Source organism: Lynx canadensis, chromosome B2 (assembly GCF_007474595.2).
Source record: "Lynx canadensis isolate LIC74 chromosome B2, mLynCan4.pri.v2, whole genome shotgun sequence".
In the NCBI taxonomy this organism is placed as follows: domain Eukaryota; kingdom Metazoa; phylum Chordata; class Mammalia; order Carnivora; family Felidae; genus Lynx; species Lynx canadensis.
Genome location: NC_044307.1, coordinates 97161983 through 97715773, shown reverse-complemented (window position 1 = coordinate 97715773; position 553791 = coordinate 97161983). Strand labels below are relative to the sequence as shown.

At 40.8% G+C, this 553791-nt stretch overlaps 4 protein-coding genes and 1 pseudogene across 5 annotated transcripts; 4 read left to right on the top strand and 1 right to left on the bottom strand.

Annotated features, from left to right (window-relative positions):
- Positions 1-25956: 25956 nt before the first annotated feature.
- Positions 25957-189712, bottom strand: LOC115514248 (sine oculis binding protein homolog). The gene is made up of 7 exons (XM_030316064.1): positions 189482-189712; positions 175925-176063; positions 173701-173886; positions 147207-147358; positions 92762-92857; positions 45668-47614; positions 25957-27239 (listed from the first exon to the last, which is right to left on the bottom strand). The coding sequence occupies exons 1-6, from the start codon at positions 189575-189577 to the stop codon at positions 45671-45673; spliced, it is 2613 nt and encodes an 870-aa protein (XP_030171924.1). The 5' UTR covers positions 189578-189712; the 3' UTR covers positions 25957-27239; positions 45668-45670.
- Positions 189713-222590: 32878 nt separating this feature from the next.
- Positions 222591-485573, top strand: PDSS2 (decaprenyl diphosphate synthase subunit 2). 2 transcript variants are annotated; one of them, XM_030316061.1, is made up of 8 exons: positions 222591-223168; positions 332151-332285; positions 381432-381630; positions 406222-406296; positions 442817-442990; positions 444433-444564; positions 459641-459673; positions 485131-485573. In XM_030316061.1, the coding sequence occupies exons 1-8, from the start codon at positions 222873-222875 to the stop codon at positions 485287-485289; spliced, it is 1203 nt and encodes a 400-aa protein (XP_030171921.1). In that variant the 5' UTR covers positions 222591-222872; the 3' UTR covers positions 485290-485573. The 2 variants fall into 2 exon arrangements, with proteins under 2 accessions (XP_030171921.1, XP_032449121.1); XM_032593230.1 differs by lacking the exon at positions 485131-485573 and adding an exon at positions 484115-484402.
- Positions 241848-242060, top strand: LOC115514247 (annotated as a pseudogene).
- Positions 485574-517839: 32266 nt separating the features above from the next.
- LOC115514976 (translation initiation factor IF-2-like) lies at positions 517840-518647 on the top strand. The gene is made up of 2 exons (XM_030317098.1): positions 517840-518001; positions 518090-518647. The coding sequence occupies exons 1-2, from the start codon at positions 517840-517842 to the stop codon at positions 518645-518647; spliced, it is 720 nt and encodes a 239-aa protein (XP_030172958.1).
- BEND3 (BEN domain containing 3) lies at positions 518554-552959 on the top strand. Its single transcript, XM_030316056.1, has 4 exons — positions 518554-518643; positions 535173-535220; positions 535719-535921; positions 549018-552959. Exons 2-4 carry the CDS (start codon positions 535184-535186, stop codon positions 551262-551264), a joined length of 2487 nt encoding a protein of 828 aa, XP_030171916.1. The 5' UTR covers positions 518554-518643; positions 535173-535183; the 3' UTR covers positions 551265-552959.
- The last annotated feature ends 832 nt before the right edge of the window (positions 552960-553791 follow it).

The following is a 553791-nucleotide window of genomic DNA, read 5'->3' as shown; positions in this document are numbered from 1 at the left end:
GGCACTCAGGGTGGCCCATGAACTGTGCCTCCCCGCCCTCTGGGGTCTCCCCACTGCACCCCTTAGCTCCTGCCGTGTGTAAATCCCCCATAGCCTTATTGGCCAAACCTCCCCGGTGCAAGCTCACACGCATTCACCCGTCCCTTTTCCCGTGGGGCCTGGGAACCTCGGAGGAGGACCGAGTGATGCTAAACACGTTGGCATCAGCCTTGACCTCCTACCAGGATGGCGTGCGTCCCAGTGGAGGGGGAGGCGGTGTGATGGGGAGTTATGTCCTGCAGCTGACGGCAAGTGCTGCGGCGGCCCCTTGGGAAGGGGGGCAAGGGAAGCTCTTCCTTGCATGCACAATTCAGGATGAGAGGTGCAGGGGGAAAGCGTCTAGGGGCCAGGAGACCGTGCGGCGGACACCGTAGGTCAGGGAGGCGGGGCTGCGTCTGAGCGCCACGCCTACACTCACAGGGGTACACCCAGCAGACCCGCTCTTCTGGCTCCACAGCACTCCACTCCACAGTCCAGCTGCCCTGTTTTGTTTGCTTGTTTTTTCCTTCTGGCTCAAAAAGCCCAGGGGGGGTGGATAGGAAGGCCTTCCTGGGATGCGTGTGTTGTGCACATGCGCGGAGTCTCTACCTCATTCCAGTGGTCGATGCCATTTTCCCTCCCGCCCGTTTTCTCCCCGCCCTGCCCCTCTTGCCCACTGGCTCCCACACCTCCTCTAGTTCCTAGCATTTCTTAGAGCTGCATATAATTTCCCCTAGGAGGGACTTTGTGTTTTCTGGCTGAAGGATTCTTTACACATTTCCAGTCACTTTCCCCTTTGTGTCACACCTCAGCATCCTCCCCACACTTGGCTGTTGGAGCATTTTTCTTTTTCCTGGTGTTTTATTTCCTCCTCTTGTCTCCTCCACCCCCCACTGCAGTGAGAACATCTCTGTGTGTGTCTCTCAGCTTTACATTTTCCACCAGCAAACACACTTCCAAGGGCCTTAGTGACTTGTGAACATTCTTTCCAAACTAGTCTCCTGGAAACAGGATGGCAGATGAAAGATTTCTTCATTAAAATTAGACACTTTAAGAGGCATTCGGTAAAAGCTCCAAGAATCCCCAATGGGCCTCTGTCTAGTGAGGGGGCCAGAGGAGGCCTGGGTTTTGGGAAAGGCCAACGCCAAGCACACAAGCACACTGGGATTCTGTCCCCCTCTTTCTGACACAGAATTCCTTCCCCCGGAGCAGGGAGGTTTTGAACCTCGTGGGTTGTTGCTTCCCACTCACTGTTCACACTGACTCCTTCTTGAAACAGCTAGTCTGGGGGCGGGGACTGGAGGTCTTCATGACCCACTGTTCTTGGAGAACAGAATATGATTTATGGCTTGCAGAGCGGGTCGAGGTTTGGGATGTAATTCCAACCAGAGATTTCCCATTTGGACTCCTAATGTTTGATTATGCAGCTGGGCGGCGCCCCTCTAAAAGGCAGCTTTCTCGACATGAGCCAGTTCCCAGCTGGGGGTTTTCACTGGACCAGCAGCATGCAGTGGGAGCTTGGAGGAAACTCCTGGGCAGGGCCTTAGGAAACTCGGGGCCTGGGAAAGTGGTTTCTGACTCTGACTGAAAGCAAGCAAGCAAGCGAGAGGCACCAAACTGACTTCTTCTGAGCCAGGCTCGGTACTGGGTGCTGCATGCACGACAAACATCTCGCTGGTTCCTCAAATGCCCCTGCTTTGAGGGCACGTGGCAAACAGGCTCAGGGCACATTCCTGGGGCAAACCAGACCGCCTGCTGGGCTGGCAGGAACCCCTGTCTTCCTGTAAAATCTTTGGTGCTTCCATGAGGACCCAAGGCTGGGTGGTCCGGTCTTGTGGTTGGGCCTCAGTCCTAGGCAATATCCACCCCTCTCACAGGCCAGGCCTCAGACCAGGTGGACCCTTTTTACTTCTTTCAGGGACTTAGGATATAAGTCTCTAAAAAGCCGCTGAGGTGCCAAGCACAAAAATGGACAGAGATGCTATTTTTTGCCACCTGGCCCACCTGAAGGAGGCCAAGGATAAAACGCTTTCTCAGCAGGTGCGCACACACACTCAGCACAGCAGCAGATTTGTCCCATGCTTTACTGTAGACCATTGTTGTATTCAACGTTCAAGCAAACTATTAGGATGGACATCCATGCCGGAATACTGAATCCTGAGACACAGATGCATGGGAACCAAGTCTTTCTTATGCAGCCTACAGTCCCTCCTCCTCAGTCCAGTCTCTCAAGAGCCACTTCACACGAGCGCGCATTGTTTCTGCCAGCAGACGGGAGCCAGGTCCTACAACGTTTGGCGTGTAAGGCACTCTCCTCCCAAAGCATGGACTGTGTTTCCTCATTTTATGCTGAGATCTGACTCTGGCTATTGACCTGGAAACAACAGGGGTTGGGGTGGAGGTCAGGAGGGAGATCTTGAAAAGTACATGTAGTGTCTTGCGAGGCTTTGGAGGATGTCTTTACATTGGCTCCAGGCAAAGGAAAGCTGTTTTTCTTTTTAAATATTTATTTATTATTTATTGATTGATGGATTTAGAGAGTCCATGCAAGCACAAGCAGGGGAGGGGCAGAGAGAGAGAGAGAGAGAGTGGAAGAGAGGGAGAGAGAATCCCAAGCAGGTTCCAAATTCTATGCAGAGCCTGACGCAGGGCTCGATCTCACAACTGTGAGATCAGGACCTGAGCTGAAATCCAGAGTCAGATGCTTAACCCACTGAGCCACCCAGACACCCCAGGAAGCCATTTTTCTATATCACATAAGAGAGGCCTGCTTGTGCTGGCCTGGAGAATTAAGGAGAATTAGTAATGAAGATTCTTAGACACTTCCAATCAGTGTCCGGATCCCAGATATCAGGGTCCCACTCTTTATCACTTTTAGGGCAGTGAAATTGACATGGGAGACCTAAGGCTTCACATTCAGTATACTTTGCAGCTTTGCTACTCTTGCTATCAGACCTTGGGGCTGATTTTCAGCAGTTTGTCCCGTAGATATAGGACATATAGCAGTTTGTCCCGTAGATATAGGACTGCCATAGAGGTGCTCTGGCTTTCCCAGCATGCTGTATGTTGGCAGTAAGCTTTCCTGAATACTTTTTTATCAAGTGTTATAATACCATCAATGGCAGCCAGCACCTACCACAATCCTTATAATTGCCCCATTCTACCGATCAGAAGCCATGGCAAATGCATATGCCAGTGGTTCTCAAATTTGGCTGCATATAAGAATCACCTGGTGAGGGAAATACAAATCAAAGCCACAATGAGATACCACCTCATACCAGTCAGAATGGTTAAAATTAATGACTCAGGAAACAACAGATGTTGGCAAGGATGTGGAGAAAGGGGTACCCTTTTGCATCATTGGTGGGAATGCAAACTGGTGCAGCCACTCTGGAAAACAGTATGGAGGTTCCTCAAAAAATTAAAAAAAAAAAAAAACTACCCTACGACCCAGCAATTGCACGACTAGGTATTTATTGAAAGGATACAAAAATGCTGGTTTGAAGGGGTACATGCACCCCAATGTTTATAGCAGCGCTATCAACAACAGCCAATTTATTTGGAGTCCAAATGTCCATCAACTGTGTGGTACACACACACACACACACACACACACACACAAAATGGAATATTACACAGCGATCAAAAGGAATGAAGTCTTGCCATTTGCAGCAACGTGGATGGAACTAGAGTATATTATGCTAAGCAAAATAAGTCATGCAGAGAAAGACAAATACCATATGATTTCACACATATGTGGAATTTAAGAAACAAAACAGATGAACGTAGGGAAGGGAAGGAAAAGTCAGATAAAAACAGAGAGGGAGGCAAACCCTAAGAGTCTCTTGAATACGGAGAACAGACTGAGGGTTGCTGGAGAGGAGGTGGGTGGGGGCATGGGCATTAAGGAGGGCACTTGTTGGGATGAGCACTGGTTGTTATATGTGAGTGATGAATCACTAAATTCTACTCCTGAAACTATTATTACACTATATGTTAACTACTTGAATTTAAATAAGGTAATAAAAAATAATAATAAATAAATTTTAAAAAGAATCACCTGGGGTGCCTGGGTGGCTCAGTCAGTTAAGCGTCTGACTTCGGGTCAGGTCATGATCTCACAGTTTGTGAGTTTGAGCTCTACGTTGACAGCTCAGAGCCTGGAGCCTGTTTCGGATTCCGTGTCTCCCTCTCTCTCTGCCCCTCCCCCACTTGTGCTCTGTCTCTCTCTGTCTCTCAAAAATAAATACATGTAAAAAAGTGTGAAAAAAAAAGAATCACCTGGTGATCTTCAAAAAATATTAACACCTGGTTTCCACCTATAGAGAGCTTCCTTTCACCGGTATGAGGTGGGCTTGTTTTAAAGCTTCCCCACATAAGTTTAATGTGGCGCAATTTGGAAACCACTGGCATATCCCTCATCCTGGCATACTGCCTCATCACTGCCTCACCTTCCACTTCTACTGCATTGCTGTGAACACAGGTGAGAGCTTTGGTGCCATCACTGCACACCAGGTGTTTTTACCAGTCCATTTACCATCAGCAGTGGGGCCCTTTCCATCAGACAAGTGGGCAGGCAGTTCAACTCCAAACTCCCACCCTGAGGGTCTGCTTCGTAGGGCCACTCTTGGAACTATCTCTGCCCACATTCCCTAGACAAAAGAGGCCGAGCAAAAGCTTATACGCTAAGACCTTATTGCAGAATAGAATTCCAGGGAAGCAGAAGTGAAGATACGAGCGAGTTGGGGAAAGAGAGAGAGCAAATATAAGGAGGTGCATTACCAAGCTGGCCGCAGCTCCATGTGAAACTGATTGCTCAGTCCTGCAGGATGTCTCAGAGAGACCCTATGACACTACCCATCCTCTTTCCCGGGGGAATAAGGGAGGAGGAGTTGGTGTCTGACTCTCATCTTCCATTGGCCCCTGTTTGCCAGTGGCCATTTCTGGATTGTGTCTGTTTGGGTATCATGTGGGTCCTAGTATCTTGTGTCTCCGTGGTGAAAAGAAAGCCCCGCAGCAGAGGCTGAGCGGCCGGAAATACGCAGCATGGCACGTGAGAGGCACTGCATCAGCTGCCCATCGCTGGGGAACCAACCCCCCTAGCACCTGATGACTTAAAACAACAACCATTTCACTTGTTCACAAGCAGTTTGGGCTGGTTCTGTGGAGCCTGTTGGCCTTGCCGGGGCTGATCCTCATGGCTGCAGTCATCCGATGGCTTACCTGGGGCTCACCTGGGCCTGGATGGTCCAAGATGGATACACTCACATGCCGGGTGGATGCTGCCTACCGATGGCAGGACCTCTCTTCACATGATTCTTCACCCTCGAGGGGGCCCGCCAGGGCTTCCCGACATGGCAGCATCATGTTCCAGTAAGGGCGGGGGACAAAAGGCTGAGGCTCGGAAGTCACATAGGGTCATTCCCACACATTCTCTTGATCAAAGATGTCACAAGGTGGGCCCAGATTCAAGGAAGGGGAAACAGGCCTCTTGATGGGAGGAGGAAGAGAGACACCTCGCAACGGGCACACAGGCAGCAACGTGAGGGACCACTGCCGCTGCCTTTACAAACCCTATAAAGCGAGCGTTGTCACTTCGTGCCTGCAAGCAGGCCTCGGATCCATGGCGACGGTGGAGGCAGCATCAGCCTCCAGGCTCCAAGACAGACAGAACAGCATGAGTTCTAGTTACAGTCACGCTGACCCGACTCCAAGCAGAACGTGTGGATCTGGGTGGCTCATACCTACGTCCAGGTCAGAATGTACACTATTTTAGAGGCCGATAGGGTAATATCTAATCAAGTTGAGCGCATGCCTATACTGCAACATCAAAACTCCACTTCTACAAATTCTCACAGATGTTCACAAGGTGAGAACAAATGTATCCATGGTAACATTGAAATTGCAAAACACTGGAGGGGCGCCTGGGTGGCGCAGTCGGTTAAGCGTCCGACTTCAGCCAGGTCACGATCTCGCGGTCCGTGAGTTCGAGCCCCGCGTCAGGCTCTGGGCTGATGATGGCCCAGAGCCTGGAGCCTGCTTCCGATTCTGTGTCTCCCTCTCTCTTTGCCCCTCCCCCGTTCATGCTCTGTCTCTCTCTGTCCCAAAAATAAATAAACGTTGAAATTGCAAAACACTGGAACAGTCTCCAAGTGTATCAACAAGGGAATGGATAAATGAACTCTGATATATTCATTTAATGGACTATGATACAGTAACTACAATGATATAGATGTATCAGTGTGAATACATACCAGAAATTTAATGAGAAGTACAATAAAGAAAGTTGAAGGGGATACACATGTTGATATATTTTGCATTTCTTTTTGGTTTTTTTTGTTGTTATTTTTTTTTTTAACTTTATTCATTTTGACAGAGAGAGAGAGAGAGAGAAAGAACAGGGGAGGGGCAGAGAGAGAAAGGGAGAGAGAGAATCCCAAGCAGGCCCCATGCTCAGTGCGGAGCCTGACATGGGGCTTGAACCCATGAAACGTGAGATCCTGACCCGAGCTGAAATCAAGAGTCAGACAACCAACTGAGTCATCAAGGCGCCCCATAATTTGTATAAGTCTTTTTAAAAACCCACAAAATGATATCTTATTATAATTTAAGTATGCAAACATACATTACAGCAGTATAAAACACAGGGAAAAGAAACTCTCAACTTCAGGAAATTGGTATCTCTAGGGGAGAGGAAAAGGATTAGGGGAGGGTTGTCAAAATTTTTCAAAATTGTATTTATTAAAACAAAAGTATCTAAAGTAAATACAAAATGCTAACTTCTATTATATGTGGGCCTTAGGTTCACGGATTTTTGTACTATCGTTTTCTAATGTGTGATAAAAAATAAAAACAAGTATTCCTACAAAGCACTAAGAGACCTCAATTCTGATCTGGATTCAGCTTCTAAGCTTGCTCTTGGGTACAAGAAACAAGTCGGGGAGAAATACACCCCAAAATGCACATGGTGCCGACCTGTGGGTGATTTTAAATTATCTTTATTTGCTTAATTTTTATTGCAGTTTTTAGTGCTGCCTCTATGTTTGGTTATCAGGAAAAAAATAAGATATTTTCAAGAAACCTTGTTCTTTGGAACTTTAAAACCACATTGTGCATCACAAGCAAAAATGAACGGAAATCACCATTTTGTAGATTGAACATTGGCCTTCGTTACCTCACACCAGTCTTCTTCACACAGCATGTACAATTGGACATCAAATCCTGCTGCACACCAGCATGCCTGGGCTCAAGGTGGGGGTGGGGGCAGGGGTATTACGTGACAGACAAGGCTTTCCCTCATTGGAAAGTGGATCCCTCAGCCTACTCCTTTATTAAATAATCCTTGGGGTGTCTGGGTGACTCAGTCAGTTAAGCTTTCGACTTCGGCTCAGGTCATGATCTCATGGTTTGTGGGTTCCAGCCCAACTTCGGGCTCTGTGCTGACAGCTCAGAGCCCGGAGCCTGCTTGCCATTCTGTGTCTCCCTCGCTCTCTGCCCCTCCCCTGCTCATTCTCTGTCTCTCTCTCTCTCAAAAATAAATAAATGTTTAAAAAATTAAAAAAAAAAATTCTTGGCAAAAATGGCCTACCTGAAGGGAGGGCCCCCTTCAAGGTATCACCTATTTCTAAACACAAGCAATGACCAAAAGGATACCTGAGTGTACATAGCACTGGGCACGTGTGCTGATGTGTTCACCACTCTCGTGGCACAGGACCCTGGGGATTCTTTGGAGCAACCACTCTAATGTCTCTATCAGGGGGCTCCATCCCCCTCCTACCCACCAGTAAATGACGGCAGCTTGTTTGAATCATCACTAGCAAATGTCACAAGCTGCATGATTGCAAGAGGGATTTGTACGGAGAGCACAGAGGCAGCTCACTATCCCCGCCCCTGAGCTCATTCAGCAGATTTCACCACGAGTGAGTCCGGGGTGCAACTCAAAGCTAGCTTAAGCCAAAAGGGGGGAATCACATTCAGCTTATTTAACTGGAGGACACAAGGGTGGAACCAGGGACTCAGAGTCCATCAGCAGGGCCGTTTCTCAGTTTTCCATCTCGGCTTCTCTCTTTGTGTTGATCTCATTCTTCCTTCAAGAAACTCTGTCCAGCGGGGAGGAGAGAAGAAAGGGAAATGACAGGAGGCGGTTCCAGAATTACCTCCTGCCAGCTCAGCATCCAAGAGGAAGGAAAGGGAGAGTCACTAACACTATCAGCACATTTCATCTCATGAATGACTCCGATGAGACCATCTTGAGCCTCCTGTCCACCATATGTACTGATCATTAAGGCCAGAGAGCAGGCCAGGCTTGGGCCACACGCCCAAGCGGGGCACGAGGCAGCATATACAGACTGGTGGCCTCGTCGAAACTGATGACATAAGCATGGAGGAGCAATCGTCTAACGGAAGAAAGTGTGCTCTCGTCTGAGGAAGGGAGGGAGGAAGACTGAGGAAACAAAACTGAGTGACTGCCCCCATGCATGTAGGATACAGAGCTCTTCCTCTGCAACCAAGTCTCTTAAGCAGTACAGAGGCGTCTCCCCATGAAGTATGCCCCTCCTGCCCCCCTTTCTAAGTGATGTGTGGGGAAGCCCTCAACAGTAAAAGTAGAAAAGTTCTTGTAGCTGTTTGTTGGGCTGGGGGCTCACTTTGAATTAGCCCAAACTCCCCCTTCTCCCCAGCACAGTTACCATTCCTTCCCCTTGCTTCTCTGTTCTTATCCATCTCCCTTTTTCCTAAAGACAATAACCTTCATGTTTTTAACCTTCCCTAGTGATAAAAAAATTTTTTTTAACGTTTATTCATTTTTGAGAGACAGAGTGTGAGTGGGGGAGAGGCAGAGACAGAGAGGGAGACACAGAATCTGAAGCAGGCTCCAGGCTCTGAGCTGTCAGCACACAGCCCGATGCGGGGCTCGAACTCATGAATTGTGAGATCATGACCTGAGCCGAAGTCGGTTGCTCAACCACTGAGCCACCCAGGTGCCCCAACTTTCCCTTGTGATAAATAAAATGTACTCCTGGCATCTTAAGAGCAAGTCCTTGTATTTTAGGGGCAGAGAACTATGACTGAAAGGAAAATTGCAAGCTAATCTCACTTATGAACCTACACCCCCAAATCCTAAACAAATCACTGTTTGCAGGATGACCTCAAATGCTAGTCAGCACTGTACGAAAACAAAAAGAAATAAAACATATCAGGATCGAAAAGGAAAAACTAATACTGGCATTATTTGATATGACTATTTTACACAGAAAATCCAAAGCAAATGACAAAGTACAGAACTAATAAGGCTTCAGTCAATTGCTATCAACACACACACACACACACACACACACACACACACACATTGTTTTTCTATGTACTGGCATGCACTATATGCTAACTAACTTGGATGTAAATTTAAAGGTAAAAAAAAAAAGAAAAAGTAGATATTTTTAAAGGTACCATCACAAAAGTAATAAAAAGCTGTAACTTATCTAGGAATGAATCTAACATAAGATGTGCAAAGAAACAAATTTTTACAAAGAAACAAATTTTCCTTTACAAAGAAACAAATTTTTTTTCTTGAAAGATATAAAGGAGAAATGGAATAAATGGAAAGAAGCACCATGTTCATGGAAGGAAAAACTCTATGCCATAAAGGTGTCACTTTTCCATAAATTGGTATATAACTTAGTAAAATTACAATCAAAATCCCATCAGGGTTTTTTGTGGGATGGTTTCAGGGTAGTTGGTTTCCACCAGGAGATGGGCCCCAGGAAAGGGTCCACAGCACAGTGACCTGTGGCGACAGCCTCACCTCTCTGCCATCATCCCAGAGTGATGGGATCTGGGCATCAGTCCCATTCACCCCAATGAGGTGTTGAGCAGGAGAATCCTAAGTTGGGCCTATGACTGGATGTATTTCAGCATCAGCTGAGTTCTGTGTTTTTGAAAGAGGAGCAGTGGAGAAAATTGGTTCCTGCTATTTCTACTACTCAGGAACCAAAGCCTTTTCAACCCTGGGAGCTGGCCAGCTAGGACATAATAAATAACCCCACCAGTGGAAAAAACGCCTTCATTTCATTCCATGAGTTTATAAATCAGTATGTTACTCAGTTATCCCCTGACTTCATCTAATATTTTTCTCCATCACTCCACCATTGGGGATAGTGTCCTACAGGAAAAACTTACATTCTGAAATGTGCATTTCATCTTCTTCCAATATGGAAAAGAAGGCTCAGTGAAGAAGGAAGAGTGAGCAGCCGTTGCCAGCTTTCTGCTTGGAAACAAGCCATGGAAAGGCATCCAGGAAGAATCTTGCTGGAAGATGACTCTATCAGGCCAGATCAGGAGTTTATGGCCGGCGGCTCACGCAGGGGACTCCAGTGACCCACATGGAGAAGAGCTAGCCCCTTCCCCTGCTTTGGGCTCTGTTCCTCCAGTCTGGAGGAAGCCCTGTGACACAACTCGGGTGGAAAGATGAACCCCAACCACGGCACCCATGCTTATGTGGAACCTCATGGTTTGCAAATCATTTCATCTCACTTGATCCGCACAACGATCCTGTGACTGTTGCCATTTGAAAAATGGGGAATATGGCATTTTAGAAATGGGGAAGCAAACCCAGACTCCAAATTCACAGCGAGCAAGTAAACAAGCCAGAACTCATGTCCATGTCCTACTCTCTTCTGTGCCCCCATTCTCTTCTGTACGTCACCGCTTCCTGCGGCGTTACCCCCAACCCCCACCTGTGGGACCTCTTCCAGTCAAGGCCCTGCAGCGGCGGCTTCGCTCTTCTGAGGGCAGATGGAGGCATGTGGTTAGTCCACGGGCAAGACCGAAAGGCGGGTCTTTTGGTACCTTAATCAATGTGCTGTTCCTAATGAGAAAGGCGCTTCCTCCAAATAAGGAGTTTCAAAGGCGAGGGGGCAGCACCTTGTGTGCGTGCCGGCGCTTTCCTCCTGGGGCTGCGCGCAGAGCTCGCACCTGGCCAGCCCACTGCTGACACCTTGTGGCCGAGGAACAGAGTTCCTGCTCATTTCCTCTCGGAGTCCCACCAAGCGAGGAAGCTGGAAGCTAGGAACCAGCCAGATAGCCTTCTTCTATCCTTCCTGGGCTCCCCTGGCGACTGTCTCCTCTAAAGCCGAAGTGCCAGGCCCGCGTGGGGGCTGGTGTAACCCTTAGCGGGTGGCTGCAGAGCTTCCCTGGGGCCCCGAGGCCGCCCAGCTTGCCACTGTGAAACCACGGAAGCAGTCACAGGGCCCTCTAGGTGGCACCTGCTGTCCAAGGCGGTAACCAGCACGCGTGGCACTCACCAAACAACGGGCAGATGAAATAAGGGTTCGCCCATAAAAATAGGCGTGAGCCAGACATCTGACCACCGGCTCTTCTTCGGGGCCCTGTGCCTGCGGCGGCAAACTGACAGCCTCCGAAGGTGGGCAGGGCTCACCCGCGGGCACTAGAGCTTGTGCCAGATGGCCTCTTTGGGCAGCCATTGAGGCAAATGACACTTTAGAGGCAGAAGTCATTGTTCTGGCGTCAGCAAGAAAACGCTTCAAATTCTAAGGAGACCCTGCCAGTAACAGGAAGAAAGGTACCATCATCTCATCGTGGACCGCGGCAGAGGCATCTGGCCATGGAGAGTCTTGTCACTGTTTTAAGGTGTGGTACGCAATTATTTTAGCTCACGGTATTTTTAACGTTCCGAATACTAATCCTCAGCGTGGCTGTGGTTCACTTACTTCATGAGAATTTAAGATAGTTCTAGTTCAAAGTACCATGCTGTCCCACTGCGCTAAGTAGCTAAGGGTCTTGAATCAGGACTGCATCCCCAGCCCTCTGTTTCTCCACCTGCAAAATGGGAAGTTTGAACAAATCTGTATTTCTTAAAGGGTGGGTTGTGAACATATGTGCGTCACAATTGCCTGATCTTTAATTAAAGACCCAGGTTTCACAATTGCTCAGCTGGGGTCTGAGAATCTGCATTTGAACCCCTTCTTCGGGTCATTCTCATGCATAGATGTTTGAGAATGACTGAACAAGGTGATCTAGCGTCTAAGATCTATCGAGATACCATTGTGCACTCGGCACGGACCAGAGAAGACGCTCAAAGAGCCCATGGTCTTTTTGGGAACAAGGACGAGTGAACAAAAAGACATAGTGACAACAAATGCTGTGGCAGAAAGGAGGAGAGAGTGGGAAACTGCCTGGGGACATCATCCCTGAAGGCTCCACCGAGAAAGGGACGCCAGAGTGATCTGGAGAGATGGGTTCACCAGGTGACTGAGGTCAGGAGGGGCTCTGCGGGCATCCTGAGCTGCATGTGACTTTCCACTGCTGTCCTGGGGCTGGGGCGTTAGAGACCTGAAGCCCCGCCCCGACAGTGAGGCCAGCATCTGTAAGAGGAGAGCAGCACACTAAGGATTAGCCTGCCGTTTTCATTTGATCCAAAAATGGATCCAAAGCTCTGGTAATCTCATCCTCTCCTTCCAAAGCAGTAAGAGGTCAGGTCCTCACCGAAGGAGTGCCCACGGGTGGGGCCGGTACTGTCCACAGAGCACATGTGGGCAGGGCTGGGGGTGTCCACAAAAGCGAGCTTGGGATTTTGTGTCAACAAATCACTTTCTCAATAAAGGACATTAAAAAAAAAATAGTCCTTGTTTTCCTTCCTATTTCTCTTTCCCCTTCCCCCCCCTTTTTCCTTTCAATTTCTTTAATATTTAAATTTCCTTAATATTGAAAACTGTTTACTTCCAGGAGCTTTTAGAAAGATGTACCAAGAAAACACCTTGAGTTACTTACTACATGGGATCTAATCCATGTTCTTAAATCTGCCCTGAATCCCTCAGCCTGAGTTCTGCCCAGACCTTCTTACCCAGATGGCCATTGTCCATGGCCTCCGCCCAGTGGCCTTGGGCAGACATTGAGAAGTGCAGGACCATTCTACCCGTCTTCTGCTGGTATGTGCTGGGGCCTTGTCCTGTCAGCTCATGAGAGCCAATTCTCCATTTTCAGGAATATTTCAGGAATATTTTGTTAAATACAGACATTATTAGATATTAAATTACATGCATTACAATTAAATGAGAAATGCTAAACACAAAATTAAAAGATGCCCCAAACTCATAACTTCCCAATTATTTTACCACATTATACTGTTATCTGTGCTCCTGAGATTATTCATACCTGTTATATCCAAACAGTGGAAATATTGCATAATGAGGTGGCACTGCCTGGGTCTTGCCAACTCCAAGTTCAATGGTGTCACATTGTTAGCTTGCAATTGATTGTGGTGAAAATATTTACACCACAGAAATCAGCGTATGCTAGAAATCAGGGCTTGGTTTACGGTTATGTTAATTGTCTGCACTTAAGAAAGTGATGGAAAATGTTAATAATGAGAATTTAACTTAAAAACATGTCATATCTACGGCTGTTACATTGTGGATAGGGCAAAAATTTGAGGAAATATTGTTCTAGTATTTGGAAAGTAGAATTTGGTCTAGAAAAGAAGTCGCTTGTGTCATTGATGAATGAGCAAAGTTCCAACCTATGTCTCTATGGTCTTACTTTTGTCTCATATGTTACCATACAGGGAAATATCACCGAATAGTCGTTCAGCAATTGAAACCAGGTACAGGTACAAGAATTCAACAAAAATCAACAAAAGCATTCTGTGAGAATCCCTTTTATAAGAAAGAGTGCATACCTTATTATTATTTGTAAATTGTGTGCTGCTCATCCTTCATATCAGCAAAAATGTATATTAAATGTGGTGTGTGTGTGTGTGTGTGTGTGCATTTTTTCCCCCAGAGAGCCCTTAGTTAAACATTTACCAGTGCACCATTAATCTTCTCTGGGCTTTGCTTCTGTGGAACACAATTCACACCCATCAAGGCTGCAAAACCAGTAGTTAGTTTTAATTGCTGTGGTGGCCGATAGAAGGAGCACTAGATTGAGAGTCCACGAAGACCCAGGTTCTCATCTGGGTACTGCCAGTCACTAGCTACCTGCCAAGCCACTCAGCCTTTCTCAGTCCCCCCATGTGCATAAGTGCGTAAGTGGGTGCGTTGAACAACATGAACGGTAAAGTCCGTTCCAGCTCTAAACTGTTATGATCTATGACTCTGTGAGCAAGAGATGACTCCAAAGTTACAGGAATGCAATCCAGGAAGTTTGGGATGTACAAACGTACCAACCTAAGGACTCCCAACTCCACACTTCAGTGTCAATGTCATTTGTGAAGTCACAGATAGGTTTTAAATGTTCCCATGTCATCAGGTTACTATACTTTCGATGAGAATGACATGAATTTTAGGCAAAGGAGAAGAGAGAGGCCTTACCTGTAAAGAATGTCTTTCGAGGCCCATCTGAGATGAGATACTGTAATTCTGTCTGTGGGGATGGGAGTGAGAAAGGTGCACTAAGTATGCTCCTCAGGCAAGGACACTGCTGTCTATCTTCCACAGCCCCTGTCCCTCTCCTTCTGGACTTGGCTTTCCTGCTCCCAGGGGACGATTCTTGGACCCTGAGGTCTCCCCTGTGGCAGAGGCAGGGCCAGCTGAGGTAGCTCAATACCCAATGAGTGATGGTCCACAAAATCTAATAATTAACTAGAAAGTACTTTATCGCTCACACAGTGCCTTCGTAGCCTCCCCAGTTTGGGGCAGGAAATGGTTAAGCACCACAGTCCTGATCCAGAACAGCCACAGGCAAGGGAGGGGCGGCCAATTAATAACACTACACAGGAAGTGTGGGCCTCCTTCTTTCTGCCCAATGGGGAAATTCATTTTCAATCCTGACCTCAATGAGGAAGTTACTCTTCCTGCCAAAAGGAGTGGAGTGCAACCTTCTCTATCCCCACAGCACAGCAGAACCAGAAGGTAGAAGGCAGACAGAGGGAAACAGCACTGAGGGCAGAGCAAAACGCGGGGAGGGACAGAGCGGGCAGCTCGACAGAGACAGCCCTTTGCAGTAGTACGATGACACGACTCAACACTCACTCGCTCACTGAAATGGAGGACAAGGCTGGGAAACGAGAAAACACTAGCTGAAGTGAAACAGTGGGAGACACAGAAAAAGGTCAGGAAACCTAGAAGAGCCTAGACAGACCGGACCCCATCATCGACATGTTCCTTAGCAGAGAGTAAATGGAAGACATACCGGAAGGCCACTGGATACTTTTTATTACAGCATACAGTTTAAATTAATATATGACAGGGGCGCCTGGGTGGCTCAGTCAGTTGAGCATATGGCACTTGATTTCGGCTCAGGTAATGATCCTGCCATTTGTGAGACTGAGTCCCACGTTGGGCTCTGCTTGGTGCAGAGCCTCCTTGGGATTCTCTCTCTCTCTCTCTCTCTTTCTCTCTCTCTTTCTGCCCCTCCTTGCTCACAGTGTCAAAATAAAATAAACATTAAAAAAATACCCCAGTTTTTTCTGGCTGTATAACACCCCAAGTTGAAGAACCTCTCTAGAAACTGTTTCAGATTGACAGGTGGCGCAGAAAGATCCTGACCTCGTGGGTAAAGTCCCACCTCTGATGCCTAGGGTGAGAAGGGCCAGGGGAGTAGACTTTGTGCAATGAGATCCTCAGGGGGTCTGTTTGCGTGCAGGCCTGCGACATGTCTGCACATCCACACACTCTATCAGCCAAGGTCCTGTCAGGAAAATAGAAAGCACCTCAGACATTTACATGCAAGGCGATTCAATGAAGGGGACTGGCTGCACTGGGGACCGTGAGCTGAATAGCTGGATGGGGGACAGTGAGGTAACCCTGAGGCTGAAGGAACAAAGGGAGGAAGCTGTTATGGGAGCTGCAATACTAAGGGCTTCCTAGAGGGGACTGGAGTAACAGAGGAAAGAAAGCTGCCCGAGGCAGAGAGAGGGGGAAAGAAATGCCTCCTCCCGAGTTCCCATTGGCTGAATTCAGCCAGGGGTCCCCTGATAGAGCTGAGCCGGGAAAGGTAAGCTAGCATACCTGCTATCACTGAATCCTGGAAGTAACCCTAAAAGCAGGTATTATAATCCCCATGTGACTGATGGAGAAACCAAGCCTCAGAAACATTAAAAACCAATACAGCCGACAGCACACATCAGTAAACTGTGGAGCTGAGACAGAAGCTTAGGTCTTCCTTCCGTACATTCACACTCGGTCCATTCTCCTCATTTGGTCCTGCAGTGGTGTGGGGGGCAGGGATGTCTATTGAGCCACATGGCACTTCCAAGCTTCCAACGGTAGTGGTCCTCAACCTCCTGCTCGGTCTTGTGCCGGGCGCCGTGGTCAAGGGTGCCACATGGCGCTGTGGCTTGTAGGCCAGAGCCAGGATGGCCAGCCAGGGTGGTGGGCTCATGGAGGGTCTTGCCCAACCTCCCTGAGCCTCTGTGAAAGGCCTCTGTGTGCTCTTCAGAAGGCAGAGCAATGGGCCAATGCACAGTCTGTGCCAGCTAATTATCTAGCCCTCCTTCTGCTCCCTGGAGGACCCAGCCTGCTGGATGGACCGACGTTCTGTGTTTCTAATGTCAGATGGCCTGGTGCCACCTCTCAGCGGGACTGGTGTTTGGTTCATCCTTCAGGTTCCCATTTGGCACACAGACCACAAACATCTGCTGGGGTTCTGTTTGGCCTGTGGCAGACTTCAGAGCCGAGAGGGATGGAGAAAGGTGGGGAAGGAGGTGGGGAACTGGGGGAAGGAAGGAAGCCGAGGGCAGCCTTTCCTGGGGAGTTAATCAGACACTGTGTGGTGGGGGAGGCTTGATCCTGCACCCAGTCCCAAAGAAGGGAAAGGCAAAAAAGACAAAGAATGTTCATGGAATTTCATTGGAAAGCCTGAAGTACCGTCTGTGGATGCTTTTCCTCCATTGCTTTGCTTCCCCCAACTGTTCCTTTTCTCACCAGTTGGCTATTATTTTCTAACGCATTTTGATAATTACTTTATCAATCAAGAAAGATAAACAAAAGCCTAAAAATACATCCGAGTGAATGAATTCCCAGAGCCAACCAATCCTCAACACTATGATTTTTATGGGGTTTTTGTTGTTGTTGTTGTTGTTGTTGGTTTTGGTTTTTTGGCTTTTTTCTACCCAGACGTGCTTGGGAAACAGTTGAAGGGCTTGATTCCTCACTCAGTGAGGGTTCAGTAGACTATATTAACTAACCTCTGCTCTCCTGGCACTCATATACAAGGCCAAGAAATTCAACGACTTAAGGAAATGCTATCCAAGCAAAATAAACACCCTAAAAAGATGCGCCTACAGTCTTATCCTTATTAAAATGATTCTTTGCCTTTAATTTGTTATTAAATCAACAGCATATTGGGTCAAGCACCTCATGAGCCACCTTTTAAAAAAGTAAAACGCAGGGAGTTTGTATCATTGCACGGCTATTATTTAGGAAGAAAAGGTGTCCAGAATCTCAGTGAATAGACCTCATATTTCAGAGGCCAAAATGCCGTCTAGATATGCCCTGTGAGTGACTGGACATTAGTCCCACCCACTAGCTCCCTCTGTCTCTCACAGAGCAGCCCAACCAGGCTTGGCTTATTAAGAGCCCTGGGGAGAGGCCAGCACTGCACTGGGGAAGAGGCATTAGCCTCAACTTTTGCCTCAGTCCTAAATCCATGACTTTAGAATGAAAAAGTCAATGGGGGTGAAGCACCCCAATGACCAATTGGAAAGGCACGCTCCCCCTCCCCACCCCACCCCATCACTTCCCAAATTAACAGTGTCCCCTACCAAAAGGGGGTCTGGGTTCTCTTTCCTATCAAAATCAGCACAGGCAGGACTAACATATTCAGTGACTATTCCCAACAATCCATTGCAGGTACTACAGGGATATCAGACCTGAAGGAAATCATCCAATTTATAGCTGCTCACGTAAAAGCCATCAGGAGAATCGTGAAATGATTCTCCATATGGTGCCCTGACGCTTCCAAAAGCTATACGAGAAAGAGGCTTGGAAGGAATTCTTTCCTTTTCAGAGACAAGGAGGGTAGAAACCAAGCATCTGTGGCAACCTGGAAAAGACACTCCTCCCCGACACCCACCCCCTGCATCCCTGGGGTGGCCTGGAGGATCCGTCTGCGCTGTGGCCCAGGCACACGGGGTCACCGACACTGGCTTGTTAGGCTTTTCCATTGACCAAGCTTATGTTTTCTAGTATAAATGAACTCTACGGTTACATTGTGTGGAAGCTTAGAGACATGGTTTGCCAAATGGAAAAACATTTGGAGGTTGGGAAAATATCTTGCACATAAATTACTGAAGGCATAGAGAATCTAAAAGAGGGATGAAATCAGAAGCCAAGGAAAAGCCGGGAGGGTGCCAAAGTAAAAATGGAGAGAGAGACAGAGACAGGGAAAGCGATGTAATGATTTCTCTTAATGACCTGCCTTCAGACCGAAAAGGCAAGTTTCTAAGCCATGTTTGAGCCTCATAAAAGCCATGTGCCTGAGTATTGGGAAATATCCTTTAAATGGTAAGATCAAGCCCTCATTTTTCATGCTTTCTGAGTGGAGCTCTCCATTGATTTTGTTAAGTGCTGGCCACCAGTAAGAAACACAAAAAGCTCGTTGTCTTGGACCGTGGCAAAGGCCAGTTACACACTTGTTAATTTCCTGATTTATGACACTGAGAAGGTGGAGTCAAGACAGTGCTTCTTCTCTCCTTCTCTCTGTCTCTGTCTCTGTCTCTCTCTGTGTCTCTCTGTGTCTCTCTTTTGGTGGTGGTGGTGGAAACTATTAAAACAGAGGCAGATCAGGAAGTTTGTGATAAAGAGAAGCCAGGCTCTCGTCTGACATACAATCTCTCTCTTGGCTTAAGTAAACTTGCTCCTTCAAGGCCTGCCATCAACAGAGTCGGGCTCACGTTTCACCACTAAATCTGAGTCAACAATCTCTAATCTGGACACTGGGTTCAGAATCCAGGCTCAGGTTGCACTTGGAAGCTGACAGCAGGGACGAGAGCAGAGGAAAATACGGCCTTTGTTTCTGGTTTGATCGTCCCCACCGAGCAGAGCTGAGGTCATGTGTCGTTTTCTGTCATCAACAAGATAAAAGTTTGCACCTCTCTGGCCCTGAAATGGCTCTCCTGCCATTTATATTAAGGCCAGCGAGCTCTCTGCCCCAGGATTGGAGGGCCAAGTTTGTAGAGAGCTAAGATTTGGAGTCCTTTTCATCTTTCTGACATGTGATACCATGACATAGGCGGCCCTCGCTGGGTTGCTATGCAGATATACAATTTCTGAAAAGTTACACCCGGAAAACGAAAACCCCGGGCTGGATTAGCATTTCACAAAGAACAGGGATAAAATGTGTAGCAGTTAGGCTAAAAAACTAGAGAGAGAGACAGAGAGAGAGAGAGAGAGGAGAAAAGAAAAAAAAGTGAATTAAAGTTTCATGAAAACAAACTCTTTTTTAAAGAATCAATAAGTATAAAAGTATCTCATTGCATTCCTGGCCTTTGGTCCTGAGCCGCGATCCAGCTACTGTGTGTGAAGGAGACACTGCAAACCAAACGGCAAGGCAGGAAAGGAAGGTCTCGGTGCAGGATGGGGTTTGGGGGTGCTGGGAGTGCACAATAAAAAAGGGTGCTGTTGCTTTATAAAACTCTTCTATCTACCTACAGTTGTTTTCATTGTTTTTATTTTGTGATAATCTTTCCCTCTTGTGTAAATAAGCCTAGAACGAAGGGGGAGAACTCACCCCATAGTCTAAAGGTTCTGGCTAAATATGCTTCAGGATATACCTTCCCTTTCATTACCAAGGTCGAAGGGCACACCCTCAGAGCTCACTCACTCACGTGCACCTTTCTGGAGCAAATCCTTTTTCAGGTGTTTCAAATATCAGAAATGATCTTATATGGGACATTTAAATGGAATGTGATGTGCTTGCATGAGAAGTAGCAGAGGGGAAATGACTGAGGGCTTTCCTTGTCATCCTCAGGACCCAGTGCCTTCCAGTGGAGACTGTATGCTTCTGTTCTGGTGCTCTTCCCCAGCGGTCTTGTCCACACAGCTGGGGAGGTGGTGGCCCCTCACGTGCTGCCCAGACACCAGGGTTTCCCAACAGCGTCACCTGCACAGACTCTGGAGGAAAGCCCAGAGCAGGAAATGGGAAAGGGGACACAGACAGTGGGGAGGAGATTTGAGGGACTCACCTAATCCTGCTCCCGCAGTGAATGAGAGGCACAGCTACCAGGACCCCCGCTCCAAACACTCAATCCTTCAACACCGAGTGAGTGCTGAGTGCTGAGTGCTGGGTGCATACAGACAATGCAGAGATAAATCAGCCCCGGTCCCTGCTCCCAGGCTGTTGGAGCAAAGCAGATGAGCGGAAGTAAGTATAGAGCTGTGGAGTGAATCCCCTTGAGCATTCCTATGTGTTGCGTTGTGAGGCTGGCGATGTTGGCAAAGAAGAGTTCTCATTCAGAACGGGAATTTATTGGAGGTTAGTTAAAGAAGATATGAGCGGTTGATTTTTTTGGTAACTCAAGAGATAGGAACCACTTTTGTGCTCCTCTACGTCACTTCCAGGGTTGATCCTGAAGATGAGATGACATGTGTGAAAGTGACTGGTGTAAAATTGGGCCACACGTACATCAATCAAATGCTCTTTTATTCATGCATGCAGGCATCTGTTCATCCGCAAGAGGGAGGCTAACACGTGAGTGGGCTGGTTAAACGTGGGCTCTGCTATCTGACCAAATGTACTTTCAGGCTTTGCCCTTACTTAGCCTTGTGGGCTCAGTTTTCTCATCTGTAAAATAGGAATAATAACAGTATCCTTCGCACAGGGTTGTGGTGAGGCATAAATAAAACAATGCAACTGAACGGCACTTGGTACACACTGAATAAACGTCCACTAAGATTAGCAGTGGATTTCGCTCCCCCTTGGAGGGGTTCACCGTCTGCTGGCTTGGCCCAGCCCTGAACGTGAGGAATGGTGAGGTAAGAGCGTTAGACCTTCCCAGAGGTCTGGGAGCAGGCTGGAATGACATCATCAGGCATGTGTTCTGTTGGCTGATTCAGATTCAAACTGAGTTACGACCTGAATTGACGCTGGTATTTCTGCAGCTGTGGTGCCATCAAAAGAGCACTGCCCGTGGGCACAGAGGGTCCAAATCTCGGCTCTATTACTCACTAGCTCAGCGACCCTGGACTCTGTCTTCCTTTTCCAGAAGTGAGGATTGCACTCATAGCATGTGGTTTCACGAGGCTCGCCCGAGATAGTCTGAGTGGCTGGCCCTTTTTGGCGTCTGGCATGTGGAGGCTATAAACATTTCTGTCCATTTATTCAGTCGGCTTAGTCAACCAGGGATCCAGTGACTGAGCCCAAAGGTGACCGTGGGGCTTGGATTCAGCCCCCTGCTCTCTGCGCAAAGCGATGTAGCCCCATGTGGCCCCGGCAGCTCCACCCCTGCTTCGGGTGACATCCCTTTGCCCTTCTAAACAAGCACCAGGGGAGAAAGCCCAGCTTACAGCTCAAAGCATCAGAACCACGGGAAATGGAAAACACCTGGGGCCTACGTGTCCCCTTTGTGCCCGCCCCAGAAATTTAACATGGGTGCCACAGTGCCTCTCTCCTCTCTTCCTCCCTCTGAGCTGCTGGAACAGGGCCCCACCCCACCTCCATCAAACTTTACCTACTGACAGTTGTATTTTTGATGTTGTTCAAAACCAGGTATCAGGAAAAGTCGGAGTAGATTTTTTTCCCTTCTCCAAACACAAAACAAAGGTCAAAGACGTCTCCATCTCACGGCGTAGGCACCAAGGAAGTGACCTGAACTCTGCTCTGTGGTCTGAGCCATCAGGCGTCCCCCACCCTGGTGAGGCGGCGTGACATGGCCATGGGGGTGTGGACCCTGAAGCCTGCTTCTGGGTCCTGCCTCTTACTGTGGGTGGTGCTGGGACAGAAAACCCCTTCATCTTCATGCCTCAGTTTCTTTGGCTACGAAATGGGAATGATGATAACGGCAGTGCCTCCCTCACGAGGCTGTTGTGAGAATTAAATTCTTTAATTTAATAATGTGTGAATGTGTGAATGTGTGTAAAGCTCATCCTGGGCCATGCACAGAGAGACACCTGTCTCAGCAGAGGGACCCCTTTCACTAGAAGAATTACAGACACTGGTGGCAGCTGTTCATTCCATCCACATTCAGCAAGATAGAAGAAGAGGCCCTTTCTGGGTGTTGATGGAAGCCTAACTTCCCGTCTGTAAGAGCCTGCAAGGGTCAAGGAGTTATCTCATCTCTAAGGCTCTTCTGGGTAGAAAGTGCCATAGTTCCGCGACACAGCACAGAAACCCCAGGGCAGTGACTGAGTCTTGTTCCCTTGTGTGCTCCCCCTGCGTTCAGAAGAAGCCCAAAGGTGCACTGACCAACTGGCCGAAGTGGGGCTGGAGCCGGCACCGCCCCCTCCCTGGAGCACAAGAAACAGAATGAAGGTCCCCAGTCTTTCTGTGTTTGCGGCACAATAGCTCTGGTCATCGGGGCTGCACTGCCCTCCTCCATCACTAGGCTTGACTAATGCCACACCCTGGCCCAAATTTTCTCTTCCAAGGGTGGAGAGTAGCTCTTCAACGATACAAAGTTGGGAGGGCTACAGTGGCCTACCTCTGAGGGGCCCAGACGACATGGGAAGAGCAGTATGAGAAGTGGCCTCTGTCCATTTAAACAGCAGCCACGAGAAGCCAAGGGAGGAGCAGTTAATCGTGCCATAGGGAAATCAGGCTCAGCTTCACCAAGGAGTAGCATGTAAACTGAGCTTTGAAGGAGTGGTTTATCAATTGCAATAATAATAATAATAAAATAGTTTTCCATGTGCTGGGCCTAGGAGATACAAGGCAAATAAGGCAGGATCCCTACCCTCAAGGACTTTGCAGATTAGCAAAGGGCACAGACAGGTGAGCAGCCGGACAAGCAGAGTGTGATGTGCTCCAGGACAGAGCACAGGGGCAGGTGTGCCTGCCCCAGCAGGGGAGAGGAGAAAGAGGCTCCCAAAGGCTCGCCAGGGGGAATCACCCAAGTGGTTCACTGAGTCTTGATGAATTGTAGAAATTGCCCAGGGAAGATGAAGGGAAGGCATTCAAGGCAGGGGCACTTTGATATGCAAAGACGGAGGACAGGAAAGAGCAGGGGTGTCAGGAAGCAGGGCCCCCTACACTAGCAGAGAGCAGGCAGACCTGGCGAGGCCAGGGGGGCCAAGCCTAGAGGACTCCGTTTGTCCTACTAAGCCCTTGGCTTTGCCTCTGTAGGCCTCAAGGAATCACTAAAGAGTTTTAAGCAGCGCGTGACTTGTCCCAGGGTGAGGCCCTATTGTAACTGGTCAAGGAAGTTAGGACTCTGGCTCTTGGGGTAGAGGAAAAGCCAAAGAGGGGAGTGAGGCAGTATGAGTCTTGAGTGCCTTTGCACCTGGGCCTCGGCTCTGGCCTTTGGCCATGTCACGTAGGCGGCATGAGCTGACATCTATAGGCCTGCTTATGGCTCAAGCTGTCCTTCCAATGTCAAGGGAACACCTGCAGCGCAAGGGGAGTGCAGCTTTGCAAAGCTGTGAATCTAGGTTCCAGATGTGCAACTACATAAATCCTGGAAAATAGCCAAAGAGATTCCCGGTGAAACGAAGAAGTGGTCCATCTTTTCAACGGCCAGCCCATCTTCCGGTTACCTGTAAACTACTGGGGCAGGGGCTGGGAGCTTGTCCCCTTAATGTCAGACATGGGGCCCTGTGTTCAGTGGGGGTTTGATAACCAACGAGGAAGACACTGCCTGACGGGTTTCTCAGAAGCAGAGTGGTCTCAGCACTTCCCCACCCCCAGTAAGGTGTGGTGAGCAGAAACCATGAACACCCAACCCTCTGGCTTCATTTAAAATGAGGGCCACTTTGGAACAAAACCGAATCACTGCCACAAACTCACAGGAAGTGAAAATGACTCTTTACGAGAATGTCAACAGTTTTTCTCCAGACTGAATGTGTGGCCTGGGCTCTGGCACCACACCTCAGGGGTTTGAATCCCATTCTGCAACTCACTGGCTGTGTGATCTTGAGCAATTACTAAACTCACTGAGCTTCTCGTTCTTCTTTTACTCTGCAGATTAAATGAGGCCAATGTACATGTGCTCAGCACATGCTAGTAATCGTTGGCATTAGGACCTCTATTTCTCTTTACATATCGTTTTGACAGCCCAAGAGGATTCTGTGTTCAGGGAACACAGAGATTAGGAGAAGGAAGGGAAGGGAAAAGGTGTGCTGATGTCTAATGAGGTGCCATGAAATCCTTTCATGTTGGAACAAAGGTAGCTTTTGTTTCCAGCAGGGTCACAATGTTTGCTCAACGATCTTGGACTGCGACAAAAGCAAAATCAGCATCCTGGGTGACTGTCTCTGTGGCCAAGTCCAGATGAAAACTGCTATCTGGGACTCTGTACCACACAACTACAGCTGGGTGCGCGGGCCCCTGGCCCATCCTCAGCTGGGTCTGCGGAGTACCTGATGGAGTCGTTGTCATATACATAACCCCACACCAGGAACCTCCGAGATTCCCTCTAGTTTCCATGAGAGAAAGAAACCCAGTTTCCAGAACCCACTCCCAGGAAGGTCACTTAGAAGAAACCGCGGAAAGTGTCTACGTTTTGCAGTAAGTTGAACCACACCTGTAAGGGACTCAGCAAGTCCATTCACCTTTCTAGGCTTCAGTGTTTTCATCTGCAGAACAAGAGGATGAGACAAGGTCTACGTTGGCTAGAGTGAGGTGCTAGTGCACTACCTACCTTAGACATTTTCTGATGTTTAATTCAGGTACCAGGGAGAACCCCGATTGACCCATCCATTCACGTAAAGTTAAAACAAAAGCATCTCCAAGCCCAGGGGGTGAGATGGTCTACTGTTGAGAATGGAACCCGCAGGGGAGGTTTGCAACCCCTGGATGGTGCTCCTTGGAGCAAAAAAAAAAAAAAAAAAATCAGGACTGGGAGAGCAGTTAAGAGGGACACACACATCTACAGGCCCAGGACCTCACTGCACATGCACCTTCGTGTTGTCAGCAAAGGGCATGCTGGCTGGGGGAACAGACCCTCGAACGGGCCAGCAGGCTCTGGTTTGCACACAAGCATCATACACAGCAGGTGGGGAAGGCCGGCGTCACCCCTATATCTCGACATCTCTTAAAACTTACTAACTTTATTTGAAAAAAAATTTTTTTTCCCTGGGGGAAAGAAATGAACGCCTTCTATAACAAGGAAAACAACAACAGTAGTCATAATAATGAGAAAAGCGAAATAAGCACATGTAAGTGCATTTTTTTTCTTAGAGATTTATTTTTGTTTTATGAAGCTGACACCAGTCAGGGAGAGAGGAGAACGTCAGGAGCCCCGCAGCGAAAGGAGCACCCAGAGGAGGGGGCTGCTGCTTCCTGCGGGCGGTGGGGGTGGGTTTGGTGTTGGGGTCTGTTTGTTTGTTTAATTTGTTGCTGGAAGTTTTCCTTTTGTTCACTTTTATAAATCTCTCCCTGGGCTTTCGAGCTTCCCCTCCCTCCCACCTCCCTTCCCCTGCCCCCCCCCCCAATTTCATTTTTAAAAAGCGAGCTCGCTCGCCAGGTGTGTCCCCCAAGCTCTCACAGCTCTAATAAATAAGGAGCACCTGTAAAACAGTAGCTTGACTTGTTAAGTGACTCTGTACAAAGGAGAATATAGAAATACACTATGTACACCGCATCCACGGGTCCCGTGGCGCTTCAGGGCCGGCGCCGCACGGGTCCCCCAGCCTCGCCCAACCCCCACCGGCCACCCCTCCAGCCTCCAGCTCAGCGGCCCTGTGGGCGGGGGCACCCGGACCCTGCAAGAGGGAACAATTGCTTTATCTGAGTTAGTAAACAGATACACTGAATCACAAGGTGATTTGATTTTTTTTTTTTTTTTTTAGTTTTCTCCTTTTTTTTTTTGATTTTTTTTCTTGTTTTTTTCTCTTTTTTTTTTTTTTTCTGTACTCATCAGAATGGGACACTCCACGACTGTCTCACCAACTCAGTGCCAGTACACATGCTCTAGAGGACTTCTGGACTCGCAGCTACAACTGTACAAGTGCACACAAGAAAATCTACCCTGTTATCCTCCACCCACTGATTGAGGATCGAATTGCACATTTCTCTTAACCATGACAGGAGAAAGCAAACAGTGAAACAGAATCATGGGTGATCTTTCTCACTTTCCCTCTTGTTTTCACTGGTTTGTCCATACCATTCTAATTATCATGAAAGGACTCTGCGTATAGAGAGATTGCTTCACTGACTTCCTGGATCACCGAAAACCATCAGGGTTGAAATTTCATCCAAGTCTTTCGTGACGCCCAGCAAATATTCCCCCTCGGATTATTTTACACCTTGAGGGCATTTTGGTCTTCAGTTCAACACTCTTGCTCTGTTCCCAAATGGGGCGCTATTTAGGAGAATTTAAAGAGAAAGCTGAGAAGAATAAACATTTACCGAGTTCTCTTGGCATTCAGTCTCTGAAAAACCACAGTATAAACTATTCATGCTGCTTCTTACATCTGTCAAATCGAAAATTAAAAGCCATAAAAGTGTAACACTGAAAATATGGCATTAAAAAGGATAAAGGTGGCCTTTGTAAAAATAACAAGAAAAGTATATTAGCCAATAAAATATTCTAACTCTTCATTTAAAAGTGCATCCTGGGCAGGACAGAGATGAATCCGAAGTGTTGGGACTCCAGTATGATTCCTCTCCACCTTCAAAACGTGAACAGTATAGGTCCAAAACCGTACAATGCAAATCACAATTCTTCGTGTAGCAGCAAAACCACAGCAGTTTTTAAAATGACTAAAAAAAGATTTTTGTTTTCAAATTCGTATCATCTTCCAGCCTCACCCTCTGAGCCTTGAAGATGGAGCGGGGAGAATACCTACATTGGTCCTTGTGGCTTGTTGGTGTTTTGTTTTGTTTTGTTTTAAAACCAGGGGCGAAATCCCTAAGTTCCTCTGGGGAGAAGCAGAGACGGTGGCCGCAAGAAGGCTGGGCCGCTTGGTAGGTCCAAGACATGCTGGCTTCTCTGGGCTGGAGGCCACCGAGGGAGGGCTGCTTCCTCTGAGATGCTTAATGACAGGAAGCGGCTTTATTTGTTTGAGTTTTAGCCAGAGGGGGGTGGTGAGCTGACCAGCTGGTGTCATTGGATGGCGGGACATGGTTTGCTCTGCGCCCTCTCTCCACGCAAGGTACCCTGTGAGCGAGCGTTCCTGGGAAAAGAGAAGAAGGGGCCCATCAGAACCCGCTGGGTCAAACCACAGCCCCGTCCCACGTGGGGAGAACCCAGGCATGAGTCAGAGCAGCACCCTCCGGCCGGCCGGCAGCTCAGACCTACGCCGAGTCCCCAGAACTAGAGCGGCACGGCATGACTTTGACGTGTCTCTAATTCACGGTTCCGCTCGGGGTCAGCCCTGCCAGCTTTGTGTGAGGACACGAAACACGAGTCGCTTCTCGGTGCACCACGCCCTCACCCAAAGACCACAACGGCATGCCTGGCCACGGGGCCACCCTGGCCCTCTGCCTTACTGCACGCTTAACCGGCAACCCTTCTGAATTGCCCAAGGTCACCCCCAAAGGTGGCAAGGTCATTGGGGGACCCTGGAGCTCCAGACCTCACCCCTGTACTCCACGTAACGGCTCTGGTATCTGCTACAAAGGAGGAAAGCCAAGAGATTCGCTTTTTAGCACATGAACAATTACTGTGGACATGTGGACCTCTCTTCAGAGGTTTTCTACAGAGGCAGCTGGTAGCTGGAAGCAATGCCCTTCTCTGTGGGTCTTGTCTGACACGGGCGAGCTGTTCGCATCTCTTGATACCCAAACCAAACAGCAGCACGGGACTGGAGGACAACAAACCAGCTGGGCGTCGGGGTCCCAGGGCAGAGGATCTGCACAGGATTGTTCACCAGGAAAGTCAATTTCAGGAGAATGCTCACCCTAGTTTCTACCACAAAGGTTAGGCTCTGCCTCTCCATCCGCACTGGCTTATTTCATTTGCTACCAGTCCCTTGGTTTGAAATATAACCTCCCAAGGACGCTCAGTTACTCCTCGTAAACTGCCTCTTAGAAGTCTGCCAACCAAACCGTAAAGTCCCTGAGGTTTGGGGATGTGTCTGTTTTGCTCACATCTCCACACCCAGCCCCTGGTTCAGCGAGACGCACATCTGTCAAGTGAATGAGGGTCAAGCAGCCGTTGTTCCCCATGCCCCAAAACAATACCTGTTTTTCCTGCTGATGTATGAGGATTTCAGAAATGTGAATGGGTAAAATCTGGCTAACGTGAGGTGGTGACAGAGGACTCGTAAACATCTTTACAACTGTTGAGATTATTCCTAGAACAATGAACGAATAATTTCAGAGAGGTGGTAGAATTTAAAACGTGAAGGGACCCCAGAGATAATGCAATTTCCTCATTTTATAGATGAAGAAAAAGAGGCCACAAAGAGACCTGGAGACTTGCTCAGAGAGTGTCTGTAGCATGAATTTAGCACAAGCATCAGGAGGTCAAAATGCCCATTGGGAGGACAAAGTACAAGCTTGTGCTTTGAACCCTGCTATCCAAACCCTGGTGTTAATGGTAACGATAATAATGATCAGCCAAAAACAAGGTTTGAAAATCTGAATGTGCATGACAGGAAATGCCTGAGTTCCCCAAATCACATTAAATCACCAGATCTGTGTGTATTTAATATGTATATTAAATAACCAAAGTGAAAATGCAAAACACCGCAAATATGTGATGGGGCTGGAATTACAAGGCCATGGAAACCTTTTCATTTGGCATGGTCAGACTTGGAAATGTGGGTATTTATCTCTGAATCAAGAGCTCATTTTTCTTTCTTTCTTTCTTTCTTTCTTTCTTTCTTTCTTTCTTTCTCCCTCTCCCTTCCTTCCTTCATTCTTTTCTTTCTTTTTCTTTTTTCCTTTGAGAATGAGACAGTGGCAAGAAGGGATACTGAAATAAAAATGCCAAGAGCGGCTGTCAAATGAGAGGTCATGAAGAATCAGAAAGGAGCCTCAGAAATCACAAATGGATCCAAAGACACAAGTGAAGCTTCTTCTGGGACAGTTCTTTTCCACCTAGGGAGCATAGCCTGGAACTTGCCATGGAGGGAGGAAAACCGTCCCCACCTCTGGGCTCGGGACCAAGAATGACCAAATCTTGTAGTCAGAGGGGGCCTCTGAATCCTTTCTTTAAAAAGGAAAAGAGAAAAAGAAGCATTTAACGCTTTCTTCCAGTGACCGGGAAACACCGCCATTTTGAACGACTTAAGAATGCTCTGCTTTTTTAAGGATGTGGCTTTTTTTCTTTAATGTAATCGTGACCTCAAAAAGAGGAATATTTCTCAAATGAGTTTCTTTATATTCAAATCACCTTTGGACAAAGGCCAAACATGGACAGCATCAGCCTACTTGGAGAAAATTTCAAGGCTTTCATAAGGGACTGGGAAAACGGGATTATAATGAGAGCCATTCTGGAACCTTAACGACAGCGTTTGCCATCCCAAACACTATAATAATCATTATTATTCTCTGGGATCTATTATTGTCTGGTAAATAATATGTGTTTTCCCCCCAAGTTCTAAAGGGTGCAGCTGCACCACACTCTATTTTCTGCAGCCCCATTCCTGCTGCTCTGAAAGCCTCCTCACACACCGAGCTTATTTTAAGAGAATGGCAAAGTAGACAATTTGTGTGCTGTTTCCTTCCCTCTCACCACATCCTTGCCATGTCTGGGACGCACGCAAAGGCCAGATGGTGGCAGTACAAGTCCCTTTCTGCCGCTAACATTTGAGGAGGGGGTGGTCCTGAAGTCATCCTCATCTGTTCCCATGGCTCTGGCTGTGGCTCAGGGCAGCCCCCTTGTTGGTGACCCGGGGAACAGACGCTGGAATCAATGGAAATGAAGAACCAAGCTTGGGCTTCACCTTCCTGGAGTTATTGGTATGCAGAGTGTGAAACTCAAGAGCGGGGAGGAAGCAAGCCTGCAGTTTTAGAAAGTGATCGTGAGGAAGTTCCAGGGCCCGAGCCAGTTCCTATTTTGCCCTTGCCAAGCAGAGGGATCTTATGGAAATCCATCCAGTTTAAATTTCTTGATCTGAGCAAAGGGGAAATTACTATGATAAGTGAGACAGAGACACAAGTCACAGTCCAGCGTGTCCCCTTCTTTAACCTCCCCAAGTCTTGATTCCTCCTCTGTGACACCGGCGTCTCGGGAGATTTTCGATTCTATCTTCCATCTCTCAAGTTCTGTGACTGTGGGATCTTTGGACCAAAGCCAGTGTCAAGTACGTAGGATTACAAACTTGAGCAGCTGGATATTAATCTGTGTATAAGGAAGACTATTAACTTCTGAACTCCAAAGCACAAAGTTTCAGAGTCTCCTTTCTACTAATCTCTCTTTCACGTGCACGTGCGCGCGGGCACACGGGCACACACACACACACATACACACACACTATCCCTTAATGCAGGAAGTTCTGGGGAAACAGCGATACTCGTGCCTCACATTTGGGTTTTCCTGTGAGTCCAGGGTTCATCTGAAGGCAGGACAACCCAGGGGTCCTGTTACATGGAATCCCACATGTACACAGCCCATCCTGTGCACCATGCACGTACTATGTTTGCAGACTGGCTCCACAATGTATAGTCTCCAGCAGACCTGTATGGCCAGGCGCCTTCAGAATCCCAGGCCCCCCGCCCCTTAGGCCAGAGGAATGAAGTACCATCCTCAGGGAATGCATAACTAAGTGCAGTGAGAGGGCCTCTGTCTGCCTGGCACTTTTCCTTTTTTTACATCAGGAAAGCATTGCTAAGAATATGATTGAGTTACTCATCCTCCTTCACCCCACAAGAATTTTCAGAGAATTATGGAGAACAGAAATGTGCCTGAGTACTAAGAAATGCTTCCAATGTTGATACTGTCAAAATATAACCATTCTCACCTTTCCTTCTTTGGCCTTTACAGCCTAAGACTTATGCTCGCTGTCTTTAAAAGGAAGTCTTATACTTTCCTAGCAACCACTCCCAAAAGGAAATATGTGTCCAGAGAAAAATGTGTGTCTTATTCTACATCCCAACATTTGCAAGCTGGTCCCTCCACAGTGCAAGAGTCCACTTCTGCCGAGAAGCCTGCCTCGATTTATCTAATCCACTTTCCAGACTTTTTCTTTCCTTCCTCAAATACCTTTGTAATTAGCATAATCAAAACCCTGTATGTCTGTCCCGTCTTACCTGTTTAGAAGGCAAGCTCCCCATGTCTGCCAGATTTATTACCCGAGTCTAAAACCCTATGGCATCAACTCTATCATGTGTGAGAAGTGCCCACTACTGAGCTGGCTGGCCTCTGTCCACTTACCCGAGCCTTACAGTGATGCGGCTCACTCGGGCACATCGGCCCATCACTTATCACGGTTAAATACAGCCATTACGTGCTGGCTTCGGCCACGCTGTTTATCTGGAACAATAATGAGTCCCCGAGGACTGGACTGGTCTCAGGTAGCCACAGCTATTCTGGGACACTCACAAGAGAAGAGCCCAGCGGTCAATGAGCAGAGTCACCTGCATGAGCTGATAAACCCAAGTGTGAGGCCAGATAGTGGTCTCCACAGCAAGCCCTTGGTGAGGTTTTGCCCAAAAATGGTTCCTTCTCTCCCCCATCAACCACTGCTTCGTGAAGTTCTGAAATGGCTTTTGCCAAGACAGAAATGGCTTTCATTTATGAAGTGGATGGCACCTCTTTTCTTACAGCTCATTAGTTGGTGAAAGTAATTGAAAAACCTGGTGTGATTGTTATGGAAAATAACCAGTGGTGGGGAGAGGGTTGTGGGAGCCAAGGACGAGCATCGGTTGGCTCAGTGCTAGGCTCTGGTCTGAAGTACAACTTCATCACCACTGTGCTGCCCACTCCACGGTTCTGATAAGCCAGGGCTCGTGTATATTTAACAGAAAAAAAAATTAAGCCAAACGTAAGGACTTGCTTTTCTTAATTTTCTCCTTTAGCAATAGCTTATTTTACTCTTTAATCAGGAAAAATCACCACCACAGAAGACCCCCTGCTGGGATAGCTCCATCTGTAATTCTTTGTTCTACAAGTTAAAATTTTGGTTTTCTCTGCCAACTTGGCTTGATGAGTTACACGGGTACAGAGGCCTGTTGCTTCTCACAAGTGGTCACTGCTATTTCTTGCTGACCTCTAAAAGTTCCTAGGGCACAAAGAACCTCAGCCGTGAACTTCATCTCGTGCACTCATTAGGATCCTCTTCTTCACCCCGGATGACTGATCTTCTTAAACTACCTCCAATCCTTTCTGGAACCTGGGTGTTTAAGCAAACCAAATGACCCTGACCCTGGCCCTTTCCTAAAAGCGTACGGGGATTCATGACTAACAGAGTACATTTTCATAAATGCACTGGGGCAGGTGGCTACCTCCCTTCACAAAAGAGAAAAATAAAATAAAGGAGACTTACATACTCTAGCTAATGTTCTGCAGGAAATTTTGAAGATGAGCCAAAAGCCCTATGCCTCTAGCTTTTAGGACCAAGCACTTCCTATTATGGTTTGGCAAAGCTTCAGGGTTTTTTTTTTCCCCCAAAGAAGGAAGTCAACTTTTACTGAGCACCTACTTGATGTCAAATGCTGCACTAGGCACTTTGATATACTTATTTCACTTGAAAACAAGCACATTTTATATAGGTATCTCACTTATACACCTAATTCATGGAAACAACAATGCTACTTAAGTATTTATTACTGTCCCCATTTTGCAGATGAGGAAACTTTCCTAGGAAGGTTAAGAAGCTTACATGGTCAAGGTCACTAGCTAGAAAGGGGCAGAGTAGGTTGGATCCACTTCCTATGACCCCAAACCCCATGCTCCCATCCAGGGAATACCTCCCTCAGTCCGGGTTTCATCTCTCCCCTCCTTCCCCTGACAAGTGGGGGTCACAGTATCAGGGATGTGAGGGGCGCTAGAGACATAGACAGTCCATCTCCTTTGTTTACAAACAAGAACTCTGAAAAGCTAATTGATAAGAAAATACAATTACATTTTCATTCCAGTTTCATCCAATACACCAACTAGCTAATGCTGGTTCATGTGCCTTCTAAAAATTCTGCCTTGGACATAAAAAAAAAAAAAAAAAAAAAAAAAAAAAAAAAACACCAACAGAAAATAACATAGATGTTTATTGTGTTAAGATTGAGTTTGTCATTTCTCTATATCTATATTATCTGAACATGGGCATTCTAGGTTAAAAGAAGAAGGAGGAGGAGGAGGAAAAGAAAAGAAAGAAAAAAATGTGACAAGTAGCTATGGTTTATGGACCAACAGTAGATTTTGGGGATTTTAGCTGGGATCTGGAGGGGTGGTCTTTCTGGCACTTAATCTATTCTTTACGACCAATCCATGAATAGGGAGGGTGGGAAGAAGAGCAGGAGATAGTGAGGGGGGGTGGGGAGAGGCTTCATGTTCATGGAAACTTCACTGCACAAAATAAGAGCAAACAGGGGCGCCTGGGTGGCTCGGTCGGTTAAGCGGCCGACTTCGGCTCAGGTCATGATCTCGTGGTCCATGAGTTCGAGCCCCACGTTGGGCTCTGTGCTGACAGCTCAGAGCCTGGAGCCTGTTTCAGATTCTGTGTCTCCCTCTCTCTCTGCCCCTCCCCTGTTCATGCTCTGTCTCTCTCTGTCTCAAAAATAAATAAACGTTAAAAAAAATTAAAAAAAAATAAGAGCAAACATACTGACCCCCCACAACTCTATTGCCTACCCCTACCCCTGCACAGCCAAGGAGACGGAGAATGTGGTTAATAATTACTTCTCTGCAACCCTTTCACCCTCCTGACCCCAGATGTTCAGGTACAACTTATTTCCTCTCTGAGATCAGCTGCTCAACATGAGGAAGTGATACCATGGGTGGCAAAAATATGCCTCTGGTTCCTGGCACAGGGCATGTAACTCAAGCAGCCTTGGTCATATCTTGTGTCCCACTGAGAGGAAAGGCAGATGAGGACTCAGGTTCTAATCCTGGCTGCACCACTCTGACCTTGAGCATTTGCTCTGTTTGTCCCAGTCTCTACCCGTAAAAGTGGAACCAGACATCTTACACGTTCTGGAATGGTATCCCTAACATCCGAGGTTGACAGCATGGAAGCGTTTCATCACCTTGCATTCCACATCCAAGGGAAGCAAGTTCTGAGCTACAGCGGACACCATGACAATTCTTTAAACAAGCACCTACTATGTGCCAGGTACTTCCTTGGCATTTTAACTTAGGTTATCTACCACTGGAGCCTGATGACTCTATGAGGTAGGAGGTCTTATCTTCATTTTCGTGTATATGAGATGTGCTCAGTGATCTTACATGGGGACTCTGGAGCCAGGCTGCCCGTCAGATCTCTCAGTGTTGTCATTTACTGACCAAAGACACAAGATAGGAGACTTAGCCTCTCTGGTCCTTAGTTACTCATCTGTCAAATGGATTTAATAATGGTATTCCATAGTGTTGCTGTGGGCACGTAACCTTTGAACGCTGCCTGCATATAAAGTATGCTCAATAAATGTTAGATGATACAATTATTTAACGAGAGAATGCAGGCACAAGAGCTTATAAAGCTATTCCAAACTCTCATAGCTAGTAAGCAATACAGCTAGTTTTCAAATCCAAGCAGACCTCACTCTGGCCCTGCACTTCTCTCCCAGGCCTCACAGCCTTTCTAACAGGGCAGTACCTGCCAGCTGTAGGGCATCTGTGATGTGCCACACTGTCTGTGTGTTCTACCTACCCCTCACAGTAATGTCACTGTTACTCGTGACCTAGAGAGGAGACTCAGGAGACAATCACCTCCTTCCTCACCTCCTAAAAGGCTCTGCCAGGATCTGCACCCAGGCTGGCCCAACTCCAGAGCTGATGTTCTTTTCCACAAAACCACACCACTGCCTTCCTTCACAACTGGAAGCTCCCTGTCCGCACATGTGGAAGCTTCAGAAGAAGGTCTAAGGCACAGGAGGTTAAAAAAAGATAAAAAGGCATCTCTAAAAGTTGTCAGCCTCCCTTGACAGTGCCTGAAGGCCCTGGGAGAATGGGATTCAGACACTGTGGAAATCTCAGAAGATGTCTGAGGGAGAGCAAGCCACCCAAGCGTTATGGCTGCTCTTTGGTCCAAGGCCAGAGCTTTCGGGTGTCACTGCGGCCACCGTCCAGGCTCCGCGCTCATCAGCAGGGAGTCCTCTGCTGGGAGAGCACTGCCTGTCTTCTGTGTGCCCATCAGTCTTAGCCAGCAGCCCACACCATGCCTAGGTGGCTGGTCAACAGCTCCGGGCAGCTGGCTGGTCAGAAGGGCCAAGACCCTGTTTTCTACAACAATCTGGGGCCCGGCTGGCACCCCCGACTGGACTTTGAAATGGTCTGTCGGTGGTGAGGTTTTCTTCCACCATACGCCGTGAAGCCTCTTCATGCCTACGCTGGACACAACGAAAGTTCTGCCTCCGTTGCACTGCTACAGTGCTTTACACACTTGAAGTACACTTGTGGCAGCCTACACCCCTCACACCGTAGTGATAACATCCCACAGTGTTTAGAATCAACCACTGGTAATTAGCCTGTCATCAGAATGCAGCAATCAGCTTTCGGGATGCCAGTCTTTCTCCTGCTTCCTTTCAGTCTATGAACAGCTGTTAAAGCAATTTTCCTCCAGTACAGATTTCATCCTGTCACTCCTCTGCTCGAGGTCTTGGTGACGTTGCCTGATGCACAGAGTACACATTCCGCAATCTACCTGCCTGCTGCAGTCTCCGGGGCTCCTCTCCCTCCGCAGTGGGGCTTTGCTCCAGCCCAGTGCAAGGCAGGTCATCCCCAACGGGGCTCACTCACTCTACCTCGCCTCTGCGGCTTTTGACATCCTATTGCATTCTTTATTCTTACACTCCTGCTAGTCCATGCCCCTTCCCAGATTTAGGACCTCACTCTGAACTCACCTGCTGTATAGAACCCTATCAGGCTAACTGCATTAGCTATTGCTCTCCTGGGACTCTCCTCATTCATTCGTTCAGCAAATACCTGCAGGCCTGCTCTGCCAGCCCTGAGCTAGGAATTCAGTTTCAGCAGAGAGGGAGCCGTCCCAGATCCTGCCCTCGCTGAAGCATACTGTCTGTAGTATCACATCACTTTGCAGTTCTGCGTGTTGCCTGGAAAAGTTGCCTTCGTTATTTCTTGTCTCTCTCAGCAGGTTATTAGTTCCTCAAAACAAGTCAAGGACACCCGCCACTCCCTCTCCCATTTTTTTTTTCTTTTCTGTCTCCTTCCTTCCTTCTTCACACTTTCCCTCCCTCTTTCCCTCCCTTCCTTGTATCTCTTGGTAACAGTGTCCCTGCACAAAGTCAATGTTAGATATCATTAGTTAAAAATGGATACATTTTGGGGCGCCTGGGTGGTTCAGTCTGACTTCAGCTCAGGTCATGATCTCATGGCGTTCAAAAGCCCTGCATCGGGCTCTGTGCTGACAGCTTGGAGCCTGGAGCCTGCTTTGGATTCTGTGTCTCTCTCTCTTTCTGCCCCTCCCCTGCTTGCACTCTGTTTCTCTCTCTGTCTCTCTCAAAAGTAAATAAACATTAAAAAATTGATATGTTTTACTCTCTAGGGAAATAAATGAAGACCATCTCCAAACTATCAATAAGGGGACTGTCTCCCTCTGTTTGGGTATGACTGGGAATTTATTAAGTTTGTGGATTGTAATATATGAATTAAGTATAAATTAAGAACTCCAAATACAGGATTTTTAAAAGCTATTATTCCTATGCATAAGCTACACACACACACACACACACACACACACACACACACACACCAGCTGAGACAAAGAACAAGTAGATGGGATATGTTCTAATACACACACACACACACACACACACACACACACACACCAGCTGAGACAGAGAACAAGTAGATGGGATGACCAGACAGTGAGGTGTGCTGTCAAAATCAGAACTCAGAATCAGTGACTCCTCATCTTTGTCTGCAAAGCCATAATGTTTTTCCAAAACTTTTTCATAGTTTTTCAATTAACATTTGGGATTCATGTTGCTCAAACCTTGGTGGATATGAAAATAGACATTAAGTCCTGTGTTTATGATGCCATCATATTCAATGAGAGGAACAGAGGGACCTGGATGTCTTTTTGGTTTGGCAAATTGTAGAACGATTTTTTTCAAACATTTGGGGTTTGGCTAAAACCAAAACTTATTTTGCCAAGCACTTTGGCCTTAATTTTTAAGCCCATGTGTATTTTAAAAGAAATTCAATCTATATGTTTCTGACTCATTTACACTTAACTCATGAAAATGCTGTTTGGTAAGAGCTATTAGATGTCCAAGCAAGTTTACGAGCCTTTTTAAGCCTTCATTTTCCCGTTCTTACCAGAAAGTTGTATTTTGCCAGCCATAAAAGAGTGTGAGCCCCAGAGGCCTGTGGTCAGTTTGAAATTTATAACCTCTGAAGTTTAAATGGATTCTGAGTGTGGAAAACAGGTTTTTTCCCTCTCCTCTTTTTCACATGAAGTGCACAAGCAGGCTATCTGTGATAAAGACAGGATCCTGGGTCTTAGTTCCCAAGATGGTTACAGGTGAATGATAAAGAGTTCAATCTAACCACCAGTAAATTGCCCCTAAAACATTTCAGAGGGACAATATGACACTTTAAACTCATGTGGACACAGATTCAGATCCAACACTCGAATGGAAAGTTTTACTAAATACTCCCAGGATAAGACAAAGAGGTGAGACTCAACATGATTCACATTGAACACTTTACCTTTGGGAGAACTGGGTAATTTTTTTTTTAAATCACAGACAACCAACTCTGTTTATGACTTTTTATACATTTTTTAAATAAGCTGAAACTACTAAAAATAGCATTTGAATTGAAACCAGAAAAGCAGGAAGAACGTGCGTGCTGCAGTGACTTCACCCTGTATCTTCTATATATAATGATGCTCAGATACCACTCAATTACAGTATTCTAGTGGGAGAAGGCTTTTGGATAAAGTACTTAAAAATGGCTTATAAATATTTAAAGTATAAGCATCTAACAAATCATAATGACAAAGTTTTACATTTAACCACATGTGCTCCAAATATCTTGAAATTACTCTAAATATGGGTTTAAAATATCAAAAGGGCTTGTTGATGGGATGCAGAACTTTGCAGAGAAACTTAAACCTGATCGTTCTTGCTCCCACAACACCCAATCCGCACAATTTTTAAAGTGTGCGTGTGTAGATTTCCTTAGGAAAAGATCATGTTACAGTCTGAATTTCCAAAACAAGAGTTGAAGGATGAAATATAGGGTTTCCTTTTCTCTCACCAAATGCAGCTTAGCCACTTTGCTTCTAGATAATTTGTTAGTGTAGGTTGGCTCAAATTTAAGACAGTAACATTTTAGAAACACTTCGAGAACTAAGCCAGCTGCAAGGCGGATATCATTACAAATTGAGACACATGTTGTATGGGAATACCATTCATTTTCAATACCAAAAACATGTCTGGGGAAAGAAGTCATGCAAATGAGAGAGAGATATACTTTTTAATTGCATTTTGGGGATGTTAGGTCAATGGTTCATATCAAATAAGTCCACACACTGTGTCTCTCCCTCCTGTTCCTTAAATGCTATCAGTCGCATTCTTACCTCCCTTTTTACCCGAAAGAAAACACAGCTTGCTGTCAAAGAAAGACAACACACCAGAGGTTCAGTGACGAGACATCCAGCTGCGCAGCCAAAGAGCGGGGTGCAATGAGGCTGGGGAGCGCTGGGCAGCTTTGATTTGTCACAGTCCGGATCCTGCAGCTACACAGAAAAGCAGTTCCCTTCTCCCTACTCAGAGAAGGCATTTGGGCAACTTGGTAAAACAGCATATGCACCAGGAGTGAGGAGTTAAAAGATCAGGGAGGCAACTTGACTGGTTTCCAACCTAAGAATGTGTAGTGCGCTCAGGAGCTGTTCTAAAGCATGAGAGACTGACTCCAAGTTTTTGTTGTTGGTGCAGCTTTTGTTCCAGTTGTTTTCACTAGAATCTTTTAAATAGCCCCTGAAATAATGTATGTGTGTGTGTGTGTGTGTGTGTGTGTGTGTGTATGCGTGCCTGTGTGTGTGTGTGTTCTCCCTCCTTGCTGATGGCCTCCTATTCTCAATCCAGACCCCACCCCACTTTCTTGTCAGGCAGAATGCTGTGCAAATCCACAATCCAGAGAAGAGCGCTACACTGTTAACATTTAGAGCCGGCATCTGAGATGTCATTTACCCCTTTTCCGTGAGAACGGGACCCTGTTTAATGATGCCAGCATCAAACCATTTATCTTTTAAGGCTAACTTGTTTGTCTGGAATGGATTCCTCTTATGCTTTTGAGGCATCGAAAACCAAAAGTTTACACAAGCAGAATGCATTGCCTTAACATGCATTCACATAGGAAGTGTTACCCATTTAAAGCAGCAACTGAAAAATTCAAGATAATTCTGTGCAGGACAGAGGAAAGGAAAATAGAAAGACTATCTCTGCCCCTTTGGCACAACCTCTTTGACAAGAGAATCTGGAAAAGGCAGCATGCTGGGGATGGAGGTAAGCGTTTCACTACATGAGGTAAGTGTCCCGTGCTGTAGTGTATTTTGGTTCTTAAACACCTCTGCCCCTCCTCACTCCTTGTCAGCACGGAGGTAGGTGTAAATGATTGAACCATGATGCCCAGGCAGCCACTCAGGCTGGCAAGGGAATTACTCCCTGGAAATCAGACCGGGAGTTTATTTCCAGTGCCCTTCTGAGCAATGGCCTGGTAATAGCTGATCGAATGGTTTCCCCTCTCCAAGCACACTCTTTCCAGGTGGAGAAACATGCTAGGGAGCTAGAGAGAATGGGTAGCATTTTCAGAGACAGCTACATCAATGTCTTGGTGTTTACTGAGCCGTCCGCTTCCCGGGTGCCAGCCATTCTGCTCCCTTGGCCTCCAAAGCAGAGTAGAAGGCTTCCCACGGAAGGACAGTGTCTCCTTATACAGTATAAACTTCAAAAGTCCAGGGGCTGGGGAAGCATCCAGCTTGTGTCTTTTCCTGCACTCACAGGATACGGTAACTTGAAGAAGGGTCTGTAACCTTTTGCATTTTGTCACTGATCCATCTTATGGAGGCAGGAGCTACGTTATGTATCTGCAACAGTGGTTCTGTAATATTAGGTCCACAGCAAAAACTGCTACAAATAATTCTGCTTTAAGGAAAACTTTACCATGAAATCAGCTTCCTTAGAGTGACAAGAAGAATTCCAGCTCAGTTATGGCGTCGTGATAATATACGATAATCCTTCAGAGATATAGCGCATACTTTTTCTGAAGCCAAAACCTACAGACCTCTCCTCCCAAGAAAATGCCTCAGTGCACAGACACATAAAACTTCCCCTGAAATTCCAGGGGGAATGGCTGAAGGCCATCCATGGACTATGGACTAGTCCGTGGAGCAGGAGACTAGCTTTAGGGAGCTACCACATCAACCAGAGGCCTGGGAGCAAGGCCAGGACCAGCACTGCACCTACACGCCCCTGAGACTGAGTTCTTTAAACTTTGCACACTAAGCACTCTCCCACCTCACCCCTGTCCCAGCCCTGCTGAAGATGGAGGGTTATGGCTACATCTGAAAGAAGTAAATACCCGGCCACACATGTCATTTCCTATTCCATCTTAATCTGATTGAAATAACATCTAAAAGCCAGATGCTTGCACATTAAAACCCTCCTCCCACCCTTTGTCGAAAGGGTTAAAATAGAACCAGCAGCACTGAATGAGATTGTTTAAGGCCAATCTTGACCCTGTTCATTCCGGAAAACTCTCCTCTACGAAAGTCTGAAAAGATCACGGAGAGTTCCAGAAGTCCTCCCCACTAACATATGTGCATGATGCGGACCTGGCAGTTTCTCTCTGGCTCTTTGAATTACCCCTACCTAGAACTGGACAGCCATCCGGATCCCGACAGACGGCCGAAACTTGAACATCGGCGACTATGTGGTCAATTCACACTTCCCATAAGCAAGTACTAGGACATTAAAAATCTCAACTCTGGCATAGGATCTGAGCACATCCCATTTGGATTGATTTCCTCTCCTCGCTTTCAGGTGTTCTTCTTTTCCTTGCTTTCATAGGAGGCACCCACAGTAATATTTCCAAGGTATGGACGTGACTTCCCAGGCAGCCTACTCTCAGGTTTCTTGGCTGGGAAAACTAAACTGGCAAAAAATTACATGTCACCTCCACCCTCCTGACTTTTTTAATGAGGTCAGCACCCCTCTCCCCACTTTGGAAGAGTCCTTCCTGGGACTGTGTCTTCACATCCAGACTGGCAAGTAAACTCCAAGAGGCCACAACTATGGCTGCCTCCTCTAGGTCTCCTGGAGAAAACAAAATGTGGAAGGGGCCTGTGCTGCTGAGGCTGAGTGAGCACTGTGGAACTGGGGCCTGGGAAAAGAGCCCCAGATTTTCCTTCTCGTTTTAGAAACACAGAAGAAATCTGGAAGCCACCAAGGTGGGAAGTTGTATGGACTCGTTGCTCCTGGGGAATGGAAAAAGTGAGGGCGAAAAGGTTACTCATGGTCCACATTTTTTCCATTGATTATTTTACTTAGAATATGTCATTTCCCTGGAAAATCGAGGAGGGGGGATATTTTCTTTTGAGTATCTTCAAACATTTGCAAATGGTTACTCTGAACTCCCCAATGTACCATAAACAAGTGTAAACTGTAGAAATTCAGAAAATGTACAAATACAAACAGCTATCCCCCAAGCTCCAAGGCAAAGACAAAGAAGGGAGTATTCCATTTACAAATGGAATTCTTTGTGGATAGAATAGTTTGGAAACTGTTTATCCATTGTTTTTCTTATTATTTGGGGGGATATATTTTTTCAGTCTACAGAAGCTGCAGCACTGGCATTTGGAGCCTTGAAAGCTAAAGATTAAAGTGAGATGACAGCCTTTCAAAATCTTCGACCAAAACTTAATTAGTTCTGCCTCTAAGACAATATCTGCCCAATGAAATAATTTGTAATTCATATCAACAAAGAAAAATGCATAAAGTCAAGTAACCAGGAACAGAATCACTTCAAAATGGAAACAAAACAAAACAAAACAAAACAAAACAAAACAAAAAACCCAAAAAGCACCAAACCTGTTATTTGCCAAGAACTAGCACATATGATGGCTTCTTAAAAAAAAACAAAAAACAAAAAACAAAAAACAAAACTAGCTGCCTGGATTATTGATTTCAAGATACAGTCCACTTCAAATCTGTTTAAGATGATAAACAAATAAATTGACCAGTAATAGAGTATGAGAATGGCAGGCACAGTGAAAAAATATGAAGAGCACTGACAAGTGACCCACAGGCTTTCCAAGAGAAATAATATATGCGTCACCAACAAGCATACGGAGAAATCACTCAGCCGTACCTCATCCCCCACATCTCAGTCCCGTTTAATGCTTTCCACTTTGGCTTTAACTCGTCACCAACAGCATTCACTGTCATGGCACAAAAGCCATGCCGTCCTTTATTTAACGGATGCATTTCCAATTTCCACAACCATATGAATGGGCTGGGTTTCTGAAGGCATAGAAGAAAAACAGCACCACATGTGCACAGAAAATCAGGAAGGGTCAGAGGATATGAGTGAATTACGGCAGCTTGAGACCGTACTGTGAGGAGACATGCAACTCCAGAGGGCAAGAGGAAATAAGATTTAGTGAAGGAGAGGCAGTTCTTCCCCCATCTTAAATCACTTGCCTCGTCACCCCTGCTGTAGCTGGCAAAGCCCAAGTGTCTCTGACTTTAAAGAAAAGCTGTAATTTCTTGGGGGGAGCCACCATAAAAAGAACTCTCCAATCTCTAGGGGCTATTGGCAATTTTGTCACTGCATCTTCTGAAATTGGCTAAAGCCAGGTTAATATTTTTAGTAACGACTCTGGTCCACATACAAGACCCTAGCCTGATTCTTTATTCAGAGACATATATCATCCAAACAGCTATCATATATTTCATGCTTTTATGTTCTTCTGGTCCCATGCTACTCATGGACCTGTGGCACTATTCTTGACCTGGTCACTTCTCACTCCAGGAAGGGTAGTAAAATGTGCTCACCCTTCTGTTCCTCCTTTAATGTCATTTGAATGAGTGATATTAGAATATATTTAAAATTACAATTCCCAAGCTTTCTGGCTTTCTAAAGGCCATAACTTCTGTGTCCCACACCTTCCCGTTACTCATTGCTTTGTCAACCAGATTAAACTACTCTGGCGGAGAAATCAGGGGCATTTTCAGTTGAGGTGACTATGAAGAAGGCTGAGCCCATCTGTCTTTGGACAGCAGAACTTGTAGATGTAAAATCAAGAAACGATGGTGAACTGATTCTTAGTGTTCTGCTCCTGCTGGTAAAGCCATTAATGGAAAAGGAAACCTCAAACTATGATGACTGAGAAACCCTTCTTGCACCACCTAGCACGCCCCTCTTAGCTCTGGCTCTATGCTTCCCAAACAAACCTCTGGCTGTCAGTTAGGTAGGTGCCCACGTAAATGTGCCAACTTAGAGACAATGGTCTGGACATGCCACATCAATTGTTCTGGTCCACATTTCTATTCCCCCCTGTGGAGTAACGGGCTGTTAGTCTAGGTTTGTTGGTTGTTGCTGTAAAAACAAGAATTAAACACTGTCCAAAAAAAAAAAAAAAAGAATTGAACACTTTCTCAACATTTAAGTAGTAAGTACACTTGGTTTTTGTCTAGGAACTTTACCCAAGACAACTAAGGAGAATAGAAGAATTTCATTGAGGTGCCTAGGTGGCTCAGTCGGTTAAGCATCAGACTCTTGATTTTGGCTCAGGTCATGATATCATAGCTCAGTTCGTGAGTTCAAGCCCTGCTCTGGGCTCCCCGCTGACATTGTGGAGGCTGCTTGGGATTCTCTCTCCCTCTCTCTCTCTCTGCTCTTCCCCCACTCACGTTCTCGCTCATGCACACACACTCTCCCTCTCTCTTGAAAGAAACTTAAACAGAATTTGATCAAGTAGGGTCATCAAGGGACCAATTAGCCTATTCTTTTACAGTGGTTAAAGAAAACGGAGCTCTGGAATCAGCCCGGATTTGCATCTCGACTGCTTACTAACTCGGTCGTCTTGGGGAAGCTACTTAATTTCTGTCTCAGTTTCCTCATCAGTAAACGGTAGACAGTAATGATTACCATACAGATCCAGATCCAAATAAACACCACTGAAAAACACTTAGAAGAGGGCCGACACATACAACCATGAGCAACTGTTCTTCCTATAAGGTCCACCTCTACCCAGGCTTCCTTCCTCCCTGGGTTTACATTGCCACCAAACTGTCCCTGTCTTGGGAGCAGACACTGTTTCATGTTCACCTTTGTATCTTCCCAGTTCCTGGAAGGAGCTGCACACCAATTAGGGCTCAGCAAATGTTCATTTCTCTTCTTTTCTCTCCACAAACAGTTGGTAAACCTCAACTGAACAGTAGTCCGTTTGCTGCCCTCTGGGATAGCAGGCCTGGGTCTGGCAGGCGAGTTCACACCGGTTCCCCCACTTGCTAGCTCTAACTTGGATGACAGCTCCATGCCTTATGTTCCTTCGTGGTAAAGTACAGATGATGCCTATTCTGCCAGGTGGTGGAAAGATCAAAAGAGGCCACATCTGGCTCTAGTGGGCAAGCCACACATGCGAGCTCCTCTTCCCCTTACTGAGACTCTGGACTCATTATCAGTAGCTCATTTGGCATTAAGCACGATTCCCTCCATGAGGTCAGATAGGTGTACTTGCAGCCACTTCAGCAGTGTGGCCCTTTCTCCTGTCAAAGCCTCCCACCGCCTGCAGGGGTGAGCAGCCCACCAGCTGAGCCACTGAGCCCAAGCAAGGAGAGAATGCCAAGCTGGTCAACAATGCTGGAGGCCTGCCCTGGGGGAAGCTGGTTGATGACAACATGAAGGAAGAGACTCCCTGGACAGGAGCTGTGGGCCACTGCTTCAGCACTCTGCCGGGCAAATGGGGCTTAGCGGCCTGGGTTCAGCTGGCATAAGCAGGGAAGGTTAGTTTTTGGTCTCATCTTGCAGATGCAATCCATGGTTTTTGAGAAAATTTGGGGGGTTGAGACATTCTGTCAATAAGACCACCCAGCCACCGGAAGTGGCCCAGCTCACCGTTTACCACAGCTCTGTAACCTCATGACTGAACTTTTAAGGGTCCCAAGTAATCTCTCCTTCCTCCCCACATCCCCCTCTTCCTCAACGGGGTGAATTACAGAGATGAGCATAAGAATAAAAGTTTGGTTAAGTAGACAGTGTTTCAAGTCAGATTCAAGCCTGGGCTTCACCATTAAATAAGTGACCTTGGGCATGGCATCTACATGCTGTGACTCAGCTTCCTCAGCTCTAAAGTGGGCATGATGTTGGATCAAAAAATGACGACAGTGTGTGACCACATTAGGTGTGCTGTAAAGCATGTACGGTAAAATTATGTTTATCGGTACAACTCCCTCACGCCTCTGCCTTGCAAGAAGAAATAAGGAGAAGTGCACTGGCTCGTGCGCAGGAGAGCCCCGGTTTCATACAAACCTTTTACTTATTCTGATTTCTAATTCGGAGGCACCTCCTTTTGAGCGGAGGCTCCAGGTCCTCCGGCCCGGCGCTGAGCATGGGCGAGGAGATGATGCACGGCGCCATGGCAGTCTTCTCCGCGGGTTTTGGCACAGGCTGGATCACGCAGCCCGTCTTGGGCAGCATCCGCAGAGCATACGCGTGGTCCTCGTCCGCGGGGTTATTAAGGTTCGGGTCTGACTTGTCGCCCCCCGCCAGGGCCTCCTCCCCCATCAGCTTTTTGGCCGCCTCCCCGTCCAGGTGACAGTTGGAAGCACAGTTGTTCTCCTTGACCGACTCCAGCTCGCTCACCGCCGGCTCCTCGGGCGACAGCAGCTTCTTGGGGGGCGCGGGCGGCGGCGGCGGCGGCGGGGGCTGCTCCGGGGGCGGCTCCGCGCTCTTGGCGCCCTCGGCGGCGCTGCGCGTGCCGTTTACGATGACGTTGCAGGCCGCGGCGGCCTCGGGGCCCGCGGGGGCGCCCGGGCCCGGGTCGCCGGCGGCGGGCGGGCTGCAGTGGCCGTCCCTGCAGCCGCCGCAGGTCCTGCGCTCCGCGGCGCCCGGCTCGCGCTCCGCCTTGACGTGCGCGTGCAGCGCGCGGTGGATCACGTTGTGCAGCCGGGCTCGGTGGCCCACGGTCAGGTCGATGACGCCGTCCTGCGGGCCCTGCAGCACGCCGGGGAAGCCGAGCTGGCCGCCCGCGCCCGGGGGGCTGCCGGCGCGCCGCGTCAGGTCCACCACCTCGCTCCGGCCGTGCTCCGCGGGCGCGGGCGCCAGGCTCAGGGCTTGGCCGGAGCAGCCGGGCGGCGAGTCCGCAGACTTGGACGAGCCCTGCTTGGAGTCCCTGGGGGACAGGGAGTGTCCGCCTGGCTTGCCGCCCGCCGTTGAGGAGTCGCCAGGGGCGCTCGGAATGAAGTTCTCCCCGTTGCTGGAGAATCCGTTGGGGGGCTTGGAATCATTGACGTGAGGGATGGGAATCGGGATGGGGATGGGCACGGGCAGGGGCACGATCACGGGGTATGGCACGAGCAAGGTGGGGGGCGGCACCAGCGGGGCGAGCGACGGCAGCCCGAAATTCATCATCTGGGGCACGGGCATCGGGCCATTTGGCATCATGCTCACCGGCGGAAATGGGAGACTGGGCAAGGGCGCGCCCGGGGGCGGCGGGGGCAGCAGGCCTGGAGGGTTCCCAGGCATGGTCGGGGTGCTTGGGGGATGGATGTGGGGCGACAGCATGGGCCGGTGCATGGGACTGGACGTGGGGCCCAGGTTTCTGGGGCCGCCGGGCGGGGGCCCGATGCCGGGGAGCATGGGGTTGGACAGAGGGCTGTTGGGGTTGGAGGCGTGATGCGGTGGCCCGCGAATAAAGGGCGGGCGGATCTGCTGCATGATCTGCTGTTCCATGAAGATGGGCAGCGGCACCGGGCCGCGGTTGGTCATCACCATGGGAGGGCTGCGAGGCGGGACACCGAGGGGAGGCCCGATGCTAGCAGGTGGCTGGACGGAGACCGGAGGGATGTTTGGAGTCTCGCTGATGGGCATGGACTTGGGCACTGGCGTGGGGATTTTAGTGACAGAGCAGTTGGCAGTGTCAGATGGAGAAACGGTGGTGGACGACGATGGGCCAGGGCCCTGGCTTTGGCCAGCTGCAGCCACCGGGGAGGGGGCCTTCCTCCGAGCATCTGTTAGAGGGATATTCCAAGAGTCTGGAGTGAGCAGCTGCACCCCCGTGCCTTCTGCTTTATTTTCCATGGGAGGGTGTAATGTGCTGCACAGCCCAGCTGGAAGATTGGCCTGTGTCTCTTTGTAGAAAATGTCCATTTTGTATTGATTGAGACATTTTGCACTGCAGAACTGAAGCCTTCTTTCCCCGTCCCCAAAATCCAGGTATTCTTTTGTGTGTCTTATGTGCTTACACCAGTCACATACCTACAACACAGTAATAAAAAGGAAAAAAAAAAAGATAAGCAATTTCCTCTAGTAGAGAGTGTTTCATGGCTCACATAAAGGGTCTTTCAAACTTCATCACAATTTTTTTGAACAGGCTGAAGTGTTTCTTTCTGAAAGGTGAAATTCTCAAATGTTTGGGAAATGATTTCTCCTTGGAAGGCAGAATTGCTTTTCAAATAGGAGCTCTTCAGAATAGCAATTATCACCATCTTCTATTAAAAACAGTAACAACAACACCCCAAAACTGTGTTGTGTCCTTTAAGCTCAACTTAAAGGTGGATCTGACAAAAAGGAATACCTACACCTGCCCACATATTTGCACCTGTCAAAGAGGCTCGTGGTAAATGTAAATGTAACTAGTTGTGGAGAAAAGGATTCTCCAGGAAGTTCGGTGGCCTTTGAAATATAGCCCCATAAAATTCTCCTCACACAAAGTCACTTTACACTATTGACTGTGTTCAATAATGCAGTTGGAAAGGTTGTGCTGTGTTAACCAATAACACAAAGCGCTGAACATCATTATGTCTGGCTTCCAAAGGGAAACTTGGAATTAGTCATGAAGTCTGTGTGAGGTTTAGCTATTCCCAACCTGTGATGTTGCAGCAAGCTAGAATTATTTTTTGAGCTGTTTGCCCACTCTCTCTCAGTAGTCAGAATTTTTGGTGACATTTCTTGGCAGGCAGTCTTATTTAACAACTTTTCAAACACCAGAGAACGTTTTCCAAAAGTTGTTATGGCTTCTCTGCCCCCCCATCCCCCGCCTTCAAATCGACTCCTGGCAAAAGCAAGATATCACCAAATTTATTTTAAAGTTGGGCTGCAGAACTAATTAAAGGCTGAGAGCTTTTCCCAATTGGAAATCACTAGACATCAAAGTTCAAAAAATAGTCATTCTCGGCTTCAGAACCCATTACTTTGGAGAAATTATTGTGATTTCATTAACACATTAATTTTGCAACACCATCAGCTCTCACAGATGGTGAAGACATGATCTACAATTCAAATATGACTCTTGTTTGCACAAATGTCTTTCCTTCATATGGCATTTTAAACAAGAATTAATATGAGTAATCTTGCCATAGCTATAAACAGATAAACAGATGTCAAAATTTTCAGTAGTTCTTTCAGTGCCTTACTTTTTTGACTGAAAATTACACATGCAATTTTTTTCTTTTCTTTTTCTTTCCTCTCTCTAGCGCGCTCTCTCTCTCTTTTTTTTTTTTTTTTTGTCATTTCCTTCGCACTCAATCCATACAGCAGCAGAGAGAGAACTCTGAAATGCAGTGCAATGGTGAGTTCGTTGAATTCAAGGCTCTCCTCTATAGAGCATTGGTTCCAATGTTGCTGTAAATGGAACCTTGTTTTTGTCGAGGAGGGTGTCTGTTCTGTTGTTGGTGCATGTTTTTTTTTTTTTTTTTTTAACTATGGTAAACTGATAGCATTAAAAGATGATAACTTTTAATAACGATTGGTCACATCAACAATGCAAAAACAACATATGCTGGGCATTTGATTACTCATCTCATTTAACTCTCAGCTTTCCTTGACTGTAAACAGTGGTGGCATGCTAGGGTGTGATTGTGGGTGTACACACTTGTGGCAGATACGGGTCTGTATGTGTAAATCCACTCTTTCCTTCTCACTTTTTTTTTTTCCACTGATATTTGCAGGTAATATACTGGAAGGCATGAGACTGAATAACAGATACTTACTGGTATACATTCGTTTTTTTGTGTAGTCTCATATCAAATTACCCTCTCAAAATACTTATTGCAAGAAAAACAATTTCAATGCTAAGATACTTCTGTGTTTCACTACCGTGTTTTCAGGTTTCTCTAGGATTACAGGAATTTTCTTTTTTAAATCATAGTTGAGATGTCTAGTTTACAAGTAAGTGCAGAATTGCCTCTGATGAAAGAAACACACAAGATCCATCAGACTCTCAAAATTCTTATCTAGATAAAGGTTAAATAAACTAGTAGTTAAACCTTGAAGCAAGGAAGCTATTATTTTTAAAACGTGATCATTTTAATAAAGTTAATATATAATGATGTGACATTTAAGTTCCTGTATGAAATAAAGCCACCTGATTCTGTTTAAATATTAGGCCTAGATGTAAATTTATAAGCTTGAAGTAAAGGATCAAACGTAGCTTCTTTAATCATTCACTGAAAAATATTATCAATGAATTAAACCAATTAAAATAATATGCCAAATTTTCTGGCATATTTCTTTTGGATCTTACTTTTTAACCATAAGGGGAAAGAGTTTTCTGAAATCCTTAATTGGTTTTTAAATTGCCAGAATGAATTATTTGCCTCCAGAGGATTCCTCTGTTTCCTCAAGCTTAATAAATATTTTCAAGTGGAGTCAAAAAAATAATCTAAATATAACTTAAATGTTCTCCCTTCCTTCACTTCTTTCACTTTTAATAATTCATTGATGAATAAGGAATGATCATAGATCTATCCCAATTATCAAATCAGAATTCTTCACCACATTTTATCTATTTCCACATAAAAAGAATTTCAGACATCAAAGTTGAAAGCAAAATTCTATTGCATGAAACTTTCCAGTTAAAGCTAAGGCCTAATGTTTACTTCATTTTCTGCAATGCTGTAAAGTGTTTAGGTAATGTAAGTGACAGTATATGATGGTCTCATTTGGGGTAACGTGAGTGTGAATGTGTGTTTGTATATCCTTGCCTCATTATATTTCAATTCAGAACACTGACTTAAAAATACAGAAAAGCAATCTTTCTGATGAAGCAAAAAATTATTAGAGAAAAAAACTTGTCACTTAAGAAATAATGAATCAAGTCTGTCTTATAGGACACATCATTTAAGATGAGGTCAATGAATTTATGGTACAAATGGCTATATCATGTGAGGCAATAAAACGCAGTACCATCATTCACTCTACATCTACCTAATGACTCACTTCTGGTAATTAAAGATTTCATCATAGGAGCCTGGCTGATTACTTAAGATGTGATAGTTAGGTGAAAATATATACCATAGATGTCTCTCTTTAATAAGATAACATTTGCATATCCATGAAATACACGGCATGTGTCCCATAAACTATGGTTTTCTGAATCATGTGGTATGGGATAGTCTTCCTTTCTTTTTCCACAGGCAGCTTTCATTTTTTTTTTTAACTTTTTGAGGCATTAGTTTTTCCTTATTATGCCAAGAAGTACCAAAATTCCTTCAGATATTTTAAAAGATAAAGATTAAGAAGTACAGAGCTCAACTCACTGGGCTCTGGAATGATTTCCCCCTAATTCCACCCCGGCTTTGTTTCTGTTGGAATCTGGCCTCTTTGGTTCCACTTCTCTTCCTAACAGGTCCCAGATTGGACAGAGCTGAAGCTGAAGCTGTTTAACGATGGCAATCTGGGGACTGAACAATCAGCTAATGCAATGCCATTGAGCAAGACAGCTGAAATGCTTCGTATCACAAATACATAATGTATCACCAGGAAGACAAAAAGATCACAAAGGAGATAAACAAACGCGTATTCCATTCAAGCCTATAACAGCAGTCCTCAAAAAGATTAAATTTACCTTCCTGGGATGTGTCCAATTCTAAACAACAGAATGAACATTTCCTTTAGTCCATTTAGAGTATTTATATTTTGGTGGCTGACTGCCAGGGTAGTACTTATAAGCTCAGTGGCCTGATGGATTCACTCCTTTCCTGTGAAATAACTGTGTGGCAACCTACACCGCTAAACTACTCAAAAGACACTGCCTCAGCAGAAATATCACTTGCTCTTGATATAAGAAGACTGAAAGGCAGGACTTCTGGTTCCTATAACTCTTTCCATCTTGTATTTCCCCTGGAAAGAAAGAAAGCTATTCATGTTGGCAACTGAGCCTTTATTTTTATATAAACGTCCAAAGTCAAAGCCAAAGTATGCCATGAGGTTACCCACATGGGCATAATATATACATTCTGCTGGGCTTAAGAGAAGATTCGGGTGACTGGGGAGGGGGTCAGGGTTCCTAATTAACACATTAATCAGCTGTCGACTGTGGGAGTGAAGTTCATCCTTTAATGCAACCCACTGCTGCTTTCTGAGCGGTAATCTGGCATGAGGCAATATTTAATTAAGAAACCCTTTTGCTGAAATCTTTCTTATCTGGGCAAAGACATTTGCAGCAACGGAACAATAAAAAGATATTAGCAATCCCTTGAATGGCATCAACAATTTGAAAAACAAAACAAAATCTTCATGCGTGCCTGACTTTCCATATATATAGCACCCAGGTTAAAAGCTCAGAAGTTATAGCTCCTTAAGCAAAATTGTAGCCTGCCCTACGAGGCAGATTCTCTAGGTCTTGGCCTGTTAAATGTGGCACTGATCTTGCAGTCCAGATTAGCTCAAAAAAAAAATCATGAGCTCATCCAAGAGACATGCAAAGGAGGACAGACAGACAAGGGTTGGGGGTCTGCCCTACCTGTAGTCACCTCACAGCATGAGTTGAGGGCCTCAAACTGACCCCACCCGGAAACGTGCTTCCAGTCTGACCCTGTGGTCCCATGGTCACAGCATCAACTGTTTTTGGGGGTTAGGCACTGCCTCCATCAGGACCCTAATTCAGTGTGGCAAAGGATGCTACGGAAATCACATCGGATTTGGAATAAGAAGATATGGGTTTGAGTCTGGGCTCTATTATTTACTAGCACTAAAATTTATGAAAATCTCAGCTTCAGTTTTTTCCTCTGTGAAATGGAGCTAACAGTAGTAACAAGCAATGCTTGTGTGCCAGGCAGATCACTAAGCTTGCCGCACAGTGCATGTTTTCAGTCCCTAGCCCGCCTCCCTCATGGTTGCTGATGTCCCAGGAACATCCCATATGTTTAAGTTCATTTTAACTTAATGGGAGGATGTTTCTATGACAATGTTAGCAGGGAATGGGAAATTTGCATCCACAGCTTTCCTATGAGCCTGAGTGTCTTTGAGATAGAATGGAGTATGTTTCTCTCTGGGCAAATGCATGCTGCACCTCACAGACCCCCCTCTCCCCCCTGCTCCATCCTGCTTCCTAGGAGACTGTCCCAGGATAACAGAGGGGTTGTCTGCAGTGACAAGGAACCAAGCAACAGTTCTATGCATGTCCCAACTGCCCACCATCCTGAGAAGACCCTAGTCAACTCCTGCCGAGCCCTCTTCTTTTTCCGAAGCCAGTCATTCTCTCATTCAGGCAAAAGCTTGACAAAGCAGCATGGCTGCTTGGAAATGAGTGTTCAAACCATTAAAAGGAATAATTCCTCTTCGGCTCAACTGCTGTTTGAATAGTGGAAGCCATAAAACGTACTATTCATGTTTTATTAAAAAACAGAGCAAATGAGCGATCTGCTTGACTCATTACATGGAAGGGCCAGAAGCCACAGTATCATGGGCCTTTCAGACAGGATGACCCAAGCCATGAATGGGAGAATACATGTGAGGACAAGCCCCCATGGTGGGGAGGGGTGTACCAAAACCTGATTTGGGGACCAAAACCACGATTCCAACTTTCCTTGCAAAGTTGGATTAGAGCGTGAAGGAAAGAAAAAGATGACCTAGCAATAGACCTGTAAAGCCATCTGGAATTCAGGAGAGGGATTTAGAACCAGCAAGGGCTATTTTTTTTTTTAAAGCAAATTCATGGAGAAGTTCATTTTCAAAATAAACTTTCTGCAGGTTTAGATTTCAACATGATGATGTTTGCTACATAATTCTTTTTGTTTATGGATCTTATTCAGTTTTTTTTTTGTTTGCCTTGTCGTTTGGTCTCTCTCTCCCCTCTCCCCTCTCTTTTCTCTAATAGGATCTGGAGCTCAAGGAGAGGCCAACGAGCATCTTTGTTAGAATTGAACATCTCACTAGAAAACTGCCCTGTAGGGACTTTATACCATGATTCAAGTTCTTCTTATATGTTTTAGGCTGGATTTCAGAAGTCTTGGCCCAGGTCACCAGGGCAGATGTGTTATGAGCTCTGTCAAGCAGACAAGAGATGGGGCTTGGTTTTCAGGATCTCGATGAGCATTGACAAATGGCTCATTACTGACCCAAGTCTGTTTCTACAGCCAAAGCAAGAGATGGAATCCTGGCCTGTACTCAGTGACCATGGTCTTCCTCACAGCCAAACACAGGATTCAGAAGGAGGTGATTTTTCCCTTTGGTCTGACGCATTAGGTTGCCTAAGAGCATGAGCGTATCATCGCAAAACTCTCTGCTTCATTTACACTGGACAAATGCAACTTACATCTTCCTAACACAAGTCATCCGGATGGAAACTAAAAAATTCAAACATTGGAAAATCTGGTCTACCTGGTGCCAAATGTCTGCTTCTCTGTTTTCCAGTTACTTGGCCCTGAGAGAACACAGAAATAGCCCAAGAGATCTCAGAGCAATGAAATTTAGCCCTGAAAAGAATCTCAGAGACCAGGCAGTCCGCTTCTCCAGCCTCCAGCTCCTGGTGGGGCCAGGCACCTAATCCCTCTGAGCCTCAGGTGCTCAGCTGTGAAAACGAGATCATCAATAGTGACAGCGCTCCCCAAGAAACACGTGGGCCAGAGCCCACTCTCTGGCTGCTTCTCAAAGGTTCATAGCTGTTTCTAGTGACCTCTTGTCCATTTAGCAGCGAGGTACTGATTGCTTGGAACCTGTCAGATACCTGGCTAAGGGCTTTCTTTGCAATGTCTCATTCAATCTCATTCAATGCCTCATTGCAATGCCTCATTTTAACAGTCTCTTGCACATTTCTTGGCTCCCTGGGTTACAAACCGAACCAGCTCCTACCTGTGGATGCTCAGGACTGCCCCCACTTAAGACCCTGGTATCCACCTCTGACCAGTCCTCAGATCTCTCCAGGATACCCCATCAAAAATTATAACTTTTATTACAGTGCCTACTGGAAGCAGGTGTCATAATTTGATGTCTTAATAACATACTAGCGGCAATAGCTAGCATTATTTAAGCACTAGTAGCCATGCTAAGCCTGTTACAAGGGTTACCTCACTTAATCTCCAAAAGTCCCTTATCATATAGATAACTGGGTTTAGGTAGATTAAATAACTTGCCAAAGATTATCTGTGCAGATAATAGATGGCAGATCCAGATTCTAACTTGGATCTGTCCGGCTTCAAAGACAGTACTGCCGCCACTGTGTCAGAGATGTTTGCATTTGCCTTTAAAACTACAGGATTAAGATGGTTGCCTAATGTTTGATAATAATTTCATTTTGAAATTCCAGAATTTCACAGTCCACTCAACCTAACTCCCTCAGCAAGCTTGGGTTCCATTCTACACATACAGAGACAGTCTTCCAGGTGGGACTCAGACTTCTTGTGACAGGGAGAAACAACCAGATCTATCCATACAGCCAAAGAATGATTCGCATCATAATGATCTTTCTCCTTTGCGCTGATTTTTCTGGTGGCCTTCTAAAGATGATTGCAGTGTAAATGCAGAGCCCCTATGCAGCCTATTTTAAGGCAGCCTGGTCTGTTGTTGGGCAGTTTTGACTATCAGAAAGCTTAACCACTTCACGTCCCTGTCACTTCACCCAGTGGTAGCAATTCTGTCCACTAGAATCCCCTAACAAAGGCCAACTCCCCTTCTTAATCTCAGCCTTTCAAATACTTAAAAAGAGCCATCATATTTACCCCAGATTGTTATTTTTAAACATCCTCAGTTCCTGTGCCCATTCTCCAGGGAACATGTTCCCAGAGCCCTCCTGTCTGTCCTCCTGTGCCTTTTACCCAGGCATATACTTCACCTTAGTAATGTCCCTCTTAAAGGGTAGATAGAGCCCAGAATAGAATGCAGCCACCTGACTGGCACAGAACCCAGGGAACTCTCTTCTCCCTCTTACAGAACACTATACCTCCTCTAATACCACCCAAGAATTGCATGTGCTTTTTTAGCAGTCATATCCCACTGGAAGTTCTTTGCTTTTTAAAAACAAACATTTATTGAATAACTGTTATGTACCAGGCTTGAAGCTTTCACTTATCTCCTTTAATTCTGACAACAAACTTATAAAGAAGCTCTGGTTTTTTTTCCCATTTTACTTGAAAATGAGAAAACAAAGGTTCAAAGAGACAATGAGGTTTCCCTAAGCTTTCACAGCCTCCAAAGAGTGGAGCCAGGATCCAGATCCAGAACTTCCAACCCATCCTCTTCCACTCTGCCACACAGCTTGCTTCATTCTGAGTTTCTGGTCAACCAAAACCTTTTTCTCCTAAGTGCTCATCAATCATTTGTTTAATGATATATTCAAGGACTTTTGAGGGTAAGCCATCAAGCCTACTGGGTCTAGAGTTTCAGAAATCAGAAACTCTTTCCCAATTTTGAAAATTTGGTCAACATTTGTCCTCTGTCTTTTTAAAACATCTCCCATTTATCACGATAGAATGAAGATTATACAAAGGTAGATACGAAATCATCTACAAATTTCCTCATAGAGGCTGGGAGACCTAAATTTGTTTAGCATAGCAGGTGCCCACAATGTGGGATTCATAGCCTTCTTTATGGTATCTGTCCTACCCAGTCTGGATAACATTTTCTTTATGGAGACAGTGGAAATAAACCAAATAAAAGTTGCCCACCTCTGCCTTCTCCCTCTCTTTTGTTAATTATTAACCATTTGCTCTACACACTGATCTATCCAGTTTTACTTCTTGTTCCTTTCATGAGCATAGCCCTAAGAACTCCCTTTATTATCTTGGGCAGTTCCCCATGGAACCCCTCATGCACCCTAGCCTTCCTGACACAGAATTCTTTTTTAGAATTTCCCAACCCCCTTCCCCCATGTTGCTCTTCCACCCCTAATACTATGCTGAGCCTCTGACTGTGGGACTAAATCCAACTTTCCTTAGAACTTGGATAAAATCTGCTTTTCTAAATTCTAGGGAACGTAGCTGGTCGTATCCAGCATTCTCTCCCTCTCCATCGCACAATCCAAGATAGTTGGTTTATTTCCCCTCTCCATCCACATACTAAACAGCTTTCCTCTATCTATCAAAATGGTGGTCAAAGTAAGATTCTCTTTACTGTTACTCTACCTTCTCAGAACTATCAACAAGGCATGGGAAGAAAAATCAATTATTCTGTTTTTAAGAGAATGACATTCTTAGCATATATCTAGGTAAGCTGTCCCATTTCTTGCTTCTTTGCTAACTAATCTGTCTTTAATGTCTGCTTCATATTTCATACTCAATACTCCAAGTTAATTCTTTTGATGCTTCTTTTTATTTTCCTAAAATTCCTATCTTACATTTCCTCTGAAGTGCATGGATTGCCATACAAGGATATATTTTCCGAATTTTACCTACCAATCAGATATGGGAAGGGGGGATATGTTGTTTTCCATTTTAGGTTTCCATGTTAGCTCTAGTCTAGGCAAACCAAATAAACCAAAACAAAACAAACACGCTCCAAAACTGCAGTGGTATCTCTGAGATTATTTTTATCTTTTTGTGCCCACAATCCAGGGTAACTTGGTCCTTCCCACTCTCTGCCTTGATAGAGATATGTCAGAAGCCATTTGTTTGTTCTTGCTCATGGCTGTCATACCTGCTGCCTTTATTGTGTCCAGTTTTGCAGGTTTATTGGATAGTTTCTGCCTCTGTTCCCCACCTCAGAATTTAAGTTTTTCTTGATGAGAACCTTAAATCTCTGAATATATCCTTCCCAATCTTCAGTCAATGCCCCAGGCTTTTACTCTTCACTTGGGAAGCAGCATAGTTTGGTGAGGAAGGTGGTGAGCTAGGAATCAGAAGACCCATGTCCTGCCCACCCTATAACTTTGGGTCATACTTCTGTGCCCATGGGCCTTATGTCTACCTTCAAGTTCTGCTGTGAGGATCAAAACAAATAGTGCAAATGGGAGTGCTCTGAAAAATATAAAGTGTCATGTAAATACAAATATTTTGGTTTTATAATGATTATAAATGTACAAGAATAACATTTAACATGTAAAACAAAAAACAGAGCCAACTGGTCTACCTACACTCTACTCTTATTTATCTGTTATTCTTCTATTAAATTGCAGTTATGAAAAAACAGAGAAAATCCACTACTATGAATTTTCCTGTGATGTGTACTTCAAAGTAAAAAAGCATGCCATGAAAATAAAACCCAGAAACTGAAATCAACAAAACACTTGACCCCCAAATTCTCCACTGTGTTTCTAATGGCTTGTGGAGTGTCTGACAGCAACATAATTGCAATAATGAGGAGGTTTGCAGGCCAGGTTGTGGTCTTAAGCTCACTATGGATGTTTTAGCCCTAGGCTCAGCTTCAGGCCAGGACCAGTCGCCTGGGCCAGAGTTACCAATGGAATCCCTTATGCTTTAGTCACACACAAATGTGACATTTATGGCATCTGGTGCACAATGCTGCAAATTCAAAAGGCCTAGGATGCTGGGCTTACACACTTGGGGAAAAGAAATAATTTAGGTTGTCTTGTCTTTTTAGTTAATTAAAACCTGTGAGAACACCCACTTGGTGGCAGTTGCTTAAGTATCTAAGCGGCACGGGTTGGACTGCTTCTGATTTTGGATCTACATGTAGGTTCCTTTGTCTTTGAAAAGCTTCCTGGATGTTTGTGGACTGCTGTTTTGCCTGGTTCTCTTCTGTCTTTGTTTAATGAATTTAGCCATTCTACCTTGCCAACCAACCACCTGGTTGAAAGCCAAAATTCTTCTAAAGCTAGATTCTCCACTGACCACCCTTCTTACAACCCCATTCTTATAAGCAAATCCTGGGTTAGCCAAACCCAGTCTTCCTATCCAGGTTTAACACCTGAGGTGCTAAATGGTATGAAGCAAGATAGCCTGGGACAAAGATACGTATTCATATATATTTAAACACATCTGTTGTAAGTCCTTTTCCCCAGAAAATTCAATTGGCTCAATAGACACTATCACAATACGACTCACAAGAACTCTGTAAAGAGACAAGCAGCCAGATAATGTGTTTTATTTTGGAAATAAGTAAATTAAGACTAGCAACAATTATATACCAATTGGCAGTGCTTGGGTAAAAAGCTCCTATCTCATAATCCCTGTATAACTAACTATATCATTCTTTGGTCCACTCTGAAGAGGGAAATGAATGGGGAGGAATAATTCCATTTGACTCCTAGTACAACTGGACTCTCAGTCTCTGGGTGAGGAGAAATGAGTCTGACAGAGCTACCTGATCCAAACAGTCTGTGCAATGGGCCTCAGATCTGGTAGGACACAAAGGAAAGGCATATTTGAAGGGAATCTAAGTATGTGAGGCCAAGCCTCTCTTCTAGTACTTCATATCTCAGAGTGAAATAAAAGGCATTACTGGGTATATTCTGCTGCATCAAGGCACGCTGCTAACATGTGCAGCAGTGGGGAAGAATAGGTAAGGAAAAAAGAGGAGGAGGAAAAGAATTGTGGATCAACTAGCTTTGTATCAGAATGGATCCCACTGGATGCCAAGTGTCTTCTATGGCCATGGCCCTGCCGCTTCTCTGGCCACAGCTGACTGGCCCCCAGGATACCTCAAGACCTCAGTCTGGCTCTGCCTAACAGGGACAGAGTAATTCAACAAAGCAATTAGATTTTCTTCCTTGGGAGGCTGGGGATTAAGATAACTCCAAGAGAGTAAGTAGTGGTGGGGAGAGTGCTGTGGGAATAAAGCCAGAGGAGCACCGAAGACAGGCAGTATAAGCAGAAACAAGGGGTGGCAGGGGTCACAAGGTGGAGTGGGGAAAAGAGGGCTGAAGTGGCAGGAGTAGAAGTCAAGTGCAGGGCAGGGCATTGCAAGTCCTTAAAGGGCAAGCAGGAAGCCATAATGCTTGTACCCAGGGGCAATAAGAGAGTCCAGTTGCCCACTTATTAGTAGTGCGGGACCATCTTTGTTGCCAGAACAACTGCCCACACTAATGAGGATAAGCAGGAGTGGCTATTACCGTCTAGCTTATTTCCTGAGGCTTCTTTATAGCAAGGCTCTATAATTTTCAGAAGACCAAGAATCTAACCCAGCTTTATATACTTTCTCTGATTTAATCCTTACTACTACTCCGTCGAATATCACCCTCTATTAAAAGATAAGGAAAATCTAGGAAAGGGTAATGACTTAAAAGCCCTTGTGTGATCCCATGATACTTCCTCCCTGTGATTAAGCAGCTTTTTGCAGCACATAAGTACTGTGTACCCTGCTATGGTTGTGGGCTGCCCAGGGAAGCAGGAAGTGGACAGCAGGCCATGCCTCTTACATATGCCTCTTTACACCAGCACTATTTCTGAGGGTCACCACAGGAAGGAAATGTGACTGTCACATCAAGGTCCTTGCCTGTTCCTAAGCCCATTGCAACTGCCCCCGTCTCATTGACCATTCTCACCCCAACTGTCTATTGCCTGAAGAGTATCCTGAAAAACTCTAGTCCCATCAATGTCCTGCTCCTGAAAAAGGATTCCATGGCCAGGTGAGTTGGGGAAATGTGGCCTACCCTATGCTCCTTTTGGAGATTCTTAATACACATTGCCATATTTAAGCCTCTGAGAAGTTCTGCAGAAAAGAAACATGTTTATCTTCACTAATCCAGAGTTTCTTCAGCTTTGCAAAAATGGAACTCTTTTTTTTTTTTTTTTTTTTTTTTTTTTGCCTAGTAGAATCCTATAGAAAACCCTTTGGAAAATGATACTTTAATGATTTGGCTGCATATAAGACAGAGCCCGGAAAGCTTACCATTAAAGCCTTCGTGGATCTAGGTCTGGGTCTTAGGGAACTTCCACTGCCCAGTGCACTGTCTTCCACGTGCAACCATCGGTTGTTAACCAAATTGTAGGAGAAGTTAAAGGTGATTCCCATGCCCGTGCCTTTCTGCCTGTTAGCAGGCTCTTTCCTGTGAGAGTCAAGGTTATGCAGCCCCCTGTAGCACTTTTCTCAGCCCTGCAGCCCCCCTCACCTCTCATCGGCTTCCTGTGCTCACCCAGGCCTAGACGCTATTACATTTCACCCTGTGGTTTCAGCTTCTTCAGTCACTACAAACTCAATTTCTGTCCTCTCAGCTCTAGTTACCCCACACAGCCCACAAGCCCGGCAGGATGTCATAAATACTGTTACCTGGCATGTGACCTTCCAAACCCTGAGGCTCCACCCAAGAGTGCTTTTCTGCATTACAGATGAACTCATGAGCATCTCATGAGCAAGCCGCCACAACCGAGGGAGCAGACTCTTAAAACACAGTAAACGGCATGTCCATATTTTCACATTTTTACACAAAGGACAGTCTTATCTGTCATGCTGAATAAAAATATAAAATTAAGAGGTACTACTTCAGCCCATCTTGCTGGCACACTGATTTTGAAGTAAATTCAATTGGTCTGTGAGGATTTATTCTGCTCTGAGTCATATCAATCATTTTATCTCATTCCTTCAGCCATTCTCTGCCATAGGCCTCCAGGCAAAAGCACCCTTATCAAGAGTGAGTGATAGAGGTGTCCTAAAGGGCCAGAAGAACTATGGTCTCCCAAGGAAAATGGGTGATCAACTATCCCTGGCCTAAATAAATTCTTCTAATCAGACACCTGCATCCTGTCACACATACTTCATGGCCTGATAAACCCAACAGTAGCATGGATGCCCTGATATCACAGTTTCTAACAGGTAACCCAACTCTCTCAAGTCCTACCAGCTGGAAGCAACTCGAATTCTTTTCTAAGTCCTCTTAACAATGTACAGTCATTTCATCCATTGGACCAAAAAGGATCGTGACGATTATCTAATGAGAAAGTATACCGCTACCGAAGCCTCCATATCCATATTGCTAGAGACTTTAAGAGAACACAGGCTCAGCCCTGTGATAGTCACAAGAAGCCATGGAGCGAGCAGGCTCACTGGCTAATTGAGCTTTTTGCTGAACGCCAGTGAGACGTGAGACAGGAGTCTGGATTGGAATTCCATTATGAGTTTTTAATAATTAAACGTTACATGTTTGGAACCTCATTCTTCTGTATTACTTTTTAAATATTAATCTATTTACATCAGCTGGACTTCCTGCAGCTTGACACACAGTACATAGGAGTCACACTGAGACAGACAACTGCGTTTGTAGCTGAAAACATCTTTGCTGCATAGTAATAGTAAAGGCAACGCTAGCCCAATTCTACACCGTAATTATCTCGCCTTTTAGAAGGTGGCTTCTTCCGTTTTTCAACACACTCACACTTTCCTCATCATTACAATGACTTTTTAAATGAGCGAGAATCCAAACTAATCTTCTTTTGAGAGTTTTATAATGCCGCTTGAGATCTCTTGGGGGGAGGGGCCCTGCCCTCTTCAGAACCAGGGTTAGGAAATGGATTCAGAAGGCAGGTGAGGGTTTCCTTGGTTATTACCCCACACTGTGCTGAAACTCCAGCATAAAAATTCAAAAACAGGAGCACACATAAAAACCTCATTAAGGGCTAACCTTGCTCTACTCAGTGCCCTGCTCCTACAGGGTCTCTCCCCAAGTGCCCAGCAGCCACTCTCCTTCTGGGTGAATGCTGCGGGGCCTTTGGCTCACGTCCTTCCCTCCTCCCATTTCATCATTCCTGTCAGCAACTCCCCAGGGGCCCCTCTCTCTGCTGCTGGGGGTCTCTGACTCAGGCTTTGTTGCCTGTCCATCCTCTCCCGGCTCAAACACAGAACGTCCAGAGGATAGAGACGGGGCCGCCTCGAATGCCTGATTGCAATGGCAGACAGCCTGAATGGAACCAGGATTCTAAGCCAGGTAGGATGATGAAGGACCATCTAAATTCAAGGATGGGAAAACCAACACAGCAAGTGTCCACTGCTCTGGAAATTATGGACCCCACAGTTTCTGCAGTCAAGGTAATCATCAGACCCATGTCTGTGCTTGGCCCCTTGCAGAGCATGCCATAGAAGAGTCTCCAATTTGGTTTCAATTTGAGAATTTTATTCCCTTTTAAGACAAAGCTAGCAGCACAGACCAGCCATGGACTGTTTTAAAGAGTAAAATGCCATTTCACTTAATACAAAAAGATACAGGATTCAAAGTAGAAAATTACATGGGAGCTACCCTTATTACAGAAAAAGAGCACTCCCAGCTGCCCACCTCTGTGACCACAGAGGAAGAAGGAAGTACAGACACTCCCAGGAGATTAAACATAAAAATCTCTACCAAGTGTCAGTATATCTTTCCGTTGTTTTATCTATCAGTACTATTGAATGGCTTATGCAAAATACCTAATGCAAATGCCCCTAATCAGTCTCTCAAGGAAGCCTGGGTCCTGTGCATCCTCCAGACACTGCATGGGGCCAGAAGGGCTGGTCAGGAAGGCAGCAAAACCTACAACAGACTGGTAGTCCCCGGAAGCTGGGGCCACCTTGGGAGAGCTGTCCATACTAGACTGGGGAAAGACAAGTCGGTTCCCAGCGTGTTGGGGAAATGCTCCAGAGGAAAAGAAAAGCTCCAGGCTTATGGAGGGTTCTGCAATCGCTGAGGCCTCCATCGTCCTCAACCAGCAGTGTTCAATTCTCCCTGTAGCAGGTGGCTCCTTTCCACCCAGAGTTTCAGGATCTGTTCCCACCAATCAGAGGAACAGATTTCGCCTCCTTTTCCCTCTCTCTAGAGGCAGGACCACAAATGAGTGAGAAATCAGGCACTTGCCCAACCTCCCATTCTCTCCCGGACTCTCCTCCAATTCTCACATGCAGATTTCTCCTGTGGGAACACACCATCCCTTGAATAATTCCTGGTTTTAAGAGAAGCAAGCCCTTGTTATAGGTGGACAGAGGGGATTGCCCACTGAGCTTTTTGTGTTGTGAGACCAGAGGAAAGCAGAGAAAGTGAAGTACTCTGTTTGCCTGATCCCCAGAGGTCGTGGTTTCCTCTACATTATCTCGGCCTCTGTCCCTCTGATTTTCAAGTGCATAGCATTCCCTAGAAAATATCTAAAAGCTTCAGAACTCTATTGCTTGGAACTACCCCCCTAATAATTCAGTCTCAATCTTTTTTTGCTTAATTTCATTCCATGACTCCTACCCTAATTATACCCCTGGTCTAGAACTAAATAAATGACCTCCTTCCTTGGTGTAGACATCCTCCAGATATCTGAAGACCACGATCGTGCCAACCACCCAGATCTTCAGACCTCACTAATGTGAGCCAAATGCAACAGAAAGAATGATAACACAAACAGTCCCTGCGTGTGCCTCAGACTCCGGCTGGATCTTTCCTGCTTTGTTAGCTCCTCAAATCCTTATCCATGGAGTGGTTCCACTTTGAGTTTCCTAATTATCAGCCTAAAAGGGGAGATGCCAATAGTTCAGAGTAGTACACAGTTATCAGAAGATATTCAAACTAGTGCTCCCACTGAATCCGTAAACAGGAGACAAAAATCCCCAAAGAGTAATTAACTCCAAATATTTCCAAAATTTCTATCATTGATGCTGAGTGATTTTTTTATTTTTTATTAAAAAAAATTTTTTTAACGTTTTATTTATATTTGAGACAGGGAGAGACAGAGCATGAACAGGGGAGGGTCAGAGAGAGGGAGACACAGAATCTGAAACAGGCTCCAGGCTCTGAGCTGTCAGCACAGAGCCTGACGCGGGGCTCGAACTCACAGACCGCGAGATCATGACCTGAGCCAAAGTCGGCCGCTTAACCGACTGAGCCACCCAGGCACCCCTGAGTGATTTTTTTAAATGAGGAACATACTTTAAACACTGAAAATAATAGATTGATATCAAATTCCCTTTCGGTATTGATTTTGCATTCAGCGTCTAATAATTCAGCGACTTTTGGAAGTTCAAGGTCATAACGCTTGGGAGTTGAACTGGCACCAGAAAGTCATTTTATCCCACCTCCCAAGCAGTGCAGAGAGCCCAGCTAAGATATGGTTGGCTCGTCAACTGACTCAACTGTGATGCTTCCACCAATGGGAAACTAACTACTTCACAAGTACTCTTGTTAGCCAACTCTTTCTGATACTGAGAAGAGATCTGCCTTCCTGCAACCCTACCCATAGGCCTGGCCATCTCCCTCAGATCCAATCAGCATGGCTGCCTCCTTTTCCACACAGTCTCCCTTCATATATCTGGCAATGGGGGTATGTGTTCCCTTACTCTTTTTGTCCCAGGAGGGACCTCCTCAGTCACTTCCATTGTTCTTAAGGCATCGTGACTTCCAGACCATCACAGCCCAGACTGCCTTCACCTCACCTCCATTTCATTCTCAGTATGTGACCCCCCCAAGTGAAACACGACACCCTCTAAACCTGCCCTTCACAGATCTGCACTGCTGAGCCTACAGGAGCTGATGTGATGTGATTTTATGGTTTTTAGAAGGATCTGCCTTCCTCTTCCTCAAGCATGATATTCTACCTTTAAAGATTTTTCTTTGGGTTAAAATATGACATATCCAGGAGTCTTCGGTTAAAAATCCAAATATCTCTGAAGGGGTAATATTTTAAACCACCAGCACCCGGTATGAATTAATTTACTCAGCATCTTTGGACTGAGACCTGGATTCTAATCCTGACTTTGTCATTTTCTAGCTGCATAACCACAAGCAAGTTAGTTAAGAATAAGGTATTGAGGCCTGTAAATTCCTAATAGTCACCAAACATTAGCCAAGTACATGTGTACTTAGAGCAAACACATTTTTTCTTCTCTCTACTTACTACTCTACTTACTACCTCTACAACTGTCAGGAAAAAAGACCTGATTTCCATAGACAGGAGTAGAGTAGCTCATTTGTTATAGCTAATATCAAGGCAGTTAAAGAGTGACATAAAACACCTGAGTGAAACTCCAATCACCAATAACTTAATGGTTATGCATTTTTAATAAATGTTTTCCTGCCATCCCTCTAAATATTTTGAGGAATCACTCTTGAAGCAAAGTCAAAGAGAATCTATAATTTGGACAAGCATTTTTACCTTTTGGGGTCAGTCTTAGAAGGAACTCTCAAGAAATTTGAAATATTCATCTCTGCAGCAGAAATGGCATGGGATTCAGTAGAGCACACAGCTCCCACTGAATGTCCTGAGCTCTTGCATAAAGACAGCTTTGGGACTCTGGGCCAAGGTTTCTCCAACTTGAGTATACATCAGAATCACCTAGAAGGCTTATTATAACATGGATTCCACCAATGTTCACTGCAGCATTATTCACAATAGCCAAAGGGCAGAAACAATCCAGTGTCCGTCAACAGATGAGTGGATAAATAAAATGTGGCATATACACACAACGAAAATTATTCAACCATAAAAATTAATGAAGTACTGATACATGTTACAACATGGGTGAACCCTGAAAACATCGTGCAGACTGAAAGAAGCCAGACCTAAAAGGCCACATGTTGTTATGATCCCTCTGATTTGAAATATCTAGAATAGGCAAATTCATACAGACAGAAAGTAGATTAAAGGCTATCAGGGGCTGCTGGAAGAGGGGAGTGAGGGGTTATTGCTTAATGATTATAAAGTTTCTGTTCAGGATGATGAAAAGGTCTTGGAAACAGATAGTGGTGATGGTTGCACAACACTAAGAATGACACCAAATTATACACTTAAAATGGTTAAAGTGGCAACTGTTATGTTACATACATCTTACCACAATATAAAAAAATTTTAACCCCACAAATTCCTGGACTGTACCCCCAGAGTTTCTGATTCAGTAGGTCTGGGATGGGGTCCAGGAATCTGCATTTCTAACAAGTTCTCAGGGGATGCTGATGTTGCTGGTCTGGGGACCACATTTAGAAACCACTGCTCCAAGCCCAGAGGGAGGCTAAGCAAACCCTTCAACCTCTCTTCTCATCCTGCTCCACTTTGTTGATTGTCTAGAAAACCTCAAACTTCTGTGTATGTATAGCAATGTCAACCCAAGCTGGAAATAATAAAAACAGCTGCATCCAGGCCGACTTGAGGCTATTAGTTCTGCCCTGGAGTGTTCTCCCTCTTTTTCTTCTCACTCAGTTTTGAGCCACCATTGACCAGCAGGAATGCCAATAATTACCACCAACTTCAGCAGGGTAGAAAACAGGTGTAAGTCAGAATGAGTAGTGGGTAAGTGAAGAAGTTTATCTCCTGGGTCTCGTCCTTGGGAATCTTGCCCCACCCTGCTGTCCAAACTTGCCAAATTAACAGTGAAGTACTTTCTAATGGACTTAGAAAAGTGCTTGCTGCTTAAAGTTTCAAAAGAACTTGAGTGCCAGGCTTTGTGATATTGATCTGGGCAAGATATTCACATGAGGCATAGAGGATGTAATGCATATGTCTCATTTGGGGTCCAGTAAACTGCTGAAGAGCTCACATTTCTGGGATTCTCTTTTTTGACATTTCTTGGGTTCACCTTGAGTTCACTGGTTTTCCCGATGGTATTACTTAACTTCTCCAAATTTAATATATTTTTATTCCTGTTCATTTGAGTGTTGTATTTCCACACAGGCATGCTTAATTGAGCAAAGTGTACTGGACATGTTTCCCAGAGTAACAGTGCACGGCTTTTTCACCAAGGAAGGCAAGCATCTTCGTCATTGCTGTTAGGGAGCCTGCCGTCGATGGCTGACATGTAAATATCCATGGCAACACAGGTGAACCTGATGCCTGGTTGGGCCAGACCGCACATGGAGTGGGTCCTCCCACTGGGCTGAGCAAAGCCGATAGCTTTTACTCAGCAAGCAGATAGAATGTTGGTTCCTTTCAATTTGCAGGGTTGTCATGTTTAAATATGAAAATGTTGCTTATAGCCAAATGTTAGTGACAGCAGCCTGTGGCGCCGATCACAGTTTGCTCTCTTACTCCTGCTAAAAATAAGCTTGCTTTCTCTGGATTCCTTCAAACTCCACATCTGCAGGAAGTTTTTGTTGCTTTTGCTGGCCTTTTTCTTTCTTTCCTGAAGAAGATTATGGTTCTTTGGCTCCACCAGGGACCCCTCCTTTTTCCCCTTCCTGGGAGAACACCATTCTGAACAATAATAAACACCCTGGGCTCAGACAGTCCCACAAAGGCATCGCATCGGTTCTCAGTTATTATCACAGGCCTCTGCCTCTTAAGTCTTTAGTGAAGAGCAAGCTGGGCACCTACAAGGGGCAGAATCATTTGACCGGAAGTAAAAGACGAGCCCAATGGGATTGGATGGGCAGGCTAGGAAGCAAAATCTGAAGGTGAGGTTTCTCTGTTTGGGTCACACTCAGCAACCACATCTGCACCAGTCAAGCAGACAGCCTGCTCCTTCTCATGCTGGAATAATTTTGTTTGCCAGGTATTAAGTTCACACCTAGCACATGGTAACTACAGTAATGATGTATTTTGAGCAAATGTTCAACTCTTCTTAAGGCAAGTGTTTAATTGCCTTTATTATTCTCTCTCTTCCTTTCTCTTGAGCATGGTGTGAGTGAGTGAGTGAGTGAGGAGGGGGGAGAGAGAGAGAGATGGGGAGGAATTGGAACAAATGGCATAGTTGCTTTAGGTGTTTTCAGAATCAGCCAGAAGATCTTGTTTGGAACAGGACCTGAAGGCCTTTAGAAGCTTCAAGTACTTCACAACACACTGGAATCACTCAAGGAGCTTTCTCTCTGGCCCCCACTCTCAGGGAGTCTGATTCAGGTCATCTGAATGACCTGAGTGAGTGGGGCCTCCCTGAGCACTTGTGTGGCAGCCATGTGGCACCTGTCGGAGCCTCCTAAGCAAAGACTGGGGGTTAGCTTATGGGTCTCCTGGCTGCTCAGACATGCTGTGTGTCCTTCTTTCCCTGGCCACCCTTCCTCACTCCCTACTGCCTGTGTGGGCCAGTCACCTCTGATGCACCCTCCCGTTCAGGAGCTAGCGAGGATTCTGGCAGTGAAACATTTGATAGGAGACAGTCCAGAGGGATGTTATGGCTCCTCCTCCCCCAGAAAGGAAGATGGGTCAGCTCTGCAGTCCTGGCCCAGCTGTCATGCTCCAGTGGGCCCCAGGACGTTCTGGACTATGTGAACACTGTGGGAAGGGAAGAATCCGTCTCATTCTCCTTCTGCTCCCAGCTTTGCCTGACACATGGTAGGTGCATGATAGAGGTTTGCTGGAGCATTGAGTGCTTTCTCAGTTTTCCCCAGAGCTCACAGGTTATGTGGCAGTACAAGTCAACTCCAACTGAGAGAGGAGATGTGACCAAGAAGAGATGTCTGTCAGTGAATCCCTATGAAGGGAGCCTCTGTGAGCTCCAACTTGGCTTATGGAAATTGGAGATCTGTGTCTATGGTGGTGTCCTCATAGCGATGGAAGCCCTTGGCCAGGCATGGCTCAAAGAGCACCAGATGACCAAGACCTGGAATGCTGGGCCACATTTTAAGATCATGACCCCATTGGCCAGTCGTAATTTAGTGCTTCCCTCCCAGGCTAGTCCTCTCCAGGAACAGTGATGATGTGGGGGGTGCAAGGCTTCTCCACCAGGCCTTCTCCCCCTCCTCTTTTCACCTGTGGTTCTGAATTCCCAGTGGAGCCAGGTGGACCAGGCACTACTTCAACATGAAACCCCCCCCTAGGATCAAGTAGAGAGGTCCTGGGGCATATATCAACTACCTCTGTGTTAAGTACAAATTCCACACTACAAGTGGATATGTGACAAAGAATTTCTGCATTGTGCTCCAGGGTTGTTCTGTAATTTCTCTCTATCATCCATAGACACTAAGGTACTCCTAATATTTGTTCGGGAAGAGGATGTATAGCCTACCAGTATACATCTTGGGGCTCTTCTCGTCTGTAAGAGCTTTACTACAAAATCCAGCTTCCTTTAACATCCTATGTATACATCTCTAGAGTGGTGATCTTCAGTGTGGGGTTGGGTACCCCAGTGGGTGCAAACATGATCCCCTGAAGTCATGGAAGAAAATATTAGAACACCTAGTACTTTTTTTTTTTTTTTTAACGGGTTGGATACATAATCAATAGCCTGCTGAAATCACAGGTCTAAGTGACACAGCCTTCACTTTTCATGAAACTGAAAGTAGCAGGTTTGGTTGTGAATAGCTGGGGGAGGAGAGAGGGTGGGGAACATGTTTGATGATACTCCCCTAGGTGTTTCTTTGGAGAGGGAGATGAAGAACAGATCAAAGGTGATAAGATGCCCCTGGTTTCTGTGTCAGCCCAACCAGCTTTCCGAAGCCAAATCTAAAAGACCTACCTGTTACCCTCTCCCCAGTCAGATGTGACTTGTTCTTCTCTGGGACCCTTCTTCGCCACTTTTTCCCTTGCTCAAAGCTCAGGTCACTGTAATTTCTGATGTCACTTGACTTCTTATCATGTCTGTTCTAGAGTCTCAGCTCTTTGAGGGCAGCTTACCCTGTACGTCCTGAAGGCCCTGCTCATGGGATCTGATGGAGAACCCTTGGAGACATTATGAAGCTTTCATTTGTAAAAGATGACCAAGTCTATAGTGAGATCACTGAGCACTAGACAGTATTTTCCTAGCTTTGATTGCCATAGTCGGTAAAAGCTCAAAAACAGATTTTAGGCTTGCCACCCTATGTCAGTTCCCTGAATAATTTTTGCCTAAAGACTTTTTAAAAATTACTGTTTATCGTCACTGCCATTTCATTTATAAAAAAAGAAAAGAAAAAGGACATTTTAATACCACACAGCTAGAAACGATACAGTCTCAGAAAGAAAAGATCATCCTTCCCAAGAAAGGACTCTGGGACCTTATGTTGCCACATAATGTATCTTTACAACGTCCTCACTCATCATGCCCTAGTCCACAGTTTACCATTTAGGAACCTCTGAGGTGAAGGGAGGCAGCAACACAAAAAGTCCAATCAAATCACTGACAGCATTTTGTCTCCCTCCAGGGTGGTCAAGGGGGAGACAAGCCCAGTTCTGAATAGAACCACGATGGGTAGGATGTAAGATGCTTGTGCCACCTTGTCTTCATCACTCTTCCTTGCCCCTTGGTTATCTATCCTTCTCACAGGGCCTTAATCCCCAACAAATAAAACCCAAAATGTCAATCCAAGGCTTTTACCTTAGATAACATCAAACCCCAAAGAAAATAACACCTAATAGTGGAATTCCGAGGGAGTAGGTGGCCAATCCTTTCCATTTGAGTAGCCCCTCAAGTCACAGCATATTTATGACTACAGACCAACCCACCACTCTCCAGAGCTGGCCCTATAAAGAGGTCCAAAGCTCCAGTAGCCATTAGGACCTTGGAACTCTCGCACCTGATCAGAGGGCAAAGCTCTCTATAGATCCCCATGAAATGCTGATATGGTTAATTCTATCCTTTGGGCTAAAAACAATGTATACCCAGAAAATGATTATATTGACTATACCACATATATGTTGTCAAGAAAAGCCAACCTCAAGCCACATATGCACATGTGCATAAAGGCCTTGAATTACACGTGATCAGTTCTTCCTGAGTTCTTCACTATTTATTAACTTTTTTCTTTCTATTGCTTATTCAGTTTGTCAAGTGCTAGCACATGCTTGCTTACAATAAGTACCAGACCACCAAATGCTTAAGAAAAATTAGGAGAGAAACTCTTAAATGGAAAAAAAAATTATATTCATTAACTTAATTTTTTTTTCCTGCAATAACGCCAGTATTTGATATCAGCAGCAGAACATGAGGGTCCAGCTGGAGGTGCATCAGTGTTCCCTGGGAGCTTAATGATAACAGGCCAGAATCGTTTACATTGGGCCTGTCCCAGAAATTCCAGGTGGCCACAGACGTGATCTTTTAAATGAACTGTCCATTTCCTATTGTGCAATAAATTGTCACCAATTGCCTGAAAAATATCAGGACACCTGATCAGACCAGTGTTTGTCCTGCCTCATGCAGGGAGTAGAAGACAGACCGGAAGTACAGCTAGAGCACCAAATCATCCTGATGATTTATAGTGACAACTGGCAGAACATGTGAAGCCAGGTATCCTGGAAAATGTACAGTAGCCATAGCAATAGCATCACCCAGAGTACATCCCTAGGACTGGACTTAAGGTCAAATGCTCACTGGCACCAATCAATCCCTTGACATATATAGGGACTTCTTGCAGTCCGCTTCCTTGGTACAGACAACAGACTCTGTCCTCACACTATGAGGAACCCAAGGCCTCCCCATCTGCCGTATGCCAAGCTCCTTCACCTGTTCAATGCACATGGTGAGAGAGGTGGGAGGGATGAGGGTGGTGACAAGCCGCAAGTTGGGCACCACCGTAGGCAGCTACTTTGAAGTCACGGGGCTGGGATGTCCCTGACTACCCTTCCCATAGCACATGTTCATCTGTTTGAGCAAAGTCCAGCGTCTCTTGATCCTGCAGGTAAGAAAGCAAGGGAGGTGGATCCTGGGGCCAAGGCTGGTCCCCCATCCTTTACTTGACCCAGCCTGTGGACCCCACCCACCACTCCACCACTTCTGCCACCTCCCCTAAGGCTGTGAGGTGAGGACCCTCTCTTTTTGCTCCAGGCATTAAACAGTGAAGCCCAAATTCCAGGCACCGGATGCAATTTGGGATTTAGTATCCCTTTAGCTGCCTCACATTTTCTTTCTAAATTAGAGCTCTAAGTCTCAGACTTCGGGGCCCCTGGGTGGCTCAACCTGACTTCAGCTCAGGTCATGATCTCACGTCTCATGGGTTCAAGCCCAGCATCGGGATCTGTGCTGACTGCTTGGAGCCTGGAGCCTGCTTCAGATTCTCTGTCTCCCTCTCTCTTTGCTCCTTCCCTGCTTGCATTCCATCTCTCTCTCCTCCCCCACCCCTCGCAAAATTAAACATTAAAAAAAAAAAAAAGACTCAGACTTCAAATATACAGAGGTGATAAAGCAGCAGGCTGAATTTCCTACATTCTCTTGTGGCTGTGCCCCCCATCACTGCCGCACAGCCACCTTCACTTGCCCCCAGCCTGCTCCTTCTGGAGACTGTCCACAATATACTCTCTTAGCTGTGGGTAAGAATTCTACGTGTTGTACACAATAAACTTCTCAATGGCTGTGAAAGAGATTCTGACGGCATGGGGGAGGAGCCTGGGGTGTGCATGTGTTGAGTGTATTGTGGGCATGTGTACCATAACGATAAGGAACCTGCTGAAACAGACCCATATTTACAGAATAAAAAGTTATCATCATACCCTAGCCCAGAGCTTCTCAAATTTCAGCATGCACATGAATCCCCCTGGGGATCGTTTTAAAATGCAGGTTCTGATTCAGTATGGTTACATTCCTACCAGGGGCCCAGGTGGGGTCCACACTGCTGCAGGGTGGACCACATTTTGAGTAGTGAGGGGCCATAGGCAAGTTGGGGTTGGAGGGTTAGCCCAAAGTCAAGGGGACCATATTTTCTGAACCCCAAGCCAGGGCACAAGGTGTGAGGAAAGATTTGGGTTTGCTTCCTGGAAGCAGAGGCAGTCTGGGAACCATACCAGGATGCTGAAGCTTTGCACATCCTGGAACATTCTCAGAGATTGGGGCTAGTGGTTCTCAGACTCATCTCCTGAGGACATGCTGTCTCTAAGCTGGACCCGCAAAAGCTGCTATTGCAATCAAATCACTTTTGTTTCCTCCCAGACCACTGGGGAGAAATGTTAATACACTGATTTTGCCAAGTTATGTTTTTGTCCTATATATTTTCCTCTGCTTTAATTAGAAGGAAAATTTAGCTACAGCAGGATAATCTCTGGTAAGAGAAAGGCAGCTAATCGAGCAAGAGTCTGTGACCCCTGAGCTTCACCTCCTCTGGGGTCCCCTCTTCAGCCCTGCTGACCCGATTATGGGTCTGCAGCTACCTAGTATTTAACACCCTAGTGTTTAAGCATCAGCCCTCCTTTGATTTGCTTTATTCCTACTGGGACTTCAAAAAAAGTTATTATAGTATATACTATGTGAAATCAAAAAGGAAGCATACCCAGAGAATAAAGGGAGCACAAAGGTTGCCTGGTGGATGGCTGATCTGTTCAGGAGAAAACATTGAGGGAAATTGAGCAGGGAGGACGAGCAGGCAGAGAGGTGAGAGAAGGGAGTGGGGAAAGGGGGAGATGGCCCTGAGCAGGCTGACAGATGACTGGAACCTGCATGGATATGTGGCCAGAGAGAAAAGTCCTGGTGGCCTAAGAACTTTTATGAACTGGCATGTCATTTTTAAGCTTTTCATAGTACTGTGATTTAAAAACCCTTTACTAACTTGAACCTTTAGTAAAAGTTGCTGCATATACCCATGCATGCACATGAGGGGACACACACACACACACACACACACACACACACACACAGACTGGAGTCTGGCTCAAGAATCTAAAACATCAAACTCATGGGCCCCAAAACGTTGGCACAATTTGCAGGCCTGGGCCCAGACACAGGACCCAACTTCAAGGCCAACTTGGAGGGAATTATTAGACCACACATTGCTAGGTGTCGCCCTCCTAGGGGCACTGTGGCAAAAATCAAGAGAGCCAGCCTATCCCCTTTTGGATTCTGGAGGGAAGGAGGTGGGGAGGGGAGACTGGTGGCCACAGGAGTTTGGGTTTGACTGGGGATGGAGGTGTAGGGTTGGGTTTAGAAATATGAGACACTTCATAAACGGAGTTCCCAGGTCTCCAGAACAAGGTGAGCAGGGAAATAAACTTACATCACAAGACAATAACAGCAGCATGCATAGACAAGAATTATCCAAATTCAGTAGGAAAGGACTAAGCTCACAGACCAAGGCTGCTGTATCTGCTAACAAGCATTCAAAACTAACAAAATCAGCAAGTAAATGGCAAAGGACTACTCGTGGAAAACCAGAAACAGTCAATCCAGTTTAGACAGCTCGATTATTTATTTGTGACCCTGTTTATGACTTCATATTTCATATATGTATTATAGGCAGCAAAAACTACTCCCCGTTCACACAGTGGGCATTAAACAGGTCAATAATGCACAGTGTTTTAAAAGAGTGACACTATATCCAAATACTAAGCACATGAACCCATTTGTAGGCCAACAGTTTATGAAAACAGACAATAAATGTGAAATTGGGAAGGTTGTGAAAATCCTGAGACATATGGTTATCACTCTGATAGCTAAGGTGCCTGTGTCTGCCTGTGGGTGTGATGCCCCCATCAAAAGATGGCCCAAATACAGCCCTGAATCTCAGCCCAGCAAACAAGGAAACTTTCCCTGTGGCAATTCAGTTTGATCAATCCAAACTGATCTCCTTACCCTCTAGGTTTCAAAAAATTATTACAGGGGTTGGGGGGACACTGGGCCCCCAAAGCATGAGAGCTACAGGCCTCCTCTACCTCTGGCCCTGCTTTCCCAGAAACATGGGATGAGACCTCACGGTCTCACATTTCTGGGCAAAGGGGACTGGTGTGGACATACCAGCGTGGTACATCTCTCTGGGCATAGAGGTTTCCTTTATGCTCCTATAGCACTTTTTTCAGGCTTCTACTACGTGGTACTCAAATTGCTTTTGAGACAGTTTTCCACTGTGTTTTAAAAGCCAGCCCCAGCATGTCTATAAACATCAGTTCATATTCCTGGAATAAATCTTTTTTGTGTTCCATCCTACTACCCACAGGGGTACAGATGGCATGTTTTATGTGGTGGCCACTATTTACAATTCAACTCCATGGAGGCCCATGAGATGCCACAAATGGAGCCCACACAGGAAGACAGCCCCTTGGGCAGGGACATTTGTCCCGACAGGCCAGGAGTGCCAGGAAGGGACACACCCTGAAAGTACACGGGGAGTCTCTACCACTAACATACATTCTCCGTTCAGGGCCAGCGGGATCCTGGGCATCCCCGGGAGGCACACAGACAGTCAGGCTTTGCCCAAGTGACTGTGGGGTGTGCACGGCCAGTGGCTGTAAGCAGGGAAAACAGCACACGCAAAATGCCCCAAACTGGCCATAGAGTTAAAAACATCAACAAAGCAAATCCTTCCCTACCAAGAAGGCTCACCACAATCACTTGAATGTTCAAAAGCAACTGCTAGCTCAGTATCAAAGTATCCTTTCTATTCTGATGGACAGCCATTAATCACAGTAGATATGACCGTGTCAGGACCTCAAGGACTGAATAATAGAAGCAGGGTTTTTCTGTGGTGGTGGGGAGAGAGGGAAAGGAAGAGGAAGCACTTTACTCTGAAGAATACTCTGAAGAAGCCACTGCTGTCTCTGTTTCAGGCTAAGATAGCATTTGCCGAAAATGTCAACAGATTGCTTCTTGAGTTGGAGTTGTGCAGACATCAAAAGCTTATTTTAACAGGGCATTTTGCTTAAAATCACTTGGTTAGTTTAGGCATTTAGAATGCCTCTTAGTATATAATTTGGATCAAGAAGTTCTTGTTGAGTTTGACTGATTTAGCATAAATCAGAAGGACATACTGTAATAGACCCATTCACATAACCAGCACCTTTAGGCCATTAATGTAGTAAAATTTCTCCTTTGTTTGTGTTGAATTTTTAATAGGGCCTTTCTTTCTTTCTTTTTTTTTTTTTTTTAATGGAGCTTAGTTGCTATGCAGAGGCTTAGCGCTCCTGCATGGGGATCAGTTCCAGACTTTGGTTTGATTTGAAACAAGCCTAGCAAATTTGCCTGAATGTGATTCAAAAGGTTTTCCTGTTTTCCTATTTCTCTCATCAGGAGATTGAAGGAAGGTGAAAAGCAAGTCACTACTTGAGTTCAAATAATGCTGGCCTGATTTTTTTCACAAGTATTCAGTATGATTCAGTAGACACAGCCAGAAGGACAACCATTGCCCCTCTGAAACGCTACAATAGCTCGCAAGGACCGGGGCTCAGGGAGCTAATTTCAAAATGCAGTTTACTTATACTCACAGATAAAGTCTCATTCTCCCATTTTTACTTTTCATTCAGTCTTTCTTTCACTTTCTCTCTCCATATTACGCTGAATAGATGTGACTCAAAAAGTTAATGGTAATTGCTCCCATCTTAATTTAGCAAAGAGAGAGAAAGTGAGAGAGAGAAATGAGTATAATTTGCAGATCTGAGCACAGGCCTTACAGGTGTGTTATATTAGTGTATTCATGAGCCTCCCGGGACAGGCATGCTGAGATATCCAATAACTTTCTTAATGTGTAATTACACGCCATCGGACTATAATTGATTAATTGAAAAGAGAATGTAGGCAGATGTGAGGGCAAGACTTCTGCTGCTCATCAAATGAATATGTCCTTGCTTCTCTTTAATAAGTTAAGTGGAACTACTCAAAAGCAATTAAGTCAGTAGTGAAATTCATTAAATTTTAAGTAATTATTGGTATTAAATTCTGTAATAAAATTCAAGACTTTGTGTAGTTCTATATCAAAAAGAAGTATGACAATTCTATGGGGCCCATTCGGCAGAATGAGGGTTCCAGAGAAACTGCATCTTGGACCCATTGACATTTTGTGTGAAAATCACCTGAGAGAAAAAGAGAAAGAAATGGAGGTGGGGAGGGGAGCCTTCTGGAAGCTTTGCTGGCCATCCTAGACGAGCCAGAATGAGTATGTCCCTTAAACCTAGGAATGTAGTGGTGTTTCCGCAGTAATTCTTTCATTTTAAAATCTTTATCTACATAGTTCAAAAAGAATGAAAAAAAATACATGTTTTTCACACTAATGCCTTGAGTACTACATTTGATACTTTCTCTAGTAATTACATTCAAACATAAACATGAATTATAGAGAGTTAGATACGATTTGGAGAAAATTCTTTCCAGGCCTTATTCTCTCATTTGAGAAACAAACCTAGGCTTTGGGGGTGGGGGGGCAGGTTGAGGTATGCTATAGCTTATGGAGTGGCCACAGATAGTCCTCAGAGCCCGTAAGTGGCTTCTACACCGTCTGCTACTATTCATTCTGCCCAGGCAACTGGACAACTCAGAAATGTGTCAGAAAGGAACTCAACTCAGCCAATGCGCCGCATTCCAGACATTCCTGACAACTCCCTAGACATAGGGGAGCCCTTGGTGTCTGAGCTGGCTGTGGAAAAGTGCCAACTGGGAGCCACACCGGTATGGTTTGTTCATTCATTCATACAGTAAGTATTTCTTAAGCACCTATTCAAAACCTTTTAAAGATGATTTTGTATCTATATCTATCTATATAGTATATACAATATCGAGTAAATGTACTTTATTTATTCCCCCCTAGAATTAGAGGGGGAGGATTCTGTAAAAATGTAATCCAAGGTTTGTACCCATCTCAGCCGATCTGGTGCCCTGCACACAGTAGGCACTCAGTGAAAGCTTGCTGATTGAACAATGGAAGGAATCAATGATGTGGACTGTGAGGAACACAGGATAGCATGAGGCGCTAGCACAAAGGTCTCTCTTTAATTTTTGGAAACCGTTATTAACATTACACATGTTAACGCTTGGTCAGGATAAGCTAAAGAGATGGTGATGATGGCTGTTGAGAGTGAATGAGAACTGACTCCAGAACCTACTCCCAGGCTTCTGTTCTAATCAACAGCATCCTTAACAGTCCTGTCAATTCTTTCTTGACATAAAAAAAAAAAAAAAAAACCCACAAAAAAAAAAAACTGGAAATGTAAGCTCATGTATTGTGGTCATTTTTTTTTAAACAGTAAATTCAACCACATTTTTTTAAACTTGTGCTTCCAAATCTAAATATAACTTTGTGTGGTTAGTTTCACAATTTAAAAAGAAATGATTGTGCTTTCATTGTTTGCTGGGGCTCCCACTTTGATGATGTGAGAGCCGGTCTCCTAGATGCAAGGCGGCTGGCTCCCATCACGAACCCTGTGAGAGGCATCCCCACTGCAGACTGACTAGACACAGAGAGAGCAGGGAGAGATGTGACTCACCACTCCCAGCGGGAGGGACAAAAGCATTTTATGTATACCCTAATTCCTGTTGGAAGACAAAAATTCCAATCCTCACACACATTGTAATTTTAGAAAGCATAACTAAAGCTAAAACTAAATTAGACTAACTAGGTATATTGGGCTTAGAAAGAAAAAAAAAATCAGGGCACGTGGAAAGACATTAGGTCTCATTTTCTGTTTGCATGTGTTTCTGCTGGAACGGGCAATTTATTGTCCCACAGCTCATTTTAATCTTGAACACAACCTTGATAATCTGTGTAGCAGCAGCCCAACTATTTCAAAGAGAAGTTCTAACCCAAGGACATACTCTTTCTACCGCTCTGTCATGTTTACTAAATGATGTTTTGCTCACATCGTTTTGGATTTCTGTTTCTTTGCTTTTCATTTTTACAACAGGCCCCAAATATATTCCAGACAGTTAAATCAGACCAAAGGAAAACCCATTTATCAAATGAATAATTAAGTACCTGACATATTCTGAAATTTATCAGTATATGAACAAAGAAGATGGCCAAAGAAGTGAGTGATGGTGTTCATTTCCAAAAGAAAAGTAGAATTTTAAATGGTCAGGTAATTAGAATAATTAGAGAATGTAGGATTATAAAAATTTTAATTTGAGGGATTAAATAGCATACCTTTTTGTGTGAGACTTTTTCCCCAAAAGCCATTTGATATTCAATGTTCTATCTAGCTTAGTAAACACAATATATATAATAAAATGTTTTTACTTGATGAAGATCTTTAAAATCTTTAGGGTCATTACTGAATAAATACCAGTTCTCCTTCTAGAATCCTGTGCATGCAAGGTGTAAAGAATACAATCAAAACCTATGTATGGTAAGATTTTTGTCTTCATTTAAAAACAAAAAAGGATTCTACACTTGTGTTGGGCAGAGCATAACGTATAGAGTTGTCCAACTCAAATAAATAAATAAATAAATAAATAAATAAATAAATAAATAAATAAATAAAAGGATTCTGAATACTCATGTGAATTTTATTTATTGGCATTTCCTTCTTTCTCTTAAAAGTTGAGTACAAAAGAGGGGTTTTATTCCCTTTATTAATTACCATTTATTGAGTGCTTATTATATGCCAGGTGTTTTATATGTATTATCTCATTTAGATTTTACACCAGTCCTAAACAGCTATTATTTCTGTTTTACGGATGCAGAACCTGACTTTCCCAAGACCACAAAGCTAGTAACCACATAGCCAGGAAGTGGGCAAAGTCAATGTGACTCCAGGGCACAGATACTACAGTGCCTCTGTGCTGTTTTCTGATGGACGGACTGTTACATTCTTGTTAATGGAGTTCTACCCCTCTTCAAATAATCCAAATTTAAAAACCTTTTCTGCCCCCTAGTTTGTATTTTTTTGTAGTCCAAATCACACTGATCCATGAATCATGGTGAATCACAAATATTTTAAACTTCATTTTCTTGCTTCTACTTTGATCTCGTTTTTCCTACTGACTACAATTAGCCACTTACTCAATTAAGACTGTTATCCAAAATCTAAATTGACAAGAAAATTAGCTTGAGCCGAAATCTTTGCCAGGTATTTATATTAACACGGTCACAAGAACTTGGTGACCAGTATTTTTGGACAGCCATTTGCAGTCTCTTGCCTTTCCAGCTGCGAGAAGCCTTTGCCCTCATCACAGTGTGCCTGGACTGTCCCAGGCTTTCACAACAGTACTTCCTGGCTCAGGTACCTACTACAGAGTCCCACATCCTAAAACACCAAATGTGAAATTTCTCACTGTTTTTATTATCTGACCACAGCCTACCGAGTTAACTCCTGTCACCCCCCACAAAATGATGTATGTCCAGCAGCCTCTTAACTGGCCCCTCATGTGCTGGCTACTCACCTCCCTCATCACTCCATCCGCAGCCTTCTCTTTCTCTGGGACACCCTTCAATTATGTACCCACCCTCCAAGGACCAGTCCAGGCCCCACCTCCCCTGAGCACCTACTCTTTTATTTTTTTAATGAGAGAGACAGAGACAGAGACAGAGCTTGAGCAGAGAAAGGGCAGAGAGGGAGACACAGAATCAGAAGCAGGCTCCAGGCTCTGAGCTGCCAGCACAGAGCCCGATGTGGGGCTTGAATTCACAGACCGCGAGATCATGACCCAAGCCAAAGCTGGACACTTAACTGACTGAGCCACCCAGGCGCCCCTCTGAGCACCCACTCATGATGATTCCATCCCACCATTTCTCCCATCCCTTTACTTCCTTATTGCATACAGACTATTTTAATATGTATTTCTATTCTCTAATCAACATACCACCCATCTGGCACTTTGCTATTCACTGGAAGTTCATTGTTCATATAAGGACAGTTTGTAAACTCCTTATGAGAAGGACCCACATTTTATATGTTGTTTGCACTGCAACACATGACTTTTAAGCATAGCACTGGAGAAACTGAAAAGACAAATGTCTTCAAAATCTGGGTCACACACACATACCATAACCTCCTACTCTCATATTAATTCCCCTTTTTCAGATGTGTGCCCATGACACTGAATACCTAGATTTTTTTTAAAGGTTTTAAAACTTTATAGACATTGTCTTCGTGCAGTGTATACAAAAGAATAAATTAGAGATATAAGAAACTATTCAGAACAAGTAAATCAGGAAGAATATATCCCTTGAGAAAAGGTCTTTTGGATTTGAATTATCAGGACCAGCTGTCTCCACTGATGGAGCTCCATTTCCAACTTGGCTGATTTGATGACAGTCAGAACATTGTTTAAAAATCAAAATGCTGGGGCGCCTGGGTGGCTCAGTCGGTTAAGCAACCAACTTCACCTCAGGTCATGATCTCACAGTCCGTGAGTTCAAGCCCTGCGTCAGGCTCTGTGCTGACAGCTCAGAGCTTGGAGCCTGCTTTGGATTCTGGGTCTCCCTCTCTCTCTCCTGCTCATGCTCTGTCTCAAAAATAAATAAAAATATTAAAAAAATTTTTTTAATAAAAATAAAAATGCTAAGGAAAGATGAAAATAAATATTTCATTACAACTTTATTTTTCCATGTTACTTATTTTTATGTATTCACATGTAAATATCAAATTATTATAGAAAATATACTGCATAAATGAGTGAGATGTATTAAATGCCACAGGCTGATAAGCACTTTTGTAATGCTCTAGTTTTCATTTATATATGTATCCACATTTCCACATAGGATATATCAATTTGCCTTCATATATTGTATTTTACGTACATATGTATGCAACATTGTTGCATATTTTCAAAATTCAAGCTACCTGGCAAATATATAAATATTTCTCTAAGCCAAAAATGGTGTTTGGTTCTTTGGAAGTGTCCTTACACATTTATCAGACAATTCAGAAGTTAAAAGCACCACTGATTGAAATGGGTATATAATGGAGGCCACCAAAATATTTTACATATTGTAATAATCTGGATGCTTTGCATGTGAAGGCTTTATCCTAACACATGAGCAATATTTAAATATTGCCCCCCTTCCTCCCTCAGGCTTTGACACTTCAAAATGTTCATGTGGGTCTCCCTTCCTTATTCACACAAAGAAGTTGTGTAACAGATCCTGCTGCCATTTCAAAATCAGATTCAAAATTTCCATAAAAATCAAACCAAATCATATCGCGATCTGATCACTACAAAACAGAGTATTTCACATAATTAAGTTAAGGGTGTAACTTTACCTATGCAAATTGACATCCTGAATGTGGATTATGAAATTTGAAGTGTAGGGGCGCCTGGGTGGCTCAGTCAGGCGTCCAACTTCGGCTCAGGTCATGATCTCATGGTTTGTGGGTTCGAGTCCTGCATTGAGCTCTGTGCTGACAGCTCGGAGCCTGGACCCTGCTTCAGATTCTGTCTGTCTCTCTCTCTGACCTTCCTCCCACTTGTGCGTGCTCTCTCTCTCTTTCAAAAGCAAGTAAGTAAACATTAAAAAAAAAAGAAAATTGAAAGTGTAGGAAATGCACTCATGTGTACAATCTCTTCAGTAGGTTGGGAACTTCTCTAAGAGATGTTGGTCAGGGTGACGATGATGGATAAAGGCATCCTGATTTATAAAAAACATACTTTATCCTAATGTACCCTACAGAGTGTTCTATTGAGAAAGGGAAAGAAATCATTGCTCCTTCACCAATGCACCTTCATGAATTTTCTAGAGAAATACTGATGGATATGCAATCCAAAGTAGAACAGTAAGCAATTTCCTGGATAATTAAGGAACAAGTTGTGATTATTTCAAACGTGGCTTATCTGGGGTCTATCTTAACTGGTTCAACATTTCACTCAAGAGAATGAACAAAGCCATCCGTTGGCTCCACTGAAGGGAAAGCATATAGCAGTCACATGCTCAGCCGTGACAACTACAGGCCAACCCCGCACTTGAACTTGTCAGTGGCCAATGCACAATCCAGAGCCAACCTTATGCATTTCACTTTTACCTGAACTAGAACCAAGGGGATATGCTATTGCAGGCATTCATTCAATAAATAATCACTGAGCACCTACCTCCACAGTTCATGGACTCTATGCCATCATTGGTTGTTAAGATACCATTATTTTGTATCACTAGGGAAAAACACTGCCAATTAAAAAATGACAGGTCGTCAATTGTAATATGCAATCCCATTTCTGAGATGTTACGCTGTTAAGGGGGGAAAAGTGCATTTTACAATCCATGAAATGGGCTGCAGGCAAGCACAGTTCTCAGGGATGCAGTGAGGGAAGACAAAGCTCCTGCCTCACAGAGCTCTCAGCCAAAGGGAGCTTCACCTGGAATTAAAAGATGTCTCATCTCCTGGTTGTATGTGGCCATGCAGTAGGGGCAGAGAGCCCTCCCGGAAAGCCTGACACCTTAGGCCAGGAGACGGGGAAGTGTACAAAACACACGATTATGAAAGATGCTTCAGGCTGAATGCAGTGAGAAAATACATTCTTTCAAAGATTCTTGTTTGCCTGAATCTGTTCACTGGCAGCTTAATCGTGGGCTTCCATCCTCCTTCTTCCCTTTCAAAATTCTCTCTCACCAGTCCCCTATCACCCCCATGCCCCCATCTCCAATTTCTTGCCTCCCTTATTACTCACATATATCCTTCTTCTCAACTCCAAATATTTTTCATGCCCTCTCCCTTGTTCTTCCAAGAGACTTTTGTTAGCCTTCTAGCCATAAACCAAACACATGACTGAATAGGATTACTTTTAGTTCTGGCTGGCTATTTGTGCACTTTTATATTGATAATTGATACCCTATCTGACTTTCTGGATTTGCTTGATATATGACCTAGAGTTTCCGTGAAGCCATCAGAGGTGACTTTTCTTTGGTATTTTAGGTAATTTTTCAGTTCTAGCAATTAAAGTAATGAGGGAGAGTGTGACTGACACCTGACTCCGGGTAATGGCCAGGAGTCTCAAAGGATATGGATCAGTTCACTCCAAGGAATACAACAGTACTAATCAAAAGAGGTCAACAAGTCCTTCCTGATCACAAAAAGAATCAAAATCTTCAAAAGAAGACTTCGTACTTATCATACATAATCTATTGCTGTCAGATTTGTAAAAATAATATACTCAAATGCTTCTATAATACTGCAAAATATATTTTCTGTAGTCCACCAATTAAACAACATATACTTTGGTTCCTTTCCCCACAATTTATCATGCACTGGGAATTCTCCAACGTTACAGGCCTTTCTGAATAAATTCCCCTTCCTGACATTCCCATAGATGTTCTTTCTCGCTTCAGAAAGAATTCTGAATTCTACCAAAGAATTGTTACTATAAAGAAGCAAGAAAGAGTGATTCTGAATTAATTTCTTAATTCTTCATCCCACCAACATGGATTGAATAACTTCTCTAGCCTGGGATGGCAAATGTATCAGACCTGGTTCCTACCCTGTGAAGGCAGCAGTGTGCCTTGGCCTGACCACAGGTCAGAGAGATGTGGGCCAAACTTGGGCTCTGCACCTACTCATTAGATCCCTTTTCCTCCCCCTCTGTAAGAAATGTAACATCTCTGAATTTTAACTTCCCCGTTTGTAAAATGGAAATAATAATAGCTGTTTGGCAATGCTATGGAGAATGAAAGGTCTAAAGGAGAGTCTGTAAAGACCAAGCACAGTGCTGGCATATTGAAGGCACCCCACAAAGGATGACTTCTTGTCTCCTTTCCGTAACAGGCATATCCGTCTGCTATTGCAGGTATTTCCAAGTATAAATTACAATTTTTCCTGAGCTTTGCATTTATTTTCTTAGAATATTTCCAAGATACTCTAAATATGCACAGATTTCTTGCATATTTCCAAGATTAATAATTTTACTATTAAATGGTGGGGCAAGAGGAAGGGGTCTTGGACCATGTAGAGAGTCTTCCCTGAGAGTTATATTAAAAAAAAAGAGTTTAGCTCTAAAAATAATATCCATAATTTATCTTGTCCTTCTCACTGTTCACAAGCAAATTTTGTGGTTTTTGCATGCATCTATGCACACTCAAGACTTTCAGATAACCTATTGCTAGAAAATGTGGCCAAGTGGTATGTATGATAGAATGTGCTTGAAAATCAGCAGCCTTGGGGTGCCTGGGTGGCTCAGTCAGTTAAGCATCTGACTTCAGCTCAGGTCACGATCTCACAGTTCATGGGTTCGAGCCATGCATGGGGCTCTGTGCTGACAGCTCGAAGCCTGGAGCCTGCTTCAGATTCTGTGTCTCCCTCTCTCTCTGCCCCTCCCCCACTCGTGCTCTGTCTCTCTCTCTCTCTCAAAAATAAACATTAAAAAAAGTAAAAAAAAAAAAAGAAAAGAAGCAGCCTTAGAAGAAGTAATCATAATCACAACAACGCTGATTAAGTACCAACTACCAACTGTTCACCAAATACCGTTCCAAGAAACTTATGAGTGTTCATTCATTTGGACCCCACACCAACCCTCCTGGATGGATACTGTCCTCCTTTTACAGACCAGGACATGGACATTCTGTGACTTGCCCAAGGTCACACAGCTGATGGGTGGAGTGGTTGAGATTCCTGAATCTGAACCAAACAGTCTGGCTCAAGAGTCTAAGCTCTTCAGTACACCATACCATATTTTGAAAGTTTTATAGTCTTCTTCAAAAAAAGTATTCCAATATTTCAGTAATTTACAATTCAGCAGTAGCTGCTATGCAACTAATAGACATCTCTAGTGTCCTCAACATAAACAGATAAGTAGGTAGATGTTCAAGGGTTTCTCTGAAGTTAAAATATTACATATGGGCTTCTAGCCAAACAAACTGAGAAGAGACTCTAGTTAGAGAATAAAGGCAGGTACTTCCAGCATCTGCCTAAAGATTTTGTTTAAACTGATGCCACTTTCCAGCTCTATTTTGTTAGTAATATGGCTAACACTTGTTGAATTTTTACTGTGTGCCAGGCATACCAAGATGCATACGTTTATACATGATCCCATTTACTCCTCAAAACAACCCTATACCGGTACATACTGTGTGTATTCTCATTTTGTAGGTAAAGACACTGAAGCTCAGAGCAGACAGGAACCTGCCCAGGTTGCACAGGTGGCATGTTTAGAGCAGGAATTGGGATGCCCACTCTCATCCACCACACCACATTGTCTCCCTTGGAGAACACAGGGTCCTTGACACCTCTCTCTGGCTCTAAGAGCCACTGTTCTGTACTATGTGAGAAGTCAGTATGAAAACCAAACCATTATGCCTCTGACTTTTTTTGTGCAATGGCCCTGAAACTAGAAAGGCAAAGATTTTCCTGTGATGAAAAAGGGAACCTGCTGGGGACCAAGGGTCTCTGATCAAATCGAGGGTCCCTAGCCCCAAGAAATGTCCTTGTACCAGTGCAGAAGCTGGGGAACTCTAGCCCTTACCCAAATGGCTTCTCTCCCAAATAAAGAAACTAAAAAGAGAGAGTTAAAATAAGTTTGCCTCGGTGGAGAGATGGGGAATGAAGCGAGATGGTCTACAGCAGTATAGAGGGTCTTTGTACAGGAGAAGAAGAAAGCTCTGAACCACAAGAACACAGCAGCAATGGAGCCAAGAGGCTAGAAAGAAAGAGAAGCAGCAAACCCAGCTGGAGAACAAAGTGAAACAATAACACTGGTGGAAACAGAGAGATGTGCACGTGAAATACAACAGCCCAAGCAGAATGCATCCCTTCTGCCTCTGTTAAAGAAGAGGGGTGCCTGGGTGGCTCAGTAGGTTAAGCAACTGACTCCTGATTCCGGCTCAGGTCATGATCTCATGATCTTGAGATCAAGCCCTGCATTGGGCTCTGCACTGAGTATGGAGCCTGCTTGGGATTCTCTCTCTCTCTGCCCCTCCTCTGCTCTGCTCTCTCTTTCAAATTAAATAAAGAAAAACTTAAAAAAGAAAAAAAGGAGAGATGGTCTTGTTGCAGGGCATAATTGTGCCACCTCTGTTGGAACTTCCCCTTGCTTAGCCTAATACTGGTCCTTTTCTTTATAAAAAGTTCTATTTTTCTAAAACATATTTCAAAAAAACTGTAGGACCACAGGAATAGCCCCAGACTAAAGGGATCTGGAGGGTGGGTATAAAAATGATGGGACAGGCCAACTCTCTCTAGACAGCAAGCAGTCCCTGGGATTTTCTGGGTCATTTTACACTTTTGGGGCTGTTACAGTTACTATTTCAGGAAACTGGTACACAGCATACTACATACACAAATGTCATATGATATTTTGTTTGATGTGACGGAAGTCCAAGTGTGTCACCACGAATTTACATTCTCGGTGCTTTGTGCCGCTCAGCTGTAACATCAAAGCAATTGTGTGACTTCAAGTTGAGCCAGGGCATGAATCTGGCTTTCTGTTAAACCAAGTGTTAAGGGGAGGGTCTTTGGTTTATACCCTTTATTTTAAGAAGCTTATCAAGCTTCAAGTGAAATGTGGCAGTTTATATCACCTTTTGGGGGTCCTCCTTAAGTCCTCATGATCCAGCTGGAAAATCCTAGCCAACAGTTAATATATGACTGCAATCCCAGAATTTTGCCTCACTGCTGTTAGGAGGCCAACATATATATACTCATGAACTAGGCTGGGTTGCAAAGAGATCTGATTTTGTTTTTAAATAAATACATTTAGAACCAGGGACTTGGAAGTAAAAAACCCAAGTCACTATTGGCATTGTGGGTTTTTTGTTTTTTTGTTTTACCTTAAGGACTTTCTAAACTAGATCTGATTGTCTGCGTCTTGCAAGGTTGTGCTGAGCAGGGAGGGAAGAGCACAGTGCATAACCCAGAGTCATTTGTTTTATGTGTACCTAGTCCCAAAGCTCCAATTCCCAATTTAATCCATGTCAATGGATTCTTTCTAGCCAGAAAAGTGGGGAACTAAAGTCTTTACAAAACAAACAAACAAACAAACGAGCAAAAAAGCATATTTGTTTACAATCTTCCAGTAGAATAAAATGGGGATGAGGTGGGTACAGGGTAGAGGGACAGATGAAACAAGATTAATAGTTAACACTTGTTAAAGCTAGGTGATACATACATGGGGGGGGGTCATTATATCACTCTCTTTACTCTTGTATGTGTTAGTAATTTTCCATGATAATTTATTTTAATCCATAGAAGTACTAGGAATTTCCATGAAGTACAGCTACTGAAGTCCAGGCTTGATAGGATGCTGTAAAGTTATTGAAACCTGGGCAAAAGAATCAGCCTGTTAGCTCACCCCCTTATCCTTCAGGTTCTCTACACTCCTGCCAGTTCAGATGCCACCTGTGGGTGAGTCACCTGGTCTGTACTTTCCCACCTCCTTGCCTTTGCCATGCTATTTTCCTCTGCTTAGAATGCCCCCTTTCCTAACACCTCAGCTCCAACTATCCAAATCCAACCTATGGAAGGCCTTGATCGAAGGCATCCTCCTCCTTTGTTAAGTCTCGAATTACTACATATGGAAAGAATCTCCTCTTCCTTTGAACTCCGGAACTTTGCTGGTGCTCTCTTGGGCACAGCCAACTGTGTAACGATAACATTCGTGAGAATAAGAAGAATCACAATAATAGCAGCTAGTACATACTATACTGAATGTTACTATGTACCAGGCATTTTAAATATGTCATCACTTTCCTTACAATATCTTCTGAGGTTATTACCTTGTATTATCACACCCTACAGATGAAGATCTGAGGTTCAGAGAGGTCTAAAGAGGATCCACTGTGATGTGACACCAGATGTGTCACCATAAATTTTACGCCGCTGTGCATATGATCCTTAGTGATACCACCAGAGTCATAGAGTATAAATTAAAGTCTGGCTGGGGCAAAATTCTAACCTTCAGGAAGACCTGAGAGCCCACATTCCTGATGACTACAGTACTGTATATGCCTATTCTTTCTACTGAACTGCAAGCTCCTTCAGGGAAAGGACTATATCTTTTTCTGTTTTTGTGTCCCCCATGAGCACTGTCTAGTACAATGCCATGTATATAGAAGATACTCGATAACATCTAGCGGACTGAACAATGTATTGATACAAAGCAGTTCTGTACAGCAGTTCTGCCTAAGGACTATGTCCACCTGTTGCAATCCAGCTCTTGTCTACCTTCACCAGGAAATGAGATGGACAAATAGCCCATGCAAGAACTGCCTACGCGTCTCTCCTCCCACCACCTCTGTCCACGGGCCACAAGACTAAAATGGTTTTCATCTTTTCCCTACGCTGGCATCACAAATGACCAGAAAGAAGTCTTCCCTGATGTTATTTTTTGTAGCCTCCCAGTTGTGGACTCCCTCTCCCACCACCCTCTGCAAAATTCCCACCCCTAATAGCCTTAGGAAAGGCCAAAGGGAGTCAGATTGTGTCTCAGTGATGACTCGGGAAGCTGGAACTGAGCAAGACAGGCTGATTTCCCTCTTGAGTTTCCTTTCTCTTATTTCTCCTTTCAGACTGCTTAAACCTGTATTCTTTCCAACCAAATTACACTACGTTGCTGCTGCTGTTCTTTGACTATATTTTGACCTCCCTCTTGAATGCAGTGATGTTCTCTGGACTGGCCCTCAGAACACCTGGGGAGTAGGCTTGGTCGCCTTCAGTTCCGTCCCCTAAACTCTCACAACATTGCTCTTCTTCTAGCTACAGGTCTTCTCCCTCCAAGGACCCAGCTTCTGCTGTATTTCTGCAAGGTCTTACTCCCAGCTGGCTTTTAAGAACTGAGAAAGTCCTAGCTGATGAGTAGGTGTGAGGTCATCACATGATAAATGTCCTCTTCTCAACTATAGCTCTTAATCCAATTCCCACCATCAATATGAGCATTGTAGTAGAGGAAAAGAAGAGAAGAGAAGGCCTTCTAGTCCCGAAAGAATGAGGCAATAACGGTAAAGGGACCAGCAACGGGGGTGAAATTTGGGGCAGAGGCCAGTCACCTGTGGCTGGCTCTAAATGTTCCCTCTTCTGGACTCCCCTAAGCCATGCTGCTGGAGTGTTAATGTGATGTGAATTTCCACAGTTTTTTTTTTTTAATTGAAAGTTATTTGCCTTGGTCATAAATTTAGCTACGTCAGCAAAATACCCTGGGGTGTGTCTGTGTGTGTGTGTGTGTGTGTGTGTGCGCACACAGGCACATGGTACCTATCTGTGAAGAGGTAGATGGGGGCCATGCTGAATTGTGTTATATCAAACAGTACTCATGCTTTATCTAATGTCACTCATCTTGACAGCACTGCATTTTCAAAATTAATAAAAAGCATAAGGAAGCTGCTGCACAATCACCAACCAGAGAATCTTAGCCACCAAGCTAAATATCTAGTCATCTGTGTTGTACATTAAGTGTGAAGGCACATATCACAGTTTGGGATTTAAATGGAAAAATCAATACCCTTCAGGAATCTGCAGTTGCACAGCAGATTTTTCTATCTGCCAATGCTTTGTTTGTCAGTGCCTTCTGATTACACATACTTGTGCATTCCAGGCATCGATTTTGCTTTATTTCTGTTTAGGCTACTTAACCCTCTTCCAAGCAGCAGAGGCTGGGGGTGTGGGGGAGAGGGCAGAGAAAATAAACAGTCACTAATACAAGTCTGAGTCAATGTCCAGTCCACCTGGCCGGGGCACTTTCTGTCAGTCCCTATATGTAGCCATGTGTCCTGATCATCTGCGAGCCTAGAAGTAACGTATTCCCCTAGTGTTTTTTTCCAAGGGCCATTGGCAACCCCGACAAAGTTCCTCCACTTCCCAAACCCACCCCTGCTCTTGCTACAGTGAACTATGCAAGGTGGCTCTGAAGCTAAGAAAGTACTTTGGAGCAGGACTTCCAATCTTTTTTCATGAAGTCTTTAAAAATTTGCTGTAAGCTGCACTAAGAAAACTCCAAGGACTGCCTATTTCTCACTTAAGAATGTTCTAGCTTTTTCATATAGAAGCATCACTTTTCCCAGCCTCATATCCAGCCAAATACCACTGCTTTTCTTGTAGTTGAAAAAATTAAATTTCTCCTTAGAGAAATAAGCTTCCTTGTTTTCTTCTCTTTATTCTCCTTTTTCTTTTGTCACAAAAAAACTATGCTGATGAAAATAAAGCATTTCTTACAGTGACTAAAAGGACAAAGATTGTACACATCTCTCAAAACTACTGCTAATACACTACTGTGTCTAAGCATAGCAATGATTAAACATACATTTTCTCTAAAGGTAGCTGGAAAAGATGTTCACATATATATTTTACTTCCTCCTGTATGAACCGACCACAACCAGGACTCAGCACGTTCGTTTTAACAATAAATATTTTTTAAAAATCAACTATGGCATATTAATTTTAACTGTTTCTCTAAAAAGAAGTAAGATACTCCCCAAAGCATTTTGATACCAAACATAGCATTAATGGCCCCTACGGTCTTCTGCTGGATAACTATGGTTACTGAGGGAAGTATTAAAAGGGAAATGGATGAAAAAGATTTCCCCAAAATAGGTCATGCTAGGAGGCCTGGAAGCTTAAGAGCCCTAAGGTAAAATATAAGGTGAGTTAAATCATCAGAAAGCAAACAAACAAGCAAACAAACAAAAAAAAAAGCAACTGCATTGATAAGCAGCGAATTTGCCTGCGGACTGATTGGTCAAGGGGCTAGACACACAGCATGAGTGGCGCTATTGTAACCATGCAGTTTATGGAGCTGGGGGGAAAGAGTTTCTCACTGTCAACATCTAGTTGCTGCGGCTAGGATGGGTAAGAACTGTATTTTTCTCTCTTCTCCTGCTCTTTGGACACTTTGTTTTTAATGAACAGTTGGTATCAGAGCTAAGTCCAAAGACTGTTACATGTGGGATTTCCTAATGCGGAGACCTGGCAGAGCTGTTCGGTGTTCAGCCAAAACACTAAATAGAAATGAGACTACCTCAAAATGTAACAACGGAGCATCCTCATTCTCTTTCAGTGTTTTCATTTAGTTGGAGCAAATGTTTTGCTTTAATGCAATTGAAAAGAAAAGAACATTTAGGGACAACATAGCTAGATCCCTCATAAAGCTTCATTTTCAAAAGCAAGTGTTTAAATATCTAAATAAATGACAATTCATTCTCTGTTTACTTTAGGTAAACAGCAAATGCATCGCGGAGTACTCATTTTCAAAAGCTAATCAAGAACATTAGGTCCCGACAGATTCATTTAATAGAAATATAATAGGCATTTCTTCTTGCTTTTCATCTTGTCTTGCTGTAAATGCTAAAATGAACAGCAAATTAACCCTGCGTTGGAACAGAGTCCCTGTCACAGCTGATACCCCCTCTCTCGCGACTTGTAAACATCCCCGCATCCTGTCGCTGCTTTGACTTCTCCTACAGAGGAAAGACGAAAGTGCCTGATTGAGTTTGGCAAGAGAGTGTAGGAACACTTGAATCCTAAAGGGAGTACTGCGTGTCAACTCTGCTATCTTTCCCAGCAGAACAAAATATTACCATGCTGTCTCCTAAAATAGTGTACAATTAGGAAGGAGGAGGAGGAGTGGAGGTGGGATTGTTGTTTTTTTTTTTTTTTCCAAGCTACATATATCGACTGTCTTTCTCTCCATTTTTAACTTTACTAGCCATTCTCCAAATGGCTGGTTATAAACTACTATACAGAACAAGCTAACAAAGACAGGGCCATCCACGCTCTATAATCAGATATAAAAGATTTGCACACAATCTGAGATCTTATAGTTAATATTCAGTGATATCAGAATTAGCATTTAGAACTCTATACAGAAAAACTGTAATACTTCATAAATGATGTAATAATGAACAAACCCTTTCAAAAACTGTTTTCACTGTGCTAAAGTAACATTCTAGACTTGTTGTAAGTATGTTATTCTTACAAGTAGTTCGCAGTTATTCTTGAAGGCAAGCCTTGGAGTTTCCTTAGCATAGTGCTGCTGGGGGAAATTTTCAGCTTGTCCATCTTCATCTCTAGCCTGAAGGGAAATATAATGGCCTATTTAGGGACTTAACAAATAATGGAAGAAAAAAAAAAAGCTAAAAGCATAACAGCTTAGACCATTAAACAAACGGGAATCCAGAAATAACAACATTATTAAGAAGTTTGTTTAAATACGCAGTACGCCTTTTAGATGTCAAAATTCGGGGTTTATTTTTCTTGACGTAGTTTGGTTTCGACATGCAAATTCACTGTGGTGTGATATTTTAAATGATATGAAGCAAACCAAAATCAAATAGTTTCGTTGGCAATTAACCACCACTTTGGTCTTCCAGTGGCTTTCGTTGCACATTGAGGATTATATGACATACGTACGTGTTTAAACTTTTCGGCATGCTTAAGCAATCTCTAGATAACGCACTTTAAGAAAATTCTAATAGCAAGGCCACAAGAAAAGCAGTTTGCATCGTTATATTTTGCATCGTAATACTATTAGAGATAAACTGATTCCCCTTGATTTTTAAATAAAGATCTGAAAGGAGCAATGATCTAGTAAGAACAATGATTCTTCAATCGAATGCAGTAAAAAAAAAAATAGATTTAATTAAGAAGCTGCATTAAAAGTTACTAGTTATTTTGATCTACACTGTTAATTAAGAAAGCTGAAGTTTAAATGGAGACATTAACAGAACCCATTAGCAATACCGCTTGCATACAGTCTTGTCCTCCTAATCTCCATCCGTTTCTGGTTTGGAGTGGGAGAGGGGGAGAGGTAGGTGAAAGGAGGCGTGTCTGCAGCACACTCATTAAACCATTCATTTGGGTGACACTTGCACCTCGCTCTGCTCTCATCTCATCTTAGCCCTAACTGCTCCCCCTTTCCTGGCCTCCTGAAATTCACAGCTGAGCTGTCTCCCTCACATATGGCTTGCATATAATTATGCATATTCCATTTTGCGCTGCATTAAAATGATGAGCTCCTGGCTCCCTGCCAGCTGATTTTAAAAAGCCCAAGTGAAGTAGGAAAAAGGAGAGAAACACAGGGAGAGCCGCACAGGAAGCAGCAGGTAGTTCTGTCGGCTGTCTCTTTAGATAAAATGTATGTCTGGCACCAAGGGAACAGCTGAGAACTACCTGTTGTGATGTATGGATCGAGGAGGAGAAAACAATGAGCGTATGTCTGGGGCACAGCGATGACAGCACTTGGGTGGTGTTTCTCCTTTAATGGAGTGAAATTTGCCGGCTGACAAGTATCACTCAGAGCTCCTGGGCTAGAAGAGGGATCGTCGTTTTAGAAACGGAGCCGTATTTTGTACATTTAAGGATGTATAGCTTGTTTTTTAACAAAGCCTTCTGCTACTTATTACAGGGAGGGAACTGGATGGAATTTGGAAATGGAATGTCATGGGCAGTAATATTTGGGTTACAAGAAGTTGGTGGGAGAAGAGAATTGCTCTGTTTTGGTTTCATTTTTGAAATGTATGAACATCTCTGGGATTGAGTGCCTTTTTATTATACCTTTTATCCCCCCTACCAAATCAAAGTAAAATAAAAATGCAGTTATAGGACTGGACTACATGTGACAGAAAGCGTAAGCTTTGTTCACGTTCAGTGGTTATCAAGGACTGAAAGCGATGATGCTCCTTCTCACAGCGTCTCACAGCGTCAGCTCTCCTCTGCAGCTACATCTGGGCTTAAGTTAATATAGTCTTAAATGGGGCCCACTTTAAAGTGGAGTGTATAAATAAAAGGCAGCTGGAGGAAAAACAATAAGATGCCAATGGGTAGCAACGATGTTAGATTCTTCTATTCTCTGTAAGTGTGTTTTAAGCCACTCTGTGAGGTCTCTTGACGGCTGATGCTACATCTACTTCGTCTTTCCTATTCTGCCATTTCCAGTGCCTTACTTTTAGCTGGTACTTAACAAACGTTTAAGTGATGAAGAAAAAAAAAAAGCCCCATACATGGATAGTAACTAGACCTTACTATAAACAACTCTATAGAAAATGCCACCTCGAAATATGCTAAAGTTGGTGGTTAGGTTTATTATATTCCTGATGCACTATGATACATATGCTTGGAAACACACTTAGCATATAGTTTACGAGGGCTACTATTTACATATATATGTCTATATTCAATATATATGTATCTTGTGTATAAATATTCATAAGGTGGAATATGTTTATTATGCATGTACTATGTGTACACATTCATACACACCAGATGCCTGGGGATATTTTCAACATTAGTGGCAAAAATACATCCATTCCACTTACACGTAAGGTGATCACAATGCTTTTTATGTTTTTAAAGGACATGAAATAATCCCATTGTCTAATATTTGAAGGTGCTTCCTCAAAGGAGCTAAAGATTTCATATAAAGACTCATAATTTATGAGGTGGAATAAAACAGCCATGGAAGAGAAAGGAGAGGGAGATTGAGAGGGCTGGAAGTGAAGAGAGAAAGCCAGAGATTTGCTTCTTTATGAAGCTGTCTATTTGCCTCTCCATCAAACCCCATGGCCCTTGGAATGGTCTGCCTCTCGCAAGCCATCTGATGCCAGAGTGCAAGACGTTCCATCCTGCAGCCATTTGCCGCATTGCCACCATGTGCCACAGAGCTGGGAAGCATACAACATGCTAGGACCCCCAGCGCCGTCTCCCTCACGTGTGTGTGCACACATTGAGCACTCACCCGCCTCTCGCCAGAGTAATTCCTTTTGCATTCCAAAGGGTTTTTTAGTGTAAATGTTAAAACTACTATTCCTAGACTAAGTGAAATTAAGTGCATTCAGCGAAGGCAATAATTCTCCACTCTTGACTGCATACTAGAATCATCTGGGGTGGCTTTTTAACATTGGAGCCTATCCTGCCCCCTCCTGTCCCACTTTTTTCCAAGACTCTGATTTAATTGGTCCAGCATGGGGCCCGGACATGGGTGTTTTTTAAAAAGCTCTGGGGTGATTGTAATGTACAAGCAGGGCTGAGAACCATTGATCTAAGGAGGGTGCCCAGAGGAGGGGTATCAAGAGGAGGCCCTTGGCACAGTGTCGGCAGAATGTTCTCTAACCACGTCCCGACCCCACTAGAGTGAACTGCTATGCAACACTAAGAGGATGTAGGATATGGCCCCTGGGATGGGTCTTATTGTAAAGACTCCAGAGATGACACGGCTAGCTGATTGCAGGCAAAAAATCCCTTATTTTAGTTCTTGGCATGACAAATAACATTGGAAGAACTACTAGACCAGCTCCTCAAAAGGCCTTTCTGAACCTCTATAACCAAGTCAAAAATCCCCATGTGCCCTCGCTTTGACTTGACACAGGTACAACTTTACACCGGTTGGTGTGATTTTTTTGTCTTCTCTGCAAAGTAGCATGCTTCCTAAGGGCAGAGATAGTGCCTGGTTCCTCACCTCTGGACCTTCAGCCCCAGCCACTGCATGGTACACGGTAAGTGCTCTGTGGGAATGAGTTCTGTTTTCATTCCTGCAACTCGATGGCGATGTTAGACAAAACTCCTAGTAGAGTCATTTTATAACCTGTTATATATTGAAGTCAGTGCCTTCTGCCTCTGCCCCATCTGGGCTGGCAGACAATGGCATATCGAGGCAGGGCTGCGTAAGCCCTGCAGACATTCAGCATCTCTGGTCATGGTAAAAACATGAAGCAGAATGACTTTTAGTTGTTTTCTTTTATTGTTCTTAAATTCTTCACAGACCATGAGCTCTCTCACTGTCTTTCTTGGGGCAGACCACCCCACTGCCAGCTCTTGGCATCTCCTGGGGCCCGGAGACCTGTGTTGATGTCTGACTTTGTTCTGGAGTGACCAGTTCTGACAGAAGGAATGCCAAGATACATGATGAACTAATTCTCTCCATGTGTCTTATTCTCAGCAGCTTTATTCTGACTAATACACTGGATATTTACGCCAACTATGGGGAAAAGCAAACGGGAAGGGTTTTTTTTGTTTTTTTGTTTTTTTTTTTTTTTTACATTTTACTACAAATGCGATCGTCAAACCAAAGGTACATTTCTTATCTACTATTCTAAGAAGACTCCACCTCTTGCCATAAAATAGAAATAGAAATCCTTCAATTAAACTGCAGAAAGTAAATATCCTTCATTTAAACTGCAAGGGGATTTCCCCATCTTGCTGACAGTCATGTTGTGCCTACCATTTGAATAAATATTAGATTATGTGCGACACTTAGATCCATTGCCTCTCTACCTCAAAAATCTCCGGCTTAAACAAATTCATATTCACCTCTCTCTCCCTTTCCCTTTTTTATTTTGATTCTTACATACGGCAATCTTTGGTTCTCTTTCAAAGAATTCACTTCTTCCTTTGGGCCAAAGCTTTGGTGTCATGTACATCTTCAAGCAAGATCAGCATGTTTTCTCCTCGAGAGTCTCCCTTAGAAAAGGTGGAACATTCTAAAATCAGCTCCACCGGCCTATACCCCAGAAAAGTGAGATTTTTCTGACTCAACAAAAAGGTTAACACTGCTGCCATTTAAGTGGAAAGATAACTACGCTTCCCAGTTAAGACCTCCCTGTGATGAATGGGAGTTTACACCTCTGTGTCGCCGTGATTTCAGAACTTTTTTGGAAAACAAGAGAAGGTTCTGCCTGGAACCAGAGTGGGGAGAGCACACAGAGCGTCTAGACTGAGCGTTCCGGTGCTGTGGCGGACTTGGCACACACCGGCTCACACACGTGGTGTTGTTACCAGACTTGAGAACATCAAAAATAGTGCATCTCCAAGTTGGGGGGGGGGGGGGTAAGTTTAGAGATGAATAGTTGCAGAGAAAAACTTTCATTTTTTAGAACACACTCTTTGAGCCATGAGTAATAGAATTTCCGTTCAAAATTCAAGACAAAAGCACAGGGACACATCACCTCTGAAAACCCTTAGGATTTCATTTTCCGATTTCCGGTCCCATTTCCGGTCTTTCTTTCCTTAGCCAAATGCCTACATACATTTCTCTTGAAGAAACTCAGAAAGGAATAAACTGCAACTGTCATGTGTGTTGGGAACATCTCTGTGACCTTGGCATAAAGGTCAGCCCGGTTTCCAGGCCCCTCAGTGAAGTTCAGCCAGTGCTGGCCCTGGGCTAAAATAACACAAGGAGGCCTGTGGAGTGGCTCCTGCTTCTTCTGGATTACAGCTCAGCTATTCTCATCTTGATGGTCCAAACTCCTCATGACTGAATGCCCAGTTCCCTTCAACTGGATTCCTGTCCTTTACCCCCATTTTCTCTTTGTAAAACTAGATTCCATTTGTCCTCCCCCACTTCTCCTGGAAAATTCGTATACATCTTTTAAGCGTTCATTCAGTCTGCAGCTCCTTTAGGAAGCCATTCCAGACCTCTTCCTCCTGATCCTAACCCGGGCTCTGTACCCCTCTGTCTATATATTTATACGTATCAGCATTCCACCCATTGCATTGCATTATGACCATCTATGTGTGTGTCTTCCCCACCAATCTGTGAGGTCCTTGAGTGCAGAAACTGTTCTATTCAGCTACAAATCTCTAGAGCCTCATCTACTGCCTGGCATATTATAAAGACTCCATAAATGGTGAGTGAATGAGTGAGTAATGAGTTCCTATCCTTCAACCCTAGCATCTGGACATTCTGCCTTGCACTCTGGTCCCCAGAGGTGAGTGCCCTGCCCCTGAACCTCAGGAATCATCTCCATACCTGAGTCTGAGCAGGCCTCTGCCAGAGTTCTCTGATCACACCTGCCTCCCGCCTGGACCCTCACTGGCTACTCCATGCACTTCTGCCCAACACCTGTCCCTCCCACCTGGTGAGACACTAGAGTCTTAGCCTCACTTCAGATCTTGTACTCAATTTGGACTTAAGCCAATAATCATTTTGTCCATGTTTCTCTCCTCTGCCTCCCCCTCTAACCTCTGGTTGTTGCTTAACAAATTCTCATCCCCAAAAGTCCATTCTCAGATTAACCAACCCAGGGCCTTGCTCCCTGTTTCTGCTATCTCATCTGGTCATAGTGCCCCAAGTCAGTCTGGAACTCCTTGGTGTAACTCATCTTGGTTATGACTCATGTCTTATCTTCCCTACCAGATTGGAAGCTGCTTAAGGGAAAATGGATGAAGCCCCCATGCTCAGCAGAGTCCCTTGTACAACAAACAATCCTGTAAGTATATGTTGAATGGATTCATTAACCCTTTGCTCCTCCTTAAGCCAAGGTCCAGAAGCATTCTGTTTTTCTCCACCCTGAATGGTCTGCCTCTACAAATGGATCCCCTTAAGTGTGAGTTGTTCCTATGCAAATATTCAAGTCAGTGAACATCAGATTGCAGAGAATGGCATGGCTTGTGGACAGGATTATGTGTGCATGCAACTTGGGTAGAGAGCTTTCTCTCGCACAGAGGACTCCCACCTGGCATCAGGCTCCCTGCTCTGGAGACACCCCAGGCACGCGGAAACATCAGTTTCTGGACCCAGGCATCTGCTCAATTCACGTTAGTACTAATTTTTGCGTCAGACTCCTTGGCCCTCCCTTTCATTAGCTTGTCATCAAAGATTGACTATGGGATTCCTGCAGTGGTGCTCTTTTACTTTGTTCTTTTAACAAAATGTATTTAAATTCCCATTTAGCAAGCAGGCCAAGGGAGAAGCTGTTTCCCCAGTGACGTTCCTCCTAATTCTCCATCCTCCATACCTGCCAGGCTCCTCTGACAGCTCCCACATCTCTGATGGATGAGATGGACTTATTTGCTGCAGCTATTTTTTCACTCCATGCAAACCTTTATATATATCATAAATTTTTAATATCCAATTTGGAGTCTTCAAAGAATAACGGTAACAAATATGCAACATGAAGATAATGGGAATCAAATCATGTTTATGGCCTCTAGGAGCATCTCCTTAAACGATGTCAGGTCAGAACCACTCAGAGCTGTGAGCGCGTGAGGCTACCAGGCTGATCTCGCGCCTGATTAATGGCTGCCCTTACTCAGGGGCCCTAATGGATTGCATGACAGTTACGGCAACAGATTCCACATCAGCCTGAAATACAGCTACCACACCAGCTAAAATATATCATGCTCATCCCAGCACATTACAGCTGTGTCCAGAAAAATCAGAGCAGTTGCTAAGTGGTTCTGAAAATCCCTGTTTTTGCTTCTCATTTAAAAAATCTGTTCTTCCTATATTGGACAGGACTGCTGGATTTATCTTGCACTGCTTTTTGTCAGGTCACCTGAGTGTCTTCGGTAAGAACTGTCTTACCAAAGTGGTCCGCAGGTAAGGCCCAGCAGCTGGGGCATGCAGCCCCCTCTTCTGTTCTCTGCTAAAGTCACACCACCATCACATCCCAAGCAGCTTCTGATTATCGCAGGACCCTCAATCCATGGGGGATTATCCAGGCTCCTTGATGGCTCCCCTCCTCCCACCTCTTGCCTCCACCCACCAATTGCCTTTTGGCTTTTTCACTCACTATTCATTTGTATTTATTACCCAGGGTCATGTGAGGGGAAACAAAAGGCAGGCAATTCCACCATGTTACCCGTTGGCACCTATGAAATACTTAAATAATTGGCCTAATCTAGGCATTTCAGGTGGTCCTTTTATTCCTTTCCTCTGAAATCACTAGGCAGAAGGGGCTGGACTCCAGTCTTTATATACAGACCTCAGGATGGGCCTAAGGAATTAGAGAAAATGTGAACCAGGCAAGGCTGGAAAGGGACCCCAGGACCCCATCTGTAAGAGTAGGAAAGAATCCAGACGTAATGGAGGAGATTTACTATCCACAGGAAGTCTCCCTCGAAATAACCTGGGCTCAGATGGGAATAGGAAACACACTAGAACCAGATGAAGGTACTGCTCTGGATATTATCAAAGATTAATAGTAACAGCTAACATCCCTACAGCTGTTATGAACGCACCAGACATCATTCTAAGTGCTTTATATTTAACACACACACACACACACCTATATACCAGAGCAAAACAAAAACTTATGATTAGGTACTATTATTACCTCCTTTTTATATACAAGAAAACAGCAGCACAGAGAGATGATGTTGTTCATACAAAGTCGCACAGCTAACAAGTGGTGGAACCAGAATTCAGACTCAGGCAATCTGCCTCCACAGCCCTCACTCTATACTTGATGATCTGCTAGCTCTCTGCTAGTGGTTTAAAACAAAATCAGTGTTGGGGCACCTGGCTGGCTCAGTCGGTTAAGCGTCCCACTTTGGCTCAGGTCATGATCTCATATGAGTTCAAGCCCCACACTGGGCTCTCTATTGTCAGCACAGAGCCCGCTTCAGATCCTCTGTCCCCCTTTCTCTGCACCCCCCCCAAAACAAATAAACATTTAAAAACTTTTTAATTAAAAAAAATCAGTGTGAAATCACTTGAAAACACTGATGTCATTAAGCTAAAAATATATGTTATTAATTCATTAAGGGAGGTTTTCATAATTCTCTGGTTTTCTTGGGTTTTCAATTCTAAGATTGAATACACCAAAGAAATGAGGAAAAGAGGGTAGTTAAGGACAAACATAACTGAAGGTGGTGGTGGGGTGGTCTGCAAAGAGCCTAGGAAAAAGAGGTGAGAGCAAACGTGAGTCAGTAAGTCTCTGGCACAGGCTGAGGGAGATGCTACTTCAAAATTTATAAAATTAATCCTTAAAACAAACCAACCTCTTTGGCCTGATTCTTATTAAATAACCTTTGGATCATTGATTATGACACCTAAGCCCATCAATTCCAGAAGGACATGTCCTACAGAGCTCACTCAACTATTCAGATCCTTTAGCAATTTCCTTCGTGAATTTCTAAAAGCATTATCAATATTATCATATTATTTTTTATTAGTCCCATAAATGGTTCTACACGGACTATAAAGGACATTGTGTGTCTTATGTCATTCAGTCCTGGAACTCCAGTATATAAATGCAGATTGTGGCTTTGGTTAACATGAATCAGCTCATCAAAGCAGTGGATGAACTGTGGATGAATTTTTGGATGAACTGGCAAAATGAAGTCCCTGGACTTGTCTAGCCAAGGAACAGGCCGAGATTGTGGTGATTCTTCAAGAGTTGGGTGTGGGGAGCCAAAGGCCAGTTCACTAGCCTCTGTTCAATACCACAACACCCTCTACGACTAGGAAAAATTGAGACAGAGCAACAGTAATGTAGCCCCCATCAGGCTGATGGCTAATTCGCTCAGTGGGTAAGAAGATGATGCAAGAGGCTCAGGGGCACTTCCTGAGATAGTTAGCTTGCCCTGTTGTCCCTGTCACAGAACATACCCTTCATCATGACCTGCCACATCACATGCATAAAGGTCTTAGCAAAGGGGAGATGGACACCAGAAACATGTGAGAGAATGTGGATGAATCAGTGTGCATCGCTCACTGCTTTTGGAAGAAATAACTCAAAGGGCATACCCGGGTGATGATGGTCATGGATAGCTATGAATCACAAATTGAAACACTTGTGTCCTTGAACTAGTTTCTCATTCTGAGGTCAAGGACTATGATTTCTAAATTAGCAGCAATACTTGTCAAAGACCATGGTGTCACAATTGTTATCTGTAATAAAGGTTCAGTGCTCAAACCAACCTTACCATCAACCACAGAAATGCCATAATCAGGATCCAGATACTACAGGACTGTTAACATCTTCTCTGCATGGTTCACATGGGCCTCAGCCTACCTCATTCCCTTGGTGCCCACCAACCTGCAAAGTAGGCCTGTAGATGCCCCCTAGAGGTCTGCACCGGTTCCCTACCAGCTCCAGCTTTGAGGCTACTTCTATACCACGCTCAGCTCTCAACCCTCACTCTTGGCTCTAGACCTGCCTTGGAAGCTTTGATCTGTGCACTCGGCCTGGCTGGAGCTGTCTCCACAGAGGCTGCCTTGAACTAGCCATTCTGGTCCTCCACCTTGGATAGCTACAGAAAAGTATCCCATCCTGGTCACTGCCCTGACCCGGGACAATTTTACAGTCAGCGTCCTATAATGGTGCCCAAAATATAACGTGTCTTAAAGATAAGGTTTCCTTAGTAAGAAACAGAAGTGCGAATTATGCAATGGTTTTAAAGATCTAAAGTTGGCCTGACATAAAGAAGAAAGACCAAGAGTAGGAGTAAAATCCTGGCTGTTACTGTGCCCTGTCCACACAAATGCTCTGACCAACATGGAGTGATGCTGTGGCTTGTACCAGTGGTGGCAGGCAAAGGAGAAAGACAGCGTGACACGTCTATTCACTGTGCCTCCTGGGTCTTTCCAAGTGTGAAGTTGGGATGTGATTCTGAACAGGATGGTCCTCCTCCTGACTGCTTCAATTATGAGCCACGTACCACTTGAACTGCTAACAGAGGTGCCATCAGACTTAGAGCAACAAAGTCAAAATTACCTTGTTTCCAAACCCAGGACTGATCAGCCTCTCTGAGGAGGCAAATGTAAAGATGGCAGCAAAGGAGCTTCTGATCAAATGGCCCTCTCCGGAGTCTTAATTTTAAATCCCTGCCGTTCTGCAAATGATAAATGGAAGTAATAAAAAGCGGGACTGTGACATGTTTAAAGAGGGGGCAATCTTTCAAGCAGAATTCGACTTGTGTTGAGGGAAGGGCCTGTTAAAGCCACCAGCTGAGTACCAGATTAAGGTCCATGCTTAGATGATGATGTCAGTTAACACTTGTTCCTCTGTCACCCCTTTTTGAAAGTATTATTGTTTTTGTTGTTACATTTCCAGGAGTTACATTTTAGAATCAAAGCCTAAGTGACAAAAGACAAAAAGTGTCCTTGGTTTCCACATCCTCTCTCTGTGTAGTATAGTTGAGAACAAGAAGGTATAGTTTTCTCCTGCACAGCGAGCAGCCCTGCCCCTCCTGTTTGTCCCATTCCTCTTACCTGACCTTTCTGGTTACCGAAATTCCCAAACTATTTCAGATCCTCCATACTCTGGTATCTCAGTTGCCCAGTGGGATTCTAGATATAAGATAACTGGGGAGCCACATCGGAATAAGGCTCCCAGACTGCAGACTGGACCCCAATGGAGAGAATATCACTGCTTCCAAAGACGTCCAATTCAATGACTGCTTCACAGAGATGTCACCCCCAAAAAAAAAATTCATTATAGAAGTCACTTTGACAGTGGCATTAAGATTAAAGTTTGTTCTCTGCCAGACACCATGCTAAACAATTGTAGACTTTGGCTCATTACTCCCCAAACCGTTGTAAGGTCTATATGACCATTACTACCCTCATTTTTCCAATAAGGAATCTGAAGTGTAGAGAAGTTCAGTGACTTTTCCAAAGCAAATGAGCTAACAAAGGCAAAGCTGGGGTCCAAATGCAGGTGTTGTGACACCATGCCCAGGCTCTTGATCCCCATGCAACACTGGCTCTTCCACTGCAGCTCAGTCAGCAGAGGATGTTGGCTGACAATGAGCAACAGAAACTGTAGATATTACTAGAAGGCAGAGAAGTCAAGGTTCAAATGTCCCTGCGGGTCCTTGCAGGAGAGAGGAAAACTTTGCCCTCTGATCTCCCCTCTTTATGGTGAAGCACCAATGACCATTGCAGTGGTCAATGGAGCCAGCACCTCCCTGAAGGTCAAGGCCTGGGGGTCAGTCTACTAGGCCAAAGGCAACACAGGCAACAAGAACACAGCCAAAGGTTGAGCAGATCCAAACCCTAAGCCCACCAGGATGGAGGGCAATGACCTTTCCAAGTATTCTGCACTTGAGGTATGGGGCAAAAAAAGAGGGAAGGATGGAAGGAGAGGGAGGGTGGGGAGTTGGTGTGGAAATGGGAGTTTGCCCGGGGAGTCCTATAGGTCAGCAGGAGAAGCTCTGCACAGAGATGGTGGGGGGGGGGGAGGACACACCCCTTAAGTTGACAGACTTCCCATTGGGGGCCTGCTTGTTTTGAAATCCCTCTTATATTTCATTTGCAAATCTACATGATTAAGATGATGGGATTCCAAGGTGAGAGTGGGAGCCTGAATCTTTTCTTGGGTGTCAACATAGACTGAGCCATGTTTTCAAGGACAAAAGATTCTAAATTCATAAAACTTTCCTTGTGGTTCTTACCTAATCATAGAACAGAAAACTGTCAAATGGTTTGATGTGGAAAATAGTAAAAGGGGAATAGGAATGATCATTTGATATAACTATTATAATATTAGCCTTCTCTTGTTACTAAAACATGCAATGTTTTACTACATGCAATCAAGTATCCTAGTGTGTGAAATAAAGAAATTTCACTCTTATCTTTGCCTTAAGGAATGACAGACCTTTGCCTTTGAATGACAAAAATGATTTGTCTAATTCTATAAACTACAGGTTGTACCATCTGCCTTTATACAAAACCATTCTACGTGGCATTGTGACCCCATAGAAAACAGACCGCAATGACAAGGACACGTATATAACTTTTTTTAAGGTCCCATTCATTCATTCACTCCTTCCTCATTTATTGAGCATCTACCAACGTGCCCAGCAGTTGTAGACAACTGAATAACTAACCATCTAAAATGAATGGTATTCGGAGCATCTGGGTGGCTCAGTCGGTTGAGCATCCAACTTCAGCACAGATCATGATTTCATGGTTCATGGGATTGAGTCCCATGTCCACGCTCTGTGCTGACAGCTTGGAGCCTGGAGCCTGCTTCGGATTCTGTGTCTCCCACTCTCTCTGCCCTCCCCCCACTCACGCTCTGTCTCTCTCTCTCTCTCTCAAAAATATAAACATTAAAAAAATAAATAAATAGGGGCGCCTGGGTGGCTCAGTCGGTTAAGCGGCCAACTTCGGCTCAGGTCATGATCTCACCCCGTGAGTTCAAGCCCCGCATCGGGCTCTGTGCTGACAGCTCAGAGCCTGAAGCCTGCTTCGGATTATGTGTCTCCCTCTCTCTCTGCCCCTTCCCTGCTCGCGTTCTGTCTTTCTCTCTCCCTCTCTCTCTCTCTCTCAAAAATAAACATTTAAAAAAAATTAAAAATAAATAAATAATAAAATAAAATGAATGATATTCAGCCCACATGTCCAACACATTTTAATTTTTTAAGTTCAACGATAGTAAAGCAAAGGATCCCTTGCCAAGGGCTAACCATTCACAATTTGGAGTGTCAAATATCATACATTTATATCCTATTTAAAATTTAGATTTTAAAATAATTATAATTTTTAAAGTAAATAAAAGTCAACCACAAAAGGCAAGAAGTAGAAAATATTCGCATAAGCAAACAAGAATTAGGATGAAATAAAAAACCAGAAAAAGTGAGAGCAAATTCTCAAAGGCCAAGCACTCCGTGTGCCATTTAGCTGAGGAGGTTAGTACAGAAATGGGTGAGGAGGGCCATTTGGTGCCAATACTGAGCTGAGTTTGATTTCTGCACCAGCAATAAAACAGGGGACATAACATCCAGCTCAGAAATTCAATGCAAGGATTAAATGAAACAATTCATCGCAGGTCCCACACAATGCATGGAACAGAGTAAGTACTCAATATAGGACAGTTATTTAAATTTCACAGACCCACTTTCTTTTCTGAAGAGAAAAACTCAGCTGGCAGGAAGGCAACAGGGACTCACTCTCTCCTATCATTAAAGTCTTGATTAAGTTGTGCACAACTATACAGCATGCTCGGCAGCCAAAGACCGATGTCAGTCAGAAGACACTGGTGAAGAGTTGAGGGCTTTTTAGAAATGCATAAGCACTAATCAGGATCTTAACCCTCTACACATCGATATCAATGACCACTTCTACGTCTCTTTCACCATCTGACTACTCATTCCACTCCCGGCAAATAAAGCATGGTTGTGTTTTCTTTTTTTATCCCTTCATCTCCTCTTGGGTTTTGCAAGCAGTATCTCCATCAAGCAACTTTCTACATGGGCTGAGCAGCTCCCATCCAGGTGAGCAGCCGGAAATTCACGGAGGCTACCACGTGTTGAATTCCGCGGCCCTCACCACACCTCTGTCAACTCAACCAAGGTCTTACTGTCGGTCTCTTCCTTACCATTCATATCCTCTCCCTTTATTCCTTATTTCCAGCTGCTAACTTCACCCTGTATCAACTTTGTTTCTAACTCAGTAACAGAGGACACCTGCATCATCTGCTGATTTTAAACGCTCCGCAGAGGTCAGGCACCCATACACTGTGACCCACACACTCTTTCCAAGCCGAACGGCCTCACCAATGACAGAGGATCAAATTACAGGGGAGAATTTCTCAACAATCCAATGTGTGGTTCACCATTTTCACAAAATGTATAAATGAGAGGATATAGTTTTCTTATTCAAAAGGCAAAGAAGGCTTATTCTTTCCTTTAAATGTTTCATCATTTATTAGGTCCTTATTCATTTAAGAATTCAGTACAAAACTGTTGCCTTTGAGTTTTGTCTTGTTTTTAATGTGTTCATCCTCATCTTTTGACACATCATCTCTCCTTCACACTCTTTAGACAGGACCCTGAATCACCTGGCAGTCTCTCCTCCATAAGTGAGACTCCCCTCTCCTAGCCACCTGTGCAATCGGAAGGAGCTTTCTTTTATTTTACAGATTTACTTCATCTTGAAGTAAAATGTCATTTCGTTTCTATTTCTCCCCACCCCTTGCCCTGCCACAGGAAGCTGCTGTACAGGTACCATATAATGTTTATGCTCATTTGTTTCTTTGTATTACATCCTGCCCTCCTGTGCTCCAGAATCGGATGTCTACAAAGATATAATCAAAATGAAATTGTATTAGTTTAGATCAACATCTGTGGCAGCAATTCCTTAAATGATACAAACAAGGCAGTAGCTATAATGTCTGTCTTGTTTCAAGGTAAAAATGAAAAATGACATCTTTGATGGAGAAGACTCCACAGAGACCCGGGGAGAAACGCGGCCTCTTCCCCTGCTCACAGACAGCTCTCTTTCCCGTCATATGGCTGACAGGTGTGTAATCATGTTCCTTAGTCACAGTTTGTGTTAAAATAACCAATTACCAAATGAATGAGAATTGAGCTCTAGTGTGACTGTCGCCACTGTTGCAGACTGATGATGCACATCCAAAGCACAGCTTTAAAGAGAGGCTCTGATGGGCTCCTCCCCAAAGATACTCTCCAAGGCTAGAAGCCTCTCCCACTGTACAATGACTCTGCTCAAATACAGGACATTTCTCCTCTGACCCCTGCCCTAAGGAATGAAGCATCCAACAGGGCCACCATGGATGATCAGTCCAATTTCCTTGGCAACTCAAGGTCCCTACCATTTCCTGCCCTTGATCTTTCCATAACACATCACCCTCGCCTCCCATCTAACACCTGCTGGTAGAGCGGTCTCCCTGCCCACCCAGATTTCCGCCTGGACAAGGCAGTACCTGCCATCAACCTGTTCTTCCCTCTGTGATGTATATCACCTTCCACCTGACCCCACAGTGACAAAAGACAATGCTGAAACCCAAGAGCCCTGACATTCCAAGTGTATCCTCACCGGGCAAGGAATTCCCCAGATCTACTCCCCAAGAAAGGTAGAGTAACATGCAGGTAGCCTGCAGAGCCACATGTTGTTCACTGTTGTGGGTATAGTCAAGAGAAGCAAATGCTTTAGCATTGATGAAAAAATGTAAGCACAAAAATCACACTTTCTATTGGCCCAAAGGTTGTCAACAGGCTGGGGGAGAAAGCCCACAAATAACTCAAATGAAGTCAATGTAGAAAATTGAGATAATGACTTATTTACAACAGGTTGATTATAACAGTGCAATTATTACACTGTAGGTGACCTTCACTACTTACCCCTCCCACCTGTCAGACATGCCCTGTTGTGGGCCCATGGGTGGAGGAGCCCTACTTCCCAGACTGGTGGCTGAAGAAAAAGCTGAAGAATAGATGAAAAAAAGTTCCCGCCCTGTAGCTTTGCTTCCCATCTGTGAAGCAGGGTTAGTACTTCGTACCCACACTCGGTCACATAGGAGATGGGTTGTAAGCACCATGCAACACCAATGGTATAACTCAAGAAAAGATTTTTGAGTTGCATGTCCACTGAGATCTTTTGATCAGCAATACTATACGCTTTCAAGCAAACATGAAATTTTCAATAAAGCCAAAGGAGGTGCTGATTCAAATTTTAAGTGGCAAATATCAAAGTAAAAAAGTTAACCTAAAAATCTTTGTATTGCTTTATTTAGACTAACGGATCCAAGGAGATTCAAGACAGCTTCAAAGAAATGAGTAAAAAGTACCATTCTTTTATATCTCTCACTCCTATTTTTTTCTCATCACAAAAGATGTTCCAGTGGAACCAGACCAATGTTACTTTCCTGTAAAAAGGCTTGGTAAGCTATGCTTTGCATGATATGAAAGGTAATAAACATTTAAGAGGAAGGAAAAAACATCAGCTGGTTTTCTCCTTCTGTGTTCTTCTGTAACTTCTTTTTACCTCAGTCTTGTTACCCTCATTAGCATAAGTGCTAATTACCACCCCCCCCTCCTCTCCTACTGGAAGGGCAACTGGGACCCCACATTGGCTTCAACAATGGCTGACATCCCAGGTCAAGGCTGGGGGAGAAGAATGAGATTGGGGCTGTGTAAAGGTAAGTGGGACATGGTGTGACAGATAAGCTAAAAAAGGGACAAAAATGCAGGCGGCTGCTGAAATCAAGGGTCTCCTTCCAAGGAGGGGGCGAGACCCGGTGCTGCGTTGCATATGATGTTCTCTCCTCCACTTATTCATGTGCTCCTGGCAATTTTGGCTGTGGCACCTTGAGTGAAAAGCACACTATTTTGCACATATGGTGGAAAGAGTCTTGTGCATCAGCTGAATGCATACTGTACTACATACACATTCTGTTTTATCTCCGGGCCCAGCCGTGCTGCAAACGCTTGCAAATTGGGAAGCCTTCTGTGCAGTAAAAATACGGACAGGAGAAGCTAGACTGTGACTTATAAGATGCGACACTAGCCAAAAAAGCCAAAGTAACTAAAAGTGAAGGCGTGTGCTTCACGCTCATTGCAACAAAGGCGGCGGCAGCTCTTCAAGGTGGAGACCCCCCCGCCGGGGCTGGTTCGTTTCCCCTCATCCTGTGGTTTCAGACCAAGGAATAGGCTTCCCTTCCACACACGTGATGCCCTCTGGAAACCTCTGCCCGTACCCAATGCTGTTTCATTTTGTGGAAAGTTTGAAATGTATATGGAAACAATTTCAGTGAAATTTCTCATGTACCTCGGTAGGAAATAGTGACGAAATGGCTATTTTTGTCCTCCATTTTCTCCTGACGTCTTCCACCTACCACCCTGCAATGGCACGCTGCTGCCCTCAGCGAGTCCCTGGCATCAGTTTCACTTCCTAAGTGTTTCTCAAAGCAAAATCTGACACTGCTCCGGATTCACAACTCCCGGTATATTGGGGATACAAAAGGGGCAAAGTGGTGGACTGTTCTGACCTTCCTTCTTTCCCACTCTTCCTTTACCTGGAGCCCAAATAAAGTAAGAATGATTTTTGTAAATCACTCTTTTAAAAGGAGCTAAGGAGATTGATAGAAAAAACCCTTTCTCGATTCAAAGGACAGATCTTCCTTTCTTTTTCAATTAGCCTCGTATATGAGTAGGAAGACGGTGCGAGAGCGTAAAGATTTCTCTAACAAATGATAACAATTCTTATAGGGGTCAGTGCATTAAGGCTCCTATCACTCCTTCTCAGGCTGCTGAGAATGGGTAAGTTCTTATCTCAAAAATGAAGAAAGCAAGACATAACCAGGTATCCGACAGAATGCACAGAACTATAACATGGGATTCTTGGGAGCATACGGACTGTTTAAAGTATATAAAGGAAAGAGCAGAGAGCACCCAGAGTAATGCCCCATATTGTCCCATTGTCTGGTTGTAAAGGAGCACCAGGCTTACTAATGTGTGTGTAGCTCCCTCCCTAATCCTGTGTGTAGAATTTGTGATTTCGTTTCCATGTTATTTAGAATCATCCTCTCACAAATGTTAGGAGTGACGGAAGTTAACCCCAAACTGGTGGGGAGCTTTGACTTGCCTCAGGCATGCTTTGGCTCATTTCTGTCAGTTGTTCATTTTCAATATGGTTTTAGTTTGTTGAGTTGCTAGAAACAATAAAATACATATTTAAAAGATTGTGTCTTATAAGAACTCCTCCACGGGCAACTTTACCACACTTTCCACTGTTCAGTACTTTGTTCAGCTTTTTTCTTTGTTAGTTGAGTTTGTGGCTGCTTTTTAAAAATTAGTTGAGGGGCGCCTGGGTGGCGCAGTCGGTTAAGCGTCCGACTTCAGCCAGGTCACGATCTCGCGGTCCGTGAGTTCGAGCCCCGCGTCAGGTTCTGGGCTGATGGCTCAGAGCCTGGAGCCTGTTTCCGATTCTGTGTCTCCCTCTCTCTCTGCCCCTCCCCTGTTCATGCTCTGTCTCTCTCTGTCCCAAAAATAAATAAACGTTGAAAAAAAAATAAAAAAAAAATTAGTTGAAATATACAGAAAACATAATAAAGTCAATAATTGGAAATAACTCCTGCCATTGGACTCTGTTAACACTACTGGATGATAATTATTGCTGATATACCCAAAATTCTCAATGGAGACTTCCAAGAAATATATATAAGGGATGGGAAAGAAACATTACATACATGGATAAAGCCACAGGTTCTTAAAATGGACCTTTTAACAAAGTTTTAAGAGAACCACCCAGTTGAGTTTAAATATTGTTCCTCCTTCCACACAGCCACGTTACAGCCAGAAGAAATGGAGCTGGGGGAATTCTCTGGGCTACTCTCAGAACCTCTTTTCTAGTTCTCCCTTTAAAAAAAACAAAACACAACAATAAAAAATGATTTATTTGCAACACATCCCAGGCCCCATCACTTCAATACAGCATAGGAGTAGAAAAGAGTCACACAGCAAGTTTCATTTAGCCCAAGGGAGCGATCCATGCCTGCAAAGGCAGCAAGCCCATCCCCCACCTCCCCAAACTGAACACACAAACAGGCCAGCCCAGAATGAAGTCAGCCAGGCCTCAGTACATCCCACCCTCCCCATAGCTCTTCAAGCTTCCTAACTGCAGCCACGGGCAGCCCGAACCAGGCCACCTCCTAGCCTCTTGCCTAGCAGGGTACATATTTAAACAAGAATCAGCCACTCTTCTTCTCCCTTTAACGTGTGTATGTCCCATCTTCGGAGCCAGGAAGAAAACTCCTGGAGAGAAAGGACCAGATCTTATGTGTTTCTTACGTGTTTCTTTCCCATAATCCCCAAAGTCGATGTGCTGTGAGATGAAGTCCAACGAGTTCAGAACACGAGAAGTCCCTCTAGGAAGAGCATTTGTTAATGACTGAATATGCTATGTACTAAAATGCAATCCAATCCCAGAATTTGGCTAGTAAAATATGTAGGTATTTTGAGGATATAAAATCAAATAATAGTACTTGAAATACTAAAGAATATAGACTTTGAGGAGGTGATTTCTTGGTGGAGTAAGAACATGGTGGAGAAAGTGATTGCTCACTCGAGGGTGAGCTGTGATGCTGAAGGTGTGTCTTCATCCCAGGAGACCAGGCACGTGAGGGAGGTTTGAGAAGCATCTTCTTGGGCTGGAGTGGTCAGGGGGAGAGGGGATTTTAGGTGAGTGCTAGAAGGAGGTTTTCAATAGAAGTCTCAATTATTTTCCAGGACCTGTCCAACTTTCAATTTCACACTCGAGGGACAGGGATGAAGAGGAAGAAAGTGCATCCTGGATTTTGGATCAGGAGCACAAGCCTGGTTATGTATTACTAAGCCCTAAACTTCTACCCTCGTCCCCATGTGCTCCCTGCCATTTCTTATCTACTTCTGGTTGTGGTCATTTTCTCCCCTTTGTTCCTTATTATATTAATAGGAAATGAATGAAAGACTCTTGATACCCTTGATGCCTAGCACAGTGCTTGACACAAGGGAATGCTCCATAAATGTGGGGCTGTGGACCTGAGATAGCAATTGAGTGTTTGCCTACCACATCCCCTTCTAAGGGACTGTGTACCACGTTTTGTACCATGTGACCAGCCATAGCTGACTGGACCAAGGATATGCACTTGACCCAAGACCAGCCACTAGATAAGGTGTCCGGCAACCCATGATATGGCCTGCTGCAAAAAGATGAACTGATTCAATCAGATTTCCTCTCTCAGGAACGAGAACTGGCATATACCAAGAGACTGCAACATGTAGTGACGGGAGCTGAATTGAAAGGTCACAATATTGGGAGGAGCTGGAGAGGCCATGATGAAGTTAGACATGCTGAATGGCGAGGACCAGGAACTATGGGGAGGACAGAAAGGAAAACATGGAACAGCCAGCCAGGGAAAATCAGAGATACCATGACAGAGGAGATGGAGAGAAGCCAAGCCCAAAGCTGCCTCAGTTCTCGCTGCTTTCTGGTTCCAAATCCTGCCCCCTTTCCTGAAGAGCCTGGCTAAAATAGACAGTAACATCTTCTGTCTTCAATTTAACTCCATTCTCTTCCCTTTCACAAGTCCAGATGCTTGTTTTTCTTTCTCTCCCACGGTGGAGAGGGGAAGCGGCTACTGCAGATGAAAGGAGCCTCTAAGGGCGAACAAACATGAGGATTTTGAAACCCATCAAGCATCTCGGCACAGACCTCCACCGCCTGCTGGGTCTGAAGGATGGGGCACTGCGTTAAATCTTAGAAAGGGAAGGCGTGAGTGAGAATGGCCCTTGTTTTGTTGTGCAGGAGAAGACAGCAGTGTTAACAAGCAGAACCAGTGGTGTGTGATTTCCTTCATCACCTGAAACCACCATTAAAGGTGTGGATTAGACAATGCTTTCTGTTTGGTGAATCCTGGAGTCTGAGTGGATTCTGTTTTTTATGGCAAATCAGCCACGGCCTTTTGCTCTTCGGGGCATTTGTCATTTCTAATTTCTGAGAGTGGCAGATGTCAGCTCCCTTAGCAAGGAACAATTTTTTAAAATCTGTTTGTACACATCGGCTGACACAAACTGAGCTGAAACCCACTGGGGGAAAGTACAAGATTATGCTTGAAGCAACTAGGAAACAAGGCTTCCACTGCCCTCCCTGCACAGTGGGGGTGGGACAGACCAGGGTGCCTTCTCACCCCTATTTCCTTTATTTCCATTCCACATATCCCAGCCTACAGTTCTGGAAGGTGCAGAGACTGGTCGATTAACCTGAATACTCAAAATAAGTTCACTTTTAGGCTCGCTTTTATTTTCCATTCTCTGGCTTAGAGATTAGGTGTATATTCCACAATTTAACAGAATCTCATTTTTACTTTCTGTTTTTGTGGGGGTTCTTTTAGTTAAGATTATTTACTCATTCCACTTATCTCCAGATACCCCCAGTTACAGTCAAAGTCCAAGAAACTGCTAAGGATTGGGGACTTACTCCCTGAACTCTGTCTCTGGTCCTGGGGCTCCACTCACCTCATCCCATACTTATTAGTTCCATCTCAGCCCAGGGGCCCTGGGAACCTGGACTAGGCTCAAGTCACCTCCTACCAAGATAACCATATGGAAACTGAGTCAGTTTTAGGCCCCTCTTTTCCTCCCCCTAGCCACACATATGCACGTGCACACACACACACACACACACACACACACACACACACACACACATGCAACCACACAATCTGAGTCAGACCCTTTGCACCTGCCTGTACTGGATACAGAACCCAGCATGAGAAGGGTGTGCAGGTGGTTCAGGGGGAGACAGAACTCTCCACCATGGTAGAGACTGAGACAACCTGGCCTCATTCAGACTGAACCTGTACAGTCTACAGCAGATTGAGATAGGGAGGAGCTCAATGGGTCCTAACAGACACACTGGAACCCATGGACAGCTGGGTCCTACTTCTGATGGTCTATGTCACCTCCTTTGCTTCATCAACTATTACTGAGTCCTGAGGAGACTTCTCAGGGTCTCTTGACTCTGCAAATGATGAGGGACTTCATTCCTTCATCACAGCTGGAGTTGAAATACCACAGACTGGCCGAGCCATATCATCCAAACCAAAGAAAATACATGGACAGTCTCAAAATCTGTGTTGCAGTCACCCAAGCTTCAGTTTTCAATCGCCATCTCTCCTTTCTCTCTTGCCCTCTTTATTTTGATCTGCTGCCCTTTCAGGCAGTGATCTTGTTTTCTTTAGCAGACCAAAGGCAGTTTGTTTCTGAGTTAAATGTCACTTCAATATTTCCCCAAGTGAGATGTTTGAACCAGTTTGTGAGTTTCCTAAGCAACAGAGAAATGCTGGAAAAATATTTGGTATCTCAGGTCTGAAAGTTGCCTTAAACTTTGGCTCCCCGAGCAAATGAAACAGATAGAATGAATACTCCAGCCTCACTAAAGTTTCAAGTTGAAAAATAAAGTATTGGCCTGAAAGCACAGAGCTTTCAAAGTGGGCCTCCCAAAGCCATGCCACTCAGATTTGTGCTCCCAAACAATTACAATACTGAAATATTCTAGTGACAGTAAGAGAAACCATCACGGCACAAATCCAGGATCATGGAACCATGGTCAACAACTAATGTGTGAGGAGGAAGTAAGCTTCCCTAGCCAAACACAGAATTCTGCAGGAAAATTCCTGTGGGAACCCAGATTATGCCCTGAAGGCTGAGATTTGATTAACCTTCTTGTAGCATGTGTAACGACAAATGTTATTGGTCATAAAATTATCCAGCCCTTATTAAAACACAGCTGCAGCTCTGGGCTCAGTGACCTCCTGGGGGAGAGATTTCCATAAGATAGTGATAGACTTTAAGGAAGGAGAGCGCCTTCCTAGCGTTGAAACTACAGGAGAGTGTTTTATACTTTAATGAGGAGTTCTTGAGAGAGACCAGGCTCCTTAGTATTAAAAGCTTTAAGAAATAGAAGGACCAGATTACATTCAGTCTGCTACTTGGTGGGCAGCCAGCCTACAGCTCACAATATGGATCCCTCTTCCTTTACAGAATACGTGCAGAGTCGCATTCACACAGACATACCTATCTTGCATCCAACTGGGGATGTTTTTGTCTTATATAATCATAGCATCTCAGAATCTGAAGGAAATTTAGGGACTCTCTGGACCAACTACCCATCCAGCTCTATCACTAAGTAGAACTGTATGAAAATGGGAACCTATCTTGGAAAGTGTTCCGGAGGGGGGTCTGCAACTCTACGGGATGTTATCAAGGGCCACAGCCAATACCAGAGCCAATGGAATGTATTCCTCCCAAGGGCTAGTGCTAGTCAGTTCTCCATCTCAAGGGTGGGGGCTTCCTTGTGCTTTCCTGAACATCCACGTTCATGGGAAGTGCAGCTATGAGGCTCCATCCCCATACAAGCCAAATACCATTGTGGGAAGGGGATCCTCTGCTTTTCTGAGCACATTGGTGAATCCCTGAGCAATGTCCTTTTGTCTAGAACAAGTTTTAAAATAGCTAAAGACAAAATAAGAACAATGAAAATGCTTTTCTGTAGTTTGTTCCTCACTATTTATATCCTACTTTCTTTGCCTTCACATGAGCTACTAAACTCATTTTTATTAATAGTGGTTCCTTTGTGAAATTTAAATCTGCTCCTAGGAATCCTTCCACAAATACAGAGTATTTCCCCAGTTTAATTTTTCCTAACTTGATCATTTATCTGCTGAAAAAATCAAAACTTGAAGGATTACAGAATTGTCTCTTTAATTTCTTTTCTCAGTGATAAAAGTTTCCCAATGATATAATTTTTCCTCAAATGATGTAAAGCTTTCCTTGTGAAATTATTTTGGGCCATCAAATTCCTACAACCGATGGTTCTTATTTTTCTATCTCTTACATATCATGCATCCATTAACATTTTATCACTTTGAAAATTTTTATTATGCATTTTAAAAACAGATGCAAAAATAAAGATAATAGAACAGAGAATCTCCTAATTCCTATCACTCTGCTTCCACAATTCTCAAATATTACCCCCCTTACTTCATCCATCCATCCCTTCTTTTCATGCATTCCTTGGAAGAGTAATTCCGAGTCATTTCATCTCTATATATGTCTGAATACATTTCAATCTACCGATTTTTACATATTAATAGTATTTTCTTTTCTTTTTTTGAGACTCTCCAGACTCTCCATGTAAACCATCTCAGAATGCTGCAGGGTGTTTCTCAGCATCTCGACCCACCACATCCACTGTCTCTACTTTGTAGAGGCCGGCGGGGGCGGGGGGGGGGGCAGGGGAAGGTTGGCCTCACAAATAAGAACACTCTATCATGAAGTACAAAATTCTGGCCATGAGTTTAAAGTCTCTTTTATCATGCCAAATTCGCATATAAAAACTATTTGGAAAAGACAAGTGAATGTGCACAAATATATCACTCGGTAACCATAAGATAAAATATACTGCTGCCCATATTCTCATCAAGACATCATGGCACCATGTACCAAATGACCTACCAATGTCTAAAGACAATCTTTCTTTAAAATCTTCCTTTATTAACCTCTAAAAGGTTTCCTTTTAATATACCATCATTAAGTGAAATTCAGTATTTAAGAACCAGGGAGCCATTAAGAAGCAAGCGTGTGATGATTTAGTAATATTTTAGTTCAAAGAATACATGATTTTAATGATCTCTTTTGAACACCACAGAATCCCAGACACTGGAAAGAAATAGAAATGTATGACACACCATTCAAGGGATCTATTTCTCTCTGTTGTTCTTACTTCTTTTTAAACTATCAAGCTGTAATAATTATTCAGTCTAAGCAGCCCCCGGTAAATGAAACAGCCCTTAGACAGCTGTCAAGGCTCAGTCTTCCGGAAGCTTTGATTTTAATGAAACTCATTAAGGAAAGAAATTAACAGAAAATATCATAATTTGTCTTGTTTCAGAAAACTAAACAGAAACAAAGGGCTTCCTAACCTGACAAGGAATCTGACCAGCCAAGCTCCTTTATTATATTCAGAGCTCCCCACCAGGAAGCTCTGCACATGCACAGGACTAGGTTAGAAAGAGTGTGTCTTCCCAGAGGAATAGCCCAGCCCAGCTCAGCGACTTGTCTCAGCTCCATGGAGAAGGCCTTCTCAGCCAGGGCAGGGGTTTTTAGAGCCATAGTATGAACGCACAGACTATTCAAGGAAATTAAAGGCTATGGAAAATGTAATTATCATTAAAGGGCTACAGCTGGAGAAATTGTCCACACATTTGGCTGAAAACATTAAATCTAACTTCTCTCCAGACAATGATGAAATTTCCTTCCTTCCTTCCTCCCTTCCTTCCTTTTTTCTTTCCTTCCATCCTTAACTTAAATCCTATGAAATATATGCTCCTTAGTTTTCATTCCACAATGTCTTCCAGCTTAAATTAAACCGGAATGTTTCAAAGAAGGGAAGAAACTTTCCACTAAAAATCCATCCGCTAGCTAGGACACTCTCAAGGAAGACACTGACGATGCCCACAGTTTTTACGCTGGTAGGTTTGACACAGCCCTGATTTAGATATGTTTGGATTGCACATAGATCTAATTGGCATCTCACCCTGATAGGTCAGGTAACCCCAGAGACAGACCCTTCCAGATAGAAGGCATCAGAAGTGTTTAGGAAACTGAGAGCAAGTGTATAATTGACAGTGGTCTCACTGCTGCCAGCATACATTTTTGAGTTCCTCAGGAAAAAGCCTGCAAAGGTGGTTGGGCTTCTCTGGGGATGTAGGTTGTGTCACTGGGAGACAAGATAAGGAGCAAGACAGAGCAGGGACTGTGTACACAGCACTACTGGGCCCTGGGCCATGTGAAGCCACCTTCAGCCTGATGCAGGGATAGTCAAAAGCACAGTCTGGTGGAGAAAGAGACCCGAGTCTGTTCACTCATGGGTCATCTGACCTGGGTAAGTTCTTAACTCCTCTGAGTTAATATCACTCTGAGTCTCAGTTGCCTCCCATGTAAAATGGGAACAAAATACCTTTTTCATCAGGTTGTTATGAGGATTACATGTCTGATACAGTGAGAACTTCAAAATTAGGAGGAACTATGAGCATCCACGAGTGCATGGAAAGGGTGGTAACATGATAATCCTTGGGCGTCACAAAGGCTCTGGGGAAAGGGGGGTTCCTAGAAGAAGAGGAACCGGGGAGGAGCCAGGGTTTGGGTAGAGGTGAGACACTGGAGGGGGAGCAGGAGAGTTCCTGCACTTGGCTGACCTCTCCTCCTGGTGTTGCACTGTCCTATAGACAGGTCCCCAGGAAAACTTTCAAGTCCTTCCCAGGCTAGCCCCATCCTTACCATAGGGCTCTACACAGGAGACCCAGGAGAGAGCTGCATAAAGCTTACTGAAACATTGCTCGGAATGGGAAAGGTTAGATAAGACTACTGAAATCCTCTTTTTTAAAAAAAAATGTGTATTTTTAGAGAGAGAGAGAGAGCGAGAGCATGCATGTGCACACACACGAGTGGGAAAAGGGCAGAGAGAGAGAGAGGCAGAGAGAGAATCCCAAGCAGGCTCTGTGCTGATGGCACAGAGCCCTACAGGGGGCTCTAATAGTAAGATCATGACCTGAGCCAAAATCAAGAGTCGGACGCTTAGCCAACTGAGCCACCCAAGCACCCCATAAAATCCTCTTTTTAAAAATACGATTGGTAAGATGAAGGCAGGAAGCTGCTAAGAAAGTAGGAACCACCCGACAGACGAGGTGGGGGGGGGGGGAAGGAAAAGGTTCTTCTAAGGCACATAGTATTATTTCAACTGTTGAAAAGTAATTTTGGACTAGTTATTTTCTACCTTTTTCTGGGCTGCATTTGATATACACTGGGGTATCAGACTAGCCCCCTAATCACTGCCCCCTCACTAAGGTTATAAGTCAGTTCTGTGCAATGCATTGAACCCTGTTCTTTTTCAAAGGAGAAAGAAATCGACATGTGTAATGCAAACTAGTGAGTGACCATGACTGACATTTCTACTTTAGATTACAAATATGTGTTGCTGCAAGGTACAAACTACCTGTGGATAGTAAAAAGGGAAAGTAAGCAGAGTTATGTGTCACCCAAACTTCATACAAGTCTACATTCTCTCACACAATACAAACTAAGAAGTTTCATAGGGAGATACCACTGAATGGCTGAGAATAAGATAATTATTCCTACCACTACAAACCTGAGAAGGCAGATTAGTTCATCTGCAAAGGTTTTATACGGCCCAACGACTCAGGGACAAAGCCATGTGGTGGGTAATCAGGAGATTAAGGACCCCCTGACTCTGGGTCCATTTACCCCAGACAGGATTACGCATACATTGCAGTTCTCAATCTTTTTACAATATCTCCTCTTGTTCTTGTTTCATGCCTGTTTTTATTGTTTTCTTAGTTAACATAAATGTCATCTGAATGTTTTCATCTCTAATCCATTTGGATTCTTTGTGCTAAAGGATTTGCATATTGAAAGAAGAAAAAAATACGACTATCAACGCACATCCCCTTTATTTTTGCAGCTTCCACATTCTCTGTAATGGTTCCCAGGTTTAAAAAATGCACCTAACACTTGATAGTAAAAATGAGGTTATCTACTAGCCTACACACTAGCTCTTTTAACATGTAATTAATGTAATTTGGTAAACAAATTAACATTCCTTCCAATGTTCCTTAATTCAAAAAGTCAGGCCTGGTTTATTGAGTTCATCATTTAGTTCAGACCCAGTTCATTCATTTGTTCAATGAATATTTATCAAGAATTTTTAATATAGCTGACATGGTTTTAAACATTGGGGATATGCCAGTAAACAAGACAGACATAATCGCTATCTTCATGGGGTTTATTATAATGGAAAGTACAGACGATACACAAACATCTATAAAAAATGTATGATATCCAGTAGTATTACATGCTATGAAGAGAACAGCAGTTGTAAGAAGTTAAAGAATGATGGGAGCTACTAATCTAAGTAGGTATTTGTTGAATAAAATAAAGCACTCAATTTTTAATATCGCTGGGGTGATTTAAATGTTTTCTAATCTTCCAAGCGTGATATGAATTAGTATGTTGGGACAAACACGTAGCTATGATATTCTGCAGTTTTACGTATTAATTCAATTTTATTTATTAATTTATTTGTACTCTGTCTCGTTCCTGAAAGGATTTATGGTAGAGCTGCTATACAGCTGCACAAACTGTCCTGCCCCTTTGCTATTAAAGAACTAGATCTTTATGAAAATAAAGACACAAAGTCATTTCCAAAGTATTTCATTTTCTCTCAATCTCAAGTTGATTTCCTTGACAATTTAAGTGTGTCAGTAAGTACTCAGAACCAAGATTTTCCAGGAAGATCAAATGAAAAGGCTAAAAAATCAATACAGGCAGCAACCACTTCTTATAATCACAATTTTCATAGAAACTTAACTTGGCAATTTTTTTTTCACAATGTGTCAGTCTCAGAAGCATGTGAGAGGATTGATCCTGTCTGTAGCTAGCATCCTAACTCTAAAATGTTCCAACTTTGCATTCTAGAGGGATATACAACTAAGCGTCAATATGACATAAGGTCATGGCAGAATTTATGAAAATGATTCATAAATCATGCAGTCATCTTTTGCTGACCCTCCCTGGTAGGATGGAGGAAGTCGAAATGACACAAGACAAAGAATAACCAAAAATTGCACTGGAAAGTACACAACTCGTACCGTGCTCCATAACCAATCTCAGCCCTTCAAAGTTCTGGGCAGTCAGACTTTAGAATGATGACGATGACAGGCAACCCTCTGCATTGCCATTAAAACTCAGTTCATGAATAATTAGGCATAGGCTACACAAAATGTGAGCAAATAAAATGAAATCTCTTGCAAATCCACTACTTGGCACTCTGTCCATCTGTTGAAACATTTTATAACTTTCCAAAAGTTTGACTTATTTTGACCAAGCCTGATGTACAACCAAAAGATACGATAGACACTTGGATTTGTGGTTCATTTTGTTACTCTCAAAAGAGTAGCCATTCACAGTTTTTAAACAGCTATATTTCTATAATTTTTAATAGAGAAAAATTGTATAAGGAGATAGCAAAAACAGACTTCTGCTTGCAAAAGCAAGCCTATAGTTCACAAAAGCACAAATATTTATTCAATAGACAGTTATTAATTTTTGTTCAAGGATTTAAAAGTTGAATATATATTTTTTACTTTTCAAATCTACCAAGGGTATTCAGTTAATTACTCATGCCAAGAAAGTTTGTCATGTTTTCATTCTTCTGTTGATTTAAAGGAAAAAACCTCTAAAATGTGAAATATATTTTCTTTTTTTTTTTTTTTTTTTTTTTTTATATGAAGTTTATTGACAAATTGGTTTCCATACAACACCCAGTGCTCATCCCAAAAGGTGCCCTCCTCAATACCCATCACCCACCCGCCCCTCCCTCCCACCCCCCATCAACCCTCAGTTTGTTCTCAGTTTTTAACAGTCTCTTATGCTTTGGCTCTCTCCCACTCTAACGTCCTTTTTTTTTTTTTTTTTTTTTGAAATATATTTTCTATACCTTAATTTTAGCTCTGCTTTGCATTTATTCCATGTTTATCTTAGCCAAAAACAACCCCTAAACCAATAACAAAATGAGTGTACCAAGTACACATGAAATATATGTACACTAAATAAAAGTATTGGTAAAGTCAGAGAGATTCCGTCAAAGGCTGGAGGTGTGTGAATGCCTTCTAAGTTGTAAAATGTGACACAAATGTATATTCTTCTTATTTTTGCTACTGATGACACTGTTATCAATTAATTTCCTTTGAGGTTCATTACATAATACGTTAGGCCACAGCCTTTTAAATTACCACATGGCTCTCTCTGATCAGTCACCTGATTTTCAGAATTGCCAGTTGGACACTTGTGTTCCGGGGTCTGACTAGACTCTGACTTCACCCAGGAAGAAAGTTCCAACTAGCCCAATGCCTACAGTCGCTGAAAGATCTGTCCCAGCTGATTTTAGGTACATGCTACCTCCTATTCAGGTATAACCATGATTCACCGGCTCACAGTCAAGGTTTGTAGATGAGATTATGCCACTTGCTTTGCAAGGCACAAATTAATGCAGTCGAACGGTAAAACTAATTCATGCCATTTTGTCAAGCCACGTCACAAAGAAAGAACATGAGAAACCACTCCATTACCTCCTTTGATATCTCCAAACTGCGTGTGGTCATTTACTTGCAGGTGCAATGGATCCAAATGGTCTCCAGAAAGTGTCTGAGGTGATGGAAGTCATGCCACCGTGAGCACTATGAGATTGCAGGCAAGCTGGTTTGTGTGCGTGTGTTCATAGAAGAAGTATGGCACTGGTGTAATAGAAAACCTCTAACTACATGGAGATTGGAGGAAGGCCATTATTAGGTCACTCAGCATATCAAGGACAAAACACTGATTTACTGAGTTAGCTTCAGAGTGTGCATTTCAGCCTTTTACAAATGACAAGCCAGTCAAAGGGATCATTAGACGCTACCCCTGACTCGGGACCATCTCAGAACACAGGCTGCCTGTGCCCCACTATAACACCTTTATTACTTTAACAAGCAAAACGATGGTCTGGCTTCCGTGACTTGCCACAAAATTCTCAGGTCAAGTGTAAATGCGTATTACAGAGCACCCTCTGGCATGTATTGTTAAAGCCCTCATTAAAAAACCTCCAAGTCTTCAACTGTGCAACTGGAAATGTTTCCAAATCCTCTTATCCCCAACATAACAAATCCCATTGTTTATTAAATCTGATGTTTTGTAAATTTGATACTGCCTGGCTTATAGGGAAGGAATATCTTCCCAAACAACCCAAGAGAGTTCTTATGGAGAGACAAGCAAATCAGGAGAACCCCCTTCCTTGGTAAGAAGACAGTTCTAGGACTGGGAGACACAACAGCAAGCTAACCAATTACGGTTCTGTCTGGGTCATGCGCTATCTGTAGCAAAAAGAGGCAAGATGGCAGATGCCCTGGGTTATTTTAATTAATTTAATCATGTGACTAATTGGTCTCTGCTGGGTTTCTGTGGTAACTGCTTCCTAAGTGCTGATGGGCAATTGTGTTAAATGTAGCTTGGAATCCGCACGTAGGGCGCAGTGCCTTTGGAGAGCTGGAGAGCAGAGCAGCGCAGCTGTGCTCACGAGGAAGGTGCCCTGCTGGGCCTCTGATTGTCTGACGGTGGAGGCTTACAGCTGCAGCGTCCTCTGGAAACAGGCACTGCCTCCCTTTTCTAAAAGCCACAGCTTACCTACCTACATGGGCGAGAACTCACTGTGGACACAGGAAAATGATCTGTGATCAAAGAATACTCAGGTTTGGCAAGGATTTGGGACTTAGGCGGAGAAGGGTATCTGTAATAAAGGGACAGTGAAATAGGGAAGAGGAGAGAAGGAAAATTAAGACTACTCTTCTGTGAATAATACGCAGCCCCAGAAGCTATCATGTGTTATTCATAGCTGTCCAAATGATACTAATAAGCCATCCTTTTAAATGCCTTGTGGGGTTTATATTTTTTTTTCCTTCATTCTCTTACAATGCCATCTCCTCCTTGTCACCGAGAAGGTGCGTGGGAGAATGGGTGGGTGGATGGCCAGTTTTAGAGCACAGTCTACTTCAGACAGATGGAAGGAAAATGACTTCCAAATTTTCTCATGAAGTGGGATATGTTTGTATTTGTGCAATGCATTCTAGCACCTGTGCAGAGAAAAAAATGTAATCACAGATTTCCCTCAGAAAGGGATTTAAAAAAAAAAAAAAAGGAAAACCATTAACTGCAGCACAAAGATGCTCCTGTACTTGATCAAACCTTTCCATCTGCAGTCCCAGGCAGACTCTCAGAACAATAGTTTCTTCCCACCCCACCCCCACCCTGAAGAACGGTCAATGCTGGGACTAGTCTAGAAACTCAAGAGAAACTGCTTTCTGAGATCATTCCTGTGTCTATTGGAATGGTGGCATGAGTGATATTTTTTTTTTCCTAGAGCAGGAGTGGGAGGCAGGAGCAGGGTAGTGTTGCTTTTCCTTGACAAATGGCACAGTGACCCAAAGAAGCTATTCTGTGTCCTGTGTGTTCCAGACTTCTGCAAAGGGGCAGCTCCAGTACACTCCAGCCCTGCTTTCCCCTGCAGACGTGAAGCAACCAACATCTTGGGAAATTAAGCTAAATTGGCTTCATCTAAAAATTTCACATTAGAGATGAGCATTCAACGGGCTGACAGTTTAAATTCTTTTAAGAGGTGGCAAGGAGTTCTGTTAAGTATTACAATGCATCCGACAGGACATCCAGGCAGCAAGCATTATTTAATCCAACATCTTGCTAAGACCGGGAGCTTCCCCACATCTGTTATGTCTCTGTAATGCAAATGGAAGAATCTGTCCATAACATCACCAGTTTTGTGACTTTAATGACATCCATTTTGAGAAGTATCTGTCTGTTCTCAGTATTGGACAAATTACTGAAAAAATTGTGTCATTTGATTCTCAAGGTCTATATCCTGGAAGAAGCATCATTTCTGGCACTGAGGCAGAACTGTTCTCTCTCCTAATACTGCAAAGTTTATTACTGCATGCTGACTCTAAAAGCCTGTCTGGGGATATCAAGCAGTACCGGTCAAACCCCAGTCTTCCTGTACTGTCCCTTATGCTGACAGATTTACGGCTCACCTCCACCTGTTCCAAACCTCCATTCCAGGCTGCACAGGTCAGAAAACTATCCATCCTGTATCTCTGGTTTAAGGGAAGAACTCTAGTTTTCAGAACAATAGATGAGGAGCTGAGTTCGCCCATATCCAGTCGCTCTTAGGATTCTAAACCTGAATTCAAGAGGTCAATGAATGAATTTCAGAAAGTCCATGAACCCATGAAATAATCTGTAAAATTCTCTGTGTATGTTTATTTCCTGGAGAAAAGGTCCACTCTGAACTTTTCTTCAGATTATCCAAGAAGACCATGATTCAAACTAGAGGTTAAGAATCCCTGCCCCAGTTTTCTCTGCCGGTTTGTGCCCTACTCTCCTCCCACCTGTCTCTAATCTAGCTGTATCAAATTATTTAAATAGGAAAGCCTTAGCTATCATTTCTTTTTCAGCCTACTTTAAAACAGATTCAACCACCTATCAATAGATGAATGGATAAAGAAGATATTCCACACAATGGAATATTACTCAGCCATAAAAATGAAATTTTAGGGGTGCCTGGGTGGCTCAGTTGGTTAAGCGTCCTACTTCGACTCAGGTCATGATCTCACAATTCACGAGTTCTAGCCCCGCGTCAGGCTCTGAGCTGACAGCTCAGAGCCTGGAGTCTGCTTCAAATTCTGCGTCTCCCTCTCTCCCTCCCCCACTCATGCTCTGATTCTCTCTCTCTCAAAAATAAATAAACATTTTTTAAAAAATGAAATTTTGCCATTTGCAACAATATGGATGGATCTTTTAGAGGGTATAATGCTAAGTGAAATCAGTCTGTCAGAGAAAGACAAATACCATATGATATCACTCATATAGAATTTAAGAAACAAAACAAACAAATTGAGAAAAAAAAGAGACAAGGAAACAGACTCTTAAATATAGAGAAAAAACTGGTGGTTTCCAGAGGGGAGGTGGGGGGTGAAATAGGTGATGGGGATTAAGAGTCCACTTACGGTGAGGAGCACTGAGTAATGTATGGAATTGCTGAATCACTATATTGTACACCTGAAACTAATGTAACAATGTATGTTAAATACACTGAAATTAAAAAATAAAATAAAAATAAAAATAAAAATAAGTACGGCACCTGGGTGGCTCACTCAGTTAAGCATCCAACTTCAGCTCAGGTCATGATCTTGTGGTTCTTGAGTTCAAGCCCCATGTCAGGCTCTGTGCTGACAGCTCAGACCCTGGAGCCTGCTTGGGAATATGTGTCTCCCTCTCTCTCTGTCCCTCCCCCACTCATGCTCTGTCTCTGTCTCTCAAAAATAAATATTTTTAAAAATGTTTAAAAAATAAAAATAAGCAAATTCAACCATTCTTTCTCCTTGATATCCAACTTGTCCCCCCAAACAAGTCCCCTGACATGGGCGAGGCCTGTGAAGGATAAGCCTTATGCCGGGATTAGCAGCACAGCTCTATGGAACAGGCCTGGGCATCGTCTCATTGACTGTGATATGGAGACCAGACCACACATGACAAGTCTTCTAACTCCTCACCGCCTTTGGCCCAAGGCTCAGAACTATAATGGAAAGCTGCTCGGGAGGCCACTACTCCTTCTTTACTTCACTCCTCAGGCCCCTCCTCTGTGTCTGGTCTTCTTATGCGGCTCTCTTACCCATGCTCCTTCCCCATCAAGTCACTTCTGCCTTCCTTTCCTTCATTCTTACCTGATACAAGAGCTTGACACAGCACATTTAAAAATTTGAGCATTCCCTTTTACTGTCTGATCAATACTCTCATCACCCCCAGGACTCCATCAACACAAATGCATACTTATGAGCAAATTCTAAATGGAGCAGACATTGGCCATTTTAAGAGATAAATATGACTCCATTAACAGAGTCCACAATGAAAGTTCAGAAAAACTAATAGAAATACCTCAGTTTAACTTGATGAAACCACAGAGTTAAAATCAAGGAGAATCCAATGGGAAGACCTTAAAGGCCCTCCTATCCTGCCTTAATAATTACATTTAATACAAATCTATTCACCCAGTATCTTCAAGCTGAGTTCTTACCCCATTAATGAGTCCCAACCAACAACTTTTTAATGAAATAAAACAGAAAAAAACAGAAATGCAAGAGTGCATCACATAGAAAAATAAGTATTGTTTCATGAAACTTTTAGTTGAGTTTTAAATGGATATGCCCCATTTTGCATCTTCTAAAGCCTAAACATTTTTCATATTTTAATACCTCTGAGATCATGACGTGTTTTATAACTGTTGTCATCCGGGTTGCAGCTGTGATATAACTGCGTGAAAATCTTCAGTTGACACTTTCTGGTAAAATCAAGAAAATGCCAGCATCGAAGTGACTGAGGTAATATGAAATAGGGTAAGAGGGGGTGTGTGTGTGTGTGTTCTAAATTACAAAGCAGAATTTCTTACTATGAGTTCCTGGTAGATAAAACGTTGAAAAGTAGCATCCTAAGCCCTTTTATGAAGTTTATATGTACACTTACTAAATACTGACATTCTAATTGAAAAGAAGAGCAGTTTCTATTGCTTTTCAGGCAACTACCATTACAGTTCTCCTCTTGTTGACTTGAAAGATCTCATGCTAGTCCCAGGACCTATGGTGTCTGCCCCTCACTAACTGTGTGGCCTCTGCAAACTTTAAAGACCCTTCGCTCCTATTCTCGGGCCACAGTTTTCTTATCTGTAAAAGGAGGATATTGGAGAAAGTTTCTCATATCGCTTTCAGTTCGAACAGTCGAGGAAGTGTGCATATATGCGTTCAACTCTTTACATGTCTGTCATGAGCGCAGTCTGCATATGCTCTACTTCTCTGCCTCCATTCTCTCTTGTAAACTTTTTCCTAAATACAACCTGAAGACAAAAGGATGTCAAAAATCAATTTAAGTCATGGTATATGGTTTTAAGCATTCCTATAAAGTCTGTAATATTTTAAAACATTAAGGGGTGCCTTGTGGCTCAGTCAGTTAAGCGTCCCACTTTGGCTCAGGTCATGATCTCGTGGTTTGTGAGTTTGACTCCCACGTCGGGCTCATTGTTGACAGCTCAGAGCCTGGAGCCCGCTTCAGATTCTGTGTCTTCCTCTCTCTCTCTCTCTGCCCCTCCCCCGCTGCCTCTCTGTCTCTCTCTTTCTCAAAATAAATAAATAAATAAATAAATAAATAAATAAATAAATAAACATTTTTAAGAAGTAAAAGAAAAAAATAAAATAAAATGTTAAAACATAATCCGGGCATTACAATAAGGATTATACATTTGTTTTTTAACGCGTGACAAGTAGACCACTGCTCATTCCTGACTCAGATCCTATAAACTGCCTTGCCACCCTTTGCTTTGAATTTGCATTTCAGTCTGCCTCCTAGCATGTGTTCACTCATGCATAGAGCCTGGCCCCTGGGCTGGGGAAGTCACTCCATGGTCCCCAGTTCTCCTTATCCACATCTGTTCCAGCACGCCTCATACCATATCATTTGTTTACTTGTCTGTCTCCTCTATTCAACTGTGAGAGCCTCAGAGGCAGGGACCTCTCCTTATTTATCTTTGTATCCCCAGCCACAGAACAATGCCCAGCACGCTGTGGAGGCTGAATAAATGAGTAAGTGAATAAATGTGCAGCATGAAATTTCCATACAAGCACAGGAAAACTCACACACTCAGGCAGACATTCTTCTCAGCAGAAACCAGTTCTCAGATTTCTGTGCTCCATGGCACTCAGCCCTGAGACAGGTCCTAGCCTCTGAGGACCTAAGTGAGTTGCTGGTTCATTCACTGGTTGCACAGGACATGGACCTCCACCCTTCTCTCCGGCCTTTCACTTCCCCAGCCTACTTTAGTATCCCAGCCCAAGCCAAAGTGGTGGGGGTGACTGTCCCTGACCTGCTAGCAGTAGCTTCTGAAAGGAGCCGAGTGACAGACGGGGTTATTTCAGCCTCAGGACCCAAGGGCAAGATGGAAATAGCCAACTTCCTCCCCATCTCCCCCTAGGAGCAAGCTGGGCATTCCATGTGTGGAGAGCGGGAGGGCCCTGGGTGCTGGGCTGCCTAGGAGTGAGTGAGGCCTATCCCCCCACATCTCCTCCTGTGCACAGCTGGTTTACAGCAACATAGTGATGGCTACCACTTGCTGGAGCCCCTGTACAGCCCTGGAGAATATAGATGATAAGGGCTAACTGTAATAACCACTCCGATACAGGCTTTATTAAGTACATCATCCATGTCCCTATATCCATAAGGACAAAGAAACTGAGGTCCAAATCATCATTACCAACCCCTGACCAAGTATTTAACCAAATATCTAGACCCCAGGGATGTCTAACATCTTGCTGAATTACAATGTCATAAAGGATTACATTTAACTGATATTTATTAAGTGCTAAATGGCTGCATCAGAAATGTAAAGGAAGTGAGCAAAGGGGCTTGAATGACAAGGGGAGTTTCTGCCGGTGGAGTATGGAGTGCTAACTTCAGCTCACCTCTTAAGTTTACTTTTGAGTACCGTAATTTTCTTCTCTTGTCACATTGAATATGAAACTCTGTAAGACATCTAAACTTTTCACCCAACTCTTCCTGCATTTCTATTTAATTCTGGTTGTCTTGATTTAGGCTTCAATAAATACACTGGCTCCATCTGTGGCACAGGGCTTGGGAATATACCTCTTCATAATTAATTCTCTGGGCACCTGCTTTTAATTCAGTCTTTAAGTCAAGTTTAATGCTCTGGAATCTGGGAAGCCAACTTTCATTTCTACTTATTAAGCAACTCGGGATACAGGAAAATGAAAAAGATATCATTGGTACAGGCTTTCTTTGGTGCCAATGGGCCATAAGATTGGGGATTCTTTCTTTTTTAATCAGTATCGTCCTGAATATCAGGTTTGAAGTTCTGTTAGGTTTATAGCGGTGGGGTCTGCTGCCTTCACATTTGATTCACAAAGTCCTCACACTACGATGTACTCTCGTACTCTCAGTGGTGCCACTTGAACCAGAAATAGGAAGTCGTCAAACTAAATCACGGACCTGGGATGCGAGTCTACCTTCTCTCTCTTGCCTTTACCTGATATAGTCTGCATCACCCTTTCCCTGGAGCGTGCCTCATCAGCTGTGTGGTGCGATACAAAGGGGGAAATGTTTTCCCAACCCAGAAACTCATCAACTTGAACCCTGAAGCATGACATCTGAATTCCTTACTGCAAGAGCAGGAGCTGCTCGCAACTGCTATCCACGATCATTAACAACCTGCTTGCATTTCCAGGCTGCCTCTGCGGATTAATATACGCACTATGTATTAAACCATCTGCCACGGAGTTTGACCCAGCCTTTCTCCGTGGTGGCCAACTGCAAAGGTTACCCCTGAGTGTTAAGAGGCAAGGTACACTTTCATTATATTTATCTTTACCAATTCTTTGGTTTTATTATTGGTTCTTCTGTCCCCATCAGTATACCTTTTCAGGCTCTTGTATCCCATATTTGTATAGCCTGGAGTCTAATGAAAATATATTTAATCCTCTATGTCAACTCTTTCAAAGTTCAGCATTAGCCTTTTATAAAAATCAGGTTAAAGAAGGATGAACTACACATTTCCTGTGAATATGGGACAAAGCTTACCGTTTGACATGCCTTTGTCCATTTAAAAAACTATCTGTAACGCAAACGTCTAAAAACGCTATTTTTTTTAGTCTAGGCAAGGAACACAATGGAGACCTTCACACCAGACCAAGTCCCCCTCTCTGGGGATGCTGAGAGGAAGGCTGTATCAGGGAGTATGAGGATTGAAACTTTTTGTCCCCTGTGCTAGCTGACAGCTCAGTGAATGGAATTGCATCTGATGTCAGGTTGCCTCATTATATTCATATATTTGTAGAGCAGGGTTTGTTTTTTTTTGGGGGGGTGGTAAAGGGGACAGGTGGGAGGAGGTAATCCCCTGTGGTTTTTCAAATGAAAGCAACTTAGAAAAAGTAGCAAACTTCCTCTCCTTCCTGTCATCTACTTCCAAACAAGCAATCAGTATATTAAGTGACACTACTCCTAATATAAACCCCTGGGACAGGATGCTATTAATTTATGTGTACCCTGAGGAATATCATCCACTCCTTACCCAGGTTCTTAATCCAAGGCAAGGCTTTATTCCTTGCCTTCAGTTATTTATTTTCCTCGAGGGTCTCTTTGGAGGGAGTCAGCCAAACTCTAAGTGAATTACTTGGATTTCTGAAAATCCAAACAACTTACCTTACTTTTTGCAAGGCTATATTTGGTCATGTTTTTAAGGTTTATATTGAATGCTAACTCAAGGCACAAGTACTGTTTTGTTTTGTTTTGCTTTTTTCTTAGAGGAAGCTTCTCAAATGGGGACCCTGTAAACTTTGCACTGTTGTGTTATTTTCTGGAGCCTGACTTTTCTCCAAATTATGATAATGGCGGCCCACCAATCTAAAATCCCGAGACTTTGGGGGCATCTGAGTGGCTCAGTCGGTTGAGCGTCGGACTGCAGCTCAGGTTATGATTTCTTGGTCCACCCCACATCAGGTTCGCCACTGTCAGCACAGAGCCCACTTTGGATCCTCTGTCCCCCTCTCTCTCTCTGCCCCTCCCCCACTCATGCTCTCTCAAAAATAAACATGAAAAAGATAATAAAATTAAAAAATTAAATCCTGAGGCTTCCTATGTAAGTGCGTGTGTGTGTCCTTGCACGTGTACAGGAACATCCTTGAAGGACTGCATCAGAAGTACTGTGGGGGGGAGGGGGTGGCGCACCCTTAGAAAAGGCTGGAGCCCTTCGTACCAGAATGATTCCCCAGTTTCGGGGCTGCTTACCATTTTTAATAGTACTGGTGGCAACACCATGCTTTACTTCCTTCACATGTTTTGGGCCTTCTGATTTATGGCGCTTAAGCCTTTCAGATTTGCTTCAGCTCATTTTCTTTAGAAAGTCAAGTCACCATTTAAGTTGCACCTAATCCCCATAAAAGCTGCTGAACCTCAAAAACACAGGGCAGGGAAGCCACACCCAACCCTCCACACCCCCCATCTCTGTCTTACACTGCTTTCTAATCTCCATAGAGCACAGCCCCTGATAGCCAGTGGACATAAGCACGCTTTGTGTTTTCACTGTCTTTGGTTGCTTTCTGAGATGTCATCTGTGTGTCCTCTCCATTCCCCACTGGTCTTTAACATGTCTTCCGAGTTGCCAGAGACAGATTTTTCACTTTTCTAAAGGATGCCTTTTTAGTACTAATAAAACTTTCATACTTGTCTGCTTAATCACGCCAGCTTTACTGTCCCCTTTTTACTTTTTTGTTTTTGGCTCAGAGGTATATGAACCATCTGTGCCTCTAAAACAGTTTGCTTAAATAGCCTCCAGGCAGATTTTATGGTTTTTAAGTTTTTTACTTTAACCTTCAGCCTGCTGTTAGCCATTTTCATCACAGTTTTAAAATCAGCCTCTTTTGGAAATGACTGTCACTAAATGTGGTTTTTTAGAAGTTACTGGAACTGGAGAGGGGGCCATTGACTCCAGCTGAACTGAGTCGTGGTTCTCATTCACAGTCATCTGAGGCGGGTGCAGGTATGGTTAGCCTCGGGAAGGGTCACCTCCTCTATTTGGCATCCTGAAGAGTGATGCTGACACCTTTCATTTCAAATACCATGTCCCCATCACCCAGTTAAGACCCAGGAAAATAAAATCTGAACTACTTACCTCCCTATTTATTTATCACCACATTTCTACAGAGTTGTCATCATGATCCTAGGCATTAAATGAGATACAAGGCTGAAACAAAGAATACAAAGAAAGGGAGGAGAATTCTTTCCTTTCCTGCCACGCCATTGTGCCGTGAGAACTGCCCTCTGTCATTGTGCCAGCAGACATGCTGTTCTGTTTCCATTTTATCACAGTTGTCTAGTCTGGGGACCTGAGTGTCAATAAGCATTCTCCTGTCCTGAGATGTATCACCCAAACTTCCTGTCTACCCTTGCATGAATGTTAACATAGCTCTATAGTTCTCTCTATATATAATAAAACCACATCTCTTCCCACACCTAAAGGGAGATGAGGGGAAGGATGTTCCCTTTCTGTGGTTCTTTCCATCAAAAAAATGACTTACCCCTTTATTGTCAATCATCCGATGATATTTGTCAGACACTAATCATTTTCCTCTCTCAAATCAGAGTATTTTCACCCCATCTTTTCTCTGTTGTTATTGTTGCTTTTCTTATACATCTGATAATAAAAACACTTAGGGTCTTACAGTTATTATTTTTATTATTGTCTATTCATTTACAAAATGCTTCAGGAGTTACAAGCTGTCAGTATACTCCCTGAAATAAATTAGGAATACTGTGCTAGCTCTACAGTCCATGAAGCGGAGTGAAAAGTCAGGGAAGGCAGAAGTCAGTAAGCAAGCAACAAATCCCCAAGGGTTGGTAGAATGAATGAATGAATGAACGAATGAATATACAAACAAATGATAAATGGCATTATTGATACAGGGAATATTTGTTTGTTTGTTTTCTTGTTTATAGGTAAAGTTCCATTCCATCAAAAGGATTTGAAGTTAGCAAAGTAGCAAATCAGGGCTAGGATTCAAACTCATGCTGCTGTGCCCTCATCCCAATAAGCTCTTCCCTCCCTGTTTCCCCTCCATATCTCAGCATCTTTCAGATTTCAGTTCAAGCACTACCTCCTCAGGGAAGCTTCCAAATCTCCTGACTAATCAAATCTCCCCTTTAGAGGCTCTCACAGCACTATGCCAACACTATCACAGCATTTGCCACAACGGAAATTTCACATTTGTGTTATTATATAAATCAATGTCTGCCTTCCTCTGAGCCGTAAGCTTCACGAGGGCAGGAACCAGGTTCTTGTTGTCACCTATTAGAACTCCAATGACTAGCACAGTGCCTGCCACATAGTAGCTGCTCAAGAAATATTTAATAAAGAGAAAAATTAGTAACTTGAAAGTTGTAGCCTTCAAGCTCTCTCATCCTCAGCTACCTGACTTTGACAGATTCAACCTCAGACTAAATCACAATTTGTTTGAGTACTCCCCACTCCTTTCTGTTTGCCAGGCACAGTTTTCAGCCACAGAGAAAGCTTAAATATATGGGTGGGCAGGCTAACTCCTGATGAGTAACAGCGGCCTCATGCAGTCTCAGATATCTGCCTTCCCATATCTGGTATGGTCCTTGGCCAGCATCTCCCAGGTAACTCACACTGATGAAACTACTTACTATGCTCTCTGCTGCTCTAACTACACCATTGTTCCTCTTCATAAATAAGCTTATCTTAACAGATAACCACAATCCCTTTCTCTTAGTTCTATGTAATCACACATTCTTTGGAGTCCAAAAAGAATAGAAAAAGTCAGCACTTTGGTCCTAGTACTAAAGCCAACATCCTAATAATCAGGTTTTCCCAGCAGCTGGTCCTAGATTAGAAGTAGTTCGTCTAAGTGTCCTATGATGAATGTTAACTGCATTTTTATCTCTCAGTCCATAGTTGGATTTTGGATACCTTCTTCCACATGATAAGAGTAGATGGGCATGACCTATTCATTGCGTACAGAATGTAACCTCATGACATAACTTCATGAGATCATTTCTCCTTTTCTCTTGTGGACATCTGCTGGCACCTACCATCACCCATCATTCTGACCCATTCCCTCTTTTAACAGCTTCCAGATTTTCATTCTGGTAGCTACCCTTCTCCATGCAGCCTCCCACGGGCTTTAGAGGAAAATGAGACTAACTCTAACATCAGAGAAAAGCCCTGACTGGCTCAAGATAATCCAGAATATCCATTGCTCTGGTCATAGTCTCAGTCCAGGCATGTGCATGTGACCTAAGCATAAACAACGAGTGTGAATTTCAAGATTCTTGCTTGGAATGAATGCTAGGACACAGGCACTCTGTCTTCGACTGGATATGAAAAAGGAAACAATATAGGCCGGATTGCTGCTGGCAGCCATTCCATGACCTCTGGGGAGCTTGCCTCGGAGGATAGCCAACACTCCATATACAAAAGTACAAAGACAGAAAGAAATGAATGATCCTGCACTACAGGATCAACCTATCTGAGGCATCTGATTTGAATTCCACCAGATAAAAGATGTCTTTTATTATCTCAACCAGTTTGAGTTGGGTCTTCTGTTACTTGCATTAAAAATCCTGGTACAGGGGCGCCTGGGTGGCGCAGTCGGTTAAGCGTCCAACTTCAGCCAGGTCACGATCTCGCAGTCTGTGAGTTCGAGCCCCGCGTCAGGCTCTGGGCTGATGGCTCAGAGCCTGGAGCCTGTTTCCGATTCTGTGTCTCCCTCTCTCTCTGCCCCTCCCCCGTTCATGCTCTGTCTCTCTCTGTCCCAAAAATAAATAAACGTTGAAAAAAAAAAATTTAAAAAAAAAAATCCTGGTACATCCTATAAGTATCACCAAATTAGGTCTACTCTTAGAATAAAACACTTCAAAACACTTCCTTTACCCAAAGATGGTCCCTTCAAAGTTACCATCGCCTTTCCTTCACACTACTACTCTTTTTTTTAAGTTTATTTATTTTGAGAGAGACAGAGCCAGCACGCATGGGGGAGGGGCAGCAAGAGAGGGAGAGAGAGAATCCCAAGCAGACTCTGTGCTAGGGGCTCGAACCTATGAAGCCATGATCATGACCTGAGCCGAAACCGAGAGTCAGACGCTTAACCAACTGAACCACCCAGGCCCCCCTTCCTCACACTACTTCTAATGAGGGTGTGGATACCTGTGGATGCCATAGGTCTGTCTCCCAGACCAAGCCTTGGTTTCTACTCTATAGAAAAAAAGTCTCTGTGTCAGAACATTTAACCAACAATATCCATCCTTGATTCATTTCTTCCTACACTTTCAAAAAAAAAAAAAAAAAAGACAGAAAAAAAGAAAGAAAGAAAGCCCTAAACTGGTTCAACACACTTTTTGCTACTGGGAAATGTTTCGTAACTCCTAGTGAATTATTCAGTGAATATGACACTTCTAGTTTTCTGTTGCCAGACACACCCAGCTTCATGGGAATGCTATTGCTTTCCTACTCTCCAAATCCTCTCTACATCCAGAATCTTAAATGTATTACTTCCTTAACAGAGATCCAATCAACAGTGAAGATTAGATCATGTCACACATCCTGCTCAACACCTTCCAACAGCTGCTATCAAACTTAGAATAAAATCCAAACTAGTACCTCTGCGCCCTACATGATCTGGCCCCTAGCCACCTTGACCTTTCAACTCTAGACAATATGGCCTTCTTGCTGCTGTTCAAAAATACCAACCCTGTTCCCTTCCTTTCACTTGCTCCCCCTCCTCTCCAAAACTATCTGCGTCAAGCTCTTCTCGTGACAGCCCTATCACTCCATTCTGTCCCTACCCACACATCACCTCCTCAAGGATGTCTTCTGTAACCACTAGATGTAAAACAGCACCCCGTCACTATCCATCTCCTCACCCTGCTTTTTCTTCATAGCATTTGTCACTCACCACCTGAAATTCTGTTACAGACATACATATTCTTAACTGGTATATTATCTATCTCCCTTAGAGAACAGAATGTAAGTTCCTTTAAGGCAAGGACTTTTCTCTTGTTTAATAATGTATCCACCAAACCCAAAAGAGTGCCTAGCACATTATAGAGACTCAGTATATCTTTTTTTTTTTTTTAAATAAGTTGATGGATTGGGGCGCCTGGGTGGCTCAGTCGGTTGAGCGACCAACTTCGGCTCAGGTCATGATCTCACAGTTTGTGAGCTTGAGACCCACGTTGGGCTCTGTGCTGACAGCCCAGAGCCTGGAGTCTGCTTCTGATTCTGTGTCTCCCTCTCTCTCTGCCCCTCCCCCGCTCATGCTCTGTCCCTCTCTGTCTCAGAAATAAATTTTTAAAAATTAAAATAAAATAAAAATAAATAAAAATAAAATAAGTGGATGAATAAATAACAATTTTTTTTTAATATTGGCTAAAAGCAAACAAAAAAAGCAACACAGAGGCACTTGTCTCCTGCTAGGCAAATCCCTCTTGTCTTTAAGTATTTGCCCACCTTCCCCCCTACCTTTTTTCTTTTTTTAAATTAAAATATACTTGATACACAATATTATATTTCAGGTGTCCAACATAGAGATTCAACATTTATATACATTATGCAATGATCACCATAAGTCTAGTTACCACCTGTCACCATACAAAGTTATTACAATATTATTGATATATTCTCTATGCTATAATTTACATCCCTGTGACTTAATTGTATAACTGGAAGTTTGTACTTCTTAATCCCCTTCACCTATTTTGCCTATCCCTACCCGCCCCCCCCATCCATCACCAGTTTGTTTTCTGTATTTTTTTCTAAGTATAGTTGACACACAATGTTAGTTTTGAGTATTTCTTTTAAGTATAGTTGACACACAATGTTAGCTTGGGTAGCAATTCTACAAGTCTATATTTATACCTTTATCGGACGTACAACACAGGGATTCCACAAGTTTCCACCTTTACGCTCTGCTCACCACGAGTGCAGCTACCATCTCTCACCATACAACACTATTACAATACCATTGACTATATTCCCTATGCTGTACTTCTTATCCAATCTGTAACTGGAAGACTGTATCTCCCACTCCCCTTCACCCATTTTGCCCATCCCTCAACCCCTCTCCCCTCTGGAAACCATCAGTTTGTTCTCTGCATGTATAGGCCTGATTCCACTTTTTGTTTGTTTATTCATTTGTTTTTTAGATTCCACAGATAAATGAAATCATATGGTATTTGTCTTTCTCTGTCTGACTTGTTTCACTCGGCATAATACCCTCTAGGCCCTTCTGTGTTGTCACAAATGTCTATTTGCCCAGCTTTATCTTACCTACACCTGGGTCTCTGTGTCCTTAAGTCCTTTGACAGCAACAATTTAAATTTCTCCAACTTATAAAAAATTTAATCCTACAGATGATCACAGAAAGTATCAGGGCCTTCAAAGATTGGTCTTATAACAAAGAATTAGACGTGCAGTCTTAGAACTGCTCATCCTATTTAAGATAATATTAATTTATTCTATCAAAACAGATTATAAGACAATATATCACTTATTTGGATCCATGTAGAAATCACCACTTGATCCTAGAATGTTTGGCAAATGGCCTGTGAAGCTGGCTGGCAATGGTCACACCTCAAAATTCCTATTACCCGCGGAATCCCCAAAATACACTTAGTGGGGTAGTATCCAGTTCTCATAATGCTAATTAGCTAATCAAGAAAGTAAAACAATAAGAAAGCTTAAATTCGTATGACAAAAAGCAGATGCAAATCTTTGATTTATGTCATAAATTCTACTATCTCTGTGGGAAAAAAATAATCATTTCAAAGTCAAAGCAGTTGTTTTTCTACAATCAAACGTAGTTAAATACTTTTAAATTCATTTGAACATATTTATGAAGGAGTTCTCCTACATGCCTCCAAAGCCCTCTCATAAATCAGTGTAATGTTTCCAAGGCACATTTCGAAGTAAAAAATTCCTATCTACTAACTATATTTTCTTCTATTAGAAGATGAATTAAGCAGAAAATACATTAATGTCTGAATTTATAATAGGAGTGGTTAACCCTTAGCCATAGCAAACTAATGAGGAATATTTTACCATGGAAGGATTAATCAGGGCTCTCCAACGCTATGTAATTTGACATTCTGAGGACTTAATCATGAATGGATTTTATTCCCCTATTTACTTTTCATCATGGGGATACCTTACAAAGACATTACATGTTAGAATAATATAATTCTGGAGCTTAATCTTACTACTTAAAAAAATGTCATTTAAATAATATTCCATAGGTTTTAAAAATAGTCCTTACGGGGGTGCCTGAGTGGCTCAGCCGGTTAAGCGTCCGACTTCAGCTCAGGTCATGATCTCATGGTTTGTGAGTTTGAGCCCCGCATCGGGCTCTCTGCTGACAGCTCGGAGCCTGGAGCCTGCTTCAGATTCTGTGTCTTCCTCTCTCTGCCCTCCCTCCCTTGGTCACACTCTGTCTCTCTCTCCCTCTCTCTCAAAAATAAATAAACATTAAAAAAAAAAATAGTCCTTACAGAAGAAGCACTCTACAATTATATCATCTGAGTTAAATGCAGCTCAAACATTAAGGAAAATATTAATATATAAGCAGTAAGCCTTAGAGCCTGGATCTGGCTAACCCTCTGGTAGCAATGAAACAACAGCACAAATTCTGGGAGGTTGTGATTACTGGACATTGGCTTCCATCCCCAGCCATTGATTATCTCTTTCTTTGTTAAAGACTACAGGAGTTTCATTTAACCAGAGTGTTCAGTAAATTGCAGCAGAGTTCAAGCATCTTTTATGGATTCATTAAACCATTGATCTGCCTTCTTGTGCTTGTAGTGGTGCCCAGCGCTGGCCCATGGCCTGCATTTACGGAGAATGCAATAGATTGACGTTTGTAACCTCCGAAGGCAGTCTGTCAGTAGACATTAGATTCTGCTGTGTGCATGGCCACCCTAAGAGTGGATTGTAACGTAGGGAATTTCCAATTCTCTGCCTGAACTGCTGGGGCAGAAATTAACCGGCCATCTACAACAAGCTTTTCTTTATTCCATTCTAATCTGTGATAGAATGAACAAAGAGCTCAAGGAACAGATAATTACACATGGCTTGCCCAGTTCACACTTTTGCTTATGCGTACAGAAGCTATCCAGAGGTACCAAGACGGGAGAGAAATAAAAATAACAACAGCCTGCATCTCCTGCATATGGCCGTCTTGAGTGTACTAGGTTTTGTGACCAGACTTTGCAAAAGCGTATGAGAAAAATCCTGAATTCAAGGTACTACCTTAACATTTTTTTTTTAACGTTTATTCATTTTTGAGAGACAGAGACAGAGCATGAGCGGCGAAAGGGCAGGGAGAGGGAGACACAGAATCCGAAGCAGGCTCCAGGCTCTGAGCTGTCAGCACAGAGCCCAACGCAGGGCTCAAACTCACGAACTGCAAGATCATGACCTGAGCCAAAGTCAGACGCTCGACTGACCGAGCCACCCAGACGCCCCACGGTTTTTTGTCTTTTTTTTTAAGTAGGCTTTTCACCTAGTGTGGAGTCCAACGCGGGGCCCAAACTCATGACTCTGATCAAGACTGAGATCAAGAGTTGTACACAACCGACTGAGCCACCCAGGTGCCCCAATGGATAGTTAACATTTTTAACAAAGCATCTGAATTAACAGCATAACTACAATCCTAGGAAATGCATAATCATTCTTTCTTGGTTTCTCTGGATAGTGCACTAAGAACTCTTAGAAACTTCTCCCTCCTGTGGTCTTTATTAATAAGGTCTCATGACACCTGCCTTTTAAAATCTGGCACAAAGAGTGCTGGATGTAGCTTACAATGGGAGAAGCATATCAAAATGACCCATTAGATAATTCTTTAAATGCCTGTTCTCTGATAAACCTGAACACAGCTAGCAGCAAGGTGAGAAAGTTGGCAATACAAGTGACTGGATCGATAAGGAGAAAGCATGTCCCAAATAACTAGAACTCTTCCCGATCATTTGTTTCCTGAACTGCCCACTGTCCAACCAGACAGCCGGACTATGAACTCAAAGCACACGCATTCATCACTCTGCAGCCGCAGTCACCAGAACACAATGTAGCTGATGCAATCTGACACTGTGGTTAATGTTAAAAGAGAGCGTGCCTTTGAGATGGATTGGATAATTACCGGTGGTTCAGATGAGAAAAACTTGATTTAAGTGTATAGCTTTAGCTATCACTAGAAGGTTGGCGAGACACTGACTGTGTCTGAAAATCAACATTCAAGCATATGTCAATAGCCCTATGTATTGATCCCTGGGTGATCAGATTCAGATCTATAACGCCCCCCCTTCTTCCTTCTGTTCATTGAAACCAAATGTTGAACAAAGATTGGGGCTTGAAGCTATTTGGAGTTTTAATCATCTCTTCATATTTAGTCTACAATATCTAATGTTATTCAGAAGTTGACATCCATTCTGGATAATAGATCAGAACTATTCCTCTGTTTTCCCCACAACCTCCAAAATGTAGCCCATTAAAAACTAGAAGAGAGTGCTATTCCTTTCAGTAGAAATTCACTTGCCCCATTCTGTTTGTGTTCCAGGTATCCCTTAAACCAGCATTTCTCAAGGGGTGTTCAAGTGTTCTGATAAACATGAAGATCACATGCCTCTCCCCAAGGCTTCTGATGGCTTCCTAGGGCACTGTGTCCCACCCAGCCTGCAGAAGCTCTGCCCTGGACCCGTTTCTGGCTTTCTTCTAAGAGCCCAGGCTTCACTGTACTTTGCTCTACGTCTAACTTGGCTGGACAGAATTCTCCTGCTGGAACCCCAAAGGGCCAACACCTTCCCCCTCCTCCGTTATGCCCTTTTCACAGGTTCTCACTTATAGCAGCTCATCAATATTCCATTCCAAATTTCAAAATACCAGAGAACAAGAAAACAGTTGGGTTTGTTGTTCTTTGCCTAGAGCTTTCTGAGGTACACCCCTGTTTGCCATGACCGAAAGGGGAACTCAGCCACTGGCCTGCAGACCAAAGTCCTACTCTACATGCAGTAGGCGGCCACTCTACGTGCAGGCAGTGGACAACAGGATTGTGGCACAGTTCCAGCAGACACGGCAGAACCAAAGCAATCATTCCAAAGGTTCACTGGCTCCCCTAAAAACAAGGTGAATCTGTAAGAAAAAACCCTGGTCCTCCTTTGGCACATTTACTTGTCGATCAAGAATATTCACAAGCACCTGACAAAAGCACGTCTGTGGCCTGAGCTTCAGGCAGTCAGAGAACATTAATTACAAATAATTTCTTAATGTCCTTCCCCAAACCCTCATGAATGATAGCCATTTTGCAAATTAAATCCTGCCGGTGCTTAAAGGGAACAAAGGAGACAGGTTAATCAGTAGATGATCAGGGCAACTGTTCCACATTTCTTCTGCACTAGTAGGTTCGATACTTAAGTCTGAAACAGAATCTTTTCCAAGATATCTTTATGTTTAATAAAAATACCAATACAGCAGTCTCCCTTATCTATGGTTCACTTTCCATAGTTTCAGTTATTCATAGCACACTGTGGTCTGGAAGCAGATGATCTTCCCGATTTATCGTCAGAAGACCAGTAGGACCCTAATGCTACGTCATTGGGCATTGACAATGCCTACGTCTCACAGCATCACCAGAAGAAAGGTCAGTACAGTAGAGATATTTTGAGAGTGAATCCACATTCACAAAAGTTTTATTACAGTATGTTGTTATAACTGTTCTATTTCATTACTAGTTATTATTGTTAATCTCTTACTGTGTCTAATTTATAAATTAAACTTTACCACAGGTATGTATGTATAGGTAAAAACATAGTATGTATAGGGTTTGGTACTATCCATGGTTTCAATCATCCACTGGGGGTCTGGGAAGGTATTCCTCCTGGGGGTAGGGGGACTACTGTAGTCTAAATAAAATGTAACTTCAAATAATATGATGGTACATGCTAATTAGTGATGGGTTTTCCAAAAGAGATCTCTTCTAAGAAGAGATTGCTGTGAATTCAGAGAAATCATTTGAAAGTGAAGTAAATGCTTTATTATGCAATATTCCCCTCATTAAATGCTTATTATTATCATGATTGTTAGCAATTTAATGACATCATTTGCAAAATGTTGTCTCTGTCTATATAATCTTTTTACTTTTAATGCATCCTTACTATCTCTTATTTACACAGCTTTCTTCCCACTGAGGTCTGTTGGGGAATAGCAACGTTATGATATTGAAGAAGTATTTCCATCTATTCTTGTTTCAAATTATGGAAAAACTAGAACAAGGAGGCAAAACTTTGGTGTTTTTAGCAAATTGTGCCTGTTACTAAAGTATCAATGTCAGGAATCCATAAAGAACACTATAAATTTCGGATCTTAACAAAGAAAGAAAATAACCATTTACACGGCCTGCATTGGCCATTTGTCTTGAGTTTTTATCTCCTGCTTGATTTATCTCCTAATGGACATTAGTTTAGACAGTAACATATTTCCCAAGCAGAAGGAAAAAGACCAAACACGGGCTATTTGAAAATGACTATATTTGTGGTCTTGTTTGTTATTCTCGTTTTTAAAGCGATCATGATTATAAGGCATTACTCCCTTAGGAAAGAATATTTTTAAATGTCCGTTATTGTGCAAAGTAAAACTGGCATTTGCTAGACAAAACCCTTCAGCATCCCTTGCAAAACTACTAAGACACCTCTGCAACTTTCCAACTCCTGGGAGAATCACTAGGCTAGAAATGTTCGCAAGTCCTTCTCTACTCGTGGCCTCAAAAAGGGGCTGGGAAAAGAGCAAGCTCTTAGTTCCCTGAAAAGTCTCTAGTGCATCAAGTAATGAGATTGACATACCATTGTTCAGCCAATGCCCATAGACTACAAAGGTATTTTTCTTACCCACTGTTTCAAAACCTTTTGAGCCAGCAATTGAGACTGTTGGGGATAAGGATTCTACAAAATATAATTATGGATTAACACTATCACTTCTTAGAGCCAACACCCTGGAATGTATAAGCTAGTAGTTAGGCTCCTTAAATGAACACAGCTGTGACTCACAATCCCCTCTTAAACAGAAACATTTCGAAGAAAGCCTACATAAGTGTGGCAATCCAAACAACTCTTCAAATAAAATTTTAAGTTCGGTTTGAAAATATAAACTACGTGCCATAAAGGGTTAACTTGGCTTCAGTCTACCCCTCCTTCCTTTCTAGGGCCAGAGTTTTGTGAGAGACAGATGTGACATTCTTAACCTACTCCATCAAAAAGACGTAGAGACCCAAAGAGAAAGGAAGGGTGGAGGAGCAAATGAAATTTAAAGGGCCAATTTTCAGTGGGCCTTCATTTTGAGAGTTGGGCTATTTTTGTGCTTGTTTTTAGCAGCGAATCAATTCCTGCCTCCATACCCAACCATTTGTGAAGAGGAGAGCAGGGGAGCCACAGGCACAGCTGTCCAATTTACATTCACAAATGCAGGTGCTGCTCAGACACAAAACAGAGGTCAGCTGAATACTGCTCCTAATTAGCTACCTTTTCTACTAGGATTTTTCTTTGTAAAGTTATGCATGCAATTTGGGTTCAACTTAGAGGCCATTTTTAGATCCCAGCATGCTATCCACCAAGAAGCGGGATGTCATTATAAAGCATAATTTACAGCATAGTTAACTTTACATGTTTTTTTAAACCTACATTGTATCTAAGGCAAATTTCTCTTCTACACACATATTATTCACACTGCTTTCCATCCACTTCTGAATATTTAAAATTTAGTGTAGAATTCAGCCAGAAAATCTTCTATGTCAGAATGGGAAGAATTTTGCCATTTTTCTAAGATTAAGAAAGTCCACGATTTTAATAATGAGGACTAAAGACTCTGTTAAATGACACAAGAAAAGAAGTAGCTATTTGCTATTTTCTTCAGTGAGGAACACCCTGGGGCTTATTACAGCAGTTCTTAGAAATGGCAGGATGGAGACTGGTATCGAATACAATCCATTAGGAAACCCAAGCCCTAAATGAAATGACCACAAAATCCTATCAGTTAACAGAAATGCAGCAGCTGTACATGTTTATTGTAATACAATAGGATATTGTTGCAGAGATAACACTCTTAAAATTAAAAAAAAAAAAAAAGGAATCCAGCAAGCAATGTGACCAGTCTATTCCCCTATTTGAAAAATGAGAAGGTATAGGGTGGCAGAGCTTTGGAATATATAAATAAGCACGAAGATCACAGAGAAGACAGGTATTGTATATACACTAATGGGCTGCTGGGATCAGCTGTCAAAGTCACTGGCTAAACTTCAAGCCACTGTGACTCCCAGCTTTTGCAGAATGTTCAAAGACCTACCCCAATAACTCCCTGCAGGAAGTGAAAGGTAATGGTCCCCCTCCCCCTGCTGATTTCACCTGCTGTAAGTATTCCAAATACTAATTCTTATCTCGGCTCCCAGTTATCCATATTTTTAAAACAGTATGCTATGGAAGTTTAAATTCAGTTTGACCTTAAACTTTATAACGATGTAATATTACATGTTATTTTTTAATAATATAAATTTTTATATATGGTATTATATGTACAAATTTGGTATTCTGGGCTATTTTAAAGGCTTACTAAAGCAAAACAGCTTTGCAAAATATAACATGTATCGCCAGAATTGTGACAAATTCATCTTGCTTGATTTTGCTCGCTACAGGCGGTCCATCAAGATCCAGACCCATAATCCTTCAGAATCATAGAAAGACAAAAAATCCTGTTCTCTAGCCATCTTCTGGGATGGAGTGCAAAGTATTTTGTTGTGGTAAGTAGGGCTTTGAAGATGAAAGCACTGGGTCCACTCCTGTGATTGTTACCCCAGTGCTCAGCGCTCAGAACAGGAGCCCCAGGGTCTCAGAGATCATTTTAATCCTCCTATATTAAAACAAAACGTGTCTCATGCAAGGCTCTAGCCACCCTCCTCTGGAGTCTCACTGGCCCCTCCCAAGGGAAAATGAACTCGACTGTTGACTGTCCCAAAAGAATTCCAAACAATTTCCTTACTTGCCTCCCTGTTCCAGTGAAGATTATGAGCCTAATTCTTAGAGACTGCTACTAAAATTCCACCCCGCTGAATCCTGCAGCCTAATTCTTTCAGCATTATGTTTTTTGGCAGAATGATGTGACCCAAATTTGCAGGAGATAATTTGCTGCAACGGTGCTTCTTGCAATGCAGTGAACCCAAGATTAGCATTTCAGGATTGCAAATATCAGACTTAAAAAAAATAATAATTGTTTGCTTCAAGAAAAGACAGATCGTGATCTTGTATTATGGAAATGGAAATGCTTAGAAAAAAGTGGACAATTTTATGAATTAAGGTAGCTTTACAGATCAATGAAAAATAATCAAGAACTAGCAATTGACTTCAGTAATTGGTGGCAAAATGCTACAGCGGTTCTTTAAAGATTAAGAAACTAGCTGTGTGTGTATGTGTGTGTGAGATTGTAAAAACATGCATTCCGCTTCTCATCAATGGTGGCTAATACTATTCTTTAAGGATATTTTCAGATCTAAGATGTCTTAAAACAAAACAAAAACCGGTAACTATGGCTGTTCCTGTGTTCACCCACCACGCTGCTCAGAAATGCTTGGCTGTGTGAGCAATGCTGGTTCAGGTATTCACTATTTCACTTTTCTCAATATCAATCAACTTGAATATAAGGTGTCAAGAGAGACCTGACGTTTTTCTTGATTAGAATTTGCAAATCAGGTTTTAGAAAGAGCCAGAGCAATATTACCATTGGGTACAAATATTAAACTGTGTGGACTAAAGCTTTCTGGCCACACTTCTGTGGCTAGTTTCTCAGCCTTTATAAGGAATCGCTACCACTTATCTTTCATGGACTCTAGTCTATAGACTCTACTGCTGGAGAGACACTGTCACTTAGGATGGCAGCTGTGATCACCGTGTCCCTCCTCATCAGATTCTCAGTCACCCTCTCAGAATTCAAACATCAAAGCAGAGGAACTGAAGAACAGGTTACACGTTGGAAGGGGGTTGATTCCTTATTCCAAAAGGTTAAGTATGGCAGAAAAGGAGAACAGACAAAACAGAAAAAATAAAAGAAAAATGTGCACAGTGTTTTCAGCTATTAGCTAAGAGGCACATGCGCACGTGGGCTGGCGAGGCCTGCAGAGCCGCCTCTCTCTACGTGCTCTTACCTTATTTCTCTTGAAGTAGGCTCGTCGGCAGGCCGCAAAGCACTTCTCGCTGCAGAAGCTTTTCACCTCACTTCCCATACTCAGGGAATAGCGCTTGATTCCCACTTTCTGGCACCAGGCACACATTATTTGTACATTTGACACATCATCTTCTATAATAAAAGTATAAGAAAAATGTTCATATCAGAAGCAAACATCCCTTCAAACTTAGACACACCCTCAACCTGACAGAGCTACTTGAAGTCTAATTTTAACTTCTACGCCTCACCACGCTCTGACCTCAAAGGTAGGATAGCCAGCTCTTGATAGGAGGACTCAGTGCTTGCTTTTTTTTTTGGGGGGGGGGGGGTTGGCTCCTAAGTTTCCAAAAGACACCATTTAATCATTTACTTAACATCCAGAGCACAGAGCATGAATGCACAGCAAGGAGGGTTCCTAGGACGTCTTAGCCTGCTAAAAATGCATGTTCTACCTGGTTAAAGCAGGCTCAGTACTAATGAAGCTTGTAAAATGACCCCTTTCTTCAAAGGTACTGCTGAAAGCCTACAGGATCCACACTAGGTGGGACAGCCAGTGCTAACCTACAGATATGAGGCCCCAGTGTGAACCTTGAGAGTCAGGAACCAGGCTCAATCTTGGCATGTTCCTTATTACTGTTACATGATATAGGGTGTTATTTACCCTTGCAATATAATGATTCCCAAGTGATGTGGCTAGTCAAAAAAGGAAGGAGGTGAGTGGCCAGATTCTGCTGATGAAAAGACACTAGCCTGGCTCACTCAGCAGTCTCCTACGACAAAACCTTCCTGCATGGGTGTCCTCAGGGAGGCACAGGCCTGATTTAAATTCTTTCCACGTGATGTAGCTTGTGTCCTGGGAAGAAGGGATGGTAATGGAGGAGTCAGCCATGAGACCTGAGGTCACACAGCCACAAAGATGATTCTCAGCTAGACTGGTGGTCCTTGCAGCTCCTGTGGGCCCTGCCACCCGTGTCATAGAGATGCTCAGAATGATGGTAAGTGGTATGCAAATATTTTCAACAATTAAAATACTGTGTATCTTTTCCTTTGTGAGAGAAGAAAACAAATTTAACTAGCAAGACAAGCCCATGCTATCACCAATATGACTGCTCAAAACAAAGACAGGCTTTTTAAAAAGTGAGTCAGTTAATAAAATGCATTGAGTAAATCATAATGCAGGTGATAAGAGTTACAACAAAAACGTGATGGTGATATTCAAATGACTGAAGTCTGAGAAATACTGGCCTGTTTGGGGGGAATAAAAGGAGACTTTAATTAGTAGTCTAAGAAATATTTTTGGGGCGCCTGGGTGGCTCAGTGGGTTGAGCGTCCGACTTTGGCTCAGGTCATAATCTCATGGTTCATGCGTTCGAGCTCTGTGTCAGACTCTGTGCTGACAGCTCAGAGCCTGGAGCCTGCTTTGGAGTCTGTGTCTCCCTCTCTCTGTCCCTCCCCTGCTCACGCTCTTTCTCCCAAAAATAAATATTAAAAATAATAATAAGAAAAAAAAAGAAGTCTAAGAAATATTTTCTTGCTGCCTCCTAGGGGGGCTTTTGCTATATCTTGAGTTTTCTGGTCCTCCCCATTGACAATGTGTGTACATATGACTGACTGCCACTATTAGCCACATTTTTTCTTCCTTTACAGATTTTTTTTTTTTTTTTTTTTTTTTTTTTACTATTCCAGACTCATGCTCCCGACATGAATGGTAATCACAAAATCCCCAACAAGCTCTGGTATAGGGTTGTCTGATTTCTGAATAAAATCCCCCAAAGACTAATTGCTAAGCAAGGCCTGGTCCATGAGTTGTTGACATATTCATGGTTCATAGAGTCTGTCATGCAATCATTCCATTTCCAGGGAAAAGATTTGGTTTGAGGCAGTGTGGTCATCAGCCTGCAAAATTAGAAGCAAACTAATTTGTAGTGCAGTGATACGGCTCTTTTCCCCCTGAGTATCATCACTCAGAACTATGCGCAGCATTTTATTTACCTTAATGGAATAAATATTGTCATTTTAATGACCACTTTTTTTCCCACAAATTACAGAACGTGATCTATTGTTAGTTATCAAATAAGACAGTGTAAAAATGACCTTTGATATGAGCCAAACATTTTTGATAACATAACTTTCTTTAAATGGAGACATAACATGAATTCAAATGTCATACAATTACTGCATTTAACAATTTGTTCTATTCAAGAAAGCTTTGTTTACATTTTATATGGTTTCTAATATGGTATCTGTTTACATATAGACATTTTACATGAAATGTCTATAGACATGAAATGTCATAGACACAAAAACTGAACTGAACAATTTATCTCAGAGTATGAAGGAGATTTTTTTTAATTAGATTAGAAATAGTACATTTTAAAAACAATTATCTGTCATTACTAAACTAAGTTGAACTGCGAGTTTCTATTCTTCTTGATTAGCTGCTTTAAAATCTTAAAGTCTAAAAAAGAAGATGATATAGCAGAACTCTCCCAAGTGATCCATTGGCAGTAAGTTTGATTCTGGTGAAATCTGTAAGGAAAAAAGCATTTTATGGGGGAAATTATTTGGCCTCAGAGTTCAAAAAGGAGACCCCACTTCCCAAGGACCTGTTTTAGAACAACCATCAGCTTCCCCTTGAGGTTCCTTCCTTTAAACAGTCTGGTTTGGGAAACAAAACCTAAAATTTTTCCTCCTAGATCTTTAATGGATATGAATAAAATAAAATAGCCCACTATAATGGACTAAAACTGAGATGAAAAACGGTAGAGAGCAAAGCGGTAACAAGGTGGGCAAAGGGCCTCCACGAGCTGGGGTGCAACAAGGTGGCTGGGGAAAGGGCAGCTCACAGTCTCTCTGGGGCTTCCTTCCACCCCCTCCATCCCAGCCAGGCAGCCCCACTCGTCAATTTTCTAAGAGGAGGCACGGACACTTTCTTACACTAGACCTAACACATAAACAAAAAGTCGAATGTTAAGGGAGATGATTTTTATAAATCATTTATACTACAAAGTAACAATATGGGAAGATAAGACAAAAGAAATTGTGCACTTTTGTTTTCTATGTGGCAGTTGGAAAACTCTTAGAATGGTGGCTAGCATCTGTCTTGTTAAATAATTCAGTATTCCCATCCGCTTCTCATAAAATTCCATTTCATAGAGGCAAACAATTGGAAAAATTCCATTGGATTTCTCCTTTTCTGTCATCAAACTGCTACCAATACAAGTGCTCCAAAGATGAGACAACATTTTCAGAGATCTCAGGTACTCTGGTCTTATAAAAGCCATCTTTATTAACATCATATTTAAGAAACTAAGAACTGTAATTATCTAAGTTAATTTTTCAGCTAAAACATAGCTCAAAAGTCTGCCCCTAGACGGTGCCCCATCCTAAATTTGTATGACTGCACCTCTAGAAAACAGGGCTTTTCTTAAGTGCTTAAAACCAAAGGGATATGTTCATTTCAACAACCACATTTTAAAAATCTGAAACCTGGTAATTATGTGCAAGCTTTACACTGGCAAAATAGAAGGCATTTTAGCATTTTAGCTTTTCTAATTTGATCTGCTACCAAAAAAAATTTTTTTTAATATTTCTTCAAACTAGGGAGAACCTGACTTCCTATCTTATATTTAGGCTAACGTCTGTGCCATTAGAGACTTGAGATTACCTCAAAGAAGACTGGCATAACAGATCTTTCCTTATAGCCATTAGCCTGTGTACTTTTCGTAATGAACAATGCAACAACAAATGCAAAATATTTATAGCATTAAGTCACATTCCCGAGGCGAACAGTTTGTATAACATGATAAAATTTTCATATGATAATATCATATAAATATGCATCAGTCAAAATATGCATGCTTCTATTAATCATGAAAAGTTTGTACCACCTCTTTAGGATTTAATTAAGCAAAATGTTTAGGGCATTTTATTTCCAATCTAATGTTCAAAGAGCTATAGAACATTATTCCATTTTACATTCCAGAAGGAGAAGTTCAGATTAATTACTCTAACATGAAATCAAAATTGTATTTATTTATCATAGTGCAGAGAAGTATGAGATCAAGCATTTCTGGAATGCCTTGCTGAAGTTGTTTGAGAAACTGCCTTATCTGGTGACTTTCAAAAATAAGGATGGCCATTGGTCAGTGGCATTCTAGGGGCACTTGAATTGGCTCTGAACATGCATACCTGCTTACCTGACCAGAACACAAAGAAAGTCAGGAAGGCCTTATGCTGGACCCCAAGTGATTAACCTGTAGATTTACTACCCCTTGTAACTTTCACGGGAGTCTAAGATTGAAGGAAAAATCAAGTATTTCCTGGTGATGTTTCTCTCCTCTAACAGTTCCTGGAATGGACACATCCAGATAATCATTTCAATATTTGAATTATATTTGGGACAGGTTGCAAGGCAGTCTGATGTGACTCCTGAGTATTCTCTACAACTCGAAAGGAAAGTATGGCACAGTTGGCCCTCTGTCAATCTGTTTGTCAGAGTAGCTATACAAAGAACACATATAGGGGTGCCTGGGTGGCTCAGCCGGTTAAGCGTCTGACTCTTGGTTTTGGCTCAGGTCATGATCTCATGGGTTCGTGTATTCGAGCCCTATGTCGGGTTCTGTGCTGACAGCTCAGAGCCTGGAGCCTGCTTCAGATTCTGTCTCCTTCTCTCTCTGCCCCTCCCCCACTCATGCTGTCTCTGTCTCTCTCAAAAATAAACTTAAATTAAAAAAAAAAAAAGAACACAGATAAAGACATGGCCTGCAAGGCAGGCAGGCAAGAAACTAGGGTTCAAGTTTGCTTTCTTTGCAGCCCTTCTTGGAACAATTCAACTGCAAAAACTTTGAGGCAGTCCAGTTTAAAAGCTTCTACAGAGTCCTATAGAAGCTTCTGTACAATTCTTTGGATTGTAGAAGTGAACATACAAGGAGACCCAGAAAAATCTAGGAATCATGGCTAGCCATTATTCAGCATTTAATGGTAGCAGGCACAGTACAAAATTCTTCAAATTCGTCATTTAAACTTAGTCACAACCACTGCTCCCTCAGCAAATACGAACATGATCCCCACTGTACAGATGAGGAAAATGAGGTTTAGAAGGTAAGTAATTTGTTCCAAGTCACAGAGCCAGTATACACCGAAGCCTAGATGAAGACCAGACTGTCTGACTCCAGAGCCCAAGCTCTTGACTACTACGTTTTCAAGACCACAGCCTTTCTAAGTGTTGAGATTACACGCCATCCACACAGACTTCCCTCTGCAAAAAGGACTAAGCGCTGTCACAGATTCTGCTACATACACAGTACCCTGCTTCATGACACATTCATACACAAAGAAAATGAAATCAAAAAGGTCAAAATGCCTTTGAGCAGACAGCTGAAGTGTTAATCAATATTTGTTGATTGATTGAAAAAAATAAAGGCTCACAAGGCAAGCCTTTATTTCTTTATGACTATGAGACTTGGATTTGCTGCAAACATTGTCTCTGCACTTTCACCAGCAAGTGCCACTTAAACAAGGAGACAGGGCCAATACTGGATCTGAGGAAGCAGTCATTCCACCCACAGGCAAACAATACTCCTAGCTCTCTCTTTAGAAAGGAGGGAAATCACAGCAAGACATGGAAAAGATTGACTTTCCATGTGGGTGAAGCAGGAACCACTTACATCTGTAATTGCAAAGATGCCAAGAAGAATATCCTAGCTTCAAAAATTATGACACAACTGCTCACTAAAATTAAATTCTACCATTAGAGGGTAATATATTTGGCTATATATTTTATATATCCCATTAAAACACAAATTCCCTAAAAGCAATAAAATTCAGTATATATTTGTCAATAATGACTTATGCATTAAAATGAATGATTCTTTAAAAAAAATGAGTGATTCTTTCTGAAGAACAAGTTTTCACAGAGAGTGGAGAGAAGGGCTAAGGACAAGATTCCAGTGAGAGAGGTGGAGGGCAGAAATAGGAGACGCTATGGTATAAGAAGCCTCTGGTCATTCCCTACTTTGCTAAAGTCTAGCCCTGGGCATATAGGTAGAGTAAGCTGAGGGCAGCAAAAGCAAAGAGTGGACAAAAACAAACCATACTGTCTAATCACAGTGTAGCAACCATCTTCAGAGTGCCCTTTAGGTGTGAACTAAAACAGTAGAAGTTGAAGGAGGTGGGAGGAAGAGCACACAGCCAGGGATCTCTGGAAAAGAAAAGCAAGAGGCAGATCCACTTATCACAGTCTTGAGGGGGTGACTTTTGTTTCGAGCGAATGAGTGACAGATTACACTGCTTTGCAAACCTAAGTCACTATTATTGGAAACACAGTATGGTAGAGTGCCAGGAGTAGAGATAGGACATTGGTGAAAATATTAATACGGCCCCTTCCAGCTGTGTGACGTGGGCCAGTCACTCAAGGCCTAGTCGTGCCCACCCTAACTATGAGGTGTGGTGAGGACAAAATTATAGAAAGTAGGCACATCCTACATGGAAACGAGCCTTCCTTAGAATTACTGACAATCAGAGGCATACGGAAAGGGAGGTGTCTGCTATATGCACCTTGGAGAGGTCCGGATGACCAGGCTCCAGCTTCTTTAATCACATCCCCTCCCACGGATGACATCTGCAGAACCACTATCTTTGAATACAAAGCACAACCGAGTTAATTGGTTAAATTTCACTAACTCAGACTATTTAAGAAGAAAGCCATTACATTTAATAAAAGCTTCACTTACAGTTATTCTCTTTAAAAATTACTTAACTTGAATTAATAGTGACAAGGTGTTGCCAAATATATCACTGTACTGCCAGATATTCTGTAATTAATAGATGGGAATTCTTTGTAATTATTACATCAGCTATCTACACATGGGTGGATCTTCCTAAGTGCCTAAGAAGTTTGCGCTTTTAAAAAGTATCATAGTAACAACTGAAAATTCCTGCCACCTTGGTAACTGAACTATCAAAAGTTGCAAAATAATAGAGACTGAGTTAGTAAAATTTTATTGCACTTATTCCTCATTAAAAGGATAGACACAATAAAATGATAGAGTTTCCATACAACTATGATTCTTCATGGTTCCTAAAATTATCCCTGTTTTTTTATGTTTATTTATTTCTGAGACAGACACACAGCATGAGTGGGGGAGGGGCAGAGAGACAGGGAGACACAGACTCCGAAGCAGGTTCCAGGCTCTGAGCTGTCAGCACAGAGCCCAACGCGGGGCTCAAACTCACAAACCGTGAGATCATGACCTGAGCTGAAGTCGGACGCTCAACCGACTGAGCCACCCAGGCACCCCTAAAATTATTCCTATTTTTTTCTTTTGGAGATAAAATCATTTGAAGTAATTTCAAGAGGGGCATCTGGGTGGCTCAGTCGGTTAATTGTCTGGCTTTGGCTCAGGTCATGATCTCACGGTTCGTGGGTTCGAGCGCCGCATCGGGCTCCGTGCTGACAGTTCAGAGCCTGGAGCCTGCTTCGGATTCTGTGTCTCCCTCTCTCTCTGCCCCTCCCCCAAATGAGCTTTGTTTCTCTCTCTCTCTCTCTCTCTCTCTCTCTCTCTCTCTCTCTCAAAAATAAACATTTAAAAAAATTGAAGTGATTTCAAGAATTTATTTATTTATTTATTTATTTATTTATTGGATGAAGTGATTTCAAGAATTTAAATAGTCCATGTCCCTCTAAATAGAGAAGGACTTAACCCCAAAATAAAATCGAAATTTCTATACAAAAACTAAAATTTGCTTCCAGTAAGTAAAAGGAATGAACATGTATTACACAAAATGACAGAAAAATTACAGAATTTAAATTAATTTTTAATTTTCTAATGGAACTTTTCTAGCCAAGTTTTAATTTTTACATGTACATATGATACATATATATGCACACATATGTGCGTGAGTGTATTTCTAAAAGATGTGACTCCAGAATGAATTAAACATCTGCATCCAAGCCCCTGCACTAGGTAACTGGTCAAGAATGCTCAGTTGAATAAGACATGGCCCTGCTTCCAAGAACAGAAAGAAAAGTGTGTGATGGGGAGGAGAACTGAAGTTGCCCCATTAACCAAGATTGTAAGAAGAGAAAGCACATTAGGGGCTCTTGGGTGGCTCAGTCAATTAGGCATCAGACTCTGGTTTCAGCTCAGGTCATGGTCTCACAGTTCGTGAGTTCAAGCCCCATGATGGGCACTGACGGTGCGGGGCCTACTCTTTCTCCCTCCCTCTCTGCCCTTCCCCTGCTCTCTCCCAAAATAAATACATAAACTTAAAAAAAAAAAAAAAACAGATTAGATTGGTGCCAGTGGGGCCTGAACAAGGAATCCCTTAAAGGATGTTTGACAAGGGTAAGGAATGGGGGCTCATCCTTATTCCACAGCTAATAAGGAGCCCCTGAATGTTTCTTAGTAGAATATGACAGCATCAGAGACGTGCTGAACAATGTTATTCCAGCAGGGCAGATCAGAATTCAGAAAAACTGGAATCTCATTTCATATCTAGGAGCCTCAGTAAGCAACCAGAGAGCAGGCTCCTTGTCTCTTGCCTGTGCGTGTTCAGCGCCTAGCACATAGCAGTGCTTAAACTATAAATAAATGGATGGATGGATGGATGGATGGATGGATGGATGGATGCAGAGGAAAGGAAATGAAATTCAGAACCTATAGAGTGATGGTAGAAATGAAGACGTAATCAATTCCCAAAAGGTAAGAATGTAACTCATCCAGAAATGATCCAAATTTCAGAGAATTCATCCCCCTGTGTTTCTAGTCAAAGATGACCAGGGAAAAGTCCAAAGAGTTCTTTGAGTAAATTGTGTCCTCAAAGTTAAACAGTGCATTTGCTTTGCTTTCAGTGTCCCTCGCTCACTTATTTTCCCAACATTCAAAGAAAGAAAAAGAAAAGAGAGATCCCATAAAGTCACAAAATAGTAATTCTCTCTTGAATGCCATACAAAACTTGGATTCTTTAACAAGACACCACTAAGCACATCTGTCTACAGCTCCTTGACATTAACTTGAATATCTCCCCATAATTTCCCTGATTTGCCAGTGAAGGAACTCCTTGTAAGTCTCATGGACAACCTCACTTCCATATCTCAGTACTCACTGTGGAGAGTCTGTCTTTCCTATATACTCACCCTAAGAAAGTGGAATAGGAAAGGAAGAAAGATGAATTCAAGAGTAAAGAAAACCTCCATGTGACATTTCCCAAAGCACATTCCACTGAGTATTATTCCCAGGAGATACTTAAATGGGTGTTATTTTTAAAAAGACTTCCATAGTCAAATATGTATGAAAACACTGGACTAAACAAAGTTAAATAATAGACCCTTTACCTAAGACTTTTTGGTACCACCAGTGTATAACTAGGAATCTTAAAGAGGGAGATGGAATGTGCTATATTTCACCAATTTGACCACACACAGAGAATCCACAAACCTGGACTTCTAAGGAAGTTTCCCTGGGATGTGTCGTTCTACTGCCCTATATCAGCACTGAAGCACGAGCACTTACATGTGGGTCATTAATTATCAGGCAAGTTTCTCCTCTTTCGCCCAGAATTGGGTCCTCCACTGCCAGGAGCTTTGTCTGCACTGGGCAGAAAGACAAGGCCTGCAGCCATGTGGCCAGTACTAGGTGTGCTGACCAATGCTTACTAGTCTTCAAAAAACTAATCTCCAAGAAACACCACCAGACTGAACAAAGATATCCATGGCCACAAAGTCCTGTGGTGTGTGCTACATGTATTCAATATAGAGAAGGTAACCCTTTTCCTGTAAGGTCCTATAGAGACAATAGCAGAAATGAGTAATAAGGCAATGGGAGAGTAATACTGCTCTTAACATACCGAATTCATGTTTACCAGGTGGTTGCCATGCACAAGGAGCTCAAGTAAAATCTTGTCCCCTATTCTTGAGCCTTGGGATATGACCCTGTGACCAATCCAGAGGCCCTGGGACAATGATGTTGCAATCATGGGTTTTCTCTCCACTGGACCTCTCTCCTACATGGCTGAAGTCCACTCACTGAGCCCTAGAATCTAGCCAACAAATGTATGTGAATAGGGAGCAAGGTCAAAAAGTGTGCACCAGCAAATCCATCACTGATGGAAAAGAAATTCCAAGCCCCTGCCCTGCATAGAGGGGTATCGTCTCCCAAGAAATACAAATAGCAGCATGTTAGGACTAAAGGGTCAAGCTGCCTTACATAGGACATCAGAGCAAGAAAAGTATTGCCATCACCTACTATTTATCTGAAGGGCTCATTTCCTCTTCTGAAATCTGCCTGTCCCATTAATTATACTTAATGGGCGCCACAGTGGTTGACAAATCTCCCTAGAGGGGAAACTTTAATTGTAGACAAAAGATTCATTTATTTACTCAACTTTGTGCCAGGCACTATACTAGAAGCTGGAAATACACTGGCGAACAAGAAAAGATATGATCCCAGTCCTCACGAAGCTTCCCATGGCTGCTCCCAGTGTAAAATGTCAAGGTGCAATAGACAAGGATCATGAAAAAGCCAAGCCTGCTCCCATGGCTCTATCACCACACAAAAGTCACAGGAGCCAGGTGTTTGTGGTAACCACAGAGAGGGATATAAGCAGCCCCAAAGGAGAGGAGGATAAGCAGCCCCAATATGACTGACTAGCAGGCTAAGTCCCACCTCTCAGCATTTGGGACAGCATACGGGGATGGGACTACCATCTTAGGGGAGGTGAATCAATGTGTTAGAGACTGGGAGGTCAAATAAATTTGTTAAAAGAACCAAGGTGAAGCTGCTGGAACATTGTCAACAATAATTTACTTTTCTCTTCACCTTTCCATCTTGAAATATTCATTGAGATTTCCTGAATGAGAGTAACCAATGGTTGAGGGACTCTCTAAAGGGATCCCATGACAATCCCTACTCAGGAATGTGATGAGACATCACATGCCAAAACAGCCCAGCTATAGGAAAGGTGGAGGAGGGCCACACCAACCAGAAATCTTTCAGAGTCTTCTCTTCTCTCTACACGCTCCCTTTGGGCTGATCAGCTATGTACTCCTGTGACTTCAGTTACCACCCGTAGGTGAAGGTTTCCAAATCAACACAGCTACCTCTCATGAGATGTCATTTCCAACTGCCTCCCAGCATCTAAACCTGTCACGTCCAAAGCTGCATACACACCCCTCTGCATTATCTGCCCTTCCTGTGTTTCCCATCTCAATTCCTGCCTCTACCATCCATGCAGTTACTTGGTAGCAGAAATATGGCATTTTTCCTGCTTCTTCCCTCCTTCCCACCCCCCACATTCTGATTATTCACCAAGTCCTCCTAAACATTTTTACATTATGCCTACATTTGTTCAATTCATTCACGCATGCATTCATTCATTCAATAAATATTTACCAAGTCTAATTATGTACCAGGCACTGTTGTAGGTGCCCATCCTCATGGAGTTTACCACTGTCCATTCCAGTGAAGCCACCAATGCCTCTTGCCCATTCTGCAGGAGGCCTTCTGTCTCACTTCTGCCTAGTTCATTCCCTCTGCTCTGGATGTGGGAAAATCTTGTGAAACACAAATCTAATCACTGCTCTAACCTGCTCAAAACCCTTCATTGGCATCCACTTCCCTCAAGAAGAAGCTTGAACTCTTCAGCATGACCTCAATGACCAGGCCAGCCTCAGCAGTTTGTCCACTCTCTGGGCTCTGGCATGTTCTACTTTTCTTGAGGTTCTCTCTCTACTCTGAGTCTTTCCATGTGCTGCTTCCTCACCCACAACCTCAAAATCCTTGGCTGATTCAGTCCTATTTCCCCTTCATATCTAATCTTAAACATCATCCTAGGGAGGGGGCTTTCTTGACCTCAAACCTGGTGAGATCCCACAGCACTCTGGACTTGATCATCACCAGACTTGATTGAGATTTCTTTTTAATGTCTCTTTCCTTCAGCAGACTAAGAGCCAGTTAAGACAGGGACCATGTCTGGTTCACTAGAATGAAATGTCTGACTTTGGACCTCAGCCTAAGGAGCAGAAAAAGTAGAATCCTTACCAGGTGCACCCTGGGTGGTTGGATGCCCAGGGTTGGTGGGGGCCAGGTGAGGGGGGAAAGCCAAGTGTACCATCTTTGGTAATCACACAGAACAAAGTTGCTTTAGTGGGAAACACCAGTGAAAAGCCCCAGAATAGAATGTGATCATTATTTCCGCTCGCCTTGGCCAAGTCCATGAACTAAGTCTTCTCAATTTAACAGAAACTTTGAGAAGTCAGCATTGGGAATGTCCCTAGAATAACAAGAATTACCAACTTCACCATCACTTCTCTCTTAACCAAACTTTATTTATACTTTCAAATAATTAAGAGCAAACAGTTCAGTTGGGTCTAGGCTAATCCCAAAAACACAACCACCCTCTACAAGCAAGAGAAAACATAGATGACATTTCCTCCTGTTTCCTGTTAGCATCTTGGCTCCTTGGTGACCTAGGGGCAGGGTTTTCTGGAATCCTAACTAGGTCACACCCCTAGTTCCAGTCAGTGTCAGGAATCATAGGGGTGCATGACTTAGAACCCATGTTTAGAGGGTATCCCCACTTCAGAAGTGAGTTCTGGCCCTCGTTCTGCCATTAATGCAACTCAGTGGCTTTGAGAAGGTCATTTAGCCTCTCCAGCCTAATTTTCTCACCTATAAATGGGAATTTAACAAGATCATCTCTGAGTTCCCTTCTAACTAAAATTCTAGGAGTCTAAATCTTTCAAAATAACAAGGTTCATTTAAAGGAGTACAGCCAGAGGATATTCTTTTTCCTTTCCTTTATTTCTTGGAGTCCTGACTTAATTTCTTCCCTTTTCATCCTTCCATATGGCTGCCACTGTTGTCCCCTGCCCTTACCACAAGAGCCTTAGAAAATTCTTTGACTGATGGGATAATTTTAGAAGTAGCCCTTTCTGAGTTCTCCAATATTTGCACCACCATAAATCTGGTACCCTCTTCTTACTCCTTTATTATATATTTATGCTTCACTTTAAAGGAACAAACATTAATGTCCATAAAATTTTAACTTTTCATATTCTTTTCCATTAATGTCTGATCTTTCACTGTGGACCTCCACGTACATGATATTTTATCCTGAGTTTCCCAGAAAACTCTGAGACAAAGATTTGCATGCAGCTGATTTATTGGACATGTGGTTCCAGAAAGGAGGAATGAAGGACACAGAGAAAGAACGTGGGGAGGAAGAAGAGCCAGTATAATGATGTGTTACTAAATTGGCCACCACTAAGGGAAAGTGGTATTCAATCATAAAGAACATTCTTTGGAGTTTGTGACATACTTTTCATAGCTATTCTCTCAGGGGACAAAAGAAGGAAGAATTTATTCATCAGCTCTCATGCCCCATTGACCCAGTGTGTTAATTCCCCTACATTTCGGGTTTGCACATGTGTGAATGAGACTGAAAGGATTTACATGATGCCCACACTGCCATATCAGAGAAGCCCTACAGCCAGAAGCTACAGACATATGCCATAAGTGTGAGCCAAGGCCCTTCCAGAATGTACAGGCCTAAGCTGTCAAAGTACCACAGCAATCACTGGATTAAGAGGTGGGGCCAAGAGGATCTGGAGAGGTCCCATATACTTGGCTGTCATCACTGTAGAGCCTGCTTTCTCAACCATGGCACTATTGACATTTTCAGCCAGATTAATTCCTTGTAGTGGGGCTGTCCTATGCATTGTAGGATGTTTAGCAGCATGCCTGGCCTCTACTCCCTATATGCCCTCTCCCAGATGTGACAACCAGAATATCCCAATATTGCCAGTGTCCCCTGGAAGGCAAAGTTACACCTGATTAGAACTACTGGTGCAGACTATGAATATTGTAATTTTGTCACTCACCCAGTACCCCTTCATTTCTCTCTACATCATATCAAAAGCAGCTCTCAAGTAGACCACTATGAGAGATATTTACGTCTTATGCCTGTGATTTAACTTTTGGGCCTCACCATGATATACTTCATGTAAATAGATGATAATTCCTTAATAATAAAGAATGATGAGATTTTTAAATAGTTGATTTGAGAAACCCATAAACAGACTAGATATAGAGGGAAAATGTTAAAATTGCATTCTAAGGCTTAGTTGCTTAAATCAAAAGGAATGAAAATAAGCAATTTTTTAAAAAAACCTAAGTTTCTAAGTCAAGGACTCATTATTTTTTGAGACAAGGATCTTTTTCCATCATTATGCATGTATGTGATATACAATTTCACATTCAACTCCAAGACCCACACTCACCCACCTAAGCCCATCCAAGGAACTCCTAGGAAACCATGTTAACTACTGTTGATGAACATTTGGATTGTTTCTAGTTTTAAGTTATTATGATTAAATGCTTCTATGAAGGTTCTTCTATATGTCTTTGTCTCATGTATACACACATCTGTGCTGAGAATATATCTAGGATGAAATTATTGGATAATAGGATATATATATGCTCAGCATTAGTTGATATTGAATCAGCTTTCAAGAGTGGTTATACTGACTTACACTCTCACCAGCAATGCTTGAGAGTTCCGGTTGCTCCACATCCTCCTCAACACTTGGTATTATCAGACTTTTTCATTTTAGCCATTGTAATGTTTATGTGCTGGTGTTTCACTATGATTTTAAATTTTATCTCCCTAATGACTAATGAGGTTGAACAACTTTTCCTGTGTTTATAGATCACTAGGTTATTTCCTTTGGTGAAGTTGGTTTATATTTTTTGCCCATTTTTCTATTAGGCAGTTTTCTTTTTTATTTATAGGGGTTCTTTATATATTATGACTATGAGTCTTTTGTGGGACATGCATTACAAACATCATCTCCCACTCAGTAATTTTTCATTCATTCTTTTAAAGATGTCTTTTAATCAACAGAAATTCTTATCTTTAATAGAATCTATTTAAGCAGTCTTTTTCTTTACGGTTAATGCTTTTAGTGTATAGTTTAAGAAATACTAGCCTACCCAAGGTAATAAATGTGTTCTCCTAGGTGTTCTTTTACATGCTCTATAAGCTCTATTTTTTGGTCACATTTAGATCAACAATCCATCTAGAACTTACTTTTGTGAATGGTGTGAAGTAAATAATCAACATACTTTTTTTTCCATAAGCACATTTACTGACAAGACTATCCTTTCCTCACTGTGCTACATTGTTATCTTTGTTGTTATGCACTGAATGTTTGTCTTTCCAAAATTCATGTTGAAGCCCTAACTCCTAATGTGATGTTATCTGGAGACTGGGCTTTTGAGAGTTAATTAGGGTTCGATGAGGTCATGAGGGTAGGGTCCTGATCTAATGGGACTAGTGACCTTCTGAGAAGAGACAACAGAGATCTTTCTATCTCTCTCTGCCACATCAGAGAAAAGGTGACCATCTGAAACCCACAGAGAGTTCTTATCAGATACTAAGCCTGATGACGCTGATCTTGGACTTGCATTCTCTAGAATTGTGAGAAAATAAATTTTGGTTGATTAAGCCACCCGGGCCATGGTATGTGGTTATAGTAACACAAGCTGATGAATATATTTGTCATAAATCCAAAATATGTTTATATTTGTTTCTGAATTCCACTGTAATGATTTATTTGTATATCCTTTTATCATTATCTCATTGTCTTTCTTTTAACGCAACAGAAATCATTTATTATTGTTCACGGTTTCTGTGAGTCAGGTATTTGGGAGTAGTTTAGAGAAATTCTGGCTCAGAGTTGCTCATGAGGTTACAGCCAAATGTCTCTTGGGGCTGCAGTCATTAGAAGGCTTGAGTTGGGCTGGGGGACCCACTTCTATGGTGGCTCAACCACTAGGCTGCAAGTTGGTGCTGGCTGCTGGTGGGAGGCCCCCATTCCTGTCTGCATGAGCTCTTTCACAGGGCTGCTTGAGTTTCCTCATGCTCCCTCAAGAGTGAATAATCTGAGAGAACTAGGCAAAAACTGCAATTACCTTTTATGACAGCCTCAGAAGTCAGTCACACAAACCAGCCCTGATTCAATGTAGGAAAAAACTACCTGGAGACCAAGATCATTAGGGCCATTTTGGAAGCTGGCTTCCATAATTTCATTTGTCTGAAGTCCAAAAATAGGCCATAATAAACTATATTGCTTGGGGGACGGGGAGTGTACTTAGATATTAAAACTATAGAAGAAAATAAGGCAATGGTTACCATAAAAGTGGTTACCTCTTAAAGGGAAGAAGTTGTGAGTGGAAAGGATCACTATTTGTCAAAGAATACATTTATATTTTATGCACTTTTCCAAAAGGCAACGTGTTTCATAATTGCAAGAAAATATTTAAAAAAAAAAAATTAAGCCAAAAGAGAACTGACATGAGAAAAACAAAGTGTTCTTTTCTCTTTTGTGCCTCAAATATAGATCAAAGGATTCCCAAAGACTAATCGGAAGTCTGGTCAAAAGAAGAATAACAACAGTACAATTAACAATAATAGTAATAAAATTAATTAATTAATTAATTATTCTAGCCTTCTAATAATTGTTGAGATCTGGTAGTATAAGTCTTCCTTTTTCTTTTTTTTTTTTTTTCCAAGATTATCCTGGCTATTCTTGCCCCTTTCCATCTCCATGTAAATATAAGAAGCAGCTTTATAATTTCCATAAAATTTTATGCCAGGATTATTATCTAAATTGAATACATACACCAATTTAGGAAAAATCTGCCTTTTTAGACTATTTAGTCTCCAGTCCATAAACATGGGATATCCCTCTATTGATTTAGGTCTTCTTTTGTTTCTCTGCAATATTTATAGTTCCCGATATAACAATTTTGCATACATTTTGTTAGGTTTTTTCACCTGGGTATTTGACGGTTTGATGCTATTTTAAATGGTATTTAAAATTTTGTTTTTTAATATATTCTGGCTGGTATATAGAGATATAAGGGATTTGGGGTTATTGACAATGTTTAGAGACCTTGATAAATGTATTTGTTAATTACAAATTAACACATTGATGGAGAAGTTTACCAATACATTGATGGTTTATACACTGTTATAAACAAAATGCCATTTCTTCCTTTAAAACCTTATATTTTTGTTTCTTTTTCTTGCCAGATTACATTACATGAATTCTAGTATAAAATTAAATAGAAGTGGTGATAGTGGTCATCTGTATCTTATTCTAGATTGCAAGAGGAAAGCCTGCAATATTTCACCATTAAATACAATTTTTGTGGGTGCCTGGGTGGCTCAGTCAGTTAAGCATCTGACTTCAGCTAGGTCATGATCTCACCGTTCTTGAGTTCAAGCCCCACATGGGGTTGACAGCTCGAAGCCTGAAGCCTGCTTCAGATTCTGTGTCTCCCTCTCTCTCTGCCTGTCCCCTGTTCACACTCTGTCTCTCTCTCCCCACCCCCTCAAAGATAAATAAACATTAAAAAAAAATTAAATATGATTTTTGCTATAGGTTTTCTTGTGGATACTTTTTGTCATATTAAGGATGTTCCTGGGGCGCCTGGGTGGCGCAGTCGGTTAAGCGTCCGACTTCAGCCAGGTCACGATCTCGCGGTCCGGGAGTTCGAGCCCCGCGTCGGGCTCTGGGCTGATGGCTCAGAGCCTGGAGCCTGTTTCCGATGCTGTGTCTCCCTCTCTCTCTGCCCCTCCCCCGTTCATGCTCTGTCTCTCTCTGTCCCAAAAATAAATAAACGTTGAAAAAAAAAAAATTAAAAAAAAAAAAAAAGGATGTTCCATTCGGTTCCTACTTTGCCAAAAGTTATTAGTAATTGTGTTAAATTTTATCACATTATGTTTCTGCATCTATTGAGAATATTGTATGAGGTTTTATTTTATTCTGTTAAGGTGATTAATTACATTAACCGATTATTTTTTAATGTTTATTTATTTATTTTGAGAGGGAGAGAGAGCGTGGGCAGGGGGGAGCAGAGAGGGAGAGAAACCCAAGCAGGCTCTGCACCATCAGCATAGAGCCCAACTCAGGGCTTGATCTCACAAACCACAAGATCACGACCTGAGCCAAAATCAAAAGTCAGATGCTTAACTGACTGAGCTACCCAGGTGCCCCTTGACTGATATTTTAAACTTAAATCAATCTTGCATTCCTAGAAAAAAAATCCAAATTAGTCATGATGTATTATCCTTTTGCATACATCACTGGATTTGGTTTCCCATGATTTTTTTGAGGATTGAATCAGTGTTCATGATGAACAGAAATTTTCCGTTTTAATGTAACTCAATTACATTAAATTATCATTTTCTTTACTTCTAATGGCCTGTCATGTCATGGGATCAAAGTCAGATTTGGATCATAAAATGAGTGAAAGTGTTTCTTTTTTTTTTTTTTTCTATTCTCTGGGAGAGTTTGTCTAATTTTGATTTTATTTTTTCCTCAAATTTTTGTTAGATTCTACCACTGAAGCTCTCTGTGTCTGGAACGTTCTTTGTAGAAAGGATTTAATTATTTAATTTCATCAATGGATGTAGGACTACTCAAGTTTTCTATTTCTCCTTAAGATGCTTTTTTTTGATAAATTAAATTGGACATAATGTGGCTTCTCTTTTGCAGAAATTCTGGGAATTTTTCCATTGATAATTACTTATGTGTAACATCAAAATTATTAGGTGTAATGACATATGGGTGATACAGTCTTTTTGTTTACTCACATTTCACACTTTTTTCTAGCAGTTTTTCTAACATTTAAATCTATTATTTCAAGTCACTCTTCCAGAGTAAAAAATTAACAATCACTGATAGTTGTCGTAAACAGCATACATTTTCCATCAGACTTTTGGCTGCCATAATTACATATATAGGTGCGTTTTCTTTAAATATGTTCAATCGACTAACAAATACATATTATGGCATATTAAAACAGAGCCTCTCAAATCACAAAATCAGGAGGGCAATTCACTATACAAGTCACAAAATCAAGATTTTATAAATATAGACAAGATACAATTACCTACGCTAACTACAGCATCTTTAAGACAAGGAAACTGAGGCACAGAAAGGCAAAGTGACTTATCCAAGATTACAGAGCCAATAAATAGCAGAGCTGGCATTAACAACCCAGGTCTCTTGATTCTTGCTCTGGTAGTCCTTCCACCACATCATGCTACCATTCAAACCACATATTTGATTTGGCATTAAGAGTGCTCAAACATACATACTGGAATATTACTCAGTCATAAAAATGAATGAAATCTTGCTATTTGTGACAACATGAGGATATTGTGTTAAGTGAAATAAGTCAGACAGAAGAGAACGATAGATACCAAATGATTTCACTTACATGAGGAGTCTTAAAAAAATGAACAAACAACAACAAAAGAAACAGACTCATAAATACAGAGAACAAACTGGTGGTTGCCAGAAGGGAGGGGAGCAGGGGATGGGAAATAGGTGAAGAGGATTTATAGATACAAAGTTCCAGTTATAAAATAAATAAGTTGTGGGGATGAAAAGTACAGCACTGGAAATATAGTCAATAATACTGTAATAATTTTATACAGTAACAGATGGTTACTACAAAAAAAAAATGAATGATTGAACATACTGAAATTTGATTTCTACCTTTTCAAGAGCCCTCAATTTTATAAGGAAAGATAAAACAGGACCCAAATGATAACAGGTAACATTTTTAGACTTCATGTTGTGTCTTCTGTTAATCACCTTGAATTTCAGATGGCTATCTTCTAGCATACATTATGTTTTAGATGCCATTTCTCCTCAACTGTGTGAATATAACAGTACCTGATTATCTCCCTGTACCCTTTCTGCTACTCCACTTTAACTGTCCTTCTACTGCACCATGCACCCTGAAAATGCTCTTAAAATACCTTTCAAAGTCAAAGTGGAATGACGTTTTTTGCTTTTTGAGGGGTTTTTTTGGTTTTTTTTGTGGTTTTTTTTTTTTTTTTTTTGGAATGATGTTTTGATTATGTACCAAGTTCACTGTAAGTTCCTGGTGGTCAGGGGTGATGAAACATATATTGGTATTATCTAGCACAATGTGAAGAACATTCAATAAACATGTAATTGACTGAAAGACTGACATATTTTTTTTTTTTTGGATAGTCCAGTGGCTATGAATATGGGTTAAGGAGACATCATGCCTAAGTTCAAATGTCAGTTCTGCCACTTATTACCTGTGTGACCTCAGGCAAGTTGCTCTGGGTCTCAGTTTCCTCATCTGTAAAACAAGGTTAATAATAGCATCCACACAGAGTTGTTCTGAAAATTAAATGAGATAATAATCTATTAGCACAATGCCTGGCCCATAGGAAGTGCTCAAAAAATACTAGCCAAGATGAGATTATATCATTACAGTTATTAACTATTCCTATTCTTGCTATTCACCAAAATTCCTCCTGTCCTTGTTCTAAGTCATTTGGAAAATTCTCCAAATCTAAGGGTTCAGTGAATATCTTTTCTTTTTGAGAAATGTATCTGGCACGTAAATAGTAAATCACCCAAATCCCATTAACTCTAGGTAATTTTATTTAATAATTATATTTTAAAAGTTGGACAAATAAATAAATGGCAGAGCAATTTTGACTGAATCCTGTTTTCTCAATGGCTATTTGGAATACATCATTCATATGCAAGCCCCAAGAATATTGAATAACAGATAAAATAAATAATGATCATAATGCAAACCACATTCTGATTCCAACTTCCCTGCAAGTACAACTCCATGTACGAATTATAAGAGCCAAAAAGTAACATGCTTATTAACTGTGGGTTGCTCAGCTATATACACAGGGCTTAGCAGATCACGTGAATGTTTCCATATTCTCAGCTAAGCTAATGGTTCCTTAGAGCCCAGTTCTTATAACCCCTTAAGAATTTTAAGATTTGCCTGAAAAAATATATCATATTTCCATGACTATGACTGAACACAAATTTGGAAAGCTCACTGAAAGCAAACCATCCTGGAAGACAGGAAATGGTCATTGTTTTCAAAGAAAGTCAAGATGCTGCTGCACACAGGGAATCGAGCTCTTAGGAGCTTGATCTCATTTCCCTCCACATAAACCTGTGGATGCTGTGTGGATAGACTCTATCTTTCACTTCTCACATGAGTAGTGGGGAATAAGAATAAGGCCACTTACCATCTGAGGTAAAAGACATTTTATTCAAGACTGCCGTACACATGCAGAAATATATTTCCTCCTCTTTTTACATTTAATTTCATTTTAAAGTATTCAGGGATTTAGAGGGATTCTGGACTTGTACTAGGCAAGTTGTAAGCCTCTGGGAAAGCCTGTCAAAAGACTCAGATTTAAAATGTCATTTCCTAGATACACAGTGTTTTCTGCAGCAGGGCTCAGTGAGACTTTCACTAGGAAAAGTTGCTGCATTTCATCTTTTCCTCATGAACAAAAACAATTACGCCAATAGTTGCATTGATTTTTTTTTTTTTAATTCTTAGGAGCAAAATGTCATGTCTGAGACTAGGAGATAAAAATCCTGGTTCAAGTCCCAACTTGACCTTCAGGTCAAGGACCTTCAAGTCCTTACTTTGACCAAGGTAGACAAGGGTAGGGGGAACCAAGCCTATCCACCCAATGCAGAGGACCGATGTCTGGTCAGTGGAGCGGAGTGCTATTACGTTTGAAAAGCAGTAAAGAGCAATATAAAGTCTTTATAAAAAATCTGTATTTAAAATTCATTTGAACAGCTGCACTTCAATAGTCAAACTAATGGGGGTGCAGGGCAGGTATACATATTTTGATGGGGACTCACTCCAGCACAGCCTTTGCAATCCGTGCTGTAAGTCCTTTACCGGCACAATGCTCTTTGAATGAAGTCCTGAAGGGTTGAACCCATATTAAAAATCTCTAATATGAGAAGAATTACAGCAAGGTTACAATATAATTAACCTGAGTTATCTTTCAAAACTCCTGCTGATATATATTCTGCCACTTCAGACTGTGTTCATGCTGTGATTTTTAAAATTAGCAAAGAAGGAGGCTTTCATATTCATTCAAACTAAAAGGATACAGGAATGTTTGCATAAAAAGAAAAAGTTGGTCAGTACTTTCTATTATTCCCTTATTCTTTTAACAGATTTTTTTAAATGGCAGCTCTGTATAGCAAAGCCTTATTCTGTCCACTTCCTAGTCTGCGGAAAAGTCTGCTAGTCTTATTTAAGGATCATGGTGACTCCTTTCACTGCTTGGAGGGAAAAAAAAAAGCAAAATCAGGGCTATTATCCTGTGTTTATAACAAGTCTATTACCATAGTAACGACTGTGATGTCACAAACCCTACACCAGGGGCCAAATTCTGTCTCTAATGGGGGAAGGGCAGCTTAGCCTTGGAAATCAGACAAAATTGTGCACAAACATGTGTGGCCAAAGCAGGAACAATGCTTGCGGTAATCACCAAAGCATGGGGAGCTACTCTTCTCTGAAGAAAAGGGGAGCAGGCACAAAAAAGCAATTCCCCAGGGCCAGAAATAAGCTACACCCACACTTCTGTCCGCAGCTGTGCAAAAGGAGGGTGGAAATCCAAGCAAGTGTGGTATCACCATGTTCCCAATCACAAGTATTCCACTGGGCCCACCGGCTGCCAAACATGGATGGGATCCAGTGGTGAGCCCGCCCAAGCACATGAAACACACTCTGGAACTGGTGCCCGACCAGATGGAGCCCTCTGGTACCTCGGAGGGGAAGCAACTTGCCCCGTGATGGCAAGCACTTTAAAACCACACTGGGGTTTTACTCCTACTAGGTCAACCCAGTTCACAGAATCACAGATTCTCAGGTTCAGAGAAACTCATCAAGTCTCCCAAAAGATGTGGACTTTAAAAAATGACCTTTTACAGGAACATGTTGTATCCCCTGTCACTGAGGTATCTGAAGTAGCAGAGTAAGAAGTACTCTTATTCTGATACAGTCTAAGGAAGTTTTGTACAAATATGCTGAAAAGGCAACTTTGTATTAAAAAGAATATTGAATCAGGAGTCAGAAGACATTGCTACCAGTCTTGGCTCAAGAATTTAGAAGTCTCCTGATCTTGAGCAAGCCATTTAACTTATCTGACCTTCAGTTCCTTATGTAACCATATCTAGCGTGCTATTTCCTGGGGTCATTGTAAAGATCAGATTAAATAAAATAATGAATGTGAATGAGCTTCATAAACTATAAGGGATTTCACCCAAACATAAGGTATTATTATTATTGGCATTTTCACATAGCCAGTTTATAGTAGAACAGGAATAATTTGAATGCTAACCATTATTTTCCTTCCAGAAATCCAAAACATACACATGATCCTCGTCTTCCCTACCCCAAAAGGTGCACAGTTGCATGATACAGTCAATTTTAAATTATTTAGGGGCTTGGGGCGCCTGGGTGGCTCAGTCGGTTAAGCATCTGACTTCAGTTCAGGTCATGATCTCACAGTTCATGAGTTCGAGCCCTGTGTTGGGTTCTGTGCTGACAGCTTAGAGCCTGGAGCTTGCTTCAGATTCTGTCTCTCTCTCTCTCTCTCTCTCTCTCTCTCTCTCTCTCTTAAAAATAAATAAACGTTAAAAAAAAATAAATTATTCCAGGGTTGATTATAGAGGGACCTTTTACTTCTGGCCATTATGCCATTTATTACTTTCCCTTAGGAATACTATGTTAGCCAGATACAGCTATAAAATTGACAGGAAATGTGCCTCAACTCAGTTACCTGTGTAACAATTCTGGTAAAAATTTTTAACAAAAGGAGAAACTGAAATGATTCATTAGATGGAAGTTTTGTGATAATCTGTGATAAACATGGATAACTTATCCATAGATAATGACTCACATCACTGTCAGTAAAGCTATGGTCAATTTCGGACAGGTTGGGACTAATCCAGCCAAGATACTAACATTCTCTCAGTGAACAACAAAGTGGCCTGTACTGTCTTATGTATGTGCAATAGGTATTTAAATATCAGTTCAGTTCATTCAGTTTTCAACAAATATTATTAGAGTACTACGATCTGCCAAAGCTCACCACATACCCTGAAAACCCCACTCTCTTCCTGTCCATGTTGCTGTCCCTCATGATATTACACAAAAGACGTTGGCAAAGCTCATGGCCTCACTCTTAGAAACTCTATTCACCTTCCTATTATCATGAGGCTTTGGCCAATCTTACCCTAGAGCAAAAATCAGCAACCTGTTGTCCTGGGGCCAAACCCTCCCTGCTGTCTTTTTTGTAAATGAAGTTTTATTAGAACATAAACACAGCCATTTGTTTATATATTATCTGTGGCTGCTTTCCTGCTACAACAGCAGAGTTCAGTAGCTGTGATACAGCTGTGAGACAGCATAGCCCAAAGCCTAAAATACTATCTGGCCCTTTACAGGAAAAGTTTGTGGACCCCTGTACTATATAATATGACTAAATCAAAATTCATCTCTCCTGTAAGTGTTTCTGTGTAGGGATTAATGGAGAAAACCCCTTGAAAGCAGAGATCCTTTCTGTATTCTCTGTCTTGTCATATAGAACCCAGGAGAAGCACAGAGTCAAGGTTTAGAGCAGATACAGAAAATTAAACACGTCCTCCCCTACATTTTGTTTTCAACAGATGAGTGCTTTGGAGTTGCATGAAGACAGCATAAAACCACTGGTGTTCGGTTACTCTGGCTTCTAATTCCTCCAAGTTCCTATGTCTAAGACTTCCAAGGCTCAATTTTTGGCCTGTATCCTTTTGCATATTTATTTCCTGATCTGATGTGGAATTAGAGTTAAATGGGAGCTGTGTGCTTGAATTCCACGTGGCTGGCTCAGCAGGAAACTCCAGGGCAGGTTTTTTGGCACGCCAAACTCATGTTAGCCTCAGCTATGTTAATTTCTAAAGCTGTTTGCTTTGCTCAAATAAATCTTAGAGGGGAATTTGCATTTGGATGCACACCTTTTTATGCACAAATTATGTGCATGATAATTCTAGGGCAGACTAAGGACTGAAAAAAAAGAGGCATGGTGTTTACTGAATGGCTTTCGTGTGGCAGGTACTATGCTAGGTGCTTTACATATATTTTCTCATTTCATGGCCACAATAATACCATAGGATGAAACTGTGATCCCCATTTTACAGATGGAGAAACTGAGGAGAAGAGAACTCATTTAATGTGTGCATGTTCACAGAGCTGGTAAGTGACAAAGCCTAGACTTGAGCCAAATCTGTCTAAATCTGAAGCCAGGGTTCTTTCCACTTAGACACACTGCCTTAATGATACTCTTTATCATCACCTCTCACTGAAGCCACTGGACACACATTCGAATATGAACCCTACATTTACAAAATTAGTCACCCCTCTCCTTTCCAGTAGCCTATGCAAAGTATGTTTTTGGCCCTTGGGAGATACACCTGGGCCCCTCTGCATCAGAAAACAATCAACCAAAGGAGACTAGGGGCATTAAAAAGGTAAATTCTATATGATACACAAATTATGTTAGTAATTAGCAAACACAATTTCAAGTGATTTTGACAGATAAATGGATTTCAAGGACATATCTGAGGGCCTCAATTTGAAAGGACACTTTTACTACTAAAATGTAGTAAGCTAAGGAAGAGAATGTGCCCATACTATGAAGGAAAATGTTAGTAACACTTAGAATATTGTACAAAAATATCTACAACATAAGCCTAGGAATTTATATCTACAAATATCCTCACTATTTATGAAAACAATTGCACACCTATCTCCCCTAAAAAAAAATGCAAACATTCTCTTCCGTAAGTTATGCTAAGTACTGCCATCAAAACTCACTGTTTATCATTGTTCAACTCAATATACAGAAAAATAGTAAGTCTAGCAATTAAGCATTCTAGCATAATTCCAACATTTCACAGCAAGCCAGATACAATGCTACTGAACTTCTTTCTCTGCATGGAACATGGCTGTAACCTAGCTTGCAACATCATACAATGCTCAGCCCTTTGCCATCCAGCTTCATACACTGCCATCTGGTTTTCTGGAAATATTAAAGAATTGATTACATTTTCATGCAAGTAAAATTCAGACATCCATTTTTCTTTAACGCTCTCAAAGAGAGTTTTCCAGGAATTAGAAAGAATCTGTGGCAAAGATGGATAATCTAGGTTGTTTCTGAAGTGGATTTAGAAGGGTGGCCCTCTGAGGAGAGCTTGCCCTCACAACACTACCACCCAGGTCAGCCAGTCAGTATATAAAATTATTTCACCTTTCTTTTTTTATTTTGTAACAGATTATTTCAGAGAAGGAAAATAACTTTTCTGTAGCCAGTGGCAGGAAATAGTCATTCAGTTAAAAGTAGATTGGGGGAATTTGCCTAAGTTTGCCTAACAGAGCAATACTCCTGTAAATAATACATGCACTAGTATCTCTTGTCACAAAATTCCTAAAACAGTCTTTTCCAAAGTTAACTTGAGCATTTAATAATGACTTATAAGATAATGACAACTACTTTCTGAGTCGTTCTCCTTGGAAACCCCAGTAGTGACTTACCTGCTGGTGGCTTTATGAAGGGTGGAGGGATTAAAGGTACAATAATGGGCACATTGCCATGATCCTTGGACCCTGCAGGTGAGTCACTGAGTCCATTTCCTGTGGCAAGCCCTGAATAGCCTGTGCTTATATTGTATGGTGAAATAACACTGTCCTCAGGTAATTTTGGTTTTGGCAAAGAATTTTCTGTAAAAGAAAAGAAAATCATGTTCAATGTAACAAAAGCACTTGTTTTCCTTATGACCACATTTTCTCAAGCAAAATGGCTATGTATAACAAAATAAATTTTTCCTTGCAAATCTTTAAACACTTTACCAGAACTGCACAGACCATCCTGGACCTTTTCAGTCTTGTTACCATAAATTTCCAATGGGCTCCTTTATAATTTGCTCCACTATGATAGCTAACATCTCAATTGTATCATGGTGATGAATTTTAGCGCTGTAAAGCCCATAGAAAATTGAGAGGCAATTAACATTTCCCGTGTACCAAGTGATATATAGCAGGCCTCACTCTCTGGCTAAAGGTGGGGGGGGAGCCTAAAAATTTGCCCCTCCAGGCCTATAACTAGGTCCCGCTGTATTAAAAAGTTTGGTCATAATATAATCAAAAGAACCAATGAGAAAGAAGCAGATTATTTGAAAGAAAACTGTTTCACAGGGTAAACTCTTTAAATGAACTCATTAATAACCCATTAATTTTGTTAATATTAACAAAAGTGAAAATAAAGAAAACTTACAATGATATGAACTTTGTGAATTTTATCCTTGTATGTGAATCATTAAAAAAAAAAAAATTCAGGGGCGCCTGGGTGGCACAGTCGGTTAAGCGTCCGACTTCAGCCAGGTCACGATCTCGCGGTCTGTGAGTTCGAGCCCCGCGTCAGGCTCTGGGCTGATGGCTCAGAGCCTGGAGCCTGTTTCCGATTCTGTGTCTCCCTCTCTCTCTGTCCCTCCCCCGTTCATGCTCTGTCTCTCTCTCTGTCCCAAAAATAAATAAACGTTGAAAAAAAAAAAATTAAAAAAAAAAAAAATTCAACCATGGAAAACAACTTTTTCCCTCTAGTAGCATATCCTGGCACTCTCCATGTTCCCCAGAGGCAAAGATTATTACCTAGACCAAGTATTATACGAGCTATTAGTTTATAGAATATAAACTCATGACTTGCATTTTTCATTTACAGTGAAATTGATGATACTATCTCTGTAACATGATGTGTACAATTTCATAGCGGGCTTAACATGAAATTTGTCATGTACGTTCAATTCCACATGCCTGCAGGACAGCTCATTTACATTTTGTTGCTTGGCATATAAGAAGGAAAAGCCCTGTCGTAGACACTCGCAATAAAATGCATGAGCAGGTAGTTTACGCCAATAGATTTTGAATGCAGGGCAAATACTGATCAAATTGCCAATGATGACACACAATGAATTTTGCCCACATTTTATTGAAGTTCCCCACATGGATTGCTTCTTTATACACTCCTTTTCTTTGACAAACAAACTCTCACTCCAAATTTAGGTTCATATATTCAGTATCCATATCAACACCCACCAGTGGTTCTAGGCTTCCCTCATGAAGTAGCTGACACTATCTGCTGATAGAATCAGTGTTAATTTTATTCTGCCACGACTCTAATTTCCACTCTTTAGCAGGGCTTTGATGAAAATTCTTATAGAGTAATGTGGGATCCAATCATGTACGACTCTCTTATTCCTCTTTCCCTATCCAAGGCTGGGAGCAGGAAGGAATTCAAACACAAAACAGAAATAGGGCTTTACTTCAGAATTCCCACCAAAAAGAGAGGAAGGGGGGATTACCAAAAATTCTCTCTTAAGAGTCTCAAAATCCAAACCTAGTATTTCACTTAATAGGAAGCACCAGTCCCCAATAACTAATATATCAAAGGACACAGGGGGAGAACATAGCAGATGTTGTCCCTTTCTATAAATTTGTGGGCAGGACCATAACACTTAAAGTCCATAGCCCTTGCTAGCTAGTTCTCTCATTGCTGGAAGGAGATTAAGCTGTGTCTATTTTTGTTTTATGTTGTGCTCTTATATTCTGTGGAATTCTGCTTATGGGAAAGCACTACTGGGGATGTACATTTAAATCAACCATTGGCATAATCAACAAAATGAGTCCCAAAGCAACTCAATTCTGGCAGGTTGAGATAGTTAATCCTTCTTTGCATGAACAAAGGGACATTAAATGTCATTACCTTTGAGAACAGAAATGTGCTGCCGGCTCTCTCCATCTGTAGGGTAGCTCCTGAATTCAATATCTTCACCATCTTTCAGTTCAACCTTATCATAGCCATACCAGCCAAGGAGTTCATTCATAGTGTTTTCTGCAAAGTTCTGAAAGAGAAGCACAGGTTCCTTTTTTATATAATCAATAACTATTTGAAACGAATGCATAAGTCGAATTCTGTTTGCACTACCCATTTAATGCCAGCCCTGCCCCACCTCCCCTAGAGTCGTGTTCATTTTTCAAATCACGTTCAAACACTGTAATGCATTTAAATCTCAGGATGACGCATCCAATTATGACAGGCCTTCAGACATTTGCAATTTAAAGATAATAAGAAAAAAGGTATTAGTCTGTTTTGCTTACAAATAGGAAGTCATATGTTAGCGTATTCTGCAAAGTTTATACCCCAGACTAACACAAAAGGTAAGGCACGAAAACAGCTAAGAAAATATTTGAAAATGAAAACAATCAAACTTTTGGTGGCTCAGATTAATTTAAATTAGAATTGCTTTCTGATTCAGGTATTGTTCTTTAACATGACTCTTAGATAAAGCAAAATCTCAGCAAAGAAATAATTTCTCAATTGTCAAGGCTACAAGGGTCTCCCTTTTTAATTTTCCCGTTTGCAAATGTATACTTTAAAAATCAACGCATAATTTGCTTTACAAATTTCACTACTGACAGATTTCCTTCTCCATAAAATCAAAGGTCACTATGATTGTCTTCCAACAAGTAACATAATAGTACCAAATAACTTTAAGGTTAATAGCCAGCCCAGATTTTGGATAACACATGAAAATAGTTTATGAACTATAAACCAACATATAAATGTAAGATATCATTATTGTTGTTATTATTGATACTAAACTGTGAAATAAATGGGTATAGTTGGACAGCTTTAAAACTTTAATATCAGGTGGCTATTTTTTTGTGAACTTATCAACTGCTAGATCTGGAAACAAGACGTGAGACTGTATTAATGATCTTAATGCTTGCATGTGCCTTAAAACATCTCTAAGAAATAGAGTAGAGTGGTAGTCACCAGAGCTGGGGGGTGAGGGAAATGGGGAGATATTGGTCTAAGGGTACAAATTTCCAACTATTAGATTAACAGGTTGGGAGATATAATGTACAGCATGATGATGATAGCTAATAGTACTGTATCATATACTCAAATGTTGCTAAGAGAGTAGATCTTCAATGTTCTCACCACAAAAAAGAAATGGCAACTATGGCAGGTTGGAGGCGTAGCTAATGCTACAGTGGTAATGATTTTACAATATATAAATACATCAAATCAACGCATTGTACACCTTAAACTTACACAATGTGTCAATTAATCTCTTATGTTCTTATGTGTCAATTATATCTCAATAAAGCTGGGGGAATTTAAAAATAAAAAGCAGGACACTATGCTACAGAATAAGGGCTTAATAAATGTTGAATGAATTCTTTTTTTAAAAAAAAAAATCTTTATCTGGAAAGGCATCCTGAGCTTCCTAGACTTGCTAGAAAAACTATATATTCTAACCTCTGTGGCCCAAAGAATCTTTTCTCATTCTCCCTAGAAGCTGTCATTTCCAAATTACACTAGGATGTATAATTTATATACCTGAAACAAAGCACCCAGGCTAAACCAAGAGTGTACGTAGCCTCAACGTGTGAGTTCCATGTTCTCTTGAATTTCACGACTTTAGATTTCAGCAGGGATTGCATAAAAAAGAAAAGATATTACACTACTGACTCCACAAAAACAAACCTGGCATTTCAAACCTCCCACAGAATGTTAGATTCTTTGCTTTAGTGCCCACTTAAGCTCAGGGCTCCAACTGGGTCTATCTGTGATGGTATAGTGCACCAGCAATTTTTAAAAAAACCTAGCCAGATTGATTCAGTGCTACCATCCACAAGGCCAACAGTCAGCCATATCACGCTTTAGTGAGGCATTTATTCTCTCTGATGGCTGGTCATGTCCACATTAAATAGACATTCTTTTCATGAATGCACAAAGATGATATGATCGATATGTATAATAAGCTCAGCAACCTCTGGAATACCACTGAGGAGGACTCAGCTAAATGCTGCTCTACTCAATCAAAAGAGATCCCTTTAATGAGGCGTCAGTCTCCCCTAACACCCAATTTTTTTCACTAAGCTGAGCGCCTGGTCTGGAGAATGACAGTCCCTAAGCGCACAAATCGAGGTCCTCCATCAGTGGTCTGGCAGCAGAAATCTCCACGGAGAAGGATTACACCTTACATCAAAACACCAATTCCCCACAGTGTTAAAAGCCAAGTTCAAACCATCTTATTGGTCTGTGTGCTATTTGCCCCAATCTCCAAGAGAACTGTGCCAACGAGACAGAAAATCTTTTGCATAGTAACTCTTGGCCACCATATCCAATTTTCTAGACCGTTTGTATCTGGGCGCCTCTCTCTCCAGTTCTGCCTAACCTCTGAAGTGACACAAAGGCTACAGATGCATAATTCATGGAACAACCTCCCAGCCAAGGATATAGATTTGTTTGTTTTAGTCCAGCTGCAAATCCATTCAGCTTTTCAGAACCAATCCCAGGGATGGAATCCAGAAGTTTCAGACATGCGGGTAAAAACTAAAACCTCCGCTGGATTATTAACACCAAATTCATAATATTGGGACATCTTAACTGCAACACTTAGTTTATGGTTTGTGCTGAAAACTCAGAGACTTCGTGGAACAATCAATGTGAACTTAGTCTATTCTATGATTTTCAAGTTACTATAAATGTCAATGAAAATAAGCTCTGAAACATTCCCTTTCTTATCAGTGAAAATAAAAATAAACACCTTGTTGCTTTGATAGATGACTGCAAAAGCAGAATAGGAAAGGTTTATAAACCCTCAAGCTATAAATCTCAAATCTGTCAAGAAAGGAAGACCAAGGTGAAAGAAAGAGAAAGTGAACACCAAAGTTTCTTGTGGCATAAGTATAAGAAACAGACTATTACTTCTGTCTTAAACACACTGTATTAAGAAATCAAAGAACCCCAAGGAATAGACAACTTAAGATTTTTAATTTCTAGGTAGAATTTGATGCTAGATATCATATGGGCTCATTATGGTGCGAAACCAAAGGAAATGAAATAGATTTTTGCAGTTATCATCCAAGAAACATAACATTCTAGAAGAAATGAGTTTAATGTTTATGGCCCATAAGGGTTTTCAAATCCTTCTGGTAGAAAATTCCAGCAGTTGGTTTTTCAACATTTTTTAAATTATTATCCTCAAAAAAGGATTTTTCTATTAAAAAAATTACTCCTTTCCTACAGATGTTTCTCATGTATGTTATGGTTTTTAAAAGGTAAAAAAATAAAGGTGATAAAAATTAAACTGCAGAGATGTTTTGCCAGAAAGATGTTCAATAATAAGACAAGTTATTTTACCAAGGGAGGTAGTGAAATTTGTTCCCCCCTGCCCCCCCCCCTGCAAATCTTCACCTAGCAAATATTCTAGAGACGGGGTGGGAAACTAAAGTCCCCAGGTCCCTCCCAGTAGTAAGATTCTGTGAAATCAAAGAACTTCTACTTAGACAAGAAATTAAATACCTTTTGCAAAGAAATATTACAATTATCATGATCACATGTCATAAATTTTACTGAACATTTACTATTTCAAATATTTTATCATTGCTCCCATAAACCATCAAAATTGTGCCAGAAATTTCAATATTCTGGCATCTGAATCGCATTTTGCAGACTGCCTCTCACCCTTGGAAGTGGCACAAAAATCCTCTCTCATACCATGTGGTCCAATTTGGGTTTGGAAAATAGGTCACTATAATTATAATGATAATGTCTAACACTCTTACAGCACTTTATAGTGTTTCCACATCCTTTAACTCTCTGTTCCTTTCAATAACCCAGTAAGTTGGGTATTTGATTTCCACAATAAACTTCTGGTGAACCTAGGTGATACCTTCATTTTACAACCAAACATTAGAGCATCCAGAAAGTAAATGACAGGCATGAGACATCACCCAGTAAAATCAGAACAAAAATACAGATCTTCTGATTCTTACACCAGGCCTCTTTCTATGATCAATTCCATATAGTCCGATGTGTCAGCAATTCCAAAGAAACTACCTCCTCGGACCAATCAAAGAGTTGCAAGGAAATCATACCACAGGATGTCAATGTCACATATAAAGAGCTTTCCAACCAGGGCCTATATCTACCTATGTTGCTTGCTTTCAGACTTGATCATTGGCCTCTACTCTCCTCAATTATTTGTTTCGTTGGATTGTGTTCAAAATTCACTGTTAAATTTAATCTTCTCATTTTATAATTTTTTGCACATTGCATCTGACTCTAGTTGCTTTGTACTTTTAACATTTATCCCCATGCCTCTTCCTTGCCCTCTCTAATTCCCCTCCCTCGCTTCCAGGGCTCCTAAGGAAAAAAAAAGACAATCCTAACATTTAGTCTGAAAGCATGATCTCTTCCTAGAATTAAACAAACAAACAAAAAAAAATAGGCCACAGAAAGATGGTGGAAAGGCTGGAAATTTTACTATTTCCCCATTCCTTCTGAATTCTTTTGATACAAAAATTTATTTTTGTTGAAACCTAATTCCCAGGACCTTCATTAGATTCTCTTCTTGTTCACCTGGAAGTACTGCACAAACGTCAAAGTTCAGTCTAAATGATTTTTCACTGACCGCTTTACCAGGTAAATAATAAAGACTGGACTTCAAGGCACTTTGAAAACTGCAGTAATTACAAATTCTCACAATACTTCTGAAATGCAACTACTTCAAGGTCTTCAAAAAGGACTAATGATTTTATTTTGAAAACACCAAATAGACTTTAAAATGTAAGTAGGTACCACGGATTTCTTTCTTACCAGGCCTCATAAAACTGAGTATCAGTGTGTTTTCAACTTCGTATACTAACCAAGAGAGCACAAAATTTTCAAAGAGCTCCCAATTTTTCATTCAAATGAGGGAAGAGCCATGTCCTCTCTCTCCCCACAAACATAATCCCAGTTTTCACTCCAAGTCCCAGGTCTGGTAAAATATGTCACCTATCCCAAATACACTATAAGTTACCTGAGGGCAGAAACCTCTTATTTCATTTTACCCCTCACCTAGGACAATGCCTAGCACTTAGAATGTACTCAGTCAATGTGCTAGTACATTTGAATATATTCACAAAATTTTAACTTTTTTTTTTAATGTTTAGTTACTTTTGAGAGAAAGAGAGAGAGACAGAGACAGAGTGTGAGCAGAGGAGGGGCAGAGACGGAAGGAGACACAGATTCGAAAGCAGGCTCTAGGCTATGAGCTGTCAGCACAGAGCCCGACGTGGGGCTCAAACCCACGAACTGTGAGATCATGACCTGAGTCGAAGTCGGACGCTCAACTGACTGAGCCACCCAGGCGCCCCTCACAAATATTTTTTAAATGTATAAATACAGAAAAACGATCAAACAAAATTCAGTAAAATGGATTCTAAAAATAAATATGTGCAAATTAAAAGAATTGGAATATTCAGTGCTAATGAGCAGTCTCCTACTATTGGAAATTTAAGTTGATACAACTTTTAGAAAAAGGGTAGTTGACTGTATGCAGTGAAAGACTTTAAACACGCACATACCCTTTGATTCAGCAATTGTATTTCTCAGCATTGTAGGAACCATTCAAAGGAAATGCGTGCAAAAATATGCATGTTCAGGAATGTTTATCTCAGGGTTTTTTCTTAGAAACAAACTATATGCCAAACAATAGGAATCTAGTTAAATTACAGCTTAGTCATGGAGTGACTAAAATGGAATACTATTGCGCCATTAAAATATATGCTATAGATAAATTTTTACTGCCATGAAAAGCTATTAACAATATATTAAGTTTTGAAGAAGGTTAGCACACTAGAAGACCTCTTTTGTTTAAAAAAAACTATATATCATACATAGAAAAGGGCATTAACAGACATATATCAGAATGTTGATAGTAATTGTGTCTGGGTGGGAAAATTATAGGCTTTGTTTTTCTTTTAGCTTTTGTATTGCTTTTGTATTTTGTATCTTCTGTATTGCTTACTCTACTATTTCTATCGTGTCTGTGTATTAACTTTATAAAAGTAAAAATTACTTTAACTAAAAATTAATTAACACATAGTCTACTCATAGACAATTATGTCAGCCATATTCACAGTCCTGATGACAATAAAAAGGATCTGTCAGTCACATGACTTAACTTCAAAACATTCTGGCACACATTGTCTACAAAAGTGAAGCCTATGAGAAATACTTTCAAAGGAAAGGGAAACCCCAATCCTGAACACTTTATAAGGCAGGGGGGGGGATATACTAGCATCCCTGCTGGTTAAGATTATGAATGACAGAATGATGGTTATTTTTGGAAAATATTTTATCTCCCCCTTCACCTCCATGTGTTCTGACTTCTGAGGTAGGTTTCTGTTAAGCATCACTGAACTTGCTAATTGAGATCTTTAAAGGGGGTAAGATAGCAATTTGCAGAAGAGAGGCAGTTTCTCTTCTTTCAGAAGTAAGAACTGAACTTGATTAGAAGTCAGCTTCTGATTCTATCCGCACATCTGGCCTAAGGCTGAGTCTAAGTCATCTCTCTCTCTTTTTTAAGGTTTATTTTTTTCTTGAGAAAGAGAGAGAGAGAGAGAATGAATGCGAGCAGGGAAGAGGCAGAGAGAGAGGGGGACAGAGGATCCAAAGTGGGCTCCAGGCTGACAGCAGAGAGCCTGATAAGGGGCTCAAACTCACGAGCCACGAGATCATGACCTAAGCCAAAGTCCGACACGCAACTGACTGAGCCACCCAGGTGCCCCTAAGTCATCTCTCTTAACACAGATCCAGTGGATCGGATTTATTTTAGAGTTCTGCAAGAGGGTTGGGAGGTAACATTTAAACAGAGAAAAAGAAATATTGTAAGATCCCTTTACAGATTACAAAGTACATCCACATTCATGATCCCACTAGATCAGATGGTATCCTAAGGAATCAGATGGTCCTTCTCCCCCGAGAAGACCCGTTAGAGGGCTATCCACATGCATGGAACGATAAGAGCAGCAAGATTTGTACTCTTGGTGCAGACTTTACCCGGTGAGCCCTGCTCTTTTTACCTGAACCACAGTTTTGCAACTTGAAATCCTTTAAAGATGGGAGCGCCTGGGTGGCACAGTCTGTTAAGTGTCAGGCCCTTGATCTCAGCTCAGGTTATGATCTCGTGGTTTGTGAGTTCAAGCCCCGCATTGGGCTCCTCACAGACAGCACAGAGCCTGCTTTGGGATTCTCTCTCTCTCCCTCTCGCTCCCTCTCTCTCTTCCCTGCCCCCACTCATGCTCTCTCTCAAAATAAATAAATAAATATTTAAAAAAAGAAGAAGAAGAAATCCTTTAAAGATGGTCACTACCCTCCATTTTGCAGCGTTTTCGGCCACAACACAATGATTACAATACAGTTCTAAAGGTAGAAGACACATCATAATATTAAAATACAACTCCAGCCTGGAACAGGCCTGACGAGAAAGTCTTGTTCTCTTATTGATATATTCTAAATTGGATGGCTGTGTAATTGGTATACGAAACCAAAATTGTGTGTTTCCATATATAAAACCTATGTTGCTTTATTGTCTTTTTGTGACACAGAATAGACAATTATGTTCCCACGTTTTCATCCACGGCCAGGACATCAAACGTCCTAAAAAAGGTCAAACAAATGCTGTGAAATTGTGGATTCCAGCCCCGAGGTTAACATGGCAAACAAGGCAGGTGTGCAGCTGTGTCCGATCACAGCTGTAGAACGGCCCTAAAAATCACCAAGACTTGTTGCATTGTTTTCCTGTCCCTGCCAAAGCCATTGGCCTTAAAACAGGACAGGGTTCCACAGCCCTTTGGTTACGTAAGAGATATTAACACCCATCGGTCTACAGATCCTAAAATATACATTCAGCAAATCGCACTCACCACATGCTTTCATGCCTGTTTACATGTTTCAATTGGCACCATCAAAAACAAAGTACTTTATTTCTTTCTCATTTTACCCAGTAATATCCCTTCTCTTTTAGGAAAATATTCAATAATCTTATTAGCTCGAGAGTGCAAGTGTGGCTGACTTCCCATTCCACAAGAGGAAGTTTGAGACTTGAGAGCTTTTTAAATGATCCGCCTTCTACTACTTCTAATAACTTTTTTGAAAAGAAAGAGAAAGCAGTATAAAGACTTAATGAAAAGGACACTTCCCTAGGAGATATAAAAAATATGGTCACTCTAACAAGACACTGTCTTTCCCTGGAACTCTCCTTTTTTCAGACGGTCACTTGTGCTCACTGATATTTGCCCTTTTGGAGGCCCTTTTTGACTTTCCTTTAAAAACTGTTACCTCTTGGTTTCTATGAGTCTGTCTCTCACACAAGGAGAGTAAGGCTTGGCTTCTCAGAGCAGTGCTTGGCAAGCACAGAGGCAGGAAACGCAGAAGGGAATGAGTCTGTCAGACTCATTTTCTTCTAGTTCAAATGTTTATTTCAGATTCGGGAGGAAGTGGAGTGGTTCCTTTCCATTTCCTCGTCTCTGGAACCTGCAAGTCGTATAAGGCTTAGAGAATCTTGCTCTATCACACTCACAGGTTCATGGACGGAAAAAGAGCCTCTTTTCAGAAAACGCTGGTTTGAACAGAACAGAATTCACAGCTCTCTGTGCCCTCCCAGAAGCATCTCTTAATGGGTTTTGACTGGAGCCTTGAGCAGGACAACTGACAGAAACGTGGAGGACAAGGCTGGTGGGCTCAGGAACATCCTACTCCAGCTCGCAAGAAGTAAGGACCATGTCCCAGCTGACATTAGTCCCCAACCCTACCACGTGGCACACCTGAGGCCAGTGGCTGACAGGTCTTACATAATTTGTGAATGCCACAGTGAGATCTGTCCCAAGCCCACTTTCTAGGTTCCTGAGACTTACTGTGTCTGACAACAGGATGGAGTTTCAGCAGCAAAACTTAAAATATACCTGTTTTAGTAATGAGCTGATTTCAACTTTGAAACATGCCGACTCTCCCAATCTACACCATGATCTTTCTTTCTTTCCCTCTTTCTTTCTTTCTTTCTTTCTTTCTTTCTTTCTTTCTTTCTTTCTTTCTTTCTTTCTTTTCTTAATGGAAACCTATTTATCTCACTGCACTCACCAGCTTAGCTCTGCAAGTTGCTTTATTGTCTATGCAGTTGACACAGGTCATTTTTAATGCCAAATGGAGACCATCAGAAACCAAATTAGCAAATCTTGTGGTGAGTTTACTACTAAACTTTAACAGATGTTCCTGACTCTAACTGTAGACATCAGGACTGAAGCATAATTTTAGGTACAAATTATTTACTGGGAATATTTATAGACAGAAAACGTCTTCAGTAAAGGAGACCCCAAGACATTTAATACAGATGATCCTGTAGTTTAACAATTGATAAAGAAGTCAAACACTGCAAATGCATTAATTATGGTTTGTTTAGGAAAGTTTCCAGGGCAGAGTCCTTGATCTAATCACACTGGTTTTGTCAAAGAGTTTTAAAAGATAAAAATCTGACTCATTATCTCTACTCACAGTGTAGTTTTTTTTTTTTTTTGAGCTGCATTACTGTTCAGTAGCCACTAGTCATGTTCACTAATATCTATGTGTGCAAAATACTTACCCTTAAGTAGAACTATTACTGTTACTGTTACACTTACACATATATTTACCTATACACGTCCAATAGTATGAACTAGTTTTTATATTAAATCTGTCATGTTATGGATGAACTCCTGAAATGAATTAGCCCTTCTATGTGTTGGGATTCCATCCTAAGATCCATTTATTATGATACATGTGAGCTAACAGTACATTGAAGACATACTACATTAGATACAATCACAATATTCACTTTAGAAAACAAAAATAGTCAAAATGTAAATTGCATCACCATCTAATTTTTTTTAATTGTCTCTACTGGTCATTAATTAAACAAGGCATACTTATGACAAATACAGTAAAGTAACGAGTCTTTTTAACGAAGAAAAACCAGGGTGGAAGGAGAAAGAAGAAAAGGAAAGATAAGGTAACATTGTAAAGGTCATAATGAGACAAGCACTTCTACTTGAAGATATTTTCACTACACTATAAGCATCTATGCCAAGTCATGTACTTTTCACACACAAAATTATATTGTATCAAATTTAAATTTGTTACAACTGCCATGCACATTAGACCAGTGATAACGAAAATGTAACTCAATATCTGATCTAGTGAAACAGCCACCAACATTAGCTCCCAGCCACATGAAGACAACCTCCAATGCCATTACTGGTGTCAGCTAAACCTCAGCCAGTTTGTCTTCTCCAGCCATTTTAAAATAAACATGTAACTATCTCAATTAGGAGATCTTGAAGAAAGCCTCATGATGAGGCGATTTTGTCACTCATTCTGAGTGCCCTGCATTTGCTGTACTTAAAATAGACACTTGTGCCAATGTCCTTTCTATTACCCGAAGCGGGGAAGAAAAATCACATACACACCAGTCTTTTTTCTTTCAGCTCACAGAGAAGCAACTTGATCCAACCAGTGTTGAAACCTGAGTAGGTCACTGTACACCATGATAAAACTCCCTAATCCCTGAGCCAAATCTCCCTGAGGGGGGCCTCCTCCTGACCCTCCACTTCCCAGGCTGACTTTTCCATTCGCTCTCTCCTCTTTCCCCCTTTCATTTCCCCTACCTTCAAGCCTTGATATGTGATCCTCGGTGGGGGCTCAGGTTTCCGTTTTTACAGCTTAGGCCGTGCTAGCTGTATACATTCCTTTCTTTCTGCCGGGCAGTGATTACTTACCAGGGTTTAGTTTACACTGGTCCAGATGAAAGCCGTTCAGATGAAGGCAAACACAGCCAGGCAGCTCCAGCGGCACCGATATGAAGCTGCACAAGGCCACATTGTGTTCTCGGTGACATTTTGTTGCACATATTTTTGTACAGGGCAACCAACTTGTTATGTTACTCTACACTTTAGGTTTGGGGACAAGGAGTAGTAATAATACCATGAGGTTTGAGGAGGGTTATACTGATGTGGTTATTAACATTAAAAACAGAAAAATATTAATGAGTTCAAAATAACCTTTCCACCATTTGACTTTGAGAAAGCACTTTTCAAATGAGGACTTTGGGTGCCATTATATTAGAGGAATACCTACAAAACAATTCCAGTACAAATGGGAATCCATACATACTGGCATTGTGTGCGTGGACATGACTGAAGGTTTCTGCCGGGGTCTCTCACACACTGGTCTAAACCAGATAGAAAATACCAATCCTACAGGCAACTGAGTTATTTGCTGTGTAAAACTTCTTATTTAATGCCACTCTACACAGAAATGATGAGGAGTAAAACTTCAAATAGTAGGTGGTGATTTGGAAGAAAAATAACATTCTAAGAAGAGGAAATTCTGTGCACGAAGGTTAATTCCATACTTAGTCCTGCAGCATTGACTAAAAATTGTGTAATTTTTCCCCTTCACACAATGTTGTTTTTGTTTCTTCCTCACCAGTTCAGACAAACATCTGTTATACTGTAGAAGGACAACTATCTCCCAAACCACGGAGTGCGCCCGCAGCCAAAGTCAACAACGCCAGCCCCAAGCATTGAGCACAGTCAGCCTTTATATCCAGCCGGGATAACATTTCACATGTTTTGATTAAAATTAGCTAATTTGTAATTCTAGAACCTATGAAACTTAAAAGCTGCCATCCATATAGATCACATTAGGTAGTGTTTTAAAGGGCCAGTGCACACTGTGATTTCCTAGTGGCTCACTTCTCTCCTGTTCCTGCACCCCCAATTTAAAATGAAATGGAAAAGTAATCTGGAAATGCAGGACAGAAGAGAAGTGTAAGTGAGGAAGAATGGTTATTGTAGACTGTTTGAATTCCAGCCCTCATCAGAAGACAACAGCTCCTACTGGTCTTTTAAAAAACTATCATTTAAATCAATGGTGGTTTCCATCACAAGGAATGGCACTGGTTTCCAGAGCAAATCTTCCTTACCTCCCCTTGGACTGATGCTGCACCCCATGCTTTCAGGCACTAAGTTCATCACCCAGAAATAACAGCTCAAATTCCGAAATTGAGATTGCTACAGACATTTTCTGGAGGAAAGGAAAGCTATAAGCATATGCACCTAGATACTCATACAGCTTGTATTATCCGTGCGCCCCTTCCTAAACACGGGCTTCACAGAAGGCACTCTCATAGAATGTGCTTGTTCTAATCAAGAAAGCGTCAAAGCGCGATGAATTTTACTTAGTCGCATGCCATTTTCATCCAGTCTGCCTTTTAAATACAAAGTTCACCAACCTGACTAAGTCAGTTGGCAGTGTTAAGGATTCTATCTTGCAGAAGATAGGGAACACCAAGCCGGCTGCAGAATGAAAGCTAAAGTCCCCCTGAAAACTGCTACTTGTTTGTAATTCACAAAAAGAAAAAAAATTAATATATATATATATATATATTTTTTTTTTCTTTAATCAAGATCGATTCGTCATATCAACACAGAATAAAACCCTCGCCGGGAAAAAGCTTCAACTTCATGGAAAATAAGTGTGTGTGTCGGGGGTGGGGGGGGGAGGTGGGGGTTGGCCGGAGCTGAGCGGTGCTCTGGTGCAATCGCTCCAAAGCGAACAGCTGGAGCGCCAGGCTGCTGCGCTCGCCACCTCTGGCGCACCGCTGGCCTGGCGGGGAGCCCGACCTCGCCGACAGGACTCCGGGCTGGCCTTTCCGAACAATGGGCCGGCGCTCGGGAAGGCCGCCCCCCAGACAGCTATCTTTCGGCGGGGCTTGCCCGGGTCTGATAAACTGGGAAGTGGAGCATGCAAAGACGAGCAAGAGGCGGAGGCAGCCGAGCGAGAGGAGCGGACAGGGGCGGGCGAGGTAAGCCGGCAGTCAAAACGGTACCCAGACTCACGCTGCTGGGGCCGCACTCGCCGGGGCACTGACAGCCTCTCTACACCGTCGCAGCTGGCTACTTGAGGGGAAGCGGGATCGAGGCGCTGGGAGACGGACTGGAGGCAAGGGTGGAATCGAGCGCTGCCGGGGTTCCTCGGCCCGGCAGCGCCTCAACTTTGGAGGGACCCGAGGAACGGTTCCCGAAGAAAGGGAAGAAACTACACACCGCCGACTAGGAAAGCCTCTTCACCACGTCCACCCGCCACTTGGGCCCCCGGTCCCCTCCCTCTGAAACGCGCCTGTGCCAATCTGGGGTTTATAAGGTTAAATAGCATGTGGTTTCCTGGCCGCCCCCCACCCCCATCAAATCGGAGGCAGGCAAATCTCGGGGATGCAGCCCGTGAGTTGGCCTCGGTTTTGCACCTGGAGGAAGAGCTGAGGCGTTATGGGCGTCCTACAGAAACTGACAAGCGCTCCCCGTACCCCCCAAATCCGTACAACGGCCCAAAGGGAGCGGGCGGAAGAAAGAGCTCAGTCTCTCCAGCCCCGAAGTCCAAAAATACCTTCATTTCCTCATTGATCTCCCTTTTCACTGGGTGAGCCGGTTTCCTGCTCCTTTTATTTTCCGGAGGTCTCCCTTCTTTCTCCATTTCTGCCATGTTTTTGTGTCTGGTTTCTGTGGAGATGAAATGGCTGCTGCCGCCGCCGGCGGTGGTGGTGGTGGTGGTGTCGGTGGTGGTGGTGGAGGTGGTGCTGATGGTGGCAATGCTGGCGGAGGTAGCGGTGCTGGCGGGGCTGGGGCTGGGGCTGGGAGGGGGGAGGGCAGGCGGGCGCCGGAGAAGCGGGGTCTCTTCTAGCGGCGGAGAACGTCAGTGGCTGTCACAGGGAAAGGTAGCTCGAGGAGTCTCAGGGATGCCGCCGCCGCCGCCGCTCCTGCTCCCGCTGCCGCCGCCGCCGCCAACGCCGCCGCCGCCGCCGCTGCCCCTGCCGCCGCCGCTGCTTCTGCCGCTCCCGCCGCCGCCGCCGCCGCCGGGCTGCATCCTCGGTGCCCCGTGGAGTCGTCAGCCATCTTCCGTCGCTCTGTCCGTCTGCATGGGCGAGGGGAACGAGGGCCGGGCGCGGAGAGAGCTGCTCTGGGCGTGCGTGCGTGGATGTGTGTGTGTGCGCCCGGGAGAGCGCGCCAGCACCGGCGCCCAGCGCCTCCCGCGAGCCGAGCCGGGGGCGGGCCGGGGGCCGGCGCGGGGAGGAGGGGGCGGGAGGGAGGGGGAAAGGTGGAGGGGGGGGCTGGGACGGCCCCCAGCTCCGGAGCGGGCGTGGCTTCCACCGTCACTGAATACGCGGATGCTGCGCGGCCCCGGGGGCTGCTCGCGGCCGCTTGCTCATCCGCGGCGGGCACCGGCGGGACGCGGCGCCCCTCGCGGCCGCCACCTCGGCATGACGGCCCCTGGGGCCGCCCCGACCCCAGCTGTTCTCCTTAGCTCCGTGATGTGGGCTCGCGTGGGTTTGGAGTTGGCTTTTGAGCCGGTCCTAGAAGCTGCCGAGGGGGGGGGGAAATGAATGGGGGTGAAAGGAGGAGGTTGGGCGGTGGGAGGGCACGGGGATTCGAGGTCGAGTTGCAAGAGGGCCGCTTTCTTTACCCCCGGGGAAGACAGACTGAGCTCGCCGCCTCCGGATTCCAGCGCCAGGGTCTCGGGAGAAAGGAGACCACGGCCCTGACCTTCCCCACAGCTGCCAGGATAGTATCCCCCCCCGTCCGGGGGCCACCTCTGGGCGTGTGGAGGCGGGAGGCCCCTTGGAGAGGTCCGTGCGCCCAGCTCCGCCGGTCCCCAACCCGGTGCGAGCTACGACTGCCCTTGCAAGACAGCTTTTGCCTCTCAATGAACCACTTAGAAGTAGGACATCTCGGACCTCAGCCCCCTGTTCTTTCTTTCCCCTCCAGTTCTCTCTCTCTCTCTCTCTCTCTCTCTCTCTCTCTCACACACACACACACACACACACACACACACACACACACACTGGTGTCTCACTACAAAGTAACAGTTTTACCCTGTGACCCCGTGCGCACCCTTGTCCCAGTGCCCTGGGTTTAACCTCAGGGCATTGGGTGCTGCTGGGAGCGCAGGGTCCCGTTTATAAGGTTTCGTCCTCCGGGAGCCAGCTGCGTTCGCCCCGCCTGGCAGGACCCTCCCTCCACCGCCGGTGGACACTCTTCCCCGCGACTTCCCTGCGCGCGGCTGTTCTCCCCCATTCGTGCTCGCTCCCCCTGCGCTCGCACGCCTTCGCTTTGGCCCGCTAGGTCCGTGCCTGGGGCCAAGCTCGGGTTGCGTTTGTGGCTCTCTGGGCTGAGGCATTGGCGTGAGCGGTTTGATGAGGCTTCCGTGAGACACGCAGCCCCGAATGCTGGTACACGCTGCGGGTGACACATTGACGTTCGCGGCTTGGCTTTCCCGCGCCACTTCACTTCGTAATTACCTGACACAATGCGATATGGGGGTGTCCATTGTTCCACTGCTTGTTATTGTGGAGTGTTCATTATAACCGTGGTGGAACTTAAAATTACACAATTTTTTTAAGTACTTAAAGATTGAATGAATCGGCTTGGGGAATATGAGTCAGCTTTCCATTAAAATCTGTTTGGCCTGTCAAACAAGGCTCATTCTGGGTATCACATTGCCTAATTTGCATTTTAGCATTGTTTTGTTTCTTAAACGTCAAGTTGGAGATATTTGGGAGCGTACTCGGGAGGGCTGAGCACCTCTACGGTGGCTGTTTTGCATTTTAGCATTATTTTGTTTCGTAAATGCCAAATTACAAATACTTGGGAGCATATCCAAGAAAGCTGAGCACCTCCTCTCGCCTCTTCTCTTCCCTGTGTGGAGGGAAGGAAGGGAAACCGCACCCCTCTCTGCGTGGCTCGCTGGATCCCGAGCGAGCCAGGACGCCAGAGCGAGCGAAGCCGAATCAGACTCTGCTCCTGCAAGGGGTCCAAGCAAAACATTTGCCCCGGAAAAAAAGTTTAAGATCCTGGGGCGGTTATCTGGGGCAGAAAAAGTCGAGAGAGGAGGATTACTGAGTTTTTATGGAGCGCTCTGCCGTCCAGGCATCCCCTATTCAAGATTTTTCTAGCAGCCTCTGGGAGTGTACCCAGGGATGCACAGGTGTGAGCCCAAGTCCTCTGGCGAAGTTGAAGCCGGGAGTAGCCCACAAGAAACCTACAACGACCCTGGCAGCAAGGGTGAGGAGAGGAGCCCGGAACTGTACTAGCCGTACCCACACCCCACCCCCCCACCCCCGCCCTGCCCCGTTTTCCTAGAACAATAACACAACATTCCTGAACGTGTGAAAGTGAGTGTTTTTCCGCAGCGAGGAATAGCATCCTGATGCTGTTGCCAGTAGGGAGAGATGAAGAGGGAATCTTTATGGTTTTTCAACCTGAATTTCGTCCAAAACATCTGATAAATAATATGTGGGTTGGAGGTAGTTTGTTTTCTGTTTTGTCCTCTTGGTCTTTAATGAGAAGTAGTGAGAAACTTCTTTTACTTTCGAATATTCTAAAAGTGTGGAAACATATGTCATAAAGTATGCACAAAGGGAAGCTTTTTGTCTTCTGGAAACATATTTAAGTCCTCTCTGTTTCCTTCAGTGCCAAAAGCATTACAATTGATTCACTGTTGTTCACTTGATATCAAATAACAAGTTATATGCCCCAAGTCCTAAGATACAGTTTCACAAGTTAAGAATAAAAAGAAAAGGTGAATTGCAGCCCAGAGTTATATGTAGTGATAGCTATACTTCCTTTAAAGAAATCTCTTCCTCTGAAATGGCTCATTTAATAAAAATGATATTAATCAGCCACCTGTTCTTTCACAGGCGCATGTCTTCCAGCAAATGGAGGTGGCAATGTTGTGTTAGAATCCACGATGCCTATCTTCAGTGACAGAATGAAACCTCTGATAGTGTATGTGAGGAAACTTTTAGTTCAGAACGAACTTCAGAACTAATGACTGTTACACCTTATTAATGACCAGTTTTAGGTTTCTTCAAATGTACTATAGATGAAGACAATCGTAACAAGAGTTGCTGCTTTATGAATTTGGACATATCATGAGTCTCATAATGTTCCCTAGATAACTTTATACACTTTGTTAGAGTATAACCCTGCGTAGGAAGGAACAATGGCCTACATCTTGAAAGAGCCACTCATTTGCTACTATGACCCTGGACATAGAAAAAGTCTTCAATATTCCCCTTACTGTACCCCTGCCAGTCACCAAAATGAGTATGGGACTGACCTTTCATACATTCCTGGGATATATTTTTATGACTTTTACTCTTCAAGGCTTCTTTGATATTCATTCTAACCAGATTCACCTAGGAAAACACATCAGAGAGAAGATGAAGGACCTAGGATGGTGTGCCTTGGGCCCTCAGCTTCTAGATCTGCTTCTTTGTTATCTCTAAGAACTCCCAACTCACACGCCCAGTCCTCATGCCTGGTAATGAATTAATAAATATTTGCTGATTGATTTGTACGACATAACAACAAACTTACAAAAACACTTTCCTGTATATTGTTTGAAATTAATGCTCACCTTGAACAAATTCTGTGGTCTAACCAAATATGGGGACTAAAACATGTGGAGTAATTACTATGCTAAACACATTGTAAGAATTATATCACTGAATATTTACAAAATCTTATGAGGCAGCTTCTACTATTGTTTTTTTTTTTAATATTTTTTTTTTCAACGTTTATTTATTTTTGGGACAGAGAGAGACAGAGCATGAACGGGGGAGGGGCAGAGAGAGAGAGGGAGACACAGAATCGGAAACAGGCTCCAGGCTCCGAGCCATCAGCCCAGAGCCTGACGCGGGGCTCGAACTCACGGACCGTGAGATCGTGACCTGGCTGAAGTCGGACGCTTAACCGACTGCGCCACCCAGGCGCCCCTCTACTATTGTTTTTTTATTTCGCTTTTTGTGGGTTTTTTCCCTTTTCAATGTTTTCTTTAAATTCTAGTCAGTTACCATACAGTGCAATATTAGTTTCAGGAGTAGAATTCAGTGATTCATCACTTATGTATAACACCCAGTGCTCATCATAACTGCCCTCCTCAATACCCATAACCTATCTAGCCCATCCCCCACCCACCTCCTCCATCAACCCTCAGTTTGTTCTCTATCTTTAAGAGTCTCTTATGGTTTGTTTCCCTCTCTCTTTGCCCCCCTCCCATATGTTCATCTGTTTTGTTTCTTAAATACCACATATGAGTGAAATCATATGGTATTTACCTTTGTCTGACTTATATTGCTTAGCATAATGCACTCTACCTCCATCCGTGTTGTTGCAAATGGCAAGATATCATTCTTTTTTATGGCTCAGTAATATTTATACATACATATGTGTGTGTGTGTGTGTGTATGTATGTATGTATGTATACCACATCTTCTTTATACATTCATCAATCGATGGATATTTGGGCTCTCTCCATAGTTTGGCTATTGTTGATAATGCTGTTATAAACATCAGGGTGCATGTATCCCTTCAAATCTGTATTTTTGTATCCTTTTGGTAAATAGCTAGTAGTACAATTGCTGAATGCTAGGGTAGTTCTATTTTTAACCTTTTGAAGAACCTCCATACTGTTTCCCAGAGTGGCTGCCCCAGTTTGCATTCCCACCAATAGTGCATGAGGGTTCCCCTTTCTCTGTATCCTTGCCAATACCTGTTGTTTCTTGTGTTCTTAATTTTAGTCATTCTGACAGGTGTGAGGTGGTATCTCATTGTGGTTTTGATTTGCATTTCCCTGATGATGAGTGATGCTGAGCATATTTTCATGAGTCTGTTGGCCATCTGGATGTCTTCTTTGGAAAAGTGTCTATTCATGTCTTCCACCCACTTGTTAATTGGATTATTTGTTTTTGGGGTGTTGAGTTTGATAAGTTCTTCATAGATGTTGGATACTAACCCTTTATCAGATATGCCATTTGTAAATATCTTCTCCCATTCCGTAGGTGATGCAGCTTCTACTGTTATCCCCATTTCACAAATGAGGAAAGTAAGGCTTGCACAAATTATTAAGTCACAAGCTAGTAAGTATTGGGATTTGAGTCCATAACTTCCTGTTGAACTCTAGATATGGAGTTCTTGACACCTGATTCATGATAACCTGATTTAATGAGTTCCTTTTAATAATCTATATTTTATCAAATCTAAGACCCTTGGTTTGTTTGTTTTTACATTTTAACACCTCTGAGATTGTGATATATCTTACAATGAATTCTTACAATTATAAATGACAGCTTCCCCACCCCACTCAATACTACATAAAATGGTAGCATATTCTCCAATCATTGGTGTATTTGGCTATGTCAGGTTATGCTGCGATTGGCAAATCAGAAAATCTCAGGACTTAAAGCAATGAACGTTTATGCTCCTTGTTCAGACAAAGTCTCCTGAAGATCTGTGTGACTCTCTAGAGCAACTGTCTTCCATGTGATGGCTTGGTGTTGCAGCTCCAGGCCAGCATGTCCACAGTCAGTACTCCAGGAGAAGATGGAGCCCTGGAGGGTCTCTCACCAGCAATTAGATGCTCCAGCCTGGCAGTGACATATGTCACTTCTGCCCCGGTCCATTGGCTAGAATTAATCATATGATTCTGCCCAACTGCTAAGGAAGCTGGGAAATTTAAGTCCCCCAAAAGGAGAGGAGAACTGGATATAGGTGAGCATTTAACATTTATACCACAAAGGCATCTTCATTCAATGACATCTAGTCATTAGGGTCAATTAATGTAAATATCAGAGATCTTTTTTCTTCAAAACCAATGAGCAGCAATTGGCCTGCTGATATTCCATCTAAAGCATACTTTCAAAGTTCATGGTCATGTTTAATTTCAGAAGATGAGATTCAAAATCAATTTCAAATAGAATATCATGAAACAGCAGAACCATAATGCAAGTGCTTTAACCAGGTGTCTTACAGATGAGCTTCCAGAGCTTTGCAAACTCCTAAGATCATATACGGAACATTCAGTTCATTTTTTTTCCTGGGCAATGGGCATATATGTGTCATTATGTTTTCACTTAAGATTCATAACTTATTTATTCAACAGATATTTATATATCCAGGCACTGTTCTGGGTGCTTGGAATCTAACCACAAACACAACAGACAAGTTCCCAAGTTTCAGAAAGCTTATAGACCAGAGAGGGGACAATAAATAGACAAACAAGCAGTAAAGAAGAGAATTTTAGATACAGATAGATGACAAAGAACAATGTGATAAAGTGAAATTGGATTAAGGGGACTGCAAGGGTCAGAAGTCTGCTTTAGCTAAAATGATCATAAAAGATCTTTATGAAAAGAAATTTCACATGAAATGGGAAAGATGTGAAGGAATTGCCTAGGCAGAGATCCTGGAATCCTGGAGAAAAGTATTCTGGTCAGAATTTTATTTATTTATTTATTAAAAAAATTTTTTTAATGTTTTATTTATTTTTGAGAGAGACAGAGGCAGCATGTGAGCAGGGGAGGGTCAGAGAGAGAGGGAGGCACAGAATCTGAAGCAGGCTCCAGGCTCCGAGCTGTCAGCACAGAGCCTGACGCGGGGCTTGAACTCACGAGCTGTGAGATCATGACCTGAGTCAGAGTTGGACATTCAACCGACTAAGCCACCCAGGCGCCCATATTCTGGTCAGAATTTTAAGAATTTGAAGAATGTATGCACTGAGCATGTTTGAGAGATGGAAAGGTATCTGGAGTGTAGAGAACAAGCAAGAAGAGCAGTAGGAGAAGCAGGGCCAGGTCATCTGGCCATCAGTAGCTCTGTCATTAAAGACCAGGTTAACATAGCTATGCACACCTTTGAGTGGGAATCCCCTTACTCCTTGCTGTTCCAAGAACATTCTTGTCCTCTTTGCCATGGTGTCAAAGTGAAGACCATGACCTTCTCAGAAGACTGGGGGCCTTCTTTCAGTCACAGGAATATAAGAAGCTCCTCAGCTATTAGCTTCAAACAGACTCAGTGTTCTTTGCAGGCAAATAAAAGGGCTTCATTCTTCAGTGAGGCCTTGAGCAAGTCATTTTACCTTCGCATTCATTTCCTCATATGTGAAATGAGAATACTAAACTACATTTTGGAGTATTGTTATGACCACATATTATCTATTAAAGTGAACTAAAAATAAAACTGCACAAGTTTCTATGTACAAATGTATATTATCTGCTCTTCTGAAAATCATTATTGTTTTATGATAGCCTTAGGTTTATATTTACGACTAATAGAAATATGTGACAATTTAAGAAAACCTGACACATAAGGAATAATCACCTATATACTAAGAGTGTTGGGGCACCTGGGTGGCTCAGTCAGTTGAGCATCAGACTTTGGCTTGGGTCTTGATTTCACAGTTTGTGGGTTCGAGCCCTGAGTTGGGCTCTGCTGACAGCTTAGAGATTGGAGCCTGCTTTGGATGCTATGTCTCCCTCTCTCTCTCTGCCCCTCCCCTGCTCATGCTCTCTCTCTAAAAAAATAAATTAATTAAATTAAATAAAAAAATAAAAGTGTTGTTCATTTTCAATATGATGTATATACCAGGGTGCCTTTTAATAGTAATTTACTAGAATGTTATAATTTTAATTTATAAAAATGAGATTTTCATATCTGCTTTCAAGAACATTTCAACTGTACCAATTGAGGCAAGCATACCGATACCTATAAATTCAAGGAAAGAATAATATGAGTTATAATTTTTTTAATGTTTTATTTTGAGAGAGAGAAAGAGTGTAAGTGGGAGTGGAGCTGAGAGAAAGGGAGAGAGAAAACCCTAAGGAGGCTCTGCACTGTCAGTGCAGAGCCCGATGCAGGGCTCAATCTCACCAGCCACGAGATCATGGCTTGAGCCAAAATCAAGAATCAGACGCTTAACCAACTAAGCCACCCAGGCACCCCTGAGTTATAATTTTTTCATTCTTATCCATTGAAGCAGAGATCAAAGCCCAGTGTTTACTTACTTCAAGCATCTCTGTGCTCAAAAAAAAAAAAAAAAAAAAGCATTAAGCTCCACTATCAATGTGTATGTCTGCATATAAAAGCTTTATTTAAGCCAGTGGAAATAAAAGAAGGCCACCCAAATGAAAACAAAGACTGTTTATATAGGGCAAGAAAGTCAGTCATCATCATCTGTTTTTGGCAGAGACTCAAAGGCAGGTGTGTGAATGGGAGAGCTTCATAGCGAAAAAACAAAACAAAACAAAACAAATAGCTTCAGTTATATTCTGAATGGGGGGGGGGGTTGGCATGGAGAAATTGGACTCTAACTAGAAGATGGTCCAACTAAAAGCAGGACATCCTATGTGATTATTTTGGGGAGCGTATTTGGCTTTCTCTAGTTGGTCCTGAGTTGGAAGGGGGAGGTGTAGCAAGGAACTGGAAAGTTGGCAGTCATTGCCCAAGTCCTAACCATTCTGGGTTGTTTGTGGCACAGAAGGTGATTTGGCTTCTCTGGTTTGTTGCTTCTGAAGTAATGGGTCAGAGTTCTATTGTCATGTGGCTTGGCTATCGTACATTTGTATAGTCAGTCTCTCAAGCCATTAACTAGAAAATAATTTAAGCCTGGCAACTAAGAAGGAACTAGCTCAAGGTTTAAGGCAGCTTCCATTTGTGGTGAGATAATATTTTGATGTATTAAGAAGTGTTTTGTTTTCTTCATACTCGCTAATTCCTTTCTATCCTTTCTATCAAGACCCAATGACCTGATGGATTTAGATTAAAAGTTTATGCCATAAAAAGCAGCTTTAGAAAAAAGTTGACAAGCCAAAGGAAGTTTTTCCAATCCAAAAAGAGATCACAGTTCTGTGTGGTTGGGATAAAGAAGGAACAAAGATGCTTAGATGACAGAAGGAGCCTCACTGTAGATTCCCAACCAGGTCCCAGCGCCCTGGTGAATGGGACAAACAACTGGAAGAGTCGCTCGGTTTGAGGGAATATGAAGGGCCCTTCAAGGTAGAGCCTGAAACAGCAGCAAGCCTTATAGAACAAACCAGCCCAACACAGAGCAGGCAGACACAGTGGGATAGGCACAGTGCTATGAAGGAGCCTGTGCAGAAAGTCCTGGGGTAGCCATTCATAATGTGTGTGATGCATGTATAGCTGAGAATGGAGCAGGTGTGGCCCTGAGAGACTGCAGAATCAAAGTAGTCCTGCCCCCAAAATGTTTGATTAGAGACTCCATGAACACTTCTGAGGATGTCAGCTGGAGAGGTGACTGTATCTAAGGAGTAAATGCCACCCACCCACCCGCCTGCCATGTAGATGCCAACCCAGTGAGAAAAGTACAAGAGAAGACCATACCAACTTAGATTATCTGGAGGTTTCATTTCTGCCTCCTGATATAGCATTGTATAAAACAGAGATTGATTTCAGGTATATGGAAGTGAAGAAGTTTACAAGTAGCAAATACCTGAGGTTTTTACATTATTACTTATAACTCACATAGATATGTATTCTATAACTCAAATTTGCTTTTAAGCAATTTTTCAAAATGGAGTTTTCTCATTCCTGGAGTAAATTTGGGGCACTATCTGCCTAATTATTTAACATATAAGTAGTATCATCCACACAAAAATAGTTTCTTTGGGGTTATGGCCTTAATATCATAATAAGACCAACTTAAACATAAACATTTTCAATAATTAGTCAAAACTATGGTACATATAAAACTTAACTTAGTATCTGAGTTATCTTAAACTGTCATTGCCTTCCTCAATGATATCCATTGATGAAATTAGGACTCTTGTCTTTATTTGATTTATATAGATGCTAATATAGACTTATAACAATATATTTCCTTTACATAAGTAATCAAATGTCATTAAACTTACTAGGCTTCTGACAATCCTGTTGAGTGATATCATCAACTATTGTGATTCCTGCTGCGAGCCAAGTATTTTGCGAACAATACGTCATTTCTCTCTCACAACCACGTTTGAGAGTATAGTTGTCCCTGTTTCACATCTTAGGACAGTGAAGGTGAGCACAGGTCACACTAGGTAGTGGCCGATTGAGAATAAAAGTCCAGTCTGCGGAAGCCCAGTCAAGCGAGGTATGCTTTCACATAGACTACACTCTGTTCCTCTCTGCTCAGCCCTTTTATCACCTTTTCTTGGGAAAATAGAGCATGCAGCTAGGTCAGTAATTTTCATTTCTTCTTTATTTTAATTTATGCATGGCTGTTACAAAAATTAAAACATCTATAACAAAACCCTCAACTTTCCAGAAATAACATACCACATTTTAATATTCTCAAACCAAATATGGTATTCAGTAAATGGTTAAAGAGGATTGATATCTATGTTTTGACCCACCTCCTTTGAGAAACATTACATGTAGTAAAAAACATTTTTCTTTCACAGAAAATTTGTCTCCAATGTGCTGTTAGGCCATAAGTTGTCTCTTTATTACATCCCAGAGGGAGGAAGTTGAGTGGAAAAGATTCTGCAGTTTAACTATGAGAGGACATTATACATTTCAGTGGAAGAAAAAAACCATTCATCAAAAGATAAGTAGATAAATTAAGGATTCCATAATCAGTCTTGGGACATAAGCTGTGCATTTGTTTTTTTAAAAGACAAGTCCACTAAAGCTACAAAATTTGTTTACCACATGCTGAAGAAGGACTGCTTCAACTCACTTGTGTCCTTTCCATCTGAAGTCAGTGGGTCTTTAGTGCAGCTGCTCTCCTTGTGAAGGCCTGGAAGTGAGGGAATGCTGGCAGGGACAGATAGAAGACAGAAGATCCAGGTACGGTGACTGCAAGCTGTACTCCCCAAGAAATCCCCAGGATATGCGCTGTGGGAAGGCACTGAAGTCCAACACTGGAAAACAAACCAAACCAAAACAAAAATCCAGCATGGGAAAAAATGAAGTGCAATATCGAACACAGAGCGTGCACTGGCACGCTCTTTTTATGTGGTGAGCAGTAGAGTTTTGTGGCCGGAGCACATGGACAATTGCTTAGAATTTAGTAATACAAAAGCTACTATTTATTGAATGCTACTTTATTCCCCAGGGACTGTGCAAAATACTTTACAGAGATTATTTTATTCGATCCTTCTACAGCTGACCCAGTATTTGGTTTGGGTCCTGTTGTAGAGATGAGGAAGTAGACGGCTAAAGGGACTGAGTGGGCCATCTGTCTGACTCCAGAGTCTAAAACTCTCTTTACTGCCTAGCAGCAGCAATGGTACTGGTGAGGATTCTTGCTTTCAAGGAACAAAAGTGAACTCTGTCTAAAGAAAAAAGGAGTGTTAGAGGAAAGTGGACTCATAGAGCTCAAGAGGCTGGGAGAACAGGCTTGGAAACAAGGAGGGGCCCAGGGCCTTAGGAGGCCAGGTCATAGGAAGATTATCAAGATGCCACTGTCTCTGCTTCTGTTACACAACACCTTCTAGAAACCACCACTGGGGGCGCCTGGGTGGCTCAGTCGGTTAAGCGGCCAGCTTCGGCTCAGGTCATGATCTCGCGGTCTGTGAGTTCGAGCCCTGCGTCGGGCTCTGTGCTGACAGCTCAGAGCCTGGAGCCTGTTTCAGATTCTGTGTCTCCCTCTCTCTGCCCCTCCCCCGTTCATGCTCTGTCTCTCCCTGTCTCAAAAATAAATAAACGTTAAAAAAAATTTTTTTTAGAAACCACCACTGGACATCACGATGCCCCCACTAACTGCACCCAAGGTTCTTTCTTCATCTGGGGTGCACAGGCCTGGGTGGGGGGTCCATTACCAGGTATTGGGGCCCCTGTTTCACATTCCAGGGTGTGGGGAGACTGAGATTCAAACTCTTTATCTTCCACAGAGAGGTAAGGTCCTATATCCCAACATCACACTCGTGAATTTCCCCAACCATAAGGACAGATGGATTTTGACAGCCAAAGGGATGTTATAGTGTCCTTCCAGACAACCCACCATAGCCACTTTGTAGCAAATCATTTCATTAGGAAAGTAAATGTAGGTCTGTTAAAAATAATTTTGAAAGGTCAGGCATAGGGGAAATTGTGCAGACATTAAATATTGCAAATCAAAACCCGACTGACCTAGAAATTCATTCTAATAGATTTATTTGCAATCTCTAAATGTAAACTTTAAAAAGACAAATTTGGTAACCCATATGCTAAACATCAATTAATTAGAATGTTTAGGGAATGGAATGTTCTTGTTAATTTAAATTTCTAACTAAATGTGATTAAGCCTCTAAAAAGACCCACAAACCTTTATATTTCAGACGCCGCCACTGGAATTCTTAATAAAATATTTGGATTGTGGAGATTTTGCAATGCCTCAGAATTATTAATGCCATCATGTGTAAGTTGTAAAGTGCAGTGGGTATAGGCTGTGCTAAATGTGTGCAGATCCCAGGGTTGATGTTCCATGTATATTTCATTAACCAAACTTCTAATGTGAGTTTGCCTTTTGTTTCCTCCATTGCATAAGTTGGGTAAAGAGGAGGAAATAAATTCTGTCCATGTAAATGTTTTCTTTGGAGCCCACTAAGGGCATGCACACTACTAGGCGCTGGGAACACAAACATAAATGATAAAGGTGTTTTAAAAGTGAGACAGGGGGCGCCTGGGTGGCGCAGTCGGTTAAGCGTCCGACTTCAGCCAGGTCACGATCTCGCGGTCCGGGAGTTCGAGCCCCGCGTCGGGCTCTGGGCTGATGGCTCAGAGCCTGGAGCCTGCTTCCGATTCTGTGTCTCCCTCTCTCTCTGCCCCTCCCCTGTTCATGCTCTGTCTCTCTCTGTCCCAAAAATAAATAAACGTTGAAAAAAAAAAAAAAAGTGAGACAGGAATTAAGAAAAGGGGATGACTGATTCTGAGCGAGGCAGGTAGAAATGGCAACCATCTGAGTTGGGCTTTGACAATGACGAGTTGGATGTTGTCAGGTGAGGGTGGAGGAAGAGGAGCATGCTAGACAGAAAAAAAACAATATGAAGCAAGACATCAAGACACCAAAGTACAAGTAGATATAAGGGAAGAGTGAATGATTTGGTGTGCTTAGGATGAGTGTGTTAAAGGGAGCTATGAGGTCAGTCCAAAGGTAGGATAGGAGCAGATTGTCGATGGCCTCAAATACTATCCTAAAGGAGTATGGACTTCTTTTTGAGAATCCTAGGAAGCCACTGAATCTTTTTTAAATATGGAGGTGATAGGATCGTACGTGTGGGATAGGAAGAGCATCTGAATGACAGATGAAAGGCAGAAGGAGAGACCAGAGGTAGGAGATTGCATAAGAGGTGTTTGCAATAGTCCAAGATGAAACAAATGATTATTTAGGTTAGTGTGGTAGTGATTGGGAGGAATTCTTTCTAAGAGTTACTTCAGACACAGAATCCATAAGAATTGGTATCTGACTCAACAGGAGAGTGTGTTTGTGTGAAGAAATGAGTATTTGGATAACAGAGCCCATTGCATAATAACTATCTCTGTTGCAAAACAGCAAAATAATAATGATTACACTCCTAATTAGCTCAGTGAATAAGTGGGGCAGTAGATGCCTGTTTTGATTTCTCTTCTCCCCATCCCTAAACCTGTTAAAGTAGATTGTCTGGATGCAAAGATCAGTAACTCATATTTTTAAAGCCCTTTAAGGATTCAGATGATCAGCCAGTCTGTAGTTGAAGATGTGAAAAGGAAGTAACACATAATAACATTAGATCCAGTGATATCTTATCACATCCTGTCCCCATGCCCTCTGAAACATTCTGAATCTCACCACTTCTTTCTAACTCCACTGCACCCATCTTAATCTCAGGCCCATTTGTCAACTGCAAAAACTAAGATTGCCACCTACTTGAGCTCCTTCCACTCTTGTCCCTGTGTAATCCATCCTCCACATAGCAACCAGACCAATTCTTTAAAAATGTAAAACAGATTTTGCTTAAAATGTTCCAGCGATTTCCTATCATACTGTGATGGTTTAAAATATGTCCATAAATTCTTTGATGCTTCTCCCTTGAAAAATAAAGCCAGATTCTCCTTCCCTTGATTATGTGCTATACTTAGTGACTTGCTTCGAAGAAATAGAATGTGGCAAAATGATGGTGTATGATATGTCCAAGATTAGAACATAAAAGGCATTGTGGTTTCCTTCTTGCTCTCTTTTCTTGGATCACTTGCTTGGGGGAAGCCAACTACTATGTCATGATGACATTCTAGCAATCCTGTGGAGAGGTCCATATGGAAAGGAACCGAAGCCCCCTGCCAACAGCCAGCAAGGAACTAAGGCTTTCTGCCAATACCCATGTGAATGAGCCATCTTGGGAATAGATCCTCCAGCTTCAGTCAAACCTTCAGATGACTGTAGCCCCAGTCAATGTCCTGACTCCAATGACCTGAGACACCCTGAGCCAGAACCACGCAGCTATGTGGCATCCAAATTCCTGACCCAAAGAAACTATGATGTAATAAATGTTGGTTTGAAACTTCTACATTTGGGGGGAAATCTGGAAAGCAACAATAGATACCTACCACACATACTTATAATATAATCAAAATTCCTTTCTATGCCCAGGAAGGCCCTACATACTCAGGATTCTGCCTATATTACTAAAATTAGCTACCACTGACTTTTTGGAAAAACTATCAGTGGTCGCTTAACAACTACAGTAAAACCTTGGATTGTGAGTAACTTGTTCTGCCACTGTTCCAGAAGACAAGCAAACATTTCTGATAAATTTTAACTTGATAAACAAGCGTTGTCTTCCAATACAAGTGGTACATGATGCCAGATGTCACATGATCACAACTGAGCCAATGGTTCTTGAAATTTGTTTTGTTATACAAGTGTTCTTGGTTGCAAGCATGTTTCAAGAATGAATTATGCTCACAAACGAAGGTTTTACTGTTTTTGTCTCTTTTTTTGTTAAGAAATAGAGTCACCAAAGTGTATTCAGTTACACGAATTCAAGCTAATGACCACATTTCCTAGCCTTCCTTAAGCTGGCTTGGTCACGTGGCAAATCCTAGCCAATGGGATGTGAGCAGATTTGGTGTGTGGAGCTTCCAGGTTGTGGCTTTAGGTGGGAGGGATATGCCTTCTGTTTCTCTGTTTCCCTCATTCCTGCCGACTAGACGTGAGTATGATGGTAAAAGGGTAGAAGCTGGACTAGCCATCTCAAGCAACAAGGCTGAAGTCACACGGTGAGCATGGCAAAGCAACAAGACAGAAAAGACCTAGATCCCCAACACCATCAAGCCAGAGATGTCTGTCTGGTCTTTTACATGAGCAACACATAAGGCTGTATCTTGTTTTTAAGCGATTGTATTTTTTTATCTCTTTATTACAACAGCCTAATCTGTATCTTAACTGATACTCTTTGTTTACCACCTTCTAGCCACATTGGTCCTCTTTCATCTTTTCTGCTACTCTGGGGTCTTTACACTTGCTATTTCTTCTCTTTGGAATGGTTTTCCACCAGGAGTACTCATGGCTGCCTCCTTGCTATCAGGCTTCACTGTTTCATCTAAAATACCTTCCTCTCAGGGCCTTCGGTGGCTCAGTCGGTTAAGTGACTGACTTTAGCTGTGGTCATGATCTCACAGTTTGTGAGTTTGAGCCCCACATCAGGCTCCACACTGTCAGTGCAGAGCCTGCTTGGGATTCTCACTGTCTCCTCTTTCTGTCCCTTCCCCCCCCCCCATCTCCGCCTTTCTCTCTCAAAATAGATTAAAAAGAAATTCTCCTTTAATTTGTTCTATACTACATAGTCATGAACTTTGTTCCTCTTGGCACTCATCAACACCTGAAATTTCCTCATCTATCTGTTTCCCGTCTGTCACTCTCCACTGGAATACAATCTCCCTAAGGTCAAGAACCTTGACTGCCTTATTTCCTGCTGAATCTCCAGTGTCAAGAAAGTGCCTGTACATAGTAGGTACTCTTTTGTATTTACAAAAGTAAATATCTTTTGTATGATAGATAAACAAATGAATTAAAAGTAAATGATGCTAAGAACCTACTCCTTAGATCACTTTTTTATAATTTAGCCTTCTCTACCCACTGAATTTAGGGTAAATTAAGTAACAATAATGGCTACTCAGGATTACCAAAAGAATGTCGACAAGTCTCTTTACCTTATGAAGTGTGACTTAATGAGGAAAAATAAAGATAGAAACAGTAAATGAATCTCTGCTTTTGGCATTTGAAAACAGAAAAAAAATAAATAAAAAGAAGCTCATAAAAATATGCCTAAAGGACAGATTCTCCTAAGTCCTAATATAGATGGTTGTATTACATTAACTCTAAGATGCCAGCTATTGTGAGACAAACCATTGTTTCATGTACCATGAAAAAAGGAAAACTGCTGTTGCAATAGATTGTGTTATTGTTCCCAGTTTCTGTCCCCACTGTCCCTTCCCAGACTCTTGGTGGGTGGAATACTCTTTCCTACTCCATTATCAGCTTTGGCCATGTGGCTTGCTTTGGCCAATTAAATGTGAGTAGACATGACAAAGGCCATATCCAGGCAGCTTTAAATGTGCTTGTGAAATTAGATTTCACTTTTGCTCCTTCCTCAACCATAGGCTAATGGTAGAATAATCCCAGATAGTGGCTAGTCCTTCCACCTGGATTCTTGAACAACATATGTAGCCCTGCACAGGTAAGGCCAGTGGAGCCAAAGCCAAGCCATATCCCTACATAATGTGAACAAGAAATAGTTATCATTGTAAGCCACTGCGATGTTGATAATTATAACAAAAGCTAAGACAATTAATCTGCTACATGACACCAAGTGTAAGCTGCATCTTTATTTCAGACATGTTAAAATGTGAACAAATACAAATGTTAGAATCAATAAAATAGGGTATGTATTATATATATATTATCATATATTAGCACAAGATACACATCAGTTGTCCAATAAATATTTGTTGACTTGATGTTATGTACATGATGAGAAGTTCATGTTTTTAGTGAGAATTTTCTTGATAAATACACTTTCTTTCTAGCATATTGTAGGTAACAGTATAACCTCAGGTATTTCCTGTAATGGAGACTAGAATTTATATAGTAAGCAAAGTTCAAACCTAAGAAAAAGGTAAGTTATGACTTATCATTACCTCTCACCTGACCCTACTCCCCTACTACTTCATATAATTTTTTGACTTAAATTCCAAAGGACTTTCTCCTCTATCTGTCCTTCTCCATAGACCATACTGATAGATATTAGTCTTCTATTATTTGGGGAGTAGCCAGAGAACAAAGGTAGCAAAAATGGAGTCTAATAACCACTGGCATAAATATAAGACAAAATATTTGAATATGTACTTGTGAAACAAGTTTTTCACACACAACCCTAAACTAGGTAAGAGGCTGAATTAGCTGAAGGAGAGAAGAGGGACAGGCACCTGAGGCACAAGCAGAGTTAGAGAGATGTCAGCATTTTCCAGATATTTTCCAGATAAAACACCATCTATGGTAAATATTAGGAGCTGTGCAGAAGCCAGCTCAAAGCATTGCTCACGTACATGGGCTAACACTGATATAAATTAATCACAATATATAACTTGGATATCTTTACCCAAAAAAACCACAAAATAATGATAATAGTTATGACAACGATTATAATAATAACAGTAAACATTAATTGAGCCTAGCACTGACCATATGCCTAGCACTAGACTAAATGACTTATATAAATGATCTCATTTGCTCTTCGTAATAGTCTTATGTATTAGTCAGCTATTGCGGCAATAATACTTTGTAACAAGCCACCCTGAAACCCAGCAACTTATAGCAAGAGGCATTCATTATCTTTTTCATCAGTCCGTAGGCCAACTGTTAGTTTGGGTGATACAGGCTGAGATCTGCTGCCTAGCTCTGCTTCAGTCTATGGACAAGGGAGACTTGGTTCCAGGGTGTGTGTTAGGTTCAGATCTGCTCCACATGCCTCTTGTCATTCTGGGAAGAACTTCTACCTGAGGCATGTTCTTCTCACAGTGATGGGAGGAGTGCAAGGGGGCAAGTGAAAACACGTGATAACCAGGTTTGGAACCGGCACACTGTCACTCCTACCCATATTCCATGACCAAGACCAGCATTAATCGGGAGGAAAAAATACTCTACCCCAAGAGAGATGGGAGTGAACATTTCTGAATTATAATCAAATATATTATATAAAAAGGTGGGTATATAGGTATTTTACATCCATTTACAGATGAATGAACCAAAGCACAGAAAGGTTAAATGACTTACCCAAAGCCATACAGCTAGGAAATGAAGAAGCCAAGATTTGAAACCAGCCTAATTCCAGAACCTAGAATGTTAACTATCACTCTATATGGTTTTAACAAACCAGACTCCAGAAGGTATTACAAAGGGAAATATAGAAGCCTTGGTAATTTTACAATAATAAATGGGGCCTGAGGAAAAAAAGTGTGCAAGATCAAAGACTCTGACTATTTTGAGATCCTAATCAATAAAGATGATTTTCTCATTAGCTTTCATAGCTGCAGGAGGTTACATCACAGGAATCCACAGAAGGATGTGGGTTCATTTATTTTTAGAACCCCTCACCATAGAAGTATGTTAAAATTTTATCCACCTAAATACTACCTTTGTTACTTATTCCTATCCACCTACTTTGAAAGGGAAATCTCATCTATTCTGATAATTATGAGTAACCTATAAAGTGATTATAAAGTATCTTCTTGTAAAAACAATTAGGACTTCAGTGGCAGTCACATTAAATCAATATTGAAAAGAATTAAGTTCAATAAAAACATTAGATTTAGACGTTAAGGCATTCAAATACTCTGCATAGAAAGAAAGAAAAAACTGAGGCATGATTACAAAATATGAGAACTAAGGTACAAATATCGAAGACAAATTCCTTGGAGATATTTGTTAGGATAAAAGAGAGAGTCTGGGCTAGATGAGAAGCAAGAGGGAGTTCTATGGGGCACCTGGGTGGCTTGGTCTCTTGAGCGTCTGACACTTGGTTTCTGCTCAGGTCATGATTTCACGGTTCATGGAATCAGGCCCCGCGCCGGGCTCTGTCCTGACAGTACAGAGCCTGCTTGCAATTCTCTCTCTCTCCCTCTCTCTCCCACCCTTCTCTCAAAATAAATAAATAAACATTTAAAAAAGAGGGAGTTCTTCATCCAGTGAACTTCAAAGATTGGGATGTTGACCAGTTCATGCAGCTTCAGCATCTTGCAATGCCCATGGTTTTTGAACTTCACATGCTTCCTATAAAACAAGTACTTTAAAGGATTATTTTTCTTCTTTCTATAGTAGCAAAAGAATCTAAGGTCATGAAATAGGACCCTAGGTCACTATTATAAGTAAAACCCAAACGTGCTGTATGAGTCCCATTTCTTGCTCTAGCTTTCTCTACTGTTAGGGTGATGTCAATTTCAAGTTGCAGCTGTGGTGATTCATTGCCTTTTAGAATAAGTAGAAAGCTGAAGCGCCTGCTAAAATATAAAACCAGGGGCACCTGGGTGACTCAGTGAGTTCGAGGCCTACATCGGGCTCTGTGCTGACAGCTCAGAGCCTGGAGCCTGCTTCAGACTCTGTGTCTCCCTTTCTCTCTGCCACTCTCCCACTCATGCTCTGTCTCTCTCTGTTATAAAAATAAATAAACGTTTAAAAAACTTTTAAAAACAACAAAATATAAAACCAAATAATTACAACTTAAGCAATGCATTTCACCTTTTTGGATCTTGATATAAACAAGTCAACTGTACATAAACATTTTTGAGACAATTTGAATATTAAGAATTTTGGTGGGGCGCCTGGGTGGCTCAGTCGGTTGAGCGTCCGACTTTGGCTCAGGTCATGATCTTGCGGTTTGTGAGTTTGAGCCCCGCGTTGAGCTCTGTGCTGACAGCTCAGAGTCTGGAGCCTGCTTCAGATTCTGTGTCTCCCTCGCTCTCTGCCCCTCCCCTGCTCACGCTCCGTCTCTTTCTCTCAAAAATAAATAACCATTAAAAAAAATTTTTTTAATAAAAAAAAAAAGAAGTTTGGTAATTTTGTTAGGTGCAAATTGCATTATGGTTACTTTTTTTTTTTAAAAGGGAAGTTTTTATTCATATAAATAAATTTTGAAATATTTACGAACAAAATATTATGGTATCTGAGATTTGCTTCAAAATATTTTAGCATTGTTGCAAAGGGGAGTACAAAATGTTGATAACTTCCAAAACTGGATAATACATATATAGGAGTTCATTATCCTATTTTTTCTACTTTTGTGTCAAGTTTAAACACTATAATAAAAAAGAAAAAGAAAAGAAAATACCCATTTAAAAACACCACAAAAAAGACCACTGTAAAAGAAGTCTAACTTGGAGTATGTCTTCAACAGTGAATAGATTTCTAAAACAAAATGGTAAGTTGTGAGCTATATAACTTGGAACATCCTTAAAACAGCATCACCAGTAGTATAAGCAAACAACACAGCATTTCAGTTGTCTTTTGTATGTATGTACATGCTTACCCTAAGTAGGTAAATAGTATAATTTATTCTGGAATTTAAAACAGTTGTTCTCCTAGAAGTAGAAGAAGCACAAGGACTCTATATCTGTATTTTTTATTGATTTGAAGTTAAGAGGACTGACAGGTGAACAGTGGAGAATAACAGGTGTTCATGTTGTAAGCTTACCATGTGTCAGGCACTGATCTAAGTACTTAATTTTTTTTTTTTAATTTTTTTTTTCAACGTTTATTTATTTTGGGGACAGAGAGAGACAGAGCATGAACGGGGGAGGGGCAGAGAGAGAGGGAGACACAGAATCTGAAACAGGCTCCAGGCTCTGAGCCATCAGCCCAGAGCCCAACGCGGGGCTCGAACTCCCGGACCGCGAGATCGTGACCTGGCTGAAGTCGGACGCTTAACCGACTGCGCCACCCAGGTGCCCCTAAGTACTTAATTTTATAAACTCATGCTAATGTTAAAAATTACCCACTGATATAGGTATTATTGTTCTTCCCATTTTACACACAAGAAAGCCAAGTACTGAGACTAAATTACATAATTTGCCCAATGTTGCACTACTAGTTAATAGCAAAGCTAGGATACATATTCAGGGCATCTGGCCCCTGTGTCTGATCCCTTAATCACCAAGTTTTGTCACCCTCCATGGAAAAAGTATCTTGTAGAGTTGTTCTTTGTTTAGACTTTGGGGACCGAGACTCTTTTATTCTTAGCAAAATACAAGAATTCTTGCTCCCTTTGACATCAGCACGTTCCTTTTATTTTGTCATGCACTTCAAACCTATTACTCCCAACATAGTCAGAACAGCCCTATAATATTCAAGCATATTTATTACAGATGGTAATGGCATGATTTCAAAGAACAGAAAACATCACAGCAAGCTCTTCGGATTGATTTAGACCAGGATAATTTTGAGAAACCACTCTGACACTGTAGTAGTTGACAATGTCATCTTTCTTATGTGGGTGTCAGCTTCTAAGTTATATGGCTTACAACTTACCATTTTGTTTTAGAAATCTATTCACTGTTGAAAACATCTTCTGAGTTAGACTTCTCTTACAGTGATCTTTTTGTGATGTTTTTAAATGGGTATTTTCTTTTCTTTTTCTTTTTTATTATAGTGTTAAACTTGACACAAAAGTAGCAAATGTAATGACCTTACATGATTTATCCTAATCACCTGATCTTCTCAGATGGTATTTTGCAAATTTCTTTTCAGCTCAGCAAGTTGATATCTCAGCTTCCATATTGCCAGGGTTAATAATGGAATGGTCTCTCTGTCTCTCAATCTGTCTCTTCCTCTTGAGATTCATTGTCTTTATTTGGCAAAAAAGTAATTTATGAAAGTCAATATACCTATGGGCAACATCATAATAGCCTTTGAATATGGTGACTTTAATTTTAAGGACTTTTAGTAGCTATTTCCAGAAAGGAATTAGTGTGAGTCTACATAGGGCTTTAAATTGACTCATTTAACTGAACTGGTCATTGAACTTATGAAAAGAATGGCTTGACTGAGTTTTATCAGTAAATTTGTGTAAAGTGATTTCTTAGAATTAACTGACATGCTGACTTGATTGTTTGCCCTTAGATACATCCATCTCTGAATGAAATATTTTCTAATTTTAGGAAAAAAACCCCTGTATTTTAAGATAGAAGAAATATTTTCATGTAGTTTAGGGTTGTACTTATTACAATGGGGCAGCAGTCACTGAGAAAATGCTTTGCCAACTCTATAGTCTGAGGTGGTCAATCTTTATGTATAATAAATGCAGTATGTCCTAACTCCCTTTCACCTGATGTTACCTGTATATGCATTATATGCAACAAAATGAGGGGGTTTCTGTACATACAATTCTATCAGAATTTCTCTAACCCTAGGGAATGGAGTCTGACTTATGTATTTCCTCTAAAGAGAAAGAAAGAAAGAAAGAAAGAAAGAAAGAAAGAAAGAAAGAAAGAAAGAAAGAAAAGGGGAAGAGAAGAAAGAAAAGGGGAATAAAAGAGAGACAGAGAACCAACAAGAAATAACAGAAAAAAGACTAGATTATAATTTTTCTAGAAAAGTAATTCTCAACCCCTGGCTGCATATTAGAATACCCCAAGGATTATTTGAGAAAGGAATTAGTGTGACTACATAGTACATGTACATACTACATACAAGGAGTATTGATGCCTGGTCCTCAAGCCCAGAGATTTTGATTCAGTTAGTTGCGGTAATTTTTCGTCATCAGGAGAAATGCTTAAATCACAATGGAGAGCTAGCTGTGATGGAGACATTCTTTCCCCTGGGCTTCTTGATCTTATCACAAATCAAATGCAACTCAAATAACTTCTGAACTTGAGTGTGATAGTGGATTAAAGATGGGAATGAAGAATAAAGATCTAGCACATTCATTCATATTCATTCAACTGACCAACAAATATCTATGCGGTGCCTATTCAGCACTCTATTAAGAGTGGGGTTGCAGTGGCAAAGAAAACAATTAAAGAAGAATAATAGAGTCCTCTCTGAAATCTTCCTTGTGGGCCTCAAGTTTCAATCTATGTTAATGCCAAGATCAATTGGGTTGGTTGGATGAAAGAGACAGAGAGAATGAAATGACCATAAGGACCAGATTAGTCTACTAGTTAAATTCATTCATGGAATAAAAACATTTCAGTTCTTAATGGAACCCAAAAGATCATCTACTTTTGTTTTACAGATGAGTAATTTTAACCTTATAAGGGTTAATGACTACCCAATGATCATACAGTTTTTCAGGACAGAGCTGAAGAACCCAGATTGTTGACCTTATACAATGCTGTCTATGATCAAGAAAAAACCTTCTCAGCAGTTTTTTTTTTTTCATTCCAAGTTCCTAAAAGAAAACAGTCTCTTAGAAAGAGCCTTTGAAAAAGAAAAAGACCAAGTTCTTCCCCTGTTGAGCTAATCCTAGTGTGAAATTAACTAGCAGCATTGCTAGTCAATTCCACATTGCTGCCCTGTTGGGAGAGAAACTAGGGAAAATGGAGAGTAGGTCTTGGTCTATTTCCTCCCTAACTGCAGTTGTTCTAAGGCCAAACACTGGGAATATTAGAAGGAGATAGCAAGAAAGGACTACTGTGTACATGGGGAGTGAGGATCTAAGAAAGGAAGAAGTAAAAATTAAGCCCAAAAGAAAAATTACAATGAAGAATTACATACTTTCCCACATCACCTTTGAGGGCTAATCTGTAAGATGGAAAGGGCATTCAGCAATCTTCCTGGTGATGAGGGGAATGCTGATCCACACTGTAAAAGAGAGTCCATTTTACACCTGTTTGTTGGAAAGTTTAAGGAGGCTGACAATATCAAGTGTTGAGAGAGTGTGATCAACGGGATCTCTCATAAACAGCTGGTAGAAATGTGAGTTGATAAAGCCACTTCAGAAAGCTATTTGGCATTATCTATTAAAGTTGAATATCCACATACCCTATGACCTAGTAATTCCAATGCTAGATATAAACTCTCAACATGTGAACCTGGAGGCATTTGTAAATCTGTTCACGACAACATTGTTGTAATAGAAAAAAGTCTGGAAGCAATCCAAATGTCTATTGACAGGAGAATGGATACAGTGTGATATATTGACTAAGTGGATATTACACTGCAGTCAAAACAAATAAACTGCCACTATACACACCAGTATGGGTGAATCTCAATAAAATCATGTTGGGTAAATAAAAAAGGTCACAGGAAATTACGTTTAGCATGGAACCTCTTTTCAAAATAAAAATAACAAATATATAGGGGCACCTGAGTGGCTCAGTTAGTTGAGCGTCTAACTCTTGGTTTCGGCTCAGGTCATAATCTCACCATTCGTAGGATTGAGCACTGTGTGGGGCTCTGTGCTGGTGGCTCGGAGCTTGCTTGGGATTCTCTCTCTCCCTCTCTCTCTGCCCCTCTCCCCACTTGGGCTCATTTTCTCTCTCTCTCTGCCTCAAAATAAAGAAATAAAACTTTACAAAGTAACATGTATAAATAATATGCTTTTTAGAAATGCATGTACTATTAAATCGTATTTTTAAAAAATCATGAGAATGGTAAGTACAAGATTCTAGATAAAGATAACTTTGGGTTGAGGACGGGCCATGGGATAGAAAAGTCCATACATACAGGAGTCTTTTGTCAATATTCTAGTTCATGTGTTGGTGGTGGGTTCCCTGTATGTATTGCATTACATGAAGATCAACAGATCATTGGATTAATTATTTATCACAGTATAACAAATTATCCCATAACTGAGCAACTTAACACAATTAACATTTGTTTTTTGACAAAGTTTTGAGAGTCAGGAATCTGCACGCATCTTAGTTGGGTGCTTTTGGTTCAGGGCCTCTCATGAGGTTAGAGTCAAGCTGTGAGTCACAGCTGCAGTCCCTGAAGGAACCGGAGGGTCCACTTCCAATATGGCTCATTCGAGTGACTGTTGGCAGGAAGCTCAGCTCCTCACCACAGGGGCCTTTCCATAGAACTCCTCCTGACACAGCTTCTCTCGGAGCAAGTAATGGGGGGAGGGGTGGGAAGAGAAGGAGGGAGGGAGAAAACACGAACGAAAGAGAGCCCAAGATGGAAATTGCAACGTCTTTTATAAAATTAATATTAGGAGTGACACAACATCACTTCTGCTGGATACTGTTGACCACACTGACCAACCCTAAGGCAATGTGCAAGAGGACCACAACAGGTGTGACCACCAGGAGGCAGGGACCACTGGGCACCATCTGGAGGCCGTCTACTGCCACAATACAATAAAAAAGTGCAACGCATGGACGAACGATAAAAGTGTGTCAAGGAGCAAGTATGTGCACTTGAGCTTGGAAAATAAATGAATAAATAAGTAAGTACATTCAGTTCTGAAGACAATAAGATACAGGGGAAAGAGTGAGATGAGTTGGAGCTTTAATTCTACCTCTGTCACTTTCTAGCTTTATGACTTTGGGCAAGTCATTTGACTTGCTTCCGTTAAATTTTTTTTTTTTTTACATTTACTTATTTTTGAGAGACAGAGACAGAGAGTGAGTGGGGGAGGGGCAGAGAGAGAGGGAGACAGAATCCGAAGCAGGCTCCAGGCTCCGAGGTGTCAGCACAGAGCCCGACGAGGGGCTCAAAATCACAAACTGTGAGATCATGACCTAAGCCGAAGTTGGATGCTTAACCAACTGAGCCACCCAGGTGCCCCTGACTTGCTTCCACTTTTAAAAAGGAATAAGGATATTCGGTTGAGTCGGTTGAGCATCTGGCTCTTGATTTTGGTACAGGTCATAATTCCAGGGTTGTAGAATTGAGCCCCACATCGGGCTCCCTGCTGAGTGTGGAGGGTGCTTAAGATCCTCTCTCTCTCTCTCCCTCTGCTCCTCTCCCCTGCTCACACTCTCTCTCTCTCCAAAATAAATAAATAAATAAATTAATTAATTAATTAAAAAATTAATGAGGATATTTACTTTCTTTTAAAAATATTTTATTACAAAAATATTCATACATATACAAAATAGTGTAGTAAATGCCATATATTCATTATCCAGAATCAACAACTTTGTAGATTTTAGCATACTTGCTTTTATCTATTTGTTTCCCTCCAGAAGTGTCTTAAAGAGAATTCTTGAGACTGTATTATTTCATTCCTATATACTTTAGCATACATTACTTTAAAATATGGAAATTTTCTAACAGACACACACATAAGGTCAATAATTCCTTTGTAATATCTAATATACCAGAACTATAATTCAAATTTCTTTAGTTGTCTCCTAATTTACTTTGTACACTTGGTTTGTTAGAATCAAGATCCAAATCAGGTCCACGCATTACACTTGGTTTGTTATGCCTCTCAAAATCTCAGTCTACAGGAGTCCTTTTCTGCATCTCATCTTAGCCCCTTTTCTTGTTGAAGGAACCCAGTCAGCTGGCTGTAGAATATCTGACATGCTGGATTGGTCTGTTTCCTTGTGAAGCTCTTTAACTTGTTCCACTCCCTCCGATGTTTCTAGAAAACTGGAAGTTAGACCTACAGGCTTGATGAGATTTAGATTCCACCTTTTGGGCAAAAATATTTCCTAGATGGTGCTGTATACTTCACAATGCCTGCCCAGTTGTGCAGAAGCCCACGTCTAGCCATGCTGATTGGTGAGTGGTTGCCAGTGGGGTCTCCAGTGCACCACCGTTGTTTCTCATCAACCTTGTGTTGCCTGAATAGGTTATTTCATAAGCAATCACAATATGGTGATTTCTTTTTTTTTTTTTATGTTTATTTTTGAAAGAGAGAGAGACAAAATGAGAGCAGGGGAGGGGCAGAGAGAGACGGGGGGGCAGAGGATCTGAAGCAGGCTCCAGGCTCTGAGCTGTCAGCACAGAGCCCCATGTGGGCCCCAAACCCATGAACTGCAAGATCATGACCTGAGCCGAAGTCGGGCGCTTAAGGGACTCAGCCACTCGGGCGCCCCTATATGGTGATTTCTTAAATCTATCCTTTCTTCCTCTCTTATCAGATGGAATTAGGTTATAAAGAACTTTCCCTCATCAGCCTGGACTATTCCTGGTTTCTTCCCTGTGTCACATCAGTCCACCTCTCGCTGCAGCCATTGCCAAAGCAACCAGCTTCCTGCAGGTGTAACCTGCCAGCACTTCTCCACATACGCATGCATGTCACATTCTGTCCCCCAGGTCCTCTAACTCCATGAGGGTGGGATATCTGCCTGGCAGCCACATGACAGCCTAGAAATGTGAGGGGAATAATGCCCCAAGGGGGAAATTTGGACCAATGGGAGTTGGGAGCTGGTCAACTGCTCCTCTCTTGCATCAGGCTAACAATTATGAAGTATATTCTACATGACAATTCAGAGTCCCAGAAGGCTCAAAGCCTCATCGCCCACAGTGGTGACTAACTCGAAGACATCCTTGTATTGACCTCCTCTGATTCACTCTCCCTGGTCATCCACTGCTGCTTCCTGAGATTGCTATCCAAAATAAACCACCTAAAAGTAAGCTCTTGTTTCAGGTTCAGCTTTCAAGGGGGCTAAACCAGATTAAAACACCACTAAATATAATTCATAAAGGAAGGCAGGATAAGTGTTCAATTCTTTCATGATATTGATAATATTCAGAGTATTGCCCTAATTATGTCTAATAATGAACTCAAGGATTTATATGTCATCAATGAATTACAATCAGTTGTAGTTCTTACCCGATTTTGATGCTCAGATTGACCCCTTTTCAGCTAGGGGGAGCTCCTTTATGCTGATCCCTTTGTTCCATTGACCTGACCCATTAGACTTTATAATAGATTCCCTGATTTCTGGCACAACAGGATGTCCCAGGCTCATCAGGCACATTTCCTGCCCCAGACCTGAAATCTGCCATTCTTCTAAAGGACTCAGCCCTTTTAAAAGGGAATGCTGTTTTGGAAGTATGATATGAATGCTAAAGGTACTTGTTGCTATAGGATTATTGTTATTTCCTGGTCTTTTCAAGGGACAAAACAAATAAATGCTTCTCCTCCCCACCCTTTCCCCCCATAAATGTAAAAACTTCTTTTTCTTTTTAAAAAAATTTTTTAGTCTTTATTTATTTTTGAGAGAGAGAGAGAGAGAGAGAGAGAGAGAGAGAGAGAGAAGGAGAGAGGTGGGGAGGGGGGACGAACAGAGAGAGAGGGAGACACAGAATCTGAAGCAGGTTCCAGGCTTCAAGTTGTCATCACAGAGAACTCAAGAACTGCGAGTTCATGACTTGAGCTGAAGTCAGATGCTCGACTGACTGAACCACCCAGGTGCCTGTATAAACTTTTATTGGCCCATAAGAAACATTTTTGAAAAGGACAAGTTTTAAGTTCATGCTACTTCCAATTTAACTTTAATTTTACATGGATTCTACTTACTCATCATTCCTAACAACTCTAACATTTGCTTTTACCTATAACATATAAGAATAGTTTGAAGGAAATAATATCTATATTTCTATCAGCAATAAGACTACTGATTGAAGTTTAAGATTTCTTTGTAGGTTTATTTATCCTGAGAACATATTCCACTATAAGTGCACTATAAAAACACTACTTTCTAAAATCATTTAATTATTTACTTGATGTGGTTATGTCACTAACTTAATATACATTTAGATCATTTGCTTCAGTTTGTTTTCAAATTTTAGGAATTACATTTTTCTTTAAAATTTAAAATTATTTTGGATATGTCAAATACATACATGATTAAAAATTTTTTAATGTTTATTTTTGAGACAGAATGAGAGAGAGAGAGAGCCTTTGAGCAGGGGAGGGGCAGAGAGAGAGGGAGACACAGAATCTGAAGCAGGCTCCAGGCTCCGCACTGTCAACAGTGCCTGATATGGGGCTCAAACTCACAAACTGTGAGATCACTACCTGAGCCGAAGTCAAAAGCTTAACCAACTGAGCCACCCAGGCACCCCTATACATGATTTTAAATTCAAAACTATACAGTCAAGGTATGTAAAGAGTAGTCTGTTTCATGCCTATCCCTTCTGTTTCTTCCCAGCCCAAATACATATACAAGTGTATATTCATCTCGTGCACCTATCTTACAGAAAAAAGAACACTATGTTGTTCTGCATCTTGGTTTGTTTTTTGTTGCTATTGTTGTTTTAAAGCTAACCCATATTCTGGAGCTCATGTTACATCAGTGTAGAGATGGCCTTCGTTCTTTTTCAGAGTTACACAGTGTATTTCATTACATGGATTTATTCCAGTTTATTCAACCACTCCCCTACTTGTGGTTGTTTGGTTTGTTTCCAATCTTGCTATTGCAAATAATACTACAATAAAATTGTGCGTGTTATTTTGTATTTTGGAAGGGGTTCCTAGAACTGGGATTTCTGGGTCAGAGGATAAATGCATATGTAATTTTCCTAGGGATTATCAAATTCCCTTCCATAGATGCTGTGAAACTATTTTATAATCTCACTGGCGATAGGTGCTGTCTCTACAGCCTGCAGCCCACTAGACAGTCAAATTTTTGGGTTGCTGCTAGTCTGATTACTCGCCTCCTTTTATCATCCTGCCCCATAATATACCACAATGCTTTTCAACTGCTTTGGAAAGCACTCTCTTGGCATAAACAATAAGTGACTGTGTTGAGGGTGGTAGAAGAAGGGTGACTGCAGTGTCCCTATCTATTTCCACTCACCTAATCATAGAAATGGCCAAAGCCCAAAGCATACACCATCCTTGCTAAGACCTTGTACTTCCAAAGGCTGGTTTAGGTTTCCAGCCAAAGAAAAGGACATCAAATATAATTTCACTTGTTTCTAAGGTCAGCAGAAGGCAGAGAGGACTGGTACTTTACCAACTTCAGGATTCTGAGAAAGGTGTAGGAGGAACCATGACCATCTTTTGCCACCTTGCTATCTCCAAACAACCCTCAAGTTCCAAGGAGTTGGAGAAGTCCCTGTGTATGGCAGGAAGTTTCCACAGATTGTGGAGTGACCACTTTAACTTGCAGGGCTACTCATACCTGGGACTTCTTTTTTGCTGCTTTGTAGGAGTAAATGTCATCAATGGCCCTTGTTTGTTTTGGTTTGTTTTTTTGTTTTTTCCAGCATTTCCCATTTTCCTGTATTCTCATGGCTGATTCTGCCCCGAGGGACAATGTCCTGAGACACATTGGGTTGTCACAACTTCGAGAGGGGTACTGCGGGCTTATAGTGAGTAGAGACCAGGGATGATGCTAAACATCCTACCATGCACAGAAGAGCCCTCCTCCCCATAACAGAGAATCCCATGCCCCCAAATGTCAATAGTACCAAAGTTGAGAAATCTGCAAAATGAGTATTACCAGTGGCAGAGGAAGGTCAGAATCACAGATATTTCTTCCCCTGCTCCTCCAAAAGCCAGTAGCAATTCAGAAATCTCTTTAGTCAGAAAGACTCAAAGGAGTTATATATTTATCTGGAAGATTAAAGAATAAATACCATTTTAACCTTCTAAAAACTGATTATCATTAGGTATAGTGCAACCTTTTAACTATAAGGAAAGTGCTGATTATTTAAAGTAAATGGGACCAAGAGTCCCATGAATAATCAAAAACTTGGTTAATAGAGTATGACCAGAGAATAATGCATTTGGCTTCTGTGGAAAAATTAAAGTACATGCTGTGAATTGGTATTAAGGAAATTGCATGAAAAGTTAGTCTTAAGGTTCTATGATTCTGAAGAAACAGCCTCAGGTGCACAATCTATTGCATTCAGTCTTTATCTCTCTTCATTTTTTCGTGACTTCTTTCACCTTGGATAACCCAGAAGCTCAGGCCTTGGAACTTTTTGAAACGGTAAGGTATCTCACTCTCCACATTTATTTTCATCTAGAACAGAGCTGAATTTTATTGCCAGGAGTTTGTTATCTCTTCCACAGGAATTATTTTGAACTTCAGCTTGCCTTACTTATTTTGCGGGTGTAGACTGTGTTTAACACTTACAAGCACAATTCACTTGATCTAAAATGTATCCCTGAAAAGTTACGCCTAAATTGAATTTTTGGAAATAAAATCAGATTTTTAAATCACAAAGAATAATTGCTATTTAAAGGGAGTCTGAAGCTAATTTGTAGAGAAAAGCATCTTTTTGCAAAGTGAATAATTGCTTTAGTTTGCCTTTTTTAAAATCTGAATTTTTACATGTAGCCAGAATCTAGTCCAGTACTGTGCAAGATACTAATTTTTAAAATATCGATCATGAATTTGAAAGGATTTTGAAAGTTGGAGGTTTTACAAGTTTTTTTAAAGATTTATTTAGTTTGAGAGAGAGAGAGACAGAGCAAGAGGGGGAAGGGTAGAGAGAGAGAGGGAGAGAGAGAATCCCAAGCAGGCTTTGTGCCATTAGCACAGGGCCGGATGTGGGGCTCTAACCCGTGGATGGTGAGATCATGACCTGAGCCAAAACCCAAGTCGTATGCTTAACCAGCTGAGCCACACAGGCATCCCTAACAGCGTTTTTTAAGAGAGTAAAACTGGGTAATATATTCTTCATTATTAACAGGAGTTTTGTAACACTTGTTTTGGGTGATGTGACAAGGGGCAGGATGCTAAACATACCTGAACAAAGAAAGGTAGCATTACCTAAAGGATAACCACATCGACTGCTTCCCCTCAGCAATGAAGAGAGAAGCATGGTTGGTAGTTTGTTACTTTGTGTAATGCTGTGGTTAAGAGCATGGATTCAGAAACCTGACTGGCTGAGATAACATCCCTGTCTAGTGTGGCCTTAGACAATTCACACAGTCTGGATGTGCCTGTTTTCTCACCGAAACATGGAGAATACTAACACTACTTAATAGAGTTGTTTTGAGCATTCAATGAGCGAATACGTGAGCTGTAAGCGAAAAGCACTAGGGCCAGTAATAGTTTTGAATCCTGGATGGTGAACGTTGCTTCCTTCGGGTGAGAAAGGCGAGAGGCTGGGCGTGGGCCTCTGCACCCTTGTGGAGGCATGGCTGCTTCTGCCTGGGTCACACACAGGGGGAAACCGAGGCTCAGCGAGGAGGCTGGTGATTAGGCAAGGATCGAGGACATTCCTTGGGAAAAAGAACCCTTTCTGCCAGGCCACGCCACCTTCTGTCTGGTTGGGAACTGAGGGCAAAAAGGGCTCAGCCGCGCGCCTTCACTTTGCGTCTCAATGCTGAGTAGCGGCGGGTAGCTCCAAAAGCCCCGCCGGCCTAGGGGCCCTCCCTCCTGCCCTTCCACTACCACTGCCAGGGGCTGGGGGCGGACAGCTGCGAGAGGCTTCCGAGAGGGGCCGGCACCCCCGCCCGAGCCCCCTCCTTCCAGGAGGGCTGGGAGCCGCGAAAAGAGACTTGGTAGACACCGACCCTCGCTCATAACACAAATATTCACGTGTGCCCTCTCTGTGCTGGGAATTGGGCACGCCCTGGTGAATCAGACTCCGCCCCCGCTCCGAGCGTTGGAGCACCACACAGCAGCCCCCAAGCCCCACCCCAATCCAGGACAACCTAAATCCTTCAACCTTGGGTGAGGAAGGGTGTGGGAGGAGCCTAAACTTTCGCCCTACCCCTCGTCTTCCGCGTTTCACTACCAAGGCCCCCTCCCTTCTGGGGGCGTTCACGACTGTGTCGTAAAGTAGGGAACATTCTTTGCTCCCGAACAGCCCGCCTCGCTGTCTTTACGACAGGCCGTATTCCACGTCCCCAACATGGCGTCCCCCATTTAAGAAGCGGCAGTAGTTTCTACTCAGGTGGCCAGGGGCAGTGCTGAGCTTGGGCTCTTGTGTGTGTAGCCTGAAGTGCTGAAAGCTGTAGTTAAAGTTCGTTTCTAGTCACGGTTCCAGGAACTCTCCCTTCTTTCAGGGTCAGGAGTTGCCGGTTCCTTCTAGTTCCTGCAAGTTCTTCCTCTGCCCCTGGTTTGTTCCCTGCGCCACCTCCGGACACCCCCCAAATCCCTGACACTCCCAGACTCAAACTATGAGCCTTCGGCGGCTGCTGTTGCGCTTACCCCGTTATCTCGGGGTCTCGGGTTCCCCGCGACGCTTGTGGTGGTCCCCGTTCCTCGATACCATCTCTTCGGTGGGCTCCTGGCGTGGTCAGTCCTCCAGGTCCCCGGCCCACTGGAACCAAGTAGTGTCAGAGGCGGAGAAGATCGTGGGCTATCCCACGTCCTTCATGAGCCTCCGCTGCCTGCTCAGCGACGAACTCAGCAACATCGCTATGCAGGTGCGGAAGTTGGTGGGGACTCAACACCCTCTGCTTACCACGGCCAGGTGAGCTACTCCCTCTCCTCCTGACGCACTCCCACCCACTGGAGTTCTTTTTCCTGGCCGATGCACCCTTCTGCCTCGCTTAGCCTGGCTCTCTGCTCATTTCTTTTTACCCCTTCCTTTCCTCAGACCTGTTAAGACATTTGGTGTTTTATCTCCTCTAGTCCACTCATCGTAACTTTCTTCCTCCTTTTGCTTATATGAGCGGATAAGTGGTTTTCTTACTTTTTTAGTGTTTTTGCTTCTTAATTATTAAGGGTAAAGATGCCTCAGTGAATTATGGAGAAATCGAGTAAGGATGTGGGTTTGAGTCACCTTTCTAGGAATGGTCTTTTAAAAGCGGGATAGGTTGATTCTCGGTTCCGCGCTGTTCAAGAGGTCGCCTCCAGAAAGAATGGGGAGGAGGAGATATGCTGAAGGTAGAGAGTTCTTTCTAGGGAATGTCCCAGGCTTAAGGTAGGAGTTTATTCACTCAGGAGTCACGATCCTCTTGGGATTTTTATCAGTTATGCTGGACTACTACTGTGAAACTTGCTATTAGGATGTTAAGACCACAACTTTTGCCTCCAGTAAAAACAAACAAAAACCTTTTTTATTTGTAAATAATTTCAAACATACTGAAAAGTTGCAAGAATAAAAATAGTACGAAGAACACATCTGTATACCTTTTAATCAAATTCATCTATACATATATACACAATATTTACATGTATATGTAAAACACACATATATATCTAGTGAATCATTTGAGAGTAGATTGCATTCATCATGATCCTTTACACCTAAATACTTAACCGTGTATTTCCTAAGCATTGGAATATTCTTTACATTATTTAAACACATTTCATATTGATACAGTACTTTTATTTAATCTACCATTGATATTCCAGTTTTGCTAATTGACCCAGTAATGTCCTTTATAGCTTTTTTCTCTAGTACAGGAACTAGCCTAGCCTCACATATTACAGTTAGTTGTCATGTCTCTTGAGACTCCTTCTGTTGGGAACATTTCTACAGTTCTTTGCTTTTGTGAGTAAAGCAGTAGTTCTTAAATGGGGCAGTTTTGCCTGCTAGAGAACATTTGGCAATATATGGAGATGTCATAACTGGGGCATGCTACTGACATTTAGTGGGTAGAAGTCAGAGATGCTGTTGAACACCCTGCAATTCCCAGACAGTCCCCACCATGAAGAATTATGTGTCCCCCAGTGTCAATAGTACCAAAGTGGAGAAGCCTTAGACAAAAATATCTTTTCCTATTTTCTTTTATTAAAGTTTTATTTTGAGGTAATTATAGATTCACCTGCTGTTGGGAGAAATAATACAGAGAGATCCAATGTATGTTTTACCTAGTTTTCCCAATAGTAACATCTTGTACAACTGTAGTACAATATCAGAAGTAGATTAATGGCATTGATATAGTCAAGATGGAGAACATTTCTGTCACTAGAAAGATCCCTTACGTTGCCCTTTTATAACTACTCCCACTTCCCTTGCCTTCCCCCTTGCTATAATTTTTTATGAAACACCTGTCATTTCTTTGTCACTACAAAAGTTACCGAATAGCTGTAATAAAGTGATTTTATTTGTTGGCATTATCTCCAGTGATCAGGAATGTCATTTTATGACTGCGCTAAACTTGTCCTATAGATGGAATATTAATTTTGCAGAGATTTTAGATGCTATACACTCAAAACACATACACACACACACTTACATGTTTTACAGCTTAATAATTAAAGTATTGAGCTTTCCATCCAGTTTTAAAACTGTACTTATGAATCCTTTTGAAACTGTACTTCCCAGTCCATGCCCCTGAGCCCCAGGGTACTGGATTTTGTGTTTATTTTTCCTTGTTAAAAATTGTATCAGTGCTCCTCTAAATAATACCATATTAAATTTTGCTCACTTTTGAAATTTATAAATGTGATAGTTTGTTGCATTGAGTCTGCTATGTGTAGTTTTTTATTAATTGTTCCTAAGATTCATCCATTTCATGTTTAATTGTACTTCATTAGTTTTTCACTGGTGTATGAAATCCTATCGTGTGAATATGCCACAGTCTTCTTTCAATCAGCATTTGGGTGGTTTGCATTTTTGTTATGAAAAATGCTGCTGTGAATGTATTTGTACATGTCTCCTGGTGTACTTGTCTTGAAAGAATAGATGCAGGAATGTATGCACGTGTTCAGCTTTAGTAAATAATACCAAATTATTTTCCAAGGTGATTGTGCTAGCTGACACTCTTATGAGCAATGCCTGAATTCAGATTATTCCATGTTCTTGCAGTACTACAACTATGAAATTTCTTATTTTGGTCATCAAATAGTGGGTTTCACTGTGTGTGGTGGGGGTTGGAGTAGTACATTGCATTGTGCATATTATAGTCGTTGTAATAAAACATTGAAGTGAAAAGGGCAGAGCTAGAAAAAGTGTAATTAATGTGTATATTCTGAGAATTATAATTCATATACTTAGTTGCTAGAGCATCACATGGGGTGTTGGAGAAGATCCCTCCTGAAGCCACCAGAGACACACTAGATGAAAGCTTGTAAGACTAGTGGCTCTAAAAATTTCCTGGTTACAGCTTGCCCTGCCTGCCCCGTACCATACTACCGCAAAAAAAAAAAATGGGGAGGAACAAAATAATTAAGTTTTGGCAAAGGTGGTGACATATGGATTGCTTTATTTTGTAAGAAAAGAGCTAATGTGTGTGTAGTTTTATTATATTTACTTTGATAGTGTATTGTAAATTATTTATTTAAACAGTCTGAACTCACAGGCAGTCAGTGAACAAACAACTTTTAGGGAGGGAGTCCTGTATTTATTTGTTTTAGCTGTGGAGCAGGCATTTGATCGTAGAGTAGGCAGACTGTGATTTTTTTTTTGTTTTTTTTAGTTTATTCATTTATTTTGAGAGAGAGAACATGAGCAGGGGAGGGGAAGAAAGAGAGGGAGAGAGAGGATGCTAAGTGAACTCCATGCCATCAGTGCAGAGCTGGTTGTGGGGCTTGAACTCATGAACTGTGAGATCATGACCTGAGCCAGAATCAAGAGTCGGACGCTTAACCAACTGAGCCACCCAGGCACCTCCAGACTGTATGATTATTGTTGAAAACATGGATTAAGCAACTATATTTTTTCAGTTGATGTACACCTTACTTTGTTGAAATCTTATCAGCAAAGTATTGATAATTAAGAGGAGAATGCTCTCAGTATGTTAGCCAAGAACACAAAGACCCCTTGTAGTTGATTTAGGTAGGACTATAGGAAACTGGACTTGGTGAATTCTTTTACAGTTTCATTTTAAATTTTGAGTTTCTGTGATTTACTTAAATCGATATTCCAGCCCCTTGGACCATTTTCCTTTTTGTTTAAATCCTCATGGAATGTTAGAGATGAATCATGTCTAATAACCTTAAAATTTGGGTGAAGGGTGGCATTTTGGGCAAACAGCAGGAGAAAAAAAGCAAATCACCATAATTTATTATTCCCTGCCTTCTCTTTCTTTACCTAAGCCATCTCATCAAGAAAATGAAAAAGAGCCTAGAGGTATACTCTAACAGATTCAGAAGTGAGATTAAATTTAAAATCTTGAGACTTGGTGAAATAATGACTTTATTACTAGGAACAGTGTAGCAATTAGCTAATTTTTACCCTTGTTCTTCTAGATATCCTAGGATCTTTATATTGTAAGTTCCAGTTAGATAAAAGAAATCCTCAATTAATTAGCTCAATGTTTACTGAAGCTTATGGAGGAAAATAAAGAAGTCTAAAACATGGACTGTGTTCCCTGATGAACAGGCATTGTGTTGGACACAGTATATTTACAACTATCTACGAGAAGGAAGTAAATGACTTGTGGCTAATGAGTAGTGGGGATATATTAGCTATTTCATTTAGAGATACTGAAGTGTCCTGGAATAGTAGAGAACCTCTCATGAAGAAATTGGAATGTCATTAGGATCGGTGGACAGAAATTACATAGGTAATATTTTAGGGTGGTGGTAGTATATTACATATTGTTTCCTTTGTGATTCTTTTTTCTCCTTTCTTCCCCAAGCTTTCATACCCATAGTAGGTATAGGGGAGACCTTAAAAGCAAGAATAAGCAGTGTAGTAAAGTAAAATCAGCAGCAAGAAAGGAGTTAGAATAGCTAAAACAATGTTAGGGAAGAAAAAGTGGGAGGAATCATTCTACATAATGTTAAGTCTTAGATATAATTTCATTGATCAAGACAGTGTGGCATTGGTAGAGTAGTAGACAGATCAATGGAACAGAATAGAGAACCCAGAAATAGATCAACCCAAATATGCCCAATTGATTTTTGACAAAGGTACAAAAGCAATTCAGTAGGAGAATAGTCTTTTCAACAAATGGTGCTGGAATGATTGGACATCATTGACAAAAAAATGAACCCTGACCTAAACCTCATACCTTAAAAAAAAAAAAAAAAAAAAGTAAAATGGATACCTGTGAGATCAATGTAAAATGAATTTAAATGTGAAATGTAAAACTATATAACTTTTATAAAAAAACACGAGAACATCTCCAGGATCTAGGGCTAGGGAAACAGTTACTAGACATAACACCAAAACCCCATTTCATAAGAGAAAAAAATCTTCATTTAATGGACTTCATTAAAATTAAAGTCTGTGCTCTGTAAAAGACCTGGTTAATAAGATGAAAAGATTAGCCACAGATTAGGAGAAAATATTTGCAAATCAAATATCTGAAGGACTTGTATCCAGAATATGTAAAGAACTCTCCAAACTCAGTGGTGAGAAAGTAAACGGTACAATTAGAAAATGAACAAAAAGAGCCTATAAAGATAAGTAAGCTTGTATAACATTAGCCATTAGAAAAATGTAAAACCATGATGAGGTAACTACTACATACCAAATAGACTGGCTAAAATTTAAAATACTGACAATATGAAAGACTAGTGAAGATGCAGAGAAACTGGGTTTCTTTTATATTGCTGATGGGAATGTAAAAATAGTACAGCCACACTGAAAAACAGCTTGGCAGTTTCTTATAAAATTAAACATACATTTACCATATAACCCAACAATCACACTCCAGAGAATTTATTCCAGAGAAGTAAAAACTTATGTCAAAACCTATACACAAATGTTTATAGCAACTTTATATGTAATAGCTAACAACTGGAAATAACCCAAATGTCATTCACTGGTGACTTGTTGAACAAATGGTGATACATCCATGCAATGAAATGCTGCTCAACAATGAAAAGAACTGAACTATTTATTCATACAACAATTTGAATGAATCTGGAAAGAATTATGCTGAATGAAATAAGTCATTCCACACTACTGGTAGGAATGTAAAAAGCCACTACAGAATACAATATGGTGGTTCCTCAGAAAATTAAAAATAGAGTTACCATATGATCCAGTAATTCCACTTCTGGGTATATATCCCAAAGAATTTAAAGCAGAGTCTCAAAGAGATACTTGTTCACTCATGTTCATAGCATCATTATTTGCAATAGCCTAGAGGTGGAAGCTACCCAGATGTCCATCAATAAGTGAATGGATAAACAAAATGCCATATACATTTAATGGAATATTATTCAGCCTTAAAAAGGAAATTCTGGTACATATTACAACATGATGAACCTTGAGGACATTATGCTAAGTGAAATAAGCCAGTCACCAAAAGACAAATACTGTATTATTCCATTGATATGAGGTATCTAGAGTAGTCTCATGAAGAGAAACAAAGTAATATGGTGGTTACCAGGGGCTGGAAGGAGGGAGTAATGGGAAGTTGTCATTTAATGGGTGTAGAGTTTCAGTTTTGCAAGATGAAAATGTTCTGGAGATTGGTCACATGACAATGTGAATATACTGAACTGTACACTTAAAAATGGTTAAGATGGGGGGGGGTGTGCCTGGGTGGCTTAGTTGATTGAGCATCCAACTCTTGATTTTGGTTCAGATCCTGATCTCATGGTTGTGAGATTGAGCCCATGTCAGGCTCTGCGCTAAGCATGGACCCTGCTTAAGATTCTCTCTCTCTGTCTCTCCCTCTGCCCCTTTCCCCCAGTTGTGTTCCCTCTCTCTTTCCCTCAAAAAAAAAAAAAAAAAAAAAAAAGGTTAAGATGGTAAATTTTACCACAATTAAAGAAAACATCAATCTCAGAAGTTTATATGCTGTTGGAAAGGAAGAATTTGCTCTGCCCTACAAGATCCTTCTAGCTGGACTAAGAATCAAAAGGACATGAGGCAGATTAATGGGAGAAAATAAAACTTAATAGCATATGTATGGGGAATCCACATAGACATGAAATTCCAAAGACAATGAGGCAAGGAGATGGTTATATGAGCTGAGAGGGGTTGGGGTCTAGAGATTACAAAGGGGAGAAAGACCATTAGCAGGAAGGTTAAAGGAGATGTTTGGAAAACAAATCTTGCCCTGTTATGCAGGTAAGTTTCTTAGGTAAAGAAGAATCTCTGTTAATAGCTTTCTTTCCGGTTTGAGCGTGCAGTTGAGGTCAAGGTGAAGAGCTTTTCCTTGATCTGCTGGGTTTCTTTTCCTTTTAACTTTTAAAGCTCATGCCAAAGTAGCCCATTTTGGGATAGGCTGGCCTTGGTCCCTACAGTACTGTATGATTTATTTATTTGTTTGTTTGTTTGTTTGTTTGTTTTTGAGAGAGAGAGACAGAGACAGAGCGTGAGCCGGGGAGGGTTATAGAGAGGGAGACACAGAATCTGAAGCAGGCTCCAGGTTCTGAGCTGTCAGCACAGAGCCTGACGCGGGGCTCGAACTCACGGACGACTGTGAGATCTTGAGCTGAGCGGAAGTCAGATGCTAAACCTACTGAGCCACCCAGGCGCCCTTGTATGATTCCTTTTATACAACATTCTCAAAATGACAAAACTATGGAGATGGAGAACAGATTAGTGCTTGCTAGAGTCAGCACTTATGCTGACAGTGTGGGAAGCAGGGAGGGTGTAAATACAAAGAGGTATTTTGTGGTGATGGAACATTTCAGTATCTTGATTCTGATAGTGGTTATGTGAATCTGTACATGGGATAAAGGTGCTTAGAACTATACACACCTATACACACAAATGAATACAGGTTAAGAAAAGTACTGAGAATAGAATAAGATCTGTAGTTTTGTTAACACTAATGTACCAATGTTCATTTTTAGTTTTCATATTGTACCACAGCTATGTACTGAAGGAAGCCAGTTGAAGGGTACATAGGACACTATTACTATTTTTGCAAGTCTCTGCAAGCCTATAATTATTTGAAAAAACTGAAAAGAATCACTTTGAATTGAGAGAGAGAATGAATGATTGAATGAACGAACGAACAAATGAACCAACAAACAAGCAGTCGGCCTGGGAGATAGGAGACCTGCATGTTCTAGTTTCAGCTCTGTCAGTAGGTATGACCCTACACAAGTTATTCCATCTTTTCTGGGCTTTAGTTTCCTAAGCAATGAAATAAGGAGTTTGAATAAATGATCTCCAAAGATGCTGCCATTTCTAGACTAGTATAGAAATTAGTGTTGTAATTGAATATGGCAGATAAGGGAGCAATTGTCATTTCTCAGGCGGGAGTGAGCAGATTGGATGCAATGTGGTAACACAAATCTATAGTCCTTTTCCTACTATTTAAAACTCCTAAGAGCTCAGAAAAGAGGATGTTTTTTCAGGCCTATAAATCTGACCTGAACTGATGTGAGATTATTTATAGTCTTTCTTTATTCCACTTAATGTGAATATTCATGCATTTTGCTGCAGAAATATTCATGTGTTTGATTACAGGGTGCAGCCCCAGATCCTGCTGGAGGGCTGGGTAAAATGCACCTTCCTAAAATCAGAAAAATTTTGAATTGGTTTCTGGGACTTTGGATGAGGGACTGTGGACCTGTCCAACCAAGCTGGACGGTGCGATGTAGGCTGGAGTAGAAGCCCAGATACACGGTGTAGATTGGTAATGTGGTAGAGGCTGAAAGTAGCAACGGTGCATCAACCCCCACTTCCCCTCAGTACATCTCGCCCCCTGTGGTTCATTACTATCTTGCTGATGAAATGTAATTATCCACTTGTGCACAATATATATATTTTTGTTTTTAATCATTTAAATTTGTGTGTAAATTTTTACAGCTCTCCCCTGCTATCTGAAAGAAGAGCGTCTGCTATGAAACCTTCCATAAGCCAAAATGGCGTAAAGCAAAGAAGCAGTTACCATTAATTTGCATGGGAAAATTTTTAAGCATTCTCAGACCCAAAGAATAATCTCCCTCAGGCTTTTTTGACACTTTAGGACACATCTTGCTAACGAATGCACAAAATAAGTGAAGATAAAGCACAGATGCTCACAGACACGCTTCAAAGCTGCGGCAGCTTGATGTTGAGTGTGGCTCCTAGGGAAGGAGCTCAGCCATAGCCCCAGTGCACACTGCATCTGTAAGGGCTCACTGCAGAACAAACACTGGATGCTAAGTTTGCTTTTCGCTTTTTTTCATAGAAGAGAAAATCCTCTTTGTATTTCTTTTGCTTGGTGAAAATGTGTGAATGCATGTCTTTTGTAACGCAAGGTGGCTTAACTTGAACTTTTGAAAGGCAGGGGATGCCTGTATTACTTTTTTTAAAGTACTTTTAGTTTTATATACTACTTATTCCCAAGAACTTAAATGCTTTAAATAATCATGTGATGGACACTTAATTGTTTCCAAGGTATTGACTCATACTCTTTTCATACAGAATTAGTTAAATTAGTTAAATTTTGTTATACATAGTTAACTTCATTGAGCAGTGAGGCTTTGTTTTCATTGATTACTGTTGACACATTTGGCTTTTAGGATTAAATTTTTGTTTAAATACCCTGTCTTTTTACTTTTGCCTCCATCTCTATTGCACATTTAGATAGACGGGATTAATTTAGTATGCATTTAGTGGAGACAAATTATGGCATTTCATCTCTCTCTTAGGGGGTGTTGATTCCTTAGCAGAGACTTTTTGTTTCTGAGTTCACTACAGTTAACTTGGCTACCTAAAAAACCTTCTTAGTCTTTTCTGCATGTTAAAATTCTTCAGAGATCTTTAAACATATTATTAGAAAATGAACTTTAGTCTCCTCCATGTTTATAAAAGACCCTTTCTAGATTCAGTTCTGTAATTACTGACTGCAAACCTGCATTACTTATGAAGGACTTTTTTTTTGTATGACTAGGAGAAAATTAAAATTTTTAATTCATTCCACAAATGTTTGAGGTGCTCTTGGCATGGGATGTACAAAGAAGAATAAGACACAGTTGCTGCCCTTTAGGAATTCATCAGAAACAGTATAATGAGCATGAGCTCTAGAATCAGACTCTTTAGATTTATATTCTGGCTCTACCACTGCCAAGCTATGTGATCTCAGGCGATTTCCTTAACCTCTTTGTGCTTTAGTTTCATTTGTAAAATGAGGATGATAACAGTACGTATATGTTAGGGTTTTATGGAGATTAAATGGGTAAATATAGGTAAAGTGCTTAGAGCAGTATCTGGCACATAGAAAATATCCAAATGTTAGGAATTTCCATTATTATTAGAAAGTTCATTTTAGTGGGGGAGATGTGCAGATAGTGAGAGTACCTTGGGATAAATGCTATAGTCTGTGTGACCAATATGCTGTGGAGACAGGGAGAAAAAAATCTCTGTAGAAAATTGAAGATTTTCAAAGGCGAGGTGACCTAAGTGTTGGGTCATGGTGGATGAGAAGGAAATGACCAAGGCAGGAAGCTAAATTAAAACACAAGAAACTGCTTAGCGAGGTGTAGGGAAGTAGTCATTTGGTGTGGGCTGAACGTGGGGGATGGGATGAGACAAAAAGGATAGGTTGAACATGTATGTCTGCTTCTGCCAAGATAGAGTAACCTGTGCTGGACTTTACCTTCCACTGTAAACAAATAGAAAACTGGATAAAAAAAAAAAATGAAACAATTGTATTCTTGGAGTACAAGACAGTACAGGATTGTGATTCCTGTGAGAGGTAAACAGATGAGGTGAGAACTATCACTCTGGCTTCCTGCTGGGAGGTATTTTCCAAATAGCAACACAGAAAGGGTGAACTCCAGTGGAGGATGGTGGCATTGCTGAGTTTGAGGAGACAGATTAGATTTTGGGGAAGTGGAGGCAGCTGGAAATTGCAGAGCAGAATCTGGAAGAGGAGGGAGTACACAGAGAAAGGCTCCAGAAATCTAAGGTGCACACTTGAGTGTATTGTTGAAATATAAGCAACACATGACTAGGATGAAACACATGACTAGGATGAAACATGAGGCTGGGGAGCTATAAGCTGTACAATTCTCAGAGTTCTCACAAAACTGGCAGACATTTGATTTCTAACTGGACAGTATGGAAAGACTTTGTTGAACAGCAAGTCTCAAAAGGATCGTGCTGATCTAAAAGTAATAGAAGTGCCAGCGGAAGCATATCAAATCTCTTAAAAGGAAGACTATAAAATCCAGACACTCAACAACACAATATCACAATAGCCAACATCCAGCTACAAATTACAGTACATTTCAAGAAGCAGGAAAATATAACTCATACCCAGGAGAAAAATCAGTCAGTAGAAACAGATCCATAAGACACAGAGATAATGGAATCAGCAGACAAAGACTTATTATAAATATGTTCAAGTGTTTAAAAGAAAACATGACTAATGATAAAAATGAAGGAAAAAATGCATGTCAAATGTAACAACTGTAACTGAAAGTTTAATATGTAAAAGGAAAACTTACTCTGAATTGACTCAATAGCAGAGTTGATGCTAAAGAAGAAAAGATAAGTGAATTAAAGACATAGCAATAGGTGCCCTTTTCATCCTGATATAAAAGGATCCATGAAAGATTATAGCTAATATTCTTAATAGTGAAAGACTGAATGCTTTCTCCCTAGGATAGGATGTTCTTCCTCACCCTTCTCTTCAAAATTTTGCCAGAAGTTCTAGCCAGTCAAGAAAAAGAAATTAAAGGCATATTGGATTAGAAAATAAAAGCTAGTCTTTATATCTAAATAACGTCTCATGCTAAGAAATCCCTAAGAATTTACAGAAAAGCTGCTAGAACTGATAAGCGATTTTGACAAGTATAAGGCATATAATGTCAAAATATATAAATCAATTGTACTTCCTTATATTAGCAATGAACAGTTGGAAAATGGATTTGCAAAATGTTTACAATATTAGCAAAAACATGAAATGAGAAGGGATAAATTTAACAAAATATATACAAAGTCTGTACATTGAGAACTATAAAACATAAATGAGGAAATCAAAGATGACCTAAACATACCATGTTCATGGATTGGAAGGGTTAATATTGTTAAAATGTCAGTTCTTCCCAAATTCATCTGTAGATTTAGCATAATCTCAGTCACAATTTCTTCAGGTAATTTTTTTGGTCAAAATTGATAAGTTGATCCTAAAATTAATCAGTGATTGCAAAGATCCAGAATAACCAAAACAATTTTGAAAACTAACCCTGTAATGCTAACATCACATGATTTCAGAACTTCCTAGAAAGCTACAATAAGCAAGACTATGAGGGACTGGTATACAGGTAGGCATATACATCACTATGATGAAATACAGTTCAGAAATGGACTCACATGTATATGGTAATCAATTTTTGACAGAGGTTGCAAGGCAGGTCAATGGGAAAAATACAGTATTTTCAACAAATGGTACTGGGGGAGAAAAGGAACTTTAATCCTTACCTCATACCGTAAAGGACAATAACCTTGAAATGGATCTTGCACTTAAACATGAAAATTAAACTGAAAATTCTAAAAGAAAACATAGGAAAAAATTTTGTGACTTTGAAGTAAGCAAAGATTTCTTAGAAAGCATGAAGTGTAGAAGAAAAAAGAAAAACTAGAGTTCATCAAAATTTAAAACTGCTCTTTTGAAAATGTTAAAACAAAATGGCAAGCCACAGACTGGAAGAAAATATACACATGTCTGACAAATGACTAGAACATATAAAGAAGTCTTACCTCTCAGTAAGAAGACAACCAGTTCAAAAACTGGAAAAGATTTGGATGTTTTATAGAAGTTATCTAGCCAGTAAGTACGTGAAACATGCTCAACGTCATTAGTTGTCTGGAAATGCAAAGTCAAACCAGAAAGAGAAATCCCTATATAGAAATGAGAATGGGTAACTTTAGGAAGTCTGACCATAGTAAATGTTGGCGAGGGCGTGTAGCAGCTGGAGCTGTCCTACATTGCTAGTGGGAATGTAAAATGGTACAACCACTTCAAAGAACTATTTGGTCATTTTTTTTAAAAAGTTAAGCATATCCTTGTATCTTAAAACACGGCAATCCCACTCCTGGGTATTGAAATGATAGAGAATGCAAACAAATGTGCATTCAGAGATTTTAACACAGTTATTCAGAGCATATTTACTGTAGCCATAAACTAGAAACTATCCAAATGTCTAAGGTGAATGGAATATTTTTCAGAAAGAAAAATGAGTTGATCAATGACTCAGTCAAACATGGATGGATCTCAAGAACATTATGCTGAGTGAAGTCAGATACAAAGTATGATTTCATTTACATGAAAAATCTAAAATAGGTAAAATGGTAGTAAAACATCCACTTTGGTTGTTTGCTTGGGGCTGTAAAGGGGAACAAGGGAAATGTTAGGGTACTAGAAATGTATTATATCTTTATTATGGTGGTGGTTACAGAGATGTATACATTTGACAAAACATTATACTGTATACTTAAGATGGGTACATTTTATTGTTAGTAAATGTTACTGAGTTTGTCATTTTATTGCTCAAGAGTGTTCCTTTGCATGGTTATAAAGCAATTTGTTCACCTTAAATGAACATTTTGACTGTTTCTAGCTTTTGGCTACTGTGAGTAAAGCTGCTACAAAATAAATAAAGCTGATTTAAAAAATAAAGGAAAAGTTGTAGCTACATTTTGAGGAGCTTTGTATATAGTATTAAGATCTAATTTTATTTTGGGGTCAGTGGAGACTACAAAGGTTAAGTAGTAGAGAAACTTGAATAGATATGTCTTTTGAAAGCTGACTTTTGGCAGCTGTGAAGGTTGAGGGTTGCAGAAAAGAAAAACTGGAGGCAGGAAGGCCTGTCAGGAGATTGCTATAATCTATTCATTTCTCCCCCTGCCCAGCTTTATTGAGGTGAATTGTCAAGTAAAATTATATATATTGAAAGTGTACAACATGATTGTTTGATATAACATAGCTTACCTTTGTGTGCGTATGTGTTGTGTGCACACGTGTGTGGTGAGAATGCTTAAGATCTACTCTCTTAGTAAATTTCAAGTGTAAAATAAAGTGTTATTAAGTATAGTCACCATACTGTACATTAAATCCTCAGTAGTTATTCTCTTGTGACTAAAAGCTTTTACCCTTTGACAAGCATCTCCCCATTTTCCCTACCCCCTGGTACCTGGTAACCATCATTCTGCCGTCTCTTTGTATGGGTTGAGTTTGACCCCCTTATTCCCTTTTTTTTTTTCTTCCAGATTCCATATATAAGTGAGATCATACGGTATTTGTCTTTCTCTTTCTGGCTTATTTTACTTAGCATAATGTCCTGTGGGTTCATCCATGTTTTTCCAAATGGCAGGATTTCCTTCTTTCTCTTGGCTGAATAATATTCCTGTGTGTGTGTGTGTGTGTGTGTGTGTGTGTGTGTGTGTGTATCAGATATTCTTCATCATTTATCACTCAATGAACACTTAAATTGTTTCCATATCTTGGCTATTGTGAATAATGCTGAACATGGGAGTGCAGACATCACTTTAAGATAGTTTTCATTTCCTTCAGATAGATACCTAGAAGTGGGATTTCTGGATCATGTGATAGTTCCATTTTTAATTTTTTGAGGGCCCTCCATACTGTTTTCCATAATGGCTGTACCAATTTATAGTCCTACCAGCAGTGCACAAGAGTTCCCTTTTCTCCATATCCTCACCAACACTTATCTCTTGTCTTTCGATAAAAGTCATCCTTAGCCCTAGCAAGAGCCATTCAAGTGGTTAGTAATGATTGTGGTGTGCCCTTTACCACTCCTACTCATGTGTCAAGAGTGAAGGGAGAATCTTCTGGGCCCAATTCAGAGACACCATAAGAGCAGTATCTTACATGAATAGAAGTTTATAGTTTGAATAGAGAAAAGTGAGAGAATAACATCTTTACCTTAGGCTTCCTTTTTTCCAAAGAACCTACTAGGACAGTTAAAACCATTTTCATGTTGGGAATTGCAACTTAGTTCTGGTCAAGTACCATTATCTGTCATAGGAAATTAATGACAACTTGAATAACTTTTGTATTCAATTTGTAATTTTTATTTATGTATTAAAAAATTTTTTTTGACGTTTATTATTGACAGACAGAGAGCATGAGCATGGGAGGGGCAAAGAGAGGGGGAGGCACAGAATCTGAAGCAGACTCCAGGCTCTGATCTGAGCTGTCAGCACAGAGCCTGATGTGGGGCCCAAACCCACAAACCGTGAGATCATGACCCGAGCTGAAGTCGGACGCTTTACCCACTGAGCCACCCAGGCGTCCCAATTTTATTTATTTTAGTTGTATAAGAACTGTAACAATACAATGTTTATAATTTTTATATTCATACATATTTAAATAATATTTTAACAATCATTTAAGGCAATAATGGATGACTGATGGGGCACCTGGGTGGTTCAGTCAGTTAAGTGTCTGACTCTTGATTTTGGCTCAGGTCATGATCTCACAGTCCTGAGATCAAGCCCCGCATTGGGCTCCGTGCTGGATGTAGAGCCTGTTTGATTCTCTCTCTCCCTCTGCCCCTCCTCTGTGCACTCTCTTTCTCTCTCTCTCTCTCTCAAAAAAAGGGGGGGGGGGATGACTGAGTTTTTACCCTTAAAAATGTTCCTCAAGGATGAGGGATACTCACAATTCTGTGTTCTTATTTCTGGGCCCAGTTAGTAAGGATAAGTTGATCATAGGTTTTGAAGTGCTATAATATTTAATTCTTGGTGCTTAGATTCTAATGAGTTAGGATTCATATGCCCACATCTCTCCCTTGTGTTGCTCATTACTACTGTATAGCCAACTGCTTTTCATTAATACTATTGTATTCTATAATTGTCCCTTCTTTTTTCTTCTACAGGAGTCAGAATTTTTATGTGTTGCGTGTGTGTGTTTAACACCATAGAGGCCCTTTAAATCTGTGCTTGTGGTTTGAAGACTATAATGACTGTTTTTCTAAAAATAGATACCTTGGAGTAGATTTTTTAAATGGGCACTAGATGTTAACCATTCAGATAGTCATTTCTGATTTAATACTTATTTCTGATTTAATACTTATTTGAAGTTCTAGATACAAATTTTTAGTTTATGGAGTGCAGCTGCATTTCTTTTCTTCCTATGACTCACCAAAGCCTACTCAAAGCCTTTCATTTTTTTCTATTTTTGTATACTGAAGCTTCATTTTAACAAATATTTAAAAATAGCTTTAAAAATTACCATTCTTTTGGAGTCTCCTTGGAAGTTTATTTCATTTGCTCCAAAGATTTTTTTTTTTTAAGCAAGCTGAATTGGTTTTATATCCAGAGTTGTGAGGTTAGTGCTAGGTCTAGTAAATACTATACTGTAGTCTAAAAACTTAACAGTAGTGTTTGGAATTTTTCAAACATTGATAATTTGCATGAATGTATTCTTTATAGCATTTAATAATTACAAGGGGCTTTCTATATATCTTAGTGTTCAGTATCAACAAGTAAGTGAAATTTATTTTATCCTCAAAATAGAAATAGCTTCATAAAGCTACTTCCTCACCATTTCTCTCTAACTTTAGGTTATTTCTTCTATGTTGCTGTATATTTAAAAGGGATGTCATTTAGTTTCACAGGACTAATAGTATATACAAAGCTTTTATTAAAAGATTTTTATGTAGTACTATTATTTTTAAATATTATGTATTGTCTCACGTACTTTTTATTCTGTAGTTCCCTTGATCAAAAACAAGAGTGACAGGGCGCTGGGTGGTTTAGTCAGTTAAGCATCCAGCTCTTGATTTCAGCTCAGATCATGATTTCACCATTCAGGAGATTGAGCCCCATGTTGGGCTTTGCTCTGAGAGCACAGAACCTGCTTTGAATTCTCTCTCTCTCTCCCTCCCTCCCTCCCTCCCTCCCTCCCTCCCTCCCTCTCTCTGCTCCCCTCCTGCTCACACTTTCACTCTCTCCAAATAAATAAGTAAACTTAAAAAATAAATAAAAACAGTAGTGACAATAGAGCGTGCATGATATAATTTTGTGAGTACATAGAAAGGATCTCCAGAAATGAACATCTAGAAGTTGGAAGTCCTGGCCTTAGAATTTTTTTTAAAGTTTATTTATTTATTTTGAGAGAGAAAGCATGAGTGAAGAGGGGCAGAGAGAGGAAAAGAGAGAAAATCCCAAACAGCCTCCACGCTGTCAGTGCAGCGCTTGATGCAGGGCTCGAACTCACAAACCATGAGATCATGACCTACGCCAAAGTCAGGAAGTCAGACGCTTACCAACTGAGCCACCCAGGCGCCTCTTAGAATTTTAATCTAAGTTTAAAAGTACTCCAGATTCTTGATTTCCAGCATAGGTCATGTTCCCAGGGTCATGGGATCAAGCCCTGCGTATGGCTCTGTGCTGGGCGTGGAGCCTGCTTAAGATTCTCTGTCTCCCTCTACCCAGCTCATGCTCTCTGTTTCTCTTAAAAAGAAAAGGAAAAAAAAAAGTACTCCTGCGTTTACCTGGCCAACTGAGGACAAAACTGGAGTGGAGTTTGAAGGATACGCTGCACTGTACAAATATAAGGTGGAAGTGGAGTATTATGACTGTTATCATGAGAAATACTAGCAGTTGAAGCTGTGTGGTGTAGTGGAAAGAACAGAGTTTTGCAACATGACTGACCTGGGTTCAGTCCTGGCTTATGTCATTTACTAGCTGCTGTTTGGGCAAGTTAACTACTCAGACCTGTTTTCTCATCAGCAAAAATGGGAATAATAATACCTATCTTGTGAATCATGAATGAAAGGTCTAGGTGACAACATAGTTTTATTTCTCCTTCCCTAACTACAGAATAGGAAATGTCCTTGGCAAAAGTAAACACCTTTCTGAAGCAAAGTAAAAAATTATATTTTCATTAATGAATTGCAAGTAACATAGGATTGACTAATGGTTTAGGAGGATGAAGAAAGTGGTGGTTGCTGGTTAACATGTGGTCCTGAATTCGATTTTAGAACTCTTGAAGTTGGTTTAGTATAAAGGAGTTCAAAATATGAATACAGTTGGCTGCTACCGATGTGTTACAAACCCAGACAGAGTTGAAAGTAGGGAGCCCAGGGTCTCTTAAGTGGGTGAGAATAATATATGTCAAGAGGCTTTGTAATCTTTAAGTTATTTTAGCAATGAATAAGGTACTGTCACTTTTTACCCTTGGCAGAAGTAAAGGGAAAACATCTGGGGGTGGTAGATCTCCCCAAATTCTCTGGTATACTCTTCTCCGTGGGTAAACTGCTACTGCATCGCTGCCACTGGAACCATGTGGGCTCTTAGATGTCCCTGTAGTTAGGAGCCTAAGACACATGTTTAGATATGGTGATGCCCGGTCTAGTTTTATGGATTGTAAGCAAGGTGCATGGCTCTTTGTATGCCTAGCAAGTCTTGAAATCTCACTGAATGGCAGTTTAGTAAGTTTCCTGCAGATAGATAAGTTCTATCCTTCTGTGATGTGGAGTCACAGACTCTTGATAAATATTCCTTGATTTCTCCAGTTTGAATTGCTCATTCTTCCAGCTGTCTGTCTCTTCAAAAAATCGGAAGATTGGACATACCATTGAGCTTTCATTCTGCATCGTCTAGATCAGCTGGTGTCAAGTGGTGGCTGCTTCCTTTAGACTTGGGCATATGTTGACACTTTAAATATATACATTTATATTTGTCAATTATTCCTCAGTAAAGCTGGGAGAAAAAAGGATTGGGCGTATGTTCTTCAGTTTACCTTTTGAGATGCATCAGTTATAGCTAACCACTTCATGAATCAATTGGCCTATCTGTGTCCTTTATTTTGGACCTCTGATTTCAGTAGAAGTGTATCTAACACTGTGATCTTTTTGAAAGAAATGATTTTGTCTTTCTATTCCTATTGCCCAGCATATACTTGACACACAGAAAACCTTCAGTAAGTACTCACAGAATTTAATTGAATGGAGTAAAACCTTTCCTAACCTGAGGACTTTGCCTTTCTCCTGACCTTTGCTTTAGTCATTACTTTAATTAGATCATGGTATTTATCTTACATATTATTTTTCATAGTATAGGGCATCATGGCTGGAGATAGTGATCAACTCTTCCCAAAGACTGAGAAAGAAAAAAATGCACTTAAATTGTAGCAGGATTGATTAAAATTGGGGGGGGGGGGGTGGATTTTTCCTAGCTGTAACATTTATTAGGGATGGATTGCAGAGACACTTTTGCATTCTTTTACTTTGAAATCTTCCATGGGCTTGGCATACACCTTCTTAAAAACACCGAGAAGAGTAACATAACATTCTTTCTTCCTTCACTGAGAAGAGTAACATAACATCCTTGCTTCTTGCCACTTGCTGTGCCAGCCACAAGCTCCCCTGTGCCCCTCGTAGCCATGCCTCACAAAGTTGAAGAAATCAAGGGCTTTCCACTCATAGCCAGGTGAAAGGATGCCAAATCTGTCAAGATCAAGAAAAATAAGTATAATGTGAAGTTTAAAGTTCGATGCAGCAGATACCCTTTGACCTTGGTCATCACAGGCAAAGAGAAGGCAGAGAAACTGAAGTAGCCCCTGCCCCCAGGTCTGGCAGTCAAGAGGCTGAAATGAACCTGGCACACTGATTTGAACTATATAAAAATTTAAAAAATTAAGTGTGTATATATATATGTATATATATATATATATATATACATATATATATATTTAATTTTTATTAGCTTCCAGATATTGCAGATTAAGAATTTGAGAACAAATTGTGATCAACAGGTGTACAACTTCTGCAAAAAATGTAGAATTTGTTATTCCATAATATGTTCCTCTATCAAAAACAGCTGTCTCCAAGTAGTGCTTTGTACTGTTGGCAAATTCATTACAAATGCAGGAAGCAATTCCTGTTTCATATGATTGTGATTTGTAAAAATAATTTAGGTGTAAGCTATCCACAAATCTTTTTTTTTTTTTTTTTTTTTTGTAGCAGTCCTATCTTAAATCCTCATATTTTGGCATTACACATGAGTGTCATGAGTTTAAATTCTGGAACATCCAAGCAGAAATATAAGAAAGGGCTCATTTAGGCTGGAATGGCAAACATTCTAATTGGGAGGGTCCTCATTTTGATTTCTGCTCTCCTGCCCACCCCCTTAACCAAAAACCAAAGGAAAACATCTGGAGTCATTTAGGCAGTATAAATATTCTTAAAAGAATGGACTCCTAATCATAAAGCCTTTCTGGCACTGAAAGATTTGTTTGGATAGATAGAGTTCACATGATGGGTAAAAATATTTTTGAATTCATAAAGACTCCCACAAGTCATGAGTGGAGAGTTTGGGAGTATGGCAGACTGAGACTGATGGAGTTCATAATAGGTTTTAAGAGGAAAATAATCCATTAGTGCACAGGGGATACTCTCTCATCTTTTCCCTTAGAAAGGTAGCTGATTTCCTGTTAAATGATGGTTGTTTCACTTAGAAGGCAATGTGCTGAAGGTATAATTTTAGTTTTATTCTCTTTTCACAGTTTAAACAAGTTTTCTTACAGGGAAACAAAGAGAAAACAATGCCCTTCAAAGCCTATGTCTTCAGCCTCTGCTTTGTAGTTCTCTCCCTGTAAGACATAAAGTAGGGAGGAGGAATAATAGCAAAGCCTTGAAAACACACACACATACACACACACACACACACACACACACACACACACGTATCAATTAAGGAAGGGAGTTGAAAGGTATAGCTGTGTTGCAATTAGTCAACCAATATTTATTGACCGTCAACTGTGTATTAAAACACAGTGACAGATAATTGAGGTAAAAAGGGTTTCTGTACTCCAAGGACGTAGAGTATTCTTGAGGAAACTAGATGTAAACATACGAAGTTACAGTGGTAATGTAAGATAAAAATAATTTAATCGTATTTGTCAGTAATTGCCAAATGGGAGATTTAGTTAAGTGTTCCAGGAGTTCAGGTCAGAGATAGACTACTCTGAGTGAAGGGCTTTGTGGAAGAATTTTGAGCAGCTGCTTGAAGAATCGGTAGAATTTTGGATTGATGGAAAATAGGAAGAAGATATTTCTGCCCTTCCTTTTCACTGGAATACCATATGGGGAATTCAGGAAGAGCAGAGTTAGGATCATGTTAATTTTGGGACAAAATTAGCAGTTAACCATGTTGGAGAACTTTAACTTAATGAACCTGAAAAAACCTCTTGATGATTTCACCATCTTTGTAAGTTCCCTTAATTCAGGCCTATAAAACAGAAACAAAACGTTTTTAAAGCTCTGGAAGGCATAGAGAAAGTGATGCCATCCAGGATATTCACTGTGAAAGAAGCAGTGTTGTATTATTAAATTTGGACATTTTAAGCAGTTTGAGGAAAAGAACACACACAAAGGAGTCATGTGTCTCTACTTCAGAAACCTTGACTTCCAACTGCTCAGAAAGCTCTGGTAACTACAGAGCATCAAATAAGCTTTCAGAGATTCTGATCTTCATACAAATTACCAATATAAAGAGGAAGAGATTTTTTATATGCCTTCTTTCTCTCTTATCCTCAAAACTAAAGTGATTGTATTTTTCTCAAGACCAAGTTAAGGAAGATGATATTATCATTCTTGTCATTGTATTGTCTTTTCTCTTTTTCCTGTCTCTCTTTCCTTTATTGTAGAGTACACTTGTTGAGTACATTTTAATAAATTATCTATTTAAAAATATCTAAATCCGTACTCATGGCTATTTATAGGTAGATATGATAGAAATGTAGAGATTATCAAATTTATGGTGAATGGGTATACACAGTCCTTGGATTGCATGGATTGTTTTTTCACGCAAATCTGGTCAAGTTTTGTTTTCAGACTAGAAATGAACAATATCTTTTCAGGAACCTGGAGGAATCAGAGAGAAAAAGCAAATGTTGCTATATCAGAGAGAGTAGTTTTATTTTTTCCTGGGAGACTAAATCATCAAGTAGGTTTTATTGTATATAAAAATCTCTAGTTGAAAAGAGCCTTCTTTGGTGTGTGTTACTTGATTTTAAAAATTTAATCTCATTTTTACATAAAACATGTCCCTGTTAGATAGCACAGAAATTCATTTAAAAATTTTTTTTTTTAACGTTTATTTTTTTTTGAGACAGAGAGAGACAGAGCATGAACGGGGGAGCGTCAGAGAGAGGGAGACACAGAATCTGAAACAGGCTCCAGGCTCTGAGCTGTCAGCACAGAGCCCGATGCGGGGCTCGAACTCACGGACCGCGAGATCATGACTTGAGCCAAAGTCGGCCGCTTAACCGACTGAGCCACCCAGGCGCCCCAGAAATTCATTTTAAAAGTACCCATAATCTTACCACTCAGAGATAGCTAGTATTACTATTTTGGTGTACAGCCTTCAAGACTATAAAAGTGAAGGGGCACCTGGGTGGCTCAGTTGGTTAAGCTTCTGACTCTTGATTTCGGCTCTCACGGTTCTTGAGTTCAAGCCTCACATCAGGTTCTGCGCTGACAGTGTGGACCCTGCTTAGGATTCTCTCTCTTCCCTCTGTCTCTGCCCCTCCCCTGCTCTCTCTCTCTCTCTCTCTCTCAAAAAAAAAATAAAATAAACTAATAAAAATTTTTTTTTAAACACTATAAAAGTGAGTTTGCCCATGTGTGTATTTTTGTTTATATAGCAGTATATAGAGAATTGCTTTTAAATTTTAGCAATTACATGGTATTCCATTGTGTGGATATACCATAATATGATTCATTATTCTGTTTGGTTGGATGTTTGTCCTCCTAAATTTGATGTGATGTCTTTCCCTAGCCCTAGGTCCCACAGATGTTCTCCTATATTTTCTTCTAAAAGTTTTATAGTTTCATGTTATTTATTTATTTATTTAATTTTAAAACTAGAATTGTTTATTTTTTTTTGTACTCAGAGTACTTTATTTTTTTTATTTTTTTTAATTTTTTTTCAGTATATGAAATTTATTGTAAAATTGGTTTCCATACAACACCCAGTGCTCATCCCAAAAGGTGTCATGTTTTTTATTTAAATCCATGATTGATTTTGCATTGATTTTGTGCATATAGCATATTTTAAGTCAAGGTTCTTATTTTCTTTTTCCTGTCTGTGAATGTCTAGTTATTCCAGCACAATTTGTTGAAAAGACTACCCTTCCTCCATTGAACTGCTGTTGCACCTCTGTCAAAGTTCACTTGGTGTATTTGTGTTGATCCATTTCTGGATTCTCTATTTCACTGATCTATACCTTTCTCTTCTGCCAATACCGCACTGTCTTGATTTCAATGGCTATGTAGTAGGACTTAACATCAGATAAAGTGGCTCCTCCTGCTTTATTCTTCTTTTTCATGATTATTTTAGAATAAACTGGTTTGTATCTGTCATAGTTGTTGTGGTGGTGGCAGCAGAACCTTGCACCTCTTCTGCACCCCAACTGAGCACAGGGTGGGAGAAAGGATCTTTTTTAGGGAATAGGAAATAGTTCCTAATGTTAAACACCATTTCTGCACCCCAGCTGAGCACAGGGTGGGAGAAAGGATTTTTTAGGGAATAGGAAATAGTTCCTAATGTTAAGCAGAAACATGACATCATTAAACATTATTTTTGTAGAAAATATTCCTTTCTTGATATCAGTAAGACTATTGTACAGTGTTTAAAGTGGCACTATCCTGTTTGAAAGCAAAGGAGTAGATGGCTAAGTACTCAAGGACCCTTCTGTTGTTGTTTTCATTTTATCCACTGTTGTCAGGGACTTGGGTTTAGGTTTCTACAGCAACCACAGTCTGGACTACATAATTCCAACACATAGTGTGCATGTGGTGTTAACTCTGATGCCTTATACACTACATGTGGCAGAGTTGCAGTTGCTATGGAGATCAATCTTTGGACACACTTGGTTGATAACGATGTCTCTCATATGTGGATTTTGCTGCTAAAAGAATATGAAGTGGTGCTATTAGTTGACCGAGAGACGTAGAAGACTTTATCAATAATTTCTCTATAGCTGAGAACCTCACATTTGAAAACTTTAAGTTAGACATTTGCTCACAAACATACTAAAGTGTCTGTGTGTGTGTGTGTTTGTGTTTAATAACATATGGCTTGCTTGATACCTGGAAGTGGAGGGAAAATATGACATCAGAGAACACATTGTCAGAGGAATTTGACAGACTCCTCTTGGCCAGTCAACCTCATTTAAACAGTATACTGTAAAAAAAAAAATTCAAAGACTGAATAACTTACATTATTTTAGTGGGCTTATAATAAAGTCAGTTGTCAGTAAAAAAGGGAAGGAAGCAATTCTTCTTGTGAACTATTCTCATTTGAATATGGGGCCTTGGGTAACAGCTAGGAAGAACCTTTTTCTTGGAGCACTTTACCTCTGAAGAGTCCTTTGAACTCCAGAAATGAGAAACAATTGAGGAAGAGGAAGTGATTTTTTTTTCCTTTGATAGTGTTACTTAAACTAGGATACAGGTTCTAGACCTAAGAGAGACTGTTGCTGAGTGTCCTCATTTGCAGAATTCTTGAAAGAAATGTAGTTGTAGGCTGATAAACATCTTTGCTTTGGGTTAGAGAAACTTGTCAGCCAAGAGTTGATATACCAGACTAGTAGTTCTCAACCCCGGCTGCACATTAGCATGTGGGGCTTTAACATAGTACTGATGTTTGAGCCTAACAAAAGCTAAATCAGAATCTCTGGGAATGATGAAAAACTGTGGCGTTGGTATTCTTTTTTTCTTCTTCTTCTTGAAAAGTGAATACTTGGGGTGCCTGGGTGGCTCAGTCGGTTAAGTGGCCGACTTCGGCTCAGGTCATGATCTCGCGGTCAGTGAGTTCAAGCCCCGCATTGGACTCTGTGCTGACAGCTCAGAGCCTGGAGCCTGTTTCGGATTCTGTGTCTCCCTCTCTCTGACCCTCCCCTGTTCATGCTCTGTCCCTCTCTGTCTCAAAAATAAATAAAGGTTAAAAAAAAAAAATTAAAAAAAAAGAAAAGTGAATACTTGATACTAATATGCAACCAGGATTGAGAACCTCTGCAACAGAGTAAGTTTTCATCTAGAATCTTACATTTTAGCTGAATTTGTATATTAGAATGCATTAAGAAAAGTAATGTGAACATTGCAGAGAGTTTAGAGAGGGCAGTCTTACCATCTATGTTAGTTTCCTGTTGCTGTTTTAACAAATTACCACAGACTTACTGGCTTTAAACAACACAAGTTTATTATCTTACTTTCCTGGAGATCAGAAGTCCTAAATGGGTCTTAGGGGGCTGAAATCAGGATGTCAACAGAGCTGAATTCCTTCTGGATACTCAAGAGAGAATCCATTCCTTGCCTTTTGCTACTTCTAGAGGCTGCCCACCATTTTTGAAAGGCTTGTGGCCACATCACTCCAACCTCTCTGCCTCTGTTGTCACATCTCCTTTTCTGACTCTGACCCTCCTGACTCCCTTATGAGGATCCTTGTGATTATATTGAGCCCATCCAGGTAATCCAGGATAATCCCCTGATCTCACGATCATTAACTTAATCACATCAGTAACGTCCCTTTGCCAAGTAAAGTAACATTCACAGCTTCCAGGGATTAGGACCTGGACATCTTTTGGGACAGGAGGGCATTTATTAGGCCTACCATACGAGCTTAACACAGAGATCGTCACTTTGGTCTTTTCCTTACTAGTCTTTAATGTGCATATTTTTATTAGAATGTGATCACCTTGCATATACAGTTTTTATTCTTTCCTGCTTAGTCCTCATAACCATCATTTTGAATAGCTGCATAATAGTCCATCCATGATTATGCCATATTTTACATTGTCTTCACCCTGTTGTTGGATTTTTATGTTATTTCAGACTCCTATTGATAGATCAAGTGTGATAAGTGTTTTTATTTATTAGATAGATCCCATGATGTGGGTGGAAGTACTTAAATATTATAAACCTTTTTATAGTGTTTAACTCAAACTCCAAAGTTGTATTTTTGAAGAGTTCTAATTGATTTGCAACACTGTCAGCAATGTAAGAGAACAGTATGGGTGCCTTTATATCTTTGCCAATATTGGTCATTATCATTAGAAAAAGACTTTTTACTAAAAAGATAGGTGAAAAAGTGTTATCCTGATTTAAATTTAATCTACTTGCAAATTTTCCCCATATTTCTGTTTATTTCTCTTTGCATGTTTTGTTCATTTATTTCTTATAGTATGATTTATTTATTAATCTGTAAGATATCTTTTGTAAGTGATGAATCATAAATTCTACTCCTGAAACCAACATTATACTGCATGTTAACTAACTAGAATTTAAATAAAGATTTGAAACCAACAAAAAATCTGTAAGACAACTTTATATGGTGGAATTACTGACTTACATGCTACAAATCTTTTTTATTATTTTTTTAATTAAAAAAATTTTTTTAATGTTTATTTTTGACAGAGAGAGAGAGAGAGACAGAGCATGAGCGGGGGAGGGGCAGAGAGAGAGGGAGACACAGAATCCGAAGCAGGCTCCAGGCTCTGAGCTGTTGGCACAGAGCCCGACGTGGGGCTCGAACTCACAGACCGTGAGATCATGACCTGAGCCGAAGTCGGATGCTCAACCGACTGAGCCACCCAGGTGCCCTACTACAAATCTTTTTTAAAACACACATTTAAAAATTTTAAATTGTTCTAATCTGTTTTTCCCCTTGTGATTCTTTTATTTTGCTATGTTTACGTTTTCACCTGACAAAGGTTTGTGGTATTCAGTTGTTTTCTTTTACTTATTTCATGATTTAGTCACTGCCCTTAGCAAATTGCTAGCAAGCTAAGAGGTTCAGGGACTTGACGAGTCCAGACTTACCATATGACTTACGGTACCAAGCAAGTACCAAATTAATTTGATTCTGTTTGTATAATTTATCAAAATTAGGAACAAATTTTTAAAAGGACTGGAGAAGAAATCTAGCAATTGTAGTACAGTCCTTAGATGTTTATTGCCCTTTGCTAGAAGGTTTATTCACCATGCTGTCATGTTGTGTGTTCATGCCGATAATTGAGAATTATAGTAAGCTATCCTAGTCTATGATAAACAGACAGAATGCACTTTAATTACATTCTAATTTATTATCTAGTGAAAGTACCTTGCTAACAAATCAACCCAGATATGACTTATTGGATAGCCTTTGCACTTAGAGGAATAATCAGTCTGTAATCATAAACAACATGAACCGTTCATCTTCTAGATTGCTATTATATTTATTATGCTCAAATGCCTGCACTGGGCTTCTTTTCTGTTTGCCTCCCGTTTCGTGGCTTATATGCCCCTGCCCTGCCTGCTGTAAGTTGGTGGCATCCTGTGCTTACCAATTCTTTCTCTTGAAATATGTGTTAGGTTCATGCCTGGGAACAGAGTTCTGTTACTTTACCATAGGAGTAAAATGCATTTTTCTCCAGTTACAGTAAATAGAATAAACTGTCACCATAACGTCCTAATATGTGATTTATTTCCTGCTACCCCGATAAGAACTAGCACAATTCTAATTCTATAAAGAAAGAGTTTGCCCCACAGAATAGCCACCACATCCTTTAATATCCTGTATTACTTCCCCCTGGTTCCAAAATGGAGGTATGCAAATTAAGATGAAACAACAGCTAGCCCTTGTTATTTTGTTTGGAGACAACCTTGTGCAGAGAATCTTATCTGGGCGTGGGTTTTCTGGTGCAGTACCTTCTTTAATTCTACTACTTAAGAATGAACATCCTCTGGCACTGTTTCCACAGAATAATTTAGAAGTTTGTAGCAGTAGCTGTTAACAGTAGATGATAATAATTCCTATCTGAGAGTATCCCCTTTTTTATGAACAAGGATCTTACACCTAGAAGACCCCTCACTAGTGCTTTTAGTATAATGCTCACAACCAATGTATCCATAATTGTACAGCTGATAAGTGGTAGAAGGGACCTGGAATTTCTGCATTTCAGTGCTGTGATTTTTTGTTTCCATTCTTGGACCAAATTTGAATTAAAAAGGAAGGTAAAAAGATTTTACTTACCCTCTTTTTCCACATTGGGAATTTGTTTTGGCATGCAAATCAATTTAGGGGGCTTGGAAGTTCTTTATGTTCTGAAGATTTCTGCAGAAAATATAATTAAAAAAATTTTTTTACCTGGAAATTGCTTAATCACTTCCATTTGAGAGTTTTAGTTTTATTTGGCTTCAATATGAGTGGTAAAATCACCTTTCTTCTTTACTTTTTGTTTAAGTATTCTCTCTGAGCCAGGTGATGTTTAAGGTCTACTCTTAAGATTCTGTGATTATGTCCCTTAAATGTCTTGCTTTTTTTCCCTGTATGTTCTCCACCCTCACACAGACCCAGGTTTCTGGAGTTTCCCATAGGATATTCTCCTTAGGGCCTGTTCAACCCCACTTTGGATCTGACCAAGGCATTGTTACTATTTTATGGGGTCCTCTGTTCCTGGAACCCTCTTGCTTGTCTCCTCAAAGCTAGATTCTGTGTGCTGTCTTGTCTGAATATTAGGAGGGAATTAGTAATAATTTTTTACTCTTTTCTACCAGGGAAGCCTTAGATGCTTCTGTTGGAACTAACCCAAAAGAGACCATATTTAGTGTTTTGAGATCAGATTGAGGGGAGGGAGAGAGTGGGATCTTGACAAGGTGCAGAAGGAAGTATGTAGTTCTGAGCAGCCAGGGGCTTGTTTTGTGCATCCTATTCAGGCCGCTACCTATTTCATGTGGTTCTCCGGCTGTGCTTGAGAATATTAGCAGGGCTCACTCCAAGCCAAATCCTTCTCTGAAGCTGTGGCCTAGTTTGTTTTGGAGAAAATTTACTTCATGTTTGCCATCCTCTTCGCTCTGTAGCAGTTACTATATGAATTATTCAAGAACCCCTTTTTATGACTATGTTTGAACTCCATTTTAGGAATAATAACTATGCAGTTATATTCTGAATTTCATGGCGTTTTGACTTTCAGCAAGACCCTTTTAGGATCAAATCAGAGCAAAATAGTTGCTTATATTTGACCATACTGGAATGTAAGTCCCACTTTGGCTTCCAGCCTATAAGTTATGAAATACTCCCCCAAATAGATCTTACCAAGATCACTAATGACTCCCATATCACTAAATCTAATGAATTTCTTTTAGTGTTTGTTCTATTTGTATTGTTGACAGTTTCTTTTTTGTTGAAAAATGCTTTTTACTTGATTTTCTTCTTTTTGGCCATTCCTTCCCTGCCTCCATGGCAGGCTTCACCAGCTGATTAAATGTTGCCGTGCTGTACTATTACTCTGTTTTGTCCCCAGTTTATTTATTCCTTCTGTTTCTTTCAGTTACCAGAAACAATTTGCATCAGTCTAACCTCACCCACCTGGCCTCCTTCTAGTCTTCCCTTCCCCCCATATTCCCAAAGAACATAAAAGTGGATGTGATCATACTGAAAAACATGCTGTGTTCTTGAATAAGAGGTCTCAGCATCATAAAGTGCTGATTTTCCCGTACTTAGTTTATAAACTAAAGTGATCTCAATGAAAATACTAGAGAAACTAATTATAAGATGCATATTGGACCCTGAAAAACCTGGAAAAATAAGAACAATGAGGAGGGACTAGCTCTTCCAGATGTTAAAATATGCCATAAATTCTTAATTAAAGCAATGTCGTACTGGTGCATGAATTGACAGACTAATAGAGTAGAATTGAAAATTCAGAAATAGACTAGAAAATATAGCAACTTAGGATATGTATGGTAAAAACAGTATCTTATATCAGTGGAAGGATGGATTCTAATAAATGGTATTGTTTTAACTGTAGCCATCTAGAAAGAGATTGTGAAGTCCCTACTTAATGTTGTGCACTTGGATAAACTCGAGATTGGTCAGAGATCTAAACATAAAACATGAAACCATGGGAGAATTTAATGATAACGTTAGAGTTATAAAGCCTTTCTAAAATTCTGACTCAAAATCGCAAAGTCAAAAGATTGGTTAATTTGTCTTTTTATTATTTATTTTTAAAGATTAAAAAAAATTTTTTTTTGTTTATTTATTTTGAGAGAGAGAAGTGAGTGTATGTGAGGGAGGGGCAGAGAGAGAATCCATGGGGCTCCATCTTATGAGCTGCAAGATTATGACCTGAGCCAAAATCAAGAGTTGGATGCTTAACGGAGCCACCAGGCACCCCCTTATTTTTAAAGATTTTATTTTTAAGTACTCTCTACACCCAGCGTGGGGCTTGAACTCACAACCCTGAGATCAAGAGTTGCATGCTCTACCAGCTGAGCCAGCCAGGTGCCCCTAATTTTCCTGTTAAAGATCAGTATGGCCAAAATTCACCATAAGCAAAGTCAGAAGAAAAATACAAGATTCATTGCAATCTCTATCAAAATTTCAATAGAATTTTTACAGAAATTTAAAAACAATCCTAAAATTTGTATGGAACCACCAAAGACTCCAAATAGCTAAGCAGTTTTAAGAAGAACAGCACCTGGGTGGCTGAGTCAATTGAGCATCCGACTCTTGATTTTAGCTTAGGTCATGATCTCATTCATGGTTTGTGAGTTTGAGCCCTGTATCAGGCTTGCTGCTGTCACTGCGGAGCATGCTTTGGATCCTCTGTCTCCCTCCCTCTTTGTGCCTCCCCTGCTCATGCTCTCTCTCTCAAAAATAAAAATAAACATTAAAAGAAGAAGAACAAAGCTAGAGGCATCACCATTCCTGATTTCAAACTACATTTCAGAATTACTGTAATCAAAACAGTGTGGTAAAAATAGACATTGATCAGTGGAACAGAATAGAGAGCCCAGAAATAAACCCATGCATACAAGGTCAATTAATTTACAACAAAGGAGCCAAGAATATACAATGGGGAAAGGATAGTCTCTTTAATAAATGGTGCTGGGAAAAATGAACAGTCATCTTACACCGTTACACAAAAATTAACTCAAAATAAAGACTTGAACATAAAACCTGAAACCATAAAACTCCTAGAAGAAAACATAGGAGAAGCTTAGCTCTTGACATTGGTCTTGGCATTCGTTTTTTGGATTTGACACCAAAAGCAAAGGCAACAAAAACAATAAATAAACAAGTGGGACTACATCAAACTAAAAAGCTTTTGTACAACAAAGGAAACTATCAACACAATGAAAAGGGAATGGGAGAAAATATTTGCAAAATCATGTATCTGATAAGGGATTGATATTTAAAATGTATAAAGAGGGGCGCCTGGGTGGCGCAGTCGGTTAAGCATCCGACTTCAGCCAGGTCACGATCTCACGGTCCGTGAGTTCGAGCCCCGCGTCGGGCTCTGGGCTGATGGCTCGGAGCCTGGAGCCTGTTTCCGATTCTGTGTCTCCCTCTCTCTCTGCCCCTCCCCCGTTCGTGCTCTGTCTCTCTCTGTCCCAAAAATAAATAAAAAACGCTGAAAAAAAAATTTTTAAATGTATAAAGAAATTACACAACTCAATAGAAAAAAATACGATTTAACAATGGATAGAGGACCTGATGAGACATTCTTCCAAGGAAGACATACAAGTGGCCATCAGGTACATGAAAAGGTGCTCCACATTACTAATCATTAGGGAAAAGTAAATCAAAACCACAAAAAGATATCATCTCATACCTGTTAGAATAGCTATTATAAAAAATACAGGAAATAACAAGTGTTGGTCAGGATGTGGAGAAAATGGAATCCTTGTGCACTGTTGGAAATGTAAATTTGTGTATCCCAGTATGGAAAACAATATAGAGGTTTCTTAGAAGATTAAAAATATAACTACCATATGATTCAGCAATTCCACTGCTGGGTATTTATCTCAAGTAAATGAAATCGCTATCTCAGAAAGATATCCGTACCCTCATGTTTGTTGCGGCATTATTTACAATAGCCAAGACATGGAAACAACCTAAGTGCCCATCAAAGGATGAATGGGCAAAGAATATGTGGTGTATAGATAATGGAATATTATTCAGCCATAAAAAAGGAATCCTATTTGTGATGATATGAGTGGACCTTGAGGGCATTATGCTAAGTGAAATATGACTGTGAAAGACAAATCCTGTGTAATCTCATTTCTCTCATTTATATCTCATTTATATATGAAATCTATATATGAAATGAATATGAAATATATATGCAATCTCATTTATATATGAAAAAACCAAAGCCAAAACCAAACCAGCTCATGGGAACAAAGAACAGATGGGTGGTTTCCAGAGAGGTAGGGGGTGGGCAGAGTGGATGAAGGTAGTCCAAATGTATGTACTTCTAATTATAAAATAATTAAGTTCTAGGAATGTAGTATATAGCATGATGACATGTTAACAATACTGTATATTTGAAAGTTGCTAAGAGAGTAGATCTTCAAAGCTCTCATCAAAGAAAAACTAATTGTAACAGTGTGTGGTAGTGCATGTTAACTAGTCTCATTGTGGTAATTATTTTGCAATATACACACATATCAAATTGTTAATTTGATATAAAACTAATACAATGTTTTATATTAGTTATCTCAAAACTTTTTAATAAAGAGAAATAGAAATTGAAAAAAAATTGCCACTAATATTACAGTCATATATATGTATTAGGAGCTCATAGGGGCATCTGGATGGCTTAGTCGGTTAAACAACTGACTCTTGGTCTCAGCTCAGGTCATGATCTCATGGTTTGTGAGTTCTAGCTCCACATCATGCTCCGTGCTGTCAGTGGGGAGCCTGCTTAGGATTCTTTCTCTTTCCCTCTTTCTCTGGCCTCCCTCCCTTGTACTTTCTCTCTTGTACTCTCTCTCTCTCAAGATAAATAAACTTAAAAAAAATTTTTTTTTAAGAGTTCATAGAAACATAATAGAAAAATGAGCTAAGGACATGAACAGATAGTATAGATGGCTCTTAAACATATGGAAGAATGCTCAAACTTACCTAAAAAAGAGAAATGCAAATTAAAATGTCAATAAAATACAGTTTCTTACCTAACACATTGGTAAAAATCCGAGTTTGATAAATCAATCAGTTGTCCAGGCATTTTCATACATTTTGATAGGAGTGCATAATTTAGCAATGTTTTCCAAATTACAAATGCATTTATCCTATAACCCAGCAATCCTACTTATAAGGGTGTAATAGCAAAATCCAATAGTAGCTGTTGGGCTTTTTCTTCTCATCCACAGGGGACTGGTTAAATAAATCATAGTACATCCTAACAGTGGAATGCTGCTATGAGTTGCAAAAAAGAAATGGATATATTAGGGGCACGTGAGTGGCTCTGTTGGTTGAGCTTCTGACTTCGGCTCAGGTCATGATCTTGCAGTTTGTGGGTTTGAGCCCCATGTCGGGCTCTGTGCTGACAGCTCAGAGCCTGGGGCCTGTTTCGGATTCTGTGTCCCCCTGCTCTCTCCACCCCACTCCTGCTTGTGCTCTGTCTCTCAAAAATGAATAAACATTTTTTTAAAAAGATTTTTTTAAAGAAATGAATATATTAAACAAAAAACTCAAGGTACAGAACAATATGTATAGCCTACTGTCTTTTGTGTAAGAAAGGAGGGAAGAGTGTGTGTGTGTGTGTGTGTGTGTGTGTGTGTACTGATATCAGGATGTACGCAACACATAAGAAAGATGAAGACTGATTACCTATGGGGGTGGAGAAGGGTAAATAGTGTGACAGGTTGGGAGTGTCAGTATACCTTTTTATTTTATATTCTTCTGATTTAAAAATACAAATCTGATCATCCTCTCGCCCCGTCGTAACTGTAGCAGTTTCTGTTGCTCTGAGGACTGAAACTTCTAATGTGAATAGCAAGGCCCTAGATAGCTTGTTTCTTCAGCCTTACCACACAGCATGCTTCCCCTTGTTCTCTCTGCTTTGGCCACTTTGACTTTTTTTTTCCTATCTCAAATTCATTGTTTCCTTCTCTTACAAGGCCTTTACTCATGCTATTCCTCTAGCTGGGAGACTTTACCTAGTTAAAATGTGCTTATCATTTGATCTTGACAGTATGTTATTTCTGCAGAGAAGTCTCCTTGACAAAGGTCAAGTTTTCCATTCATTAGTAGCACCTTGTTCATCTCCTTTCTAATTCTGGTTATAAATGCAGTTGTGCATTCTTTGTTAGGATTGTTTCTAGTCTTTCCCACTAGAAAGTAAGCCTCTTGAGAGCAGGGACCATGTCCACTTTGTTCGGAGATAAAAGTACCTATTTCCTAGGGTAGTGAGCATTAAATAGTATGATACATATTATGTGCTTAGCATGATAGCATATAAACATATGATGCTAACTAGATCCTGCTATGTATTGTCTTGTTTTTATAGAAGGAAATGATAACTGTTTGTGAATTAGGTGGATAAAATTTAAGGAAGAATTCTGACTCTCCTTGGCAAGAGAAAGGGTTACCTTCGGGAAAAGAGTAACTAGTCTGTGAAAAGAGAAATAAAATAGCTTTTATTCCTCTACTATTCTTAGTTACTGTATCTAAGACAAACTGCAAGAAAGCAGCTTTTTTGCCAAAATATTTTTTCATCTTTTCAGTTCAGTTCGGTTCTTTTTTTTTTTTTTTTTTTTTTAATCAAATAGCTGGCAGTTTTAATTAGAAAAATACAAAATAGAATTTTTCAATTGGAGGGGTGCCTGGATGGCTCAGTCAGTTAAGCGTCCAACTCTTGATTTTGGCTCAGGTCATGATCTCATGGTTTGTGGGATTGAGCCCCATGTTGGGCTCTGCTCTGACAGAGCAGAGACTGCTTGGGATTCTTTGTCTTCCTGTCTCTCTGCCCTTCCCCTGCTCACTCTCTCGCATGCATGCTCTCTCTCTCAAAATAAATAAACTAAAAAAAAAATGAAATTTTCAGTTGGAATCTGGGAATTAATATATACAATTGCAGTTCTATATTTGTTGTATTAACCAAACTTGTAAAATTCAGGTAGAATACAAGACAATGAGAGCCAAGATGATACAAGACATTTCACATTATGGCAAAGGGAACAGCTTATTGTTGATCACTAGGGTCATATTCTCTATCATGTGATTTGTAGGGTGGCTTTGAAGAGTTTAAAAATTATGTTGTAGCTGCTTCATATTTTCTTCCAGTGTTCTCCAGTTGTCACGGCCTCATCTCAGTTCTTCACATTTTTGAAAGCTGGTAGATTATTATTATTATTATTATTATTATTTTTACCAATTTTATTTTATTTAATGCTTATTTATTTTGAGAGTGGGGTAGGGGCAGAGAGAGAGAGAGGGAGAGAGAGAGAGAATCCCAAGCAGGCCCCGCACTGTCTGCACAGAGCCCAGCGCGGAGCTTGAACTTACAAAGCGTGAGATCATGACCTGAGCTGAAATCAAGAGCCAGAAGCTTAACCGACTGAGCCACCCAAGGCTGGTAGATTATTTTAACGTATACTTTAAGTGCCAGGTTTGTACTTTTCATATATATATTAAGCATTAAGAAAATTGCCTTTTTGAAATCCAAATTAAAACCACAGTGAGATATCACCTTACACTGTCATAATAACTAGAATCAGATAAGAAATGACAAATGTTGGTGAGGTTATGAAAAAAAAGGAACCCTTGTGCATTTGTTGGTGGAAATGCAAATTGGTGCAGCCACTATGGAAAACAGTATGGAGGTTCCTCAAAAAAGTTAAAAATAGAAATACCATACCCAGTAATTCCACTACTGGTTATCTTTTGAAAACACTAATTTGAAGAGGTAAAGGCAGCCCTGTGTTATTGCAGTATTATTTACAGTAGCCAAGATATGGAAGCAACCCAAGTGTCGATAGATGATAGATGAATGGATAGAGAAGATATGGTATATATTTACATTAGAATATTACTCAGCCATGAAACAGAATGAGATCTTGTGATTTACAACAACATGGATGGACCTAGAGGATATTGTGCTGAGTGAAATAAGTCAAACAGAAAAAGACAAATACCATATGATTTTACTGATATGTGGAATTTAAGAAACAAAACAAGACCAAAACGAACAAACAAAAACCCAGACCTCTTAAATATAGAGAACAAACTGGTGGTTGCCAGAGGGGAGGTGAGTGGGAAGATGGGTGAAGTAGATAAAGGGGATTAAGAAGTACAAACTTCCATGGGGCGCCTGGGTGGCTCAGTCGGTTGCGCATCCGACTTCAGCTCAGGTCACGATCTCACGGTCCGTGAGTTCGAGCCCCGCGTCGGGCTCTGGGCTGATGGCTCAGAGCCTGGAGCCTGCTTCGGATTCTGTGTCTCCCTCTCTCTCTGCCGCTCCCCCGTTCATGCTCTGTCTCTGTCTCAAAAATAAATAAACGTTAAAAAAAAAAAATTAAAAAAAAAAAAGAAGTACAAACTTCCAGTTACAAAATAAATAAGTCACAGAGATGAAAAGGACAGCATAGCAAATCTGGTCAGCAATGTTTGATGACAGATGATGATTCCACGTATTGTGGTGAATGCTGAGCAATGTATAGAATTGTTGACTCATAATATTGCACACCTGAAACTAATATAACATTGTATGTTAATTGTACTTTAATTAAAAAAATAAATGAAAATTATTGAAATACAATTTACACACGATAAACACATTACAAGTAAATAAATCAAGTGGTTTATGCTTCTATAAAAATGTTGCCTTTTTGTTTTATTCTTTTGGTTTCTTTATTTTATATTTCTTGAATGCTGCCTGCTGCCTTGCTGTTAGGGAATTATAGTCCTTAGATCCAAACTGAGATACACATAACTAGGAAGTATTGTTTCTCCCTTTGTTTTCCTTCATGGCTTGGAGAAGAATGTGCATGGAGGCCCAAAGCAGAAAGTGGATGGTCTGTAGGCTACTTGGGGATCTCAGATCTGTTTTGCTCAGCTTGTAGAGTAAGTTGAAAAATCAATTTCCAGCCTTTTTTAAAATCCAGAAGGCATAGCAACAGTGGACGAGCATTATCATGTGGCATCAACTGGCAGTGCTCGCTGGTGTGGCAGATGCACTTCAGGCTGCCGTAGCTGCTTCTGACTTCCCCTGTTATCCGAGATTCGTCCCTCTTCATTAATTTATATTCCTTGCCTGGCTTCTGGATTCTTCAGGCATTTAAGATTGTGATCCCAGGTGTGTGTGGGGGCGGGGGGTGGGGGTGGGGTGAGGAGAACACTATATGGTTAAGGGTAATGGAGGCTAAAAATCTGTGGTCTGCTGAGCTAATTCAGGTATACAGTCCCAGTGCCATCCTGATCAAAGGAGTCTTTGGTCTTCTCTCCTGGCAAATCAGATTTTTTAAATGGCAGTGGATGTCTTATAGAAATCAGTATAAGACAGTTAAGTAACCGTTTAATAAGAACTGCAGTACCACCCAATCAGGTCTGGTTTTACTGTTTTCTGGAGCTTCCTATAATTCTCTAAGTTTGTTGAAATATGTTACCTGTTGATGAAGGTGTTTGACTTTATTTTTTTTCAAGAAGAGTTTTTAAAGGGAAAATAACCTGTAACTAATAAGTTGACAAGTTGATTAATGGCAGAGAAAACTAAAAATTCCTCATACCTCCAAAACTCTAAATTTTTTCTATGTTTTTTATTGTGGTAAAATATACAGAATATAAAACTCATAACTATTTTTATGTGTACAATTCACTGACATTCAGTATGTTACAATACTGTGCAACCATCCCCACTGTCCATTTGCAGAACTTTTTCATCATCTCAAATAGAAACTCTGTGATCATTAAATAATAACTCATTTCCCCCCACCTCGCCCCAGACCTGGTAATGTTTGTTCTGCTTCCTGTCTTTATGAGTTTGCCTATAGATACCTCATGTAAGTGGATTTGTACAGTGTTTGTCCTTTTGGCTTACTTAGCATAATGTTTTCAAGGTTCATCCATGTTGTAGCGTGTCTCAGAATTTCATTCTATTTTATGGCTGAGTAAATACTCCATATAGTACAGCTATACCATATTTTGTTGATTCATTTATCTGTTGATGGACCAAAACTCTAATCTTTTGGCTGCACTGTACACAGCTAAATAGGAGGATAGATTCTTTTCAGTTCATCATCCGCACTGGCTTCTTGGTATTCCTCCTTTCTAATCTCCCCTGAAGCCTTGCACATTAGCATGTCTTTCAGTTATTGTGGACCCAAAGCAATTCTGCCTCATTTAGCCACCAGTGAATCTGTTTATGTATATGCCTGCCTTATCCTACCCCACTTTCTTGCTTTACTCTAGGAGTATAGTGATTTCTAACTTGGTTCTATTTGACTTTTGGTTCTTTTCTTGTGAATCAAACTTTCATGCAACTCCCTAGATATCTGGAAGGCTTATTAACTTTCTGGTCTCAGCTGTGTGATTCACTAACTGATTTTAAGCTATACTGTTCTTAATTGTGAAATGAAGAGTTTGGAGTGGATATTTCAGATTTGTTCTAACTTTCATATTCTATCATTCAAAACATGATACTTGCTATCAGTGTTGGGGTAAGAGCAAAAATTGATGGAAATCCACGTAAGGGAATGAGTTTAGGAGTAATTGGGTCTAAAAGCAGTAAGAAAGCAGTATCTTTTTTTGAGCATTTTGCAAGGCCAACCGATAAGACTTGGAAACAATTTCAGTACATTTTATAACTTTTTAATACAGCCACAGAAGTTACTAACTTTTATTACTTTTGTTTGGGACTGGACAGGATACCTGACTTGTTATAACTCACTATATTAGGGAAGAGGTGGGAGAGTCAGGGGCAGATCCTGATAAATTGATAAAGCTAGTGAATTTTTTGGTAAATTTTCAAAAGAAATCAGATAACTTTGGGAATCATTATAGTGTTGTCAACTTTTTAGTTTACCAAGAAAAAATATTTTTAAAAATCTATTATCTATTATCACTATTTCCTAAAAGGAAAAACATTCTAACAGTAAAATGTAGGAATTATATCAGAATTAAGGATGGGTTTTAATAGAACAGCACATTATATTACTATTTTTCTGCGCATTATTGTAAACTTGGTTGTGAATCATTGTCTAGGGAGTACTGGCATACATACAAATGTTTTTGAAATTTAGAGGAAAGGGAAATTGTAATTGCCTAGATTGACGAGATATGGAAAGGATGAAGGAAGAGATAGTGCCGGTGAAAGGGCAAGTTTGGGAAAAGAAGTTTTCAGGGAACAAAGAAGGTGCATTGGTTTTAGATGTGATGAATATCCAGGTTGAAGTTAAGCAAGCAGTTAAACAAGTTAGACCTAGAGATAAGGACTTAGACATTTTCCACCTTGAGATGACAAAGCAATCATGAAAATGGGCTGTTTCTTGGGGGGAGGGGTGGGAATATAGTTGATAAGGCAAAGAGTAGTTTGTTAGAAGTTATAGGGGTAGACTTTATTAATCATTTTGAGAGAGGGGCAGAGAGAGAGAGAGGGAGAGAATTTTCAGCAGGTTCTCCCAGCATGGAGCATGATTCAGGGCTCGATCTCATGACTCTGAGATCATGACCTGGGCCAAAATCAAGAGTCAGACTCTTAGCCAACTGAGCCACCCAGGCGTCCCTACAGGCATGGACTTTAAAACCAAACTGCCTGAATTTGAATCCTGGCTCCGCTAGTTATGAGCTGTGTAACTTTAGTGAGGATGTCTCATTATGTTGTCTTAAGAATTAAATGAGTTCTGGGGCGCCTGGGTGGAGCAGTTGGTTAAGCATCCGACTTCAGCCAGGTCACGATCTCGCTGTCCAGGAGTTCGAGCCCCGCGTCAGGCTCTGGGCTGATGGCTCAGAGCCTGGAGCCTGTTTCCGATTCTGTGTCTCCCTCTCTCTCTGCCCCTCCCCCGTTCATGCTCTGTCTCTCTCTGTCCCAAAAATAAATAAACGTTGAAAAAAGAATTAAATGAGTTCTAAGCATTTTAATAATGCTTGGCAGATATTAAATGATACATGTATAAGTGTTAGCTATTGTTATTTGGTAGTGGACTTAAGGATGTCTGGGTAGTATGTAGTAAGTAGTGGCAGGACACAGCTCCTTTGTAGGAAATGGATAAATTCCAAAAATCTTACTTTGAAAGTTCTAAGAGAGCTGTGTAAGCAAAGAGGAAGAGATAAACTCAGACTTTAGAGAGGCAAGAGCCCTTCTCCTGTGAACTGAGATGGCCAGCTGTTTTTTTCCTGAGAGCAGTTGCCAAGTATAGGCATGTTCCTAGGATTAGGTTGGTCCAGGCAGAGGGAGTCCACAGGGAAAAAGAGAAATCAGAAGAGCTTTTAACAGTTGTGTGGGCTGGTTTGACAGATGGAAATCTAGGCCAGCCCAAAATGCACAGCCTGTTGTTCCCCCACAAGACACTTGCTAAGTGTCAGGGCAGTGTAGGAAGCTGGGGGTTAGCCTGGAAAAATGGAGTAAAATCTCTTGCAGTCTCATGGTGCTTAGACTTGTGAGGTTCTCAGACTTCTTCATTTTAGGATCCCTTTTCAATCAACCTTATTCAAGACCCCAAGGAGATTTTGTTTGGGGTTATATCAGTTGATGTTTACTGTATTAGAAATTTGGAAATTAAAATTAAGAAAATTTTGAAATATTTATTAAAGTAATAAACTCACTACCTGTTAACATTAATAAGCAATTAAAAAAATAATTACATTTTTCCAAAACAAAAATAAATTATTGAGAAGAGTAAACTATTTCATATTTTTGTAAGTCTCTGGCTTAATAGCAGACAGCTGAATTTTCATATCTGCTTCTGCCTTCCATTGTTGCAAAGTGTTGTTTTGGTTGAAGTAAAAGAAGAAAATCTGGCCTTATACAGATAAGTAGTTGGAAAAGGCAGGAGTAATTTAATAGCTTTTTCAGATAATTGTGAATATTCTTCTTTGATTCTATGCCAAAATTTGACAGGTGGTAGTTTCTTAAAGGTTAGTTGCAGTGTGGAATCCAAAACCATATCAGTGAACTTTTGTACTTAATACATTAAAATCTGTTCTGTCTTGTTTTTGAATGGATCTTTTACTCACCCATAATTTTGAATCAAAAATGAGTCATTTGGAAATATTGGTTCACTGAGGTATGGAAATGTTTTAAATGTTGACATGTTTCATTATAAAATATGTTGAAAATTCACCACTGATCTCATTAGAAAAGTTGTAAGTATTGGAAAGTTGTCAAGGTTGTAGTAGCTGATACAAGTTTTCCCCAATTCTAATTTTTGCCTAAAAGTTCGAATTTTATTGTTGGCAGCAAATGCTGTTATTTTTATCCCTTAAAGTAACGGGCTCACTGCATTCATTTTTGAGAAAACACCTGCTGAATAGCTAAGTCAGAAGACCATAATTTGTCTATTGGTTGTTCTTTCAAGGAAAAATGGTGTTTTGTGGAAAAAAAAAAAAACAACAACTAACTTGGTTTATGATTCAAAGAATCAGATGACTGCTTTTTCTTGAGACAACTACCATATTTTGGTATGCAACAGAATGCTCTATGTTTGCTTTCCAATTTGTAACTTGGATTATAAAAAAGATGAATCCTCAAGGTTAAAGAATTAATAAAATTAACTACTACTGTTACCTCAAGGATGTTTTTAAGTAATACTGGTATTTCTCTTAGTGTGAGTGCATGGCACTGAATAATGTAAATTGCATGGTTGGTGTCTGTTGCCTTGATTTGTGCTAAGGCTGCAGCAGTTTTACCCACTATTGCTTTTCCACCACTGGTGTCAATGTCAACACAGTGAGAAAGGCAGATAATATCCTATTATTATAATGACCCCCCCCCCTTCCACTCCCCAAACTCTCAGTGACCTCTGGCGGTCCACACACTATATTTTGAGAACCACTAATCTAGAAGAAGGGGCTTGCAACAAATACCTGACAGTTTCACCCTTAGACATTTGAAAATAGAGGTGAGTGGGGTCTAGCTAAATATATTCCAGTACTGACCCAGCTTAATTCTTTTTGCCTAACAGAGGGAAGGGCAAAACCTCTGTGGAAAATAATATTAACTGTAGTCTCTACAGTTATTTTGTATGTAGTGTTTGACATACAATCAAATATTATGAGAAAGGACTTTTGCTTGCTACCAGGAGAGAATAACTGGATCTCTACTGACAAGAATTGCCTTGTCTCTATAAACAACTAGAAAACCGGACAAGATACTTGAAACCATTCTCTTCACATATTGGACAACAGGCAACACAGCAATGTGTGTTCCCAAAAGAAGGAAAGTAAAAGATGTGAACTGTACAAACGTTTTGGCTTTCTGCTTGGACCCAATTTGCAGATGACGGTGCAGGGAAGGGAAACCCAGATAGAACCCTGTGGTATTGTTGAATGGTGTGAGACAAAAGATAAGAGTTTAGAGAAGTCATGGTGGCTAGACTTTATATGCAATATACCATAAAGGAAGGAGTTATGCAGAGAAAGCTCTAAAAGTCCGTGTAGGAGCCCCTTTCAGTCCTGTACGCAGGTAGGATGAAACTTCTGGGAAAAAAGGTATTGAGCTGCAAGCTAGATGATTCTTAACTTACACAGAACTAGACATTGTTTGAGTTTCCATCTTGAGAGTGAAAAAGAGCTCATTGAATACAAGGGGTATTTAGGGGATACTTCACAAGGGTCATACCTTTGTAGTAGGATTAAAGTCGCTCTAGAAAGAATAAAAGCTATTTCTAGACCCATCCTAAACATAAACCTCATGTGGATCAAATTGTTTCAATTATGTAATTTAACTGCCCCCTAGAACGAAGTCCAACCTGCTTGCAAAGAACACAACAAAATCTAACACTTAACAAAATAAAACCAGCAATATTTGGCATACAAAAAGAAACTACTCAGCATGTGAAGAAGTGGGAGAAGATAACTTACAACTGAAATAAAAATGGACCCAATAATGGCAGAAATGATGGAATTAGCAGGCAATGTGGAAGCAGCTACAATGAATGTGTTCAATATGTTCAAGTAACTAAAGGAAAACATGAACACACATTATAGAGAAATGAAAGATGTAAAGAACCAAATGGAGCTTACAGACATGAAATATAAAATATATAAAATGAATTTTTCCTGATGGAATTACAGACAAGTTAGATACTGCAGAAGGAAAGATCAGTGATGTTGAAAAACAACTATCTAGATGGCACATAGAAAAAAGACTGAAAAAATTCACAGAGCTTCATTAATATTTAAGGCCAATATAAACTGGTTTAAAATAGGAGTAATCGGACTACCAGAAAGTGGGGACAGGAAAAATATTTGAAGAAATAACGTCCCCAAATTTCCAAATTTGTTGGAAGGTATCAAAGAAGTTCAACAACCCCCAAGTAGGATAATCATCAAAGAAATCACACCAGGATATATCATAATCAAATTGCTAAAAAGGTGATAAAGAGGAAATCTTAAATTCAGGTAGGAAAATAGTGGGCAATATTAAGTACAAAGGACAAAAGACAATTAGTCTGATAGTCTTCTATCAGAAAGTATAAAAAGCAGAAAATAATAGAATGACATCTTCAAAGTATTGAAGGGGGGAAAAGATTACTATACCCACTGAAAACATCTTTCATTAAGGGAGGTGAAATACTTTTTCAGCAAATTACAGCTGAGAGAACTCATCACTAGCAGACCACTGCTACAAAAAAAGAAATGTTAAACAGGATTTTTCAGGCAGAAGGAAAATGATACCTGATGGAAACTTTGAGCCATACAAAAGAATGAAGAGCTCTGGAATGCTAACTATGTGAGTGAATATAATGGAATTCTTTTTTCCCATTTATAATTTTAAAAATAACCACTTAAACAAAAATAATAGCAATATATTGTGGGGTTTATAATACAGGAAGAAGTAAAATGTATGAAAACAGAAGAAAGGATGGGGGATAATGGAAGTATATTGTTGAAAAGTTATACATGAAAGGGTATAGTACTATTTAAAGGTAGGCCATAAGTGAAAGATGCATACTACAAATCCTAGAACAACCACTTAAAAAAGAGAGAACTAGGGGCCACTGGATGGCTCAGTCAATTAAGTGTCTGACTCTTGATTTCAGCTCAGGTCACGATCTCACAGTTTGTGGGATCAAGCCCCACGTGGGGCTCCATGCTGATAGCACAGAGCCTGCTTGGGATACTCTCTGTCTCTCTCTCTCTCTCTCTCTCTCTCTCTCCCCCTCTCCCTCTCCCCCTCCCTCCCTCCCTCTCTTACTCCCTCTCTCCCTCACTCTCTCTCTCTCTCTGCCCCTCCCCCCTCTTCTCTCTCTCTCTCTCACCCGCCCCCCCCCAAATAAATAAATAAACTTAAAAAGAAAAGAAATACAAGTGGATCCTGGAACAACATGGGTTTGAACTGCACGGATCCACTTATATGCTAATTTTTTTTTCAGTAAATATAGTACAGAACTGTGAATGTATTTTACTTATGATTTTATTAACATTTGCTTTTCTCTAGCTTACTTTATTTTAAGAATGAAGTATATAATACATATACAAAATATATGTTAGGGGTGCCTGGGTATCTCAGTTCTGTTAAGCGTCTGACTCTTAATTTCAACTCAGGTCATGATTTCTTGGTTGTGAGATTGAGCCCCCTGTTGGGCTCAGCGTGGAGTGTGGAGCCTGCTTGTGATTCTCTCTCTCTCCCTCTCTCTTTCTCTGCCCCTCCCCCACTTGTGCTTGCTCATATGCATGCTCTCTCTAAATAAACTAAAAAAAAAAAAATATATATATATATATTAATCAACTGTGTGTGTTATCAATGAGGCTTGTGGTCAACAGTAGGCTATTAAGTTTTGGAAGAGTCAGAAGTGATGGGTGGATTTTGACTGTGTGGGGGCAGCACCCCTCATCTCTGTGCTGTTCAAAGGTCAACTGTATTTTGAATGAAAATGAAAGCATGTCAATTTGTAGAATGCAGCTAAAGCAATGCTTAGAAGGAATCTATCATTTTAAAACAGTGGTGTAATCTACCTGAATGAATTAGAAAAGAAGAGCAAAGTAAACCCAAAGTAAGTAAAAGGAATGCAGTAAGAACTGAAATCAGTGAAATAGAAAATGGGCAAACAACAGAAAAAATAAATAAAGCCAAGTGTTGGTTTTTAAAAAGATCAGCAGCCCCACCAATATCAGAAATGATACTGAGAAGAAGCATAAGTAGACATGGGGAGTTCCCCACTGGGCATAAAAACAGTGTCTTGGGTATGGGGCAGGAAAGGAGTCAAAATAGAGGCTGCACTCCACAAGTAGGGGAGTGCCAAGTTTGAGGTCTTGGTGAAATTGTTCTGAGATCAATCCTGGGTGTGCCTATACTTTGATGCTTGGAGTGAGGTGGAGAGAAAGTGAAGGGAGACCAGGATGGGGAGTCTGAAGACACTTCAAATCATCTATTGATATTGACATAACTGAGAATGGAAAGGAAGAGAGAGGAAGAAAATAATGTTTCCTTTTCCCTTGTGAAAAATTCTTTGACTCTATTTCTCCATTAAAAATTCAGATCTGTGAAAGCCTTAAATGTTATTTTTCACTCATATTTAAGCTAGTTAATCATGCTCAAGTTACTTGCAGTTAGCAAGGTAATGCCTGAAAAATTTTCTTTTGAGAATTTTCAAGATGAACATGAAACTGAAAATCAGGAGAAATATGCAACTGCTTGTGTAGTCCTCTCTCCCCCTTTTAAGGTGACTTTCAACAATATTTTACTGTTTTGTTTTGTTTTTGTTTTTTAACGATTCCTTTTTACTGCTACATATAGCAGCTAACTGTTTTATATACTACCGGCTAAGTAGAAATAGAGAAAAATTTTATTAGGTATACTTTAGGTGAAGGAAAATCATTAGGCTGAATTCTCAGATTATTTTTAACAAGAGGTAGGATTAATATTGGTATAAAATTCAAACTTCATAGCTGGTTAATCTATTTTTTAAAAGAAGCTTTTCTTATTTGAAAATTGGCCGAAGTGTTTTGTATAAAATATTTATTAACTTGCCTGGCAAAGAGAGATGTTTAGATTCTTTTTCACCAGATGTTAAATTTGGCGTAGTAGGTTGTAGGGTGGTTTTTCCCCCTGTACTTTTTTGTAAGCATTTGAATTGTTTGAACTTTAAAACAAGAAGCATGTATATTTTTCCAAAACTTATAGAGCTATTGAAAAAATGCCTAACATATAAGAAACATGAAGTGAATATTTATTTGATAAATGAATGAATAAAATGGAATTTGTAGGGAAAAAATAAGGTAATATATATTATATTACTATTATGTTAGGTTTAGTTATAAATGCATTGTTATACTAGACATTCTAGAAGGTCATTTTGGCAGCATAATTCTAGTTTGTTGCTCGGCATAAATGAAATATGTGGATTTATGCCATTTTAGTATACTAGAAATACTTTTAACTCCCTGAAACACCTACCCTCCTGGTACAGTTACTGAAGGGGGAAGAGCATCAAGAAAAATATTTGCTTCCACATGATTTCTGTACCCTCTCTGTAATCCTCCCCGCCTCCCCTGCTCGGAATAGAAACTATTTCTGGCAGTGGGAACTCTCCAAGGAGAGTGTTAGTCCTTACCACAGCAGACAGGGTTGTACAAAGAGTTAATTTAAAAATGTAGTCTGTTTGCTACCAGCCAGGATAGAAGGTGGTTAGTCAGTTTTCAGGATCTTCCTTTACTCCTTCTTATCCTTAAAGTGGTCTTTTTTTTTTTTTAACTCTACCAATTTGTTTCTTTCTTATCTCTCCTGAGCTATAGGTATAGTGGTGTGGGCCTCCCAGTTCATCACTGATCTTATGAGTAATGGGATTTCTTTTCCAATAGCCATGTTGTCGTTATCGCTTCTGCAAGAGTAAAATATTTAAGCCCTAAATACAAAACTAGAAGGGAAAGAAAGTTTTAAGTAAAAAGTCTTTTCATCATAAATTATCTTTTCTTCTGCATTTCCCCCCTCCCCATATCAGTTCATGGAGCCTTATTTGAGGCATTGTTTTGTATTTTGTGATGCTAGGAATTACAAAAGATCGTTTTAAAAAATTAAAAAAAAATTTTTAGTAGTGGTAGAATCCAGTTAGATTTTCCATTGATTGTTATCCTCTAGATTTTTAGCAAAGAATGTTAAGAGTGAAGGTAGACTTGGATAATACATAAGATGAGTATAATGTCCCATTTTTTTCCAGGACAGTTCTGGTTTATATCTGTTTTCCTGTCATCATTTTTAAATATATGCTTTATTTTGGAATAATTTGAGATTTGTAGAAAAGTTGCAAAGATACTACAGAGTTCCTGTATACCCCTTAGCCAGTTTCCCCTGCTGTTGATATCTTACACAAGCATGGTACATTTGTCAAAACTAAGAAATCAAAAGTAATTCATTACTATTAACTACACTCCAGATTTTATGCAGATTCTGCTAGTTCTTCCACTAATGTTATTTTTCTGTTCTGTGATTCAATCATAAGAATATTACATTGCATTTAGATGTCATGTTGCCTTAGTCTCCTCTTTTCTAAGATGGTTCATCAGTCTTTAATTATCTTTCATGACTTTAACAGTTTTGAGGGTTGTTGGTCAACTATTTTGTGGAGTGTTCTTCAGTTTGGGTTTGCCTAATATTTTTCTCACATAGACTGAGCCTTTAGAATTTTTTTTATTTTTAGGAATGATACCATAGAGATGAATTCCCCTTCGTATCCCATTATATTAGGGATGCATTCTATCAGTATGGCTTATCATTTTTGATGTTAACCTTGATCATCTGACCAAGGTAGTATTTGCTAGACTTCTCACAGTAAAGTTACCTACAGCCCCCATACTCTATTCTTTGCAAGTCACTAAGTCCAGCCCACTCTCAAAAGGAGATAACTACATAAATTATTTGGAATTCTTCTGTAAGGGAGATGTCTTTTCTCATTTATTTGTTTCTTCAATCATTTATTTTTATCAGTAAATATAGTCATGCATATGTATTTTATACTTTGAGTTATCTATTAGTACATTATTTTGTTGCTCAAATGGTTCCAGCTTTGGTCATCAGGAATGCTGTCAGGTTGGCTCCTGTGTCCCTTTGACATAGCCCCATCCTTTTGTGCTTTTTTGTTTGTTTTTACACAAAAGAATCCCCTGGTTAAATCACATAAGAAGAGATGTAATGTGTTACAAGTTTAGGAAGACTAGGGTTGCCTGGGTTGGGTGAGTGTCCAATTCTTGATTTCGGCTCCCGTCATGATTCCAGGCTCATGGGATTGATCCCCATGTAGGGCTCTGTGCTGAGTGTGGTGCCTGCTTGGGATTCTCTCTTCTCTCTCCCTCTCCCTCTCCCTCTCCCTCTCCCTCTCCCTCTCCCTCTCCCTCTCCCCCTGTCTCCCTCTGCCCTTCTCCCCCTCTTGCTTTCTCTGTCTCTCTCAAATAAAAAATAAAAATAAATTTTTTTAAAAAAGGAAGACTAAAGTCATACAAGTATATTTTCCAACCACAATGGTGCAAAACTAAAGATCAACAATAAAAAAGCTAGAAAATCTACAAGTTAAATATCAAATATTTAATATGTAAATATTAACACACTACTACACAAGCAGTGGGCCAAATAAGAGATCAAACAGCAAATCAAAATATGTCTCAAAACAAAAGAATAAGAAAACACAATATTCCAAAACCTATAAGATTCAGCAAAAGCAGATGTTAGAGTGAAATTTGTGCTATAAATTCTTGTATTAAGAAAAAATTTCAAGTAAACAACTTAACATTACATCACAAGGAACTAGAAAAAGAAGAAATTTAGCCGAAATTTAGTAGTGGAAGGAAATGACAAAGAAAAATCAGAAGTAAATAAAACAGAGAACAGAATAAACAATAATGTAATATTGAAAGTAATTACCAGTTTTTCCAAAAAAAAAAATAAACAAAATTGGCAGTGTTTTACCTATATTAAGAAAAAAAGAAGTCTCAAAAACCAAAATGAGAAATGGAAGAGAAAACAGTACAACAGATAGTCACAGAAATACATAGTGTGATAACAGATTACTATAAACAATTATAGGGACACCTGGGTGGCTCAGTCGGTTAAGCATCCGACTTCAGCTCAGGTCATGATCTCACGGTCTGTGAGTTCGAGCTTTGGGCTCTGTGCTGTCAGTTCAGAGCCTGGAGCCTTCTTCGGATTCTGTCTCCCTCTCTCTCTGCCCTCACCCACTCATGTTCTGTCTCTCAAAATATGAATATACGTTATAAAAACATTAAAAAAACCCACTTATATACTAACATTTGATAACTTAGGAAAAAAACAAAGATAACTTCTAAAGACACATAAGTTACCAAGATTGAATTATGAATCTTGAATCCAAGAAACAGGAGATCTTCAGGTCACCTGGGTGGCTCAGTCAGTTGAGTGTCTGACTTCGACTCAGGTCATGATACCATAGTTCATGAGCTCGAGCCCTGCATCTGGCTGTCTGTTGTCAGCGCAGAGCCCGCTTTGGATCCTTTGTCCACCCCGCCGCTCTGTTCCTCTCCTGCTCATGCTCGAATTCTCTCTCTCTCTCTCTCTCTCTCTGTCTTTCTCAAAAAAACAAAAACAGAAACAAACAAAAACATTAAAAAAATAAGAAGAAATAGGAAATCTTAGACCAATAACAAGAATGAAAGTTGAATTAGGAATCAAAAATCTCCCAGCACAGAAAAGCCCAAGACAACATGATTTCATTGTTGAATTCTACCAAACATTAAAAACAAACAAACAAAAAACAATGGCAATCTTTATCAAAATCTTACAAATAATGAAATAGAGGGAACACATTCAAAATCATTCCATGAGGCCAGTACTACCATGACACCAGGATAAGAACAAAAAAGTCTAGTTTATCTGATGTAAGTATTGCTACTCTTTCTTTTGCCATCCATTTGTATGATAAATATTTCTCCATCCCCTCGCTGTCAATCTGCAGGTGTCTTTAGGTCTAAAATGAGTTTCTTGTAGGCATCATGTAGATGGGTCTTGGTTTTTTAATCCATTCTGACACCCTATGTCTTTTGATTGGAGCGTTTAGTCCATATTCAAAGTAATTACTGATAGATAATGTATTTATTGGTACTTTATGGCTTGTTTTATCATTATTTCTGGAGATTTTCTCTGATCCTTTCCTGTTTTTGTCATTTTTGGTCTCTCCTTTGGACTCATAAAGTCCCCTTTAATATTTCTTGCAGGACTGGAGTAGTGGTCATGAACTCCTTTAGTTTTTGTTTGGGAACATCGTTTTGTTTTGTTTTGTTTTTTGTTTTGTTTTGTTTTTGAACACTTCCTTACTTTGTGGTACTTATAAAATACTTTGTGCTCATTTTGTATTTTACCTAGTCTAGTTCTAGAAACAGCCATTTCTCCAAGGAGTTCTGGTTATTTTTATTGGAAAGTGGCATTTTTTTAATGTTTATTTATTTGTTTATTTTGAGAGAGATAGAGAGTGAGCAGGGGAGGGGCAGAGAAAGAGGGAGACAGAGAATCCCAAGCAAGCTCCACACCATCAGCATGGAGCTTGGTGTGGGGCTCAAACTCACAAACTGCAAGATTATGATCTGAGTAGAAACAGAGAGTTGTATGCTTAACCAACTGAGCCACCCAGGCGCCCCTGGATAATGGCATTTAGAAACAAATGTCTGGGCAGTGAGTGTGCTTATTGCTACTTGAGTGTGTTCCTGTTTCTGGGACCTCTCAACAGACAGAACAAGGAAATATATGTATCTATACTAACCTATATATACACACATATCCATAATTACTTCTGTATCTTTGTATCTGTATCTTTATAAACATGAGTTCATACTGATGATACTATTTTTTAAATTATTGAAGTACTTTATTGTTTTAAATGTTTGTTTATTTTGAGGGAGAGAGAGAGCACGCACTTGAGCGGGAGAGGAGCACAAGAGGGAGAGAGAGAATCCCAAACAGGCTCCACTGCTATCAGCAGGGGGCTCAGTCTCACAAACCATGAGATCATGACCTGAGCCAAAATCAAGAGTCCTTTGCTCAGGGGCGCCTGGGTGGCTCAGTCGGTTAAGTGTCCGACTTTGGCTCAGGTCACGATCTCATGGTCCGTGAGTTCGAGCCCCGCGTCGGGCTCTGGGCTGATGGCTCAGAGCCTGGAGCCTGCTTCCGATTCTGTGTCTCCCTCTCTCCCTGCCCCTCCCCATTCATGCTCTGTCTCTCTCTGTCTCAAAAATAAATAAAAACGTTTAAAAAATTTAAAAAAGAAAAAAGAAGAGTCCTTTGCTCAACTGACTGAGCCACCCAGGGGCCCCTAATTGTATTTTTTTTTTGAGTTTATTTATTTTGATAGAGTGTGTGTATGTGTGCACAAGTGGGAGAGGAGCAAAGCCGGGGGTGGGGGGGAGAATTCCAAGCAGACTCTGTGCTGTTAGCACAGAGCCCCACGTGGGGCTCTATCCCACAAACCATGAGATCATGACCCTGAGCCAAAGCCAGGAGTCCAGCGCTTAACTGCATAACCGACTGAGCCACTTAGGTTGCTGATTCTAATCCAGTACCACAGCATTCTCTTACCTTTCCCCTTTGTTTATTTGTAACTTCCCTCTCCAACTGTGAATAACCTGACTTCCACATCCATCATTCATTTATTTATTTGTTCACCTGTACTATACCTGTCAAGCAGTTTCAGAAAGTTTAACTCCTTCTCCTGTGAGAGACATCTTGCCAGCTAGGAAACAAGGTTTATGTATAGTTCCTTTTGCTCTAGTCTGTTTCTAGTCTAAACATAATTTTCCAAAGTTATTTGGGACAGCTCCTTTTTTTTTCCTGCACTCCCTTCAGTGAGATTATGTCATACATTTATAATACAGGTGGATTCTTTTGACAGTCTGCATTCCATCCCGGACCCCCAGTGCCTCCGTTGATTTTTTAAAATGTGCATACATTTAAGTTCACTTCTTGTGTTTAAGTTCTTTACATCTTGTGAAATACATGGTGTAATGTATCCACCGTCCCAGTACCATACAGAATTGTTCTTTTACCCTAAAATTTCCCTGTGCTTCTCCTTCGTAGTAAACCATTCTCCACTCTTCCAACCCCTGACAGCCACTTACCTGTTTTCTGTCCCTAGCTTCACCCTTTCCATAATGTCATATGAAAGGAATCATAATATGTAATCTTTCAGATATGAGATTTTTCACTCAGGAAAATGTTTTTGAGATTCATTCACCTTGTTATGTGCATCAATAGCGTGTTCCTTTTTATCACTGAATGGTATTACATTGTGTGGATGTCTCACAGTTTGTTTATACCTTCCTCTGTTGAACGAGATCTTGGTTGCTTTCAGTTTTTAGTGATTATGAGTAAAACTGCTATAAAAATTCACATGTAGGTTTTTTGCATAAACCAGTGTTTTTAGGTCATTTGGGTAAATACCTAAGAGTGTTTCTGGTAGGTTGTATATGAATCTGTATCTGACTTTGCAAGAAACCATCAGATTGTCTTCTGAAGTGGCTGTTCACAATTTTTGTATTTTCATGCTCACTGAATGAGAGTTCCTTTTGCTCTGCATCTGTGTTTAGTATAATTTTTAATAGTGCCTTCTTTCACTTTCAGTAGTGTCTTGGTTTGGATGATAAACTATGCTGTATGAAGTAAACATTGACATAATCTGCCTTCTCATGTTTTGTGCCCATTGGTGAAGAACTTGATTTCTTAGAAAAATCACCAGGATTTTTCTAAGAGGTAGGACTTTCCTCATGAGAAATGTAATTTTAGATCATCTCATTTCAATAATGGTGATTAAGGAAATAAATAGGTAAAGGAAATTAGAGTAAACTAATTCAATTAATTAAATTGGATTGACATCATGCAATGAGTGCCAATCTCTTTGTGAGTTTACTCATTTTAATACCACTCTTCTAGTTGTCTACTCACTTTCTTCGGTGGCACCACAAGTAGTTCTGCACATTTTTTAACATTTGGTCTTAAACTGTAATTTGCACTTTTCTTAATATATCAAGACAAGAGTTGGAGAAAATGAAATCACTGCAGCTTCTGATGTCGGACTCACAGTTAAAGCCAATAGGGATGGTCACTAGGACCAGAAAGCACTTTTTGTCTGTGGAGCTCCTGCAAATAACTGGGGGTGCTTGTTAGCTTTTGGACCTTTATGTCTCAGTGTTATCTTAATTTTCATATTTATTCTTTGGATTCTTGGGTTAGATATTTCAGTTAAATCTTCGGCATGCCTCGTATTAGCCTTGGGCAAGTGCCATTTTTACCTTATCTTGAAGCCAAAGAGAGCAAATGAGGCTTTTCTTTCTTAAAAAACTTTCTTCCTTCCTCATCTCTGTAATCAGCCTTCCTTATTTATGTATAATTAAAGGTGAAATCAAAAATGAGAGTTAAAGGTTTACTGCAAAAATTTTTAAGCAGCTCACTCATGTTATCCACCCAGGGTTTCTAGAGATGGTTCATTTAATTGAAAATTGCCAGTATTTCTAGAAATGCAGTCTGCTGCTTCACTTAGTCATGCAAGTGAGAATTGTGCTTGCAGGTCAGAGGCCACAGGTGCATCGAGAGGCCTGTCATCTCATCTTCAGGAACAGCGTTTTTAGTCTTTTTCACAGGTGGTGGGGAGAAGCTGGGTAGAAATGCAGTGTCCAGACGTCAGGGTCTGAGTAGGTCAAGTCAGACTGTCTTTGGGAATGTTGAGTCCTCAATGGTCAGATTATAGAAGCAGAGTGCAGTGGTTGGCAGAAAATTCACAAACCTGTCAGACTTATTTCAGGGGGCGGCTGCTTGTGGATTAAATTGTCCCACTAGTAATTTTTGTTTTCTTAGATCAAATTCAGATGTAAGATTCTTGCAGGGAGAACCCTAACTTTGAACTTCCTGGTTTATTTTCACATTTTTGTTGCTTTAGATCTTAGGGAAATACTGTAAAGATTTCCTTTGTTACTGAAAGTGATTGCTGGTTGATCTTCATGTCCTCTTTCCAATTCCAAAGATCACTTTATGATGAAGGAACACAGCTAATTAAGCCTTTGAAAAATATTTCTTCTGGTTAAACAGGATTCGGTCAGCTTCAGTGTTAAAATATTGTAACTATGCTGTGCCTTAATCTTGAGATTACCAGCCATTTTGGATGAGTCAGTTTACTTCCGTTGGCCCTGCTTTGTTCTTTGGTAAAATGAGATTTGGACTAGTGAGCTCTTGGATACCTTCCAACTCTGTAGTCTTGATTTTTTTTAAACCTACATCCCCAGTATAACACTTTTTAAAATTACAGTCTTTCTGCGTGTATCCAATATGCATGAAGTTACTTTTTAATATTAATAGTTTAATAAGTCTGAAATTTAAAGTCTGCTATTCCTCGCTGTACAAATATCGTTTATAAATTGTTTTGATTCCAGAATATGAGAACCCAGAAGAAAAATGGATCAGTGAGTCCAGTGCCAGATTCTTTTTCCTATGAACACACGTCACTATTTATTAACAGTTAACATAATCTTAATTTTTTAAAATGTGTTTGAGTTGATTTTTGAGGAGAAAAATTTATAGCTGCCTTTTCAGTCTAGAGTGAAGACGATGGGAAAAACTTCACTGAACATGAAGTTCCAAGATAGATGTTGTATTTACTTAACAGTTAATTTGTGAGATCTTTAAACCTTACCTATGATTTTCTGTAGACTTGTTACTATACTTTTCAGGGAACTGTATCCCTTGGTCCGCTGAGCCATCTTGTTATATATTTTGGGCTGATGTTCAGTGGTGCTTTTTTTTTTTTTTTTTTTTAATTTTTTTTCAACGTTTATTTATTTTTGGGACAGAGAGAGACAGAGCATGAATGGGGGAGGGGCAGAGAGAGAGGGAGACACAGAATCAGAAACAGGCTCCAGGCTCTGAGCCATCAGCCCAGAGCCCGACGCGGGGCTCGAACTCACGGACCGCGAGATCGTGACCTGGCCGAAGTCGGACGCTTAACCGACTGCGCCACCCAGGCGCCCCCAGTGGTGCTTTTTAAAAACTTACAGATTTGAAGAAAGTTCCAGGCCACATAAAATTGTTGTTATGTGCCTACTCCTAAAGGAGCATTCTACCTCGGCATCCCTGTGTGTTTGGCCTAGTGTAGTTGTCTGTTTCTTGGAATGGACACAGAGAAAGCCATTGAAAGGCACAAAGAGATAAATAGACTCTTCTCTTTTTGTGCCTTCATCAAACCAGTATTTGCAGAGTTCCTTCTGTCCCTCCTCTTTTTATATCCCACCAAGAATCAAACATTTCATATTAGAAGAGCTATATGAAACTTCCTTCTTGACCCCCCCATCTGTAAGGATTCCCAAATGCTAGCATTCCTCTTAGTTAAGCTTTCATTCAGCTTTTTCTTTGTTTCCTTTCATAACTTAATGGTAAATTGCCCATCATTTTCTTTCTTCTGTTGTGCTTTCTTTTAAAGTTGTTTCGGCTTGTAGGCTTGAGCTATCGCTTTTCTTGGTTTCACTGTCCTAAAATAAAAGTTGGTCCACCTAGCATTCATTGAACTGAAACTTCATCACTGAATACATAATGCAACGATGGCCCAACATGGAGAATAATGATAGTTGATCAAAACAGTGACTCTAAGACTGTGTGTGTTGTGTATTTTGTTCCAGTTCATTTGACAAGTACTAATTTATATATAGTAAGTTGGTATTAACCAAAATATCCCATTCCCTGATCCAAAGGGGTAATGGGATGTTTCTTGTGGTTTGCATCAATTCTGCTATAGAGATGTTCTGCATGAAAAATGTTGGGGTTTTTTTTTAGGTTTATTTATTAATTTTGAGAGAGAGAAAGAGCATGAGCAGGGGAGGGACAGAGAGAGAAGGAGAGAGAATCCCAAGCAGTCTCTGCACTGTCAGCGCGAAGCCCCATACGGGGCTCAATCCCACAAACCATGAGATCATGACCTGAGCCAATATGAAGAGTTGGATGCTTAACTGACTGAGCCATCCAGGAAGGATGTTTTTAATTAAAACATTCAATAAGGTAATGATAGTGTCCCTTATTAAAGTCATGTTCTGAAGATTTCTGAAATCTCTCCTCCTAAAGAAACTGGTTGAAGATTAAATAAAGACATGAAATTCAGAAATTACTGTTCATCTGGAAAGCCTCACTATAACAGTACTTCTTTGTAACCATTCAGATTCCCGAGTCTCTTTAAAAAAAAAAAAAGCATATACACACACACACACACACACACACATATACACACATATATATGTGTGTGTGTGTATATGTATGTGTGTGTATATATGTATATGCATATACATATATACACCCATATATATGTATATGCTTATACATATATACACCCATATATATGTATATGCATATACATATACATATTTTTTTCAGTTTATTTATTTATTTTGAGAGAGAGGGAGAGCAGGGGAGAGGCAGAGAGAGAAAGAGAGAATCCTAAGCAGGCTCCTCACAGAGCCTGATGTGGGGCTTGAACTCATGAACCGTGAGATCATGACCTGAGCAAGAATCTAGAGTTGGGTGCTTAACCAACTGAGCCACCCAGGTGCCCTGACCCCCACTGAGTCTCTTTTTTGAAGATTTATTTGAGCAAACATTTATTGAGCATGTGTAAGAAACTGTGATAGGAGATAAGTAACAGGGTCAAGAGTGGGAGGAACTAGACTGTGATCTGATACTTCTGAGGCCTTCAAGCAGTCACATTCTGACTGTTCCTTAAACTACCTTTAAGGCCTATATTTGTAAAACTGGAAGGAGTTTTGGCATGTTTTTATTTGTAGAAACTGACCATTTTGTATCAATCAACTGGAAAGCATGGGGGAAGAATGAGGAGGGATGGGATGGTCTAGTCAGAAGTCCACATGCAATGTATGTATGTGTTTTGAAAACAGCTTTACTGAGATATAATTTATATACTGTAACATTTACCCTCTTAAAGTGTAGTTTAGTGGGTTTTAGTATATCCACAGAGTTGTGCAGTGATCACCAGTGTCTACTTTTGAAACACATTTATTACCACAGGTGGCTCAGTCGGTTAAGCGTCCGACTTGGTTCAGGTCATGATCTCACAGTTTGTGGATTCGAGCATCAGGCTCTGTGCTGACAGCTCAGAGCCTGGAGCCTGCTTTGGATTCTGTGTCTCCCTCTCTCTGCCCCTCCCTTGCTGTGCTCTGTCTCTCTCTCTCTTTTAAAAATACATAAACATTAAAATATATATAAAAAAATAAAACACTTTTATCACCCCAAAAAGAACTATACTCTTTTGTGATCTCCCCCCCTCACACACACCATCCTCCAGCCCTAGGTAACCACTAATATGGTTTCTATCTTTATGAATTTGGGTATTCTGGACATTTCATATAAACCGAATTATGGAATATTTGTTATCTGGTGTCCCGCTTTTTCCCTTGGCATAATATTTTCAAGGTTCATCTGTGTTGTAGCATGTATCAGTATTTCATTCCTATTTATGGCCAAATAATATTCTGTTTTATGGCCAAAATATTCTGGATGTACCACATTTTGTTTATTTGTTGATCAGTGGATGGGTATTTGAGTTGTCTCTACTTTTTGGCTGTTATAAATAATACTGCCGCGTACATTTGCATGTAAGTTTTTGTCTAGATGTATGTTTTTATTTCTCTTAGATATATATCTAGGAATAGAATTACTGGGTCATATGGGACCTTTGTTTAACCTTTGAAAATTGGTTTTCCAGAGTGGCTGTATGATTTTACAATTCTACCATCCGTGAATAAGGGTTCCAGTTTCTCCATCTTTGTCAACACTGGATATTGTCTGTCTTTTTTATTTCAGCCATCCAATGGGTATGAAGTGGTATGTTATCGTTGCTTCAAGTTGCATTTATCTATTTTTAAATTTTTTTTAATGTTTAATTTTGAGAGGGGGTGTGCAGAGAGAGAGGAAGAGTGAGAATCCCAAGCAGGTTCTGCTCTATCAGCACAGAGCCCCACTCGGGGTTCAGTGTCACGAGCCGTGAGATCATGACCTGAGCCCAAATCAAGAATTGGATGCTTAACCGACTGAGCCACCCAAGGTGCCCCACCTTCACTTTTCTTGACAGTGCCCTTTGACGTAGAAAAGTTTTTTTTTTTTTTTTTAATGTTTATTTATTTTTGAGAGACAGAAACAGAGTGGGAGCAAGGGAGCGGCAGAGAGGGAGGGAGACACAGAATCTGAAGCACCAGAGGCATATGTGGGGCTCGAACCCATGAACCATGAGATCATGACGTGAGCCAAAGTTGGACGCTTAACCTACTGAGCCACCCAGGTGCCCAGAAGCACAAAAGTTTTTAATTTTGATGATGTATATTTTATCGATTTTTTTCTTTTATTGCTCAAGTCATATCTAAGAAACCATTGCCTAATCCAAAGTTATGCAGATTTACTCTTATGTTTCCCTCTAAGAGTTTATAGTTTTAGTTCTTATATTTAGGTCTGTGATACATTTGACTTAGTTTTTGTATGCAGTGTAAGATAAGGGTCCAACTTCAGTTTTTTGTATGTAGCTACCCAGTTGTCTCTGCACCACTGATACTCTTCTTTCCCCCATTGAATAAACTCAGCACTCTTGTTAAAGAAAAACATTTTTTTTAATGTTTATTCATTCTTGAGAGAGAGAGAGACAGAGACAGAGTGCAAATTGGAGAGGGACAGAGAGAGGGAGACACAGAATCCAAAGCAGGCTACAGGCTCTGAGCGGTCAGCACAGGGCCCAATGTGGGGCTCAAACCCATGAACTGTGAGATCATTACCTGAGCCAAAGTCAGATGCTTAGCCGACTGAGCCACCTAGGCAACCCTCAGCACTCTTGTTAAAAATCAATTGACCATACATGTAAGAGTTTATTTCTGGACTCTCTAGTCTATTCCATTGAGCTAAGTGTCTATCTTTATGCTATTACCACACTGTATTTATAATTGTGGCTTTGTGGTAAGTTTTGAAATTTCACAAATGATTTTTTACTTTCTGCTTTTCGTCATTGCCTAAATGCTTATGGCCACCAGTTCTCAAGTCTCACTTTTTAATATTTCTCAAACTGGTTTATTTGTGCCCCCACTAACAAATTGTTGGCTCAGCTTCTTAACTGATTCTTTACATTAATTCATTTAGCCATGTTTGCTTATCTGCTGTACCTGCATTACATAGTACTGGGAGGTAACACTGAATAAGTCAGATAAGATCTGTAGTCTTGTGGATCTTACATTCCAGTTATGAAAACACAATAAATAAAGAAAAAAATTAGATGATGCAATGGAAGGGAATTAAGCAAAATAATCTTTATTAAACATAAATGTAGGAGCACCTGGCAGTCTCAGTAGGTTCACCCCACATTGGGTGTAGAGATTACTTAAAAATGAAATCCTCAGAAAAAAATTTTTTAGCTATAAATATAATCTGGCGACATTTCTAATTAAAATTCTTCAGTGGTTCCCCATTACTTTCAGGATGGATTTCAAATTTCTCATCTAATTAAGTTTGAAGTTTTTTCAACATTAGTTTCTAGTTCTCTGCTGTCTTCCTTTGTGAGTACTATGTATAAACCGTGTAGTGGGGCACCTCGGTGGCTCAGTCAGTTAAGCATCTGACTTCGGCTCAGGTCATGGTCTCACAGTTTGTGGGTTCAAGCCACATGTTGGGCTCTGTGCTGACAGCTCAGAGCCTGGAGCTTGCTTCAGATTCTGTGTCTCCCTCCCTCTCTCTGTCCCTTCCCTACTCACGCTCTGTCTCTGTCTCTCAAAAATAAATAAACATTGAAAAATAATTAAAAAGAAAAAACTGTGTAGTAGTATTCAAAAAATTCACCTGTAGCTGTAAAAAAAATTGTAGTAGACTCTTTATATCTTAACACATTGGCTTGTATATTGCCAATGTTGACTTGTATATTGGAATATACTTTAAATGCTATCATTTTAATGAGATATTTGTAACAAGGATGAAATATATTAAATGAATATAAAAAGTATAGCTGCAAAAACTATTTCATAGTAAAAGCATTCTAGTTGCATTGCATGAAACTAGATCACAGCATATCTAACCAGAATAGTCTAATTGTGGTCTTTGATGTGCCAAATGTTGTAAAATATTAAATTTTGCCTTTGACCAAACTGTTGGGCTTATTTAAACACCTAATGAATTTAATACTTCAATTTCTTGGATATAGTAAGTAAACATAAGCAGCATCATAAGAAAATGGAACATATCCATGAACAAGGTAAAAAAAAAAAAAATCTCATTTCCAAAATGACCCCACGAGGGTGAGTCCATTTTCTTTTGCCATGAAGAAACCCTGTTGTTACTGAGTATTTGATAGTACTTTACATATGCTTAAAAACTCCTTGATTTAAAACCGTCTTCTGTCTTAATTGGTGATGAACACAAAAACATGGGAGATAAAGGCTTCGGAGTTAAGAAAAGCACCTTCTCTCTTGGTTCGTTAATCTAATACATATTTTTTTGAATGCCTACCGTGTGCCATACACCGTTGTAGGCACTGGGGATGTGCCAAGTGTGGCCAAAGCAAACAAGGTGCCTCCTATCAGTGAGCTTACAAGTTAGGGGTTGAAAGGGTAGACTCTAAAGAGAAATGACGGAGTGGCATACAATACAGTCTAATGGGTACTGCTTTTCCCACACTAAAATGAACTTTTAAGTGTTTCTTTTTCCTCTTCTAGCACATTTCATTCTATTTTTTTAAGGCAAGTATTTAATTTTTTTAAAAGTTTCTTCTGATCGAGAGAAAGAGAGAGAGGGAGGGAGGGAGAACGTGTCAACAGGGGGGAGGGGCAAAGAGGAGAGAGATTGCCAAGCAGGGCCAGATCCCATGAATCATGACCTGAGCTGAAATCAGGAGTTAGAAGCCTGACCATCTGAGCCACCCGGGCGCCCCACATTCCATTCTTTAATTCAGATTATTAACTACTTTGGGGGAAAGAAAGAAATACTAGAAAACTCAATCTGTTTTGAGACTTCCAGTTTCAGCTCTGACATGTAAAGAGCTTGGAAATTGTCACTCCCCTCTCATAACAAGATAAAACTCAAAAATTGAAAATCACTAATTCTTCATAGATTTATCAGAGAATTGAGGTAACAGGGCACACTAGCACTCTGAAAACTAGAGGTGGATGAGCATAGAGAATTCCAGTTTGCAGGAACACCAGCTTCTGCAGCTGTAGCATCACTTAAATGATAATTGACTGGTTGCCAAAGACTGAGTGTGGACTAGCTTGACACTTACAAACTCCTGGGAACCCAATTTAAGGAAGCTCCCATACTTTCATGAGTTTTCTCTCTAGATGTCCCACCACCTTTCTTTCAAATTGAAGGTCTGAGAAAAATCCCCTGTGCTTCTGGCAGATCAAGGGGGAGAGTAACCATTTTGAAATGCTCCCAGTGTCCTATGTTCAGCAAGGAAGGCCAGCCCTCAAAGGAAACTATTAGAGCTTTGTCTGACCTAGGGAACGGCTGATTAGACAACTCAGCCCCCTCTTGCCTTCTTGTCTCACATGAAGGAAGGAAAAAAAAGATTAAGAAACTCTTCTGAAAGTCACAGGGGCTCAGGCCGACTAAAAACTGAGATTTAAGCATAAGAACATAAACACTTCCCCTCCACACTACCTTCCCATGATGTCAGCAGAGCTCTAGTAAACTAAACTAACGATGGGCTACAACTGAGAGCTGCAAGACACAGACCATATTTAAGAAGGAGTTTCTAGGGAAACCTGAAGATAACAGAGGAAACAAGAAAAAGGACACTGGAGGAAATGAAAGCCTCTGACACCTACAGCTACAGCAAAAATTAAGCACAGCCTAACTCCTAGCCAGTCAAATATCAAAACTCACACTAATGATCTATTTATATAAAGCACAAAGGCAATCACTAGAACAGGAAAAAAAGAATCTTTCCTAAATATAAAAGAAATCTTACAATTAAAAAAAAAAGATATAAAGAAAATATAGCAGATAAACATATTACACTTGATAATTATAAAATAATATGGTGCAAACCAAACATATAAGTTATTGTAATAAGTGCGAATAGCCTTAACTCACCTTACCTGTTAACAAAAAAAGTATTTTCAATTTGGCCAAAATAGCAACTCTATGCTGAATACAAGGGACACAGCTAAAACAACATGAATCAGAAAAGGCAAAGATAAAGGGATGAGTAAAGGAATATCAGACAAATGGAAAAATGATTAAAAAGCAGGGGCTACATAATCCTGATATCAGACGAAGTAGAAGTTGGCCGGAAGAGCATTAAAAATAAGAAACTATTTCAATACAAAAAGCCACAACTCAAAATGAAGATATAACAGTTACAAGGATCTGTACAACAGATAATGCAGCAAGCACATTTATAGAGCAAAAGATACAGGACATACTAAGAGACATAAGCCAATTTATAGTGGGCACATTCAGCAAACGACTTTCAGTATGAGACGGAAGTAAATATAGGGAAGGCCTAAATGACATAACCAAATAAACAATGTGGGTAGGTATGTATGTGTATATATATCAAACTTTAAGCTCTGAGAATGGAAAATATTTTTCTCAGGTGCACACAAACCAGTTGCACAAATTGATTGTATATTAGGTCACAAAAGTAAATAAGGTAAGTGTCATAATATGGAAATATTACAAGTTACATGATCTAATTTAATGTAATAAAGCCAGAAATCATTATATAAATTAAAAAACCCAAAATATAAAACACTGATGAAAGGAATTGAAGACAACACAAACAAATGGAAAGATATTCCATGCTCATGGATTGGAAGAAAAAATATTATTAAATGTTCATACTTCCCAATCTACAGATTTAACGAAATCCTTATGAAACCACTACCAACATTTTTCACAGAGCTAGAAACAAATAATCCTAAAATTGTATGGAAACACAAAAGACCTCAAATAGTCAAAGCAATCTTGACAAAGAAAAGCAAAGCTGGAGGTAGCACAATTCCAGATTTCAAGTTATACTGCAAAACTGTGGTAATAAAAACAGTATGGTACTGGCACAAAAACAGACACATAGGTCAGTGGAACAGAATAGAAAGCCCAGGAGTAAACCCATGATTATGCAGTCAATTAATCTTCACTAAAGAAGGCAAGAATGTGCAATGGGAAAAAGTCATCAGGAATGTTGGGAACACTGGATAGCTCCATGCAAAAGACCATTTTCTTACAATGTACACAAAAATAAATTTAAAATTAATTAAGGACTTAAATATGAGACCTGAAACCACTAAATTCCTAGAAGAAAACAAACGCAGTAATTTCTTTGACTTCAGCCCTGGCAGCATTTTTCTAGATATGTCTCCTCGGGCAAGAGAAATAAACAAAAGCAAAAATAAACTATTGAGACTACACCAAAATAAAATCTTTCGCACAGCGAAGGAAACCATCAACAAAACAAAAAGGCAACCTACTGAATAGGAAAAAGTATTTGCAAATGATATAGCCAACAAATGATTAATATCCAAAATATGTAAAGAACTTATGCAACTCAACACCAAAAAAGCAATCTGATTTAAAAAATGGGCAGAGGACCTGAATAGACATTTTCCTAAGATAGCCAAGAGACACATGAAAAGATGCTCAACATCACTAATTACCAGTGGAATCAGATCAAAACCACAGTGAGATACCACCTTATACCTGTGAAAATGGCTAAAATAAATAACAAATATTAGTGAGGATGTGAAGAAAAAGATACCCTCATGTCCTGTTGGAACGTAAATGGGTGTAGTCACTGTGGAAAATAGTATGGAAGTTCTCAAAAAATTAAAAATAGAAAATGACCCAGTAATTCCACTGAGTATTTACCCAAAGAAATTGAAAGCACTAATTTGAAAAGATATATGCACCCCTGTGTACATTGTGGCATTGTTTGCAATAGCCAAGATATGGAAGCAATCCAACTGTCCATTGATAGATGAACAGATAAAAGAAGGTGTGGTGTAGTTACACGTGGGTGGCTAGTTGGTTAAATGTCCAACTTTGGCTCAGGTCATGATCTCCCAGTTCATGGGTTCAAGCCCCGCATCGGGCTTTGTGCTGACAGCTCAGAACTTGGAGCCTGCTTCAGATTCTGTGTCTCCCTCTCTCTCTGCCCCTCCCCTGCTCATGCTCTGTGTCTCTCTTATAAATAAACATTAAAAAAATTTTTTTTAAAGGTGTGGTGTATATATACAATGGAATATTACTTAGCCATTAAAAGAGAATAGGATCTTGCCATTTGTGACAACATGGATGGACCTTGAGGGTATTATGTAAAGTGAACTAAGACAGAGAAAAGACAAATACCACATGATTCCACTCATATGTGGAATGTAAAAAACAAAACAAACAAAACCCCATAAATACAGAAAATAGACTGTTAGTTGCCAGAGGGGGTGGGGGGAATGGGCAAAATGAGTGAAGGGGGTGGGCCCTGGGTGGCTCAGTCGGTTAAGTGTCCGACTTCAGCTCAGGTCATGATGTCATGGTTCAATTCATGAGTTCGAGCCCCACGTCAGGCTCTGTGCTGACAGCTCAGAGCCTGGAGTCTGTTTCAGATTCTGTGTCTCCTTCTGTCTCTCTGCCCCCTCCCCTGCTCATACACATACTCTCTCTCTCAAAAGTAAATAAACATTAAAATTTTTTTTTTGAAAAATGCGTGAAAGGGAGTTGGAGATACAAGCTTCCAGTTATGGAATGAATAAGTCATGGGGATAAAAGTGCAGCATAGGGAATATAGTCAATAGTATTGTAATAGCCTTGTAGCAGATGGTAGCTACTCTTGTATACAGAAGTGGAATCACTGTGTTCTACACCTGAAACTAATGTAACATTGTGTGTCAACTGTACTTCAGTTAAAAAAAAGGTACTGTCAAAAGTAAAAACAAAGATTAAAAAGACTATGGAGACATGTCAACGGAATGCAGTGTGTGATCTGGGATTTTCTTCTGCTGTGAGACATTATTGGGACAATTGTCAAAGCTAAATGAGGTCTGTTGATTAGATAATAATATTGTATCACTGTTAATTTCCTGATATTTATTTTTATACTGTAGTTATGTAAGAGAATGTCCTTGTTTTTAGGAAATACACAGTGAAATATTTAGGGATAAAAGGGTATCATGTCAACAGCTTGCTCTCAAATGGTTTAGGAAAAAATGAATATTTTATGGAGAGAAAATAATAGATTAAATTGGTAAGCTGCTAACATTTGGAGAATCTGGGTGAGGAGTATATAGAGATAGGAGTATATACAGATTCTTTGTACTAGTTCTGCGACTTTTCTGTAAGCTTAAGATTATACCAAAATAAAAAACTAAAATAAAAAATTATTCAACAGAAGAGGAGCTTTACTCTAAGGCACTTGAAAAAAAATTAATATCTATCTTCCTTGGGGGTTTTATAAATTTCTTTTTGTTTCTTAGTCTTATGGGGGAAGGAAAGGACAGGCTTTAAAAATAAAAAGTACTACCCTGGGTCATCATCTGACAAGGACATAAGGCTGTTCAACTGTTCTATTTTATTTCTGACTGGACTATATTTTTTTTCTTGTCGGGAATTTGGTGCTCCTTTTGTTTTCAGGGAAAATGAGGTTTAAATGCCTTTCTTAGTGCATGTTTTGGAATGATACAGCTTCAGTAAAGGTGTTTTTCTAACCAAAAATTGAATGTCTCTAAAGATCTGAGACTTAAGGTTGCCATAGCTATAGCTTGGATACCTGAATTCAGAGGCTTTAAGTTCATTCTCCTGGGTTGCTAGGATAAGCTGCTACTAGCCACCACACTTGGCCTCCTCATGCTATTAATAATATGTCAATTGGATAGTGTTGGGCATGCAAATTCCTAGAATAAAAATGGGAAATTCAATTTTCAGTGGTTCTCCTGTGGCAAGGATATCTAACTGCACACTGGTCATCTATATCAGGATATTGACCATGTGTCTAAAATTAAATTCTTTATATCTCCTGCATTCCCATTGATCTCATTACCCATTTGGTTATTCAAACTACAAATCTGGAAGATAGCCTAGATTCTTTTCTCTTTGATCCTCCAATATCAATTCATTGTAACTCCTTACATTTCAAATCTCTACCTGCCTCTCAGACACTGATGTTACTGCATTAGTTCAGATCTTCCTCTTTGGCCTTTGTTTGTTTACCCAGAAGATACCTAATGATCTTTCTATTAGCAGCCCTCCTCACCCGCTCCCCAACCTAAATCCATTATCCATATAATTTGCTGAAATGATCTGTTGAAATATGTCTTAATATTCTTTGGTAGCTCCCTATTTCCTACAGGAAAGATTCAAGCTTCTTAGTTTATATTACAAAGTGCTTATAAACTAGCAAGTGTCTGCTTCTCCATCTCATTTCTTGCCACTCATCACCTTGTATCGCCTTTGCCCTGTAAGATCAGATTTCTAAGAGCTCCAGGATGTACCAAGTTGTTCAACTCTGAGTCTTTGCAGATGCTATTTCCTCATATAGAATGTTTTTCCTTCTCCCTACTCGGCTGAGGAACTTGCTGTTCTAGCAACGTGGTAGAATAAGATAATATGTAATATGTATCCCCTATTGCTACAGGTACCCAATGGTACCCCATAGTATATAACAACCAACAATGTAGTTTACATATATAGCTTAGCTCACAAGAAAAATGGGGAAATCTCAAGATTGCAGAAAGAAAAATATACCTCAAAGTCACAGCAATAAGCATTTTATAAGCTAGTGTTGTGATGACCTTTGGGGGAAATAGACCAGAAATAGACCCTCTTGAATAGGGGCTTGAGTTTTAATGTCCATTCAGGGATAGGAAATGAACCCTGGGGCTTTGGATATGGAGAGTTCCATACCCCTGCATAAAACCCAAAACCTTTGAAGGGCTATACTCACAGAGAAAGGAGAGCTAGAGAAACTTTCCGCTGGTTCAGGAAGACTATAAGAAAAGGTATTTTTGGTTTTTTGCTTTTTTAAATTTACATTCAAGTTAGCATATAGTGCAACAATGATTTCAGGAGTAGATTCCTTAATGCCCCTTATCTATTTAGCCCATCCCCCCTCCCACAACCCCTTCAGTAACCCTCTGTTCTCCATATTTAAGAGTCTCTTATGTTTTGTCCGCCTCTCTGTTTTTATATTATTTTTGCTTCCCTTCCCTTATGTTCATCTGTTCTGTGTCTTAAACTCCTCATATGAGTGAAGTCATATGATTTTTGTCTTTCTCTGACTGATTTCACTTAGCATAATGCCCTCTAGTTCCATCCAAATAGTTGCAAATGGCAAGATTTCATTCTTTTTGATTGCCAAGTAATACTCCATTGTGTATGTATATATATATATATATATATATATATATATATATATATATATACACACCACATCTTCTTTATCCATTCATCTGTTGATGGACATTTGGGCTGTTTCCATACTTTGGCTATTGTTGATAGTGCTGCTATAAACATTGGGGTTCATGTGCCCCTTCGAAACAGCACACCTGTATCCCTTAGATAAATACCTACTAATGCAGTTGCTGGGTCGTAGGGTAGTTCTATTTTTGGTTTTTTGAGGAACCTCCAAACTGTTTTCCAGAGTGGCTGCACCAGTTTGCATTCCCACCAGCAGTGCCAAAGAGATCCTCTTTCTCTGCATCCTTGCCAACATCTGTTGTTGCCTGAGTTGTTAATGTTAGCCATTCTGATAGGTGTGAGGTGGTATCTCATTGTGGTTTTGATCTGTATTTCCCTGATGATGAGTGATGTTGAGCATTTTTTCAGGTGTCTGTTGGCCATCTGAATGTCTTCTTTGGAGAAGTGTGTACTCATGTCTTTTGCCCATTTCTTCCCTGGATTATTTGTTTTTTGGGTGTTGAGTTTGATAAGTTCTTTATAGATTTTGGATACTAACCCTTTATCCGATATGTCATTTGCAAATATCTTTTCCCATTCTATCGGTTGCCTTTTAGTTTTGTTGATTGTTTCCTTTGCAGTGCAGAAGCTTTTTATCTTGATGAGGTTCCAATAGTTCATTTTTGCTTTTGTTTCCCTTGCCTCTGGAGACCTGTTGAATAAGAAGTTGCTACAGCCAAGATCAAAGAGGTTTTTGCCTGCTTTCTCCTCGAGGATTTTGATGGCTTCCTGTCTTACATTTAGGTCTTCCATCCATTTTGAGTTTATTTTTGTGTATGGTGTAAGAAAGTGGTCCAGGTTCATTCTTCTGCATGTCACTGTACCGTTTTCCCACCACCACTTGCTGAAGAGACTGTCTTTATTCCACTGGATATTCTTTTCTGCTTAGTCAAAGATTAGTTGGCCATATGTTTGTGGGTCCATTTCTGGGTTCTCTATTTTGTTCCATTGATCTGAGTGTCTGTTCTTGTGCCAAGAAAAGGTGTATTCTTGAAGAAAATAAGGCCACAGTTTCAATTATAAGGACTCCATTTCAGGACAGAAGGAAGACAGAGCTTGTCAGCCAGAGGCTGGAGACCACAGTACTCTGGTTCCTTCATACATCAAAATAATAGGCTTTTTGTCATATACAAGTACAATTGAAGACACTCTTCTTACACCCCAAGAATTGTCTTGTGGTCAGCAGAGGAGGGGAGAACCTATGATGCTCAGGTGGAGAGCATGAAACCTTGCCCACATATATGAGGAAAGGGGCAGCTGAAGTTTGTGTTCATAGGTTAGCAGTTTCAAAAAGCCAATTTAGCAATGGTGCTGAAACCATACACTTGAAGAAGGTTATATTGTTTGTCCAATAAAACTTTTCCATTGTGTATTGGCATGCAGTATTTTATTACAGAGCGATATTTTTTTCAACAATATCTGCTTGAGACTCAGTGAAAAATAGTTCTAGGAAAAGGTAAGATTTTGTTCGATTTATCGTGGCATGAGAAACCACTCTAAAACTTTGTAATTTAAAACAGCAGTCATTTATTTAGCTCAAAAAAACTACAAATTTGGCAGAACTCAACAGAGACAGCTCATCTCTGCCCCAGATGGTATTGGGTTGCTTGACTAAGGCAGGAGGATTCACTTTTAGGATGGCTCACTCATATGGCTGGCGTGTTACCTCCAGCAGAGTCAGTGAGGAGTTTGACCAGGGCCTCAGTTCCTCTCCACCTGAGCCTCTCCATGGCCTGATTAGATTTCCCCACAGCATTTGACTGTCTTTTAAGAATGAGCATCCTAGGGGCGCCTGGGTGGCTCAGTCGGTTAAGTGGCCGACTTCAGCTCAGGTCATGATCTCTCAATCCGTGAGTTCGAGCCCCACGTCAGGCTCTGTGCTGACAGCTCAGAGCCTGGAGTCTGTTTCAGATTCTATGTCTCCCTCTCTCTGGCCCTCCCCTGTTCATGCTCTGTCTCTCCCTGTCTCAAAAATAAATAAAACGTTAAAAAAAAAAAAAAAAGAATGAGCATCCTATAGGAACAAGGAGGATGTGTGGCATTTTTATGACCTCGCCTTTGGAGTCAGGGTCGCTTCTACCATATTTTGGCTTGTCAAGGCAGTCTCGAGGGTCCATCTAGTTTTTTTTTTTTTTAATTTTTTTTTAACATTTATTTATTATTGAGACACAGAGAGACAGAGAATGAACAGGGGAGGGGCAGAGAGAGAGGGAGACACAGAATCTGAAACAGGCTCCAGGCTCTGAGCTGTCAGCACAGAGCCCGACTCGGGGCTCGAACTCACGGACTGTGAGATCATGACCTGAGCCGAAGTCGGACGCTTAACCAACCAAGCCACCCAGGCGCCCCAGAGGGTCCATCTAGTTTTAAGAGAGAGAGCATGTAGATCCTACCACTTCATGAGAGGAATGTCAGGGTCTTGCAAGAAGAATATTTGAAATAGGAGGTGTAATTGCAGCCAAATCTGGAAAATACAGTCTGCCACCATCCCCAAACTTGTGTCTTACTGCAAGTTTTAAGTCTGATTTTATCCCATCCCTGTGGTATGGGATTCTCAAACCCAGAATCAGGAATGGGGCTTCCATTGTAACCATACCATAATTTAGTCTGCTGGGACTGAATGTGAACAAATGCAAAACTAGTTTGGAGTATCACTTTTGGAATCCAGGCCATATAAGATTACCTCAAAGAAAATAAAACTTGGTAGTGAATTCATAACAGAAATGATAAATTTGTAGACATTACCTACCATAAGTAAAAGGAAGCAGGAGAATTGGCATCTCATGAATCTGAGACAGGGAAAATATGAAAGGGGCTGTGAAATAAGTGTTTAAGGTGATTAAAGAGAGAAAATAAGGAAAATAAAAAATACTATGAAAAAAGCTCAAGTCCAAGCATCATCTCCTCTAGGAAGTATTTCCTGTACTCTGTGATAAGCTGTGCAAGTCACTATGGTAGCATTTAACATACTTTTTAAACATTTTATACCCTAGCTGCCTCCCCGCTGCCACGCCTGCAACCAGTCTGAATCTCGAGCACATGGATTTGGTAGCCGCTGGACTTTAGTCTTTTACTTCCAAAGTTTAGCACAGTACATGGCACATATAGGTTCTGAGTAACTTGACTACTGATTCTATATTAAATTATAAAAATCAAAAATTAGATCAGTTCAGTTGATCAGTTGAGCAAGTTTTTATACCTAACATTCAGCATTAACATTGACAGCAGTACTTAAGAGTATTAGATGACTTTAGTAGCTTTAATTGGTGATAATTTATAAGGTGTTCACAGGATCCTCCTTTTTGGAAAGAAAATCTTACTCATTTGCTTAAGAGAAAAGGGGTTTCTGTCATGTTCTAAGTAGTCATTCAGATATGGAAAGAGGGCAGTGGGCCATGCTAAAACTTCTACTTTAGCCATCAACCAGAGTTGAAAGAGAAAAAGCAGTAGACTTGATCCATAGAGCTAGAGTTTCTGTGCTTTAACAAACTATGGTCTCTAGAAGAGAGAAAGTTGTGGATCATTCTTATCAGGTCCTTGTAGAGAGACATCAGATTAGAAGGATTGCTTCTTTCTCCTTTCAGCTTTATATGAAAGTTCTTGATGGCACTTTTGAAGGAAAAAATAGAGAATTCCTTGAGAATTCCTGGCTGATCATGTGAAGATACAAGGAACACTGGAGAACAAAGTAAGACTGTAAGCCATCTCTAGATTCATAACAAGCCCTAAATGTAAATTCAACACATTGTTTTTTGTTTATAGGTAATATTAATCAGAATAGTGTAAAAATATTACAACAAATAAGTGAAATTATTTCTTTGAGTTAAAAACTCATTTTCTTGAGTGAGTTCTAGTTCTTTAAACTTTTTAAGGCCTATCATTTTCACTTAGCCTCATAGACTAAGGAATTATTCAGTATCACTCAACATACTTGTAAAATGGATTATTAGATTTATTCAGCAAAAAAAAGAAAAAATAGTCAAGTGAATGGGTTTAGTTTTGGAACTCTTACAATTGCCTGTATGTATTGGGACACATGAAAAATTGAGGCCTAGAATTCGAAAGTGATCATTTGAAATTTTCTTTAAGTTCATTACTTATTTGATTGGAACCCAATAGTTCAAATTTTTTTCACTCACTAATGTAGAAGGATAATGGTTTGGCATGAATTATATGGTATTGAAGAATTGCACTTTCATCCAAGAAGAGATTTGTTTGCCCCTTTCACCCCTTGCCCTGAGACAAAATCCAGTTGTTAGGAATTTTCTGTAAAAGCAGTCTATCTAGAAATTCTTAGAATAGCTGTACTACCAAGCTTTGTGATTCACTACTTCTTATTGACTATTAAACCATCATTTTACAACAAGAGAGAAATCAAGAGGCAGGATGAGAAGAAGAAACTTACTACCTGCTGAAACTTTTGCCTGGGCGCCTAGTCTTCAGCTTGTTTGTTGACCACCTTCCTGACTGCCCAGGAGAATGTAGAGAGTCTGTAACATCACAAAATGATAAGTGGCTATTACTTTCTTCTTAAATATATCTTTTATTTATTTTTTTTTAATTTTTTTTTTAATGTTTATTTATTTTTGAGACAGAGAGAGACAGAGCATGAACGGGGGAGGGGCAGAGAGAGAGGGAGACACAGAATCGGAAGCAGGCTCCAGGCTCTGAGCCATCAGCCCAGAGCCCGACACGGGGCTCGAACCCACAGACCACGAGATCGTGACCTGAGCTGAAGTCGGACGCCCAACCGACTGAGCCGCCCAGGCGCCCCTTAAATGTATCTTTTAAAAGAATAGAATCTCTAATGTTTTAAATGGTTGTGGTAAAATGCAAAAGAAAAAATAAGAGCCTAGGTCCTTGGTTTGAATTTTGCCTGTAAACAAGTTACTTAATTCTTCTGAATATCAGATTTCTTATCTGTAAGTCAGGGGAAGAAATGCCTGTCGGGGTTGTTATGAAGATTGTATGAGATAATGTGTATTTCTACCATGTGCCTGCATCAGATTAAGGACTCAACAGATATTAGGTCCGTTTCCTCCTTGTTAGAACTTTTAACAAATCTTTTAATTTGAAAATACCTCCTTAAGAAACTGGTATCTAAAGTATCATGAATCCTAAGACATGAATTTTTTAGTTCTGGAGTTGTGTGTTTTCCTTCATTCTTATTAATTCTTACTAATGTATAGTTACCAATTTTGCAATCCACGGGAGTATTTTCACTCTAAAACAACAGAAATCAACTAACCAGGGGGCATTTTACATTTACTTTGAAAAAAGATCTAGAATTATTATTGAGTAGAATCCAAGGGTAACTGTCAGCTGAAATAAATGAAAATATGGGAACACGTAAATTGCAGGTAATTCTTTGCCACTTTAGACTGTCTTTGAATCTTGCTATATTCAGTTTAATCTCAGCCTTTTTCTTCCCCTTAATGGGGGGGGTTAGAAAGAAAATTTAATATTCTATTTCCTTTTCCATTATACTTGTATTTTGGGTACGCTAATCCTTTGGTAAGAAGAGTTGGTCCATTTGTTCCGAGTAACTGTGGTAACTTATAAATAGACCTTCCTTAATTGTGTTTTATAGGGAATCTCCTATTTGCTGTGCTTTTATTTGGCTTCTGATAGTTGACATTTTAAGACATTTATTATATCTATATTTAAAGAGGCAAAAAGGAGGATTGCTCTGTTCATGAACTGGAAATGGGAGTCTCAGAGGTACTCAGATTTTCTTTGCATCATGAAGAACTATCTTGCTTTCTGCCACTTGAGAGGAGGCAATAAAATACATTATTCTAGAGTTGTTATCTGTAGGTGTAGAATTGATGTTTGCTAAATGGGGAAAGAACAAAATTGATACTTGACTGCATTGTAACCAGAGAGGGAGAAATTAAAATTTCATTATTCTTTAATATGTACTCCCTTATCTTTGAAATACACTCCAGTTTTGCTTAGATGGCAGACTTAGAATTCAACATTGTAAACCACACCATGCTATCTTTGGAGATTCTTTAATTTTGCAGATGTTATTGAATGCAAAATTCCCAATGGAAACTGCAGATCAAGAAGCTTTGTTTTACTGATTAATTTTTTTGTGGAAATCAGTCTGGTAGTGATGCTCGTGTTTGCATGGTCATGTTTTCTTCAGATTGAGACCACTTTTGAAGGTGATCTTGTGTAATGATCCAATGAAGAATTGCTCATACTTTCATTTAAACACATCCCACTGATCACTGGTGAATATTCTCTGAATTGCCCAAGACCTTGCTAGTAATTTGTACTAAAAATATCTGGACCTCAGGATGTTGATTCTGTAAAGTTTTAGCAGACCTGCCACAACTCTTGAGCACAGTCCAGAGCTAACTGTAACTGTGGGATATTAAGTGATGTTCTCAAAAGTCTCTCTTGTTTCTTCATCAGTCCCTTCTTTAGCAGTTCTGCAACTCAGAAGTTCAAAGCTGTGGTTTATTTTTCAGAGTTGAGAAAACAGTTTCTCATTGTTGAAGGTCTTATGGGATTTTTTCTGTATTTTTAAAATTGCTTGTTAGCAACCCTAAGTCCTTTATTTTTTTTATTTTTTGTGGTTTTTTTTTTTGTTTTTTTTTTTGAGAGAGAGTATGCTTGTGTTCACACATGCAGGGAAAGGGTAGAGGGAGAGGAATAAAAAGAATTTCAAGCAGGCTCCATGCCCAGCTCTGGAGCCTGACGTGAGGCTTGATCTCATGACTGTGAGACCATGACCTGAGCAGAAATCAAGAGTCAGATGCTTAACCGACTGAGCCACCCAGGTGCCTGAAGGAACTAAGTTCTTTAAAATAACTAAATAAGTTGTGTAGGGGGCACCTGGGTGGCTCAGTCGGTTAAGCCTCTGGCTTCGGCTCAGGTCATGATCTCACTGTCTGTGAGTTTGAGCCCCACGTCAGGCTCTGTGCTGTCAGCTCAGAGCCTGGAGCCTGCTTCTGATTCTGTCTCCCTCGCTGTCTCCCCCTCCCCCGCTAACACTCTCTCTCTCTCTCTCTCTCTCTCTCTCCTCAAAAATAAATAAATAAATAAATAAATAAATAAATAAATAAATAAATAAATAAAATAAACAAACTTCTAAAAAATGTTGTCAGCTTTATCAAGGGCCAAAATAAATGCATGAGATGAATTTATCATATGAGCACTGAAAGAAAAAAAATTTCCCTATAACCCCATCATTATAGTATTACACATATGCACATATATGTATATATATTTCAGGGCAGCCTACCAATATTTTTCCTTTCAAATTTATTCAGCAATTATATTTGACTCTTCATTAGGCTAAATATGCCCATCTTCCATATTACTGTAGTCTTGTTCATTTTTTTAATGACTAGCATTCTGTCTAGTTGAATCTAACCATTTCCTTTTCATTTGACCTTTATTCCAAATTTTCAATTATGAATAATCCCATAGATATTAATCCTGTTGTCATGTATCCCTTAGTGTTGTGTGTGTGTGTGTGTGTGTGTGTGTGTGTGTATACTGTACATTTATCTGGTGTGAAAACAAAAGATAAACACCTTCAGAGGCACCTGGCATGCTCATGAAATATGGCTATTCTTGTGTAAGAGAAGTCTCTGAATGGATTGACACCTGGCTGGCTCAGTTGGTGGAGCATGTGACTCTTAATCTCGGGGTTATGAGTTCAAGCCCCGTGTTGAGTGTAGAGATTACTTAAAAATAAAACCTTTGAAAAAATACCTTTAAACACATTGTGATGTATTAATAATCAGTACCATGACATTCACTTTATCTACTTAAAGAGATAGTTGAACCTAAAAACAAATTGAATGCCTAAAGAACATTTAAAAGCTGGATCTGAGATATTTGATTGTTTTTTAATGTCATAAGCACATATTCTTTTTATCTCAAAGATGCACCACATACTTATGAAATATTGTTATTCTTGTGTAAGAGAAGTCTCTGAATGGATTGGCAATGATTTAATTTGTGGTAGTCTCCATTTAATTAAGTAGAAAGAACACTGAAGGAGATCAGAGCTCTTGGTTAAGTCAATTTAATCACTGACACTCAGGTTCATGAAAGCTGGTGAAAGGAGCTTGCTTCCAGACTATGTCCTATAATCTTCACAAAACCATGTGAGTAGATTTCGTCCTGATTTTACTCATAAGGATATTGAAGATTGTAGTTCAGTGATTTGTGCTGAACTCTCCAGGTAGTAAAATGGGCAAACTGATATTAAGCTCGGATTGCTTGATTTAAAACCCATTGCTCTATATGTATTCCATAACTGCCTTTTGTATCTTAGAAATAAAATGGATTAGGTATTTTCTAAGCTGAGATACCCTCGGGTTTTAACATTCTATTAATGTGTTTCTGGAAAAGCTATATCACAAATGAAAAAGATAAGCATAGATATTGAAAAGGACATTTTGCTCAAGCAACAGGTAAATTGTTAAGAACAAATGTATAAAAATCTTGGTATAAGGAAACCATACAAAGGATACATTGAAGTTTTTTAAACATTTATTAAAGCCACAGTGTGTAGAGCTCTATAATAGATACAGAAGAGACATAAAGATGAATAAAACATAATCTTTCCCTTCAGTTTAGTTTATAATTTAATGGATCTGACAGACTTAACCAGATGACACAAATAGGTTGACAAATGTTGAATTGAGAGAGGGAAATTGCTGGGATGAAAGGAGTTTAGAACTACCTGGCCACTAGCTTCTGACTTTAAACCAGTGTTAAGAGGTACAGGATTTCATTGTGGCTGTACTTTGTGTTTCCCTAATGACTAATGATGTTAGGCACTCTTTTGTGTGCTTATTAACCATTCATACATCTTCTTTGAGGAAGTACCTATTCAGGTCTTTTGGCTATTTTTTTTTAATGTTTTATTTGTTTTTTGAGAGAGAGCATGCAAGCAGGGGAGGGGCAGAAGGGGGAGGGACAGAGGATCCTAAGTGGTCTCCGTGCTGACAGGCTGACAACAGCAAGACCAACGTAGGGCTCAAACTCATAAACTGCGAGATGAGGATCTGAGCCAAAGTCCAACACTCAGCTGCTCAGCCAGTTGAGCCACCCAGGCTCCCCTTGCCTATTTTTTAATTGGATTGTTCATCTCACTGTTTTGTTGTGAAAGTTCTACATGTTTTCTTAGTACTTTAACAGATACATAATTTGCAAACATTTTCCCCAGTCTGTAGCTTGACTTCAGGGTTTGTCAAGGAGAACTTCCTGATTTTGTTGAAACTCAATTTATTCTTTTGTAGGATTGTGCTTTTGGTGTTGTATCTAAAGTGCCTAACCCGTCATGTATGAACCTCTCAACTAAAAGCCATTTAACCCCACAGAGGACATTTGGTACTGTCTGGAGACTGTCACAATTGTGTGTGGAGGGTACTCCTGGTACCTGGTGGGTAGAGGTCAGCTAGGGATGCTCTTAAATGTTTGCAATGCACAGGACAAACACCCACAACAAAGAATTATTTGACCCAAAATGTCAGTAATGCTGTGGTTTACAAATTCTGGCCCCACGGTCACAAAGATATATTTAGTTCTGTGATTTTTGATTTCTGTCTTTATATTTAGTTCTGTGATTTTTGTGTATTGTGTGAGGTAAGATAAGGGTCTAAGTTTATATATGTGTACCTACACACATCTTCCACCTGAGATTGGGAACAAAGTAAAAATGCCAGTTCTTGCCACTTCTGTTCAACATTGTACTGAAGTTTCTAGTCAGTGCAATGAAAATTAAAGGTATCCAGCTTAGAAAGAAAAAAGTACAGCTGTTTTTATTTGAGTCATATATATGTATGACTACTCAGTTACCCCAGCACCATGGGTTGAAGAGACTTTCTTTCCCCATTGAATTGTCCTGGTACTTTTGTCAGAAATAATTGACCATAAATGTAAGGATTTAGTTCTTACTCTCAACTCTGTTCCATTGATCTGCATGCCTGTCCTTAGGGTAATACTACACCGCCTTAATCATTGTCGTTTTGTCCATAAGTGCAGGTAATAGAAGTCCTCCAACTTTGTTCTTGGTTTTCAGAGTCATTTTGGCTATTCCAGGCACTTTACATTTCCATATGAATTTTAGAATCATCTTACCAATTTCTATAAAAACTTTGCTGGAACTTTGATGAGGATTTTGTTGTATCTACATATCAATTTGGGTAGAATTAGTGTCTTAACAATTGAGGTTTCCAATCTGTAAAAATGGAATGATTCTCAGTTTATTTAGGTCTTTTATTTTTCTCAGTAAAATTTTATAGTTTTCAGTGTCAAATATTGCCCTTCTTTTGTTAAGTTTATTTTTTAGTATTCTTCTTGATGTTATTATGAATAGAATTGTTTTTTAATCTTAATTTTTGTATTTTTTTGCTAATGTATAAAAATACAATTTATTTTTGTATATTGATGTATCCCGAGACCTTGCTAATTCTAGTAGTTTTATTATAGATTCCTTAGGATTTTCTATATAGATAATCATCCTCAGATAAAAACATTTTTCTCTTCTTCCTTTTCAGTCTGAATTTAATTTTTTTTTTAATGTTTATTTATTTTTGAGAGACACAGAGATAGAATGCGAATGGGTTAGGGGCAGAGAGAGAGAGGGAGACACAGAATCCAAAGCAGGCTCCAGGCTCCGAGCTGTCAGCACAGAGCCCGACGCGGGGCTCGAACTCACGAGCTGTGACATCATGACCTGAGCCGAACCGACTGAGCCACCCAGGCATCCCTGAATTTAATTTTTTATTTTAATTTTTGATTGCACTGGCTGGAAACTTCTGTGCAGCATTGAAAAGAAGTCGCAAGAGCTGCTGTTCTCACCTTATTTTCCTTCTTGGATGGGAAGCATTCAGTCTTTAATTGTTTTATGATGTTAGCTGTAGGTTCTTCATAGGTGCCTTTTATTAGGTGGAAGATGTTCTCTTATGTTCCTCATGTATTGAAAGTTTTTTTCATGAATAGGGTGTTAGATTTTGTTAAATGCTTTTTCTGTGTCTATTGAAATGGTTATTTTTTGTCCTTTATTTTTTAATGTTTATTTAGTTTTGAGGGGGGGGGGGGCACATGCATGCAAAGGGTGGGGGGGGGTGGAGTGTAAAGGATCCCAGGCAGGCTGTGTGTTGACAGACTGATATAGGGCTTGAGCTCATGAACCATGAGATCATGACCTGAGCCGAAGTCGGATGCTTCACCAACTGAGCCACCCAGGCACCCCTTGTCCTTTATTCTATTAGTGTGATATATTACATTGCTTGATTTTTGGATGTTAAACTTTGCATTCCTGGGAATAAATCCCTCTTGGTCATCATGTATGAGCCTTTTTATGTATAAGTTTCTGGATTAAGTTTGCTAATATTTTGTTGAAGATTTTTATTCATGTTCATTAGTGATATTAATCTGTAGTTTTCTTATGATGTCTTTGTCTGACTTTGGTGTTAGAGTAGTGCTGGCCTCATAGAATGAGTTGGGAAGTTTCTTTCCTCAGTTTTTTTGAGGGAGTTTGTGAAGGATTGATATTTCTTTTTTAAATATTTGATAAATTTTTCCAGCAAAGCCAGCTGGGCCTAGGATTTTCTTTGTCAGAAAAATAATAATTCAATTTATTTACTTGTAAGTCTATTTATATTTTCTATTTCCTCATGATTCAGTTTTGGAAATTTATTTCTAGGAGTTTGTCCATTTTTTCCTAAGTTGTTCAATTTATTGGTATAAAGTTGTTCCCAATAGTTGTTCATAATATTCCCCTTATAGTCCTTTTAATGCCTGCAGGGTCAGTAGTGAGGTCTCTTCATTCCTGAATTAGGCAATTTGTGTCTTCTCTTACTTTCTTGATCAGTTTAGATAAGGGTTTGCCAATTTTACTGATCTTTTCAAATAGCCACTTTTTGGTTTCATTGATTTTTTTTTTTTTTCTGTTTTTTTTCCCCCTGCTTTCTTGGGGTTTAGTTTGCCTTTCCTTGTTTAGTTTCTGAAGGTAGAAGCTTAGATTATTGACTTGAGACCTTTTTCTGATTACAAGCTATAGATATCCCTCTAATACTTCTTTAGTTACAGTCTATAAATTTTGATATATTGTGTTTTCATGTTCATTCATTCAAAATATTTGTAAAGTTTTCTTTATGATTTCATCTTTTTTTTTAAATTTTTTTTTTCAACGTTTTTATTTATTTTTGGGACAGAGAGAGACAGAGCATGAACGGGGGAGGGGCAGAGAGAGAGGGAGACACAGAATCGGAAACAGGCTCCAGGCTCCGAGCCATCAGCCCAGAGCCTGACGCGGGGCTCCAACTCACGGACCGCGAGATCGTGACCTGGCTGAAGTCGGACGCTTAACCGACTGCGCCACCCAGGCGCCCCTATGATTTCATCTTTGACCCCAAGCTATTTAGAAATCTATTGTTTAACTTCTAAATGTGTTGGTTTTCCCAGATACCTGTCCATTTGAGATCTTTGACTTAACTCTCTGTGGTCATAGAACACCCTTTTAATGATTTCAGTCTTCTTAAATTTATTGAGACTTGTTTTGTGGTCCAACATATGGAGAAATGTCTACGTGTGCTTTGAATTCTGCACTCATTGTATGGAGTACTCTATAAATCTCAATTATATCGTGTTTGTTAGTAGTGTTGTTAAAATCGTCTATATCCTTGTTGGTTTTCTTTGTAGGTCTATCAGTTATTGAAAGTGGAGTATTGAAATCTCTGAATTTCAAATATTACTGAATTGCCTGTTTCCCCTTTCAGCTTTCCATTTTCCCTTCATTTTATTAGGTGTATATACATTTATAATTGTTATATCTTCATGATGCACTGTTGCTTTTGTGGTTATAAAATGTCCTTCATCATCTCCAATAACATTTCTTATCTTAAAGTCTATTTTGTGTGATACTAATATAGCAGTTCCACTGTCTTATGGTTACTGTGTACATGGCCTATCATTTTCTATTCGATTACTAGTAACCTATGTATTTTTTTTTAATGTTTGTTTATTTTTGGGAAAGAGAGACAGAGCATGAGCAGGGGAGGGGCAGAGAGAGAGAGAGAGAGAGAGAGAGAGAGAGAGAGAATCTGAAGCAGGCTGTCACAGGGCTCGAACTCACAAGCTGTGAGATCATGACCTGAGACACAGTCGGACGCTTAACCAACCTAGCCACGCAGGCGCCCCACTTGTAACCTGTTTGTGTCTTCCTATCTAAAGTGTGTCTTTTGCATGCAGCGTACAGTTGGACCTTGCTTTTTAATCTAGTCTGACTATCCCTGCCTTTTGAGTAGGTTATTTAGTCTACTCATATCTGATCTAATTATTGATCTGTTTGGTTTTAAGTCTCTCATTTTTCTATTTGTTTTGTATTAGTCTCATGTCACTTTTGTCCCTGTGTTCCTCCTTTACTCCTTTATGTTAAATAACTATATTTTAATGTACCATTTTAATTTATCTCTGGTGTTCTTAATTATCTGATTTTGAGTTGTTTTCTTGGTGGTTGTTGTAGGGATTACAGTATGCATCTTAATTTATCATAGACTGCTTCAGAATAATGCTAACTTTAATTCCAGCAAAATATAGAAACTTGCTCCAATATACCTCCTTTTTCCCTTTGCTTGTGTTATTGTGTCTATATTTTATGTCTGTATATGTTATAAACCCATCAATACAGTATTATAATTTTTGCTTTATATAATCTTACATTTTTTATAAAATTTAAGAGAAGAAATGGAAAAAAATACAGATTTATTCATCATTTCTAGTGCTCTTTGTTTCTTAATGTGGATTCAGATTACTATCTGATACCATTTCCATTCAGTCTGAAGGACTAGATTCCTTTAGTGTATTTTATAAGGCAAGCCTGATAACAAATTTTCTTTTTTATCTCAGAGTGTTTTTATTTCACTTTATTTTTAAAAGATGGTTTTACAGGATAAAGAATTTTTTTTTTTTTTAATTTTTTTTTTCAATGTTTATTTATTTTTGGGACAGAGAGAGACAGAGCATGAACGGGGGAGGGGCAGAGTGAGAGGGAGACACAGAATCGGAAGCAGGCTCCAGGCTCCGAGCCATCAGCCTGGAGCCCGACGCGGGGCTCGAACTCACGGACCGTGAGATCGTGACCTGGCTGAAGTCGGACGCTTAACCGACTGCGCCACCCAGGCGCCCCAAGGATAAAGAATTTTTAATTGCCAAGCTTTTTTACTTCCAGCACTTTTCATACATCATTCCACTGCCTTCTGGCCTCCATTGTTTCTGGTGAGAAATCAACCATTAATTTGATTGTAGTTTCTTTGTACAAGAGTCATTTTCTCTATTTCTAGTATTTTTCTTTGCCTTTTAATAGTTTATCTGTGATGTGTCTAGATGTTTTGTTTTTGTCCTACATGTTGTTTCATTGAGGAGCTTGGCTATAAGTTAATGTTTTTCATCAAATTTAGGAAGTTTTTGGTCAGTATATCTTAAAGTATTTTTTTTTTTTCTGCCCTATTGCTTTTTCTCACCTTCTGGGGCTCTTATTATACATATATTAGTACACATATATTGTCTCATAGGTCTGTGAGGCTCAGTTTATTTTTCTTTGGTTTTTTTACTGTGTTCTTCAGATTCTATAATTTTTACTGATCTGTTTTCAAATTCATGGATTCCTTTACTGCTATCTCAAATCTACTGTTGAGCCTCTCTAGTGAAATTTTCATTGCAGTTATTGTACCTTTTATCTCCAGAAAAGTTCTAAACTTTTACTGAGATTCTGTAGTCAGTCATTTAATTCTTTATACATGCTTTCTTTAGTTCTTTGAGTGTGTTTATTATAACAGCTTGTTTGAAATCTTTGCTAAATACAAGATCTAAAGACATTTGGAGACAGTTTCCATTGACTTCTTTTTTATAGATCACATTTTCTTGTTTCTTGCATGACTCATAACTTTCTGTTGCATACTGGACATTTTAGATAATATACTGTAGCAACTATAGTTAATGATTTTCCCTGCTCTATTGGTCATGTTGGCTGTTTGTTTTATAACTTGCGTGGACTAACCCTTTGAAGTCTGTATTCCTCACAGTGTGCAGTTGCTGCTGTCTCTACTCAATTTTTTCCTTTTTTTTATTTGTAAACCTGGCTTTTGAGGGGTTGGTTGCCCTGTATCTGCATAGCTTAGTGATCAGCCAAAGCTTAATCAGAAGTTATACTAAAACACCTTGAGCCAGTAAGGCTTCTAATCTCTTTTGATGGATCTGTGTGTGAGCTGGGAAGCACAATCAAACTTCATCCTGCCCTGGCTTTTACGTCCCGTTGGTCCTTCTCATGTCTCACCTGCACATGCCTGCAGGCTCCACTAGCCAGGGATACATGGGCCTTCTCTGTCTCTGCAGTAGTGCACATAGCCTCTGGTTAATTCCCAAAAAGTGGGGTCAGGTCTCCTCTGGCCTTCTTACCTGCTGGAAGTCTCTGTCAAATCCTAGGCTAGTCCATTAGCTTGGTGCTTGCCACAGACATCACCACTGCAGTTGCTCCAAATCGGGTAATCCTCTATGGCAGAGGTGATAGAGCTTCCTGTTTTTACAGTCTGCCCTACCCTGAGTGAACTACTGCACTGACAAAGCCAGAGGTGGAGGTGGGAGCAGCCCCTGGCAAAGACATGGTGGACTCTCACTGTTTCTCCCTGAAGTCCCATAATTTTCAGGAAGTGCATGCCTTTGAATTGCAGAGTGCTAAAATTAATGCTTTTGACTGTTTGTTCAGCTTTATAGTTGCTTTTTGAGGGAGGATTTGTTAACCACCTCATTCCATCATAATATAGTCAGAAGTCTCTATACATTTTAAAGCACTAGTGGGATGCCTGTGTGGCTCAGTTGGTTGGGCTCAGGTCATGGTCTTGTGGCTCACGGGTTTGAGACCCACATCTGGCTCTGTGCTGACAGCTCAGAGCCTGGAGCCTGATTTGGATTCTGTGTCTTCCTCTCTCTTTGCCCCTCCCCCCTACTTTCCTCTCCCTCTCTCTCTCTCTCTCTCTTTCTTTCAAATAAAAACATTAAAAATTTTTTTTTAAAAAGCACTAGTGATCTTATGTTTTATGTTGGTACTATATATAAATAATGTCTCATTCATTAGCCTTTGGGTAGATAATTTGTTACTCAAGTGAAATAATACTTTAGAGAAAAGATGTTGGTGGGGTCAAGGAGAAAATATCAACCCTAAAAGTTTTCTTTGAAACACAGATTGAAAATGAAATGAATCAAGAAAAAAAAAATTAAAAAAAAAAAAAAAAAGAAAATGAAATGAATCAAAGATCATCAATTAGTTCAGAGCCCTTTCCTCTTTAGTTTGTGGCAGCATGTTGCCTGTTAAAGCTCAAGAATCCTTTGTTAAATTAATTCTGTACCTGTGTGAAATAGCCATAAAATGTTCTTACAATGCAGGGTGCTAGTTTATTTATTTTATAGATTTAGAAATTTATTAGCACCCAGTGTTTACCTTCAGTATTTAAAATTATTCAAGAAATATCAAAGGAATCTAAATTTATTAGTAAAAGGTTTAATATCATTTGTCAAATCGTATGTTTATTTTTTTAAATGAGAACATTCTTTAAAATGTGAAGCATCGCTTTGTTTTAAATGCTGATTTTTTTCATGGTGAAGGTTTTCATATAGGATTTGGGTATTTATCGTGTATCATGAATATTGTAATATATGTAAATCATAGCATTAAATGCAAAATACTTTGGCATTGCAGTTTTTGCAACTAAAAATAAGTTGTCTTCTATCTAAATCAATTTCTCTTTATCTCTAACATTTGAAATTAAATGTTCGTGTACCATAAAATGTTGTTCCAATTAGACTTTGTTAAAGGAAATACTGCCCAGTATGTAAATTCAGATTTAGCAGATTATGTCCAATTTTATAATGTTGGAGATATCACTATACATAGAGTCAAAACAAAACAGTATTAACAGAACTTTTCAGCCTGTAGGCATCCCTTTGTGAAAACACAGACCACTCTCTCTTTCACAATGTTGAGGAAACAAAAGTGTGTTGAGTATGAGAAATGAAGACCATTTGGTAACTTTTCTTTTTTTTTCACGTTCACTGAAAATTTATTTTGTGGGAGGGCTGTCCTTCAAAGGCACCAAATGTGTCTTAATGGGATTGGAAAAGGGAACCCCAACCTCATGTAACATTTTTTTTCCTAATTCAGTATATTATTACAACAAGCCTATAGCCATCAGTGGACAGCAGCTTTGGCTGAAGTCCTAAAGGGGCCAAAACCCTCACACATAACTCAGGTGCCACGTCACCACCACCAGTTGCTTTCATACTTGGTGTCCCCAGTCATGTAGATGGGAGAGGAGAGGTATAGGGCCTCTGAATGCAGCAAACTGCCAAAAGAAACAGCCTCTGGGAAAAGTCTAGGTGGAATGAGGGCACAACCTCACAAACACCTGCACGCCAAGAGAGCCCGTGTATGCTCTCCCAAGTGTGTGTATGGCTATGTAGCATGTGTGAATTTATCACCCAGGTTTTCGTATGTGGCTCCATTCAGCTGGTGGGGTGGGTCAACTGGACTGGAAGAACTGAGATGGCCTCACTCACATGTCTGGCAGCTTGCCAGTCTCCTGGCAGGGACAGATTATTTCTCTTTTGTGTGGCCTTGCATCCTTCAATAAGTTCAGTCCATTTGGTAACTTTTCAATTGAAGGCAAAGCCAAAATGAGCAACACTGTCCTCTTAACGATCATGATTCCCAAATTCATCGATTGTCCAGACTACTTTTTTTTTTAATTTATTTTTTAGAGAGAGAGAGCACATGAATGGGTGGGAGGTGCAGAGGATCCAAAGTGGGCTCCATGCTGACAGCAGAGAGCCCAATGTGGGGCTCAAACTTGAGAACCATGAGATCATGACTCAAACGTATGTCAGACGCTTAACTGACTGAGCCACCTAGGTGCCCCCAGACTACTTTTTGTTTGTTTTCAGTACAGAGCCTTTATTGTACCAGAGGGATACTAAAGGCAGGCCTGTCTCGTGGACTATGCCTCCAGTGGCCCTAATTCTTTGTAAAATTGATCCTGAGCCAACTTATATTTGGTCACTGATTCTCAAACATTCCTTTCCATCTTTTTTGGTGGTCTTCTACTTTCACTGCCCTAGGCGCCAGATTTTTAATGAGATGCTACCGTTACTGAGCACTTATTCAGAGTTTCATACGTAGTAGGTGTGAAAGCTAGAGAAGAGAGCAAGAGAAGATGCATGAGGCAGAGGAGGTCAGTTCTTCCCCTTCTATACAGGTGACTCTTGAACAGCACGGGTTTGAACTGCTCCGATTCATTTATAAGTGGACTTTTTTCAATACGGTACTGTCAGTGTACTTTCTCTTCCTTATGATTTTCTTATTAACATTTTCTTTTCTCTAGCTTACTTTATTGTAAGAATACAGTATATAATACATATAATATACAAAATATGTGTTAAATTGACTATTTATTGGTAAGGCTTCCAGGCAACAGTAGACTATTAAGTTTTGGGGGAGTCAGAGTTTTACATAGACTTTTTTTATACATAGATTTTTTTTTTTTTTTTTTTTTTGAGAGAGAGCAGGGGCGAGAGGCAGAGGGAGAGAAAGAGGTCTTAGGCAGGCTGCATGCTTAGCATGGAGCCCAACATGGGGCTCAATCCCGTGGCTCTGGGATCATGACCTGAGCCAAAGTCAAGAGTTAGGACGTTCAAGTCAAGAGTTGGACTGAGCCAGCCAGGCCTCCTTATACATAGATTTTTAACAATGCAAGGAGTCAGCATCCCTAATACCTATGTTGTTCAAGGGTCAGCTATATTACATTGATCTGACATTTGTTTGCCATCTCAATTATTTGGTTCTCAACCTAACATTTTAGAAATCTCTAGTATGATAAACCTTCAGTATTTTTGATATCTTTGGGAAGTATGATATTTGAGATTGGTTTTATAACTGTTTTTGCCACAGAATTCATATACAGAGGACAAAACCACATTGTTTTAATCCTCCGAGGCCATTGGATATGTTACACTTGGACTGGATGGCTTGCTCCTGAACGCCAGCCTATCTCTCATTAGGAACATGAACCGATTCATATGTCTTTGGACTTTTTGACAGTTAGTGGCAGAAAACCATAGAATCAAAAACCTAAGCCACACCTTGGTACTGAATTTGTGATTTCATTCCTCTACTCTGTACCCTAATTCTTGATGCCTGAGAGCCAAAGCTATCTTTAAAAGCATAGTAAAGCTCCAGATTTGCTTTGCTTCTCTCTAGGTGATATTTAGTATGTATCATTATGTATATTAGTCTGTCTTATCCAGTATTTCTCAGAGATGATTTTGCAGCCTGTAGACACATTTGGCAATGTCCGGAGACATTTTTGTTTGTTACAGTTGATGCTACTGGCATCAGTTGGGTGGAGGTTAGGAATGCTACTAAACAGCCTGCAGTGCACAAATCCTTACAAAAAAGACTTATCCAGCTTGAGGTGCTGAGATTGAGAAACCCTGGTCTTATCAAATTATTACCATTGAAAATATCACCATATTTTAAAGCAGCATGATTCTCTCTTTGGCTTCCTCATCAATCTCTCAAATTCTTCACCATTTTATCTACAGTGGCTTTTACTGGATACTTATGGATGTAGATCATATTGTGCCATTTTTATTCTTCATAGAGTATGGCACAAAAAGCATAGCATAATCAGTTATTGGAATAAGCACAAATAATATCACTATCAGAACACATATGAATGAATAAACCAAATGATTTTTTTAAAAAAGTAGACACAGGCAAAGGTAACAGTTTGAAATAACATCGACAACACTTAGCACATTGAAATTTCACATCATCTTTGAAAGATAGATACTCATACTGATTTTACAGTATGATAGTATTTGGACAGTTATGTGGTTGACATATTGCTGTTATGTTTACCTTAGGCAAATTACTTAGCCTCACTGAACTTTATTTTCTTATTCTGTAAAATAATGTATTGAACTAGGTTATCCCTGATGCACTGTTAACTCTAACATTCTGAATATTTTTTAGTAAGATGTACAGGTGATTCCTCATAGAAGTTCAAATGTTTAATTTATTAATCAGTATTTATAGATGAGACAGGAAGATTATCAGAAGATAACCATTCCCACTCAATGTTTTTCTTTTTTTTTTTTATTTTTTTTTTATTTTTTTTTATTTTTGGGACAGAGAGAGACAGAGCATGAACGGGGGAGGGGCAGAGAGAGAGGGAGACACAGAATCGGAAGCAGGCTCCAGGCTCCGAGCCATCAGCCCAGAGCCTGATGCGGGGCTCGAACTCACGGACCGCGAGATCGTGACCTGGCTGAAGTCGGACGCTTAACCGACTGCGCCACCCAGGCGCCCCAATGTTTTTCAAAATAAATGTAAAATGTACTGAATTTAGAGCAGGAATGTATTGGTTCCCTCCCCCAGTTTTAAAAGATATACATGTGTTTGTTTAATTATTTAAGTTTGAATAAAAATTTAATTCTTAGTAGGGGTACCTAGGTGGTTCAGTCGGTTAAGAGTGCAACTTCGGCTCAGATTGTGATCTCACGGTTCGTGGGTTTGGGCCCTACGTCCTGCTCTGCGCTGACAGCTCAGAGCCCGGAGCCTGCTTCAGATTCTGTGTCTCGCGCTCTGTCTCTGTCTCTTTCTCTCTCAAAACTAAATAAACATTAAAAAATAATAATAATAAATAAAAAATTTTAGTTCTTAATAAACAAAGCTTATTTGGTCTTGTCAGATCAAGACAAAGGCCACTTGTCAATTTTTCGCATTCAAATGTGTTTTAATATGAAAATCTTTGTTTTGGGACCTAGGAGATATTGTATATGAATTTCAGTATCCTTTGTGATCAGGACCATAGAAAAATACCTTTGTATTAAATTAAGCTCTGGAAAGCTAGGCATTGCTTTCACATGCTAATAGATGGAATTTAAATTTGTATTTATTTTTAATCAGTTGCCTGGTACTAAAATAAATTTGGATACCAGCAGCTCATAATAGTTAATAGCCTGTATAAATGGGTCCCAAGACACCTGTTCCTTTATTGTTAATGAAGCTCTATTTTATGTGCAGGAAGACTAGAGTTCCTGTTGATTCTCTGTCCTAGCATATCTCCCTGTCTCCTGTGTGCATATTTAAATAACATTAAGAAATGTTGTTTCCTCTTGTTTTCTGTCATCTCTAGAATTCTGCCAGACACAATTATTCTCTTTAATAGGTTGTTTCTTCCCAAATGCATTAGGGTGATATTTTTTCCTGTTTTGTGTGTTTTGAAATTTTTTTAGAATTAAACCTCAATCATGTAATGTTATGAGGATTTGATATAAAATTATGATGAGTTAATAGCACCAGACACACAAATAGCCAAATAAAGTTTTTCAAGGAAAAAATAAATGACTTGTGGAAATTTTAATAGCCTGCGGAAATGTAAGAAAACAAACAAAAATGTAGCAATCATTTCCAAGGTCCTAGTTTCATCATGGTTTATCCTCTGAGATTACTTAACTATATTTTTCTCTCCATTCTCTATTGCTGACAATTGGGAGAGTTTATAATTACTTTATTTGTATTTGCTATTTCATATCAAGCACAACGTCATTGGTCTTCTTGCAAATAATTTGAGTGGAGAAAACCATGTATATAAAGAACTATTATCACAGTCTACCAGACATTTGCAAGCTTCTATATAGTAGAATTCTGCTACTAATACGTGGTTCAAAGTAACATTTCTGATCCATGTTGTTCATGTCTACTCTTTGGGACAGTATATACAGGTTGTTAAGAATTGTTTTTATCTGTGTGCTCCAGAAGGTGATAAAAAGTGTCCTTCTTACCTCTGCAGATTTTCCTTCTCCAAACACCTGAGTTTTCACTACGGTTGGTGATAGTTTAGAGGTCATTCTTGAAGAAGAGAATATCATATTTGTGAAGTAATAAGTGATAATCACACTGCTGCATTTATTTTGTGACTGCTGAAGGTAGAGACTAAGAGGAGTGAAAATTCGCTATTCAGGGGTCTTGCTGATTATGTTAATCTTCAAGAGGTAAACCTTCCTATCTGGAAGAATTCACAGGGGAAGTTTTTTCACACCTCAGTCTTATATTTATTTTGTTGAACTCCTTTATAGTAAAATTAACTATACCATATAATTCAGGACAACAGTCTTGTGCCTCTCTGCAATGGAAAAGCAATCTTAACACTGAATTGTGTGTCCTGAAAAGATGAAAAGTGGTGATTTGAGATCTCTTTCTCATCAGGAGTAAAGAGAAACCTGAATCACAGTCTCTCTGGTGCACTTTAAAATCACACCTGAGGAGAATGGTTTTTGGGTTTTTTTGTTCCTTTAATTTTTTTTAATTGAAGTATAGTTGACACATTGAGGGGTATGTGATTTTGCCTAACTTGGAATATGCCTAGGATGTTGGTATCATTATATTTAAAGCTCTTTAATTGATTCCGTTTTATTGCCAGGGTTGAGAATCACTCTTAGAAGTTGAGCTAAGCTGGGGGCTGTCGGTTGCTAGGTAGTTTCAGATACACTGAAAACCCCCTGAAAAGGGCTTCTGGTTACATGATCACTCAAGTAATGATCACTCACTGTAGGTAGGCATGTAGGTTTTTTGGGTGAATGAGTTTAGTACCTTGTTGGAGACTCTCCAGCCTCTTGTGAGAAAGGAGGTGCTTTCCTAGTTTCTCCAGGTTTAAATAATTCCCCCAAATTGTGTCATGGCAGCAGTTTTAGTAGACTGTGGAGTTCACTGTAGCTCATCCAAGACACATAATTAAAAATCTTCTTCCCAGTGAGTCAAATATAAATCTAGGACGGTCTCTTCTACTCTTAAAATGTTTTAAATGAAATTTTTTGTTTGTTTCTCATTTAAACCGTGACATACTTTACATCATCCAAATTTACTCCTTTCATAAATATGCATACCCTTTTTCTGTATTCTTATCATGGATTGTTCTGCAAAATGAAGTACCTCACTTCCCATGAACTTACTTTGACGTGAGGAGCATAGAAAGAATTTATAAACGATGAAAGTCAGCAAATTTAAGGATAGATGCGTGCGAGGGAGACCATAGGACAGGTACCATTTACCGAATGCCGTTTTATAAGTGTAATCAGATGGCTGTTTATGTAATTAAAAATAGTAAATATGCTCCCCATTTTTTTTAAGGTAAGCATTCCTTGCCTAGCTTGGCAAATATGTCAGTGCCTCAAAGCTGGGCCTATTAAGAAAGGTTGCCAGTTGCCAGTGCCCCTGCTGAGCCACCGGCTTAGGAACAGCCTCTTCTGACTGACTGCCTTCCAGATACAGGGTTACTGCTTCAGATGTGTGTTGATCATACATGCAGGAATTGGCTCTTCAAACTTTCGCTGCCAGACTAATCACATTTATAGTTTCTTGGCTTATTTTACTTCTTTAGCAAATAGTACCTAGCAAGTTACCGCAGTTAAACCTGTGGAATTCAGAGCACCTGCACTTCTGAAAGCCACTGCTGTGTACATAGAATGGATTCTACTTTTTAAATAACAGTGTTGCCCTTTGCTTTACAGCCTATTGTTTATTGTAAAGAAACTCTTTGCTCTTCTTAATTTTTCATTTGTTCTTTAAGAAAAGGTGGCCAAGGAATATATTTACAGACAGGGTTCCACTTTTATTATTTCAGTCCATTATTTTCTCCTCATGAGAGTCATATTTGTGGTGATAGGCCCTGCATGGCAAGTGCTGCGAAAACATTTGTACAGAGTCTTGCCAAGGAAGACTGTTGACTGTGGAGTATAGTATAGTGACTTCACTGTTCAAGATCTTCATGTGTTTATTAAAAAGAAAAAAACCTCAGATACTAGTTAATTATATTTGTCTGTCTAAATTACTAGATCTTGTGGTTGGTACATTAAATTTATTAAATAGTTTAAGTGTATTCAGTACAGTATTATAACCGTTTTATTGATATACTGGCAAAGAAACAAACATGACCACTCTTTACCATCTGTTTATGCTATATAAAGAAGACCATGTTGGTTGCCATGGAAACTACATTTCCAAAACCACTGAGTGTTTGCTTAAAATCTCCAACCTTTTAAAATCATAAGCTTTTTTCCTGAGAAAAAGAATAGAAAAGTACATTTTAAAATTTCCACTGATTTTCTAAGTCATTTCTCTGTAAAATTCATTTATTATTTCCAGCCTGTTATTTTACCTCAAGATTTCATAAATTAAATTGAGGGACTCTTAATTTGAGAATCTCTGGCATTTTCAGAAACTGGGGACAAAATGTTAATGCTGTCCTATTGAGAGGTGCCACCCCTCTTTTTATAAGTAAAGGCTTTGCTTCTTCAGAAAAACTTTATTGATGTAAAGTTAAAAGGAGTCTGAAGAGGTAACATAATAACACGGTATCCGGGGAGGAAAGGCAGTTGTAATATAATTACAATGGCTAGCCATGTTTAGTTATTGCTGTCATATTAGCTAATATGAGAAAAATTACAGCAGGGAAGGACTTGGCTTTAAACAGACTAGTTTTGACTTTTAAAAGTGTGGCTATTAAAAAATACTTTGTTATAATAAATACAGGAACTATTTTGTGGTAAACTGAAACAAATGGAGTGATTAATGTAAGTTACACGAAAATTACATATTTATAAAAGAGAATTTTTTTAAGTATTTATTTTGAGAGAGCGAGTAGGGAAGAGGCAGAGAGAGGGGGAGAGAGGAGAATCCCAAGCAGGCTCCACACTGTCAGCAGAGCCTGACAATTACTGGCTGAGCCACCCAGGTGTCCCAAAAGATAATTTTTAATAATAGAATTTTAGAGCCTTCTACTGAGTTTTATATATTAAAAATGGGAGGGGAAAAAAATGGAAGGAAATCCTTATTATTTCAATGTATACAACTATAAAGTGCCAAACCAAGGTTATTCTGTTTGCTTTTCCTACTATTGACTTATTTAGGAATATTTAGTACACTTAAGCTCCGTGACTCTTTTCTGTGATATTGAAAAATTAAAAGATAACCATGGCACATCCTTAAGTTCAATAAAGATAAACTCATAATAGCAATACTAACCTAATAGTTAAGGTTAATTTTCTGCTTTTTTTGAAACATGACTTTTTCTGCATGTTTGCAGGGAAAAAAATGCCGTTTTTGCTGCATTTTCTTAGGTAGGTTTGCTTTCATAAAAATACATTTCCTAGCAGCATTTTAAAATTGTGGTATTGTGAAATGGGACTTAGCAGGCCTCTGAATGGATAAACTTAATCATGTTTCTGTGATTCACAAAGTTCCTTTACCAGAAAGTCTTAGTTTATTAGCCCATTCCCCTAAAATCTCATAAAAATATGAAAATATTTTTTTATCATCTGAAAGACTGTTCAGAAGTGTATATCAATCCAAGGCTCTGTTAATGCTGTTTGGGAGGAAAGTATTGGATCCCACTGTAGTTAGTTAATGTTTTAGAAGAATGCAGACATAGAATAACAGCATTTCTGGAAAGAGTGAGAACATTAGACCTTCTAGATGATCTTAAATAATTTTGCTTTTTAACTATAATTTTTACTAATTTTTTATATAGGCAATAGCTTGTAAAGTATATCATTTGGAGACCAGAGTGAATGGGAGACCAGAGTACAGAGTGAAGATTGTCAGTGCTTATGTATTGTAGATCACTTTTCAGTTCTTGAATACTATGCAACAGTTAGAGCCATTCAGCAAACATGAATTAAAATATAAACTGTCTGAAGGTGAGGAACACATTGCAAACAGTCAAGCATTTTGGTAGGCCTAACTAATCTATCGATAAGTTTTCTAGTTTTTACCTGTGTATGAATAACAAAGCAAAATAATCCTGAAATATGTTGGCCACAGGATTCACCTGTCTTTTAACCTAGCATTAGTCTGGCTACTTTGTGGATAAGGGGGAAACTTTTGATATCAAATGATACAAATAATACAGTTCTTGTTAACATAACCACACTAGAACTTTATACCAAGGAAAATCATTGCGTACATTTGGGTACCAAATTCATTAGGTTTTTGACAGATGTGTTCAGAGGCAAAGATTTTACACTTTTATCATTGTCCTCAAATTTATAAGGTTTGGAACATGATTGGCAGTATGGAAAGAATAATTACTTTTGTACCATTTTTTTTTCAATTTTATTTTATTTTTTTCTTTTAATATGGTATAAAACATTTTTGTCTCTAACTTTTATGTCATCCCTAGTTTCTCTCTCTCTGGTAAATTTGAGATAATATTTATTTTGCAGTATCTTTTTTTTTTTTTTATTTTTTTTTCAACGTTTTTATTTCTTTTTGGGACAGACAGAGACAGAGCATGAACGGGGGAGGGGCAGAGAGAGAGGGAGACACAGAATCGGAAACAGGCTCCAGGCTCCGAGCCATCAGCCCAGAGCCTGACGCGGGGCTCGAACTCACAGACCGTGAGATCGTGACCTGGCTGAAGTCGGACACTTAACCGACTGCGCCACCCAGGCGCCCCTGCAGTATCTTTTTAAAAGCCATTATTTAAAACAAATTCTCTATTTGTGACCTTTTCCCTTATCTTTTCCGTTATCATTATTACTAACTGTGTAGTTTTTTTCAGGGTCAGGATAATGACTATGTATCTCAAATATTGAAACTTTTGCTGTTCAATCATTTGCTTATCAATTTAAACCTCAAATTTTCTTTATACTCATCTAAGAAAATTTGTCAGCAGAAATACATTTTTATCTTCCCAAATCTTTTTTTTTTTTTTTTTAATTGAGCTCATGGGACATATTTGCTCAAGAGAAGTAGGGATTATAAGTGTTTACCAATGTCTGGCATGCTCTGATATATGGGGAATGGGGTATTTATATAGTTTCAAAATACCTCCCTACAAGCTTATTGATTGTAAAGAGATAAAGTGTGTCTTTACCGTGAAAAACTCTGGTAGACATCACCTTCCTCAAATGGTCAAAGTGAAAATCTGCTGTGAGAAAACAAACTGAAATTGAGGTGGGAAGAACATAGCATCATTTCCGCAATATTCCTGCCAAAGAGGCACAACCTGAATCTAATCATGAAGAAATGTCTGACAAACCCACACTGAGGGAACTTCTACAAAATAACTCGCCTATGATCTTCAAAATCATCAAGGCTGAAAGTCAAGGAAAAACTAACAAACTCTTCTAGATTAAAGGAAACCAGAGACAGAGCAACTAAGTGCAATGTATAATTCTGAATTGGATCCTTTCGCTCTAATGAATATGATTGAGATAATTGGCAAAACTTAAACGGCTTCTGAGAATTAGATGGTAGTGATGTGTTACTCACTTTTAAATGGTTCAGGAAAAAAAATTTTCTTTGTCCTGTACTTGTAACTTTTCTGTAAATTTGATATTGTTGGGGCGCCTGGGTGGCTCAGTCGGTTAAGCGTCCGACTTCGGCTCAGGTCGTGATCTCCCGGTCCATGAGTTCGAGCCCCGCGTCGGGCTCTGTGCTGACAGCTCAGAGCCTGGAGCCTGCTTCCGATTCTGTGTCTCCCTCTCTCTCTGCCCCTCCCCCTCTCGTGCTCTGTTTCTCTCTGTCTCAAAAATAAATAAACGTTAAACAAAAAATTAAAAAAAATTTTGATATTGTTTTTTAAATGGGGGCAGGGAGGGTAAGGAAAGATGTAGGCCCTGGAATCCTAATGCCTGGGTTAGAATCATGGCTCTCCCACTTAACTTATTACTTCTTTGTCTCAGTTTCCTCATCTGTAAAGTCAGAATAGAAAATGGCACCTTACAACATTGTGTGAGGTTCAAGTGAGTGAATGCATATAAAGTGCTAATAAGAGTATTGCGTGCATTTGGGTTTATTTCTGGGATCAAGTGGACAAGATTGAGTTTCTAGTGTATCAATAAGCAGTGTTTAGAATCTTGGACTCTTTATTGTTTGTGGTGCTAAAGTGACCTTTATCTTGGTGGAAACATTTCAGTTTAGAAATGTGAAGTAAACATTGTGCTACAAGGCTGTACATTGGAAGAAATGTAGATGCTAATTTTTTTGAGTAGTTATAGGGTTTAAAAAGTACTAACAATAACTATTTTAATTTGGTTTTATATTCCAATGATTGTTTAAAGGCTCTTCAGCTCTGCACCAACTGGAAACAAAGCCTAGCTTGTTTGTTTTACACCTAAGTTCCCTCTGTCCTTCCACTTTGGAATCATATCCTTGCCTCCACGTTATTGGTCCCTGGGAACCAAAGAACTTCAACAAATAACCAGTAATTATGGGAGCAGCTTTGGAGTCAAATAGGCCCAACTTTGAATTCTGACTCTCCACTTACTTTTGACCTTGGACAAGGTCTCAGCTTTCTCACCTGTAAAATGGAGGGAAGTGTATAGTACCTACTTCATGAAGAGTAGGTAGGTACTGTAAAACTGGTCGCTTACACCCTCTCCTCCCACTCCCCTTGCCCGTGCTCTTGTCCCCAAAAAGTCATGGTTGTCCATAGGCTCCACTGCCTTATTTGTGGGGAGATGAGAATCTATGACTTTTCTCATTAGTTTTTTCTTATTTCTTGTGAAATTAAAGGCTGTCATTCTTAGCTTATGCCCCAAACTCTTCTGGAAGGAAAACTTTGAGGGAGAACTGGCATCCTTATGAAGCAAAGCCTAATCATGACCACAGCATTTTTTTTTTTTTTTTTTTTTTTTTTTGTATTTCATGGTACTTTAGAGCTATAGTGCTATCCTTTACCTTTTAAAAATGAATTATTTTAGGGCAGCTGGTTGGCTCAATCAGTTCAGCGTCCGACTTCGGTTCAGGTCATGAACTCGCGGTCTCTGAGTTTGAGCCCCACATCGTCGGGCTCTGTGCTGACAGCTCACAGCCGGAAGCCTGCTTTGGATTCTATGTCTCCCTCTCTTTTTGCCCCTCCCCCACTTGTGCACATGCGCATGCACTTTCTCTCTCTCTCTCTCTCTCTCTCTCTCTCTCTCTCTCTCTCAAAAATAAACAATAGCCAAATTATGGAAAGAGCCTAAATGTGCCTCAACTGATGAATGGATAAAGAAATTGTGGTTTATATACACAATGGAATACTACTTGGCAATGAGAAAGAATGAAATCTGGCCTTTTGTAGCAACGTGGATGGAACTGGAGAGTGTTATGCTAAGTGAAATAAGTCATACAGAGAAAGACAGATACCATATGTTTTCACTCTTATGTGGATCCTGAGAAACTTAACAGAAGACCATGGGGAAGGGGAAGGATAAAAAAAAAAAAGGTTAGAGAGGGAGGGAGCCAAAACATAAGAGACTCTTAAAACTGAGAACAAACTGAGGGTTGATGGGGTGGGAGGGAGAGGGGGGTGGGTGATGGGTATTGAGCAGGGCACCTTCTGGGATGAGCACTGGGTGTTGTATGGAAACCAATTTGACAATAAATTTCATATTAAAAATAAATAAATACTAAAAAATGTTTTTTAATGAATTATTTTAGTATGAATTAGGACAAAATACAGCTATTAGGATGGGAACAAAAAATCTCTAAACATAAATTTCCTGTCTTATTTTAATATATTCCTAGAAATAAAACTGGAATGTATATAAATTATCCCATTAACTCTTCTCATGGAGAAATTCACATTCCGCCCGATTTCAAGGAAAGCATTCAAGGTGTTCAGCGAAAATGGTGAAAAATGTCATCTGTTCCTTCCCTAAAAGTTGTAATTTTATGGACTGTTTCAGAGGATCGACTGTCCCAGGCCACCAAAAGGGCACAGGGCCATAAGCCATAAACTGGGCCTATGCAGATCTTCATTTCGGTATAAGATTCCTTGGGTATGGTGTAGACCCTGGCTACTCCTTCAGTCTGTGAGGGTTTTTGTTGTTGTTTTTTAGTTGTGGTTTCTAACCTGGACAGCACTCTCACTGCAGTGCAAACTTTGCTCAGCCTCTGTGTGAATGGGCGCTATTCAAGGCTTCCCGTGGCCTTGTGTTTAATGGACCGCAAATCCTCTGGCTCTGTGCTGCCTGTGAGTCTTGTTGAACTTGAGTATAAGGAGAAGGCTGCACCCAGCTGCTCATCCAGCTCTCAATACACCAGACCTATAATCAAGAGAAGTTTCAAGAAGGTGCTTAGGAGAAATTAACTTTAAAATTTTTTCCATACTTCTTACCTATAAGGTACTTTCTAAGCCCTCGTTCTAAGCCACCATTCATCTTTGCTCTCTGTATTTTAATGCTGCTGTGATCATCATTTCTCTAGTTTGAGTGAACATGGGCTTTGGAGGCAGACAACTGAATTGAGCCCCAGGTCTCTCACTTCTTGGTTATATAATCTTGGGCAGATTACCTTATTAATTCATTCAAGTAAGTATTTATTGAATGTCTGTGTGTGCCAGGCACTATTCTAAGCACTAGAGACACAACTGTAGACAAGTAAATATGTTGTAACACGCTTACATTCTACTCAAGGGAGACAATAACTAAAATAAATGAATACAGCTATGTAGTTTATCAGTGGTAATCATTGATCCAGAGAAAATAAACTATGAGCCTCAGTATCCTCATCAATAAAAAGAGGAAAACTGCCACCTCACAGGATGGTTGTCAGGTTAGATGAGCTAACACCTCTGAAGGCTTGGGGCTGTACCAGGGTGGATGAGACCATCAGTCTATCCTCTACCCCCCTCTCTCCCCAGGAAGCTTGCTGGCAGTCTGGTAAATGAGAGATTTCTTCCCAGAGCCTTGTGACCTGGTAGAGTACAGCAAGTGTTACTGTTACTTGAGGATTAAATTGGCTAGAATAATCTGTGTAATTTATTCCAAGCTTCCCTGTCTTCGTTCAGTAGGTGCCATCCTATTAATTAATACCATGTGAATGAAGCTATAAAAAATCGGCACACATAGTTTGGGAGATGCTACTATCATAATAACCTTTCCCCTTTACTACCTCTGTTGGTGGCTATTTTATTTATTTGTTTGCTTATTATTTTTTTTTTATTTTTTTTTCAACGTTTATTTATTTTTGGGACAGAGAGAGACAGAGCATGAACGGGAGAGGGGCAGAGAGAGAGGGAGACACAGAATCGGAAACAGGCTCCAGGCTCTGAGCCATCAGCCCAGAACCTGACGCGGGGCTCGAACTCACGGACCGCGAGATTGTGACCTGAGCTGAAGTCGGACGCTTAACCGACTGCGCCACCCAGGCGCCCCATTATTGTTATTTTTTAAAGTAATCTCTACCCCCAACCTGGGGTTCAAACTCACGACCCTAAGATAAGTCACACACTCCACCAACTGAGCCAGACTGGTGTTCTGGGTGCCTATTTTATTTTATTTTTTTTAATTTCTTTTTTAATGTTTATTTTTGAGAGAGAGAGAGAGAGAGAGAGAGAGAGAGACAGAGCGTGAGTGGGGGTGGGGTAGAAAGAGAGGGAGACACAGAATCTGAAGCAGGCTCCAGGCCCTGAGCTGTCAGCACAGAGGCTGATGCAGGGCTCAAACCACACACTGTTAGATCACTACCTGAGCTGAAGTCAGATGCTTGACCACCTGACCCACCCAGGCAACCACCCCAGGTGGCTTTTTAAAATATTTATAAGATCTTAATGTTATTGGATGGCAATATTTGTGATTATGAGAGCTAACAGTTTTGAACAACACAGGCAGTCAATCATGAGACCTTTTCTCTGGTGGAGATTATGTGAAAGATGAATACAAGCAGTCTGTGTCCCACCACCTGTCACTTCTAATTCCCATATTTTGGATTCCTGTATCTTGATTTCAGTGTTGATTTTGGAAAAATAAAAGAGATGTCCCTAAAAATTTTGCACTTGATTTCTGAGCCACCATGTTGCAATAATATGGTTTTAGATCTTGGTTGTTTTTCTATTCAGTTTTTAAAAACTCATTTCTCTTGCCACAATCCAGGATGTACTTTGCTGCATCCCAGCCCCCACCCCAATTTTCCCTTAAGGTATTATCTGTTTCTCTATAAAGTGTTTCATCATTTTTTCCCCCAACTTGCTTATTTTTACTGGCTTCAACCATCTGCTATTGTATCTTTACTTTTGGCTTCACTTCTTAATGTTATGTAAAAGCCAACTGAATGACCTTTTACCTTTTTCTCTTTTCCAACTTATTTTAATGCATATATTCTAAATTTTGCACACTTGAACCACCTTCATTAGCTAATAGGACTGATGCACCAAGTACTAAACAAATTGAGTATTACGTTAAGATGTTCTTTTTACTAAAGAGATTCTTTTCTGATAAAAAATGTGCTTACGTGCTAACCGAGTAAAACCATAGAAAATTATGGAAGATTAATCAGGACTGCAAGTTGAGAAAAGCACTGAGCATTAAGGGAACACTCATTCATGTTTGGTTGATTTATTCCCTGCGCAGACGGATGGTGGTAGTAGGAGGTGTAATTCACAGTGCTAGCTCTTAGCCAGTGTCACTGCTTGAGTGGTAGTGTGAGTCTCCTGTGTCTGTGTAGTGTAATGATGCCTGTATTCCAGCACTTGATTTTTCTACTCCTTTGCTTCCACACTAAATCGCTGTGTAAAAATGTGAACAAAAGGGGTCTGTATGTAAAAATTATTGTATGAGATCATTTTAACAGAGCTTTCAGTGTGATCAAAATATTATTTTTTAAAATGTCCCTATTTTTCTACATTGGTATTTTAAAATAAATCTCCAATTATCATCTGAGTGGGAAAGTCTTTGTGCATTGTTGTTGTTTTTCTGGTGGTATGTTTAATTCCAAGGTGGCCAGCCTATATCTTATTGCAACCTTGATCAATTATGGCATTATTTTATACTTCTCTTTTATTTCAGTCACGTATCATTAAACTACTGGTGTTCAGTAATCATTTCTGAAAAGCTCCTGGCTTGATTTCTACCCTTGCTCAACAATCCCTGTGCCCTACCCCCATTCTACTTTCTCTTCTCTCTTGCTTCCTTTTTTTCCAGCGCCTGACTTCTGCCACACGCCCATCAAACCTAATTGCAGCTTTGGGAGGACTTTGGTAAGCCAGTTCCTTGGCCCTGATGTCCCTCAGGGATTTAATTCGGGTGGGATGTGCATGTGGCCCTCGAGCCATGTCAGTGACTGCTACAGCTCCCAGATTCTAAGGGCTGGTCACCTCAGGCCCTAAAGTTGTTTCAAGTCTAGGGCAGTTTAGTCTCAGGATAGATATGGCAGGAATAATACAATTTGGGTCATTTTGTCAATGGAAATTAACCTCCAGTTCTTCTGCTAATTTTACATAAAAATCTGTGACATGTGGACTATTTTTAGTCTCCCTCAAATTATAGTGCTTTAAAACAATTTTCATGAGTATTAATTTTTTTCTTTTACAACTGAGTAATATTACTGTCATTGAATTGCTAATTATATATATATATATTTTTTTTTTTTTAACAGCACTTCTTTGATACCATTTAAACATTGGCCTTGTGTCTAAATCTTAGAGAAATTAAAGGTGAAATAGGAGAACCCACAAGGCACCCAACATTGGACTCTGGGGTTCATTAAACGTGGGTTAAATTTTTTTCTTGAAATGAGAAACACAACTATAATGTAGTAAGTCATCTGCCTTCCTAAAATTCTGTTATTCTTAAAATATAGTACTTTTTTCTCCAGACTTAAAAAGAGATCTGTGCTCTTATGCATTTTAGGAAATAGATCACCCTTAACCTAAAAATCCGTTGATTAACGCTTGTTACCATTTAGGGGTATTTGCTTCATATCTTGTTTCTTTTCATTTTTTAAACAAACTATTATAACGTACAGAAAAATACAAGGCTACTCTGTATATTGAACACCTATATAATGATACCCAGATTTAAAAGATTAATTTTGCCATATTTTTTTCCAGTTTTTGTCCTTGGCCTTGTTTATATGCATATGTATGTGCATATATTGAAACATAGTTGAGATATTATATATACAGTTTTATATTCTGTCTTCATTTAACATTTTAAGTATTTTTCCATGTCATTAAAAAAATTGTAATGCTTTCTTATAACACTAAATTTGCTCTTGTATATGGACGGATTTTTTTGTTTTTAAACAGTGATATTTCTATTTCTACTTAATTTTACATTTTATTTCCAGTTCTTTTGACTTTATATGTCACATACTTTACATGACTTAAAACGCTATTTTTCAAAACACTGCAGGTTGCAACTCATTAATGGGTCACAAAATCAGTTTAGCAGGTTGTAATCAGCATTAAAAAAAAATGGAAAGATCAGAGTATTTCTGTGATTCTTTGGCAAAAACTGCACACATTGTAGTTGATCCTTTTGTTTCAGTCATCTCTGTATAAATAAACTTAAAAAATTTTTAACTAGGGATTGCAGTCACAGTCTTAAAGACTTATTAGGAATCTTTTCAATCAACCTACTTCATGTATGTTAGATTTGACATTTATCTTTGATGCTTACATTTTTTGGATTGACTTACTGGAATTGGATATATTAAGAGTGGGATAATAACATAGTAAAACTCTATACCTCTAGGAGTTAGCATTGGAGGGAGTTATTCTCTTGGAGGTCTGAGCAGTGCTGATCTTTCCCTTATTTTGAGGTGCTTTGAGCTGACCCAAGGGTGCTGGTCCCTTCTTTGTAGGTAGTAAATTGTTTCCTTAATATTTGACTATAAACGTACCAAAAGATTGTGATTTGGATCATGGCATAAGTGAGAATTCTGAACTCGTGAGCATACATCTCAAAAGTTTTCTCTTGTGCCCCAATTCTGCCGTCCTACCTCAGCTCTCCATCTGGAACTAATCCCTACCTTCTGTTCAAAGTGAGGACAGCCTTCTCTCATGGGCACTGATGCAGCAGTGAATTCAGTCACTTCTCCTAAATGAGGAAAAAAACCACATAAACACTCCAATATATTGATTTCTCTCTATTTAAAACTTAAGGGGTAAGTCCTTCAATGTGGTATAATTCTCCAATACAGTAACTTTTCAGTGTAGCATTAAAATCTCAGCGTGTTTTTTAGAATATGTGGGGGCTTTTCTCCTGTGTGGCTATCACTCTTAAAGAATATACTCTGATTTAGGAAGAGGGACTCAATACGTGGAGCTGAATGCCTGAATGTAGCAAATGGAGAGCAGGGGAGATGAGGAAAGTCGGGAATAGTAATGGGGCTGTTTGGGTGGGATGTGTGAGATGGAGAATCTGCTGTTCTACTTCTTGAAGCTATTTATTCTCTCATCTTGTATTTTTTGGAGTCCTATTCTATGTCAGTTACTCTGCTAGGTGCAGGGCATCCAGAGATGATGAGCCTGAGTCCCTTCAAGGTTCTCACAGGTTTGTGAGGTAGTACCTGTGAGCAAATAATTAAATAGCTAGGTCGTAAAGCATTAGTGAGCCTAGGCTCTGAGCTCCAAATTACATCTAGATCTTGGCGCTTCCATGACTAATTGACTAGTGTGACTAGTAATTATTTCACTTTTCTCAGCCTTTTTTTCTAATTTTCCTCATCTGTGAAGAGATGTTACCAGTCACCTTGCATGGATTTTGTGAGAATTAGAGCATATGCACAGAAAACAGCACGGGCCTGGCATTATAGCATGTTGTAGTTGTTGTTGTTTGTCTGTGTCATCTCTATCACTTTTATCAGTGTTTTTAGCGCAAAACTAGAGGTTTGTAGTAAGTACCATAAAAGCCAACGGAAGGGGCAACTACTGGCCCTCGTTCCTATACACTGCTCTGTTATAGTTCTTTGCCTCCACTGTGCGTACATGTTCATACTTCTTTCTGGGTATCTGTAGAGACTCATTTGTTTGTGGAAACGCTTTGTTCCTTCATGTTGGTTACTCATCCTTCCTCAGTACCCTAAAGTAAAGGAATTCTCCGAGGTTCCTTTTCTCTTCTCTTTCCTACTTTTCTCTTTTTTCTCTCCTCAAAAACTCATCCATCACTTCCTACTGGTTCAGCCATCACCTCTTTGAAGATGCTTCCCAAATCTCTGGCCACAGCATTTCCAGCTGCCTGCTGGGCATCTCCATCTGGAAGCCTTTCTTGCATTCAAAGTTAACATGTCCAAAACTGAGCTCATTAATTCCCCATTAACTCTCCTTCTTCTTCCAATCCCCGTGAATGTTAGCATCATCATCTCCAGGAAACAGGTTTGAACCTCACATTCAGCCCTTACCTTTCCTTCGCTGCATGCGGAGGGGGGAGACCCTCATGCAGTCGGCTGGCCAGACTAGCCTGTTCCACCTCCATGCTGCTGCCATTGCTCAGCTCTTCTCTTCCATCCCTGCTGCCACTGCCCTGATTTAGGCCCTCATTATCTCCCACCTGGACTGTTGGAAGAAGCTACTCCTAACTAATCTTCTGTCTCCCTTTCACTGCACCCACCATGCTACTGCCAGAGTAACAATATTAGGCCCAGAGTAACAGTTTTAGTCTTTAGCTCTGATCACATTACTCCCTTGCTGACAAACCATCCCTGCCTTCAGATGGCCTGCAGAATGAAGTCGCAACTCTAAACCTGACTTTCAAGGCCCTTCATTCTTTAGGCTGTCTTTTTTCTGGGCTTGCTCACCTTCACATAGTGCCCAGATGGGTAGCCCCACAGCTCCTAAACCTGCTCCTCATTCTTCCACTTTCTTGTCACACATAACCTGTTTCTCCTAAAATACCCCTCTTTCCATTCCATTAATCCTATCCCATTCCTACCTCCATTCTCTGCTCAGGGAAGTCTAAGCACCTCTTGGCCTCAGTCTGAATGCTACCAGTCTGAATGTTAGAGGAGCACCTCTAACAAGAAGCAGTTTTCTTTCTTCCTCCATGTACTGATAGCTTTTTGTTACTCTACTATCTTTGATATCTGTTCCTTGGATTATTCAATTTAACCATATCTTGAACCTATTATTATAGCTCTTGTATTACACCACTTATTTCTTTGTATACGTCTCATGTTTGGTACATAATGTGTTGAAGAAATGGAATTTAAGATATATGGAAAGGCGCCATAGCTGCGATTTGAGGACTTGAAATATTTACGGGATTGGGTTAAGGAAGAGAAATTGGCCAGTAGTTATGGAAAGATTCAACAATGCGGTGAAAACCGCAGTTAGCCATAGAAATCATAATGTGAGAAGGAAACAGAGCTGGGGTGCACAAAGTTTCACCTGATATTCAGTCCTTATTTCCTTGAAATTGTGTACCTATTAGAATATTAGTGTATGTTTGCTGTTCATCTGTTATAGATCTAGGGCAGAATTTTGGAGGAGGCCAAGTTTCTCCCCACCTCCAAAATTCAAGTACAGACTTTTCTGGGTGTAAATTATATTTATTATAACATATAATTTAAAAATAAAATATTTTAAATATAATTTAAAAGTACTGCTATACCTATATTAATTAGCTAATTTTCTAGGACTACATAGTATCCAACATCTACTGAAATTGAATTGAAATATTACTTGAGATTTGGTACTTCTCTAGTTTGTCAACCATGCTACCCCCACATTTCTTTTTCTTTTTTAAAAGTTTTTTAAATGTTTATTTTTGAGAGGGAGACAGAGACAGAGCATGAGCGGGGAAGGGGCAGAGAGAAACAGAGATATGGAATCCCAAGCAAGCTCCAGTCTCTGAGCTGTCAGCACAGAGCCTGACGCAGGGCTCAAACTCATGAGCTGTGAGATTATGACCTGAGCCAGTCAGATGCTTAACAGACCGAGCTACCCAGGCACCCTGCTACCGCCATATTTCTCATTGACTACTGCAAAAGCCTCCTAACTGATCCTCATACCACTTTGTTTCCTTCTTTCCCCTCCAACCAAGTCGTTTCTCCACTGATGACAGGATTTTCTGGGGTTGTTTGTTTGTTTGTTTGATTTTAAATATCATGTCACCAGGTGCTTAATAAAATACTGCCATGGCTTCACATTGCTCTTTTAGGTAAAGAGCAAAAGTCTTACCATGGCCTGTTTGACCTGTGTGGTCTCTCCTGTCTCTCCAGCCTCATTTCATACGGTGCTCTCAGCCTCACATATACCTGTTTTTGTGCAGCAGATATACTCCTCTGTTCTGTTCTCTTCCCACCATCCCCTTTTACATCCCTTGCTCTTCCTTTGGGTATCAACTCAGTCATCGCGTCCTCAGGGAAGCCTCTGACTTTGCTTGCTAAGTCAGTTCCCCTATTATAAGCCCTCACAGTACCATCTTTTTCGTTTGTGGCATTTGTTACTGTTGTAATTTTATGTTTATTCATGATTCTTTCATTATTTCCAGTCTCTTCCGCTCACTTGCAAGTTCCACAAGCTCTGTGACTGGTTTAGCTTGTCATTGCACCTCTGCCTCGCACAGCGCCTGATGTATGGAAAAGGTTCAGTCTGTATTAGTTGAACGAACGAATGATGAAGTTTTTGTTTACATTGGCTAAAAGGAACACAGTTCTGTAGAACTTTAGTGATAAAGATTATGAGGTACTAAATACTGCTTTCATTCATGACATTATAATTTTGATGACAATAAAGGATTCTTCCAACTTTTACACCTATTATACATATTGTAGAGTATTGGATAATTAAATAAGTGAGGTGAGACCATAAAGAACCCAGAGTAAGGAAAAACTTCAGATGTCCCATAGACCAGGCTCCTCTCTAAGGTATACACATCAGAGGCTGTGCAGCTTCCTGAACGTCTCTGTTAACGAGGGACTCAGCATCACCAGCGGCTACTTCGTGTTTTCTTCATGTCGAGTCAAAATTGTCCTGCCATATTTTCTATCCGGTAATGTCAGTTTCTACAGTAATTCTGTCTCCTCTACAGACAGAAGGAGCCCTTTCCAATAGTAGACAGCTCTCGTGAATTCCTCTAGCTTTCGTTCGCCTTGCTCTTCCCCTCGCACGCTGTGCTCCTGCCATGTTGGTTCTGGAAATAGCTGTGTCCTCCTGTCTTTCCTCCAAACCTTCACCCGTATTGTTTCTTCTTTGGAACACTTTTTTTTCCTTCACTTCCCCTCCCAGCTTTACCTCCCCTGGCTACCTCCTTTTCATCTTTTAGGTCTCAGGTCTCTTTTGCTCCCAGTTACGTTAGTTGCCCCTTCTTTCTGCTCCCTTAGTCCTTGCTCATCCCCTAGAGTAGCTCATGCCACATTTTACTGGGATTATTAATCCAGACTGTATTATCCACAAGAAGGGAGACCACAGCTCACCAGTGCTCATCATCATGCCCTTCACTGTTGTTTAGTACTATGCCTAACATGCAGTAAGCATTCATTACATTTTTGCCCCAATAAATTTGAGAACGCCAACTTTACCATTCTCCAAGCTAGCATCTGTAGCTTTTTCTTGAGGCATGCATGTGGTAGTGTAGGATTCACCATCTTCTAGACATGTTCTAGCTGTTTGGTGTCCATCCTGAAGAGAGGCACTGAGAGTTCATGCTGTTTCAGGCCTGGACTATGTGAAACATACTATCTCTGTAAAGTTAGAATCCTAGGGATTTTTTATGCTCAGGAGCAAAATTTCTTATTCTCTGGTTGTGAGCTAATTTTGAGCTGTGGACATTATCAGTTTATCTTAGTACTGTTTTATTAAGAGTGTTAATGAAGTAAATTTAAAGAAGTGTTTGAAAGCAGTTTTTAAATTTACTTAAGCTGTTCATCTATTCTCTGGTTGTTAACACTGACTTGCATGAAAATTAGTGGTCAGAAGGTGTGCTTTTCTGACTGTTCTCTTGATTTCTATTAGCCAGTCCACTATGGGTTATCTTCCTGACCTTTTCAGAATGTGTTCTAAAAGTGTCAAGTGTTTCAGGGATATATGATGTTTGCAGGGGTTGGGGGTGTGTGGGAAGAATTCCTTAACTTTTGTTATTTGGGGAGGTAGGAAAGGAAACTTCTAAGAGATTATGTATGTGGGTAGAATGGGCTAGGCTTTGAGAGATAGGAGGAGAAATGGACTAGAAGAAAGAAAAAATACGAGTTGAGAAAAAAATAGGTGGCAAAAAAGTAATAAGGACAGAGAATGTAATTTTCTGATTAAGTGATCATCTACCATGTGCTTCCACAATGCTATATGCTTTACTCATGTTGCCTCTTCCATACAGTGACTATGGAAAGTAAGCATTGCTAACCTCATTTTCTAGGAGAGGTAATGGTCTCCAAGTCCTACAGCTAATGAATGGGAGAAGAGTTTTTGTTAAACTTGTTTCTAAAGCTGCACTCTTCTAATTTGACTTAGTAAGTAGCTTTTGTATATGAGCTGAAGATGATTGGAGAGTCATTATAGCATGATGGTTAAGAGTGTATGTAGATTGTAGAGCCAGTTGGCACGGGTGGTCACGTCTTTGCTTCATCAAGGCTCTACCGCCTACCAGCTAAGAGCAAGTTGCTTGATCTCTTTATGTGCCTCATTCTCCTTATTCATCTGCAAAATCAGGGTAATTGTGGTGCCTTCCTCTTGAAGTTGTCCTGAATTAATTTAGGTAATATGTAGTAAATTGTTAGAACAGTTCTTGGCATATGTGAAGCACTGTGTAAGTGTTGGCTGTTGTTGTTTGTGTGTGTCTCCTGTGAAAGGTCCCGTCTCTGAACTTTGAAGATGTCAAAAGTGTTGCCACAGCTGTTTCATCAGCATGATTTAGTCAAACTTTTCTCAAAAGTAAGCCTTTCAGAGTTCTTACCATGTCATCATATCTTCATCCCTAACCAGACTCAACCCCTAGAACATAAGCACAGGCTCACACACAGCATCACCCTCCTCTTTTCCCTTTCTAGAATTAAGAACCAATTCAGACCTTGTCTTTAATATTATCATCTAAGAAGGGAAGAATTCACCTTTGGTAATACATTAATAAGGATCTAAGAGCATAAGTTAAAATTTGTAATTCAAAGCAAAAAGCTTAGAAAGCGCTCCCATTTTACATTTACTTGTTCCAAAATGGAGTGCTTCCCAGCCTCCCTGCATTTCGGGTCTACAGGATTTTAAGTAGAAAGTTACATGATAATGAAGAGCTTTGGATATTTCTGATGATTCTTTGTTGCTCTTGTGATATAACAATGGCTGTAAATTAACTTTTTTTTCCTAGGAAATTAGAACTTCTTTTTAAAAATTACTAATGCCTCAAACTTGCTGATGATCACTTACTGCATTGTGGAGAAATATAATTAGAGAAGGAGCTATATCTATTCCTTTTCAGAGAACCTGAAGTTCTGCTTTATTTTGAAACCAATGAGGGTACAAAGGGGACCTTTTTAAAAATTTGTTTGAAGGCAAAGGGGCAAAAATTTTCCTTAAGTAATGAACTAACTCATTAATTTTGGCTATGTGAATTTAAATTAGTTCTTTGTTCAGAATTTACGAAGGAAGACTTAATAATTTAATGGAGTATTATATTACAAACTTTTAATGCTTTTTCCACTACATTCAAGAACTATGTTCATAACATGTACATAATACCTATTTGATTAGTGCTCATGAGCTTTGTTCTAAATATTAATTTATTATAATATATTGTCCATCTTTTGTTCGTTCTTTCCCTTTCTTCCTCTTTCTTTCTTTCTTTCTTTCTTTCTGTCTGTCTGTCTGTCTTTCTCTCTTTCTGATGATGATGCCATTTAGTTCTTGTGTGACACCCATTTGCAATACTTGGAGATAAAAAACAAAACAAAACAAAACATGTATTCCTGGCCTTAGTTATAGTAAAAATTATGGAAATTCAATACTCATAGCAAAAATAAAATGACATGATAAGTTAAAGCCATATTGTCGTCTAGAATGATAATGCTTTCCATAAATAATAGGAAATGGCAACACTTGCTGATGGCATACATTTCCATTTTACTTACCAAATAAATTTTTAAGTCATTTGAGTTTGCCACTTTAATTCTCTGAGTATCTTCTCTACGTGTGAAGACAGAAATCATTTTTTGCCCCTCTCCCTTACCACCATCATCACCAAATAACATCACTTCATCTAAGCCATACAATTTGTATTTCAGTTGCTGTCAGCTACCATAAAGCACTTTAAAACTGTGGGTTGAGCAGATGGTTGAGATTGTGAGATGTAGTGTACAGATCGTAGCAAAACCCAGAAACAGGAGGAAGCCAGATCATTAGGTCCCACAATTGGAGATTGTCGCTTTTAAAACCAGCCCTGGGTTTCTCTAGTTGATTCCTGAACTCATGGCTTCCTCCTGTTAGCTCTTCCCCCAATTCTGTTTCTGTGAACAAGTCCCATTCTCTGACTTTGGAAGTATAGGTGAATGGTAGCAATTTCCTAACTTGATCTGACTGATTCTGTGAAAATATGTTAATCCTCTTCTTTCTTTGTTGGCAGGGGGCTTGTACATGAGAGCCGGCATAACCTCCAGTTGAGGGGCTTGGTGGTGTTACTTATTTCTAAAGCAGCTGGGCCCAGCAGCATGAATGCATCATGTCAGAACTATGATATGGTCAGTGGGATCTATTCATGGTAAGAAGAACTTAGTCTTTTGACATCACTCTCTAAATTGTGTTTCCTCTTACTGAACAGTGGTCAGTGGAAATCACTATTTAGTTTTTTGTCATTCTCTGATTCAAGGATAGATTAAAATATTTTATAAGGTTAAAAATGTATTTTTATTGTTCTCTTTTTAAAAGTTTACTTATTGATTTATTTAAGCAGTCTGTACACCCAGTGTGAGGCTCAAACTCACAACCCCGAGATCAAGAGTCGAATGCTCCTCCAACTGAGCCAGCCAGGAATCCCCACCTTTTATTAATGTAATTTTATTGCTCTTAACAAGTCTGACAGACTTAGCAGCTCCAAGCATAACTGGGAAATCCCTGTACATTTGTGTTGAAAACTTTCATTTCTACTCTGGGCATTTATAGGTTTCTATTCATGAGGTGCCTGGGTAACTCAGTCAATTAAACATCTGACTCTTGATTTCGGCTCAGGTCACAGTCGTGGGATTGAGCCCCGCCGTGAGCTCTGCACTGAGGTAGAGCCTGCCTAAGACTCTCTTTCTCTCTCTCTCTCTGCCCCTCAACCCCCTTTGTGCTCTCTCCCTAAAATTAAAAAAGATAAATTTCTATTCATGACTACCTCTCCTTGATTATCATGGTATCATTGTATTTTTATAGAGATTTACTCTAGGATTTACGGTTTTAAACCTACTCAGAATGATACCTAGTTATAAAATAATGATGCAGCTATCATTTTAGGAGAGGTAGTATACTTCAAATGCTGCATCATTTATTTTATTATGCTTCTTTTTATGGTGAAGAGGTTTTTACTAAAGTTACTTAGGATAAGAAATTTTTTCTCCTTGGGGCACCTGGGTGGCTCAGTCGGTTAAGCGTCTCACTTCGGCTCAGGTCATGAACTCGCGGTCTGTGAGTTCAAGCCCTGAGTCGGGCTCTGTGCTGACGGCTCAGAGCCTGGAGCCTGTTTTGAATTCTGGGTCTCCCTCTCTCTCTGCCCCTCCCCTGCTCATGCTCTGTGTCTCTGTCTCTCAAAAATACATAAACATTAAAAAAATTTTTTTCAATAAAAAAAAAGAAATTTTTTTCTCTTCTCTCATATGTTTAGACTAAACAATAAATCTATGAGAGGACACCCAGGTGGCTCAGTTGATTGAGCATCTGACTTCAGCTCAGGTTATGATCTCATCATTTGTGAGTTCAAGCCCCATATCGGGCTCTCTGCTGTCAGTTCAGAGCCTGCTTCAGATCCTCTGTCCCCATCTCTCTCTCTCTGCCCCTCCCCTGCTCACACGAGAGTACATGCTCTCTCTCTCTCTTTCTCAAAAATAAGTAAACATTAAAAAAAATTTTATGAGTATGAGTCATTTTTGCTACATATAAAACAAACTTAAAATTTTCAGTTTTATTTTTTTAAATCACTGCATATTTTTAGTAACAGTGTATCAACAATAACTTTATTTAATTTAGTATTGTACATGACACTATTAGAAGGCTCTAGAGAGCCTCTAGATAGCCTGTGCAGGTGGACTTTGGCATGTGAAATTAAAACCACTCCAGGAGTGCCTGGGTGACTCGGCTGAGTGTCCAACTCTTGAGTTCCTCTCAGGTCACGGTCCCAGGATTATAGAATTGAGCCCCATGTCTCTGAGCACTGGGCCTGCTTGGGATTCTCTCTCTCTTTCTCTCTCTCTCTTTCTCTCTCTCCCTCTGCCCCTCTCTTCCTCTCTCTCTGTCTCTCTCTCAAATGAAAATAAATAAAACCATTCTAAAAACATGGGTGACAAGGAAATTTTCCTCACCAAAGGAAGCATTTCTAGGAAGTTTGACTTATGGTTAATATATCTTACAGATGTACTTTAAAAATTGATCCATACCTTAGGGTTTTTTTTTTTTTATTTTAATTTTTTTTTTCAACGTTTATTTATTTTTGGGACAGAGAGAGACAGAGCATGAACGGGGGAGGGGCAGAGAGAGAGGGAGACACAGAATCGGAAACAAGCTCCAGGCTCCGAGCCATCAGCCCAGAGCCTGACGCGGGGCTCGAACTCACGGACCGCGAGATCGTGACCTGGCTGAAGTTGGACGCTTAACCGACTGCGCCACCCAGGCGCCCCAGGGGTTTTTTTTATTCCTAGTAGTCTTATCCATACATTTTTTCTTACATAATATTCAGAGATGACTATTGCTTACCAGCTAAGAAGTCTGATAATCCTTCCTCATTAACAAGCAAGCAGGCAAAGTTATTAACATCATGGCTACAGATGACCCCTCCTCCAGGGTCAGGATAATTTTGTAGACCTTTTACCATCTATCCATACAAGTATCTTCACTGGAAGGGATACCTTGGTGTCATTTTCAGTTCCTACTCACTGTGAAATAATTTATGTTTGCTTAGTGCTTTGTAGGTTCCTGATCATTTTTATGATGGTTATCCCATTTGATCCTCACAAAATGCTTTAGATGAGAGATGTCGTTATACTTATTTTACTCTTGAGCAAACTGAGATTCAAACATCCTGAGACTTTCAAGGTGGCACAACTGGCAAATGAGAAAAGTCGAGGCTCCAGCTACAGTACTTTTTCTTCCAAGTTTCATGTTATTTTCTTGATTCTATTCAGTTTCTCTTTTTCTTTTAATTCTTTAATGTTTATTTATTTTTGAGAGAGAGAGAGAAAGGTCGGGAGGGATAGAGAGCGAGGGAGACACAGAATGCGAAGCAGGCTCCAGGCTCCATGCTGTCAGCACAGAGCCTGATGCGGGGCCCAAACTCACAAACTACGAGGTCATGACCTGAGCCGAAGTCGGACACTTAACTGACTAAGCCACCCAGGAGCCCCTCCATTCAGCTTTTCTCATCCAGTTCGAAGAATTTATGTCACATATAGGTTAGACTATCCATTAAATTAGTATACCAAAAACAGTCTTATGCTTGTATGTCTTTGCAAAACTTCTGAATGGAAAGTAACTTGGCAAATCTTTTACACATCTATGTCCTTCCCCAGTCTGTTTGAATTAGAGCTCAAACATTATGCTATGAGTTTTATAGAAAGTTGTTGACTGAGTTTATCAGTTAAATTAACTAGAGAAAATACATAAAGATCTATAATAAGTACCAATAACCTGTTAGTCTCTGGAAAGCAAATGGACCTCATTTTCACCTTGTATCCCATGTATCTCTGTTGCCTTTAGGAATTCTGTTGCTTTTCAGTCTGCTGACTTTGACTCTATATAATTGGCCAGGCCTCTGCTCTTGAAATTGGTTAACCATACATACCTCTGATGAACACCAGCTATGTTTTATTTTCTCTCATCCTAAAATAAGCCTTGGAAAGTACTACTTGATGTATAATAGGTGTTCAATAAATATTTGTTGCATAAATGAATCATTCCCATTTTACAGAAAAATAATCTAATACTGAGATTAAGACTTGTCTAAAATCTTCTAATTAGAAAGTGATAGAGTTGGGATTTAAATCCTGCTTCTGCTCTAAAGCGTATACTCTTTATACTGTGCAGGTGCTGGTATCTGTATGCGCACAGTGCACCGTGATGTGACCTTGTGTTGTGAATTTCTTATCTAGCAACTAAGAAACAGCTGCATCACCTTCTGATCCTTTACAGGAACAGAGCACATTTGGCATATGGTCATAGTAATATGAACAGTTGTAAAAGAACTTTGCAAAACAGTAGGTGGTACATTATGAGTATAAAAACTTTATAAATAATATAAATGGATTTCATATTCAAGTGTATAGAATCGACAGTTACATTTAGCAAATAATCCTGGTGGGTTGTTCTAGGTTATTTTCTGTAATCAAACTTGATCTGGTAAGTCGTTGGTGATGCTTGTGCGTTTTACATACTTGTTAATGTGAAAATGTAATTTAGCACAGTACTATGAGAAACCATTAATTTGTTTCTCTACCCCTGCAGTCATTTGTTTGGCTCCTGCTTCCTTAATTGTTCAAGTGTAACTTTTGCTGGAGGCTTGTATCTATAATGCCACAGTGAATTATTTAACATTTGAGGGAAGTACTGACTTGGGAGCTTTTTAATTCACCTCCAAACTGCTGGGATTTACATTGTGTTTTTCTCTCATAACCTGGACTTTGAGGTCAGATAATGGGACCTGAGTAGATTACCTAAGGGACCAAAAGTGAGTTAGGTGACCTCTTTTGTTTGGCCTAAGGATATAACTGATGGATGTAACCTGTGGATATGTTTAGTAAACTTATCATTTAATGGCCAAGAGAGGCAGAAGTTAGGCTAAAATGTAATAGCTACATTTTGAAAAACAGTTAAGAGAGCTACATTTATAAAAATGCACTGTAAACATCTACCATAGCCTTTTGCCAACAAGGCAATGAACTTTAGTTATTCCACCATTCCTGACTTTAAAAAATTGGTTGCAAAAGTGATTAGTCAAAAACGTATTACTATAATGTTGTATGATGACAGGTGGTGACTATACTTATTCTGGTGAGCACTGAGTAATGTGTGGAATTGTCACATCACTTCATTGTGCATCTGAAATTAATATAACATTGTATGTCAACTATACTTCAGTAATAAAAAAATTGATTTTTTTAAAAGTATTACTGGGGTGCCTGGGTGGCACTATCGGTTAAGCATCCAACTCTTAGTTTCAGCTCAGGTCATGACCTCATGGTTCATGGGTTTTAGCCCCACATCAGGCTCCGTACTGCTGGTGCAGAGCCTGCTTGGAATTGTCCCTCTCTCCCCCCCCCCCCCCCGCCACTCCCCTGCTCAGATGCTCTCTCTCAAAATAAATAAATAATTAAAAAATAATTAAAGTATTACTAAGTTTACAAGTAACCCTAGCCACTCCTGAGAAAATAAGTTTATAACTTCCTGTTACTATTAATGATAGGTTACTTTTATCTATAAAAAAATTATAATCCAGAAAACATGATATTACAAACTGTGGACTTCTGTAATATAACATGATTATTAAGTTTAAAGAAATTCAGGTGAATTTTTTTTTTTTTTACTAATGCTTCAGCTTTCTCAGTTGTTTTAGCAAGAATTGACTCAATTATTTCTCATCTAACAGATATAAACAGACCACATATTTTCTTTTTTTTTTAATGTTTTTTTATTTTTGAGAGAGGGAAAGAGCATGCGAGCGCAAGCCCGGGAAGGGCAGAGAGAGAGGGAGACAGAATCCGAAGCAGGCTCCATTCCATCGGCACAGAGCCTGACGCAGGGCTCGAACCCATGAACCATGAGATCATGACCTGAGCCTAAACCAAGAGTCGGATGCTTAAATGACTGAGCCACCCAGGCACCTCCAGACCACATATTTTCATTCTATCTTCATTGCCTAAAATTTCCCAGCATCTTTTGTTAACTCTGGCAGACAAGATTGAAACAAGTTTGCCAAACACATTTCTCCCTGACTATTCAGCTAGACCACCTTGCCCAGGTACATCTTTATAGTTCACCAGTTCCTTGGACAGAGTATTTATTGTTTTATTGTTTTATTTTTTATTAAAAAAATTGTTTTAATGTTTATTTTTGAGAGACAGAGTGCCAAGCGGGGGAGGGGCAGAGAAAGAGGGAGACAGAGAATGGGAGGCAGGCTCCAGGCTCTGAGCTGTCAGCACAGAGCCTGACGTGGGGCTCGAACTTACGGACCTCGAGATCATGACCTGAGCCGAAGTCAGACGCTCAACTGACTGAGCCATCCATGTGCCCCAGAGTATTGTCTTAAATCTTTGCCTGGCTGAACTTCCGTATAACATAAATGTAGTAGATCGGAATAAACAATGGAATCACACATTTTACAGAATGTGACTTTGAGTAGTTTAACAGGGACTGTGTCTCACAGCCCCTATACTTGTTATGTCCTTTGCAACCTGTAATTCAGGATGTACGCTGTAAAGCAGACTCTAAAGTACTCTTCATGGAACATAAAAAGGTCTCAAAAATGTAACCTAGTTATATTTTACCTACTAGGTAAAGTAAGAGGTAAAGTGACATTTCAAAGAAGAAAAGAAACGTATTAGTGGAAAATCATTTAAAAAAACAAAAATAAAACATAACAAGAAGTGCTACAGAATATCTACTAAAATTTTAAAAATCCCATCGAAAGTTTGTTTTTCTCCATATTGTGACCTATTCCTTCTTTTACTGCATTTTATTTCCTCACTTCTGTTATCTACAGCTTCCATCCTGGTGTCTCTATGGCTTAAAGTTTTACTGGTAGGCTTTACACTCTTCTGTGTTTGTGTTGCCCTCAACTCCATTCTCCCTGTTCAGAGGGGAGGACAGTGAGCTGCTCCTGGGGAGCCAGTGCAGTGACAGTGTTCCTTCCTGGTGGCAGGTGAGCTGATGAATAAGAAGAAAATTATGGGCTGATCATTTTCTGTATTTATTTGTAATGCTGATAACAGAAGACTGTGTACTCTGTGTGCTGTTAAACATAGTTCAGATGTTCTGTTTTCTCCATGGTACCCAGCATTCAGCTGGGTAACACGTATTCCTAACACATAGGTGATGGTCAGTGACTATTTGACCATGGCTGATTAATAATAACAACAATTTTAAATTATTACTTAAAAATTTTTTTATTATTCTTTAATCTCGAAGCAAAAAAAACCTTCCTAAAAGGTTCCAGAACTCTGAAACTATAAACAAAAAAATTAACCCATTTGACTGCACAGAAGATAATTCTTCAGTGGGAAAAAATAACCATAAGGTCAAAAGAAAATGTCAGAGTTACAAAAATATTTGCAACATACGTGCCAAAGGGCCAATTTTTAATAAACAAATCAGAAGAAAATAATACAACAGAAACATGGACTAAGGAAATGAACAGGCTACTCAGTGAAGAAGAATTATAGATAGAAATAAAAGGGGGAAAAGGCTGGAATTCATCATAGTGGACAAATTAAAACAAAAATCACTGTTTTCCCCTGTCAGATTGGCAAAGATTAAAAAGTTTGTTATTTCAAACATTAGCTTGTTAGTTAAATTGTTAGTTAATTGTTAGTAAGAAACAATCTAAGCATCTACCAATAAATCACATGTTTTTATGGATGTAAGGGAATATGAAATGAATGCTTGAAAGGATTAAGGAGGTCTGTTTGGCAAAGATTAAAAAGTTTTGGGAGCCTGGGTGGCTCAGTCAGTTGAACGTCTGACTTCAGCTCAGAGCACGGTCTCACAGTTCGTGAGTTCAAGTCCCGCACTGGGGTCTGTGCTAACACCTCAGAGCCTGGAGCCTGCTTCAGATTCTGTGTCTCCCTCTCTGTCTCTCTGCTCCCTCCACCACTTGTGCTGTCTCTGTCTCTCTCTCTCAAAAATAAATAAACATTAAAAAAAAAATTTTTTTTTAAGTTTGTTAGTAGGAAAAAGTTAGTTACTTAGAAAATAATTTGTTAACTAGCAGTTATAAACAGACCACATATGGGGCGTCTGAGTGGCTCAGTCACTGAAGCATCCGACTTCAGCTCAGGTCATGATCTCACAGTATGTAGGTTCAAGCCCCGCATCAATCTCTGTACTGACAGCCCAGGGCCTGAAGCCTGCTTTGGATTCTGTGCCTCCCTCTCTCTCTCTGTTCCTCCCTCCCCCTCTCAAAAATAAATAAACATTAAAAAAAAAATAAACAGACCACATATTTTCATTCTACCTTCAAAATTTTTCAACACCTCTTATTAACTCTGATAAAAGGGATTGAAACAAGTTTGCCAAACATAGTTTCTTTTCTTCCTGACTATTCAGCTAAACTACATTGCCTTGCTTTGGGATAGCTACAGCATTTTTAGTTATAAGTTTTATTTTAATCCAACCACCCTTTGATTTAGCAAAATTGCTGATGTGTTAACATAAATGCTCAAAGATGTATATATAAGAATGCTCTTTGTAGCATAGTTTGCAAGAACAACAACAACCCCCAAAAAAGAAACAATCAAAGCATCCACCAGTAGAGCACATGTTGTTATGGATGCAAGGGAATATGAAATGAATGCTTAAAAGGATGAAGGAGGTCTGTTTGTCTGATCTGGAAAGATCTCAAAGAATCAAGAAGAAAGCAAGATGCAAAAACATTACAATTTGATCCCATTGGGGCTTGAGTAGGTGGGCATTAGATTTTTGTATGCATGGAAGATGCTTTAAAGGAGACACAAAGAGTTGTTAATAGTGGTCCTTTTGGGGAGGGGCAACTGGTAGGGGGCGAAATGGGATGAGAGACTTTATTCATTTTATGCCCTCTTCAGTGTCTGAATTATTTTTTAACTGTATACATGTTTTACTTACTTCATAAAAACTGGTGAAAAGCAGGTAGTTAGCTTAAACTTACTATTAGAATGAGGGCCTTAGAGACCCTGGACTGACCTGGACTTCTATTTTTTGCCCTTTTTGACAAGATCAAATAACCTATGAAAATGCATAAAGTATAGTTCTGGCTTGTTTAAATAAAGAAACCAGGAGTGAAGCAAAATGATGAACCTTTTTGGTTTACCATCCATGTTAAAATGGACACCATAATTTCTTGGTAACTATGCTAATTCTTTTTCAACTCAGTATTATTCAGGTAATTAAGGTTAATTAATGATCATATGCTAAAGTCATTGTTGGGCTCCAAGAACTAATCATAAAGAAAGCATAATAAACATAACTAGAAGTTAAATCTAGAAAACCACGGCAATAAAATGATATTAACATTGCTTTCTCCTCTGAGAAAAGTTTGTCAGACTTGGGATGCTGTCACAGAAGAAGTGGGAGAATATTTGGAGGCCTAAACGAAATCTTAATTTAAGGAGGAAGGTGGAGAAATAGAAAAACTGTGAAAGAAGCAAGTTTTGTTGTTGTTTATAAATCTTTATTTTTTTTTATTTTTTTAATGTTTATTTATTTTTGAGACAGAGAGGGACAGAACATGAGCGGAGGAGGGGAGAGAGAGAGAGAGGGAGACACAGAATCCAAAGCAGGCTCCAGGCTCTGAGCTGTCAGCACAGAGCCCAGTGCGGGGCTTGAACTCATGAGCTGTGAGATCATGACCTGAGCTGAAGTTGGACACCCAACCGACTGAGCCACCCAGGTGCCCCTGTTTATAAATCTTTAAATTTAGAGAATTGGTCTTGGTCTCACCTGAAAATATTGTAGTTCATAACTTATCATTTTAATGTGGTACTAACTGATTTCTGATGACTTCCAGTTATGGTAACAGTAGACTGTGACTATCAATCTTCACCTTCATTCTGCACATTACAGTTTGTCTAGTACTTAAAAATGCCTAACAAAAACAGGAAACCGTATTTACCTTGGGGATGACCAAATCAAAAACACACCTTAAGAAATGAGGCTTAAGTGGGAACGTGTTGATCATATTATTTATTTAGGGCTCAATCATATTAACATGAAATAATCAATATTGAAATATGTAGCATTGAAAGAGTTATTATTTTTTTTAAGAGGACGTATGTAAATGCTAGTAAAGAGTCTAGAAGAAACCTCACCTGCCTGATAGTGACAGTGGTTGGAAGAAGTAGGGAGGGGGAAGGTTTGGGAACAGCTATAGGGACGTCATCAAAGGGGACTTTGTAACATTTAATTTTTTTATAAAGAGAATCTATTTGTATTATTTTGTATAACTAAAATTAACATGAAAATTAAAAGAAAGTCCTATTTCATACTTACAAAGCAATAAAAACCTATTTAAGAAATGTATCTTTTTGTACTACAAGAACCTTGAAAATGAGGAGTGCTTATTGACAGTGATTTAAAATGATTATGCTGAATAATTGAATTTAGAGTAGGCTTTTGAAGATAATTTCCTAAAGATATCTCGGCTCCCTTTCAGAGAGATCTCAAGAGATAAAAGCATGCGCAGTTTGATTACATATTCCTATTGATTGTACTCCACTTACAACAATAAAAATAAACTCAAGATACAAATCTAGCAATATTACTAATTCATTACAACTAGTACTTATTTTCTTCATTAACTTTTTATTGTTATTTTCAACGTACACAGCATGCACAAATGCAGCAATTATATGTTGAACAAGAAAGGGGAAGGCTCTTTATGTTCAGCGTACTGTACATCACAAGTCATTGCTTCACCAAGGCTGTTGGAAAAACACAAAATAAGAACAGCCTCTTACAAAGCAAGTATAATTAACCACAAAAAGTAGATGGGCACAGCTACTAATCTATTCAGTGGAGAGTTCGTGTATCGTATATAAATATCTCGCTATAGATTAGCCTGCCTAGCTAAATCACAGCAAAAAACACACTGCATAAATTGTTTTGGTATTGGTGAAGAAGTTTAAATCTTTTCCTTAAAGAAGGGCTATGTGTTGACTAGCAAGAAGCCACAGTCAAAGGCAGTGTCCAGTGTCTAATTTTGCATTTTAAACAGGGCTTAATTAAAAAAGTTTTTAATGTTTATTTTTGAGGGACAGAGAGAGACAGAGCACCAGTGGGGGAGGGGCAGAGAGAGAAGGAGACACAGAATCCGAAGCAGGCTCCAGGCTCTGAGCTGTCAGCACAGAGCCCGATGCAGGGCTTGAACCCATGAACTGTGAGATCATGACCAGAGCCGAAGTTGGCGCTCAAACACCTGAGCCATCCAGGCGCCCCTAAACAGGGCTTAATTCTTGACAGTTGTGATAGCAAAATGTTAGTTTTATGTAGTAGAAGACTTGCAGTCACTTAAAATGTTTAGTGACAAAGTTTGCTTAATAGCTGCGTGACCTAATGTTGATCCTTTGAACCCAGGCTCAAGGCACCCCCACTGGTAGACAGTGTGGTGTAACAGAGACATGGGTACAAGTTCTAGAGATCTGGGTTCTTGTCACAGATGTGTAACTGATTAGCTATTTGACCTAAGCAAGCCACTTAATCACTCTGTGATTACTTGTCTGTAAGATGGGGATAGAAATGGGCTTCAGGTCAAGGAGCTCAACTGACAGGGCACATATTCAGCTAGGTTCAAGTAGTGTGTGGTCCAATATGGCACATCCTGACTACCTCCTTTCTGCAAGGCAGAGGCTGAGCATTGAGGGAAATGCAAATATTAATAAGAAATAGTCTCTGACCTCTAGTGACAAGTAAGAAAACAATTTATGCACCCAGTAGCCTTCTGACGCTATTGATGCAGTTTCATTTCTAGACCTCTGTTTCTGGAACCTAACTTTTAGAGCTATAACCGTATTCACTATGGGTCCACAGTCCTTCCATATTTAATTAAATTGAATTTGTATAATTCAAGACAGATAATCCTTAACACTTCTTGCATAAGATGCTATTAGAGAACTGGCATCTACAGTGCCTGAGGAACTCCTTCTCCAATATGTTCTTGGACTTTTCTTCTCACTCTTGGACTCTGTAGCTGGGTGATAGTGATAATAGAGGGAAAAGAGCAGATAATCAGGTTAGTTTCTCTAATCCTGGCATCCTTCTTCTCTATAGTTACTGGTATCTTGGGTCTTCATTTTCTTTTATTAAGATTCCCCTATTCCCTCCTCTTCTGCTCAAGCTTTTAAGTTTGTAAGTGGAGTAAAATATCCTTAATTCTTCAATGGTGTCTCATTCCCTACAGGATTAAATACAGATTCCTTAACACAACAATTCCTAGTGGCCCTAGAATAGAAGTGAAGAAGGTAAAAACATGACCAAGAAAAGGGTATGTGGAAAGGAATGCTTGACCTAATAAATTGTTTAAGCTTGGGGCTCCTGGCTGACTCAGAGGAAGCTGCGACTCTTGGTCTCGGAGTCATGAGTTCAAACCCCACGCTGGGAGTAGAGATTACTTAGTCAATAAATAAAAATAAGTTATGTAGGCTTGACTGGGGAGTCCAAAATTAGGGAAAAAAATAGTGATCAGGGTCTGGAGGTCTTGATGATTTGTATTCTGGATTAGAGTAGTAATGCAGTCAGAGAGCTCAAAGGTTAGGAGGTTGTAGATAGAAAGTAGGAGGTTCGTGGGAATGCAGGCTGGTGCAACCACTCTGGAAAACACTATGGAGGTTCCTCAAAAAACTTAAAAAAACCAAAACTACCCTACAACCCAGCAATTGCACTACTAGGCATTTATCCAAGGGATACAGGTGTGCTGTTTCGAAGGGACACATGCAACCCCATGTTTATAGCAGCACTATCAACAATAGCCAAAGTATGGAAAGAGCCCAAATGTCCATCTATGGATGAATGGGTAAATAAAATGTGGTATATATATGTACAATGGAGTATTACTTGGCAATCAAAAAGAATGAAGTCTTGCCATTTGCAACTACATGGATAGAACTGGAGGGTATTATGCTAAGTGAAATCAGGCAGAGAAAGACAAAAGTCATATGACTTCACTCATATGAGGACTTTAAGAGACAAAACAGATGAACATAATGGAAAGGAAATAAAAATAATATAAAAACAGGGAGGGGGACAAAACATAAGAGACTCGTAAATATGGAGAACAAACTGAGGGTTACTGGAGGGGTTGTGGGAGGGGGGATGGGCTAAATGGGTAAGAGGCACTAAGGAATCTACTCCTGAAATCATTGTTGCACTATATGCTAACTAATTTGGATGTAAATTTAAAAAAAATAAAATTTAATTTAAAAACTAAAAAAAAAAAAAAAAAAAAAAGAAAGATAGGAGAAATTGAACATTTCAGAAGTAGGACAGTTCTGAACGGTAAGTTCAGCTGTGCCTAAAAGTGAGGTTGGCAGCATATAGTGGAAATTGAATTGAGTAGATTGAGAAACTACAAGATGGGTATTTCATGTGACATATTGAAGTCAACCAGGAGAACAACAGAACTAAATGAGACGCCAAGGACTTCGATGAACACAGAGTAACAGAAGAGAGGAGGACAGTGGAAAGTAGTCAAAAGAACAGTGGTTTTCTTAAGATGGTAAATAATGAGAGCGCTGGTCCCACCTCTTAACTCCTCAGCCTGTGGTTTATAAATGGTTAAGCATATCCACTCAAGAAGATACAAGGCTTTCAGTACTCCAGGAAAAGCCATGGCTGTATTAGAGCCAGAACCTAGAGGGAATGTTCTGTGAATTTTTAGATCACTTAACACATTGTTTTGTAATGACTAATTTATGTATATGTATATGTTTTCCCACTAGACAGTACCTCCTAGAGGTAAGGGCCTGCGTTTTAGTCCTCTTCCAACCCACCACCGAGCATTCTGTTATATTTTGTATCTTTGAGGCACTTCTTGTGCGTCTTGTATTAATTTGTATACCTATTTTATCCCTCTCCTAGATTTGTTCATTCACTCATTGACTGATTCATTCATTTATTCAACAACCAGCACCTTGCCATGTACCCGGCTGACTGTGATGAATACAGAAAAATAGTAATTATTACTATGCTAACACATACTGCATTTTTAATATGTCAGGTACCATTTTCATGTGCTTTATATATATTAAGTTATTTAGTCCTCATGACATTCATTAAGAAAATATTGCTTTGCTTGGGAAACAGACTTAGAGAAGTTGAATAACTTGATCAAGTTTATAGTGTAAGTAAATGGCAGAGTTGGGATTGAAACCCCATTTGGCCACAGCATCCATGCTCTTTCCATTATTGTAGGTAGCCTCTGGATTAGGGTGCTCTAACATATTTTCTTACTTATCTTGAAATCCTCAGCACTAAGCACTGATTTTTATGTTCTGTGTTTGATGATGTGAATTGTGCAGTTAGAAAAACCAGGTTGTCTTTGACCACAAAAGCCCTATCATTATGGTAGGCACTCAGGTGCTTCATGAATTAGTGTTGATTTACGGAGACAGAATATCCTTTTCTTTTGAGGATATTCTTTTGAGGTTGAATGTGGATCATGATAGGGCTCTCTACAATTTAAAAATTAAGACTTTTACATTTACAAGCCATGTCTCTTTGTGCATTTCCTTTCACAAATTTATTCTTTATCTGTCGGGAAATACAGATAACTATATTTTCCTTGATACACAGACCACTTTTTAAAATAGACTTGTGCCGTAAGAAGATGTTCTGTCTAATGAGCTTTTCCTGTAGAAGAAGTACAAACTGTATTTCAGTGGTCATTAATCCTGCAGTACTCAGTGCTACAAATTTTGATATTGAAAACCACTGTCTTCATACTTATTGGAGACACTGTTTCAAGGAAATACTTGGATAATTATGCACCTACAAGATTTGCTGCTGTCCATGGGTAATTTACATCCTGCAGAAATACAGAGCTTCTATTGCTCTACTATAATTACTTACATATTCATTGCAAATAATGATGTAACGGATTTTTAGAGGCTGTGCATAAGAGAACCAACAAACTGAGACGCAAAACAAGTTTCCACCCCTTCTTTCCAAAGCTATAGTTAATCACTTGAACACTTTCCAATATAGCAGAAAGCTGGCAGACTTTTCTTTGCAGCAGGCTATGTAAAAATGTTTATAATTTACAGCTTATTATGCCATGCAAACGACTGTGTTCTCAGTGAAGGAGAGTGAGAAAATACGGCTGTGAAATTACTTAACTCCCCTTTGTTAGTTGTTTACTGGCAACAGTGGAAGGATTCTTTGCACTTAAAATGCATTTCTGTATTTAATTTTATATCATTCAGTTCAAAAAATTTTTTAATGGGAATTGACTTTTTATCTTTCTTTGTAGATAGGTCACAGCAGCTTTAATTTAGCAAAAAACAAGCTGAAAACAATTGTCAGGGAATTTAAGTGGAATTGTAGTAAATTATTAGCGTTTAATTCAATTTATGGTTTAAATTGTACAAAATCTGTTCTTTTTGATACACCTGCAGTGTTTATTAGTCAACTTGTTATTTTCAAAGGTACCTTATGCAAATTAGGTATTACATGGTCTATAGTACTTTGGCTGGAAGTTCATCTTCCTCAAGAACAATTAGAGGGGTAGGCAAGGTAACTTGGACCTTTTTGTAATTTGTTGAACATATCTACCCATTTTAGTTCCTTCCTTAGCAGTTGCTCATTTTTACTGATTCCCCTCTTAGATTCACAACGCCCCTAAAGTCAGGTACCACATAGTCTTTTGTGGTTTATAGTCTCTCTCTGCCTGGTATGCTATTGCAAATTTATCCTCAATAAATGTGCCCCCAGACCATGACCTCCATTTTGGTAGGAAAGTAGCTCCTCTGTGAAGGATTAGCTAAGGCTCGCTTTCAGGTGCCATACCTTATAGGTAGGGCTTTAGTGAAAAAGTTCTGGAGAGAGACAAGTAAAAACACAGGAACTGTTTTTTAAAAGTCCGCAGCCTTTCTCCTTCTAATTCTTCAGCTATAAATAGGGGGTAGAGCTTTCTACTTAGTTTACACTTCCTTGAAGATCAAAAGAGAAGAAAAATTTGTATTTAAATATTTAAAACGTTCAAATGGCATGTTTAATTTTTCTGTTCTCCTGTTTATTTATTTATTTATTTTTTTAATGTTTATTTTATTATCTTAGAGAGTGTGTGTGTGTGAGCAAGCAGGGAAGGGGCAGAGAGCAAGAGGGAGACACAGAATCTGAAACAGGCTCCAGGCTCTGAGCTGTCACCACAGAACCTGATGCGGGGCTGAAACCCACAAACTGTGAGATCATGACCTCAGCCAAAGTCAGATGCTTAACCGACTGAGCCACCCAGACACCCCTCTCCTGTTTGTTTTAAAATCAGTTTAGAAGCTGGGGACTTCGTAGTTCTTATTAATTACATACTCTTTTATTTCTATAATACAAATAATCAGATATTGAGTATATTTAAATGGGAATTTTTGTATGTTGGCAACTCATGTATTTTTTCGAAATAATGGATTATTACGTCAAAGAAAATAGGATTGTTGTGTCAATATTAAGGCATTATCATTTTCATTGTCATTGTCTTCTTCAAGGAACATTTTAATATAAAAACCTATATTTTACAACCACACAGAAGAATTTGTTTTCTACTTTGGACTTTTTTTTTCTTTTTTAAGTTAAACATTACAACAGCCTGCAAGTCATCTGTGATTGTGGCAAAGTAAAAATTTGGGCAGGATGGTTTATTCTGTTGCCTTGGCTTCTTCCTTTTGGGTAGACAGAGAGCTGAGGTGTGCTGGAGCCCAGCCCTGTGGGTGGCAGGGTGAGGAGCCTAACACTGCTCTCCACTGACCTCTTCTGGCCTCCTGCTGGATGTGTCCTTGGCCTGGACCGCAACTCCCTCTCGGAATCCCTGGGTGAAAAAGAGAAGATGTCCAAGGAAAAGTGGAGGGAAATTCGTCAGTGTAGACTTTGTGATGATAGCCTCCTAACCTCTTTACTGCCCACGGCTCCTTGTGCTATTCCCCCACCCTCCTGTGAAAAAGAGTCTGCTGACCAAACACACTTCAGAGGTAAAATAATTACTCGATTTTCTCTTTTATTAGATACACTTGTAACTGACAATCTGAACATCTGATGACCATGAGATAACTGCTGCTGTCACATCTTATTAATGTGTACAAAACTAAAGAAAATTGAAATGTTTATTAACAGATATGAATGAATGACTTTCCTTAGACATTTTGGAAAGGAGAAAACAGCATCTCTGTGAAGAATTCTTCACCTGCTATGAAGAATCCTTAAAGATCTAGGAATTCCAGACAGGGAGCCACTGATCTAGACAGTATCGTGAAGCAGTATGTGCTCAAATATTTTTTCTTATAGAAATGATGACCATTACTAAGTTAGTGCCATTTTCATACAGGAAAAGGTTACCCCCTCTGTTATTGTCATAAATGATGATTATTGTATCAGAAGCTTTTCTTTTTACGTATGAAATAAGGTGGTGGAGATGTAACCCAAAGCCTTGATGCTTTCTAACACAGTTCCCCTTTTTTCCTAAAATTGGGAGGTCAGACAAGGTTTTAATCTGTGTACTATCTTTGGAGAATGCATGGTCATCAAACCTAATATTCAACATCTTTATATTTTGAGATAAAATAGGTCTATCACACACAGCGAAAAAGGCCTTATTTCTGGGGACTCCATTAAAGCCTGTCATTCAGACTATTGGTTTATTGCCGCGGGTTCCTCCCTCTCTTCCATTTTGTGCCTTTTGTTCTCAATTTGTCATACTTTATCCCTTGTCACACTCTTGTCCCTTGTTTTCCCCATTTTATCTGTTCCCCTTTTATCTGTTACTGAACATCATCTAGTAATACCTAAACCATCTTAAACTCTCTAGAATAAGGCAGAGGTGAGGGCAGATGAATAGATTATGGTCCTTAGAGTGGAGAGAAGAAAAGACCACTGACAAAAATGGCCGCTCTGGCAGGGTGTCTGGATGGCCTTGTGAAGTGGGCCACCCATGCCCTTCTCTGTGTCCACCTTCAAAGTCTCATTCTTGTTTTCCTTGAAATTCATAATTACACAAAGTAATGAACTTGGAACAGTGGATGACCAGTATAGGGCCCCATTGCTTTTTCCTTGTCTAAAGTTCAACAATATAACTTCTTATTTTTGTATTATAATTACCATCAGATGATGTTCTATACCTTTTATGACTTCTGATGTTTGGGGGCTTTTCCTCATAGAAAAAAATTGAACCAAGAAAAATTTAAAGTCAGGAGTGATGTTGTAACCATTTTTACAAAGCTGTGTGTACATAATATGTACAGAGCTATGGATGTAGTTTTATGTATAGTTTTAAAAAATCTTTAGAATCTATACTTATTTGTTGTTCAATAGATGAAAATCTTTGAAGGTCAAATACTGCTGAATTAGAACACTAGTTAGGAAGAGGGAATAGCGGTTATGTGAAAAACTAAGTGAGCATAGACATGTAAGACCTAGTTTAGAAATACCACAAATTCACAAAAAGAGATAATCTGCTATACTCTGAAAGAAGTTAAATATTACTAGCATGATGCCAAGTTAACATGGGAATCCACTATATCATAGACTATAGCTGTGTATAATCACTGTGCTAAGACATAATGGCATTTCCATTAAAAAAAATGCTTTTGGAGGTATCTGATCACACCTGAACTGTACTGGGTGCCATACCAAAGGAAATAAATTCAGTCTATTCTCTGTCTTCTAAAAGGTTATTATCTCTTACATGTACTTTGAAAATATATATACAGTATATCATAGGCACACATTTATTAGACATATAACATATCCTAGTTCACACTTTCTTCATTTTAAGGGGAAAGAGACAAGGATGATTCCCTCATTTGTGGGGGTAAAGGTCAGTTAGAATAGCCAATGAAATTGAAATTTTGGTCATGTCAAGTTATTCAGTCAAACTTATATGCTACATTCAATTAACATTAAACAGATAATACATTCATCCACTCTGAAATTTGATTTACCATATATGGACCTGACCCAGGAATGTTTTCCTTAAGATACTATTTTTCAAAATGTAAAACATGGTTATCTGAACTGTTCTGGAACTTTTTTGCCTTCTTTATTTCATAAAGTCCATTATTTCAACCTCAGGATGCTTTCTTCTAATCTGGACCAACCTTTAAAAGAGATTCCTTAAGGGGTGCCCGGGTGGCTCAGTTGGTTAAGCGTCTGACTTTTGATTTCGACTGAGGTCATGATCTCACATTTCATGGGTTTGAGTCCTATGTCTGCGTGGACAGTGTGGAGCCTGCTTGGGATTCTTTCTTTCCCTCTTGCCCCTCCCCTGCTTGTTCTCTTTCTCTCAAAAATAAATAAATATATTTTTTAAAGTTTTAAAAAGGCAAAGAGATTCTTTAAAATTATATATTCTTGATGATCTGAGGTTAACAGTCCCACCTCAGCCCCCTTGCTGTCCACTTCCCCACATGCCCCATGTATTTTTCCCCTACAGCTCCCTCCCAGGCATAATGATCCTTTAGATCCCACTATAGGTGGTGCTTCCTTTGGGACCTCTTCTGTCACTCCATCAAGATTGGGATGAGTTTCCCTTCCGCTGGGCTCCCTTGGAACCCTGTGTTTACTTCTAGGATATCAATTATTACCTGGCATTAAAATCATTTGGTTTGCTGTCTAAAACCTTCCCAATCTGGCCATGAGCTTCTTGAGAACTGAGCAGTGGTTTTATTCCCACTCCTCCCCCCCCCCCCCCCCCCCCCAACTTTTTTTTCTTTTGGATGAATTCTCAGAGCCTATCACAGAGTTTGACATGTGGCAGGCACTCCATAAATGTCCATTAAACGAAAGCAAGGGATCCTTGAATATTCACTACGACTGCAGACTGTTAATAACATATGGGGAAACTATCTGAAATATTATCCTTCTGATTGTAATGAATTTTAACATTTTCTTAACAACCAGTCAGGACTTTAGAATCTCTTCAAAAGATCTCTTTGCTATAACTATTGACCCCGTCAGTGATTAAGACGCTGTTAATCAGTTACCTGATGATTTGACAAAATCTATTAAGTAGCTATTATTTAGCGGTATCTATTTTAATTTTTGTAACTAAAAAAATTACTCTAAGATCGCCCTTCTTGATCAGACCTTTCTATAAAAGTTATAGACAAAATTCCAATTTATTAGATATCAATAAATGTGGGTTTGCCACTAAGATGAGAAACTAGGTTATCTTTTTAAGAAAATAAGTATTTGTGGCAATAAGTGAACTTATAACCAAATTGTGCACAAAGGCAGCGTAAAAAAAATGTTTAAAAATAAGTTGATGTAAATGAGGCATTTGAAAATATAGGTTGGTGCTTCATCACTAACTTTAATTTTGTGACTTTTGTCAGTTGATGTCACAACCTTAGTGTTATTTTTAAAATAGTTTTTTTTAGGGGTATTTAATTAAGTAATGTGGTGTTTGCTTATTTCAAGCAGTCTGTCTTTGTTCCTGTCAAAGCCATGCTGGCCGGGCATTGCTTTTCTTTTCCCTTTTGTTAATATTCTGTGTTAGATAATGGTTTCGCAAATAATAGATTCCAAGGACCTTTGATCCACCATTACTGTAAAATAAAATACAACTTAATTTTTTTCTGGGCATAATGGTTTTAACCTTGTGTACTAATTTGACTGTGCTTGTGGGGGCAGATCCTTAAATGAGACGCAAATGAAGGAAAAATTGCTAATGCTGCCACTGTATATCTAATGAGCACTGTGTAATAAACCATAACCTCTTCGACATTTCTCTGGAAAGCAGCGTGATTATTTTGGATGGCTAGCCCTTTGTGGATGGCTCATTACCGTCTGGCATAATATGTATTGATAGAGACTGTAATTGTCAACTCCTATTTGACATGCTGCCTCTAATAAATATGGCTCGCATCACTGGAACCTACTAATGGTTATATGGGAAACTGTAATTAAAGAAAAAAATTATATATATTTTAGGTTTAAAAAATACTGTATATGTATATAAAATGTCTCGATAGAAGATTGTCTGTCCCCCCCACCCCACCCCCGCCCACCTTTGCAGCTTCTTGTCTTAGAGTATTTGAAGCTTCCCCTGAGGACTGGTACTCTTTTATCAGTATAGGTCCAACATGTGACAAGACCCGTGTGTGTGTGTGTGTGTGTGTGTAGTGTGTGTGTGTGTGTGTGTGTGTCAGAGACAGAGGGAAGAAATTTTCCTCTACACTTAAGAAAAGCATTTCCACTGACAAAGAAATGACAATATGAAAAGCACCTTGTGTGTATGTAAAAAGTCCCTACGACCATAGTTCATACTTCTGGATTCAACTCATGAAGTTAATGCTTTATATATAGCCAGAGGGTCTCATATTATTCATCTTTCCCATAGTTTCTTTAACTTTATTTTGTTATAGCTTTATCTCATTTTGTTGTAAGAAGTGTATGTTTTTTTGGTAGGAAAAAAAGATACCTAAGTAGCCAAATTAATGTGAAATACGAATCACAAGTATATCAAAGACCCATGGAATACCTTATATCATATTTAGGTTCGAAAAAATGTAAATCAGAGATTAGATTTGGGCCTACCTCGTGTTATAAAACAAACGTAGGCCTAGTCAGTTTATGTCTGAAAATGTGGAATTGAAATTCTAGAGAATAATATTTTTGTTACACATTGTGTAATCGTAACATACTCTGAACTTAGAGACCAGGAAATGTTCTCCTTATATACTGTAGTTCACGGTTTTTATGAAATGGAGCCTTCAGCATAGCACATGAAATCAGAATGTGAACAAATGTTTCTATTTCCTGGAGTAGGTCTAGAAAATCATGTGACAACTTAAGCAGCTCTCAGGTTTCTTCTCAGCAATGAGACGTTTGAGATCATAATTTACATTCTAAGAAAATAGAGTCCTATTTTCACCATTCCGGTAAAGAGAGGACGGTGTTAGGAGAGGATGATTGTATTCATCCACGCATGGTTTTAAATCACGGTCCTTTTGGTTTGTGTAGGCAAATTTCTTGACCTTTCTGAGCCCTCGTGCACTCATGCATAAAAATAGGGACACTACCACCTACCTAGCATGGCTGTTCTAAGGATCATTTGAAAGAACATACAGAGCACTGAATGCGGTACTTTTGGCATCAAGTAGGTACTCAATAAACATTATACTTCTTTTTGCCCTTTTATTCTTGCTTCTTCCTTCTGTCCCCCCTGCCCCCAGAAGACCACATTTCTAATCTGGTATGTTCTCTGCTTTCTCAAGGGTGTCCTGTCCATGAAACACAGAGTTTTAATTTCGTTAGGTTATAATTAATAGCTAATACTTAGCATCCAGACCCTGTTATAATTTTCTTACGTGCAATAGCTCACTGAATCCTCACAGCAATGCTGAGATTGTCATACCCATTTAAAAGATGGAAAAAACTGAAGCATACAGAGGTGAAGCATTTTGCCAAAGCAACACAGTGATGGGGTGAGGATTTAAATCCAGATGGTCTAACTCCAGAGCCTCAAGTCTTAGCCACCAGCTATATACTGTGTCTGCAGTTCACCTCTTCTCATGTCACTAAGACAAAGGGAAAGAGCAGGTGGGGTTCTGTAGAGGCCTGGTCTGCCTTTCTTTTTGTAGGGCTAAATTTTCCTTAAAAGGACAAAGCCTTGAAGGGAAGGGCGACTATTTCTAGGGAGGATAGATGGTAAACCATGTGGAGGGAGAAGCAGCTATGCTATAGGATACTGAGGAAAAGGGGACACTGAGTCATGACCATTCTTCCACTAGACATGTCAGCAAGTACCAAGTATTTTCTGGCATGGAACATCATTTCTACTGCTCTTCATCTCATGAGCTCTTTCCTGTTCCTTAAGACACAGCTCAACCCTCATCTTTTCTTGGGGAAATGTTCAAGGGTCTTCCCTGACCCCCGGGCTGAACGAATTTCCCCTTTCCTGGGCTCCCATAGCACACTGCACGTAAGTCTGTACAAACAGCAGTAGTGATAGCAGTGATAGCTGCCATGTACTAAGCACAGACCATGTGCCAGATATCGTGCATGTTATCTCATTCATATCTGGTGACAATATTAAAGGGTCAGTAGTGATATCCCCTTTATATAGATGAAGACAATAAAGTTTGGAGGTGTGAAATAATTTAGCCAAGTTCACATGGCCAGTAAGTGGCAGCTCTGGGGTTTAAACCAGATCTTGCTGACTCTAAACATATTCTTAATAACTGCAGTATATTTACCATACTTTGTTGCTATTCTCTGCTTTTCTCTTTCTCGTAATCAAATTACAAACCCTTCAAGGACTTCACTGTGTCTTATTTATTTTTTAGCCCCGATTCTATCAAAATTGTGCTTCAGAGAAGAAACCAAATATTAAAATATGCTTGTTTTTGCTAAGCACACTTGAATTTTAAATGTGTTTTATAATGAGCAGAGTTTAATGTAATGTTCTTTTGACTTAATATGTTATCAAACTGTACAAATCATATACAGATAGTGCTGGGTAGATCTTCTTGCTTTAGGGTTTAGATCAAATATTACATGAAGAAATGTTTGTAATTAATAACATAATATCCAGCAAAGAGTAATGCCATATAATAACTCGATATGTGTAATAATATAATACAGCTAGAATAATTATAAGGTCTTTGTAGAAATGCAAAGAAATCAAACTGCTGGTATTATCAGGGATCCAGAATGCCAGCCACCTACCTTTAGTTCCCCGAGGACCAACCCAGCATCCTTCTCTTCCCCGAGTGCTGGCACTAGGCTTCACCAGAGATCTCTCCTCTCAGGACTTCTGGCTCCACAGACTTTCCTGTGGAAAATGGCTTATGATAGGGCAAGACCTTTACAGTGGAGACCAGTTCAATTATGAATTGTTTAAATTATTACCTAAACCCAAGGCCCAGGAAGGCTGAACTGTGGGCACATTTTTATCTTTTAAAAGGGCTTGCTAAAAAGATGAGCCGGCATCTCTCTATATCACCTCCCCTGGTAAAGTCTTCACTGTATTCTTTCTTTAGAATGAGGATGAAGACAAAGAGCTAAGTTAGTTTATTCATTTCTCTGCTCTCTTCAGACTGAGTTAATTCTGTCAGACCACTGTGATTAGTATGTAGGTCTCTGTTTTGGGCCACAGCAGGGCACTTGCGTCCAGATAAAAGTATGCTGGTGAAATTAGGTGGTATAATGACTTGACATTCTGACAAATAACTGGCAGTGAATATTTGACTTAGGTATCTCATACCCAACTGTTAATTCACATTTCTTTGGTATAGGTAACCTAACTTCAACAAAATATAAATAGAAGCATGCTAGTTTTCTTTTGTTTCTGTGTGAAAATGGGTTTTTGGCAAATGGTAGCGATTCAATCATTTTGTTCTCCCTAATTTAGCCAAATCATTTGGGGCTGTGGCCAGAGGATGAAGGGTGTTCCTGGACTTCTTTCTTGTATTCTTTTCATTTCTTTTCCTCTCAAGCCCTGTCTGAGAGGAGACACCCATGCCTTTGTCCTAAACCTATGCTCCGCCCATATTCCTGTTTCTGTCTGCTGGCTGCCACTCTTGAACCATTCCTGGGCAGCTGTCGACTCTGTTCATTGTCTGGCAGGGGCAGTGGGCCCTGTTGGGACTAGCAGAAGCAGCGGCAGCAGCAGTGAGCTGACTTGGGAGCCCCCCCGCTCCGCCCTAGCACTGCCGTGGCAGCCCCACATGGCACCGGTGGGGGCGAGCAGCTGGATCCTGCTTTCATTGAGCTGAGTGTTCCTCTTCCAAGTAAAGCCCAGCGCTCCGTCACCTCTTGTGGAGCCTTCCCATGTCTCTCCCGAAATCCTCAGTCATCATAATGGTGTATCCCTACAGCAATTACTGACCATGGCATTCATTTTACACTTAACATATACTGTGTAGTTTTCTCATTAAATCTTTCTGTGCCATTGTACTATATCCCCAACTAAACTATGAGCCCTCAGGGCACAAACCATGTCTTAGACTACTCTATGGAAAGAATACATAAACATTCACACTTTGATATATGTTCGTTGATAAAACAAAAGCATTTCTTTTATACTTTATATTTCTAGGATATAACACGTAAAAATAATAACACATTAATAATTTTATTGATGTTAATGATAATCAGATAATCCTGGTTCACAGTTCTCTCTCTCTTTTCACTTGTTCTGAATTTTAAGTTAGAAATAATCAAAATACTTAGTTTGTAAAGCTTTTTTTCCCATAAATTATCTCAGTGGGCTGTTTCACATGGTTATGAAATTTTTATATTAAGATGAACATATTTTAGGTTGTCGTAACACAGCTGTATATAATCTGAACTGAATGTTTATTAAATAACTCTTTCTCCTTAGTGTGCTTATCTTTGACTTTCAAATTGGCTTATGAGCCATCAAGTATCAGAAAGGTTTTTAATGAGGTAAGTTGGTGGCTCATACTCAGATATTTCGGGTTTATATTATTCCTTGTGGCCTTTCTCATTTTAAAGTTTAGTTGCAGATACATTCATGTAAAGAAAGGAGTCATCAATATTTTTAAAATAATTACTATAGGCTTAGAATACTTTTTCAATGATTAGACTTGATTGGAAGAATGTCTCAGAATGCAGACAGGTGAAAGGAAATTGGTTTCCTTTAAAGAAACCATACTGTGGACATAAGAATTAAATAGACCAATGCATAGAGAAGACAATAATGGAAGCAAAAGGCCAAGATGATTAAACGTGGAAATGTAAAGAGGCATGAATGCAATATAAAACCACAAGAAGTGGAAAAAGATCAGATTACTTAGAAAATTAAAGACATTGCACAGTTTGGTCAGAATGAGCACACCAGTGTAGGTAGGGAGCCACACTCTCAACTGCCTGTTTACAAAAAAGTCTTAGGGAGCCATAGGGGCCCCTGGGTGGCTTAGTCAGTTAAACATCTGACTCTTGGTTTTGGCTCAAGTCATCATCTCACGGTTCATGAGTTCGAGCAGAGCTCGAGCTCTGTCAGTGCAGTGCAGAGCCTGCTTGGGATTCGCTCTCTCCCTCTCTCTCTGCCCCTCACCTGCTCACACTCTCTGTCTCTGTCTGTCTCAAAGCAAAACAAAACAAAGAGTCTTACGGAGTAGAAGTATCTGTCTGTGAGTTGGAATTATATTAGATGAGCTTCAGGTTCTCTATTTAATTCTTTAAACCCAGACTTATTAAGATGCTGTGTTGTGTTTCAGTTGAACGCAGGAATAAAATGTTTGCTGACTGGATGTGTAGTTTTACCCCTTTACAAAGTTCATGTGTTTTCTGAGGTGAACAGGGAACATTTTTCATATGTCTCTGTTTATTATTTTTTTAGTCCATGCCAGGCTTTAAGCTCCTTGAGAGCAGGATTCTGATGGGTCTGTGGGGTAAATGTGGCATCAAACACGGTGCTTGGCACATCATGGGAGCTCACAAAATACAGGATTGGCGGAACCTTGTACACATTTGACCATCCTTTTAGAGTGCATTTTGTCAGTTATTTTTAAAAATGTATGTTCTTTAAATGTGTGCCTATTTTGTGCACGTTTTAATAAGCGATACTACTTACCTCTCCAAGAAGTAGAGATGAGCGCTGTGGATCCAGAAGGCCAAGATGAGAAGCTATGATTAGACACAGGAGAAGGGAGATAAGTGTGTGGAAGGAGAAGGCACAGTGGTTGGGCCAAGTTCAACTGTAGCAAGGGGGTAGATTTGTTTTCTGAGTCCCCATCTCCCCATAGCACTTGATCATCAAACACCTCAAGTATCTGCTGCCCTTTTGTTCTTAACTTGCTTCTCCACATTAGAACATTTGGGAACAATCATGAATCATTTATACTTTAGAGTGAATTAAATTTATCCAAACAGTAAGTTCTGTTATCAGAAAGCTCTGGTTTTTGTTTTTTTTTTTTTTAAGTTCATCTATTTATTTTGAGAGAAAAAGAGAGAGGGAGGGACAAGGAGAGGGAGAGAGAGAATCCCAAGCAGGCTCCACACTGTCAGCACAGAGCCCAATGAGGGACTCAAACCCATGAGCCATGAGATCATGACCTGAGCCAAAACCAAGAGTCAGACGCTTAACCAGCTGAACCACCCAGGCACCTCTTGAAAGCTCTGGTTTTAAATTTTGGCTTTATTTCTAATGAGCTGAAGAACCTTACGAGTTACCTTGTCTCCTCCCACCCATGCCCTAACCTTGGTTTCCTGTTATTTGAAAAGGGGATAAATGGCATAGATTATTTGAAATATTTATCAAATGTTGTGGTGGTGGTGGTATTTTTTTTTTTTTTGAGAAGGTACGAATATGAAACAATAAGTATTTTCAGGGGTGCCTGGGTGGCGGCTCAGTTGGTTAAGTGTCCGACTCTTGATTTCGACTCAGGTCATGATCTCGGGGTTTGTGGGTTCAAGCCCCATGTTGAGCTTTGTGCTTATGCCACGGAGCCTGCTTGGGATTCTCTGTCTCCCTCTCTCTCTGCCCCTCCCCTGCTCACATTCTCTCTGTCTCTCAAAAATAAATAAACATTAAAAAAAGGTATTTGCGTGTAAATAAATATATTGACTGTAGAAGAAAAAGCACTGGATGAGAATTAGGGCATTTGGATTTTAGTTTTTATATCTACAACCTATGGAACCTTATGTAATTCAGTAGACCTTTCTGATTTAAACATAGATGTTTTAGTCTAGATCAGCAAATTTTTACAGATTTATAGAACTTCAAGGGCTGGTCAGGGGTAGGGTGTGGGGATGGGACTAGAGGCACAGGAAAGGATTGCCCATTACTAAGGGAGGCATCCAGAATTCCAAGAGACTTGTGGTCTATGCCAAGCCCAGGATGCCCTTGGAAGAATGCCTGTGATATATATGGGCGCTTGGGTGGCTCAGTTGTTGAGCATCCAACTTTCGCTTGGGTGATGATCTCACGACTCATAAGTTCGAGCCTCACATCGGGCTCTGTGCTGACAGCTTGGAGCCTGGAGCCTGCTTCAGGTTCTGTGTCTCCCTTTCTCTCTGCCCCTCCCCCGCTCACACTCTGTCTCTCTGTCTTTCTGTCTTTCTCTCTCCCTCAAAAATAAGTAAACATTTAAAAAAATAAAAACAAAGAATGCCTATGGTGGTATAACGAATGACTCTGTCAGCACAGGTTATTGTCTTGCTACTCTGTAGGCAATTTACTCCTGACCTTTACCAGCCCCACAGTTGGAATGTAAAGTTTCCTCTAAAGATTTATTTAAATAGAAAGTTGTTCAGTCAATCAATCAATCAATAGTTGAATTGATTTAAAAGCAGTAATAGTATTTATTGAGCACTTACAATGTAAAGTTACCATTTTAAGAGCTATATATACAGTCATTTAACCAACCCCACAACACTGACACATGTGCATTTTATAGATGAAAGCACTGGTCACTGAAAGTGGTCGAGCAAATTGTTTACGATCACAGTGCTAATGAGTGGCAGAGCTGGGATATGAATCTAGGCAGTACGGCTCCAGAATCTGCATTCTTTAGCTCTTTGCTGTGTGGTGTCTCCAGACAAAATCCTAAAAGAAGATTTAAAGATAAGAGTTAAAGAAAAAAACCTTCAGTACGTAAGAGTACCTGTGGTATATGCAGAAATGACAAAAGCTGCACACAAATACCTGAAGTTTATAAATGCTGCTTTGGAGCATTGCCTTTAGCAACTCCCTGACAAGCCTGCATTTCAGATTTCCTGGAGAAAGAATCTGAGTGCCCTTGATGGGGCCAGTTACTCAGCTCTGGGTCACTCAGCCAGGGAAGGAAAACTGAGGGCCTATAGAACAGACATCTCAGGGGGAGATGGTGAGTGGCATTTCCAGAAGAAATGGAACCATTATCAGGGCAATCACCCCAAAGGTACCCACCACAATAATCAGTTACCTAAGTCTGAGCTGACTTCAGGACATAAATTAAAAATTGTTTTTCTTTACCAAATCCCTGACATGAAGCTTAATCCTAGTCATTTCTGAGAAAAGGAGAAATTATAGACTGTCACAAACCAGATCATTTATCTTTTTGTTTTGAAAATAGAATAGCCCATTTAGAAATACATAACACAATTTTAAGCGACATACCCTTTGACCGTGTAACTTCACTTCTAGGGGTGTATCCTACAAAAATACTCCCACATATGCACATAAATACATGTATGAGAATGTTCATTGAAGCATTGTTTACAGTAATAGAAAATAGGAAATGACTGGGGTGCCTGGGTGGCTAGTGGGTTAAACATCCTACTTCAGCTCAGGTCACAGTCTCACAGTTCTTGAGTTCAAGCCCCACATCGGGCTCTTGTGCTGACAACTCAGAGCCTGGAGCCTGCTTCAGATTCTGTGTCTCTGGCTCTCTTTACCCCTCCTCCACGCACAGTCTATCTCTCAAAAATAAATAAACATGAAAAAAAAATAGGAAATGACCTATGAGACATCTGAGTGTCTCAGTCAGTTGAGCGTCCAGCTCTCGATTTCAATTCAGGTCATGAGCCCAGGGTCGTGGGATCGAGCTCTGCCTCAGGCTCTGCACTGAGCTTGGAGCCTGCTTAAGATTCTCTCTCTCTCCCACTGCCCCTCTCCCCCACTCACAAATAGAAAATAGGAAATAACCTAAATATTTATTAATAGGGTCTGGGGAACATGGTGGTACATCTATACTGTGAATAAATACGCAGCATTAAAAAAACTTGGGTGGTCCTATATATAGTGACAAAATTCTTCCAACTATATGAAGTAAATAAAGCAAGTTATAGTTCAGTACGTGTACTCTGAACTCATTTTTATTGGCAAATGCATAGCATTTACTCTGTTTATAAATCCATTTGCTGTATGTTTATAAACATGTTAAAAGCAAAAGTCTGAAAGAATATGTTAAGCTATAAGAGAGAGAATTTCTAAGAAAGGAAGCAGGATGGAGGGGTGATGAACCTGGTGGAGCCCCATAGAAATATAACTTTAAATTTGCCAGTAGCCACACTAAAAATATAAGAGGAAATACAAGAGTAAAATTAATATTAATAGTATGTTTTATTTAAACTAATATATCTAAAATATTATCATTTCAACATGTCATCAACGTAAAGCACGTATTGAGATATTTTAAAACATTTTTTTGTACAGAGTTTTTATTAGTTATAAAACATCTGGATTCAGATTAGCAATGTTTCAAGTGCTTAATAGCTACATATGGTTAGTGACCATCATATTGAACAGCTTAGCTCTTTATACTTTTATGTCCTTTTGATTTTTTTCTACAGTAAAGATATGCTGTCATCGAACTCGTATGATATATTTTTCTAAGTAGACCATGTAATAGTTGTGATGCTTTTAAAAGGTGAGTTTTAATCTCACCTTCTAATCTTCCTATATCACTTTTCTGTGAAAAAGAAATTTAGACGGCACATTTATTTCACTTGACATCAGTAGTCGTGGATTTCCATCCCAGTGAACACACATTAAGTCCATATTGGAATTAAATAAAGTGATATAATTTGAAAGAATGAATAGAGATACCTTTTAATAGCATCTAAATTATGATTCACAGACTTTTTCATTCCTTTGTATGTCTGTATCTCCTTTCCTTGCAAGGCTATGGCAGCCTTTTGAATATTTTCTGTTGTTTCTCTGGTTGTAAACAAAAACACACTAAAGAAGAAATGAAAACTTAGGGGCTGCCTGGGGTGAGATGTGAATATAAAATAATAAGTTTATTTTTTGGTGAATAAAAAATGGTTTATATTTGCCTTTTAAGTAATTTGCTTGAAAGTTATACATGGATACCATTTCTGCATTGATCCTTTGAAATACCTTATCGTCAATTTTTTAAAAACAAGTGTTACTTTCGGACACGTAATAGATGTGTCATTTTTTTGGCTCTGAAGAACATACATATCACGTGGCCATTACAGTATTTACCACAGATTGTATTATTTTTTTTCAGTAAAAGTATGTTGACATTTCCATTTTTTTTTTAAATTTTTTTTTTTTTAACGTTTATTTATTTTTGAGACAGAGAGAGACAGAGCATGAACGGGGGAGGGGCAGAGAGAGAGGGAGACACAGAATTGGAAGCAGGCTCCAGGCTCTGAGCCATCAGCCCAGAGCCCGACGCGGGGCTCAAACTCACGGACTCACGGACCGTGAGATCGTGACCTGAGCTGAGGTCGGACGCTTAACTGACTGAGCCACCCAGGCACCCTGACATTTCCATTTTATATTGTTGTTCTTTATGATTAATTTCTTTAAAAATTCCAGGCACCCAAAACATTAAAATGAAAATCAAGACAAATAGCCTAAATGAATGGCTCTTAAGCATAGAGGTTATTTTTTTAGAGTGAGGGAAAAGTTTAAAATTATATTGTAGTGATGGTTGCACAATTTTTAAATACTAAAATTCATTGAATTGTACTCTCAAAACAGGTGGATTTTATGAGATGTAAGTTATATCTCAATAAAGCTGTTTGGGAGAAAAAGATAAAATTGCCTTCAGTGACCCTATTAAGAACTTTTATAGCTATATCTGTAGTTTGAAAATAGTGTTGGGGTACCTGGGTGGCTCAGCCAGTTAAGCATATGACTCTTGATCTTAGCTCAGGGTTTGATCTCAGGGTCATGGGCTCAAGCTCCATGTTGAGCTCCACACTGGGCATGGAGCCTACTTAAAAAAACTAAAAGTAAAAAAAGAAAGAAAGTAGTTTTATGCAGGGCACTTGGGTGGCTCAGTCAGTTAAGCATCTGACTTCAGCTCAGGTCATGGTCTCATGGTTCATGGGTTTGAACCCCGCATCAGACTCTGTGCTGACAGCTCAGAGCCTGGAGCCTGCTTTGGATTCTGTGTCTCCCTCTCTCTCTGCCCCTCCCCTGCTCAAACACACACACACACACACACACTCTATCTCTCTGTCTCTCTCTCTCTCTGTCTCTCTCTCTCTCTCTCAAAAATAAACATAGAAAGAAAAGAAAGAAAGAAAGTAAGTTTCATGCTTGGTAACAAGCATATTTTGTAAGATCTGATTGTTTAAGGAGGCATTTGGAAATGTCATTTTATTTTAAATATTCTTTTCTTTTAATGTTCAGATTGTATGTCTTTGCCTCTCCTGGATAATATTTTCTGTAGAGACTCCCTGACATTTCTTTCCCCTTTGGAAATCCATTTCCTCATCTATAAAATTGGGCTAATAACTAAGTTTGGTGAAGATTAAATGAGATGCTATATAAAAAACTATAATATCTGGGATGTAGTAGGTTGTGAACTGTGCATTAGCTTGCACACTGAGTACCTGCCATGGCTTTCTTTTCTTGTCTGTAGTTTAAATGTGCTGGGGAGCCACTCTATACATAGAAAGATCTGGTAAAATATTTCGGGGAACATTTTGGATTTGTTATTATGACTCTTGATACCTAAGTTGATCAGATATCAGTGTAAGTGATCTAATTTAAGGCATATCACTATGCAGTCTATTCCTTGACATTTTTTCATAGGAAATCTTTGTCCTTGATGCTCACCTCACCTTCACATTTTCCAGCCTCAGACATATTTCATAGTCTAAGTGAAACCTACCAAGGTTCCCTTTTCAGCCCATCACTGCTTCCTGTTATTTAGTTGGATAGGTCTTTGCAGAATGACATTTCCCTCCTGCAGTGCCTCCTCTGTCCCATTTAACATGCAGCCTTCACATTTCTCCTCACCCCTACTTGCTTTCTAAAGGAGAGAAAATTCCAACTTTAGCCTCTTGTGAAGCAATTCAGAGCTCATAGAGCCCTGGCAATAGGCAGCGGGCTCAGCGCTGAACTTCAATAATGATTCAGATTTCCCCTTATTTTTAAGCAGGAGCCACGATTCACGGGGGGAAATCTGCTTGTCATCTTCACTTGCCATCACGTACCCTTCCTTTTATCCCTCCTAAAATCAAAGTGTGTATGCCAACTCCAGTTCACCAAATATTGTTAGTTTTCTCGTGTTCTAATTGTGCTCAGAAGCATTCCCTTGGGTACTCTCTGGGTTGTCATTGGACTGCCATTTCTCCCAGTCTGGTTGTACCCGAAGCAGTTTTCATAGCTCCACGATGAACCTTCGAAGAAAGAGGTTTGTCATGAAAATGGAAACACCGGCGTGCTCTTTGTAATCAGCTCTTTAATCCTCCACCTGCCATAACGTGGAGACGGTTCATAATTATCGGCACAGAGAACCGAAGCCCTGGACTGCAGCAGAAAGAATGAGCACTGTGGGCGGGCGAGTGACAGTCTACACTCCAGTGGGGAGGGAGACACATATTTTGGAAAACTTTGACACAGAATCAGATCTATTTGTATAACCTTTTCATGTAGAACTGTGCTGCAGTCAGAGAGGGGGTTTTGGTTTTCTTCATTAAAAGCTTATTAAATGAAGAAATAGGACAGTCGTTTTGCTTCGGTAGATGGGGGTCAGAGAGGCGGGTCTGATCTCCTCAGGATATTAATGTCTGCCTTCAGCCAGGGGAAATGAGCCGTCACTTGAGTTAGAGGCAGCTTTATGTGCTCATCACTAGGGATTCCCATATGTCCAGGGAGCTGCAACAGTAAAAAATGGCAGAGCTCAGTGGTAGAGTGCAGAGGGCTCTCATTGGAATTCATGTCAGGAAGCTCAGCTCAGTCTGCCCAGAGCAAGTCTGTTTAATGTTGATCAGCTGTCCATCTGATAAACTGAATTGATATGGGCATTCCCTCCAAGGGCTGCCCTGACAGTGACAGCCGCAGCACCCAGATGTCTTGTTAGGCTTTTTTGGGAGTCTCAAGTATTTTTAACCCCTTTTGTGATACCCAAATCCAAAAGTACTTTTAGAGACCTAGACAAGGAAGCCTCGCTTGGCTTTCCCTTTGCATCTCTGGCAGAAGACAACCCACCTTAAACTATTTTAAGAAACCAGATACTGTTCGTTAGCTCCCCCTCTCCCAGCTCATAATAAGCATCTCGTTGACCTGCAGGATAATTATGTGTTGACCGTCAAGTTTGTGTCTAGTTATTCAAAATGATGTTTTTAAAAAGGTTCTTAAATACAGGTTACCTGGCTTGGTTATGCTTTACTAGTTTCATAGGTGTGTTGAGCACTAAATAGAACTTTATTTAGTGCATGCATGAAGAGAAGATGCATTACAGCTTTTGTTTGGGTTGGCTAATTTCTAGTAATAACTGTGGTGACTCCTTACTGAACATCCTCTGCTTTCTCAGGTATAACTGTCACCTCTGAAGGCAGCTCACTTCCTTGTAAATTGGTTGACAGATATGGAGGGAACTAATTACAGAACACATCAATACTGAGCTTTCTTTAAAAAAAGGAAGGGAAAGTGTGAGGAGATAGCTATGTTAACTCGCTTGACCATAGTAATTATTTCAGTGTATATATGTTTATCAAAACATTATGTTGTACACCTTAAATATATAGTGTTTATTTAAGGGTGCACCTGGGTGGCTCAGTCGGTTAAGCGCCGACTTTGCCTCAGGTCATGACCTCGTGGTTCGTGAGTTCAAACGTCAGGCTCTGTGCTGTTAGCTCAGAGCCTGGAGCCTGCTTCAGATTCTGTGTCTCCCTCTCTCTCTGCCCCTTACCTGCTTGTACTCTGTCTCTCTGTCTCTCTCTCTCTCTCTCAAAAAAAATATATATCTACAATTTTTATTTAAAATATAAAATTTAGGGGCGCCTGGGTGGCTCAGTCGGTTAAGCGGCCGACTTCGGCTCAGGTCATGATCTCGCGGTCCGTGAGTTCGAGCCCCACGTCGGGCTCTGTGCTGACAGCTCAGAGCCTGGAGCCTGTTTCAGATTCTGTGTCGCCCTCTCTCTGACCCTCCCCTGTTCATGCTCTGTCTCTCCCTGTCTCAAAAATTAATTAAAAAAAAACAACATTAAAATATAAAATTTACTGAGCTTTGGTTTTTTGGAAATAAATCGAGAGAGAGAAGTCTTTGTGTTGAGCTGGAATTATTTTAAAATTATATTTCTGCAAAACTACCAGTAATTCAAAATTACCTACTGAATATTGGAAGAACGTGGTTTTAAAGGTTTCTGTTGAAATACTAATTAAGGATTTTTGTCTTTTTTTTTTTCCCCTCGCTTCTACACCTTGTGTTTTCATGGCATGGCAAGATTTTAACATGGATTCAGGTATTGAATTTACTTGAATGAGACCAGCCTCTTTCCTGTGTACTCTAACTTAGAATGTTGAGTGAGCTTTTCTAGAAGAGACACTGAGCCCTCGGTACTGTCAGTGATTGCTTAGTGTGTGTGGTCAGAGCTGGAAATAAGACCTGGTTACTCTTTACAGCCCTTGAACCTCTGATTCAATCTCTATTTGGACCTCACTATTACTATGCCCTATAGCCTTTTCATTTTGCTTTCAGTGGTTGAAATTTTTAGCTTCAGTAGCCTGTTTTTAGTCAGAATTCTCGTTTCCAAATGTAGGAATGAAACATTAGTTTTGAATGCTGTGATCATGATAAATTCAGAATTCAAAGTTCCATCTGCACTTAGGTTATCAACATGAATAAATGGGAGAATAAGAAAACTGTTATGTTTTCATAATCATTGCATTGAATTGAATGAATTTCTTGGAACTTTGGATCTGGCCCATTTATCAAAAATTAGTATTTGACACTTATGATCAGCTAAAGGTTGTCACCAAGAGAGGTTCTCTTACCCAACATTAAAAGCATATACTTTTCCTTTCTATTATGCCTCGATAATTTTGATATTTTGGTGTTTTTAAAGTATATTTTAAGAACTCTTTTTCTCCTATCTGCATTTCTCCATCCTCCCCTCCGTTTACCCTTGCTTTCTATGGGGCTGTAGAGAGAGAAACAAAACACAGACATAAAATGCTCACATGTCAGAGGATAATGAGTGCATTGGAGGGGGAGAAAAGGCAGAAAGCAGGTCTAGGGAGTGCTGGTGGATATGGGAGGGTTGCTATCGTAAGTGGAGTGGTCAGAGAAGGCCTTAACTGAACAGATGCACTTTGCGGGGACCTGAAGGAAGCAGGTGACTAAGCCTTGTTAGATACATAAGGGAAGACTGGGACAGACAGAGGAAAGGGCAGAGGCCCTGTGGCAAGAACAGGTTTGGTGTGTTCAAGGAAAGCCAAGTGATCTGTCGTCGCCGGAGAAGAGTGAATGAGGAGGAAAGAAGGCAACAAATGAATTCAGAGAGGTAAGGGGGTAGAGGAGCTGGGGCAGATTGTGTTGGACCTTGAAGTCCATTGTAGGGACTTCAGCGAGATGAGGAGCCATTGCTAACTTTTTAGCGAAGGAGTGATGGGCCACATGTTTCTTCATCTCCTGCTTGCCTCGTTTCTGATCTTTTTCATTTTTGCAAAGCTAATGGACTACAAATATTGTCTCATTTTTATAATACTCCTTTTCCAAATTACTAGTGAGGTTAAGCATCATTTTATATGGATTTTGGCTATTTGTATTTCTTCTGGAATTACGTCTTCATAGCCTTTCCTATTCTGTGCTTGAGCTGTTTATCTTTTTCTTATTAATTTCTTGTCCAGTAAGCTCCACACATATTTTGAATACAACCTTTTGTCTATTGTATGTGTTGCAAATACTCTATTCCAAGTCTGCATTTTCCTGAGTCTTTCTTATGTTTTATTTTACTAATAAACATTATTGTACATTTTAGCTACTCAGATTTATCCATTATTTTTATTATGGCTTCCTGACTTCCCATTTTATTTTACAAGGCTTTCTCCCCCTAAGGTCATACAAATGTTTTCCTAGATTCACAGTTTTTCACATTTAGATCTTTAATCTATCTAAATATATGCTTATCTATGGTGCAAGGTAGGGATCTAACTTTATTACTTTTTCCCTGAACCTATAGCCATTTGCCCTAACATCTTTTGTAGGAATAATCCATCTTTTCCATAACAATATGAAATGTTATCTTTACCATAAATAATTAGTTTTCCAAATATATTTGGATCTCTTTCTGGATTCCATTCCACTAATAGTTTTTTCTTGGGATATTACTATACATTTTGAAGTTGCAATAACTTAATAGTAAGTTTTAGAATCTAGAGTGGCAGGCATCTTGTTTTCTTTTCCAAAATTTTCTTTGAAATTTTCAAATTTATTCTGACATCATAAAAGTTATCTTTCCAATGTAAAAAAATATTTTAAGATTCAGAAAATGATTTTAACCATTAAAATTTTATTTTATTTTATTTATTTTTTTAAAGAGAGCTAGAGAGAGAGCATGCACAAGCAGGGGAGGAGCAGAGAGAGAGAGGGAGACAGAGAATCCAAAGCAGGCTCCAGGCTCTGAGCTGTCAGCAGAGAGCCCGATGCGGGGCTCAAACCCACAAACTGTGAGATCATGACCTGAGCCAAAATTGGACACTTAACTGACTGAGCCACTCAGGCACCCCCCCCCAAAAAATTTTTACTTTAGAGAGAATGTACATGATCAGAGGAGAAGAGCAGAGAAAGAGAGAGAGAGAGAATCTTTTTTTTTTAAATATATGAAATTTATTGTCAAATTGGTTTCCATACAACACCCAGTGCTCATCCCAGAAGATGCCCTCTTTAATACCCATTACCCACCCTCCCCTCACTACCACCCCCCATCAGCCCTCAGTTTGTTCTCATTTTTTCAGAGTCAGAGAGAGAGAGAATCTTAAGCAGGCTCCACGCTCAGCACGGAGCTCGATCCAATGACCCTGGGGTCATGACCTCAGCCAAAATCAAGAGTCGGGCACTCAAACAACTGAGCACCCCCTGCACCTTCAAAGAAAATGATTTTTAATAAATGATTCTTGCCTACCATCTTAACATGTTTAGAAAACCCTGAATTTTGTACATTTTGTATTTGGGATTTTTATTAGTTTGCTTTTGATATGCAAGGAGCCAGGGCTTTAGAATCAGAGAGCCCCAAGCTTGTGGCTCTGCATTTCACTAGCTATGTGAACTTGAGCAAGTTAGCCTGCCAGCCAAACTCCTTTCTGCACAGTAGATATAATAATGCTTACCTCAGAGAGCTGTTGTGAGTTTTACCTTATTTTATTTATTAATCTATTCATTGAATTATTGTTATGTTTGCAAAATCATATTACATAAAGTACTCAGCATACAGTAATTAATTGGCTCAAAGTAATTAATAATTTAGTTATTAATTGCTGATCTTTTTCATTTTTAGTAATAAATAATTTAGTAAGTGGGAACCATAATTGCTCCTAGGCATTTTAAAAATTGGATATTTGAAGTATTTTCAGTATTTTCATGTCAAATGACATGATATGTGCATTTACTTCAAAACAACCTGAAAAAGAGTGAAAGGTGCAGCTGAAACAAAATTAGGGTCCACACAGGTTCCTTATGCTGTATTTTCCACTTTGGTATATTTGAAAATTCCCAGGATAAAAAGGTTTTTTAAAAAATGCATATTTGAGGTGCTCGGGTGGCTCAGTCACCCAGCATCTGACTCTTTGTTTTTTCTCTTTTAATTTACATCCAAGTTATTTAGCATACAATGCAACAATGTTTTCAGGAGTAGATTTCACTGATTCATCCCCTATGTATAACACCCAGTACTCATCTCAACAAGTGTCTTCCTTTAATGTCTCTTACTCATTTAGCCCATCCCCCCATCCAAAGCCCCTCCAGCAACCCTCAGTTTGTTCTCTGTATTTAAGAGTCTTTTGTTTTGTCCCCCTCTCTGTTTTTATATTCTTTTTTACTTCCCTTCCCTCATGTTCATCCTGTATCTTAAATTCCTCATATAAGTGAAGTCATGTGATACTTGTCTTTAACTTATTTCACTTAGAATAATACCCTCTAGTTCCATCCACGTTGTTACAAATGGCAAGATTTCGTTCTTTTTGATTGCTGAGTAATACTCCATTGTGTGTGTGTGTGTGTGTACACACACACACACACACATCTTCTTTATCAATTCATCTGTCAAAGGACATTTGGGTTCTTCCCATAATTTGGCTATTGACAATAGCTCTTCTGTAAACATTGGGTTGCATGTGCCCCTTCAAAACAGCATGCCTGTATCCCTTGGGTATATACCTCGTAGTGCAATTGCTAGGTCGTAGAGTAGTTCTATTTTTAATTTTTTGAGGCGCCTCCGTACTCTTTTCCATAGTGGTTGCACCAGCTTGCATTCCCACCAGCAGTGCAAAAGAGATCCTCTTTCTCTGCATCCTTGCCCACATCTGTTGTTGCATGAGTTGTTAATTTTAGCCATTCTGACTAGAGTGAGGTGGTATCTCATTGTGGTTTTAATTTGTATTTCCCTGATTATGAGTGATGTTGATCATTTTTTCATGTGTCTGTTAACCATCTGGATGTCTTCTTTGGAAAAGTGTCTATTCATGTCTTTTGCCCGTTTCTTCACTGGATTATTTGTTTTTTCGGTGTTGAGTTTGATAAGTTCTTTACAGATTTTGGATACTAACCCTTTATTTTATATGTCATTTGAATATCTTCTCCCATTCCATTGCTTGCCTTTTAGTTTTGCTTATTGTTTCCTTCTCCATGCAAAAGCTTTTTATCTTGATGAGGTCCCAGTAGTTCATTTTTGCTTTTGTTTCCCTTGCCTCTGAAAATGTGTTGAGTAAGAAGTTGCTGCGGTCAAGGTCAAAGAGGTTTTTGCCTGCTTTCTCCTCGAGGATTTTGAAGGCTTTCTGTCTTACATTTAGGGTTTCATCCATTTTGAATTTATTTTTGTGTATGGTATAAGAAAGTGGATCAGGTTCATTCTTCTGCATGTCACTGTACAATTTTCCCAACAATTTTCCTGAAAAGACTGTCTTTATTCCATTGGATATTCTTTCCTGCTTTGTCAGAGATTAGTTGGCCATACATCTGTGGGTCCATTTCTGGGTTCTCTATTCTGTTCCATTCACTTAAGTGTCTGTTAGGCATCCAACTCTTGATCCCAACTCAAGTCATGATCTCATGGTTCGTGAGATTGATCCCTACATCTGACTCTGCGCTGACAGCACAGAGCCTGCCTGGGATTCTCTTTCTCCTTCTCACTCTGTGCTCCTCCCCTGCTCACACACGTGCATGTGTGCACTCTCTCTCTCTCAAAAATAAATAAACATTTTTTAAAATGTGTCTTTAAAAACTGTTCTAAATGACAGTGTAAACCTTTGTTGTTGTTGTTTTTAATGTTTATTTTGAGAGAGAGAGAGACAGACAGAACATGAGCAGGGGAGGGGAGAGAGAGAGACACACACACACAGAATCTGAAGGAGGCTCCAGGCTCTGAGCTGTCAGCACAGAGCCCACCATGGGGCTCAAACCCACCAATGCTGAGATCATGACCTGAGCCAAAGTCGGATGCTTAACCAACTGAGCCACCAAGGTGCCCCAAACATTTGTTATTTCTAAATGGAATATTAGTCATTTATTGTATTATTTTCTGTACTTTTCTGTGTTTTCTTAATCCTCTCAAAAAGAAGGAAAGCAAGGAGGGAAGGAGGAAGAAAAAGAGAAAAAAAATAGAGAAAGAAAGAGAAGACTCCATTGGTTTTTTTTTATCTCCCTTGCCTATGTAGTGAAACATAATTGACCCTTCTGTTTTAACACCAACTTAAAAGTAAAACATTTTTTTTTTATTTTTTTATTTTTTTTTTTCAACGTTTATTTATTTTGGGGACAGAGAGAGACAGAGCATGAACGGGAGAGGGGCAGAGAGAGAGGGAGACACAGAATCGGAAACAGGCTCCAGGCTCTGAGCCATCAGCCCAGAGCCCGACGCGGGGCTCGAACTCGCGGACCGCGAGATCGTGACCTGGCTGAAGTCGGACGCTTAACCGACTGTGCCACCCAGGGGCCCCTAAAAGTAAAACATTTTAAGAGACTTCACATTAATATAAAGAACAATTTCCAATAATTAAAACTATTTGTCAGCAAACCTGGCTCCTGTGAGGTAGTTATCACTCATCCATCCCTGAAAAGGGTGATTGAGGTTAATTGACCTCTGGGGTCACTTTGATGCTATGAACCTGACTTTTTAGTTTATATCATCCTTCCCTTTTGAAAGGAGGAATGAGAATAATCCCCTATACATTTATAAAATTGATTGCTAATTAAAGAGTTATTCATTTAACAAATATTTGTAGCCAGCCTAGAGAAATAGGATAGTGTAATTTACAGTGTAGTGAGGGAGAGAGGGAGCAGGAAGATAGATGGCTAAAGAAATAATTACAGGATAGTACAATAAATGATAGCTATGTTCAAAGACTTTCAAGCACAGGAGGAGTTAACTCTGGAAAGTATGGGAAAACATCACAGAAGTGACACGTGGGCCGAGTCTTAAAAGTTCCTTATACAGAAATCTATTTATCACTTACCCTATGACAGCAAAAGTTGTATGGCAAAGAATAAAAAAAGTCGTATGGCACAACTACACAGTGGACCTCTATAGAAATGTTAAATAGAACAAGGAGATTCTATTTAAAAAGAAAAAAAAAAGAACAAGGAGATTCTCTGTTTGTAGATGATGTAGAACTAGCTACAAGAGATAATATTAAGTGAATAAAACCAGAGTGTAGATGTATGAACATAAACTCTTCACCATCTTTTGTGGTGTAGTTTTCATTAACCATATCTTTCAGGAAGCTATCTGGCTGCATAGAACAGGACTCTAACAACAGTAGGTTAAAAGAGTGCAGTGTTTATCTCAGCTAACAAGAAGTCTAGAGGCGGGCACATCAGACCTGGTATAACTCTCAAAGAAGTAAGTCATTAGGGGCTCAGACTTCTCCGTTCTTCCTGCCCTACTCTCCTTAGGTTGGGGGCCCTCTTTAGGATCCTTAAGTCTCTTCTGCACTCCCAGGTAGCTGTGCCATCTTCCAGACAGAAAGAAGGGGTAAACCCAGATTGCCAAAGATGCAAACCAGCTGAATCTGTCCCCTAACATCAGGAACTCAGGAGATTTCTCAGAAATCCTACCTAGTAGGTTTCTGCTTACATTCTTTGGCCAGATGGTGCTACATGATTACTACTAGCCTCAAGACATCTTGGAGAGGTATTTTTAAGTGAGTACATTGTCACTTTATATATAATCAAACATATATTGGTAGTGAGGAACATAAGAATGGAAAGGTAACTAGCAATGTCTTCCATCCTTACGTCTGAAACTAGGATGCTAAAAAATTTGGAGAAATGTTGGGACAAAATGGATCAAAACAGATGGAGTTGTTTAATATAACTGAAAGAAAGTGATTTGGTGGAAATTTTTGTAGAAACATTGATTAATCCTCAGTTTCATTCAATGTGGTAATTACTTCCCTACTCTGATTATTTAACATAAGTGGTATTCATTTGTGACTCTTTTCCAATCAAGATTTAGCATGAAAAATACCCAAGAGTACTAAAATATATGTACATAAAATGGCATGAAGACTTTTATTTAAGATAATTTTTAAAATCCAGTACATTGAAAGTTTACTAGATTGCTTTGGGTGGCTAAAACAGGAAGAAGATAATGAGAAGAAAAATTTCCCAAATTCTTTCATACTGTCACTTCTCTGCTGTACACTAAATTATACTCTTGCATAATGTGATCTAGAGTTGTTTATCTGATGATAAAATCTTAGAAATTGAGAGCACAGTACCAGATAGTGGAATTGCAGGACAGATTTAAAAGATGACAGATCATTTCATTTCTATTTTTTGTAGAAAAGTAGTGTTAGTAATATTTTTGTCTCTTTGTAACTGTTAACTGCCAGTCTAGGTAATTATTTACTTTCAAGCCCTGAATCTTAGGATTTGGGAACTGGGAAGAATTGTTTCTCTTTCAGTGATGAGAAGACCCAGGTCCTAAGAGTTTAAGGAATTTGCCCCTGAACTGTGTGATGTTACCGACAGAAGTAGCACTGTTACCCAGATTCCTGACTGGGCTACATCACTTGATAAATGGTTCTGATCAAATGAGTTGGAAACAACTTGATTACTTTTCCCAGTTATTATCAACAAAAAGAGTCAAATCTATTTATAATATACTCTCTCCTAGAAAATTCTCTTCCGTAGTGCTTAGAACTAGGGATGAAAATTGGACACGTTTTGGTGGGCATATACCAATGTTGGTAACATTGGTAACTTTGGCCTTTTTTCCCTCCTCATTTACTATTCATTATGTAAATAAACATTTTAAATTATCACTGGTCATTATGACAAGGTGGCTCTGAGTTCCAACTTTGTCCTTTACAAACTGGATGTTCTTGATCAAGTATTTGACCTCCCCAGACCTGCTGTAATTAGAATCACAAGTAGATAATATAAATGAAAGTTCTTTGTAAATTGTGGTTATTGTACAAATTATGGCTTTTCACTTTTACTATTGCAATGTTTTTGTTGATTCTGACCATGTGGCATTTAAAGACTGCTATTTATTTAATGAATGCTGCTTTGTGATAAGAAGTGTCTTTATTAAAAGCTCATAATCACTTAGTTTCATCCTCAGGGTAATTCAGAACACCTACAAGTTTTTGCATGCCTGCTTATTACGTTCTTTCATAAGCTGACTGAATGAGACAGCTGCCCAGTGCTTAACCTTTCCTGAGTTAATATACTTGCCCACAGTCCCATTGTGCAATTTTTGTGAAATATGACAATGTGGATTTTTACAGTGATTGGTATTGTAAACTGGAGAACAGGATAAAAATACATTTTTCTTTCAGTTACTTTTTTAGAACATAATTTTAAATGTTTGTTTGTTTTTAAATGTTTTCTGTTAACTTCTCAGTAGACCTCTAAGCTTCCATCACTGGTGATTTTCTTTGGGATGTAATGAGGTTTTCGTTGAAACCACAAATTTATTCTTTCTTTAGAAGCTGCTTAACTCACTGGTTCATTTTCTCCTACCCCCCAATTTGTAATCAAGTACAGAACGTCCACTGGGTCATTTTTACAAATACTGTTTTTTAACAAAGGAAATTAAAAATGTGATTTTTTTTTTTTTTTTGTAGATGCCTAGTTGTCTGGCTCCTTTATTTTATATAACTGTGTCTTTATGTAATTATTGTATCATAGTTGTTAATCTAGTACCGTTTATTGTGTATTTATTTGTCTCCATATCTTAAGGTTGTCCTAAGTCAAATGCTTAAATTTGACATTTAGGTCAAGCCCTTTTGTTACATTTCCCTTGGATCTTTGTAATAGCTTCTTTCCCCCCACCCCCCATCTCTGTACTTTCATTATCTACTTTTTCATATTCTTCTACATATCACCTTCAGAATATTTTTCCTAAATCATTTTTTTTTAATTTTTTTTTTCAACGTTTATTTATTTTTGGGACAGAGAGAGACAGAGCATGAATGGGGGAGGGGCAGAGAGAGAGGGAGACACAGAATCAGAAACAGGCTCCAGGCTCTGAGCCATCAGCCCAGAGCCCGACGCGGGGCTCGAACTCCCGGACCGCGAGATCGTGACCTGGCTGAAGTCGGACGCTTAACCGACTGCGCCACCCAGGCGCCCCTCATTTTTTAAAAATGTATCATCCCTCCTTCTCAAAAGCACTGCGTGTATAACAAAGTACAGACCCTTTATCCTAATGTAACCTAGTCACTTATCCATACAGACCCTATACTCTGGCCAAACTCACCTCCTCACCCTCTGGTCACATTTTCTACTCTTGCCTTCACGAAGCCTTGATTTCTCTTCTCCCTTATTCTAGGATTCCTAATCACTGTCTTTTCTCTACCCTTTATCTCCAGCTATAGAAATCATACCTATCACCCATGGCCCAGCACAAATGTACCTTATTCAGAGAAAATTGTTTATATTTTTAAATACTTTTTCTTATACTTTATACTTATTTTCTAAGTTTTCTCAAATTTGAATGAAATGCCCTATTTATTTATTCATTTATTTATATATTATTTTTATTCTCAAGTTAACATACAGTGTAGTCTTGACTTCAGGAGTAGAACCCAATGATTCATCTCTTACATATAACACCCAGTGCTCATCCTGCAAAGTGTCCTCCTTTATGCCCGTTGCCCAATTAACCCATACCCCTCACTCCACCCCCACCCCCATCAACCCTCAGTTTGTTCTCTGTATTTAAGAGTCTCTTACGGTTTGCTTCCCTCTCTTTTTTTCTTATTTTTCCTTCCCTTCCCCTATGTTCATCTGTTACTTTTCTCAAATTTCACTTAGCAGAATATCCTCCAGTTCCATGTACATTGCTAAAAATGGCAAGATTTCATTTTCTTTTTCATCGCTGGGTAATATTCCATTACATGTGCGCACGCACCACATCGTAATCCATTTATCAGTTCATAAATATTTGGGCTCTTTCCATAATTTGGTTGTTGTTGATAGCACTACTCTAAACATTGGGGTGCATGTGCCCCTTCGAATTAGCATTTTGGTATCCTTTGGATAAATTTTTAGTAATGCAATTGCTGGATTGTAGGGTAGGGTTTTTTTGTTGTTGTTGTTTTTGTTTTTTTTTTTTAGGGTAGTTCTATTTTTAATTTTTTGAGGAACCTCCATACTGTTTTCGAGAGTGGCTGCACCAGTTTGCATTTCCACCAACAGTGCAATAGGGTTCCCTTTCTCCACATCCTCGCCAACATCTGTTGTTTCCTAAGTTGTTAATTTTAGCCTTTCTGATCGGTGTGAGGTGGTATCTCATTGTGTTTTGATTTGTGTTTCCCTGATGATGAGCAATGTTGAGCATCTTTTCATGTGTCTGTTAGCCATCTGGATGTCTTCTTTGGAAAAGTGTCTATTCATGTCTTCTCATTTCTTCACTGGATTATTTGTTTTTCAGGTGTTGAGTTTGGTAAGTTCTTTATAGATTTTGGATACTAATCCTTTATTCTATATGTCATTTGCAAATATCTTCTCCCATTCTGTCAGTTACTTTTTAGTTTTGTTGATTGTTTCCTTTTCTGTGCAGAAACTTTTTATCTTGATGAGGTCCCAGTAGCGCGTTTTTGCTTTTCTTTCCATGGCTTTCAAAGATATGTCAAGTAAGAATCTTTCAACTGGCATATCTAGGAAGCAGCCTAGGTATAGTGGAAACAGGTTGAACTTTGAAGTCTCTATCAGTTATATTACATAACAAACTGCCCCAAAACTTGGTGACTTAAAACTGTAACCATTTTATTTCTCATAGTTCTGTAGGTTGGCTGAACTCATCGTCTGCTGGTTTCTCCTGGGTTTATTTATGTGGCTGCATTTGCCCGGTAGGTCAACTGGAGGGTGGGCATGGTTAGGAAAGGTAGGCCTCTCTCCATGTTGTCTTTCATTCTTAAGGAGGCTAGACTAGGTTTCTTCACAAGTAGTCTTGGGATAGCATACCGAGAGGGTAAGCCCCGGTGCAAAACGCTTACAAGACCTTTGGATTTTATCCTGCATTTGCTGGTTTTCTATTGGCCAAACAAGTCATATAATCAACTCAGAGTTAATCAAGGAGGATATGTGACATGGATGTCAGGAGGTATGATTCATTGGTGGACATTGGTATAACCATCTGCCACAGTCCACCTTCAGGTCCCCGTGATCCACATTCCTTCCTTATGCAAAATATACTTACCACCTCCCTAAGCCCCAAAGTCTCGTGTATTTCATGGCATCGAGCTCAAGGTCCGTGATCTCATAATCTCATATGTTTCATTAGGTCCAGATGTGGATGTGGCTCCAGGGGTGCAGCTCCTCAGTCCAAGGAACTAAAAGGATAAGTTACTACCCCTACCATTACTACACATCCAGTTTGGAATAGTGAGTCAGGAACAAGACAACCACAATAGTCACTTCCATTAATGGGGCGCTTGGGTGGCTCAGTCGGTTGAGTGTCTGACTTTGGCCCAGGTCATGATCTCACAGTCTGTGAGTTCAAGCCCCGCGTTGGGCTCTGTGCTGACAGCTTGGAGCCTGGAGCCTGCTTTGGATTCTGTGTCTCCCTCTCTCTCTCTGCCCCTCCCCGGCTCATGCTCCATTTCTCTCTCTCTGTCAAAAATAAACAAACATTAAAAAAAATTTTTTTTAAAGAGGGAGAATTGGGAAGCACATAACAGTCATTTGCCCATAGTAATTCTGAAATCCAGCTGGGCACCTATTATCAGGACCTCCTACTCTAGAAGTAAAGAATATTTTTTGACTAGGGCCCAGACTGTTTCCTGGGAGAGATTCCCCAACCATTGTACTCCAGAATCCTTTGCCCTCCAAACTATTTTCCCTGAAAATTTTCAGGAAGAAATGATTTAGAGATAGCTATACTTGTGGTAAAATAGCATAACATATAGACTTGTCAAATTACTATGTTATACACCTGAAACTAATGTAACACTATGTGTTAACTATACTTCCAATTAAAAAAAGAGACAAGATGGGGCTCCTGGGTGGTTCAGTCAGTTAAGTGTCTGACTCTTGATTTCAGCTCAGGTCATGATCTCACGGTTTATGAGATTGAGCCCCGTGTCAGGCTCTGGGCTGACAATGGGGAGACTGCTTGGGATTCTCTCTCACTGTCTCTGCCCCTCTCCCACTAGTGTACTCGTGCACTCACACACAGTCTCTCAAATAAACATTTAAAAAAAAAAAAAAAAGATGACTCATACTTGTATTTGAGTAGCTGTCTCAGCCTGATTGCTTGTCCATGGAAAGTTGGTTTAGAAGCTCCTTTTTTTCTTTTTTCTTTTTCCTTTCTTCCTTTTGAACTGTCAACTGTCACTTGAGTTGAAGCTCATACAACTCCCTCAGAAGCTTTTTGGGATTTCTGTGAATGTCATTAACGTTCATTCCGTACCCTAAAATACATATCCATAGTTCTTTTTTGAGGTAGACATGTCTACTTTAGGTTGAGTATAAGGCTCCTATGGGACAATACCCTTAAAATTCTTAGAGACCTTTTGTCTAGCCAAAGGGGTCAATCAGGCATCAACTTAAATTTGTTAGGTCTTTAGAAAAGGTCTTATAGCTGTAGTTTTGATTTGATTTTTTTTCCTAATACCATTTCTTTCTTTGAAGTCTTTTTTTCTGAAGAGACTGGAAATGTAAAGGTTCTCTTTTCATCCTAGCAAGTCTTTTCTCCTTCACAGGTCCTCTAAACTGCTTCCAAACTCACAATTCTCCCTTTAGCTCATCTCTCTTGTACCTTGTACCTTGTACACAGCTGAAATAATCCAGATGACATTTCATCATTCTGCCTGGTAATCCTCTTATCCAGATACATAATTTTATTATACGTTTTCTATTTTTCAAGTTACCATAGGCAATAGTTTTGCCAGTTGTTTCACTACCTTCTAACATAACATGTCCCTTCTCAGTCTCCAGTAACAATTTCTTCACTGCCTTTCTAGCTTCCACTAAGAATTTGCTGTCTCTTTAGCTTTCACATTTAGAACCCACCATTCAGACTCAAAGCCACTGACACATATTTTAGGCTTTTGTTGAACAGCACGCCATCCCAGATATACTAGTTTCTGTATCAGATATCTGTTGCTGCATAGCAAACTACCCTATAATTTACTAATTTGAAATAGTCATTTTATTGCACATTCTGTGGATTGACCAGATGGTTCTTCTACCTAGGGTCACTCATGTGACTGCTTTGGACGAGTCTTAATACAGAAGCATTTTTTAGGCTTGCTTGTGTCATGTTTGCTAAGGTCTTTTTGGCCAAAGTCAGTTAATATGGCCAAACCCAGAGTTAGTGTGGATGGGACAACACAGGGGCATGGAAGCCAAGAGGTGTGATTCACATGAGCTGTTTGTAACAGATTCCAACAGATTTCGAGCTCTACATTACTGTGTGCCTTTGGGAAAATCATTTAACGGTGTGCAGCAATTTTCTCACCTGTAAAAAGGAATTAGTAATACCTATCATAGGATGGTTGTGAAATTTAAATATTTTAGTAATTTTTTTATGATTTTAAAATAATGCTTTTGTTATTAGAGAAAATGTCCAAACTATAGAAAAATATTAAAAAAGAAACATTTCTTGAGATCCCATCTGATACAGTACTATACTATAGGCTCCTCGAGGGCCTTCTCTATTTTCTTTACTACTGTAGATATATATCTTGGCTTTGTATTCTGAAATGTAAGGTCTTTGAAGGAAAAGAACTATGGATATATTCATCTCTGTAAATCCCATAGCTTTGCATTAGGGTTAAAAAAGATAATGTGTAGAAGTGCTTTGCTTAATGCTTGACACAGGTTATGTTCCCCCCTTAAATTGGAGTTTCATTAGATCCTAGTAAGGATTTTTAGATATCCTAAAATTACAGAGGTGGGAAAGGTATGCTGAGAACAGATCATCTAAATGGATCTCTGGAGGGTGGGCTCCACTGCCCAGCTTCTCTCTGAGGAATCCTGGTTATTCATGGCATGGAGGGTGAGGAATTTTCCAGGGAAGGAACATGTCGAGATCTGCTTATACGGGTGCCTGGGTGGCTCAGTTGGTTAAGTGTCCAATTCTTGATCTCGGCTCAGGTCATGATCTCATAGTTCCTGAGTTCAAGCCCCATGTCAGGCTCTGTGCTGACAGCTCAGAGCCTGGAGCCTGGGTTGGAGTCTGTGTATTCCTCTCTCTCTGACCTTCCTCCACTCATGTTCTGTCTCTCTCTCAAAAATAAGTAAATACTGAAAAAAAAAAATCTGAGTATAGATACCAAAGTGATCAGTAGAGAGGCCTCTATTAAAAACTCCATTAAAAAAGAATAATCTAAAAAAGAGAGAGAGAGACTAGCCATTGAAATATTTTATTGTTAAAAACTGAAGTCTGACATTACCGATATGATGGTTTTCTTGACACTCAGACAAGTCTTACTTTCACGTTTTAGTCAAAGAAGTTTGGCAGAGATCACAGAACTTATCCACACTGCTCTCCTCGTACATCGTGGGATAGTAAATTTAAGTGAATTGCAATCCTCTGATGGACCACTGAAAGACATGCAATTTGGAAATAAAATAGCTATCCTGAGTGGAGACTTTCTTCTAGCAAATGCCTGCAACGGACTAGCTCTGCTACAGAACACCAAGGTAATACCGGGCAGGGTTTGCTTATGTCTGGGTGACCTTTAGGTGGCTCTTGGTTGACTGCTGGAGCTGTGGAGGTCTGTATGCCCTGCTGCCCCAGCCCCCCACGTGTGGATGCTCAGTAAAATTGGGATGATGGTGGTGGCAATGTCCACATCAGGTAAAACACAAATGCCAAGAAGGAGTTTTAAAATTAACTTCTTTTTCTGCTGGTTGTAATTAATTATTTGTTAACTATATCAGTATGGTTAAATAACACAAAGTATATCTATAAACAAATATTACCTATTATCTCACTATCCAGAGACAACCACTGTTAGTTAATATTGTGATGTATTTCCTCTCAGGCTTTTTGTTTGTTTGCTTACTCCTACCTTCATGTTGTAACATAGGTGAGAACTAACATTGTAAGGTTTTTTTAATCCTGCCTATTTTTTCCTGCTTCATATTATGATGTGGGCACATTCCCATGTTATTAACACTTTTCACAAACTTGTTAATGGTTGCGTAATATTCAGTTATTTATTTATTTGTTGGTTTATTTTTGTGAGACAGACACTGAGCATGAGTGGGGAAAGGGCAGAGAGAGGAGGAGACACAGAATCTGAAGCGGGCTCCAGACTCTGAGCTGTCAGCACAGAGCTCGACACAGGGCTCGAACTCACGAACTGCAAAATCATGATCTGAGCCAAAGTCAGATGCTTAACTGACTGAACCACTCAGGCACCCCAATATTCAGTTATTTAGATGTAATACCACTTCTTTAACAAATTTCTCATTTTTGGAATTTAAGTTGCTTCTAATTTTTTACTGTCATAAATAGATATGCAATAAACATCTTTACATATCAGTTTTCCTCATTCCAGATTATTTTGTTAAGATAAATACCTAAAAATGGTTCAAAGGGCTTAAACATTTTTAGCGTATTGGCAAGCTGCTTTCTAGAAAGATTATAGAGTTATTCCTTATATATGAATTTGAATCAGGTTTAGCTGTAAAATAACAGTGGCCTAAACAAGACAGAATCACTCTTTCTCATGTAAAAATATCCAGGACTAAACAGTCCAGGATTGAGTCTACAGAGTCAAGAACCTGGGCTTTTTCTGTCTTACTCCTCTGCCATCCCTGTCTTACTACTTTATTTATGGCCCCAAATAGCTGTCATCATGTTCTCACTCCGGTCAATAGGAAGGGAGGAGGAGGAAGGACAGAGAAGGACAGGTCTCCTTCTCCTAAAGATCAAATGAGGGTACATCCTGGTTTGCTAAGGACAGTGTCAGTATATGTCTGCTGTCCCAGAATCCCATCTGACTTAACATTTGTCCTGGAATTTTTTTTAACAGAGGACGATTAATAATTACATTAGAATGAGCCAGGATGGGTTTCATAGATGTCTACTTTATACTTCCAACCTCCGCCTCAGTTTTTGTCTCATCTAAGCTAATAGTATGTGAGAACCGTGTACAGTGGAGAGTGTTCTCATGGTAAGGTGATATTAAATCTGGAGGACAAGCAGAAATAACTTGCCAGACACCTCCCAATCAAGGATAGCACACAAGGCAGTTGGTGGTACAACGAAGTGTCCTGAATGTCAAGGTTAACAGTTAACTTCTCCCTGTATCAGGTGTGGAAGTTTTTGGCACTGCTGGCCCAGCAGTGGGCCACTTGATGTATCAGCCAACCGCACTGTGGCCCATGTATGGCCTTTGAGAGTCACCAAGTCACCAGTCCAAAAGCTCAGTGGGAAGCAGAGTAAGGTGGAAGTTAGGTGTCTGTGAGTTACATATGGAAAATCAAGGCTGATCAGGGGAGGCGGTAGAGAGTAGACTGAGCACCCTTGCTTGTGCAGTGTTAACCTGTAACTGTTTGATTGTTTGGCAACGCTTTGTTTTTTGCAGTGAACCCTTCTGGCAACAATAAGCTAAAAACTATATATTTCTTTTTTTTTTTTTTAAAGTATTAAGATAGTTGGTAAGGAATGTGTAATTCTCATAAAATGTTGGCATTTACTATCCACTGTGGAGGCCATTTTGTTATCACTGACCGCATGAAAACAAGAAGTATCAAATCTGCTGAAAAAGTATCAGGATCTATTTCCAAAGTTAGCAGTTACTTTAAGAAGACTTCCTGAGGATGAGGGTTTCACACATGCCACTGCAGAATGTATATACACATACCTCGCTGTGAAGCCTAACTTTTGTTTAGACAGATGTCTATTTTTCTAAATTAATTTCACTCATTTTCAACTATGGGTTTTGTGGGTTTTTTTTAATTTATTTATTTTGAGAGAGAGAGAGAGAGAGAGCAAGCAGGGGAAGGACAGAGAGAAAGAGAGAATCACAAGCAGGCTCCACGCTATCAACACATAGCCCGATGCAGGGCTTGAACTCGTGAACCATGAGATCATGACCTGAGCCGAAATCAAGAGTCAGACGCTTAACTGACTGAGACACCCAGGCACCCTTCAGCTACAAGTTTTTATGTGCACATAGGAATAAGGGAAGCGATAACTTTATATTTCTTGGCCCCATTGGCCAAAGAAAAACTTTGCAAACAGTTAAATAATTCCAGTTTTAGTTGACTGTCATCAGGTACTTCAAATAATTGAATCATTTTAGTTAATTCAAAAAATGTTTTATTTTTTTCATCCATTCATGGAATCAAGGTAAAGCTTCTGAAAGTATATTCTACCAGAGATTAAGCCATTATGAGTGAGATCAGAAATTCAGCTTGAAGTACAACATGGAAGATAAAATTACTAGTTTATAATAATAATACAAGTACACATTTTGCTGAGGTACACACAGTGTTGTGGTAAAAACAAGGTTCTTACTACATTGAGATTCCTGTGGAGTACTTGGAACTGGTTGTGGCATACCCGTAACTCATAATTGCATCCAAACAAGTGTCCACATTCTAGTAATTGCAATAGATGGAATTGTTATAAATATTTACGAGTATTTTTATGTTCAAGTCTTTGAACTACATGATTTTGGGGATTTTGGTGTTGAGTACAAAACATAGTTCAGCACTGCAGTATGTTCCTTCTGTCTTTGTTGCCTGTCATTCATCAGATTTTCAAAATCTTTATGCCCAACAATGGTATTGAACTTTTTTATAAATTTTAATGACATCTTGTTCAGAATCAATTGGAAATCTGAAATCGAGGGTTCAACAAATAGAACACAAAATGAAACTTTTAGGGAATTATAATGAATTCCCTAAACAATCAAGGAATTACAGTTAATGAAAATCCCATTGGATTTTTTCTTTGCAAAAGCAAGGAAGGAGCACAACAAAATAAATAGTAAGAACTCAAATGCTACCCAAGATTAAAATTTTAAATTATGTAATTGTGATTTGGAATATCTCACCTTGCAGGAAGAATCTTTTGGTAGTGCGCCTATTTTGAATAAATTATACACACACATGAATGAAATGAAATTGAGAAGGCCTAGATTTTGTAGCATCTAATTTTAGCAAAGCATTCAAAAGAATTGTAGAGATAATTTATTTGACAAGCTTTGTCTTATAAAAATATTTGTCAAAAGAAGGTACTCTGAAGGAAGCAAAAAGACAGTACCTTGAAAATATTTGGGCTAGAATAGTTACACTTTACAATATTTAAAAAATCAGAATTGAGGGGCACCTGGGTGGCAGGCTCAGTTGGGTAACCATCCAACTCTTGATCTCAGCTCAGGTTTTGATCTGAGGGTCATGAGTTCAAGCCCTGTGTTGGGCTCTGCACTGGGCATGAAGCCCACTTAAAAAAATTTAGGGGGCGCCTGGGTGGCTCACTAGGTTAAGTGTCCGACTTCAGCTCAGGTCATGACCTCACGGTTCTTGAGTTCGAGCCCTGCGACAGGCTCTGTGCTGACAGCTCAGAGCCTGGATCCTGCTGTGGATTCTGTGTCTCCCTCTCTCTACCCCTTGCCCACTCATACTCTCTCTTTCTCTTTCTCTCTCTCTCTCTCTCTCTCTCTCTCTCTCTCTCTCTCTCAAAAATAAATAAGCATTTAAAATTTTTTTTTAAAAAATTAGAATTGAGTTTCTGTTCCACTTTGGAAATTTGCTTAGAGCTTACCGGGTAACTCAGAACTGGTAGAATGAGCATTTTCTCAATTAAAAATATTATGGTCTACCAATAAAATCAAATGAAGATATCAATAATTTCATATTAGTCATAAACTGCAACTGTGAAGAATATTGCTGGCAGTTTTATTTTTAAATGCCATATTTTCTTTGTAATTTTTTTTTTTTTTGTGAGAGAGAAAAGGAGCAAGTGAGCAAGGGCAGAGAGAGGGGGAGAGAGAGAGAGAGAGAGAGAGAGAAGTGGGGCTCATCCAAAGTGAGGCTCATGTTCACCTGAAGTTGAGGCTCATGCTCACCCGATGCAGGACCCAAACTCATGAACCATGAGATCATGACCTGAGCCGAAGTCAGATGCTTAACTGACTGAACCACCCAGGTGCCCCTAAATGCTGTATTTTTAAAAGCACATTCTTCAGGGACGTCTGGCTGGCTCAGTCAGTAGAGGCATGTGACTGTTGATCTCGGGGTTGTAGGTTCGAGCCCTTCATTGGGTGTAGAGATTTCTTTAAAATAAAATCTTTCAAAAAAAATAAGATAAAAGCGCATTCTTCAGAAAAATGCTAGTTACACAAGATTAGAGATGAATTAGAGTATGTGAATATTTACCAAGAATAATTATTTTGCTGGTTATTTTTTAATCCTCAGATGATCAATATAAAGTTCTTTTTTATTTTGTTGTAATGTATATGGATATATTTTTCTCTTTTTAAATTTCATTTTTGAAAATAGTTTTTGAGTAGAACTTGTTAACAAGCCCACCAACATAATAAAATCATTTATTAGTTAATAAATACGTGTTTCGGGGCACCTGAGTGCCTCAGCCTATTAAGCACAGGGCTCCGTGCTAATGTCACAGAGCCTGCTCAGGTGTCTTCCTGCCCCCTCACTGCCCCTGCCCAACTAATGCATGTGTGCTCGCTCACTCTCTCTCAAAATAAATAAACTTTAAAAAATAAATACATGTTTCAAAAAGTATAAAATTTTAATTTTTTAGCACTCACTTTTACTCTCAAGTGTCCCAGTTTGGTTGATAAATTTTATAGTATCACCACTTTACAGACATTTCTCAGAAGTTGCTCAAGATCATTCTGCTTACCTACTGGCCAGAATTGAATTATATGGCCACACCTACTTATAAGGGAGGCTAGGAAATATAAACTTCATTTTGGGGAGCCACACGCGCAGCCAAAAATCTGAAAGATATGGATAATGGACACTGGGAGACAAATAGCATTTTGCCCTATCTCCCCATCACACTTTGGCTATATTTTTATGAGACCGGTCTGCTGATTTTTAGGGAGAAAATGGTAGGGTACCTCTAATATACAGTTTATAATCATGTGAAAAGGAAACCAGTAAGAAATGAATTGGTTATATAAAATAGAATAATAGAGAATCTCAGATCTCCCACCAGAGATTTATTACCATTTGGGCATTCTTTTTATTTACCCTCAAATTGCTCTGTTTTCTGTGTGTATAGTCTACTATGATGGGTCTCACTAAATTCTCTCCTTTACTGGAATTCACATGTTAGCAGAAGGGTGTTTGATCCACTGCCTTGGAGAGCCATTCTATGACTGCATCGTCCGTCTTGCCTCTTGACCATGCCTGCTGTGGTCTGTGATGAACTTTGGGTCTTAGGGAAGGAGAAGACCTCAGAAGGTACAGGCCTCGTGTGGTTTCCAGGTGTCTTGCACTATACATGACTAGCTGTAGTCGTATACACTGGCCACTCATGGATTAGACCCACACACCTAAGAAGAAGAGATATTCTGGATGTAGTAACTAGATCCACATTTTTGTAATTAGCTCTCAGCCTGGCCCCTACCTTAAAACAAGACTTACTGCCTTGAGACAAATTTCTGTTTTCTGTAATCATTCGTTTTAACTTACTTTAAGCTATTCTGGTGAAATCTTATATAAGGTTAAGATGGTGGTATTTAGCACAAATATAATTATGCTGTAATGACACAAACAAGTATTCACTTGCTTTAACCACTCACTTTATGGGAATGATATTTAATGTGTTCCTTTTTCTTAACTATCTTGTATCATTCACACATGCTTTCTTTTAGTGTGGTTCAAGTTCAGGGAAAATGGAGGCTTTACTCCCATCAAAATCAATTGAGATTCATGGTTTGTGAAACACTCTTAGTGTTTTGCATTCAGAAGCATCACTATAAATGTTCCAGAGACTAAGACCTCCACCATCTGCTCCATTAGGCACTGGATTTCAGTGGCAGTATTTGATTAAAAAAAAGAAAAAAATACAAAACAAAAACTTAGCATATCCAAGCAACAGTTAAGCCTGAAGCTTCTTGAAATAAGAATGATTAGGTATTTCCTTCCTCTTCAGTGAGTCCTGTACCTTCATGGTCTCTGCACAGTTTTGTACTTTTAGATTTTCATTTTATTGACTTGTCTGGTGAGCAGGGTTTTTTCCTTTTTAGGCCCACGGTATATTGTTTTGTTTTGTTTTTTTAATTTGATAGTTGTGTGTTTGATTGAAGCCTTTATTCTATGAATCATTCTGTTCATCAAAAAAAAAGGATCCTTTTGCACCTTGTTCTTCAAAATTTGAAGGCTCTACAAAGGTCAATCAAATTTTTTTTTCAACGTTTTTTATTTATTTTTGGGACAGAGGGAGACAGAGCATGAACAGGGGAGGGGCAGAGAGAGAGGGAGACACAGAATCGGAAACAGGCTCCAGGCTCCGAGCCATCAGCTGAGAGCCTGACGTGGGGCTCAAACTCACGAACCGCGAGATCGTGACCTGGCTGAAGTCGGACGCTCAACCGACTGCGCCACCCAGGCACCCCCAAAGGTCAATTTCAGAAGACACTTCACTGCATCAGCTCTTGTGAAAGATCTTGAATACCATGTCCAGGGGTCTATAATTGATCTTCTGCCATTCTAGGCTTCTACTAGCTCTCTTTTAATCCTAATAGATGATTTCCAAACCATATATATGAACAATAGTTTAAACTGATTATAGGGAGTAAAGTTCTTGAAAGTCAAGAGTTATCTTTGATAAAACAAATCTTCCATATTGAGAATCAATTCCTTTTATTTAAAAACTTGGCAGTTTAGGGGAGCCTGAGTGGCTCAGTTGGTTGAGCATCCCACTCTTGATTTCGACTCAGGTCATGATCCCAGGGTCATGGCATCAAGCCCACATCTCAAGCCTGCTTGAGATACTTCTCTCTCTTTCCTTCTGCCCCTCTCCCTTATTCATGCTCTTGCACACTCTAAATAAATAAGTAAATAAATAGGGTTTTTAAAATTTTTTTTTAATGTTTATTTTCTGAGAGAGAAAGAGCATGAGTGGAGGTGGAGGAGCAGAGAGAGAGGGAGACAGAGAATCTGAAACAGGCTCCAGGCTCTGAGCTGTCAGCACAGAGCCCGACGCGGGGCTCGAACTCACGGACCATGAGATCATGACCTGAGCCGAAGTCAGATGCTTAACCGACTGAGCCACCCAGGCACCCCGGCAGTTTATTTTTTTAAAGAAAGTAAAGTTATATCTCAGAAGAAGACTAATTTTATTAAATGAATTCCCAGAAACTTAAATTGATTAAGGATAATACTAATCATTAATAAGAATTTTTTGTGTGGAGGAGGAGGTAGTGATAAATGTTTCTCTGGGACAGTATTAAGTTTTTTAAAGTTCTCTACATATAGTTAATGTCTTACTAAAGTTAGATTTCTCCTTAATGACGTTTTAATGTTCTCTTACAAGAAAGAAAATTTGCTGAGAGATAAACAGATAAAGAAGATGAATATATATACCATATGCTATATATGGTGTGTGTGTGTGTGTGTGTGTGTGTGTATGAATATTACTCAGCCATAAAAAAAGAATGAAATCTTGCCATTTGTGACAACATGGATGGACCTAGAGGGTATTATGCTAAGTGAAATAAGTCATACACAGAAAAGCAAATGTCATATAATGTCACTTATATGTGGAATCTAAAAAACAAAACGAATGAACAAACAGAATGGAACACTTTTACATACAGGAAATAAACTATTGGTTGCCAGGGGGGCGGGGGTGGGTGGGATGGGTGAAATAGGTGAAGGGGATTAAGAAGTATAAACTTCCAGTTATAAATAAGTCACGAGGATGTAATGTACAGCATAAAGAACATAGTCAATAACATTATAATAACTTTGTATGGTGATGGATGGTAACTAGACTTACTGTAGGGATCATTTAACAACATATAAAAATATGAAATCACTGATATATACCTAAAACGAACAGGATATTGTTTGTCAGTTATACTTTAATTTTAAAAAGGAGAAGAAAAATTTGTCAGCAATAGCAATGAAAGAGACACCACAGCAGTGAGGGAGCAGACAGAACTTAATACAGAATTTCTGTATATAGTATGTCACTTTTGTCACAGTGACAGCTTTTTTTGGAGGGTGTGTATTTAACTTGGTAATTAAAGTTAGCATATTTGTAGCAACTTTAATTTTTTATGACTTATTCATTCTACCAATGTTCCATTTTCTTGTGCTACTGAATTCTTGTCTGAATTTCTGTATTATGTGTTTATCTCTGTACTTCTCCTGGGGCAGACCATTAAGATGAAGGGTTCTGCAGTCATCAGAAATTCAGAGCTGTTTTATAATTGCCAAGGGTAAAATTAGCAAAGTCAATTATTCTCCCTTTGGCTTTTCCCTGAAGATATTAGGGGTCTTCAAGGTAATTGCCTTAGGTAACATTTAGATTTTTAAATATCTCTAAGTATAGAAATTGGTATATTAATCCTCTGGTAATTGTCTTCTTACTGTTCTAGCTCTGGTCACATAAATGTGAATTAACAAGATTTTGAATTGAAGAGTGAGTTTTGAATTCAAGAGTAGTGTTTGAGTTTTCATTCATTTTCAGTTATGGAACCTAAGGTCAGCTTTTTGTTTTGGTACTTCATTGTACACAGACCCTAGACTTGGAGACTTTAGAATGCCTCTTTTTTAAGCCATAAATTCCCTGACTCCATTGAAATAAATTGCTTTATATTGTGTTCATGTAGAACATCACTGGATCCTGAAATGATGGGGTCATACCAGAATCTAAAATTTTAGGGGCGCCTGGGTGGCGCAGTCGGTTAAGCGTCCGACTTCAGCCAGGTCACGATCTCGCAGTCCGTGAGTTCGAGCCCCGCGTCAGGCTCTGGGCTGATGGCTCGGAGCCTGGAGCCTGTTTCCGATTCTGTGTCTCCCTCTCTCTGTGGCCCTCCCCCGTTCATGCTCTGTCTCTCTCTGTCCCAAAAATAAATAAACGTTGAAAAAAAAAAAATTTAAAAAAAAAAAAAAAATAAAATAAAATAAAATTTTAGTATCTGAGCATCAAACTATCAATGAGACATGTTGAATAATTGGGGGAAAAACATGAAGTGGAGAAGCACTATAATTTAGAAATCTGGCTGACTATTAGAGGCTTTTTCTGGTTCCTGTTTATTTTGTAGACTAGATCTTTATTTTAGGATTAAGCCACAGTACAAATACGGCTGTTTGGATTACTGCTTGTCATCTTTTTTCTCTAAGTCTTTTATTTTACATGTATAGTGATAACCCTAGTATTTGAACAATTGAATTCAGGGGCACCTGGATGGCTCAGTTGTGGTTTCGGCTCAGGTCGTAATCTTAGAGTACATGAGTTTGAGCCCTGTGTTGGGCTCTGTGCTGAGAGTGCAGAGCCTGCTTGGGATTCTCTCTCTCCCCTACTGTGTCCTTCCTGGGATCACGTGCACGTGCACTCTCTCTCAAAATAAATAAATAAACTTTTAAAAAAATAATAAAAAATGAATTGACCATGCTATTTTTTTTCTCATTATAGTCGTTTTCATTTAATGGACCTATCACTATACATCAGGTGGGAAACTGTGCCTTAGCTTGGGTCTTGTCTGAGCACCCAAGAACATTGTCATGATGTCATTCCTGGGGACTGTTCTATTAAGCATTAGTGATTTATGTTTCTAAATAATTAGGGGCACAGATGTACTCTTTACATAGCTGATGTATTTCCTTATGTTAACTTTGTTTTCCTAAAGGCATAAATATGTTGTTTACAAGGAAGAATTTTGTTTGTATAAATATGCTCAATTTATGCATATAAATCTCCTCCTTTTATACCATCTATATATTTTAATAAAAAGAGGGCTATTGGTTATTCCATGTTTGTATTATTGGTTACATTAATTCTACTTTCAAATTCATGTTAAAAAGTGAAATCTAGGCTCACTTGGCTGGCTCAGTTAAGTAGAGCATGTAACTCTTGTTCTTGTGGTCATGAGTTCAAGCACCATGTTGGGTGTAGAGCCTACCTTAAAAAAAAAAAAAAATGAAACCTAGAAACATGCTATATCATATGAAATTTGAGGTTTTCTTTATCATATTCATTTAAAATAGACATTGTGACCTTGTGTGTTTATAGTCTTGTCAGCACTATTTTACTTGTGGAAATTATTGATTATGTTTTAGCCTCTTTAGTCTGACACCCAAGATTAATGTCCTTTTCTACATATAACCCTTCTCAAGTATAGATTTTCATGACTAGCTTAAATGTGTGGAGAAGGTAAATAGGGTATCATATATTGTAACAATAAAGGCAGTTATCTCCCTATCAATTGAATAAAGAAGCCAAAATGTTATCATAAAATTACAATTTCAAAGTCCCCAAATTTTTGCAGTTTTTTTTTTATCATGTGCTAACAAAGCTACCCATTAAACACCCACTATATCCATTTTCTGAGCCACTTCCTTGATCTTTAAAGCAAAAGTGATAAATGATTAGTATTTGAGAAGTGTACTTAGAAACAAGAAGCCAAATATTATGTTCTTTTAAAATTTATTGTCTCATTAAAACCTTAAACTTTGTCCTTTTGGTGCCATAAAACAATGGAATGAAGTGTCTTTTTGCCATAAAAAGATCAAATGCCATCATACAAAAAATGGACAAAACTCTGAGTGTCTGTCAACCAGAAAGCTGACAACCAAGAAGGGAATTTCTTCCATATGCCTAAGCTTTCAAATAAGCCCATTTTAAAAAGTCTGTGTTCTACAAAAATATATTCTCTAAAATGGGTAGAGTTGAACCCCATACCATGGTTGGCCACGAGAGGTAGAAATATGTTGACTAGGGCAGATTTTTTAAAATGTTTATTTATTTTTGAGAGAGAGACAAATAGAGCATGAGCGGGGAAGGGGTAGAGAGAGGGAGACACAGAATCCGAAGCCGGCTGCAGGCTCTGAGCTGTCAGCACAGAGCCGGATGCAGGGCTCCAACTCATGGACTGCAAGATCATGACCTGAGCCAAAGTTGGACACTCAACCGACTGAGCCACCCAGGCATCCCTGGGGTAATTTTATAGTATACTTAGCCACCTCAATTTTGTAAATCCCTTTTTCTACTTTCCAGAAATAAAATTAATCAAGCCAGCTTTTTTTCCTCTTCATTTTCACGGATGTAAACTGCCATTTCTCCAAAGCCAGAGGGAGAAAAAAAATCCACTTCTGAGCTTGAGCTAATTATTTCTTTTTGCCTTTCTAATGATTTTACTCAAGGAACTTCCTGAGTTAGGAGTTAACAAAAGTACTGGGTAGATGAATAGCTGATTCCTTCCTCTGCATCCTCAGCTAGCTGACCCCACATCTCTTCACTCATCCTTTCTTTATCCCATAGATACATCCTCAGTACCTCTTTCTTTGTCTTTTATTGTTCACAAATCAGTTAATTCCATCTCAGGCTATCCCCAACCCCTTTCTTCCAATCTTTCATTCTTTATCTTCTTGTTAGTTCAGAAAAATTGTTATCCATCTTTTTGCCTTCTTCTTGCTCCTTTCAAGAAAAAATAAGCCAAGAAACTTTACTTAGGAGTTGAAAAACATCAGAGTAAGGCTTGGCATGCTCTTGTGTTAATAAGGAAAATTGGGGCACCTGCGTGGCTCAGTCGGTTAAGCGTCCGACTTCGGCTCAGGTCACGATCTCACGGTTTATGGGTTCGAACTCCACATTGGGCTCTGTGCTGACAGCTCAGAGCCTGGAACCTGCTTTGGATTCTGTGTTTCCCTTTCTCTCTACCACTCCCCCCCGCCCCCTTCGTGCTCTGTTTCTCTCTCTGTCTCTCAGAAATAAACATTAAAAAAAGTTACAAAAGAATAAGGAAAATTATATAATTAGAAATGAAACAGGCATAAGAAAGAACCAGGGTCTCTACCCTCATTTTTTCCTTTAACCAGGTTTCCCTATAACTGTCAATGTTTAAAGACATTTCTTAAATGTCTTTCTATTTAGTTTTGTTTTCCTACTTTACTTAATTGAAGGTATTGTAAGATTGTGGTTTTCTATTTTATTTTTAATTACAAGCATATGGTATTTCTAATGTTATGGGCTAACCAAGCTTTAGTCGGCTGCCCTGGGAACCTAGCCACCATTTATAACCTCAAATATTGGGACATTGAGGTATGAACTCCAAACAACTGACTTATAGATAAAATTCCAAAATGCAGTGCATTTGTAATTTCGTGCCTGTTGTGTTAGATTAATACCGAATTTGAACTCCATAAGCAAAAGAACAGTTAAGAGCATTCAAAAGGATCCATGTGACTGCTTTTCATTAGTAGCTACAGATAGTTCATTTGTGTTTATTTAATTTGGTTTTAGCATTTCCATCATTTTCCTGATTCCTCAGAGTTGTAAATACTCTTGGAAAAAATTCACTCTAAGCCCAAGTTGGTTGATGGGGCCTTAACCCAGGAGCAAATGTTATTTATTTAGCAATAGTGATTGGGGAAGAGCCCTTTTCTGGCAGCTAATGACCTACTGGAGGACTTGTGTGCCCAAGGCAAAGCTGAAGGCCATTAGCCCAACAGGTCATTAACTGACAAATGCCTGACCCTGAGGTCATTTCTGATATTGGAAACCGTGAAAACATTAAAGTGGGCTTGTTGGAAAGTACAGCTGTGCCAAGGAAGTTTCTTTTTAAGCATTTTGGAAAATGCATTGTTTGTTGTTATTCACATGGCTTAATTGTCTTTGTTCTGGGGCCATTTTCACTGTGCCCAGCAAGTCAGTCAGATATCAGTAAACACCAAAACTGTAGTGTATGGCCAGTCTTTGATTTTTAAATGACAGTTTCCCTGTTTAGAATATCACATTAACTATTTCATTCCAAAGCAACTTCAGCGTTCACTTTTGTGGATAACTTGTGTTTTCATAATATGTTGGGTTATATAGCTAGCACTTACCCATTTTATACTTCTCAGAGATGGCCTATAAAGCCACATAAGAGAAGTGGAAAGACCTCAAGTAGAAGTCTGTGGACCTATTCTCTATCTCTGACTTTTTTTTTTTAATTAGCCATTTAACATTGGACAGTTCATTTTCTCCCTCAGAATTCTAGTTTAGATCATTTATCTTTTTCTCCAGACTGTTTATCTATTGTCTTTTTTTTTTTTTTCTTTAAGCTCTATGCCCAATGTGGGGCTTAAATTCATGACCCTGAGATCAAGAGTCGCATACTGTATGGACTGAGCCAGCCAGGCGCATCCCTCTAATGTCTTAATACTCCATTTTTCAAGTCAGCTTAGAAACTTCATGATGTAGAATATTTAATACTTATTAAAATTAGTACAAAGCACTTAATAATATTAACAACTTATATTTTTGAGTGCTTGCCCTGTGCTAGACACTATTGCAAGTGCTTTATGTGTATTAACTTATTTAATCTCTCCTGAGACATAGGAAAGGGTTAAGTAATTTCCTTGAGGAAATGGTAGAGCTGCTGTCTAAATCTAAATATAGGCAATCTGGCTCCAGAATCCTCTAGCTTAGCTAAAGTAGAAAACTAACAAACCAAGAACCATGATGCCTTTTTTGCCAGCAATTTTGGGATTTATAATACCTTAAGCGACTAGTAGTTTTAAAATATTGGAATAAGTATTTCAATACAAACATCATTAGGAGCTTTATGAAACATTTTGGAGAAATAACCAGTAAGCAGAGGCAACTTGTTTTCTTAGTTTCCTCATCTGTAAAATAAAGACAGCATTATTTCCATCTCCTGTATCCTTACCAGTTGCAAAATTCTACAATTCTGAGTGTTGTAGGAGAGAGTCTGAACTTAACATGTATATATCCAGATCCTGAAGATGTTACGATATAGGAAGAAAAACAAAGGAATCAAGAAAAAATTGTTTATAAACTCAGAGATGTAATAGAGAAATGACCATCTTTTATAAATGTCTAAGATCTAGAGATTTACATGCATATTTCAGCAATCTAAAACAATACTCTAAATTAATGAACTCACCTATATGGCCGGTTTGTGATGAGCAAATGATACGGCTTAATTTGTTCAAGTACTTTAAAAGCCATAAGATGATATGCAGATATAAAATTCTGAAAATAATGATTAAACAATTATAACTGCAAATTTATTTTGAAAGTTATGATTTATACAGTTCACATATTGGAAAAAGTATTGGTGGTGCAATAAAATTTTTGCGTGCATTGTGTTAAGCATTAGAAATGCCAGTTTAAAAGACAATTGTATCACCTGTTTTCAGTCTTCATGTAAATTATACCAACCAAAAAAAAAAAAAAAACCAAAAACAAAACAACCCAATTGTATCTCTACAGATTAGAGAATTTCTAACCCAAGTATATCCATTGTTTGATTCAAGGGTACAATACAGCCAATCTCGAGTTTCTACTACTTTTTTTTTTTTTTTTTTAAGGAGGGGGAAAAAAGGATTACCTAATTTTCTAGAATGCAGTACCAATAGAGCCAGTTATTTTTAGCATTCCATTGATTCACAGATTTTGAAGAGCTGCAATGGTATTTGGAAGAAATACAATTACAGTTTTAGACGAGATGCATGGATTTTAATGCATATGAGTCATGCTTTTATTTCTGTGGTTGCCTTTGAAGTGCAAACCTCGGACGTCTCTGAATTACAAACATCTGCCTTTTAGTGTAGCCCAATTAGAAGAGGAACTAATTGAACTAAAAATTGAACCATGTTATCCAAAAGACAAGGGATTCCTGGAATTTGCAAGAGTATGTGTGAATCTCAGAGAAATCCTGAAATTTTTAACTCTTTGGCCAAATGTGTTCTAAACTTATTTTTTTTTTTTTTATAAATCTAGTAAGATCAAAGCTGAGAGTATCAGTGATGTATATAAACCAAGGTGGAAATGCACCCTAATATTATACCCCATAGTACCCGAGAATGATTATGTTTTAACCTGCCTTCTGCCTGTTTCTATTCCGTTAATTTACATGTTTTTGGAATACAGTGATAAAGAAATTAACACCTTTATAAATATATTTCAGAATAACAATCTGTAAACTGTGTGTCAAAAATCTGGGGACTCTGTGTGCAGTTAAAATGGCTAACCAAGGTATGAGTTATACATGACATACATCAGTATAAGGTAGTATTTCAGATTATAGATCACATGCTGTTTATGGTGGATAGTGAAATCCCTTTAGTAAGTGACTGTCAACACTTTTTCTTTAATGGGTCACAATAGAAAATAGAAGGATAATGAAACTTTTGTTTTATGAAAAATTTCACTCATTTTTGTACATAAACATGTATGCATGTACTGTGTGTGTCATGATGTAGAATACAATTCTTATCGTGGGTTGCAATTTAAAAATTTTGAAAGTTGATACTATTAGGCAGTGTTCTAGCCAGCAGCATCCTTTCGTTGAATGAAGTAAGGTACCTTGATTCTGGTGTTCTGAAGTTTCACATTGTGAACTTGTGTTTTTCAAAGGTGGGATTAACCTTTAAGCAAAATCACACTTGGAAACTATCACTTAACATCACTGAGAGTGCCATCAAAGGAAGAAGCAGTGAAAGCAGAATGGAGGTTATCAGCCACATGGGGAAAAGTGGGCACGTCACTGAGATGGCAGATATAATTCTCTCTGAGAAGTTGTCAGAGCAAGGTGTAACAGAGCTACTAAGTGTGGGGCATCCTAATGGGGAATATCCTGGGTACAACAAACTTGACAACATACATAAGGAATTCTTATGTTGGAGAAAGTGAAAACTAAAGCAACTAACTGCTGTATGATAATGTCAGAATTACTTTGTTTCACGACTAAGCATTTAATTCCCAGCAACTATTTAGTTTTTGTAGTAATGCAAGATACTTAACCAACTTTTTTTTTAGCCTACTGGAAAGCATCTCTTTTTCTCCTTTTCTTACAAAAAGTTTTATTTTGGTGTAAGCATTTTAAATTGTAAAAAAAAATTATCAGCCACTTTTTCAGGAATCTAAGCATTGTTTAAATCAATAAATGATTATCATTACTCAGTGGTGAACAGTAGACCAAGAACCATGCACCGTCATTCAAAAAGTGAACTCAAGGGGCACCTGGCTGGCTTGGTCGGTGGAGCATGCAACTCTTGATCTCAGGGTTGTGAGTTTGAGACCCACATTGGGTGTAGAGATTACTTTAAAGTAAAATCTTAAAAAAAAAAAAAAAAGAACTCCTTATTTTTGGATCACTTTTTTATTGTTACTGAAAGAAATCCATATTTTGGCATCATCCTTACAATTGTTATGAATAAAAAACATATACAACTACACATTTAGGTATTTCTGGTCATGGGGCTAACTGTTGATAAAATGCAGATATCTCTTACTTAGATAAGCTAACTGAGGCCCAAAGGAGTGCTATGGGAGAGGGGGGCAGAGGGAGTGCCTGGATGGCTCAGTCGGTTATGCATCCAACTCTTGGTTTTGACTCAGATCATGATCTCACAGGGCACTGGCAGCATGGAGACTGCTTGGGATTCTCTCTCTCCCTTCCTCTCTGCACCGCCCCCCCCCAAATAAATAAATACACTTAAAACAAAAAGTGATATGGATGGCCCAAAGTCATGCAGCCTTCTAAGTGGTCAATAACAAAGTAATGTCCTTTATCTTTATAAGGTCATAACTAGTTTCATTAGTACAGTGCCAGGAACATAGTAGGCTGTCAGCAAATGTTTATGGAATGAGTGCATTAGCCAATATAATATTAAATTTCAGCACTTCATATTCAAGCCATCTTCCTGAACTTGTGGCCCATTTCTTTTAAGTTTTATCAGTTGTGATTTTCTTTTAGACTTTTCTTTAGTTCGCTGAATTTTCCTGAGCCCTTTCTGACAAATGTTACCAGTAGTTAGAGGCCATAAACCAATGTATCAGCTGTTCTAAATTAAAAATTAAGATTATCAATTTGCTTAGTTTTTGCTGCACCTGTCCTACTGGTTGTGCCATTTCTCTCTCCGCTCTTCCCCCTTAGCCAGAAAGAACTTCCAGCTCACTAGAACAGATTGCTATCCCTCCCACAAATAAGCATGGTCTTACACATTTGGCAGCATTGAAAAGGCTCCCTTCAAAAAGCCTAGTTAGAAGCTTTCTCCAGAACTCCTGTGAGTTAGTGGTGTGTTTATTGCAACAGACCTTTCATCATTGTCGTCATTAAACCTGGTCCTTGTCTGATAGGAAGGAGTGGGGAGAACCATTCTTTCATAGACTTCATCAATGGCTTTATTAAAGCAACTCATTTATATTAATCAGCATGCAGATTAGGGCTCATCTGGGTTGTTTGTGCCCAGGTGGTGGGTGAGTAGATTCACCCCTTATTTGGCCACTGCCGCTGCTCCCTGTGTTCTTCAGAGGTCGCTTCTCCATTGAGGCTGCCAGCCTGAAAGCTCTGGCTGAGCACTGGGGGACTGAATCCACCTGGAACAGAATAGTTTGCTTAAACCCAGTCTGTAAATGATAAAGTGCTTTACAAATGTTAGATGTTATTATTGGTCTCTGTGGGAGAGCACTACTTCTTAGCCAGTTCCTCTACCTCACCTTGGTGTAATGTAAGTAAATCTTTCCATCATTAAATGCATCTCTCAAACACTCCGTGCTTTGTTTTTTGTGAAGAGGAACTGAAGAGTGAAGCTAACTGCCCTGGTTACTATTAGCAGACTGTTCGGCATCCTTTATCTTTAAAAGTATTTTTCTGTAAGACATTTTTACTGACAATATTGGTTTTGTGGCTTAAAAAAAAATCTTGACACTATCCCTTCAAATATCAAAGCTTTTTGGAAAGGACATATTTATGCTAAATCTGTCTTTTGTTCCTCCCAAGATGTATATGAGAATTAATTCCTCCCCAAGGGCGTTTTACCTTTGCAACTGCTTCATGCATTGCTATTTCTTCCTAGAGGTGGGGGAAGGAGTGCAATAAATTTGTGTGTAATTAATGCCATCAGCACTGCAGATGCGTGCACACACATGACTATTTCCTTCGCTAGCAGCTGTTAAGAGTAGTAAAGACTGAGGGGCTGTGTGTTCGTTTGCCTCCCAAATAGAGTGATGGATCACACGTTGTCATTCTACACTGTAGTAAAAACTCATTAAAATAACCTTTCCAGCGCAAGTCTTTGAAAGACGATTATAAATCTGTAATAGCCTCCACAGTTTCTATATACCAATGAGTTAAGTGCGGGGCAACCTTTTTTTTTTTTTTCCTTCAAGTTTATTTATTTTGAGAGAGAGAGAGAGAGAAAAAAAATCTCAAGCAGGCTCTGCACTGTAGGCACAGAGCCAGACATGGGACTCAACCTCACGATCTGTAGATCATGACCTGAGCTGAAATCAAGAGCCAGATGCTTAACCAGCTGAGCCACCCAGGCACCTCTGTAGCAACCTTTTTTAAGTGAGTAAAACACAACCATACTACACCAACTCAGATAGGTTTTGCTGGCTCGAGCTTTTATTGAGCCACATTAGTTAATAGTTAATATTTTTCTAAAGATTTAGTTGTATTTTACTTTTTATTTGAGATGGGTGCTCCTTTGCCCATATTAAGTGGTCTGGTTTCCTGGTTAACTATCTACAACTCAGCTGAAACTATTCCATCTGTCAAATACTGACAGTACTCCCGGATCATGCCTGTTGAGACAGGCATAGCTCGTCTCCACAGAATGCTTACCACCACTTACTGATCTTATTTTTGCTACTCCGAGGACTATTGTTTGATTGTATATTCCAGAAATCAATTTGTGGACACAGCTTCAGAAGCCTCTCTGAGGCTAAAAGGAGAGTGTGCTCCCCAGCTCCCCGCCCCACTCCATGGAGATAGGTTTATTGTTTTAACCTGATTATAAAAGCAGTACAATAAGAGGGGAGAAAAATGTAATACATTGTAAATTTAAGCAGTTATAAATTTGTTGATTACAAATTTAAGCAATTTATAAAAGTTGAAAAAGAAAATTTTTTCATTAAAAGTCATCCAGATGCTTACTTACCATTTACACATTATCATTATTACTACTTTGTTGTCCTTTCATTTAAAAAAATTTTTTTGTTGATTTATTTATTTTTGAGAGAGAGAGAGAGAGAGAGCACGTGCACAAGCCGGGGAGAGGCACGCAGAGAGAGACACGGAATCCGAAGCAGGTTCCAATCTCTGAGCTGTCAGCACAGAGCCTGACACAGGGCTTGAACCCATGAACCACGGGATCATGACCTGAGCCAAAGTCAGATGCTTAACTGACTGAACCACCCAGGCGCCCTTAATATTTTGTTGTCTTTTCCGACTTTTCTCTCAGCGTATATAAACACAGAGATTGACCTCACTTTGTTTTAAAAATATCTGTCATGCTATTCTGTTTTGTAACCAGCTTTTTTCTTTTAAGAAGATATTACAGACATCCTCGGATAGCAGTGTGAAGACGTTATTTGGTCTTTGTTCTCTTACCAACCCCTACTTCTCTTAATTTCTATTTTTTATGATAGGAATTTTATTATAGCTCGGGGTGTAATCACCACAACACCTTTTGCGAGTGCATATGCATCACTTTTGCTTTTCAGTTAAGAAAAATCATCGAATTGTAGTTACTCTTGCCAGAAGATAAAGAATGAGGCAATTACATTTTCCCTGAGACTGACGAAATTTGTCCTGTAAATTAACCATTTAAGAAATTCATTCCGGGGCGCCTGGGTGGCGCAGTCGGTTGAGCGTCCGACTTCAGCCAGGTCACGATCTCGCGGTCCGTGAGTTCGAGCCCCGCGTCGGGCTCTGGGCTGATGGCTCAGAGCCTGGAGCCTGTTTCCGATTCTGTGTCTCCCTCTCTCTCTCTACCCCTCCCCCGTTCATGCTCTGTCTCTCTCTGTCCCAAAAATAAATAAACGTTGAAAAAAAAAATTAAAAAAAAAAAAAAAGAAATTCATTCCATCAGTTATACGTCAATTAAAAAAATAGTAATAATAAAAGAAATTTATTCCAAACAAGGTGCCCCCAAGAAGCTAGCTCATGACATTGACAGTCTGAACAGTTACCACTTCTGGCTCACTGAAATTTAGGGTGTTACTCAGAAGACGTGGGAATAGTATATGGCATTGCCAGGCAGTCAGATTTCAACATGACAAATCAGAAAGAAAAGCATTTTTGTATTGCATGTGCAGGTAAGCAATTCTGCCATTCTTGCAACCTCCAGAAATGCAGAAATTAGCTTATCTCCTGCTTGATTACTGTCTAGACAGCCAAAGTAAACTTTATAACATTAATGGTGACAGATTCTCTTCTAAGTGTTCTACATATTTACTCATTAGAGAGGAAGTGATGTGGCCAACTAGAGCCATTATTTGTTTGACACAACTTTTCACTTAAACCTGATATCATTCTGAATCCGATTGTATGAATTATTCCCAAGCATTAGAGCCATTCAAGACCCAGAACTCGGGGCGCCTGGGTGGCGCAGTCGGTTGGGCGTCCGACTTCAGCCAGGTCACGATCTCGCGGTCCGTGAGTTCGAGCCCCGCGTCGGGCTCTGGGCTGATGGCTCAGAACCTGGAGCCTGCTTCCGATTCTGTGTCTCCCTCTCTCTCTGCCCCTCCCCCGTTCATGCTCTGTCTCTCTCTGTCCCAAAAAATAAATAAATGTTGAAAAAAAAAAATTAAAAAAAAAAAAAAAAAAAGACCCAGAACTCAGCAGTGTTGACCTTAATTGACCCAATTAGGATATTTCTGTCAGTAGGTGGGGTGGGCTATCAGTCTTAATGGTTTAGGACATGGAAGTGGTTTAGAATGGTTTAGGAAATGAAAATTGCTTAATTAGGATTCTAGGTCTTGAAACCAAGGGGCTTGGATACAAAAACTTTCATGAAGAAAGTAATCGGGAGAGTTCAGACAGAGGGAAAAGTCTGTGTGAAGAGAATAGATAAAAATAATATCTGAGCAGGGCACCTGGGTGGCTCAGTCAGTTGAGCATCCGACTTCATCTCAGGTCATGATCTCACGGTCTGTGAGTTCGAGCCCTGCATCGAGCTCTGTGTTGACAGCTCGGAGCCTGGAGCCTGCTTCGGATCCTGTGTCTCCCTGTCTCTCTCTCAAAAATACATAAACATTAAAAAAATAATAAATAAAAAACCTTTAAAAAATAAATAAACCTTTGGTGAGCAAAGGTGGCTTACCAAGCTTTATAAAAAAGCAGTTTTAAAATCTTCATGCCTAACTATAAATATTAAGATTTGCATTTCTAGAAGCTCGGAATCAGAATTGGAAGGGACCTTATAGAGTTATGTTTCGCAACTTCCTTCATTTTATAGTCGAGAAAAATTAATTGTCCTACCCCAGATCTCACAATGACATTACTAGGAGACCTTGAAGTAGCGTCTAGATCCTTTGGCTCCTAATGCTCTGCCCTATTTCATTACGGTCTTCTCATTGTTGGGCTTCTAAGAGTGGCTATCATTGATGCTCTTTTAGTCTGTCATGTTTTTGTAGTTGATAGTGTTTGCTTGCCCCCCTGGGCCTGAGGAACGAAAGTCCTTAATCTTTCTCATAGTGCCCTTGTTAAGAGTGCCAAGAAGTGGAGGGCTTGGGTTCTTAGTCTCAGGAGATCTGGCATTTAGGCTTCTGGATTCTCTGACTGCCATTATCTTTGCTACCATTGTGGGTTGCTGGAACAAATCATTCCACAAGAATCTGAGGGAGAAAAGTATCATGAAGCAGGTACTTTCTTATATTGAAGTACAAAAGGTGTCTAAACAGGTGCCTATGTAGTAAGCCATGTATTGAAAAAAGATCAGATCAATAAATGGCCTCATTAAATATGTGTAGCTGGTAGTCCTGTGGTCTTCCTAGAAATACTACAATTTTAAAGGAGGATGATACTTAAACATATCTCTCTTTGGTATAATTTAAAATGTTAGGGGCTCCTGGGTGGCTCAGTGGTTAAGCATCCAACTCTTGATTTCAGCTCAGGTCATGATCTCATGGTCATGAGATTGAGCTCCACATCAGGCTCAGTGCTGGGCATGGAGCCTGCTTGAGATTCTCTCTCTCCGTCTCCTGCTCCTCCCCCACTTACACACATGCTCATGTGTGTTCTCTCCCTCTCAAAAAAAAAAAAAAAGGTAATAAAAATAAAGGTTAAGTAAACATTTCAGGCAATAGAAAGAGATTTATGTGTGCATTGAGTAAGTCACCCTTGCCTGGGACACTTCAGCTCCCCTAGGCTATTGCTGGTTTTCATAATCTCTTACCTTCCTTGATTTGTTAACCCAAGGAAGTCCAAAGCTTTTTCCTCAATGATCATCATTGGCTATGGAGGTGTATTCTGCTCAAGTAACTATAGCTATTTGGAACTATGGGTCCTTTATAAATTTTGAACTTATGAGTACAGGTCTGTCTATATTTGCTAATTACATTAAAAAGAAAAAGAGACAATAAAATGTCTGTTGCCTCTGCCTGGTCTGAAATCTCAGGGAAGTAAAGGCACAGTCTAGTTATCCAGAGCCAGATCCATTGTTAAAAGTTCATGCCATCATTTTGACATTTAGTGTTGTGGACTTTCTCTTTATAAATCCCTCTTCACTTTACCAGTGCTGGTCTCAGAGCTCAAACTGTTTCAAAACCGTAACATTTCTTAGTGAGTGATTGATCTGTATTACGTGTCCGGCCATCAGGGGGATCTTGGGATGTTGCTTGTATAAACTGTAATCCTATCTGATGCTGTGCATTTAGTTACAGTCTTTCATAGACCTATTGGTGATACTCTGTCCTCCTGGATTTGGGAATAGAGCTTATCTGATACCTTCAGGGGAAAAAAATCCATTCATTTTCTTTCTTCCCCACTTAAATAACTCAACACATCTGGTAACACTGTAGGATCATTGTCCTTCCAGTTCCTCTGCAGCTCATATTGCTACAATATTTCTTAAGTATTTGGTTACCTAAAGGGCAATGTGATTAAAAAAAAAAAAAAAAGACTTTGTATAGGTCTTACAAATTAACCCATCTGCAGAGCTAGAAAAAAAATGGCTTTAATCAGCAAAATTTCCATATCAACAGCCTTGTCTGTGTTACACAGGATGAACGTAAATATAAATTTGGAGATGAATGCTCATGTGTTAAAATTTTAAAGCAAGTCTTTCCACAAATTAATGTAATTTGTGTCTAAGAAAATGTTTATTAAATCTAACGTACCTGAGATTAAAGTATCTTGTTGTTTGGGTCTGTATCCTTTGGCTTAATAATGTCTTCAATTACAAGAATGATAAAAGCTGAAACAAAATCCTTTAATTCAATCAGAACTGAGCTAAATTTTAGGAAGCAAAGAGTAGGAATCAGATACACTACTGCATGATATAGGAAGCTAAATATACACGATATTAAGACTTCGCAAGAAGCGGTTGGGGCTGCTTTGAGGAATTCTTGTTTGGAACGGCTGCATTGAAATACCACTATTTTATCCTCTTGAATTAAGATGGTTTATGCAAACAAGTCTAAATTGTACAGTAGTTCCAAAGAGACTGTTTTCTGCTTGTTTTACATTCTGGAACAAGTTCAAAGCTTTTGATTTTGCTTGATTTTTTTTTTTAACAGCCCGAGTCTTGAAAATAATACAGGTTTGATGAATATGATTTCAATATTGCAGTTCTATAAAAATTTTCAGTGTTTATGGTACATTTGACCCAGGGGCCCTCCACCAAATATATCCACAGTGCACTTTAAGTATAACAGAATGAACACATTTGAAAGGTTAACCATTCTTTTGCTTTTGCTTTTCTTTCTGTATTAAGTATGAAAATTAGCATTGTAATGGCTCCCAGAATGGAGATATTGAAAAAGTATCCACCTGACAGAAATAAACATACAGAAAATAAATTGAGTTAAGATTTCATTAGGTATCTGAAATTTAAGCTTCTGCTCAAAATGGCTATTACTGGATTTTCATGTATATTAGTTCAATGCTGTGCTTGTAAGATTTTTTTTTTTTTTTTGCTTGAATTATGCCTGAAAAAAATTGGATTACAGCTCTAATATCCAGGTGGGCAATGCCATTTGCCAGGATCTTTGTATATAACCCCATAAGTACAAATACTGCCTTGCTGCTAAGCCTTCTGAGGCTTTCTGAGGTAAAAATGGGCATAAAAATGTTTACTTGTTTCTTTTAATTTTTTTTCTTGTTTTTTTAGGTCGTGGAACTTTTAGCAAGTGCTCTTATGGACTTGGTGCAGGGAGTATACCATGAAAATTCTACTTCAGCAAAGGTAGGGATTGGGTACTCATTATAAAATGTTAGGTTAAAAACCCTCGTGGCAAAACTAGAATTGACGAGCGAAAATGTCATTTTTGTTTTGTGTTTAAATTGTACATGACATTTTTTTTTAGATTAGTGTTTTGGCTACAAATCCATGGCCATACGCTTAGTACATAGCAGATTTAGCCAATTAAAACAACCTCTTATCCTCTGGCTGGATTCACAGTCTGTTCAGTCTGCAGCAGCCCAGGAGACACCAGGATGCTCTGTCTACTGGCTGGCAGGTAGCACTGTCACAGGGCAGGCAGTCTGGAGAAACAGCTCGTGCTGAGGTGGCTGGGTGCAGCCTTTCCCCAGAGGAAGGGGTCTTCCGTGTCCCAGAAGAGTGGACATGATCTGAAGAGGATGACTTTTGAGGGCATGAGGAAAGAATGTCTTTTATGTCCAAGATCCAGAATTTACCGCGTTATTAAATTCTTCTGTGATAAGAAGTAGGATGGTTGTGCAGTTGGATCATTCTGATTAATTATATAGATCTAGAATTAAGGTTTTTTGACTCATTTAACAGGACATCTTATGGGTTAGGTTTTATTTCTTTAAAATGCAGTTATTTCATTTCAGTAGGATATTGAATGTGAAGCAGTTGCCTCATTGACCACCGCCATCATTTAACATGGTATATGCTATTATACGGGATTCCAAGCTTAGGGTTTCATTATTCTAACTTCTTTAGCTTCTGTATTAGCAAGATTTCACTCACTGAAAATTAGAGAAAATATGCGCATATGCACATTTTAGGCTTTTTGACATTTCCATTTGAAAAAAGAAAGACTGATTTTACTGGAAAATGAAACATAGGGCATGAGCAACTTGCATAGGAAATTTAAAAGTATAACCCAGGGACTCTGGATGGCTCAGAGAATAGTTAGTAAAATATGAAGAATTGTACCTTGGACATCTGCTAACATTTGGTTCAAGGAACCACAGTTCCCTGGAGGCATATCTAACTTCACCTAAGTTGCCTAGTGGTATGTGGGGACCTGGCAGGATATACGACCACAGTGGGACCCCCTTTGCCGCATTTTTCAAAAATATACCGTACTTCACTACCATGGCTGAGGATTAATAGCACATTGTAGAATGGAAGATTCCTGGTCTAGTTCCACTCATAAGTTGCCTCATATATAGTATAAAGAAGATGATAGTAGCTAAACATGTAACACTGTGGTAAGTAACTCACCTATGTTTCTTCATTTAATCTTCACAGAAAGCCTGCTAGCAGATACTACTGCTATCCCCATTTGACATAATGGGAAAACCGAGGTTTAGAAAAGATTAAATAATTTGCCCACAGTCATACAACTTGCTAGTTGAGATTTGAACACCAGAGCTCAGGTTCTTAACCGTGCGTTTTCTACCTCTATACCTCAATGAAACCCAATTTGCTCGCCTCCCTCTGCCATACCTGAGATCCCACCATATATGGTGATGACAGTGACCTCTTCTGGCAGTTGAGGCATCGTTTTCCCCTGGGATGGTTCCAATGTGTTCACTGTAGTTCCATGTAAGATATTAATATCTTACAGTTAAATACCTTAATTTTTAAGCGAAAGTGTTATTGTTTTAGGGTTCTTGATTTATTCACTCTTAACTGTCCACTATAATTAGCCCAGTTTGTTAATAATTTTGTGAACATTTATTAAATACTTTCTGTATGTCAGGCAGACCTAACAGCAACGACAACAGTAAATGGTTAGATAGCCCTTTACAGTTTGCTTATACTTTCTTTCTCTACAGTCACCCATAAAAAGGGGGGCATTTGTTGGTACGCCCATTTTATACATTAAAAGCCTGAGATTCAGGGATGACAAAAGGCAGGAAAGCCTATTATCTGGAAACTCTTTGTTGATGTATGTTTCACAGTGGCATGATCTGAACCCAGGTTTTTTGACTCCAAGTCCCACATAATCTGTTTCTTCCTGGGAAAGAGAAAAGAGGAAGCAACGAAAGTCTTTGAAGGACTGTTGATCATACGTGCACTGCCAATTAGCAGGCACTAATTGCTGACTTTCATTGGCTAGTTTTACTTCAGAGAATCTGTAGCAATGCTTTGTCCATCTGCCCTGTTTCCCTACCGTCTCCCCAAACACAGCCCTTTAAAGCACTAGCAACCTTCTTTAAGCAATTACATTTCTGAATATAGCCAAACCATTTAAAGAGCTGTTTTGGTTGGTTTTGTTTTCTTTTGTTTTGTTTTTATAACGGAAGGAAAATGCATAGTTGGACTGAAGCTGTGGGAGTGCTTCTGGATGCCTCCATTTGTGTCCCAGGTCCAATTTAGGTTAACCACATTTCCCTTCCTAACCAGAAAAATCCTGGCCTTTCTCCCCCCTCCTCTAAGTGTGCTTGCCATTGCAATGGCAGTTCAGAATTTGGGTTTTCGAACTTGGCCCAGGAATGCCTTCAGAGGCAGAGAGAGCACTGCCCCACATGGAGTGCCTTCAAGGTTTTCATGTTCTGGCACTATTGGGAAGCAGCCACAAGTGGAGGTCATGTGGGAAGTGAGTGGCACAACCTCCGTAGCCTTGGGCCAATTCAGTACACAAAAGAATTGCTTTGTGATTTAAAATCAGCTGCAAACCATTTATTCTCTCTAGGGAGAAGAGAATACAATGCAGTCTGTTTTCTATATGGCTACTTAATGCAGTGATGGAGAACCTGGGTAGTACGAAAATAGCTTTCTGTGGAGCAGTGCCTATGTGACCAGGGTAGATGCACTAAAAGCAAATGGAGGAGAATTACAACTGAATATGTCCAAAATCACCTCCAGAAGAAGTTTGTAGAGTAATTACCTAATCCTCCTTTAAACTATGAAAATTTATGTGACTTAACGTTAGTAATACTTGACAGATCATATGTAAATTGTGATCATGTAAACATTCAAAGTAATTTTGGAAATTCATCCTTTGATCTAGCCATTGAAAAACAGTATTTTTATTTTTGTGTTTGTTAGTGAATGAACCATTTTTTCCCTATAATAAAAATTAGCCATTGTGCTTTCTTTAGTGTTTATAGCATTTCCTCTCTGTCTACCTGGTTTGGTGTTGTTGTTAGCTAATTGGGAAAAAAAAAGTATATGAAGTAGAAAAATTGCATTTTATGTTTTTTTAAGTTTGTTTCTTTATGTTGAGAGAGAGCACAAGTGGGGTGGGGGAGGAGCACACAGTAGGGGGGTGGGAAGACAGAGAATCCCAAGCTGGCTCTGTGCTGTCAGCACAGAGCCCGAAGCTGGGCTCTATCCCACAAACCATGAGACCATGATCTGAGCCAAAATCAAGTTTCAGATGTTTAACCAACTGAGCCACCCAGGCACCCCCCCAAAATTGCATTTTAAATGCAGCTGTTGTTTACCATTCTAAGAGTTCCCAAGTCCTGCCTTGTACATTGTGTTCATGTTACTCACTGTACACACTAAATATTTTGCATTTTAGCAAAATTGGCTTTGAATCCAGACCTTTATATCTTATAACTTGTTTCTAATTAGAAAAGTAACTACGTATTTGGTAATAAAAATTGAAAGCACAGAAAAAGGTCAAGAGGAAAAAAGAAATTATTTTACATAAACCATCCCCAGAAATGAATCATGATTACACCTTAATGTATTTCCTTCTAGATTTCATTCTATATTTCTCCCATTTTATAGTTATTATTCTATGTCGTTTTTTGTTCCGATTGATTCCCTAGGATTTGTTATTAAAAGTCTTCAAATGGGGCGCTTGGGTGGCTCAGTCGGTTGAGTGTCCGACTTCGGCTCAGGTCACGATCTCACGGTTCGTGGGTTCGAGCCCCGCATCGGGCTCTGTGCTGACAGCTCGGAGCCTGGAGCCTGCTTCAGATTGTGTCTCCCTGTCTCTCTGTTCCTCCCCTGCTCTCACTCTGTCTCTCTCTCTCACTCTCTCAAAAATAAATAAAGATTTAAAAAAATTAAAAAAAAAAAAGTCTTCAAATGTTAGGGGCACCTGGGTGGCTCAGCCAGTTGAGTGTCCAACTTTAGCTCAGGTCATGATCTCACCGTTTGTGGGTTCGGGCCCCACATTGGGCTCTGTGCTATCATCTCAGAGCCTGGAACCTGCTTCAGATTCTGTGTCTCCTTCTCTCTCTACCCCTACCCCACTCGTGCTCTGTCTCTCTCTGTCTCTCAAAAATAAATTAACGTTAAAAGTAAATTTTTTTTAAAGTCTTCAAATTTTAATTTTAATGACTATTTAATGTTTCTCCATACTACTATAATTTACTGAACCATTCCACAATTTTTAGATACTTACCCTGTTTCCTTTTTTTTTAATGAGTTTAAACAATATTGTGATGATGAACATCTTAGTGTTTATAACAGTGCTCTATTTTATACTATTTGCTAAAAAAAAAAAAAAGAACCCTAGAAGTGAGATTTTTTTTTTTTTTAATCAAAAAGTTAGTATATCTTTAGGGACACCTGGATGGCTCAGTCAGTTAAGCATCCGACTCTTGATTTCGGATCAGGTCATGATCTCATGGTTCGTGGGTTCAAGCCCTACACTGGGCTCAGCACTGACAGTATGGAGCCTGCTTGGGATTCTCTCTCTCTTCTTCTCTCTCTGCTGCTCGCCTGCATTTACTCCTTTTCTGTCTCTCTCTCTCTCTCTCTCTCTCTCTCTCTCAAAATAAATAAACTTTAAAAAAAGTTAAAGTAAAATCTATTCTTCAAAAAAAAAAAGTAAGAATATTTTCAATATATAGAAAAAGATTGCTATCCTTAGAAAAGCCTGCTTTTAAAGTTGGCCCTTGGCTAGAATCTGGGAACTTGGATTTTAGGAGTATCTCTACCAGTATCTAACTGGTAAGTGCAGCTCACTGTAGCCAAACTGTTTTTGCCAGTAATGTGGTTTATTTTGAATATCTGCTTTCCTTCTGGGAGTCTGGAATGTTGGTATATGCTAGGCAGAGAGGATGACCAACCCCTACAGAAATGCCGAGCACTGAGTCTCCAATGAACTTCCCGGGTAGACAGTATTTTGTATATGTTATCACATGTGTTCATTCTTAGAGGAATTAATCACATCTTGTTTGACTCCACTGGCAGAGGATTCTTGGAAGCTTGCGCCCAGTTTCCTGTAGACTTCATCTCATGCACCTTTTTCCCTTTGCTGGTTTTGTTTTATATCCTTTGCTGTAATAAACCATAGTTGTGACTTTGACTATATGTTGAGTCCTAGGAGTCCTCCTAACAAGGCCATCAAACCTTGGGGTGGTCTTAGAGACCCCTAAACACTGTTTTTCTGATTCCTTATTATTTCCACCCACTTGTACTCCTTCCTTGTGAACTAATCAAGGTCCTCTGCAACACTCATGTTGGTTTTAAAATGGGGAACAGCACACCTCTTTCCTGTCTTCAGAGATTCTGCTCATGTTGGCTTGGCCCCGGTCTCAGGAAAGTGAGAGGGTTTTATTTTTTTATTTTTATTTTTATTTTTTTTAACGTTTTATTTATTTTTGAGACAGAGAGAGACAGAGCATGAACGGGGGAGGGGCAGAGAGAGAGGGAGACACAGAATCGGAAGCAGGCTCCAGGCTCTGAGCCATCAGCCCAGAGCCCGACGCGGGGCTCGAACTCGCGGACCGCGAGATCGTGACCTGGCTGAAGTCGGACGCTTAACCGACTGCGCCACCCAGGCGCCCCAGTGAGAGGGTTTTAAAGAGGATCCATTTCTCTTGGAAAGGAACTGGCTTTAACAGAGTTACTAAAATTACAAAGATCCATTCTATTTTTTTCCAAGCATAGATTATACTTTCAGTATATCATTCTCTTATGAGAAGTAGATAAGGTCACTTATGTCCATTTATTTATTTTTTATTTTTTATGCCTATCTTCCTTAGCCCCTTAGCATATCTTCCTTAGCCCTTAGCATCTTTCAAGTAAGATATAAGAATAATTCAATTCACCAGGAAGTTATAGATTGGTGCCTACCTGCAAAGCCCAATGCCACCTTCTGAAATACAATAAAAAGATTAGCAAGGGGAGCTTTGTCCATTGAAAAAATAACAGGGAGAAAATTGGAACAAAAAGTCACATCTGGTTGGGAAAATCAGAAAAGACTTCAAGGAGAATGTGATATTTGAGGTGGACATTTAAGGATGGGAAGGACATCTGTTGATGGAGAAGGATGCCATTTGAGGCAGAGGAAACAGCATGATCAAAAGTAGGTGTATTTAAGATCAGGCCTTCATCCACATTAGAATAAAGGAATAGTAAGAAGACTGGAAAGGTAGGTTTTGTCACATGCTTCAAGACTTACAATGCCAGAATATAGAGCTAAAACCATATTTAGTACTTGAGATAATGGAGGGATTGAAGATTAAAAAAAAAAATTCTTTTTTAATGTTTATTTATTTTTGAGAGAGAGAGACAGAACGTGAGCATGGGAAGGGCAGAGAGAGAAGGAGACCCAGAATCCGAAGCAGGCTCCAGGCTCTGAGCTGTCAGCACAGAGCCCGCTGTGGGGCTCGAACTCACAAACCATGAGATCATGACCTGAGCTGAAGTCAAATACCTAACCGACTGAGCCACCTAGGTGCCCCAGGATTAAAGATTTTTATTTTTTTTTTTTTTTAATTTTTTTTTTTTTAACGTTTATTTATTTTTGAGACAGAGAGAGACAGAGCATGAACGGGGGGAGGGGCAGAGAGAGAGGGAGACACAGAATCGGAAACAGGCTCCAGGCTCCGAGCCATCAGCCCAGAGCCTGACTCGGGGCTCGAACTCACGGACCGCGAGATCGTGACCTGGCTGAAGTCGGACGCTTAACCGACTGCGCCACCCAGGCGCCCCAGGATTAAAGATTTTTAAACAAAGGAATTACATGATCAAATTAACCTTTGGGAAACCTAATACATCAGTGGTCATTATGACGGTTTACTGGAAATTAGAGGTATGTGAAAACAGTTAGAAAGCCAAAACAATAAAGGCTAGGGGTATTCTTCTTCCAATTTAACATAGTTGGCCCCTTCTTGATATTCATGTCTCTACATCAATGTCATCTTTTCAAAGACAGCCCCTCACCGAATCTGAAGTAGCCACCATACTTAATTCCCTTTATCTTAATCACAGTTGTCACCCTCTGATATTTCTCTTATAGTTTCTCCTACAAGCATATAAACTCTGTGGGAGGTGGGATTTTGTTTACCATTGTATTCCTAATACCAGAACAGTGCCTAGCACATTAGCCGTAGTCCAAAAATAGTTGTTAAATTAATGATATAGCTTTATTGATGTATAGTATGCTGCAAATACTCCAATGTTTTATTTTGTTTTTTGAGAGAGAGAGAGAGACATAGAGCAAGCAGGGGAGGGGCAGAGAGAGAGGGAGACACAGAACCCAAAGCAGGCTCCAGGCTCTAGGCTCTGAGCTGTCAGCACAGAGCCTGATGTGGGGCTCACAGCCATGAATACGAGATCATGACCTGAGCCAAAGTTGGATGCTCAACCGACTGAGCCACCCAGGCATCCCAAACTGCAAATATTTCAAGTGCACAATCTGATGTTTTAATATTTGTGTGTACCATTGAAACTATCATCACAAGATAATGAACATAGCCATTACTCCCAAAGAGCAGGCTTGCTTACTACTTGCTACAAAAGCAGCAATCCCCTAAACTCAGTGTTTCGTTTGTTGGTTTGATTTTAGCTGTAACACAAATCCACTGAAGGCTAGCATCCATCTGAGCCCACATTGTTGCCCCTGCAGGACTTGGGATCAAGGGCAGCCAACACAAATATGCTCATGCACATGCTTTTTGCTGTGCCATGAATAATAAAGTCCTTTGTCTCTGATCCAGGAGTCTTGTGTCTTCTGTTAGCATCACTAAAACAGTCACAAGCTAGTTCATTAGTTTGTATGTAAGGTAAAGCAAAATCTCAGATCCAAGAGCTAGACCTCGCAACACAATGTTGAAGTTGTGAGAATGGACATTCCTGACATGCTCCCGATGCTAGCAGAAAGACATTCGGTATTTCACCATTAAGTGTGATGTTAACTGGAGGTTTTTGTTTTTGTTTTTAGAGGCTCTTGATTAGTGAAGAAGTTCCCTTGTATTCCTAATTTCTTGAGAGTTCTTATCAGGAATTAATGTTGATTTTGACATTTTTTTTCTACAGCTATTGAGGTGATCATATTTTTTTATTTTTTTTTCTTTTAGGTTTTCCTTTTTTTTAAGGCTATTAATATGGTAAATTAATTGATTATCTAATGTTAAACCAACCTTGCATTCGTGGAGTAAACCTCATGTGATCCTGATCCAGTCTCCTTTTTATACGTTGTTGAATTTGATGTGCTAAAGTTTGTTAATGTTTGATCTATATTATTGCATAATAAATTGGAAAGTATTAACTCCTTTTTTATTATTTTGAAAGATTTTTTTCGGTAGAGTTGGTATTATTTCTTCCTTAAATATTTGATAGAATTCATTAGTGAAACCATGGAACCTTTCTTTGTGGGAAAGTTGAGGTTTTTTTAAACTACAAATTTAATGCTTTAAATTTTTTTTTTTCAACGTTTATTTATTTTTGGGACAGAGAGAGACAGAGCATGAACGGGGGAGGGGCAGAGAGAGAGGGAGACACAGAATCAGAAACAGGCTCCAGGCTCTGAGCCATCAGCCCAGAGCCTGACGCGGGGCTCGAACTCACGGACCGCGAGATCGTGACCTGCTGAAGTCGGACGCTTAACCGACTGCGCCACCCAGGCGCCCCCAAATTTAATGCTTTAAAAACTGTTGGACTATTTAGGGTTATGTGTTTCTTCGTGAGTCACCTTTGGTAGTTATAGCCTTTAAAGAAATTGCTTACTTCATCTAAGTTGTCAGATTTATTGGCATAAAGTTCTTAATATCCCCATATTATCCTTTTAATACATGTAGAGTGTATATTGATGTCACCTCTCTCGTTTTGACATTCGTAATTTGTGTCTTTTTTATTTCCCCAAGAAGCATAACAATATTACTGATTCCAAAGGACCAGCTTTTGGCTTCACCACTTTTCTCTCTTTTTCACGTTTCTGTATTCTTTCTTCTGGTTACTTTGGCTTTATTTCCATCATTTTTAAAGCGTTTTAAGCTGAAATCATTTATAAATTGAAACCTGTTTTCTTTTCTAATATGACATTTAATGCAATGAATTCCTCTCTAAGTGCTACTTTAGCAACATCCCACAAGTTTTCATTACATTACTTTTTAAATTTTCGTTCAGTTCAAACCACTTATTAATTTCTTTGGAAAGGAATAGTAAGAAGATTGTTTTTTTTTGACTCACAAATTATTTAAAACCTTGTTATTTAGTTTCTGAGTGTTTTGAGATTTTTCCAGATGTCTTTCTGTCATTGATTTATAATACCTTTGTGGTTAGAGAACATATTTTATATGGTTTGAGTTATTTTAAATGTATTGAGAGTTGTTTTATGACCCAGATATGATCTATCTTGGTAAATGTTCACTTAAAAAGAATATGTATTCTGCTGTTGTTTATGGAGTGTTATGTAAATATCAATTAAGTCAGATTGGTTGATAGTGTCATTAAAGTCTTATGTATCTATAACTGTTTTCATTCTGCTTATTTTCTGAGTTACTGAGAGAAGGGTGTTAAAGTGTCTGATTATAATTGTGGATTTTTCTATTTCTCCTCACAGTTCTATCAGTTTTTCCTTCATGTATTTTAAATCTCTGCTTTAGGCACATTAACCCTTAAGATCATTGTGCTATTTTGATGATTTTATCTCTTTATTATTTTTTTTAATAACCTTTTTTAGCCCTGGTAATAGGCTTTATGTTTTTTTTTTCCTGATGTATACCTTATCTGATGCTAATATAATCATTCCAGCTTTGTTTTGATTAAAATTATGGTGTTATCTTTTCCATCCTTGTACTGTTTTTATATTTAAAATTTTTTAATGTTTTTTAAAAATTTTTTTTTACATTTATTTATTTTTGAGACAGAGAGAGAGCATGAACGGGGAGGGTCAGAGAGAGAGAGAGAGAGAGAGAGAGAGGGAGGGAGACACAGAATCTGAAACAGGCTCCAGACTCTGAGCTGTCAGCACAGAGCCCGACACCGGGCTTGAACTCACGAACCGCGAGATCATGACCTGAGCCGAAGTCGGATGCTTAACCGACTGAGCCACCCAGGCGCCCCTAATGTTTATTTTTGAGAGAGAGAGGGAGGGAGTGTGCAAGAGCCAGGGAGGGGCAGAGAGAGAGAGGGGACAGAGGATCTGAAGTGGGCTCTGCACTGGAAGCAGAGAGCCTGATGCAGGACTCAAACCCATGAACAGTGAGACGGTGATCTGAGCAGAAGTTAAGCCACCCAGGCTCCCCAGTTTTTATATTTAAAGTAGGTTTCTTATATGCAGCATTTAGTTGGATCTTGCTCTTTTATTCAGTCTGATGATCTCTACCTTTTAATTTGTGTGTCTAGATCATTTATATTTGATGTGTTTATTGATATGGTTGAGTTTAAATGCCATCTTGTTGTTTGTTTGCCATTTGTCCCATTTGTTTTTCCCTTTCCTTTTTCTGCCTTCTCTTAGATTAGTTTTCACAATGCCATTTTGTCTCCTTTTTTACTTGTTAGCTATAACTCTTTACTACGGTTTTAGTAGTTGCTCTTGAGTTCATAATATAGATCTTTGATTTATCACGGTCTAGTTCCAAGTGATAATATACCTTTACTTACAGGATAAGAAGCTTACAAAAGTTTATTTCTACTACTTCCTTCTCAGCCTTTGTATTATCATTTTCATATATTTTGCTCCCATATATATTATAGATCTCACAATACAGTGTTACTATGTTTGCTTTAAACATTCAGTTACATTTTAAAGGGACTTAATTTTTTCAAGGCTTTTATATTTACCCCCATAATTCACATCTTCAATGCTTTTCATTTCTTTTTGTCAGTCATCCAGATTTCCATGTGGTATTATTTTCCTCCTTCCTAAAAGATTTCTTTTAACATTGCTTATAGTACAGGTCTGCTGGTGATTAATTCTTCCAGTTTTTGTGTCTGAGAAAAATCTTTATATTGACTTTGTTTTTAAGATATGTTCACTGGATATAAAATTCAACGTTGATGAATTTTTTTCTTTCAGTGTTTTCAAGATGTTGCTTCATTGTTGTCTTATATTATTTCCAACAACGGAGTTTCTGTCATCCTTAGTTTTATTCTTCTGTATAAATTTATTCTTCTGGCTAAATTTCTGATGCTGTTTTTGTGATTTTCTTTTTACCACTGGTTTTGAGCATTTGAATTATGATGTGCCTTGGTGTCATATTTTTCATGTTTCTTGTGCTTGGGGTTCATTGGGGCTCTTAGATCTGTGAGTTTTGTTTTTATCAAATTTGGGAAAATTTCGGTCATTATTTCTTCAAATATTTTTTCTGGCCTTCTCTCTCCTTCTTACTAGGACTCAAATTACATGTATAATAGGCTGCTTAACATTAACCCAGAGCCCACTGATTTGTATTCTTTTTTTTTTTTTTAATTAGTATTATTGTTTTCTCTTTGTATTTCATTTTGGATAATTTCTATTGGTGCACATTCAGGCTCACCAATTTATATCTTCTGTGTTTCTATTAACATGCTCAGGGTTTCTTCTAGCTCCTAGACCATATGGACTACAGTTATGAAAACTGTTTTAATATCCTTGTCTACTAATTCAATCATCTGTGTTGTTTCTGAGTTGACTTCAATTGACTGATTTCTCTCCTCATTATGCATTGTGTTTTCCTGCCTTTCTTTTTTTTTTTTTTTTTTGCATGCTTGGTTATTTTTGATTGGATGCCAGACACTGAATTTTATTTTATTGGATTCTAGATATTTTTGTATCTCTATAAATATTCTTGAACTTTCTTCTGGAATTCAGTTAAGTTACTGGAAACAGTTTGATTTTTTTCAGGTCTTACATTTAAGTTTTGATAGGCAAGACCAGAATAGTATTTAGTCTAGAGCTAATTTTCCCCACCTGAAAGGCAAAACCCTTCTGAGTACTCTACTGATACCCTGTGAATTATGAGGTTTTCCACTCTGGCTGGTGGGAACAGGAACTACTCCCAGCCCTGTGTGAGCTCTAAGGATTGTTCCCTCTCTACCTCCTGAATGATTTTCTCCTCAGACTTTGATAGTGTTGTATCCATGCATTGGTAATGCTCAGCTGAAGACTTCTGGAAAACCCTCTGTACATCTCTAGAGCTCTTCGTGCAGCTCACCTATCTTGAGTACTCTGCCCTGTGAATGCTAGCCCCTAATTCTAACCCCTTTGGCCTCTGTAGACACTCCAGTCCATCTCCTCAACTCGAGGAGACTGCTAGGCTCTGTGACTTGCCATTTTCTCCAGACAGTAAACTGGAACATTTATTTATTTCCCATCTCTCAGTGATCACTGTCATTTATTGCCTGATTTCAAATGCATTAAAGCTCTTGTTTCATATATTTTGTCCAGTGTTTTAGTGGTTTCAGGTGGAGGAGTAAATTCAGTCTGCTGCTCCATCTTGCTGGAGGGCCAGTCCTCATGACTTTATTGCTTGATTTGTGTTATAATGACTTAAAATAATCACAAATACAAAATTTTCTTCCTATAAATTTTATGGTATCTTTGTGTTGCCAATACCCTACTATACATGCTTATTTTAGTGTGTCTGTTGTGTACTAAGTGTTGTATTGAGTATTGTGTACTCATGTGCCATGAGAGTAAGAAATCAAAAATGGCTCCAATGTTTTAGACCTGGTTTACTGGGGAAAAAATGAGGGTAGATTTGACATACAAGAGGCTTGGTTATAGAGAAGTGGATGTATTTAGATGAATCAGATTAATGGGGAGCTGATGGCAGACTCTCCATATGAAAGACTCAGGAGCTCCAGAGAGATCCTGTGGGAATTCCTCTTTGTAGACTTATAGGTAAATGAGTTTGGGTAGACAAAGAAACAAAGTTTAGGAAAGTAAAAATTGAGAACTGGAAAGGAAGTTGAAATTGTAGTCAATACGACCTGGATACGCTATAAGTAGATTTTGAACTTGACTCTGTTTCTTCCCAACTAAGACTAAAAGAGAAATATGTTGTGTTCTGAATTTTTCATTATTTGATGATTAATTGTACAGAAATTTTTTTCTGAAATCAAACAAATAGGGATATATGTGATGCGCCCATATGTAGAGGACATTGGTGAATATGGTGAATAATAGCTTCAGCATCCAACTGAAAACAGCCAATTCTTCCAACACCTACTCAAATACCTCGATGAAGATATTTCTTTTGGAGGGAAAAATGAGAGAGTAAGATTCTATCTCCTGAAACTGTAATGTATTAAAGAGATTGAATTTGGGAAATCTAGATAGATTGTTTCACATTGGATTCTGGTTGAACTGTTTGTCATCATGAATCCTACATTAGCCATAGAACTATATTGGGCAGTTTTGATACAGTACCTATTAGTAAACCTGTATTGAATTGCTGTTGTGTGCACAACAACACTCTGAGCACTACTGGATTATTCAAAACAAAGCTACAACCAAAAACACAGGCCTGCCCTCAAGGACCTGATGATACACACAGTTCAGAGGAAAAAATGTGCACATGCAACCACTGGAGAGCAATTTGCCCAGAAGACCACATGTAAAATTATATGATACAGTATAAACATATAGGAGAAAGTACAGCTTTAAGGATTAATATTTCAGGGAAGCTTCTTGGAGGAATTTTCTTTTGAGTCTTAGAAATTGTAGTAGAAAGGAACTAGAAATTGTTGAGGTTTGTTGGAATCAGGAAGTTGGCTGTGAGTATTGACATTGCTTATTCATTCATTTAATATATCTTTTGAGCATCTGCTGTGGCAGACACTAGCAATTGGAGTGCTCGGGAGCTTACATCTTAGTGGAGAGGCCAACTATAACCAATCATAGAAATGAACAAGAGAAATAACTGATAGTGATAATTGCACAGCAAAGAACTAAATAAGAAGAAGTGATAGGATAGGGATCGAGGGAGTTACTTTATATTTTTTATTTAAATGTTTGTTTATTTTTGAAAGAGTGCAAGCAGGTGAGGGGCAGAGAGGGGGGACAGGATTTGAAGCAGGCTCTGCACTGATGGGCTGACAGCGAGCCCGATGTGGGGCTTGAACTCACAACCCATGAGATCAGGACTTGAGCTGAAGTCAGACACTCAACCGACTGAGCCACCCAGATACCCCAAGGGAGTTCCTTTAGACTGATGTTCATCAAAGTCCTCTCTGAGGAAATAATTTTCAAGCTGAGATCTGAATGACAAAAAGCAACTAGCTATGTGAAAAAAGAACAGAGGGGAAAAGCATTCCAGGAAGGGGAAGCAACTCAGGCAAAGGCCTAAAGGAGAAACCAGCTTAATGTATCCACAAAATAGAAAGAAGGTCTACCCAGCTGGCACATAGTGGATGAATAGAGTAGTGGGAGGTAAGTTCTGAGAGGCAGACAGGTGTTATGAAAATACATACAGCACGGACATGCAGGTGCTTTGGACACAGGTTCAACTAAGACTAAGAAATTTATCATTTTGTTTTAGGTGACCTAGTTATTACTCTAGGCGTGTTCATTTAACAAATGTCATCGAGTACCTATCGTGTGCTAGCAGCTGTGCTAGACAAATCAGCTGTGTGTGTATTGAGAACTAAGATGGAGACAAAATTGTAGTTGGAGCTACAGCAAAGGGGCCTTGTTAAGGAAGGTGATCATTTTAAAAGGGATCCGTGATTCAGTGGATAGACCTTGAACATTTGTATTGGGGAGTTTGGATTTAAAAGAGTAAGTAAGAGGAATGCACCATAGGATCTTATACAATGAGGTATGTGACAAAGATTATTGTAGAAGTGGTGAATAGGTTAAAGTGGAAGCCAAAGAAATTAGAAGCAGAGAGACCAGCTGGAGGAGTGTTGAAATAACACAGGTTGAAACACCAGACAAGATTATTGGCGGTGGAAGCAAGTATTGGGCAAGGGCCCAGGAGTTCAGCAGGTAGTCTCTCTCTCAACTTATTAAGTCATATACAATTTATGTCTCCTGTTTTATTACCATCTCACTGTGTATTTGGTGGAATTGAGTCAACATTCATCATCTTTTAACCAGTTCTTTATGTATCAGTCTTTTGTTTTAGTGCTAAGTACACTCTACGTAGCATTTTCCCATAAAGTTTACTCACTGCACAAAAATGTTTTAAAAAGTAATAGACGGTAATTAAAAATATAGAGTATTTGTACAGGTTCATTTCAGTCTCTTTGTCTGCAGGTATAGTATTTCTAGTCTTTCATGAGAGACCCCAAGCTAAAACCACCCAGCTGAGCCATTCCTGAATTCTGAACCAAAGAAATTATGAAACACAATACATGTTTGTTGTTGTTTTAAGCCACTAAGTTTGGGATAGTTACTTCTATAGCAATAAATAATCCATGCCCTTTGCCATTGAACTGCAATCTTCTTTCACTGTGGGCAGGGTGTACTTCATGCCCTTTAACTCTTTGCCCAGCCATTTGACTTGTTTTGGCCAATAGGAGGCCCTCTTGGACCTCTGCCATCACTATGAGAAAAATATGTTCTGGCTAGACTGCTGGTGCAAGAAGAATGAGAAACCTAGAAATGCGCAATGAAAAGCAGAGCTACCAGTCTAGATTAGCTGAATCCTGGCTGATCCATCGACCCATGTGCAAATGATTACCGTTTGAAGCCGCTGAGTTTGGGAGTAATGTTACCAATAACAAATTGGAGTCAGAAAGAGTCAGGGAATCTATGGGGACCTGGAGGTCTAGGCTAACCCTATCATTAGGGTTTTGATTAGAGCAGTTGACTTGAGGCTTTTAGCCTAAGGACCCAAGCCCTGCCTTTCAGGGCTAGAAACTGCTGAGTAACTGCAATGTCAACCCTCCCCCAGCTGGAGAGAGGTTTGGTATCTGGAACTTCAGGAAGGCCATGTCAGGGCTGTTTGTGAAGCATCTACAGTAGTTTTTTGGTGCTTTTTGTAAAGTTTTTATAGTTTGTTAATCCTCATGAAAAGTCTGCACAATCACCACAGATAAAGTCACTGCAGAATCTCTTCCTTCTTTTTGCCAACACTCCTTTGGCCTCTGCAGCCCCCCTGACTTTCTTCAATCTGTTCTTGTGTTCCTTTCACTGTTTGCACAAGGTCTTTTTTTTTTTTTTCATACAGGCCACATGTTACTGGTGTGTATTTGGGTTCATGAATCGTAAATCATGTTGATTTACATAATCAAACCAGTTGTCTTGCTGCCACCAAAATGAGCTTTGAATCCATGTACAAAGATGGCATCCAGTGTGTTCTTATACATTTTAGCAGGTTTCTCCTAAATTTCTTAGTTTCTGTTGCCTTCCTAGGATGAAGGGCATCACTGACCATTTGTTTCCACCAAAGTAGTTGGTCATAAACTTCTTTGTTGTGATAGTTACCATTATGAAGGCAGTCATCCTCAGGTAGCCCGAGAGGAATACAGTGTTTTTATTATGGAGACATCATTGTGCAGAAGCACAGAATAATGTGGAAAATCCAGGGTTTTGTAATCTGTTCCCATAAAAATGGATGAAGGTGGGCAAGGGAGGTTAACTAGAAAGAGAGAATCAGTGAGTTTCAGTTCAAGGAAGCTAATTAACCTTTTCAAATGGAAGGTAATTCATATTGGAAGTTTTCTTTTATAGATTAGAAAAAGGAAAACTTTATTTCCCTTTCTTTGGAGTTAAAACCGTCGTGTGTGTGTGTGTGTGTGTGTGTGTGTGTGTGTGTGTGTGTGTGTAAACGATCTTTAAAAGAAAACATATTTTAAGAGATTTAAAAGTGAAACAGTGAATGTTGTATAAAAGCATTAAGATACTCTGGGGTATATTTCATTGCTACATTTACTCACAACTTGTCCCTCACATTGTACCCAAGGCATGTATTAACGAGCTAATAAAATATGCCATGTCATGTTTTATTGTTTGCTGGGCATCTGTTCAAGCTTATATCACTCACATATCTAAGACTTTGAAGATGCTGGTGGAGGTGATAATAAATGCCTACAATTTTACTAACATCCTTTTTTCATAAAGTAGACACAGTCTTAAATCATTCATTGCAAATAAAAATGTTGAACTTACTCCAATTTAAAGGCTATTGAGAGTGGTTTAAAATTTTTTTATTATGAAATGTATCAGTCATACAAAAGAGTATATATAACATATACATAAAGAAGAATAATAAAAGTACCCACCATCACATTTAAACAGTAGTACTGTATATATATTTTAATCCACAAAATGTTTTTATTTAAAGGAAATAGCAGCAAATGTATTATGAAGTAAACATATTAGAATAAAATGTAGGAGATGGGATGCCTGGGTGGCTCCGTCGATTAAAGTGTCCGACTTCAGCTCAGGTCATGATCTCGTGGTTCATGAGTTCAAGCCCTGCATCAGGCTCTGTGCTGACAGCTCAGAGCCTAGAACCTGCTTCAGATTCTGTGTCTTCCTCTCTCTCTGCCCTCTCCGCTCACGCGCGCACACACACACACACACACACACACACTCTCTCTCTCTCTCTCTCTCTCTCTCTCAAAAATAAGTAAACATTAAAAAAAAGAATCAAATGTAAGAATATTAGGTTAGATATAGAGAAGCGAGAAGTGAAGTTTGATACAATTACAGAGAAGGCAGAAAAGCTATTGGTGACAGAAAACTCAGTACATATGATGGTCCTTTCAATTAAATAAACCCTCAAGCTTAGAGTGGGTCTGGTTGGTGAACGATTTTATTTGTTCAGTGTTTAAATTGAATTTGTACACCATTTAGAGGTACTTCAGGTCACTCACTGATAGCTATCATAGCAAAGCATCTTAAAAGGCAGTTTATTTGCCTGAGAGATAAAACATGACTATTAAGCCTGTAAATTGTTTAAAAGAATACCATCCTGATCACAGGATAAGAATAGACCTTTCAGAAAATGAAGCCCAAGCCTTCAATTATCATCTGTCTACATGCCAATGAGTCTCAATTTATATCTCTACCCCAGACCACTCCTGAGCTCTAAAGCTAAATATTTTGCTGCTTATTCAATATTTCTCCTTGGAGCTCTTACAGGCATGTGAGACCCCATACATATAAAACCAGATATATGACCTTCCATTTCCCTCCAAATCCACTCCTAACCACTGTTTATCCAGATTCTCGGGTCAAAAACATAAGAGTCATCCTTAATACTTCCGCCATTCACCAGGCTTACCCCCACGGCCGCTTTACTCCATCTTCTGTATCATCACCTTAGCCAGAAGCATAACTGAAAGGAAGCAAAGACCGCAGTTGCTCTCCTGCACACTCTTCAGAAGTAGAGTGTAGTGGTTTAAAAAGAAAAAAGGCCGCAAAGTTTTTTACTTTCCTCCCATCATCTCCCATCGAGTAGTGAGGATCTGTGTCCCTTTCCCTTGAATCTCAGTGGGCTTGTGAGAGCCTGAACCAATAAAGTACTGTAGAAATGACACTGCATGACTTCTTAGGCTCTTAGGATGTTGGCTGTCTTGAAACACTCCCTCTGGTCCCTCTCTGAGCTCAACCAGCTCAACCACCCTGCTGTCAGAAGTCACATGAGTAGACCACGGGGAGGCACTCCAGTCCTCAGTCTCCAAAGGGCCTCACTGAGGTGTGTGTGGGTAAATAAGCTGTCTTATTGGAAGTGGATCTCTGGTGATTCCGCTGTTCCACCCCCTAGCCAGTCAGATCATCCCCAGCTTTTCAGGTCTTCCTCAGTGAGGCCCCAGGAACTATGTGGCAGAGACCAGCCATCTTTTCTGTTCCCTTTCTGAATTCCTGACCCACAGAATCTGTGGGCATAATAAAATGGCTGTGGTGTTTACGCGACTAAGGTTTCACATGGATTGTTAATGCAGAAGTAAATAATCAGAATATAGAACTTTTCAACGTTTTTTAAGACAGTAGGTTAGCACGATGGTTGTTAAGACTGCTGAAAAGATATGGGGAGGGACAGTGTAAATATGCTTTCAAAACATCACTGATTGAAACCTAAAATTTACCTAGAAGGTGGTTGTGTTAGCTTGACCTGCCATAATAAAATAGCGTAGACTGGATGGCTTAAACAACAAAAATTTATTTTTGCAGAGTTCTGGAGGCTAGAAGTTTGAGGTGAAGGTTCTGGACAATTTGGCTTCTCATGAGAGCTCTTTTCCTAACTTGCAGGAGGCCACCTTCTCTCTGTGTCCCCACATGGAGGAGAGAGAGCCAGGCAAGGGCTCTGGTATCTCTTATAAGAGCACTAAGCATCAGATCAGGGCCCGCCCCTTATGACTTCATTTAACCTTAATTACTTCTTTAAATATAGCCACAGTGGCGGTTAAGGTTTCAGCACATGAATTTTGCAGGGATCTGTTCAATCCATAACAGTAGTCAGGAGTAATACCTTGTTTATGTCCTCACTCCCCACCATTCATAGCACAGGCTACAGCCTGGCTTTACCCCACACATTTTCACCCTTGTGCCAGAACCTGGCTGCGCCTTTGTATGGTCCATGATGCCATCATCTCTTGTCTGAGCTGCTCTGGTAACTTCCTCCTTCACCTCCCTGTATACAATCCCCCCATCTTGTAGTCTTTTCTCCTCCTTCCCAGGGGTCTCAGAATGCTAGATTCTGTGCCTGTGCTCTGTGTCACTGGATGAAGTGACATCCTGTCAGTCTTGGGATAAAGACCAAAATCCTCAAAGTGACCCTGTGTAGTCTGACCCAGTCTGTTCCTCCAGCCTGACCTTGTACCACTCGTTCTCACCCTCACTGTCTGCGTATCAGCCCTGATGGCCTTCTCTGACTCTTCAGACATGCCATTCTCCTTTGTATGTACAATCCTTATAAGCCTAGAACATAATTCTTCATCTTCTTTACTATTTGCCCCTTATTCATCCTTCCTATATCATCTTGAGTATCACTTCCTCAGGGAAACCATCCCCAAAAGCCCCAGTTCTTTGATTACATGTGATCATAGAAGTGTGTTCATTGCCCCCCGCCCCTTGGAAGTATCTCAGTTTGTTGTTACATATTTATTTGTCTGGTTACCTAATTATCTGGGTTCCTCACTACATTATAAGAACAATGAGTACAAGAACTCTGGTTTTGCTCACTGGCATGAGCACCTGGAACAATGCCTTGTACCAAGAAGGTACTCAGTAAATCTTTAACAAATGAATAAATGAAGGAAATACAAATGGCCAATCAATGAAATGACTTCCCACTTCTTACCCATTAAATTCATAAGTAAAACAATAATTCTACTGAAAAGCAAGGCAGTCTCAAACTTGGCTGGTCCATTTGCACATCAGAAGAACCATTTGAGGGCACCTGGCTGGATCAGTCAGTACAGCATGTGACTCTTGATCTCTGGGTCGAGAGTTTGAGCTCCATGTTGGGCGTAGAACTTCCTTTTATTTATTTATTTATTTATTTATTTATTTATTTAATATATGAAATTTATTGTCAAATTGGTTTCCATACAACACCCAGTGCTCATCCCAAAAGATGCCCTCTTCAATACCCATCACCCACCCTCCCCACCCTCCCACCCCCATCAGTCCTCATTTTGTTCTCAGTTTTTAAGAGTCTCTTATGCTTTGGCTCTCTCCCACTCTAACCTCTTTTTTTTTTTTTTTCCCTTCCCCTCCCCCATGGGTTTCTATTAAGTTTCTCAGGATCTACATAAGAGTGAACACATATGGTATCTGTCTTTCTCTGTATGGCTTATTTCACTTAGCATCACACTCTCCAGTTCCATCCACATTGCTACAAAGGGCCATATTTCATTCTTTCTCATTGCCATGTAGTACTCCATTGTGTATATAAACCACAATTTCTTTATCCATTCATCAGTTGATGGACATTTAGGCTCTTTCCATAATTTGGCTATTGTTGGGAGTGCTGCTATAAACATTGGGGTACAAGTGCCCCTATGCATCAGTACTCCTGTATCCCTTGGGTAAATTCCTAGCAGTGCTACTGCTGGGTCATAGGGTAGGTCTATTTTTAATTTTTGAGGAACCTCCACACTGTTTTCCAGAGCAGCTGCACCAGTTTGCATTCCCACCAACAGTGCAAGAGGGTTCCCATTTCTCCACATCCTCTCCAGCATCTATAGTCTCCTGATTTGTTCATTTTGGCCACTCTGACTGGTGTGAGGTGATATCTGAGTGTGGTTTTGATTTATATTTCCCTGATGAGGAGCAATGTTGAGCATCTTTTCGTGTGCCTGTTGGCCATCTGGATGTCTTCTTTAGAGAAGTGTCTATTCATGTTTTCTGCCCATTTCTTCACTGGGTTATTTGTTTTTCGGGTGTGGAGTTTGGTGAGCTCTTTATAGATTTTGGATACTAGCCCTTTGTCCGATATGTCATTTGCAAATATCTTTTCCCATTCCATTGGTTGCCTTTTAGTTTTGTTGATTGTTTCCTTTGCTGTGCAGAAGTTTTATCTTCATGAGGTCCCAATAGTTCATTTTTGCTTTTAATTCCCTTGCCTTTGGGGATGTGTCAAGTAAGAAATTGCTACAGCTGAGGTCAGAGAGGTCTTTTCCTGCTTTCTCCTCTAGGGTTTTGACGGTTTCCTGTCTCACAATCAGGTCCTTTATCCATTTTGAGTTTATTTTTGTGAATGGTGTGAGAAAGTGGTCTAGTTTCAGCCTTCTGCATGTTGCCGTCCAGTTCTCCCAGCACCATTTGTTAAAGAGACTGTCTTTTTTCCATTGGATATTCTTTCCTGCTTTGTCAAAGATTAGTTGGCCATACTTTTGTGGGTCTAGTTCTGGGGTTTCTATTGTATTCCATTGGTCTATGTTTCTGTTTTTGTGCCAATACCATGCTGTCTTGATGATTACAGCTTTGTAGTAGAGGCTAAAGTCTAGGATTGTGATGCCTCCTGCTTTGGTCTTCTTCAAAATTACTTTGGCTATTCGGGGCCTTTTGTGGTTCCATATGAATTTTAGGATTGCTTGTTCTAGCTTCGAGAAGAATGCTGGTGCAATTTTGATTGGGATTGCATTGAATGTGTAGATAGCTTTGGGTAGTATTGACATTTTCACAATATTTATTCTTCCAACCCATGAGCACGGAATGTTTTTCCATTTCTTTCTATCTTCTTCAATTTCCTTCATAAGCTTTCTATAGTTTTCAGCATACAGATCTTTTACACCTTTGGTTAGATTTATTCCTAGGTATTTTATGCTTCTTGGTGCAATTGTGAATGGGATCAGTTTCTTTATTTGTCTTTCTGTTGCTTCATTATTAGTGTATAAGAATGCAACTGATTTCTGTACATTGATTTTGTAGCCTGCAACTTTGCTGAATTCATGTATCAGTTCTAGCATACTTTTGGTGGAGTCTGTCGGATTTTCCATGTATAATATCATGTCATCTGCAAAAAGTGAAAGCTTAACTTCATCTTTGCCAATTTTGATGCCTTTGATTTCCTTTTGTTGTCTGATTGCTGATGCTAGACCTTCCAGCACTATGTTAAACAACAGCGGTGAGAGTGGACATCCCTGTCGTGTTCCTGATCTCAGGGGAAAAGCTCTCAGTTTTTCCCCATTGAGGATGATGTTAGCTGTGGGCTTTTCATAAATGGCTTTTATGATGTTCAACTATGTTCCTTCTATCCCGACTTTCTCAAGGGTTTTTATTAAGAAAGCATGCTGAATTTTGTCAAATGCTTTTTCTGCATCGATTGACAGGATCATATGGTTCTTATCTTTTCTTTTATTGTGATGTATCACATTGATTGATTTGTGAATGTTGAACCAGCCCTGCATCCCAGGAATGAATCCCACTTGATCATGGTGAATAATTCTTTTTATATGTGTTGAATTCAATTTGTTAGTATCTTATTGAGAATTTTTACATCCATATTCATCAGGGATATTAGCCTGTAGTTCTCTTTTTTTACTGGGTCTCTGTCTGGTTTAGGAATCAAAGTAATACTGGCTTCCTAGAATGAGTCTGAAAGTTTTCCTTCCCTTTTTATTCTTTGGAATAGCTTGAGAAGGATAGGTATTATCTCTGCTTTAAACGTCTGGTAGAACTCCCCTGGGAAGCCATCTGGTCTTGGACTCTTATTTGTTGGGAGATTTTTGATAACCGATTCAATTTCTTTGCTGGTTATGGGTCTGTTCAAGCTTTCTATTTCCTCCTGGTTGAGTTTTGGAAGTGTGTGGGTATTTAGGAATTTGTCCATTTCTTCCAGGTTGTCCAGTTTGTTGGCATATAATTTTTCATAATATTCCCTGATAATTGCTTGTATTTCTGAGGGATTGGTTGTAATAATTCCATTTTCATTCTATCTATTTGGGTCATCTCCCTTTTCTTTTTGAGAAGCCTGGCTAGAGGTTTATCAATTTTGTTTAATTTTTCAAAAAACCAACTCTTGGTTTCATTGATCTGCTCTCCAGTTTTTTTAGATTCTGTATTGTTTATTTCTGCTCTGATCTGTATTATTTCTCTTCTTCTGCTGGGTTTAGGGTGTCTTTGCTGTTCTGCTTCTATTTCTTTTAGGTGTGCTGTTAGATTTTGTATTTGGGATTTTTCTTGTTTCTTGAGATAGGCCTGGATTGCAATGTATTTTCCTCTCAGGACTGCCTTCGCTGCATCCCTAAGTATTTGGATTGTTGTATTTTCATTTTCATTTGTTTCCATATATTTTTTTAATTCCTTCTCTAATTGCCTGGTTGACCTATTCATTCTTTAGTAGAGTGTTCTTTAATCTCCATGCTTTTGGAGGTTTTCCAGACTTTTTCCTGTGGTTGATTTCAAGCCTCATAGCATTGTGGTCTGAAAGTATGCATGGTATGATGTCAATTCTTGTATACTTATGAAGGGCTGTTTTGTGACCCAGTATGTGATCTATCTTGGAGAATGTTCCATGTGCACTCGAGAAGAAAGGACATTCTGTTGCTTTGGGATGCAGAGTTCTAAATATATCTGTCAAGTCCATCTGATCCAATGTATCATTCAGGGCCCTTGTTTCTTTATTGACCGTGTGTCTAGATGATCTATCCATTATTGTAAATGGGGTGTTAAAGTCCCCTGCAATTACCACATTCTTATCAATAAGGTTGCTTATGTTTGTGAGTAATTGTTTTATATATTTGGGGGCTCCCGTATTTGGCGCATAGACATTTATAATTGTTAGCTCTTCCTGATGGGTAGACCCTGTAATTATTATATAATGCCCTTCTTCATCTCTTGTTCCAGCCTTTAATTTAAAGTCTAGTTTGTCTAAGTATGGCTACTCCAGCTTTCTTTTGACTTCCAGTAGCATGATAAATAGTTATCCATCCCCTCACTTTCAATCTGAAGATGTCCTCAGGTCTAAAATGAGTCTCTTGTAGACAGCAAATAGATAGGTCTTGTTTTTTTATCCATTCTGATACCCTATGTCTTTTGGTTGGCGCATTTGGTCCATTTACATTCATTGTCATTATAGAAAGATATAGGTTTAGACTCATTGTGATGTCTGTAGGTTTCATGCTTGTAGCGATGTCTCTGGTACTTTGTCTCACAGGATCCCCCTTAGGATCTCTTGTAGGGCTGGTTTAGTGGTGATGAATTCCTTCAGTTTTTGTTTGTTTGGGAAGACCTTTATCTCTCCTTCTATTCTAAATGACAGACTTGCTGGATAAAGGATTCTCGGCTGCATATTTTTTCTGTTCATCACATTGAAGATTTCCTGCCATTCCTTTCTGGCCTGCCAAGTTTCAGTAGAGAGATCCATCACTAGTCTTATCGGTCTCCCTTTATATGTTAGAGCATGTTTATCCCTAGCTGCTTTCAGAATTTTTTCTTTATCCTTGTATTTTGCCAGTTTCACTATGATATGTCGTGCAGAAGATCGATTCAAGTTACGTCTGAAGGGAGTTCTCTGTGCCTCTTGGATTTCAATGGAGTTTGAGCTCCATGTTGGGCATAGAGCTTCCTTTAAAAAAAAAAAAAAGGTGTGGGGGTGCCTGGGTGGATTAGTCCGTTAAGTGCCTGGCTTCAGCTCAGGTCATGATCTCACGGTTTGTGAGTTCGACCCCCATGTTGGGCCCTGTGCTGACAGCTCAGAGCCTGGAGCCTGTTTTGGATTCTGTGTCTCCCTCTGTCTCTCTCTGCCCCTCCCCTGTTTGCACTCTGTTTCTCTCTCTCAAAAATAAATAAACATTAAAAAAAGTTTTTTAAGTGTTTTCCATTTTAAGAGAAGGAGAAGGAGGAGAAGAACCTTTCTTTAAAACAACTTGGCAGAAAGTTTGTAGAGACTTTAAAATATTCCGACCCACAAATTTTAATCATAGACTCCATCTGTAGTAGCCAGCCTCCAAGATAGCTTCCAGTGAACCCACCTCCTGATAATCCTGTGTAATTCCTTTCTATACTGTCCTAGGTTGGTCTGTGTGATAAACAGCATACAGTTGATATGATGACCTGTCACTTTCAAGATCAGGGAAGATTGTAAAGCTTTCTCTTGAATGTATTCTCACTGTCTCTCACTCTTTTGTATTACTTAGTCTAGGGGAAGCCAGTGGCCATCTCAGGTGAGCAGCCCTGTGGAATGGCTGATGTGGCAAGCAATTAACAACTACTACCAAAAGCCACCTTAGTAAGTTTGGGAGTGGAGTCTCCAGCTCCTTTATATTGCTCTAGCCCCAGCTATCAGCTTGAGTGTAACCTCATGACAAACCCTGAGCCAGAACCAGCCAGCTAAGTCATTCCTGGACTCCTGACCCTCAGAAACTATAAGATAATAAATGTCTACTGTTTTAAGATGCTGTGTTGTGGGATCATTTGTTATATGGCAACAGATAACTAATACACTATCCTAAGAAAATTTCGTCCTAAAATGTTTTAGTAGTTTGCTAATGTTGGCATGTGTAGACTTCATATAGCATGAACATTTTTCATTAAGGGATGAATTCGTTGGAATGCTTTCAGCTGCAAAAAATGGAAAATCCAATTAAATAGTTACAAAAGTAAGGTAACAGATTTTACTCTAACCAAACATGCCAAGGTAGTCAGGCATCAAGCAGTTAACATGACAGCTCCATCATATCAAGGTTTACCATCTCTCTGCTCTGCCTCCTTGTGTCCTGTTCATTATCAGGCTGGTGGCAATTTGGGTGTGTCTGTCCAAGACAGAGTACATCCAGAGGAAACAGTTGCAAGTTCCAACTGGGTCTCTTTCTAGGAACCTCCTCCTAGACTTCCCTCTGTACTGTATGTATCTCATTACCTAGAATTAGCCCACATGCCCCTTCCTAAATTGATCATTGGCAAGTGTTCCCTGAAAGGGAAATATATGCAAAATGACCTCCGAGGCGAGAGGAGCTATTAGACCAAAGAAGAAGGCAGACAAGTTCAGTTTGACGAGAAATGGCTTATTAAGGGGACTTATGGACAGAAGCATGTCTAGGGCAGCAGCAAGATACAACCCCACCTCCCTTGAGACCTATTTTTATAGCCTAGGGGCTGGAAGTACATACTAGGGAACCACCAAGAAGAGAATGTTTAAGAATAGGTATGTGTTGGGGCGCCTGGGTGGCTCAGTCAGTTAATCGTCTGACTTCCACTCAGGTCATGATCTTGTGGCTTGTGGGTTCGAGCCCCACGTCAGGCTCTGTGCTGACAGCTCAGAGCCTGGAGCCTACTTTGGATTCTGTGTTTCCCTCTCTCTCTCTCTGCCCCTCCCACACTCATGCTCTGTTTCTCTCTCTCTCTGAAAAATAAACATTAAAAAAAAAAAATAGGTGTGTGTCATAGTCATATCTCCAGGAAAGATCAAAGGTGTTATACCCTGAGAGCATACTTAAGAGTGTGGTTATTAAAAAAAAAAAAAAAAAAAAAAAAAAAAGGAAAGAATGTGGGAAGACAAGGGGGCTGTCTGTACTCAAGAAGTTCAGGTCCTAGAACCATCATCATGGCCAATTTGTCCAAAATGGCATTAGTCTGTTCACATATCAGAGCAGTGAGTACCTGAACAAAATTAGGTCTTGTTAGTAAGAAGGGAGAGGGGAGTGGATCCTGGGTGAGCAACATCTTGTCCACAGTAGGGAGCTGTCTTGTTTCACTTTTTGAACAGCTCATCTTGTTCTTGCCTCTCAGTCTCCATTAGCTACCACTTTAGCTCATCTGCTCACCTACAATAGAGCACTTCACCCTTTAATGGATCTTCAGTTATTACCCCTCCTTTCTAAACTGCTTCTGAAGCAACCCATCTAAATTGCACATATAATCATATCATTTCCTGCTAAAAACAGTTTTCTAGCACCTAAATGATAAGATCCAAACCTCTAGGCCTCTTACCTTCCTGACTAGTCTCCTCCTTCTTCACCTACCTCTCCCACTGTATGCTTCAACAATATGGAACTAATATTGATGCCCCAAAGTCATCCTCTACCTAATTCCAGTTTATTATTCAGAACCTAACTCAACTCTAACTATCCCCCCACTGAAGCCTTCTTTAATCTTTCTCAACAGAAGGGTTCGCTCCCTTCTCTCTACTATAAGCATAGCTCCCTTTGCACATACCCAACTACTTTCTGTTTACTGTGTTTCTCCCCTGCTGAACTTCTAATGGTCGAGAAGTAATGCCTGACTAATGTTCAAATCCACAGTGCTTGGCATGTAGTAAGCACACAGAAAAATCAGGTAACTGCATTTACTGCGCATTTGCATGGGACGCCAAACACTAGCATAGGCTGTGCATTTCAGAGCAGGCCACATTTCCCCTTGGTGCCGTCCAGTCTGTCCATCTTGAAGAATTATTCAGTATTCCCTACTGCCCCTACTGTACAACCCATCTGAAGACTATCTGCTGCCCTCTAGCTGTTCAGAGCTTCCCCCTTCCCAAGGATGCCACCTGCTGAAGGATTTGTGCTGTTAAATAGTCTTCCCTCCTCCATCCCTTTTCAGCTTGGTCAGCCCCATATATCTCAGCAATAAGTGACTAGCAGGGAGGGCAGGAAGGGACTACCTGGCTCTAAACCAAAGAATTCTCAATTTTTAAATTCCCTAGTAACCCTTCTCTCTAATTTCTAAATAAAGTTTTAGTAGCTTTTTATTCTATAGAAGTATTCTTTAAAAAATAGGATTCAGTTATACACATGTATCAGATCTTACTAGTTTCTCTCCCATGATGTACATAGATATAAAGCTTCCAAGATACCTACTTTACTCTTTCCCATGTGATTGGATTTTAAATCTGAGCAAATTATTTCATCCTGTTAGATGAGTCTGTTAAAATATTATATATATTTTTTCCTCCTTAGGGATTCCGGAAAAAATACTTGTGATGCCTACTGTTTCTAATCTCATTACTCATCTTATGCTCTAGACTCTTGGATTTCTCCAATGGGTATTATTACAAGACTTAATTTATAGGTTGAAAATACTTTTTTGATACATATATAAAACATGTCATTCATTCTTAAATACAGCCTACTTTTCCAACTATAAAAGATTTTGCGTGTATTTCTTTTATGTATTAAGCAAAATAGAATCCTCTCGCTGTGTGTCTGAGACCTATCTCTGCCTAGTCTCTGACTGGTGTCTGATTTGGGTCAAAATACAGTCTTCAAACCTCCTTACCTTTTAAATGGGAATAATAATAGGGTTTTTGAGAGCTAACAGTGAATGTGAAAATGCCATCACTTAGCTAGTTCCCAGGAAATAACTAGATTTCATTCTCTCCCTGCTTCATTCTTATCTCTAAATTTAGAGGGTCTTTACTAAAAATTTCCTGAGCTTATTTTATTTATTTATTTATTTATTTATTTTTTAAAATAAGGCTGGTAAACTGTTTTGTCTCTTGTTTAACTTCTCGAGATAGCTGAAAACAGCAACTCAAAGCAAACATTTAAAATAGTGAGATGTGGCATTAGAGGGATCTGGTCTTTCACTAAACCCAAATTTATGCCGCATTTATAAAGATAGTAGCTCAGAGTATTTATCAGAAGTAGGAAGCATGAAAAATAGGATATTTGCATTCTTTCTTTAAAGTGCTTTTATCTCGACAGATAGCCAGTGTCTGAATCTCCCCAACTCTTCTTTTCTGATAATGTGAAAGGTGGGAGTTTGACTTGGCAAGTTCTAGTTGGGGCTTTGTCATTTTCCTGCGTCAGTTAGTGTGCTTTTGTTCTGTGGCCACGGACCAGACCTTTAATCCCAACCAGCCACTTTATAAATACACTTTGGTCTCCTGTGAATATTTATGTACCAATGTATTACTTTCATCAGGAAAGCAACTCAAAGTACGCCCCCAGACAATTCAGTTAGCTGAACAGCATATTATCTCTGAGCAAAACCACCAGCGCCACTATCTCAGGCAAACATCTTCTTGCAGGCTTCAGTTTTGTGTACGTGTGTTACTGAACCTGCCTTGCTTGAGCAAAAAGGTCATGTGACAGTGAATAAGAGACCTGCATTTTTTAAATTATTGTACTTTTGTCTGACAGTCATTCGATAGGCATGTCGGCATATATTACCTTTATGGAAAAAAGGAAATCCCATCAATAGTAAATATTCATTCACTGTATCTTCCTTTTATAGATAATAAATCTTCAGTAAAAACTGCACATATGTAAGTTGATGCTATAAGAATATCTAAATCTCATTTACTCTGACTACATTCATTCATTTCACACCAATTCTATATATCTGATGTGTGAAGATGCTGATTTGAAAGTGGTTATCAAACCAGTTTCTTGGTATTTTATAATTGTACATTTATTTTTCCTTTGTAATAGAGCATGCTCTCTTAATATATACGTGGCAAGCTGATGGAAATGAATGGAGGGATTTGTTTCATTTGTAACCAAGTTCACAATATATAATAATTTAATGTTCATGGAATTAATATCCTGATTAACTTAGAAACAGATTAACTTATGCCCTTATTAACTTTGGTAGTAGATTTCTAGGGACTATAAATTAATTGTTTTCTTGGTTTTCTGAATTTTCTAATTTTTTTTCAGTGATCAGGTATCACTTGCATAATTTAAAATGTAGAAATAATAATAAAATGTCTTAATCACAATAAGGAAAATATAATGAGCCAAACTGAATCTTTTATTGGAAATCCTGCAAAAATTATTCTGAAATAGAATTACATTGGTTTGTCTATATGTTTATATCCATATATAGATATATTTATCCATGCCATCCCTGGACTGTGAGCTTTTTGAGGACAGACTTTTTTTTTTTAATTTCCTTTTTTTTAGTTTATTTATTTTTTGAGAGAAAGAGTAGGGGAAGGGCAGAGAAAAAGGAAGGGAGAGAATCCCAACTAGGCTCCATACTGTCAGCACAGAGCCCCATGAGGGGCTCGAACCCACAAACCACAAGACCATGACCTAAGCTGAAATCAAGAGTCAGATGCACAACCAACTGAGCCACCCAGGCACCCCTCATAAGTTTTTTTTTAATAACAATTTAAGTATGAGAGCAAGAAATGTAAAATATTACTCATTCATTATTTTCTTTTTTAAGAACTTTATTGAGCTGTATTTTACATATCATAAAATCAACCCATGTCTAGCCTAAAATTCAGTGATTTTTTAGAAACTGTATCAAGTTGTGCAACCATTACCATGAATCAGTTTTAGAACATTTTCACACATACCCTCATAAAGTCCCTCATACCCATTTACAGCTCCCACCCCCAGCCAAGGCAACCACTAATCCACATTTCATGTAAGTGGAGTCGTACGATGTGTAGCCATTTGTGCCTGTCTTCTGTCGCTTAGCTTCATGTTTCTGAGGTTCATCTACTACATAGCATCTGTCAGTAGTTGCTTCTCTTTTGTTGCTGAATAGCATTCTTATATGAATATATCTCTCATTTGCTTTTAAATTTTTTTTACGGGCACCTGGTGGCTCAGTCAGTTGAGCATCTGACTCTTGATTTCAGCTCAGGTCATGATCCCAGGGTCATGTTGAGCGTGGAGCCTGAGTAAGACTCTCTCTCTCCCTCCGTCTGCCCCTCTTCCCCACTCACACACTCGCTCTCTCTCTCTAAAATAAATAAGTAAGTAAGTAAATAAATAAATAAATAAATACAACAATTTTTTAAAGAACATATAAATAATAAATGCAACAGACAAACATGATTCTATTCATTTAGTGAACATTTTTTGGAGATTAAATATGGCCTAAGTGATTAAAAATATACAAAGATGCCTAAGACAGGGTCCAACCTAATCAAGAAAAGACAAATAAGCATACAATTCAGAAAGAATAAGTGCTATATTGTAGTATAAGTAAAGTAACATTAGTCTAAAGAGAAAAGTATTTGTGGGAGTATTTGGCAATGCTTCTTATAAGTGATGTTTGAATGGGATATGTTCAATTTAATAAGCAGGGGATAGGAGGAGATGATATTCTTTTTGAAGGGAATAATATTTTTAAATTCACACAAGTGTGAAAGTGTATATTTTGTTCAAGAAACAGCAGATTGTTCTGTGTTGCTGGAATGCAGGCCTCGAAGGGGATATTTTGGGTAGGAGATGGGGCTAGAAGTATTGCTTGGTACCAAAAAGGACCTTGCCTTAAATGTTATGCTGAAGTTCATCTTGATTCTGTGAGCGGCAGTAAGGCATTCAAGGAGAATTATTTCAATTCCTTATTATTTCCAAATAGGACAGAGGAAGGTGGAAATGAGAGAAAGATACCAAAAGAAAGATAAAGATTCAGCAAATATTTTTATTGCACACCTAATGTACTACATTGAATGCTGATGATTCAGCAGAGGGCAAGACAAAGAAAGTCCTTACTTTCATGTAGCCAACATCCTAGTGAAAGGGGTAGGCAGTTAAAACATTAAACCAACACCTATGTGAAGAGTTGAGTAGTATCAAAGAAAAAATATTTAAAGCAGAGTAAGGAGATAGGAAATGATGGGGTGGGAGGTAGACTATTAAAGATGGGTTGAAACTTGAGCAGAGACCCCAAAGTAATGAGGAACTGAGCCCTGCAAACATCGGGGGAGAGTGCTTGACTAAAAATAGCAAGTTCAGCGGCCTCAGAAGAGCAGGCCTGCAGTGTTAGAGAAACAGCACAAAGGTCAATGTAACCTGCCTGACTTAAGTTGTAAAAGGATCACCCTCGCAGTTGGGTGAACAATAGATTGCAAACTTGTGTGTATTTCATTTCACATGTGCATGGGCTTATATGTAGAATTAATTCCCGGAAGTAGGATTTCTGGGTCACAGGGCAAATACATTTGTAATTTTCATGGATAAATTGTGAAATTTCCATCCAGTCTCCACTTCCACTAGCCATGCTCAAGACTCCTGTTTCTTCACAGCCTCACCAACACTTAGTAAAGCTTTGTAGAGGTGGGAATTTTCTTTAATAGTCAGAAGACCCAAAATCAAGATGTTGGTAAGGTTACTTTCCTTGGGGAGGCTGTAGGAGACATCCATGTCGTTGTCTTTTCTAATTTCCGCCTTCATTCCTCAGCTCTTGACCCCAGCCTCCCTATTCCAGTTCGGGAGCTTAACATCTTTCAACCCCTCTCTCCTCTGTCATCATATCTCCTGTCTGACCCCAGACCCTGCTGCTTTCCTCTTAGAAAGGTCCTTGTGATTACCTTATGCCCACCCGGTTAATCTGGAATAATCCCTCCATCTCAACATCCTGAATTCAGTCACATCTGCAGAATCCCTTTTGCCATGTTAAGGTAACATTTGGGAAGAGGGGGTGTGGGGGACACAGACATTATTAGCCTACCATAGGGTGATTTGCCAGTTGTCTGTGATAGAAAATGCAAATACTGGGGCTCCTGGGTGGTTCAGTCGGTTGGGCGTCTGACTTCGGCTCAGGTCATGATCTCAAGGTTTGTGAGTTTGAGCCCCACTTCAAGCTCTGTGCTGAAAGCTCAGAGCCTGGAGCCTGCTTCGGATTCTGTGTCTCCCCCTCTCTCTGCCCCTCCCCTGTTCATGCTCTGTCTCTATCTCTCCATAATGAATAAACGTTAAAAAAAAAATTTTTTTTTAAGAAAATGCAAATACTTTGGGGCCCCTGGGTGGCTCAGTCTGTTAAGCATATGACTCTTGGTTTTAGCTCAGGTCATGATCTCCCGATTTGTGAGGTCTAGGCCCAAGTTGGGCTCTGTGCTGACAGCACAGATCCTGCTTGGTATTCTCTCTCTCTCTCCCTCCCTCCCTCCCTCCCTCCCTCCCTCCCTCCCTCCCTCCCCACACACATGTGTTCTCTCTGTCTCAAAATAAATGAACTTTAAAAAAATTTTTTTCATCTTTAAAAAAAAAGGAAATGCAAATACTTTTCCTCCTTGTCCTTTGTCTTCTAACATTGCTTACGGTTTTGTGGTTGTTTTGCTTTTGCTTTTGCCATTTGGAGTTTATCCTGATAAATGGTGTAAATGCAGATATGTCTATTGTTTGTTTGTTTGTTTCCAGATAGCTATTTGGTTGTATCAGCACCATTTACTGAAAAGTCCAACTTTTCCTACAAGTTAGTAAATGTTTGTATATCGTTTGATTTCTGGACGTTCTTTTTGGTCCAGTTGTCTTTCTGTCTAAAAAGTACACATTCTTTTAAATTACTAAGGCTTTATAGTATAATACGTGATATCTTTATAGTTATAATATCTGGTAGGGCTGGACATCTATCGGTGTCCCCATCTACCCCCCCCACCCTCCCCCAACCATACACATGGCTATTATTGTTCATGGTTTTCCTGCCTACTTTTATTATGTTTGTTCCATGTGAACTTTAGAGTCAGCTTCCCTGGTTTCAGGAGGAAAGAAAGGTCTTTTTAGTTTAATTGGAGTAAACTTTATGAGGTTGGACTGTACCGTCTTTAAATATGATATGTTTTTATATTCTTTAAGGTAACTTGTGTTCCTTCACTAGTATTTTAGCAATTCATTCGTATCAGTTTTTCACATTTCTGAGTTTATTCCCAGCTCTTTAATCTTTCTTTTCATTGGATATAATGGAAGAAAAGATCCTATTTATAATACTTTCTGATTACTTTTTATGCATGAAAGTTATGGTTCATACATTTATCCTATTAACTATAAGTTTTGTGTGTATATATACGTATGTGTGTGTATATATATATGCTGCTACTTTATTGAATTAACTTCTTGTTTATAGTAGTTTGTAGTTGAGTCTCCTAGTTTTTCCCAGTATACAATTACATTGTCTTCAAACAGCGATAGTTAAAAGCTTCCTTTCTAATATTTATCCATCTCTTCTTTTCTTGCCTCTTCCTTTACACTGTTAAATAACAGTGGTGTGCATCTCTCTTATTCCTAACTTTATTAGGAAAGACTCATGTTCCTTCATAAAGTATTTGCAGACTTTGGGGCTGACACACATACACACACATATGCACACATCATATTAAAGAAATATACATCTGTTCCTCTTTTATTTAGGTTTTTTTTCCCATCAAGAATAGGAGTTGAATTTTGTCAAATGCTCATGTAGTTTGTATGGAGAGATAATATGATTTCTATCTTCAGTTTATTAATATGGTATGTTAACTTTGCACATTTAAAAATACATTCTCAAATTTCCAAAATTAAATATGTTGTGATTCATACCTAATGTTTTATAATGCACTTTATTCACTGTTTCTCCCTTGGATGGCCTTTTTTATTATTACACAATGTTATGTTGCACATTTGTAACTCTTGCCACAAGTGGAACTTTCTCTTTGTTTAAAGGCACAATAAATAAAATAAAGCTGACAATTTGATCTGACCAGTGGGTGGGAGGTTCCCTTCTGGATCTGAGCTGACCTTTTCATGATCCCGTTTTCTTATTATTTTTTATATTTGTCCTCAAATAATGATGGAAAGAGAAGGATTATGGTATGGGTGGCAGGAAGTAAAGTGTTTTAGTTAATCCTTCTGGATGGGTTCTAGTTAGTTTGAAGTTTCAAAGAAATACCATAAATGAACATTGTTTTATATACTTTGTTCATCATTTTTGTCCTCAGAGAGCCCACTGCCTAGAGCAGCCCCATCCAGTAGGGCAGCCGCTAGCTCCTTGTACCTGCTGAGTACTTGAGACGTGGCTAGTGATGTGTTGTAAGTGTAAAATACACACTGGTTTTGAAAATTTAGCATAAAAAATATAAAATATCTCAATAATTTTAAAACATTTTTTTAAAGTGTTTATTTATTTTTGAGAGAGACAGGGTGTGAGCAGGGGAGGGGCAGAGAGAGAGGGAGACACAGAATCTGAAGCAAGCTCCAATCTCTGAGCTGTCAGCACAGAGTCTGACACAGGGCTTGAACCCACAGACTGTTAGATCATGACCTAAGCCAAAGTCAGACACTTAACCAACTGAGCCACACAGGTGCTGCTATAATATCTCAATAATTTTATATGTTGAAATAATATTTTGGATATATTAGGATAGATAAAATGTCAGTAAGATTAATTTCACCTATTTCTTTTCACTTTTTAATGTAACTACTAGCAAATTTTATTTTATTTTATCCTTTTTAAAAGTTTATTTATTTTGAGAAAGAGAGTGTGTGCATATGCACACACTTGCAAGTGGGGTATGGATAGAGAGAAAGAGAGGGAGAGGGAGAGGGAGAGAGAGAGAGAGAGAGAGAGAGAGAGGGAGGGAGGATCCCAAGCAGGCTCCACACCCAGCACAGAGCCTGATGCAGGGCCAATCCCACAAACCATGAGATCATGACTTGAGCTGAAATCAAGAGCTGGACACCCAAAATGAGCCACCTAGGCTCCCCACTACTAGCTAATCTTAAATTACATATGCAGCTTACATTATATTTTTAATGGACATCACTGGTCTAGAGGTAGTAGGTATGTGTGAACTTATAAATACTACAATGGTTTTCATAATTTAAAAAGATGAAAGTAAATAAACTACACTTATATATACTCCCTTTTCTCCTTGTTTCTCCTTATAGGAATAAACTTGGATGATAATATAATCTAATCATACTCCGTTACAATGGGTTACCTCCTCTGTGATTTTTTTTATTGAACTGTTTCTAAGAGAATGCAGTTTCTTCATTACGCCCTTGACATTTCCACATAAGTTAAAGGTAATAGGCATCTTGTGTTTTGGCATACCAGCACTCAAGAGCTCACGTGAATATAGAAGGGAGTTAGTTTGGAGGTCCAAGTTTCTAACTTTTCTTTATCCTACGTAAATTGTAATAGAAGTTTCCTAGTTCAAAATAAAATTTGCTTCTGCATTTCTTTCATCTTTCCCGCCATTACCCCAAAACAACAGTTCCCACCCCTTAGTTCTCTGTAGGTAGAGCCAACGTTCTGCATCTTTTAGTTCTGTCTTGTGGCAATAGCCTGAGTGTTTTGAGGACTTCATTTCTTAACTCTTATATTCTTCAAAAACCAAAACAATTACTCCTAAAACATTTTTTAAAATCCTGGCTTTGTCGCATTTTTTAGGAAAATCATATCACAGAAGATATTGGAATATCAACTTGGAAGGAACAGACTTTTCTCTCCCATGGTGCCTTATTAGCAAAGAGCTGCCAGGCTGCAATGGAATTAGCAAAGCATGATGCTGACGTTCAGGATATGGCATTTCAGTATGGGAAGCACATGGCCATGAGTCATAAGGTATTTGCACATTTTTTCTTTTTCCAGTGCTTAAATAGCTAAAATGATACATAAGAAACCTCCTGCCATTTAATAAGCTGCTTTTATATCTCAAAAAAACAAAAATGTTTATTGTGTGTTTAAAATCTGTCAGTCATAGATGGTGATTGTTATGTAATATAAACAGTGTGAGTGGTGAGTACTGTGTAATTTTGATAGAAAGCTACAGCTGACTTAAACCATATTTGTGATGTTTGTCTTTTCTTACCACCTGAAAGGGTTCTTGAGAGAACTCTTACAAATTATTAAATAACCTGTAATGTTGCCCTTTACAGAATGGGAGATCATTTGCGTTTTTGTTCCAGTTCCCTTAAAGTTCCCTTATGTAAAACAAATTGTGGAAATTTAATGAAATTTAAAAATATACTGAGTAAAATCGAAAGCCTTAATTCTAATACTTGGTCCTTTTGAATGGGCATACTGACATATAAAAAGTCTTGAGGTTAGCTGTTATATTGTTGCCTCTGTACATATGTAACTTAAAGATTTCATTTAATATATATTTCTTAGATGTTACTTAAATAGCTCATAAGAGAGGAGAAAATAGATATATACGTTATATATATATACATGCATGTATATATATATATATATATATGTATGTAATATCTCCAGATGAGTTTTTATATATTTTATTAAATCTTAAATTTTATTAAACAATTATGTTCATTAAAACTTTATTTAAATTCTTTCAACGTTTATTTATTTTTGGGACAGAGAGAGACAGAGCATGAACGGGGGAGGGGCAGAGAGAGAGGGAAACACAGAATGGGAAACAGGCTCCAGGCTCTGAGCCATCAGCCCAGAGCCTGACGCGGGGCTCGAACTCACGGACCGCGAGATCGTGACCTGGCTGAAGTCGGACGCTTAACCGACTGCGCCACCCAGGCGCCCCAAAACTTTATTTAAATTCTTGTTTTTTTGGGGTGCCTGGGTGGCTCAGTCAGTTAAGTGTCTGACTTCAGCTCGGGTCACGATCTCGCAGTCTGTGAGTTCGAGTCCCGCGTCGCGCTCTGGGCTGATGGCTCAGAGCCTGGAGCCTGCTTCCGATTCTGTGTTTCCCTCTCTCTCTGCCCCTCCCCCATTCATGCTCTGTCTCTCTCTGTCTCAAAAATAAATAAAAACGTTAAAAAATTTTTTAAAAATTCTTGTTTTTAATTTAAAGAGTAAAAGCAAAGTCTGCTGCCAAATAGAAAAGGAATATGTCAGGAAAAAATTATCTTAAAGAATTTTAAAGATTGCTGTTAATCATATGAACTGTTCTTTTGCTTAGTAAAGTTCATCTAAAAGCTGTATTCCTTAAGCTTCATTTTCCCTGCATTAACTGGTGCTTTCTGAAAGGACTAAAACATAGTAGTGTGTATGCATCTTACTGATTTAACTCTTTTGACTACTCCTCCTAGATAAATTCTGACCTCCAACCTTTTATTAAGGAAAAGACCAGTGACTCCATAACTTTTAATCTCAACTCAGCTCCTGTGGTCTTACATCAGGAGTTTCTTGGAAGAGACTTGTGGATTAAGCAGATCAGAGAGGTAAAATGAAATTATTCCTATTTTGGGCATCAGTAGAGTAGTATTTAGTTGATTTTAGAATATAATTCATATTTCATGATGATCTAAGATTATAGAACAGCCATATAAGAGCATTTTCATATAACAGGTAAAATTCTTTGTAATCCACATTTTTAAAAGGCAAATGTTAGTTAAAACTTAGAGATTGAACTGCTGTTATTATCTGAGTTCTTAGAATACTGCAACACAAAACTAGTGCCTGTGGTAGATGCTAATTAACTCAGATAATTTTTTTTTTTTCTAAAGGCTTTCAAAAATTGGGCTATGGTAATAGCACCACCCTTTAACTGACGGCAATTTCCCATCTGCAGACTCTAGCACAAGCTGCAGAATTCCAGAAGCTCCGTCTGTCAGCTCATTGGGTTATTTTAAAACAAACTTGGACCCTGAATACTCAAATTCTGAGGTATTACCAAAGGAAAAAAAAAAAACATGGTGAAGTGGGAGGGGTACAGAGGCTTAAATTGGGTGAATTTCTTACTTTTTTGCAGGAAAGAAGGTATAAAAGATGAAAGGGAACTTTTTTGCTTTTCTTTTAATCCAGAAACTCTGGAATGATAAATTCTTGCCCTTTTACCCAAAGCTTCATTGAATTTATTTAACTTTGTGGTTCTAATCGATCGGGTTAATGGGAGACAAGAGAAAGTAGGCAGAGCTGAGGGCAGGGACAGCTGCCGTACTTAAAGCAAAGAGAGCCTAAGTCATATCTGCATTTGGAATGGTAAGATTTTCCCTCTCTTAACCCTCTTCCCTCACTGGCTTTCAAAATGCCATCAGCCAGCTTCACATCCCTCATATTCACCTGAATAGAAGATGAGAGGATTCCTTTTTGGGCAAGAAAATATAAAAATATGAAAGCAGAATTTTTATAAATTAGAAGAACAGAAGATACAAATGAGAAAATCTCCCAGAAAGTTGAACATAAAGTCAATAGAAGATAGAAAAGATGAGAAAATTTTGAGAACCAATTCAACAGATCCTATATACTCTTAGGAGTCCCAAAGAGAGAAAACTGAAAATGGAGTTAAGAAAATTAACAGCAACAAAAACTTGTAAAGAGAGGCGCCTGGGCGGCTTAGTCAGTTAGGCGTTCAACTCTTGGTTTTGGCTCAGGTCATGGTCTCACAGTTCGTGGGTTGAAACCCTGTGTCGGGCCCTGCGCTGGCAGTGCAGCCTGCTTGGGATTCTTTCTCTCTCCCTGTCTCTCTCTCTAAAAATAAATAAACTTTAAAAAAAAATCATAAAGAAAAGAAAAATCCTGAGAATTGAAGGACCTAAATTTCCAAGTTGAAATGGGGCTCTAAATAGTCACATCATTATCACATCTTGAAACAATGGGGATAAAAAGAGATCCTAATACTCCCAGGAAGAGAAAGAAAAACCTACATACAAAGGATCGAGACTCAGAAAGGCCTCTCAGTAGTGGCATTGAAAGCTTCAGGACAATGGACTAACATCTTCAACATTCAAAGAGAAAATTGTTGCCAACTTAGACTTTTGTGACTGTCACATTATCAAGTGTGATGTTAAATAAAGACAATTTAAAACGGAAACACAAGGTCTCAAAAAACTGACTTCCCAAGCATCTTTTCTCAAGGGATGTATTTCAGGTGCTGTGTTTTATTAAGACAAAGAAGTAACCAAGAGAGAGAAAGACATGGAATCTAGGAACTAGGGGATCAGACATAGGCATGAGGCAGTGGGAATTCCAGGGATAGCATGAAAGGAAGCATAATAAACAATAAGAATGCCAACAATAAGAGCACTTACGATGTGTCAAGCACTCTTCTAATGAGGAAACTGAGGCACAGAGAAATTAGCTTGTGCAGAATCACACAGCTAGCAAGCAGTAGATCCAGGATTTAAACCCAGACAGCCTGGCTCCAGGGCCCACATCCTTAAGTTATAAGTAACATGCTACACTCTCTCATCCAAGCAAGTCCTAGGCTGGTGGCTATGTATCCGGTCCAGATTGGGACAAGAGGACAGAGATCTCCAGGAGAAATTTCTTTAAGGAAATCAGTGGAACTAATATACTTGACAATATTGAGAATTTAAAGACAAATTAATGATGGATGCATAGAAAACTAAGTGTTCCAGTTACTGTTGCTGCATAACAAATTACCCCCAAAACTTAGCTGCTTAAAATAACCATGTGATTATGTTCATGTTTATTAAACATTTTGTGAGTCAGGAATTTGGACAGAGCACTGAGATGACTGCTCCATGACACGTGGGGCCTCAACTGAAATGACCCAGATGCTGGAGATGACTCAGCACTGCTGGGCACTGGAATCATCTAGAGACTCAACTCATGCCAGGCTGCTAGACTGGGATGTCAGACTATATTACTGACCAACCAGAGTGCATACACGTGGTTCCTCCATTTAGCTTGGCTTCCTTGCAACATGGCAGCCTGAGAATAGTCAGAGTTCTTACTTGCCAGTTCAGAGCTCCAAACACAAGTGTTCCAGCAAACAAGGCAGAGATTGCATCTTCTTTTATGACCAGCCTCAGAAGTCACACACACAGTCATTTACGTAGTCTCTTAAAAATTTTATATAGTTTGTTATAGTAATTCCACTTCTAATAATCTTTCCTCAAAAAATATCAGATGTGAACAAAGACTTACATGTTAGAATATGCACTAAAATTCTAATTCTAAAAGGAAAAAAGTGAAAGTTGATTCATTTAAAAATAGTAAAAAGAATTAAATGAAGTATAGTACAATGAATATCCTACAACTATTCAATATTGTATTACTGGGGTGTATTTGTGTGTTTTTTGACAGCTGAACCAAAAATATATATACAGATGGTGTTAGTAGCTCTAATTGGGTTACATTAGAATACATTGCAGATTTACATTTTGGTTGAAAAGATCCAGCTAAATATGTTGAATGGAAGCTACCAACTCTCCCTGGGCTATTTACATATATTCATATATATATATATATATATATATATATATATATATATATATGTAGCAGAGATCTGAATTTTAAAGAAGCTTCACAGAAGAGGGACATATTTAACTTTTAGTTTCTTTGCAAGCATACAAAGTCGTAAATGTAGACAACATGAGAATCCAGGATTTCCTAAACAGCTGGTGAAATACTCCCAAATCATTATCTCCAACTTGACTTTACATTTTCAAAGGGATATCCTTTCCAAATAGCCAGTGCCTTAGCCAGTAACTCAAATAAATAAAATATATCTTGTCCAGAGGTCAGTAAATCCTGCCAGGATGATGGCTGTGAGCAGGTGACATCCTGTCCTTCAGCCTAGGTTCCCTGTGATGCTATCTAGATCTTCATCCTTCAAGAAAAATGGCAGTCTATTGCCCATCTCAAGGACCTGCCAGGCTGCTGTGGTTTGCTCCAAGTGACTTCAGACCCTTCTCCATGTTCGAGTTATGTACAGGATCACTGGTGAAGAGATTAATTCATCTGAAACAAATAAGAAATAAGAAGTTAGTTTTTGTCATGCAAGGGGATACATTCCTCAGATTAAAGACTCCTTGGTTGAGTTTATTTTAACCTTCTAAATTATAATATTCATGTTTATATAAAGCTCTATAAGATAACAATCTTGTTCTGTGAATGCCTCCTACACAGAGTTAGGGGACAAAATTAGCATAATACTCAAGAGAGACATTCTATCCTAAATCTCAAGGAGGTTGCTTATTAATCCTGAAATTAGTTCTAGTACTCTCTTCACAGTTTTTCATGATTATTTGCCTCCACTGCATTTTTTGTGATCCTTTCCTCCCCAGGTTTTTTTGTTTTTTTAATTTTTTTAACCTTTATTCATTTTTGAGAGACAGAGTGTGAGTCGGGGAGGGGCAGAGAAAGAGGGAGACACAGAATCTGAAGCAGGCTCCAGGCTCCAAAGCAGGGCTCGAACTCACTGATGGCGAGATCATGACCTGAGCCGAAGCCAAACACTTTACCAACTAAGCCACCCAGGGGCCCCTCCTCCCCAAGTTTTGAATTTTATTTCAAGATCCCTAAGGATAACAGTGAATTCATCTGCCATAGTGAATTACTTGAAATAGTCATCCAGTTAGTATTTGTCAAAAAGTATGTGTGGTATGGTCTTCATAGAGTTAGGCTATTTGATGGCAGCCCTGTATTGTTAAATAGAAAAAGTCAAGTTGGTATAGCAGAAATGGCCCATAGGTGAAGGTTTTGGAAGACCTGGATTCTAATTTGGACTCTGCTAGCATCTGTATAAACTTAATCACATTCTTTCATGTCCTTATTATTATTTAATGTCAAAGGATGCTGTTGAACTAGATCATTCCTGAGGTCCCTTTCAGCTCTCAAATAAATCTAAGAAATAGGTCTCTTAGGCAAGAGATGCATTATAAGAAAAATATTAATCTCTATTAGAAGCTTAATACTAGTTTTGACACTGAGAAATAGAAAAGTCTTGCTCCCAATGATGGAAGTCACCTATGATTTCTTAACATCACATGTAAAATTACTTCCCTGCTGTACTCAGACAGGTTTGTGTCCCATCTACCCTTTTGATTTCCTGCTTGGGGAGAGTGAGAATTAATGACTAGACAGAGAAGTGAAGAAGAGATCACATACCCCCTTAGTGCCCATTCAATATCATTGTAAAGCCAGGAAGAAGAAACTTCTGGAATTTTTTGTATCAGGCCCTGCTACCTCCTCTTCAACTCCCAAAGTCTTAAGATTAGGTAGCTGTCATCCATCACACCCATAGGCAGACAGGTGCGCGCGCACACACACACACACACACACACACACACACCACGCACACATACCCTTTTATAAGAGGCGGTTAAAAGCACCAGGCCAGATCTGAAACGGGTGAAAAATATTTGTTGAGCAATGTTTCCATACTAAATTCTACCTTAATTTTAAATTTAAATTTATAGCTGCTGAAAAATAATGATCAGGTAAAAATACTGAGTGAATGGGTGATTCACCCTAGGGAGGTGAAGTCATTACTCAGTTATCATTTTGATCCCTAATAAAAGAAAGTAGAACCCTTCAGAGAACAACAGAGCTCTGACTCTCTGGGGGAGTCCAGAGGCCATTGCAGGTCAGCAAGCTTTATTTTTAATGATCTTTCTAGTTTTCTGCTGCCATTATAAGACACTGAAGAGATAGGAATTATGATTATATTTTCCTGGCTATTTCTGAAAGTACTGAAATGTCACTTAGGCTTGTGACATTCTGACACTGTCATAACCAGCCATAAACTATTTAAGTGGACTACATTTTACCAATGCTAAGCTATAACTCACTTATCTGTAGGTATCCTACTATTACTACTTATTCAAAATGTGAAGCAAAAATTGCTAGTCAAGGCTGGTGTACATGAACATAACACATGTATATTCTTAAACAAAAGAGACAATGCACATTCAGAGACTCTTCCTTAATGCTACCTGATATTCTCTAATTGCTTAACTTACTTTGAGTTGTTTCAAAAGGAATAATAATGACATCCTCTACTGCAGAGGGTGTACAATGTAGGCATTTGAAAGGACTGTATATGAGACCACAAAGACTCTGCAATGGCTCTAGATATCTCCTGAATTACAATATGTCTTAAGTTTTTCTGCTAGACTTCAGGAAAAACAAAGGGCTTGACTACAGGAGATACATCAGTATGTTGCCTAAAGGTCTATTGCCTTATAAAGAGGAGATAAGAAAAAACATACAAATAGTTTGTGTAATGATGGGAATAGTGTAGTATCGTCATTTAGAGAGCACAGAGGAAAGTCAAGAAAGGATTTGTAAAATAAGTGATCTCTGAGAGGGTCCTTGAAGAAGAAGATCTTAACAGCAAAGGTGGGAATGAGAGGCTTTCTAGGCAACAGAAGCCATAAAAAAGAGATGTAGATGGGCAAGTGCATTGTATTCAAAGAAATAAAAGTATTATAGTTTGGCTTAAATGTGAAAAATATAAGATAGTAAGAGATAGGCAAAGAATTGCTCCAAAATAGTACACAATGCCTATATTTAAAGGCTTTGGTTCAAACAAAAACATGTACGTGAATATTCAGATTAGCAATGTTTACAATAACCAAGAAGTGGAAACAGCCTAGGTCCATCAAATGATGAATGGATAAACAAAACGGAGTATGTCCATACAATGGCATAGTATCTAGCAGTAAAAAGGCGTGAAGTATTAAGTGCTACAACATGACAAAAATGTTCTGAAACTAGATAGAGGTGATGGGTGTATGACATTCTGAATGTACTAAAGTGCCCCTGAATTAAATATACTCTTTAAAATAGTTAAAATGATGCAATTTTTGTTATATGAATTTTTACTTCAATTGAAAAAAAAAAAAAAGACTGTGGATGTTTGCTTGCAGAAAATGAACTTGATTCAGGTCATGGAGCAGACATTGACAGTTTTTGAACCACATAGTACCAAGGTCTGAAATGTTTTAGGGAGGTATGTCTGGCTATATCATATAGGATGAAAGGAGCAAGGAGATACTAGAGAGAAAGAGATGAGTTAGGAAGTTTTGGGGAACCTGTTGATCCGCGCAGGGGAGAAATCCCAGTCAGAGCATTGGCAACAAGAATGGGAAGGTAAGGAGGTTAGGTGTAAAACTCACTTCAGAGAGGAGCTCCTGGCTGGCTCAGTCAGGAGAGCATACATCTCTTGATCTTAGGGTTGTGAGTTCAAGCCCCATGTTGGGTATAGAGATTACTTACAGTAAAATTTTTTTTTAAAAAACTCATTTCAGAGGCACCTGGGTAGCTCAGTCCGTTAAGCGTCCAACTTCGGCTCAGGTCATGATCTCACAGTTCATGAGTTCAATCCCTGCGTCAGGCTCTGTGCTAACAGCCCAGAGCCTGGAGCCTGCATTGGATTCTGTGTCTCCCTCACTCTCTGCCCCTCCCCCACTCCCTCTCTCTCTCTCTTTCTCTCTCTCTCTTTCTCTCTGTCTCTCAAAAATAAACATTAATTTTTTTTTTAACTCATTTCAGAGAGAAAATGTATAGGGCCTGAAGACTAATATGATAGGGAGAAACTGGCAGGTGTGTACTGGGGAGGGGCAGTCAGAGGCCAAAATCATGATTTTGAACTTGGATTAGAGGAAGAATTGTGCCATTAATATTAATAGGCAAGTTAAGTGAAAAAAGTGGTATAAATTTGGTTTTTGACATCATGAGCTTGAGGTGCGCCATCAAGATTGGTGACCATCATCTTGGAACCTGGCCACTGGAGGAAACAACTCAGTTCCATTTTCAGCCTTTTTTATTTACTCATGGCCTTTCTGCAATCTGGGTAGATTTTGTGTGTGTGTGCAATTTTAAATTTCATGTCTCTTCCAGATTCCAAGGGAGCAGAGCAAGAAAAAAAGATTGACAAGCCTTCTGAATAAAGAGAAATTTGTTATGTAGATAATACAAGCCCCTCCTCTTTTTTTTAATTGGACACCATAGCCATCTATGCACCTATCTGTTGCTTCCTCTTTTCCCAGTTAACCAAAGGAAGAGAATACAAGAAATCTCATCCGGGGGCATTCACATTTCTCTCCAAAATTTAGCTTTCCTAGGTGAAAGAGATGGTAACATCAGGTACCTGAGAAATCTAGTTCTAAATGGTATTGATTTCCTTACAGATGCCTTTGTGCTATCTTATTAATAGACAAGCATGATCAAAATAACAAAGAGGCCTGCCCTGTTTCTTTCTTTGTAACTGGAAAGTTGGGTTGATACAAGCCCTGCTTCTCCTACCAAACCAAAAATCAACTGCTTCAACTTTGGGGCTAGCAGATCTAATAGATTTCTGATTTGTAAGCTTTCTAAATCCTCATACAGTCTACCCATACCGTTGCAGGATGACAATGGGGGTCCTACCCTTCCTCTCTTCCTCTGTTCCCCAATAAGCCTTTTCACGTATATACTAAACTCTACCTCTTTGTACCAATACAGATGTACAGAGAGTTTATTTTCAATAAAACCTGTCTTCTCTAAAGGAACTAAATGATATTCCTGCCAGTGCCAAGGCAAGAGACCTTTAAAATGTCATTTTTTTTCACAGCCACCAATGTAATCTTTTATTCACACAAGGATTATTAATGGGCAATGGCTTAAACCAATTGAATGGATGGTTAGAAGGGAACTGAATATTCACATGGATTCAAAGTACCCTACAGATTACTCATTAAATACAAAGGGAAGCAGTGAACAAACTTAGTTTCACCAATAATGACACAAACTGTATCATTATTGTATGACTCCTGATATAATAGAGAAGTATACAGCATCATTTATGTAGTTGTGTTGCCAAAAAAAATTTTTTTTTTAATTTTAATCTAATCATGAGGAAACAATCAGACAAATCCAGGATAAGGGACATTCTCCAGGGCAACTGACCTGGACTCTTAAAAAATGTCACTACTATGAAAGAAAAGGTGTGGTATGGGGACACTTGTAGATTAGAAGAGACTTAAAATCCATGACATCCAAGGAGAATGCATGATTTTTAATTTGATCTTGGAACAAACAGTTCTAAACAACACTATTGGTTGAACTGGAAACCTTTGAATATGGACTTCTTAACCACTTTAAGAAACGTTAAACTTGTTGGATGTAATAACGGTTTGTTGGTTTTGTAGGAGAACATTGTTGTTGCCGAAGTATTCAGGGATGAGACAGGATGTCTATAACTTACTCTCAAATAATCAGCAAATCATTGTCCAAAGAGAAAGCAAAGAGGACAAAATGTTAGCAATTGGTTAATGTAGTGGAGAGCAGATGGGTGTTCATGATGTTTTTTACACTAAAAAGTTTGAGGAGAAAAAAAAAAGTTTGAGGAGGAAGGTAGTTTTCCTTGAAGTTTTAAAAAGAGAATTTCTTTAAAAACGACTGTTGTTCCCAAATATAGCTGCTAGCATTCAGGAAGAATAACATGATAAGTAGAGATGATCAGTCTCTAACAATTTCTGGACTCCCTGCTGTGGAATATTAGTTTTCTACTTTTAGAAAAAGGTTTCTCCATATCCAGCTTTCAAGTCCAGATAACAGTAGTTGAAAATTGGAAACAGTTCATTTATGTCATCCAATCCTTCTTTGTTACCTGACTTATAAGAAAGCCATTTGTTTCTTAAAGTAAAAGACCATATTGTACATCCATTACTTACCAACAGGGGATCTATCTGCCTTTGGTCTGCAGAGACTGGTATATAAACCTTTGGAATTAATCCCTCTGTGCATCCTCTCGCTCAGAATACTGGCTTTTTTTTTTTTTTTTTTTTTTGCTTTTGTACAGAATATTGTTTTACAGTGCTCACTATAGCTGTCTGAGGAGGCCTCTGGTGTCATGAGCACTGGCACACTATCTTGTCTGTTTTCACTTTTTTTTTTTTTAAGATAAAACAAGGTTCAAACCACACATTCTCTGTGAACTGCTAAAGACTGGGAAAAATTACTTTCTTTTCTCATGACCTGGATTGACAAGAAGCACACCTACAGGAGGCAAAAAGATGAGTGAATCCCTTTTAAAGACCGTAGTAATGAAGCCCTCAGAGAATTGCCGTGTATGGTAGAATTTACAGTGGCTTCTGGAGATGAACAGTGTGGCAGGAAGAGGTTCAGGACTGCTGGCTGTTGAAATACAGTCTGGAATTTATTTTATATCAGCCTATTTTGGGCCCCAGTGAGAAAGTTATTTTAATAATATCTTGCTCTGCTACAAATATACATGATAAGTGGCAGATGTCAGAAAAAGAGGGGAAAGTTCTAGCACTCCATTCTCCTTGAGACTTAAGGAGTTTTTATAGTTGTTCTTTTTTAGCCTTTGAAGTAAACATGAATGCATACAGGAGCATAAATTGAAAAGGACATTAGACATGGTCCAAACCAGTGATCTTCAAATGAGTCAGAAACTCAGGACCAGAGTACTGAGGATGTGCATTTTTAACAAACTAGTCAGGTGATTCCAACAGCCAGTGCAGCGTTTGTGAGAGCCCAACATTTGGGAACATGTGGTCCAGTCCAGTACTTACTTTACAAATAAGAAAATGAAGACCCAAAATTTTTAAATTTCAAAATTATTAGACATATTCATGTATCGTGTGCTAAAAACCGTATTTTCTGACACCCAGTACACACCTCTTCCCGGGAGGTCACAGTGCTTTTTGGAGTGGTCACCGTTAAGATAGTAGGGCACTTGCAGGGCGCCTGGGTGGCTCAGCTGGCTAAGTGTCTGACTTCAGCTAAGGTTATGATCTCACAGTCCCATGAATTCAAGCCCTGTGTCAGGCTCTGTGCTGACAGCTCAGAACCTGGAGCCTGCTTCGGATTCTGTATCTCCCTCTCTCTCTGTCCCTCCCCCACTCATTCACTCTCTCTCTCTCAAAAATAAAAACGTTAAAAATTTTTAAATAAAATAAAATATATTAGGCCACTTGCTTTCCTCCATAGACAAGGCCTACTTAACACCGTAAGCTTTGAGGTATGCATCTTGGATTGTCCTGAGGTTTCCGTTCAGGGCGCTTTTCAGTTCAACACACTGCTTTCAATGTTGAGGCACGTTTTGGTTTTTTTTTTAATGTGTATATATTTTTGTGAGAGAGAGAGAGACAGAGTGCAAGTGGGGGAGGGACAGAGGAAGAGAGGGAGACACAGAATCTGAAGCAGACTACAGGCTCTGAGCTGTCAGCACAGAGCCCAAAGCGGGGCTTGAACTCCAGAACGGCAAGATCATGACCTAGGCCAAAGTCAAGATGCTTAACCGACTGAGCCACACAGGTGCCCCTCAGGTTGAGATGCTTAAATTACACTAAACCGCTATGTCTGTGGGAAGGCTACTAGATCATTCTTCTCTGTTCTATCCTTTTGTTGTTTGATTTTCATGAATTCTTTGAATTTATTTTCTAGATTCCCCTTCTAGGTATACTTATAAATAGAAGTTGAACACTAAAATGAAAATACGGGTAAAAATTAGTTGCCAAACATCAGCTGATGGTTCCATATTAACTACATACTGGTGCTGTGAATCGAAACACCCAGCTTTACTGAGAACAAACTGAGGGTTGATGGGGGGTGGGAGGGAGGGGAGGGTGGGTGATGGGTATTGAGGAGGGCACCTTTTGGGATGAGCACTGGGTGTTGTATGGAAACCAATTTGTCAATAAATTTCATAAAAAAAAAAAAAAAAAAAAGAAACACCCAGCTTTTCTAGAAATAGAAGTGGGTATAATGAACTTTGCTTCTTAGGTTTCCTAAATAGACCATACATAACCAACACATATAAAGAAAAAAGCATTTATCCACGTATGCATCCATTCACCAGATATTATTGGCCACATGTGCTCTATACTAGTACTGATCTAAACATGGAATACAGTTGTGAGCAGGAGAGAACTTTGCTCTCCTCTCATAGAACCTAAGTTCTAGAGGGAGATTGTATGTGAAGCCTAACCAAAACAAGACTATGTAACCCCTGGAATAGAAGCTCCACGAGGGCAGAGATTTTTATCTGTTCTGTTCATGGCTTCATCTCCAGTGCAGTGCCTGACACATAGTAGGCACACAGTGGATAATTATTTAGTGAATGAGGCATCAGGTGAAAGAGAAACTATAGCCTCTCCCAAATTAACTATTTTGCAAAAAGAAATAGAATAGGTAAAGTGTAATGAGAAATGTTACTTGTATAGGGGATTAAATCTCATTTCCATCAGTTTCTAACGTGCTGTGTTTTCATAAGCTCTAAAAGCATCTTGTGAAAAAAAAAAGTGTATCAGAATGTGTACTCTTAGGTGCGTATATGACCTACGTAGATACTAACACACAGCAGCAGCTAGAAATACATATTGTAAATCCTATAAAGACTTAAATATTTATAATATTTATCTTATCAGATAACTGGTGCTTTCTGTACAAGCTTACTGAGCAGTCCAGGATGAAGTGGTTTCACAGAACTGAAATGTTTTTTGTAATAAAATAAAAAAGGACATTCAGGTGAGCCACATATCAACAGCTAACGCCTATTCAGGTTGTAAATGGCTGCAGTAATCGTGCCGTCATTTTATGTAGCCTTCTGATCTCCTAGCTCTCAAACCATTTAGGAGCTGATCCTGAACAGATATGGATTACGTACATGGCGTTCCTGTGCTGCCATCCCCAGCAGAGTGTATCTTTTCTGGCTCAAAGAGTGGTAACCAAGCCAGGAATACACCATGAAATGACAGAGTTGGAAGGTAACTTGTGATTGATAAAGCCCAAGGACTTCAAAATAATAGAATTCTCTAAGATAGTTTATAATCAAAGTATGAGAAAAATGGTTGTACAGAAATTTCTGATAGGATCACTATAATGTTATCTGTAACCAGCGTTATGGTCACTCTTCCTACGTAAGGAAATGGCTGTTGATTTTTCTTTCTTTCTTCTTTTTTTTAATGAGACAAACTGAAAAGTGGCTCACTACTTTCAAAAGGAAAAGTCCACCCTAAGTCATCGTAAATTGTATCATTTCTCTGCACTTTACCTTGCAATCTCAAGATACAGAAGCTCCTCAGCTTCCTAACTTCCAACAAATACCACTTTTAACACTTGTAACGTACTCTTTTTGTGAAACACTGAAAGATAAGAATATTGAAAGATGCAGAATGATGAGCCGGTTGGAATAGGAACACAACTGAAAGTAGTGAGAAAATGGCAAATTTGTTGCAGGAATGGGTTGTTTGACAAGAGGAACAATTCTGTGGAGCTCCCACAGTTTGTGCATCATTTGAAAAGTACCGTACTTGAGCCATCTATACTAATCAGCAAGAGGCATGAAAAAGGGTGAACAATTGAAAAGGTGGAAAGCATGTGACCATAGGATCAGCCTCAGTGTCAGAGATCTCTTAACCTAAAATGAATTCAAGGGACAGCTGGAAGTTTGAGAACTTAAAGACTAAGGAAAACTGTGAAATGCTGCTGCTGAAATTGTGGTCACAAGCTATGGATTGTTCCTTGGATCAAGGCCGGTTGATATTTGCACAGTAACAAAATTTAGTAGCTGGGTCATGAGTGCCCTGGACAGACGTGCTCAAGGGTTCTCTGTAAACCGTAGATGTTACGGTGGAGAAAGAGGGATTTTCAACATAGGCAAAACATTTGGGGAGAATATGTCCATGGAAACACAAGTAAATGTAAAATATCTGAGCAGAAAAGAAACCTAGTTTCTAAATTTCTGCAAGAACTGACTCCTATTCCTTATGATCTAACGCATCTCAGGACTACATTCTGACTCGACTTAGTTCATCCCTAAAAAATTTCAAGAGCAGATTGAAAACCCCAAATTCTTCTTCATAGTATATTGATTGCAGGGGCCTGTAGTGTCATAGAAAACATTCAAGTCCCCATTTTCACTTACAGTGGTTTGTGATGGGGCCAAAAGCTATACATGAGCAGTGTCTTCTTCTAAGTTGCTTATTATGAAAATAAGAAAAACAAAATGCAAGCATCTTTGTATAAATTTTTTTAAAGGACTGTAAAGAAGCAAGAAGAGTCAGGGCCAATGTTATAAATCTTCTTTAATCTCATTAAAGTAATCTGCCCACCTTCATTATCTCTATAGTGTCATTTTGGACTCAGGACCTAACCTATTTGCAAATTGAAGGATTCTCATTCTGTGCAGAGGTGGCGAGAGAAGTTTGTAATGAAGTCTACAAAAACTGAGTTGGCATATCGACAAAGGTTAATAACATTGGTTATCTCTGTCATGTTAGGATTTTATACATGACACATTTGAGTAGTGTATGTATTCAGTTTAAATTTTTTATAACTAAAAATATTTTTTAAATACAACCCCATATAGGATATATTTTTCAACTCCACCTTTTTCTCTGTCCTCATCCCTGATGGGGTGGGAGGTCGAGCTGGGGATCTTTCAACATAATACAACATGATAAAAAATTATGCCAAAGGAAGTGGAGGAGAAACTGACCCCACAGATTACAAACTGATTATACGGGAGGAAACATGTCGTTACAGTGGAACCATCTGATAGTCACCACCTCAACCAAGTGATCAAATTTATAGCATTACTATGAGTGGGACAGCCTGACATTTTGTGCCTCCTGAATTGATGCAATATTAAGTACGTAATTTCCTATATAAAGTGCTCTTGCCAGAAATGTTTAAGCAAGCTTTTTCAGACCCAACTTTCAGTTTGAGAGCAAAACAGGGACAAATTAAATGACACATCGAAGAAACAATATGACAAATCCAAAAAGACATTTTATAAGACAGCTGCCCTGGTCTCTTCAAAAAGTCAATGATATGCATGGAAAAAAAGTTAATGGTTTTTCTTTTCATTTCTTAAAATATGGGGAGGGTCTAGTCTAGATTTAAAAGGCTAACCAGAGATGTAGAAACCATATGTAATGTGTGAATCTTGTTTAATTTTGGTTGGGTGGAGAAAGCTATAAAGGATATTCTTGGGACAATAGGAAAATTTTGAATATGGATTGTATGTTAGATAATATGGAATTGTTTTTAAAATGTGATAACAAGGGCGCATGGGTGGCTCAGTCGGTTAAGTGTCCAACTTCAGCTCAGGTCATGATCTCACAGTTCATGAGTTCGAGCCTCACATCAGGCTCTCTGCTGTCAGCATAGAGCCTGCTTCGGATCCTCTGTCCCACTGTCTGTCTGCCCCTCCCCGTCCCTCAAAAATAAATAAACGTTAAAAAAAAAATAAAATGTGATAGTAGTCATGTGGTTATGTACAAGACACCCTATGCTTATAAGACTTGTGTGCTGAAACATGGCGAGGTGAAGAGTCATGATGTCTGCTACTGCCCTGTCTAGATAGAGTGTATATATGTGCTCACTGTGCAGTTCTTTCAACTTTTCAATATGCTTGAAAGTGTTATACGTGTATAGTTGCATAGAGATACAACTATGTAGATACATAGAAAGATAAATGATGGGGGACCAAGGGAGAGAGAGTTGGCTTTTACTCTTGGAGACGTACGTTTTAAAAGCACTACCTAATTTTTAAAGAACTAACAAATTAATTTCCCCCTCTTTCTACTTCAGGCTCAAGAGAAGGGAAGATTAGACTATGCTAAGGTAAGTAGATTTTATACATACTACACAGTTTTCTACATTTCAATCTGGTGTTTGGCTTTTGTTTATAATCAAAAGGTCAAAAAAGAATCATCACATTCGGAGCTGAGGGACATTCACTGTTAGGTAATAGATATTAGCAGGTAAGTGTATTTATTGAGTGACTACTTCACTCCAGACATTGTGTTAAGTGTTGAGACTATAACAGTGAGCCAAATGAAGTGTTTTCCTTTTGAGACATATACAATGCAGTGTGGGAGGCAACAACTAAATGGATACATAGTATAATGTCATGTGGTGGTAAGTACTAGGAAGAAAAATATACTGAATAAGATAACCATTGCTAGAAAGATGCCTTTGGCCTCTGGATGCAAAACAGCTTTTAGCACCATCAGATAATACCTGAGAGGCACCATACACAGCAGACTCAGACTCCTAAAGGTAGTAGTTTTCACATCATCTGTGGAGCTTTTGAAAACACATATGCCTAGGTTACCACAGCATCACACCCTCTTTCACCAAGATCAAAATCCCCTGGTGGGGAGAGCAGGGCAGGGGCAGGACGGAAGTATTTGGAAAAAGGCTCCGAGATCATTCTGATACATAGCCTTGTTTAAAAAGTGCTGTGGGAGTTCAGATTTCAGTGAACCAGTGGAAGCCTCTGAACACATTTGGGTCACACTTGGTTTTCCCCTCAGGGACAAATGGAACGTTTTAGCAGGTGTGTGGGATGCATACAGCTGCTTGGCTAAAGAAACATGCTAACCATCTGGCTTATGCCACCATCAGGAATATCCAGGGTGTGAGCACACCTGCACCCCAAAGACAAGGAGGAAGAAATACGAGGTGTAAGGGCTCTGCTTGCAGTGGGACAGCTGAAACCCATGGTGATCTTTCAGGGCCGATCCAGAACCTTGTGCTCTCCTGGCAGCCCTGAGGTGCACACCCATGGCTCCACGCCTGTCCCCTCTTTGCCTTGACTGAAATGTAGTCCCTTCTTTTCTCTGTCTCACAAACTGTTGCTTTCCTTCGTGCTTTTTTTTTAAATTTTTTTTTTCAACGTTTATTTATTTTTGGGACAGAGAGAGACAGAGCATGAACGGGGGAGGGGCAGAGAGAGAGGGAGACACAGAATCGGAAACAGGCTCCAGGCTCTGAGCCATCAGCCCAGAGCCTGACGCGGGGCTCGAACTCACGGAGCGCGAGATCGTGACCTGGCTGAGGTCAGACGCTTAACCAACTGCGCCACCCAGGTGCCCCTCCTTCGTGCTTTAATACACGGTACATCTCTCAGTCATTGTACTTACTCTGTAATATTATAATGACCCATTTATGAGGCAGACCATAGACTGTGAGCTCTTGGAGGGCAGGGACAGTGTCATATTTGTCTTTATATACTTGGTGCTTAACACAGTGCTTGGCTCATGGTAAATAGTGCTGAAGGAGGTAGGGAGGAGGTAAATGGGTAAGTGAATGAGCAAGTGAAGCCGTGAGTAAGAAAATAGAAGACGTAAGAAGTCCATTGCAGGAGAAAATCTGGTATAGGTTTTCTTATATCAATCAGAGAGAAAAGATGCTTTCGACAAATGTTACAGGTATCAACAGAGTTAAAAGGATTGTTTGGGAAGGTTGTAATAAACTAGCTTGGAGATAAAGGCTGGGATTTCACTGTGTTAGCGTAAAGGAAAGCTAACTTATGAACAAAAAAGTAAGGGAAAAGTCAACACGATTTAGCAATAGAATAACTGTTGATCCTTGATGCTTATTTTTGACTCCTAGAACTCCTTCAGGGTTTCTTATTGCAGAAGCACATGACAATTGAAGAGCTTAGAAAAAAGGAAAAAATACAGTGCATGGATAGAAGGACACTCCTGGACCCAGCGGTGGCTCAGCCACCAACTCACTGCAAAATCTAAGAACCCTTAACCTCTCTGGTCTTTCTTCACTTTCCTTTGTATAAAGCGAGCAGTTTTAGAATAGTGCTGGTTTATTCTTTAGGCCAATTCCAAATTTGAGAGAAAATATTCTTCTTGGGCAGTGGGGGGCATTCTTATATACCTGAGGTCCACATTCATTCCTTCATCTACTTTATCCACTCAACCACCAGTTATTGGATATTTAATATGTGCAAAGCACTGTGTTAGTGCTGACTGCCACCATGAACAAGGCTGATGTAGGCTGTGCCATCACATGCTTCCTTGACTCAGACCTCCCTATCCAAAGTAGCCCCTCCCCCTTTGCTCTATTTTTCCTTCTTAACATTTATCATAATCTAAAATTATTATTTTCATTTAGTTTCTTGCTTCTGGTTTTTTTCTTCCATTGGAATGTAAGAGCTCTGAAGGTACATTATTCATGGTCGCATCATTTGTACCCAGCACAGGCTTTATGTACAGGAGGGCTTGTCAAGTGTATGCATATGAGTTGCATTAGTATTATTCTAGAAGTGCAGGAGGTTCTGGGAGGTCTGGAATTGAGGATTGTAGACTTCACGGAGCCATTTTAAGAATATATTGAGTATAGGGGCACCTGGGTGGCTTAGTCAGTTAAGCATTCAACTCTTGATTTTGGCTGAGGTCGTGATCTCACAGTTCGTGAGATCGAGGCACATGTCGGGCTCTGCAGTGACAGTGCGGAACCTGCTTGGGATTCTCTCCCTCTCCCCCCCCCCCCCCAAAATAAATTTTTAAAAACATTTAAAAAAGAAAAAAAAGAATATATTGACTATGTCACATAGTCCATCTCAATGTTCAGTAGTCCTATGGTTGCCTTCACAAGTGTGTAGTGACCATATTTCTTGTGCCAGTAAACAGAACCCCACCCCTCGGGAATATGTGGTGCGGTTCTGACATTTAAGGGCCATAGCTTGATCTAAGCAATTCATCTAGGCTTATCATCCTTCCACAGACCTAAACACAAGTGACATGGGAAAAAAAGGTTATGTCCATCTCTAGCAGGTATGGGGCAGATATCTGCAGGGTGTAGCTTGTGATATTGTCTCTTACACAGTGTACCACGGGCCCTTAGTAACACATGTCATGACCCACGGTCTAGGCGTCTCTGTTTTGCATGGGCATGGTGCTCATGCTGACTGATGCAGGCACCATGCTTAGCGCTTAGGTCTGCCCTTGGGTTTATCTGTAACTCTACATTTGAAAAACTCAGGAGCCATTTTTGGAGACCATCATGAAATGTGTTTGTTGCTGGAAATTTTGTTATTTCCAAGTGGTGAGTATTTACCCAAAAGCCAAATTTTATCTGAAAAGTCAGGTTTTGAGGACCATAGGAGATTATTTTGGCTATGTGCTTTTGTGGCCGTATAGGCCAGCTCTCAAATTTTGTCAGTCTCAGAATGGCGAGGAATCAAAAGAAGAGGTGATCATTTCAAAATCAGTTTCAGCTGGATATTGAGACTGTCACATTCAGCAAAACAGTGGTCTGTACTCAAACCCTCAGATGAGAAATTTAATTACTTTTTAATTGAGTTCCTGTTGTGATAGAGTCTGGATATGAATGCTTCACGGTACTACAATGCCTTTCATCTTAAGATATCAAAGCACTTGACAACCATTAATTCATTTTGTCTCTCCTGCCTCTGTACGGTGGTTAAGACAGTCATGGGAGTGCCCTTCCTGCTGCTGGAACTCATCCACCTGGGGTCTGGGCAAGGCTGGGAGCTGAGTAACCAAAAGGCGATGGTACCCAGTAGCTTCTAAAATAGAAAAACAAGAACGTCTTACTTACCTAGTTAAAACTTCAGGAGAAGTCTTATTAGACAGAATATAATTACCAGAAGTGAACCGTGACCCAAAAAGCCAGTGCTAACAGTTAAGCCCCTATATGCAATGCTGTGTGGATCCTAATTACAGTGGTTGGTCTGCAACCCTGAGTGTGTATTTCTCAAGACTATTCCACGTTCCCCAGGCTTCTGGCCCCACAGTTAAGTGCAGCTGATTTGGTGCAGTGCTAGAGGGAAGAGTGCCACCTATTGAATTGTAGGAATTTATGGGTACGGGTTGGGGCTGGTGGAGAAGCTTCTCGGACCACATTGATGCTTGGTTTGCTATGGTAACATATATATGTCTGAAAGAAAACGAATATGTTGACTACTCTTGCTTAGAAAAACATCTACAAACGTCTGTGTATTTTCCCCAGCTGGAGCTGAGCGTATGCCTGCAGCTTAGCCTACTGCTACTCGAAATAAGCCTGCTGCTAAAAAGACTGAGGCAGATGGTATTTTTACCACTTCAGGCAAAACATGGCACCTATGGTTCGGCTTTCTACAATTTTAATTTTTAACACTTTCAAAATGGCTTGCTTAAATATCTCCAGTGTAGGGATGCAGACTTTCCCCCAATTTCTTTTTAATAACTGCTTCAGATACACAGATATCAATAAATAGTACTTGGTCAAAACCAGACTCTGTCACCACTGTGATGGCCTCCTGCTCCCTTTCACAAATGCTTCCGACCGGGCCTTAAATGGGCTTTGACATTCATGCTAATTTTGACACAAAGACTCTAAATGGTTTTCAGGAGCTTTCTTTATAGTCATCTCTAGTCTTTACTGTGCAGTTCCTACCATTTTCCCCATGACTCAGTACAGAAAAGAGTTGTTTTTTTTAATGTCTTCTTCCTGAGGTTCACTCTAAGCACAGAGTTGTTCAAGGTTAAGCACTGGGTAAAGAAAGATCTTGCAGGTGTTAATTCATTAGGCATCCAGTTCTCGGTGGAACGTAAGAGAGATTTTTTTTTTAAGGAGTGGGGTTTTGACGTGCCCTCTCTGCTGGAGTCTGTTCAGGGTTGCGAGTGGCACACGCTTCTGGCTGCGTCCCCGCCACTCTCAAGTGCGGCGTCTGGAGCTGCTGCTTCCCTCCCCGCCCTCAGAAGGCCTTGCACATTCTGTTTTATTATAAAACGCATTTGCATAGGGTACACATTAAAATTCTCTTCCCACAAGCAAACAGTGCTGTCCGCAGACATTTGCATTTGCATGATCACATATCATCACTTCCCTTCAAGAAGAGAAAGAGAGTCTTTCCTCTCATGTCACAGTTCTCCTTTCCAAGGTTTGCCCTTTTAGCCATAGATTGCTTCAACCATTTTGCTGCATATTGAGTCCAAATTCTACTTTTTTGAAGCTTGAGTATAGAAAATTTTCTGTAAATATTATTGTCCTTTCTTTACTGACAAAGCCAGACTCTTTTTTTTTTTTTTTTTTTTTTTTTTTTTTTGGCAGGCAGTTTTTTGCCTGCTCGTTCTTTCTCATAACCCTAGCTAACTGGCTGTGAGAATTTTTCACATTGGCACATTTAGAGACCAGATGTTACTGTGTTTTCTCTTCCGTGTACCCCTTTCTCGGGCAGATGCTGCTTCTCCTACCCTGGGGCTTCACATTAGCTCCTTTGGTAAAGTATTCCATACGGCATTGCTGTATGCGCTAAATCTCTTGTTCCCTCTAACCTCCTGAAGTTGTCTTTACATTTAGGATTTCTGTTTTAGTGATAATAACAAAGACTATGTAAAAGCATCATCATTCCCTTCTCCCATCTTTTCCCGTAAAGGACTTGTGGTCTAATTAAATGAAGTGTTTATAATAGAATTTAATGGAAAAAATCCAAATACCATTATGATATGGGTACAGTTATGTAAAATCTTGATAAAGACTGGAAGACAGCATGTAAAAATATAAATACAGGCATTAAGGTGGTAACATTTCGGCATGTTTTAAAATAAATGCGCTGTATTTTTTTTTTTTTAAGATTTCTGTTTTTGACATATAGGGTCAAATCTGAATTAGAATTTTTTCAGATATGACCTGAGCTACTGAGAATTGAAAAATACCTCGCCTGAAATCATGTTTTTAGTGACATAACCAGAATTTAATTTTAGATTCCTGAAAAATACATACTTCTCTGGCAACAGGCAGAAATGCACAGCTGGAGAATGTAACTTTTGTATACTGTGAGTTTTTGTGCTGGGACTCAAGCAGTGGTTGGAGCACTGGAAGACAACTGAAGAGAACAGAAGCCTAGCACACTGAACAGGCACTGCCAGTGCTGATCCGATGACCTAACCACAGCACAGGGAAAGGTGCCAGAAGATACCGCCAGGACTGCCATCTGAAAGTTTTAAATCCCCCACTCCTTGTTCCCTTAAAAGTCAGATAAGGGGCGCCTGGGTGGCTCAGTCGGTTAAGCATCCGACTTCGGCTCAGGTCATGATCTCACAGTCCGTGAGTTCAAGCCCCGCATCAGGCTCTGTGCTGACAGCTCAGAGCCTGGAGCCTGTTTCTGATTCTGTGTCTCCCTCTCTCTCTGACCCTCCCCCGTTCATGCTGTCTCTCCCTGTCTCAAAAATAAATAAACGTTAAAAAAATAAATAAATAAATAAATAAATAAGTCAGATAAAACCAGTTATTTTTCTTTTGACAATCACATTTCAGACAGGTGTTTTTCCTTGCAGCAATAATGGATATTTATTTATTTATTTATTTATTTATTTATTTATTTATTTATAATTTTAGTGAGAGAGACTGTGAGCAGGGGAGAGGGGCAGAGGGAATGAGAGAGAATCTTAAGCAGTCTCCCCACAGCGCAGAGTCCGAGGTGGAGCTCGATCCCACAGCCCTGGGATCATGACCGGAACTGAATCAAGAGTCAGATGCTCAACAGACTGAGCCACCCAGACGCCCCTAGGTTTTCTGTAATCTTTTTTTAAAACAATTAACCAAAGTCAGTTTTTACAGCTACTCTTGGATTCTATATCTCCTTTAAAATACAATTATTGGGGTACCTGGGTGGCTCAGTGGGTTAACTGTCTCTTGATTTTGGCACAGGTCATGATCTCACAGTTCCTGAGTTCAAGCCCCATGTCTTGGAATTCTTTCTGTCTCCCTCTTTTACTACCCCCAAATAAATAAACATTAAAAACATTTTTTAAGATAAAATACAATTACTATTGATGGAAAAACAAGCATTAATTTCTGTCTGTATGTATGGCTTTTTTTTACCATGTGAAACTCTTAATCAAAAATAAATTCTAATCACTCATATAATAGTATCTTGAACCAGAGTTGTAGAGCCCTTAGGTCTTTTTTGCAAAACAGTTGCTCTTTGGATGTTCATTCATCCCCAGTCATCAAGCTAGTTTTTACTCCTTAAATCTCTGAGTATATTATTTTGCATAAGTCCCCAGTGACTATCATCTTGCTTTGATGATCTATTCCTTAATTTCTTAATGTTATTTTAAAATTAGATTCTTGCTTTCTGAGGTGTTAGCATTCCCACATACCTCCATGGCATCAACAGATTTGATGATCATAATCTCTATTCCTTTGTGGATCATGAATAATATTATTAAATACTATCAATAATAAACCTCTTTATGACATCATAAAATATGCCATTCTCTCAGTTGTTAACCCAAATAGTATTGATATTATTTGAACTCAATCCTCTATGCAGTTGTAAATCTTTTTTTATTTTTCTTCAAATCATATATTCCTAGCTTGTTGATCTACTTAGGTTTCTAATTGTATATGTAAACTGCTAAATTGGTTCGCAACAATAATATTTAGTGGGACAATCTCTCTCATTCTTGAAATTACCATTTTGAATTACTGGCCTCTAAAAATTACATATCTGCATAATACCTAACATTCATCAGGAGGCTAAGACTTAGGTTGTTAGTGAAGACCAGTTCTTAGTCGTAAGCCTGAAATTGTGTCTGGTTTTGCTCATCATTGTTCTCTGAGGGCCTAACACAGTGCCTGGCACATATTACATACCAAATATTTGTTGAATGAATGAATGAATGAATGAATGAATGACTCAAGATAAACCAAATGTTTGTGCCTATATTCTGTTCTTTTAATTTATAAGACATATTTAACTCTACCTTTGTTCTTCTTATTTCTTCCCAAGTATACTTTTAAGCAAATCGTTTTATCCTCCATGCCTTGCACTCCCTGGGGTTGAAACAAAGATTCAATTGGGATAACCTTTTGAATCTTAGTCTAGAAAGCTAACTAACAGTGCCCTCCAGGCTGGTTCTGTGGGTGAATGCTCTGCACTGTGGGGTAGCTGGATTCAATTATTGCTCCCAGTTTGTGGTATCAGGAGCCACCTGTGCACAGGAAGTGCCTATATGCCTTCATGTAGAGGATAGAGCCTTCTGTCCCCATAGAGGAGCCTATTTAATCCATTGAAACTGTTTTAACTAGATCTGAAGGAAACACTATTCTCTCTCTCCCCATCATAAAAACCGTGGAGAGGTATGGGCTTTCTAAAATTATGTTTTTTAAGAGAACAAAAAAGGAGGCACCACCAAGTAGATGCTGACTGTGGTTTTAGTTAGTTAGAAGTCTTGGTTATTACCTACACTGATATATTTCCAAGCTCATACACTAATTCTGCAGCCCAGTTTTATACAGAATTGAGGGCTTTGTGGTTTCAACATGATTAGTCTATCAGAAAGGTGTAATCTGTTTAGTTGGTACATCTGAAGCCATCCCCCCATGTTTCCTAAACAGTGTCTGCAAGCACTACTCAGCTTCTCCACTTACTACATAAGGCTGAGTACTAATCCTGGATGTGCTTAACTACCTTTCCTGAAATAGCAAGGTGGCTGTGCCACCTCAGTGTTCAAACAGAATTACTGAGATAACAATAGAGATCACAGGATCTGCAACATTTGGTTAGTGATGTGTAAGATGCTACTAAAGATTTTGGATGAGTGGATCCTGTCCCTTTCCCCCAAGTCTTTGACTTCCTGGCTTGCTTAAAGATTTTACCTATTCACCACATCATAATAAAGCCAGAGATATACCTCTGAAGATGGATTCCTGCATAGTGCAATGGTGCCCCCTGTGGAAGGTCTCCCTATTCTAGATCTAAGGAAATTACACTAACATTTATCTTTGATCCATTCCTAACAAGAGTTGTGTGCACCTGTTAGAAAAGGTTGTAAGCTTTTCTGCGTGCTGTGATCTCTTTAAAATTTATGCCCTAGTATTCATGCCCTAGTATACATTCATCGTGCAGTCTGCTCAAGACACATGAAGCACTTTAATCAAATGGTTCTATCAAATTCTACCCTTGAATCCCTTCATTTTATGGAGAAGAGATCGAATAACGTTAACAGTGTTCACAGTTACTATCTCACAGAGTCATGATTTTTTCCAGGTTTGCTAACTCCACACTGTGTATTCTTCACCACCGTACTGCTTCTTAAGGTGCTTTAGACATACTAAAAAAAGAAGTAAGGGAGAATTTGTATACAGGCTTTGGTTTTACAAACATCCAGGAAATGGTATGCATCATTCTATAGAGAGATAGTGATTGTCTAGTAAATGTCTGTCTTAGGATTTATGCTGAACTAGTGCAATAATTATTGTGATTTTTTTTTTTAACCAGCAAGCATTCTTCACTCTTCCAAGAAGGTTTTATGGATATAACCATTTAAAATAAGTTGTCATTACCATTCTCTTGAGGGAGGCAAAGATCTATGTTACCTTCTGTAACACCATAACATAGAAAACTGTATCTGAAAGAGGTATTAATCCTGCAGGTGTGGTTATATTTACGTGGAATACAGGGTAACTTCTTCACACCATACATTGATTCCTGCATTTGCCCCCAGTCTGATGCCACCTGGAAGATATGTCATTGTCATAACTCTCAATAGATAGAGTTTTTCTGCTGTTTGACGTGCACTCTAGTGATAGAAGTCAGAAATGTGTTTCAAGCTCATGCTGTATCAGGATACATGTTAGGATGTTAGGAATCTAGGGTCATGTAGGTAACAGTGGTAGTTTTGAGGCAAGTGATCCCCAGGTATCAGTATCCAAATACTAAAGCACATGAACAATTGAGATACGAGGAGGATTTAAGAAGTGTGTAAGTAAGATACAGACTCAAGTAGTTTATGTATTCCTCAAATAATCCTTAGGACTGTTGGATACCTACATGATGTGATTGCTCTTGTCCCATAGTTTTCTTTTTAATTAAATAACCAGCATAGTATTAGTCATGAGATTACAGAGTTTGCTGTTGATTTACTCCTAAAAAAGCTACAAAGAGTGGCTCATTGCTGCAGTCAACAACCTATGATATGTTTTGCTTTTTGAATATCAGTGTGTAGAATTAAGTTCCTCTTTGGAATATGATACTAAATTGAAAATGACTTTTGAATCAAAAATATGGATAAATCTGAGGTTATTTATAAATAGTTGGATTTTCTTTCAGAAGACATGATTGCTCTTCCTATGCAATTTAAGTCTCAATTTAAAATTTTTTTTTCAACGTTTTTTATTTATTTTTGGGACAGAGAGAGACAGAGCATGAACGGGGGAGGGGCAGAGAGAGAGGGAGACACAGAATTGGAAACAGGCTCCAGGCTCTGAGCCATCAGCCCAGAGCCTGACGCGGGGCTCGAACTCACGGAGCGCGAGATCGTGACCTGGCTGAAGTCGGACGCTTAACCGACTGCGCCACCCAGGCAGCCCTGCAATTTAAGTCTCAATTTAATATAATTCCATTTTACTAACCTCATATGTCCATCCTATCAAATGCCAATGAAAGTTCATAAACTAAGAATTAAATTGTACACTTTGTTCCATTTAAATACATCTTGGGGGTGCCTGGGTGTCTCAGTCGGTTAAGCGCCCAACTTTGGCTCAGGTCATGGTCTTGCAGTCTGTGAGTTTGAGCCCCGTGTCAGGCTCTGTGCAGATAGCTCAGAGCCTGGATCCTGCTTTGGATTCTATGTCTCCCTCTCTCTCTGCCCATGCTCTATCTCTCTGTCTCAAAAATAAACATTAAAAAAAATGTTTAATAAAAAAATATATTTTGAAATCAGATACATCTGCTTCTACCCTGAGCTATAAGTCAACCTGTCTTTCTTTTTTTTAATTTTTATTTTTATTAATGTTTATTTCTGAGACAGAGAGAGACAGAGTAGGGGAGGGGCGGAGAGAGAGGGAGACACAGAATCCGAAGCAGGCTCCAGGCTCTGAGCTGTCAGCACAGAGCCTGACACGGGACTCGAACTCACAAACCGTGAGATCATGACCTGAGCTGAAGTTAGTCGCTCAACCGACTGAGCCACCTAGGCGCTCTAACCTGTCTTTCTTAAGGAGCAAGACTACTTTGCCTGAATTCTCTGCCAAGGGGTCAACAATTTAGATCAGTTTTGAGTATGCCAGCAAAATGTTTTTAACTGCATGAAAATATCTCTAAAATACATATATACATACATACATATATGTACATGTAGGAGTACCAAATTGTATGTATGTATGTATGTATGTATGTCTGGTTTTGGGTTATTTGTACATATAACAGGGATATATATAATCAGACATCATAATTTGTGTGAAACGAGTTGTTTGGTTATGAAGCTATTTGTGGACTCATAAATGTACTTCGCTGAGATGTTGAGCCTTGAAATCAGTTCTGAAACCTCACTGTTCCACCCAAGGACTCACTAGGCCCAGCCCTGCTTAGGTTAGGCCCTGTTTCCAAGATTGGAAACAACTGGGCACATTCAGGGTGGTGTGGCCGAACTGAAGTCTCACTCTCAACAGCAGGCTACACACCATCTAGACTGAGCCTAATAGAAATGCGTGGAGAAGGCAAGAAAAATTCTACCAAATCTGTCTTTATCATGTTTTTTTTTTTTTCCTTTTCAGAGGAATAGATTCAATTTTAAATGGTCCAGATGATTTGGAAATTCATTTTTCAAAAGTTAGCATGTTTCCAATTCACTAATAATCTGGAGATTTAAAATATTTAAAACAACTTCATGAATCTATGTAAAATAGTCTGTGAATGTTTATAATTAAAGCCAGGTGCATTATATAATATTACATCTAAGTTCTGTAATGAACTCCCATGCTCTCTTCTTCTTCAAGTCTTGCATGTGAACGGCATTTTTTAAATTTCTATTTATTTGTTTGAGAGAGAGAGAAATAGAGAATGCGCACTTTCATGTATTAGTGGGGGAGAGGGGCTGAGGGAGAAAAAGAGAATTTTAAGCAGTCTCCATGCTCAGTGTGGAGCCCAACGTGGGATTTGAGCCCATGACTCCTGGGATCATGACCTGAGCTGAATCACAAGTCAGATGCTCAACCAACTGAGCCACCCAGGCACCCCTTAGTAACATTTTACTGATGTCAGCGTAATTTGCCAGACATCATCTTATTTGTTCTTCATAATAATGTCATGTGGCATAAAGATGATCTTCCTGATTTTACAGGTGAGGTGGGCTTAGAGAAGCCTGAGGTTACACATGTCCAGGTCCAGAGTTTCCCTATTAATGTTTGCTCACTGCTTCTTTACAGTTGTTTTTCTTATTATTATTGGAACAGCAGAAACGGATTAACCAGTCTTAGGAAGAGAACATCTCCTCCCATTATTAGATTAAAAAAGGTTCCTGTGTGGCTTCGTCTGGGGTATTCTGCTCCAGGGTGCTTGAAAAACTGCCATATGTAGAAATAGTTGTATTTTGTCCCTCCTGGAGCCCACCTCTTCCCTCACCACCCATCTCCATGGGCTTCAGGTCCTGGGACACAAGGGAAAAGGAGAGCAGTGTAACAAATGTCATGTGTGTCACATAGGCTTGCACAATTATACAGAATGATCTTAATCCTGCAAAAGAATAAATAGATCTTATTAAAAAATATCTTAAAGCTCAATACAAATACATATAACAGGAATTTTACAGGCTGTTTTACGAAAGAAAACTACTCTGATATTTTATAAGGGAACAGTAAAAATGTTAAAGCATGGGCTAAATTATATTTGTCATTTTAAACTCACTAATCCTGGGGCACCTGGGGGGTTCAGTCAGTTAAGTGTCTGACGTTGGCTCAGGTTATGATATCACGGTTTGTGGGTTTGAGCCCCGCATCAGGCTCTGTCCTGACAGCTCAGAACCTGGAGCCTGCTTCAGATTCTGTGTCTCCCTCTGTCTTTCTACCCTTCCTCTGCTCGCACTCTGTTGCTCTCTCTCACGAAAATAAAACATTAAAAAAATTTTTTTAACTCATTAATCGTTTATCCAATGACTTAAAAGTAGTATGAACCCTGAGGCTGGTTTTTAAAAATAGTGGAAACAACGTGAGGTAATAGTGTCCTTTGATTGTGTGAAACCCCAAATGCCGTTACTGCAGTCAGAGTTTTGCATTGAAATTTTTAGTAAAAATAAGTTTTCATCATTAAAGATTTAAGTAAAAATATATTAGTATATTAGTTTTGTTTTCTGACTCAATAGTGGATGTGATAACATCTGAGTCTTATTCAGTGCCTATTTGTTTAAAAAAAAAAAAAAAGTATGACCTGAAGAATATACTTAATCAAGTAAAATATTTTTGGCCTTTTATTCTTAACATAAAATGTAGAAATATTCCACTTCTTTTTTTTTTAATTTACATCCAAATTAGTTAGCATATAGTGCAACAAAGATTCCTTAGTGCCCCTTACCCATTTAGCCCATCCCCCCTCCCACAACCCTTCCAGTAACCCTCAGTTTGTTCTCCATATTTATGAGTCTCTTCTGTTTTGTCCCCATCCCTGTTTTTATATTATTTTTGTTACCCTTCCCTTATGTTCATCTGTTTTGTCTCTTAAAGTCCTCATATGAGTGAAGTCATAGGATTTTTGTCTTTCTCTGACTAATTTCACTTAGCATAATACCCTCCAGTTCCATCCACGTAGTTGCAAATGGCAAGATTTCATTCTTTTTGATTGCCGAGTAATACTCCATTGTATGTACATACCACATCTTCTTTATCCATTCATCCATCGATGGACATTTGGGCTCTTTCCATACTTTGGCTATTGTTGATAGTGCTGCGATAAACATGGGGGTGCATGTGTCCCTTCAAAACAGCACACCTGTATCCCATGGATAAATGCCTAGTAGTGCAATTGCTGGGTCATAGGGTAGTTCTATTTTTAGTTTTTTGAGGAACCTCCATACTGTTTTCCAGAGTGGCTGCACCAGTTTGCATTCCTACCAACAATGCAAAAGAGATCCTCTTTCTCTGCATCGTCGCCAACATCTGTTGTTGCCTGAGTTGTTAATGTTAGTCATTCTGATAGGTGTAAGGTGGTATCTTATTGTGGTTTTGATTTGTATTTCCCTGATGATGAGTGATGTTGAGCATTCTTTCATGTGTTGGTTGGCCATCTAGATGTCTTCTTTGGAGAAGTGTCCATTCATGTCTTTTGCCCATTTCTTCACTGCATTATCTGTTTTTTGGGTGTTGAGTTTGATAAGTTCTTTATAGATTTTGGATACTAGCCCTTTATCTGATATGTCATTTGCAAATATCTTCTCCCGTTCTGTTGGTTGCCTTTTAGTTTTGCTGATTGTTTCCTTCACTGTGCAGAAGCTTTTTATTTTGATGAGGTCCCAGTAGTTCATTTTTGCTTTTGTTTCCTTTGCCTCTGGAGACATGTTGAGAAAGAAGTTGCTGCGGCCAAGATCAAAGAGGTTTTTGCCTGCTTTCTCCTCGAGGATTTGATGGCTTCCTGTCTTACATTGAGGTCTTTCATCCATTTTGAGTTTATTTTTTTGTATGGTGTAAGAAAGTGGTCCAGGTTCATTCTTCTGCATGTTGCTGTTCAGTTTTCCCAGAACCACTTGCTGAAGAGACTGTCTTTATTCCATTGGATATTCTTTCCTGCTTTGTCAAAGATTAGTTGGCCAAGAAATATTCTACTTCTAATTCTTACTGACATTTGTCCTGCAGCCATATGGCACTTTTAGTTACGGTTTTTAAAAATGTGTATATTGAGGGGCGCCTGGGTGGCTCAGTCAGTTAAGCGTCTGACTTCAGCTCAGGTCATGATCTCACAGTCCGTGAGTTCAAGCCCCGCATCAGGCTCTGTGCTGACAGCTCAGAGCCTGGAGCCTGCTTCGGATTCTGTGTCTCCCTCTCTCTCTGACCCTCCTCCATTCATGCTCTGTCTCTCTCTGTCTCAAAAATAAATAAACATTAAAAAAAAATGTGTATATTGTAATAGAGGTGCATGATTAACATAATGATGGCTTCAATTTTCTGTCATCTCTGTAAATATGGTTTTATCCAAAGTTGTTTGACTTAATGTACTATTTTAAATCTGTGATGTATCATGAAAAAATTTGCCCTTGTGCACGGGCTTGTAAATTATATTATGACATAGATATGTGCTCTCTTCTCAAATGAAATTGAAATGCTTTCCAGTTCATGTAAGAGAAAGAAAAGGCATTATACCATGCTAGTTAAGAGCAAGAACTACTTGGGGTACCTGGGTGGCTCAGTTGGATAAGCGTCTGACTCTTGATTTCAGCTCAGGTCATGATCTTGCAGTTTGTGAGTTTGAGCCACACATCCAGCTCCACACGGACGGTGCAGAGCCTGCTCGGGATTCTTTCTCTCCCGCTCTGTCTGCCCCTCCCCCATTTTCACATGCGCTGTCTCTCTCTCAAAATAATAAACTTTAAGAACAAGAACTGCTTGAATCTTCACTCTAGCACTTATCTTCTGCATTACCTTGAGCAACTTACTCTTGCCTAAGTTTATTCATCTATAAAATGAGAATAATATTAGTATCTGCCTCATAGGGCTGTTGTAAGGATTGAAGATATGTATGTCTTAGTGCTGGGCACACATAATTACTATGAGATTGTTGTTATTGCTGCTGTTGTTATTAGTAGTAGTAGTAGTAGTATCACTTTAATACCAGGAGGCATACCATTCTTTTAATTTTACCCAAGAGTTCATGTGATTGAGGAAATAACTAAAAATTCTCTTGTTTCCATTTCCTTTCCTTTGGTTGAAATAAGATACTTAATTAAAATCAGTAGATTTTTTTTCTGTAGACTTTTGCAAATAATTTATGGTTCTAAGTAAAAAGGAATGCATTTTCTGTTGTTTGCAGTTTGTTTAGCATAATGTTTATCATACTAGAGAAAGGTTTTCATCGTAGCTTTTCCTTTTGTACCAGTTCTTGCCACTCAGAAGTTGGGAAGACTTTTCAACTGAAGTACTATAAGCTAAAATCCTTGTGTTGGGTGGGACTTCGGAGGCAGCCTTGTCCCACCTGCCATGTCTCCTGAGAATTTTATTCATACTTTCTCTGATGTCGTCATCCAGTTGCTGAGGACTTCCAAAAACAGGGGGTTCACACCTTGTCAAAAATAATTCTTCTGTTGTTAGACAACTCTAGTTATTTGAAAGCTCTCTCTTACTTGTAATTGAAATCTGCTTCCTAGAAATTTCACCTTGTTGCTCTTTGTTCTGGGTCCTGAAGCTTATAGAACAGGACTGCCCCATCTTCCATTTAATTGCTTTAGATATTTGAAGATGGCTTTCATCTCCTTTAATTCTTTCCTCCAGGGTAAACATTCCTTAGATGACATGTTTTCAAATAACTTCTTCATCCTAATACTGAACCTGGTCTATTTTGGGTTTTTTTTGGTTTTTGTTTTTAATTTATTTATTTTGAAAGAGATAGAGATCGTGAGCTGGGAGGGGCAGAGAGAGAGAGAGAAAGAGAGAGAAAGAATCCCAACAGGCTCCTCACAGTCAATGCAGAGCCTGACGCTGGGCTCAATCTCATGTACCATGAAATCATGACCTGAGCCAAAATCAAGAGTCGGATGCTTAACCAACTGAGTCACGCAGATTTCCCAAACCCAGTCTATTTTGAATGCTCCTCTTCACACATGGCCATGGCATCCAGGACTGAACATAGTTTTCTAAACATCAATTGACCATCAAACACTGCAGCATGACCATTCCTGCCCATGTTTTGGACATGTACATCTTCAGATGCTGCTGAAGTTTGTGTTTGTTTGTTTGTTTGTTTGTTTGTTTGTTTTTCATCTGTATCACAGTCTTGGCTTATGTAAAAAATGTGGTTATCAAAGATTCTCAGCTCTTATTTATGAATCACTCCCAAACTGAGACTTCCACTTTTACAGTTAATTTTTGAAACCTAAATGCACAAGTATACACATGTATCCCTATTACATATCACCTCACTAGTATCAGTCGTGGTTCAACATGTCAAAACCAGTAAGACTTTGATGCTATCCGTGTGTTAGCTTTCTCTCTTGGCTGCATGACATCTGAAAATTAAAATTTAATATGTATTTCTTCTCCATCTACATTCAGATAATCCACAGAACTGTGATAAAGGAAAGAAAACCAAGTTGAGGGTTTTTTTTGTTTTTCCTTTTTTATTGAAGTATAGTCAACACATACTATTACATTATTCCGGGTGTACAAGATAGTAATTTGACAAGTCTATATGTTATGCTGTGCTCACCACAAATGTAGCCACCATTAGTCATCATACAACACTATTACAGTACCATTGACCATATTCCCAGTGATGTACATTTTATCTCTATGCCCCCATTATACATTGCATAAATGGAAGCCTGTATCATTCACTCCCCTTCACCCATTTTGTCCATCCCCCAATCCTTCCCAACCACCACTTTGTTCTCTGTATTTATGGTCTGTTTTTGCTATTTGTTTACTTATTTGTTTTGTTTTTTAGATTCTACATGTAAGTGAAATCATACGGTATTTGTCCTTCTCTCTCTGACTTCTTTGGAAGAACGTCTGTTCAGGTCCTCTGCCCAATTTTAATCAGATTATTTGGGTGGTTTTTTTTTGTTTTTTTTTGTTTTTTTAATTTTTTTTTCAACGTTTTTTATTTATTTTGGGACAGAGAGAGACAGAGCATGAACGGGGGAGGGGCAGAGAGAGAGGGAGACACAGAATCGGAAACAGGCTCCAGGCTCCAAGCCATCAGCCCAGAGCCTGACGCGGGGCTCGAACTCACAGACCGCGAGATCATGACCTGGCTGAAGTCGGACGCTTAACCGACTGCGCCACCCAGGCGCCCCTATTTGGGTGTTTTGAGCTGAATTCTATAGGTTCTTTATATATTTTGTATATTAACCCTTTATTGGATATATCATTTGCAAATATCCTCTCCCTTTCAGTAGGTTGCTTTTTTGTTTTATGGATGGTTTTCTTCACTGTGCAAAAACTGTTTTATTTTGGTATACTCCCAGTAGTTTATTTTTGCTTTTGTTTCCCTTGTCTGAGGAGACATATCTAGAAAAAAAAGGTCAATGTCAAAGAAATTACTGCCTATGTTTTCTTCTAGGAGTTTTATGATTTTATGTCTCACATTTAGATCTATTATTATTATTATTATTATTATTATTATTATTATTTTAGAGAGAGAGTGTGTGTGAACAGGGGAGAGGGGCAGAGGGAAAGAGAGAGAGAATGGTAAGCAGGCTCCATGCTCAACACAGAGCCTGACACAAGGCTCTATCCCAGTACCCTCAGATCATGACCTGAGCCGAAATCAAGAGTAGGATGGTCAACCTATTGAGCCATATAGGCACCCCTCACATTTAGGTCCTTAATCCATTTTGAGTTTATTTTTGTATGTGCTATAAGAAAGTGGTCCAGTTTCATTCTTTTGCATATGGTTCTCCACTTTTTTTTCAACACCATTTATTGAAGAGATGAAATTGAATATTGAGTCCTATAGTACAATGATAGAGATCACTTTTCTGCTCAAAATAAATACTCAATAAATACTCTGGTCAAAATACTACCAAACATTTTCTAGTAGTTATTTTACATATTTGAATTTATATTACCATACTCTAATCCAGACCCCCATTTCTCTGTCTTATCCACAAAGGACTAAGTTTCTAAAACCCACTTATACTCTATCTTTACTGTTTCTGAAGCTAACAGTGAGTGCCCGTATCAAAAAGAAACATGAGAATATTTTGTAATGACTTGCTCATTGTGACCCACCTATCCTAGGGCTGCGACCATCACTGCCTTTTTTCTAGAGCTCAAAAACCATCTTATTTGATAACATATTTTTGGAATTTTGCCATCATTGCCCATAAATTCACTGGTCTTTGTTCCAGATGTACCTCTGTCCTCATCTTTTTCTTTTGTGCCGTGTTTGAAGACATTTGTCAGTTGCATCTCTCATCTCTGAGATTTCTTACAGTCCTTCAGTAGCTGGGAAGGACATTTATGTGTACTATAAGCAAGAAGAGGACAGAGGTGAGTGGATGCCCCTGTGAAGGTGCCGTAGACTAGAAACTAGGTCTCCAGAGTGAGGAGGAAGACAGAGGAGGGAAGTGCCCTCAGACACATCAGACAAAGTGAGTGAGAAAACCAAGCGGCTTTCTCACTGGAGGAGACTCAGTGGGGTGCTACACGATAATTTGTCCTGGACTATAATACTATGTTTGGAATGGGAGTGGTAGGTCATCTTGAAATGCATACGATACCAGAAGCCAGACCTAAGGCAGAATGGTCGCTGCCTCCAAGGCTCCCCAACAACATGTGGGCTTTTTGAATGCATGTTTCATCCCTAAAGACCCCTCTTCAGGGAATTTATTTTAATCTTTACAATTTTTAACTCATTTTTTAGTTCTCTTTCTTCTCTGTCTTCTCTTAATAATACATTATCAACTATTTGAGGATACTTGTTCTTTTTTTTCTTTAATTTTTTTCAACATCTTTATTTATTTTTGAGAGACAGAGACAGAGACAGAGCGTGAGCAGGGGAGGGGCAGAGAGAGGAGAGGCGGGGAGAGAGACACAGAATCTAAAGCAAGCTCCAGGCACTGAGCTGTCAGCACAAAGTCCGACTCAGGGCTTGAACCCACCAACTGTGAGATCATGACCTGAACCAAAGTCGATGCTCAACCAACCGAGCCACCCAGGCACCCCTACTTGTTCTTATTCGACATACAGCCTTTACATTTTAATGCCCCTTATTTTTGTCATCATCTCCTTCCCCCATGTCCCCCCATCAGTCTTTAGCAAATTCTGACAGGGTTGTGTCTGAACATGTTTCTGTGAGGAATGGCACTTTAAAAACATGTGACACGTGTCTTGGTGATAATACAGACTTATGGGTGGATTCCCACACAATTTTTATAGCTTTGTGCCTCTCCTTTGTCAGCTCCTTCAGATCAGGGATCGCATCCTATCTCCACAGTGGACCTTTGTGCAGAGCAGGTGCTCAACAGGGACTCAGCAGTGGAGGAGACGATATGCTTCTCCTTTTACACCTTTTTAAATCCAAGCCCCAAGAGAGCTTATTCTGTAGCCATTTATTTTAATCTCTTTCATAATTAATTATGATCGTTGTTGAAATTTAGTTTTTCAGAGGCCCTCATCACCCTTGAGCTGTTTCTCTTTATGATCTCTTGGAATCATGGCAGTCTTTTCACCAATTTTTTTTTTTTTTTACCTCTTTTTAATGTTTACTTATTTTTGGGAGAGAGAGAGAGACAGAGCATGAGCTGGGGAGGGGCAGAGAGAGAGGAAGACACAGAATCCGAAGCAGGCTCCAGGCTCTGAGCTGTCAGCACAGAGCCCAGTGCAGGGCTCGACCTCATGAACTGCGAGATCATGACCTGAGCCGAAGTCGGACGCCCAACCACCTGAGCCACCCAGGCTCTCCTGCTGATTTTTAAATGTGCTTTTCTGATTTATAGTCTGAGTGTCCAAACCCATGCTTGCTGGTTCTTTCTTTCACCGATTCTAATACTAGGATGGCATTCCTTTTTTTTTTTTTTTTTTTTTTTTTTGGGCCAGATTTCTATCACCTTTATATCCAATTATGTTGACATACTTAAGCAAAATGTGCTTCTTCTATCTTCTGATACCTAAGATTATCAATCAGGTTCACCAAGAATTTACCAACTATTAGAATGTGAGTTTTACTAAATGTTCAAAAGTTGTACACCTTACATTTATCACTGCAGCATCTTACAGTTCTTCCAGTTTCATAATCCCTGCTAGGAAAGTGTGGTCCACTTCACTTGGTGAGGTATGCAGTCTCTTCCCGTAAGAGCATGGCTTCCATTTGTTTCCTTTTATCCTTATCCAGGTGTTTTCAACCACCAAAAAAAAAAACAAAAAACAAAAAACCTTTAACATATTGCTTATACTCCTTACTCTCTTTTACAGTTTCTACAGAACAAGGTCTCCCCCTGTTCCAGACAAGTGTTAGCATCCCTGTTCTCTGTAAGCACTCTGGGCAAAAGAAAACTTGGGGTTATCTCCGAATTTGTTCTAGTGCTATAGAGGGGAAAGGTTCTGATGTGCAGAAATGAAACCCAGGCCATTTCTCAAATTTGCCAGTGCCTCTTGTCCACATCACTTAACCGATCTCATCCCAGATCTTCTCCTGCAAACTAAGGTGAGAAGATAAGATTGGGCTTGGGTTTCTTCTGAGTCTTAAAGTTTTTCTTTGGTTTCATTAGAGACAAGTGGTTGCTGTGTCCAATTCTGCTAAAGCTGCTTAGATCTCATGGCAGGGGCTTGTCTTTAATATTTAAGAGGATTTTTGAACCAAATAATTTTCAGAGGCATACAATGATTTCTCAAAAGGGTCTCATAAAAGCAACATTTATCATTGAAAAGGTGTTTAATAACACCTTTAATAAATGTTAAATAATAACGCACTTAACTTTAAGTACTTTGCATCTTTTTCTCTCTGTGTTAATATCCTTAATTGGATCCTCTAGCAAGGGATTTGGACTTAATTTATTGCAGGTGATGCTGCACTTATACAATTATTCAGTTGACTTAATTAGAGATTTAATTATATTAGTGCCCTAAAGTGCTATATCAGAGAAGTAAAACGCAGACTGGTAATTCACCTTTTTGTATTTTATTGTGTCACTTTTCCTGCGGCTGAAATGGGTTTCAAGCCATAAAGGCCAGAGGGAGCATTCCAGCACTTCTAGACATACCCTAATATGGAAAGTTCTGTCTATGCATTAGTTGGGGATTTGCCCAGTCAAAATGTAGGTGAGGGCAAAAGTGGAAAGAATTTTCCTAATTGTGGCCTTATCTCTTGCAGGTATTAGAACCAAGGCCATAGGTCTGGTTCCTCAGTATTCCTTTCAGCCCCCTCCATTTCTTCAGTCCTAGGGCAGCCCCCTGACAGGTGGTCCTAGGAGGCAGCAACTGTGTTTGTCTCTGTATCTCCCACCCCTACTTCATACCTAGGCCATTCAGTGCCTAATACTTGATGGCTGAGTTGAATTTGATCACTGCAAAGACAACTACTTGGAAGTGTGGTTAAAACAGTATAAACCCAACATAACTATTTTAAAACACTCAAAATACCTACCCCAGCAAGTAAGTTAGTCCCAAATCTGGCTAATTGTTGGAATGACCTAAGAAGTATTTTTCGGCCTTATTGAACCCACCTCTAGGATTGGGGCCCAGGTCCTGCATTTTAAAGCTCCCCAGGTGAATCTTTGGTCAACCAAGTTTAGGAATTCTGGTTTAATATGTCTTTTGTTACATTTATTTACAAAGGATGAGATTGTTTTGTCAGGATAGATCAATTGCCTATTCTAATTTATGGTAAAAGTCTCATTTATGGTCTATTAATTATATCTAAAGGATTAATTTTTTTAATTTTATTAATGTTTATTTATTTTTGAGAGAGAGAGAGACCTAGTGTGAGCAGGGGAGGGTCAGAGAGAGAGGGAGACACAGAATCCGAAACAGGCTCCAGGCTCTGAGCTGTCAGCACAGAGCCCAACACGAGACTCGAACTCACAACCCGTGAGATCATGACCTGGGTCAAAGTCGGATGCTTAACCATCTGAACCACCCAGGTGCCCCACTAAAGGATTACTTTTGAGCCAATAGTTTAGTTTTAGTTGGTAGGAGTGTATACAGATGTCTGTGAGGAGTAATACCTTCCATGAAGGATTAGATTACTGCTGAATCATGAAATGGGCATTTTACTCATGGTAGCTATCAGGTCCCTTGGTATGCAAAGCCTGCCTCTGCAGAGAGAAGATTTGGGTGTTAATTGGAAATACAGCAGTCATTGGTGAGAGAAATTAACTCTTCTAGGGCTTGAGGAATGTTCAGTGATATCTCCTGGGTACTCTTTTGCCCTAATCTGAATTACCCTTCATTGTCACCATCAAATATTCAGTTGGGCCTAGCTGAATAAAGTTTATAAAGCAAACTAAATGAAGCAATCAGAGAAATGCAGAATGTAAAACATTGCACAATACAGCCTGGTCCTTCAGAAATGGTAATATCATAGGGAAGAAAATGCTAAAGTGGCATAACGAATGCAATTCATAAACCAAGATTCATCATGATTTGGGGGGGGGGGGTGGTGAAAATAGGGTACAGAAGACATTTTAGAGCCAATTGGGGAAATTTGCACATGGGCTAGATATTAGATAATGATAGAGAATTATTGTTAACTTTCCTAGTTATAATAATAATATTCTAGTTATGTATGAGAATGTTCTTAGGAGCTGCATGTCAAAACAAGGGTAAAGCATCCTGCAGCCCAACATGTGTACAAGCCGAGTCCTACCAGCTCAGAGCCTATTGTTAAATATTTCAGAATTCTGTGATTCCACAACCCTTGGTAGCTTGAAATCAGCCATGATGGGAGTTTTTATACCACAAAAATCTGCAAATGCTACAAATGGTGGTGGGTGGGGGGGGGGGGTCCTCCCCTGGAAGGAGGGGATAGTACAGTATTCAGTGACGCTGGATTGGGTATTAGAAACTGTGGCTTCTGACCACAACTGTGCCACTATCCGCCTATAATCTTGGGTGAGCTGCTGAGCTTCTCTGGGCCTCTGTTTTCTTCTGTGTGTGATTATAGGAATAAAGCAGACTTTATGTTACATGCAGTGTGCAGAAGCTTAGAGTCTAATGAAGAGATAGATATGGGAATGGAGAATTGAAGTACAACACCGTATAATTATGCTGTATTCCAGATATGCACGGGATACTTGGGGAGCCCCAAGGAAGAGGGCCACCTAGCTCCTTAGGGCTCTCATCCTAGCTGAGTGTATTCTGCTTCAGTGGACTTTGGGAAGTTTGAAGGTGGGGAGCAGATATGGGAAAATTACTGCAAGCAATCTCCCTAAATAGTGATAAAAGGGAGAAGAGGCTGGGGGTGGGGGGGGACTGGCTGGGCAAGAGCTAGATCAGGAAAGGACTTCCATTGCCTCATGAAAGAGCTTGGACTCTTTTTTCTTAAGGCTTTCGGAAGGTAGTGAAGGGTTTTAAGCTGATCACATTCACATTTTATAAAGATCTCCTTGGCAGCATGACAGATGGAGTTCAGGGCAAAGAACTGGTTGTAGGAGGACTCTTTAGGAGGTGGTTTGCCTAAAACAGCCCAGACGAGGGATGATGATAGCCTGAACTAATGTAGTGGCAATGACAATGAAGAGCCGAGGGTACATTGGAGAGCTGTAAAAGACATAGAATGGCTAGGACTTAGTGGCTGTTTCAGTCAGGATGGCTACAGACAACCTCACAGTCTCAGTGGCTTCAGACAACAAAGATGTGTTTCTTGCCCACACTACATGTCCCGTGCAGGTTGGAGAGGCACTGTGGTTGGTGCTCGGCGTGGTTGCTTGGGAATCCAACACGAGGAGCTTCTTCCGCTATGGCTGGATGATCCACCAAGGGAAAGCTCTGGAGGGACTCACGTGGGTGGTTAAATGCTGCAGCCCAGAAGTGACGTGCATCGTTCGTAATTCATGGACTAGAACTTGTCCCTTGGCCCCACCCAGTCTCTCAGGGCCAGAAAGTTCAGTCAAGGGTGAGCAGCACTGCTACAGCCATGGTACCTGACCAGAAATGGGGCGTGAAGGGGGACCCCCCCCCCAGGCTTCTGATTTAGGGCGTTAGGCAGAGGTGTTCATTGAGAAAGAGAACATGGAGTTTGGGGAAGGGGGAGGGGACAGCCCAAATCATTATAAATCTTTTTCAGCTCTAAAGTATAACCCTTTTATTGGTCCTTCCCCATCAAAGAGAGGGGTTAGAAATCAACTCCAGTTGTTGGCAAGAGTTTATTCTTTACAAACGGGTGTTTCAGTTCATTCTAACCGGTCAAATAAAGGCTTTTAGTTTTAAAAATGGAGTGTTCAGATCTAAACTAGGTGTCTTTCTTGAATTTTCACATGAACTATTGTGTCAGCATACAGGGTGGAAAAAAAAAGTTACTAACTAGGATGTTAATGAAGCCTTCTTCACATAAGAATATCAGGCTGCTGAATTCAAAATGCCAGACATGTAAATGCCCTCTGCCTTCATTACCGCCATTCCCCAGCAGGGCACATTTCAAGATATCAAGGGGTGGGAGTCAGGGAGGAGGTGTAATTAGGCTGATTGGAGCCTATTGTGCTGCTCTGGAGCAGAGACACCTAGCAGCCTTAGGGAATGTTAGTGCCTCAGAATCATTGGGGAATGATGTCCTCTTTACCTCAAAAGAACACAGCAGAAACATGAATCTATGTTGCTTCCCCCTTTCTTTGTTTTCCACCTCCCCTCCCCAATTTAGTTGTGGTACCTCGAAAACTGACTTTTATTGTGCATTTGTTTCTTAACAGTTGCGAGAAACAATCAAAGCTGGCAAAGGTGTGACTTCAGCTATTGACCTGTGTCGTTACCATGGAAACAAGGCACTGGAGGCCCTGGAGAGCTTTCCTCCCTCGGAGGCCAGATCTGCTTTAGAAAACATTGTGTTTGCTGTGACCAGATTTTCGTGACACCAAATTAAAAAGACACTATTGTTCGTTAGCTGAAAAAAAACTGGGGAATGAGGTGATCGAGAGAGCTTTCATGATGAAATAACTAAATGTGTTAATGACTTTAAAAACATAATACATTTTTTCCTTCCTTTTATCACATTGCTAAATGAATACTGCCTTCTTTTTGGAACTGCTACAAACAAAATTAGAAGAAAAAAAGGTCAAGCAGTTTTCACTTGTCACGCCAGAAGCACACTTGAGGCTGCAGTAGCAGAAATAATTAATGAGATTCGCTCCTGTGACCTCAGCAAATGGACAGGAAATAAGTCCTTATTGATTGGACCGAGCCAGGGATGGCGCCAGGGCGGTGGCCTGTGGTTTTCTTTCTAGAGAGGACAGAGCAAGCTGGAAGCTGCAGGTGTCAAGAGAAACACTATCACTGCCAGCCGGAGAGGACTGTCAGATCAAAAACTAGTGACCAATCTGACATAATGGAGGGTCGTTCAGTAATTAAGAAAAAAAAAAAAAAGTGCTTTGTCTTCTTGCAATTATGTCTCTGCATTTGTAAGTACAGTATGAATATACTTGGCGCTTCATGGTTTTTGTAACATTTTTTTAGGAAAAATTGCTGAAAAACATAATGCCAAATATTCGAAGTTAGGAGATTAAAATGCTCTCGAATGTTAACTTGGTTGTAGTAGGAAGGCTTCTGTTTCCTTCTGGGAGACCAAATATTGTTCAAACACATTTCAAAGAACCAAACTTTTTTTAAGTATGTTGTATTCATTTGTAATATTTTGGTATAGAGAATACCTTTAACTTTTACAAGTATTAGATATAGAACCGTTGTTCTGGGGAATATACTGGTGTGGGGTTTTTTTTGTTTTGTTTTGTTTTTAATTCAGAATGTCAAATTTTGGTCTTGAACCACAGACCTCCAATTACAGAGAAAATATAGGCAGCCTCCCAGGCCTGCAATCAGACACTGTCTCTGTGTGGTTCATAGGAGATGATTTTTGCGGTTTGCGTGCATGCAATCTGAGAACACCGTTGACAAGAAGGCTGAGTTTACATAAATGATCTAGATTGAGACTCAGCTACCTTTCTTCCTTATGTGGTGTAATCACAGCCCTATCTGGAGACAGTGAACACAGCAAACAGATTTTATTACCTCATTCACTCAAACATCCAGTGAAGTTATTTTAGTTTAATTCCTCCCTCTAGAAGTTACAAAACCGTTTTATCAGGACGAGAAAATGTGAGTGACAGATTTTAAGGTATCATATTATGATTTTTTTTTAATATTCTTAAAATGTTGTGGTTACTGTTCATGCTACTATAATTTGAAGGCCTGTAGATTTAGCAAAAGTGAACATTCTTCTGTCTGAAATGGTCTTTTCTCACAGAAATTGGCTTAATTAGTAACTATGGTTAGATGCTTTAGATAGAGTAGGTTTTAATCATTAACTTGCACAAAGGAGGAGCCGTGCTCAGTGTTCTCTGGAGGTGCAGGAGCTTACACAGAGCGGTAGGTTTTACTAAGCAGCTGGTCAGGTACCAAAAGGCAGGACCCGAGGGCTCTTCTCATTCTGGTTTAGCAGCTGGTTTGCTGTGTGACCTTGAGTTAGTCACTTCCCTCTGAGCCTCCACTTCCTCATCTGTCAAATAAAATTAAATGAGAGAATGTATGAAGTCCCTTCCAGCTTTGTTTTATTCTCTAAAAGCCTGCCGTTTCTGGGGTTCCTGGGTGGCTCAGTCGGTTAGACTTCTGACTCTTGATTTCTACTCAGGTTATAATCTCATGGTTTGTGAGTTCAAGCCCGTGTCAGGCTCTGTGCTGACAGTGTGGAGGCTGCTTGGGATTCTCTCTCTCTCCCTCTCTCTTTGTCCCTCCCCTGCTCATGCACACACACACACACACACACACACACACATTCTCTCCCCCCCCCAAAAAATAAATAAATAAACTTAAAAAAAAAAAAAAACAGTCTGCCATTTCTGACTCTGGATAACAAAGATGCTAAGTGAGGTTCTGGGAGGAGGAAAGGTGAAACCCAGGGAGAGGCTATAAAGGAATGTATAAAACTTTACAGCAAACGTCTTCCTAAACTGCCTCGAAGCTTAGGGCCTAAAGTATCCCTAGCTCTCCTTTGTATGGCATGTAATCCTGGACTCTTCTGTTTCAACACCTGCCTTTCTGCTTTCTTTGGGACCTTCCTACCTCCCTTTCATCTCCCTGGCTCGGGCGTCCCGCCCCCAGTGTTGATTGACAGCCCTTCCTCTGTACTCCGACTCAGCAGAGTTCCCGCTTCCCAGCGTCCTGGCAGGCTTTTGTTAAACCTAACAGGTTGGTTCATTAACCCTACAGTATTAAATACTGACACTCTTTCTTCATGCCCCTTCTTCGGGGATATTTGTTAACTCTTACGTCCTTATAATTTCAGGCAGCTGAGGGAGAAATGTGGGGCACCAAGACATGCTTTAATCACTCCCCTTGGCCTGTCTCCTGGGTGCAGGCTCTGCTGACTAGGTAAGACTCTGGCCTCGGAATGTCCCCTCGACCCCCTCTCCATCGCCTCCATCCCCAGTTTCTTGTTAGAGGGAAGAATTCATTCATTGGGCATTGTGCTGGTTCCCCCAACTTGCAGGTTGGCCCCTCCAAACCTCATTCACTTCAGGCTCCTGAAACCACCCGCACTCTCCTTCCTATCAGTCTTTGTTAAGTGTGTAAAGGCTGCGATAGCGAGGGCCCCAAGTGCAGGCCATCTTGTTTGAGTCCCACAGTCACGCTCTGGAGGTAAGCATACCCCCCATTACCAATGGAGAAGCAGGCCGAGGGGACCGCCTCTGACCACCTGGCCTGCCCTCACTCCCCGCCTCCCCACCGGAGTCTTCCAAGTAGCGCCTCTTTCTTGCTTCCTCTGCCTCTCTTTCCTCCTTTCCAAGATCTCAAGCCTGTAGCCTTCCTGCCTCCTTCATGGCCCCATTCTTAAATCGTCAGTGTCTCCCCTGCTGGCTGTATGTGCTCAATCCTCCCTATCCCCTAAAATGAAATTCCTCCCTTCGTGTTCTTTATCCTTCTACCTACACTTTTTTCCTCCTAACTTTACCAACTACATCTTCTTACAGTCTGCTAACTCCTGAACCCTTGCAGCTGGTCATGCACTAACTACCAAGTCCCCACCACCTAGACCAGTGCCAGTGCTTTAGACACTCCGAGAATATCTGTTGGACAGATTATCAGGTCTCTTACTGCACAACACTGAGACAGACTTCTGACAGAAGGTGGCCTTTCTGTGAAGTTTGCAAGCCATATCCCCACGCACAGACTTTCCCATGGCATGCCATGTCACTAACCCAACCACCCGGCTCCCTTGGTGCCCTTGGCCCACCTCTGTGTAGGTTGTTCCCCCCACCCTGACTGTCCTCCGTACCTGACACCTCTCTTAGTTGTACCCCTAGAGACTTTCTTTTTTGAACATTTAAGGGGCACCTGGGTGGCTCAGTGAGTTGGGCATCCAACTTCGGCTCAGGTTATGATCTCACGGATCGTGACCCCACATGGGCTCGCTGCTGTCAGTGAGGAGCCCACTTCGGATCCTCTGTCCCCTACTCTCTGCCATTCCCCAGCTCACACTTGCTCTCAAAAATAAATAAAACATTAAAAAAAAAAAAAAAGAACAAGAAACATTTAAATTCTATTTCCTCAAAAACTAAAAGCAGTTTCCTGCCCCACCAAGTCTTTTTCTTTTAAACTCTCCAACTTAGAAAAACTGTTTTCTGGCATTAAAAAAACAGTATCAATGCGGGGCGCCTGGGTGGCGCAGTCGGTTGAGCGTCCGACTTCAGCCAGGTCACGATCTCGCGGTCCGTGAGTTCGAGCCCCGCGTCGGGCTCTGGGCTGATGGCTCAGAGCCTGGAGCCTGTTTCCGATTCTGTGTCTCCCTCTCTCTCTGCCCCTCCCCCGTTCATGCTCTGTCTCTCTCTGTCCCAAAAATAAATAAACGTGGAAAAAAAAAAAATTAAAAAAAAAAAAAAAACAGTATCAATGAGATACCGATTTAAATAGTGAACCTTTTTGCCATCATGCTTCTTTGAAAGAAGATTCATTTTATGATGATCATTAAACTTTGTTGTAAGTTTTACTTAATGATAACACTAAATCTTCATCTTTTCTTGCTCACATAATGTGGTTATCTGGTCACACCTAAAAATAAATTATCAGTGACATTGTTTGCCTGGTCCAAGTCTCATTCTCTAATGTTTGAGACCTTATCTGACCCATGACAGTATTATTGCTATGGCCCAGGATGTGGGTAACACTACAAGTTGAGGTAAAAGACATATACATACATTAGTACGAAATGCTCCAAAAAAGATAGAGGGCTTTTTTAGGCTCAGTATCTACCACACATTAAACTCGTGACCAGAAAGTAGTCGGAATAATCCATGATGATCTTTTTTCAAAACCTGACAAATTGCTGTAACATGGCCTTCTTTGGGCAAGCAAGTTTGGGGGGAATTGTGTGTAATCAACAAAATTGCAGTGAAAGTATACTTTTTTTTTTTTTTTTAAGACTCTAATCAGCCAGTTCATCACTGATAAGAAGAACCTTGTTTTCCAGAAAACAGTTGTCAAGCTCCTTCCTAGAGTTCTTAGTTTCTGGAAGATACTTTCCTGCCACTTCATTTGTTTTCCCACTTTGAAATCCTATTGCTAAGATCACCTTTCTGACCAATGGAAGCTCTAGGATTTATCTTTATAATCCGTAATGACTGCCTCTCAAGGTAGAGAACACAGGCCACACCTTTGTTAAAGTACAAAAGGGCAGAAATGGATTGGGTTGGTTCTTTAATTCCTTTAACTGTGAGGACATAATGGTCATTCCATTATTATAAATAGTTTCAATTGTTAATCTTGTTCTAGTAATAATTAAGTTATTTGCACTCTCTTTTAAAAGTACAAAGCGATCTAACAGAATAATCATTTGCCTCTTTCTTTTCCCTACCTTCAGTCCTGACCTCAAATTAACTGTTTTATTCTTTCAGAATTGGTCCTGCGTTTCCATTATGGAGATAACATACTTCTTTTTTTTTTTTCCCCATAGATTTCAACTTTATTTTATTTTTTTAATTATTTTTTTAAATGTTTATTTAGTTTTGAGAAAGAGAGAGTGCAAGCAGGGGAGGAGAAGAGAGATTAGGAGACACAGAATCTGAAGCAATCTCCAGGCTCTGAGCTGTCAGCACAGAGCCTGATGCGGGGCTCGAACTTCTGAACCATGAGATCATGACCTGAGCCGAAGTTGAACGCTTAACCAACAGAGCCACCCAGGAGCCCGGGAGATAACATACTTCTAAAGGTGACTGAAAAATAAGGGTCACCTGGGAAGAGTCCAGGGGGACCAGAACTGATGGCGGGATCCACCTCTTTCTTTAGCTCACCCAGCCTGCCCTTGGGGCTCTGAAGTGCTAAGTTTTCAGCCTCCCCTGCTGGAGGAATCTTATTTCTTTCTTTTCTGTAGAAAGAGAAAGTTCTTCGGGCTTTTATCCTTTCTTTTGGGGGACACTGACCATCTTCATGGAAAAGCTACATCAGCTTTCCTTCAACTTGATCTGTTCATCTCCAAGACTGACAGTACCCACCACTGTGCATCTTGTCAGCAAACAAGTGGGCTCATCACTGCCTTCACTGTTGGAGTAGCTTAGATTTTACTTTTTGAACATTTTTTTTTTTAATGTTTTTTAAGTAAGCCCTACACCCAGTGTGGGGCCTGAACTCAACTCCAGGGTCAAGACTCACATGCCCTACAGACTGAGCCAGCCAGGTACCCCCACCCCCAACCTTTAAAAGAATTTTTTTTTTTAAGTAAGCACTATGCCCAGTGCGAGATTTGAACACATTTCAGTAAATAACCACTGTTTTGTTTTGTTTTTTTATTTCAGAAAATAGAAAAAAATTAATCATTCAAAATCTCACCATGCTAACATAATCATCTCACCATTTCATTTATGTATCTTTCAGCCTTTTCTACCATGCATATCTTTTTTGGGGTAGTTCTCATTATAAATTCAACTTTGGGTCCTGCTGTTTTCACAGAACATAAACACTTCTCCATGACACTGCAGTCTTCACAACCATTATTAATAAGTAGCTTAAATTCTAAACAAGGTATCTGAATTTCTATTACTGGTTGGTTTCTCTGGTATGAATAGGAATGTGGTAAATACTCCATAAGAAAGCCTCCTAATGTTCTACTAAGAAAGTCTTTGACTTGGAAAAATAATGCCCTGGCCAGTTCTCCATAGCAGCAGGTTAAAACTGTGGAACAAAAACAAAGCAAAACAAAACAAAAAACTATGTAACAAATTCTTTTAAAATTCTTCAACTTGAACTATTAATTTTTTTCATTTGGTGGTTCCTATTCCTGCAAAATGATGACTTCTTCCTTCCCACTGAAGTTCACCATCTCTTAGAGAAGGGAAGGGCCTCAGTCTAACAGTCATACCTTCTGCTCTTGGCAAAGACGACAGAGAAACAATTTTATAGGAGATGAGAAGCCATCTTTGCTTCTTCAAAGTGAAGGGAAATAAAAAATAAGCCACCCAAAACTGTGCCACTTTGGCGTATTGATTATTTTGAATTAAAGCTTCTTGAGAAACAGCCAGTGTAAGAAGGACCCTCTGACCCTCTTTTGTCCTCCTGAAAACAGGAAATACATCTCCCCTGTAAAAGGTACCCTTCCTCTACCAGGAGGAAGAGAGACATCCTTATCACTAGAGAGAGGAATTGAGGGCTGAGAAGGCTATATAAACAAATCTTGTTACTAACTTACTACCCTGAACCCCAAACCTCTTTTTCTTGTCAGTTCTTCACAAATTCATTGTTTCTTTGTCTAAAAGGTATAAGAGCTCCTTTCTTTGGTCAGTTATTTGAGTTTTTATGGGCTCCTGTACATATGAAATTAAATTTGCTTTTCTCCTGTTAATCTCCCTTATGCCAATTTCATTATTGGGCCAACCAAAGAACCTAGAAGAGAAGAAGGGAAAATTTTCTTCCCCTATAGAAGACCTTGGGAGAAGGAAACTCCTAGGGTTTGTTCAAAGGGAAACAAAATAATTTTTATCTGACTCAGATCTTTCATGCTGTAACAGTATGAGCTTATTGTATTTTGTTATTGTTTTGTTTGGGTCTTTTTTTTTTTTTTTTTTTTTTTTAAGCCTAGAGAACATCATTCTCAAAGAATTAAGCTACTCTTGCAACCTTTCTTTCCTTAAATTAATCATTGTAATTTTACTGTTTGCATTATTTCTCACTTTCTAGGCATTTTGATGATGTCCCCCACCTTATATCATGAATTCCATTGTAACTTACACTTGTGTAAATAGATTATGATCAATTTATTGCAAAGTTTGTAATTGCTGCGTAATTGTGCAGTTTTATACCATGCTTCTCTTTCCTTTTAGCCTTCTTTCCTTCTTTTTTTTGGAGATTAGAACTGCTTTAATTGCATTTTTTTTTTTTTAAACAACTTTATTGAAGTACAGTTTGCATACCATAAAATTCACCTGGTTTAGTTATACAATTAGAATGACTTTTATAAATTTACAAAGTTGTGAAAGCGTCACCACAATTCAGTGTTAAAGGTCCTTTCTGCCCATTTGCGGTCAACCCCTGGGCAGACAGGAATTCACTCTCTGTCTCTATAGATTTGCCTTCTCTGGACATTTTGTGTAAATGAAACTATACAATATTCTTAACTGGTTCCATCATTTAGCATAATGTTTTTGAGGTTTATTCATGGGGTAGCATTAATCATTGTTCCTTTTTATTGCTCAATAGTGTTCCATTATAGGGATGTGCCACATTTGTTTATCTATTTACCAGTTGATTGGCATTTGGGTTATTTCTACTTGTTACCTATTACGAATAATGCTGCTGTGAATATTCAAGAACAAGTCTTTGTGTGGACCTAAGTTTTCATTTCTCTTGAGTAGATTCTCAAGAGTAAAATTTATGGTAAATTTATGTTTAACATTTTAGAAATTGCTAAACTACTTTCCAAACTAGTTGTATCAGTTTACATTTCTACCAGCAACACATGTAGATTCCAATTTGTTCACATCTTTGCCAACCCTTGGTGTTCCTTTTTTATTATAACTATTCTAGTACGACTGAGATAGTATCTCATTGTGATTTTTTATTTGCATTTCCCTAATGACTAATGATGTTAAGCATCTTCTCATGAGCAAATGAACCATTCATATTTCTTTGATGAAAGGTCTGTTCAAACATTTTACCCATCTCTTAATTGCATTATTGTCTTCTTGTTGAGTTTAAGCATTCTTGATGTATTATGGATACAGCTTCTTTTTTTTTTTTTTTAAGTTTATTTATTTATTTTGAGAGAGCAGAGTAGGGGCAGTGAGAGAGGGAGAGAGAATCCCAAGCAGGCTCTGCACTGATACAGGACCCAAACTGACAGACAGAACCATGAGATCATGACCTGAGTCAAAATCAAGAGTCAGATGCCTAACTGACTGAGCCACCCAGGAACCCCACAAACTCTTTATCAAATATATGATGTGCAAGTATTTACTCCCAGTCTATGACTTGACTTCATTTTTGAAATGGTATCTTTTGAAACACGAAAGTCTTTAATTTTGATAAGTCCAATTTATCAGCTTTTTCTTTTGTAGATCATGTTTTGGTGTCATATCTAAGGAATCCTTGCCTAACCCAAAGTCACAAAGATGGTTTCCAACGCTCTTTTCTAAAAGTGCTATAGCTTCAGCTCTTAAGTTTAGGTCTATGACTAATTTTGAATTGGTTTTTGTGTATGGTACGAGTTATATCAGGGTTTCTCCCTCAGCACTGTTGACACATTGGGCTGGATCCTTCTTTGTTGTGGGGGGTCTTTCCTGTGAATTGTTTGATATTTAGCAGCATCTCTAGTTTCTACTAAATATAAAATGTCAGTAGCACCCCTGCCCCCACGTAATAACCAAAATTGTCTCCAGACATTGCCAAATGTACTCTTCCTTTGGGAACCCCAAATCACCCCATTGAAAACAAGTGAATTAAATTAATTTTTTTGTATGTGGATATCCAGCTGTTCTAGAACCATTTGTTGAAAAGACTATTCTTTCTCTCTTTGAATTGCTTTGGCAACTTTGTAGAAAATCATTTGACCATGAATATAAGGGTTTGTTTCTGAACTCTTAATTCTGTTCCATTGATTTCTATGTCTGTCTTTAAGGCAGTACCACACTGTCTTGATTACTATAGCTCTATATTAAGTTTTAAAATTGGGAAATGTAAGTCCTCCAACTTTTCTTTTTCATTAAATTTTTTATTTTTAAGATAATTGTAGATTCACAGTTATAGGAAATAACACAGAGAAATCCCATGTACCCTTTACAATTTCCCCCAATGATTACATCTTATAAAACCATAATACAGTACCAGGATATGATACTGATACAATCCATCAATCTTATTCAGATTTCCCCATTTATACTTGAGTTCTTTTTAAAAACTGTTTTGGCCACTCTGGCATTTCCATAAAAGTTTTAGGAGCAGTTTATCCATTTCTACAAAAGAACCTGATGGGATTTCGACAGAGCTTACATTGAATATATAGATATAATTTTAGGTAATTGCCATCATAGCAATATTAATCTTGAATCTGTGAATCATGATTTTCTTTTTCTTCTTTTTTTAATGTTTATTTATTTATTGGGGGAGGGGGGTACACACAGAGAGTGAGAGAGAAAGAGAGAATCCCAAGCAGACTCTGCAATGTCAGCACAGAGCTCACTGTGGGGCTCCATCTCACAAACTGTGAGATCATGACCTGAGTTGAAATCAAGAGTCAGACACTCAACTGACTGAGCTGCCCAGGCACACATGCACACCCCCCACTATCTATTTCCACAGCTTTTCCATTACCCCAAACAGAAACCATGCTTGTCTTTTTTAAAGCAATAGTGAAATTGCCAACTTACTAGTTACTGTATGGTCTTTTGTGGCCTCCAAAGTGTTTTTACAGAATAGTAATTTAATACCAAACCCTGAATCCCAAGGAATCCTGGTACTTGTCTTTGGAGGAATATAGATAGAATCTTTGTTAAGAAATTGGCCTTTAGAATCTTCAAATCCCATGTCTGCCATTGACAAGCAGGTTACTTAACTTCTCTGAGTCTTACATTATTATGTACAAATTTAAACATTTTTATTTCTCTCAATCTTCTAGATGTGGGCTTCACTAAGTGGGGTACAGAGACTCCCAAGGATACTCAGCAGCTTGCCAGATACTGTGGGAAGTTACAGAATGAACATGCATAATATTATCTAAGAACTTTTTGTTCCCCACAAAGTTAAAGTTAAGTAATGCTTAACAACAAATGATTTTTTAAACTTTTAATGACATACTGGGCGCCTGGGTGGCTCAGTCGGTTAAGCGTCCGACTTCAGCTCAGGTCATGATCTCACAGTCTGTGAGTTTGAACCCCACGTCGGGCTCTGTGCTGACAGCTCAGAGCCTGGAGCCTGCTTCGGATTCTGTGTCTCCCTCTCTCTCTGCCCCTCCCCTACTCGCGCTCTGTCTCTCTGTGTCTCAAAAATAAATAAAAACATAAAAAAAATTAAACTTTTATGGCATACAAAATACATATATTATGGAATTAAATGTAAGGTTTGCATTTATTTTAGTATAAAATGTAAGACTTGGGGCACCTACTGGCTCAGTTGGTAGAATATGCAACTCTTGATCTCAGGGTTGTGAGCTCAAGCCTCATGTTGAGCACAGAACTTACTTTAAACACATAAATAAATAGGGGTGTATGGCTCGCTCAGCCAGTAGAGCAGGTGATTCTTGATCTCAGGGTTGTGAATTTGAGCCCCACGTTGGGTATAGAGATTACTTATAAAATAAAATCTTTAAAAAATAAATACATAAATATATAAATAAAGGAAAGAAAATGTAAGACTTAAATTTAAAGTTTGTATTGAGTGCTTTGTGCTCACCCTCCTTCTTTTCCACACCCCACATTCCACTTAGTAAGTCTTTTACCCTCTAATCTCCCTCCCTCCCACCTCAGACTCCTCAGAATCCTCCTTAACACAGCTCACGAGGCAGCCACTATTAATATATCAGAGCCAGCACACAAACTGAAGTCTATTTGCCATCTCTGTTCAACCAGCTAACAACTATTTGCTTATATTTTACCATTTGCGGGTATTTGAAATAAAATCAATAACCCTGGGGCGCCTAGGTGGCTCAGTCAGTTAAGCGTCTGACTCTTGATTTCACTCAGGTCATGATCTCACAGTTCCTGAGTTCAAGCCCCACGTCGGGCTTTATGCTGACAGCATGGAGCCTGCTTGGGATTCTCTCCCTCTCTTTCTGCCCCTTCCCCATCTCAAAATAAATAAATAAACTTACAAAAAAATCAATAGCTCTGAAAATCAAGGTGATTTTATATTTACTCATTTCCAAGTTTTACATTCTTTCTTTCAGATGATTTTAATTTCTTTGCTTTACATATAAATTATAGTAAAGATAATGAAAGGCATCGTGTGGTGTGTTGGCTTTAAAAATGGCAGTATCTATTGGGTCATCCAAGTTTGCTGGTACAAAGATATTTATATTTTATGTAACTTTGTTCTTCTAATGGCCATCGACAGAAATTGAATGGCTGTTAGTATAAAAAATCCTTTTGAGGGTGCCTGGGTGGCTCAGTCGGTTAAGCATCCAACTTCAGCTCAAGTCATGATCTCAGGTTCATGAGTTGGAGCCCCATGTCGGGCTCTGTGGTGACAGCTCAGAGCCTGGAGCCTGCTTCAGATTCTGTGTCTCCCTCTCTCTCTGCCCCTCCCCCACTCACACTCTGTCTCTCTCAAAAATAAACCTTAGGGGCGCCTGGGTGGCGCAGTCGGTTAAGCGTCCGACTTCAGCCAGGTCACGATCTCGCGGTCCGTGAGATCGAGCCCCGCGTCGGGCTCTGGGCTGATGGCTCAGAGCCTGGAGCCTGCTTCCGATTCTGTGTCTCCCTCTCTCTCTGCGCCTCCCCCGTTCATGCTCTGTCTCTCTCTGTCCCGAAAATAAATAAACGTTGAAAAAAAAAAAAAAAAAAAAAAACCTTAAAAATATTAAAAAAGAAAAAAAATCCTTTTGAAATGTCTTTGCAAAACACTTTTCATGTACTTTTGTCATCATTAGTTCCTTTTTAAAAAAGGTTAAAATGTGGGGTTTTTTGTTCCCTATTTAAGAAAGGTTTAAATAAAAAAAAGAAAAGGTTTAAATTTTGTCTTTTCAGTTGTAACACAGAGGTTTGTTTGGGATTTTTTTTTTTTAGATTCACATCTCTTCCTATATATAATGAAAAGCTAGACAAGAGCAGGTAGTAGTGAAAGCAAATCTCTTTTTGATTAAACTATTAAACACCTAAACATTTATGGTTTTTTCCCCCAGTATTCTACCTGCCAACTTTTTATGATCAGAAGCTGGCCTGACAGATTACTTTGTATCTACTGTTGCTAAGCTATCACCATGGTATCAAGGCACTAAGGCAAATATAGATGCCTAAAAACAAATGTGTAGGAAGAAAATGTTGTCCCTAGCCCCCTCACCTCTCCTGTCATCTGGATGAGTAGTTCAGCATCAAAATTCGGTGTCATAGTTGCTTTACAACCATAACAAAGCAAAACAAAAAAAAAACTTTTGAAAACCAAAGTATCACAGTCCATAAAAATAGAATGATGTCTGCAAATGTTAGCTTTGTCACTTGCAAAAGTCATCACTAGTTTCTGTACCTACATCTTGTGATGATTGAAGCAGCCCTCATAGTAACTTTGTTGAATTTTTGCCCTTACGCATTATAAAACATCAGCAAAAATACTGCCCTATTAATTGTCATTTTTATGGTCAGTCAAAATGAATGGCATCTTTCTGTTCCGTCTCCATAGTTAAAGCTTTTCAAGTAGTTTTTAAAATTTCAAGTTCCAGTAAATGATTTCAGCCAAGTGCCCTAGCGGTGTAAATAAATACAAATGGACTCTCCAATTTTGTATCTTAGTCTTTTTCCTGCCTTTGCCTCACCGTATATACACACTAAGACTATTTAATCCAAAGGGAGCGGCTCAATTTTCTTAAAAGTGCCCATCAACACTATTAAAATATGTTTATAGACTGGATGTATCACTTATTTACCCAAATAGTAGCATAAATATCTGTTTTTAGAAAGGTTTACCATAAGTCTTTCTATATGATTGGATTCTTAAGCAAGGCTATGATTAGGAAATAAACCATTTTCCCCCTCGGCTAGTTCTAATGAAAGCTTTCCAACTTAAACATTGTGTTTGAACACTTCTTCCATTCATAGCAAGTGCCCATCAAAAAGCGCTTTCTGTTTGCAGTGTGTCAGCTGTGCTATTTATAACCTAGTTAACAATGCCAACTAGAGGCAGTAAAAGGTGTGTGTTTCATATGCAAATTCCCAGCAATAATTTCTACAATTACATATAGTTGCTTGTTCTATTATGTTTAACATCAGCCTTTTAAAACTGAGCACAGGAAGTAGAAAATAGTACTAATATTACATTTTACATTTTTTGAATTGCTTCAAACTTTTATTGAATTAATCAGAAAAATAAAGAGTGCAAAATGAAAGTAACCCTAGCTTGTAATGGACATCCTTCACATAAGGGGACCCATCACTTTGATGACCTGTAATGGTAGCTGTTCTCTTCTTTCTGTTTTGTCTCCGAATTTGTGTTTTCCCAAACAGTCCTCTTTGCTTCTTTTTTGTTTTACCAGACTGCGAGTCTCCTGACTTGGAAATCATAAACAGAAAAAGAAGTAAGAAACCAAGATACATTTATGCTTTATTTTCATGGACATTTACTAAGTGTTACTATGTGTAAAGCACTGTCTTAGATACAAAGATGGCCAGAGAGTGAGATTATTTGTTTCTTCCCCACGACAAGGTGGGCTTCTTGGGATCACATTCTCTTTGAAGGCAGTGGGATATAAAAAATAGAATAGACACATCTGCGTTCAAATACTAGCTTTTCCATTAAATGTGGTATCAGGCAAATTCCCCAGGTTTCTTCTAGCTTTCTTATATAAATGAGGATAGTCATGCTTACTAGTAAAATGGTTGCTGAGTGCCCAAATGCCCTATCACTACACTCATAAATGCTCAGTAAAGGAAAATAATGTTTTTATAATGATGACACAAGCAAGTAAAATAGAGTGATAGTAAAGGAGCAGTGGACTGCAAATTCTAATTAGAAGAATATAGATTATGAAAGTTGTTCTAGACAAAGAAAACATACAGACGGCCAACTGACACATGAAAAGATGTTCAACATCACTTATCAGGGAAATGCAAATCAAAACTACAATAAAATAACACCTCACACCTGTCAGAATGGCTAAAATCAACACAGGAAACAACAGGTATTGGCAAGTATATGGAGAAAGGGGAACCCTCTTACGTTGTTGGGAATGCAAAGTGGTGCAGCCACTCTGGAAAAGAGTATGGAGATTCCTCAAAAAGTTAAAAATAGAACTACCCTACAATCCAGGAATCCCACTACTGGGTATTTACCCAAAGAATACAAAATACTAGTTCAAAAGGATACATGCACAATTATGTTTATAGTAGCATTATCTACAATAGCCAAATTACGGAAACAGCCAAGTGTCCATCTTTGAAAGAAGATGTGGTACACACACACGTGCACGCACACAGGAATACTATTCAGCCATAAAAAGGAATGAAATCTTGCCATTTGCAGTGACACAGATGCAGCTAGAGAGTATTATGCTAAGCAAAATAAGTCAAAGAAAGACAAATCCTATATGATTTTACTCGTGGAATTTAAGAAACAAACAAGCAAAGGAAAAAACGACAAATTAAGAAACAGACTCTTTATTATACAAGAGAACAAACTAATGGTTACCAGAGGGGAAGAAATTGGGGTCATGGTTAAATAGGTAATGGGGATTAAGGAGCACACTTGTGATGAGCACTGGATGATGTATGGAAGTGCTGAATCACTATCTTGTACCCCTGAAACTAACATTACACTGTATGTTAACTAACAGGAATTTATATAAAAACTTGCAAAAAGAAACAGAGTAGATTTAGAGACTTATTAGGCATATAAGACAATATAAGGTAAAAAGAGTCTAGATGGAGATGATTAGAACCCACCCAGGCATGTATCTTTGTTTTTTTTTTCCCTGTGGTGTGTCTTTAAAAAGTAATTAAAGGGGCGCTTGGGTGGCTCAGTCGGTTGAGCATCAGACTTTGACTTAGGTCATGATCTCACACTCATGGGTTCGAGCCTCACATCGGGCTCTATCACTACACTCATAAATGCTCAGTAAAGGAAAATAATGTCTGGAAACAGGAAACAACTGTCTGTGCTGACAGTCAGAGCCTGGAGCCTTGCTCTGGATTCTGTGTCTCCCTCTCTCTCTGCCCCTCCCCTACTCGCATTCTGTCTCTCTCTCTCTCTCTTTCAAAATAAACAATCATTTTTAAAAAGCAGTAATTAAAGTTCAAAGACAAGCATAAAGCTTGTCATTTGGAAGGTTATGGGGTTAGATAGTAACAGTATTCCCACAGTGTGGTATGTGAACCACCTGCATCAAAATCTGGGGCTCGTGTTAGTGTCAGGGCTTTACCCAGATGTACTGAGCCAGAATCTCTGAAGGTGAGGTCCAGGAATAACATTTCTCAAAAGCTTCCAAGTAATCCTCACATACACCAGTTTTGGATCCAGTGGGGTAGATGACAACTTTTAAGATTCCATTGATAGCTAATTCTTGCTGTGGTACAACAGACAGAACATGAGCTTTGAAGTAAGAGAGATTCCCGGCAGATCATAAATGCTCAACGTTTAAGCCAGAAAAATAAAAATCCACGAAGAAAAACAAATACCATATGATCTCACTTGTATGTGGAATCTTAAACAACAACAACAACAACAAAAACTGATCTTAGATACAGAGACTAGATTTCTGGCTGCTGGTGGGGGTGGGGTTTGGAGGACGGATGAAGAGGGTCAAAAGATACAGACCTCCAGTTATAAAACAAAAATGTCATGGGGATGTAATGTACAGCATGGTAACTATGGTGAATAAAACTATTACATATTTGAAAATTGCTAAAAGAATAAATCTTAAAAGTTCTCATCACAAGAAAAAAAAACTTGATAGCTATGTGTGGTGATGGATGTTAACTAAACTTATCGTGGGTATCATCTCACAATACAGTTGACCCTTGAACAACACAGATTTGAACTGTGTGGCTCTACTTATATGCAGATTTTTTCCCATAAATACAATACTGCAAATGTATTTTCATTATGATTTTTCCTTTTTTCTATGTTACCTTATTGTAAAAATATAGTATATAATACATGTATAAAATATGTGTTAATCAATTGTTTATGTTATCAGTACAACTTCCAGTCAACAGTAGGCTATTAATAGTTAAGTTTTGGGGGAGTCAAAAGTTATACATGGAATTTCAGTTATGGTGGGTAGTGCTCCTAACCCCAGCATTGTTCAAGGATCAACTGTATACACAAATATCTAATCACTTTTTTTTTAAGTAATCTCTCCCTCCAATGTGGGACTCAAACTAATGGCCCCGAGGGCAAGAATTGCATACTCTGCTGACTGACTGAGCCAGCCAGGTGCCGCCATAAATATCTAATCATTATGTTGTACACCTGAAGTTAATAATATTGAGGTATTTATACCTTGGTTTAAAAAAAAATAGAGAATGGGGCGCCTGGGTGGCGCAGTCGGTTAAGCGTCCGACTTCAGCCAGGTCACGATCTCGCGGTCCGGGAGTTCGAGCCCCGCGTCAGGCTCTGGGCTGATGGCTCGGAGCCTGGAGCCTGTTTCCGATTCTGTGTCTCCCTCTCTCTCTGCCCCTCCCCCGTTCATGCTCTGTCTCTCTCTGTCCCCAAAATAAATAAACGTTGGAAAGAAAAAAAAATAGAGAAAGAGGAAAAGAAGTATAAAATGTGCAGTAAATGAAAAATATAGAATAAAAGGGTAAAAATAAGTGTTATTTTGGAATGAATTATAATAAATACACATTAATTAAATTGACAAAACACTGCATGTTAACTACAACTGGAATTAAAGTTTAAAAAATTAAATTGACCAATTAAAAAACAGACTCAGATTGGGTTAAAAAGCAAGACCCATTAATAAGTTGTCTAAAAGAGAAAAGACACAGAAAGTTTGAAAATAGAAGATGGAAAAAATTACAAACTAAAAGAAAAAAGGGGAAGATTCTTAATATGTGACAATATAGAATATAGGGCAAAAAAACATAAGGGACAAAGAAAGATGGTGTATGCTGATTAAAGAGCAACAAGCTATAATCATAAAAAACATGTATGCACCTAACAATACAACCTCAAAATATACAAAGAAACAACTTAAAATTTTTTCCAGGAGGAAAAATTTCCATGGATAAATCAAGTTATAGTTAAAAGATTTTAACCACATCTTTCAGAAATTGATAGATCAAGCAGACATAAATAAACATTGAAATTTTGAATAATTTACTTAATAAGCTCAAGCTATGAGGTATATACAGAACTCAGCACCCGAGGAATAGTTTAAAAATAACTTTCAGATTGAGCTAGGTGAAGATGTCCATAGTCAACAATTTTTGGCCTATAAAAGTGGTAGTTTCATATTATTCAACATATACCTAATAGGTTGCTGAGGGGATTAAATTAGCTAATGTGTATAAAACAATAAGCACAATGTCTAATTTAGTCTCCTTTGGTCTTTAGTCTACTAAGAGAATACTTGCCTCAATTATTGGTTATCATAAATTAATTCAGTAAAACCCTACTGTAATTGGTAAGTGACATCCAAAGAATTTGGCAATGTGAAATTGTAGGATCAGTTTTTTTGTAAGGTTAACAGCAAAATGGCCAGTGTGGAGCCAGCAGGTGAGGAATTCTGGGAGTCCAAGCTGCCATATCTAGATTTGGCCAGACAAAGCTGTGATTTGGTGCCACCTGGTGGTGGTGGTTGTCTCCAATTTAAATATTGTTGGGGACAATTCTGAGTCCAGAAGCAGCAGGACAGCATCAGTAATTCCAGAAATGTCCCCGTTAGTTGGTCAGATTCGGAGATTTACCTAGAATACTGAGGACCAGAGACTCACTCTTCACCCATCTCTTTTACTAAAACAAGTTTACATGCCTTTTCTTCACCTTCATGACTTTGGCCTCTACTCCAAGACCCCTAGCATAGAACTTTAGCCCCACCCCTGACTCTTCTTCCTGTCCTGTTCTCAAACCAAGGCTAGGCAGGGAATGGGAGCCAGTTGCCAATTCTGCACTATATCTAAAATTGTATTTTCGATGAGTGCATCATGGGGTTTTACTGTGTTTATGAAGGATCCCCTGAATGCTTACAATGTAGTAGCACTATATATATATATATATATATATATATATATATATATATTTTTTTTTTTTTTTTTTTTTTTTTTTTTTTTTTAAGCCTCTGATTACTGCAAGTGTTTCTGGTTGGCTATAAAAAGCCTTTATTAGGTTGAGACTAATTGAAATTCGGACAGGAAAAAAAAAGGAAGACATGAAAAGGGGGAAATTTTCATCTGGAGAATGTTAACCCTATTATATGAATGTCATGAAAATTTAAATTTACAGTTGCCTTTTGTGGATGATCTGTTACCCAACAGGCTGAGAACTTCTTAGTTTGGTTATTTCTTTGTTAAATATCTTGGTTTGGGGGACAGCTTTTCCTTCCTTCAATAAACATATGGCCCTGCTCCAGTATTTTAGGTATGCTCCCTGAACACACCAAGAGAGCTGCTTGGAATCTGCGTGGAGGTGCAAGACTGTAAAAGGGGTAGCAGCCGGTTATTGGTTACATTTGTTTCTGTCCCCATCACTCTTCCTGGCATCCTTCCACTTGTGAGTTACAGCTGGGTCGCTAAAATGGAGTCAGAGATAGGCAGTCCGAGAGACCCACACTGCCCAGAGCAGTAGAGCTAGCTGTTTGAGATCAGGGTCCTCTTGGCTTGTGGTTGTCAAGAGGTCACGTTTGTCTTTGATGACATTGTCAAGCACCAAGCTGAGTGTCAAGAACTTGGGAAGATTTGGGGCACACACCAGCAAAGGCCTTAATCTGCCCACTACCTATTGTTCTGACCTTACCTCGTACTTCTGCCTGCCCTCTAACTTCAGGGCTCTCTGTTTTTCATTCAAAGGGGCTATTTATAGTTTTCCAAATATGGCCTGCAGCTTCCTGCCCAGCTGCTGTCCACAGTTTTGTCTGCTCAGAATGCCCTTCACCCAGCCTTTGTGGGTGAGAATCCTGCTCAGCCTTCCTGCAGCCTCCCAGGACAGCCCCTTCCTTCACGGAAGCTTCCTGAACCAGCTCTTCACTCGTGCCTCCTCTGGGCCTCCCCACTGCTGCCGCCTTCTGCCTTTTATTACAGTTCTTAGGGTTCACGGTTGATTTGTTGGGTAGACTGAAATCTCTGTGGGGACAGGGACTTTATGTATCCATTTTTTTTTTTAAGATTTTATTTTTAAGTAATCTCTACACCCAACATGGGGCTTGAACCCACAACCCCAAGATCAAGAGTTGCACGTTCACCCGACTGAGCCAGCCAGGCACTCCTACTTACCCATTTTTTTAATTTCCCAAAGGACTCAAAGCTTTGCAGTTGTAGGTGTTCAATAAATATTTGTTTAATTGTGAAAGCTTTTGTCACATTAAAACCAGTCAGGCCATCTTCCAAAGAGTTCTCACCTTCTTCTGCCAACCACATGGGTGTGCAACCCTAATTTAGGTACTAAATGGCCTCCCCCACCTCTCTCTACAATTGATATCAGCCAAATTCTGTCCCTGCAAAAATTCTCTGGGAATATAGCCATGGGGAAAACACATTCACTTACTCCAGCCTAGACTAGAGATCCCTTTGGCAATGAAATAATTTACTTACTTACCTAATGTCAAGGCTGAATAAATGCAGTTTCCGCAAGTACAAAGTTTACTTACTCAAAGCTGGGATTGCAGCAAGCATCTTACAAAGAATTCACATGGCTACAGAAGCTGTACCTTTTGTGCCTAGTGTTATTAAATCATTGGATGTCAACTTGGATGTAACATATTTTATTAGAGATACCATTTGAAAACTTCAGGATCTCCAGAAAGAGATTCAGGAAATACCAAATGGTTGAATCTTAGAGAATCACAACATAGGTGCTCTATCTGTCCCAAAACTTATTATGAGTTTCTCCCTGCCACCTATGGCACTTATTTCTACTGATGCTAATACTTTTCTTTTAAAAAAGTGATTTGAATTTTTTTTTTTAAGTTTATTGTGAGACAGAGAGAAAGCGCTAGTGGGAGAGGGGCACAGAGGAAAAGAGAGAGAATCCCAAGCATGCTTAGCACTGTTAATGCAGAGCCCAATGTGGGGCTCAAACTCACGGACCATGAGATCATGACCTGAGCTGAAGTTGGACATTTAAACAACTGAGCCACCCAAGTGCCCCAGCTGTTTTGAATTTTATTGAAGAAAGGTAACCTCAGAACTTCTCCAATTTCTTTTTTTTTAATGTTCATTTATTTATTTTGAGAGAGAGTGTATAAAAGGGGGAAGGGCAGAGAGAGAGAGAGAGAGAGAGAGATTGAGGATCTGTGCTGTCAGTACAGAGCCCGATGCAGAGCTCAAACCCACGAACTGTAAGATCATGACCTGAGCCAAAGTTGGACTCTCAACCATCTGAGCCACACAGGCATCCCAAGCCTCTCTAATTTCTAATAAGACATTCAGAGGGAAGCAGGTAATGTAGATTATTGGATTTCTCTGGTACCTTTTCCATTAAATTCACACATGCCAGTTCCAAAGGGCAATTATTCTTCTTTGCTCCATGCTGATTATATAGGTCAGGAGGGTAATAAGGTAGTTTATGTGAAGGATTTCCATCGGGTGTATTTCTAATATTCTTGCCCTACTCCTGACCACTCAAATCAGTATCACCGTGAGACCAGCATCTCTCATCTTCTCCCACCACTGAAGAAAATGATGAAACAAAGGTGATTTGAGTCTGAACTTTCTGCTCCCAAATTTATCATCTTCCCAGAGAACAAGGGTTGTATTGCTTTAGTCTTTTAAACCAGTAATGGCTCAGTAATAATGTTAGTCCTTTAAGCCAATGACGGCTCAGTACTAACTAGAATCATGTGTTTACTATTAACTCAATGGTGGCTCGGTCAGTTGAGCGTCCCACTTCAGCTCAGGCCATGGTCTCATGGCTCGTGAGTTTGAGCACCACATCAGGGTCTGTGCTGACAGCTCAGGGCCTGGAGCCTGTCTTGGATTCTGTGTCTCCCTCTCTCTCTGTCCCTACCCCGCTTGCATTCTGTCTCTCAAAAATAAATAAATGTTGAAAAAAAATTTAATTCAATGGATAAGACTTCAAGGTATTATGTGTTTTTTTTATAATTTAAATTTTTTTTTTTAAATTTGTTTATTTTTGACAGAGATAGAGTGTGAGCATGAGCTGGGGAGGGGCAGAGACGGAGGCACAGAATCCAAAGCAAGTTCCAGGCTCCGAGCTGTCAGCACAGAGTCTGACGTGGGGCTCGAACTTGGGAATGGCAAGATCATGACCTGGGCCGAAGTGGGACGCTTAACCAACTGAGCCACCCAGGCGCCCCTATTATGTATTTTTTCAAACGCCTTATTATTGAATTCAGAAATTGCCCATGGAAGAATCAGGAAAACAAGGTACTATACTGATAAAAATAAATGTTACATTATAATATATTATTAAGAATACACCGTGTTAGACACTTATATTTTACTGTGAAAAATGGAATCTGATTAATTGGCTGAATTGGGATTTCCCTCTTAAAAGATTTTCCTAGGGGCGCCTGGGTGGCGCAGTCGGTTAAGCGTCCGACTTCAGCCAGGTCACGATCTCGCCGTCGGTGAGTTCGAGCCCCGCGTCGGGCTCTGGGCTGACGGCTCGGAGCCTGGAGCCTGTTTCCGATTCTGTGTCTCCCTCTCTCTCTGCCCCTCCCCCGTTCATGCTCTGTCTCTCTCTGTCCCAAAAATAAATAAAAAACGTTGAAAAAAAATTGAAAAAAAAAAAAAAAAGATTTTCCTAGTGCTTCCCTAGAATCCATGGACAGAAATTCTGAAGTTGCTTTGTAGATAACCTCAAATCAAATTTGTTCGGCAAGATAATGTTTTTGAGATATTAATCTATATTTTTATTCTCCTGGTATTTCCCTCTTTCTCTTCCCTGCCTCCAAGCAGAAATTCCTGTCTGGGTTTGTTGTCTTGGTGAAGGCACGAGATGGAGCAGAAAGCTGAAATCACCCTCCAGCTTTTGCTTCTAAAATCTTAAGCCCCAACAAGGAGAAGATTCGAGCCCTAGGCAAAATGTCTTAAGCAGAAGCAGGAGGGTCCTGAACAGGGCGGTGGGGAGGGGCAGGGCTGGCACGTGAGCTTTCCAGCAAGCTGTCTGGGAGGCAGGCCTGTCCCTTGAGAAGATGCGGACGTGGGCCATGGCCACAAACTAAAGGCCTGTGGGCTAGATCTGACTTTGGCCGCGTGGATTTCAGTCATTCACATTAACAATCTGGGCCATTTCACATAAGATTCCAGGTTCAGGTTTCTCATAAGTAATTGGCAGATTTGGCTACACTGGATTCAGTCTCTCATGGCATCAAATGGCTGCCTGCCTTAGATAAGGAATGAACGCTCTAGGTTGTCAGAGTCCCCACCAGTCCTTTCCTTATCCCTACTCCAAGGGTTGCTCATCATAACGCTTTGCACTGCAGTGTTCCAGACAATAGAGGATGTTCCTCTTTACCCAAGATTTTTTTCCATAAATGGAGAAACAAAAGATAGAATAAAGAGAGCTCACAGCGTTGAAAGAAACAGGGGAGCTAGTGCACTTCTTGGTAGAGGCAAAGATGTTCTTCTGTGTTGAATAGGCAGTTCACCGGCTTCACTCATGAATTCCCCTTGCTGCTTCCTGTAGGCATTTGCATCACGTATCCCTGTTCTAGGCAGCCTTGCAGAGAGATGACCATGTCCCTGGTTGGACATGACAGAGCCACTGCCTGCAGGGCATGGTGAGCAGAATGATGGATGGCTTGGCAAGAACCGAAGTGGGCAAATGCCTGGAGGGCAGAGGTCCTTGGATGCCGGCTGAGGGTGGGAACGACTCCAAAAGGATGGGGCTTAAAATAGAAAGTAAATTATAAACATAGCTATTTCAAACACACAAATGTATGGGCTGAGATTTGCACGCAATACCTTTATTACCTCACGGGCTTGGTTATTTAGCTCAGGGCTCTGGTGGCACCAGGGTGCACACGTGATAGAGGCTGCCGGAAGCTGGCTTGGAGATAGCAGGACGCCTTGTTCTTTTCCTTGTGGATGGGACAAGGAGAATGAGCATCAGAATCGTGGTTTGGGGACCATCACATGTTTTTAAAATTATATGGTTGGATCTCTTTCCCTTTCTGTGTGGAGTTTGGATTTGAAATGGGGTTCTATAGTGTCTTCCAGACAGCATTCAGGCTGGTCACGCGAACCTCTGTGTTTTTGCTGCTAAACTCGAAATGTGTTTTTCAAAACCCCAACTGTTATGTGCCTGGGCTAGTTACCTCAACAGTTCACTTACCTCATTTATGACCAATAAAAATAACCGCTGTCTTTGATTGAGGTAACTTCAGGGCTACACGTAACCGCCTTGTTTATAACCACCCTGTACGGTGGGGTTGCCCCGTGCCGTGAATAAGGAAACGGAAGCTAAAATCGTAAGCAAGCTTCCAAAATCTCACACTTAGAACATGTTGGAGTCTGGATTCAAATCCAGGTCTGTCTGACTTTATAAGCTCTGCACTCTACAGCCAGCAAGTGCAACAGCATTTATTACCACTTGCTATTCGCAGGGCAATAATCGGACCGGAGGGATGGAAATATGAATGCAATGGCCAAGTCTCCAAGGAACAGCAAAATTAAATTAGGCGCATTTTTTGGAAATAAAAGGGAAGGCACGTTCCTACAGTGACAGAGGTTTTGCAAGAATGCTTGGACTTGGGCTGTAGCAGAGGAAGCCACCTTGTCAGCAGAACATTCACTCTGGGACCCAGTACTTCTGGGATGCTAGGACTGAGACCAGGTAAGCATGCTACTCTTTTCCCCACCTTTTATGAGTTGAACAGTACCCCGCAAAAGATATTGAAATCCTTACCTTCGATATCTGCGAATGTGACCATACTTGGAAGTAGGGTCTTTGCAGATGATCAAGTTGAGGTGAGGCCATTAGAATGACTCTAATCCAATATGACTGGTGTCCTTATAGAAAGGAGAACTTTGGACACAGAGGGCCAATATGACTGGTGTCCTTATAGAAAGGAGAACTTTGGACACAGAGGGAGACACATACAGAGGGAAGACAATATGAAGATATAGGGAGAATGCCATCTACAAGCCAAGGAAAACCTAAGGCTGTCAGAAACTGGGAGAAAGGCCTGGAACAGATGTTTGCTCATAACCCTCAGAAAGAACCAACCTGGCTGACACCTTGATTTTGGACTTCTTGATTCCAGAATTGTGGGATAATACATTTCTGATATTCTAAGCCACCCACTTTGTTACAGCAGCCATAGGAAAGAAAAACACCACCCAAACCTGTATATTTTTTATTTATTTTGTTTTTTAATATTTATTTTTAAGGAGAGAGAGAGAGAGTGAGAGTGAGGCAGAGAGAGAAGGAGACAGAACCTGAAGCAGGCTCCAGGCTCTGAGCTGTCAGCACAGAGCCCAAGGTGGGCTCGAACCCACGAGCCGTGAGATCATGACCTGAGCCAAAGTCAGACACCTAACTGACTGAGCTACCCAGGCACCCTGTAAACCTGTATACTTTTTAAAAGAGAAGATTCAGTTGTGTGGCTTTGTCATCATCCGCTTCAGAGACCTACTGAGCAGATCTGGGATCAAGCCAGGAAGGCTTGGCATTGTCCACATGCAGCCTTAAACCCACTTTTTGAGCCTCAGCCCCTAGTCCAGTCAGCTGGAATGTCCAGTGCCTGTGTCAGAGTCACAGCGGGGAAGAGCCACTTGAGATACTTACTGCAGAAGGTAACAGGAGGTATGACACACGTTCTGAAACGTCACGGAGTCCAGTACAAGAGTATCATGGAAGGCACGAATAACAGTACAGTCAAGTAATACCAGTTAGGGGGCACCTGGATGGCTCAGTCAGTTAGGCGTCCGACTTCTGCTCAGGTCACAATTTCGTGGTTCGTGAGTTCGAGCCCTGCACTGGGCTCTGCACTGCTGGTGTAGAGCCTGCTTGGGATTCTCCCCCCCCCCCACACTCTCTCTGCCCCCCTCCCCACTTGTGTGCTCTCTATCTCTCAAAATAAATAAATAAACTTAAAAAAGTAAAAGCAATACCAGTTAGGCTGAGATAAGGTCTGTCTGCCAAAGAGGTTTAAGTGGGAGCATAGACCTGGGTGTTACCACCTCTGGTGGCGAAGGAGGTGGTGAAAACACAACAGGGGAGGTTTTGAAGGAAGAACAGGCGTTGGGAAGGGGACTATAAAAGCCTCAAAAGAGGAGGCAGAAATGCCCAGCCTGAGCAGGAAAGGAGTGCTTCCACACTCCTGTGTGTCTTAGCGTGGACTGGAATTTTCTGAAAGAAAAAGATTAAATTCTATTCTGGTCAGCATTGTTTTTGTTTTGAACACTGAACTGCGAAATAACTAGACTTAACCGGGCAACAGCAGAAAAACTAGTATTTAGCATATAATGCAGGTCATGCCAATTGCTAATTATGCATCTGGAGCCTGGCACAGTGCCTGGCACATAGTAGGCCTGCAAGAACTCTCTGTTAAATGAAAGAATGAGTTACAAACCATGCGGTCGCTCTGGACTTTATCTTTTTTCGTCTATTTAAAAATGGGATGGATTGGTATGAGGAGGTGATATGAGAGGTGTCCCATCTCTCTCAGATCTATGATCAAAGGTAAACAGGGTGACAAAATGTGAAAACACTCTTGTTATGGGCTACATGTTTATGTCCCTCACAAATCCATACGTTGAGGTTGAGCCCTAATCCCCAGTGTAACAGTATTTGGAGATGGGGCCTTTGGGAGGTAATGAGGGTTAGATGAGGTCATAAGGGTGGGGCCCTCAGGATGGGATCAGTGCCCTCATAAGAAGAGATCCCTAGGAGGTTTGCTCCTTTTCTATCCAGCCTTGTGAGGACACAGCAGGGAGGTGGCTGCCTGCAAATCAGGAAGACCGCTGTCACCAGAACCAACCATGCTGGTGTCCCGATCTCAGACTTCCAATCTCCAAAACTGTGAGAAAGCAGATTTCTGTTTTTTAAGCCCCCTAGTGTCTGGTATTTTGTTATGGTGGCCTGAGCTGACTAAGACAACAATGGAAGGCACTTTATGGCTGTGGTATTATTCCAGAATTGGGGTGGTGGGTGGATGGAGCAGATAGGGGGTGTGGGCATGGGGGTGGGGTTCTGGCTTGTGGCCCAGATTCTACCACGAATTAGCTGCTTGCCTCTGGGCTATTCCTTTATAACAACCAGCATGGGTGGTACAGGGACAGTTCCAGGAGGCACCATTCATGTAGACTAGGACCCATTTTGCCTCTAATGTTTGACTTGATCTCAGCAAACATTTGTTGAGCATCGACTGTGTCTCAGGCACAGAGCCAGGTATTTGGAGACAGTGTTTGAATTGAACATGGTCTTGCCCTCCAGGAGTTCATGGAAAAGTAATTCCAGTTTCCCGTGAGCAGGTTCTGTGTGTTAGCGCAGGCTGCCCTAACAAGACATCATAGACATGGGAGCTTAAACCACAGACATTTATCTTTCCCAATTCTGGATGCCAGCAGTCCAGATCAGGGTGCAGCAGCATTGGTTTGTCCTAAGGCCCCTCCCCTTGGCTTGCAGATTGCCACCTTCTCTTTGTGTCCCCATACAGCCTTTTCTCTGTGCATCGCTGACTCTCCCTCTTCTTTTAAGAATAGCAGTCAATGGACCGAGGCCCACCTCGTTTAACATTAATCACCTCTTTAGAGATTCTATCTCTAAATACAGTCACTTTCTGGGGTACACTGGGGGTTAGGACTTCAACACATGGATTTGGGGTGGGGGGGAGCAGTTAGGGTTGAGTTCCTAACAGCCTCTGTGACAGAGAAAGAAAAGGTGCCGTGGAAGTCAGTACAGAGCAGGGGCCTTTAGCCCAGACTTGGAATCCAGAAGGCCTCTCTAGGAGATCTACTCTGCGTAAGACTGAAGGTTGAGGCTGGAGGCAGGAGCTGCTGCTCTGAATAAATGCAGTTGGTGAAACACAAACCTTGTATATTTCACTCTTTGGTGACCTCTGACTTAAAAAAAATTTTTTTTTAATGTTTATTTTTTAGGGATAGAGAAAGAGAGAGAGAGAGTGAGAGGGGGAGGAGCAGAGAGAGAGAGAGGGAGACACAGAATCAGAAGCAGGCTCCAGGCCTGACATGGGGCTCGAACTCAAGAGCTGTAAGATCCTGACCTGAGCTGAAGTCGAATGCTTAACTGACTGAGCCACCCAGGCGCCCCTGACCTCTCTGACTTTTTAAAAATCTGTTTGTTTTGGTAGGAATAACAAAGAGGAACCCAAAACGGTAGTTCCAGAGGCCAGTGGACCTTGGGCAAGCCACCTTTCCTTTTTGCCTCAGCTTCTCTATTGGTAGAATCAAGCAGTCAACATTGGTTATTTCTCAGACCTTAATGTGCCATGATTCAAGGGAAATCCTTAGATGTATTCAGTTACTTCTCTAAAATACTGGGTTGACAATTCAGAGGCTTAGGGAAACGGAGCCATGGGTTCTATAGCCAAATGCTGTATTTACTTTTGGAGCATTATTATTATGATCTCTTTTTTCATAAGAACACGTGGATGAAGGGGAGCCCGGTGACAGGAGTAAATCCAGACTTTCACACCAGCTCTGCAGGACTCACAGATACTCCAGGGTGACTTTTGCTCTGTAGGCCATGGTGACGACTCAGGTTTTAGTCTGTGGGAGGGAGAAAGAGCTACAAAAGCAATAGATGCTCAATAACGGGGAAAAAAATAAAATCCAACATGACACAAAGGTATCATGTGAAAAAGTAAACATCCCTCTCCTCCCTACCATCCTCTACCTCAGGGGAAACCACTGTTAGCCCTGTGTCTTCCAGGACTTTTCTATTTACGCTGAAATATATGTACGTGTTTTTCTTTTTCTTACAAAAATTGGATTACGTTATGTTATGTAGTAGGGGCACAGGGATACAAGAGCACCTGGCTCCGGGGGGTCCCAAACAGACCAGGTCCGGCCACTCGCTGCTGACAAAATTCAAAGGCAGAGAAACTAGCAGTGGTGAAACAAGAGGAATTTATTTCTGTGAGGCCAACGCCGGGAAGACAGTGGACTGCATCCCAAAGACCGTCTCCAATGTGCTGAAAATACTTCCAGGTTTACAGAAGGAAAATGTGGGGCAAAGGTGTGCGGGTACTGTAGGCAGGAAGTGAAGGTCAAATCGATCATTGTCCTGGAGCAATCACAGGTGGGGTCTTGTAGGCTCAGGGCAGCCTTTATTGCTTCAGGCGATAATTTCAGTTCTCATCCGGGGATGCTTTGCCCTCAGGGTCTGCTACCTGAGCCGGAGACAAACTGGGAAGAACCCAGCTGGAAAGTCTCCGGTCAAAATGGAGGCAGCCGAAGTCCTCTTTCAAATAGATCTCTAATTTTCTTCTACTCTACTCAATAAATATGGCAAAGACATTCTTCTGTACCCATAAGAAAGAGTACTTTTCCTCTTTCTAAAGCCTACAGAGTATGCCATAGCATGTGTCATTCATTTAGCAACTTTTCAAATTCTCTCCCATTTTCTTGCTAACCTGAATGATCCTGCAATGAACATCCTTGTAAATGTAGCTTTGGTTGAGTGTTTCCCCAGGGAAAGTGGAATCACTGGATCTCGAGTTCATTTCTATGAGGTGTTTCATTGTACAGAAAATATTTTAGGTCAAATAAGACAAAAAAAAAAAAAGCGTGTGTGTATACCATTTCATTTAAAGAATCCTTTGACCCACAGCATAAAATAATTTCTTAAAACTTGGCTGGTTACTAGAGTAGTATGTCTCCTTTTTCTTCTTTTTTTAATGGGTTCTGATTGGCTGGGAAACCAGCCTCGCCTAGTTCCTTGCTTCCTGCCTGTTGCTGCGTCTGTATGATCAGTGTGGGGACTCTTGACTGCAAGCCCTTGGGCAGCCCTCTGGGCGCGGGGGCCCTCGTGGCTGCAACGCCTCCAGCCAGCACTCTGGGCTGAGAATGAGCTATAGTTCGGATTGGCATTTGTTTTCTCAAGGGCTTGAAACCGAGAGTGGGATCGCAGCAATTTTCACTCTCCCTAACATTTCTTCTCGCAGAATCCTATTGTGCAAGCCAGATATTCAACTAAAATCAGATACTAATGGCTGTGTTGGGTCCTTAAAATCTCAAGCCGCTATAAATTATTAAATAGTTCTTCAACACCGAAGGAGAACTACCCAGCACAAATTCTCTGCAGCTTTTTCATTCAAAACTTATTTTTTACCTCCACATTGGGTCATTTACTGGTTCCGGATTCCACTAAAAGTAGTCCCCCTCCCCCCAACATCCCTTCCCCTCCCCACCCTGCCCCCAGAATACAAGGGGTTAAACTTAACTCCCCAGGCTTAATTTCCCAAACAAAAGCCAGTTTTGCAAGTTATTTTTCAAGGTGTGTCTTTCCATAAGTTCTATTTAATAAAGTTAATACATGTTCCTGCTTCCTTTCTTTTTTTCCTTCTTTTTTGTTGTCAGTATTCACGGAATCTGGATCTGTCAGCTACTTCTGTTTGAAGTTGAAGAATTGGCAAAATTATACATCCAGCAGGCAAGAAATAAAGTGGAAATGTCTCACAAGTAACAGTGAAATCTGTTGCGTTGTTTTAAGACTTAACTACTGAGGGGAAAAAAAAAAGCCCTACTAAATATTGTCTTGGCAACTATAAATATATTTTAGCGATGATAAAAACCTTTAGAATAACAGTTCAAAGATATCTGAAACCTAATGCCTGTCTGTCTGCCACTCTTAATTATATATATTTACATTGTATATATATCCCATTCTTCATTAAATGCTGTGCAATTTTCCATTTGAGTTTTTACAGTTAGTGCTTTATGTGAATCCTTTATATGGCTAACTAGTCAATTCCCCCCTGCTGCATTTTACTCAGGTAAAATTGGAAATGAGTTCATTAGATCAATTGCAACAGCTTTAATTTGAAATCTTGAGAAATGCATTTCTAATTAAGAAATTTCCAATCAAGCAGAAAGCTAAAACTCAGGGTTCCCCCCCCCCCCCAGGTCTTTATACACATCCCTATGAACCATGAACAGTCTCCCACTGATTTCTTAGGGTTTGTGTTAGGCAGGTATTGTATTATTTATCCTCATTCCTCTACCCATCTTACTCCATGTTTATTCACATTTTTTTTCCAGAAGGCATTACTTTTATCCAGCAGCACTTTCAGACATCATTTTTTTCCCCAGACCTATTATTTTTTAAAGGCTCCAAAGTACATTTGAGATACAACTATTCCAATGCAGTGGCTGTTTTCACCTTTATGTACTATTTTCCCTTACTCCTTATTAAACAAGACAAAAAGAACCTATAAAACCATTTGAAGGTAGGTAATTTCCTGGATAGCAATGATTTCCATTTCTGTTAATAATTTGGAATGAACAGCTTACTTTGTTAAATAGATTGATCCAGTTATGCAAATTAAGATGCATGACTTACAATAATACTCAAGGTCACTTTGTCCTTCCCTAAGAGATGTTTTAAAAAGCTCAGGTAAGCATGCTGCTCGCCTTAGATGCTATTTATTAATAAAATTATATTTGACAAAATCTCTGGTTTCAAATATAACCAAAAATGTTGGTTTCTATTATTTCATTTCTATGGTTTTATTGAATTTCTCTTTAAATACCTGAATTGTTACTGTGAAGGGCTGGCTAGGATATAGATTTTCACAATACATATTTCATCTCGTCCCCTTTGTAAAAATATAACAAGGTCATTTACGTTTTTAAACCACTTCTGTAAAGTGGTTTAAAAATGCAAAGTGAGCTTAAATGCTACTCTTAACTCTTCCTAACTCTTCTACTGGGAAATCCTAGAAAACTGAACTAATGAAATGCAATTTATACTCTTTAAATTCTAATTATAACTGTCACATTAAATTGAAGGTGAAACCAAAACTGCTGTATCTCTTAAGTGAGTCAAGCGATGCACTGTATCATACGTGTTATTTAATGTGTGAGTGTAAAAGTCAAGTTCCCGGCAGAAATCGAGGTGCCTCCATTCGGTCTTCTGGGAATGTATAAATTAACCATTCTGCCCCAAGCGGTCCTCCTCCCTTCCTCCCTCCGCCCTATTTTAAATGTAGATAGGGCGTCTCAAGTCTTTTGAATTTGAAGGGCTGCTATCTCGGCCCCATTCTTTTCATCATCCTGTTTTGAATGACACTGAGCACGTATGGATTCTTTTATAAAAGCACCCCCTGGATGCAGGGCTCAGTTCTCCCGGAGGCTTGCTAATTTTGCATAGCAATTAGTACTGACTTCTCAAAATGGGCTATCCAAATACAGCTCCAGAATGTTCCACGTAGTTCCTCAAAGGTCTTGGATAACCCTGTGCCTTTAGATTTCAAATCCGAAGGGAAGGAACTGGCATAATTACTAAATTCCCAACTGGAGTGGTCCGGAGGAGGATACGGTAATCCAAAACTATACGTTAATTCAAACCCTCCCGGCGACTGGCCAGCAAGGAGCCAGCATATGCCTTCTTTTAAAATCTATTCTACCTATTCACTGACCGCGCAGGGCTGGGCCACATGGTCCTCTCTTGCAGCCAGTCAGCTGTGAGCAGCAGATGGGATCATTTGCATTTTTCTTTTTATATTTACTCCGACCGGCAAATTAAAGGATTAAAAAAAAAAAAAACTACATTCTCATGGTTTGCCTAAAATATAATCGTGGTTTAACTGTTGGATTGGGCTTCCCTGACCCTCACGCCACACCCCTTCAAGTCGCTAAGACTTAAGAAAATACTCGAGGGGTAGGTTTCGTATTAATCAACTTGGAATCTACAGTCCGGGAGTCAGAAGGAGAAAGAATCCGCCCTTATTGAATTGGTGACTCGTGTTTTTCTATTTTAAGCGCCCGGCGCAGATATCCCGTGGCTTGTGGGTCTGCGAGCGCGCGCACTTCTGAAATCTCTCGCTCCGTAGCCTCAAACCTCAAAACTTCGGGTTACAAGTAGAAGGCAGATTTTCAGCACAGGCTTACAACAGAGGGCGGCCACCCTGCTGGGGGAGTGGCCAGAGCCAGCGTTTCCCAGCGCCCGAGTCGCTCTCCCGCGCCCCGCCTGACTCCATGCCGGCTCCGCGGGGCCTCGGGGGCCACCCGGGTCCCGGCGCCCCGAGGTCTTTGTGCGGATCGCGGCGCGGGAACACCCGCCCAGGGGGCCAGGGCCACGATCGGGATGCCAAAAACTCGGGAGAAACGCGGGCGCCAAGGGAGGAGACGACCCGCAGAGTCGCCGTCCCGCAGAGAAAAAAAAAAAAAAAGTCGAAAAAGAGGCTTTTCAGGTCAAACTCCTCGGGTTTGAGCAACCACGTTTTAGAGCAATGACTCGCGGGGGGAGAACACACGGTGTGCAGGGGACATTGTTAGGCAGCGCTGCCCGGGCGCGCCGTGGGTTTCTCAGCCGCCGCCCCCACCGCGGGCCGCCGGCGCGGGCCCACGTGGAGCGGCGCGGCGCTGGACGAGCGCGCAGGGCCGCCCGGGTCCCCGGAGTGCGCGCCCCAGCTCCCCGCCGCGGCCGTTCACGCCCGAGCGCCGCCGCCGGTCCCGCGTGTGCCCCGCTGAGGGGGAGGGGCGGGCCAGGGGTGGGGGCGGAGGGGTTGTGGTTCCACTGCAGCGGGGGCTCCTGTGTCCTTGTGCGGAAATGACACACGGAGTCCCGTCACGTCACGCGAGAGCGCAGCGCACGGACACACACAAAGAGAGGGGAAAATACACGGCGCCCTCCCGCCGCCCCCAGCAACTCCCCGGGCCGCCCCGGCCAGGCCCTCCGCGCGCGGCCCCCGCTCTCCGGCCCCGCGCTCCCCCACCCCCCCACGTGGCGCCCAAACTCGGCGCGGGCCCGCTCTGCAAAGTACAGAACTCGCGTCCCAGGTAAGTGCGGGGCGGATCAAGCCGGCCGCGCGGTGGCGGCTCCGGGGCAGACGGACGGGCGAGTGGCTGCAACATCCATGCCGGGGTGGGGGCGGGAGCAGGGGAGGGGACGCGAAGGGGGGCTGCCCCGAGCGCGCCCGCCGGGAGGAGCGCCCACCCCCGCGCAGGGCCGAGTCGCCGGAGCGGGCGCCCGGCGCCCACGGGCTCGCCGCGCCCATTGTGCCGCGCGCCCCTTTGTGCCCGCTCGGAACGCGGCGGCTCCATGGCGTTCCGGGGAGCACGCGCGCCGCCCGGGGGCGGGGGGGGGGGACGCGGAGTGGAACGGTCCGCGCCGCCGCCGCCCGCCCCACTCGCGCCGTGCGCGGGCCCCGCACCCCCGCCTGGCGCCGGGATGGAGCGGCCGGGGCCGCCGGAAGGCTCGGCGGAGCCCGCGGTGGGCTCGGCGCTCGCGCTCGGCCGGGCTTCGGCGGGGCACGGCTTGGCGTGTAGAAGGGGGTGTCAGAGCAGGAGCAGGGGGCGGGGACTGGAGGGTGATGCGGAGCGGGGAGCTGGAGGCCGGAGGAGCCGCCGTTCGGAGGGACGCTGCCTCCGGAGTCTGCAAATGGAGCAAGGCAGGCAGGCAGGCCGGCGGCGGCGGCGGCGGCGGCGGCGGCGACGGCGGCGGCCGGGAGCGGACGGGAACGGGCCCCGCCGCCAGGGGGCGCGGCGCTCCCTCCCCGGCCGTCCACGGCGCGGTTCGCGGTTCCCGCTGCCCGGGAGCTGGAGGCGGGCCCGGCGCCCTGGGTGTGCACCCGGGTTGGCGCGAGGCCTTCCCGGTCAGCCGCGGACCTGGAGCCCAGGGCGCTCGTTGCTCCTCGTGATCGCCCGCCCCCTTTCCCTTTTTAATTGTAAACGTGATTTCCCACGCAGACTTTGCCCTCCCCTGTCGGTGAGCTGTGCTGCAGTGCTTGTGATGGCCTTGTGTGCCGCGACATACCGTTTTTTACAAGGTGTTTTTACAGGGGTGAAAGAGTTTGATTGCTCAGGTGGCACGTCTGGAAGAATTTTACACGCGAAGGCTAACCAGCCTAGGGTGCACGGAATAGGGCTAAGCGCTTCAGAGCTGGTAATGTTCAACTTCACTTTCTTAAAGTGACTTTTGAATGTTTACCGTGCCTGAAAGCTGCGGCTGCAGGAAACTGAGGCAAGGAAGTGAGCTCTCTGGCTTGGCTTGTTCGGTCTATGAGAGAGGGATGGAGGAGATCTTTTGTTATCTGCACTCCCAATCCCCTCAGTTTTTGTTTGTTTTGTTTCATCATCCGTCCCTAGTTAATGGTTTTGTATCACCGTACAGAACTCTGGCAGCTTCTCTCACCCTTCCTGCTGAGATGTGTGCAAGATCTTGTATCTTTTTGACACTTTTTCCTCCCCAGCCACCAACCTAGTGTCTGATAACGTAGTAGGTGCTCAGTAAATATTTGCTAAATGAATGGAGACCCTCTTGGATTCCAGGAGAAAGGTGGGGTTAGTGCAGCCTGTTTCTACTAGTGGGTTAGCTGGTGTATGTGTGGCCCTTGAAATGAAATTCACGGATAAAACCAGAGCCTTTAACGTCTGTCATGTAAAAACTCCACCACTGAATGTGAGTTTTACTAGAGACACTCATCCCTTTGCTGAAGTAATTTAACAGACACGTTTTATGTCCTTCCTTTCCCCCACCACACACAGAGCACTAGAGCAAAGAAGATAGACCAGTTATGACTAGTACACAAGGTGATCATCCCAATAACCTATTTAGGGTGCCACTTTTATTCACTTATTCATGCTATCCCTTTTGGTCACTTCTAGGTTCCTGAGCACGCCTTACATGAGCAAAGGAATTGCAGAATGTATAATAATTAGGAATTAGAATCAATGCTGACATAGGTTTGATTAGGTGAAAATATAATCTGAAAGATGTCCCACCTGTCACTTTTTAGAGCTGACTGAAAAGCCCCTGAAACAGGGAAGAAGGAAACAATAAGCTTTTATGAATTGAATTGACACCATGATGAAAACTCTGGGGATGTGTCTTTTAAATACCTCAAATTTTGTAATGTAGAAACACATGAAGGTTGCTAGCCAACCAGCAAAAATAACTTGGTGTCAGTGTATGGGAGGTTGGGGTTTAGCATTTTTTTCCTGGCACCCAATTGTGATAACAGGTGGTGAATTATGGTTGCCACCCTTGTTATTCATTGTGTCCATTATTGGCTCAGGTAAGTTTGGGGGATTCATTCATAGAATTAATCTTCTGGTTCATGGGACTTTTCTGTATCAGCCCCCTTGGTGGTGGTTACAGGGATGTATACATACGTGCTATCTTTCATGGAACTGCACACCCTTCCCCCCCAGAGAGTAAATTACTGTACGCCAGTTTTTTAAAATAAAATTTAAAGGGGCGCCTGGGTGGCTCGGTTGGTTGAGCATCTGACTTCAGCTCAGGTCATAACATCAAGGTTCATGAGTTCAAACCCCGTACTGGCCTCTCTGCTGACAGCGCTGAGCCCTCTTGGTATCCTCTGTCTCCCTCTCTTTCTGCCCCTCCCCCGCTCGTGCTGTCTTTCCCTCTCAATAATAAATAAACATTAAGATAAAATAAAAATTTTTAAAGTCACACACACACACACACACACACACACACACACACACACAACACACATGCCCCCAAATTGGGTATTTTATGTGCTTTGTGAGTGTCAGCTTGCTTGTGCTATTTCTTTCCCCTTCCAGATTGGACAGTTGCTCTTCTTCCCCTTCTGATGCTCCAGTATCTCTTGCAACATTATTTCAGCTCAGAGCACTTGTGGTTTCTGGAACTTAGCTGCCACACATGACGGGCAAACGCCAAGCTAAGAGCGCTTCATGCTGGCATCAGGCCTTCAGTGTGTCAAACGGGAGAGGTGCTATTTCACTTGGAGGGTGGTAAATGCCTGGCATGTTAGTCACTGAATGATCAGAGCTTTTACAAACTATTGTTTTAGAGCTGAGTTTTTCTCAGCAGCTCACCATTTTCAATCCAACTTGAAATACATGTATTAAACGTCAGTTGTCTACTTATGTTGTCTCTTCTCACCTCATTTTCAGTTCTCAGTGGCCAGTGAAACAGTTGCATCAGGATCTATAAGGACATTGATTGCTCAATTTGAATAAATTACTTACTGGTCTTTTTTTCTTTCTTTCTTTCTTTCTTTCTTTTTTTTTTTTTTTTTGAGTTTTTCTTTTTTATTTTTTTAAATAATTTATTGTCAAGTTAGCTAACATACAGCATATACTGTGTACTCTTGACTTCGGGAGTAGATTCCTGTGATTCATCACTTAACATACAACACCCAGTGCTCATCCCAACAAGTGCCCTCCTAGTGCCCATCTCCCACTTTCCCCCACTCCTCCAACTCCCCACCATCATTAACTCTCAATTTGTTCTCTATATTTAAGATTTTCTTATGGTTTGCCTCTCTCTGTAACTTATTTTTCCTTCCCTTCCCCTATGGCTTTTTGTTAAGTTTCTCAAATTCCACAAATGAGTGAAAATACATGATCTCTTTTTCTGACCGACATATTGCACTTAGCATAATGCCCTCCAATTCCATCCATGTTGTCACAAATGGCAAGATTTCATTCTTTTTCACTGCCGAATAGTATTCCTGTGTGTGTGTGTGTGTGTGTGTGTGTGTGTGTGTGTGTACACACACATCTTCTTTATCCATTCATCAGTTGATGGACATTTGGGCTCTTTCCATGATTTGGCTATTGTTGATAACACTGCTATAAACTTCGGGGTACATGTGCCCCTCTGAATCAGCACTCCTGTATCCTTTGGGTAAATTCCTACTAGGGCTATTGCTGGGTCGTAGGGTAGTTCTATTTTTAGTTTTGTGAGGCACCTCCACACTGTTCTCCAGAGTGGCTGCATCAGTTTGCATTTATTTCTTTAACCTCTACACTCAGTGCGGGGCTCAAACTCACAACCCCAAGATGAGGAGTCACATGCTCTTCCAACTGAGTCAGCCAAGGGCCCCTGGTCTTGTAGGCAAGGGGCTGTTGGTTTGAGCATGGAGCCTGTGAATGGAAGGATGGAGGCTTGGGGGAGGGGGGGTATTTACACAAGACTGCCCCAACTCTAATTAGCTCATGTGGTCACAAGACAATGCACTTGAAAAAGTGGGAAGTACAGAGGAAGCTCAGCTTATGCCTCCTAGGAAAATTAGTCACCATTGTCCAGTCAGTCACATGGGTGACTGCTGGGATGTGCTGGCCCTCTTTTCCTCCTTGAGCACCAGCTTCTGGGTGCCAGGGTTAAAGTTAGAAGTCTGGCGCCTCTTACTATCTACTGAAATCATTGTTGCACTATATGCTAACTACCTTGGATGTAAATTAAAAAATAAATCAAATAAAAAGAAAAAGAAGTCTGGCGCCTCTTACTATTGATGTCCAAGGAGGTAGCCCTTCTTGGCCTCATGAAGGGCTTAATTATAATGGCTTAGCTGAGGAAGACATCACATTTAGTCACATCTAGACAAGATCGTGTCTGAAGAGTAAGACCCCAAATCGCAGGCAGGCAGGGTCAGGAGGTTGTGCCTCTGAGCTTTGCAGGAAGATGCCGTCGTACTCTGAATAAGGAAGGCAGCAACAGTTAGTTACAGCTTTAGAAGACTCCGGGTGGCGGCAGGAATTGCCCTGGTTTTTGTGAGGACTGGCATTTTTCAAACTGCATTTGCAGATGTGTCTAAAAATAAAAACAAATTGCAAACATGTCCTGCAAGTCCCCTGGGCAGGATGCCACTGCCAGGAGGGCCGGGTTCTGAGAGCCCCGAGACTCCCAGCCGTTCCTGTAAACCCAGAGCCCCGAGCCCCGCAAGAGCATATGGCATGGGAACATTCTTCCAGTCCTTAGGGAGAGCATTTTATTTGATTTTATCCCCTTCCAGTTGTTTCTTTCATTTAAAAGAAAAATAGAAAAGTTACTAAAACTTTTAAAAGCTTTAAACCATATTACTTAATTTTGCAGTTTTAAAGAAAATTCACTATTAAAATGCACTTTGAAAATCTTTTTTTTTTAAGGGCTCTGTAACGGATAACACTAAGTGCTATGTGCCAGTCACTCTCTCCTTTGTCATTTTCACGGAAACTCTTGAGGTGGGGGTAGTGTGTCCAGCCCCATTTTACAGAAGAACCAACCGAGGTTGGGTGAGCAACTTGCCCGCGTCAGGGTTTCCACCTGATTCTTCCTGACCCTAAACTTCGATAGGGAATTCCCATTTTCTCGAGATCAGTGGCGCGAGTCCCTCTGGTGGTCCAGGGGCCCAGCTGGCCAGTTGACTTGCTCTGCGGCAGAGCCCAGCCTACAGAGGGGTGCCCCTGGGAAAGGGAGAAAGGAAAGCGTGGCCTGCTCATGTCCCACTTGGTCCCGGCTCTTCTTGAAAGGCTGGAATGGGACCATCGCCCCCGAGTCCACCTCCGTCCCTTCCCTCTTCATGCTCCCTGTGATACCCCCCACCCCAAGTGAGGCTCAGACTGCCACCCTCCCTGCAAAATAAGAGGGCTCTTGTGGGGACTGCGTGGGTTAGCATGGGAAACAAACCGTGCAGCTGGAAATGTTAGCTGCTGTCCTCCTTTACCGTGCTCAGTTTTTAAAATCCTCGTGACCGATATCACGAAGCCAGATCAGTTGTGAAAAGGATGAAGTGAGGTTCAGTTGGGTCTCAAGCTCTTTAAATGCTGAGTGCATTTTATTAATAGCACCCTTAGAATGGCCCGAACGTTTTTTCTCTGCTTTACCCTTCGAATGCAGCAGCACCACACACGGGTTCCAATCGCATTGCTCTCCTGGGGCTCACATTCCCTAGCAGCCCTTCCTGTGGTGAGGGTTTGCCTCACTTTACATCTGAAAACATGACTTGGGAGGATCTGCCCCCCTGAGTGGCCTGAGGTCAGGGCTGCAGGCTCCCCTCCCCCCCCCCCCCCCAGCCCCTTCTAGGACCAGCAGCTCAGCCCCCTCAGCCCAGGGGCCAACACCAAGTTCAGTGGACGTTTCCGATTTAGCTGGGCCAGGATCCTGAGTCAGCTGGCTGGGATTTGAACCTCGAGGTTTCAGGAAGCCCAAGTACTTCCCATTTCGAGGCCTGCTGCTGGTCCTGGTGTGAGTCCTGGCCAGCCACAAGCCCTTGGCACCTTGGATTAGCCACGAGCTGCTCTCGCAAGGGGCCTGGGCTGGTTGCTTTCTCAAGGAGCACTGGTTCTGTGGAAAGAACTGGATGGAGAGGACCCCTGGCCACTCCTAGCCCCCCGCAGAGAAGCACTGGAGAATGTTGTCCCTTGGACCCCTGTGGGACATTGAGGGAGGAGACCCAGGACCCTGTGAAGGCAGTGGGCTTTGGCAAGGAATGGCCACCCCAGCTGACCCCTGCTGTCCTTTCTGTGGTCTTGCATTCAGCTCTCAGCAAGAATTCCCCAAGTCAGGTTCTGTGTGACTCTTTATTACCCACTTTAACCAGTCACCACACCACACCTTCCTTTTTCTGTGGTTCAGCCATTCCTCAGCTCTGCAGACCTCCTGACCTTCCTTCTCCCAGCTCCTCCTGCTGCTTCACCCTGGGGCCAGGCCCCTCAGAGCAGGCCTCTGCTCGCCTACTTTGGGCCAATTTTGAGGATTCAGGGAAGGAGGGCCCCAGAGCGGGTCAGAACATCTCCTGTGGTGCTTAGACACCAGAGAGCCTTGTAGAAAAGACCACATTTTTTTCTTTGTTTTTAAAATTAAATTAAAAAAATTTTTTTAAATGTTTATTTATTATTGAGAGACAGAGAGACACAGAGCATGAGCAGGGGAGGGGCACAGAGAGAGGGAGACACAAAATCCGAAGCAGGCTCCAGGCTCCAAGCTATCAGCACAGAGCCTGATGCGGGGCTCGAACTCACAAACTGTGAGATCATGACCTGAGCCGAAGTCAGATGCTTAACCTACTGAGCCACCCAGGCGCCCCAATTTAATTTTTTTAAAGAGAGGGAGAGTCTTAAGCAGACTCCACACTCAGCGCAGAGCCTGACCCTGGGATCACGACCTGAACTGAAATCAAGAGTTGGACACTCAACAGTCTGAGCCACCCAGGTGCCCTGAAAGGACTACATTTTAACAGTTGTCATCCAGAGTATAGGAACCCAGCAAGTTAGGCCCCTGCCTGGTGAATTGCTGAGCTGCTGGCCAGTCCATTCATTTCTCCAGCCAGCCACGAACTCTCCAGTGACCTGGCCTTTGAGCCCTGATCCAGAAGACTTGCTCTGGCTTTTTGAGTTTTGTCTTGTTTTGTTTTTTCCTCCCATGAAATTTGCCTTATTTTGAAAAATCTTTCAAGTATCAGGCAAATGCGTTGTTAGAGCTTGTAATGTACCCACCAGGAGATGACATTTCCTTATGGTTCAAAACTGATCTCCTTTCCTTCTCATTCACACCCAGGTTTATGAGCTAAGAGTTTTTTCTCATCTCTCTCTCTCCCCACACTGATATACCTTCAGCGGCAGTAACTCAGAGGCAGTTAGGAAATGAAAGGTCTTTACTGGTTTGTCAGTTGTATATTGATTCTTAGACTATCGACATTTTAAATGTTTAAAAGTTAAATGATTTGATTGTACATAATTAGCGTGTTGCTGTTTGTGGGCCTAGGTTAGAATATGCTGTGGCTATATTCTATATTCATATTGTAATACTTCTTTTTTTTTTCCGTTTTTAAAAATTTATTTTTTATTTTCAAAGAATTCCATGTCCGCTGTAGAATATTTGGAAAGTAGAAGGAAGTATTCGGGGGGAAAAAAATCATCCATAATCTCCTAATTGGAGGTAATTAACATTGTGGCATATTTCCTTCCAGCTGCTTTATGGCATTTTTTTAATTATGCTGTTGACATCTCCCCAGTGAACTTTGAAGTATGTTGTTATTGACTGGGTAGCCCTGTAATGAACAATTGATTTTGAATCTTTACACATAATTTAATGCTCGGCTCTTCCTGTCAATAGAGGTTTTGGATCCATGTGTTGAGAAAAATGTGTCGAAGTTCACTTCCTAACGTTGTCTGATGGAAATAATAATAGTGATCAAAGGGGATCTCAGTGCAGGTCACTTTCAGTTTGTTGTCTCTCCCATTTTGTCAGCATGTTTTAGTGGAATTTATCAGTAAATAATAACAGCTAAGGGCTGTGGAGGGCTTCTGCACCGGGATTTCCACCCTCATTCCGATGCTCCGTTCCTGCCCGTGCTTAGCCTAAGATCCCCTGTAAGGTAACAGAGCTCTGGTTCTCTGCTCTCTGCTCTCTGGCCTCTGCTCATAGAGGCGACTGCATAGCATAACTTCCAAGTGTGTGAGGCTCTGTAAGTGACACAGGGATTTGGTTACAGGTCCTTAGAAGCTGAAAGCGATAAGAAAGATCAAGATTTGCCCATTTAAGCACTGACAAAGTTCTTTTCAAAGTAGACTTTTCTTCCACCTAGAATTTGCTTTAATGTTATTTCTCTCCCTCTCCAAAGGAAGAAAAGTCTGGTGGGCATGTACCAGAGCCTAAAATTATTTGTATCCAGGTCACAAAATTGCAAGCATTGGTGGTCTCCTGCACAGCTGTGGCAGGCAGCCTGTGTTTACTAGATGTGAGTTACGGTTGTTATGGAAACCCTAATGTAGTATCTCCTAACCTTGGGGTTCTGAGTGCTCTTTCCTTCCTGTGACTTTTATCTGACGCCGTTTACCCAACCTCCCCTCTGACAGAGGCTCCACAGTTCCGTCTTCCTTCTCCAGGCCCTCCGTCTTGACTTGTGTTGGTTGTGATCAGTCCCGGTAAATAGGCTGTGTGGTCCGTCATCCCCTGCGCAGAGGACAGTCGCCCCACTGACACCAGCAGCTCCCGTCACGCCGTGGGGGGTGTAGCCCCCAAAGCACTGATCAGGCAGGCTTGAGCACATTCCCAACCTTTCTGGGCCTTGGATCCCATACCTCTAAAAGGAGATCATCTCTGAGGTCTGTTGTGTCTCTAAAACTGCGCCTCGGTTTCCCGACTCATAAAACGAGACTGACAGGAGTTTCTCCCTCACAGGATTGTTAGGTGACGTTAGTTTACTGTGAAGCTCCTTCTACAGAGTAGGCCCTTGCTGCTATTGATTCTCACCGAGTATGCAAAGCCCTGGGCAGTGAGGTGAGGAGTTGGAAGAGAATGCACAGCAGTTTCTGCTTTCCAGGAGCTTGCTCAGTGCGGGGGCCGGCCCTGTTGGACCCCTCCCTTAGTGCCCTCAGCACTGCCCGTAGCCAGGGAGCTCCTACCCCACGGAAGGAAGCTCATTACCTTGCTCCTGACCCTCTCCTCCCAGAGAAACTACTCACTCCAGATCCTTGTCTCCGAATCTGCTTCTGGGGGGAACTCAAGCTAAAAAAGAAGTGATAGAGAAACTTCCATGATATATTTATTAAGTGAGAAAAACGAGGATCAGGATCTTAACTCTTCCAGTTTTTGCATGTGTTCATATGCTTAAAAATTACTGAAGACCCCTTGGAGCGCCTGGGTGGCTCAGTTGGTTAAGCGTCAGACTTTGGCTCAGGTCATGATTTCACGATTCGTGAGTTCAAGCCCTGCATCGGGCTCTGTGCTGACAGCTTGGAGCCTGGAGCCTCCTTCGGATTCTGTGTCTCCCTCTCTCTTTGCCCCTCCCGCACTCATGCTCTGTCTCTCTCTGTCTCTTTTTCTCTCTCAAAAATAAACATTATTTTTATTTATTTATTTTTTTTCAACGTTTATTTATTTTTGGGACAGAGAGAGACAGAGCATGAACGGGGGAGGGGCAGAGAGAGAGGGAGACACAGAATCGGAAACAGGCTCCAGGCTCCGAGCCATCAGCCCAGAGCCCGACGCGGGGCTCGAACTCACGGACCGCGAGATCGTGACCTGGCTGAAGTCGGACGCTTAACCGACTGCGCCACCCAGGCACCCCTCAAAAATAAACTTTAAAAAAAAATTTTTTTTAAATTACTGAAGACCCCAAAGAGCCTTTGTTTATATAGGTTATATCTGTCAATCTTTACTGTGTTAGAAATTAAAATGGAAAAATGTTTAAATATTTGTTAACTCATTTAAAAACCATAGTAAATCCATTACAAGGTAACGTCAGTAATAGTTTAATGGGGGCACCTGGGTGGCTCAGTCGGTTAAATGTTTGACTCTTGATACTGGATCAGGTCATGATCTCGTGGTCATGAGATCGATCTCCAAGTTGGGCTCCGAGCTGAGCACGGAGCCTGCTTGGGATTCTCTCTCTCCCCCTTTCTACCCCTCCCCCCTCAAAGTAAATAAGCATTTTGAAAATCTTAGTGAAACGAATGTTTACATTCCTTTTTTTTGGGGGGGGGAAGAGCATACACATGACAAGGGAGGGCAGAGAGAGGGAGAGAAACAAATCCCAAGCAGACTCCATGCTCAGCTTAGAGCCCAACTCGGCGATTGATGTCACACCCAGGAGATTGTGACCTGAGCTGAAATCAAGAGTCGACGCTTAACCGACTGAGCCACCCAGGTGTCCTCCCTCCCCTCCATTTTTTGGAAAAGATTTTATTTTTAAGTAATCCCTACACCCGGTGTTGGGCTTGAACTCCCAACCCTGAGATCCAGAGTCACACACTCTACCAACTGAGCCAGCCAGGCTGCTCTTGTGTTGTTTACATTCTTGCAACTCTCTTTAACATCTGACTTAATAGAAGGCAACTGCATCTTCCTGTCTGCCTCTGTATTCAGTCTTTTGCAAAATGAAATATCACGTAGCTTCTGGAATACTCTCCTGCATGCCGGTAAGAGAAAAGGGGCAATAACATCTCAGTGTTATGAACATAGTTTTCACCTCGTGGACCCCTTGAAAGGGTTTGAATGTTCAATACTGGTAAAATGGCTCTCAAGAAAGAAGAAAAAGCTGTTTTTATTATTTTATTTTTTTATTTATTTTTTTAACATTTATTTATTTTTGAGACAGAGAGAGAGCATGAAAGGGGGAGGGGCAGAGAGAGAGGGAGACACAGAATCGGAAGCAGGCTCCAGGCTCTGAGCCGTCATCCCAGAGCCCGACGCGGGGCTCGAACTCACGGACCGCGAGATTGTGACCTGAGCTGAAGTCGGACGCCCAACCGACTGAGCCACCCAGGCGCCCCGAAAAAGCTGTTTTTAAAAATGTCCATTTCTGTGGTGTAAATACGCCCACTGCGGTCCATTTCTAGCTACCAACTCGCCTCCTCTAAAGTCGAGTTGGGGAGAGACACGCTGCGTGCGAGCCAGAATGAGCCAGCTGTGGCGCACCTCTGCATAGGGATCACACCTTGAGAACCACCGACCCAGAACATCTCTGGAAGGATGCACAAGAGAACGGACATTCTTGCTTCTGAGAGTAACCCAGTGACTGGAGGACAGTGGACTTTTAGACCAAATACCCCTTTATACTTTTTGCGGTCAAATGCTCTATCCCTGAGCTACCCCCTCTTTTACACTTTTTGAACTTTATTTCATATGCATGTATTATCTAGTTAAAAGAAAAAGGAAAAAAAAGGCTTCAAGCATCTTCCATTCTTTTTCAACGTTTTTTTTTTTTTTTTTTTTTTTGGGGCAGAGAGAGACAGAGCATGAACGGGGGAGGGGCAGAGAGAGAGGGAGACACAGAATCGGAAACAGGCTCCAGGCTCTGAGCCATCAGCCCAGAGCCCGACGCGGGGCTCGAACTCACGGACCGCGAGATCGTGACCTGGCTGAAGTCGGACGCTTAACCGACTGCGCCACCCAGGCGCCCCGCATCTTCCATTCTTAAAAATGAACTCCAAAAATAGACAGTGACCTATAATTTGTAAATCTTTTCAGCGTTTCCATTTCTTTGTGGCATCTTTTAGAATGGATTTTTTTCTAAGCACAAGTGAATGGTTCTCGCTTCTCTGCCTCCCCCTTGTCTGTCTTCACAGACTTCCTTCCCGCCAGAGGCAGGAGCTGGCTGACACTCAGGCATCAGATTCAGCCGTATTTCAACATGAGGTGAGGTAGCCCCACCAGTTATTGCATTTATGTAGCCAATTTAAGCAACTTAGCCTTTGTAATTTGATATTTGAGTGGCTAAAGCATCGTGTTATTTTTGAACGTTCGGGATTACCTTTCCTTTTGTGCTTTTTGTAAACGGAAGGCTTTTCCGATGGCACTGTAATCTTCCCCCACCCATGTGCCCTGCATGGAAAATTGAACATTGTCCATCTCGATCTGAGCGGGAGGATAGAGACTATTAGGCATTTTAATAAAATTACATACACTCATGAGCTCTGCAACATTTAAACCTTTCCGTACCAATGACGGCCACTTAGCCTGAGGCTTCCTAGGCTATTTGGTTAAAAAAAAAAAAAAAAAAAAGCATTTACCACTGGAAATTGGTCCTGTTTGAGAGTTTCCCTCTAATAGGTCATTGATGTGTTAGAACCTGTGGTATTTTAGCGAGAGGCGGCATCAGGCTACACAGGTCTCGTTGACACTTGTCCCCTTCATTTGTTTAAACATTCCTTTGGGCTTGGCCAGGCGATTCTGAGGGACATGCAACAGCCACCTCTTGGGGCGAAAGCTGATTCTCAGGGACCTGGGGATGCGTAGTTAGAATGTCTCACAATCTGTGAGTCGTGGTGAGAGGACTAGGAGGATTTTGAGAAGGAGAGGACATTAAAATGAGAAGGTCCGGCAGGCAGAGGAGACGGTAATCCTGGCAAGCCCAGGTGGGCAGGGGCTGTGGTAGTTGGCAAGTCCTACATGACCTAGAGTCATGTAAGGATCGGAATTTCTGTGGCATGCTCGGCATCCAGCCGCTCGTGTCCACCCAGGATGAGCAACCTTGTGACCATCATCTGGGCAGATGACCAGGAAATGGAGGTAGCAACGTGTGGAGGCAGGTATGTGATGCCCCTCCCCTTTCTACCCAGCCCTGACCATTGATGTGCGGTCATCATGTCAGCTCCAGGATGCCAGGAAGTGACCCACACATCCCTCTTGTAGAATCTCTATTGTACTGTGGAGTAGAGTCTTATAGGCATGGAATAGACTGGTTTTCCGAGTAGCTACATGCGGACGAAAGGAGATTTGGCTGCTCCAGTGGCTGTGGGACAGAAGGGTCCAAGGCTGGAAACTGGCCCCTGTGTTCTTCAGAAGAACGTTAAGAGAAGAAGGAGGCTTCTGTGATTTCCTCTGTGGGTGGCTGACCAGAGATACACATAGACTGGGTTTGAATCCTACTTCTGCTCCTTAGCGGCTGTGTGACACTGGGCAAGTTACCTGCCCTCTGTTCCCTTTTTCCTCCCTTTCAATATTCAAATATTTTGTTTCCATAAAATGATATTATAAAAATATTTTTTTCTATCTTCATTGGGGTACAGTTGACAAATGAATTGTTTATATTTAAGGTAAATGCCCTCGGTTTCTTTTTCTTTTTTAATTTTTTTTAATGTTTTTTTGAGAGAGAGGAGAGAGAGAGAATGTGAGTGGAGGAGGGACAGAGAGAGAGAGAGACAGAGTCCGAAGCAGGCTCCAGCGTCTGAGCTGTCAGCGCAAAGCCCAATGTGGGGCTCGAACTCATGAACTCTAAGATCGTGACCTGAGCCGAAGTCAGATGCTTAACCAACTGAGCCACCCAGGTGCCCCGTATCGCTTTCTTTATTGGTAAAATTGGGAATAAAATAGCTCCAGGTGAGGTGAAAGCGGCTGGTGTATCTGGCCCGTGGTTTGTGGGCCGCGGGTGTTACTGGGGACCCTCACTTCTGCCCCTGCCATGAAATCAGATGCAGTTGTGGGTTCTCCAGGCCTCGCCAACAGGAAATCTCCCAGCTTCCCAAGGAGCGGGGCTGCTTTGCTGGCTGGGAGGGAAGGGGCCCACCGTGCTGTGGCCTGGGTTACTTCTGTGCTAGCCTAGCATCTGTCACTGGTGTAGAAATGCACACAAAAGCAGATGCCCTCCGGTGTCTTGAATGCCGGGGAAGCCGGCCACTGGGAGCCTTCCCAGCTCTCCCTCTGGCTTTCTGCCCACCCACAGAGCTCAGGTGTGTGCTCTAACTGCACCGTTTTTTGACTTGGGCTGCTCAGAATTCAGGTGCTGCGTCGCCTGCCGTATGTAGTGTCCCATGGTGCGATTCAGAAAATACCCTTGCCGTCCACCGAGTCCCCCAGTCCCTGCAGAGTATGCGCCCGGCACACTGCGCCGCGGGCCTGCTGGGCCGGTGCGCTTGGCCCCAGCGTGCCGCAGTGCCTCCTCCTCGGCTCCCTGCTGCTCCCTGGAAGAACACAGTTGGGCAGATAAAATACTAGATAACCATGCTGCCCTTGCTGTGCACTGTGGTTCTTTCTGTCTGCTGTGTTTCTTCTCCGACACCTGTTTTCTTCTAGGATTTGCTTGTCCTTTAATGCTTTCTCCTTAGCCGAGCCTTTGTGGTTTTTCTTTCCCCAAATAAGCCATCCACCTTCTCCTCCCTTTCCCACCTCTCCTCCCCAGAGACTAATTTGTTTTGTACACTGTGCCCTCTCCGACAACCTTCGCTCAGTTCTGCCCATCTATTCTGCTGCTTCTCCCCTGTGCTCTTGATTTCAGGGACTGCGTTCTGTGACCGTGTGGCAGGGTTTCCAAGGCAGTTGCATGAGGCCTGGAGTACACTTCGTTATGAAGCCCCCTGCCTGGGCTGGGGGTCGGGAGGCTTGAACTTCCCCCTGGCATTGGCCACCTTCCCCACCTCAGACTACTGATGTTCACCTACCTGCCGGTGCCCCCCCTTGCCACTCCCCACCCCCTGCCAGTGGGGTGATGTTGTCAGATGTGGGGTTTTTTTCCTTGCAATAGAATGGAAATTGCATTGGCCAAAATTCACCTCTGGTAAAACAGCTCTCTGACCCTTGAATTTGACTTCTTATTTTCCCTCAATATCATCTTGTGTGTTATGTTTTTCAGATAGTAGATCGGTGAATGGGAAGTATTTTCAGTGTGAGTTCAGTTTCAAATAAATCTCATGTTTTCTTACTCATTTTTCTGAAAATTCATAAAATAGTGATGGAAAGAATCCCTCTTCTTTCATAAAAGAAAGTCAAAGTTTTCGTGACGCTCTGAGGATAGCACATCACATCGTAGGCACTGTATGTGTGTTGCTATTATTAGTGGATTTCGAAGTTGTTACTGTGTGCATAGATGACCTAGACTCTGTCTCTTGCACACCTCCTCCCCTCCCCCTTTCCCCCATCTGAAACAGAGGACCACACACCATTCTGTGGCTATTTGGTGAATAGTGTACTGGACTTTGTAGATGGCATCCCTCTTCCTTCTAGAAATTTCTTAAAAGATACTTCTTAGTTCTGCTCTCCTCTGATGTTTAACCAAAATGGGAACTCCATGTTTGTAGGCAGCCTAATCAGTTGTGGGAACCACAACTCCTTGGTGTCAACAGTAAAGGCTCTCATGTGTATTCTTTTGTAACGCTGCTCCCTCATTCACACCTTATGCTATTTGCGGATGCTGTTATGTAATTTAGGGTAGTTCGGGGAATCTCAAAGATTAATGGTGCTTTTAATCATGGTGTCCATTCCATTCTGGCCGGGGCAGTGGGAGTCGGGGGCTCTGCACCAAACCTGGCAGCCCATACAGTCCCCCTCACTCTTCTGTGCCCCCCCCCCCGCCCCCTCCTGCCTTGCTCCCTCATCAGGAAAAAGGTTTGGAGCAGATTATGTGGAGCTCAAGAACTTCAGAAACCCACACTGCCTCTTCTTGTTGCTTTGGAAGGAAGGGCTAGACTAACACCATCCAACAAGAATAGAATGCAGGCCACACGTGTGATTTAAAATTTTCGAGTAGCTACATTAAAAGAAAATGTGAAATTAATTTTAAGATAGCTGACATCACTTCGCCGTGTAATCGACATAAAAAATTATTAGATATTTTACACTGTTTTTTTGCTGTGCTAAGTCTTTGAAATCCAGTGTGTACTTTACCCTTATGGCACGTCTTCATTTCGACCAGTCACATTTCCAGTCCTCGGTGGCCGTGTGACTGATGACTGCATCATGGGCAGCACGGGTCTTTCTGCACCACCTGGAGTCCAAGACCCACTCGTGCCCAGAGGAGCCATGGCCTGCGTCTTGGTCTTTGCAGTCTGTGGCTGGAATTGATAAAGCAGGGACCAATAGGAGATCATCCGAACTGAGGTCTTTTTGTAAGACCTGCTTTTCTCAAACAACACTGCCCCTTAAAGCACAACTCATGCTTTAAGACGCATTCTGCCGACATGCAGTTTGGGGGACGTGCTTGCAGAGGGTGTTCAGAAGGCCTGGCTGTTTCTGAGCAGCTGCGGACAACACTAAGAGGATGCATTCCATGATGTTGAGGAACAGTTTCGGCTTAACCCTCCATTACCCGGAGCCAGGTTGGGAGGGTAAGGGAATTTCTCATGGGGACGGAAAATTAAGAAATAAATCAAGGCTTTGTCTTTGTCTTTTCATTTAGTGGAATAGAAGATGAACTCAGCTGAATTCAGTGAAGATGTAGAAGAAGGTAAAAAAAAAGCTTTTTTTAAAACATATTTTTAATTTTAATATTTTTTATTAGGTCATACACTCAAATGGTTGAAAATATAAAAAGATACATAATGAAAAATCCATGGAAAGTCTCCTCCCACGCCTGCTTATCCCCCTCTGCCCGTACACCTGCTCTAAGTATCGTATGTATCTTTCCAGAATTACTTTTTTTAAAGTATCATTTAAAAGATAGTATTTGTTTCTTTCTCTCCGTCTCGGCTCTTTCCCCCCAAAAAGGACCTTAGAACCAGTTTTGAACAAAATGTTCTCGGATCGTGATTTTATTGTGTAGCACAAATGTGGTAAGATAAAAACTGCTAGGTTGGAAGGCGCAGTTTTACTGTGACTAGACTTTCTTACCTGAGTGCTAGTGTCAGAGGGCACCCCGCAAACACCCTGCCGCTCAGGGAACCCTGCTAATCTCCCAGCGGCCCAGTGGTCTTTCCCACTGAGCCCTATTTCTTCTCTGCCACAGTTCTAAAAAATAACACAGTGAAAGTGGAGACAGAGGCCGAAGATGCTGCCCTGGACTGCTCAGTGAGTTCCAGGTCTTCCGAGAAGCACCCTCTGGACAGCGTCTTCCCTGCCCTCCAGGATTCCAGCAAGCGAAAGCCCCCGGGCTGCGATGGCCAGCCTGACTCTGTCCCCAGCGTGAAGAGGCGGCGGCTGATTCCCGAGGTGAGGGCCCAGCTCCTTCCGCTGTTCGCTTGGGCTCTGACCCTCTGACTAGATGCTCTGTCTCTCTCCTCGTGAGCGTCCGGGCAACTGCTGAATGCCTGGGCGCAAGAAGGCTTTCGTCTCAGCTGTCCCCTCGATGGCTTAGGTTTCTAGAAGGTGACTTCTCCGACTACAATTCTTACCTACATCTGGATTCCTTACGGGGCTAGGGGAGTCTCCACAATGCACCTGCTTTTGAGTTCTTTGTTTTGCTTTGCTCTACAGGGAAAATAAGCACTCGACAGCAAGGACTGTTCATTAAAGCCTACCACATTTTACATAGTATACACTGCACACAGATTCCTTGAAAAGTTGAGGGTTGGGAGGTCTTTTCCTAAGTCAAACCGATCTTTTATGTTAGGAGCACGTGTCCGGTGAATCTTTTTGTGAAGAGAATTCTTTTGTAACATGCCTGTTACCCGCTAACCTATAATTTTATGAATTTGCTTTATTTATTTTATTTAAAGAATTTTTTTTTTAATGTTTGTTTATTTTTGAGAGAGAGGGAGACACAGAATCCAAAGCAGGCTCCAGGCTCCGAGCTGTCAGCACAGAGTCCGACATGAGGCTCGAACCCACAGACCATGAGATCATGACCTGAGCTGAAATCGGATGCCTAACCAACTGAGCCACCCAGGCGCCCCTGAATTTGCTTTTTTTTTTTTTTTTTTTTAAAATCACCTGCTGGTTAGATTGAACTTGGCTAGATTCTAAGAGAGAGAGAGAGAAAATCAAACTGGCCATGGTGGCCCCCTCTAGCAGTCTACAGTCTGGGTGGGAGACAAGACACATACACAGAATACTTAAGACTGAGGAGAGAGAAGCAGCTTTGGGAGATCAGGGGTCTGGCCCAGGACACCTCACCTCCGTGCCTCCCCGTGGACTGGCACAGTATACCTTAAATTCTTAGACATTTTCCCAAGCTCTCCAACCTAGACACACGGAGACACACACACACACACACACACACACACACACACACACACAGTCTCTCTCTCTCTCTCTCTCTCTCTCACTCTCTCTCTCTTCCTCTCTCTCTCTTTGGGGGACCCAAATAGTCATTTCAAGTTCTGCATGTCTGTCCAAAAGAGCCCACGTTTTCAAAGCCTATTATCGTTAGCCAGAACACCATGGGGCATCAGCCTGGGACTCTTTGGGTTGTTACTGTTTTGTTTTAATTTTGCTCTATTAGATGTGAGGGCAAATCCAAATAAATTAGAAATGTATGGATTGTAGAGATTTAGTGAATTTTCAATAAGTAAAAACTATCCTTTTCTATAATTAGCAAAAACAATGAGAGTAAGATTTTCCCCAGCATTTAAATGTAAATGCTTATGTTATAATGAATACCACCCTGCACTCCACATCATGGATCACTGAATGAGACATTTATTTATTTACTTATTTGCACCCCCCCCACCCAAAACAGCTTTATTAAGCTATAATTCACATGCTATGCAATTCACCAATTTAAATTGTACAATTCAGTGGGTTTTTTGTGTATATTCACAGTGTGGTACAGCTCTTACTATAATAAGTTTAGAATATTTTCATCACCCCACAAAGAACCTCTGTACCAGTCCCTTCCCTTTCCCCTCCTCGAGCACCTGAGAACCACTCATCTACATTCTATCTCTAGAGGGTTGTCTGTTCTGGGCATTTCATGTAAATGGAATCATAGAATACGTGACCTTTTGTGTGGCTTCTGTTACTTAGCATGTTTTCAAGGTTCATCCATGCTGTAGCATGTATGAATTCTTCACTCCTTTTTATGGCCAAATAATATCCCCTTGTGGATGTACCACATTTTGTTTATCCATTTAGCACTTGATGGACATTTGGATTGTTTCCCCTTTTTGACTATCATGAATAATATTCCAACAATAAATTTTTAAAAATCTATCATGCCCTGAAAAAAAGTTGAGATTAGTTGAGATTTTTTTATACCTGTATGAGCTTTTTTTTTTTTTTGAGTTTATTTATTTATTTTGAAAGAGAGAAAGAAAGAAAGAAAGAAAGAAAGAGCACAAACAGGGGAGGAGCAGAGAGAGAGGGAGAGAGAGAATTCCAAGCAGGCTCCTTCCTGCCAGTGCAGAGCCCGACGCGGGGCTCGAACTCATGAACCATGAGGTCATGACCTGAGTCGAGATCAAGAATCGGATGCTTAACCGACTGAGCCACCCAGGCACTCCTATATGAGCATTTTTATTTATTTATTTAAAAAAAATTTTTTTTAACGTTTATTTATTTTTGAGACAGAGAGAGACAGAGCATGAACAGGGGAGGGGCAGAGAGAGAAGGAGACACAGAATCTGAAACAGGCTCCAGGCTCTGAGCTGTCAGCACAGAACCCGATGAGGGGCTCGAACTCACAGACCGCGAGATCATGACCTGAGCCGAAGTCGGACGCTTAACCAACCAAGCCACCCAGGCGCCCCAATATATGAGCATTTTTAATAAAGGATTAATGTAGATATCCCTCCCTTGACTCTGGCTGCCCAAATCAGTCACTTATTGCATGCCTTGTGACTCTGGGGGAAAGTTCCGTGTGTGGATGGCAGTTTCCAGGAGTACGTAATGATTGAGGATGAAATCTCAGACTCCTAACTGCTGAGATCTGTGCTGGGCGAGTGGAAGCAGTAGTAAGATGGTTAGTAGCATAGCTTGTTAGAGAAACATGTAACCATTTTTTCTTCTGTTGTATTTTACACCGTAATTTGTTATCCTTTCCCCTAACGATTGCTAGATAGGTGTTTTCTACTTCCTTGTTCTCACAAGTAGTGCCGCAGGGACCGTTCCGTATGCATAAAGCTAGTACCCTCTGTGAGCGATTCCGTGTGGGTTAGATGCCCAGAGGTTGTCCTGCAAGTGTCGAGAAGTTTGAGAAGCACTATGTTCAGTTCCTAAAGGAACTGCCGAAGACGCTTCCTTCTGTGGGTCACACTACATCTCTGCTTATGATCAATTCTGTAGACAACTTCAAGTTTGCCAGTAAAGGCAGAATTCGAGAAATGAAACACAAAGTTGAGTGTATTGGTTCACTCTTGCCTTGTGACAAACCACCTTAAATCTTAGCAGCTTAAAATCACCACCACCGTATTTGTTCACAGTTCTGTGGGTCAGCTGGGGGTTCTGAGTTGGTTTGACCTGATGGGGGGCTAGGTCGTTCGGGATGGCCTCACCCCCCGCCCCCTTTCCCCAAGGCCGCAGGGCTGGTTGCACCGGCTGCAGCTTCCCTTTCTGCACAGTCCCACCCGCTAGGAGGCTAGTCCCGCTTGTGCACGTGGTGTGGAAGAGTTCCCAGGAGCAAGAGAGGCCAAGCTCTGAAGCACAGACACTTTTCACACCTCGGGTTGCATTGCCACGCACGCTAGTGTCCCACTGGCCAGAAAGTCCCGTGGGCCAGTCGAGACACAAGGGTGTAAATGTAGACTCCACTTCTGACGGTAGGCACAGCAAACTTACAGGGATGGGGGAAGTGTTGTGGCCGTTTTTAGAAAAGTTCAGTCCAGTAAGGAACAACAAGCGCTCACAACAGGAAGGAATTCTGACCATGTGTAGGCTGGGTTGTGGCCTTATGGGCGGTCCGATTGTCTCCGTGTGGCCTTATGGGTCGTCCCATTGTCTCCGTGCACAAGTGGAGTCAGTCTTTATCCTTTCGTCCAGTTTTGTTGGAGCGGCGTCACAGAGAAGCAGGGCGCGTCTGCGAATTCTTGGGGGCAGAGAGGGAGGGAGAAGGTTCTTAGGATCTGTATTTTAGTTGAATCCTTAGTGTGTGAACCAAGTCACAAAAGGTTTGGCGTTGGGCTGCGACTCCATCGAGGTTCATGGTGGGGGGGGGGGCCTCCCTGGACATCACACAAATGATGTGAAGGTTTCAGATGCCTCTCGATTTGGCGAGGCAGCAGGCTTCCAGTGGGGCTTTGGGCATCACCCCAAACTCAGACATGTTTGGAGAAAAGGGAACCAAAATGTATTTGAATATTTCTAATATGACTTGTTCAATTTACATATCCTAATTGGGCATATATGTTTACTTTTCAATAGATTGGATATAGCGTGCGGTTCTGACGTGTTAGATTTTAGATTGGAAAAGACCTGTTAAGTCCTGGATTTTATTTGGGTGTTTTACTAGTTTTGTTTCTTCTCCTTACTGTGCATAAGATGAGGTTGATACCCGTGCACGCTTTCCTATTCTGTAAAAAGAATACATGTAGGTATAAACCTTTTGAAATTCTTGAGTTCCTTGCAGAAATGTGTCATGTGAATTCTGTATTTCCTTTTAAAAGTCTGTGTAAGTTGATGTGTCAGTAAATCAATAGCCCTAGAACCTTTGGGAATTTGTAACAATCTATCAGTTTTATGAAATTATAGCATATGTTGATTTTTCAAAATGGCACTAGTCCTAGTTCAGAGTGAATAATGCTTTATGCTTCTCCCCCTGAATTTTCTGATCCTTCTTTTTTTTTTTTTTAATGTTTATTTATTTTTGAGAGAGAGAGCGTAAGCAGGGGAGGGGCAGAGAGAGAGGGAGACACAGAATCTGAAGCAGGCTCCAGGCTCTGAGCTGTCAGCACAGAGCCCGACGCGGGGCTCGAACCCACGAACTGTGAGATCATGACCTGAACCGAAGTTGGGCACTCAACTGACTGAGCCACCCAGGCACCCCTTCTCTGATCCTCCTTACATATGTCATCGCTGCTTACAGTGTCATCGCTGCTGGGGGGAGTAAATGCAGCTTTTTTTTTTTTTTTTTTTTACCACCGAGTGAGGCAAGAGGAGCCAGGAGGCCAAAACAAGCGATAATCCAAAAAAGTGGGAAGGAAGTTCAATAATTACTGAGTGCCCACTTGACAAATACACCATTCATTATTTAATCCAAATGACAGGCCAGTGATGAGAGAATTTACTAGCTCTACTAGACAGATGAGTCAACTCAGGCATAGAAGTTAAAGTGCCAAGATGCCAGTGGGGCAGGCTTGTTCCCGGTATGAAATACCAGGACTGATTAGACGCACTCCCTGCGTCTGGGAGGCGAGCCCCACCTTCTCTGATCCAGCCCGTAGGAACAGTAAATAGTTAAATCGGGAGTCAGGCGGGGAGAGTTCGCTGTGGCCTTTGGTCAATTACGTGGCCTCCCACATCTCAGGGTCCCCCATGGTGATGAGGCATAATACTGCTCATCTCATTGGTTTCTTATGTGTGAGCGAGCCCAGCGCAGGGCTTGTCCCGTGTCAGCCTTCAGAACTGTGTATTTACTGCCTCCCAACACCCATCTCCAGCTCCCATCCCTTGTGGTCAGTCTTGCTCTGCCTCCCTTCACATTTATCGGAACGAAAGTGGCACAGTATTGCCAAAGGAGACCATCTGACATCCTTTAGGACACCCCAGGCTGAGCACCCTTGATTCTGAACACCATCCAAGTCAGAACATAGACCACCTTCCATCTTGTCCCCCAACCTCAAAGAAGGGAGGAGGACGAAGGGTGGGGGGTAGGATTTGAGCGGTAGCCCTGGTGCCAGAGGTACGTCACATCCAGACTCCCGTCAGTGCTGATGACTCGTAAGTGACATTTAGTACAGTACTTAGAAGAAATGTAAAACCTCCCTCAAAAAACCTAACAAAAGACTGTATAAAGACTTATTTGGCACCTCCGCTGGAAAAGGCTTCATAGCCAAGTACAGCAGATGTGGGAGGTGAGTAGCCAACATTTTTATTGGTAATCATCCTTTTGTTCACGGAAGTGGGGGTGATATTCAAGCGCTGTATGCCAGGCAGGCGTTAGCTTTGTTCTGCTGCGGGTTTTTGTTTCTTTGTTTGTTTTTAATTCTAAAGCACCACTGCGTTTTGTTTTTCAATCGGAGAATGGAAACGTCATTTCATTCAGTGCACATTTGCCGCTTACCTCCTGAGACTGTGGTACCAGCTGGAGATTCAAAGTCATTTCTGCAGCACCCGTCGCAGATAGGTACCGTGCATTCCCATTTTAACGAGGCTCCGAGAAGTCAGTGCTCTCAAGCCTGCTTGATTTGGACCTGTGCAGTTGAACGCCACAGTTAAGGGGCTGTGGGGTATTTGTAAGATGTTGTGAGAAGCCTTTGAAAATGACCTGCCCGGACAGTTTGCCACCCCCCTGGCCTGTCTCTTCTCCATTGTGATTGCCTCATCTCCCAGGTTCTTATTTCTTCAGGCATCACAGCAATTTCTTCATCCGTTAACAGTATAAGGATGACCCGAAGGGTAAAAACCATGAGGTCAGAGACTGTCTAGCTTGTTTCCTGTGTCCCCAGAGCCTTGCATGGTGCCTGCCGGATGCTAGGTACTCAGTGCTCTTTGCTGACTGGCTCTGTGTGGCAGAGAGGTCTGCCAGACCTTATGACTTCATGGTATCTGGTCATTTAATGGTGATGGTGATGATGAAGAGAAAAGTTCTGTTGAAAATGAAAAAGGTAAGCTCCACCTCTGCCTTGGTTATTCATGCCCGGCCCCCTAGGAGTTGATTCACATGGTCTACCCTTGATGCCATATTGATTCTCTACTCTCTACTCTCTGGAAGGCGTGCTGCTTTCTTGGTGTTCCAGTTTGCTGACTCTCTGGGCACCGTTTGGCCACTCATCATTTGTCAACCTGAATTCAGTGATGGCCTTTGGATTCGGAGTCATATGGGGAAGAAGTTTAATGCTTGAAGGATTTCCACGGTGACCCAATCCCTGGGGTGTAGCTGGACACGGACACATGGAATGTCCCCTACATGGTCTACTTAACGCTCTCTTGGAGCCCAATATCAACCTCTTTTTGCTTATATTCTCCAGCAAGGGATTTGGGCCTTCCCGCTGGAGTCTGAGGGTATTAGCCGTGGAATGAAATGCCCCGACCGCATCCAGGAGATGCTGGCACTGCCGAGCCGAGCTGCGCACAGAGTTCCCATATGGCTGGAAGATGAGCCTCAGAGAATTGGGGACGTGTCAGCTCTAGACACCCAGTGCCAAGTAGCACAGATTTAAAGATTTCTTGATACTCCTAGACAGCTGAGCAGAGATTTTATCATCAGCGGCAAATGCGGCCAGCCCGTCGTCGCCTTGGCAGCATTCGTGGAATTAATTGGGACACTGAGCTGACAGGACACCAGTGTGGGGATATCTAAGAACCTTCTCTTTAGTGCTTGTGTTGTGTTTTGTGTTGAATTGTGTATTTAAGGTCCCTGGGAGGGAGGAATGTTGCCCTCTACTGGGACTCTAACTTAATTTTTTTATTCAGGCAAGTTAGCCAAAAATGTTTCTACTGATGGCAGTGTTTCTAACATGCTTAGTAGAAACTGCAATATTTTTATTAATGATCCTGAACAGTGAGAGCTATAGAGGGGATTTCCAGTTCTGATACACTTTGGCCTTCTGCCTGTGTAGGAATGTGGGGGAGTCCAATGACTTCTATTTGTTATTGGTATTCAGGCAATTCACCCAGAAAATTTCCCTTGTACTTACTCTCTACACTGGGTGTTAATTACGGCAGATCTCTCTCTAGAATGTGGGTACTTTTGCTGCATGGCATGTGAGTTTCTGGTGATCTCTGCACAGAATCTTACTTTATTTTTTTTATTAAAGAGAGAGAGAGTGTATGAGCAGGGGAGAGGAGCAGAGGGAGGGAGAACGAGAGATGGAGAGTCTTAAGCACCTGAGCCAAAATCAAGAGTTGGATGCTCAACCAACTGAGCCACCCAGGTGCCCCCAAAATCCTATTTTAAATGTATTAGTGGGATCACTTGTAAAGCAAAGACCCTTTTTCTAAAATCACTCCTAATGTATTTATGATTTTTTTAATGATTGCCATTAGAAACTCAAATTCCTCTATATTGGTTAAACCTCATGGTAATTTCATGATCCATAGGACTTCCAAAATTATTTTGGTGTAATTGAATTTAATGGTGAATAAGTTGCTAAAATCTAATTTACAGCCTACAGGAATTAGCAAATAAGGCAGTTTGAATTTATTAGGGCCGTGCTTTTCAGCGGTGTGCAGTTGTAAATAAATTCACCTTGTAGAGAAACAGAACTCACGTACATGGATTTGTATGTAAATGTACAGACACAGAAACAAAGCAAAACTTTCCCAAATTTACTTACTATGTGCAGTGCACTCTGATATTTTCTATTCTATTTTCTTTTTTTCCCTCCTCCCTTCCTTTTTTTTTTTTTTTTTTCCTTCTGCCTTTCCTCAATCTTTCTCCCTTCTTATGCTGGTCATGACCCACCAAAATAACTTCATCATTTAACTAATGGGTCATGACCCACAGTTCCAATTCCACTCCAGTGTTGGAGTGAACACTTTCCTCTCCATCCCTTCCTTTCTCCAAATTTATGATGTGTGTTTGTGGCTTCCTCCCTGCCTCTCTCCCTTCAGAATCCTTTGCTCTCTGTCTGATAGCAGAGCAAAATTGCTGTAAAGAGCTTCAAACCCCACCTTCAGCTCTGATGTCCTGTGCTCCTCCCCCGCCCCCAGTCTTTAGGACAAACAGACCTCTAAGAAGTGCCTTCCATGAGTGACTAACCCTGATGCATTATAGGAAAGTCCTCCTTTTGTTTACTGCTTGAGAGTAATCATTACAACTAGTTTAATAAAAAGCCCACTGTGTTACCTCTGCTCTGGTTTGGGAATATCACTGCTTAATAATAATTATATTCTAACAGTGAATATTTATTAAGCACTTACTGTGATTCAGACAGGGCTCAGTGCTTTCTGTACATTATCTTATTAAGTCTTCATAACTACCCTGTGAGACATACCATTATTTATCCCTGAGGTACTAGAAGCTGAGGCATGAAAAATCATTGATTTGGCCAAGGTCACAGAGGACAGCGCAAGCTGAGATCTTATCCACGCTTTTATATCTCTCTACAGACATGTTATTCATAAAGCTAGTGGCCTATCTGAACAGCTCCTTTTTTGAAAGCACGTATTTGAGAATCTTAGAACATCTTGCCTGTTTTAACCGTCCGTGCTTGTGGCTGACATTCATTGAGCAATTCTGTGTCCCAGGCATTTTGCAAGGCACTGGGTGGGGGTAGACTCAGGAATGACATGGTCCCATCATATAACAGTCATACAGTGTGATGACGATGGGGGGCAGCTTGGTGAGGAGACCCCAGCAGGGAGAGAGGCAGGCGGCAGGTCCTTCACGGTAGGCTTCTCCCACCCCAGTGGCTCCTGGTCCTCTGTTCCTGAGAAGCATGGGTTGGAGGAGGAGGGCCAGGCCAGGTGCCTTTGACCCTTCATCACATTATACAAACAAACCTTGAAGAAAGTATTGGCCAGCTCCATGGCATAATTATAACCCTTATAAGAATTCCTCTATCTTCAGGGGCTCCTGGGTGGCTCAGTCAGTTAAGAGTCTGACTCTTGATCTCGGCTCAGGTCATGGGCTCACGGTTCTTGAGATGGAGCCTCCGAGTCCGGCTCTGTGCTGGCAGTACGGATTCTGCCTCTCTCTCTCTCTCTCTCTCTCACTCAAAATTAAATAAACTTAAAAAAAAAAAAGAATTTTTCTATCTTCAGGTTCTTACAGAGTAGAGTAGCTTTTCTTTTGCATTGTTGTTATCAACAGAGGCAGGCAAAAAATGAATCTTACTTACTGTAATGTGAGTCAGATTATTCTATTATCTACAAGAGAAGATCCATATATTTAAATGAAATATAACTTGTGGGTGGCTTAGAAGGATCAAAGTTTTATGTGTTTATGTGGCCTCATTGCTCTCTTTTCACCTTAGACCTACCTACCTATTTATTGCCCACATGCCATTGCAAATCTAGCCTCTCGAGATTGTCTCTTTTCCCTACCCTTTTCAGGCTACAAGAGAAAAACACATCATGTACTGTTTTGTGCTGGCATTAGTTATTTGAAGTCCTACAAATGACATTGAATCTGCCTGGGTGAGACAAACTGAGAGCAGACACGGTCTTCCAGTCCTCTGCTACTCAGAGAGGACCAACAGTACCTGGGAGCGTGTTAGAAAGGCAGGCCCAGGGGAGCCTGCCTGGCTTGGTCAGAAGAGCACGCAACTCTTGATCTCGGGGTCATGAGTTCGAGCCCCACATTGGATGTAGAGATTACTAAAACAATAAATAAACTTAAAAAAAAAAATTAGAGGAAATGCAGGTTCAGGGACCAGAATCTGCATTGTTAACAAGGTCCCGGGTGATTCACATGTATATTAGAGTTTCTGAAGCCCTGGCCTAGGCCACCCTACACCAACCATATTTTTCCCTGGGTGTGAAGCATCCAAAGGATGGCCTTTGTTCTTCTCAGTTCTGCAGTTGCTGGGGGCACACATCTGTCAGTAACAGCAAACACTTTGTGCTTAGGCCCTGCGTGTTCCTGTGAAACCTACCAGTGTTCACCAGTTAGCTCTTCTGCTCGATTAAACCCTCAAAAATGTATTCCAGTAAGTTTGGGGGTCAAGTTTAACATTTGTCGAAAACAGGTTAAGTTGGGAATGAACTACAATGAATGGCACAATATATAAAGCCTACCCATTTGATACCTTCTGACATATGTGTATGCCAGTGAGGCTATCACCATGATCAAGATAATAAACAGGAATCATCCAATACCTTAAAGTTTCCATGTGCCACTTTGCATCTTTCCTTCACCCCCAGGTGACCACTAATCTGCTTTCTGTCATCATTGATAGGTAAGTTTGTGTTTCTGAACACATGATTCTGAATGGAATCATACAGCATGGCCTCTTTTGTTTAGCTTCTTTTTTTTTTTTTTAACTGTTTTCTTTTTAAAAAAAAATATTTATTTTGAGAGAGAGACAGTGAGAGAGCGCACATGCGTGCACACACACTGCAAACGAGCGAGGCAGGGGCAGAGAGAGAGGAGAGAGAGAATCCCAAGCAGGCTCCGCACTGTCAGTATAAAGCCCTATGTGGGGCTCAAGCTCACAAACCATGAGACCGTGACCTGAGCCAAAATCAAGAATCAGATAGTTAACCGACTGAGCTACCCAGGCTCCCCTGCCTGGCTTCTTTTAGCATAATTATTTTGAGACTCCTCATGAGTAGTAGTACATGTATGAGTTCTGTTGCTGAGTAGTATTCCATCCTATGAATATAGCACAGTTTGTTTATCTGTATACTTGTTGATAAAATTTTGGGTTTCCAGCTTTGGACTCTTTACAAATAGGGCTGCCGTGAACATTTGTGTACAAATCTCTGTGTGATTAACTGCTTTCTTTTTCCTTGGTAAATAAATATCTAGGAATGAAATACCCAAGTCGTATGGGCCATGTATATTTATCTTTTTAAGAAACTACCAATTGTTATGCCATATCATACCCCCCCACCAGCAGTATGGGAGGGCTTCCGTTCCTTTACATTTTCCAGCGCTTGGTATTGTCTTTTTGTTTGTACCCATTTTGGTAGGAGTGATGAGGTATCTCCGAGTGGGTTTTAACTTGCCTGCTACTAATAAGCATCTTTTTGCACGCTTATTTGCTATTTATATATGTTGTTTGAAGCGGCTATTGAAATCATTGAGTTGTATGTCATTATTGAGTGAGAGTTCTTTATGTATTCTGGATTAAGCTCCTTTATCAGATAGATGGCTTGCCAATACTTCTTCCAGTGTGAGCTGTTTTTCTTTCTTTTAATATGGTCTTTTAAGGAGCAAAAGTTTTTGTGGTTTTGATGAAGTCCAGTTTGTCAGTTTTCTTCTCTTACGGATGGTGCTTGTGGTGTCATGTCCAAGAAATATTTGCCTAAACCAAGGTCATAAAGGATTTCTCTTATGTCTTCTTCTAGAAGTGTTAGAATTTTAAATTAGGTTTTACATTTACACCCACAATCCACTTTAAGTTAATTTTTTTACATGGTGCGTGTAGGCTGGAAGTTTTTGTTTGTTTTGGCATATCTATGTCCAGCTGTTCAGCATCATTAGCTGAAAGATTGTCCTTCTTCTCCTGAATCTCCTTTGGGCCTGTGTTGAAAATCACTTGTCCACATATACGTAAATAAGCCTCAGGGCCTGGCAGCAGGGGAGACCACCGGTGAAAGCAGCAAGCACTCTGGGTTCTCAGATGGCCAGGGTGATGGCTGTCTGGCCGTGGAGGCTGGACTCAGGCTTGGGGTCTTTAAAGGGTATCTGGAGCTTGCCCTGGGAGTCCTGCAACAGTGGACTTGACGAGTGTCCCTGCTATCCTTGGGCGAGTTGAGGAAATCATCCCTGAAAATCAATTTGGTAGGGTTTAATTCTCTCACTGTCCTTTGCTGAGCAAGGCTGGATAGTACATGGCAAGTAACCTTGTAGATACACAGGAGAGGCATTCATTATGTACGGTGGCTGCCTTAAGCCATCGGGGCTTACTCGTCTCCTGCAATCTGCTTGAGAAGGGCCGCTGGACCAACGGGAGACGGTGACTTAGAAACCTGGGCGAGCCCATCACGTCATGGAATCCACAGTTGCACAGGCCCCGGGACAGTTCTGGGCCAGCCCTTTTCCGGTCTGAGATAAGATGTCATTCCAGACGGTGGTAGAGTTGCAGCAGACCCCAATTCTCCTGTGCGTATGTACCACTGTGCACCTCGGGAGCCATCTGGAGTGGAGACGCCTGTTCTCCTAGAGGCTGTGGACTGGAAGACATGCCGCTACCTTCTGGAGCTGCTGTGGGCAGGAGTCCTTATGCCTGCCTGAGAGTAGACGGAGGCCCGGGTCAGTGAGGTGACCTCAGGGGCTTCTCTAGTCCTTGTGGCGTCTCCCTCCCCCAGCAGCACTGTTGCCCCTCAGGCCCTGTGTGCAGGAAGTGCAGCACCGGAGTCCTGCAGGAAGCTGACGCCTTCCAGGTCCAGGCCGAGCCTCTCTTAGGAAGCAGGAAGAGCGAGCTCTTTTGGCACAGGGGTGCAGGTTTGTGTTAGCTGTGCGTTCTGGGACCAGCAGAGTGAATAGGGGCGAGGGCGGTGCTTTCTCGAGTGCTTCCAAGATTGACCTTGGCACCTCCGTGTGACCGAGACCTGCGTTTCATGTAGTAAACCGGAACACCCTAACACAGTGTTTGTTTTCCAGGCACTCCTAGCAGGCATGCGGAACCGGGAGAACTGCTCGCCCTGCCAGGGCAACGGAGAGCAGGCCAGCAGGGGCAAGAACCTGGGCTCCGCGTGGCCCGGCGAGGAGGAGCCCTGCGGCGAGGTGACCACCCCCTCTTACAAGAAGCCTCTGTATGGCATCTCGCACAAGATCATGGAGAAGAAGAACCCTCCCGCCGGGGACATGCTCAACACGTACGAGCTCTTCGAGAAGGCAAACTCCAGCAACAGCCCCTCGCCGCTGCGGCTCCTGAACGAACCACAGAAGCGGGACTGTGGCAGCGCCGCAGCGGCCACCGACGGTGACCCCAACATCTACTTTCTGATCCAGAAGATGTTCTACATGCTCAACACGCTGTCCTCCAACATGTCCCAGCTGCACAGCAAGGTGGACCTGCTCTCCCTGGAGGTGAGCCGCATCAAGAAGCAGGTGAGCCCCACCGAGATGGTGGCCAAGTTCCAGCCGCCCCCGGAGTACCAGCTCACGGCGGCCGAGCTCAAGCAGATCGTGGACCAGAGCCTGTCGGGCGGTGACCTGGCCTGCCGCCTGCTGGTGCAGCTCTTCCCCGAGCTGTTCAGCGACGTGGACTTCTCCCGCGGCTGCAGTGCCTGCGGCTTCGCGGCCAAGCGGAAGCTGGAGTCGCTGCACCTGCAGCTCATCCGCAACTACGTGGAGGTCTACTACCCCTCGGTGAAGGACACGGCCGTGTGGCAGGCCGAGTGTCTGCCCCAGCTGAATGACTTCTTCAGCCGCTTCTGGGCGCAGCGGGAGATGGAGGACAGCCAGCCCGGCGGCCAGGTCCCCGGCTTCTTTGAGGCCGAGCAGGTGGATGCCGGCCACTTCCTGGACAACAAGGACCAGGAGGAGGCCCTGTCCCTGGACCGGAGCAGCACCATCGCCTCCGACCACGTGGTGGACACGCAGGACCTCACCGAGTTCCTGGACGAAGCATCCTCCCCCGGCGAGTTTGCCGTCTTCCTTCTCCACCGGCTCTTCCCCGAGCTCTTCGACCACCGGAAGCTGGGCGAGCAGTACAGCTGCTACGGGGACGGCGGCAAGCAGGAGCTGGACCCGCAGAGGCTGCAGATCATCCGCAACTACACGGAGATCTACTTCCCCGACATGCAGGAGGAGGAGGCCTGGCTGCAGCAGTGCGCCCAGCGCCTCAACGACGAGCTCGAAGGCCTGGCGCTGGACGGGGGCAGTGAGGGCGAGCCCGCGCGGGACGACTGCTACGACTCCTCCAGCCTGCCGGACGACATCTCCGTGGTCAAGGTGGAAGACAGCTTCGAGGGTGAGCGGCCCGGCCGGCGCTCCAAGAAGATCTGGCTGGTGCCCATCGACTTCGACAAGCTGGAGATCCCGCAGCCCGACTTCGAGGTGCCGGGCGCCGACTGCCTGCTCAGCAAGGAGCAGCTGCGCAGCATCTACGAGAGCAGCCTGTCCATCGGCAACTTCGCCTCGCGCCTGCTGGTGCACCTCTTCCCCGAGCTCTTCACGCACGAGAACCTGCGCAAGCAGTACAACTGCAGCGGCTCGCTGGGCAAGAAGCAGCTGGACCCGTCGCGCATCAAGCTCATCCGCCACTACGTGCAGCTGCTCTACCCCCGCGCCAAGAACGACCGCGTGTGGACGCTGGAGTTCGTGGGCAAGCTGGACGAGCGCTGCCGGCGCCGGGACACGGAGCAGCGGCGCTCCTACCAGCAGCAGCGCAAGGTGCACGTGCCGGGCCCCGAGTGTAGGGACCTGGCGAGCTATGCAATCAACCCCGAGAGGTTCCGAGAGGAGTTTGAGGGGCCCCCGCTGCCGCCCGAGAGAAGCAGCAAGGACTTCTGCAAGATCCCCCTGGACGAGCTGGTGGTCCCCTCGCCCGACTTCCCGGTGCCTTCACCGTACCTGCTGTCGGACAAGGAGGTGCGTGAGATCGTGCAGCAGAGCCTCTCCGTGGGCAACTTCGCCGCCCGGCTCCTGGTCAGGCTCTTTCCGGAACTCTTCACCGCCGAGAACCTCCGGCTGCAGTACAACCACTCCGGCGCCTGCAACAAGAAGCAGCTGGATCCGACGCGGCTGCGGCTCATCCGGCATTACGTGGAGGCCGTCTACCCGGTGGAGAAGATGGAGGAGGTGTGGCACTACGAGTGTATCCCCAGCATCGACGAGCGGTGCCGCCGCCCCAACAGGAAAAAGTGCGACATCCTGAAGAAAGCCAAGAAAGTGGAGAAGTGATGGGCGCCCCGGGGACTGAGCGTTCTTTTGGAGCAGTGAATGGTATCCACAGACACGCACCTTATGTCAGTGGGGAGTGGCTTACTACATTTGCACACGTAAACACCACCCAACCACAGGAAAGAAGCCTTGCGTTCGGTCTCTCCTGCTCACGACTTTTGTCCTGTGCCCCAGCGGTGCCGCAGGAGTTGGGGAGAGCTGAGCCGTGAGAGTAGAGAGGCCTCAGGAGTGGTCCTCTCCTGGGCTGTGTCCCCCCACCCCCCTGCAATTTCAGATGCATATTCAGCAACTCTCTTGTTCCTCTGCCCACATTTTACATCTTCCATTTTTATCAAAAAAATTTTTTAATTAAAAAGAAACCCTTTTTAAAAAAAAAATCATTGGGCTCTTTGGGGGCCATTTTACTTAGAAAAAATATCTTTTAAATATTTGAGGTGAAGTACTGTAAGATGACTTCAGTTGCTGGGATTTTTTTTTTTTTTTTAAGATGGTTTCAGATTTATGAAATTTTTACAAGTGCCATGTTCATGCATGATGGCCAATAATAGCTTCAGGTGGCACAGAGACCAATTTTCCTGACCTTGTCTTTTACATCTGATTTTAGAAGGATCAAGATGCCCCCTGGATGGCAGTAGAAGGGATGGAATAGTGTGATGTCCTTTCCCACCATGGTCGCGTTCTCCCTTCCACTGTGGTGCTGAGGAAGGGGCCTCACACGGCCTGGCCTGTTTGTAGTTGCCATGTGGGTAGAATGTCGTGCTCACTCTCTGTAGACGAGAACACTGGATGATGATGATGATGATGATGATATGAATGTAGATAGACGTGGAAACACGTACACAATGTCATTTGAGCTGTGTCCTTCCACTGCCCCCTTCCCTCTCTACACAAGGATGCTGTTTGGAGGGGCAGACACATTTCCTTGGAAAACAGTCTGTGTGGGTGTTTAGCTTCTTGTTTGATTTAAGGATGGGCCCCTTTGGGCTCACCAAAGCTGTTTACTTTCCGTGTATGTATCTGTGTGACACCCAGGTTCTGGGAGCTGTCTGGTGGTCTCACCACACCTCAGTGTTAGCCCCTCCGGTCGGTAGCACATCCTTGTTCCTCAGGGCAAGCCCAGGCCTCGGGCCCTCTTGGGGATATTTGGCATTGGAAGGTCACAGGTCATTCAAATGGGGCTCCCCTGTCCCTTGCCAGAGTCCACTCAGTTGTCCCCTCGGACCCCCTAGGAGCTCTGCCGCCCTACACCTGGCCAGTCACTTGGCCTCGGAGTAAGACATCTCTTCTCCTCACTGGTTGGGAAGGCCAGACTGCTCCGGGCCAGTGGCATACTTTCCAGGACTACCAATCGGGAAATTCCCCAGCACGTAAAGTCCTGAAAAACAATACCTTTACCTACCTGACTTTGGGGTCCCAATCCCTACGAGGGAAAGGAGACAGTGTAACCCAAGCTGAATACATCCTACCAGAAACTCGGAAAATGAACTGAATCACACAGGGTAGTCCTAAAACCCTTGTGGGATGTTGCTGATTGAATAGCCTAGTGGCTTAATGTTTTGCTACCTTAAAATGCAGAAGTGATCGAAACAATCTGTGAATTTTCTTTATACAACCGATAAGGACTTCAGTTCCGGTGGCTATTTGACGTAATTTTGCCTACACCCAGAGGGCTTTTTTTTTTTTTTTTTTTTTTTTAATGACAAGATTTTGAGCAATGTAAAGTTGCTGATCTAACTTTAGTAAATTCGCTTTTAAATGTCACAGATTATTTCTGTTGAAACTGCAGCCCTAAATTATTGCAATTTAGAAATGCACAGGGACTTGAGGACTCTCACCTACACCCACACCCACCCACACGTGCACATACATTTTCTTCCTACGAAACAACTTAAGTGGGATGAAGGGGGCCTATAGGAATAACAAGCTCAGCCTCTTTGTGCCTGGAAAGAAGGGACTAGAGCATCCAGGAAACTCACTTTTTCCTCCTCACTTGGGCCTTTCTCTATGCCTTAGTCTCTCCAACACACACGTGCGCGTGTGCGCGTGCACGCGCCCTACCCAAAGATGGCGGTGGCGCTCTCGCCCGCCAGCCCTGTTGGTTGGAGAGTGCCATGGAATTTGTTCTGGTCTCTAGGATGTGTCCAAGAGGATTCCAAGCCATGCGAAAATTGCCCTGCTTTCTAGAGGGTGGACTCTGACCCTGCAACTTCAGAAGCACAATCATTTATTAATAACGCAAAGTCCTATCTACCCACGTTAGAGAAATCAACAGGTTCTAGGAATGAAATGTGTTTCTTCACAGCCTAGAGCATGTTCAGTTTTTGGAAGCTGTTATTTTGGTCGTTTCCTTAATACCTTTCCTGCGTAGGGCTTCTCCTCCCCACCCCACCCCACCCCCGCCCCAAATCTTAGAGTCCCTTTTAGAGAAGAGAGGTGGACGCACTCTGGGAAGTTGTTTCCTGTCCCTCTGGACTGTCTCACCAGGAAACACCTGCAGGTGTCTGTCTGTATGGTGTCCTCAGTTCTC

Bases quoted from the DNA above. Each gene is read 5' to 3' on its own strand.
- LOC115514248 (XM_030316064.1), bottom strand. From the start codon at position 189,577: ATGGCAGAAATGGAGAAAGAAGGGAGACCTCCGGAAAATAAAAGGAGC. The intron at 173,887-175,924 runs GTAATGACATTT...TTTCTTTTACAG, and splicing joins GCACATTTCTGTTCTCAAAG to AAAATTCTTTGCCAAAACCA. The intron at 147,359-173,700 runs GTAAGTCACTAC...CTTTTATTATAG, and splicing joins CTTCATAAAGCCACCAGCAG to AAGATGATGTGTCAAATGTA.
- PDSS2 (XM_032593230.1), top strand. From the start codon at position 222,873: ATGAGCCTTCGGCGGCTGCTGTTGCGCTTACCCCGTTATCTCGGGGTC. The intron at 442,991-444,432 runs GTATTTGCACAT...TACTCCTCCTAG, and splicing joins ACATGGCCATGAGTCATAAG to ATAAATTCTGACCTCCAACC. The intron at 444,565-459,640 runs GTAAAATGAAAT...TTTCTACTTCAG, and splicing joins GGATTAAGCAGATCAGAGAG to GCTCAAGAGAAGGGAAGATT.
- LOC115514976 (XM_030317098.1), top strand. From the start codon at position 517,840: ATGCCGGCTCCGCGGGGCCTCGGGGGCCACCCGGGTCCCGGCGCCCCG. The intron at 518,002-518,089 runs GTCGCCGTCCCG...ACCACGTTTTAG, and splicing joins GGGAGGAGACGACCCGCAGA to AGCAATGACTCGCGGGGGGA.
- BEND3 (XM_030316056.1), top strand. From the start codon at position 535,184: ATGAACTCAGCTGAATTCAGTGAAGATGTAGAAGAAG. The intron at 535,221-535,718 runs GTAAAAAAAAAG...TCTCTGCCACAG, and splicing joins CAGTGAAGATGTAGAAGAAG to TTCTAAAAAATAACACAGTG. The intron at 535,922-549,017 runs GTGAGGGCCCAG...TTTGTTTTCCAG, and splicing joins GGCGGCGGCTGATTCCCGAG to GCACTCCTAGCAGGCATGCG.